The 517501-nt window shown below is 51.6% G+C and overlaps 23 protein-coding genes, 1 long non-coding RNA gene and 4 other non-coding genes across 55 annotated transcripts; 18 read left to right on the forward strand and 10 right to left on the reverse strand.

The window, feature by feature from the left end:
• Positions 1-10394: 10394 nt before the first annotated feature.
• TRNAE-CUC (transfer RNA glutamic acid (anticodon CUC)) lies at positions 10395-10467 on the reverse strand. Its single transcript has one exon. It is a non-coding gene; the product is annotated as a tRNA-Glu (tRNA).
• Positions 10468-11548: 1081 nt separating this feature from the next.
• RHBDF2 (rhomboid 5 homolog 2) lies at positions 11549-36287 on the forward strand. 3 transcript variants are annotated; one of them, XM_061144747.1, is made up of 20 exons: positions 11549-11656; positions 22293-22491; positions 23654-23726; positions 26542-26707; positions 27588-27730; positions 28176-28371; positions 28455-28658; positions 29523-29651; positions 30030-30142; positions 30298-30492; positions 31509-31620; positions 31840-31914; positions 32098-32259; positions 32816-32925; positions 33109-33172; positions 33267-33361; positions 33576-33651; positions 33783-33883; positions 34051-34204; positions 34940-36287. In XM_061144747.1, the coding sequence occupies exons 3-20, from the start codon at positions 23698-23700 to the stop codon at positions 35357-35359; spliced, it is 2544 nt and encodes an 847-aa protein (XP_061000730.1). In that variant the 5' UTR covers positions 11549-11656; positions 22293-22491; positions 23654-23697; the 3' UTR covers positions 35360-36287. The 3 variants fall into 3 exon arrangements, with proteins under 3 accessions (XP_061000730.1, XP_061000731.1, XP_061000732.1); XM_061144748.1 differs by lacking the exon at positions 11549-11656 and adding an exon at positions 14598-14666; XM_061144749.1 differs by lacking the exons at positions 11549-11656; positions 23654-23726 and adding an exon at positions 14645-14666.
• An 865-nt stretch (positions 36288-37152) lies between these two features.
• LOC133055655 (serotonin N-acetyltransferase) lies at positions 37153-38601 on the reverse strand. Its single transcript, XM_061140787.1, has 3 exons — positions 38247-38601; positions 37800-37954; positions 37153-37458 (listed from the first exon to the last, which is right to left on the reverse strand). The coding sequence occupies exons 1-3, from the start codon at positions 38407-38409 to the stop codon at positions 37153-37155; spliced, it is 624 nt and encodes a 207-aa protein (XP_060996770.1). The 5' UTR covers positions 38410-38601.
• Positions 38602-49362: 10761 nt separating this feature from the next.
• Positions 49363-61089, reverse strand: LOC133057788 (serotonin N-acetyltransferase-like). Its single transcript, XM_061144759.1, has 4 exons — positions 60962-61089; positions 50456-50692; positions 50009-50163; positions 49363-49668 (listed from the first exon to the last, which is right to left on the reverse strand). The coding sequence occupies exons 2-4, from the start codon at positions 50616-50618 to the stop codon at positions 49363-49365; spliced, it is 624 nt and encodes a 207-aa protein (XP_061000742.1). The 5' UTR covers positions 50619-50692; positions 60962-61089.
• Positions 60726-110088, forward strand: UBE2O (ubiquitin conjugating enzyme E2 O). Of its 4 annotated transcripts, none has more exons than XM_061144750.1 (18): positions 60726-61168; positions 97735-97794; positions 97898-98008; positions 100015-100112; positions 100614-100677; positions 101284-101427; positions 101645-101754; positions 101907-102057; positions 102261-102733; positions 103067-103221; positions 103449-103561; positions 103655-103783; positions 104281-104370; positions 105144-105840; positions 106036-106172; positions 107537-107740; positions 107847-107904; positions 108041-110088. In XM_061144750.1, the coding sequence occupies exons 1-18, from the start codon at positions 60758-60760 to the stop codon at positions 108697-108699; spliced, it is 3864 nt and encodes a 1287-aa protein (XP_061000733.1). In that variant the 5' UTR covers positions 60726-60757; the 3' UTR covers positions 108700-110088. The 4 variants fall into 4 exon arrangements, with proteins under 4 accessions (XP_061000733.1, XP_061000734.1, XP_061000735.1 ...); XM_061144751.1 differs by having other exon boundaries at positions 101907-101982; XM_061144752.1 differs by having other exon boundaries at positions 101907-101982; positions 102267-102733.
• A 988-nt stretch (positions 110089-111076) lies between these two features.
• SPHK1 (sphingosine kinase 1) lies at positions 111077-115285 on the reverse strand. Of its 3 annotated transcripts, none has more exons than XM_061144755.1 (6): positions 115110-115285; positions 113298-113501; positions 112812-112964; positions 112622-112716; positions 112408-112523; positions 111077-112121 (listed from the first exon to the last, which is right to left on the reverse strand). In XM_061144755.1, exons 1-6 carry the CDS (start codon positions 115150-115152, stop codon positions 111317-111319), a joined length of 1416 nt encoding a protein of 471 aa, XP_061000738.1. In that variant the 5' UTR covers positions 115153-115285; the 3' UTR covers positions 111077-111316. The 3 variants fall into 3 exon arrangements, with proteins under 3 accessions (XP_061000738.1, XP_061000739.1, XP_061000740.1); XM_061144756.1 differs by lacking the exon at positions 115110-115285 and adding an exon at positions 114170-114356; XM_061144757.1 differs by lacking the exon at positions 115110-115285 and adding an exon at positions 114170-114356 and having other exon boundaries at positions 113298-113544.
• Positions 115286-144907: 29622 nt separating this feature from the next.
• Positions 144908-170749, forward strand: PRPSAP1 (phosphoribosyl pyrophosphate synthetase associated protein 1). The gene is made up of 10 exons (XM_061144760.1): positions 144908-145274; positions 148224-148276; positions 151128-151194; positions 160676-160848; positions 162391-162506; positions 162983-163038; positions 163753-163898; positions 167577-167647; positions 168426-168572; positions 169464-170749. Exons 1-10 carry the CDS (start codon positions 145105-145107, stop codon positions 169620-169622), a joined length of 1158 nt encoding a protein of 385 aa, XP_061000743.1. The 5' UTR covers positions 144908-145104; the 3' UTR covers positions 169623-170749.
• A 2270-nt stretch (positions 170750-173019) lies between these two features.
• On the forward strand, positions 173020-198114 carry QRICH2 (glutamine rich 2). The gene is made up of 20 exons (XM_061140788.1): positions 173020-173595; positions 173696-173785; positions 175341-175400; positions 175821-175931; positions 178980-182688; positions 183978-184063; positions 185162-185259; positions 185765-185879; positions 190439-190699; positions 191403-191525; positions 191603-191677; positions 191867-192031; positions 192127-192248; positions 192894-192959; positions 193189-193290; positions 193918-194121; positions 194871-195018; positions 195331-195418; positions 196351-196476; positions 197910-198114. The coding sequence occupies exons 1-20, from the start codon at positions 173020-173022 to the stop codon at positions 198092-198094; spliced, it is 6510 nt and encodes a 2169-aa protein (XP_060996771.1). The 3' UTR covers positions 198095-198114.
• A 2434-nt stretch (positions 198115-200548) lies between these two features.
• Positions 200549-206355, reverse strand: UBALD2 (UBA like domain containing 2). 4 transcript variants are annotated; one of them, XM_061144762.1, is made up of 4 exons: positions 205966-206355; positions 205526-205588; positions 204730-204837; positions 200549-201552 (listed from the first exon to the last, which is right to left on the reverse strand). In XM_061144762.1, the coding sequence occupies exons 1-4, from the start codon at positions 206083-206085 to the stop codon at positions 201235-201237; spliced, it is 609 nt and encodes a 202-aa protein (XP_061000745.1). In that variant the 5' UTR covers positions 206086-206355; the 3' UTR covers positions 200549-201234. The 4 variants fall into 4 exon arrangements, with proteins under 4 accessions (XP_061000745.1, XP_061000744.1, XP_061000746.1 ...); XM_061144761.1 differs by having other exon boundaries at positions 200549-201555; XM_061144763.1 differs by lacking the exon at positions 204730-204837 and having other exon boundaries at positions 200549-201555; positions 205966-206352.
• Positions 206356-222566: 16211 nt separating this feature from the next.
• RNF157 (ring finger protein 157) lies at positions 222567-297973 on the forward strand. Of its 2 annotated transcripts, XM_061144770.1 has the most exons (20): positions 222596-222715; positions 224740-224899; positions 241764-241882; positions 269767-269855; positions 271794-271940; positions 273019-273136; positions 273715-273781; positions 274067-274110; positions 274536-274583; positions 277111-277182; positions 278185-278344; positions 278468-278580; positions 280671-280909; positions 281869-281977; positions 283348-283459; positions 284064-284251; positions 284534-284599; positions 285433-285481; positions 288470-288580; positions 294940-297973. In XM_061144770.1, the coding sequence occupies exons 3-20, from the start codon at positions 241790-241792 to the stop codon at positions 295059-295061; spliced, it is 1947 nt and encodes a 648-aa protein (XP_061000753.1). In that variant the 5' UTR covers positions 222596-222715; positions 224740-224899; positions 241764-241789; the 3' UTR covers positions 295062-297973. The 2 variants fall into 2 exon arrangements, with proteins under 2 accessions (XP_061000752.1, XP_061000753.1); XM_061144769.1 differs by lacking the exon at positions 224740-224899 and having other exon boundaries at positions 222567-222715.
• TRNAG-CCC (transfer RNA glycine (anticodon CCC)) lies at positions 263889-263962 on the reverse strand. The gene has a single exon. It is a non-coding gene; the product is annotated as a tRNA-Gly (tRNA).
• On the forward strand, positions 291563-291634 carry TRNAE-UUC (transfer RNA glutamic acid (anticodon UUC)). The gene has a single exon. It is a non-coding gene; the product is annotated as a tRNA-Glu (tRNA).
• A 1197-nt stretch (positions 297974-299170) lies between the features above and the next one.
• FOXJ1 (forkhead box J1) lies at positions 299171-303603 on the forward strand. The gene is made up of 3 exons (XM_061141270.1): positions 299171-299293; positions 299863-300529; positions 302196-303603. The coding sequence occupies exons 2-3, from the start codon at positions 300032-300034 to the stop codon at positions 302961-302963; spliced, it is 1266 nt and encodes a 421-aa protein (XP_060997253.1). The 5' UTR covers positions 299171-299293; positions 299863-300031; the 3' UTR covers positions 302964-303603.
• Positions 303604-317028: 13425 nt separating this feature from the next.
• On the forward strand, positions 317029-336950 carry EXOC7 (exocyst complex component 7). 4 transcript variants are annotated; one of them, XR_009693096.1, is made up of 21 exons: positions 317029-317155; positions 317347-317412; positions 318557-318741; positions 318932-319037; positions 321049-321271; positions 323484-323651; positions 326515-326607; positions 327523-327591; positions 328572-328717; positions 328967-329119; positions 329345-329443; positions 329800-329862; positions 330115-330181; positions 331685-331750; positions 332044-332164; positions 332364-332459; positions 333243-333306; positions 333526-333567; positions 333675-333808; positions 334056-334217; positions 334332-336950. XR_009693096.1 is itself a non-coding variant. In XM_061144765.1 (20 exons), the coding sequence occupies exons 1-20, from the start codon at positions 317096-317098 to the stop codon at positions 334156-334158; spliced, it is 2124 nt and encodes a 707-aa protein (XP_061000748.1). In that variant the 5' UTR covers positions 317029-317095; the 3' UTR covers positions 334159-334229. The 4 variants fall into 4 exon arrangements, 3 of the variants coding, with proteins under 3 accessions (XP_061000748.1, XP_061000749.1, XP_061000750.1); XM_061144765.1 differs by lacking the exon at positions 334332-336950 and having other exon boundaries at positions 334056-334229; XM_061144766.1 differs by lacking the exons at positions 326515-326607; positions 334332-336950 and having other exon boundaries at positions 334056-334229.
• ZACN (zinc activated ion channel) lies at positions 335161-338612 on the reverse strand. The gene is made up of 9 exons (XM_061144768.1): positions 338519-338612; positions 338316-338440; positions 338126-338170; positions 337879-337985; positions 337465-337634; positions 336558-336682; positions 336238-336445; positions 335972-336136; positions 335161-335351 (listed from the first exon to the last, which is right to left on the reverse strand). The coding sequence occupies exons 1-9, from the start codon at positions 338610-338612 to the stop codon at positions 335161-335163; spliced, it is 1230 nt and encodes a 409-aa protein (XP_061000751.1).
• A 1303-nt stretch (positions 338613-339915) lies between these two features.
• On the reverse strand, positions 339916-342397 carry GALR2 (galanin receptor 2). Its single transcript, XM_061140789.1, has 2 exons — positions 342015-342397; positions 339916-340711 (listed from the first exon to the last, which is right to left on the reverse strand). The coding sequence occupies exons 1-2, from the start codon at positions 342380-342382 to the stop codon at positions 339916-339918; spliced, it is 1164 nt and encodes a 387-aa protein (XP_060996772.1). The 5' UTR covers positions 342383-342397.
• A 6144-nt stretch (positions 342398-348541) lies between these two features.
• Positions 348542-372731, forward strand: SRP68 (signal recognition particle 68). Its single transcript, XM_061144771.1, has 16 exons — positions 348542-348753; positions 350675-350741; positions 352734-352847; positions 355790-355985; positions 356586-356668; positions 356914-357023; positions 357364-357446; positions 357751-357891; positions 364385-364483; positions 365391-365455; positions 367628-367784; positions 368661-368755; positions 369226-369355; positions 370948-371023; positions 371462-371514; positions 371933-372731. Exons 1-16 carry the CDS (start codon positions 348579-348581, stop codon positions 372158-372160), a joined length of 1872 nt encoding a protein of 623 aa, XP_061000754.1. The 5' UTR covers positions 348542-348578; the 3' UTR covers positions 372161-372731.
• LOC133057797 (ATP synthase membrane subunit K, mitochondrial-like) lies at positions 350119-350518 on the forward strand. The gene has a single exon (XM_061144773.1). It carries the CDS (start codon positions 350217-350219, stop codon positions 350391-350393), a length of 177 nt encoding a protein of 58 aa, XP_061000756.1. The 5' UTR covers positions 350119-350216; the 3' UTR covers positions 350394-350518.
• A 9324-nt stretch (positions 372732-382055) lies between the features above and the next one.
• On the forward strand, positions 382056-400257 carry EVPL (envoplakin). Its single transcript, XM_061141271.1, has 22 exons — positions 382056-382249; positions 384580-384679; positions 385267-385421; positions 385547-385673; positions 386624-386749; positions 386951-386989; positions 387090-387251; positions 387338-387445; positions 387623-387718; positions 389140-389265; positions 390153-390299; positions 390556-390710; positions 390876-390973; positions 391272-391444; positions 392821-392999; positions 393095-393233; positions 393362-393555; positions 393896-394046; positions 395166-395249; positions 395379-395489; positions 395589-395681; positions 396596-400257. Exons 1-22 carry the CDS (start codon positions 382152-382154, stop codon positions 400034-400036), a joined length of 6102 nt encoding a protein of 2033 aa, XP_060997254.1. The 5' UTR covers positions 382056-382151; the 3' UTR covers positions 400037-400257.
• Positions 400258-400813: 556 nt separating this feature from the next.
• Positions 400814-405203, reverse strand: CDK3 (cyclin dependent kinase 3). 3 transcript variants are annotated; one of them, XM_061144779.1, is made up of 8 exons: positions 405066-405203; positions 404306-404436; positions 403898-403975; positions 403697-403817; positions 403425-403595; positions 403240-403341; positions 402764-402967; positions 400814-401535 (listed from the first exon to the last, which is right to left on the reverse strand). In XM_061144779.1, exons 2-8 carry the CDS (start codon positions 404419-404421, stop codon positions 401410-401412), a joined length of 918 nt encoding a protein of 305 aa, XP_061000762.1. In that variant the 5' UTR covers positions 404422-404436; positions 405066-405203; the 3' UTR covers positions 400814-401409. The 3 variants fall into 3 exon arrangements, with proteins under 3 accessions (XP_061000762.1, XP_061000761.1, XP_061000760.1); XM_061144778.1 differs by lacking the exon at positions 405066-405203 and having other exon boundaries at positions 403425-403580; positions 404306-405016; XM_061144777.1 differs by lacking the exon at positions 405066-405203 and having other exon boundaries at positions 404306-405016.
• TEN1 (TEN1 subunit of CST complex) lies at positions 405167-431201 on the reverse strand. 4 transcript variants are annotated; one of them, XM_061144783.1, is made up of 5 exons: positions 431053-431185; positions 426268-426322; positions 422437-422533; positions 418587-418744; positions 405167-405512 (listed from the first exon to the last, which is right to left on the reverse strand). In XM_061144783.1, the coding sequence occupies exons 3-5, from the start codon at positions 422523-422525 to the stop codon at positions 405391-405393; spliced, it is 369 nt and encodes a 122-aa protein (XP_061000766.1). In that variant the 5' UTR covers positions 422526-422533; positions 426268-426322; positions 431053-431185; the 3' UTR covers positions 405167-405390. The 4 variants fall into 4 exon arrangements, with proteins under 4 accessions (XP_061000766.1, XP_061000767.1, XP_061000763.1 ...); XM_061144784.1 differs by lacking the exon at positions 426268-426322 and adding an exon at positions 430263-430377 and having other exon boundaries at positions 431036-431171; XM_061144780.1 differs by lacking the exon at positions 426268-426322 and having other exon boundaries at positions 431053-431201.
• Positions 410824-417461, forward strand: LOC133057801 (uncharacterized). The gene is made up of 4 exons (XR_009693098.1): positions 410824-411647; positions 412793-412891; positions 413460-413563; positions 416100-417461. It is a non-coding gene; the product is annotated as an uncharacterized LOC133057801 (long non-coding RNA).
• A 76-nt stretch (positions 431202-431277) lies between the features above and the next one.
• On the forward strand, positions 431278-454764 carry ACOX1 (acyl-CoA oxidase 1). 3 transcript variants are annotated; one of them, XM_061144775.1, is made up of 14 exons: positions 431278-431488; positions 431776-431935; positions 435705-435865; positions 444356-444463; positions 445771-445890; positions 446034-446149; positions 446555-446724; positions 447689-447851; positions 448415-448605; positions 448872-449051; positions 449185-449290; positions 449427-449570; positions 449745-449951; positions 450806-454764. In XM_061144775.1, exons 1-14 carry the CDS (start codon positions 431380-431382, stop codon positions 450851-450853), a joined length of 1983 nt encoding a protein of 660 aa, XP_061000758.1. In that variant the 5' UTR covers positions 431278-431379; the 3' UTR covers positions 450854-454764. The 3 variants fall into 3 exon arrangements, with proteins under 3 accessions (XP_061000758.1, XP_061000757.1, XP_061000759.1); XM_061144774.1 differs by lacking the exon at positions 435705-435865 and adding an exon at positions 441899-442059 and having other exon boundaries at positions 431279-431488; XM_061144776.1 differs by lacking the exon at positions 431278-431488 and adding an exon at positions 441899-442059 and having other exon boundaries at positions 431796-431935.
• A 1338-nt stretch (positions 454765-456102) lies between these two features.
• Positions 456103-478097, forward strand: FBF1 (Fas binding factor 1). 5 transcript variants are annotated; one of them, XM_061144788.1, is made up of 31 exons: positions 456103-456180; positions 456694-456776; positions 457823-457850; positions 458441-458482; positions 459667-459815; positions 460437-460530; positions 461163-461223; positions 461778-461828; positions 462434-462575; positions 463090-463167; positions 463735-463854; positions 464183-464321; positions 464439-464572; positions 465305-465404; positions 466573-467022; positions 467978-468076; positions 468420-468508; positions 468675-468733; positions 469507-469662; positions 469792-469892; positions 470018-470224; positions 470953-471060; positions 471158-471297; positions 471385-471503; positions 472466-472588; positions 472673-472858; positions 473281-473457; positions 473536-473673; positions 474049-474166; positions 475422-475531; positions 476081-478091. In XM_061144788.1, the coding sequence occupies exons 8-31, from the start codon at positions 461823-461825 to the stop codon at positions 476162-476164; spliced, it is 3183 nt and encodes a 1060-aa protein (XP_061000771.1). In that variant the 5' UTR covers positions 456103-456180; positions 456694-456776; positions 457823-457850; positions 458441-458482; positions 459667-459815; positions 460437-460530; positions 461163-461223; positions 461778-461822; the 3' UTR covers positions 476165-478091. The 5 variants fall into 5 exon arrangements, with proteins under 5 accessions (XP_061000771.1, XP_061000768.1, XP_061000769.1 ...); XM_061144785.1 differs by lacking the exon at positions 459667-459815; XM_061144786.1 differs by lacking the exon at positions 459667-459815 and having other exon boundaries at positions 466576-467022.
• Positions 471813-471915, forward strand: LOC133058120 (U6 spliceosomal RNA). Its single transcript, XR_009693237.1, has one exon. It is a non-coding gene; the product is annotated as a U6 spliceosomal RNA (small nuclear RNA).
• A 3769-nt stretch (positions 478098-481866) lies between the features above and the next one.
• Positions 481867-486379, forward strand: MRPL38 (mitochondrial ribosomal protein L38). The gene is made up of 9 exons (XM_061144793.1): positions 481867-482005; positions 482135-482314; positions 483202-483336; positions 483416-483624; positions 484114-484186; positions 484354-484399; positions 485288-485446; positions 485686-485822; positions 486033-486379. The coding sequence occupies exons 1-9, from the start codon at positions 481939-481941 to the stop codon at positions 486167-486169; spliced, it is 1143 nt and encodes a 380-aa protein (XP_061000776.1). The 5' UTR covers positions 481867-481938; the 3' UTR covers positions 486170-486379.
• Positions 486380-487770: 1391 nt separating this feature from the next.
• Positions 487771-491988, forward strand: TRIM65 (tripartite motif containing 65). 2 transcript variants are annotated; one of them, XM_061144791.1, is made up of 6 exons: positions 487771-488226; positions 489226-489321; positions 489570-489803; positions 489889-490063; positions 490201-490266; positions 490850-491988. In XM_061144791.1, the coding sequence occupies exons 1-6, from the start codon at positions 487831-487833 to the stop codon at positions 491422-491424; spliced, it is 1542 nt and encodes a 513-aa protein (XP_061000774.1). In that variant the 5' UTR covers positions 487771-487830; the 3' UTR covers positions 491425-491988. The 2 variants fall into 2 exon arrangements, with proteins under 2 accessions (XP_061000774.1, XP_061000775.1); XM_061144792.1 differs by lacking the exon at positions 490201-490266.
• Positions 491989-499619: 7631 nt separating this feature from the next.
• TRIM47 (tripartite motif containing 47) lies at positions 499620-504106 on the forward strand. 2 transcript variants are annotated; one of them, XM_061144794.1, is made up of 6 exons: positions 499620-500340; positions 501331-501426; positions 501712-501942; positions 502107-502305; positions 502777-502851; positions 503138-504106. In XM_061144794.1, exons 1-6 carry the CDS (start codon positions 499651-499653, stop codon positions 503776-503778), a joined length of 1932 nt encoding a protein of 643 aa, XP_061000777.1. In that variant the 5' UTR covers positions 499620-499650; the 3' UTR covers positions 503779-504106. The 2 variants fall into 2 exon arrangements, with proteins under 2 accessions (XP_061000777.1, XP_061000778.1); XM_061144795.1 differs by having other exon boundaries at positions 502780-502851.
• The last annotated feature ends 13395 nt before the right edge of the window (positions 504107-517501 follow it).

Genomic DNA, 517501 nt, shown 5'->3' on the forward strand with positions numbered 1-517501 from the left:
TTCCAAACTGAGATCTGGGCTGACAGGGGATCCAGGTGTTTACACACACACATCTTAGCTAAACAAAGTCATACTTGAGGCATTATTCTGCAACTTGCTTTTTCACTTTGAATATCTTAATATGTGTTGCAGATGGTCTTAATCCATTCAAGCTGTTATAACAAAATGCCATATAGACTGGTGGGCTTATAAACAGAAGAAATTTACTGCCTACCGTTCTGGAGGCTAGAGGTCTCAGATCAGGTGCCAGGTTCTGGAAAGAGCCCTCTTCTGGGTTGAGAAGTTGGCAAACTTCTCATCGTACCATCTTGTGGTAGAAGGGGCAAGGGAACTCGGGGGGTCTTTTTATATGTATTTACTTATTTGGTTGGGTCAGGTCTTAGTTCCAGCCCATAGGATCTTTCATTGCCGCCTGCAGGCTTCTTGCTAGTTGTGGCACATGGACTTAGTTGCCCCATGTCATATGGGATCCTAGCTCCCCAACCAGGGGCCGAACCCATATTCTCTGCATTGGAAGGCCAGTTCTTAATCACTGGACCACAAGGGAAGCCCTCTTAATACAAGGGCACTAACCCCATGCCTAGGGCTTCCCTGGTGGCTCAGTGGTAGAGAACTTGCCTGCCAGTGCAGGAGACATCGGTTTGATCCCTCGGTCAGGAAGATCCCCTGGAGAAGAAAATGGTTAGCCACCCCCGTATTCTTGCCTAGAGAATCCCATGGACAGAGAAGCCTGGCAGTTAACAGTCCCAGGGGTCACAAGAGTCAGACACGACTTAGCAACTAAACAAGAACAATCCCAAGCGTGAGGGCTCTGCTTTCATGACCTAATTATCTTTAAAAAGCCCCACCTCCAAAGCCTCACCTTAGGAGTTAGGTTTCAATATATGAATGGGGGGAGGTGCAGACAATTATCTGCAGCAGAGATCTTTCCATCTCAGGGGGTAGAGTCCTACCACATTCTTCAAGAGTGCTATTTGGTGCTTCCTTGTGTGGATGTGTTTTAGGGAAAATCACTCACTCACTGTTTCCTTCTGCTTACGCTTGCAACAGTTCTGACACCAAATGTGTGGGTTTTCACACCAGGCAATTAACCTAATGGCCTGGGTTAGCAGATACCCCATAGGTTCAAAGTCCCAGTCCCACAAGACTGCGAGCCGTGGGTCCTGAAGTTACCTACAGCTTGTGTCTGACTCAACTACCAATCAGAGGCTCCTAGGACCCCCTCTTTGGGTTTGAAAATTTGCTGGAGGCTCATAGAACCCAGGAAAAGAGTTTACAAACTGTTGCCGATTAATTACAAAGGATATATATTTTTCATTTTATTTTATTTTTCACTTTTTTTTTTAACATTGGAGTATAACTAGCCCTTGGGACACTGGACACCCCAATACTTCCCCTGGGGGACAGGTGATCAGGCCTTGATGGGGGCTCATGGTAGAAACGGCTCATGATGTTGACCTCGCAAACAAAGAATAAAATCACAATGACCCTTGAGACTGACCAAATTGCCCAAACGACATTTTGTTTTGCTGATGGTGCCTCCCTTCTCAAGGCTACAAGACCACTGGATTCCAGACCTCTGGCTATGTGACTGCAAGACTTGGCTACAGGCTAAAAATTAACCATCCCTTCAGAGCATTTTTCATTGGCGGGGTATAAGAAAGCCATCAGAAAGGGAGGACACTGGTTGTCTTTAAGGGTCAGTTGCCCTCTCGTTTTCCCTCTAACAAATTTCCTTTTCTTGCCTGACGGCCCAGTTTGCTCTCTTTTTCTCCGCACTCGCCTTCCATTCTGTGAGGGAAGACCCACTGCAGCAGGGTGGGCTGCTCTCACAAGCCCACCTCCGGTGCACCTGCCCACCCCCAGCCATGGACCTTGCCCAGAAACTGAGATGAGCTCCGGGATGGGACTCTCCACTTGCCTTGCCGGACTGACATCCACACACCCACATTTCATCCATCAGTTACAAGGGTGAGTGAAAGGGTGAGTGAAATCCCATTATCTCGGGATGCCCATTTCAAAGCAGACTATTATTACTCTCTAAGAAGGTCCTGAGAACGGGGATGCCTTTTCTCTGGGACCTTTCTCCTCACTTTCTCTCCCCCTTGTCTAACCTCCCTATTCGGCCACAAAACGGGAAATTCTCTAATCCCAGCCCTCAATGATTACTCCTCTAGGATGCCTTCTCTGAAACCTAAAAGCCTTGGGCTTCCAATGGGAGATAAGACCAAAAAGACTTATTTACAATTCTAACACTAGCCACAATACAGACTTGATAACAGGTCCCAAAGGCCAGAAAACAGAACTCCCGATTACAATACTTCTGCAAGTGGTCAGAGATCCCTTCTGTTCAGGCTTTCTTCGCTCTCTCTACTTTCGACCCTTCCTCCTGTTCTACTTCTCAAATACTCTTAGCCCACTCTGGGCCACATCCTCCGCATACAGTGTCTCCTGATCCCTGTTCAGACTTTTCTTCTTCTTCCTTCGACCCTTCCGACCACAGCTCACCCCTTGTCGCTCCCAATTCCCTTGTGCCCGCTCCAGATCCAGTTCCACAACCTCCACCTTACGCCCCCTTCTCCCTCCCTCCTTCTCTAGAGCAGGCCGCCGCTCCCAAACCCCTTCCCGTGCCTGTCCAAAGGCACGCTCTGAGACCCCAGCCCCACCCTCTACTCCGAGGGTCCCAAGGCTCTACCTCCTCCCTAGATGCCCTCCCCATACCGGGCCCGAACAACTTTAAAACAGGAAACTTCCCCGCAGGACCCCGCTCCTTCCCCTGCCCGACTCCTCTTTTCCAGGAAGCAGCTGGAGCAGAAGGCTTTGTTTGGGTTCCTGTCCCAGCCTCCCTCACCAATCTATCTCAAATCAAAAAGTGTCTTGGCTCCTCCTCAGACCCGGATAATTATCTAGAAGAATTCAAGTATCTTTTCCAGTCCTACGACTTAACCTGGCATGATGTTTCCATCATCCTTTCCTTCACTCTCCTCCCAGAAGAGAAGGAACGAGCATGGCAAACCTCTCAGGTGCAAGCTGATGAGATACACAGGAGTGATGACACGATGCCCGTAGGGGCCACGGCTGTCCCCCCAGAGGTGATCCCAACTGGGATCATCAGGCAGGGAGACCTGGGCCAGCAGCCTGTCATCACGTGGTTACTTGCCTCATTGTGGGCCTTCTAAAGGCAGGGCATAAAGCCGTCAACTTTGATAAGCTCCGGCTAATAACTCAAGGGCTAGACGAAAACCTGGCACAATTTCTAGAAAGGTTAACAGAAACCCTACAAAATTATACAAGATCTGACCCCACTTCAGCAGAGCACACCATTGTCCTTAACACCCATTTTATCTCCCAATCGTCCCCAGACATCCTAAAGAAACTAAAAAAGGCAGAAGAAGGCCCTCAAACCCCTCAAAGAGACCTTTTAAATTTAGCCTTTAAGATTTTCAATAATTGGGAAGAACAGGCAAAGCTAGAGAAGTCCCAACAAGATCAGGCCAAATACCACCTTTTAGCCACTGCCCTACATGGCTCCAAATTTCCATCAACCAACAAAGGCAGGAAGTGACCTGGGCCCTGTTTCAGATGGCCCTGCAAAGAAGGCCACCAGGCCCGCTCATGCCTAAAGCCGAGGTCCCCTCCAGGCGCGTGTCCCAGCTGTGGCATAAAGGAACATTGGAAGGTCGACTGCCCAAATCCCCCTCCTGGGATCCGGACATCCCCTCCTGGTCCAAGCAGGAGTCCTCCGACCCAGCTCTGCCCAGCCTTCTTGGACTCGCCGTTGATGACTGAAGGTGCCCAGGGCTCCAGGCCCCGACTCTCACCACCTCTAAGGAGCCCAGGGTAACTCTCAGAGTGGCAGGTAAGCCTATCTTTTCTCATCGACTCGGGGGCCACTTACTCTGCTCTGCCTGCCTACTGCGGAAAAACCAAGGTCTCCCAGGTCTCTGCTGTGGGGGCTGAGAGTTTAATATCTACACCACGAATAACTGAGCCTCTACCTTGCACACTTCAAGATACCCCATTTTCCCATTCTTTTCTCACACTCCCCAAATGCCCCACTCCTATTCTTGGAAGAGACCTTCTCTCAAAATTCAAAGCTTCTATTGTTACCCCAACCCACCTTCCAATCTAGCCTGCTCCTTAACACCCACCACCTCTGATGTTTGTCTGCAACAACAGGCTCCTTTCTGTTTTTCTAGACAAAACTCTGTAAACAATTCTCACCCCCAACTAGGAACTATACCACCACACCTCTGTAATTACACCTCACACCTCTCCTTCCCTCCAGGCTGATCGGTCTACCACGTCTCGGGAACTGCAGGACATTCTTTGGCTTTCTCAGGGAGACTCCCTTCTACTCTTGTAGGGGCTACGCTGGCGAGTTCACTGTCAGTTTCAGAGACTACTAACAAGTTCCCAGAAAGACTCCTATTTGCTATCGATTTCAGCTGTTGTCTTCTTACTGCTGGACTGTTTTTCTTATGTGGAGCCATCGCCTATTTATGTCTTCCCATTAACTGGACAGGAACAAGCACCCTGGTATATCTGACCCCAGATACTTCTATTGCCCCTAACAATCAGACCCTCCATATCCCACTAACGCATAACCAAGCCCAGACGGGCAATTCAATTCATTTCTCTGTTGATCAGTTTAGGAACAGCGGCCGGGATTGGGACAGAGACCGCAGGACTCACAACCTCTTTAAATTACTACCAAAGCCTTTCTAAAGACCTCACGGAGAGCCTAGAAGAAATAGCTACCAGCCTTATCACTGTCCAAAACCAGCCAGATTCCCCGGCAAAACAGAAGGGGGTTGGACCTTCTAACGTCAGTAAAAGGGGGCCTTTATCTATTTTTGGAGGAAACTTGCTGCTTCTACACCAACAGATCAGGCGTTGTAAAGGAAGCAGCAAGAAATCTGACAGACAGGGCCTCAAGCATACGTCAACACCTCAGTAATTCATGGGAAAACTGGCTGAACAATTGGAATTGGATGCCCTGGGTCCTACCTTTTGCAGGCTCTCTCCTTCTACTTACCCTTATTCTAACTTTCGGCCCATGTCTAATGCGTCTCTTTTCAAAATTTCTTCAGGACCATTTACAAGGCTTCACCAACCAAACTATCCACAGGCTACTTCTAACTCGCTCAAATTATCAAAAACTTCGCCCCCACACAGATCCCCTTGACCCACATTCCAGCCTTTTCTTATCTCACCCCCATGATGCCCCTGTCCCGAAGGAAGCAGTTACAGAAGATTGACCTTCGGCCCTTATCCTAAATCAAAAAAGCTGGAATGATAGGGTCTACATGGGGGCTCATTATTAAGATGGCTCACTCTGCTGACCTCGCAAACAAAATAAAATCACAGTGACCCTTGAGACTGACCAAATTGCCCAAACGACTTTCTGTTTTCTCACAGGCGTCTACCTTCTCAAAGCTACGAGACCACCAGATTCCAGACCTTTGGCTACGTGACCAGAGGACTCAGCTACAGGCTAAAAATTAGCCATCCCTTCAGAGAATTTTTCATTGGTGGGGTGTAAGAAAGACCCTGTCAGAAAGGGAGGACACTGGTTCTCCCCCAGGGCCAGTCACCCTCTCGTTTCCCTCTAATAAATTTCCTTTTCTTGCCTGACTGCCCACCTCACTCTCGTTTTCTCTGCACTCACCTTCCAGCAGGCAGTTCTCGGGGTGCCCTTGTAACCCTCAAGCACCCCTGTAGAGGGTCACAGGACAATCTGAAAGACAGTCAGGATGGCAGGAGAAATGTTACATAGACTTTAGCATCTTACTGACACTCACAAGCCCTCCTAAGAGCGAGCCCGAGGCCTTCTGCCGGTAACCTTTAACCGCGACTGCCAAGTGTATACAGACAAAAGGAAGTCCCCCTGCGGCCCTTTGACCACAGGTGGCATCCCTTAGTGCAGTACCCCTTAAGGCCACTAGATGGAGACTCTGCACCATCAATGCCAGCAGCCAGCAGAGGGAGATGCTGGTTCCCTTCCCTGGAAAACCCCTCAGTTTCACCCACCCAAGTCCATTCTTTCCTGACTTTGTCCTGTGGAGCCCGTGAACGAGGGGAGTTAAACCTGGAGCATAAATGGAAAGGAAATCTAGGGTCTTGTGTTGGCTAAATTCTGAACAGAGAGGATGACTTTCTCAACAGACCCCACCATTTGGGTCTCCAGGTCCCGCCCCCCTCGGGTCCCTGGACCCTTGGCAGCCTCTTCACTGGCCTCCCCATCTTCATCCAAACCAGTCTATTACTGTGTGGTCCATGGAAAGAGCTGGGAAGAGTGTAGGGCTTGGGTCCAGCACTCTCCTTTGGGCTCCACCAGCCGTGTGGCCTTAGGCACAGCCTTAAACCTCTCTGAACCTCAACAAGAAAGTGGACATATCCCTTCATTCAATAGAACTTCACTGTGTTCTAAAAAAAGAAAATTAGAGGGAGGGGATGTATGTATACATATAGCTGATTCACTTCCTTGTATAGCAGATTAACACAGCACCGTAAAGTAATTGTGTGTGTCAGTCATTCAGTCGTGTCTGACACTTTTTGCGACCCCATGGTCTGTAGCCCGGCCGGCTCTTCTGTCTGTGGAATTCTCCAGGCAAGAATACTGGAGTGGGTTGCCATTCCCTTCTCCAGGGGCTCTTCCTGACCCAGGGATTGAACTTGGGTCTCCGGCACTGCAGGCAGATTCTTTACTGCCTGAGTCACCAGGGAAGTAATTATACTCCAATAAAATAAAAATAAATGAGCCTGTAGGAAGAAAAAGAAATTTAGTTTAAATCCTAGCTATGACTAACAAAGAAACCGCTAATATTTTACTCCCCAGGAAAAGTATGTGAGTTTGTGAACTGATGACTTCAAGGTCCTTTGCCCTTCTCTCCCGAAGGTCACGATGTCTCATCTCCTTGACATGAATGTCACGAGGAAGCCTTGAGATTGCTCAAACGTGAAAGGAAGCCTGTCATTCTGCTGGGTTGGGGAACTGGCTGGTGGTTTCTCCTCTCTGCTGCCTTTCTGCAAAGCAGTGCATACAAAGGGCAAAGCGTCTCATTTTAAAACTGAGTGTGTGGTCTTTACTCATAAAGCCTGTTTCCTCATTGTAAAACTTGCCCTGACCTACCTTGCAGGATCGCTGTCAAGATTGAAAATGTAAACATATCTGACAAAGCCCCCTTTCACAGAGGGCTATGTGACTATAAAATACCAGAGTGCAATTTCTCAATTAAAAAAAAAAAAAAACCCTCCATTGGGACTTCCTTGAAAGTTCAGTGGTTAAGACTCCATGCTTCCAGTGCAGGGGGAGCGGGTTTGATCCCTGGTGAGGGAACTAAGATCCCACATGCTTCACAGCACAGCCAAAAAATAAAAAATAAACCAACCTCCATTACTTACAAGATAAAATAAAAACACTTTATCCTGATCCATCAGAGTCTCCAGCACATGCCCACCTGCCTGCCCAGTCTTGCTGCCATCCATCATCCTCCCAACAGATCCTGTGATGCAACTGACCCCAGAAACCCGAAATTTTCCCCCCAGAATCACTCCGGTGTCTTCCTGCTTGTTCTTTCCACCTGGAATGCCCTTTCCTCAGTCCTACCCATCAAGATCTTTCCTATACCTTTAGGCCTATTGAAAGAAAAGCTTAGACTCTGCTTTTCGGTTAGTTAGAAAAGTAATACGTGCATATGGTATGAAATGAAAAACAAGTCTCTGTCTTTCTCCTCTTAGTTCCCCTCCCTCAAATGCAAGGTCACTCCACAAACACACTTCCAGAAGTTTATGTGGATCTATCAGCATATATATGTACATTCTCTTTTAATGTAGGTAAATGGAATTACCGCTTCCCCGGTGGTTCAGTGGTAAAGAATCCACCTGCCAATGCAAGAGATGCAAGAGACTTGAGTTTGATTGATCCCTGGGTTGGGAAGATCTCCTGGAGAAGGAAATGGCAACCCACTCTCATATCTTACCTGGGAACCTGCCATGGACAGAGGAACCTAGTGGGCTACAGTCCATGGGATCGCAAAAGAGTTGGACATGACTTAGTGACTACACAACAACAAATGGATTTATACTTACATATTGAGTATGTAAGTATAATTATATATTAACATGTATCTTGGATTTATTCCAAATCAGCACAGAGAGAGGTGGGCTCCCTGCTTTTAACAGCTGGGTGAGGGACTTCCCTGGCAGTCCAGTGGTTGAGACACTGCTTGCAATGCAGGGGTCACTGGTTCCATCCCTGGTTGGGGAACTAACATCCCACATGTTATGTGATGTGACTGGGGTGGGGGGGAAGAGCAAACAATTGAAAAAGATCAGGAAAAAAAATAACTGGGTGACATTAGCACAAATTACCCCCCGTTCTATTTTAACACCCTTCCCTCAAACAGGTGCTTGCTGTTGCAGCCAAGGCTGCCATGAGTATCCCCGCCCTATGTGGCCGGGCAGTGTGCCGTGTTCCCATGGGACGCATCCATGACGTCAAACTCCACTGGAATCCCTCCCCTCCCCGGGGCTCCTGCAGAACTTTCCTTGGAGTTCCTGGGCTGAGCATTTGCCAGAGGCTACAGTCAGATGGTGATTAGGTTCAAATACTAGTTGCTCCATTAACATCCCTCCCTGCGTCAGTTTTCTCACCCCTACAAAGGAGGCGATAATTATGGTACCACTTCCGGAGTTGTCTTGAGTATTACATGCAATAACGTGTTATAGCCCCTGGATCAGGGGAAGGACTCAGGATGGCTAGCTGCCCTCTCCTTCCCCCTCTGATATCCCATCTACCCTATGGAATGCCAAGCTTTGCATGTGGGCCCTGGTCTAGCCTAGTCTGCACCCCACAGCTTCCCCGGATGTGGAGGTGCTGGGTGCACAATAAATAAATGGCCCCTGCATGTGCCGTGAGGAGAAATCCTCCAGCTTTGGCCCGACCCCCACTCCGCAAGGCCTGGGGGATGGGGAGGAGTAGAGGTGCCTTTCTCTGGATGATCCACAGCACCCCAGAGTCCCTCCCCCTCTTTCCTTACCATCCACCCCCATCTGGGTCAGTGATAAATAACAGGAAGGTGGGGGTCAGGAGCTTCATGAAAAGCCAAGGCCCCAGCCCACCCTGGGACCAACACCACTGCCTGATTCTGGTCCCCGCAGGGACCAGACACCGCCTGCCTCCCCAAGCCCTGGCCCGTGTTTCACTTCAAACTTGGCTCCTCTGGGCCAGCCATGTCTCTCCAAGGGGTGGGAGTGGGGGGAATAAGAGCCTGCTCAGGGCTGAGAAAGGGGCATTTGGACACTGGAGCTCACCCCAGATCTCACCACCGTCCCTGCGCCCCCCACCAATGATTTTGTTTGCCTAGTCCACCGCAGGAGGCTAGGCCAGAACATCAGCATCCGGAGGGGGGAACAGGGGCACCTGGGCAGCCAGACCCCAACCAAGGGGTGGGAAGGCCAGGACGGAGTCACGGGGCACCAGCAGGGTGTCAGTTGGGGCCACACACACCCGGGGGACCAGTTAGGTGGGTCCTGAGGATAGATACCTCTGGGAAGGGAAGGTGCAGGGGTTTGGGCCCGGGTACAGGGCACATGCTTGAGATGTCCTGCAGGAGTGGGCACCTGGGGCGGAGGGGACTCTGCCTGCTCCCACCCCAGGGGAGCTATAGGGCCAGGGGAGAGGCTGCAGCAAAGGAGGGAGGCTAGGAATCAAAGCTGAGATCCACTGGGCTGAGAGCAAGTAGAGAGACTGCCTCAAAGTTGAGGAGATATTGAGGTCCTCCTGTGATAACAGTAACAGCACTAGTAGTTAACAATAGCAGCTGCTCATAATTATGAGCACGTGCCTCCTGCCCTTCAAGGGGCTTCTTACAAGAGACAGAGCCTATTTTTCAGTTCAGTTCAGTCGCTCAATGGTGTTTGACTCTTTGAGACCCCATGGACTGCAGCACACCAGGGTTCTCTGTCCATCACCAGCTCCCTGCTTGCTCAAACTCATGTCCATTGAGTCGGTGATGCCATCCAACCATCTCATCCTCTGTCCTCCCCTTCTCCCACCTTCAATCTTTCCCAGCATCAGGGCCTTTTCCAATGAGTCAGTTCTTTGCATCAGGTGGCCAAAGTATTGGAGTTTCAGCTTCAGCATCAGTCCTATTTTTCATCAGGGCCCATTTTTACCTCCATTTTTATTTGTTTATTTATGCAGGATCTTAGTTCCCTGACCAGGGATCGAACTTAGGCTCCCAGCAGTGGAAGCACAGAGTCCTAACCACTGGACTGCTGCGAAATTCCTTTTACTTCCATTTTATTTATTTATTTTTAAAGTGAATTATTTATTTAATTCATTTATTTGGTTGTACCAGGTCTTAGCTGTGGTGTGTGGGATCTAGTTCCCTGACCAGGGATTGAACCTGGGCCCCCTGCGTTGAGAGCACAGAGTCTTAGCCACTGGACCACCAGGGAAGTCCCTTACCCCCATTGTAAACAGAAGGAAGCCACAGGCCCAGGGAGGTTGAAGGATTTGAGGTACAGTGGCACGCCCAGGATCCGAGGCTCCTTTGGCGGTAGAGATGCCACCACCAGTGGTTTCACAGGTAAGAAGGTGGGACCGGGGTGGCTACTATGTTGAGAACAGGCTCAGACAGGCTCCGCGGCCCGGAGGCTGACCCCGCAGTCCAATCTCCAGATCTTGAATGCTTTTCCTCAGATGCAGGCATCCGTGCCAACGAAGGTCCTGCCCCATTAGGAAGGTTCCGTGTCATTGGGCCAAAGGCCACACGGGTTTGTTTTTTTTTAACTGGGTCTCCCCTAAAGGAGATTCCTGGAATTTTCCAGAGACCCCGCCACCACACAGGCACTCAGCGAGGGCTTCTCCCAGAAGCAAACCCTAGGTCCCCTTCTTCCCTCGGCGCCAGGCCTGGACGCAGTGCCGGGGGCGGGTGGGCGGGGGAAGTTGAGTAATACCGGGTCTCGGCCCGGCCGGGAGCCTTCGCTGCGGCAGGATGCGGGGGAGGGCGCGTTCGCGGTGGACGAGAGTAGAGAGCAGCGATGGAAATCAGAGGAGGCGTCCCGGAGGCGGCAACCGCAGCAGGACTTGCAGGCGAGACTCTCCAAATGAGTCTGAAGGAACGCCTGAGGGCTAAAAGGCCCAAGGGAACAGGCTCTTTTGATTCAGGGATGAAGGCTCTCGGAGGGGGCTGTTATTGGAGAGGCTTTTCTTGGGAGTTCACGGGATGTTGGCACTTCAGACCTAGATTATACCTAAATTTTATCGGGCGAGGAGAGGACGGCGCCCGGAAGAGAGCAGCTCCGGCGGAAAATAGGGCTCTGCCCAGTACAGCACTGGAGCGACCGAGGAAGGGTAGCGCGACCCTGGAGCGGCTCTGCCTAGGGGACCGAGCGAGGCCCCGCCCCCCAGAGCTCGGCCCCGCCTCCAGGACCTGGGCCCGCCCCCAGAGCTCGGCCCCGCCCCACCCAGGGCTCGGCCCCGCCTCCAGGGCCCGGCCCCGCCCAGGCGTCCGGCCCCGCCCCCGCCGACCGCGCGCAGGTAGGGAAGAGGCGGAACGCTGGGGCCCCGCCCCCGGGAGCCACTACCCAGCGGCCGGCCGGCGCAGCTCGGAGCTGAGTCCCGGGGACTTGGGGCCGCAGGGAGGTGAGCGCGGGGCGCCGGGAGGGGCCGGTTCGCGGCAGCTGGGCGCCGGGTGCCAGAGGGGCCGCGGGGTCGCGCCCGGGGCGGCGGTGCGTGACCGGCGAAGGGGCCGGCGCTGGCCCCACGTGGGCCGATACCGGAGGCCGGGGCTGGACTGGGTCGGGGCCCCTGGATCGGGTCTGTCGGCCCCTAGGCTCAGCTCGGATAAGACACCTCCCGGGTCCCTGGGCCACGGGTCACCAGAGGCGGGGACAGGATAACTGGGCCGCAGTTTAAAGTCCCGGGAGGAAGAGCAGGGGGAAAGCCCCAGGGCAGGACCGCGCAGTCCCGCCTCGCCCCAGAAGCGCCCGGAATTCAGACCTTCCCCGCCCGGCCACTTTCTCCTGGGTGAGCTGCAGCGGCCGGGGCGGAGTTTGTTCGGCCTCGCCGGGGTGGAAACAGGTGCCGGTGCCGCAGCCAGGCCGGACCGGAGCTCAGAAGTTGGACCCAGGAGTCCTGACTTCTGGACAGAGGGGCTTGGGAAGGTGCCCCCCACCCCCCGCCAGCTTCTCCGTTCCTCCAGGGTACTGCATTGGGTTAGAGAGGAGTATGTCTCTAGAGTATAAGCCCCTAACTCCGGGGGCAGAGGGGAGCCCGGGGTGGAAGGCCAAGGGAGAAGGCCTGGAGTTGGAGCCGAGAGTTGGAGTGCCTGAGGAGGGGAGGGCTTGCGGACTGACCCCCACGTGGACCAGCTGCTCTTCCCCAGTGGCTAGCCTTCGGACCCTGTGTGGGTGGCTTTTGCTGAAATGGAATGGGCCCAGCATCTGTGTTATGTTACTGTCACTTGCTGTAGGTGAGGCAGAGCAGAGTGGAAAGCGAAGCTTCTTTCAGAGCAGTGATCCTCAAAGGGGCCTGGGGGAGTGATTTTGCCTGCCAGGGGACATTCAGCTGTGTCTGGAGACGTTTTGATTGTCACACCTGGGGGTGGGGTGGGGAGGGGGAGTGTTGTGGCTCCCAGCATCTAGTTGTAGAGATTGGGGACGATGCTAAACACCCTGAGGTGTGCACGACAGGACAGCCCCCTACCATGAAGAGTTACCCAGCTGGAAGCGTCAGGAGTGCTGCGCTGAGCTTGGCGTGGTACCCAGTCCATCAGGTTGCTTCTCAATTACTGCCCCTCTCTGCCTCAGTTTCCCCAGGGTTAGAGGAGGAATAAACCTGAATGAGATAAGCGGTAAGAAGGCATGAGGGCAGTCCTGTCATAACAGCAGGCCGCCCTTGGTGCCACCAGCCTCTTCCCTACTTAAACCCCGGGCCCTGCATTAAGCAGTTCTGGGTGCCATGGGGGAGGGGCTGGAAACAGGGGCTCTCTCACAGCTGGGCCCTGGAGTGCTTCACCCCCAGGGCACCTCCCACGCCGGGTGAGCCAGGGCAGCCCTGGGGGTCAGACATCCGCACAGGGTGGAGGGTGGGAAGGGGGCGAGCTCTGTTCTCAGAGACTGTCCCAACCCTTGATTGCTGGGCGGGCCTGGATGCCTGACACCATGTGACTGGCTGTCATTTTCCCTTCTGAACCTACTCCTAACTCCTCAGTTACTTTATACCAGGAAAATAACAACCGAGGAATACCAGGACACATTCCTTGCCACTTCACAGTCTGCTTCCCTCCGGCAGTAAAAAGTCCCCTGGTGGCTGTGGGAACTCTGGGTGAGATGAGAGACCCAGGGTGGGCCCTGATGCTAGTGCAGCGAGGCCCCCCCCTGCTCATGTTGTTAGCAGAGCCCCAGTGAGAGATGGGGGTCATTGGAGCCACAGGCCAGGGGGTTCCCCGGTAGGGACAACTCTGAATTAACTATTTGCGTTGGGCTCGCCGCTGTGCAGGGGGCTATCATAGAGAGGGCAGGGTGGGATGGAGCGGCCATCCACGCCCAGGAGCCCAGGCCCCCTCACTGCTCTCCCTGCCCACTTCTTGACAATCTCCATTCCCACGCCTACCCTCCATCCTGTTTACCTGTGATCCCTGGCCTCCTGACCTGGGAACCCTGGTGGGGTCAGAGGGCAAGTGGCAGTTTCTGGTTTGACTTTTGCTTTGGGGGGCTTCTTTTAATCTTTTAACTTTAAAAGGCTGGAGTGAGGCTTTCACCTTTTCAGCTAAAACGAAAACAAACAAATAAGAACAACCTGTAATAGCGACCTCCCGTCTTCTGTGTGCCTCTGAAGGCACAAAGCAGCAGTCAGACTTGCACAAAGCTGTCCAGGAAGTAATCAGCAGGGCCTCACGTTGAGCCTGGGCCGCCTCTTCCCAGGCCCAGCCCTCAAACCCTATGCCACCAGCTGGCAACAGAGTACCAGGTGACTTCTACCTCACTTACTCATTTCTGAGTTGCAGCAGTACCTGGTGTAACACACATGGACACACACACACACACAGGCACATGCTCACTGCCCAAGGTGGGGGCTCCTGGTCCTCTAAGAGGAGGAATGAATCACACCATAAAAGCACTGTGGGGGTCACTGGGGTCCAAGCCCAGCTCCGGGTCAGTGGTGGTGGCCAGACTTCTCTGCAGGGTGTATGACTTGCTGTGTAAACTCTTCCCCCAGGAGAGACCTCAGATGAGAACAGGAAGGCAAGGGATGGTATGTTTGTGCCTGTGACTTGAATGAGCCATCTGGCACTTCCCTGTGGGTTGGGATGAGGGGTGGCGGGATTAGGGTGGCCCCAGCCCCCTGCCTGCCCCCTTGTGGAACTTCGAAGGGGATGTACACTCTGGACTGCAGGTCCCCTTCGGGTCTCCGTGACACCCAGTTTGGAGCAGACCTTAGTGTTGCCCTGGCCACCCTTGGGGATTTCCAGAGTGAGCTCACGCCTCTGCTCCCGATTTCCCATCCAGCTGGGCCAGTCTGGGGGAGGAGTGGTGACCACGCCGGGGAGGCTGTGAAGCAAGGGCTGCTCTCAGGACCGGTGTAGAGAAAGCATTTTCTTCTTCGCATCAGAGCAGTACGGACAGGCGCTGTGTCCATGTTCCCTCATTCAGTAAGTTTATCTAAGGGACCCAGATGCAAGGCTTGCGGTTTCAGAGCCTTGGGAAGACACATTCTGAGCCTTCCAGGAAAGTTGTTCAATCGCTCAGTTGTGTTCGACTCTTTGCGACCCCATGGACTGCTGCGCGCCAGGCTTCCCTGTCCTTCGCCATCTCCTGGAGCTTGCTCAGACTCATGTCCATTGAGTTGGTGATGCCATCTGACCATCTGGGAAAGTGGCTGGCACTAAGTGGGCAGCGCAGACAAGGTGGGCCCATCAGGGATGCTGGCCGGGAGGGTAGGGGTGGCAGTGAGACGGGGTGATTCCCAGCTGGGGGAGTCAAAAAGCAAGGCCCGGATTCTGGCAGGTGCCTGGGCTATGAGAGTGTGGTCAGTAGGATGGGGGGAGGGTCACTTAAATAGTCTGTGCCTCAGTTTCCCCAGCGGGGTCACAGTGGTCTGCCTCAGAGGATTCCAGTGGTGGTTCATGTGAAGCTTGGGCAGGTGTCTGGCTGCATGAGGAGCGTGGTGAGGGAGTAACAGAAACATCACAGTAACAGGGACATGTCCATGTGTCCTTGGGATGACTCGCGATGAGGCCAGAGGTCTTACCTCATGGCCTGTTGAGGGGATGAGCTGAGAACAGGCTGTGAAATGGCACTGAGGCTGTGTCATCCTCTAGAAGTGGCTGGGTCCGGGGTGGGGGACCTCAGTGTCATGAAGGCCATGGGAATGGAGGGTGGTTTTGGAGGGAGGGAAGGGAGGACCAGGCTGTGAACTGCTGGCCCCCACCTTCTAGCATGTGCGTCATGTTGCTGGGGGGCCGGGGGGCGGTTGTGGAGGCCGTGACCCTCAGCCCTGCTCCCCGCTGGCCGGGCTGCCTGGAGCCGGGAGCCAGGCCAGCTTGGCTTTCTCTACCTCCCACGTATGGCCCCAGAGCTTGTGCCACGAGGATCCTCGGGTGGTCGTGCCCTCTCCTGGTGGCTCTCCCAAGGTCCTGCCCCCTGGTGCAGACCCCAGAAGGCCTGGAAGGAAAAGGGGACCTGCACGGGACTGGATAGAAGCCGGCCTTGGAGCTGCAGTCTGCCCCAAGTCCTGGCTCATTAGCTGATGGCTTTATCAGCCAATGACAATCGTAAGATAAGGACAAGGATGAGGGAATGTTTGTGAAAGCCCTAGATAAGCTGGGAAGTGCCACCAAGCGTTAGATGATGTCATTTCTACTTGGGGGGGCGGGGAGGGGCTCATGAGTCAAAGGCCTGTGCACCCCAAACTCGCCCCAGCTCCTGAGTCACCACCCCCTGCCCACTCTTCTGCCACTTTGCCTCACCAGTTCCCAGATGACAGGAAGCCACAGCCCCACGGCCTAACTGTGTAACCTCGCACAGGTGCCTTCACCTCTCCGAGCCTCAGTTTCCCCACCTGTCAGAGATCTGCTGCCTCTGGGGTGCTTGGCTCAGATGTAGAAACCAAGTCATCCATGGTGGCGGAGGCCAGCCGGGAATAAAAGAAGCTACACATTAACCCTCCACCAATTTTCCCAGGCGCTGGGCACTCACCATCTCATGTCATCTCTGCTGCATCACCCCATTTCACAGCAGAGAACACTGAGGCTCAGAAGTCATACCTTGCTCGGTCTCCCAGCGGGTAGGTGGCCAAGCTAGAGTGTGAGCCCCCTCAGCTCTCATTTCTCAATAAGAGGACCTCAGTGACTCCAAAGCAAGGTGGAGAGATGGAGCTGGTTATCCGTGCGGAGAGCCACTCTGGTCCAAAGGGCCTGGCTGGCCCATGTCCACGTGTCCCAGAGCCCTTGCAGCAGGCGTCGGGACTGGGGCCAGCTTCTTCCAGGGATGGAGCAAGCCCCAGGGCAGGATTCTGGGAAGTCTGGTTTATTAGCTCCTTAGTGACTGTTTACAAGCTGAAAAGTGTTTGCCTGGCATCTTCACTCGGTGCTGACGGCCGACCCCAGCCTCCAGGGGTAAGGGGCACCCAGCATCCCATCAGGAGCGTGTTGAGGTGAGCAAGCCCGGGCAGCCCAGGGCCTGACAGTGGGCGAAGTGCTTAACCTCTCTGTGGAATATCAAGCTTTGTCCCTTGGCTCCCCAGGCTCCCAGGGTGACCCCTAGGTGACAAAGCCTCAGATCTCGAGAGGCTCCTTAGCCTCTTATGCATAACACACCGAAGCTCAGAGACGCCAAGTGGCTTGCTCAGTATCCCACAGCTCTTAGGGCCGGGCCTCTGACCCCATCTCCCCAAGTGGGACAGCTTTCTCATTGTCTGGAGCCAGGCCGCAAGGCGTGGGTGGAAACTGGGTGTCCTCCACCCTCGCGAGCACAAGACAGAGGCCTGTTCTGTGTGCTGGGGTTGGTCGTGTCTGGAAACACCTCGGGGTCTGGGAGCCCCCGGCGGGAGGGACGTGGCCTCTCCTCCTCCCCCACCCTCGTTGCATCCATTCCCCCCCCACCACCACTGAGCATGTGCTAGGTCCTACCGGTTCCGAGGACCAGTGGAAACCCAGCTCCCAGTACCTGAAGATCCTGAGAGAGGCAAAATCCTCACGAGTGTTCGGAGCAAAGCCTGGTTCATGCCAGGCCTGGGTCAGCGTGGTGCCCAGTGGTGCATGTCCCCCCACCCCCCCAGGCTCCCTCCTGTGCCCTGGTATCCAGCCTGGATGGACCAGAGCCTTCTGGCTGTGCTCCGGGAACAACAGAACCAGGAGGGAATAGACCACCTTCCCAGAGGAGGCCAGGCTGCCAGGCAGAGCATCCCAGGACCAGCCACTCCATCCCTTCCCGCTGTTGTCCTTGAGCGGCCTTCAGCCCCCAGCCGCTGGAGGCTGCGACTTGTCTGAGGTCTGGAAGGTCTCTGCCCAGCTGCTGCCCCTGGTCTGCTTCCATCAGCACCTCCTGGAGGCCAGGGATTCCCAGTGGGGCCTCGGGGAGGACACCGTGGTGGACAGGGCCCAGCCTCGTGGTCGGTTGGGGCCATCTGGTGGCAATTCCCTCCCAATAATGCCTGTCCCCGCATGTTACCACACCTTAGAATGGGGGTCTGTGGGGCTTGGGCAGTTCCAGCTGGTTTCTGGAATTGGGGTCCCCACAGGGGATGGGGCATTCACATGTCTGCCAGCTAGCCCCCCACTGGTGTGTGGTCCTGAGCAAACCTCTGGGTGGTACAGGGTGGGGACTGGGAACACGGCAACCTGTCCTCCTCGCTCCTACACGCTCCTGGCAGCAGCCTGGAGCCCGGCGCCCGCTTCCTGTGTCTGTGGTCGGCTGTGACTCCCAAGCCTCTCCAACTGGGTCACGGGGAACCCGAGCCTGGTTTCGGATGGGGAAGGTCCCCAGGTCCTTGAACCTGCGCTCAAGTTCTTCATCTTCTCTAGTGTGAGCAAAAAGCAGGATAAATCCGGGCCTCCCTGGGCCAGGGCCCTCTGTGAGTGGGGCCTCTCCCTGTGGTTGGGGTGCCAACCCACAAGTGGTTTCATTTTTCCTGTCTGTTGGGGGGAGCTGGGCTGAAGGGCGTCCTGTGAAATAAGTCTGCCAGCTGGCTCCCCTGGGAAAGTGGGTGCTTGCCAGGAGGAAGGGGCTCCTGGGGAGGGCTCCCGCTGGCCTCTAGAGACAGATGGGCATCCCCTCCCCACTCCTCTAACTCCAATGGTGGGGTTTGCGGCCTCCACCTGGGACACTTGCCTCCCTCGCTTTTCATCTGGCCGTTTTTGGTCTTCCTGATCCTGTCCGACCCTCAGCTGGCCTTCTTGGCTCTTTCCTGCCAGGCCCTCCTATTCGCACTCACTCTTGCCGGGGCAGGGAGGCATTCAGGGTGAGTCACTGGCTGCTTGGGCCAGTGTGGGGCCGCCGGTAGGGAGCCCGGCCAGGTGGCACCTTTTACATAAGCTGCCCCTTGCCAGGCCTTGCGGCAGCCAGAGCAACCCCCCACTTCCCGCCGGCCCCCACCCCAGCTCAGCAGAACCAGGGCTTTCGCTGGGAAGTTGCACACTGCCTGAGGGCCTGCTTCCTCCTTGCCGCTTTCTAAAACTGACCCGGTTCCCAGAACGGCTGTGGGGAGGAAAAAAGCGGGTTTCGGTTTCTGTGACAGGGAAGCAAGGAGGGGGGAGAGGCCACTTCCTCGCCCCCGGCCCTCACCCCTACATCCTGTGATTCAGCGGGGGGGACAGGCAGGACCCAGCCGCCTGGCTGCCTCCCTTCCCTCCAGACTGCCCGCCCGCCACCAGCTGGGGGGAACCTCTGGGCCAGATGGTGGTTTCTTCTTCCTCTGTTTGGGGGGCCTGAGGCCCTCGCTTTGGGGGATCCCCTAACCTTCCTGACCTTATCTCATGGTTCAGAAAGCCTCTCTCAGGAGGGGCTGCTCACCCTTCCTCCCCTGTGTCCCCACGTCTGGCCACACGCAGTCTGAGTCGTGCGTCAAGTTGCCCTGCCTGCTTCTGGCTCGGGAGGTCCTCAGAGCCCCGGGGGGTGTGGAAAATCCATCCACCCTGAGCAAGACCCGGGGGTGGCTTCAGAAACCAGCTGGTGTGTTGGGGGGGTGGGCAGGTGGAGAGAGAAACAGGACACCAGAGTCAGACTCCCAGGGATGGAGCCACACCTGGGGGCAGGTGGGGAGGGGACGGTGGGCCCGTGCAGCCTGGGGAGGGGGCAGCTGCCCACTGTGGGGAGGCCTGGCTTGTCCTGGCTGTCGCTGCCAGGACGGGGCTCAGCTGGCGGTGCCCGGCCCCACCCTGTGGGGAAACCGGATTCCCTGGCGAAACCAGCGTGCAGTGTCTGAGTCTGCGTTTCTGCCATGGGTGTCTGATCCTAGGCTATGCCTCTGGGCGTGGAGGTGGTGGGGTTTCAGACCCTGGGTGTTCCTTGGGGTGACTTGAACTCTGTACTGAACTTGCTCTGGGGATGTACCCCCCTACTCCAGGCTGGACCCCCTTCCTCTCCCCAGGCCCCTTTGGTGTCTCCTGGGTACCCTGGGACTGAAGGCCTTTTTCTGGGACAGGCCCCCACCAAGGCCAGAATTTTTATAGTCAGGTGGCAGTGGTCCAGCCAGGTGGGTCAGGCCCTCAAACCTCTCCGCCCCTGATCCGTGGGCTGGATGCTGCAGCAGGCCTGGGGGGGGTCTCAGAGAGCAGCGGATGTGACTGGGTCAGGAGGAAGCCTGGTCCCAGGATGTCACAATTTCCTCTGCAATGAGCAAGCACTTTTGGGGCGCGGGAGATAAGCATTGGGCGGGGCAGGCGCTCCCAGCACTCCAGCACTTTTTCTGCCATCTGGGCTCCTCCACGCCCTAGACTTGGGTTATGACAGGCGCCCAGAGCTGTCCACGACCCCTGAATCTACCCCAGACACCTGCCATCCCCAGCTCCTCCCTCCCTAAGTCCGGAGGCAGGGGCTAGGCTTCTGGTACCCCCGCCCCCTGTGTCTGCATCAGCTGGGGCACACCCCCTCTACAGGGGGAGAGTGACCGAGGCAAAGTGGTGTTTTTATGCCCAATATGTGGGCTTGAGGATGTCATGGCAGGTCATCATTTTGTCCAACCACCTTGCTTAACGAGAAGGAAACTGAGGCTGTGGAGGTCACGCTGCTTACAGGCCAAGGCTCTGGGCACCACGCTACAAGGACAGTTAAATGGCTCCACGTGAAAATGCGCCCCCGCCCTGCCTCTGCTCTCTGGGACTGGCCACTTCTCTTCGGGACTGCTAGGATTTCCCCGGGGTGGGTCCAGTCCCCCCTCCTCCCCCAGCCTTGGACTGAGTCTGCCCTTCTTCTCATCAGGAGCTCCGAGTCACCCAGGGATCCTACCTATTTGGTGACCTTACTGAGCTCAGGCCGGGCAGCCCCAGACTCCCCCCAGCTTCCCCCACTGCCTCCCCTCATCCTTGGTGCCAGTTTCCCAAGGCAGTGCCCGCCTGATGCCCTCTCACCGCGCCCTGGTCCCGGGGCGGCCCAGCAGGAGAAGTTTCCGTGCTGGGGCCCCAGGTGAGGCTGTTGTCATGGAGCGGTCCCCTGAGTGGTGCCAAGTGGCGTCTGAGGTGCCTGCTGACAGCCCCTCTGCCCTGGGGTGTGGGTCAGAACTCCCCACACATGGGATAGAAGGAAGGACGCCCAAGTCTTGGTCAAGCCTTAAGCAGGAAGCGTCCTGGGCCCCCAGCTGGGCCTCAGATAGCTCTCTGGCACCCCTTCTATACCCAGAGCTCCTCTCATCTGCAGTTATAGGACTGGAGGTGAAAGGCCCTGCTCAAAGCCAGAGGACTGCTGCCCTGTGGAATCTAGGGGGTCCCAGGCCCTCCCCCAGCCTCCAGTTAACCCCAAGGCAGCCCCTTGGGCACCTCTGGTGACCCCAGGCCGCTGAGGAGCACAGTTTGCAAAGAGCTGAGATGTTCGACCAAGTTTCTCTCCAGGCTGGGCTCTGCTCTGTCTCCCTGATAGGAGGCTCTCTGGCCCCTCGCGTACTCCGGATTTAGGGAGAAGGGGCTCCTGTTTCCAAAGAGGCTTCAGGCCCTGTAGCCAGAGCATCCTGAGTCCCAGCTGCTCCCCATCCTGGCTGTGTGAGCTTGGGCAAGTTACTCAACCCCTCTGAGCCTCCATTCTTACCCACAAAATGATAGTTGATAACATCTACCTCGAAGCAAGTTTCGAGGACTGAGTGGGATAATGCACATAAAAGATCAGGCAAGGCCTGGCCCACCTGGGGCCCTGACCCGGTCCTGCCCCCAGCGGCCCTCAGGGGCTCCATCAAGGGGCCCCTACTCTGCTACACCAGCGTGTCCCCCATGCAGGGCTTCTCAGAAACAAAGGCATGCCCTCAAGTTGTTCACTTTTTTTTCTTTGCTTTTGGCCGCAGCACACAGCATGTGGGATCTTAGTTCCCCAACCAGGGGTCAAACTCACTCCCTGCAGCAGAAGCACAGAGTCTTAACCCCTGGACCACCAGGGAAGTCCCCACGAGTTGTTCACTTTTTAATCCTTTTATGGGGTGTGTGTGTGTGTGTGTGTGTGTGTGTGTTAGTTACTCAGTTGTATCTCTTTGCGACCCCACAGACTGTAGCCCGCCATGCTCCTCTGTCCATGGAATTCTCCAGACAAAAATACTGGAATGGGTAGCCATTCCCTTCTCCAGGAGATCTTCCCAGCCTAGGGACTGAACCTGGGTCTCCTGCATTGCAGACATAGATTTCACCTAAACTAATTGTTAAAGAGCCGAAATGACAGCAAAACATGTCTGAATCCTTTAAACACTGCCTTGAATATCTGGCTTTGTCTAATTGAAAAGAAATCTTGATCAGAAGATAGCCAATAATGCCTGCATTTTTAAAAGTTCAGTGTTTCTAGTAAAGTTCTCTAGAAACAAGAAAAGAAAGTAGGAAGTGTATTGATTATGGTTCCCAACCCAGAGCATGGGTCTTTATGTGGTTTTGTTAAGTACACGCCCAGAGGCCCCTGGCGTCCGGGCGCCCTGAAGAACCTAGCTCATCACCACAAGGGGTGAAGAAGAGGGGGTTATTTCTTAATCCCCCACCTTTGAAGCTGGTGGAATGATCCCCATTTTATAGATGAGAAGGCTGAAGTCAAGAAGATGGAAAGATGCATTGGTCCTGACATACCCCCTTGAGCCTGCCTTCCCTTCCTTATAGGCTGTGAGCACCAAGGAAGCGACCCTGCCTGACCTGGAGTCATCTGTCTTTCCATCTGTCTCTGCATCCAGCCACCTCTCCACAGAGCTGAGACTTGACCCCAGAGCATCTCTGCAGAGTGAGGAAAGGACTAAGAACATGCTCTAAAGTCCTCAGCAACAAGACCCAGGGAACTGCGAGCTCAGCCCACAGCCTGAAGGTAGGAAGCTGGGTAGCCGAGTGGCGCGGACCCCAGCTACCAGCTGCTCTCCTTGCTTGCTTATCTGACTTTCAGTCTGTACTGATGCTGCCCGTGGGCCAGCACTCCACTGACGGCAGAGATGCAGCTGTGAATGAGGCAGCAAGAGGGAGACAAGCAGGGTGAAGTGATGGAGAGACACATGGGGGGGGAGGGGTGCTGCCTCAGGCAGTCAGGGAGGGCTCTTTGGAGGAGGTGGTGCTCAAGCCGGGACCTGAATGACGAAAGGAGCCACCTCTGTGCACAATTGCTAATTGATCTGGGGAGAGCCAGCAGGGTCCCAACCAGAGGCCCAGCATTTATGGAGCACGCACCTGTAACTTTTTTTTTTAACCACCTTTATTGAGATATAGTTCACATTTGATTTATACAATTCACGTAAAATTCATCTACTTTAGGACATTTTCATCATCTCAGAAGGAAACCCCCATCCTTTAGCTGTCACCCCCAGCCCTAAGCCATGACTCATTCTTCTGTCTCTCTAGATTTGCCTCTTCTGGACTTGCATTTGGACCCCTGGAGTATGTGGTCTATTTGTGTCTGACTTCTTTCATTTAGCCTAACGTGCTCCAGGTTCATCTGTGTTTAGCCTGGCTCAGTGAGTCATTCCACTTCGTGGCTGAGTAATAGTCCCTTGTGTGGATTTAGTACATTTTGTTTACCCATTTGTATGTTTTTTTCCCCCAAAGATTATAGTACACTTTTTTAAAAACTTTTATTTTATATTGGGGTATAGTTGGTGTATCATGTTGTGTTAGTTTCAAGTGTACGGCAAAGTGATTCAGTTATACATGTACATATATCTATCCTTTTTCAGATTCTTTTCCCATATTGCAGAATTTTTTTTTTTTTAATTACACTGGGTCATCACTGCTGTTCACAGGCTTTCTCTAGTTGTGGAGAGAAGTGGCTACTCTCCGTTGTGGTGTGCGGGCTTCTCTTTGCGGTGGCTCCTCTCATGGTGGAGCACGGGCTTCAGTAGTTGCAGTGCGTAGGTGCGATAGTTGTTGCTCAGAGGCTCGAGAGTGCAAGCTCAGAAGTTAGGATGCACCGGCTTAGTTGCTCCGCCATATGTGGGATCTTCCAGGACCACGGTTCAAACCCGTGTCCCCTGCATTGGCAGGTGGATTCTTATCCACGGTGACACCAGAGAAGACCCACTGCAGAATGCTGAGCAGAGTTCCCTGTGCTATATGGTAGGTCCTTGTTGATTGTCTATTTTGTATATAGTAGTGAGGAAGGAAGGAAGGGGTGTGTGCTCAGTCATATCCGACCCTTTGCAGCCCCGTGGACTGTGTAACCCGCCAGGCTCCTCTGTCCATGGGATTTCTCAGGCAAGAATGCTGGAGTGGGTTACCATTCCCTTCTCCAGGGGATTGTCCCAACCCAGGGATCGAACCCTTGTCCCATGAGTCTCCTGTCAGGAGCATTCTTTACCTCTATGCCACAGGGAGCCCCAGGTAGAGTAGTGTGTGTATGTTAATCCCAAGCTCCTAATCTCTCTCTCCCCTTTTCCACTTGTATTTTGATGAACATTTGGGTTGTTTCCACCTTTTGAGTTCCAGTGAACGTGGCGCTGTGAACATTCCAGAACGACTGTCTATGGCCATGCTGCCTAAGTGCGTGTCATGCGTGCAATCATGTGACGCCCAGGATGTCTCTTTAGGGGAGGGGGTTATTCCCCCTTAAGGTGAGGACCTAGGTGACCAGTGATCAGATGCAAGTCAAGCCCCAGGCCACCCAGCTCCAGTCTGTGCTTTTGACCATGACGCCCCAGCACCTCCTAATAGAGCTTGGCAGGTGTGGGGCAGTGAGGGACCCCAGGTGGCCTGATTGGGGTGAGGGGGGGGACCAAGGAGGAGACGAAGGGCCGAGGGGCCCAGAGGCCCCAGTGAGAAGTTTGGACTTGGTTTTAAGTGAGAACTGGAGATCCTGGCCTAGTGTTGAGCATGGTATGATTTGTGCTTTTAAAAGGCAAACTCTGCCACTAGGGGGAAATGGTCCTGGGGTGAGGGCTCGAGGGGGCAGCAGGTCAGGAGGAGTCAGGAGGCTGCTGGGACCCTTCAGGTGAGAGGCGATGGTGCCTCACCTGGGGGCCGGGCAGGGTTGGGAAAGAAGGCAGACTCGAAACAAAGGTGTCCGCTGTGTTGCCCTGACATCCAGCACCTTGGCCACATGTGTCCCGACCCCGATCAGAAGATGGATGTGAGTGAAGGGAAATCAGACCTGCCCCAGCAGCCTTGGGATGCAAGGAGAGGAAACAGCAAAGGATTTTAGCAAGACAAAGGTCACAGGGCAGAGTGAGAGGTGAAATGGAGAGACTAGTCAAGTCAGAGGATGTTCGTTCTGTTGGGTCAAAGAGGGTGTGCGAGTCAGTGTCACCTGTGAGGATGGAAAAGCCCCAGATGGGGGTAAATTGCTACTTCCTCCTGGCTGGGCCATTTGGAAAGTTCCTCTGAAATTCAAGACACACTTTTCTTCAGTCCAGTAGTTCCCCTTCGAAGTTTGTCTTGTTATAAAACTCAGAGGTGGTGCTAGTGGGAAAAAACCTGCCAATGCAGTTTCATGAGACCTGGGTTCAATCCTTGAGTCAGGAAGATCCACTGGAGGTCATGGCAACCCAATAGTATTCTTGCCTGGAGAATCCCCATGGACAGAGGAGCCTGGTGGGCTACAGTCCGTGGGGTCACAAAGAGTCGGACAGGACTGAAGCAGTGTAGCATGGCATAACACACGTGATATAGGCAAGGGTGTTCCTTAACACTGGACACAAATCTAAGCTACCATCAGTCTAGAGTTAAGTAAATCTTGGTACATTCCATTCTTAGAAACCTTCCCAGTCTTCAAGACAGATCAGGTAGGCCTGTCTGTCTGCATTGACAGAGAAGGATGTCCATGCTGTAGAGAAATATGAGTGCATCTAAAGTGTTAAGTGGCCTTCCCTGGCGTCTCAGTGATAAAGAATCTGCCTGCCACTGCAGGAGATATAAGTTTGATCCCTGGGTCAGGAAGATCCCCTGGAGAAGGAAATGGCCCCCCACTCCGGTATTCTTGACTGGAAGAATTCCGTGGGCAGAGGCGCCTGGTGGGCTACAGTCCGTGGGGTCTCAGAGTCGGAACGACTTAGCAAGTCAACAACAACAATGAAATGTTAAGTACTGTGTCCTTTTCCAGATGCACAAAAGCACCTGGAGATGTGCACACCAAGCTCTTTCCTGGAACACGGGGTGACGGGCGGGCCAGCAGTTCACTTTCTTCTTTAGTCGTCTGAGTGTTTTTCTTTTGCAATCCTCATGTATCATTTTTATCATTAAGATGTAATATTCTTCCTTTGTGAAAAGAAAAGAGTAGCAGACAGATGGCAGTTTCACTTACTTTTGAAAGAGGAACTTGGCAGTCCAGGGGGACAGGGACTAGCCCGGTGGCTTTCTCATGTTCCCAGGAGTTAGGTTGGACCTTCTCTTCCTCGCTCGCAGCCCAGGGATTCCTTCTCTGAGAACCACCCGCTCCCTGCACAGCTGCGGGTCCCTTGTTTGTGGGTGGCCTGGAGCCTTCTCCCCGTCCTCCCCAAGCCCTGCCCCAGGGACCAAGGCAGGGCCCTTTGTCCAAGGAATCTGCCCTCTGGCCCCCTGGCCTGCTCTAGCCAGACTGATGGGCAGGCCAAGATCACAGCCGCTCTGCATCCCTGGTCCTCACATTCCTTTCTGGGCGTGGTCCTCGCCTGAAGCAGAGACTAGAAACGGAAGGAGGTGACAAGTTGGGGACCTCCCAGGCTCCTGCTGGCCAGAATGCAAATGAAGGATGAAAATAGGCCTTCTCAACCCACCCAGCCCTACTCTGTGCTGCTGCGTGGTTTAGTATCCGGAGTCGGGTTTGAACCAACTGTCCACAGGTTTTCAATCTGGGCTGCCCGCCGTGGCACGCCCTGACACCCTGCACTGTCCCCGTGTCCCCCCCCCCATCCTGCCGCCTCTCAACGATACACCTGTGCCCCCTCTGTTTCCCTTCCAGCTGCCCCGCCCCCTCACCCACCATGGCCTCCAATGACAAGAATGGCGAGAGGGTCTCCTCAGTGTCCAGCAGCCGCCTGCAGAGCCGCAAGCCGCCCAACCTGTCCATCACCATCCCTCCGCCCGAGACCCCGGCCCCCAGCGAGCAGGCCAGCATGCTGCCCCAGGTAAGAGGGGCCCCCGCTGTGCCCCCAGTACCCTTAGGGCAGTTTCACTTCCTGGAAGGGGGCCCTTCTGGAGCCTGCTGGAGCCCCTGCCGTAGGCCTCACCCCCTCCTTCCTGGCCCCCAATGTCACTGGGAGTGACTCCTGAACTCAGGAGCTCGGTCTCATGGCCAGCCAGGGAAAATAGGAAACTCTCGCCAGTCCCGCTTGGGAATCGGCTGTTTCCAGCCCCAGTCCCTTCTTTTATTTATTTATTTTTACTTGGCTGTGCCAGGTCTTAGTTGCAGCATGCAGGATCTAGTTTCCTGGCCAGGGATTGAACTTGGGTCCCCTCCGTTGGGTGCACGGAGTCTTAGCCACTGGACCACCAGGGAAGCCCGCCAGCCCCGGCCGTTCTGCGGGCAGTGTACTGTCTGTGACTCGGGAAGGGACACCCCGACTCGCAGCGCTCCGCTTGTGCAGGAAGACAGGGATGAATCACCGTTGCCAGCATCCCGACCAGCGCTCCATAAAGAGTCCATTGAGAACCCGCTGCTCACAGCATGGGCTCCCGCGCAGTCAGGGGCCCCGGGGAGGCCGTCTCGTGCCACCCACGCAGCCAAGGGCGCTTTCAAACACGCAAAGCTGGGCCAGCCTATGGCTTAGCCACGGCCAGGACCTAGAGACGGAGCTCTGGATGGGGAGCTGGGGAAGTGAGTGCTGGGCTCCCGAACACCCTAGAAGAGGGCCCACCTGACCCTCAGAATGAGAAAGCGGCTCTGGGTCAGCTGGGGTCAAGGTTTGTCCTGTCCGGGTTTTCACATTGGGAGCAAGAGCAGAGGCAGCTGGGGGTGGAGCTCGGGGCTCCGTGGAGTCACAGCCCGTCTCTCCCTCCCGCCTCCAGGAACCCGGAGGGCAGAGGCCCAAGAACCCGGCCCTCCTGAAGAGCGTCAGCCTCCAGGAGCCGCGAGGGCGATGGCAGGAGGGCAGCCCGGAGAAGCGCCCTGGCTTCCGCCGCCAGGCCTCCCTGTCCCAGAGCATCCGCAAGTGAGCATGCGTGCCCTGCCAACACGCCCCCCACCCAGCAGACACCCCCTCCATCACTCGATGGACTCCGACACTCTGGGGCCCCAAGCCCCTTTCCGGGGGACATGGACAGGCAGCCCATGTTCCAGGCCGGAGAAACTGAGGCCCAGGCGGCTTTGTGCCTGGCAAGAAGATCTGGCAAGGAGGCTGCAGAGGGTCAAGCAGCTGGGGGTGAGCCTGTGCCACACCGCAGCTCCCCGGGGCCTCCCCAGCTCAGCTCTCAGGCCCTGGCCTTTATTCCCCCCGCTCTGTCCATCCAGTCTCTGGACACTGAGTGGGTGTCAGTCTGCCTCCCCACCCCCCGCTGCATGCACACGTGTCCTGTCACCTCCACTGCACACACTCGCAGCCTGCCTTGCTTCCGCCGCTGTGCTGACGCGCGCCCTGTGCCCTGCCGCCCCCGCAGGGGCGCGGCGCAGTGGTTCGGGGTCAGCGGGGACTGGGAACTGAAGCGGCAGCACTGGCAGCGCCGGAGCCTTCACCACTGCAGCGTGCGCTACGGCCGGCTCAAGGCCTCGTGCCAGCGGGACCTGGAGCTCCCCAGCCAGGAGGTGCCCTCCTTCCAGGACACCGAGTCTCCAAAGCCCTGCAAGATGCCCAAGGTGGGCTCCAGCCGGGGGCAGGGGCACCAGGGAACTCGGCCCAGTGCCCGGCGGCCTCTGTTCACAGCCTCCCTCCCGCCCAGATCGTGGACCCCCTGGCCCGAGGACGGGCATTCCGCCACCCGGACGAGGTGGACCGGCCCCACGCCCCGCACCCACCGCTGACCCCCGGGGTCCTTTCCCTCACCTCCTTCACCAGCGTCCGCTCCGGCTATTCCCACCTGCCCCGCCGCAAGAGGATCTCTGTGGCCCACATGAGCTTTCAAGCTGCTGCAGCCTTGCTTAAGGTAAGGACACCACTGCTCGGCCTGCTCCCTCTCTCCCCCATCCCAGGCACTTCCGTCTGTGCCGGGGCAGTGGCTGCTCTGGGATCCCTGGGCGGAGAAGGGGGCTACAACCCAGTAGGCAGACTCACCCACATCCTTCTAGCCCCGCTTCTCCCTAGTGTGGGCAGCTGGTTTCTGTACCAACACATAGGCGGGAGAAGTAGGAAGTGAAATGTACAGTCACCGCTCCCTGACCCATGTTTGCAGAGCCCCCGTTTTGTGCTGGGCACAGGGGCATCACAGAGAGAATTGAGCCAGTGTCCCTGCCCTGGAGGAGCCCTCAGCTCGGGTGAGGGGTGATGTCACCATGCGGTGTGACAGGTGCTGGGGCCCACCCACAGGAGGGGCTGCCCCATCTTGGCCAGGAGAGGGGCTGATGTCAGAGAGGGCAGTTGAGAGGCATAAAGAAAGTTTCACCAGGAAGGGAACAGCATTCTCAGCAGAAGGAATGGCCTATGCAAAGGCCTGGGGGTAAGAGGCAGTAGCAGGTAGTTTTAGTGAAGGGTGGTCACAAAAGGAATGGTGGGATGTGGGATCAGAAAGGGGCCCCAGTGCTGTGCCAGGAAGCCCAAACCTTGGGAGTGAGGGTGCAGGGTGAGTGGTGGGATGCCAGGTACCCAAGCCCGAGGGCTGGAGGTCACCAGGAGAAGTTGGCAGCCAACCACGGAGAGAGTGTTGTGTGCAGGCCAGGGGAGGAGCTGAAGCCCAGATGCTCCTGCTCTGCGCAGGGTCCCACGTCCCCGGGCGGATGGCTTTGACACCCCTTTGGTGTCGGGGCAGGACCACCTCCCCTGGGCCTGACGCCCGTGCCTCTGCCCCACATAGGGGCGCTCGGTGCTGGAGGCCACGGGACAGCGGAGCCGGGTGGTCAAGTGCAGCTTTGCCTACCCCAGCTCTCTAGAGGAGGACGTGGTCGACGGGGCGGAGACATTCGACTCCTCATTTTTTAGTAAGGCAAGCACGGGGTGTGTGGGCCCTCGGGGTTGGGGGGCTGGGGTGGGCGGGAGCTGGGGGAAGAGACCCGGCATCCATCGCGCTCTGCCGGGAGCCCCTCAGATGTCCAGAGGCCCGTCTGTGGGATGGGGGTGCCACCTCTCGGAGCTCCCGGGCCCTCCCATCTTTTGTTGGCAGAGCGAGGGCCTGGGATGGGGCAGGTGCCAGCCAGGAGAGTCACCATCAGGGCCCACAGACATGTGCCTTCCCCTCCCTTTCTCCCTGGGAGCCTGTCCGACGTTGTCCTGCCCTTGAATTGAGCTGTTGGGGGGGCAGGGCGGGGGACAGTGACTCCTCACACTGTCTCTTTCTGTGTCCCCGACTCCACCCCTACCCCAGGAAGAAATGAGCTCCATGCCCGATGACGTGTTTGAGTCGCCCCCACTCTCCGCCAGCTACTTCCGGGGGATTCCGCACTCGGCCTCCCCTATCTCCCCCGAGCAGGTCCCCCTGTGAGTTCTGGACAGTCCTCCCGGTGGAGTGTGGTAGCGGCTCCCGGGTGTTGGGGGGCTGTGGAGGGCTTCCCCAGATCACAGGTCCCTCCTGGTCCCCCCCTCGTGGGAAGGAGGGGGTGAGGGTACCCGGCTGAGACTGCCGTCCTCACCAGGAAGGAGTCCAGCCGAGCCCCAGCGCCCCCCACCAAACGCGGCAAGCGCATCGCCTCCAAGGTGAAGCACTTTGCCTTCGACCGGAAGAAGCGGCACTACGGGCTGGGCGTGGTGGGCGCCTGGCTGAACCGCACCTACCGCCGCAGCATCAGCAGTACCGTGCAGCGGCAGCTGGAGAGCTTCGACAGCCACCGGTGAGCCGCCAGCCGCCCGCCGCTCCGAGATCTGGCGGTGCTCCCTGTCCCGGAGGGCTGCTCCCAGGAGTAGGCCCAGGGAGAGGGGCTGGGAGCCACCCAGGAGGGACCGGGGGGCCTCCAGATCCCCCCAGGGCCCTCTCCCGGAGCATCCCTTCTTGTTCAGCGAGCCTTTGATGAGCCACTCTCATGTGTCAGGGGAGCAGGGACAGTCCCCGGGGTCACCCTGCGAGCATGCACGTCACCTGAGAGGAGTCATCGGGTGTTGCTGCCTCTTCTTGTTTTCTGGGCCTGCTTTCTCCCTGGGTCCCAGACAACAAGCGTTCACTCAGCGCCACGCAGGCCCTGGGACAGCAGAGCAGGGCAGGTGTGGTGGATCAGAGGGATGGTTAGAAGCGGTGACCACGAGTGAGGGGCCTGTGGAGAGGGACTGTGCACAAGACCTTGGGGGAAGCCAGAGGATTGCAAACAGGCCATTTTCTGTGTACAGTTAGCAGCAACCTGATAGACACTGAACCCCAGATCACAAAAAATTAAGTGATAGCAGGTGTGGAGTGTGTCCCGGGGAAGGAGGACAGAGAGGGAGTGAACAGAGGGTGGGGAAGTGTGTGGTCAGGAGGAGCAGCGATTAGCTGGGTGAAGAGACGGGCAGAGCATCTCAGGCAAAGGACGCGTCATGTGCAAAGGCCCCGTGGCTGTAGGGCTTGCGTTGCATTCCCAGAACTGCAAGAGGAGAGGAAGGAGGCCAGGAAGATGGGCAAGCTCAGCAAGGCCTGGCAACCAGTGGGAGTGGGCAGCATTAGACTTGATTCTCAGAGCAGCGAGAAGCCACTGGGAGGGTTTCAACTGGGAGAGAAAGGCGTAGAGGTGCGTGTTAAGAATTGCAGTGGTAAAGGACGAGTCTAAGAAGATAGCGGAGGGTTGGGAGCAGGTAAGAGCTGTCAGCAGCTGGATCTTGCGGGCCTGAGGGTCAGGCTGTGAGTCCGGCTCTGCTGACCAAAGGCCCCTGCCCGCAGGCCCTACTTCACCTACTGGCTGACCTTCGTCCACGTCATCATCACGCTGCTGGTGATCGGCACGTACGGCATCGCGCCTGTGGGCTTTGCCCAGCATATCACCACCCAGCTGGTGAGTGGGGCTCGGGAAGGGGGTCTCCATCCTGGGAATCCTAGCCTCCCCTCCAAGAGGCTTCCTTGACTTGGGCCACCTGGTCCCTCCGAGGCACAAACCTGGCCCAGGCGGGAGGGGGCTCTGGGCTCTCCCCTGCTCTGCCTCTCAGCCCCTTGCTGGAAGCCCTTCCCTGGGACCGGGAAAGCCCTGACCCACCTCCTCCCACCCCTGCACCAGGTGCTCAGGAACAAAGGTGTGTATGAGAGCGTGAAGTACATCCAGCAGGAGAACTTCTGGATCGGCCCCAGCTCGGTGAGGGGCCCAGGCGCGGACGGCATCTCAGCCGGGAGCCCCCTGCCCGTCGCCCCCAGCTGGGCAGAGAGGGGGTTGTGTCTGACCTGGAAGCCCCCCTGAGCAGGAGGACCCTCGGGAGGAACGCTCCAGCCAGGTCTGGGCCTGAGTTCACAACCCCCTCCCCGGCTGCCCCCTCCCCAGATTGACTTGATCCACCTGGGAGCCAAGTTCTCACCTTGCATCCGGAAGGACCAACAGATCGAGCAGCTCGTGCTGCGGGAACGAGACCTGGAGCGGGACTCGGGCTGCTGTGTCCAAAACGACCGTTCGGGCTGCATCCAGACCCAGAGGAAGGACTGCTCGGTGGGAGCGTGGGCCCTGCAGTCCCGGCCAGCCCACCCTGGTCCCCCACACAGGCTCCATTTGCCCCAGCCTGGGGGAGGGGCCCTTCAAGGGTGGTGTCTACACATTGCATCCATCGTTCCTCTGCCCTCCCTGGCCTCACACCCGCCCCCTGGGCTCACACCCCCCTCCCTGGGCTCACACCCCCCTCCCTGGGCTCACACCCTTCTCCCTGGCCTCATACCCACTCCCTGGGCTCACACCCCCCTCCCTAGGCTTACACCCTCCGCCCTAGGCTCACACCCCCCACCCTGGCTTCACACCCACTCCCAGGGCTCACACCCCCCTCCCTGGGCTCACACCCAATGTCGGCAGCCTGGCACAAGGAGCGTACCAACCTCCCCAGCCCCAGAGAAGTGAAAGCTGAGTCCTGGGAGTCTCAGTGAGGGGTGGGGGTCTGGGAGGTGAGCCAGAGACCTGGAGAGCAGGGAATGAGCCCCTGCCCTGGAGGGGCCCCTGCCCACTCATGGGCATGACCTGTCCAGCCCGCCATGACCAGCCCCTCCCCATCCTCCAGGAGACTCTGGCCACTTTCGTCAAGTGGCAGGATGATACGGGGCCCCCCATGGACAAGTCTGATCTGGGCCAGAAGCGGACTTCCGGGGCTGTGTGCAACCAGGACCCCAGGTACCCACAGCTGAGCTCTCTGAGAAGACGGGGCTGAGTGTCATGTAGTTGGTGTCACCTGTGGGAGTGCTGGCCGGTGGGCGTGGCCGGTGGGTGTGGCCGGCTGGGGGTGCTGGCCAGGGGGCATGGCAGGCTAGGGATGCCGAGGCCCCACATTTTGCCCCCTCCAACCTCTGTTTCCAGAACCTGCGAGGAGCCAGCCTCCAGCGGTGCCCACATCTGGCCCGACGACATCACCAAGTGGCCGGTGAGTGTGCGGGGAGGGGAGTGGTCCGGGAAGGGCAGGGAGGCATGCTGGCCGCTGCATAGCCCCATTCCCCGCTCCGTGCCCCTCCCGGCAGATCTGCACAGAGCAGGCCAAGAGTAACCGCTCGGGCTTCCCGCACATGGACTGCCAGATCCGGGGCCGCCCCTGCTGCATCGGCACCAAGGGCAGGTGAGCCGGCCTGGGTCCCGGGCCCGAGCGCCTGTGCGCCTCTTGACACCCCCTCCCAGTCTTTGTCCTCCCTGCCCGCTCTGTCCATGCTGTGAGGGTCCCTGAAGGGGGGCACGCATCCTGCCAGCAATGCCTGCTGCGGCCAGGTGCCGGACACCGGGTGAGGGATCGGGACTCAGTCCCCTGACGTCCGCTCTTGCCTCCCCGTCCCCAGCTGTGAGATCACCACGCGGGAGTACTGTGAGTTCATGCACGGCTATTTCCACGAGAAGGCCACGCTCTGCTCCCAGGTGAGGCGGGGCCCTGGGCACGGTGAGCAGCCTTTGCGCCCTCCCGCAGCGGGTGTCTGGTGCCAACCCCCCCACATCAGGGCCTCCCCCAACGCCTGGTCCCCGGGACTGACCGCCGTGCGCGCCCCCAGGTGCACTGCTTGGACAAGGTGTGTGGACTGCTGCCCTTCCTCAACCCTGAGGTCCCCGATCAGTTCTACAGGCTCTGGCTGTCTCTGTTCCTCCACGCTGGGTAAGAGGCCCCTCGCTACCCATCCCCCAGGCCCGCATGGTGCCCGCCCACCTGGACCCCAGGAGGAAGGCCCCTGAGCCAAGGCACAACCTGCGAGGCCCCGGTGCCCCCCAAGTGCCTGGCTGGTGGCCACGGGTGGAAGCTGATGCCCGTGTGTTCCCACCCAGCGTGGTCCACTGCCTCGTGTCTGTGATTTTCCAAATGACCATCCTGCGTGACCTGGAGAAGCTGGCTGGCTGGCACCGCATCTCCATTATCTTCATCCTCAGCGGCATCACCGGCAACCTCGCCAGCGCCCTCTTCCTCCCATACCGGGCGGAGGTGGGGACTCGGGGCCCTCTGGGGACCAGGCGGGGGTGGGGACTTGGGGCCCTCTGGGGCCTGGGCGGGGTGGGGCTAGCCCTGCTACTTCCTTCCTCGTCCCCTCCACCGCCACCACCACCCAACCCGGGTCAGCCAGAGGGATACACAGCCCCTGCCATGTCAGGCTCAACAGTCGATGGACAGCTAAGCTGGGGGCTTCCTGGCCAGTTCCTTAGTCTGTTCTTGGGCACAAGGGAGCAGCGATGCCCCTGGGTCACGTATAGAGATCACCTCCAGAAAGACCTTCCTGGCCACCCCACCCCACCCCTGCTTCATTTCTCTCGGTGACCATGGCCACTTGCCAGCGCGCCCCTTAGCCACAGGCTGGGCCCTGTGAAGTCGCCCTCGTGTGGCCGTTCTTGCTAAGAAAGAAGGGTTTGTGGGTCAGTTCCCCCTCACGCTCCGGGCTGGTTCAGTGTCTGTCCCCGCCACGTGCGCTGCCCGGAGCAGGCTGTCTGTACTGCTCACTGTACCCGCTGCGCACGTAGTAGGTGCTCCGTGTCTGCAGAAAGAGTGGGCGGAACGAGTCCAGCTGGGTTCCGGCAGCTCTGGCTGCACCTCCCCCTGCCCCCTTGGCCCTCAGCTTTGGGGACCCCACCCTGGGAGGGGCTCACGGGGAGGATGACCCAGGTCCCAGGGCTCCCGCCTGGCGCCTGGAAGTGACGGTGTCCCCGCTCCACCCGCCCGCCCCAGGTGGGCCCTGCAGGGTCGCAGTTCGGCCTCCTGGCCTGCCTCTTTGTGGAGCTCTTCCAGAGCTGGCAGCTGCTGGAGCGGCCCTGGAAGGCCTTCCTGAACCTGTCCGCCATCGTGCTCTTCCTGTTCGTCTGCGGCCTCCTGCCCTGGATCGACAACATCGCGCACATCTTCGGCTTCCTCAGCGGCCTGCTGCTGGCCTTCGCCTTCCTGCCCTACATCACCTTCGGCACAAGTGACAAGTACCGCAAGCGCGCCCTCATCCTGGTGTCGCTGGTGGTCTTCGCCGGCCTCTTCGCCTCGCTGGTCATCTGGCTGTACGTCTACCCCATCCACTGGCCCTGGGTCGAGTACCTCACCTGCTTCCCTTTCACCAGCCGCTTCTGCGAGAAGTACGAGCTGGACCAGGTGCTACACTGACCGCCTGCCCGGCGGGGCCGGCGCAGCTGCTCCCACCCAGCGCGGAGGACGCGGGGCTGTGTCTGGACCGAGCTGTCCACCTGCACGGCGCCGCCCCACACACCCCAGAGACCCCATGGGGCCGGCCCTGCTCCCAGGAGAGACGGAGTCCGAGGGGAGACGCTCCTAAAGGCGGGCTTCTCGGGCGGCCAGGGCCCCCTTCCTCAGGCCCGGGCTGGGGGACACTCGGAGCCTGTGCGTCTCTGCAGCTCGGGGCCCAGGCCCTGACAGCCCCCCCGCTGCCCGGCCGTCGGGACCCCTCCTGGGGGGGCGCCCCTTTCTTCCAGGGTCCTGGGCTGCTGCTCAGCCCCTACCTCCGGCTCCGCTGGTACAGTCCCCGCCCCGCCCTGTCACTGTGAGTGAGCTCCTCCCGGGGATGAGGCCTGGGTTCCCGCCGGGTTCCCAGCCCTGCCTGGCCACGGCCCCTCCCCTCTCGGCCCTGTGAGTCCATGCCTGGCTTCCATCAGTGGCCCGCTGAGCCTCCCCATTACGCTCCTGAACCAGACCTCACGGGAGAGGCTTTGGCCGTGGTCTGGGGCAGAGAAGGAGCAAAGAGACACAGCTAGACTGGGAAGCTGAGAGCCTGGGCTGTTATCCAACAGAAGCTGAACCCACTAGCCCACCCCAGGGCCCCCAGTCCCTCCCAGCCAGCCCTTCCCCATGTTCAGCCTCCTGGGGCTGGACGGATGCCAACCAGCTCCCCACCCTCTGCCTCACTTCTGCCAAGAAAGGGGCAGGGCCACCCCGTGGACCTGCGCCCAGGGGTTGCCCAAGGTCAATCAGGACCTTTTTTTTTAACCAATTTATATCATGGTCCTAACTTTTTAAAGTAACGCTAACTTTGTATGGACAATGTCTGAAATGGATTAAACGATATTCTTTAAGAAAGGATTAGCTTTTGATCTGAGGCCTCAATAAAATAAAAGCTGGAACTTTACTTTGAGGGTTGGGTGGCAGGGGTCAGCCATGAGGAGGAGGGGACAGGCAAGGCCCAAAGGATTTGTGGAAGCTTGGGGGAATTAAGACGGATTTGTTAGGGGCAGAAACCAGGTTGGGGTCACCTGGAGGGTTTCAGGAGGTGTGCTGAGACGATGCTGGTAAATCCTTGGACTCCTGCGGTACCCCAGCCCCAGCTGCTTGTAGAGAGAGTCAGGGGTCCGGCTGGGCAGAGTGGAGGGCCTGGCAGAAGCCGTGCTGGGGGTGGGGGAGCAGCTCTTGGCCTTTCACTGCACCTCCCCCCAGCCCTTCACCCCACATGCGATGGGGCACAAGCACGGTTACTGTGGGCAGGGAACCTGGGGCGCTGGGGTGGTGGGACAGCTGGGAGGTGGCCCCTGCCCTTCCCTCCCCCCAGCTGCCCCCACTCCAGGGATGAGGACCAGAAGGGGTAGCCCTGGGTCTGGGGGGATAGGGGCTCCTTTGGTGAGGATGCAGAAGCAAGGCTGCAGGGTGCTTCCCACTGTCCCCAGTTCACGAACCCAGCACGTGTGGGTGCAGTTTGGATGCAGGGGGTCCGGAGGGCCTGGCGTGGACAGAGAAGATCCCACAAGTACTGTGCCCCAGGAGGGCACCCGGGCTGGGAGCAGCCACCCCGCCTTCTCTTTATTTCACCCATTCCCCCTGCTCCACCATCCCCTGGGAATCACCGTCTCCCTTCAGACCAAGCGGAGCAGGGGGACGGCAGGGCAGAGAAGGGGACCGACCGGGGATTGGGTAGGAGCCCCTGACCGTGGGCTCCCCAAGGGGGCAGCAGGTCAGGGGTCACTGTTCCGGCGCAGGGCAGCGTGGCCCTGCAGGGAGCAGTGCATCTCCGTGAAGGTCAGCGAGCCCACGACGATGGCACATAGGCCCACGGTATGGAAGCCGAACCTCTGGTAGAAGGGCACCAGCGCGTCCTCGCACATGAGCACGGCCCGGCGCACGGCCGGCTGGCCGCCCACGTGGTGCAGGTAGCGCCAGAGCAGGACGGAGCCCTTGCCCTGCCGCCGGAAGGTGCGGTGCACGGCCAGCACGTGCAGGTGGGCGGTGCGCCCCCCAGGCCTGTGCAGCGTCAGCGACTCCTGGGGCGAGAGATGGACACGAGTCAGGGTCGCCTCCGTGCACCCCAACACCGCCCGCGCTGGGCCAGGAGCAGCCGCCCCCGAGAGTCTCCAATCAGGCCCCCTTCTACCCAGATTAGGAGCTATGACCCCAGCCCCTTTGTGGTCCCCTTCATGAGGGTCTTGAGACCCCGAAGGACTGCGCTGTCTTGCCAGGAGAGGACCCACCGTGAGCTCCTGTGTTGGATCTGGAGGAAGACATCCCAGCCTCCTGTTCCTCCCCCACCTTCTGCCTCCGTGGGAAGTGGTGGCCTCTTTTCCTGAGGCCTTCCCGGGACAGGGCAGGTCACCCCCATCCTCACCTGAGTAAGTCTCTCCTCATCCCACAGGGAGCCGATGATGAAGGCCACGAGGCGGCCCTCCACGAACCAGCCCAGGGACAGCTCGGGACACAGGGTCAGGAAGTACCGGACCTCACCCAGATTCAGGGGGCAGTTGCCGGAGACAGAGACGAAGGCTGCGTCAGGAAGCACGAGTGGGTGACCCCCCCGTCCACTGAGCATCTTCTCAGATGCTGGGTGGGCTCCCCGGGTCCCCAAGCCTCCCCTGGGAAGCATAGGATTCAGGGCTGCTCTTCCTCCCACTCGCCTGAAACACACATGTGCTCCTGCACACGCACAGAAACACACCGTCAGATACTCTGGGGGCCCGACCGCCAAGGACAGGGGACTCCAGGGTCTTCTCCCCAAGGGCAATGGCGGCAGAGTCCAGCAGAGTCCCAGACCCTGGGGGCCGGGGGGTTTGCTCACCCTCTCGCTCAATCTCAAACACGCCGGCAGCGTCCTCTGGGGTGAGGCAGCGAAACTCGTTGGCGGGGAGCGTGTGGCGCCGCTGGAGGCCTGGGGACCCTGGGATGCCAGACGGCAGGTGCAGAGCCGAGGGCTTCAGGCAGTGGACACTCGGCGTGGACATCCTGGATGCGGCTGCCACCCAGGGGGTCCCCAGCTTCAGAATTGGCCCCTGTGACGAGGAGGGTCCCTCCGCACCTGTTGGAGAGGGGTGATGGTCAGGGGGCTGGTCCTCATCTCCCAGGGGGCTGTCCAGGGCGATGGTGCCTCTTGCCTCTTTTGCAGGAGACCTGGAGGGGGGAGTCTGGGCGCTAGGGTAGAGCGGGCATGTAGGGCATCAATTCCTCCCATCCTGTGCTTGCTCACTAGCTCCCTGGGTCCCTTTCTCTCTCTCTCCCTGACCCCTTGTCGATGTGTAGATCCTAGAGGCAGCCATGCCTCCCTTAAGAAGCCCATAATCTGCAAGTTGCCCTCCCCTCCCTCCTCCACCTTCTCTCCCCATGTCTCCAAGCCCCAAGCAGAGGACTCCTGTTCCTGGGAGCCTGTGAGAGGATCCCACTTACCAGGACCACAGGGCCAGTTACCCCAGAAGCCGTCCTTGGGCTCAGGAGCCAGGGAAACCCAGGACCTGCTTTTGTAGCAGGTGTGGCCGGGCAGCGCATGACAGTGTCCTCAGAGATTTCTAAGGCAATGCCCCACCTGCACGTCACCCCAGGCAGGATGAAGCCAGCAGGGCTGGGCCCTGTCCCCAGCCTCTGAGGGCAAAAACCTCAGGCTGGCATGCAGGACACAGAGAGGATTATAGCAGCTGATGAGGCCCCGGAGTTTGGGGAAAAGATCACTTGGGACCGCTCAAAAACAAAAGTCAACCAAGTCCATTCTAGAATCAAATTGGCTTTATTCAGGGATTCATGAGTCAAGCACCATCCCACCTGGCAAGTAGAAAGGAGGTCCAGGGCTTCCCTGGTGGCTCAGTGGTAAAGAGTCTGCCTGCCAAGGCAGGAGACCCGGGTTCGACCCCTGATCTGGGAAGATCCCACTTGCCGTGGAGCAGCTGCATCTCAACTGTTGAGCCTGTGCCCTACAGCCCGGGAACCGCAACCTCTGAGCCCAGGCAGCCTAGAGCCTGTGCTCTGCAACAAGAGAAGCCCCCACAATGAGAGGCTTGTGCACCACAACTAGAGAGAGCCTGTGTGCACCCACGAAGACCAAGCACGGTCCCAAAGAAATAAATATTTAGAAAGGAGTTCCAAAGAGTTGTACAAAATCGGAGACCTTCAAAGACTGAAGGGGCCAGGAACAAGGAGAGAGCTGATGAGGAATTCCTTGATGGTCCAGCGGTTGAGACTCGGCTCTTTCACTGCTGGGGCCTCTTCAATGAAAGAGCAGATGAGGTATCAGGAAGAGTATGTCACTAGTGCTGACCAGGAAATTCCAGACTGACTGGTTTAGCATTCCAGATCTGAGAGAGGCAGAAGCTGCCGAGAGGTTAGGTATTAAAACCTCAGTTTGGTGCGGCTTAGCACTAGAGACTCCATTTTGGGCCTGACATTGATTTCTAAACAGGGTTAAGCCTCAGGAGTCAGGCTCTAACCTCTGCTCTGGTGTTCACTGGTTGGCTGGGGCATCACCCTCTGTCCCCTGGGGACCTGGGCATGCCCTCCTCTGAGGTTCTTCCAGCCCTGGCAGCCCGAGATTGCTACATTTATGGCACTTGATACCTGCCGAACCCTGGATCAGAGTCTCCTTTAATCCACACGACAGCCCTGCCCAGTGAGTATGAACCCCATGTCAGAGAGAGGGAAACTGAAACTCAGAGAGGTGAGGTGACCTGTGTGTTGCCCCCAGGGCTGCTGGGCCCTGTCGATCTTCGAAATGATCAGTTCACAGCTTTGCATCTCTCTTCAGTCACCAGTGTCCTCCAGTCAGGGTCTACCAAGCAAAGGGAGCTAGTGAGCCACCTGTCAGCTCAAATCTGGTTCTCGGATGGGCAGGTGGGACCAGTGAGCCTGGAGACACACACGTGGCTGCTACTGCACTATTCAGACCTTGCTGTGTCCACAGGGACAAGCCTCTGAAAGGGTTCCATCACTGACAAACCCCAGAGGCCCTGTCTGCATACATCACCTCCTCCATGGTGTAGGCAACCAAAGTCTGGTTCTGCACGTATGCCTCTTTCTGAGCACTGGGGAAGATCTCCAAATGCAGTGTGTGCTAAGTCACTTCAGTTGTGTCCGACTCTGTGTGACCCTGTGGACTGTAGCCCACCAGGCTCCTCTGTCCATGGGGATTCTCCAGGCAAGAACACTAGAGTGGGTTGCCATGCCCTCCTCCAGGGGATCTTCCTAACCCAGGGATGGAACCCAGGTCTCTTGGGTCTCCTGCATGGGCAGCTGTGTTCTTTTACCACCTGGGAGGACCAGTGCCTGTCGGGGGTGGGGGGCAGGCTTTTTGTTAAATCCCAGCTGTACCCCAAGCGGCGTGTAGGATCTTAGCTCCATGACCAGGGATGGAACCTATGCCCCCTGCAGTGGAAGCTCAGAGTATTAACCACTGCACCACCAGGGAAGTCCCCTCAAACGGGGCTTTTGGGGAGGTGCTGGAAATGTAACGTTACATTCTTAAATTTAACTTGTGTGATTTTGTGCATATTTGTTCTACTTGAAGTTTACTTAAATATCCGGAAGACTGCTTCACCTAACAGGTGCACTCCAGAGTTCCTTGTCTACCAGTGGCTTCGCCCCATGCCCAGGGCTGCCCTCTGATCTTAGTACCTGACGTGAGCTTTCCCTCGGAATCTAGAGTCTCAGCAAACTGCCTCCTGCTCCCCTCTCCTTTGCCACTACCCCAGCCCCTCTTCAGGCCAGCAGATGGCCCCTGGCTTCCCTTTCCACCCCCAATTCACACCCCTCCTGCAGCTCTCGGCCCCTCCCTAGCGAGCACCCAGCCCTGTCCTTCATTGACACACACCGCCATCGGCCCTTAGCTTCTACACCCACACAGCAGAGCTGACCCCTGTCCACACACCACAGAAGGAGCCCCTGCTCCCGCCAGGATCCGGGAGGCGCTCCAGTGCTGGCCCGGCCAGGTGCTGCTGGGCCCACCTGCCTGATGCTGGAGTGACCTCAGACCAGCCCGGGTGCCCCCACGCCCTTTCACCCAGGGCCCCTTTGCTGTCTGTGGCCCAGCAGAACCCCCAGAGCTCACGTGCCCCCCTGCTCACCACATCTGCCACTGGGCAACTTCCTGTCTTTCCCCTTCTGGGGACCCACGACTGACTTTTCAGGACTGACCAGAAGACTTCCTCAGGTTTGGCCTTCACATCTGCTGGGGCAAACATGTCCAGGACCTGGACTGGGCACCCCCACCTCCAACCTGGGGTCCCAGAAAAGGCCTCCTCTGTTAGGGGCTTCCCAGGTGGCTCAGTGGGTAAAGAATCTGCCTGCCAAGCAGGAAGACGTGGGTTCCATCTCTGGGTTGGGAAGATCCCCTGGAGAAGGAAATGGCAACCCACTCCAGTATTCTTGTCTGGAGAATTCCAGGGACAGAGAAGCCTCACGGGATACAGTCTGTGGGGTTGCAAAGGGTCAGAAACCTCTTAGCCACTAAACAGCAAAGCTCTTCTTAGATCCTGTGGCTCCACCTCGCCCCCTGGTGGCTGATCACAACAGCCTGGAGCCGTGAAGAAATGCAGGCTGTTGAATGGACCTCTTTTGTTTGGACACCATGTGGCCTATGCTTTCTGGAAAACCCGGCTAGGCACATGGATCCTCAGAGAACAAGACCACTGGGATATAAAGCACAGCTAAACGGGGGCATGGCTCCCATGGTGGGCAGGGAGGGGTGATCAAGAGGCCTCTCTCCTGGTCAACAGAAAGAAAATGACAATACCCCATTACAGGGAGGGGGTGCCGGGAACAAAGATGAGGGTGCCCTCTGCAGTGAAATCAACATCAAGAGTGACAGCAATAGTGTCTGGTACCAGCCAGAGTAAAAATCTGCTGAGGTTTTTTTTTTTTTTTTTTTGGCCTAACCCCAAAGCATGCGGGTTCTTAATTCCCTGACCAGGTATTGAACCCAAGCCCCCTGAAGTGGAAACGCAGTCTTACCCACTGGGCTGCCAGGGAATTCCCCACTGAGGCATTTCAGGCGACTAGACTCGCTAGTTGGAGAAGGCAATGGCACCCCACTCCAGTACTCTTGCCTGGAATATCCCATGGACGGAGAAGCCTGGTAGGTTGCAGTCCATGGGGTCACTACGAGTCGGACACGATTGAGCGACTTCACCTTCACTTTTCACTTTCACACATTGGAGAAGGAAATGGCAACCCACTCCAGTGTTCTTGCCTTGAGAATCCAGGGACGGGGGAGCCTGGTGGGCTGCCGTCTATGAGGTCGCACAGAGTCGGACACGACTGAAGTGACCTAGCAGCAGCAGACTCGCTAGTGATATGTCCTCCCCCTCTCCTGGGCTGTAATTGAATTCATCAACCAAGGGAGTAGCCTCAGGTGATGTCCATTAAGTCTGTCCAATTTAGCAAATAAAAATGCAAGACACCTGGTGAAATTTGAACCAGGTATACAACAAATACTTTTTAAAGAATGAATGATTCCCAGGTGGCGCCTGGTGGCAAAGAACCCGCCTCCCAGTGCAAGTAGACTAAGAGACATGGGTTCGATCCCTGGATTGGGAAGATCCCCTGGAGGAGGGCATGGCAACCCACTCCAGTGTTCTTGCCTGGAGAATCCCCGTGGACAGAGGAGCCTGGCGGACTACAGTCCACAGGGTCACAAAAAGTTGGACACAACTGAAGTGAGTGAGCATGCACGCATACATGTGATGTGTAGAACATTCTTATACTAAAAAGGAGTTTATCTAAAATTTCAGTTTCACCAGAGGTCTTGAATTTTGTCTGGCAACCCCATTTGTGAGGTATGAGAAGGGATGTGGTCAGCCTGGGCCGGTAAAGGGCCGTGAGGGAGCCGGGGAGAATCACAGGTCTGCACCAGGCATAGGGCACAGGGAAGCAGCTATCTGAGCCTTGGGCTGGCTGGACCCTTTGGCTACCAAACCTCATACAGTTATCGCCTTCTTCTCAAAAGTACACGTTCTGCCATTTCGCTTTTATGAAAGGCTTACATCAGTACTTGTTTTCACTAACCAAAAGAAATCTGAAGATGATTTTCGCTGTTACTTGAAAAGAGGTGAAAATCTGGAGAAGGAAATGGCAACCCACTCCAGTATTCTTGCCTGGAAAAATCCATGGACAGAGGAGCCTGGCGGGCTGTGGTCCATGGGATTACATGACTGAGCATGTGTGCATGAGGGTGGAGGGAGATGGGTTGGTAGCAATAAAGTAGTAGAACTAAAAAAAAAAAGAAAAGAAGAGAGGTGAACATCGAAAACAGCATTGGGGAATTGTTTGGCAGCCAACAAACTGAACGCGGTTGTAAAAGGCCCAAGGGAAGACGTCAGGAACTGGAGAAGCCCTTGACTGAGGTTTTCACTGTGATTGCCAGGGCTGCAATGATTAACAGGAAAACAGGACTAATTTTGAAACAGCATGTAGGTTTAGGGCGGATTTGCACACTGACTGCCTACTGAGGGTTCTATGATAGGAAAACGCGTTAAGCTAAGCAGCCAAGCTTACTGTTCTATTCCCAGCCTTCCTCACCAGCCACACCAGCCATATCAGTGACATCAGGTACCGCAGACAGCGACCTTGACCTTTGACTTCAGGCAAGCAGACGTAGAAGACGCAGCTGTCAGAGACTTGCCTGCCCTGATGGATTCAGACGGTGGTGAGATGTCATTAGATGAACCTTTCCTCTCTGTCCTGCACCCCCGTCTCAGGTACCTTCCTCCCCTGCAACCACCAAGACTGACCCTAACCCACCGTCATCACCACCTCTTAGCCTCTTAGTCTAACTGTCGTACATTATTTCTGTTTGATAAACGCTGTGTGATTATCTTATGATTCCTGCCTTCCCTTTATGTTAGTGTCATTTTAGATTTCATGTGTTATTTGGTATGATTTGGAAGATTATTTTGGGGGTCTGGGAACACTCAAAAGTGTTTCCATATAACTTAGTGGTAATCGCTTCTTCGCTTTATGCCGTTTCAACTTACAAAACTTTTCATGAGAACTCCCTACTTTCCGACAGTGGGGGAAACCTGTAATGTACACCCTGGTTTGATGCCCCCGGCCATGACTGACACCTGTCCAGATTTCCCTGCTTCAGAACCGTGGTCCTCATGCCTGGCTGCCCATTGGCATCCCATGGGAGCTTTAAAAATGTTCCAATACCTGTCTCATCCTCCAAGATTCTGATATTAAAGTCCTGGGATGGGACTCCAGGCCTAGGTGCCTTCCCCAGGAGATTCTCCTGTGCAGTCTGGGCTCAGAACCACTACTCAAAGCGCATGTTCTCCCAACAACCTTTTAGTCATGACTTTGAAACCTGTTTGTCTTCCTGTGGGGAAAGAATGTGGGTCACCCCACACAGGTACCCAGCCCGCCGTGCGCACAGAGCAGGGGAGTTGCAAACCACTGTAGCCCCAGCCATTCTTTCCAGTGGAGTCTGTGGCAGAGGGCGAGAGTGGAGACGGACCAAGGGCTGCCTGGCTGGAACTTATGGCAGTCCGCACGTGGGTTGGAAGAGAATTTCCAGACACAGAGTATGCAGAAAGGAGTGAGTTTAGTAAGAACAAAGGGCAGAGATAACATGGGCACGAGAGCGCAGCAGGCCGACACCTTCTGACAGGTGAGAAGGGAGAACAGAGTTTATGACTGGGAGATGCTGTTAGAACAGTGGGCATGCTCGAGGGAGAGATGATGTTTTTCGTGGGTTGTTGTTGCTGTCCAGTCACTTAAGTCATGTCCAACTCTCTGGGACCCCCTGGACTGCAACACGCCAGGCTCCCCTGTCCTTCACTATCTCCAGGAGTTTGCTCACACTGATGTTCATTGAGTCGGTGATGCTATCTGACCATCTCCTCCTCTGTTGTCCCCTTCTCCTTTTGTCTTCAATCTTTCCCAGCATCAGGGTCTCTTGTGGGTTAGTAGACAATTTTTAAAGCCTCAAGACAAAGAAAATTCCTGCTGGAGAGCTGACATTAGGTGATTGGTTAGGGTGCTATAGGGTAAGCACTGGAGTGGACATTTTTGACTCATCTGGGGTCAGGAAGCTGGCTGGTGATGATCGGGGGGCTTTTGGCAATGGTTACAAAAGGGTTCAGTCCACTTTGGAGGTGACCGTGGTTCTGGACTCTGTTTCTGTGGCCTTGGGGCAGGACTCCACAGAACTGCTAGGAATATGTGAGGTTCCCCAGAGGACCCTGCTGGAATAATGGGGGGCATGAGGAGGGCCCCCACAGGGACCCTGGAGTGAAATGGAATTCCCGCAGAGGCCTAGACCCACAGTTCAGCCCCCTGGGCCCTTGGAAAGCCCACCCCACATGCCTTCCCTCCCTGGTCATGACACTCATCTCTTGTGCCCACTCCACTGCCCGTGGCTGTTCAGAGGCCTTCTGAGGAGGAGAAAAGGCCACCAACCTGTGAGGCAGTCACAGGTGACACCACTATCACGCCAGTGTAGAGATGAGAGGACAAGGCTGGGTACGGGATGCAAAGTCAACGCCATCAGATGTGTCCGATGGGGACTCTGGCTCAGGGGCTGCGTCCCAGGCCCCTAATGATGGGGTTCTACTCTCTATGGCACAGACTCCCTCCAGCACCAGCCCCCTTGAGAAGGTCCCAAGACCACGGCTCCCCCAGCTCTGACTCAGCTCACCTCTCGCTCCTTCTCCCCAGCTGCTCCCCTTTAGGGGTCCCATTGTCACCTATTCCACCAGATCTCCTCTGGGCCCCCCCCAGTCTACACAGCAGGGCTACACACATCTGGGTACCAGCTGTGGCTGCCCTTCAGGTCTCTCCCACAGGCTCTGTGGTCCCAGGCAGATCCTGGGCAGTGGTGGGCTCCTGCTCCAGAACATTCTATGACAGTGGAACCAGGTTGTCCAGGCCACACGGAGAACCCCAGAAGACCATGGGACCTGACTGCCCACCTGACCCAGCTGAGCCCCCACCGCGCTAACGCTCTGGAGCAGTGAGATGACCAGACAGACTTGGCTGTCCTCACAAAGGAGAGGACATTGGAGTGTCAGTATGGGAAGGGCGTTCTGAGGGGCTGCATGTCCCCACAGGGAAAGTGGGGGCTGAGCTGGGGGATGTTCTCTCGGGGCCAAGGGTGGGCAAGATGAGCCGATAACCAGAAGAAAGGTGAGGAGACGAGCAGATCCAGAATCGGGAGCATCACAGAACCCAAGGAGGAGTGGCCAGTCGCATCTCCTGCAGCCAAGAGTGCAGAGAAGAGCTCAGCTTTGCCCTGATGGCCGCTGGGAGTCCTTCCAGGACTGCTGGGGGCGGGTAGGGGCCAGAGGCCCCAGGGCTCCTCCGGGGGACAAAGCAGAGGTAGCAACAGGGCAGAGGACATCGGTGAAAGGTGTACTGACCCACCAGCGTGGCCGAGGCCTGGAGGAGTCTCCCCCACCCCACCCCCTGCACCCTGCCTCCAGCACAGAGCTGGCAGTAGCTCAGGGCGCCTAGAAGGCCTGGCACAGGGTGGCTGACCATTGATCTGGGCAAGGGCTGCGTTGGTGTCAGGGTCCCAGGGAGCTTCTCAAACGGGGCCCACCTGCTCCCTCTCCTCTTCCGTATGACAGCTGCAAGGTTCCCACTGCTGATTCCTTAATCCCCGGATGACAGGGAACAGCCGAACCCCTGATTCATGCTCCAAGGTCACCTCCATGCTGGGACCCCGCCCCTCACTCCACCTCTTCTCTGCTTTCTCTCCGTGACCTTGACCACCGCCTGCCGGCACATCCCACAGCTCTGAGTTAGGCCAAATGAAGTCACCCTTGTGTGACCCTTCTTGACCCTAAGAGTCAGCAGTCTGTTGATCAGTTCCTCCTCAGGCTGTGGGCTTGTTCAGTGTCTGTCCCTCCCAATGTGCACCACCCGGAGCAGGCTGCCTGTCCTGCTTACCGCCCTGGGCATGCACACAGTAGGTGCTCAATGTTTGCAGAAAGGGTGGGAGGGAGGAGTCCAGCTGTGTTCTGGCAGCTCCAGCGGCACCTCCCCCTGCCCCGAGGCTCTCAGCTCTAGGGTCCCCACCCTGGGAGGGGATGACACATAGGATGACTCGGGTCCCAGAGTTCAAGCCTGGATATGCCCAGTCCTCCCCGCAGGCTTCCAATTGGACCTGAAAGTGACCCTGTGTCCTCCCCACCCACCCTGCTCATCATCAGGCTACCCCAGGTCTACCCCGGGCCCTCACCTGCCTACCCTTCACCAGCTGCTTCTTCGAGAAGAGCTTCCCTGATGGCTTAGAGGGTAAAGCGTCCGCCTGCAATGTGGGAGACCTGGGTTCAATCCCTGAGTCAGGAAGATCCCCTGAAGAAGGAAATGGCAACCCACTCCAGTACTCTTGCCTGGAAAATCCTATGGACGGAGGAGCCTGGAAGGCTGCAGTCCATGGGGTCGCAAAGAGTCGGACATGACTAAACGACTTCACTTTCACTTTCTGCCCAGCGCGGAGGACACAGGGACTGTGTCTGGACGGGGTTGTCGACCTGCACAGCACCCCCACACACACCCCAGAGACCCCATGGGGCCGGCCCTGCTCCCAGTAGCTCCCTCCCCCAGGAGAGGCTGAGTCTGAGGGGAGACGCTCCTGAAGGGGTGGCTCCTTGGGAGACCGAGGCCCCCCTTCCTCAGCCGGGCTGGGGGACACTCGAAGCCTGTGCGTCTCTGCAGCTTGGGGCTCAGGCCCTGACAGCCCGGCCATCAAGACCACCTCCTGGGAGTGGGCTCCTTTCTTCCAGGGTCCTGGGCTGTTGCTCGGCCCCGACCTCTGGCTCTGCTGGTATGGTCCCCTCCCCACTACGGTGAGTGCGCCCCTCCTGGGGACGAGGCTGGGGTTCCCGCCGCGTTCTCAGCCCTGCCTGGCCATGGCCCCCTGCCTCTTGCCCCTCCCCATAGGAGAGTCAGGGTCGGCTGAGTGGAGGGGAGGGCTGGCCGGGCAGAAGCAGTGCTGGGGTGGGGGTGCAGCACTCGGTCATTCACTACGCCTCCCTGTTGCAGCCTGGGGGAGCAGAGACTAGAACCTGCCCTGGGACTCGAGGGTGCGGCACACTGCACCCCCATGATTGTCCCAGGAAGCATGCCCAGCGGACATTCTTGGGGCGGCACGTGCTCTCTGCCCCGCTTCACTGCCTACCCCAGCGTCCGTCCCCACGGAAACAAACAAGATATTCCTGATCAGCAGCAGAGCCTTAACTTTACTCCCTCTTTGCTAATCCAACTCCCCCGTATAGCTATTCCCTAATGATCTCATGTGACTTTTGCCAACAGAAGTACGGGCTGCAAGGAGGCGATTTGTCTTCCTGCTATGGAGAGCAGGAGGGCCCCCTGACTCCCCCCTGGCCAAACTATATGTGTCTGTCTTTTCAGTACGCGCTCACCCCCGTTTCAGGTCTGTCTCACCCACTGTGCTGGACGCGGCACCTTCCCTCAATCCTTCACCCCCCACCTGATGGGATGGAAGTTACTGTGGGCAGAGGACCCGGGGCACCTGGGGTGTGGGGGAGCTGAGAGGTGGCCCCTGCCCTTCCCTGCTCCTGGCTGCCCCCACTCCAGGGATGAGGACCAGAAGGGGCAGCCCTGGGTCTGGGGGGATAGGGGCTCCTTTGGTGAGGACGCAGAAGCAAGGCTGCAGGGTGCCTCCCACTGTCCCCAGTTCACGAACCCAGCACGTGTGGGCGCGGTTTGGATGCAGGGGGTCTGCAGGGCCTGGCATGGACAGAGAAGAACACAGAAGTACTGTGCCCCAGGAGGGCACCCGGGCTGGGAGCAGCCGCCCCGCCTTCTCTTTATTTCACCCATTCCCCCTGCTCCACCATCCGCTGGGAATCACCATCTCCCTTCAGACCAAGCGGAGCAGGGGGACGGCAGGGCAGAGAAGGGGACCGACCAGGGATTGGGTAGGAGCCCCTGACCATGGGCTCCCCGGGGGATCAGCGGTCACTGTTCCGGCGCAGGGCGGCGTGGCCCTGCAGGGAGCAGTGCATCTCCGTGAAGGTCAGCGAGCCCACGACGATGGCACATAGGCCCACGGTATGGAAGCCGAACCTCTGGTAGAAGGGCACCAGCGCGTCCTCGCACATGAGCATGGCCCGGCGCACGGCCGGCTGGCCGCCCACGTGGTGCAGGTAGCGCCAGAGCAGGACGGAGCCCTTGCCCTGCCGCCGGAAGGTGTGGTGCACGGCCAGCACGTGCAGGTGGGCGGTGCGCCCCCCGGGCCTGTGCAGCGTCAGCGACTCCTGGGGCGAGAGACGGACACGAGTCAGGGTCGCCTCCGTGCACCCCAACACCGCCCGCGCTGGGCCAGGAGCAGCCGCCCCCGAGAGTCTCCAATCAGGCCCCCTTCTACCCAGATTAGGAGCTATGACCCCAGCCCCTTTGTGGTCCCCTTCATGAGGGTCTTGAGACCCCGAAGGACTGCGCTGTCTTGCCAGGAGAGGACCTACCGTGAGCTCCTGTGTTGGATCTGGAGGAAGACATCCCAGCCTCCTGTTCCTCCCCCACCTTCTGCCTCCGTGGGAAGTGGTGGCCTCTTTTCCTGAGGCCTTCCCGGGACAGGGCAGGTCACCCCATCCTCACCTGAGTAAGTCTCTCCTCGTCCCACAGGGAGCCGATGATGAAGGCCACAAGGCGGCCCTCCACGAACCAGCCCAGGGACAGCTCGGGACACAGGGTCAGGAAGTACCGGACCTCACCCAGATTCAGGGGGCAGTTGCCGGAGACAGAGACGAAGGCTGCGTCAGGAAGCACGAGTGGGTGACCCCCCCGTCCACTGAGCATCTTCTCAGATGCTGGGTGGGCTCCCCGGGTCCCCAAGCCTCCCCTGGGAAGCATGGGATTCAGGGCTGCTCTTCCTCCCACTCGCCTGAAACACACATGTGCTCCTGCACACGCACAGAAACACACCGTCAGATACTCTGGGGGCCCGACCGCCAAGGACAGGGGACTCCAGGGTCTTCTCCCCAAGGGCAATGGCGGCAGAGTCCAGCAGAGTCCCAGACCCTGGGGGCCGGGGGGGTTGCTCACCCTCTCGCTCAATCTCAAACACGCCGGCAGCGTCCTCTGGGGTGAGGCAGCGAAACTCGTTGGCGGGGAGCGTGTGGCGCCGCTGGCGGCCTAGGAACCCTGGGATGCCAGACGGCAGGTGCAGAGCCGAGGGCTTCAGGCAGTGGACGCTCAGCATGGACATCCTGGATGCGGCTGCCACCCAGGGGGTCCCCAGCTTCAGAAGTGGCCCCTGTGACGAGGAGGGTCCCTCCGCACCTGTTGGAGAGGGGTGATGGTCAGGGGGCTGGTCCTCATCTCCCAGGGGGCCGTCCAGGGCGATGACACATCTTGCCTCTCTTGTAGGGGACCTGGAGGGGGAGTCTGGGCGCTAGGGCATCAATTCCTCCTGCCCTGTGCCTGCTCACAAGCTGCCTGGGTCCCTTTCTCACTCCCTGACCCCCTGTTGATACGCAGTTCTTAGGGGCCGCCGTCCCTCCCTTACAACGCCCATGAGCTGCATGTTGCCCTGCCTGCCCTCTGCCTCCTTCTCTGCCCCCGTCTCCAGGCCCCAGGCAGGGGACTCCTGCTCTCAAATTTTGGGAACCCAGGGTCCAGGGTTCCACTTACCAGGACTCCTGTGTTGCAGAAGCTGTAATGTTCCCCCCTCAGAGCCACCACTCCGGGGGCTGTCCACAGCCTCAGAACCAGAAAAATCCAGACACTTGGAATGTTGATCTCAGAGATTTCTAATCCCCTGCCTGCCCCACCCCCATGTTGCAGGCAGATGCAGCCAGCAGGGCTCTGCCCCCCCACCCCCCAAGCCGAGCCCTGTCCCTGCGGGCTGAGGCTGAAACCTCAGATGGCACGTGGATGTGGAGGATTACAGTGGCTGGCTGAGGCCCCAGGGTATGGGGGGATGAGCACGGGGCTAAGCCTCGTGGGTCCAGTCTAATCCGTGTCCTGGCGCCAGCTGACTGGCACAGGCATTCACGCTCTGTCCCCTGGGCAAGCCGGTTTCTGAGGGTCCTCGCAGCTCTCGCAGCCCGAGCGTGTCATCATTTAGAGGACTTGCTCAGTGGTTAATCAGAACTGCAGAACCAGAGGCAAGAGGACAAGGCTGGATATGGGATGCAAAGTCAACATCATCAGATGTCTCCATGTGGGGACACTGGCTCAGGGGCTGCATCCCAGACCCCTGATGATGGAGTTCTACTCTCTTTGGCACAGACTCCCTCCAGCACCAGCCCCCTTGAGAGGGTCCTGCAATCACGGCTCCCCCGTCTCTGACTCAGCTCACCTCTCGCTTCTTCTCCTTAATTGCTCCCCTTTAGGGGTCCCATTGTCACCTCTTTCACCAGGTCTCCTTTGGGGCCTCCCAGCCTACAAGACAGGGCTACACGCGTCTGGTACCAGCTGTGGCTGCCCTCCAGGTCTCTCCCACAGGCTCTGTGGTCCCAGGCAGATCCTTGGCAGTGGTGGGCTCCTGCTCCAGAACATTCTATGACAGTGGAACCAGGTTGTCGAGGGCACGTGGAGAACCCCAGAGGACCATGGGACCTGACTGCCCACCTGCCCAGCAGAGCCTCCCTCTGAGCCAGCTGAGCCCCCACCCCACTAATGCTCTGTAGCGGTGAGATGACCAGAATAGACAGTTGTCCACACGACAGAGTGGACATCAGGGTCTCAGTATAGGAAGGACATTCTGAGGGGCTGTGTGTCCCCAAAGGGATGCTGGGACTGAGCTGGGGGATGTTCTCTCTGGGTGGAGTTTGGGGGGGGGAGCGCAGGATGAGCCATTAACAGGAAGAAAGGTGAGGAGACAGCAGACCCCAGATCAGGACACATCCCAGAACCCAAGTACTGGACAATCAGCAGCATCTCCTGCAGCCAAGCATGAAGACAGGAGCTCAGATTCTGCTAACAAGGACACCCCCAATGACCTTGACGAGTCCTTCCAGGAGAGAGGGGTGGAGGAGGGTGGGGACACAGGCAGAGGCAGCCGCAGGGCAGAAGGCACTGGCGAAAGGTATAATGACCTGCCGGCGCGGCCAGGGCCTGAAGCCTCCCCTCACCCGGCCCCCCCACCCCCAACACAGAGCCTGCCGCAGCTCAGCTGCACCTGGAGGGCCTGGCTCAGGGTGGGCCGCACCTGCTCCCTGCCACCGTGTGACTGCTGCCCGGTTCCCACTGCAGGACCCCGGGGAATCCACCCGGGGGGCGACCGAAAGGTGGGACCCATGACAAACTCCAGTGATGCCTCTGAGACACCAGTGTTCCCACCAGAGCAACTGAAAGGCCCAGACAGGCAAGGAAGACAGCGCTCAGTTCAAGCACTCGTGAAACTTTAAGAGTTGCATTTCTTGGTGGTTTTGAGGGTGGCACCCTTCTCTCATTCTTCCCCTGCACTTAAGATCTGTCCTGCACGGCGGGCACAGAGCACATTTTGCCTAATCACATTTACCTTGCCAGCCTTCCCAGGTGGCGCCGTGGTAAAGAATCCGCCTGCCGATGTAGGAGAGGCGGGTTCGATCCCTGGGTCAGGAAGATCCCCTGGAAGAGGAAATGGCTACCCGCGGCAGTCTTCTTGCCTGGAGAATCCCATGAACAGAGAAGCCTGGCGGGCTACAGTCCATGGGGTTGTAAAGGGTCAGGCACGACTGAGTGACTAAGCAAAAATTGACGTTTCCCACCTTAATCTGTCACTAGCAGGTTCTCCAGGGGATGGAGACCGAGATGGAGAATTGCGTCCAGGAGGTTCACTGGGCAAGCTCCCAGCAGCTTATAAACCCCTGGAAAACAGAGACTGCCCTGAATGTGTGGCAGCGAGAGATACATAGACTAGGATTCTATCAGCTAGGTGTTGATTCTTCTGATGGTGAGGATGACACGTAGCTCGACTTCCTGTTCATTTCTTTTGAAGCCTCCTTTGGATAGATAGGCTGAATGTGGGCCTGTCCTTCTTTAGGGTTTTCAGTATCTGCCATGGTACACAGTTTCCTCAGGAACCTTCCAGACCTTTCTGGAATGGAGGTGTCAAAAGCAGAGAGAGAGCGCCACCTCCTGGAGAAAGAAGGGACCTACAGCTCCCCAAGGATCTGGAGCCCAGCTGGCCAACAGAAAGAGCCTGGGAGCCCGAGCCCCACAGGTGATTTTCAGTTTTCTAGTAAACACATGAGAAGACGCCAAAAGGAACAGGTTAACTCGATTTTAGTAAGATATTGTATTTAACCCAGTAGATAGAAAGTATGGTCGACAGTAACCAATATAAAATTATTACACATATTTCATATTCTGTTTTTTTCCTTTTTATACTGAGTTTGTATCTTGATGCAATAAAATATCCTGAATTATAAAAAAAAGAGTACAAAGTTGTGGTACGGTGTGGTACGGTGTGGTACGGTGGCAATTATATGTGAATCTATACTTGAGGACCCTTTTGTTTTAAAAAAAATTTATTGTTTCTATATTATATGATTATACATTATAGAATAAATACAAAATACAGATGAAGGATGACAAAAAGGTCGTGTGTATTTTACATTTACAGCACATGTCAGTTCAGACCAGCCAATTTTTAAATGATGCCTAAATAACTTTATTTATTTATAAAATATTTATTTATTTGGCTTCACCAAGTTTTAGCTGCAGCATGGGGACTCTTAGCTGTGGCATGTTGGATCTAGTTCCCTGACCAGGGATTAAGCCCGGGTCATCTGAATTGGGGGCACCAAGTCTTAGACGCTGGACCACCAGGGAAGCCCAAGATCAGCCCCATTTCAAGTGCTCAAGAGCCACATGTGCTTAGGGGCTACTGCAGAGGGCAGCCCAGATCTAGAGACTAAAGTTAATGAGACAGCAAAATCTTGGGGAAGGGGCAGCACATATGTATGTGTGTACATGTGGGTATACACGTGCATATGTATGTGTGTGTGTGTAGGGTGAGTGTGCCTGAGTGGGGTGTATGTCTAGGAAAAATGGAGAACTGGGGACTTGAGCAAAGACAGAGGTGTCCAGTGACCTGTTGGCATATTCGGGGCCTTTGAGAGAGGTTGGCTTGTTTTGCACAATCATTCAACATAGATAATTTTTTTTTAATTGAAGTACAGTTGATTTATAATGTTGTGCTCATTTCTGCTGCACAGCAAACTGATTCAGTTATACATAGATATACATTCTTTTTCATGTTCTTTTCCATTATGGTTTATTATAGGGTATTGAATATAGTTCCCTAGGCTATACAGTAGGACTCTGTTTTTTCATCCATTCTATATGTAGGGGTTTGCACCTGCTGACCCCAAACTCCCAATCTGTCCTCCTGCCCCTCAGCAACCACAAGCCTGTTCATTCTCTATGTCTGTGAGTTTGTTTCGTAACAAAACTCCTTTGAGCACCCACTACGAATCAGATCTGTGCTAGATGCTGGAATACAAAGGTACAAAGAAGACGCAGTCCCACAGGAGAGACAGGCATGCAAACAAATGGTCCTAATAGAGTGAAATAAATGCAATCAGGCAAGTATGACTAGGTAAGTGGAGGAATAAGTGGGCACAAGGGGGCTCTTGGAAGACGTCATAAGATGAAAAGGAGTTCTTTACGCAAAACCATGGGCTGAAGTAGAGGAATAAAAAATGACAAGCAAAAGCACAGAGGCACCAGAAAGTCAGGATAGTGCTGTGAGCAGCTGAGGCTGCAGCATAGAGGGTGTGTACTGGGTGCAGAGGTGGAAGTCATGATGGGAGGCAGCTGGGAGGAATTAATGAAGGAATTCATGAAGGGCCCCGAGTACCACGCCCTGATGGACCGTGGAAAGCCACGCAAAGACACTAAGCTGAGAAGTCAGATGGTGGGGTTTACATGTCAGTCTTCCGGGAACAAGGTGGTGAGGGGGGAGATGAACTAATAGCAGCAGCTAACATTGATCAGGCTCCTACAGAGTCCAGGCACGGGCAAAGCATCTCCAATTCTTCATGTCAGTTAAATTCTAACAGCCTTATCTAGTAGGTATCGCTATCATTCCCAAACGAAACCAAAGCTCAGAGAAGTAAAATGAGTTGTCCAAGGTCGCATAGTGAGTCAGCGGCAACACAAGCTTCAAACCCAAGTTCATTTAACTCCAGAACCTCAGCCTTAACCACTGCACCATCCCATCACCCCAGCCCCATCGGACCCATCCTGTGAAGCAGCCAGGGGCTATTTGCGTGTGAAAAGGGAGGGCAGAGGGACAGTGTTCTGGGCTTAGCTGACTTAAGGAGCTCCATATCAATGGTTGACCCTCAGGTGGCCAACTTGGTACCCAGGCAAGTGTCCCTGCCATTAACCTGGATGAAGACTCCGGGAGAAGGAAGGGGTTTTAGGGAGAAGATGCCACTTTGCACTCATGGCTGGTCATCCAGGAAGCGCCCATGCTTTGGTGGTGGGGCGTTGGTGGTGAAGAGCATGGCATGGGTAAGCCACAGCAGCCCTGTTCCTGTTCTGCAAGCTGGTCTGGCAGATCTTCTGTCCTCAGGCCCTGAATCCTCAGGAAGGAGGGACGCAATCCTGGGCTCTCACTCACAGCTCACCCTTTCCACTGTCGCCCCCAGCACAAAGGGTTTCACCCAGTGGACTGCAACCCATCCTCATGGTCAGGAGTGAGAATGACGAAAGACCAGCTGCTCCGGGTCTTCATTCTGATTGTACTGCAGGGTGACCTTGGGCATGTCCCGCAGTTAGTTCACCCAGGGTATCAAAGCAAGAAGGCTTGAGGCTCCAGGAACAAGAAGAGCCTTTAAAAATTTATTTTTGAGATGGTACTGATGAACCTCTGGAGGAGGAAATGGCAACCCGCTCCAGTATTCCTGCTGGGAGAATTTCATGGACAGAGGAGCCTGACGGGCTATAGTCCATAGGGTCACAGAATCGGACACGACTGAGTGACTAACACATACACACACCCCAATCTGCAGGGCAGCAATGGAGACACAGACATAGAGAACAGACTTGTGGATACAGCAGGGGAAGGAGAGGATGGGGATGAATGGAGAAAGTAACAGGAAACATAAACACTACCAAATGTAAAACAGACAGCCAGTGGGAATTTGCTGTGACACAGGGAACTCAAACCAGGGCTCTGTGACAACCTAGAGCGGTGGGATGGGGCGGGAGATGGGAAGGAGACCCAGGAGGGAAGGGACATATGAATACTTATGGCTGATGCATGTTGATGTATGGCAGAAACCAACACAATATTGCAAATCAATTATCCTTCAATTAAAAATAAATTAAAAAAAAAACTTTTTTGACTGCATGGGGTCTTTGTTGCAGCACAAAGACTTAGTTGCCCTGCAGGGTGTCGGATCTTACTTCCCAGAATAGGGATCAAACCCACATCCCTTGTACTGGAAGGCAAATACTTAACCACTGGGCCACCAGAGAAGTGTGAAGAGCCTAAGATTCTACAGCAAGCCACTGGTGGACCTCAAAGGCATTTCTCCAACCAGCCACTGAGGGTGTGGGAGGGGTCCCTAGGGCCACACCCTTCCTGCCCCACCTTTCCCAACCAAAGACCCCAGTGCTGCAGGCAGCCTAGAGCTCCCACACACTCACTGCAAGGTGGAAGGGCCCTCTCTGGGCCCATCTGGATTTCCTCCTAGGAGGAGGTTTGGAGAGGTCAGGCAGGGTAGGGCTCCGGCAGGGTGCAGCGTGGGGCTCACACTCACTTGAAGGTTTCTGGAGAGGCGGCCATGGCCGGTTAAGACAGGGAAAGACACAGCCTGCTTCACAGGGATCTGTTCACTTGGCTGCCAGGTCCACTGCCCCCTGCACCCAGCCAGCCCCTTAGCAAGGGGAGTGGCCAGGCTGGCTAAGTTTCCAGCAGCACATTTGTAAATTAGCAAAATTCTCCTGAGAATTATCTCTATTCTCCATGAAGGGCTAAGTATTGGGGTCACGAGAGAATGGGGATTCTCTGCTGGGGAATACAGGTCTGTTTTATTTTATGTTTTTCCCCATTCAATAATAATGAAAATAAAAATCAGGCAGTCACTTCCATCCAGGATCATCCCCACTGCTGCTGCTGCTAAGTCACTTCAGTCGTGTCCGACTCTGTGCAACCCCATAGACCGCAGCCCACCAGGCTCCCCCGTCCCTGGGATCCTCCAGGCAAGAACACTGGAGTAGGTTGCCATTTCCTTCTCCAATGCATGAAAGTGAAAACTGAAAGCAAAGTCGCTCAGTCGTGTCTGACTCTTAGCGACCCCATGGACTGCGGCCTACCAGACTCCTCCATCCATGGGATTTTCCAGGCAAGAGTACTAGAGTGGGGTGCCATTGCCTTCTCCCCCTACTAGCCAGCCTGGAAGTGCAAGAGACTATGGCTGGGGGCTTGGGGTTTGGGAAGGAGTCAAGTCTCACACCTTGTCCGGAGCATCTCAGGGCTGAGTGAGGTCACTGAAGGTCACTAGGAGGTGGGGAGGGACGTACTGAGCTTCTCTTTGGAAAAGGGCTCAGATGCAGCTCAAACTGCGGGCGATAGACAGGGCTTTGAGATAGCACAGGCAGGCGGGGGCCAGAGAGGGCTGCTCTCCCCACCCCAGCTTCAACTCCTCAGGCATATGGAGGAGAGGATGGGAAACTTGCCCGATGGAAGTTTGGAACCTCACACCTTTGATATACCCACCAAGATGGTACCATTACTGAGTGCCAGTGCTTACTAGGCACCAGGTTACACATATAAGTGCAAGGATCCACCAGCTTGAAACAGGTTGAGCAAGGGAGGGATCAGCATTTGAAATCAAGGGCTCTTGCCTACAACCTAGCATGTTCCTGGTAATGGTGGGGGAGAGGGGACAGCACAGTCTGGGGTGGTGCTTCACAAAGTGGGGCTGATACTTCCTCCCTCACAGGTTAAATCTATGTAAAGATGGGTAATCTATGTAAAACACTTATCATAGTACCTGGCATTAAGTTACAGCTCAATACATGGTATCTATTATTAGCCATTATTATAAGAAGCTGCAGAATAAACATGGCACGTCTTCCTGGAGTGCTAATTTTACTCAACGATTAGGGAGGAAAGGACATTCTTATTATATTAAAACAAACACTGGCATAAGCTGGAGTAGAATGCAAAACTCACTTAGATTTTTGACATCAAACAAAGATCTGCCCTGCCCCTTCTAAGGTCTTGCTCACCCCCCATCCCTTGATGGATACAGAGACCCTGAAGGAATTCCCTGGCAGTTAGGACTCTGAGCTTTCACTGCCGAGAGCCAATGTTCAATCCCTGGCTGAGGAACTAACATTCCACAAGCCTGGTGACCTGGCCAAAAAAAAGACAAGACCCTTAACTTGAATCAGGAAACCTGGGTTCCAACCTGACTCTACCAGTTACTACCTTATTATCTTAAGGCACTGAATTCCTTGGGCCCTGTTTCTCACTGGTAAAACAGAGTTAATTACACCTGTATCCAGAATTGTGATAACAAATAAGATCATATGAATGTGTCTGCCACAGTGCGGGTCAATAATAGGTTATCGACAAATGTTAGGTGATCAGGGGCCAAGGAGATAGAGCTAAAGGGACATGGTAGATGGAACAGAAGCTACTATGTCACTGCTACTAAGCCTCCCAAGTCTTTATGGGGAAAGGAATAGGGAACTGTGTCCTTAACAGCAATAATTCCAGATGGATATTCTGCACTGTGGTCTGGGATAGGAAGGCCATGATATGGGAATTAAGCTTTGTCTCTCCATCATATCCTCATTTCCCCTTAAGTCTTTTTTCCCTATACCTTAGTATGTGAGTTTTCCAAGATACACATCCAGAGACAGCCATCCCACGCCCAGTATTATATCAATACTCTGTAAGTACTTAACTCAGGGTATCTCAAGTACTCAGGTTGCCACTGCACTTCTTGTGTGCTCTTTTTTTTTTTTTTAATAAAAAAAAAATATTTTTCCTTTCATGAATGCTCATAACTTTCCCATGAGTGTAGTTCTATATCCTCGGTAGCCTATAAACTACCCAATGCCTTTTTTGGAGAACCTAATACTGAAATACTGACTCATCTTGCTAATTTACCACTGATGGTCTTGCAGAAAATTGTGAAAAAAAATGATTTTAACTGAGAAAGGTGAGGGCCACATCTTGAGTATTCCTAATTTCCTTTCAACAACCCAGTATGAATCTGTCTTCTGAGAATGTATCTAAATCTTTTGGAAGTTACTTAGGAGAGACACATCAGTATAATTACTTTTCTTATAATTACTTTTAATATTTTAAAATGGCAATCTGGAGCAGATTGTAAGTCTAAGAATTCTGCCAGACTAGAATGCTAGTCTAGGCAGGGGGTTTGAAATATTATAATAATGTAATACTTAATAAATTCCTTTATTGGGGAACTACACGCCAGGCACTGTTCTATTTCACTTAATCCTCTCAACTGCCAGATGACAGAGGTACTGCTATTACCTCCCCAATTTTACAGATGAGAAAATTAAGGTGAAAAGAAGTTTATCAGCTTGCCAACTTTATAAGGTTAGTAAGTGTCTATGCCCAAAATTGGAATCGATGGCTTACACTCTTAATTACCCCTCTCCTTCTTGCCACGCATAAGCCTCAAGGAGCTTTGAAGTCATCTAAATGAGTTTAAAGCCAAACCACAGGGGCCACTAACACTTGCTTTTGTTTCCGATCTTTCTCTGGGACTCCTTCACCAATTCTTTGACCAGTCCCTAAGGGGTCATGACCTTCCAGGCTTTGCAAGGAATTCCCTAATGCAGTACTCTCTAGACACACTCTATATTTACCCTTGATTACAAGCTGCCTTGGAGTTGCTTTTAAGCTATTTAATGTGTGTATGTTTCGTCTTCCCAACTAGATTGTAAACACCTAGAGGACAGAGGCTGTATCTTGTTCCTTCTGTATCCCTCCCAGTGCCTAGAACTAGACTGGAGACGTCCAGGGAGCTCGTTAAGTGTTGCGGACGGTCTCCGGACCATCCTCCGTCCCACCTCGAACCCTCCCCTCTTCCTCGATGAGCACTCCACTTCCCGCTCCTGGGTCCCCACCCCTGCCTCCTCTCTCCGTCCTTTCACTCCTTCGGGCCCCGCCCCGCCCTCGTGTAGGCCATCCTTTCTCACCCCGCCCCTCGCCTGCGGCAGAATCTCCAGCGTCCCCTAGCGACCAGGCAGCAGCCCCTAGCAACCGCATCACTGTTCCCTGACGACGGCGGCACGCAGGCCACGTCAGCGCGCCGTGGCCCCGCCCCCCGGCGCCGGCAGGCCCCGCCTCCCCGTGCCTTTTTCGCCGCCGCTGCCGCCGCCGCCGCTGCCGCCGCCCGAGACTCGAGCAGCGCAGTTATGGCGGATCCCGCAGCGTCCGCGCCCGCAGCCCCGGCTCCCGCCCAGGTCCCGGACGCGCCCCCGAGCCCGGACGCAACCCCCGCCCCGGCCCCGGCGCCGGCACCCGCCGCGGACTCGGGCTCCGGGCCATCCTCGGACTCCGGCCCCGAAGCCGGCTCGCAGCGGCTGCTCTTCTCCCACGACCTGGTGTCGGGCCGTTACCGCGGCTCGGTGCACTTCGGGCTGGTGCGCCTCATCCACGGCGAGGACTCGGACTCGGAGGGCGAGGAGGAGGGCCGTGGGAGCTCGGGCTGCTCGGAGGCGGGGGGCGCGGGCCACGAGGAGGGCCGGGCCAGCCCGCTGCGCCGCGGCTACGTGCGCGTCCAGTGGTACCCGGAGGGCGTCAAGCAGCACGTGAAGGAGACCAAGGTGCGGCGGGCCGGCGGGCGGGGGCCGGGCCGGGGGGCCGGCGGGGGACCGAGTCGGCCGCTCGAGCCCTGGGCCGGGAGGGGAGGCGTTCAGGGCGCTGCCGGGTAGTGGTGCCACACTGCAGTGGGGCCGAGGTGGGAGGACAAGCCTCCGCGGCGGGGACGCTCCGGTGCAAAGTCATTGCACCAGCCCTGGGCCACCGGGCCCCGGGCTTCCCCCACGCGAAAGACTGGCAAGCCCGTGCCAGGCTGCTGCGGTGTCGGCCTCAAGATCCTGTATGTGAACCCAGTCCGGTGGGGGAACTCTTGGGGCAGGCACGCTCTCGGCTTTACACCAGTGCGGCGTTCTGCTGACCCCCAGAGCAGCTACCTACTGCATTGTGCATCCAGAAAGGAAGGCCGTGCCGGTCCGTGCAGGGAGGGGTTGTGGGCATTCCAAAACAAAAGATATTGGTGAAAATCTCGGCCGACATGAAACCCCAGGAAGTTCACTGGATTGCAGAATGCGTTATTATGGGTGAAGAAGACCAGCCCCTTTGTGTTTTAGCTTGTTGCCTGGTTTTAACTGCTGCGGGGAACTTTGAGTAAAATCATTAACAATCGGAGTCCTGATATTAATAGCACTGGGGGTGCAGGGAGGGATGTGGCAGCTGCTGACTGGAATTGATGACTCTCTTAAGTACAGTTGGACTTCTTGGGAAAAAAAAAATACTATAGAACCCTGGATGGAGGGGAGCCACCCATTTGGGAACCTGAAAGATTTGTCTAACCTGAGGCCATTAAGCACATAGCAGACTCCCCCGTTCATCATCATAAAACTTAAACCCTGAACCAGGGTTGGTTTGGTGACTTTTCACGTCTTGTTTTCCCCGAGTGTGAACTCCTATCAGTAATTCACAGACATACACGCCTCTTGTATCTTTTACCCCTTTTTCATCTCCTCCTCCTTCTCTCCTGCAGGAAAACATTTCTTGGCAAGAATCAGGCCTGGACTGCCCGGGATGTTGAGTGGTCTGATTTCAGGGGAGGGCACTTTAGAAGTTAATCTGGGTTTCTGATCCAGTGGGAGACGAAGGCGACCTGCACAAGGGGTCTGTGATGACCCGTCTGGCTGGGAAGAAGTCCCCACTCTCCAGAAGAGCCTGTGATCCATTTCCTAGTGGTAGAAGTCACCTGCTGATACCAGCAGGGTCTTTTTCCCGGCCAGTACATGCGCATCCACGGGCACAGAAATCCGCCCGTGGATTTCTTCCCCTCAGAAAAATACAGATCAGGAGGTAGCTTCTCTGAGTCAGAGAGAAAATGATAAGTTCACGCAAAAGTATGTGGAATAGATGACCTTTTGCCTCAGGATGCTGCTTAAAAATTACTACCAGTATTGTTGGGAATTCAAGATTTTTTGCTCTATACGCTGTGTTTGTGTGTTATCACACTAGCGAAGGTTGTCACACTGGTGAGGGGTTGCCAGCATCTTTCCGTTGGTTCTTAATGTTTTCCCTGACCATCTCCTCTAGAGGTTTGTGACTTCTGGGATGGAGCTTATTGGACTCTGTCAGAGCCTCCTGCCCTGGGACTCAGGGAGGCAGGCCCGGCTCACTGCTGGGAGCTGCCATGTTTATCAGTTGTTGTTCCTGTTCATCTTGACTTCGGTGGTTAACTTTGTTTACAGTTAGGCTCAGTCTGTCTCCTCGCATGATGTGTAATTATATGAAGTTTGACTTAAAATAATCTATTTTGGAGTTAAATAGAAAATAAGTTTAAGGTCCCAGGTTGGATATATTTTGAAGCTGCCCTCTTGTGACTTGCTTTGAATTTGGTGAAGTCCATCGTGGCTCCAGTGGTGACGTTTTCTTTGCCATTGTAGTTTCTGCCGCTTCTGAGCTTGGCAAAAGCTCAGGGACATAGGAATTCTAGGATGGGGTGACACGTAGCCCTTTCATGGATGGCAGGACCTAGTGCTTCTATCAGGATTTGAGAATAGGTTTATTGGCGGGGAGGAGGGGAGTTTATACCTGGAAGGTAGCGCTCTATTCGGAGAAGGCAGTGGCACCCCACTCCAGTACTCTTGCCTGGAAAATCCCATGGACGGAGGAGCCTGGTGGGCTCCAGTCCACGGGGTCGCTAAGACTCAGACACGACTGAGCGACTTCACTTTCACTTTTCACTTTCATGCATTGGAGAAGAAAATGGCAGTCCACTCCAGTGTTCTTGCCTGGAGGATCCCAGGGACGGGGGAGCCTGGTGGGCTGCTGTCTCTGGGGTCGCACAGAGTCGGACACGACTGAAGCGACTTAGCAGCAGCAGCAGCTCTCTGTTACCGTGAAGCACAGGCACAGATGACCCTGGTCAGCGGAGTGTCTCACTCGTTCTGTTCCTGAGGTGTTGCTCCTGAGCACCCACTGGGGTGGTGGGGTGGGGCCTGGGACCGTGTGACATTATGCTTTAGGAAGAGTTTCCCTCTCACTTCCCACTCCTTATATACCCATCGAAGTGACTGTGCTGTAAAGACCATTAGACCGAGACTGAGCTTTTAGGTTCTGATTCCTACTCCATCACTAATCTGGTTATGAGACTTGAGAACCCAGTTATTGATCGGATAAAGCAGTGACCATCTTGGGAAGCTTTTCTTTTTAAAGCTGTCACCTATTGCCATTTTATAGTGTCCTTTTAATGTGAATTGTTTGGTAGGCTGTGGAGTGTTGTAGTTTTCATGTTAATATGGCAGACAATGAGTACTCTTAGTTTCTTAATTTAAGTTTTTAATGAGCAAATTGAGAAAGAGATGAAGAGGCTGGTCAACAAGTCCTATCCCCTCCTGGCCACTACCATGAAAGTTATCAACAGAAAAATAAGTCGTTCTTCCTGGAAACTGCAGGATTTATGGTCTGACTCCTGAGGCTTCAAGCAGCCAAAGTTAAAAGCTTCTTTAGGACTTAAAAGAGGCATGCAATCTGTGCTCCTTCCTTTCCTTGAGCTCCTGACCCCTTGAGTGTGATAGCTGATTTATCCACTTGAGACTCGTCCCATTTGGCCGTGGATCTCCTGTGTGGACACTTCGCCCTTCCCATCCGTGGTCATCCTTTGAGTAGATTTTTGGGATGAAGCCGAGTGCTGACAGCCTCTTGCCCTTCTTGAACATTGGCTGAACGTGGTGGGTCATTCTGGTCTCCACCTGTCATGGTTGGACAGAGCAGCCCCTGTGAGGAAGCGTGCCAGCTGCTGTTGTCTGAGCAGGTTTAGGGCCTTCCTATTTCCACTCCTTTGCTTTCCCGTCTCTTTTGCGTTGTCTGTGGCTCTTAGTTGCCACGGTTTTCACGGTCTGTCTGTCCATGATCACCCTCCTTTTGTGAGGTGGTGTGTGTTTGTGTGTGTGGCATTCCTGGTGACAGGTCCCTCTGGAATTGGCTTTTGGGTTTATTTTTGGCTCCTACTCAGGCCAGTATTTCCATGGGGAAAGCTATTTAGGTGTAGCATCATAGCGTGTGAGATTTGCTTGCCTCGCTGGTCCAGTGCTGGACCCATTAAAAGCAATTGTTCTTAGTGATGTAATAGGAAGAAGTTATGTAAGGTTAACCAAGGTGCAGGACTGAGTGCATCTAATTGCATTTTATTCAGGTAGGATCACAGCGCTGTGGCATCTCACCACTGTTCTGTGATTTTAATCTTTGTCCCTTGGCTTCTGGTTTCTTACTCCTAGGCCTCAGTGTCTTCCTGGTTTCTCTGTCTGGCCCACCGGCTAACTCAAGGGCACTTTCACCAGATGAGGGACATGTTTTTGCGTCCTGTGATTGGAAGTAAAAACTCTTGGGTGCTCTTGCTGGCTGTCACCTACTTTGAATGACCTTGGCCTCATCACTGCCTCCTTTTCTCTGTCTGCAATAAAATACGAGGTCTGTCTTTGTAGCCACTGAACTGAGCCTGCACAAGTGGAATAACCAGAAGCTTGGCTGGGTGGTGCCCGGAGCAGCCTCTTGGCTGTTGGCAGACACTGTCCTGATGTCCATCAGACAGGACCAGCCCCGCCCCTTCAGGAGATCACGTCCATGTGTCACAGGGCGATGCTTCTCCACAGAGAAGCCAGAGGTGCAGTTTTTTCCAGTGTTGTAGGAACTTCTGTTTGATGATGTTGCAGCTTATGACCTGATGGATTACACCTTTGACTTCTTCTTTAAGCCTCTTCTATAAATACTCATGGTCTTCACTCTTCTGTTACTTCATAAGAAAACAGTAATGGACATTGAAAGTAACACCTGGCAAAGTCTACCAGCCTCCAGCAGAGGGATGGAATGAATGTGTGTGTGTAGGTATATATATCTTCCAGAATCTAGGGGCAGATGTTGAAATACCCAAAAGACAGGAAATGAGATTATGAATTACAAGGATGGCAGAGTATTGCTTTTGTATGTAAAGATTACATAATGCCTGTTCTTACTGTGTTACTATGTGCTGGGCACGCAATAAGTGCTTTATGCGTATTGCTCACTTATGTGTACAACACCCCTGGGAATTAGGTACTATTATTATTGTTTTAGAGGAGGAAGCCGAGGAACAGAATAGTTGTGTAACTTATCCAGTCACACTGATAATAGCGGAGGAACCCAAATCCAAGTGGAGGTAAATATAGTTTGCCGTCACCTGAAGTTTCATAGGTCATTACTAGAATCGAGTACTCCCATCAAACATGATTCACTAGCCCTGTGGTTGGCATTAATCATCCAGTCTTTGCACACTTGGATGTCCTGGTGGAGTGGGAGGGAACCACAGGCGAGGAGAAAAGGCAGGGTGTTGGGATGGGGGGAAGGTGGGCCAGTGACCACAAGGGAGGCCATCTTGGCCAAGAGCAGAAGTGTGGGGGAAACACCCTGTTTGCGCTACAGGCTGCTTCCCGCCTACATCTGTCATTCATTCCCTAGCCCCTTGGTCGTTATCCGAACAACTGTCAGAAGACACTTTATTTCTAGAGAACCTTCGAATACCCCTAGATGTTGAGTGAAAGAAACCTATGCAAGTCTGATTCCCTGCCTGCAGGTAACTGGCCTTCCTGTGTTGTGTTAGACAAGGACGGTGTCAGGAAATCCAGCTTGACCTCCTGCCCCGACTTGCTGCCATCGTCACCTTCCCGCTGGGAGTGCTGCTGAGTCACCAGTCAGGTTCAGGTGGACTCCTTCAGTCTCTCCTCCTGGGTCCAGCCCCTTCCCCTGTCAGGCTGACTCTGCTCCCTACCTGTTTTTGCTTTAGGACACTAAAGGTCTTCTGGTGCTTTCCCCATCCCCGGAGTTGAATTTACGGGAGTTGAATTTACTGTGATTTCGGTGATGAGCGGGGTTCTCTTTTAAAGAGCCTTAACCTTTGGAAGACTTAATCTGTGCTCCTGTTCCGATTGAAAGAAGCTTTCGGAGTTTGCTGCCCAGATTGGAGTGGGAAGATGCTCAAGGGGCGGGGAATGGCCAGCAGGACCGTTTCTAGAGTGCTTTTCACTTTACACGATGCTGTCACTCACTGCTGTCACTCACGTCGACTAGCAGTTTGGTGTTTTTAACCGTAGCTCCTCCCTGAGGCTCCAGGGGCCCGGGGGCTGGATGCCAAGCCCTGAGAAGAACGAGGTTTTCATGCTCCTGAGCCCACAGTGGCAACTCTGACTGAGCTGGAACACACGTTCAGAACTGCTTCTCTCCCTGACATTTCTGCCAGCCTCAGGGGGCTCTATTAGGAGCCACCTGACACGTGTGGTTACCAACAGCGAAGAGCAAAACGCTTACTGGAATTTTTTGTAGTTCAGAATAGAACTGAATCATGTTAGTGGATGACCCTCTGAATGTATCTACTCCAAGGTTATTTGCCCGTGTTTTGCTCTTCAGCTACACCCTGCGGTTGAGAGTTTCATGTCCTTCGACCCAGGCTGACTGCATTGAATGGGTCTCTTGGTCCGTTGGGTCCGCAGGTCCACTGTGTTCTTCTGAAGCAGGATTGTGAAAAGGTTTTATGATTTAAACATTGAGGCAAATGATACGCTGTTCAGAGGGGTTCAGCTCAGCAGTAAGTCCTGGGATTCGTGTCCTTTGGGGGTTAAATCTAGTTGACTGGTTGAGGGGTTTTTGGTGTGTTTGCATATTTTGAAAGACTGAAACATCTTATTTTCTGCAGCAAGATGAAAGGAACTAGACACCAGATCACTTATGGTTTAAATTGATAGCATAGCTATATCTGGTAAAAATTCATTCTGACTGTGACAATCTGAGCAATTAAAAAAATTTAAGATACTGAGTAGTGCTTTAAAAGAAAAAACAAAAAAAACAAACCGCAGTCAATCCTATTCAACAATAAAATGAAAACCCCCAGCTCCTGAAGAGATTTCCTGCAGTCTGAAGAGCGTTCTTCATTTGCATCCTGCAAGTGAGAGCTGGTCCTTCACACTCAGCAGCTCTGATGAGGTTCTTCCTCCTAGCTTTAATTTTAATCCTTTTTTGTGGGAGATGCTGCTGTGATGAGGGCTGGCGGAGCTGCCTTGACAGGCATGTCCACGGGACTATACTTACTGGCCCCCTAAGTGCAGGTGGGAAGGAAGACAGACGCACACATCTATGTCTCTTGTGTGGCTTCCGGGAGCGTCAGGACCTGACATACTCCGGGCTGAAAGCAGCTCTGACTGTTTAATTACTTGAGGGAGTTTGAGGGCCCTGAAGGCTGATGATGTCATCTTCAGGACAAGGGAGAAAAAGCATCTCACCCTCCCCCAGCATGCTTTGGGGGCACCCAGCACCCCCGGGTGAGAAGGGGTGTCTGCCTCCATTTCCCCATGACCGGAGCACCCCAAAGCCTTTCTCCTTCTGGCCTCCCACTGAAGGGTGTGAACAGCTCTTCCAAAGGTCACAAAGGCCTAGGGAATCCCTGGTCACTGCACTTACAACTTTATCTCAGTGCCTGCCCTGCTGACCCGCCAGCCTTGTCAATATGGTCCATCAATCACCCTCTTAATGGAAACTCTGTTCCATTGAGTTCCACTCTCCTGGCTGTAGTGAATTTTTCTCTCTTTTACCTTCTTTCCTCTTAGGACATTTTGGAGAGTCCCCTCTCCTCCGGGCTTTTCTTCAGCGCTCACCGGCCTGCTGTGCTTAGTCCTCTGGGACACTGGGGCCTGTGGCCCGCCAGGCTCCTCTGTCCATGGGGGTTCTCCAGACAAGAATACTGGAGTGGGTTGCCATGCCCTCCTCTAGTGGATCTCCCCGAACCAGGGATCGAACCCAGGTCTCCCACACTGCAGGCGGATTCATCTTCACCGTCTGAGCCACCAGGGAAGGGCTGCTGGTACCTGCATGTTGGTCCTTACCCGCGCATTCCCAGCTGCTTCCTTGATGGCTCCATCCTGTCATCTAGAGCCTCCGACTTTGCAAGTGTTAACTGCCCTCTCCACCCGCAAGTCTGTGGAATTTTAAACATTTCTTTCCCCAACTTTTCATTATGAGACGGTTTTAAACACACAGAGGAGTTGAATGACTCGGCCAGTGATTACTAATTACCACCACCGTGAGTCAGCAGTTACCCTCATGCCAAGTTTGCTTTATCTGTGTCTGTAAGAGTATGTAAATACGATTCCTCCAGAGCCCCTGGTGAGTCAGGAGCAGACGCCACGACACTCACCTCCAGGTACTCAAGTGTACATCTTCTAAACATCAGAATATTTGGGATCATCTAAAATTCTCCTTTAGGGGGCTGCCATTCTGACCCTTTTCCCTGTTATAAATAATGCTGCTGGGAAAATGGATGTACTGATATCTCTTTGAGATCCCGTTTTTCAGTTCTTTTGGGTATATACCCAGAAGTGGGATTGCTGGATCATATGGTAATTCTATTTTTACTTTTTTGAGGAGCTGCCGAACTGTTTTTCCATTGCAGCAATACCATTTTACATTCCCACCAACAGGACACAAGGGTTCCAATTTCTCCACACCCTACACTTGTGATCTGTATTTTTTTTGATAGTAGCCATCGTGCTGAGTGTGAGGTGATACCTCATTGTAGTTATGATTTGCATTTCTCTAACGATAAGATTAGCGGTGTTGGGCATCTTTTCATGTGCTAATTGATCACTTGTGTGTCTTCTTTGAAGAAACATTTATTCAGGTCATCTGCCCATCTTCGACTTGAATTGTTTTCTGTTGTTGCTGAGTTTTAGGGGTTCCCTGGTAGCTCAGTCAGTGAAGAATCTGCCTGCAATTTCGGAGACCAGGGTTCAATTCCTGAGTCAGGAAGATCCCCTGGAGAGGGAAATGGCAACCCACTCCAGGATTCTTGCCTGGAGAATTCCATGGACAGAGGAGCCTGGCGGGCTACAGTCCACGGAGTCGCAAAGAGTCGGACATGACTTAGCGACTAAACCACCACTCTATATTCTGGATATTAATCCTTCATCAGATACTTGATTGCAGGTATTTTCTCTCTTCGTGGGCGTTGCATTTTACTCTCTCGGCAGTCTTTTGATGCATAAAACTTGTTTTACTTTCTCTGAAGTCCGAATTGCCTGTTCTGTTTGCTTTTGTTGCCGGTGCCTTTGGTGCCAGGCCCCCGTTCTCGTCTGCCGCCGGATCTTTGTTGGGAATGCCCCTTGCCTGCCCTGCATGTCCCCTGGCCTGCACTGGATCGTGCCCTGACTGCCCCAGCCCGGACGCGCCTCCTGGCCGCCGGACGACTTTTCAGCCCAGCATGTGGGCTGACCTCCCCACCCGCAGCCTCCAGCCCTGCCTTCGCTGTCTTCAGGCCTCCTCGCCTCCTCGCACACAGCCTTCTGCCCCCTCAGTTGGACCCCGGTCACCTGTGCTGCTGCCTGCGTCTCACACCCTGTGGCACTCAGACGACGCACTCAGTTTCTCTCCCCGGGTGGGGTGCTTCTTGAGAAACAGGGCTTTCTGTGAAAGCTTACATTCCGAATGACTCACACGTTGGAGTAACTCCTTCAATTAAAAATGGATCTAACCACCCTGTTTACCTGTGGGGCTGGGGGGAGCAGGGAGAGCATGGTAAATGATCCCCAGTCATACCTGCGAAAGCTGCCGGCGTGGAATCAGCTGGCTCCTGTTAACGCAGGTTCTTCTGACACAGTCAGACTGGGGTGGGCGGGCCCGAGGACCTGCAGGTGGAGTGTCCTCCCTGTGACGCAGAGTCTGCTGGTTGGAACTAACTACCCTTTGAGTTGGGCTGATGAGGCAACTTAGCAGCAGCAGGAGCATAGGTGCTTAAAAACCTGTTGTAGTAGATTCAGTTTTTTAATCTACCCCGCACCCCAAGTTTTAAGTGTATATATATCTGATTTAGGGTTCTTGTGTCCCCTCTGCTTGGTCTTCTAGTAACAGTGTTAATGCCAGAGATTGGCAGAAGATGGGCCACAGGACGGAAGGGACATTGAGTTGCCCTCAATAAGCAAGCAGTGCTTTCAGGTCCTAGTAGCAGAAAAACCTGTTTTCTTCCCCTCTACCCTTTTGCCTGGGCTTCCCTGGTAGCTCAGACAGTAAAGAATCCGCCAGCTACTACAGGAGACCTGGGTTTGATCCCTGCATTCGGGAAGATCCCCTGGAGAAGGGAATGGCAACCCACTGCAGTATTCTTGCCTGGAGAATCACATGGACAGAAGAGCCTGGCGGGCTGCAGTCCCTGGGTCTCAGAGAGTCGGATCTGACTGAGTGACTAAGCGCACACAACTCCCTCTTGCCTACTGACCAGTGTTAATACTCAGCTGTCGCTAAGACGTGTCATTGGATTTAATTTCTTTCAAGGGTGAAAGTATATGACAGTTGTTGTGAGTAGAATGCAACCAGTCTAAGAGGAAAAGGGCTGAAATTGCTGTCTTGTGTCCGGCCCGTATCCATGGATTGCCGGCTGTGTGCCAGGCAGTGTCATGATGTGAGCTTTGAATGTGTCATCTTTCTCTTTCCCTAAAGTGGCAGAGACCTGGGTTTCCCAAGGGCTCAAGCAGGTGATGGCTCTCCCGTAATAGCACCAGGGAGTGAGGGTGAGGACTTTCAGTCTTGGTTGTGCTGTGTCTTGGGTGCCTGGAAGTGTCCACATGCAGAGAGATACCTGCCGTGGAAATGCGTATTCAGTCTGTCCCCATCTTCTTTTATTCTTAGCATTGTCCTATTTCATGTCTGCATTTAAAAAATAAACTCTCTTGAGGTTTATAGGAAAGTTGCAAGGATCATGGTATATACCCTTCTAGCTTCCCCCAAGGTTGACATCTTATGTAATATGGTACATTTGTCAAAAGCAAGAAGTTAGTCTGGTTCCACACCATTAACTGAAGTGCACACTTCTGTTTGGATTAGTTTTCCACTCCTGTCCTCCTTTTGTTCTAGGATCCAAACCTACATCTCTACATTGCACTTAGCATAATTGCCTTTTGAATGTTGGAAAAACTGTTGTAATTGCTCTTGCTCTTTATCTAATCCACACTTCATCCTTTGCCCTAAGAGTCATTGTACTGAAGAATTTTGCTCAACAGCTTTTGATGCCAGAGAGAAGGGGTCAAGCTCTCTAGAAAGAGACAGTTGGAAGCCACACGTAACCGTGGAGGGCGCCAGAGGAGAGCAGAGGGCGGCGGCGGGTGGACAGGTGAAGGCGAGGGTGTAGGAGTGTGGCATCCAGGTCTGGTGTGCGGGGAAGGTGCAGGCTCAGAGGCCTCTGGTCAGTCTCTCTGATCATCACTGAAGAAAAATCGGTGGGGTTGTTCTCTTATTTGTCTTAGATGGATAGTTTTGTTTTGTTTTTTCCTGATTGCTCAAGTTATTTTGAGTTACTTATACATACTTAGTACACAGTTGCAAGAACATACAAAAAATTGGTTTAAAAATAATCACCTATAATTCCACCACTGAAGTATAACTGCTGCTTATCATTGCAGTGGATGGTTATTCTAGTCTTCTATGAGCGTATCAATATTTGTTTACAAAAGTACACACTATGTTAATCCCGGCCCCACACCATTTAGCAAACTTAAAATGGACCGTGTAAATGGACCGTTTGCACGTGTCCAGGGGAGTTCAAGTCTACAGTACTTGTGTATTTCCACAGAACAGTGGAAGCTTTAAACCCAGAGAATCGTCTTCTCTTTGCTGGTCAGTGTTCTGGAACACACCATTCCCACGACAGGCAGTGTCGTCTGCATGGAAACCCGGTCACATTTGTTGCTGGGCAGGCGACCCCACCTGCTTTGATGTACACTGATTCTCTTGGGCTCGAGCCTAAAGACTTACTCTCAGGTTGTATTTTATGAAGTGAATTTTTAAAATTTATTTATTTATTTAATTTTTCGCTGCCCCGGGTCTGTTGGCTTTTCTCCAGTTGCGGCGAGGGGCTCCTCTCGCGGCTGTGCGGGGCTTCTCGATGCAGAGCGCGGGGCTCTGGGTGCATGGACTCGGTACCTGGGGCGCACGGGCTTTGCTGCCTCACGGCACGTGGGATCTTCCTGCACCAGAGACCAAACCTGTGTCCCCAGCATTGGCAGGCGGATTCTGCTCCACTGAGCCACCAAGACAGTCCCTAGATTGTATTTTAGAAACACCGCCAGTGACAGAAACTTTTGCCACTTTTACCTTGCTTCAGCCTTGGGGTCCCAGTTCCGAACCTTCTGTGGAATCCACACTGGTGCGCTGTGGGCACCTCACAGGGGCTTGTTCAGCCCTTCAGGGTCCTCTCCACTGTTGATCAGCTCATCCCATAAACTACTCTTGAGATGCCATTCCCCATGCTTTTTCTGCATTCTCTTTATTAGAATTGTTGCCCATAGCTTCGGGCCTTCATATTCTCCCAAGTTGGGTGTTCAGAGGCAGATATGTTGCTTTTTGGTAACATTTTCATTTCACAAAAAGTTTTTGATAGCGTGATTCTTAGTGTCCATAATTCCATCCGATGGATGAGCCTGTTTCTCTGATCAGTCTCTTCAGCTAAATTGTTGCCATGTTTTCAGTTTTAAATGCTGGGACTAACATCTTGTACTTTTTCTCTATCTTTGTCTACCTCTATAAGTTTCTTAGGTTAAATTCCTAAACGAAATTACTGGTCAAGGGGTAGGAATACCTTTTTAAGACTTGATTCATTTTACTACACTGTCCTCCCCCCAAGTGGTCTCCACTTACACTTCCATCTTAGAATGCCTGTTTCCCAGCATGATGCTGAAGCCTTTTGTGACTTAGGCAGGAGTACCCAGCTAGTTGGCAGCATCTCGAGGACTAGAGCTCAAGTCAGCTGACTGTGCCCCAGTTGCCAAGAAATAAGCCCTTCTTGTGCCAGGAGTTGGCCCTGAGCTCTGCGGGCCAGGCAGGCCGGTCTGTCGTGCCTTCAGCTCACGGCAAGCATTTTCCCCAGGCTGAGGGCTGGACGAGGGGGCAGTGAGTAAGGCGGGGGTGCAGGAAGCGCTCCCTGGGTCTTGGAGTCGGCATGGAGACCTGTGATGGCTCCGTGTCCACAGCTCGCTCCGTAGACAGAATCTTGGACAGTTTCTGGGGCTGGACGAGATCACCCTGAGCACCACTCAGCATAGCACTGGCTAGCAGCTGCCGCTACCGGGGAGTCGTTTAGCTCCGCTTCAGTTTCCTGGTCATGTTTGGGAGCCCACACAGTAAATATGATTGCAGGTCCGAGGGGGGATGTTGCTAATTAGCTTGTTTGCCCTTTAAATTGAAATCTTAATGCTCTTGCGTGTGTGTTTAAATAGATAATATATGCAGATAGAACAACATTCAAAAGGCTTAAAGAGGATGTCGTGAAATGTTTGTTTCCTTCCTAACATTTCTTCTCCCCAGAGACCAACACTGTGACCAGATATAGTCTGTTCTAAGCATATATATATATTTACCAAGACTAGGCATATATTAACAACCCACTTAAAATTTCTCTGTGATGGTTCTGCAGCAAGACGGAATTAATTCATTTTTTTTTCTTTTTTCAATATTTATTTATTTGGCTACATGGGGTCTTAGTTGCGGCATGTGTGATCTAGTTCCCTGACCAGGGATTGAACCCAAGCCCCCTACATTGGGAGCTTGGAGTCTTAGCCACTGGACCACCAGGGAGGTCCCTAATTAAATTTTTAAAATTATTTGCTACTTCTTCCTCCCCGCCCCCATGTTTTATTGAGATCTAATTGACATACAACTTTGTATAAGTTGAAGGTATACAGCATAATGGTTTGACTTAAATATATCATGACATGATAATCAGAATAAGTTTAGTGAATATCCATAGTCTCATAGATACAAAATAAAACAAAAAAATTGTTTTCCTTGTGGTGAAAACCCTTAGGATTCACTCTCAACTCTCATATGTAACGTATAGCATGTTAGTCACATTTGTCATGGTGTACATTACGTCTGTAGTACTTATCTTACAACTGCAAGTTTGTACCTTTGACCACCTTCCTCCAGCTCCCCCTCCTGATTGCGCCTGGTAACCACAGATCTCATCTCTTTTTCTATGAGTTTGTTCTCCAAGTGTATTTGACCTCCAGTGCTGGTAGTTGCTGGTACACACATAGTGCTTCAGGATTTTTGTACATTTCAAAATGGTCTCCGCTGTTCTCTGCCTGTTCTGACATGCATGTATGTATATTTTCCTCCGCCCCGCCCTCTTTTTTTTTTTTAAACACGATGGCTTTCTGGACGGCTGTCCGCACTTGCCAGGTCGTGCTCCAGGCCAGCCTAGGTGGGCTTCGCCCTCTCTCTCTGTTAGCTTTGTGACATTGAGTAATGGACTTCGAGTGTCCTGTCCCTGGCCTGTCCTTCCCCACTTTCTCTCTGCACAGGCAGCGTGCCGTGTTGAGTTGGGTGCCACATAGGGAGAGACCACTGAGCTGTTGGGGGCAGCGGGACCAGTGTTTGTTTTCTCTTGGCACCTGCCCCCAAGCCCTCTGTCCAGGGTCTTCTCAGTAGCCAGAGGCGCCACTGATGTGGGTGGGGGCTATTGGCTGTACTTGAATGAAAAGACCTTTGGCAGAGCCTGGGATGGGCGGGGTGCGGAGCAGGGGAGGGGAATGACAGTTGTGGTTTGGTTTGGTTTTCTTTTCTTTTTCAAGTTTAAACGAAGAAGCATTCCCAGAAACTTCCTAGTGCCTTTTGTCTCCACTCTTGGCATTTTGCTCACAAGGCGTGAAGGTTCAGGCTGGGACCACCCCAGATGTCTTCCCGAAGCCGAGGCTAAATAAACTCTCGAGAGGACCCTCCACAGCCCCAGAGCAGACCGTGCCACGGGCGTGGGCTGCTTCCTGTCTCCAGGGCAGGCGTGATCCTGGCACTCAGACTCTTCCCCGTGGCTCCAGTGAGACATTTCCCAGGTGGCACAGCTCACAGAAGCACTGGGGCTGTGTCCTTGGCAATAGTTCCCAAGGTCAGCATGTGTTTCCTCCATAAAGGGGCTTCCAGTTTGCCTGCCTCCCATGGACACTCACACCTTAGGTTCCCCTCTTCTGTGCTGGTGACCCTGGGCCATGAGGGCGTGATCAGTGCAGGTGGGTCTTCGGCTGAGGCCTGGAGATTCCTGATATTGGCTGCATCCCAGGTTTTAGGGCATTGAGGTCCATGGCAGCAAGGAAGGGACTGGAAGGGGTGATTAGATTTGGCTTGACGCCTTTATTTTGTAATCGAGGAACTAAGACCCCGAGGGGCTAAGTGATGGAAGCTACAATGGACACCAACACTAAACCTTAGGAGACAGAGGTCCACAGGAAGGCGTCCATCTAATCTCTGAGTAGAAACCAAGGGGGTCAGCGGTGCTGATTTTAGTTTTCTGGTGATTTTAGTTGTAGTGGAGACAGTTTCTGGTTTTTGACTTGGAAAATAAAATCTATAATACAGAGGATTTAGGGGATTTACACCATGACTCAAGAGACATATTCCAAGAAAATTTTCTACTCAAGAACATACAACCAGAAAAAAAAAAAAAAAAACATACAACCAGGCAGCTTAACCTGGGCTTGCTTGGGGGAAAAAAAAAAAAAGCAGCCACCAGCTTTATTGAGATATAACTCATATGCCCAGGTGGCGCTAGTGGTAAAGAACCCGCCTGGCAATGCAGGAGACATGAGAGATGTGAGTTCGATCCCTAGGTTGGGAAGATCCCCTGGAGGAGGACATGGCAACCACCCCAGTATTCTTGCCTGGAGAATCCCATGGACAGAGGAGCCTGGCGGGCTACAGTCCATGGGGTCGCCAAGAGTTGGATATGATGAAGCAAGCCGCTTAGCTCGCATACCATAAAATTCACTCTTTTAAGGAAGACAATTCAAATGGTTTTTAGTATATTCAGAGGTTTGTACACCCACCATTACGGTCTAAATTTAGAACACTTTTATCACCCCCCAGAAAGAAACCCTATACCCATCAGCAGTTACACCACATTCCCCACTCCTCTCAACCCCTGGTAATAACCACTTTCTGTCATTGTGGGTTTGCTTGTTCTGGACGTTTCATATAGTTGGAAACATAAGGAGTTGGCCTTCTGTGTCTGACCTCTTTCCCTTAGCCTGTTTCCAAGTTTCTTCATGTTGTAGCACATAACTGCGTGCGTGCTCGGTCATGTCTGACTCTTTACAGCCCCATGGACTGCAGCCCGCCAGGCTTCTCCGTGGCACTCCCAAGGCAGGAACACTCAGAGTGGGTTGCCATTTCCTTCTCCAGGAGATCTTCCTGACGTAGGGATCAAACCCACGTCTCCTGCATTGGGAGGCAGATTCTTTACCAGGGGGCCACCTGGTGACAGCACAGAACAGGGCTTCATTCCTGTTTCTGGCCGGGTGGTCGTCCGCTGTGGGCTCCCCTGCTGGCTTGTTGGTACCAGTCTCTGGGTGGTGGCCATCCTAGCGGGTATGCAGTGGTGTCACATTATGATGCCATGTGCATTGTGACTCATGATGCTGAGTGTCTTTTCATCATGTATTTTCTTGGGAGACATGTCTATTGAGATACATCGTTTGCCCGGTTGTTAGCTCGGGCGATGTGCTGACTTGCCTCTGAGACCCTGCATTTGGGTCTGGTCTGTCCTTTAGACCCTGGCAGGCGGGCCCCCTCCTGTGGTAGGTGCCCTGTCTGTGTCCCTGGGGTCTGGGCCAGGTGTCTTGCTTTACTCTGGGATCTAGCTTCCTTTCCTGTTTAAATAGCTTTAGGGGATTTGAGACCCTTAGTAAACTGAAAGATCTTTAGGTTCTACATCTTTCTAAGAACAAAGTTCTGATTGTTGTACCTCTAGCGCTCCACAGTGACTCTAGAATGAGAATGAGGTTGTTGAATGGGGCTTCTTGGGCAGCAGGGCAGCCTTTCACATATGTTCCAGTCGCTTGAAATAGGCATAGTATGCCATTTACAATTGAAGGTTTTCAAAGGCATAAACTATACTGTCTTTTTTTTCCCCTTGACTCTCTCGTAGTACAGATTGTAATATTTCTTATGCGGTAGGTGATGAAACGGGGTTCTCCAGGTAAAGAATCCATCTGCCAATGCAGGAGACGCAGGTTTGATCGCTGCATCGGGAAGATCTCCTTCCTGGAAAAGGAAATGGCAGCCCACTCCGGTATTCTTGCCTGGAGAATTCCATGGACAGAGGAGCCTGGTGGGCTACAGTCCATGGGGTCGCAAAGAGTCGGACACAACTGAGCGAATAAACAATAGCGACAGTGGTGATGCAATGCTTGTTGCTTGGCATGAATGCACTTTGGTCTTCGTCGTTTCTGGAGCCATTTGGCAGGTGGCCATGCTGAGACGGTGCAAGGCTGCCTGTGTGTGACATGGGGCTTTGTCTGCAGGCCCTGGGCTTTCCGAGTGTGTCTTGGCTGCCGCCGCTTCACAGATCCTCCCTCCTCAAGGAGCATGGCTGGCTGCCGAGGGGCACATGTGCTGCTATTTATGCCCTGCGACTTTCTCAGTGGTTGTTTTGAGGTTAGCATGTAAGAGTCTGATTTCATTTTGTAAGTGTGTGAAGTGTTGATTGCCCGCGCCTGTTGCCTGACAATGACTGCAAGTCCCTCCCTCCCAGAGCCCAGCTTTGTCCTGGATCAGTTCTGATTGGAAATCACAGCCATCTGTGGAATTTAAAGTTTCTTTGACATTTGAAACAAATGCCGTTTGTAGGAGCGGACAGGTGGCCCTTTCAGAGCACTGAGGGAGTTTCAAGTGGAGTTGTACTTTCTCTTCCTGTCCCCCCATTCCGAATCTTGGAGTTGCCAGTACTGGAAGAGCCCATCAGAAATGCCCTGGTGTGTAGTAGGTAGTGTGCACATACTTGGAGATGAGTGTTGAAACTGAAGATTTCTAATTTGAGTTTGTGATTTCTTGTTTTTGTTGATACGTTACCATCTCTCCATCTTCACATACGTCCCATTGTTGTTGACGTTGTTCAGTCTCTAAGGCATGTCCGACTCTCTCTGACCCCACGAACTGCAGCAGGCCAGGTTTCCCTGTCCTTCACTCTCTCCCGGAGTTTTCTCAAGCTCGTGTCCGTTGAGTCAGTGATGCCATCTAACCATCTCATCCTCTGCCACCCTCTTCTCCTGCCTTCAGTCTTTTCTAGCATCAGGGTCTTTTCCAGTGAGTCAGTTCTTGGCATCAAGTGGCCAAAGTATTGGAGCTTCAACTTCAGCATCAGTCCTTCCAATGAATATTCAGGGTTGATTTCTTTAGAACTATAAAAGTAAAAGTGTTAGTCGCTCAGTTGTGTCCGACTTTTGAGACCCCATGGACTGTATGTAGCCTGCCAGGCTCCTCTGTCCATGAAATTCTCCTGGCAATAATACTGGAGTGAGTAGCCATTCCCTTTTCCAGGAGATCTTCTCAGCCCAGGGATCAACCCTGGCTCTCCCCCATCGCAGGCAGATTCTTTACCATCTGAGCCACCAAGGAAGCCCTTTAGGGCTGTGGTTGTGTGTAAATACTTTGCAGAATTCAGGTTAAGGAGCTCTGGTTGACATGGTATGCTTGGGTTAACACGGGTGATTGAACATATTAATTTATCTCCACTTCCTCCAGAAACCCTTCTAAAATGACAGTAAAAGAATTTTTAAAATGTCTAAACCCACGAGGACCAAGAATAGGAGAGAAGACATAAGACAGGAGGCTTCAAGCTGTGGAAGATGGACAGTGGAAGGCGGCAGAGCAGGAACGGAAATGTTGGTGCCGCAGAGACCTGCCCGGGGGGGCAGTATGGAAGCCTGGGGTCCTCAGTGCCGGGACTACGTCTGGGCCTGAAGACAGGGCAATTTGCTGAGAGTCTCCGTGGGAGGAAACGAAGCTCCCCGAGTTACCTGTCTGCTTGTACCAACCAGAGAATACTTACCTCCTCTGCCCACAAGAGCAGAGGCTGATGCTCTGGAGAAATCCTCAAACCAGGCACTCTGGACAAGGCACCTCAGGTGGAGCAAAGTGGGCAGCTAAACCCTGAAAGGGGGTTCAGGGAAGTCTGTCCAGTTGAGGGGAAATCCCAGAGCCCGAGTCCAGGCAGGGCCCGGGGTTGGAGGACTCCCCTCTGGAAGAAGAAACAGTGTCAGACCTGTGGTTGCTAGTGTTTGGCAGGCCCTCAAAGCAGAAGCTGGATGCTTAAGCTAATACCATCAGTACGAGTCCGGAGGCTTGCTTGTGTGCACAAAGCTTCCATCATCTTTTTATTGCCTCAGCTTTTAGATTTTTTTATTTTGAAATAAATGTAGATTCCTAAGAAGTTGCAAAAAATGGTACAGAGAGGTCCCCTGCACCGTCCATCCAGCTTGCCCCAGTGGTTACATCGTACGTAACCACGGCCAGCATCAAAACCAGGAAGTTGACATGCCCCAGATGCTTGTGTATGTAGCTTCACGTAACCACCATAGCGGTCAAGGTACAGGCCTGTTCCATCATCACAAAGAATTCCCTGATGACTCATTTAAAAATAGGAAGGGACAGCAAGGATCACTGCCTGTTTTCCTAAGGTTCCCTGCACGAAGGGTAGAGGCCACAACAAGCAAAGAGAAAGATATATCAGAGGAAACAGCTGATAACTGCAAACAGAAAAACCCTCAAAACATATAGCGAATAGCCTCAGAGAAATAAGAGTCAGTATTTTGTCAATGAAATAAAAGAGGATGCTATAAAAGTCAGAAGAGGAAATAATTCTTAGAAATTAAAAACACAACATTAGAAGGAAAAAAAGCGTTGACAGAGACTCCCAGGAAATAGAACATCTGACATCTAGGCAATCTGTAAAGAGAGGGAAAACAAAGGGCAGAAATGTATCAAAGAAACGAGAAATGTTTCCAGAATTGGTGATCACAAGGTTCCAGGGTGGTGAATGGGAAAGTCCTAACTGGCACATTCGTGTAATTCCAGAACCCTGGGGATAAAGCTTCCAAAGCGATCAAACAGTCACTGAGCAAGTTTGGAAATGAAGATGCATCGGATTCTCAACCTCATGGGAAGGCAGAAGGCAGTGGAGTGGGTTTCCAGTCTGACGTGGTAGATCAGGCTGAGGTATGATAGAGCCACTCCTACTGCAGTCACAGAGAAGTGCGGTGTAAAATATAACAAAGATTTTAAATATAACTGAACACATGAGAAAGAAATTAAATAACAAGACACTGAATCAAAGAGAGAGCCTCAAACCTGCAGATGTCCTGGCAGCTCTGGGGGTGGGTGTGTGTGTGTGTGTGTGTGAGTGAGTGAGTCCCTCAGCCGTATCTGGCTCTCTGAGTCCCCATGGACTATAACCTGCCAGGTTACTCTGTCCATGGAATTTTCCAGCCAGGAATACTGGAATTGGGCTGCCATTTCCTCAGTCAGTTCAGGTGCTCAGTAGTGTCTGACTCTTTGCGACCCCGTGGACTGCAGCACACCAGGCTTCCCCGTCCATCACCGACTCCCAACTTGCTCAAACTCATGTCCATCAAATCGGTGATGCCACCCGACCGTCTCATCCTCTGTTGTCCCCTTCTGCTTTCAGTCTTCCCAAGTGTCAGGGTCCTTTCCCGTGACTCAGTTCTTCGCATCAGGTGGCCAAAATACTGGAGCTTCAGCATCAATCCTTCCAATGAATATTCAGGGTTGATCTCCTTTAGGATGGACTGGTTGGATCTCCTTGCAGTCCAAGGGACTCTCAAGTCTTCTCCAACACCACAGTTCAAAAGCATCAATATCTTCGGTGCTCAGCTTTCTTTATCATCCAACTTTCCCATCTATACATGACTGCTGGAAAAGCCATAGCTTTGACTGTAGGGACCTTCATCGGCAATTCCTACTCCAGGGGACCTTCCTTACCCAGAGATTGAACCCACATCTCCTGTGTCTCCTGCATTGCAGGCAGATTCTTTACCCACTGAGCCATCAGGAAAGCCCCAGGGATGTTTACTGGGCCCTGAAACAGGCCCAACAATAATATAACTTTGGATTCTTTTAAAAATGTATAGAATTGAAATAGAAATCCCCATTAAAGGGCTATTAACTGGTAAAAGGGGAAAAAACAGACATGAGAAAATCTCCCCCATGGAGCCCGAGAAATCATGAGGAAGTTTATCATTGTCCTGCACTCAGATGCTGAGGGAAGTCTCCTGTGAGCAATCGAAACATCTGAGTTTGAGGTCTGTGTTTATAATCCCTACGTGTTTCAGGAATCCCCAAGCCAGCACCAGACTGGTGATACTCCTGGAGCTACTTGCAGAAAGAAAAGCAAAAAGTTTGTAGAATGACCCTTGCACAGCTCAGGCCACCTGGAATCCTATGATTTCCACAAATTACAAGCTCATGCCAATAAATTATTAAACATACAGAAATCATAAGCAAGAGTCAGGTGTCACAACAAACAGGAGGATTTCCAACATTTTACAACTTCAGTTGATAGAAGAGATCGTAATATAATGTTTAAGGTGATCAAAGGGCTTAAAGAAAGATTAGAAATCAAGAAAAGAATAGGATACAGTACATTTTAAAGAGGCTGGGTATTTTTTTGTTTTTTTATTTAAGGAACCACGTAAAATCTCTACGATAAAAACTCTAGCCGTTGCATATAAAACCCAACAGAGATGTTAAATGGCAAAATAGACGCGCCCCAGGAGAGAATTATGTATGAGCCAGAAAAGAGATCTGAAGAAGTTAAGTAGAGTTAGCACAGAGATCCAGGGAGTTGGTGCAGAGGGGAGGACGCGAGGAGGGCCCAGGCCAGCTCTGATGGAGTTCCCACGGGGCTCGGGCACATCTTAAAAACAGCTTGAGAGGAAAACAGAGATCGCTCCCAAGGCTCAACAGTGAAACTCAGCAAGTGTCTACATAGTAATAGGGAGGTCAGACCACGGTAGAAGATAATCTTCACGAGGACGATAAGACCAGCATACCATTCTATCGCGAGAACAGAATACAGGCATTGTGGTGGGAGGGGGAGGTTCAGGAGAGAGGGGACATGTGTATGCCTATGGCTGATGCATGTTGGTGTATGGCAGCAACCAACACAATATTGTAACGCAACCATCCTCCAGTTAAAAATATATAAGCATTTTCACAGAAATAGAAACCCAAGTTTATTCACTCACAGACTCTCACTGGACTTGAGGAAGAAGGAAACTAAACCCAGGACAGAGACACAGAGAATGGTATGCAGAGACAGCAGAAACTTGTGGTAGAGCTGGATCATGGTCAGGGAGTAAAACAGCAGTCATTACTGATTTGAGGAGAGTTGGAAACTAAAATCCTGACAAGCGGTCAGTGGAAATGGGGAGAGGGTCATGGGAGTGAACCTGAAGGTCTTTGAACTGTTAGGGAAGAGTGGGAGGGCGACTGGTTTCCTCTAGACTTTGCAAGTCAGTTGGACACGTTAAAACGTTCATGGTAGAAATAGGATCAATAGCCTTCAAACCAATAGAGGGAGAATGTTCGGAATTATAAAAACTAGGTCATTTCACTGGAAAAAAGAGAAAAGAAAAAGTGCAGTAGACAGAAAGCGCTACAGGTGATGGAAGGACATCCACACGGATCACAGAGAATATAATCAGAGCAACAGCGCCAGGTAACACGGAGTCCCTCAGTTTGGATGAGCAGAGCCCTCTACACTCTGTGGGAGCGTCTCAACCAGCCGGTCACCTGGCAAGTGCTTCTGCCCGGGCCTGCGAGGACTGGAGACACGTGCTCCCGCGGGCCTTCTCCAGAAGCTGGTGGGAGGTGTGCTGCACCTAGACCAGGGGGTGTCCTGGGATCCAGGCCACGAGATCCCACCCAGGCAGGCATTGGAGAGGCGGGCTGGAATCTGCAGGAGGGAGAGGGACAAGAGCCCTCTCCCAGAGCCGTCCTGTTAGACGGGGCCCCCCGGGGGTGGGGTAGAGGGCTGATCCCTGGGCCAGGCTGATGACCACAGTCCACTTGTGACGGGACCCTGCCCTTGAGCAGCGGCTGTTCTAGTTGGAGCAGAAACTCATGTTCAGAGGTGGCGGCCAGCAGAGGGTCTCTCGCTGGGCACGCACAACATTTATGAGGCTGAAGCCGAGCCCTGCAGCCTGCCCAAGCCGGCACAAGGCTCAGCTGGCAGACTCGGCTGGCCTGTGGGACGCCAGCCTCATGGAGGGGGCCAGATCGGAGGCGCCGCCCTGGTTACCTCGCAGGCCGCACTCTTGAGAGCCTCAGACCTGTCTTCGAAGTCTTAAAGAGAGGCCCTTCCCCAGCCCGCAGCCCCTCCTTCCAGCCTAGTTCCCGAAGGAGCTGCCACCCTCCACTGCCTGCTTCCTGGGGGGCCAGGGGCTGGGGGTGCAGCTGAACACTGCCTCTATGCCCGGCCCAGGTCCCGCGGGTTTCCCCACGGCCAAAGCTGTCTGCTTCCAGGGCAGGGCAGGTGCTGTGGGAGAAGGAAGCAGGGCGGTCAGAGAAGGTCTTCCTGATAGGGTGACGCCAGAGCAAAGACGAGTCAGCTGTCTGGGCACGTGTGAAAGCCGTGACTGTCACCGTGGCGGTGCCTCGTGTGTGACTGCTCGTTGCACTTCCGTGCCCCCGCCTCCTCTTGGCTCCTCCCGGCCTGATGTTTCGTTAGCACCAGGCACACACAGCGTCTGGCATCCTTGTAGGTGTGCAGATTGTTGCGGGAGTGTGTGGATAGATGGATGGATGGTCCACGGTCGCATGAGCAGCCTGTGATAGATGTCAAGGGAAGCCAACCCAGGCTTCTGCAAGGCGGGCTCTGTCCCTGCCGAGCCGCTGGGGGAGGAGGGGTGGGTCTGGAGCCCAGGCCCGAGGAAAGCGGGGTTCACGCTGGGTGCCCCGTCGCCTCCTCTCCCGGCACGGTTCACTGCACAGCTCTGCACTTCCCCTCCCGTTTCAGGGCAGCTCAGACTGACCAGTGAAATAAGCCCTGCAATTGCTGGCAAAGCATAAGCAGGGGTGGGCAAGAGAGCTGCCGTTTCCATTACTCGCCACATGCCACTCGTGTCCTGGGGCCTCCATCTCAGAACCGTCACAGGCCTGCCGCCTGCTGTCACCCTCGTGTGACTCAGTTGGACCTTGAAAGGATTGTGGCAGAGCGCTTATCCCCATCTTCCTCCACTCAGATTGATGAGGGGTCCTGGATGCAGCCTATGAGAGGTGGGAAGGATTCTTCAGATGCCAGCCTGGAGTCATCTTCTGGTTATTCACACTTCCGCTCCGCAGCCTGTTTGCCAGTGCTGAGGCCCCGGGGATTAAGAGAGAGAAGGACAGCCCCAGTCGGAGGGATGGGCTTCCCTGGTGGCACAGTGGTGAAGAATCCACCTGCCAATGCAGGAGATGCAGGTTTGATCCCTGGGTCAGCAGGATCCTCTGGAGATGGAAATGGCAACCCACTCTGGTATTCTTGCCTGGGAAATCCCATAGAATAGAGGAGCCTGGCAGGGTACAATCCATGGGAGGGCAAAGAGTTGGACACGCCTGAGCAGCTTAGCATGCATGCAGGTTGGAGAGAGAGCAAGGCTGAAATGTTTCTCGTAAAAGGTATATACCGTGTATCCCCGGCAGGTTCCAGCCCTTCTCAAGCAGGGGTGCTGACACCCCAGGGCATACACCAAAATGTGTTAATCGATGCTGATTGCTACTGTCCTTCAGAGAACAGAAAATAGTCACCATCTGTGCCCTGAGGGCTCAGATGACGATGACTCCGGCCTTTCTGTCTTTGGAGGAGTTGTGAGCTTGCAGGACCCAGCTGGGTCTCTGGTGCCTGCAGGTGTTTCCTCCTCACCTCGCTCCAGTGGGTGGCGAGTCCTTTCCTTGTTCGCGGCCACGCCAGTTACCACACGCTCAGCTCAAGCTGGCTGCTCATTAAGCATTTGTTCTGTTAGAAATCTTTGCTCAGAGGGCAGGCTACCCCATCCGCCCCTGGTCTAATTCTGGTGACATGGGGTGGCTGAGAAAGGACTGTCGAGGTGGGCGCGGGTGAGTGGTGAGGCCGATCAGCTGCTCCCTGGCGGGGCCAGCCTGTCTGTGGGGCTCCTGGTGGCTGTGCCATGGACCGAGGGCCTCAGGCCAGTTCAGAAGGCTGTCAGCACTTTGGGAGCAGCTGGCTGTGGGACCGTCGCTCAGTGATGTGAGGCCCTGGCTCGCTTTCCATCCCAGGGGGGGCCTCCTCGCTTCCTCCTTGCCTTTCTGTGCCTTGGCCAAAGCTCTTGCTTCCTGGGCAGGGGGTGGGGAGAGAACATGTTTGCAGCCCCTCACCCAGTTTGTGTTGGAAAGATGGAGTTTTGGAATTGAGGAAAGCAGAGGACCACAGTTATTCCAGGGAGAATCCTGGAAGCTCCTGCCCCCCTGATGTGGATCCCCCTTAACTGCCCGCGGGGTGGCTCAGGGCGTGAGTGGGATGGGGGCACAGAGCCCTCACGGATAGTGAAGACAGAACTGCCCAGGAGGTCAGCCACCCTGCAGCCCCCCAACCGCCCAGCCCAGCCCAGCCCACCTCAGTGAGAACCTGGCCCCGGAGGAAAGACTCGGCCTTGGACCAGGGCTCTGGTGTGTTATTTTTACTGCCTTTTCCTCCCATATTTGCATTTTTAAAAATAGCAATGCAGAGTGGATCCCTGTCAGTCTGAGTCTGCTGTGGAAGGTAGGATGCATTTCGCAGGGAGTGTGGCTGTTGATGAGCAACAATTCTCAGCGTTTGGGAGCATGGACCGCAGGAGCCGTGGCTCTCCTGGGGGGAGCGTCCCCAGCCTGCCACTGCGGGAACAGGCCCAGCGCTCTGCTGGCCAGCGATGACGTCATCTTGAAGGTGATGTCACTTTTCTGCGGGTTTGAAAGGGGGGAGGTGAAGAGGGAGCAGGAGCGTCTGGGAGGTGGGGTCCCGGTGGTCGTCCCTGAGGACTGGACCAGGCAGAGACTGGGCTTCCTGCCAGGGTGGTTCTTTCTCAGACTCGGGGTTCTTACCTGCAAGGAGAGCCGAATTCGATGGACCAGCTCCCGCCCATTCGGTCAGCTGGCTCTAAAATACCCGCGGTTCTTGTGGCCGCAGTGTGGGGCCCGGACCTGCCTGCCTGCCTGGAGGTCTCCACCGTGGGAAAACCGAGTGCCCCAGGTGTCCAGGGACACGTGCTAGCAGGTTCCGCCCTTTGCCATCTAGGCAGCAGCCAGCCTGGGTCAGGTCCCAGGGCTCTTGGCCCCCAGGGTCTGGGGCTTTGTTCTTGGCATCTCTCTGGAAGCTGATGAAGGCCAGGGTCTGGACCACCTGAACAGAGGTCAGAGTTGGGGCATCATCATTTAGAGAACCTGGTGCCTGTGTGTGCTCAAGGGCTGACCCGCTGGAGGGCGTCAGGGATACTTGGGGGACGGGTGTGAGCCCAGCCTCACTTTGCTTTGCTAGTTATTGTAATCCACCTCACTTTTGCATCTTGATCCCCCAGGTTTTTTATCTTGAAATTTTTAAAAAAATTAATAACGGGGACCTCCTGGATGGTCCAGTGGTTAACTACAGGGGACAAGGTTTCGATCTCTGGTCAGGGAACTAAGATCCTGCTCAGGCCATGGTGTGCAGCCAAAAAAAAAATAAATAAAAACAAATGTCCCTGGGTAGTCAGGGCCCTCTTTTGTTTTAGAAGAAAGAGAAACATACTGGTTGAAAGTAGAGCTATTTTAACCAGGCTGGTAATCGGACTCGCCCAGGGAACATTAAGAAATAGATTGCTGGTTTCACCTAGGGATTCATTCAGTGGGTTTGGGGTTTTATATATATATCAGGAATCAGTGTTTTTGAAAGAGCTCTGAGGATTCTGACAGTTGCTTTAAAACCTAGTCCTCCTCCCGAGGGACCTGCCGAGGTGGCGTCCGTTTTTCTTCATAATCTTTTGCTATTTCAACACTGCTGGGTTAAATATATCTAGACTTCTCCACTGTGTTTTTATGGGGCCATTGGTTCGTTTCCACCAGTTGCCCTTCAGAGATCAAACACGGTGGTGGGTGTTCAGCCAAAACACTGCCTTGCTGTTGCTGATTTTAGGGTTTGGCGTCTGGAGGTGGGTGTCCAGTAGTGGAGATACATTTTGAATCCCTCACTCTCAGAACCGTGTCCTCTTTCAGACCTGTGACAATATGAATTCCAGCTGAGACGTCCTTCTTCCCGTGTGAGACCTAGAGGAGCTCGGAGGAAGGAAGTTTCATGCTTAGTCAGAAAAGAAAATCAGGCCAGGGTCTCATGTGCTGGCGTCTGCTCACTGGTCACCCCTTCTCTTCCGACAGCACAGGGGCTCCGTGAGGCTCCAAGGCTGTCCTGGTCCTGGTGGGGGCCGGGGGCGAGGCTCACTCTATGAGTGCCAGCTCTGGGACCCCCTGCACGCCGTCTCCAGGCCCTTGCTCCTGATCGGGCCGTGAGCACTCCTTCCCCTGCCCCCACCACCCCCCGCTCCCTGGGGCCTGAGAGCGCCCGCGCTAACTCCTGGCCTGCACTGACCCCTGTCCCACACGGTGCTGTCTCCTCCGCACTGGGTCCCTGGATCACACCTCTCCCGGGGTAGGCACCTCAGCACCGCTGGGCCACCAGCTGAGCGCTCTATCTCCCACGCGCTCTGATTCACTCTTGGCCGCATCCCCTTGGTCTGCATCACTCTTGGTCCTGGAGGTGGGTGTGTCTGCTCTCATTAAAAGAGGAGGAGAATTGTGACCGTATAAACAAGAAGGTAGTGACTGGCAGACTCCAAGATTTCCTGGGATTTTCTTTGAAAGAGCTCCCTGATACTGAAATCCTTTCAGTTTATACAAGACCTTTTAGAAACGCCCTCTAAATCAAAATGCACGTGTATGTTAATTTTTGCGTCTCATTTCTGTCTTCATAGGTGTTAATTTCATCTGTTTGTTTCCTCCAGCTGAGGTCTGAGTTCCTGGGGAGAAACCCTCAGGGGCGCGGTCCAGGCTCTGCCCTGGTACTCCCTCCTATCACAGGGCCGTCTCAGGCCGGGGGTCTTTGAGGGTACACATTCCCGATGGACTCCCCACCTGGCCCCTCAGCAAGGGCAGGCGCTGGGCAGGTAGACCCCAAGGCTCCCGGAGGCGCTGAGGGGACGAGCTCTGGAGCCGGGAGGGGCTGCCTGTCCCGGGGGACGCCCGGGGAGGTGACGGGTCTTACTCAGCCCTGCAGCCGGGGCGTGGCCATGCCGTGGCCTCCGCGGCCCTGGCTCTCGGCGTGGGCAGCCACAACCTCGCCTCCCTATGCCGACGGGGCTGGAGGGACACGTCTCCCCGCCCCAGGAAGTCTGTTTTTTTGAGGTCAGTCAGGGTTTTAGGACTTAAAAATCAAACCAGGAGGTTGATAGCAGCTCCCAGGAGCCATTCAGTCTCTGCCAGGGTCATCAGGCCAGTTGGTGCCTGAGTGACATCCAGTGCCCCAGGGTGGGTATCCCTTCCACGCCTTGAAATAGTGACAGCAGGTGTCTGAGGCACACGCAGAGGTTGGTGTGCAGCCCGGGAGGCTGTGCTTCCTCCACGTGGGGTCCCTGACACTTGAGGGTGGGCTCGGCCTGCCCCGCTGGACTCAGACACAGGCCCTTTCAGCTGTTTCTCCTCCTCTCTTGCTGCCTTTAAAATGCCAGTCAGAAGAGCCAGGATTTGGGGCTATGTATCAAAATCGCTTTAGGAGCCTTTTCCGAATGCCTGCTTTCAGATTACCATGCGGGGGACCGACTGGACAGGGAGCCTGTGCTGGGCCCCTCCTTCCACCCCCAGGCCCCTCTGTTGAGCCGCTGTTACTTGAGGACAAGGTGATGTGCCCCTGGGTCACCCGGAGACCTTGTCAACCAGTGGACTCTGAGGTGGCCAGGCTGGCGGGGGCCTCCGAGCCTGCATTTCCAGTGAGATCCAGGAAGATGCCTCAGGGGCCACGAGGAGGGCCGCACCCGCCAAATGAGGAAGGAGATAGCAGATCCAGGGCCCTGGAGTCCTGGCGCCGGTGGTCTGGGCAGGCCCCTCACCTCTCCGAGCCGCCAGCCTGCTCTGCGGGGTGAGAGAGACCACAGCAGTACCTCTGACCTCTACACGCAGGGCTTGTCCCCACACAGTGTGAGCTCCGGGAAGGTCTGCCCACAGGGTTCCCAGCCTGGGTCATCGTTCTGCGACCTAAGCTGACATCAGACACGTGGGGGTGAGGGAGGGGTCTGGAGAGCAGCGCTGAGCCCTCTCTGGGCCTGCTCTCTGCCTCCTCAGGGATGCCCAGCAGCCCAGCCATGAGGACAGGCCTGAAACCATGCTGTTGACTTCTTTACCTCTTGAGGAGGGAGTTCTTTTCACTCTGAAGCTTCCCATCTCATACCCTCCTTCGGAATCCAGCAGTCCTGGGCTCTTTTGTCCTTTTCGGAGCCAGGCTGGTCAGGCTGGGGCCAAGACACTGGGTGCAGTGCTGAGTTCTTGAAGGCCGGCGCTGCCCTCCCCCCGAACGCTGCAGCATCTGCAGAGAAACAACTCTGCTGCCCAGGCTTCAGCCGGTCTGCTGCCAGGCCCAGCTCTCCGGTCCTTCCCCCTCACTTAGCAGGCAGTTGGACTCGGTCCCCTTTGTCTGTCCCCTTGGGCACGCTGAGCCTTGGGCCGTCTCCGCAAGCTGGCAGGCCTCAGCTGCAGTTTCCAGGCAGTGATGCAGTCATGCTGCATTGCCTGGCCCTGATTGCAGGCTTCTGGTCTGTGGTGTACATCAGAGCAAGGGGGACCCTGGGGACAGGGCCACCACCCCGGGGGGTGAGAGTGAGAGGCCTGGCCAGCACAGCTTTCATCTGGAAGGGTGTGAGTGTGGCGGGGGCGGTGTTAACCCTTGCCAACATCTCTGATGGACATTTCCTCTGCAGCCTGGCCCTTCCCACCTCCCCCACCTGCCCTTTGGCAACAGAAGTTTTAGTGTTTTCAGATATTTTCATTTGTCTCCCTCCAACTAAATGTAACTTCTATAAAGCTGGGACACATACCTTCGTATTTGTACTCTTGTCTCGTTCTGAAATCTGTAGAAAACACTAAAAAACTATTGAATTGATTGACCTCAGTATTTGGATTCAGCGGAGCTTCTGCTGAGTGGTTTCTGTAGCATGTGATTGACAGAATTTTCCAGCGAGGGGCAGCAGCGTTGGTCTGTTCTCCCACTGCCCAGCCGTTTCCAGCTCTTCTCCCGCAGGCATGTGAGGCCCTCTGGCCATTTGTGTTTGCCAGTGAGACCTTCGATCCTCAGGTGGGCAGCTTGCTGATGGCTGGATTTTTAGGGACTTTCAGTCACATGATGGTCAACTGCTGTGAGAACGTCATTACTCTGGCATTCACTAGGCTCACTGGCCAGTCAGGTCCCCAGATGCATTCAGAACTGAAAGCTGGCAGAGGAGCCCGGCTCCCGCCCATAGTTAGTACCGTTTCCTGCCACTCCCAGTGGGACTGTTCTGAAAGCCAGCATACTGACATTCTAAGTAAGGTCAGAAAGAGCTAAGAGTTTCCCCAGCCCCACAGTGTCTACATGTAAACATTTGGATCCTAGGATTTTTGATCGTTTGCTTGGTTCTGGCTCTGGACCAGCTTCTAACTAGAGATGTGTCCCTCCACTTGATAGAACTGGCTGAAACCCAAGCCAGAAAGGACCCAGCCAGAGAGGATCCGCAGGGCACTGGGTAGGGCGGGGACTCACAGACACCTTGAAAGTGACCCACCACTGACTACACCTTTTATGTTGTGACCCAGGACTCATGTATGTTGTTTATGCAACCGAAAAAGTTTCCTCAAGACAGTATTCACCCTTCCTGTACGTGATGAGCCCAGTGTTGGCCATGACCCACTAAATTGATTTCATAACCCACTAGCTGGCCCGAACCTTCAGTTGGAAACAGTGTTGCTCAGGAATTCCCTGGCGGTCCAGTGGTTAGGACTCCCCACTTTCACTGCCGAGGGCCTGGGTGGGGAATGGGGATCGCACAGGCGAAACTGCCTGGCAAAAAGAAAAAAAATCTCTGCTGTAGGGAGTATCCATTCTCAAGGCTTTTTCATAATTGTGCACCGAGGGGTAAACCTGCCAGTCTGCCAGCACAGCTTCTCTGGCCTCCAGATTGCATTCGTATTGGAAGGAGGGAGTCTGTATCCCTGGGCCTGCCCTTCTCCTTTCCCCACCCATCTCTGCACCAGATCTTTCTACATCCTTAAAAGAGTGTGTACATTCCTTGTTTCACATTTTGTAATCTTAGCAAGCCTTGGCTCCGTAGGAACACTAAGAAGAGTTTCACTTACCTCAGTCCTAGGTTTAGCGAAGTTCCTGTTGAGTAGTTTCCTCGAGTCTCACCCCCCAAACTGAGCTGGGCGTCTCAGCCGGTGGCCAGCGTGCCCCCGCCCCCGTCTCGCTGTGCAGCGCATGGGGCGGCCTCCGCAGTGAGCCCGGGTTCTCAGCCAAGTGGGCCCAAGGGCAGCAGGACTGGGACCCACTGCAGCCTCTGCGGCCTCGACTGAGAGAATGAGGGGGGCTGGTTAGGGGACCCGAAGTCCCCCCACCTCACCCCGCAGTGACCACTGTGCTGGCTCGAGGGGCAGGAGGGATTGTGTTTCTTGGATTGTTTTTACCCCTTGGGAATAGCAGACCTTTAGAAATTTCCAGCACTGGTCTGACCTCATCATATTTCTTTGAGGAATCGTTCTTTGAGTCCTGGCCTAGGTAAACAGCTTCATCGCCCGAGTGTGTCTGCTGGACCTGCCACTTCCCTGCACCCCCACCCCACCCCAGGAAGGGCCTGACCCAGTCCACCAACCACAACCTAAATCGGGGTCACAGTGGGCCCATCCCCCCCAACACACACGCCGTCTTCCACTCACTCGCCAGGGGCTCTGTGGGGGCTGACAGACAGCTGGTAGTTGAGCCCCGAGTTCTAAGCCACTCCCATGATCAGTTGAGGATCTGGTGCAGCCCACATCACTAACCCCTGGAGAAGCCCGCGTGGTTCTCTTGCTCTAGCTCTGAAGGACACACGCCTCTCCTCCCCCGTGTTTTGGCCTCCAGAGTTTGACAGGACAGTGGTGGGTGGGTGGCTTCCAGCCTCAACACAGATGTTCAAGCTCCTTTCAGGGCCCTTCTCTGCCTGTTGTCTGACTTCCTACTGCTTCCCCTCTCACGCTAGGGCCCCCGTTAGTGGGTGCTGGTCTCCGGGACCAGGCGCGAAGGCGCCTTTTATCCCTCAGGCACGTGCTTGGCCCCCACTGAGCATGCCCGCCCGTAGGGCCACCCAGTCCTACAGGATGTGATGTTCAGATCCACTGGAAAGTGGCATCTTGTTTCAGCTTCCTTGTGTTTTCAGCCAGTTGATCAGCCTTAGTTTGTCTTTCTCTCTCCTTAGAACATTTTTATTCTGTGATTTAGGTTCTTCCAGGTCAGCCGGGAGCAGTGTTGTGATTGAGGGTCTAGACCCTGAGCTGCAGCACCGTCAGTGCCCAGCACCAGAGCTGCAGCGCAGGGGAGCCGTGTGCGCCTTGGGCAGCCCCGGGGGCGAGGGGCAGAGCCCCTGGGAGCCCAGAAAGGGGCGGAACGGATGTGCGCAGCCTCCCTGCCAGGTCGTCCTCCCTCCAAGGGGTCCCCACTCTCTCCTGTGCCACCACATCGCTTTCCAACTTGAAGCACCCCATTAGTTCTGATCTCAGGAAGCGGGGAGGGGGATCCCTTAACCCACCCCCGGGGTCCACACCACCGGCCTCTCCTGGGAGCAGCCTGAGGGTGCCTCCACCTCCGCACAGATGATGCTTTGGGCTGATCCTTCTCTGTCATGGGCTGTCCTGTGGTTTGTTGGATGTTTAACGGGATCCCTGGCCTCCACCCACCAGGAGCCCCTTCCCCCAGCTGTGACAGCCAGATGTCTCCAGATATTACACATGTCCCCTGGGGGCGCAGCTGCGCAGCTGAGAACCTCTGGGCTGCCTGCTCTGCAGCATCTTCTCTGCCCAGTCGCCAGGTGATGCTCCCAGCGCGCCCCACCGCAGAGGCCTGCAGGAGCTTCCGCCTCGCTCAGGGTGGACGCTCGGGTCCTTCCCTGGTGCTCTCTCTGAGGCCCAAGACACCCGGCCTTGCCTCCTGCTCACTGTGGCTGTCACAGCCTCTGCTGGGCATTGAACACTCCAGGCACACGCCACTGGGTCTTGGGGACAGCTTTCTTGTCTGCTTGGCAAGGTCCCTCCCTTAATACACTCAGATCTCTGGTCACATGTCACCTTGGAATGGCCTTTCTTGATCACCCACTTAAAATAGCTCACTCGAGCTCACCTCCCACTTCCAGTCACTCCCGCATACATCGCCCGGTAGTGCCTTGATTTCCTGTGTGGCACATGGCACCGCCTGATCTGTGTGTGTGTGTGTGTGTGTGTGTGTGTGTGTGTGTGTGTGTGTGTGTGTGTGTGTGTGTGTGTACGCGCACATGCACACACGCGAGTAACTGTCTGTTCCTGTGCTTCACTGAACGGAAGCTGAGTCAGAGCAGGACCTGTCTCAGCAGTGCCTGTTCTCCCTGAAGCCTGGCTCCCCCACCCGCAAAGGTGCAGGAATTCCCCGCCCCCCGTGGGGAGCAGGTATGTTGTTTGCTACTCCTGTTTCCAGAGGAGGCAATGGAAGCAAAGGACGTGTGTTCTTGGATTCCACCAGGCACATCCCTCAGACACGTCCCAAAAGTGTCTAAGCACAGGGAATTAATTATTATACCCAGTATCTTATAATAACCTATAATAAATATAATGTACCAAGAAAAAAACTTACAAAAACAAATCTCTGTGCTATACACTTGAAACTAACACAGGATTGTAAACCAGCTGTTGTTGCCGTTGTTCACTTGGCAAGTTGTATCCGACCCTTTGCAACCCCATGGACTGCAGCACGCCAGGCTTCCCTGTCCCCCACCATCTCCTGGAGTTTGCCCAAGTTCATATTCATTGGATCGGTGGTGCCGTCCAACCATCTCATCCTGTGTCACCGTCTTCTCCTCCTGCCCCTCAGTCTTTCCAAAGTAATGCATGTGCATTTTACAAACCACCTGTAGCCCCTCTTCACTCAGACACTGGTCATTGTGGTGTGGTGTGTTGTCTTTTTTTTTTTTCTGTTAAGAAACCTCTGACAGCTACAACTCTCCTCCAGAAATGTTAAACCATAGTTGACCACCTCAGAGCTTGTTCACAATTCTAGAGCTGATGATGATAAAAAAGATCCACCCACCTTCCACCTCAGACCCCACCCTGGTGACTTTAAAAACTACATCAGAGTGCACCCAACAAAGAATGAGACTGTGTCTGCCTTAGTTTCCCTTTGAACCTGGCAGTTTCCTGGAGCGGGCGGAGCGCCCCCTGGTGTCAGCCCCGTGTCTGGCACCTGTGGTCTGGGTACTGGATCTCTGGAGGGCGGGAGGAGCAGAGGGCACTCTACTGAGAGAGACCTGGGGGGCTTCTCCCACCTAGCGGCCTTGGTGGATGCTCCGGGGCCCTCATGACATCCGCTATCTGAAACCACGACAGCTGCCTGCCATGTGCTCCAGAAATGAACAGAGCAGTTACTGCTTTTACAACAAGGACAAGGATTACTGTCTTGCAGAGTGCATGGAGCTACCAGAAATGCGTTCTGCTCCATTCTTGTCTCTACAGCTCTGGGAAGGGAGGAGCTTTTTATGTGGTTAAGAGAATGGAGTCGAGCTGGACTGCCCGAGTTCAAGTCCAGGCTGCACCACTTGGGAGCCGTGTGACCCTGCACGCATGCTTCATCAGCTCTTTGTCTCAGGCTCCTTCTCTGTACGGCCAGGATGGTGTACTGAGTCCGCGGAGTTGTGGAGGATTTCTCCGGTTAAAACACATGAACTGCTTGAAGACCAAGTGTGCATGGAGCGTGACACACACCAGGTGTGCTGTCGCTGTGAGGAGAGGCCTCCAGAGTAGGGGTTCCTTCCAGAGCCTGTGAGATGCTGGGCGCATGTGCCCGGGGCAGGGAGAGGCGAGGAGGACCAGGGGAAGGCCCGGTCCGTGCCTGGTGTGGGGGCAGGCGGGCGCCCAGGAGGCAACGCTGTGGAGCAGAGAGGAGAGTCTGGCGGGTCGTCCTGCCCTCCCAGGCGTCCTGTGTTCTGCTTCTGGGAGCCCCAGGGGAGGGCACACAGACAGAATCGTGGCCCCGGCGCCCCGCTCTCCTCCCTGCCATCCCTGCCACTCCCACTTGGCACGCACTGTGTCACTGTCATTGTCCTGCAGGATTAGAAGAGTCTGGAGACCCGGCTTCACAGTGTAAGGGAGTCAGGCTCTGGCAGGAGGCCGAGTGCAGGTCGGGGAGCCCCACCGGGGACGTGTTGGCTCCCCAGGCCCCCCCACCCCACCCCCCGGGAACTCTGTGAGACCCGCCTGCCCCACATCCTGTCAGCGCTTCCACAAGGGGAGGAAGGAGAAAGCCCGCCCCTGGCCTGACCGTGATGCCAGCTTTCACGAGCTGTGGCCTCAGCGTCCCCTCTGCCTGCGGGGGCAGCGGGGCTGGGCTGTGTCCCCGCCGGGACTGCACTGACTCGGGGTCTGCGCCGGGCCACTCCCATCCTTTCCCCAGGGTGCTCTCGGGGACCGACCCCGATGCGACGTGGGGCCGCTGTACCTCACGGCCAGACGCAGGGTCGCTTCCCGCCCCTCACTCACAGCCCCTCTCCCAGAAGGCTTACCCTTGCTGCAACTCCTGGTTTCCATGGCAACTTGGAAAGACCTGTAGTTGTGGCTTTTTGAAGTCTAAAATAGGAGCAGAGGTTTGAGATGGAGCGGGACAGCACTGAAAATACCATGTCCTACCAGGGGATTTGGACCCAGAGGGTTAGAGGACGGGATTGCTTGAATTAGAAAAACGGGCACCGTCATTCCAGTACCTCCTTGGCAGAGTTCCACGTGGCCCCTCGAAGCCCGCTGGGGTCTCGGATCCTGAACTTAGGGTCGTCAGCCTGCACCTGGGGGCAGCAGAGGCGGGTGGAGTGATCTTAGTGGGCCTCGGCTGCGTCCTTCCTATGAGCCAGGCGCCCGGTGGCCGTCTGCTTTCACCGCCTTGTGAATCCTCTGAGCCCCAGGGGCTGCAGTGCCGTCTCCTCTCGGGTGAAGGTCTGCCGTGCCTAACCCAGGGCTCCCTCCCTGTGGGAGCGTCTCGGTCACCTGTTGGTGGCGGGCCTGTTGCTGCCGCTTTCCTTGTTTCCTAAGTCACATCGCACGGATGCCAGGGTTTCGGTGACCTTCAACATGTCTCCCTTTTCAGTACCTCAGGCCGCCTCATGGAGGTCGCCTTTCCAGGCCCCCGGTTCTGCGGTGGCGAGAGTGACCCTGAGGGGGTCTTCAGCTGGGTGTCTGTGGGAACGGCTCCTCCCCACTCCTCGTTTGGGGTCTTGGAGGTTCTGAGCTAGGGGGGTGGTCAGTCCCAGAGGCCCCCCCCTTTCCCAGGACACAGTGAAGAACCCCAGAGGAGCCGCCCCAGGCTTGGCGGGCCAGTGCAGAAGGTGGGCTGGCTCAGAGGAGAAGCGTCAGGCTGTTGTGGGGATCCTGGGCGGGGGTGGGGGGGGTTGGGGCTGGGGGACAGTCATGCAGGGGAGGGGTCAGCACTTGCTGTGGAACCGGCCGGGCTCCAGAAGCCGGCATCCTGAGTTACTCAGCAGCCTGCAGTCCTCCGCGGGGCCGTCGATAAGGAGCAGGCTGCGGCTGGCGGATAGCCCAGATTAGAAGGTGGTGCGGCTGATAGCCACCTCAGGGTGCTCCCCGGCCTTGCAGCACACTCCTCCAGCCCACCCTCCCCAGCACCGAGCGGCAGGGGCGCGGGGCAGGCAGAGGCGGAGAGAGGACTCCACTCACAGCAGAATGTTTTGCTCTGGTTTAAGTGAGGCTTTCCATTGTCTATCGCTTAGCCACCCTTTCCAGTGTGATCAGTTCCCTCCGGTGAGCCTGACAGTCGCCTTGGACGAGGGAGGCCGCTCCTGGTCTGTCCCTGATCGGAGTGCGGCCCTGTCCCCTGACCCGGGTGCCGGGGAGGGGCGCGTGGGATCTGGGAAGGCCCGGGGGGACCCGGGGCTTTGCGCCTGGCCGCACGGAGTGAAGCGCCGCTGCACGACGGAACTGAGAGGAGACCGTGCCGCGTGTGCCCGGACGCAGAGCTCTCACTCTCTGCCCTCTGTTCCAGCTGAAGCTCGAGGACCGCTCCGTGGTGCCCCGCGATGTGGTCCGGCACATGCGCTCCACTGTGAGTCCCTACCCCGCCGGCGGGCGTGGCCTGGGGCAGCTCGGGGCGGGTCTGGGGGGCCCCCAGGGCGCCGGCGCGGGCCTGGATGCCTTCTCGCCCGCAGGACAGCCAGTGCGGCACCGTGATCGACGTGAACATCGACTGCGCCGTCAAGCTCATCGGCACCAACTGCATCGTCTACCCTGTCAACAGCAAGGACCTGCAGCACATCTGGGTGAGCCCCCCGCCGGCCTCCCGTCGCGGGGCTCTGCTTCCCTCCAGGCCGAGCGGCCAAGCCCGGGGCTCGGCCCCTCCTTGCGGCCTGATGGTGCTTCTCGCGAGTCAGCCATCCTGACTTGAGGTCTCCAGCAGACACGGCTGGTTTCCTTTCTCTTCTAAGACTTTTTGTCATTTTTGAAACAAATTTTTTTTCCGGTAGTTTATTTATGTTTTTAAGATTCCAAACTTACTGAAAGTTGTAGGTACCAGTGTCTCCTGCAGCGTCGGGATCCCTCAGCTGGTGACGTGTAGCCGCGTCAGCACCTGCGCCTGTCTGTTCTCCCTCTTGCCCACCCCTCTCTCCCTCCGTCTCTCTTTTCTCCTCTTCTCTGAAACTTTGTTTTTAACCTTTTTTTTTTTTTTTGGCCACACCATGCAGCATGTGGGATCTTAGTTCCCTGACCAGGGATTGATCCCTTGCCCGCTACATTGGCTGTGTGTTAACAACCGGATGGCCAGGGAAGTCCCCGCTTTTCTGAAACATCTGAAAGCAAGCTACAAATATGATGCTGTATGCCCCCTGAGTACTAAATGTGTATTTTCCCAAAACAGAAACGCTCTCCTATTTAACCACCATTCAAACCCCCAGATTAGGACCTTGACACGTTACTGTCCATCCACAGACCCCACTCAGTTGTCTCAACAATCTCCGTTTTCCCTTGCTGACCCGGACTCCATCAGGAGCACACACTCAGTTGTCAGCTCTTTGATCTCCCCCAGGCTGGAGCGGTTCCCAGTCCTGCTTTGTCTCCCTGTCCCGGGTGACCCTGAGTGTGGGGCCATCTACAGTGCCCATGACAGCCTCGGGCCCCGTGCTTTTGGCAGAACTGCCCCAGAAGTACTGCTCAGCTCTTCCCTGGCCCGGAGCATGCCTCGGCCGCAGCGTGGGGACGTTCTCTTTGCTCCCCAGTCGTGTTGAGCTCTGCTGAGCCGCCTCCCAACAAAGTCAGAATTCACCCCTTTGCCAGCGATCGTATTGGTTTTGTGGGGAGATATTCCGGGATTGTGTCAATAAACTGGTGCTTCTCAACCCCCATCCACCAGCCTTAGCCTCCATTAAGAATTCCCACCTGACCCAGCCAGCACTCTGATGGCTGCTAAATGCTGATTTCACGACACCATCACTGCCTGCTTTGTTATGAGTTTGGCATTCTACCATATGGAAGAGCTGTACTTTCTGTCCCATTTATTTCTTCATTTTTTACATCAGATGCAGAGACTCCTGTTTTATTCATTGGTTGTAATCCGTTACTTGTTTTGTTGCTTCAGTGATCCCACCCAGGTTTGGCCAGTAGGAACCCCTTCAAGCTGGCATCTGTGCTCTTTCGACATGTCTCCACCATTTTTTTTAAAACACTTCCTTACTTTCCATATTGTATTATTTCTGATCCAGCCTAGAATCAGCCGTTTGTTCCGAGAGCCCTAGTTTCTTTCAGAAGCCACGGTCTGGGTGCAAGCTAGGTGTGCTAATTGCTCCTGGGCCCCATTGAGGGCAGCACTAGGGAATCCACGTATGTGTGTGTAGGTGGGTACGCGCACACGTCTAAATATGCCTGTGCCCATCCTGTGTATGTATTGAGATGTGTGAGTTCATCTTAACCCCTCTGACCCCAGTCCAGCTCCTCTATCTTCCCCTGCCTGTGTTAGTGACTGCTGTCCCCAGCAGGGAGAGACTTGGCTCTTGGTATCCTCCGTATAGTTATCTGTTTATTTAAATCACTTTACTTGTGTAACCACCCACCCCAGCCCACTCCCACTCACGTGTCCTGTGTCCTCGGAAGGCCGTCCAGCCTCTGCCTCTGTGGGGGCGAGCTGCTGGGGACTCTTGGGGGAAGCTTGCTGCAAAGTTACTAGGTCCAACCCGCGCAGAGCCTCCCTGCCCTGTCTGTGGGGCCAAGAGGAACGGGGGTCCCGGACACCAGAGTCCTCCGTCGTCTCACCACCTGTCTCCCTGGTCTGCAGCCCTTCATGTACGGGGACTACATCGCCTACGACTGCTGGCTGGGCAAGGTCTACGACCTGAAGAACCAGATCATCCTGAAACTGTCCAACGGCGCCAGGTGCGGTCTCCCCACCACGCAGGAGCCCTCACGGGGCGGGGGCAGCCGGGCAAGGGGCCAGGGGTGTGTCCTAGGTCCCGAGAGGGCTGTGCCAGGGGCTGTGGGCCTCGCGTCTCAGGGCCCAACCCCGGGCTGGTCTCCTTGTCAGCCTGGCTGGATTCTCCGGCTCAGTTCCCAGTCTTCCCTCTACCCTGGCTTGAGGAGACCCTCATCGTCACGTAGGACCCCCAGGAGGGGCTGATGTTCTCCTTTAGGCACGTTAATGGGCTGAGATCTGCTGGCTGGGTCCTGTTTGTTTGAGAGAGTTCCTTGTTCCAATGCAGGGACTGAGGTGTGGGCGGAGGGTGAATTTCCCATTTTAAGGTCTGTGGAGGCACTGACGCCTTCGGACAAGTCCTGTAGACTAACTGACCAGCTCCTTACAGGGTCCTGGCTTCCTCGCCTCCCCTGAGACTCAGGCACTGGGTCCAGCGCCCACCAAGCCCCCTTCCCCTCTTATAGGTGCTCCATGAACACAGAGGATGGCGCCAAGCTCTACGACGTCTGCCCGCACGTCAGCGACTCTGTACGTTGGCTCCATCCTAGGAGCCTGGGGGTCGGTGGGGGCACATCTCCTATTCCTCAGCCCTGGGCTCTGCAGGAGGGGGGCTCAGGGGCTTCTCGGCAGAGGCCAGTGCTTTCCTGGAAGGAGCGGTTGTGTATCAGAAGGTGTAAAAGCTCGGATGTTTGCAGGAAGCCATAGAACTTCCTTTGCATTTTGTTAACTTTTTATTTCATCCTTTTAAAATCTCCCTTTTTCTTGGAGTGGACATTTTAGAGCAGTGGTACATGACAGTTTGTAAGTAATACTAGGAGAGTGCGTGTGATCAAGCAGGTTTGGGGACCCCCGCCCTTAGAGCTTTGTCCCCCCAGACCAGCAGCATTGTTGTGGCCCGAGAGCGTGTTAGAAGCAGAATGGGTCAGCCGTGCCTTTTAGTGAGTAAAACCCCCGGTGGTTTGTGTGCCTCTGAGGTCTGAGAGGTGCTGCTCTGCAGTCTTAGGACTGTGTGGAGCACAGAGGCCCGGGGTGGACGGCAGGCGCAGAGTAGGGGGTGCAGGTGTGGACAGTGCTCCCCCCACCCCCGAGGAGGCAGCACTCACAGGGACCCTCCTCTGGCCCCCAATCCTGCAGGGTCTCTTCTTCGATGATTCCTATGGCTTCTACCCAGGCCAGGTGCTCATTGGCCCTGCCAAGATCTTCTCCAGTGTCCAGTGGCTGTCAGGCGTCAAGCCTGTGCTCAGCGCCAAGAGCAAGTTCCGCGTGGTGGTCGAAGAGGTAGGGAGAAGGCAGGGCGGGGAGTGAGGACAGGGGGAGCCCGGGCTGAACGAAGTGGGGGGTGGCCAGTGGCAGGTCCGCTGGGCCCTTCTGGAAGGGAGGAGGCCTCCGTGACCTCAGAGGGTCTGAACTACAATGAACTGCTCTGGAGAACAGCTGCGGAAAGCAAGGGGCATTAGAGTCAGCTGACTGGGGCCCTGCCCGCCCCGCTTCCCAGGTGCAGGTTGTAGAGCTGAAGGTCACCTGGATTACCAAGAGCTTCTGTCCAGGGGGCACGGACAGCGTCAGCCCCCCGCCCTCTGTCATCACCCAGGAAAACCTAGGCAGGTAAGCGGCCCCAGCTCGCCCCCTGCTCCAGCACCCCCAGAGGTGGTCCCCAAGCAAGTCTCTGGGCCAGCGTCACAGATGCCAGGGGGAGGGGTTGCCGAGGACCCCCTCGCCCAGCACCCGCCTCTCCCGTCTCCCCTCTCCTCTCCCAGGGTGAAGCGTCTCGGATGCTTTGACCATGCTCAGCGGCAGCTTGGGGAGCGCTGTCTGTATGTCTTCCCAGCCAAGGTAGAGCCGGCCAAGATTGCCTGTGAATGTCCAGAAAAACACTGCGCCCAGGGGGAGGGCTCTATGGCCAAGAAGGTATGTCCTCGGGGTTGGGGCTTGGCGGGCGTTTGAGGAACTGGCCTTGAGCCATTTCCACAGCAGGAAGGTCTGTGCTTTAGGCCTTGGGGGGCAGCCCTGACGACCCTTGCAGGCCAGTTAGGTGTGAACAGCCGTCACCCCTCAACTGAGCTGTCCAGGGTCAGCTCTCCATGGCCCCTGCCCTCCCGCTCTGCCGGCAGGTGAAGCGCCTCCTGAAGAAGCAGCTTGTGAGGATCACGTCTTGCTCCCCGGACGTCCAATGCTCCAGGGACCATTCCGTGGAGGATGCAGGCAAGAAGGGGGCGGCCAAAGCCAAGAGTGAAACAGGCTCCGCCAGCCCCGAGGAGACGCCCGATGGGTCCTCCAGCCCGGTGGAGATGCAGGACGAGGGCCCAGAGGAGGCCCACGAGGCGGGTGAGCAGCTGCCCCCCTTCCTGCTGAAGGAGGGCGGGGACGACAGGCTGCATTCGGCCGAGCAGGACGCCGACGACGAGGCCGCAGACGACACGGACGACACCAGCTCGGTGACCTCCTCCGCCAGCTCCACCACCTCCTCCCAGAGCGGCAGCGGCACGAGTCGCAAGAAGAGCATCCCCTTGTCAATCAAGAACTTAAAGCGGAAACACAAGAGGAAGAAGAATAAAATCACGCGCGACTTCAAGCCAGGGGACAGGTAGACTCAGGGGCACCCTCTTTCCCGGCTGGGTGTCCATCCCACGACCATTCCCTGGCACCCGCACACACACGGGCTCACACGCGGTCTGCAAGCCCTGTGCAGGCTCAGGGGTGCCGGGGTCGGCCAGGTGGGATGGAAGGATCTGAGAATGGGAAAGGGCGAGACCAGGGTTGAGGGATTCTCTGGGAGGAGGCGCTGGGCATGGAGACTGCAGGGGAGCAACTCTGTCTCCTCCCTCCTGCCTGAGGCCAAGTTCCAAGTTACCAAGCCCACAGGGAGGGCGGGTGGGGAGGGAGCATCCCTGGCCTTTGCTCACGGGCCCGCCTGCAGGGTGGCCGTGGAGGTGGTGACCACGATGACCTCGGCGGATGTGATGTGGCAGGATGGCTCTGTGGAGTGCAACATCCGCTCCAATGACCTCTTCCCCGTGCACCACCTGGACAACAACGAGTTCTGCCCCGGAGACTTCGTGGTGGACAAGCGAGGTAGTGCCGGGCAGAGCTCGGGAGGAAGGGTCACAGGTCTGGCATCAGGCCTCCCCTGGGAGGTGGCTCCTGCTTTTGTAGTCCAGGGCAGCCTTTCTGGCCTCCTCTGACCAAGCCAGGGAAGCAGTGGGTCCTAGGCCCCTGTGCTTGACGTGCAGCCGGTGGGGGGGCGGTTGGTGGCCCACCGGGGTGCCTTAGCTCACCCCTCCCCTGCGCTGGGTCCACAGTCCAGAGCTGTCCGGACCCCGCTGTCTACGGCGTGGTACAGTCTGGGGACCACGTGGGCCGCACGTGCATGGTGAAGTGGTTCAAGCTGCGGCCTAGCGGGGATGATGTGGAGGTGAGCGGGGGCGCCCCCGTGTCTCCTTCAGGGTGGGCTCTGGTGAGCTGGACGTAGAGCCCCCCGGGCTCACGACCGCCCATCCCGCCCCAGCTGATCGGAGAGGAGGAAGATGTGAGCGTCTACGACATCGCCGATCACCCTGACTTCCGGTTCCGCACGACGGACATCGTCATCCGAATCGGGAACACTGAGGACGGAGCCCCGCACAAGGAGGACGAGGTAGGGCGTCCTGCGCTTCCGCTGCAGTACCTGTCGGTGCCGCCAGGAGGCCTGCGCGTGCGCCCCGCCCCGCCCCGCCCCCCGTAGGGTCCTCACAGCTGCTCCCCGGGCTTCACGGGTTGTTTCTTAGGGGCGCACAGCCCCGTGCTCAGTGCCGTGAGGGTGGTGACAGGTGCCGTAGGCGCATAGGAGAGGCCTGGGGAGGTGACTGAGCTGGGCCCCAGGGAACAGGTGGGGACATGGGAGTGAGGTCAGGCAGACTCTGGGCAGAGGAGGAAGGGGGACCAGAGTCCCAAGGCTGGAGCCTCATCCGGGGAGCGTCCAGAGAGACCAGGCTCAGTGGACAGCGAGTGCTGGGGGTGTTTCTGAGAGGGTCGTGCTCTCAGTACTCACGGTGGTCTCTGGCCGGCGCCCACATCGCTTCCATTCTCACCGCCGTGCCTCTGCCCTCACCCTTGGAGACCTGCCCCTCTGACCCCATCCTGTTTGCCCTGCAGCCATCTGTGGGCCAGGTAGCCCGCGTGGACGTCAGCAGCAAAGTGGAGGTGGTGTGGGCTGACAATTCGAAGACCATCATCCTGCCCCAGGTGAGACCCCCGGGAGCCCATGGTTCAGCTCCAGACTCTGGCAGCCAGGCCGAGGGTTCAGGTCTTCCTGGCGAAGGAATCTTCTTTTGGGAAGCAGGGTCTTGGGGAAAGGAAGGTCAGTGTTAGACCCAGAGCCCCAAGTGAGAGTCGTGAGAGCGGAGAGGCTGCCCACAGTGGGCCCGACCATCCCGCCCCACCCGGCGGGCTCCTGGTTGCCAGGCATGTCTAGGTTCTCACAGATCTAGCTGGATCCCTATCTCACTGCGCTGAGAATGCACAGGTTGCACCCTGTAAGAAACATCCTTCCCCCAACACTTCTAGGAAACTGTCACAGATCAGGAGGAGGGAATGGACAGGGCTTTCGCGGCTCCATTTCTGTGCCCCCTCATTTGATCTGATGCTCACACCCCAGCTTCCCTCTCCGGTGCCAGTACAGGATGGACAAGGGGGTGGCTCCCCCTTCGTCCAGGAGGCCATTCCAGGAACGGGAACAGAGTCTGCCACGGTCCAGCGGGCCAAGTGCATTCAGTGGAGAGGAAGCTGGAACTGGCATTTGCTGGGCCCTGGACCCATGGGCTGGGCTGGGTGGCAGGGGTGCCTCCCAGAGGCCTAGGGACCACCTAGCGCAGAGGCCCAACCACGAGGCCAGAGCAGGAAAGGGGGGAAGGGTGGCAGGCCCGCTGAGGCCTCAGGGCATCTAGTCACCATCAGCTCTGAGGCCCAGGATCCCCGGCAGGGGGCCTCTGACCAGCCCGCGTCCCGTTTCCCCTCAGCACCTGTACAACATCGAGTCTGAGATCGAGGAGTCGGACTACGACTCGGTGGAAGGCAGCACCAGCGGGGCGTCCTCGGACGAGTGGGAAGACGACAGTGACAGCTGGGAGACGGACAATGGGCTGGTGGAGGATGAGCACCCCAAGATAGAGGAGCCCCCCATCCCCGCCGCCGAGCAGCCGGCAGCCCCCGAGGAGGACAAGGGCGTGGTGATCAGCGAGGAGGCCGCCACGGCCGCCATCCAGGGGGCCGTGGCCATGGCTGCCCCCGTGGCCGGGCTGATGGAGAAGGCTGGCAAGGACGGGCCCCCGAAGAGCTTCCGGGAGCTGAAGGAGGCCATCAAGATCCTGGAGAGCCTCAAAAACATGACGGTGGAGCAGCTCCTGACGGGCTCACCCACCTCCCCCACGGCAGAGCCTGAGAAACCCACGCGGGAGAAGAAGTTCCTGGATGACATCAAGAAGCTGCAGGAGAACCTCAAGAAAACCCTGGACAATGTGGCCATCGCCGAGGAGGAGAAGATGGAGGCGGTGCCGGAGACGGAGCGCAAGGAGGAGAAGCCCGAGGGGCCGTCGCCGGTGAAGGCCGAGTGGCCCAGCGAGACCCCGGTGCTGTGCCAGCAGTGCGGCGGCAAGCCTGGCGTCACCTTCACCAGCGCCAAGGGCGAGGTCTTCTCGGTGCTGGAGTTCGCGCCCTGTGAGTTCGCCCGGCCTGTGCTCCAGGCCCAGGGCCATGGCACCGTGTCCCTGGAGTGGGCACCAGTCCCAGTGCCAGAAGAGGGCGGGTGGGGGAATGTGGCTTTGCCCACCCATCTGGGGATCACGTTCGGCCACCCCGGGTGGTGTTTCCAGGCCTCGCCAGAGGAACTGACCCTGCTCTTTCCCCCTCTAGCAAATCACTCTTTTAAGAAAATTGAGTTCCAGCCTCCAGAAGCCAAGAAGTTCTTCAGCACAGTGCGGAAGGAGATGGCGCTACTGGCCACCTCGCTGCCTGACGGCATCATGGTCAAGACATTTGAGGACAGAATGGCAAGTAGGCGGGTGTGGGCAGGCACGGGCATCCAGGTGGGCGCCCAGGAGGCTGCAGCCTTGGACCCTGGGCCTGCAGGCCTGGGGGGCACCCGTGAGGCCGCCTGCCTGCAGCCCCTCAGAGGGCAGGAGAGGCTCCAACAAGACTCCCACAGCTGTATCTAGACCAGACGGCCATCCTTTTAAAGCTTGGTTTAGAATTATATAATACTTGACTTTTCTTTTTTTTTTTTGAAAAACTAGAATGTTACAGGAAAGGGTGTATTCTCCTTTGACCGGTCCCTGCCCCGCCTGCGGGCAGTGACTTCAGGAGTCTCATGGGTCTCCTGCAGATGACCCTCCACGTTTACACGTTCGTGCATCGCCACAAACACAGGCTTTTTAGTAGGATTTGTTCCACAAGGCTAGCACGTCATCATCTATAACTTGCTCATCACTCAACAGGGTAAATTTTGAAACCTACCCATGTTGAGTGACAACCATGTAGTTCATTGCTTTTTAGCTCCAGGACAGTATCACCTCACCTGGCCACGTCCCACTCCGTTTGCTGGTCTTGTTTGTGACCTGGGCCCGTGTTTGAGTCACACTGGTGGAGGTGTGTGAGTGCTTCCTTGTTGGTCCCAGGAAGAGCGAGGCAGTCCGTCTGCCACCTTGTTTGTTCAGCTGGGCCGTGTCCTGTGCCAGGCACCGTGCAAGACCCTGAATTTGGGTCTGAAGCCTCACCTCCGAGGGCCCAGCCCTGGAGAAAGGGACCACAGAGAAGGATGCCGTGGGAACGGGCCTGCCAGCACTCGCGCTGGTCCGCTCGGCCCTGGCAGACTCTCAGCTGGCAGCTCACCCAGCAGTGGCGCCCCCACCCCAGCCCCAGCCCCAGCCCTCAGCCTGGGTCTCTGATGTGTGTGGAGAATCTCCTTAATGACTGACAGAGCATTTTCCCCGAGTTCAAATCCTCTCATCCCTCTACTTCCCTCGAAGCCAGTGCAGCCTTGCCATCCTGGAATGTTCTTTCCTCTTATTGGTTGTCACTGTTGCTGCTTTCACTGTGGGGAGGTGGAGGGCTAGGTCACAGTTTTGAGGAATGCAAGTTAAAAGTAGTAGTTTATTTAAAAAAAAAAAACCTGGTAAGATAAAAACCAGTTTGGAAAATTCCTTTCGTGCCAGGAGTTAAGAGGTGCCAAGTAGGTCTGCACGGAGATGTCTGCGTTCAGCCTCTCTGTCACTGTCCGAGGGTGTCCGGATCCTGGGGCCGCTCCCTCTCCCACTGCAGCCCCATGGCGCCCGGGAAGAGTCTGGAAGCAGGTGCCACATGCGGGTACCTGCTGCCCGCATCAGCCTCCCTGCTCTCTCCCCTTGCCCCCCTCTAGGACCTCTTCTCGGCCCTGATCAAGGGCCCCACTCGCACCCCCTACGAGGACGGCCTCTACCTGTTCGACATCCAGCTGCCCAACATCTACCCGGCCGTGCCCCCCCACTTCTGCTACCTCTCCCAGTGCAGTGGCCGCCTGAACCCCAACCTGTACGACAACGGGAAGGTGTGCGTCAGCCTCCTGGGCACCTGGATTGGAAAGGTGGGTCAGCGCTGGCACACAGCGAGGGTGGGTGCGGGCCGGGCCAGGGGCGTCTGGGACACCGCTGATCAACTGCACTGTGTGTGTGTGCGTGTGTGTGTTTCAGGGGACAGAGAGGTGGACGAGCAAATCCAGCCTTCTCCAGGTGCTCATCTCCATCCAAGGTACAGTGGGCAAGGCGGGGCTGGAGGGCACGGTCACTCTGGGCGTGGCCCCTTTTACCTCCTGTCTGTAGCTCTGGCCTCCTCTCGGGGGTGGAGGTCGGGCCGGCCCTGAGGGAATTCCCCTTCCCTCCTGCAGGTCTGATTCTGGTGAACGAGCCGTACTACAATGAGGCAGGCTTCGACAGCGACCGAGGCCTGCAGGAGGGCTACGAGAACAGCCGCTGCTACAACGAGATGGCCCTCATCCGCGTGGTGCAGTCCATGACCCAGCTGGTCCGGCGGCCACCCGAGGTCTTCGAGCAGGAGATCCGGCAGCACTTCAGCACCGGCGGCTGGCGGCTGGTGAACCGCATCGAGTCCTGGCTGGAAACCCACGCCCTGCTGGAGAGGGCCCAGGCACTGCCCAACGGGCTCCCCAAGGACAGCAGCTCGCCGGAGCTGCCGGCCATGGCCGAGCTCTCGGACTTTAGCCGAGAGGAACCTGAGGACGGGGGGCTGGCCCCCGGGGAGGCCTCCCAGGGCTCAGACTCGGAGGGCCCAGCCTCAGCCAGCAGGGACCACATGGAACAGGCCTCGGAGGCCCCGCCCGACACCTCGGTGCCGCCCAGCGTCAAGCCAAAGAAGAGGAGAAAGAGCTACCGGAGCTTCCTGCCCGAGAAGAGCGGCTACCCCGACCTCGGCTTCCCCCTCTTCCCGCTCTCCAAGGGCTTTGTCAAGAGCATCCGGGGAGTCCTGACGCAGTTCCGGGCCGCCCTAATGGAGGCGGGCATGCCCGAGAGTGCGGGGGACAAGTAGCCAGCAGCCCCAGAGGAAGGCACGTCGCCACGGGGAGAGGCCGCCCCCCTTCCCTCTCCTCCTCTGTCCCCAGTGCAGGTCCCCCCCCCCCCCCCCGCCCTTTGCCCCCTCCTTCCCAAGGTGAGTTTGCTGCTGACACGCAGGAAGTTTCTTGAGATGCTGCCATTTGTATTCCGAAGCAATCTTCCAACAGGCAGGTGCCCTGTGACAAAGGAAATCAGATCCACGCGGCTGATTTTCCCCTCGTACCAGGCAGCGTGCCCCCGCGCTTCCTCCCTTGCCATCTTGCCCTCAGGGCTGGGGTGGGCTCTCCCTGGGGGCTGACACAGGAGAATGCGGGCCGCGTGGACGTGCCTTGCATGAAGTGTGGGTTGCCGCGGCGGTCGCCCCCGTCCCCCTGCCCTCTCGAGTCCCGCTGATGCTTCCTGGTGTCCCGGGCCCTCCCGTCGCCACCACCCACCTGGTCTTCCCTTGCCCCCCAGCTCTGCCACCCTCCCCAGAGCGGTGCCGCCGCTGCTGACTCCCGGCTGGGCCCCAGCCTGTTGAACTTGCTCTCTGCGAGAGGTGGGCACCAGGCCGGGTGCAGGACAACGCCCGGAAGGTGGTGGCCCTCGCACACTGCCGCGGGGTGAGGACAGGGAGCTGCTGCTGGGAAGACACAGCTGTAGGTGCCTTGCCCTTCCTGCCCCTCTGGGCGGGGGGACCGCAGCTCTGGCTTTAAGGCCCCCCTCCCGGTTCCCTGGAGGTGGGAGCAGCAGCACAGACGAGGGCCTCTTCCTCCGGTGTCCAGTGCTCATGCTGGAGGGGGCAGCGTGCAGCTCACGGAACTCAGAGCAGGCCAGCCCTCTCCCCGCCCGGGCGGAGAGGACACAGCCTGCAGGCTCGATGCAGGAGAGCGGTGGCAGGCAGGGTTCTCCCTGCAGAGCCGGGCCCAGAGGTTTACAGGTTTTCTAATCGTTTGATAATGTGAAGCTCCAGGTGAACAGGATGCCGCTGAGCACATTGCAGCTATGTAATTTTTGGTGTATGTAATGTAATATTTAAGGTTGAAAGAAAATAAGTCAAAAAATATTAACTCTTACTAGGAAAAAAAAAAAAAAGAGACAAAATAAGAAGCCAAAGCATGACGTGTCTTGTCCGCCTTACGCTGGCTCCACACCTGGGCCGCCGCGAGCACGTGGCTGGCAGCAGCGCGGGGAAGGACGGGGGGCCGGACCGGGGCTGCGGCGACCGGAGCCCGGAGTCGGGGTCTTGTTTGAGGATCACCCGGAGTGACTGGCGGGGCTGTGCTTCCCGGTGCATTGTTCACGTGGAGATGTGAATGCCTACTGCTTAAGATATCTGTATAAAGTGCTGTGTGATTAAACTTTTTTTTTTTTTTTACTTGCATTTTTTTTGGTTTGGCTCATTACAATGTACAAAACAGATAAGGTGGTACCATTAAACCTGCCTCTGCCGTTCATCTGGGTTCTGTCGCCTTTCTTCCTCTCGGGGGCACCTCACACACCCTCCCCAGGGGAAGGAAAGATCCCTGTGGCTGAGGCCAGGGGAGGGGAGGCGTCTAAAGGCAGCCGCCCCTTCCCCACCCAGCCCGCTCCCAAGCCTCTTCATCTCCCATCAGGGACTCACAGGGGCCGGGAGGTGAGGGTCTAGAAGTTCAGTGGGTGGGTGCTCTTGCCTCTGAGCAGGGCCTGGGTCCTGGAGCCACCTTCCAGCAGGGCAGTAGCAGCAGCTCTGGACCCCAGGGGCCTCTGACCAGGTCCACCAGTTAAGCTCCTTCCAGATGCTGGCGGTGGGGTGGGGGTGGGGCGGCTGGCCTGGGCTCGAAGCCACTCTGGATGGCTGGAATCTGCCCCTTCTCACTGCTGCTTCCTTTCAAACCCCAGCCCACCGCTCCCCCACAAGGACAGACTGGAGGAGGGCAGGGGAGGCAGGGGGAGCCCCAGAGCCCTCCCTGGAGAGACAACAGACTCCTTGTAAAAACGGGACAGCTGTCTGCTATTTTAACCTCTGTTGCCCCTTGCCAATTTTCCCCAGTGCCCCTAACTCGGGGACATTCTCCCTTTTGGCTGAGATTCTCTGGCTGTATGGCCCTAGGTAAGACATACTTGCTCTAAACCTCAGTTTTCTACCTATGCAAAGAGGCAGTTGGCTCCAGGCCAGAAGGGGTATAATCATCACTGGGGCAGGGTCCCACCCCATGCAAAAGCAGCCTAGACCAGCTCTGGTCCTGTGCTCACTCCCAAAATGACTTCCCAGGGGCCGGTACCACACACTGCCCTATCCAGGAAGGACCTTGGTTGGGCATCACGTTAAATTCCAGAGCCCCGACAGAAGCAAGACCCCGCTCCCCTCACCCCCTAGGATAAGACCAGCAGGCTGGGAATGTCACTTTATTCGGATCTGATTCAAGGGTGGCTTCCCTGCTGCTAGTCCAACACTCCACCTGGCCTTTGGTGGGCAGAGCCTGTCCTTCCCACCCTTCTCCAGGCGTCTCCCTCCCCCTCCTCCTCCCAACTCACCACCTGCGCTGTGGATAGGCCCTCCAGTCCTGGCGGAGGGAGAAGGGGGTGGGGAGCCTGAGCAGAGGGTAAACCAAGTAGATAAAGGCACGGAGTCACCGGCGCTCTGCTGGGGGCGGCCTCTGCTGAGACCTCCTTCGGGGTGAGGGCTGCGGTTTCAGAGAGGGTGGGGACTCCCTGCAGCCACTGACCATCCAGAAGTAGTTGGGGAGAACCTGGCCTTGGACAGCCCCGCTGATCAGCAGTTCCCCATCCACAGCAAACACACCCTTCCCGTCCTTGGGCTCCAGGCGGAAGGCGACCACAGGCACGTACACCAGGTGGGGGCAGTGGTACTCCATGTGCCTGCCCTTCTCCATGGCCAGGAAGAGGCGCAGCAGCGTGGCCCGGGACACGCCGGCGCGCACGTAGAACAGGTGCATGGCGCCGGCCGAACAGCGGCCCATGGGGGCAGTGAAAAGCTCACTGGCCAGGTGGGAGTGCAGGAGCGCCAGCACCAGCACGAAGTCCTGCTCCGGCACCACCGTCCAGTGAGGGGGCACTGGCTGCTCCAGGGGAACCACGTGGGTGTCCGCGGGGCCCTGCGGGGCCCGAGCCGGGGCGGGTGCCCCCCTGGAGGCCGGCGTTTCTGCGGGCAGGTAGGCCAGGCTGCCCCGGTAGGTGCGCAGGGCCGCCAGGCGCAGGCAGGTGCCCAGAGCGAAGCGCATCTCACCCAGCCTCCGAAACTTCTCGCTCTCCAGATCCACGTCGGCGATGAAACCCCACGCCAGGCTGAGCACGGAGAAGAGGCGCTGCCCGCAGGCAGTCTGCAGGGACAGCAGGTCCATGGGCGCCAGCAGCCGGCGGCACAGCAGCTGGGTGCAGTTGGTCAGGAGGTCTTCGTTGGTCACCTGCTCGTACCTGCAGGGGAGAGAGTCGGATGAGGAGGGCAGGAGCCCTCACATGCCCTCCCCTTCCTCCTCCTGGGGAGCTGGGGCAGGCCAAAGTGACCCTGAGCCCCTGAGGGAGTTGGCAGGGGGTGACAGCCAACTGGAGTCACACACACAGAGAGAGGACCCTGGAACAGAGGCTCAGGGCTCCAGAGACGAGTGGTAGTCACTCCTGCTCGCGGACACTCATAAAAGAAAGCCTGGCAGTAGGCGTGGCCCTGAGGGAAAACAAGCCCACTCGGACCCTGGGCTCTCACCCGGCGTAATGATTCAAAGAAGCGGCCACCGCATTGCCAGAGCCGGCTGGAAGGCTACACAGGGGCTTCTGGATGGCGGTCTCCCAGTCAGGCCGCTCCATGAGCCCGTTCACCACCTGTTGGAGCACAGGCGGCCTCAGCCTGGGAACCTTCCCCCACCCCACCCCGGCCCGGCCCCGCGACCCAGGCCCAGCCTCCCCTGCGAAGGCCTCACCTCGTGGATCAGCCCGTCCCCGGACATGACCACCAGCGCGTCCCAGCGTCGCAGGTCCTCGGTGCGCACCAGCTCCCGGGCGTGGTTCCGCCGCTCTGTGCAGAGGGCGTGGCTATCAAGGTGGGAGGTTGGAGTCGCGGGTTCCCCAGCTGGGGATGCTCCCCGCGCCCGCTCCGGGGGAGACACTCACCAGTGAGCATCAGCGTGAAGGAGACGTCGGCCTGGACCAGCAGCGGCTGCACGTGGCTCCAGAAGAGCTGCAGGGCTTTGCCCTTGCCCCCGCGCGGATTTAACAGCACCAGCACGTGGCAGGGCCTTGGGAGCGGGTTCCGGGAGCCGCCCGCTGTAAACACAAACCGGAACCCGCCACTAGGGGCTGAGGATCACAATGCGGGCACCCGGGTGGAAACGCGGCGCCTGAAATCCACGGGTAATTGATCCAACTGAGCCTGGCCAGCGGCAGCGGCCTCCAGCGGGGTGCTCCAGCGGGAGCTTCACGCTCCACACCCAGCCAGCTTGACTGGGCTCAAACTCCCACCAGCTTCTGGTCTCGTGGGGAAAAGGGCTTCTCTCCAGGGTCCCAGACCCTCTTTTGTTCACTTGACTCCGGCCAACTTTCCTCACCAGGTAGAGAAGGGATCCCCCTACAGGCCTTCCCCGCCAGGCCCCCACAAACCTGCATCCATGACCTCGGCCCGCGGCCCCCGCTGCCGAGGGGTCCCCGACGCTGTCCAGACGCTGTCCGCGGCGGTGGCTCCTGACTTCAGCTCCTTATCGGTGCTGCCCAGGCGGGCGTCTTGGTGACGGCTGTGGGGCTCGCCCTCCCCGCCCGTTGCCGGGGCTCTGGGGGCACCCGCGTCATTCCCTGCGGTTGCCGGATCTGAGGGAGAGGAGACCGCACTGGTGGAGTCTGGAGCGGTACCCTGAGGTGGGGGGCGCCCCGTTAGGTCCTGGGACCACGCTCGGGGAGCCGCGCGCACTGGCATTGCCTAGTTTTCCGAGAGGGCCAGAAAGCCGAGGTCCAGTGCCACCAAGGGCGCTCGGGTCCTGGAACTGAGCCCCCACCGCCCCCCCCCCCCCAGGGGGAAAGGGTCTTTTCCTGACAGCCTGTCTTTTCTAGGACCTCGGGTTCCGGCCCGACGATGAGTCAGAGACCCGTGGCTCTCTCCGTGGGATCGAGTCCTCACGCCCCTCCCCGGGGGCCGCCAGGGGGAGGGGAGTCCAGTTGCGTTAAAAAATCCCAGGTGGTGAGTGGCCATCGCCGCGCGCGAAGTTCGGGGCGAGCGATCCTCGGCCCGAAACAGCCGGGTCGCCGGGTCCTCTACCCCGAGCTCTGGAGCGGCCCGGATCGCCGCGCGCGTTTCCAAGGGCCGGGCTCTGCGGCGCCGCGCGCAGCGCTCGTGGAAGCGGCGCCAGAGCCGGGCCGCCAGCCACCGCCTCCCTCAGCCAGAGCCGAGTGGGCACGGAGGCCATGTGCTGCACGGCAGCTCCCCTGGCCGCCCAGGAAGCCAAGAAGGGCGAGAGGGCAGGGCAGGCGGCCAGCCCTACCCAGTCGGTCCAGTTTCCTGGGGAAGCGCTATCTCCGTTCCCCACAGTGGCCTAGAGCTGAACACAGCCGGTCCCGGGCTCAGTCTCGCAACTGTGGAGCAACCGGAGCGCCGAGTAAACGCTGACTGCGCGGCCTCGCTGCCTCCAGCCTCAAACTTTTCGCTCAACTTCGGGGAGGGCGCCGAGCCTAGCGTCCCGGCCTGGCCACGCCCCGCGGCCCCGGCGTTCGCGGGGGTGGAACCCGCGCCCCGCACGGCGCAAGCCAGCGGGGCCCTGGCCTCGGTGCTCCGCCCCCGCCCGGTCAGCGCCCACGGCTCAGCCCAGCGCGCAGCCCTTTGGCTGGGTCCGGGGACTCTCGGACCCAGAAGGAAGGCGAGCGCAGCGGTCGGGCGGAGACGTGGAGGCCGCTGACGAGGCGCGGAGCCCCAGGCCCGGCACGAGCGGCGCGCCGCGAGCGCAGCGTCCCGGGCGCGCGAGGGTGAACGCGCATCACAGGCAGCGGCGCACAAAATCGGAGCGGCCCCCGGGTGGGGCTCCGGGCGCGCGTGGCTCAGGGCTGTCGTTAGACTCTCACCTGTCCCTGAATAGAGTCTCCTGGCGGAACCCGCCCCGCTGCCCGCGCCCCCCAATCCCACCCGGATTTCGAGGTCCAGGCCCCGCCAGGTACCCCTCACTCCGTGCTGGGGCGTCTCTGCAGCTGCTCCCATCCTCCCCGAGTTACTTTAGCCTCCTGGACCTCACGGCCATGGAGCCTGAGACAGAAGAGCCATGCTTGGAGAGAGGGCCAGCAGCGAGGCGCGGGGCGGTGGGGGCGGGGGGCGGACGCGGTCCGAGGAGGGGGCCTTGTTAAGAACCTCAAAAGTTGGGTGCTTTTCCCAGAGGACAACATCAAGGCTTGCCTGAACCAGCGGGAGCTCCAGGCCCCGCGCCCCTCACCCACCTGAAAGGAACTTGACGGTGTAAACAGGCCTAGGCGACCCCATCCGGACTGGGGAGCCAAGCACGGGGGCGTGTCCTCCGTCGCCCCCACTGGCTCAGCGGGGAGCTGCAAACTGGCCCGGGGCCACGTGTGTCAACGGGGTGTGATAAACATACATCACCGGCAAGTAAGTGTCCGACCACAAAGTGTCCACGACCCACTTGAGTAAGCTCCCTGTGGGGTAGTGTGTGGCGACGCAGAGGAGGAAGTTGCCAAGGTCAAGTCACCAAGTTTCTAAATCTAACCAAAGTTAGAAAAGATCAAACCGCTGTAGGAGGCTGGGCTGGTGCAGGCCCGGCTGCAGGGTGCTCACGCGCCCACACCTGCCCCCACCCGACACCCATTCACACGTCTCGTTTCCCGTCGCCCCTGAAAGTCGAGAAGAGGCAAGTCCCGGCACGGCTCCCAGGAACCCCTTTGCGAGAGGACCCAGGCGGCCCTGTTTCCCAACACCTGGCGGGGCGGGGCCCAGGTGTCCCTGGGTAGGGGAGAGGCTCGGGCTGGGACGCGTGGGTCCCGGGGCCGTTGGCCTGGCACGCGGCCGGCTGGTGGCCACCTCCGCCCTGCGCAGCTCTGGGGGCAGCCCTGGCTGGGTCGTGAGCGTCCCGAGCGCGTTCCGGGAAGGTGACTCAGCGATGCTTTCACGGGTCGAGAAACTCTGCGAAACTAGGAACCCGAGCGGGGAGCGGGAGCGGGGCGTCATCACCCTCTAGCAGCGCCGCGACCGGAGTCCACCGAGGTCTGATCTTGAACCTCCAGGCTCCCCACCCCCGCCCAGGAATCCCGCGCCAGGGGCCGAGCGCCGCGCTGCAGCCGCAGTGCCGCGGTCACGCGACGCGGGGACGCCAGCGCCGGCGGGAGGAGGGGGCTCCTTGCGGGAGCCCGGGCCCTCCTCTCCCCCTCCCCCCTCCCCCCTCGCCTGCCTGCTCCTCCAGCCAGGACTACGGTCAAAGTCAGGGCTTTGGGCGCCTGGAAGACGCGGGACGCGGCGTGAGCCTCCCAGGGATCTCGTATCTTAGAGGGAGGGCGGCCTCCCTCTTCTCCCCGCGAGCGCTTCCATCAGTCCTGAGAAGCCGCTGCTTAAACCTCGGAGTCTGGTGGGACTCAGGCCCGGGAAGCGAGGACGTGGCCGTGCACGAGCCTAGTGAGAAAGCCCACCTGCCGCAGGGTCCCTCCGCCTCCCTGGCTGGAGCCCCCCGGGTCGTGCGGCCGCGCGGGGGCGGGCTTGACTGGAAACTGAGCGGCGAGGGGGGCGGGGCGGCCTGCTGGGTTGTTATCCGGCCTCCGGGAGCCCAGTGGGAGGGAGGTGAAGGGCAGAGCCCTCTGGCCCCGGTTCCAGTCCGCACAAAGGCTCCTCTGTCCTCCCGGCCGCCTCTCCCCCAGCCCCCGTCCCCACCCCCAAGGTCCCTGCTCTGCCCGCTTCATTCTCATCCGTCACCTCCTCCCTCCAGGCTCCCTCCCTCTGGGCCCACCCCGCCCCGCCCCCAGCCCCTCTCTAAAGAGCTTAATTTCATCTCCGAGACCCTCATCAGTACCCATGGCCCAGGAGACCGGATTGGGCAAGAGGAAGATGCTTTTCCCCTTTTGATAACTGGGGGAAGTGAAACCCTGAGAGGTGAAGGGTCTTGCTTAACTGAGCCACTGAACCAGCTCCCTACAGAGCTGAGAAGCAAACCCAGATCCCAGCCCCCAGTCCGGGAGGCCCAGCTGACCCCAGGCTTTTAGCTGGCGTTTGAGTATCCATCTGCTTCATGTGTTGTTTGCCACAGAGCTGCCTCACCCACCCCGCTGCTCAATCGCTCTGAGAAAGAGGAAGCATCTGGAAGCTCTCTCCAGGCTTCATCCTCCAGGTTCTGATTAAGCAACTAGCTGCTGTGGCCACAGGCCTGGCATGAGGCTTGATCTGTCCCGGTCACCAACCATCAAGCAACACCTGTCTCACAGGTGAAGGAGACTGCTGTTCCAACTCCCCCAGTCACCGTCCCTCCTCCTTGTGGGCAGCCTCCCCAGGACGCATCTGAGAATCCCTCCTTTTTTGTTCTTTTTTTTTTAAAAAAAAAAAAGCAAGCAGACATGCACTGGGCCCGGCCCAGCTCTCTGGAAACTTGGAGCCAAGGCTGCCAGATGGCAAATGACTTGCTTTTATTAGAAGAGGTTTCCTGCCATCTCCTTGGCTACCCACTCCAGTATTTATTCTTGCCTAGTGAATTCCATGGGCAGAGGAGCCTGGCGGGCAACAGCCCATGGGGTCGCAGAAAGTTGGATACGACTCAGCGACTAACATTCATGTATTCATTCCTGCCATTTCACCTATTCCTGAGGTTCCAGCTCCCAGGCTGAACTGCAGGACCGGGAGGCCTGCCTTGACCTCAAGGGCTTTCTGCCTGGAAGGCTGCGAAAGGGAAAGGGAGGTGTCCGGCCTGGCAAACTGTTTTTAAGACTGGTCTCCTGGGATGGCCCCAGATGTGGTTTTCCATTCTGAAATCCCAGTGACCCTACCATGCATTGAGGGTGGCAGGCTGTGGGTGGAGGGATGTGCCCTGCATGGGCATGCAGGAGACCAGACTGGTCGCACGAGTTTCCTGACTTGCAGGCGGTGTTCCAAGTTTCTGTCTCTGCGTTGATTCAGCTGCTCCAGGTGTGGTGGGGTGAGCCTAGCTTTACCTCGGAGGTGGCCTCCTCCTCCACACGGGTGTCCTTGCTGAGGCTGCCAGCCAACGTCTCTTCTGGGCCTCTGAATTCTGCCTCCCACACACCCGGGACCTGCAGGCCTGCTCAGAGCGACACATCCTTCTCAGAGAAGTTCACTAGCACAGGCTCCCCGAAGAGGCCTCACCCCCGCCACTCATTTCAGCTGCCGGTCTGGTATCTGAACGCATCTGTGTTGGTTTCCTCAAGTTGTCATAACAAGGTACCCCAGATTGGGTGACTTAGAAATTTACTGTGTCACAGTTCTTAAGAAATCCAAGATTAAGATGTCAGCAGGGTCGGTTCCTTTCAAGGCCTGTGAGGGAGTGTCTTGTTCCAGGCTTCTCCCCTAGCTACTAGTGGTTGACTGACCAACTTTGGTGTTCCTTGACCTGTATGTGCAGGCTTCCTAGGTGGCTCATCAGTAAAGAATCCACCTGTCAATGCAGGAGATGTGGGTTCAATCCCTGGGTCTGGAAGATCGCCGGGAGGAGGGCATGGCAACCCACTCCAGTATTCTTGCCTGGGAAATCCCATGGACAGAGGAGGCCAGCGGGCTACAGACCATGGGGTCACAAATTGGACACAACTGAGTGTGCACGCATAACCTGTGCACGCATCACGCAAGCTCTGCCTTGGTCACCACATGGCCCTCTTCCCTGGTGAAGGATTTGGCTGAAATTTGTTGTTTCAGGGTCTGCATTATCTTCTGCGGGCCTGTTCTTTTTCGAATGCAAATTACTCTGGGAGGAAAACCCAGTTAGTTATGAGAACTCTAGTGTGAATGGATGTATCACTTTTTAAACTAAAAAAAAAAATTAAAAAAAAAAAATTTAACCGTACTAGGTGTCTCCAGAGAGGACAACAGTGCACGCTCCTGTGGGTATCAGAGGAAAGGGATCTGGGAACTGGACCTGCCTGCCTCCCACTGTTGGGGGAACTTGTTTACATCTGTGCTGCCAGCTGACCTTGCCCAGGCTTGGACACCTCCCCAGCTCCGCCGACTTTTAGATCTTACCCTGCACCTCGGCTTATGGCATCTCTGGTTTTCTGAGTAGACAGGTTTCTTCTGCAGTCCTTGGAAGAACAAAGCTGGTTTTTGTGTTAGTGTCCTGGGTTCTCATTGCTGTACCGATTTCTCATCTTGCAGTTCTGGAGGTCACAAGTTTAGAATGGATTGGCAGGGCTGAGCTGCCTTCCTGTTCTAGCTTCTAGAAGCACCTGCATTCCTTGGCTGTGGATCCCTTCTTTCACCTCCGTGCTGGCAGTCTAGCATCTCCAAGTCTCCATCTGACTTTTGCTTCTGTTGTCACATCTTCTCTGACTCTGACCTTCCTGTGCTGTGCTAACTCATTTCAATCATGTCTGACTCTTTGCGACCCTAAGGACTGTAGCCTTCCAGGCTCCTCTGTCCATGGGATTCTCCAGGCAAGAATACTGGAGTGGGTTGCCATTTCCTCCTCCAGGGGAATCTTCCCCACTCAGGGGATTGAGCCTGAGTCTCTTATATCTCCTGCATTGGTACAAGGGTTCTTTGGTACAAGTCCAAGAATACTGGAGTGGGTAGCCTATCCCTGCTCCAGGGGATCTTCTCCACCCAGGAATCGAACTGGAGTCTCCTACATGGCAGGCAGATTCTTTACCAGCTGAGCTACCAGGGAAACCCCCAGATCTTCCTACCTCCCTCTTGTAAGTTCTCCTGTCTGTGATGACATTGGCCCTACCTGGCTAACCAAGGTTGAGCTCCCCTTTCAAAAGCCTTAATTTAATTTAACTTAGCCACAACTGCAAAATCGCTTTTGCCATTTAAGGTAACATAGTCATGGGTCACATGGAACCATGACTCAGACATCTTTGGGGGCTGTTATTCTGCCAACCACAGTGGGGCAGGAAATGTCTGGGAATCATGTCCTTATTGGCGCCAGAACCTTCTTTCCAGCATTCCACATCTCCGCAGTGCTACCAGCGGAACACAAACCAGGAACTTGGTTTCCCCCAATTCGCATTCGTCATGGTGGGGCCAAAAACACTCCTGCTGAGGTCGTTGACACGTGATTCTGTAGACTTTGTGGTCTTTGACTCATCAGACAGAGGCCCCTGCAAAGAACACCAGTTTCCATTTTTAAAAACTGCACAGGAGGAAAAAACGAAATTGCCCAAGAAGGAGCAATTGGCATATTTACTAAACATAGGAATTATAGGCTTGCAAATGACTTTTCACCTGAGGAAAGGGTGGGGCGCAGACCTGCCCATCTATTTCCAGCTTGGCAGACTTCCCCACTCTGCCGGAAGGGCTTGCCACCAGCCCAGTCTACTGGGTACCACACAAAAGATGTGGTCCTCTCAGCTCCTGTCATGAAGCCCGACAGTCCAGCTACTTTTACACTCTGTGGTGAGGCTGGACCAGGCCAGCCATATGGAGAATGGTGGCTGGGAACATTCCATAGGTTCTTGCTGACATCAGCTCTGGTTTGGGCTCTATAGCGGGCTCTGGCCTGTCTCCAGCACCCAGTCCCACATCCTGGACACTGGTGAGGGGAGAGCAGGTCCCCGTCTGAGGCTGCAGCCAGCCCCCACCCTACCCAACTGTGTTTTTCTTTTTAAAGAAATAATTTTATTTATTTTTGAATGAGCTGGGTGTTTATCCCAGTGCATGGACTTCTTTTTCTAGTTGCCACTCCTAGTTGTGTGCAGGCTTCTCATTGCGGTGGCTTCTCTCGTTGTGGAGCACGGGCTCTAGGGCACACTGGCTTCAGTAATTTGGGTGAGTGGGTTCAGTCGCTGCAGCTCCCGGGCTCCAGAGCACAGGTGCCATAGATGTGGCGCGCATGCGCTTAGGGGCCCGGCGGCACCTGACGTCTTTCCAGATCAGGGATTGAACCCATGACTCCTGCACTGGCAGACGGACTCTTTACCACTGAGCCACCCGGGAATCCCTCAACTGTGCTTTGAAATCACTTACTCATTTATACTGGTTTATACTGGTTCGGCTTCCCTAGTGGCTCAGACAGTAAATCATCTACCTACATTGCAGGAGACCCAGGTTCAATCCCTGGGTCGGGAAGATCCCCTGGAGGAGGAAATGGCAACCCACTCCAGTACTCTTGCCTGGAAAATTCCATGGACTGAGGAGCCTGCTTGGCTACAGTCCATGAAGTTGCAAAGAGTCCGACACGACTGAGCGACTTCACTTCACATACTGGTTCGGAGAGATGCTGTGCGGACTGGTCGTCTCCTTCAAGGGAAGAGCAGCCAGCCACCGTGTCAAACTGCTTTGGGAGATTCCCAAAAGGAGAAGTTCTGGAAAGCAGGAAGAGAGCCCTGGCCATCTGCAGCCAGGCAGCAGGAACCCTGCGCTGCTTTTATTTGGTAGCAGCCCAGGTCCAGGCCAAGGGGATGGGTGTGGACACAGTTTTCCGGGCGTTTTTTGTTGTGCAGTGGTTTCCACTTTAACATCACTCCAAAGCTAAGCCGCGTCCTTGGGTTGTTCCCAAAGCAAACAGGCTGGATGCAGCGCTTTGGCACTAATGGTCTGGGGTGGTTTCCTCCCACCTGGGAATGGACCACTTACACAGGGCAGAGGTGACAGCCTCTCTCACCCCCTCTGGAAATGCGGGAACGCCCTTTCACAGCGCCCTGCTGGCCCCTGGTGGGCACCTGGAGTTGCATCCCTCTCGCCTCCCAGGCCTCCTTCACAGAGGCCAATTCACATAGGCCAAAGAGGGGCCAGCGCCCTACTTTGCCAAGCTGCACAAAAAGACGGGCGCCTGGAGTGGGGCTTGCCTACCCCTGATGCTCATTATCCACATCCCGAAAATAGAAATTCCCCTTCCCTGCAGGCTGGCCTCATGAAGGTCAAACCCTTCGATTCTTTCCAGACAGAACCATGGTCATTTAAGTAATGATTACACAGGATGGGCTGGACAGCTGGGGCTGAGGAGAGGGGCCCCGGGGCAAGGGACAAGGTAACCTCATTCCACACGTGTGCCCCCGAAGCTTTGTGCTGCCAAGGGAGTGATGCTGTGCCGATCCGACAGGAGAGCCACTTCCAAAAGCGGCTCGTTGTCCTTTTTGCTCCTTGCCCTAAAGTGCTGACCACGGCAACGTGACCGGCATCTTGAAAATGAGTTGAGATGTCATTTCTCCTTCAAGGCACCATCAGCAGCCTCCTCTGAAACTCCGTCTCAAAACAGAAGAGGGAGCCGAGTGAGTACCTGTCAAAGCTTACAGACTGAGTGAAGTTATTTTTAAAGAAAACAAAAGATGGAATGGACTTGGGAGGAGCATATAATGGGAAGCATATACGAATAAAGTATCCTTTTCTGTTTCCGTCTCCTTCCTAGAGCTGCCGTGAGCATGGTTCTATACACAGAAGTCCTCAAGAGAAATGCTTGTGGGCTGACCCCTCCCAACCGCAGCAGAGGATCCAGGGGAGGGAGCCCCATCTGGGCGCCAGGTGGCTGCTGCAGCGATGCAGAGAGCCCAGGAAGGGCACAGTCAAACACCCCACCTCCTCCTGGCTCCGTGCAGCAGGCTGATGGGTCCCAGGAGGGAGGGACAGACAGACAGCTCTGATGCAGAATTTAAAGGACATATCCATCTTCCAGACTCGGCATGACCTAGAAAAATCCACAGCATCCCCTTGACATTTGCCAACAAGCGCAAAGATCCTATCATTTTAGGCTGAATTCCAGTTGCCACGTGGCAAGTATCTGTGACCACTTGGTTCTCAAATTGAGGACCTGGAACACTTAAGGAGGGAAGACAATCTAACTGTAAAATAGGATTAGCATGGAATCAGACCTGCCACCTGAAATCTCTTGGCAGGAGTGTTATTCCTAAGGGGAGAGGCGTGTTGAGTCCTCCGGGGTGGATCTGTTACCCCGATTTGCAGCCATTAGCGGTGCAGGAGCCATACTTACTGGGGGAAGGCTGGCTGGCCGCCAGGAAACAGGCAAACCCTAGGACACTAAGGTCTCAGGCATTTCTGAAATGCTAAGGACCCTGAGTGGAAGAGCAGGCTTCAGACTTCATTGTGCTTAGTAGTGTCTGACTCTTTTTGACCCCATGGACAATAGCCTGCCAGGCTCCTCCGTCCATGGAATTTTCCAGGCAAGAAAACTGGAGTGGGTTGCCGTTTCCTCCTCTGGGGACCTTCCTGACCAAGGAATGGAGCCTGCGTCTCCTGTGTCTCCTGCATTGGCAGATGGATTCTCTACCATTGAGCCACCTGAAAGAACAACAGCATCATTTTAATTCTAAACTGAGACTCGGATGTTATATGTACTTAACAAAGACAGGCTGGTCACCCATGAAAAACTGGTCCTAATAGATGGGGAACAGGGGCTTCCCTGTAGCTCAGATGGTAAAGAATCTGCCTGCAATTCAGGAGACCTGAGTTCAATCCCTGGGTCGAGAAGGAACCCTGGGGAAGGGTTATTCTGGTCTGGAGAATTCCATGGACAGAGGAGCCTGGCAGGCTACAGTCCATGGGGTCACAAAGAGTCGGATACAACTGAGCAACTAAGGCTACTACTACTAATAGATGTGGAAAATGAATCTGGAGCACCCACCAGCCCTTGAGGAAAATATGTGTTAAAAATTTCTTTATTGAAGTAGAGTTGATTCACAATACTGTGTTAGTTTCAGGTGTATAACAGAGTGATTCAGTTACACATATACGTATTTTCTTTTTCAGATTCTTTTCCATTATAGGTTATTATAATACATTGATATAGTTCCCTGTGCTGCACAGTAGGTCCTTGTTATTCTTCTCTTTTATGTATATATAGTGGTAGTGGTGTGTATCTGTTAATCCCAAGCTCCTGATTTAACCTCCCACCCTTCCCCAGCCACCACTGGTGGCTCAGTGGTAAAGAACCCACCTGCCAATATAGGAGATGTGGGTTCAATCCCTGGGTTGGGAAGATCCCATGGAGAAGGAAACAGCAACCTACTCCAATATTCTTAGCCTGGGAAATCCCATGGACAGAGAAGCCTACAGTCCATGGGCTCCCAAGAGTCAGACATAACTTAGCGGCTGAACGACAACAACCCTGCCCCAAGAAAAATATCTTTTTCCCCTCCTTTGGCTATGCCAGGTGGGTTATGGGATCCCACACCCTCAGCAGTGAAAGCCTAGAGTCCTATTCACTGGACCACAAGGTAAGTCCCAAAAAATATCTTTTAAAAAGGAGAGACCTGGGACTTCCCTGGCAGTTCAGTGGTTAAGATTCTGAACTCCCAATGCAGGGGACAGGGTTTCAGGGAACTAAGATCCCACATGCCACATAGTGTGGCCAAAAAAAAAAAAAAAATAGAGAAACTCAAGGTTCCTCAAAAAATTAAACATAGAGTTACCATGTGACCCAATAATTTCACTCCTAGGCATTTACCCAAGAGAACTGAGAACGTGTGTCCACATAAAACCTTGTACACGAATGCTCATGGTCGCTCTATTCACAATAACCAAAAGGCAGAAACAACCCAAGCGTCCGTCAGCAGATGAACGGGTAAAAGAAATGTGGTTTATCCATATTAAGGAATAGTATTTGTCCATAAAAAGGGATGAAGTCCCGATCTGTGCTACTCTGTGAGTGAACTTCAAGAACATCATGTGAAAGAAGTGACAGAAGGCAGACAAAAAGGCCACATATTGTGTGATTCCATTTAAATGAAACCTCCAGAATAGATAAATTCACCAAGACACAAAGCAGGTTGGTGTTTGCCAGGAGCTTGAGGAGACAGTGCTTAATGGACATGGGTTTTATTTGGGATGATTTTATTTCAGGTGATAGTTTTATTGTGGGTTTTATTTTGAAACCAGATAGAGTTCATTGTTGCACAATGTGAATATGTTAATTGACTTGTTTATTTCCTGTTATGTGCATTTCTTCCCTTTTTTTTTTTTAAATGAGGGACTTGAACCAGAAATGTCCCTTTCAGCATCATTCTTTTGTGATGCACAAAAAGTCCATTTCTAATGATGCAGTTTAAATTCTGATTTGACTGCTGTTAAAGAAAACCATTTATTCCAGGCACTTGTTAAAGAAGGGTAAGGTGAGCTATATTCAGGACCTCTGTGATAGGGGCCGGGACCACTACCTTGGGGTCTTGCTGATAGGCGGGAGGGAGTAGAGATTGAGTTCAACTGTGAATACAAAGAGAAGTGGGAATATAAGCCAAGGAGTAGTGTAAGGGTCAGTGGGTGGAAGATTACTAAAAGGAAACATCAGGGATCAGGGGAGATTCTCACTAAACCGACCTCGCAGAACTTCCAGTGGCTAGGATGCCACACTCCTATTGCAGGGGGACCAGGTTCAATCCCCGTTTAAGGAACTGGATCCCACATACCACAACTGAGAGTTTGCATGCCCACAACTAAGACCCAGTGTAGCCAAATAAATAAATTAAAAAAAAAAAAAACTTGCTGAAGGCAGGCCAGAAGGCTTATACATCACCCAAGGATGCTGGACAATGGGGAACCCAAACATTTTGAAGATGACCAGACCTGGAGGATGGGGGTTCTGGCTAAACTGACTTAGGATTCTTGTTACAACTGGACTTTGCATGGAAAGACAAAAGGGCCCCAGGTTTGAGACCTGGTCAAAGAGAGGCATAAGATGAGCCTCAAAGAGGCTTAGATTAGATCAAAGAGAGAATCTTGCTCCTTGGCACTGAATTATTCGGAGTCTAGTATGTCAACCTCACGGAACCTCCCAGGGGCTCCTTCCCTCTCCTTACAGGGGTGAGAGGTGGCCACCAGCACTTTGGTGGCTTTATTTGGAGGAACTTACCTTGTCTCAAAAGTTGTGTCACCTTGTGGAGGCCCTAAGGGCCAATCCTTGGTTTTCACCGGTTCTTTTTTTTTTTTTTCCCATTTCTCTGTATTTCCCCACATAGTTATGCAGTATGTGTGGGGTTTTTATTTATTTTAGTTTTTAGGGTTTTTTGGACCCCTGCCATGCAGCATATGAAATTCTTAGTTCCCTGACTAGGGATCAAACTTGTGCCCCCTGCAGTGGAAGCACGGAGTCTTAACTACTGCACCAACAGGGAAACCCCTGGGTTTTTTTTCTAGAGAATGTACATATCTGTATAACTGAATCGCTTGGCTATGTGGGATTTTTATTGAGGTATAAATGTGTACAGAAAGCACATATTATAAACTATGAATTTATGAGCCAACACACCTGCATCACATCCTAGAACACATCCTAGAAAAAAGAACACATCCTAGAAACCCCTGGTGCTCCCTCCCAGCTCCTCCCCACCCCCCCCAACCACGATAACTACTCATGCTGTGTACTTTTATATTGGGGAAAAAATACTTAAAATTTAAACAAAGCACAAATACATTAGAGATGGAAAATTTTTAAAACCATCACTTTAAAAAAAAAAAACCCAGCACTTCTTATTTGTGAGTGAAGTCGCTCAGTGGTGTCTGACTCTTTGTGACCCCATTGACTGTAGCCTACCAGGCTCCTCTGTCCATGGGGCTTTCCAGGCAAGAATAGTGGAGTGGATTGCTATTTCCTTCTCCAGGAGATCTTCCCGACCCAGGGATGGAACCTGGGTCTCCTGGATTAGTAGGCAGATGCTTTACCGTCTGAGCCACCAGGGAAGTTTATTTGTGAAGGATCTTCCAAATGGCTTAGACATGGTAAAGACAGAGCTGTGAGTTTCAGGCTGCTCCCAAGGGAAAGCAGAAGGAGGCAGCTGGTAGCAGCCACAGGATCAACTGACGGCCCCATCGCCTTCCGGGGTCAACTGGGCAGCACTTTGGCACCCCCCACAGGGGGTCTTCAGCACTACAGATGCCTGGGCTCCATCCGCAGAGATGGTTTCACTGGTCTGGACTTCAGAATTTTTCAAAGCTATTTAGTGATTCTAATACGCAGACAAATTTGGGAACCACTGACTTAGCTTACAAGGAGGATCTGAAGCCTGCCTTCCAAGCAGGTGGGCAGACTCAAAAGCCTCCCAGAGATTCTGTAACTACCACAAAAAGCCATCTTCTTCAAGAGCATCATGAATTGTCACGGTCCCCGTGACTATTTCACTTCTGGAAATGAGTCAGCCGTAGTACACAAGTGACACATACTCTTACGGCCTCTCCCCACATCCTCCCCGACGCCGGCGTGGGAATGTGGGAACAGTGACAAAGCTGGCTGCCACCCAGCCTCCAGGAATGTGGGGCGTGGGGGCTGGGGGCGGGGCGGGGGGGGTGGGTCGGCGGTGGGGAAGGGAGGCTCTGCTGTTAATACAGTCACTTCCACTAGGTGGCGTCGGAGCAGATGCTCTTGTGAATATCTTAAAAAAAAAAACAACTCAATTAAACCTTATTTCCCTGTGCTCCTTCTTAGTATCATACTGGTACTTAATTACTGGTGGGTTTCTATTTTCCCTGAAAGGAAGATAAAGTTACCTTACTCTCCCCAACTCCTCCAACCCCCCACCCCCTGAGGACTCTCACTGTGGGGGTTAACCTCTGATGTTTCTGCTCCTCCCACCTAGACAGACTGTACCTTCATGATATGGGTGAGATTTCTAAGAATCTGACCGTGTTTCTATAGTGGTTGTTTGGAATAGTGGTTTAAAATTTATGGAAGAATGGGAAAGGCTTGACAGCAGGAAGAAGTGGGCAGGAGGGGGAGAACAAGGGGTGGGGGGCTGGAATGCTTTCATGTCACCCACCGTATGAGCTAATACAGTGCCTGAGCTAGAACTTGGGACTGGAAGAGTGTTTGGCGTGTATCTTTCCACCAGCCCGGATATGCCACTCATGCAAACCCTTCGTGGACAGTCACTAGAAAGACAATTAATTTTTCATCCAAGAAAGCACCATATGTTTCTGAGAGTACTTGACTCCCTAGGGAAGTGTTCTAATTACCTGTTTCCGAGTGATAAATCACCCTAAAATGTAGTGGCTTGAAGCAAAAATTTACCAGGCCCTGTGCGGGATGACTGGACTCAGCCGGGTTGTTCTCGCTTAGGGACTCATGTGGTTGCAATGTCAATGGTCTGAACATCTGAGATGGGTCCCACGGGAGGGACTGCCCCCCTGAGAGGGGCTGTCAGCTAGCTCAGCTGAGGCCGGCAGCCAGAGCTCTTGGGTGGCACCTCCAGGTGACATGGAGCCTGGGTTCCCAGAGCGACGGTTTCACAGGCATCATTCCAAGATGCCTAGCGGAAGCTGTGCGGTGTCTCATGCCCAGGCTTTGGAAGTCCCAGGCCGTCACTTGCGTCACATTCTGCAGCTCAAGCAAGTCACTAAGGCCAGGGCCGACTCCAGGGAAGGGAGCCAGGGCCCCTCCCCCTTGGTGGGGGAGGAGGGGGCTGTGGAGGCCATATTTAGGGACTCAGTTACTTATCTCAGGAAGTGGGAACTGGGACACATTTAGGGAACTGCTTCATCCTGAAGGAAACTGTTTTTCAGTTTAAGAACAGAGACCTTCAAATGTATTTTCAGGAAACCCCAGTGCCTGGTTGATCAAAGTCCCAGTTTCCTTGGGTGTCCGTGCTTTAACTGGAACCAGCTACCCAGCCAGACAGCATTCATCCTTAAGCCCTCTCTCTCCATTGGAAGCTGCTGATTTTCCACTTCCTTCTTAATACAAGTGCTAACATTCATCACGCTCTTACTTTGTGCCAGACACTGTGCTGAGCAATGCATGCACTTAACCTGTTGCGTTAAGAAGACTTTGTTAGGAAAAGGTTGCTTGCTTGTTTGTTTCCAATAACTACCACCAGCTGTGCTCTGTCCAAACCCCCTTGGTCACTTGAGTGTAAGGCTCCCCCATTAAGGCACCTCCATCTGATTCCACTTTTCCAGTCATTTTGTTTTTGTTGTTGTTATTAAGGCAGCCCCACTTGGGAGTTTAAGGCTTGTCCATTTAAAAAGTCAAACCTGGGACTCAGATGTAGAGAACAAACTTATGGATACCAAGAGGGGGGAGAGGGGTGGGATGAACTGGGAGCTTGGGATCGACATGTGTCTACACTAGCTATAAAACAGATAACTACGGAGAACCTACTGCATAGCACAGGGAACGCTACTTAATGCACGATGGTGACCTGAATTGGAAAGAAATCTAAAAAAAGAGGGAATATATGTGTATGTATGAGCTTCCCAGGGCTTCCCAGATGGTGCTAGTGGTAAAGAACCCACCTACCAATGCAGGAGACATAAGACACGCGGGCTCAATCCCTGGGTAGGGAAGATCCCCTGGAGGAGGGCATGGCAGTCCACTGCAATATTCTCGCCTGGAGAATCCCACGGACAGAGGAGCCTGGTGAGCTACAGTCCATATGGTCGCAAAGAGTCAGACGTGACCAAAGAAACTTAGCACACATGGGCTTCCCAGGTGGTTCATTGGTTAAGAATCCACCCGCCAATGCAGGAGACAAAGGAGATGTGGTTCGACCGCCGGGTCGGGAAGATCCCCTGACGTAGGAAATGGCAACTTACCCCAGTATTCTTGCCTAGAGAATCCCATGGACAGAGGAGCCCGGAAGGCTACGGTCCTTAGAGTTGCAAAGAGTGGGACACGACTAAATGAGCACACACATACATATACTTAGAGCTGATTCATTTTGCTCTACAGCAGAAGCTAACACAACATTGTAAAGCAACCATACTCCAATAAAAATTAACGAACAAAAATAAATAAGAGTCAAACTCGGGAATTCCCTGGTGGTCCAGTGGTTTGGACTCTTCACTTTCACTTCCAGGGCCACAGTTTCCATCCCTGGTCAGGGAACTAAGATCCCAAAAGCCATGTGGTACGGCCAAAAAAATAAAACAATAAAGTCAAACTTGTCTCAGATTACCTCTACCCTTGCCGAAGCACAGGCTGAGGTTCCAGCACTGAAGCAGGGGACCAAGCATACCTCTCCCACCACCCCTCCTCCCTGCTTATGAGGCCCTGGGGAGAGAAATGGAAAACAGAGGTGTTTCCTGGGGCCACTGGCTGGGGGCAATGACCTGGCTGTCCTGTGTCCTGGGTCTTTAATGCTGACCCAACTCATTCTCTGGAGCAGGGTTTCTCATCCTCAGCACTACTGATGTTTCGGGCTGGGTTATCCCTTGTTGTGGGGCCCTGGCCTATGCATTGTTTGGCAATATCCCTGGCCTCATCCTACTGGACACCAGTTGTTCGGTCCTGAGTCGTGTAGCACTCCCCAAGATATGCAACCAAAAATGTGTCAGCCAATACCAATATGCCCTGGTTGAGAACCAGTGCTTCTTAGACTTGGTGTGGACAAGGGGGTGCCCCATGGGCCTACTGACTCTCTCCCATGGGGCTCCCCTAGTTACATATTCTTGTGGACCCTTGATCTCATGCCATATTGCTCTGAGGTGTTCCCCTGCCCCCAAACCCCAGAATCCAATTCTAGCCTTCCCTGGTGGTCCAGGGGTAAGGAATCTGCCTGCCAATGCAGGGGACGTGGGTTCGATCCCTGGTTTGAGAAGATCCCATATGCCACAAAGCAACTAAGCCTGTGAACCGCAAGTACTGGGCACGTGCTCTGGAGCCCGAGTGCCACAACTACTGAGCCCGCATGCCTGGAGCCCAGGCTCTGCCACAAGAGAAGCCACCGCAAGCAGAAGGCCAAGCCTGAGCGCCAGAGTAAACCGTAGCCCCTGATGACTGCAGCCAGAGACAGCCTGCATGCAGCAATGAAGACCCAGTGCCACCAAAAGTAATTACTAAAAAAGCCTCAAAAAAACACAAAGACTCTGCAACTCCATCCGTACTCTGGATCCAGCTCTGGGGCTGTCGGGGAGGTGGCGGGGGGATGGCCCCAGTCCTTTGCCTCCTGGCTGACTGCCCACCACACCAGCTGCCCTGGACACTCTCCAAACTTCAGGAGTCCCAGGGCAGAGCCACCAGCCCACGGCCAAGTGGACAGCCAAGTGGGAGATGAGGTGTTCCTATCTGCTGTCCCACCCACTGCACAGTGACTCCACTGTGTCCCCAACCCCCGCCACTCCCACCTGTTTCCCAGAAAAGCCAGTCAAGTCTTCATGAAGAAGCAGCCTCTCACCCCTCCTCCCTCCCTTTTCCTTTGGAGGCACCAACTACCCAGGGTGGGCCAAACTTCCCAGGTTAAGGGCTCCATGCTCTGAAAGACTGTCTTCCCTCGGACACCAGCCGCCAAGTCTGGGGGGTGCCCAGGCCACACTCATGTTTTATCAGTTTGCTACAAACCTGGGGTTTCCCCTACTCCCTCAGGTCTAATAATTAGCTAGAGTGACTCACAGGAAAGTGCTGTACTTGCCATTACAGTTTAATGATAGCGAAAGGATACAAATCTGAACCAGTCTCGAGCCAGGTCTGGTGGGGGGGTGTGGTCCCAAACTTGAAGCTTCTGATATCCTCAGGGACATGTTACCCTCTTGGCACATCAGTATGTGACAATATGCCCAGCAATGCCAACCAAGGAAGCTCAGCGAGCTAAGTGTCTAGAGTTTCTATTGCTGCTGCTGTTACTGTCGTTCAGTCGCTGTCATGTATGACTCTGAAATGCCATGGACTGCAGCACGCCAGGCTCCCCTGTCCTTCACTATTTCCTGGAGTTGGCTCAAATTCATATCCATTGAGTTGGTGATGCTATCCAACCATCTCATCCTTTGCTGCTTCCTTCTCCTTTTGCCTTCAATCTTTCCCAGTGTTTTTACTGCGGTTTCATTATATGTGTACACCATTGACTGAATTCAATCTCCAGTTCCCCTCCCTTCCCCAAAGACTGAGCTAATAACACAAGGTTTATCCTAAACCAACAGGTCGAGTTGGAGGAGTCCAGTGTGAATAACTGACACTCCCATCACTTAGCAAATTCCAAGGATTTAGAGGTGGCCTCCCAGGAACCAGACAAAGACCATCCAAATGCCGGGTTACATACAGGATTCATAGAGTCAGTGCTATGTGGCGTCCCCCAACCAGCCCCTGGCTGCTAGTTCTCTGAACTTACAAAGTGGGGTGCATTTCATTCTTGGCAGTAGGCTCTGGCAATTCTTGGAGAGCAGGAAAGACCCTGCAGGGTGCCTGCCTCCACCTTGTCGCATATACGTCATCTCATTTGGTCGAACCGGTCTCCCACCCCCTGCCCCCAGGCAGGTGTTTTTGTGATCGCCCTTCCACAGATGAAGAAACGCGGCAGGTGTAGGCTGAGAGACTCCTCAGGTGAACCAGTAGAACAGGACCGAGTGCAGGTCTGCCTGACTCCAGAGCTGCCCACTCATGAGGAACGGAGCTCTGGTTCCCCCCAACCCCCCTATCCCCTGCCCCCACTAGTGTAGTCATGCCAGCTCCCCTCACGGCCTCCAACACACCTCCCTTCCTCCTGCAAAGCGGTGTCCTGACCCTCTGCTATGGGGCTCACCCTGCCCCTGTGGTCGCCCACTCCTCCTCTGGGACGTCTCTGGCCTCTGCTCTCGGTCTTCCTGGCTCCGAGTTCTGCGAACGTGTAGAACATTAGGTTCTGGGAGCTGGACGCCTGCCATAATCTCTCTCCGATCTAGAGTGTTTTCCATCCGCGTCCGACCTCAGCCTTGCCTCCCTCGCGGCCGCCCCCGACCACCAAGCCCCCCTCCAGGGCTGAAGTCCACATGCTAGGGCGTCCTGCTCTCTCCCTCCGGCGGCCGCGCTGTCACCCAGGCCTGCCTTTAACCCTTGAGCACCTCCTCTCACTCCTCCAGTCCGCCGTCCTGGGGCTGTGGGCAGGGAGAGGAGGGGCAGCGTTTAAAGCAGGGTCCACACGCGGCTCCCCGACGCTGCCGGGACTCTGCGAACCCCCGTTTCTCCTCCGCCACAGTCCCTTCCAGCCTCTGCCGCCAGGGGCGCTAGCGGGGCCCACACGCCGGCAGAGCCGGGAGGGCTGTGGCTTCCAGTCGGCTCCCTGGTCGGGCTCCCGAGCATCACCCAGATGTTTGGCTCCAGGCTCCAAGGTCCCTGTGCTCCCAGAACCAGCCTCTGTGCCTCACAGAGATACCGCACCAGTTGGGCAGTGGCCCCTCGCCAGAGATCCGAGCCCAAGCTCCCTGGGACCCCCTCTTCCCGGCTTCTAAGTATCCCATAACCCCGACCTGTCCTCTCGGTTCCCCAGCCAAGGGGGTGCGGTAGCTGCTTCCTGTGGTTCCCCCAGCGTCGGCTTTCTGCCACTTCTGTCCTGCAATACCCATTTAACCAATTCTCTGTTCTAAATTCTTTGTTAAAATAATGAATGTGCTTGTTTTCCTGGTTGCTCGTGACTAACAAATATGTATAAACATTTCCCCTCTCCCTTCCCTGGGGGCTCAGAATCCACCAGTGCAGGAGACCCGGGTTCGATCCCTGGGTTGGGACGATCCCCTGGAGGAGGGCATGGCAGCCCACTCCAGTATTCTTGCCTGGAGAATCCCATGGACAGAGGAGCCTGGTGGGCTGCAGTCCATGGGGTTGCAAAGAGTCAGACAGGACTGAGCCACTAACACTTTTCACCTAATTACCTCCAACATGCCAGACCCTGTTCTGCTTGACATGTATGGGCTCACTTAACTCTGACAAAACCCTTCTAAACAGCAATTACTATTATCCGCATTTCAACAGGGGAGAAAACTGAAGGGCAAAGGAAGACAGAATTATTTGCTCAGGGTCACGCGCTGGTGAGAGTTGGCCCCGAGACAGCACACATGTACGCACCCTCTCAGGGTGTCCCTGGGGCATTAAGTGAACACATAGTTTCCCAGTTGATGGATGGACTAGAGCTATTTTTGGATGTTTACATCATGTGGAGCTTTTAGCTATTAGAGATCCTGAATCACCTTGAACCTGACAAATTTAGTTTGCTTGAGCCAGGAATCTTGCAACTTTCTGAATTATTTGGTTCATGATTTGTTACAACCTGCCTCCTTAATGTTTGTTTGTTTTTAATAGGATTGTTTTTGTTTATTTATTTGGTTGTGCCAGGTCTTAGTCCTGGAACATGGGATCTTCAATCTTCATTGCGACATGGGGGATCTAGTTCCCTGACCAGGAGTTGAACCCAGGTCCCCTGCACTGGGAGCTCTGAGTCTTAGCCATTGACCACCAGGAGAGTCCCCTGTCTCCTTAATGTTTATCTTCTATCTTATCAGCCCCTACTGACCTTTTTCCTCCCTTCATGTCTTTACCTATGAGCTCCCCCACCCCCTTGCCAGGGCTGCTATCAATCTGGAGATATGGGCAAGGAAACGTCTCCTGTTTGGCAGAACTCTAGAAGGCACTATGGTCTCACCTTGAAGCAAAGTCTTCAGCAAGTATGGGTATTGGTGATACCCTGAAATGTCTCTGACTTCCCAGGTGGAGCTAGTGGTAAAGAACCCACCTACCAATGCAGGAGACATAAGAGACATTTATGTCTTCACAGGTTCGATCCCTGGGTGGGGAAGAGAGCTTGGAGGAGGAAATGGCAGCCCACTCCGGTATCCTTGCCTGGAAAATCCCATGGACAGAGGAGCCTGGTGGGCTACAGTCCACGCGGTCGCAGAGAGTCGGACATGACTGAAGCTACCCAGCACACAACACCTATCTCCAAAGGCCTTCACCAAGAGTTCCCGAAAACCTCACAACAGAGAGGTTCTGTCCTACTGAGACTCTACGCTGGATTCCATTTCAGACTTCCCCGTGGCCATCAGGGCAGCTGCTCTCTATCACTGCCCTTGCTCGAGTTGGGAAGGGTCACTCCCAGCGCGCTTGGCTCTGTCTACCCAGTATTTTGCCCTCGTCCCCAGCATGGTTTCTGGTGTCCTATGGTGAGAATCAGCTTAGAGATCCAAATCGGTATTATTTTTAGAACTAAAGATCATTTGGTCTCAGCTTGCTTAGTCCTGTTCAGGGAATGAAAACAGGGAAAAGTCTCATATTTTTTCAAAGTTCAAGTCGGAGTAGTGCGACTTGGAGGCAACACTTCTGAATCACCGCCTAAAACGTTTTCCTTTGTTGCAGAGACTGACCTTGTCTTCCAAAGGATTCATTCCCCCGGGACAAGGCTGCGTCTTTTGAAACACACCCCTCTTTGTCTTTGACTGCTTTCTCTTGGACAATTCTTCGTGTCAAATCTGAACCTGTGCTTTCTCTTCCAGTTTTTAGAACAGCTGAGATTATGTTTCCATAATTTATGCTGAACCTGCAGCCCAGTTAACAACAGGTTTTTTTTTTTTTAACTTGAAAACTGAAATTGAGTTGAATGTGGAAAATGTCATCTTGCACCAAGCAGAGAGAGCTGTTTTTGTTTTTGTTTTTGTTTTTTGCAGGAAATGTCCTGCAGATCTGGAAGATCAGCCTGTTCTTATAGAGAAACCTTAAAAAAAAAAAAAAAAAAAAAGAACTGGGCAAGAAAAGTCTCATTTCAAACTGAAAAAAAAAAAATTCTTTACAAAATGAGCACAGGTATTTTTTCCCTCGGTTCAGACCCTGTATTGGTCAGGGTTCTCCAGAGAAGAAACAGAATTGATATGATTATCTATCTATCTAGAAAGCAAAAAATTTTTTAATATTTACTTGGCTACGCCGAGTCTTAGTTTCGGCATATGGGCTCTACCATAGTTCCCTGATCAGGGATCAAACCCGGGCCCCCTGCATTGGAAGAGCAGAGTCCTAGCCTCTAGACCACCAGGGAAGTCCCTAGAAAGCAAATATTAAAGAACTAAAAGGAAATATAAAAAACTCCACAATCAGAAAACAAGCAGATGAAAAATAATTAAGGTAATAAAGAATTTGAATACAACTAACAAACTTGATCTAACCAACAGATATAGGACATGCACCTCCAAACGGCCGAACACATATTCTTTTCAGGTGTAGGCAGGACATTTACCCACATAGATCATGTGCCGGGCCACCAAGAGTGTCTCAACACATAGCAGAGGACTGAGTTCCTTAGAGTGTGTTTTCTTACCAAGTGGAATTAAATTAGAAATCACGTCATAAGTCTCTATAAATTTCTCAGTTTAAAAATCAAGCAACACACTGCTAACAATTCACAGGACAAAGACGAAATCATAGTGAACATTCCAAAGATTCTCAGACATAAAAAGCCACGTCATTTTCAGCAAATGGCAAAGAGTTGAGAAAGCCACAGGCCCAGGGCATGGCCTATGGGGTGGGGGGGAGGGGAAAGCAGGAGACGGGGAGGGAGGCTCAGACCATGTCAGGCTAGGGAGTTTGGCCTTGTAGGCAGTGGACAGCCCTGAAGGATTTTTACCAGGAAATCTGCTCTGTGTGTGGAGGGTGGGCTAGAGCCATTGGAGGGAAGGAAGGACAGAATGTGAAAGAATGAGGCCAGCTGCGAGACCTCTGCCCAACATCAGAGATCAACAGCTATTTGCTGTTTCACATGTCGGGTCCACAAATACAGGCAGAGCCCTTACTATGTGCCAGGGACCCGAAAGGCACTACTAATACCTTCTCCCAAGTACAGCGTGTGAACCACCTTGGCGCCACGTAGATTATTATACACAGATCACTAACTGGGAACACTTCCAACAGTGTAACCGAAATGTTCATTTTTTATGAAGCGTCACATTAAAACAGAGCATGTAGTTCTTGATGCCAGGCTAAGATTAAATGCCTAGCTTGAAGGCACTTCCAAAGACATTCTGTACATAAAGCCCAGCCTCCTCCCTCCACGCCTGAGGCAGTCTGGGAGGGCAGCTGCTTCTCATCAGTATCCCCCCACATAGTTATTACAAATTTATCTCTCTTTTTGAAGGCTGTTTTTGGTGTGGACCATTTTTAAAGTCTTTACTGAATTTGTCACAACATTGCTTCTGCTCCATGTCTTGGTTTTTCGGCCATGAGGCATGTAGGACCCCAGCTCCCCGACTAGGGATCAAACCCCAACCCCCTGCACTAGAAGATGAAGTCTTAACTGCTGGACCACCAGGTAAGCCTCCCTAATTCATTTTTTATGGCCCTTCCTCCCTATCACTGGAGAAATAAGAGAAGTTTGTAGGAATTTAGACATTGAGGCTTTGTGAAGGTGAGGACTTCCGATCTCAAATTTTGTACATTTTTTCATCAGAGACTTCTGAACGTGAGATGGGCTGTGATCTGTCTGGTCCAGAGACACAAGGATGAAAGAACACAGACTCATCCATGCCTTTCGGAGCTAACAGTCTGGTGCGGAGATAAATAATCACCCGAAAATGGGGACCAGTTGGGGACAGGCTAAAAGGCTCTAAGAGAAAGCTCCCAGCATACCATGCTTTAAATCAGATAGACACTGATCTCCTGTCCTCTGTGACCAAGCCGAGGTGGGTGGTCCAGGACTGGCGGGGCAGGTCTGCTTCCTGAGGTCAGCCAGCAACTCAGGTGATAAGCTGACTCTGCTGTCCTCAACACATGGCCTCCAGCTCCAGGTCCACAGGGGTTGCTCCAGTGGTTGTCATTTCCCAGCAGTGAAGTGACAGACTGGGGGCACCAGATGCCTGCACATTGCACACACCGCTTCCTTTCTCATTCTCTTGGCCAAATGTGTCCATGTGGCCACCCTAGCTGCAAGGGAGGCTGGGACCTGACACTAGCTGGGCGGGTTCTAATACTGAAAGGAAGAAGGGAGATTGGGTACAGTCTCATGATTGGTGGTCCTCACAATATACACATTTGCAAGTGTGAGTTCAGTTCAGTTCAGTTCAGTCATTCAGTTGTGTCTGACTCTTTGCGACCCCGTGAACCGCAGCACGCCAGGCCTCCCTGTCCATCAACTCCCAGAGTCTACCCAAACTCATGTCCATCGAGTCAGTGATGCCATCCAACCATCTCATCCTCTGTCGTCCCCTTCTCCTCCTGCCCTCAATCTTTCCCAGCATCAGGGTCTTTTCAAATGAGTCAGCTCTTCACATCAGGTGGCCAAAGTATTGTAGTTTCAGCTTCAACATCAGTCCTTCCAATGAACACCCAGGACTGATCTCCTTTAGGATGGACTGGTTGGATCTCCTTGCAGTCCAAGGGACTCTCAAGAGTCTTCTCCAACACCACAGTTCAAAAGCTTCAGTTCCTCGGCACTCAGCTTTCTTTATAGTCCAACTCTCACATCCATACATGACTACAGGAAAAACCATAGCTTTGACTAGATAGACCTTTGTTGACAAAGTAATGTCTCTGCTTTTTAATATGCTATCTAGTTTGATCATAACTTTCCTTCCAAGGAGTAAGCGTCTTTTAATTTCATGGCTGCAATCACCATCTGCAGTGATTTTGGAGCCCCCCAAAATAAAGTCAACCACTGTTTCCACTGTTCCCCATCTGTTTGCCATGAAGTGATGGGACTGGATGTCATGATCTTAGTTTTCTGCATGTTGAGCTTTTAAGCCAACTTTTTCACTCTCCTCTTTTACTTTCATCAAGAGGCTCTTTAGTTCTTCTTCACGTTCTGCCATAAGTGTGGTGTTATCTGCATATCTGAGGTTATTGATATTTCTCCCAACAATCTTGATTCCAGCTTGTGCTTCCTCCAGCCCAGCATTTCTCATGATGTGCTCTGCATATAAGTTAAATACACATGGTGACAATATACAGCCTTGACATACTCCTTTTCCTATTTGGAACCAGTCTGTTGTTCCATGCCCAGTTCTAACTGTTGCTTCCTTACCTGCATACAGATTTCTCAAGAGGCAGGTCAGGTGGTCTGGTATTCCTATCTCTTTCAGAATTTTCCACAGTTTATTGTGATCCACACAGTCAAAGACTTTGACATAGTCAATAAAGCAGAAAGAATGAAGAGACAGAACCAAAGCAAAAACAACACCCAGTTGTGGATGTGACTGGTGATAGAAGCAAGGTCCCATGCTGTAAAGAGCAATATTGCATAGGAACCTGGAATGTTAGGTCCACGAATCAAGGCAAATTGGAAGTGGTCAAACAGTGAACGTTGACATGCTAGGAATCAGCGAATAAGATGGACTGGAATGGGTGAATTTAACTCAGATGACTATTATATCTACTACTGTGGGCAGGAATCCCTTAGAAGAAATGGAGTAGCCAACAAAAGAGTCCAAAATGCAGTACTTGGTTGCAATCTCAAAAACGACAGAATGATTGCTGTTCGTTTCCAAGGCAAACCATTCAATATCACGGTAATTCAAGTCTATGTCCCAATCAGTAATGCTGAAGAAGCTGAAGTTGAACGGTTCTATGAAGACCTACAAGACCTTTTAGAACTAACACCCAAAAAAGATGTCCTTTTCATTATAGGGGACTGGAATGCAAAAGTAGGAAGTCAAGAAACACCTGGAGTAACAGGCAAATTTGGCCTTGGAGTATGGCATGAAGCAGGGCAAAGGTTAACAGAGTTTTGCCAAGAGAACGCACTGGTCATAGCAAACACCCTCTTCCAACAACACAAGAGAAGACTCTACACATGGACAACACCAAAATCAGATTGATTATATTTTTTGCAGCCAAAGGTGGAGAAGCTCTATACAGTCAGCAAAAACAAGACCAGGAGCTGACTGTGGCTCAGATCATGAACTCCTTATTGCCAAATTCAGACTTAAATTGAAGAAAGTGGGGAAAACCACTAGACCATTCAAATATGACCAAAATCAAATCCCTTATGATTATATAGTGGAAGTGAGAAATAGATTTAAGGGACTAGATCCAATAGACAGAGTGCCTGATGAACTATGGATGGAGGTTCATGACACTATACAAGAGACAGGGATCAAGACCATCCCCAAGAAAAAGAAATGCAAAAAAGCAAAATGGCTGTCTGAGGAGGCCTTACAAATAGCTGTGAAAAGAAGAGAAGTGAAAAGCAAAGGAGAAAAGGAAAGATATACCCATCTGAATGCAGAGTTCCAAAGAACAGAAAGGAGAGATAAGAATGCCTTCCTCAGTGATCAATGCAAAGAAACAGAGTAACACAATAGAATGGGAAAAACTAGAGATCTCTTCAAGAAAATTAGAGATACCACGGGAACAATTCTTGCAAAGGACAGAATTGGTATGGACTTAACAGAAACAGAAGATATTAAGAAGAGGTGGCAAGAATACACAGAAGAACTGTACAAAAATGATCTTCATGATCCAGATAATCACGATGGTGCTTTCACTCACACTCACCTAGAGCCAGACACCCTGGAATGTGAAGTCAAGTGGGCCTTAGGAAGCATCACTATGAACAAAGCTAGTGGAGGTGATGGAATTCCAGTTGAACTATTTCAAATCCTAAAAGACAATCCTAAGCAAGTGCTGCACTCAATAGGCCAGCAAATTTGGAAAACTCAGCAGTGGCCACAGGACTGGAAAAGGTCAGTTTTCATTCCAATCCCAAAGAAAGGCAATGCCAAAGAATGCTCAAACTACCACGCAATTGCACTCATCTCACATGCTAGTAAATCAGTGCTCAAAATTCTCCAAGCCAGGATTCAGCAATATGTGAACCGTGAACTTCCAGATGTTCAAGCTGGTTTTAGAAAAATCAGAGGAACCAGATATCAAATTGCCAACATTCGCTGGATCATTGAAAAAGCAAGAGAGTTCCAGAGAAACATCTATTTCTGCTTTATTGACTATGCCAAAGCCTTTGACTGTGTGGACCACAATAAACTGTGAGTGTGAAGGGAAGTGTTAGTTGCTCAGTCATGTCTGACTCTTTGTGACCCCAGGAACTGTAACCCGCCAGACTTCTCTGTCCATGGGATTCTCCTGGCAAGAATACTGGAATGGATCGCCATTCCTTTCTCCAGAAGATCTTCCCGACCCAGGGATTGAACCCAGGTCTCCTGCATTGCAAGCAGATTCTTTACTGTTTGAGCTATGAGACTGTGACCAAGGTATATTGCTGGTAGAGCCAATGGGAGGAGACTTTGACCTTCTCAGAGAGGTCAGAGAAGACTCTCCAGGGCTGAAAAGGAATGAGAGCTGACTGGGTGATGAGAAGGGGGCAGAGCTTCCCAGTAGAAGGAACAGCACATATAAAAATCCTGTGGCAGCAGGCTACAGGGCCAGAGCAGGGCTGGAAGGAAGCCAATCAGGTTGATGCCAAGGGAAGAATATAAGGCATGAAACTGAAGACACAGGCAGGGATCAGACCTTAAGCTTTGGCTTTATTCTAAAAGTGACAGGGAACCTCTGATACCTTTTGGGAGGAGTCACTATCAGATCTGTATATGTAAATCCCAGGCTGGCTTATGTGGAGAACAGGTGAACATAAAGAAGAGGTCATAATGAATGGAATCCAGTAGGGAGGAGCTGGTTACCCTAGTGAGACACCTATCGACAGGGCTAAGAAGGTGGGAGGGCTTCCAGAAGTTTTGGTAAGTAGAAAACACAAAAAACTTGGTTGGTACCCCACCCCAGAACCCTCTTCTGCGCTTTTTCCTATTTTTTTCTTCTGTGATAGCAAGGATAACAGTCCTCCAAAGATGATGACATCCGGATCCCCTTGTCAATGAAAATAATCATTAAATAATCTAAGGGACTTCCCTAGTGGTCCAGTGTTTAAGACCCTGCACTTCCACAGCGGGGGGCAATGGTTTGATCCCTGGTCAGGGAAGTTCCATATGCCTCGGAACAAAGCAAAATGGAAGACAACAACCAAAAAACTATAATAGGAAAAGAAAATAGTATTATTTGAGCCAAACTATAGGCTGGAAGACAGCCTCCCAGATAACTCTGAGGAACTGCTCCAGAGAAGCATGATTTTCAGCAGTTTTATGTCTTATTAGGACAAAGAACATCAAACAAGTCAGCAAGACACTCTTTCAACATTAAAAAAAAAAAAAAAAACAGATCAGCAGGAACACAGTGACTCATGGCCTTGTGCCTGGGAAGGGAGTCTTATCATTCAAAGAGTAACCAACAGTGGCACCCCAGAGGGGAGGCATTCAGTCTTTATTTTATTTTATTTTCAACCTTTATTTAAAAATTTTTTTTTTTTTTTTTTTTTTTTTTTTAGTTCTACCACTTTATTGCTACCAACCCATCTCCCTCCACCCTCGTGCACACATGCTCAGTCATGTAACCCCATGGACTGCAGCCCGCCAGGCTCCTCTGTCCATGGACTTTTCCAGGCAAGAATACTGGAGTGGGTTGCCATTTCCTTCTCCACAATCTTTATTTTTAACATGTACATTCTTTACAGTGCCCCAATAAAGAATCTGCCTGCAGAGTTGTAGTCTGACCCATCTGGGAAGAAGGGCTCTGGGGACAGGGGGTGGCACTCACCTCAGTCACATACTGTAGCATAGCCATCCAGGCCAGCTTCTCCTGGATCAGCCCAAAGTTGTGAATTTTCTCCCCAAACTGGGTATGATTAGCAGCATGATCCACCTGGAAGAGGGCACATGTGTCCCAAAAAAAAAAAAAAAAGAATCTGCCTGCAATGTGGGAGACCTGGGTTCAATCCCTGGTTTAGGAAGATCCCCTGGAGAAGGAAATGGCAACCCACTCCAGTATTCTTGCCTGGAGAACCCTATGGACAGAGGAGCCTGGCGGGCTACAGTCTATGGGGTCGAAAAAAGTTGGACATGACTGAGCGACTAACACTTTTACTTTCATTCTTTACTTCTGGTCAGTGTGCCCTTTTCCTTAATAATTAAAACAGATGTACACTGTAATTTTCATAGGCCACTAACAGACTGTTATAGTTAGTATAAAATTCAAGTTAACTCGTGTATAAGCCAGAATGACTTCCCATACCTCAATATGTGAAAATTTCTTTTATAGTACCGAACCAGCGAGTCGATTACTTTACACGGTAAAAGTGACTTCACAGATAAGGTTAGGACCTTGAGATGGGGAGATTTTACTGGGTTCTCCAGTTGGATGCCATGTCGTCACAAAAGTCCACAAGGGGGAAGGGATGTCAGAGTGGGTAAATATATATGAATGGGCAAAGATGAGAGAGAGAGATTTGAAGATGCTAGGTGTTTTTTTTTTTTTTTTTTTTTTTAGGTTGTTGGTTTTGAAGATGGAGGATGGGGACCACTAGCCAAGGAGAGAAGTGGTCTCTAGAGAGTGGAAAAGGCAAGGAAATGCATTCTCTTCCAGAACCTTCAGAAGGAAATCAGCCTGCCAACACCTCCATTGTAGGACCTTTGACCTCCAGAGCTGTAAGATGGTATAAGTTTGTGTCATTTTAAGCCACTTCGTGGCTCAGATGGTAAAGAATCCACCAGCAATTCAGGAGACCAGGGTTTGATCCCTGGGTTGAGAAGATCCCCTGGAGAAGGGAATGGCAACCCACTCCAGTATTCTTGCCTGGCAAATCCCATGAACAGAGGAGCCTGGCGGGCTAGAGTCCATGGGATAGCAGAGTCGAACACAACTGAGTGACTGACACTTTACTTTTTACTTTTAAGCCCCTTTGTGGTAATTTGTTACTGCTGCAATAGGAAATAAATACAACTTCTAACATACTATATAATTTACACAATTATTATGTTTATTTTTCAATCTCTGTCCCCCTAATAGATGTTCCTCTCCAGGGTAGGAATTTTTGTCTTTTTTTTTTTTCTCTAAAGGATCCCAAATTACTTAAAATGGCTCTGGCAAACAGCAGATGCTCAGTCAATGTTAATATATGGATAAATGGATAGATATAGAAAGTGAAGAAAAGGAAAGTGCCAAGGCTTCTCTTGCGCTTTATTGACTGGGAACCTCATGTTATGTTTACTCACAGAAGGAACAGAGGAGCCGGACAGTTTGGAGAGAATCAAGAAAATAAAGATGGGTTCAGTTTGAGGTTTGAGAGGTTCTGTGGGAGATATAAATAGATAGACATAACGTGAGGGACTTCCCTGCTGGTCCAGTGGCTAAGACTCCACACTCCCAATACAGGGGGCCTGGGGGTTCACTCCCTAGGCCGAGAACTAGATCCCACATGCCTCAACTAAGAGTTGGCATGCCGCAACTAAAGATCCCAAGTTCCACAACTGAGACTCAGCGCAGCCAAAGTAAATAAATATTTACAAATATATATTGCTTTAAAAAAAAGAAGAGAGAAATGTGTCAGTAATTCTGCAGAGGCACTTGGAATATGGGTCAGGCTGCTAACAGGCCCTGGGGCAGTTCAGTTTCCAAATCCTGAAGCTTGAGGCTTGGGAGGCTTCACAACACAAGAGTCACAATCAAGTGCTCCCTCTGGCTTAATGTCACAACAGGCAGGGTCCTCAGAATAAGAAACAGATCAGCCTCCCTCCCCAATCCTGGGGCAACTGATAAACTCACAAGTTTCCTCGTCCTTTAACTTTCTTCTCGGATCTTAATTGACGGGAATTGATTGTGTGCCTCCGGAACTCTTAACACCGCCCCAGACACCGGGAAAGACAAAAGCACTAAGTGTTACACGATCTTGCCCTAAGAGGACTTACATTCTAGTTGGAAAGTCAGACGTTCACAAAACTAAATTAAAATAGAAGCAACCATACACGGTGCCGCGCATGGTACTGTCCAGCGGGCGAGGGTGGCTTACTGTGGCTGAAGCATCTAGAAAGACCCAGTGGAGCAGATGTCACATGAATGGGTCTTCGAGGGGCAGGGGCACAGAAAAAGGCTTTCCTGACCTACAGCAAAGACTGCCAAGAATGCTTTGACTCGTTCAGAGAGCCTTGCCTAACGTGCAGATTCCAGATTGGAGTCTGTTTGGGGAATAAACACTTGGTTTAGGAATACACCACCTTTTGGGCATTTTAGTATCCCAGGCAACCTCCCAGCCCAGCGCATGCGCCTCGCAGGGCTCTCGCGCAGTGTTACCATAGAGGCTCAAGGCTAGATCGTCAACCAGCGCAGACATTTTGGATCCTGGCAGGAAAAAGTTGGACAGGCTGACACCACTAAAAAGTTAGGCTGAACCGCCAAAGAACGTGAGAGCAAAAGAACCCCCGTGGGGGCGACAAGATCAAAGTGGCGAAACGAGTCTTTAATGCCTTCCTAGAAAAAAATAAGCTTGAGGAAAGTTGCCCAGCGCCCTGCCCTCATCTAAGATGGCGACCGTGCGGGCGCTCTAGCTGCGCCTTTCGGATTCCCAGAGGGGGCGGTGCCCTCGTCGCTATCTTTGAGGTGATCGACGGCGCAGGTTGCTTTGCTCTGTCGTCGCGCCTGATTCCTCAGCGAGTGGCCTTTGGTACAAAGGAGGTTGGGGGTCTCGAGACTCTCCCCCGCCGCCCCCCGCCTCCCCCGCCTCCCGTGTCGGTTTTCTCGGCGCCTTCGCTGCGCTGGCCTCGCGGCCGCCTCCGTCAGAACCGCTCCCGGGTGCAGCCCCTCGCGGGCCGGCTGTAACCGCGCCCCCGGGCCGGACGATGCCCAGGAAGCTGCTGCTGCTGCCCCCGCTCTCCGTGTCCTCCGCTTTCCGCGCCCCGCGAGCCTGCCCCGCCGCCCGCCCGGCCATGAACGCCGCCCGCACCGGCTACCGAGTCTTCTCTGCCAACTCCACGGCCGCCTGCACCGAGCTGGCCAAGCGCATCACCGAGTAAGGGGCGGGGGACGGGGATGTCCTAGGGGGCCCTTCCTTTCAGGGAGACCGGCCTTGCTCCTCTTCGCCTCCACATCCCCCGACCGGGGCGAGGGGTGATTTGGCCCCTTCATCCTGCCGCCCCCACCCCACCTTTGCAGCTGAAAACGCGTTGGGCTGGCCGACTTAACTGGCTTTTTCCCCAGCCCACCCTTCGGGTCCTTGGAGCGCCCGCCCTGCTTTCGGCTCCCCACCCCCACCCCCAGGTTAGAGCTTTGTGGGAGCAGGGGCGGCTCTGGGTTTGGCTCCTTTTCCCACGGTTGGAGTTGACCTCTGGATCTGATCGCCGCGGTTCCCAAGTCTCCCCACCCTGGGAGACGGAGGCCGGCACGTAGTTACAATATCTGGTGCAGTAGATGGGGGCGGCAGGGGGCGGCCTTGCAAGTGAAAGACCCCCGAGGCCCAAGATGCACGGACTGAAGCAGACGTGTAGGGGAGGGCTGTGAGAACAAGGCAACCCCAGGGGAGCAGATTTATCGCAGCTAATGATTGAAACGACAGGTCTAACCGTAGTCTGTAAGTCAGTTAGGTTCGATCAGTCTTAAGTCTGCTATTTTCACCTAAGGAAGCCTCCAGCCTCGAGTGGCCTTTGGGGTCTTAGGACCTTGCCCGTCTTGCCCCTGGGCAAGAGACTTGTTTTTCCTGAACTTCATTGGTAAAATAGAGACAGTTCTTCTACTGGACCCAGAACATTGTGAACATGAACCAAATAATGGTTCATGCGTTCAAGCGTCTAGCAGAGCAGAGGTTCATAGTGGCCCTCTGAATAATACATGCTTACTAAATGGCCTCTTTTCTAGTTGGCTCTTGTAGAGAGTTCCAGAGTCCTATTGTAGAGAAAGAACCTTCTGAGCCCTTTGCAAATAAAGTTGTTAAAAAAATAAATAAGCTTGTTTTTTAACTTTTAAATTCATTCTCACGTTTTAAACAACTTATTAGAGTACTGTGGGGGTTTCAGAGTTTATAAGTAATGGCATGAATATATTTTAAAATTCTAGATGAAAAATGTAGAAGAAAGGGGAAACTTTAGTGATATTATCTCAGTATTGGCTGTGTTCTTTTCAGTTAGTTTTAAATGAGATTAGAAGAGTGTAAAAAAACACACAGTCCTTTTGCAATCTACTACCTAGTTTCCATTTCTGACCACTGATTATTTGTCTTTCTTTTTGAGGCCAACTAAAACACTTAATTTTAAATATAAAGCTTGTGTTTGTTTATTTTGGGTCAGATTTGCCACAGTGACCTTGCTGAGAGAAACCAGAGAGGGGAGGGCAGAATTAAATAGTCAATGGTTTTGCCTTGGTCTTGTATTTGGTTCTTGAAAAAATTGTTCCAGAAAAGTTTTCAGTTTTAACCATTTTTAAGTGTGCAATTCACTGGCATTAAGTACATTCACAGTGTTGTGTGATTGTCAGCACTGTTCGTTTCTAGATCTTTTCCATCATTTCAAACAGGAACTCTGTACACTTTTAAGTACTAACTCCCCTTTATCCACCCCTCCCAGTCCCTGGTAACCTCTGTTCTATTTTCTGTGACTGTGAATGTTCCCATTCTAAGGTCCTCCTAGACATGGACTCATACAATATTTGTATTTCTGTGTCTGACTTTTTTACTTCGAATCTTTTTTTTTTCAATCAAGGTTTATCAATAATGTGGGCTTCCCTGGTGGCTCAGATGGTAAAGAATCTGCCCACATCCCTGGGTGGGGAGGATCCCCTGGAGGAGGGCATGGCAACCTACTCCAGTATTCTTGCCTGGAGAATCCCTGCGGACAGAGGAGCCTGGCCGGGCTACCGTCCGTGGGGTCGCAGAGTCAGACACAGCTCAGCCTCCGTGCTGTAGCGTGGACCAGAATCTCACCTCTTGTTAAGACTGAGTAAGACTGTTCTGTTGTGTACTTGGCTGGAGTGTTTTTAAACAGATTGCAGAACGTAAACAACAACCATTATCAACAGCCCTTATTTCACTCATAAAAATGGTAATACTGACCAATAAGAACTGAAAACAAACAAAACCCCCCCACCATTAATTCCTTTATGTCTACTCTCTTGTCTAGTCCTAATGTCTAGTTCTTGTGCATATTTCACTGTGTGTGTTAGTCACTCAGTCATGTCTTTGCGACCCCACAGACAGTAGCCCACCAGGCTCCTCTGTCCATGGAGGCAAGAATACTGGAGTGGGCTGCCATTTCCTTTTCCAGGGGATCTTCCTGACCCAGGGCCTGAACCTGGGTCTGCCTGCATTATAGGCAGGTTCTTTACCATCTGAGCCACGAGGGAAGCATGTTTCCTAGATTGTCTCAAAAATGAGTTTTCCACTTGGTTTGTTCTAATCGGGATCCAAACAAGATGCATACTGCGTTTGGTTAATGACACGGAAGTCTGATGCTTTTGACAGTTGAGGCATTTGCCTTTGGCTTGTGTTTTTTGAACTATTGCTGCTAACCACATGTTTATTTGGCATCAATTTTGCAAGACAATTATTATTCGAGAAATGATGGGAGTAGATGTTAAACTTTGGTTGTGGGCTCTTCCCAGTAAAGCAGTGTGTTACAGAATGGTGAGCGCTGGAAGCTGCTCATGGAATGACAGGATTTTTAGCTCTTAATGAGTTAAATTTTCTAAATTTTTTTTTTTTTTGTAAGAGAGTGCTGGTGTAGTTATTGTAGTCTTTTTGTTAAACACATGCCTGTGAACTGGAGTTTTTCTAAAAAGAGCCTTCATTCTTCTTTTTCAATTAATTTGTTTATTTTTTGGCTGAGTTATGCAGCATGTGGGATCTTAGTTCCCTGACCAGGAAGTGAACTCCAGTCCCCTTCATTGGAAGCATGACTTCTCTGATGGTCCAGTGGTTAAGAGTGGTTAAATGCTCCTAAAAGAGCTTTAATTGCTTTTTTTCTCCCTTTAGGCGTCTTGGTGCTGAATTGGGGAAGTCTGTGGTTTATCAAGAGACCAATGGAGGTAAGTTAAACTTCTTAAATGTTCTTTGTCCTTCAAGCTCCGTTTAATTGGCTGGCATGTTTTTAAAAGGCGAGTGTTACTCATATTTAACACAAAAAATCCGTTGCTCTTTAACAGTAGGGGTGGAAAGCTTTCATTACTTCTAAACCTTGACTTCTTATTTTCTCCTTAAGTCTTCTTTCCTGTTGTTCCAAGGTAATGCAAATATCTTGTCATTTTAGAATGAAAAAAGTGATGGAGGAGATTTTTCTTCCTTATTTTGTTGTATTTGATATATACTTTCTACGTTTATCTGTCTTACTAAGTCATGAAATGGTGTTAGGAGCCATCTGTACTAGATAGGTAATGACTTACTTTAAAAACCTCTTTGAATTAGTTTTATCTCTCATTTTTTCTCTCAAGTCTTGTCAAAGCTTACCCTGAGTTAGTCACCACTTTTTGTTGCCACCTGAGTTTTTTGTTCCGAACCAGGTGGAGGATGTGGGACTCTTCATTCCCAGCCCAGGGGTGGAACCCGCACCTCCTGCGGTGGAAGCCTGGAGGGCCATTGGACCGCCAGGGAAATCCCCTGCTGGGTTTCCAGGGAGAGCTGGAACATGAAATAATACTGCTTGAAGGCACTTTGTTGATAGCCGTGTTCCAGGAATAAACCCCCAGCTGGGAATTATTTTTGCAAAGTTGAAAGCCTTGGATTCATGTTTCTGTGTTTGCCCAGGAGATAATTAAGATGGAACTTATGTTTGGGGATCTAAAAAAGCAAAGTATCGGACAGTAATGTAAAGCGTACGTTCTGGAGTGTGTGCAAGTTACATCTGTGTTATAATTAACCCCCAGAAACCCTTAATCCAGTTTCCACACTCAACAGCTGTTAACTTGGTGACTTCAGAAGCTTTCCTGCCAGGGCAAGTCAGGAGATGCTTATTTTTGTTGTTGTTGTTAAACACATGCCTATGAACTGGAGTTTTTCTAAAAAGAGCCTTCATTCTTCTTTTTCAATTAATTTGTTTATTTTTTGGCTGAGTTGCGCAGCATGTGGGAATCTTAGTTCCCCAACCGGGAATTGAACTCCAGTCCCCTTCATTGGAAGTGTGACTTCCAATGAAGGTGAGTGCATGTAGGTGAGATAGCCTATTTAACAGTAACAGATTTGGTTCATTGTGATGGCATTTGGGGATCTCATTAATGAAGCATTCGAGGAAAGGAGGGAGGTTTAAGGAGGACCTTTTTCTCCATCTTCCCATCACTGTTCTAGGCCTCCTCTCTCTCTCTTGCTGTCAAAGTAGCTTCTTAACAGGTCTTCTTACTTACATTTTTAGCCTTTAGTTTGTTCTGCTCCCCTCCAACGGGTTATTTCCACAATGCAAACATTTTTTACTTATCTCTGCTTCACATTTTATAGGCCAGAGTTCAGTCTCCTTAGCAATCATGTTGGGGCCCTTTGGGACCTAGGTTCTGCCCATCTCAGCTGCTTCATCTTTCATCATGTGCATCAGCATGTCTTGTGTGCTCCGATTCAGGAATCCATTTGAAATCTACCTGCTTCTCTCTCTGCCTCCACTGCTGCTGCTCTGGTCCAGCGCACTGTCTGTCACTTGCCTGGACTCCTTAAAAAACAACCTAGATGGGGAACACATGTTAATCCATGGCTGATTCATGTCAATGTATGGCAAAAACCACTACAATACCGTAAAGTAATTAGCCTCCAACTAATAAAAATAACTGGGGAAAAAAAACAAAACCAACCTGGAGTGGCCTTCCCCAAGTAGCCTCTCCTGCTTTGCCACCATTCTCTTTACACTGTAGCCAGTGATCACACGGATCCCCCAGTGGTTCTCCTGTCTACTTTGGAATAAAATCCAGACTCTTGGGACGTCTGGTCTCAGTTGGCTCCCTGCCCTCCTCTCTTATCTCCTTCTCCTCTTTCAGTCTGTTTCCAGATGCACAGTGACACCCCCTCTGCTTGGTACCCCCTGCCCCCGCTGTCCCACACTTTCGTTCCCACTACATGGTCCAGCCTGCGGTGAGGCCATCGTTCCCAGGCCTGTTTCTCCTTTCTCGTGGCTGGGCTTTGTCCTATACATTGTCCTGGAGTGTTTGCCAGTCTCTGGCATTGCATTGTCTCTCCTAGGTCAGTCTTCCCCTTGGTCCATGTCCTCCTCTTTGGGACCCCAGCTCAGGGCCTGACACAGAGGAGACCACGGCTTTGTTAAAAAGAATAATAAGGATATTAACCTTTGGCCTCTTTAATTGCTGAATACTTTTCCCTGAGCATCTTGTGTTTATTTAGTGATGGATTGTCTTTTCTGGACCCTGAGATTTTACATAGACCTGATTATTGCTTTTGCCTTCTAGTCTATTTTTGGCTTATTTTCCCCTGAGCTTGACTTTTTTTTTTAACATCAGTACATGTCATTCCCAGATCTACTAAGAATTTATTTTGGTGCACTAAGTGAAGTGTCGATTTCCGTTCAGTTCAGTCGCTCAGTCGTGCCTGACTCTTTGCGATCCCATGGGCTGCAGCACACCAGGCTTCCCTGTCCATCACTAACTCCCAGAGCTTGCTCAGTCTCATGTCCACCCAGTTGGTGATGCCATCCAACCATCTCATCCTCTGTCGTCCCCTTCTCCCGCCTTCAGTCTTGCCCAGCATCAGGGTCTTTTCCAATGAGTTGTTGTTTAAATTCCCCTTTACTCCCTCCAAGTGTTGGTTTAGATTCCCCTTTACTCCCTCCGATTGCTGCCCAATTCTTACAGCATTCTTTTTTTTTTGTTTCTTCTTACAGCATTCTTACACCATTCTTACAGCATGAAGTACTTTTCCTTAAAACTATAGAACATTTTTATTTTTCAGAAACAAGAGTTGAAATAAAAGAATCTGTTCGTGGCCAAGATATTTTCATTATACAGACAATACCCAGGTAAGAGCACGACTTTATCCCTTTTCCTCTAAAAATCTTAGTGATGTAACTTGCTGTCTCTTCGTGTGAACTTCAGTATTTTCTAAATTGTAAATGTGTTTGCATGTTGACTGCTTTCTAAACATGATGTATATGTATGCATTCGCGTGTATACAGACACACACGTTCGGTCTTTTGGAATTCTTCCCATGATTGTCACACTGTACTTAACTGCTGTGTGTTTACTTGATCATCTTTTCCAAGCTTGAAAATCCTCAAGGACAAAATATCCTCCCTCCGTTTGCCAGGGTCTGTCTGTTCAGCTCTACTGAAAGCCTTTGTTGTTGTTAAATGCAGTGCATAGCCTCTCTGGTTCGTGTCCACTGAGGCCGGTTTTTGCACTGCGTTTAATTTTGCACGGTGGACGGTTCCCCCCACATCGTCTCTATCGCAGATACCATCTACTCCTTCTCTCCAGGCAGGACAGGCCCTGGGAGAATCCTGGCATACCTGAGCGTGAACTTCCCTGTGGGGTCATCTCCTCTCAGCCCCTCACTGGGAATGGGGTTGGTGTCTTTGAAAAATCCAGACCTTCACGTCTCGATCAGATTAGTTCCTGAGACTGTGTGAGTAATAAGCAGGGCGCTGGGTGCCAGCAGCGTGCGGGCGCTTTACATGTGTCACTTTTAATCCTTGGGTGTCAGTTCCACGTGGCGACTCTTGTTTGGCCTCTGTGATTCTGAGATTTATAATAAGAAATATGGATTTGGTCTTCCTGTCCTGGCGCAGAGCTCCTAAAACTATTGGAACTTCCTCCTTGAGAAATAGCAATCAAAGTATCTCCATAATTCAGAACAAGCCCCTTTCAGTTACCCCTGAGTTATGTTAACGCAGGGAGTTTTGGAAATCCCCTGGATAAACCCAGGGTGGGGGCTGGTTCCTAGGGGTACCAACCTTGTGATGAGAGGGTGGGTGCCTTCAACCTGGCCCCCGTGACCTCTGGGGAGGAGTTGAATGCATCTCCAGTGGCCAGTGATTTGATAACTTGTGCTGGTATCATGAAGCCTCCATAAAACCCCCAGAAGGCCTGGGTGTGGAGAGCCTCTGGGTTGGTAAAGATGGGGGTGCTTGGAGGTGGGTGCACTCAGCAAGGGTGGGGACGCTCTGCACCCTTCTCCCATACATCATGCAGGATCTTCGATCCTCGACCAGGGATCAAACTCGTGCCCCCCTGCAGTGGAAGCACCAAGGCCTAACCATTGGGCCTCCAGGGAATTCCCTGAGTTCTTTTATTATTATTATTAATTTGCTCTAGCAAACTAATCGGAGCTGAGGAGTGGATCCTAGGAACCTCTCAATTTATAGCACGTTGGTTAGACAGGTGACAGTCTGGACTTGCCCGTATCTGAAGTGAGGAAGGGCGGTCTCATGGGACTGGGCCCTTAAGCTGTGGAATCTGTTGCTATGTCTAGAGAGAGACAGTCAGAATTGAACTGAATTGTAGGACACCCAGGTGGTATCCCCAAGATTCTGAGGATTGCGTATGTATGGGAAAACCCCTACACATTTGGTGACCAGCAGTATTCAGTGTTGTGAATGTACAGAGAAGGAAAAAGCCTTTTCCTTACAGTCCCCTCTGAAGGGATTGAGAAAGCTGGGCCTGAAGGAAGCTGAGGACCACAGGGTCATGGAGAGAGTGATCTGAACTCTAGTAGAAAGAGTTTCCTTGTATAGTGATAACTGGTAGCTACTAAGTATTTTAATATTTTTTCTGAATATAGGAGTAATAATCATCTCTAAAAACACAGGCTTTATAGAAACGTGTATCAGAAAATAAAAATTCCCCAGCCCTCATCCACCCGCCTAGTCTTCTGAGATAACTAGTTTAAGTAGGTATTCATTCCTCTCTGTTGGATATGTACAAACAAATTTAGGCTCCATAATTCAGGTGATCCTCAAAACCAAAATAAAAGCCATTTTAATTTGTCTGAGTGGTTCAGATTTCAAAAGGGTGTGTAACGAGGCCCGCCTCTGCCCTCAGCCACTCCACTTCCCTCCCTGAATGTGGCAAGTGTCATCAGGTTCCTAGGCATCCTTTCAGAGACTCTGCATGTTCAAGCAGTTGCGTATATGTTTTTCTTAATTTTTTACATAGAAGGAGCCTGATAGGGAGTTCCCTGGCAGTCTGGTGGTGAGGACTGTACCCTTCTACTGCAGGGGGTACGGGTTTGATCCCTGGTTGGGGAACTAAGATCCACGTATCATATCAACATAGAACGAGCCACCTCATCTTTTAAAGATTCAGATTTTGAAACAGCCACAGACTTACAGAGGACTTGCCTGTGCAGTGCAGCCACTGAGACAAACTTGCCAGTCTGACATCTCCCCACCCCCAAACACTGCTCAGTGTGTGGTTCCTGCAAAGGAGAGCTTCCTCTCTCTCTCTCTCTCTCTTTTTTGTTTCCTGCACCACATGGCCTGTGGGATCTCAGTTCCCCAACCAGGAATCAAACCCGGGTCCGTGGCAGTAAAAGCTCGAGTCTTAACCACCGGACCACAAGTTAGTTCCCAACGAGGGCATTCTGTACCACCACAGTCAGGATACTGAGACCTCTGTGTCGTTACCGCCTAAACCTCAGACCCCATCCCCAGTTGTCCGCTGTCCCCCAGGGCTCTTCCTGGCTCAGGTGGTGCTCACTTGTCGTGTATCTTACCTTCTAGACAGTCTGGAACTGTCCCTTAGTCTTTCCTTGACTTTGGAAACTTTTGACGCTTTTGGAAGATGTTGACACTTTGGCCAGTTGATTTTGTTGCGTGCCCCTCAGGATAGGCAGTTTATTTCTTGGTGGCAGGAAGTTGTGCTTTATCTAATTATTGGTTTCCATATCATGGTAACCAAGAATGCAGTAGAAATATTAATACATGCAATCCAGGGTGAAGTTGGGACAGTACTATAGACTGAACTTTATAATGTGCACGTGTTTTCCAGGGGGAGAATAAAATAAACATGGAAAAACATGTTGGTTAATAGCTTACTGGGAAATATTTTTTGTTTGTTTGTTTTTTCTACTCATGCTTAGGATATTTGAAATTTAACCAAAGGAAGAGGTAGGGAGCAGTCCTCGGAGTTACAATGGAGAGAGTGAATCTTATAGAATAACATGACAGTAATTTTACATACTCACCATGTGGAAAGGCTTCTCTTTGAAGAAGCAGCACAGATACACGTGATGCTTTTAGAAACCAGAACCCTGTCCTGAAGATGGTGCGGTTCCCTGTGTGTACTTGTTTTGAGATTATTTTAGAAGCCACCGTTGTCTTCCCTGTGGTTCAGTTTGGTGGTATCAAAGCAAAAACACCTTCCCTGGACAGTTCCTGTATCTTTCAGGATGATGGGGATGGGAGAGGAAATTTGGAGAAAAGACAAAGAGAATGTGTGTGGGTGTGGATCCCATGTAGAGTTATTGGGTTTGTCCCAATAAACAGTATAAAACAACATTCTATTGCCTGACTTCGGAATATTTGAATGACAACTAAATTTAGTTAATTTAGTGGGGAATTTAGTTTTTTAGTCCTATCTGCCATACATGGTTATATAGATTGCCGATTGGTGCAAAATGTACAGCCTAAAAGTTGCAAGTTAGGTTTTATTTGAGGACCTTACTGAGGACTATAGCCTTGGAGCCTGTCTAACAGATGGAGCTAAGGAACCACTCTGATGAGGTAAGAGAGGAACCCCGCAGGATATGTGTGAGGTATTTTCCAGGTGGGGGCGGAGTGGGGGAAGTGAAGCATCAGAAGATTATTGCTGATCACAAAGCAGAGACATCACAATGATTTTAGTGCTTTTCTGTACTTGGGAAGACAAGGATTTTTGGTCATTGAAATTAGCCCTTAGGTATGCATCTGTTTATCTAGGGCCTGTTACCCAAAGCCTAGAGAGCTGCTTGTTTTTCTCCATCCTGAATTCCCCTCAGGGATTGACTCTGGTGGAAGTCAAGAGGTGTCCTGGGCAAGGGATGCAGGGAGGGGTCCAGAGCTTTCAGCCGCTCTCCCCCCAGCTCTCCAACACCTGGAAGTTCTCTGAACCCCCTCCTTTTGGGTTTTTACAGAGGCTTCATTACAAAGGTATGACCTATTAAATCATTAGCCTTTGGTGATTGATTGAATCCACAGGGTAGGGTTCAGTCACGGGGTAGGACTGAAAGTTCAACTTCTCTAACAGTCGTGTGTCTCCCAGGCAACCAGTCTCCTCCTTCAGGTGCAGTCCGAAAGTCACCTCATTAACATAACGAAGGACACCTTTACTGTCTCAAAGCTTAGGAAATTCCAAGGGTTTCCAGAAAGCCTGAAATGGCAGCCAAATAGGCGTTCCTTACAGTCAGTCACACTGTCACAGGGGGTCCTCGGGAGCTCCCAGGTGCCCTGAACACCGGAGCCAGTGAGCTAGGTGGGGAGCTTTACCAGCTGTTGTTTGGAGGACAGTGTTTTATGTCACACCTTCTAGTTTGCTGATGTAACTGTTGGTGTTTAGTCGCTGAGTCATCTTAAGTGATCTCTTAAGTCCATCTCTCTGCGGCCCCATGGACTGTAGCCCGCCAGGCTCCTCTGTCCGTGGAGTTTCCCAGGCAAGAATATTGGAATGGGTTGCCATCTCCTTCTCCAGGGGATCTTCCCCACTCAGGGATTGAACCCACGTCTCCTGCATTGGCAGGCAGATCCTTTACCACTGAGCTGCATGAGATGACTCATTAAAAGAACATGACAGCTTACTCGCTGCAAATGATGAATTGTTGGAGGTGGAGGTGGCGCACGTCCTGCTCCCTGACCCTGTTCTCAGTACTTCCATCTGTGGTGCTGGTCTGTCTTTGCAGTTTTAACTGATATGTATAGACTATGTCCTTACCTCGCACTCATTTTTTGCCCATTGAAAATGAGAGAGCAATAAAAGCCAAGGTTAATGTAAGATGTGATAGTCTTAGGGAAGAGAAAAAGAGTTGGTAAACAGTTAAGATTGTTCTACTTAGAGATTACGGGCACTAGCCAGAATGTCGGAGAAGGCAATGGCACCCCACTCCAGTGTTCTTGCCTGGAAAATCCCATGGATGGAGGAGCCTGGTGGGCTGCAGTTCATGGGGTCGCTAAGAGTCAGACACGACTGAGTGACTTCCCTTTCACTTTTTGCCTTCATGCATTGGAGAAGGAAATGGCAACCTGTTCTAGTATTCTTGCCTGGAGAATCCCAGGGACGGGGGAGCCTGGTGGGCTGCCGTCTGTGGGGTTGCACAGAGTCAGACACGACTGAAGTGACTTAGCAGCAGCAGCCAGAATGTGCTGGGAACAGATAAAGCAGAAGCTGCCAGCCAGTTTCTCTTGGCCCTGCTAGCCCACACAGTAACTGCCTGGTATCCAGTTTGTCCGGCGTCCCTCAGAGAATGGGTAAAGCCGCTGTGACAAAGGCCCTTTTGTTCCCTTCCTGACCAAAAGGGGGTGGGGCATGGGAGGCTTTCCTTAGCCTTGATCTAAAGAATGTTGAATCCCCTGGTGCATAGGTCATTAGAAAACAGAAAAAGTAAAAAAAAATAAAAACGGAAAAAGAAAAAAAATAAAAACCTCATGGGAGAGATTAGTAATTAGTGGAAAGAAAATTACTCTGAAATCAAGGCTTCTCCAAAACTTTTGTTCCTCTTGTTACACTCAATGTCTTACCATCTGGCCCTCCTTTGTGTGGTGTCTAAACCTTGTGGCCTATGGTTATGTATTGTAAATGCTGTCACAAAGACAGCTGAAAACCCATGACCCAGACAGATATCCTTCTGTTTAATTAACTTCAACTCTCAACATCTTGTTGGCATTGGGATCTGGTGTAAGAAACCACCACGTCCAGTGAAGCTTTTTCAATGCCACACACTGCACCACACCAGTGGAAGATTAAGAAAGCTTATCTAACGTCAACAAGCAGTCTGTATGTGGAAGAGGCTTTTGATAGAGGGTATATGATGCCTGATGTTTAGAGACGGACTCCTGAGTTACCTACATTCTATACTGAGTGCCGAGCCGGCTTCATCTCAATCCCCAGAGCCCACAGGCATCCCTTGAGGTGATCTGTTGTGGGCGGGGAGCTCTCCTCTGGGCTGAAGGATCAGAAGGGGAAGGGGACATTCTTAGCTGAGTTAACGTGCTCCTCCTAGGGACAAATGATTCCAAGGGTGATGGTGGGGGAGAGCCAAAGGATCCCCCCCCGCAACAAGATGAGGTCAGCCTCATTTACCAAGTTATCTCCCCACCGACACAGTACGTGATGCAAGGTGCTCAGTAAGTATTTGGTAAATGGATGATGCAGGATGAAAATTGTTGAAGAGTGTGGAAAACTGACCAAGTATTATGGATTCCTAAGTGTTAGGTTGATACAAATGTAATTGCGATTTCAGACCATGAATTTTAAATCATTATAACTGGGCTCAAACACATTTTTATTATAAAATAGGAACCATTAAAATCAACACATTTTTGCCAGAGGAATAAGTTGCCGGGAATAAGTTGGTATATTCCAGTAGTGTAAAAATCTGTACTTCGGGATTCTACAAACTCTTGGAAAGCATTTTCTTCTGCCTTCTGCTGGTTGTGGAAACATTTTCCCTGCAAAAAGTTGTCAAGATGATTGAAGAAGTGGTAGTCGGTTGGCGAGAGGTCAGGTGAATGTGGCGGATGAAGCAAAACTTTGTAGCCCAATTCATTCAACTTCTGAAGCCTTGGTTGTACAACCTATGGTTAGGTGTTGTCATAGAGAAGAATTGGGTCCTTTCTGCAGCCCTAGCTGCAGGCGTTGCAGTTTTTGATGCATCTCATCGATCTGCTGAGCATACTTCTCACATGTAATGTTTTGCCAGGATTCAGAAAGCTATAGTGGATCAGACTGGCAGCAGACCACCAAACAGTGACCTTGACATTTTTTTGGTGCAAGTTTGGCTTTGGGAAGTGCTTTGGAGCTTCTTCTCGGTCCAGGCACTGAGCTGGTTGTCGCCGGTTGCCGTATAAAACATACTTCTCATTGCATGTCACAGTCAGTCCAGTCGAGACATGGTTCATTGTTGCTGCAGGGAGAAGACAGCATCTCACAATGACGGCGTTCTGATTTTTCGGTCGCCTCATGAGGCCTGTGCTCAGAGCGCTCTCACCGCTTCAGTTTGCCTCGAAGGCTGTGTGGTCGCAGCCGTTGTGGAGTTCTTTGGCGACTTCTTGTGTAGTTGTGAGGATCAGCTTCGGTGATGCTCTCGGTGGTTTGTTGTCAGCTTCCGATGGCCAGCCACTGCGCTCCTCGTCCTCGAGGCTCTCGTCTCCTTTGCAAGACTCTTGAACCACCGCCGCCCTGTGGTTAGCCAGTTCCTGGGGCCAGTGCATTGTTGATGTTGCTAGTTGCCCCGCTGCTTTATAATGCATTTTGAACTTGAATAAGAAAATCACAGGAACTTGCTTTTTGTCTAACGTCATTTCCCTAGTTTAAAATAAGTATAAAATACACAGTAATAAGTTACTAGCAAAAAAACACAAAGTGAGAAACGTGCATTAAAATGATGTATAATATAACCACATTTATTTAAGGAAGTATTCCAAAACAGCGAAGTTAACAATGCAAAACCGAAATTACTTTTGCACGAACCTAATAACCTTGAAAGTGGTTGATAAATGTCTTGTTATGATTATACCAAAAGGTTGTGTGTTTTCTGACCTTTTGATGCCAGACATGGGATGTTGGAAATATGAGGGAGAAGAAGATTCCAGTTCATTTCAGAGGAAGGAAATGATAATTGGAAAATATGCAACCTGTTAGCAGTCCAAAAGGAATCTCTTAGTTGACAGTTGCATCTTGAAGTTGAGCCCAGAATCAACTCTGCCTACCCTGTGGGAGGAGTAAACATAGAAGCTTATGACTGAACCTTGAAATAGTCATGAAGAGTCCAGACTGCAGAGGGGAGGTAGGGAGTCCCCCCAGTGAACATGGGTGCGGAAACGGTGTCAGAGGGAAAGGGCGTCTTTGCATCCGTCCCTCCCAGGTGCATAGGTGTGAATATAAACTGGAAGAGACGAGGGGAAGCAGCCTGACAGTCCTTCAAGCTAAAAAGCATTTCATGATGAGTATTTCATTCGACCACTTATTCAACAGTCATTTGTTAAGTTTCTGCTGTGTTGATGGCAGGCCTCTCCATTTTGATCAGGTGATTCAAGAACTGAAGAAATAATCCAGGGATTTCCCTGGTGGTCCAGTGGTTAAGACTCTGCCTTCCAAATCAGGGGTGCAGGTTCAGTCCCTGGTCAGGTAACTGAGATCCTACATACCACAGGGTATGGCCAAAAATTAACATAAATAAGTAAAACTTTTCCTTTTTTTTTTTTTTGTAAAGTATAATCTGAAGAGCCTGTTCCTCACTTGGGTGGGAACTCGGACATGGGAAATGATCTTCTTTATCTTGGGAAGGCAAGGGAAATACACTCCTAATGCCAAAGAAAGGGTGTTTGAGGACACTTGGACAATCCCAAGAAGAGTTGGGAGGAGGCTAGAGAGGATTGAACTTTGGAAGGTCATCCTGAAGGATTTCAAGGCCCTTTAAGAGCAGAGCCCTACCTGCTACTTGATCAGTCTTGGCAAAGGGTGGCACTCAGCATTCATTAAAATTTGGAAATAGCCTTTCCTTTGAATACCTTTCAGATTCACATTTCCTTCTTTGTCTGTCTGGGTTATCTTTGTATCCCAGGTGGCTCAGTGGTAAAGAATCCGCAGCCAATGCAGGATCCACAGGAGGTAATTCCTGGGTCAGGAAGATTCCTGTGGAGAAGGAAATGGCAGCTCACTCCAGGATTCTTGCCTGGGGAATCCCATGGACAGAGTAGCCTGGTAGGCTATGTCCATACCCTTTTGCCTGGTAGGCAAAGGGTCTGATACAACTGAGCGACTAAGCACGCACATGAATCTATGTATCTCAGGGAAAGAAGGGATGGGGGAGATTTTTGGAAATTAACTTCCAAGACCTTCCTGCCCTGCTTACCCTTCTCTCCACCTGAAAAAAAAAAAAAAGACCAAATTCTTTCAGCTAAGTGGAAGGGCTTGTGGATTTCCCATGGTGTTCCCAGGAAAAGGAGGTGCCAGCACCCTGGCCTGAGTTCAGATCCTGGGGATGGTACCAGCAGGTGTGGGCTAACTGGTCATCCGCAGTCAACATCTGCTTCACCTGCCACTCCCATGACCGTGTCATTGACAAGATCCAGGCAGAGATGAGTGTGGATGATGGTGCTGTGAATGTCAGTAACCTCAGAACTAGAATTCACTCAGCTCAACAGAAAATCGAACCAGCTTCCTCCTCTATTCAGGAGGTGCCATCCTAAGCTACTGAGACGATTCACATTAACACCCATCTTGGCAACCCAGGTCAGGTTGCTGGGATTGAGATCCTTGCCAGGGGTTAATAAATGACATTAATCCCAAAGGACAAACCATCTGTTTCAGAGACGTGAACACGGCTGTGATGGAGTTGCTGATCATGGCGTATGCGCTGAAGACCGCCTGTGCCAGGAACATCATTGGCGTCATCCCCTACTTCCCCTACAGCAAGCAGAGCAAGATGCGGAAGAGGGGCTCCATTGTGTGCAAGCTCCTGGCATCCATGCTGGCAAAAGCAGGTGAGTGCGGCCCGCGCCTGGGGCCCCACACCGGCAGTTAGGACCCTCCCCCGGCCAGGGTAGTCCATACCCCACCAGCCATAGGTGGTTGGTGGTTACCTGTTTCTCTGAGCATTGTTGGGTAGTTTCTTTGTCTTGCTTGTTTTTGCATAATTCTGGTTAGGGATCCGTGAGTTTAGGTGTACATTTTTTTTCCTCTTTGTCCCACTTCAGAGTGACCTTGTCTGCTTCAGGATTCTTTTCTCTTAACTTGGACTTTTTCCACATTCTATGTCCTAGTCATCATCACTGAAATTTTAGCTGACCATCTTGGCATTCGGCTGTGATCTTTTGAGCTTCGGTCTAGATTTGTTTAAACCTTAGCTACCAAGGGGCTCAGTGATAAAGAATTCCCCCCTGCCAGTGCAGGAGCCACAGGAGACGTGGGTTTGATCTGATCCCTGGGTTGGGAAAGTCCGTTAGAGGAGGAAATGGCAACCCACTCCAGTATTCTTGCTGGAATAATCCTGTGGACAGAGGAGCCTAGCGGGCTACAGTCCATGGGGTCACAAAGAGTCAAACGCAACTGAGCACAAAATTGAGTGTATGTACATAGTAGTAAAACTGGGTTTTTCTTTTACCATTTCTTCAGCTTACATACTCTCTTCTCCCTCCCTGGTTGTCCTTCTGTATAGCAGATCATTTCATCATATGTTTTTATAGTGACATACTTTCTGTTCAATGTAATAACCTTTCAGTTGTTGGGATTTTATTTGCTTCATGTTTATTTAAAAACTCAAATATAGGTCTGAGTCCTCAGAAACATATTTGAATTCCATTCTTTAAAAATGTGTAATGTTTTTGGAAAGAACAAGTAATTCTGGTTCTTTCCAAAGAACCAGAAATTTTGCTCTGGAAATTTTTCAGTGAGCTTGGCCACTTGCCATGAATGTACATTTTCTTTTGTTTAGCACTGTTGATTATAAAAGTATGTTTTCACTGTTTTTCTATAAGCGTACTTCCTAACCCGTTCTCTTAGGATATAACACAGATTTTTCCAGACTCTTCAGTGTCTTATCCTTGTGTTTTGTGGTTTCTTTCTTTCTAGTATATATATATTACTTTGCTTTTGCTTTCTTGTTCCTTCTTCATTTATCTACAACCCTTCAACATTTCTTCCTAGATTCTTTAATCAAGGCCTTACTTGTTTTTTACATCTATTTTTGCTCCAGTATTTAATGCCCTATTCATATTTTTGCTTCTGCCTGATTTTTCTTTCTCTAGTTTTCAGGCCCAGGCTAATGGTTAGAGTAGAAGAAAGCACTGTTTTTTCTAGGTTTAGTTTTCTAATCCGTGTGGAAGTTTATAGGCTTCTTTACATCAGGCTTAGCATTGTCTTTACTAAGTTTTGTTAAGATTGCAAATAAGGTATAGAACCAGCGCACTTGTTCACAGTACCCCCTGCCTTCTATTAGGAAGCAGGCATTGGGCGCCTAGTTTGTGTCCACTGTAGCCGTCAATTTGTAGGGGTGAACTTTGTAATTTTGTGTTTTAAAATTTCAGGTTTAACTCACATTATCACTATGGATCTTCATCAAAAGGAAATACAAGGCTTTTTCAGCTTTCCCGTGGACAACCTTAGAGCCTCACCTTTCCTGCTTCAGTATATCCAGGAAGAAGTGAGGAGCACCAGCATATACCCCCTTGTCCTCAAAACAGACCCCATGTAGTTCTTCTCTGGTACCAGGTTTCCATATTGAAAGGCACAAAGGGTGATCACATGATCTCTTGCTGAAGTCTTAATGCCTGAGGCAGCCAGCCAGGGTCAGCGTTGAGGCACAGAGGATCTTTTATTTTTTAAAGACATTAAAGACAGAGTTCCTTCTAAGTATCTTTAGCCATTTGCTTACATTTTTTAAAATGAAGGTTTTAAGAATTGTTTTTTATCTTCTTGATGTAGCCTACTTTGGCCATGATGCTAATTGATAGGGATTAAAAAATGGTCACTGTGTGAATTGAGATTCTAGCATACTTATTTGCTAATATGGATCATTTTTATAAGAGGAAAAAAGATGTAATGCCAGCACCCAAGTATTTTTGTTTATTTATTTTTTGATATCTTTTCAGTATTTTCTTATTTTTCCTCCAAATCTAGATTCCAAATTACAGAAATGCAGTCATTGTAGCTAAATCGCCTGATGCTGCAAAAAGGTAAATAAGCTAGACACACTCATCGCTTTCGGGTGCTTCTGAAGTCAAAATGGGCTGTGTTAGGATCCGGGGTCTGTCTGTATACAGCCTGTGAAAGCTCACGAGTCCAGCTTTCCCCCAAGTCACTGTCATACTCCAAACCACAGCTTTACTTCTGGTCTCCAAATAACATGCGTGGTTCTTGGAATTACTCAGTTTTCCCTTGGGAGAAAACGAAGTCCTTCGAGTTCTCAGCAAAAGGAAAACAGGAATGCCACAAGCACCTTTCAGGCAGTGGTTTTTGAGATCTTTTTGAACAGAATTCTGAAGATGAGTGACTTCCCTGGCAGTCCAGTGGTTGAGACACTGAGTTTCTACTGCGGGGGTCTCAGCTTCCCTCCCTGGCTAGAGAACTAATATCCTGGTGTGACAGGCAGCCAAAAAGTAGAGAAAAAAACAACCAAAAAGCAGCTAAAGATGAATGTGAGGCTGTTGGGCAAAGAGTAGAACCAAAATGACCAGAGTCAGATGCCAGCCCACTTCCCACCTTGGGGTCCTCTTGAGACGTTTGCATTCTGGCCCAAGCCTCATATTGTGACTTGCAGAAACAGTTACTTTGCGTGTCCCTAAGAGGTGGACTGGTATTTTCATTCTGTGATTAATGAAGTGATGAAAAAGCCACGCTTGGGTCTTCCTTCCCATGCATCTCACCCTCTCCCGTTGGCTTCCTCTCAGGGCCCAGTCGTATGCAGAGAGGCTGCGTCTGGGCCTGGCTGTCATCCATGGGGAGGCCCAGTGTGCGGAGATGGACATGGACGATGGCCGCCATTCCCCGCCGATGGTCAAGAACGCGACTGTCCACCCAGGGCTGGAATTGCCGTGTAAGATCAGCTGTGTCTTTATTCTGTTTGTAAATCGAAGACAGTTTTGAATAGTATGAATTGCTAGGAGTTCATTCCTACATGGATGTATTCTGGTATTTTTTTTTTTACAAGTTTGAAATTTTATTTCTTTTTTTAGTATTATTACAGGTTTTAGATTTTCTTTCTTTTTTTAATATTAATATGATTTAAAAATTACTTTATATTGGAGTATAGTTGATTTACAGTACCGTGTTAATTTTGAGTGTGTAGCAAAGTGGTTTAGTTATTTGTGGTTGTTGCTGTTTAGTTGCTAAGTTGTGTGTCTGACTCTTTTGTGACCCCGTGGACTGTAGCCCACCAGACTCCTCTGTCCATGGGATTTCCCAGGCAAGAATACTGGAGTGGGTTGCCATTTCCTTCTCCAGGGGATCTTCCTGATCCAGGGATTGAACCTGCATCTCCTGAATTGGCAGGTGGATTCTTAACCACTGAGCTACCAGGGAAGCCTAGTTTAGTTATTATATCTATTACACATATTACACACATATCTATTCTTTTTCAGATTCTTTTCCCTTATCCGTTATTACAGAGTATTGAGTAGAGTCCCCTGTGGTATACAGTAGGTCCTTGCTGACTGTTTACATACAGTAGTGTATATATTAACATATCTGTTAATCCCCAACTCCTAACTAATTTATCTCCCTTCACACCTCTCCCCTTTGGTAACCAAAAATCTGTTTCCTAAGTCTGTGAGTTTGTTTTGTAAATAAGTTCATCTGTGTGCTTTTTTAGATTCCGTTTATAAGTGACATGCTATCTTGGTATTTTAAAATAATTGAATGGTATTACAGTGGTTTCGCCTTTCGTGAAATATTTTGTTACACACATTTGTAGGCATCGAGGACAGTAGAGCTAATATGGGTAGCACTTGGTTTTCCAAGAGTGTGAAATAATTTTGCCTTTAGTAAAAAGTTGTATGTATAGTGGCATGAAATCTTAAGCATTTGTATTTTGGTAAGATGGGTGATGGCGCTTTCCAGGTGGTGCTAGTGGTATAGAACCTGCCTGCCGATGCAGGAGACTTAAGAGAAACGGGTTGGATCCCTGGGTCAGCAAGATTGCCTGGAGGAGGGCATGGCAACCCACTCCAGTATTCTTGCCTGGAGAATCCCGTGGACAGAAGAGCCTTGTGGGCTACAGTCTATAGGGTCACAGAGCGTCAGACATGACTGAAGCGACTTAGTACACTTGCACACAAGATGGATGTTGGCAAGCATTGGTCAAATATCAGGCTTTGGTGATCAGGTAACTAGCATTTATTTTAGTGATGTAGCTCGTTTGACCTGATACCTAACTTTTTTGTTTTTAGTAATTTATTTGTTGATTTATTTTTGGCTGTGCTGGGCCTTTGTTGCTGCATGGGCTTTTCTCTACTTGTGACCAGCAGGGGCTACTCTCTAGTTTGGGTGCTAGAACTTCTCCTTGCGGTGGCTTCTCATGTTGCAGAGCACGGGCTTAGCTGCTCTGCAGCATGTGGAATCTTCCCAGATCAGGAATCAAACCCATGTCCCCGGCATTGGCAGGCGGATTCTTAACCCACTGCACCACCAGGGAGGTCCTGTGGGGGCCTATTCTCTGGATGCTGTAATGAAGTCTGTCTCTTTTAATCGCCACCAAATTACGTTTTGAGTTTGTGCTGCTCCCAAAGCCACTTATGAGCAGGGACTGAGCGTACCAGGAGTGAAGCTTTTGTTGTCTTAGTCTTTTTTTTTTTAGGCCTCAACCCTAGCCATGCCTATTTTTCATTTCAAACTGATAGAATTTTGGGAGGGAAAGGGAAGCTTACCAAAGAGTCAACAGGAGCATCAAACTAGAGCTGAGTTTCTGTTGTGGTCTGACAGGAGAGACTAGCTTGCAGTCTTTTTCTTTTTTTACAGAGAATGGTCACGAAAGGGACCACATCTCTTTAAGAATTGGGGAGGCCAGCATAACCACCTACCCACATGGTTTAATTTACAGACAGGATTTTTTTTTTTTTTTTTTTTTTGAAATTTACAGACAGGATTTGAGGAAGGTTTTTCTGATGTTGGTGGTTTACTTCCTCCTCTTTTAGGTGATGCTTATATGCAGAGCCTTTGTGACTGCCCAAATTCAGGAAATTGCTCTTGTTTCCGGGATGGGAAATCAGGAAATGTCTGTTGAAGTTTGCCAGTAATGTAGTGTTGGATTTCAGCCTGGCTGGTTTGCTGGTACACGCGGAGGGACACCTCTTCTTTCAGGTTTATAGCACCTGTCGAGAGGAGTCAGCTCTGGTGGAAGGCCTGCCGATAATCACTAAACTGTAGAATGACCCTGAGTTTAGCCTCTTCCCCTTCCCTCACTACTCCTACAGTAGATATTTCAGATTTAAAAGAAGCTTTCCAAGACTTCTCCTGTGGTCTAGTGGTTAAAGTCTCCACACTTCCAGTGCAGGGGGGCACAGATTGGGGAAGTGAGATCTTGCATGCCATGCAGAGTGGCTGAAAAAAATTAAAAAGCTTTCCCCCAAAAGTAGGATGTCTGTTCTGAAATACTTCTGCCCCCTCAGTTTACTGGGGCCTCCCTGGTGGCTGAGCAGTGAAGAATCTGCCTGCAGGGCAGGAGCCTCAGGAGACGCGGGTTCATCTCTGGGTTAGGAGAGTCCCCGGGAGCAGGCCACGGCGACCCCTCCGGTATTCTTGCCGGGAGAATGTCCCCATGAATAGAGGAGCCTGGCGGGCTGTAGTCCATGGGGTCGCGGAGTCGGTCAGGCCGCAGGCCCAGTTTACTAACCCCCTTTTCAAAGTGAATTCCTCTGTCCCTTCTGCATCCTGTAGTTTGCTTTGTATTCGGGGTGGGCCTTTTTCACATGTAAATTTTGTAGTAGATAAGAAGCCTCAACTTTAAGGACCAGTTAAATCAGGAAAAGATGATGGACTTGTGATTATTGTCTTCAGCTTCCTAATTTTCAGGAAACTGATTATGTCAGTGGTGTAGCTATTTGATAGTGAGGTTACATTCTTTGTCCCAGGAAGGTCACCGTGGAAGAAAATGAAGTCAAGCCAGCTCTTTGACAGCATTTCCCTGTTTACTTTCTAAGCGGCATTTATTTACATACATACAGAGTGTGTCTGTTCTGAGTGGCATTGTGGTAGGGCTGCTTCTCTGTACCAGTGAGCTCTTTCTCGCTCTGCTCCTCCACCCTCCATCTGGAGGCCCCCGTGCACCCAGCGTGGTCTGGGTCTTGGGCACACAGGGCCACTGAGCCCTTGAAACGAGGTTGGTCCCAACTGAGAATCACCACATGTGGAGAAGGCACACCAAATAAGAAGACAGTGATGAGAAAAAAAAGTCTCTAATAAAGGTGCATATCAATTATGTGTCAAAATGATAATATGTTAGGTATACTGAGTACAGGAAAAACCTGTGAATTTCATCTGTTTCTTTTTGCTTTGTGATGTGGGTATGGAAAGTTTAAACTCAGCTTCCTTGCTGGTGGACGGTGCTCCTCTAGATAACCCATCTCTGAGAGGCCTCAGGTTGACTAAGGGGAATCCATACATTTTTAAATTGTCTGTCCAGGCTCTGCCACCCATTCCAGGGAATGTGATGTGATGACTTCATTCACCTAGTGACCCTTGGCTGACTGGGATCTTGTGATTTGTTTTGCTTTCCTAGTGATGATGGCCAAGGAGAAGCCGCCCATAACGGTAGTTGGAGATGTGGGAGGACGCATCGCGATCATAGTGGTAGGTCACCGTCTCCCGTCCTGGGCAGACCTTGTAGCAGGTGTCCATCTTGGGATGGGTGTCCGGTGATGATCGTACATTTAAATGGATCCGTCTGGCCTTGAACCCCCTAGAGCAAGTAGCAGAAACTTTTAAACCAGATGAACAGGTATCGTTATTACAACTTACACACGTAAAATGAGCACAGTAGTAGCACCTGTAAGTAAATTCAGTTCCACAAATAACCTTGTCTTCAGGGCCCTGGGTTCTATCAAACCAGCTGACCCCGCTCCCCTCACCCTTAAGTCTGTGGGCCGTGAAGTGAGCTAGACGGCCCTTCCACTTTCACCAATGAGAACATGTGTCTCCTTTGTTGCTTTAACACAGTACCTGTGCTCCCAGCTCTAAACTGCCTCTGCTGGGCCACAGGATGAGACCTTTACTATGGCTTGCTTCATTGCTCTGTTCCCATCAATTAGCTTTCTCTTGGGCAAACAGTAAATGAGACACTGGCTATGTGGTTTTCATCAGAAGTTTGAAATAGATAGGGAAAGGAATCTTGGGAGATCTCCTGAGCTGAAGCAGAATGTCACGCTGTAAGGCTTTGCCGCGCTCTGCTCTGAAGTTCAGTCCGCGCGGCTCTGTTGCCGCTGCCGAGGGCTGTTCAGTCCTGTCTTTGACCCGGGCGGATGGCTCCGTTCTTCCATTGGACACCCTCGGAAGCAAAGTGCAGAGAGGCACACGTTTACAGATGGGGGTGGAGGGACCTCCTTGAGCCCGAGCGTGGGTCTGTCCGCAGGATGACATCATCGACGACGTGGAGAGCTTCGTGGCCGCTGCGGAGATTCTGAAGGAGAGAGGCGCTTACAGGATCTACGTCATGGCCACACACGGCATCCTGTCCGCAGAGGCCCCCCGTCTGATCGAGGAGTCCTCCATCGACGAGGTCTGTCTGCTCTTTTTGAGGTTTTAAATCTTTATTTTATACGGAAAGAGCTAACATTATTTCCATGTAAGGTAGACGTCCTGGGTGAGCCATTCAGGGAAGTGCACTTAGCCTAACTTAGAGGTCTGTCTGCTCCTGAGTCTTGATTTGCTGCTCTGTCTTCTGTGGATAGTTCAGTGGCTCAGTATCACTTCCTCCCTCTCCAAAGGACTGAAATCATGCTTTGGGTGGCTAGCCATCTGGGTAGATGTCAGATTTACAGTTAGAAATATGGGCTTCCCTGGTAGCTCGGCGGTAAAGAATACACCTGTGGTGCAGGAGCTGCAGGAGACACAGGTTCGATCCCTGGGTCAGGAAGATCCCCTGGAGCGGGGCATGGCAACCACTCCAGTATTCTTGCCTGGAGAATCTCATGGACAGAGGAGCCTGGTGGGCTGCAGTCTATAGGGTTGCAAAGAGTCGAACATGATTAAAGTGACTTAGCACACATGCGTGCGCAGTTAGGAATATGTCTATTTTCATAAAGACTTGCTCTCTGTACTTTAGTATAATTTGTATTTCAGTATAATTTCATTCTAAAGTAGCATTTCTCTCAAGACCTAAATTCTTCCCTAATAGGAAGGTTTCTTGCAGAGCTAGGTCTCACCCTATCATTTCTGCATACATAGACCAAGACCTCCATAAGCTTCTCTTTTGAATCCCTTCCCTTGAATGTAAACCTTCCCTTGTGTAGTGTTGGTTTAGTTTGTAAAAACATACCCTGTGAAGTAAGGTTTTGTAGTTTGAAACTTGGTCTGTGGGTACCAAATGTTAGATACACGTTTCCAAGTGACCACCTCAGGCCACACAACATCAGTGACAGTGTTTATTTTCCATTACTGCGTCAACCAGGTGGTGGTGACGAATACTGTCCCTCACGAGGTGCAGAAGCTGCAGTGTCCCAAGATAAAGACTGTGGACATCAGTCTGATTCTTTCTGAAGCAATCCGGAGAATCCACAACGGGGAGTCCATGGCGTACCTCTTCCGGAACATCACAGTGGACGACTAGCTCTCGCGGTTGCCTGGGCCCTAGAACTCCTAAGGAAAACATGTGAAGAGCAGTGCCATCAATTATGTACACGGTGTTTCCTTTCAAGGGAGGCAGATGGTTTCTCTTGCCACGTTTGGTGGGTAGGAGGCATTAAGATAGTCCAGGGGACAACAGGGATCGTGGGGGAGTGGCCTCAGCTGTCTGCTGTCACCATCCTGTCTCTTAAAAAAAGTTAGATGCCTTCCTGAATAGAATCTGAAAATCTTGCTGGTGTTGAAAGGGAGTGAAAGGCAGATGAAACCCTGACCCTCTTAACGTTCATTCAGTTGTTTCCACCGCAGGACACATCCGTGTTAATGTTGAACTCGGTTAGGGAAGCTGAGGACCGTTCCTGTTCCATTTGTCGTCTCGCCGGTCAGCTTTCTCCAAGTCTTTTCTAGAGAATCCTATTTTTCTTTAAGAACCCGCTTGCCAACAGCCAGTGAACAACGTTGCATTGGTGGTGGTGCTCCTAGCGAGGACTTCACATTAGCAAGTCACGCTTATCTCTGGGTCCCTGCGTTGCTCTTAAATTGCAAATAAAAGAATTTGCTGTGTTGTTAGTGTCTTCACTGCAGAGCTGCCCACTCCTGCCCTCTGTCCAGACGCTGCAGAAGCCAGTGCCTTGAATGCAGGACGGCCCAGGTCCATGGCTGTCCCCAGCCCTGGACAGACGTGCCCCTCTGCACATTCCATCCCCTTCCCCTCATGTTCCCTGAAGTTAAATTCTTGTTGAATAAGTGAATGTTTGAATATTGATATCTGAATATTTGAATGTTCAATATTTGAAACCTAGGTGGTAGTTATTTTAATAGACCTAAACTGTACTTTTCCCCTGTGTGCTAGGTGACATTTAGGTTGGTTGCGTTACTTAGGACTGCACTTCATTTTTCTGCCAACATTTAAAATGACACAATCCTGATTCTGTTATAGTTGACATCTTATTTGTCAGGCAGGCCTTGCTGCAAGTGCCACGTAGACTTTTTCTAGTCTGATCCAAGTCAGAGCTGAATGAAACGGGAGGAAACAGTGTCCGCCTGGAAATGAACTGCAGTTGCTCATTTGTTCTGTTGGTTCCTGAGATTAAATAAACACCGATTCACTTACTTGTACCATTGCATTTCTCTGCGGGGAAGTTTCCTGGACATTCTTCTCCCTTTCCTAACAGCTAGGAAAGTTCCCCAGCCCACCGTGGAGACTTGAGCACATTCCCTTTCTCAAGCACACAAAAAAGTTGCCTTCTGTTAAGAGTCCAAGTAGGAGGATCTTGAGAAAAGAACTTAATTGTGAAATGATCCCCGTGGTTGTAGAGGAAGTGTCGTGGACTGCCGTTACTCAGCAGACTGGTTTTGTCCTGGAGGTTGGGCCAATGACCCTTCCCGGGTCTCTCTCATCAGCTGTCAAAGGGGAGGTTTGGACTCGAAAGCCAAGGTCCTTTTCAACCCAAATTCCATTTATACTTCCAGTGAGTGTTTTCTGTGTCTCCAGGAGATTTTAAAGGTACTTATTCAACAGAAGCATTTAGGTGTACATTTCCTGGGGTTAGAATTGGAGTATGTTAGAATAAGCCCTTTGCATTGGCATTTAGTGAGTCCTAGTGTGTGCCCAGGGGCGGGGGAGCCTGGTGGGCTTCCATCTATGGGGTCGCACGGAGTCAGACACAACTGCAGCGACTTAGCAGCAGCAGCAGCAGTGTGTGTGCCTAGCATGATAGCAAGTCTCGGGGACGTGAAAATGGAAACATGAGGGCCCAGAGAGTTGATGTTCTGGCCTTAGCTAGTGTAGTAGCAGTCATATTCTTCTGGAAGGTCCCTGAACTTAGAATCGATTAAGCCCACACATTTCACCCTCCAATACAGCTGACGCTGAATCCAAAAGCTTCAGCTATGACTCTGTGACCTGCCTTTATGTTTTCTAATGTAGGAGTGTATGTGCACGAAAGACTGCAAAGAATTTTTTTCTCCCTATTTTTTGGCCACTCCTTGCGGCATGTGAGATCTTAGTTCCCCAACCAGGGATGGAACCCCTACCCTCGGCAGTGGACACGCAGAGTCCTAACCACTAGACCACCAGGGAGGTCTGAATAATTTCTTCTGATCTCAACAACCCCTCTGAAGGCCTGCTGTGTGTCAGGCTCTGGGAATATCATAGTGAACAAAAATCCTTGGGTTGTTAACCCTCATGGAGGTTACAGACTCGTTAACTCCATTTCCAAAAAACACTGCTTTTATTTTGGAGGGGTGTAGGGAGTGAACATGGAGGCTTTCAATTTTACCGGTTCAAACTAAAAATTTTACTTTGAAAAGTAGTGAAAATAATATTTAGTATAAGTGCTGGTGCAGGTTTTCTTCATCTGGAAGGTAAACACTGAAAGCAGTACCCATTTCCTGGGAGAATCTGGCATGGGAGAACAAGCCTCAGTTGCTGAGAGCATCACTTTCCCCCTGGTCCTATCTCATCAGCCCTGCCTTGTAACCAGGGGAGATGCTGGCACATGACCACGTGAATCTGTTCTGAGATAAGCGAGGCCAGGGCAGCACAGAAAGTCCTGTCAGCTTGTGGCTAACTGGAACCACCTGGGTAGTGTGACTGGTATTTAAGTTACCTTCCCTCTGATTGAGCAAAGATATGGGAACTGTGCCCAAGGGGCCAAGGTCTCACAACTGTGTCTCTTACATTGCCATTGCCCTGTGAAGGGAACACAAAAAACCCAGTGGCCATGAGGCCTCTTTAATCTTTGCATTATTGTGACCCGCCCCCCACTCCCCCAGTGAACCAGCTGGAATCTAGGTGAGCCTTAGGGGGCCTCCACCCTTCTACCCGCAAATTGATGTGTTCCCTGGGTGGGGGTGGGGGTGGGGGGAGTTTACTGAGAACCAAAATTGGTGGCGCTTTGGGGTGTGCCCAGGGCTTCCCAACCCACTAGAACAGGCTCTCCTTGCGTCTGGGGTGGCTTCAAGGACCAGCAGGTCTCCCCTCCGAGGCTAACTCTGCTGGGCGCGTTCTTCCGTGGAATCCTCCGAATGCGCGTGGGGCCCCCCACAACCGGGCAGCGAACGGGGCCACGAACTTCGTTCCAAACGTCCGCCGGCCGCTTGGACACTGCACTCCCGAGTTCGAGCTCAGTGATCGGATGGCGACGGGCTGACGGCAGAGGCTCTGCGGTCCCGGGACCCGGATTTCCCGTGAGCGGAGAGTGGGAAGCCCGGTGGCCGGGCGCTTCCTCTCCGTCCTCCAGACAGGCTCCAGACCGAGACTGGTGCCCAGCGCGGCTGAACCCAGGGGCAGGGGCGCCCCGGGGCCTCTCAGGGGCCCGGAAAGGCCCCGGAGGCAGGGCAAGCAGTAAGGCAGGCAGGGCCGCCCGAGAAGGCGCACGATGCCGCCCGCGACGGCGACCCCCTCGGTCTCCCTCCGGGAGCTGGCCGACCTCGCCATCGGCACCCCGGAGGTGGGCGCCGTCAACTTCACGGCCCTGCACACGCTCCTTGTGGCCATGCTCAAGAGCCTCAACCTGCAGGATACGCGGATCGACTTCCAGTCTCCGATGCTCGACCCGAGTCGCTCCTTTGAGTCCGCGCGGGTGTCGACCAGCACCCCGCAGCTGCCGGGGCCCAAAGAGAGGCGAAGGAGCAGCGTGGCCAGGGCGCAGACGCTGGAGACCCAGGTGAAGGACCTGGGTGGCCAGGTCCAGGACCTCGGCCGGCAGCTCAAGACCATGGGGAGCCAGGTGCAGGCCATCGTGGCGCACGTGCAGCACTTCCCCACCCAGACTGGCGGGCTGGAAGACCGCGACTGGCTGGAAACGAAGGATTTGGCCTTGCTGACGCAGGAGAAGGGGCAGACAGGGCCAACGAAAGGCAGGAGGGACAGCAAGCCGGTCTTCCAGGTGGGTGTGCGGGCGGTCCGCCCCCTCCAGGCCGCTCTCCAGCGCCCCGCCCCCAGGGAGCTGAGCTTCTGAGACGCCCTCCTGGGCGGAGTCCCGGAGGCCAGAGGGAGGCGTGGGAAGGCCGGGTCCAGGCCGGGAGCCCCGCGGCTCGTTTTCTACCTCTTAGGGCCCCGAGCTGCTCCAGGACCTCATGGAAGACATGAAGATTTTGAAGGAAGCCCATCAAAAGAAGGAGCAGCCTGAGTTGCAGCCCGAGGTGAGGGCGGCTGAGGACCCCACCTTGGGGAGCTGAGTGACCCCCTTCCTGGGCAGCCTCCTTCCTCCCCTCTGCTTACCCGGGGCTCACCCACCACTTGTCAGACACCCATGCGTCCTGAACAGACCCAGAGAGGGTCCAAGAACTTCTCAGAATGATCTTTAAGTGACTTTCCTTTAGAATAAAGGAGCAAGGTGGTGGATGTTGAGGGATAAAGTTTGGTCCAAGAGAAGGGAGCTAGAACGAGAGGGTCATGGGTCACCACCCGCAGCCCCCCAGGCAACACCTCTCTCGTTAGGATCTTTGTTTCCTTGGAGGGAGAAGCCGGAAGCCCTGAGTGTAAGCATTTCCCAATGAACAGCAGAGCCCTGGTGCGGGTCAGTTCCAGGAGATACCAGGCCCGGCTCCTGTTTCAGGCCTGTATGAGGCTGAGTCTGGGATTACAGCTGGAATAAGGAGGAGCAATTAGGAGGAAGCCCAGGGAGAGAAGAGAGACTTGAGGGAGAAAAAAAGCTCAAAGGGGGAGGCCACCGAGACCCTAGAGGAGACTCGCCACCAGGCCCACGTGCCCATTTCATCTCAGACCTCCAGCCAGACTCATTTTTGCTCTGGGAAGCTTTTCCTTTTAAAGTTGTGGTGGTTTTAGGTTTGTGGCTTCCCCAGTGGCTCAGCAGTAAAGGTTTGATCCCTGGGTCAGGAAGATCCCCTGGAGGAGGGCATGACAGCCCACTCTAGTATTCTTGCCAGGAAAACCCCAAGGACACAGGAGCCTGGCAGGCTACGGTCCATGGGGTCGCAAAGAGTCAGACACAAGCGACCAAGCACATTTTTAGGTTTGGGGTTTGTCTTTGGTCGTTAGACTAAAGGTTGTTTTACCTTTAGATTCGTAGATTCTGAAGTTTTGCCGAAGTTCTAAGGAACCACATGTTGTTGTTGTTTTCTAAGTTGTGTCCAACATTTTACAATGCCATGGACTGTAGTCCACCAGGCTCCTCTGTCCAAGGAATTTCCCAGCCGAGAATACTGGAGTGGGTTGCCATTTACTCTTTCAGGGAATCTTCCTGACCCTGGGATTGAACCCGCATCTCCTGCATTGGCAGGCGGATTCTTCACCACTGAGCCACCTGGGAAGCCCCAAGGAGCCACTTAAGTGGTAGTGATTTGCTTTGATCCTTCAGAGGCACTTTTCTCTTTAAACAGTGCAGACTTTCAGACACCCAATCATCTTTGTTCTTGAGAGGCGAGGTCAGTCTGATTCCAAAGTCCCACTAGTGGGTTGTATGAAATGCATCCTGGGACCAAAGAAAGGGTCCCATCCCCGCACCATTTTTGTCCGAGGCACGAAGCCCCCAGGTACCACCCACCATGCCTCGTGTCCCTTCCTCTTGTTGCCTGGGAAGAGAATGGGGAGCCTGGCTTGGCAAGCTTCTCTGTACCTTGGGCTCCTCTAAGACCCAGGGACCTCCTTTCCTCTTCTGCCTTGTGTGTGTGAGTGTATGTATAGGGGCCACTGGAGGGGCTGTTTTGATCCTCAATCTCTGAACTCTTCTTCCAGAAACTCCTTCAACGAATTGAAGAACTGGAGAGGATAATTAGAGAAAAGGGCGAATTCCTGGTAATATCAGCCAGTTCTGCGGGAAAGGGTGGTGAGAGAGGAGGGTTAGGGGTAGGATGGTTGCCCAGAGCCTGGCCCCTCTCCCGGGGCTCACCCAGATTCCCACCCCAGGGGTCTGCATGCCTCCATTCTAGGGTGATATATGTCCCCTGCCTCTTGGGGTGCCGTCCCTGGCATGTGGGAACATTCTTTCCCTGCTCATTGGTCCATCTGGGGCCCACACGGGACACAAAACCAGCCGCCCAAGATGCACTGGTTTCTTGAAGGACAGTACTTCTCCTTGGGGCTTTGGAAAGACCCACCCCATCCTGTGCTGTTCTCTTCTGTTCCTAAAGCTTCCTGGGATTAAACTAGGGGTGTGTGTGTTGTGTGTGTTCGGTGTGTCTGTGCTTGTCTGTGTGTGTGGTCTTTCACTGTCAGGAATTATTAAACCGGAAGCTGAGTGGGATGCCGTCTGCAGAAGAGGCCACCATGGTCACCTGGGAAGAGCTGGAGCAGGCGATTACTGATGGCTGGAAGGGCTCACAAACGGTAAATAAGGGTGGGGGGTCCTGGGGGTGGGCAGTGGTCTTGGAAGCGGCCCCTGAACCCCACAGTGTTCTGTTATGTAGATGTTTATAATTTCCTTCATGAGTTTTCTATTAATATTATGGATAGTTTTAATGTTTTTCCCCAAGCTTATAAGGAACCCTGCTCTAATGTGACATTCACACAAGTGAAGGTATTCATAGGGTAAATTCCTAGAAACAGAATACATGTTTATAGTTTGGCTAGCTTTGGCCAAACTTGCCTTTTGTTGTTGTGGTTCCGGTTTGGAATTCCACAAACAACGGAGGAGAGGACTTGTTTCTCAATACTGGATTTTGTTTGTTTTGTTTTTTTGTTTTATTTTTTAAAAATATTTATTTGCTGCATCGGATCCTGGTTGCAGCATGTGAGATATTTTTAGTTGCAGCACGTGGGATCTAGTTCCCCGACCAAGGATCAAATCCAGGCCCCCTGCATTGGGAGCATGAGTTTCAGCCACTGAACCAGCAGGGAAGTCCCCGGAGCATAGTTTTGATTTGCTTTCCTAGCTTTTCAAAGTTCCTTTAGAGTCCGTCCTAAAACGCATGAATCCCTTCACTATTAGTGCGCAAAGGTGACCAACCAAGGAAATAAAACCCATTCAGAGAGGCTTTTGCTGATGGGGACTTTTGGCATCTGCCTCGAGGCAGTGCATAGGATAACCAAACCAAGCTTTCTTCGTCTGAACAAAGTGGGTATTTTCAAATGACCCTCAAGGACAAAGATCAGGTGCCCTTTTGGTCTTGACATTCCTCTTCCCCTGACTTTGTATATCTGGATTCCTCAGAAAGGGTCACACGGATGGACAGACAAGCAGGGGAAAGAGAGTGAGCCCTTTGGCGCCACCCAGTGGCCATCTGGGGTGCGCCAAATACCATCTGGGTACAAAAACACCCTTCTAGTCTCCTTGTTTTCTGAGCTCAGGGCCCTCTTCGAGGAAAGCAGCATCAAGAGCCTGCAAACCAAGTGACCAGCCTATAAAAAGGTGGCCTCTGCTTTCACTGTCTTTTTTTTTTTTTAAGCCAAAGCTTTTTTGCATTTACCCACATATCACTATTCTGTATTTCAAGTGAGCAGCACATTTTTCAGGGTACCAGCAGAAGACACCTGCAAGACCTAAAAATAAGCCTCGACAGAAGTGCCTCTAGACTTTTTACTTTTCCAGAAGTAAGAAAGTGTCAGGGTTCTGACAGTTGCTCAGAATCACGAACAGCCCCAGAAGCGGAGGAGAATAAATATAAATATTAATTTTTGAGAAGCAAGAGTCAGTAATGACCGTTATGAAAGCAGTGGAGAGTTTCACTCTCTCAAGCTGAGGAAATACAACATGCTTGAGCCTAATGTTTTGGCTAATGTTTTTTTCTTTTGCCTTGTTGGCAATAACTCTAAGGTGATTGTGAGGTACACTGTCCGCCTGCATCATGAGTAGATAGGCAGGACTGAAGCTTGGATGTGAGTACAGAGGGTGGGGGTGTGTGATGAGTACAGAGGAGTAGATCCCAGGCTTGGAGACACAGACATGAGGAAGGACACTGTCCATGAAGCAACTACAGTTCAAGGAGCTCAGAATTCACATGGAAGATGCTCATCCCAGGACTTGAGTATGAAAGGACACTGACCGCTTATTCCCAAGGGTGTGTTCTGCTGGCTGACAGGGCACATCTTTGCAGCTTTGTTCACATACCCAGCGGTGCTGGTGGGGCTTCTCTCCCACCTTCTTTTTCTCTCCTTCCTCCTCCTCCTCATGATACCTCTTCAAGCAATCCTTGTATCAGTTACATCCCTAGAGGAGAAGTCTTGAAGAATCTTCTGTAAAACAGAGTTGACTACCTTCCGCGGTTCATCTTTTTAGAATTTTGTTTATCCTTGACTGCACTGGGTCTCTTGCTGTGTGCAGACTTCCTTTTGTTTCGATGAGTGAGGGCTGTTTTCTAGTTGCACGGGCTTCTCACTGTGGTGGCTTCTCACGTGGCAGAGCCAGGCTCTAGACTGCGGGCCCAGTAGCTATGGCACATGAGCGTAGTTGTTCCACGGCATGTGGAATCTTGCTGGACCAGGGATCAAACCAGTGTTCCCTGCATTGGCAGGCAGATGCTTTAGCACTGGACTACCAAGGAGTCCAGAAGCATGGAGTCTTAACCACAAGGCCACCAGAGAGGCCTCTTGGTCCCCTATGGATAACCTGTTTCATAAACAATGCCTCAGACTCTGTCTTTGTACATGTATCTTGGCCTGTTCTTTTGTGAGAGTCAATACAGACAATTCCTATCTATGGAGTTTCTGAGTTTGTGCTTTACGTTTTAAATACATGGTTTACTTTCCCTACTGTGTACGCTTCTACTGCCAGCAATGGGTCAATGGTGGAGTAGACTTTATATTGTAAACTCAATAAATTACTCATGTCCTTTATTTGTAGACTCAATAAAAGCTGGAGTTGATCACGTGATTTAGCAGGTTTCCCCCCCCCCCTTTGTTTTTAATTTATTTTTTGGCTGTGCTGAATCTTCATCGCTACGTGTGGCCTTTCTCTAGTTGCGGCGAGCAGGGAAGATTCTCTGGCTGCAGTGCCTGGATTTCTCATTGTGGTGCCTTCTCTTGTCGTGGTGCAGGAGCTATCTATGCCCACAGGCTTCAGTAGTAGTGGTGTGCAGGTTTAGCTGCGTCACGACATGTGAATCTTTCCCAGACCAGGGATCAAACCCGTGTCCCCTGCACAGGCATATGGATTCTTAACCACTGGACCACCAGGGAGCTCCCCCCCTGTCTTTTATGAGGAAAATTACATATAAGGATACCATTTACAAATGTACAGACTCAAAAATCTGGAGAACTGTCTTTCAAGGATGTCAAAGTCAGTCTTTGCGTCCAGTTTAGTTTTATAAGGGTGCTTGTTTTTTCCCCCAAGTGCTCTAAATCATCTTCATCGGATACCCCAGACTTCCTACCCTCTGACTCTTTATCATGAGTACTTTTTCCTTAGAGTCACTGATTTCTTTCTTCCTCTTTCACCAGATCTCAGAGTCATCAACAGGACTTCTGCGGCGCAAAAGACAGGGTTCCATAACATCAAATGACCTCACTGCAAGTGGAGTCTCCACCGCGCATCCAAGTGTTGACCAGGCTATAGACTCTGCTGGTTTTATCACAGACAAGACCTTTTCAGGAACCAGCGGCATAGGATACCCCTTTGATGGGCCTCCTGGCAGGGAACGAAGCAGAGTTTCCTCTGCTACTGGGTTTCCGGGTAGAGAACAGCACTCAAGAGCCCGTGATGAAGCTGGCCTGGCCAGACCCCATCCGCCATCTATGTCCCAGTTGAGGGCAGAGTCAGACCGCCGCCGGTCTAGAGAGCAGCACAGCTTAGGTCATCTACGCAGAGATGAACGGGATGCACACCTTGGCCCAGTGTTTCAGGATGTGTCCTTGCCCAGAGATCGACACCCTCAGGTGTCCCCAGATCAGCACAGGGGAGTGTTCACTAGCCCAGGCCACCTCTATGCAAGGCCCGATCAATATGGACTTGGATCATTTGACTCGGATCAGCTTGAATTGCTGTATCCCAGCACTTCTGGGCCTGGCATGGTACCCTTCAGTGTGGACCAGGTTGGAGTGATGCTGCCTGGGATGGATGAGCAGGAACTGGTACTTGCTGGCCTGGCTCAGGGTGCTGCGGTGCCACCATTGGCAGCTGGCAGAGATCAGCAAGGGTCCGAACAGCCTAGTACAGATCAGCCTGGTATGGTTCCACTTAGCACATATCAGCTTCCTGGAATGGATGAGAGTGGTATGGGACCACTTGGCACATATCAGTCTGGACTGGTACCTCTTGGTGTAGATCAGCATGGATTTGTAATATATCCCATGGATCAGCAACTTTTTGTACAGCCCAGTTTGGGAACATCTGGCTTCATACAACCTGGCACAGAGCATCATGAGATGATCCAGCCCAGCGCGGGTCAGCCTGGTGTGGTGCAGCCCGGCGCGGGTCAGCCTGGTGTGGTGCAGCCCGGCGCGGGTCAGCCTGGTGTGGTGCAGCCCGGCGCGGGTCAGCCTGGTGTGGTGCAGCCCGGCGCGGGTCAGGCTGGTGTGGTGCAGCCCGGCGCGGGTCAGCCTGGTGTGGTGCAGCCCGGCGCGGGTCAGCCTGGTGTGGTGCAGCCCGGCGCGGGTCAGGCTGGTGTGGTGCAGCCCGGCGCGGGTCAGCCTGGTGTGGTGCAGCCCGGCGCGGGTCAGCCTGGTGTGGTCCAGCCCGGCGCGGGTCAGGCTGGTGTGGTGCAGCCCGGCGCGGGTCAGGCTGGTGTGGTGCAGCCCGGCGCGGGTCAGCCTGGTGTGGTGCAGCCCGGCGCGGGTCAGCCTGGTGTGGTCCAGCCCGGCGCGGGTCAGGCTGGTGTGGTGCAGCCCGGCGCGGGTCAGCCTGGTGTGGTCCAGCCCGGCGCGGGTCAGGCTGGTGTGGTGCAGCCCGGCGCGGGTCAGCCTGGTGTGGTGCAGCCCGGCGCGGGTCAGCCTGGTGTGGTCCAGCCCGGCGCGGGTCAGCCTGGTGTGGTCCAGCCCGGCGCGGGTCAGGCTGGTGTGGTGCAGCCCGGCGCGGGTCAGCCTGGTGTGGTCCAGCCCGGCGCGGGTCAGGCTGGTGTGGTGCAGCCCGGCGCGGGTCAGCCTGGTGTGGTGCAGCCCGGCGCGGGTCAGCCTGGTGTGGTGCAGCCCGGCGCGGGTCAGCCTGGTGTGGTCCAGCCCGGCGCGGGTCAGCCTGGTGTGGTGCAGCCCGGCGCGGGTCAGCCTGGTGTGGTCCAGCCCGGCGCGGGTCAGCCTGGTGTGGTCCAGCCCGGCGCGGGTCAGCCTGGTGTGGTCCAGCCCGGCGCGGGTCAGCCTGGTGTAATGCAGCCTAGAATGTATCCACGAGGTTTGGTGCAACCTGGAATGTATCCACGAGGTTTGGTGCAACCTGGAATGTATCCACGAGGTTTGGTGCAACCTGAAATGTATCCACGAGGTTTGGTCCAACCTGGTATAGGTCACCCTGGTTTCATGCAGCCTAGAATGTATCAGCGAGGTTTGGTGCAACCTGGAATGTATCAGCGAGGTTTAGTGCCACCTAGAATGTATCAGCGAGGTTTGGTGCAGCCTGGTGTGGGTCAGCCTGGTATGGTGCAACCTGATATAGGTCAGCCTGATTTGGTGCAGCCTGGTGCAGGCCAAGCTGGTGTGATCCAAGCCGGTGCAGGCCAGGCTGGTGTGATCGAACCTGGTGCAGGTCAGGTTGGTGTGATCCAGCCTGGTGCAGGCCAGGTTGGTGTGATCCAGCCTGATGCAGGCCAGGTTGGTGTGATCCAGCCTGGTGCAGGTCAGCCTGGTGTGGTGCAGCCTGGTGCAGGCCAAGCTGGTGTGATCCAAGCCGGTGCAGGCCAGGCTGGTGTGATCGAACCTGGTGCAGGTCAGGTTGGTGTGATCCAGCCTGGTGCAGGCCAGGTTGGTGTGATCCAGCCTGGTGCAGGCCAGGTTGGTGTGATCCAGCCTGATGCAGGTCAGCCTGGTGTGGTGCAGCCTGGTGCAGGTCAAGCTGGTGTGATCCAAGCTGGTGTAGGCCAAGCTGGTGTGATCGAACCCGGTGCAGGCCAGGCTGGTATGATCCAGCCCGGTGCAGGTCAGGTTGGTGTGATCCAGCCTGGTGCAGGTCAGGTTGGTGTGATCCAGCCCGGTGCAGGTCAGGTTGGTGTGATCCAACCTGGTGCAGGCCAGGCTGGTGTGGTGCAGCCTGGTGCAGGCCAGCCTGGGTTGGTGCAACCTCAAGTGGATCAGTATGGTTTAGTACAGCCTGATAGAGGTCGACATGGCTTTTTCCAACCTAACATATCTATGCCTGGCTTGGTCCCACCTGGGGCATATCCTCCTGGTCTGGTCCAGACTGGTTCCTATCCACGTGGCTTCGTGCAGCCTGGTGCCGATCAGCAGGGTTTGGTTCAGCCTGTAATAGATCCGCGTTGGGGGAGGCAGCCTGGCACAGGTCGAAGCATAATACCGCCAGGCACAGAGCTTCTCGGGTTTCCAACACACCGTGCCGATTCTCGAAGTTTGACATCACCACGCCCATACCAGCAAGGTGTGGCACCTCCTGGCAGGGATCAGTATGGTCGGATGTCATCACTCCTAGCCAGTCAAGGTCTGACACCATCAGGTATAGACCGAGAAGTTTTGTTACGAGAAATGTATCGACAAGGTTTGCTGCAGCGTGGCCCAGCACCATTAAGCACAGCTGTAGGATCTGCACCCCAGGATCAACAGCATTTGGGAACACCTGAACCAGAGCAGCGTGACCAGGCTGTTCCCGACTCTATCGCAGACTCCCAGGGCCTAATGTATGGTGGCCCAGGGTATCAAGGTGTAGATCAGCAAGTCCAGGTAGGTGTGGGTCCAAAAGAACTATATAACTTACGCCAACCTGGAGTTTCTGTTCAGACTTCCCCAAGCCAAGAGGCCCTCTTTCCCAGGAGCACACACTCCCTTGACTATCTGAACCGAGGCTCATCCGAAAGGAGTGATACTCAGAGTGAGAGACATGAATCACTGGATAAATTGACCCCTAGCTTCCCCATAGCAGTGGAAACATTTCGTATGATGGGAGAGATTATCGCCCTCTACACGGAGCTTAAGGAGAACATAAAGGACCTGGATGAGGAACAGGCTGGCCAAACGGACTTGGAGAAGATCCAGTATCTGCTGGCACTGATGGGTGGGTGCTGCATGCACAGAGGAGAGGCCACTGTCCTCCTCCTCAGCTGATTTCATCCTTTTCTCCTCCTGCACCTCTGCCTGAGACCCCAAAAAGGGCATTTCCATTCTCAGCTATTCTGGGTTCTCCCATAGCCTTCAAGGGTCCAAGTTGTTGGTGTTTAGTTGCTAACTTATGTCTGACTCTTTGCAGTCCCACAGACCGTAGCCCACCAGGTTCCTCTGTCCATGGGGTTTCCCAGGCAAGAATACTGGAGTGGGGACTTCCCTGGTGGTCCAGTGGTTAAGAATCCACCTTCCAGTGCAGGGGCACACGGGTTTGATCCCTGGTCAGGGAACTAGATCCCACATGCTGCAGGGCAACTAAGCCCGCACACCAAAACTAGAGAGAAGCCCTTGAGTCACACGACAAAGACCCTGAGTGCTACAACTAAGACCTGATGCAGCCAAATAAATAAATATTGAAGGAAAGAAAGAAAAAGAATACTGGAGTGGGTTGCCATTCCAGGGGCTTTTCCAGGGATCAAACACACATCTCCTGCTTAGCAGGTGGATTCTTTACCATTGAGCCACCTGGGAAGCCCTCAGGGTCCAAGGGATGAGATTAAACCAGTAGGAGTGAAGGGGCCTCAAGAGAGGAGGGAGGCAGTTTCCTGTGCCTCCGCTGGACTCTCTGGAAAGCAATCAGGAAGATGCTGAGCAAGAGGAAAACGACTGTGTTGGGTTGGACGGGGAGAGAGAATGTTGAAAATTTAAACTTAACCTTTGCACATTCACAGCTCTAGCCCCAGAGAATTAAGATTTGAGTGGCAATTGTGAGTTAAGCGGGTAATATCCTTTAGGAAATTAAGCATCAGGTAGACTTTTAAGGCTAAGGATTTTGTTGTCCTTGTTTAGTTGCTAAGTTGTGTCCGACTCCTTTGTAATTGTTGTTTAGTTGCTAAGTGATGTCCAATTCTTATGTAATCCCATGGACTGTAGCCCACCAGGCTCCTCTGTCCATGGAATTCTCCAGACAAGAATACTAGAGTGAGTTGCCATTTCCTCCTCCAGGGGATCTTCCTGACCCAGGGATCGAACCCATGTCTCCTGGATTGTAGGTGGATTCTTTACCACTGAGCCACCAGAGGAGCCCTAAAAAGACACTCCTTTCTTCCCATCCCCTCTCCCACCCCCCAGCCCCCAGGAAAAGCCAGATAAATGATCCATGTTGTTCTTCATTGTGAGGCTGGGATTGGGAGCCCCTTAGAAATCTCATTTTTCTGACTCTAAGATCTCTGTTCTCCATAGTCAAGAAGTCCATACCCCCTGACCTGCAGGAACAGCTGAAGACCTTAAAGGCCTTGACCAAAGAAATTCGACAAGAAAAAGCAAAAGTAAGTAAGGGAGGGTCCACCTGCGTTGCCTTCCAGTGCCGCCAATCCCACTTTCCATTTGCATTTTCATGGACTACACAGTCTTTTCACCTCCGTTACTGTCACATGATCTTTACAGTCCCCTCCGGTGGGAAATACACCCCAGGTTTCAGCGTGTTTCTTTCCTAGATCTAAAACCTGTCATTCAAAGCTATTAGGATTCCACTGAGCCAGCAAGGTGGCCTGGGCTCCTTTCATTACATGTGATTGTTTCCAGGATACCGACTGTCCCTGGAGCAGCCTTGGAGTTTGTGGGACTGTCCGGGACCAGCAGTCATGGCGAGGGGCTGTTAGGTCTTCATTCCTTCTCTCTGTCTCTTTTTAAAGTTTTTATTTTGATGGGGACGATATTTAAAGTCATTATTGAATTTGTTACAATATTGCTTCTGTTTTTTTATGTTTTGGTTTTCTGGCCCTGAGGCATGTGGGAATCTTAGCTCCCCTGCCAGGGACTGAACCCACTTGCATCGGAAGGTGAAGTCTGAATCACTGGACCACCAGGGAAGTCCCCAGTCATTCTCTTAATGCCAGCTCTCTACATCCATGGGCTTCTCTGGTAGCTCAGGTGGTGAAGAATCCAGCTGTGATGCAGGAGACCCTGGTTCAATTTCTGGGTTGGGAAGATCCCCTGGGAGGGCATGGCAACTTACTCCAGTATTCTTGCTTCCATAGACAGAGGAGCCTGGCAGGCTACAGTCCATGGGGTCGCAAAGAGTCGAACACAACTGAGCGACTAAGCAACAGCACCTTCATCCACGGGATAGATGGACTGAATGTCAGGAAGGGACCTCAGACTTTGCTAGAGGATTGGATTAGGATTAGGGGGTGGGGTGACTTGCCTGGAGGTCCAGTGATTAGGACTCTGTGCTTTCCCTGCCGGCATCCTAGATTTGATCCCTGGTTGGGAAACTAAGATCCCGCAAGCCTCATGGTATGGAAAAAAAAAAAAAAAAAGAATGGATTAGGGAGTGGGGGAGGAGCTTACTGAGCCTGCAGAGGTACATTCAGAAAGCAGAGATCTCAAGCCTGCCTGACACTCCTCTTCCATTGGATTTGTAGATGGAGAAGATGAGCAAGATCCTGGAGGGTCATGGGGAGAAAGAAATAGGAAAGGAGGAGAAAGGTAGCCCGCTGAACCTGCAGCTGGGTATCCTCAGGTAAAATCCCCCAGCCGAGTGCAGCTTGTGTCCTGGCATCACGTGTTCTCAGCCAGGGAGGCGGTAGCAGCCTCTGGTCCCCTCATTCCTGAACTGACTGCTCTCTTTGACCCAGATCATGTCTGCTCCTCAGGTTCAGGTTGCCTGTGGGGGTTTCCCAGGTTCTTAAAACAGTTCAGCACCAGGGCTTGGAAGAGCACTCCTCTCCCTGGACCAAAAGCTCCCAAGATTCTGTCCACAGTTGGAGACTTCAAAGCATCTGCTGGAGCCCCTCAGAGCAGCCTCTGTGCAGGGCCAGACCTCACCCCCTTGAAGCATCTCAGCCGGGCACACTGGGCACCCACCTCCATGGCAGGCAGGGCCTTGGACGCTTTAGCCAGAGCCCGGAGAGGGGATATGAAAGAGGGCCGGTCTGCCTCCTCCATCCCTGACGGCTGGGGCTCGGCCATGGCGGGCCCAGGCCCCTGGGCGGGTAGTGGGGCTGGACCATCTCTTGCGCACACAGAGTCACCGTTGCCGACATCGAGAAGGAGCTGGGCGAGCTGAGGGAGAGGCAGGAGAAGGGCAAGGTCAGCATGGAACAGTCAGTCTCCGAAGCCTCCATTTACCTGCAGGATCAGGTGAGGACCTTCAGCCACAGTGATGAGCTGGCTCATTCTCAGAGCTGGCTGAGCGTGGTGGGATCTTAAACACTCATCCGATATACATTTTGCAAGTATTTTCTCCCATTCTGGGGATTGTCTTTTCTTTTTTATTTTATTTTATTTTTTTTGGGGGGGTGGATTGTCTTTTCACTCTCCTGGGAGTGTCTGCCTTTACATCGTGAGTGTTGGTCACCCCAGAATGTTCCCAGTGAGGACTGTCTGGACTCAGACCAGCTCTCTGAGTGCCCACAGAAGGATCAAATGGGCAAAGTCACGGGCCCAGGGGGTTCACGACAGGAACCCCTTTATGCTAGAGGCCCCATTTGGGACCCACTCCAAGTTTGCCAGGATGGTGGTGTGCACCATTTCACAACCCGGGACTGACTGTCTTGGATAGGATGGCAGTAGATGGTGTGTTTGAGAGTCACATGTTATCCCAAGGCTCAGGCCTAAGCTTAGTTAGCCACCTCTGGGGCTCCCTGGGGCCACACCTGGAGGGCACCCACCCGCCGCTGGGCAGGCCCAGCTCCCGGTATTTCTGGTGGCAAGAATCATGCTGAGCTCAGGCCAGCAGGAGCCTGGTTGAAAATACATATGTGTCGAGGAAATTGGGAAGGGCAAACTTCCAGGCCAAGGGGCCAGTCTGGCCCAGGCCACTCCCTGTCTGTCCTTGTGTGTCTTTTTTGAAACAGATTGATTTATTTCTTTTTTGGCATGGCTGGGTCTTCTTGGCTGTGTGCGAGGGCTTTCTCTAGTTGCGTCGAGCAGGGGCTACTCTTGAATGCAGTGAGGGCTTCTCCCTATGGTGCCTTCTCTTGTCACAGAGCATGGGCTCAAGGTGCACGGGCTTCGGTAGTCAGCTCTAGAACACCAGCTCAGTCCCGTGGAGCACCAGGTTAGCTGCTCCTCGGCATGTGCGCTCTTGCCGGACCAGGGATCGAACCAGTGTCCCTTGCTTTGCAAGGCAGACTCTCAACCACTGGACCGCCAGGGAGGCCCTCTGAGTCTTTTGTATCTGTCTTTGCCTCCGCGTCCCTTTCTTTATCCGTCTTTCTCAAACACCGCCGTATCTCTCTTCCCTTCTCTATTCCGTCGGCTTTCTTTTTTTTTTTTTTTTTCTAATTTTTTTCATTTATTTTATAATTGGAGGATAATTGCTTTACAATGTGGTGTTGACTTCTGCTGTGCAACAACACAAATCAGTCATAATTATATATATATATCCCCTCCCTCTTGAGCCTTGCTCCCCGCTCCCATTCCACACCTCTGGGTCATCCCGGAACGCTAGGCTGGGTTCCCTGTGTCAGTCAGCTTTCTCATCTCTCACACATGGTCCAAAAGGGCTGCCCCAGGCCTTGCAATGTCACCTGCTTCCAAGAAGGGGGGCCCTAGGTTGGCTCAGCCCCTCCCCCCGAGGCAGGCAACATGTCACAGATCTTTGGCCCGTCTGGTGTCTACCCAGGACCAGTCCTTTATGGGGACAAACTGGGACCCTGAGATCCAGAAGAGAGCAGGAAGGCCAGTGGAAGGAGTCTGTTCTCACCCAGGCCGTGAGAGACACCTGTAGTGGTGGCACTGGTCACCTTCTCTCTCTCTTTTTTAATTGAAGTATAGTTGATCTACAATATTACATCAGTTTCAAATGCACAGCATAGTGATTCAGTATTTTTACAAATTATACTCCACTGAGGGCTTCCCAGGTGGCTCAGTGGTAAAGAATCTGCCTGCCAAGCTGGAGACACGGGTTTGATCCCTGGGACAGGAAGACCTCCTGGATAAGGAAATGGCAATCCTAAATGACTAAACAGCAACATACTCCATTGAAAGTTATTATAAAAGAATGGCTCTCTTTCCCTGTGCTATACAATATAGCTTTGCTGCTTATTTATACATAGTAGTCTGTACCTTTTAATTCCCTCCCCCTATCTTGTCCCTCCCTGGGCTCTCCCCCAGCTGTAACCACTATTTTCTTCTCTAGATCGGTGAGTCTGCTTCTGTTTCATTACATTCACTAGTTTGTTTTATTTTTTAGATTCTACATATAAGTGACAACATACAGCATTTGTCTTTCTGACTAATTTCACTGAGGATAATACTCTAGGTCCATCCATGAAAGTGAAGTGAAAGTGTTAGTTGCTCTCTGCAACCCCATGGACTCTAGGCCTGCAGGCTCCTCTGTCCATGGAATTCTCCAAACAAGAATACTGGAGTGGTTAGCCATTCTTTTCTCTAGAGGTCCATCCATGTTGTTTGGCAAATGGCAAAATTTCAGTTTTTGTGACTGAGTAGTATTCCACTTTAATATATAAAGCACATCTTCTTAATCTATTGATAGAAACTTAGGTTGCTCCCATATCTTGGCTATTGTAACTAGTGCTGCTCTGGACATTGTGGTGCATGTATCTTTTTGAATTCGTGTTTTCATTTTCTTCAGATACATAACCAGGAGTGGAATTGCTGGATTATATGCTAATTCTATTTTTAGTGTCTTTAGAAATCTCTGTATTGTTTTCCATGGTGACTGCACCAATTGACGTTCCCAGTAGACTTTTTGATGCTAGCCATCCTGAGAGGTGTGCAGTGATATCTTGTTGTGGTTTTGACTTGCATTTCTCAAATAAGTAGCAATGTTGAGCATCTTTTCATGTCCCTGCTGGCCATCTGTATATCTTCTTTGGAAAAAATGTCTATTTAGGTCTTCTCAGTTCAGTCACTCAGTCATGTCCAACTCTTTGCAACCCCATGGACTGCAGCACACCAGGCTTCCCTGTCCATCACCAACTCCTGGAGCTTGCTCAAACTCATGTCCATTGATGCCACCCAACCATCTCATCCTCTGTCATCCCCTTCTCCTCCTGCCTTCAATCTTTCCCAGCATCAGGGTCTTTTCCAATGAGTCAGCTCTTCACATCAAGTGGCCAAAGTATTGGAGTTTCAGCTTCAACATCAGTCCTTCCAATGAACACCCAGGACCGATCTCCTTGAGGATGGACTGGTTGGATCTCCTTGCAGTCCAAGTGACTCTCAAGAGTCTTCTCCAACACCACAGTTCAAAAGCATCAATTCTTCAGTGCTCAGCTTTCTTTATAGTCCAACTCTCACATCCATACATGACTACTGGAAAAACCATAGCTTTGACTAGATGGACCTTTGTTGGCAAAGTAATGTCTCTCCTTTTTAATGTGCTGTCTAGGTTGGTCATAGCTTTTCTTCCAAGGAGCAAGTGTCTTTTCATTTCATGGTTGCAGTCATCACTTTTGATGATTTTGGAGCCCAAGAAAATAAAGTCTGTCACTGTTCCCATTGTTTCCCCATCTATTTGCCATGAAGTGATGGGACCAGATGCCATGATCTTAGTTTTTTGAGTGTTGAGCTTTAAGCCAGCTTTTTCACTCTCCTCTTTCAATTTCATCAAGAGGTTCTTTAGTTCTTCACTTTCTGTCATAAGGGTAGGAGCCGTCCGTTTTAAAATCGGGTTGTTTTTGAATGTTGAGTTGTATGAGCTGTTTATATATTTTGGATATTAACCCCTTATCAGTCAGATCATTTGGAAATATTTTCTTCCATTCCATAGGTTATCTTTTTGTTGGTGATTTCCTTTGCCGTGCAAAAGCTTTTCAGTTTAATTAGGCCTCATTGGTTTATTTTTGCTTTTATTTCCTTTGACTTAGGGGGCAGATAGAAAAATATTGCTACAATTTCTTTTAGTTTTTATAATTTATTTATTTATTTTTGGTTGCACTGGGTCTTCGTTGCTGCTCACGGGCTTTCTCTAATTGCGGTGAGCAGAGGCTATGCTTCGTTGCAGGGCACAGGCTCTAGGCACATGGGCTTCAGAGTTGCCGCCCATGGGCTCAGAAGTTGTGGCAGGCGGGGTAGTTGCTCTACGGCATCTGGGATCTTCCTGGACCAGGGATCGAACCTATGTCCCTTGCACTGGCAGGCAGATTCTTCCAACAGACCACCAGGGAAGTCCTTTGCTACAATTTATGTCAAAAAGTGTCCTGCCTGTTTTCTTCTAGGAGTTTTACAGTCTTGGTTTTACATGTAGGTCTTTAATCCATTTTGAGTTGACTTTTTTTGTAGGTGGCATTAGAAAATCACGTTCTCGTATTGTTATTTACATACTAAATGGGGAGAGAGCATGTGTGAGTCCACCGCTCCTCTGCCCAGGGCCCGAAGCGGGGCCTGTGTGTCGCCAGGGTCCTCAGAGTGTTTGTGGACTGACTGACGGACATCAGCACTCTGGGATTAGCTAGGGGAGATACGTTCTCACATTGCAGCAATGGGCTGGCTGGAGAAAGGTCCAGAAGCCTCCTTCCTGCAAGGGCTTAATCAGCACCTGCCCTCCCCTCCCTGGGATCACGGTTCAGTTTAATGGACAGACATTGAGCACTTCCCATGAGCTGCATACCCTGCAAGGCACCGAGGCTCCAGCAACTGCCTGGATCACAGCAGGTCAGGGCAGAAAGGCTGGTGGTGACCGTGTGGTGACTCGCTCACTGCCCTGCACCCGCCCTCTCTCCCACACCCAGTTAGACAAGCTCAGGACGATCATTGAGAACATGCTGGCCTCGTCCTCCACGCTGCTGTCCATGAGCTTGAACATGACCCCGCACAAGACCCTGGCCACCCTGGCCCCCAGCCAGATCGACCCCGCGGCCACCTGCCCGGCCTGCAGCCTGGACCTGAGCCACCAGGTCAGCATGCTGGTGCAGCGCTACGAGCAGCTCCAGAACATGGTCAACAACCTGGCTGCCTCCCGGCCCTCCAGGAAGGCCAAACTGCAGAGCCAGGTGACGGGCCTGCCTCCCTCCTGTGCGGCTGCGAACAACCCGCCCGCCAGAAGCCGCCTGCGGAGTCCCCCGGGGAGGGATGTTGGGTCACTTTTGCATGATGGAGCCCTTTAGCAACTGCCCGAAAGTGCCTGATCTTTCTGTAGGGTCAGAGCAAGGGCAGCCATCAAGCTGGCCCTGGGCACAGGGGACTGAGGGGCAGAGCTGGGTCCGCAGGTGGGGATGGGGACGGCATAGCTGGTGGACGGGTGGAGCAGAGCCATTCTCGTGCCTCGGGGACGCTGCCGCAGCTTTAGGGTTTGTTGCCCCCCCACCCCCGCTCCTTCACACTGGTCTTCTGGTCCGTTTGTCTCTTCCCCTGTAAAGGACAGGCCTGCCGGGGGTGGGGAGGGCAGGGAGGACAAGTCCCTGAGGCCTGTCTCTTGGACTCCAGAATTCACACTTAGCTCAGGGCAGGAGGGGAGACTGTAGACCACACCCCAACTCTCAGGGGCCCCAGGGCAGCTCACCACCTCTACCGATCACCTGCGCCAGTGGACCGGGTCCCTGGAGGCTAGTCCATGGGGAGGTGGTGGGTTATGATGGCAACCCAGGAGACCTAGAGTGGGGTCTGATACCAGCCTGTCTGCTGGGTGATGTTCTAAGGGCTCCTGTTTGGGGGTGGGGGAGGCCGCCCCAGGGAGCCTGCCTTTGTCTTGCGCAGGATGAAGAGCTGCTGGGCCACGTCCAGAGCGCCATCCTGCAGGTGCAGGGTGACTGCGAGAAACTCAACATCACTACCAGCAACCTCATCGAAGACCACCGGCAGAAGCAGAAGGACATTGACGTGAGGGCCGGCGGGGGGCGTGGCTGGGGCGCGACCTGGTTCCCTGCTCCTTATTCTCTGCTCCCTCGGCCTCCCAGGTGTTGTACCAGGGTCTGGAGAAGCTGGAGAGGGAGAAGGCCAACAGGGAACACCTGGAGATGGAAATTGACGTGGTAAGGCCAGGCCTAAAGAAAAGCCACCCAGACAGGTCCCACTGCTCCCACTCTTGAAAAGGCAGAGAGAGGACAGGAGCCCAAGGTGGGATGTGGGCTCAGCATCAGAGTTGAGCTAGTGGAGTGGGGCCCCGCCGTGACTCTCTCCCATCTTGGTGGGGGCGCATCTTGTCCCCCGTCTCTGGGCAGAAAGCCGACAAGAGTGCCCTGGCAGCCAAAGTGAGCCGCGTCCAGTTTGACGCCACCACGGAGCAGCTGAACCACATGATGCAGGAGCTGGTGGCCAAGATGACGGGGCACGAGCAGGACTGGCAGAAGATGCTGGACAAGCTCCTGGTGGAGATGGACAACAAGGTGACCGGGGCAGCGCCACCTCCGCCGGGCACTGCAGACCCCCACCTGCTTTCTCAGAGCTCACCTGGTGCCCACCCCCCGCTTCCTCCCCCAAGCTGGACCGCCTGGAGCTGGACCCGGTGAAGCAGTCGCTGGAGGATCGGTGGAAATCCTTGCGACAGCAGCTCAAAGAGCGCTCTCCACTCTACCAGGCGGACGAGGCAGCTGCCATGCGGAGGTGAGGCCCAGCAGGGGCGAGGGTGGGCCGGCTGGAGGGTCCCCACATGTGTTTGGAGGGACTGGCGGATCCTGTCTGGGACTGTCCAGCAGTAGGAAGGGACAGAACTTGAAAAGCTTTTGTAGCTCAGGCTGATTCATATTATAGCAGAGAGAGGGAGGGGAGGGAGGCGTAAGGCTCTCTGGGCACATGTGGGAGGGGGTCCACAGCCCCCACAGCTCAGCACCCAGGGTGACAGGCCCCAGGCCACCAGAGGCAGAGCCTGGGGGTATGGGGGGTGAGTCCTCCTGGCCCGGGGTGGGACCGGGGGCGCCTGGCTCATGGCAGCTTGAGTCCCAGCATTCCCATTCCTGGCCACCAGAGGGCCCCCAAAGCTTACGCAGGGCACCCACCCCTGGGGGCCCTCGAGAGCCCTGCCGGCTTTGGGTTAGGGGATGTGCTAGATGTGTGTTCAGAAGTGGGCATCTCTAGTAGCTGATGTGTGCAGGGAGCGGGGCCCAGACCTGCCTCCGGTGGCCTGAGGCCCCGTCCCCCTGGGCACTGAGCATCCAGCCTAACAGCCAAACCCTCTTGAGTTCTCCGTCCCTCCCGTTGGGATCCTCTGGGCAGGGTCCTCACCCTCTACATGTATCCCATCCCTCACAGGCAGCTCTTGGCACACTTCCACTGCCTCTCATGTGACCGTCCCCTGGAGACACCTGTGACTGGACAGTGAGTGCCCCCAGTGGGTGGCCGTGACGGGGGGGGTATCGTCTGTACTCCCTGCCTGCCTCCAGCTCTCCTCTCTCGGGTCCGCTCTATGCCCTGGGCTGCTCTTACCCCACGGCCTTCAATCCCCGGGGTGGGAAGGCTCCTCGGGCAGGTGGAGTGTGAGGAGTGGGTGATGGGTTTGGATGCTGGGGTTTCTTACTCCGACCCTCCCTTCCCTGCCCCTGCCCAGAGTCATCCCCGTGACTCCCGTGGGCCCCTGCCTGCCCGGGCACCGCTCCGTCCGCCCCTACACGGTCTTTGAACTGGAGCAGGTTCGGCAGCAGAGCCGCAAGTACGGGCAGTGCCGCGGGGTCCTGTGAGGGCTTTGCAGGGGGTCTTGAGGGCGAGAGTAGGGGCTGGGGTGGGGTGATGCTAGGGCGCTTTTTGAAGCAGCTCCCAGCTCTTCCTGGAGCAGAAGCATCGGCTCCGAGGTGCAGACCTAGTAACCACCTGCCTTTGCGCCCCTGCTGGGCGTCCTGGTGGGACGTTGCCTCTGAGACTCTCCCCCATCCCCCGCCTTTTCCCTGCTCACACTGGGCCTGGGGGGAAGGCAGGGGGCAGCTCCATGAGTGTGAGATGAGTGGTGGGGGGTGTGTTTCATGCCTTCCGGGGCTCCTGCCCTCCTCCCCACAGCCTTGCCACCTCCTGAGGCCGGGTGTTCAGTGGAACGGCTGGTTTTCAAAGCTGCCCTTGGAGCCCACGGGGGCCAGGGGTGCGGGGCCAGGGCGAGGGGGCTCGATGGATTGGGCTGCTCTCCCCTCTGGCTCTCCTGCACGGTCTCGGCTCAGGAAACCCTCCCCGGCAAGCCCGGCCCTGGTCCCTGGGGTTTGGTGGAGGGGGCTCGCACCCCACAGGGCCCTGCTTCCTGGGGATGGTGCCGGCGCACGGCTCACCCCTCCGCGGGGCCCGCACCCCACAGCCTGAAGCTGGGCAGCAGCGGCTTCCCACGGGGGGACCTGGGGCCGGTGGAGCGGAGCGTGGGGCGCCTGCGTACCATGCACTCCAAGATGCTCCTGGACATCGAGAAGGTGCAGATCCACTTCGGGGGCTCCGTCAAGGCCAGCAGCCAGATGATCCACGAGCTGCTGCAGGCCCAGTGCCTCAGCTCCCCCTGCTACAGACGGTGGGTGGCCCGGCCGGGCCTGAGAGCCTGGCAGAGTGTGTGTGTGTGTGTGTGTGTGTGTGTGTGTGTGTGTGTGTGTGTGTGTGTGTGTGTGTGTGTGTGTGTGTGTGTGTGTGTGTGTGTGTGTGTGTGTGTGTGTGTGTGTGTGTGTGTGTGTAGTGCGGCCTCCATGCTGTGATTGTGTATGTCTGTGAGAATGTAAACATGCATATAAGTGTGTATGAAAATGTGGGCGTGATTATATTGTGTGAACGTTTATGTGTGTGTTTTTGAAAGAATGCAAGAGAATGTGTATGTGTGAATGTGTGTGAACATATGTACGAATGTGTTTGAGAATCTATGTGAACACATGTATGTGAACGTGTATGTGTGTGTGAATGCGTGTGAACAAGTGTGAGAGAGCATTGTTAAATGTATACTATATGAGCAGATGAATGCGTGTGTATGTGTGACTGTGCGTATGAATGTGGGAACGCGTCTGTGTGCGTTCCGAGGGTCTGAGAGTGCGTATGTCTGCGAACGTATGTGTGAACGTGTGTGAGGATCTGTGAATACACGTGTGTGAATGTGTGTCTGTGAGAGAGGGAGTGCGTGTGTGTGTCCCTCAGGAGGCCACCCTGCTTGCTGACCCCCCGCCCTGGCCCAGCTCAAGCTGTGGCCCCGGGAGCCCCCTGTCGGCACCACCCCACCTGCAGCCCCCCACCCCCACCCCCACCGAGGCGTCCCGTGACTCGCCGTCCCCACCGCAGGCCGCCAGACGTGGCTGACTGCAGCTGCTCCTCCGCGCCCCGGCCCTGCGGGGGCAGCCACACCCTCACCTACCCCTACCGGCGCGTCCGCCTGCAGCACCTTTCCCAGGGCCCGTACCCCACCGAGGAGATCCAGATCGCCATGAAGGTGGGGACATTCCTGGGAGCCTCCAGGGAGGGCCCCCCAGGGGCCCCCAGACTCCCAGGTCCCTCCGGTAAAGCCGCCAGCAGTCCCCTGCCCGGCCCTCGGCCTCGGGGGCAGTTTCTTAATCAGACCCAGTCAAAGCCTCAGGTTCTTTTCCTTTCCTGGGAAGAAGACAGCCATCCCGGCCACCTGGCCCTGTCCCCTTCACCCTGTCCCTCGGCCCCTTTGAGGGCTCTGAGCACCGTGTGGCTCAGAGAGAGGACAGGAAGGAAGCTCAGGCAGCAGGTGGCCATGGGTACCCACCCGTCTCCACAGCACGACGAAGTGGACATCTTGGGCCTGGACGGACATATTTACAAGGGCCGGATGGAAACACGGCTGCCGGACCTCCTGAACAAAGACAGTGAGTGTCCAGGTGACCCAGACGCCCTTAGGCTCCTTGCTTGGGTCCCGCAGGGCCTGTCCAGCTCCTGGAGGCCCCAGCACTTCTTGGGGCCACCAAACCCCGACTGCCTTCCTCCTCCACCTCCCTGACTCCAAACGCCCCCAGGTCAGTGTTTGCAGAAGGGGGACAGCTATCTAGTCTTAGCCAATTAGCAGGAATGTCGTAGCCGTATCTTTTCTGGCCAGCCTTCATCCGCAGGCTGTCACCCCAGTTTTCCCACCTAAGCCTCTGTTAGCATCACCAATTCTTCAAAACTCTTTCTGAGCCCCCTACCCCTTTGTGAATCTCTCGTGTTCTGGAATGTCCCCTTCCAGTTGGCCATCCTGGATGTGCTTTATCACTCCTCTCTGGGTCTGACAGGCGTGTATGCATCTTTCGAGTCACTTCCCCTCCCTAACTGTAGACCCAGGGTCAGAACTCACCCAACACCTGGCATGGGGCTGCTGTCTGTGGGTAGATATCAGAGTGAGTGGATAGACAGATGGCCAGACAGACGTACAGGGGGATGAAGTGCTTGCTGTTGCTCAGTCGCTAAGTTATGTCTGACTCTTTGCGACCCCAGGGACTGCAGCATGCCAGGCTCCCCTGTCCTCCACTATCTCATGGAGCTGGCTCAGATTCATGTCCACTGAATTGGTGATGCTATCCAACCATCTCATCCTCTGACACCCTCTTCTCCTTTTGCCTTCAATCCTTCCCAGCATCAGGGTCTTTTCCAGTGAACGAAGAGCTTGCTTATAAAGGGTATTTCCACGAATTCAGACTGAGAAGGGCGCCCGCTGAGGCAGGCAGAGACCAGCAGCCCGCCGCCCTCTCCCCATCCCCACGGCCCCCTCAGAGCTCCCAGCCGGTGTCTCAGAGCTGACCCTCCCCACTCCGTCTCCCATCAGATGCGGGGATGAAGAACAAGACCAAGCAGCCCCGGCCCCACGGGCATCGGCAGCAGTCCCTCAGCGACGGCGGCCAGCTGCCCTCACGACCTCAGAGTGCCCAGACGCTAGCTGCCAACGACTCAGGTAGCTCCTCCCTGGACGGAGGGTCCTTCTGGGTGGCACTGCCCGCCGACCCTCCTCCTTGCCCCGCCAGGCCCCTCTGCTGTCCGTGGCTGGTATATACCCTTATTCCCCTGGAGAGAAGAGGGGCCCAGGAGCCAAGGGATAGGATGCGAGGGAGGAGAGAGAAAACCCTTCCCTCCCAGGCGCCTACTTTGTGCCAGGTCTGTGGGCAGACACTGTCACTGCCCCCATCTCACAGAAGAGGAAACAGGTGCGGGCTTGCGGCCCGAGCTCTGCCTCCAGGCCCACGTCCTTCCCCGCTGCTCACATGTACCAACTCTCCTGGGCCTGGGAGGTCCCCAGAGGGGCCAAATCTGGCCTGAAAGCCAGAGGGCTAAGCCTTCCCCCGGGGTTTGGCTATCCATGGAGGCCAGAGAGGGACGCTGGCCTGGAGCCGGGGGGCTAGACCACTTCCAGGTGACTCTGAGCACGTCTCCCCCTCCTCCTGGCCAGTTTCCTCATCTGTCAATAAAAGGGTGCTGGATTCTGGCTGCTAAGTTAGGAGCCGTCCCCCCCCACCCCAGCAGAGTCTAAGAAAGCTGCTGAGTTTCTTCTCATGAAACCTTATGTACCCACAATGCTTTGCAGCTACTTGCTGGAGGCCCAGGGAGCCCCACCGCACCCCCGCCCAGGTCTAGAGCCCCAGCCCAAGGTCCTCTGCACCAAGCCTTCCAGTTCCAGCCCCCAGTGCCTGCAGGAGGCAGAAACCAGTGCAGTGGTGGGATGTGCAGCCTCGCCTCTGCCAAGGGTTCCTCACTGCTAAAGAGCTTTACATGTGTGAATCAATAATTTTAATCCTCACGTGTTAAAAGATAGGGACCACTGCTGGTCCCACCTACAGCTGACAAAGCCAAGGCACAGAGACGTTAAAGTACATGCCCAAGGTCACACAGCTAGAAAGCCGCAGAGCCGGAGCTCAAAGCCAAGCCGTCTGGCCCTGGAGCCAGCACTGGTGACAAAGGCAAATAGCCTGGGGTGGAGGATTCAGCAGGGGACAGACAGCTTCGGCCTGTGGCTCTGGCTCCCAGGACTGTTCTTGGGGGAACTTAGCTCCCTTCTCCCTGACACACCAGTGTCCACTCCAAAGGCACGTTACAGAAGCTGGGGCGGGGGGATGTATTAAAGAGAAATTCCTGCCCTGATTTAAGTCAGTGTGGCCCTAACAGTCCCTGTATTAATAGAGGGAATGTTAACAAAGAGGCAGGCTCTTGGCCCCTGACTTACTTTTAACTCAGAGCATAAAGGAGTGTGGCTTAGGGGCTCGTAGGAGAGCGTGACCCTCCAGCATGATGTCCTGGCTCAGGCTGGTTAGTGGGGCTTTGGGCAAGCCAGGGTGGGCCGCCGGTGGGCGTGGGAGTCAGCCTGAGCCATCTGGGGCCCCTCCTGTCCCGCAGCTCCTTCCCGTCATCGCAAAGACAGACCTGTCTCCACCGAGGGCCGCCTCTCCCAGCCGAACCCAGCCCACCTGCCCGGCGAGACGGTGAACCTGCCAGGGGGGCTGGACGTGCACAGGGATATGCCCCCTGGGGAGGGGCTCGAGGAGCCCACCCGGGGGCCGCGGTCCACCTCCGCTCACTGAGCAGGGCTATAAATAAACACTCAGGAGAAAGCTCTCGGCCATGAGGCTCCTCGGTCCCGGTTCAGGTGGGACAGCAGACTTCTTGCAGCCTGACAGACGCAGCTCCCCCAAACAGGGCCAGCTGTTCTCTCTGAGGGCACCAGGGCTTCAGGAGGGCTGAGTATGGCGCCCAGGGCGAGGAGGCGGCAGCACAGGCCCGACGCCAGGCCCTGGGGACTCGCAGGCCTCAGGGGGCCCCTCTCCTGACCGTGGCTGGACCCGGTGCTAAGGCCTTCTCTGGCACAGGCACCGCCTTCCCTCTGGGTAAGTGCCCAGGGCACTCTGGAGGGTTTAGATGCTTCGTGTCCATGCTCAGGCTGTACCCTGGGGCGAAGGTTTAAGGGCGGCAGGCTCCTGGCAAGGTTCCTGGTTGCCATCCCCTCCGGCTTGCAAAACGAGGGGCTTACCCAGGGGGTGCTAGTGGTAAAGAATCTGCCTGCCAATGCAGGCGATGCGAGAGATGCGGGTTTGATCCCCGAGTCTGGAAGGTCCCCTGGAGAAGGAAATGGCACCCCACTCCAGTATTCTTGCCTGGAGAATCCCATGGATCGAGGAGCCTGGCGGCTACGGTCCGTGGGGTCACCCTTAAATGGCTGCCACAGACACAAGAGGGGCTGCTGGGGCCAGGCCGTGTCCCTGCTCCCCTCCCTCCCCAGGGAGATAGAGAACCGTGTCTGACGGCCCTCGTCCTGCTCCAGGTCACCCTGAACAGAGGAGGGGGCTCACTGCTGTCCACCCAAGTCAACTGTAAGGGACAAGCCCTTGTCCCCAGAGCCCCAGGACAAGGTAATAATAGTTGCCTCCCACCCAGATAGTCATGGAAGCAGTTCTCTGCCTTCAGATCTACTCTGATCAGCCCCCTCCTCAAAGGTGGGTTTCCCTCCCCCACCCCAGGCCTCTGTCAGTGAGAGGCCTGCTTTAGGGGTGTGAGGGGAGGGGTGACATAGAGAAAGGGCGTGGCAGGAAATAGCCCAGAAAAGGGTTTCTCCCTTGTCCCCCTGTGGGCACCAGAGGGTGGGGCTCGCTGGGGGTGTCATGGGTGGAGCAGGCACTCCCTATGGGAAGGGGCACCCCCCCCCCATCTGCTGAGATCTGATTCATCATAGAAGCCCGGAGCCCCAGCAGGCACCCGGCACCCTTTGCTCTGCAAGCGGGAGGCAGGCCTGGCCCAGGCCCTCCTCTGCTGTGTTCTGGCCTGGAATCCAAACTCACCAGCTTGGCGGGGAGGAGGGAGGAGCAGCCAGCTCCCCCCCACCCCCGACGCCCCTGAAAAGACAAGGAGGCCCCCCACTCCACCTCCTGGCACCTGGGCCGCCTGCCCGCCCTCAGCCAGCACTGGCCGCCCACGTGCCCGCAAGGGGCTTCCCCTTCCAGCCTGGGAAAGCACAGGTGGGCAGAGTGAAGGGTGCAGGTGGGAGGAGTCCCACAGATCCCCGACCAGGAAACAAAACTGAAAGGACAGACCCAGCCCCGAGCACACGGTCACGTGCAGGGCGGGCGGCCGAGGGCAGCTGTGTCCCCGGTCCCGCTCCACACCCATGGGGGGCTGCCCCGCAGCAACCCCATGAAGACACGAGGGCCCAGGAGTAGGGTGGGCCAGCCAGCCCGGCGGGGCCCTTCCCAGGTGTCCCTGCACTTTGGGTCTGAACGTCCAGACCTGCAGGCCTGATTGACAGCAGGCTGCCGAGAGGAAGGGAACGCGCCCGCTCATATGTGCTGGAGGGGTCTGGAGGTTGGGGGGGAGGGGAGGGGCTCGAGCAGGAACCCCAAGCCTGGGGCCTGCCTCCCAACTCCTGCATTCAGGCAGACGGGCTCCGCACCCACCTGGCCACCTGCGTGGGAGAGCCTGAGGAAGGGCCCCACCAGGCCAGCAACTGCCATCACCACTTATCCTAGCGCCGGGAGGCCAATAGGAAGGCGGGAAGGGAAAGCAGCCAGTCCCCTTGGGGGCCCACTCAGGCCTCTGGCTCCGAGAGCTGCGACTGACCTCTGGGACAGGGCCACACGACATGCACGTGGGGACAGGATGCCCCAAAGGAGCTTGGGGGCAGGAAGAGCAGAGACGGCGGAAAGATGCCTTGGGGGGGGGGGCCCAGGTTGAATCATGGGGCCACCATCAGGCCCCCCGAGGCAGGCAGGCAGCTCCCCCTGACCCTACCAACTGCAAAGACAGGGGCTCCAGGGCTAAGGCTCAGCCTCTGGTGGCCAAGGGCCAGGAAAGGGTCACCGTGACCCAGCCAGGACCTGTTCTCCTCCCACCCGATCCGACCTATCAGCCCCCTTGTCAGAACACCCGACCCCGCCGCATGGCCATGGGGCTGGTCCCTCGATTGCAGCACAGCCAAGGGCCCGCCACCCCTCTGCTCAAAGAGCGCGCTCTCCGTACCAAGGCAAATAAAGGCACCGCAAACCAGGGAAGTTAGAAAAGTCTCTTTTACGTTTTAAATTAAAATTTCACCCTGGTGAGATGATTTGATTTGGGAACTCCATCCAAAGGCCAGCCCTCCGCTCTGCTGTCTGCGGCCGGGCACACAGTGGGAGAGGCAGGGCGGCCCTGGGGCTGGGGGCCAGCTCGCAAGTCCTACACGAGCCCTGCACAGCTGGCCAGGGGTGGGGAGTGGCCCCCACACCTTCAGCCACCCAGCACCACCGGGAGTCCCTCCCACAGGGTGGGAAGGCAGAGGTCCAGGAGGCAGGGAGCAGACACCACGTGACTGCAGAGTCACGCCACCTGGCTCCCAAGCACCTGCCCTGGGACAGGGGTGGAGGAAGGGGTGCTGGCCCCCTGGGTGGCTTCTCTGGCCCTTCCCCACTGACCTAACACCCCGTCGGCCAGCCCCGTTCTCACATAGTTATTTTTATATATTCGTACATATATTATAGTTATATATTAAAAAGAGGAAAACCAAAAAACAAAAAAACTTGCCTGAAGAGAAACTCCTGAAGGACCCCGTGGTTCAGGAAGTTTACTGTCCCCCCACCCACAAAAACTCTCATATAAAATCTTCCAGTGCGATCTTCAGGAGACCCCCGCACGCCCAGCTTCCCCCCGCCCCTGGACCGCCCCCCAGCTCCAGCCCAGCGCCCGGCGGCATCCAGTCTCATCTCTGGCCGTCCATCGCCGCCATGGCTTTCTGCTGCGTGCTCCCCTGCTGTGCTCCGGGGGGCCACGTGGGCTGTGGGTGGTGGAGGTGGTGGAAGCTGTGGGCCGTGGGGGAGGAGGGTGGGATCCAGGCGGCCTGGTGGCTGGGCGGGGACGAGGCCCAGAAGGGGCTGAAGTTTGCAGGGGGTGAGCAGGCCACGGCGGTCATGGGGCTATTGCTGCTCTGCAGGCCCTCGGAGGCACGAAGCTTTGAGAACATGGCCAGCGCGTCGGGGAAGTTGGGCGGTGTGGCAGGTGTGTTGCTGGGGGTACACATCTGCTGGGAGAGAACACAGGGGTCTCAAGGGCTGCCCACATGGGCCCCCCTCCCTGATCCCCAAGCCACAGTCCGAGGTCCTACAGAGCCTGCCTTCCCGTGGGGCTCAACCAGGCCTGACTCTCTTTTATTTTCCATTGTTCAGTCCAAAAGAGGTTTCAACAGCACAAAAGCATCCCTTGTACCGAACCGATAAAAACCAAAAACATAGGGATGGGCTCCTGCAATTTTTGTCAAAACCAGAGTGTTTCTTTTTATTTGGCTGTGCTGGGTCTTAGTTGCAGCAGGTGGGATCTAGTTCCTTGACCAGGGATCGAACCTAAGCCCCCTGCATTGGGAACACAGAGTCTTAGCTACTGGACCACCCAGGGAAGTCCCCAGAGAGTGTTTCTTGATGCTTGGGAATGACATCCCAGTGTCAGAAGCAAATGGTTAATTCCAGCCAGGAGCTAGGGTGTCAGATTAAAGCCGGGACAAGGGAGGAAACCCAGGACACCACTGCTGAGTGCCTCAGCCTGGGTAAAAACCAGGCTGGCTCCTCAATAACCTGCCCACAGCTGTCCCGGGGTCGTCAAGTCAAGGGAAGACAGCCAGATCCGGGGTCTCCCTCCAAGGCCAGCCCAGGAGAAGCTGCGCCTGCTCGGCGCTCCAGTCCGTTCCCCGGCAGCAGCGCTGGTCGGCGGGCCTCAGGGCCTCTGCCTCATCACCTCACTTCTCATGGGGGTGACAGGTCTTTCTGATTATTCTCTCTCTGTTAGAGGTGAGGAAACCGAGCCCCAAAGCTCAAATCACTTCACCAAAAACACAGCACTGCAGGGACTTCCCTGGTGGGCCAGTGGTTAAGAATCTGCCTTCCAATACGGGGGACACGGGTTCAATCCCTGGTCGGGGAACTAAGATTGCACAAGCCACAGGGCAACTAAACCCGCCTGCCTCAACTAAGACGCGATGCAGCCAAATACTTAAAGCACACCACTGCAGGGCGCAAGCTGAGAAGCCGGAACCTGGGGGACTCCCAGGTCTGCAGACCCAAGCTCTTAACCTCTACCCAGGCCCTACTCATCTGCAATCAGTGAATCTAGGGCGACTTCATGCCCGGGCTCCCAGAAGACAAAAACCAGGGATGTCGGTTTCCGGCGTCCCCGTGACTTGCTGCCAGCATCTCGGCGAGTCCACTCAGCCCCTCTCAGCCCTCTTCTCGGGGGTAGCTGCAAACATGCCAACCTCTGCTGTCTTCTGCCACAACCCTGAGCAGGGACTCCAGCCAGGAAGGGCAGGGGCCGGGCTGGTGTGCCGTAACTGCCAGCCTCCTTGCAAACATCAGGGAAGGCAGCCCCCACACCCCGCCCCTGCCATGCGGGGAGCACAAAGGTGCCATCCAGGAGCACCTCGCGGGGGCCCAGGGAGGAGGCAGCAGAGAACACGGCCCGCACAGAGCCTGTTGTGACCCCATGGCCGCTTCTCCCTTTCCCAGGAAGCCATCGGAGCCCTTCTTTGAATTTCTCCTAATTTTAGCAACACCAGCCCCTCCCCCAGGCACAGGGAGCAAGATTTGCGGACTCTTCACCTTGCAGACGGAGCTTACACAGCTCTGCAGTTAAAAACTCCAGTCCCCAAATGGGGACAGGCCCACGGCGGGGTGGGCAACCCTCTCTGATTAACTGGGCTGAGTCCCCCCATCAGCAGCTGGGGCTCCAACCCGTGTCCTCTCCAGGGAGGCCACAGGACCCAGGGCAGCAGGCCTGGCCCCACCCAGACCACTTCCCTCCTCCCTTCACTATTCCTCCACCACCACCCCCCTCTTCCAGGGCTGACTTCTCGGCAGCAGGAAACAATGAATGGGGGGTGGGGGCAGAAGCCAATTGCATCACAACATCGTGACCGACTTCCCCAGTTCACCAAGCCAGCGATCTGGAGCAGGCCTGTGCCCGTCTGCCTGTGTGAGCTCAGGCAGATTTCCTTAACCTCTCTGGAGTTGCTCTCTGCTTCTATAAAACCAGGGGTTTGGACCAAGTCCTGTGAAAGTCCAGCTCTGCTTCTAATAGCTACCGAGAGCGCTTCCCAGCTCCCAAGCACACCCGGCATCCACTGCATCCTCTGAATGTCCCACTGTTTCCTATCCAGTGTTTTTCTCCTCTTCCTGGCCCTTCCCAATCTAACCCGGGAGCCCATCCCCCTCTTATCTGGGAAGATGCCTCCAACTGTTTATGTCCAGTAATCTACAGGACAACTATTTATCAGTTACTCATGGCCTGGGGCACTTCTGGTATTTTTATGTAACATTTTCCTTTGATTTATTATCTCTTAAAAAAATGACCAGCTCCAAGAGGGCAGGGATGGTGTTCTCTCAGGTGCTGGTTAGGTATTCAATACACGGTACACTCGTGGGGGACAACAATCCTACTATCTGTTACAAAACCGCAACAGCCCTCAAGGGAAGCTTCAAAAGGATTACAAACCCTGGGGATTTGCAGGGAAAGAGCAACAGAACCTAAAAGGATCACCAGTCCCGGCTCTCGCAGGCGAGCCTCTCTGTTGAAGGCAGCACAGAGCCGCTGAGCCGGAAGCCTGGGCCTTTTGAAACGACCAGTTGATGGAACAAACCTCGAGGGCCCCATTGAGAGGACACGGAGGCAGGACATCCCCAGGCTCACATGGCAGCTTCCCCTCAGTCAGTTGCGGGTGGAGGCCCCCCTGGAGATGAACCCCTCTTGGTTTTACCAAAAGCCTGGCCTCAACTGCCACAGTCCTGCAGCCAGCATAATTCTCCTCATATTCCAATGAGGTTTTGTTTTTTGATTTATACACAACACGGGCCATTCCAAGAGAAAAGCTGGTTAAAGGGGTCAAAACAGACCCCCCGCCACCACTGGTCCTTTTTAACTAGATGAAATACACGGCATCAACAAGACAGCAGAGAAACCCACGGCAGCTTCTCCAGGCAAAGCGGAGAACTCTCCCACTCTGAGAAGGGAGCCAGGGGCCAGGACACTGAGGGTGAGAAATGGCAAAAAATACACTTCAGAAGCCGCAACAGATCTGAAGGAGTGTGTTTTACGATCCCTATCGCGGGGGCCCCCCTCCCCCAGCAGGGCAAACCGGTAACTAGAGGGGGACAAGGAGGCATTCAAACCTCTAAAGCGAAGGGATGTCCTGTGCCCAGTGGAGAGAGGATACCTTATGGCCAGGAGGGCAAAGGCCCAGGCCTGGGGCCAGCTTGGACAAGAGAAGAAAGCAAATCCAGGCCTGAACCACTTCTGTTTCCTGCGCTTTATATGTCTTCACCTACAGAGATTAAACGCATTCTTGGCTTATCTAGTCAAAAACCTGTAAGTCTTCCAGGCGGCTCAGGGTTATGTCTTTTTCCATTAACAGGAAAGAGTGGACATAACTACCTGGGAAGAGCCCAGCTCTCAGGCCGGGGTGGATTTATCCCTTTCCTGTTCCCCGTAGAGCTGGGCTGTTTGGATGGGGCTGGGGGGCGGGGGCGGCTGCCACTGAACAGCAAGAAGTAGCGCTCCATAAACTGACACCCTCAGGTCCCAGTCCTCTGGGGGGGGGCCTTCACTCCCGCCCTCCGTTTCCCCCTCTCCCGATGTCTAGTTATCCTCCGAGCCCCCTCCCCATAACCTGCCTCCTGGCTACTCCTCCGGCCGCCCTCCTAGCACCTGGCCTAGGAAGATCGCCGGGGCACAAGGCCTCAGGTCGAGCCACAGTGGCCCCGGAGGCCTGACCGCAAAGTTGGGCGAGCCGGCCGGCCCCGGGAGCCGCTCTTTCCTGGAAGACATTTTGGCTCTTTGTTTACAACGCGGCGCGGCGCTCCCCGGCAACATGGCTGTCACCGCCGGCGCCTGACAGCGGCCCCCGGCCCGCGCGCTCTGCCGCCCCGGTGCGCTGCATCCCCGGCCGCCCCGGCTGCGCCGCGGCCGCGGCGAGGCCGGCCCTCCTGCCCGCCGCGCCCGGCCACACTTACCATCTGGTGGTGGTGGTGGCCGTTGGGAATGTTGGTTTCTTGGAAAAACGTGCTCAGGGCGGTCTGCGGACAAACACAGCGACAGGGTGGCGGTTAACGGGGGCCGAAGGCAGGAAGCCCACCGGCCGGCCCGGCCCCACCGGCTGGGACCCTCCGCGGTGTCCGTGGCGCTGCGCTCCCGGGCCTCCGGGTCCGACCCTTCGGCCCGCCAGCACGCGTCGCTAGGAGGGGGCGTCCCCCAGGCCACACGAGGGTCCCAGGCGGTGGGGCCCCGCGTCCCACGGGGCGCGGATCGCCGGACCGGGCGATATAAATAGAGCTTCCCTGCCCCCTCCCCCTTCGCGGCGCGAGGCTGGGAGCTCCGGCCTGCACCCCGACCCCAGGGCCGGCGGCCAGCGAGCGGGGCCGCCCGGGAGCGCTGGCCCTCGGCCCGCACGCACCTCAAACTGCCAGTGGGCCGCCTGCAGCAGCTGCTTCGCCTGGTCGGCCGCGCAGCCCGCTGCCAGCACGAACTGGTTGATCATGACCTGGTGCCGCAGCTCATCCATGTTCACCGACATGGCTCCGGCCGGCGCGCACTCCCGGGCTCGGCGGCCGCGGGAGGCCGGCTGCCCTCCGCTCGCGCTCGCCGCCGCCGCCCGCGGCCTCCGGACCCTCGGCCGCCGCGCCGCCCGCCTGGCGAGTGTTGTTGTCCGGCTCGCGCTGCCGGCCGACACCACAAACAACAGCGCGGGGCGGGGCCGCGTGTCCCAACGTTCGGGGGCCGAGAGCCGCCGCCGCTGATTGGCCCGCTCCGCTCGGCCGGCGCCCGGTTCCCGTGCGGACGTTCGATTCGAATCCTGCGGCCTGCGGGCCCGCACTGTTTCTCTTTTTGCCTGGCCGCGCCCATTGGCGGACGTCGGCGCCGTGGGGCTCCCGGGCATTGGCCAGACGCTGTGTTTTGGCTCGTCCGGGCTCCTGATTGGCCCCGACCCGGCGTTTGGGGCGGAGCCGCGCCATCTGATTGGTCTCCCGTGAGTCTGTTTGAACTCAACTTGAAAACCTTGAGTGCCAGCTGATTGGCTGAGGCTCCTCTATTTGCTGTTGTAGTTTGGGGGGGTGGTGCGGCCAAGTTCATTCATTACTTCATTGAAACTGAACATGCTCAGCTGGAAAAGCAAGACAGAGTGGCTTTGACTCACTTCCTCTGAAAGATGTGGTCATCTCGAGAAACACAGTGATCAAAATAGGAAACAGAGTCTTTGCAGCTACTCAAGTCTCAAAATTGTTTATTTTTTTTAAACTTTCAAGCCGCTCTGCTTTTTTTTTTTTTTTGGCTTTTTATTGAAGTGTAATGTAATCTCTTCACGCCTCCTTCCAGTCCAACCCACCCCAAAAGCCCAACAGCCTTTCCCTACGTTTTTAGGCCAAAAAAATTGGCTTTCTGAAGATGTAAAATAATGTTCAGTTCAGTTCAGTTGCTCAGTCGTGTCCGACTCTTTACCACCCCATAAATCACATCACGCCAGGCCTCCCTGTCCATCACCAACTCCTGGAGTTTACTCAAACTCATGTCCATCGAGTCGGTGATGCCATCCAGCCATCTCATCCTCTGTCGTCCCCTTCTCCTCCTGCCCCCAATCCCTCCCAGCATCAGGGTCTTTTCCAATGAGTCAACTCTTGGCATGAGGTGGCCAAAGTATTGGAGTTTCAGCTTCAGCATCAGTCCTTCCAATGTTAATGTACATTAGATATAATCTCAAGGAGAAAATGAGACTTTCTCAGACACTAATATGAAAACTAAAAACAGAAAAAAAAATGTTCTTCCATAAATTGATTGACCTAACTGAAACTTAAATTTGTTTCTATTACAGGTACTGGCTCTCCACTCTGGACATTTATAAACAAAGTTTATTTATATACACTGAGCTTCCATCTTCTGAATTGGATTTAACCTTCAAGTTTTGTGCTTGGGAATCATCAGGATGGGAAAAGAACTAGGAGTTTAAGCAGACTGAAGACGGGCTAGAGAGTTTAGAAAGGTAAACATTGCTAGGAATTCACTGTGAGAATTTCTGTTTCTGAAAAACTTTGTAAGTTCTGGATCTAAAATACCAATCAAAGAGTACATTATAATTAATGAAGAGTCTTCAGAACAGGAGGCTAAAAGAAAGGAAGCCATGATTCTATTTTTACTTTGCCTGAAGTGGATTTAACTCTCCATCTAAGAAAACCTAACCATATATTTTTTTTAAAAAGAATATAAATAAGGAAAAAGTTACACCCAGTGTTTATGTACTGATCAAAAACAGCTTCAGGCACTATAATGAGTTTGTCCCATTTAGTTAGTCCCTTTGTTTGTTTGTTTTGAAGGAGTAGGAGTCAGCTTTTTGCCTGCCCAGACCCATTTCTGTTGCCGTAATTGTACTTCGCTACCTCCAGGTTTGCATGGGCTGAAACCTGGAGTGTGGCTGAAGAGTCAAGTACAGCTTGCAGCCCTTCCCTTCCAGTAATTGCAAGGTGAAAACAAAAGTGAGCAGCCAGAAGTTGCCATTTGCCAAGGAGCCTGGGCCACAAGCAGCCTCAGAACAAGGAAGTACTGTCATTGCGGGGCTCCAGTTTTCACAAGTACATACAGGTGTCCAGCATGCCAGGGCCATGAGTAGTAGGATCGAACTGGGCAGAGGCATTTCAGACTGCAGGAACCCTTACGTCTGTTTGTTTGTTTTGACTACGCCTTGCAGCATGTGGGACCTTAGTTCCCCAACCAGGGATCAAACCTGGGCCCCTTGTAGCGGAAACACGGAGTCTTACCCACTGAACCACCAGGGAAGTTCCAGGAGCCCTTTTGTTTTGTTTTGTTTAGTAGCTAAGTTGTGTCTGACTCTTTGTGACCCCATGGACTGGAGCCCTGTAGGTTCTTCTGTCCATGGGATTTTCCAGGCTAGAATACTGGAGTGGGTTGCCATTTCCAGGAAGACAGAGGTCCTGAAAACACCAAAATTGCCAAAGCAATTTTTTTTGGATATCAATGCGGTCTGTTCTGAAGCTTTCTTTAATGTTTACCATTTGCAGGGCACAGCTATAGACACCCAGCAGAGGCATGGAAGACCGGGCCCCCGAGCCATTCTGGTTATCTGCTGTGGGCATAAAGTCAACTTGGGCAGAGAAAGCAACAGAATTCTGCCTCGGATTTGTAGCTGTGAGTAGTGGAAATGCTTAATCAATACTTTGACTTCTGAGAATCTGTTTGGCAATGAATAGGAGTAAGGCTTCCCCTTCTCAGGCTGGGAAACAGGAGTGCCCCCCTCCTGGGAGCACAGGGAAAATGAATGAGGTCATATTTGTAGAGGGCTTTGAGCTGTTGGGATGAAAGCAGCTCCCCAAGTGCAAGGTGTTATTAAGTGAAGGTATTATTTTCATCTGAGAGGACAATGTGCAGCAGGCAAAACAGAGCAATAAAAGCATGCCCATTAATAACGAATAAAGCACAGTAGTAGTCTTGGAAGGAACAAAATCCTTGTTACATCAATGATCTAGGCTACAGAAAGAGCCATGCTACAATAACTGAGAGAAACAGTCTTAGCCAGTATTTCCTCGGGGGCTGTGGAGGTGGGGCAGGGGGTCCGGATAACAAGGATGTTGGGAATGCAAGTCATTGAGTTGGTGGAGAGACAGGCAACAATAAATATCTGGATCATCACAACAGCTGCAATTAACCAAGCATTTCTGGTGAGCCAGGCATCTTTTGAAGAGTTTATTGTTGTTTAAGTCGCTCAGTGGTGTCCGACTCTTTGTGACCCAGTGGACTAGCCCACCATATTCCTCGATCCATGGGATTTCCTAGACAAGAATAGTGGGGTAAGTTGCCATTTCCTTCTCCAGGAGATCTTCCTGACCCAGGGTTCAAACCCAAGTTTCCTGAGTTGGCAGGCAGATTCTTTACCGCTGAGCCACCAAGGAAGTCTTTCGAAGAGTTTACTGTCTGTTAACTCATTTCAATCCACGACAATCCAGAATTCCATTTCACAAGCAAGGCAATTAAGGCACAGAAGAGGGGAGGAGCTTACCCAAGGTCACAGTAGTAAGTACTGGAGTGAAGCGTTGGCCTGTGTAGTTCCAGAACCTGTGGTTAACCATTACACCACACTGCCTTCCTTAATGCTATAGTGTCACCTCAGTGGGGCTCACCAAGAGCCATCAAGGGCACTGGGACTGGCACAGGGGTTGCTTGGAAAGGAATGAGCCCCAGATGAAGAAAAGGAGACATCTGCTCTCTTGGGCAGTCATGGGGGAGGGGTGGAGAACTGACATTCCCAGTCCATCTCTGATGTACATTCCATTCCTGTTTCTTTCTTCTTCCTTTCTACTTCTTGTTCTCTGACCCAAACAGATCCTACAAAACTGAGAGAAGGACTTCCTTGGTGGTCCAATGGTTAAAACTCTACACTTCCAATGCAGTGGGGTGCGGGTTTGACCCCTGGTCAGAGAACTGAGATCCCACATGCTGTGTGGAACAGCCAAAAAATTAAAACACAAAACAACTGAGAGGGGGAACTTGAGGACTCTTGGTATGCAAGACCCACCATATGCAGTCTCCTTGCTGAAATTTTGTACAATTCTGAACATCTTCTCTGGTTTGAAACTTCCAATAGGCTTTGAGGCTCAAAGAGGGTGAGGAACTTATTCAAAATCACTGCTTGATTTATGGCAGCACTAGGATTAGATCTCTCCTTTTCTTCCATTCCCTCCATCTTTCCTTCCTTCTCTCCCTCCTCAAATTCTTATTTCTTGTTTCCCTACTGTTGCTTCCAGATACCAAGACAAGAGGAAGAGGTGGCTGGGAGAAGCAGAAAGATGTTGAGAGAAGAATCATGGGAGAGGACGTAGTGTCAGGTAAGGAGGTTGAATGCAGATAAAGTTCAAGGGGCAGCTGGGTTAGGCTGGAGGTTAGGCATGCCTCTCCTTTTATGGATTTCTAATGCAATTGCCAACTCTTGCTTGTTTAATACAACCTTTTTTTTTTTTTTTTTTCCTGTTGTGGTGGGTTTCAGTTGCAGTGTTCGGGCTTCTCTCTAGCTGCAGCCCGTGGGCTCTGGAGCACTCAGTAGTTGCAACACAGGGGCTCAGTAGCCCTGTGGCATGTGGGGTCTTATTTCTCTGACCAGGGATCGAACCTGAGTCCCCTGCATTGCAAGGCTATTTCTACTATATGATGGTTAAGGTAAACTTGGCCACTTTTTTTCCTAGTCTTTAGGGCTTCCCTAATGGCTCAGACAGCAAAGAATCTGCCTGCAATGCAGGAGACCCAGGTTTGATCCCTGGGTCAGGAAGAGCTCCTGGAGAAGGAAATGGCAACCCACTCCAGTATTGTTGCCTGGAGAATTCCATGGACAGAGGAGTCCATGGAGTCGAAAAGAGTTGGACACAACTGAGCAACTGACTTTCCTTAATGGAGATGCGGGCTTGGTGCAGTAGCACGTCTACTCCAGGCAAATCCCAGTCCTCCTCTGTGATCATTGAGATTTATGTCTGTTGAGAATGTTCTCTGAAACCAGCTCTGTGCTATTCTTTATTTGGATTACCTTTTTTAATACAACAACCTGGTGAGGTGGGGACTGTGCTTATCCCCAATTAACAAAGAAGAAAAGCGGGGTCAGAGAGGTAATAAGTGACCAAGTCACCAGTTAGCTCAGGGTGGAGCTGAGGTCTGAACCCAGGTCCACGTGTTTGCTCCCAGAGCTCATGCTCTTCAATATCACAGGCTCCTTTCTAGCTCTGTCCACCCGCTGGAATCCACCTTCAGTGACACAAAAACTGGTCTGTATTGTTGGAAGCAGTGGGAAGGTCAAAGCCAGACCTCAGGGATGAGTTCATACTGGTTTATACCAGATTACGTTTTCACTAGATGTCACCTGTCCACAAGGGACAAAGGTCGTACCACTCCCAGCAGAGTTAATGGCATTTCCCAAAAGCAGCCCTGGTGGCCTGTAATCTGTGTCCTGTATCTGCCAGCCCCGTGATAAGCTGGCCCCACCTCTCATTGCCGGGTGTGTCTTATGGTAGGTAGGTCTCTGGCAACCCTTTCGAAGGGACAACAACAGAGGTGGGCCTTGGCCAGAGGGCAAGAGACAGCCTTCTTAGGAAGGTCTTCCTTCTCTAGGGTCCTCAACTGTCCTCTTGGATTCAGGTGCCAGCCTCTTTCTATGGGACAGAAATTGATGAGCCTGGCACTGGGCCTCTCTAGCCCCACCCATGCTTCCAAAACACAGGAGGAGGCTGGTTGTTATGACCGACACTGACCTTAAGATTTGAGACAGCCTTCCAACCTGGCACACCTTTTTTTTTTTTTTTTTTGAGAACTATATATCATGCACTAAGTTTGTGTATAACCTATGCACAGTTTGAAGCATAATGATCAATAACCCACGTATCCAGCGCAGAACTCAAGACTACTACCTCTGAAAGCCATGACTCTCCTCAAATGCATATTCCTTTCCTCCCCAGACACATAATCCTCAAATTTGCATTAAGCATTCCCTTGTTTGCTTATTTTTTGTCATTTAATCCTATGTGTATGTATTTCCAGATAAAGGTGATTATGAGTCTAAGAGATTGATTCCAGTGCACCGATGACTCACCTTTCCCCAGGCCCAGTCCCTCTCTCCCCTAACCCTGTTGGGTGAGCTCAGCGGAGCCCCCGAGCAATATGAATCCCTGGCTGATCCAAACTAGCAATCATAGGAAACAGTCCAAGAAAGTTCCTTGGAGGAGGGAAATCTAAGATGGGAAGGATTTGGGTAGATGGAAAGGAGAATGAAGGGAATTTTTTTTTTTTGGCTGCACCGGGTCTTGGTTGCTGTGCGAGGGCTTTCTCTAGTTGCGGTGAATAGCGGGGCTACTCCCCAGTTGCAGAGCTGTAGGCATGAGGGTTTCAGCAGTTGTAGCCCACAGGCCCAGTTGCCCCTTGGCATGTGAAATCTTCCCAGACCAGGGATCGAACCCCATGTCCACCACACCAGCAGTGGATTCTTAACCACTGGACCACCAGGGAAGTCCAGAAAGGGACTTGAAGAGTTACCCTGAAAGCAAGTTCATAGCAAGACCCATTGGAGCTTCTGTTGGGAAGCCCCAGCTTCTGCTGGGAAGTGGAGGGGGGAATGTTAAGCTTGGAGAGGCAAGGGTTGGAGTGGACCTGTGCTGGGCAGCGGGGGAGAAGGGCGCTAAAGTATCACTTCCTTTATTCATGAAAAATGGTACATCCTTCCTCAAGTTGCTGCCAAGACTCTTCAAATTAGGTTAGGCTAAGCTATGCTGGGGTAACTACAATCTTTACTTGTTACCCATGTGAAGTTCGCTGTGGTTTGGTGACTTTCAAGAAAAACTGACCTCTGGGCAGTGATGTAATGATCCAGCCTATGGGAGCTTCCACTGTCTTATAAACTGCAGCCCTCAGGCTGCCTCCTGTTTTTGTAAATAAAGTTTTATTGGGACACAGCTACACTTATTTGCTTGTGATTCATCTATGAGTACTTTTGAACTATAGCAGTTGCCGTATGAACAACAAAGCCTACAACATTTCCTGTCTGACCCTGTGCGCCAGCCAGAACTTGGCAATGAGAGCGCTGGAGGGTTGAGCACTGGCAAGTAAGCACTTTAGCGCAGAAGCAATACACCTCTGCTCATGGTTCATTATCTGGAAAAATCACATGGCTACTCCTAACTTCCAGGGAGCAGCAAAGTCGACCCACCACACACCCAGAAGTAGAGAAGGAGGGACTGGTGAACATCAACAGTATCTAAATGACCTCTGTGAGGCCCTTCCACAGGTCAGGCAGTGAGGATGGACTTATTCTCCCTTGCTTATCTGTAAATCTCAGAGTCATAGAGGGAATATAAATGGACCAGGGCTCAGCAAAATGGAGAGAAATATTGGAGAGATCTGGAGTTTCCAGTGAGATGCTACTTGAGGTTGCAGAAATTTTCAGAAACACAGGAAGCCAGGGTACATTGAGGGAGGAGAAAAAAAAGGGAAAGCAAGTCCTGGAGGGGAAGTGTTTGTTTAAAATAAAGCCCTTGGTTGGTTTTGTTTTGTTTTTTCTCAAGTTTGGTGGTAACAGGTACCTTCCTCCTTTGGGAACACAGGGCACCTTGGGCAGATGATGGACATTCACTATTTCTTGACCCCAAGAGCCCACGCAACATAGATCACTCTCTGGACCAAGCAGGGTGCTGTTAATGAACACAGGGCAGCTTTCCACATAAAGAGGAAGGAAGTTTCTACTGAGAATGAGAACTCTGGGTTGTACACAACAGAGTTGGGAAACTACCAGAACTCGCCTTTGTCACCAGCAATACCCATGTCCATCAAGCCCTGGACCTTGAGAGCAGCCAGAGGAAATCCTATGATCTGTCCTTGGGGAGCTGCCAGACCAGAGCCGTCCTACTGACCAGGCTGTGCTCAGAGCCCAGTCATCAAACAGGGTTGTGCAAGGAGTCAGGATTTCTGTCCAGACCCGAAGGCCCTTAAAGAGCACAGGCTTCACCAAAGTGTCTATAGGAGAGAAGTTTAGGCCAAGAAAGACCTTCCATAGGAGGGGTATCAAAGGGCTTGCTGAAAATGGTCCTAATTCAGATAAGGAGAAGAGGTAGAAGGAAGTGGGATGAGGAAGTCAGGTTAAACTTAGAGGGACTTCCCTGGTGGTCCAGTGGCTAAGCCTCTGTGCTCCCAATGCAGGCGGAACCGGTTCAGTCCCTGGTCAGGGAACTAGATCCGACATGCTGTGACTAAAGATCCCACATGCCGCACCTATGACCCGGCACAGCCAAATCAATCAATAAATCTTAAAAAAAAACCTTGGAGAGGCAAAGTGAAGGTGAGGTGGAGAGCAGTCCCCATGTGTTGCCCCTTTTCACTGGTGGCCCTACAGAGAGAACGACTCTGCTGGCTCAGGGACCAGCAGGCCTGGCAAAGGGACAGGTTTGCCTCGTGGAGGCTGGCAGGACCGGTAATCTGCGGGGAAGACCTGGGGCTTTAGGCTCAGGTGAACCTCAGACAGGTTCCTGCTCCCTACACCTGGTTGAGTGAGTTTCAGGTTCCTCATCTGGGAAATGGGAACAATAACCATACTTACCGCTTCAGGGTTGTTTTGAAGATTAAATGAGATAATGCACTCAAAAGTGCTCAGATGGAGTCATTGTGCAAAATCGATTATTCTTGGTAAGTATTTAGCAAGTCATTTATTGAATGATTCACATACAGGAAACGGGCTTCCCAGGTGGCTCAGTAGTATAAAATCTGCCTGCCAATGTAGGAGAAGCAAGAGATTCAGGTTCAATCCTTGAGTCTGGAAGATACCTTTGAGTAGGAAATGGCAACCCACTCCAGTATTCTTGCCTAGAAAATTCCACGGATAGAGGAGGCTGGCGGGCTACAGTTCATGGGGTCGCAGAGTCAGACACAGCTGAGCGTGGATGCACATATGGGAAACAATGCGCCCGGTCCTTCTGAGGGAGTCAAAGAAATCTAAGACTGGGGGTATGCTGGCAAACTGGCCCTGGGGTGTGGGGGAAGCCCTGGTTTGCAGTTTTTGGTGGTTTCTGTGGTTTAAATAGTTCCATCATGGCCAATTCCAAGCTACTGACAGTTTAGCAACTGGCTGGCAAAATTCCAAATAATCCGCTCTAGAGAGCAGGCCCCCAACCCAATGGGCTTTCTCTGTAGTTAGCAGATGACACACCAGTGAAAAGTTAACAGTAGTGGCTGACAGATACACAGCCCAGTCCATAGATGGCCGATCTAGAAGGCCTTTGAGGGCCCTGTTTTCAGGGTACAAGCAGGGTTTACTGAGATGCAGAGGGAGAAAAGGGCTCAGGGGTAAAATATACATCTTGTGTAAGGTAATAGGGAGCCACTGAAGGTACACGGGCAAGAGTATATGCTGATGATGGCTGCATATCAGTAAAGTTAAGCTGGGAGTGATTTTTCAAATGGATGAGAAGAGAGAGGATTGAGAGGCAAGAAAACCAGAGGGGAAGCTAATGAAATCGCTAGATCTCTTTTCATGCACAGATTGCATCTTGGACTAGGAAAGATAACAGTACACAACGAAGCAATATAATAAACATACACTTCGTGGAGCATAATAGCGATCTGAGGCTTCCAGCAGTTTACCCTGAGAACCACAGTGGTGAGTAGCATCTCTGTTTATTGCTCTGTCAGGCTCAACACACAATCTTTGAAGAACCCCTGATGAAATAGTAGGTGTCACTTAAATGAATAAGCTATTAGCTCAGGAGTAAATGTGTCTTGTAAATGAAGTCATGCTTCCCAGGTGGCTCGGTGGTAAAGAAGCCACCTGCCAATGAAGGAGATGTGAGTTCAATCCTAAGTTGAGAAGATCCCCTGGAGAAGGAAATGGCAACCCACTCCAGTATTCTTACCTGGGAAACTCCATGGACAGAAGAGCCTGGTGGGCTACAATTCAGGGCGCTGCAAAGAGTCAGACACGACTGAGCATACACACACACACAAAGTCACGGAACTGGTTGGTGATCAAACTTTAGCGAAGAGCTGACTCATTGGAAAAGACCCTGATGCTGGGAAAGATTGAGGGCCCAAGGAGAAGGGGGTGACAGAGGATGAGATGGTTGGATGGTATCACCGATTCAATGGACATGAGTTTGAGCAAACTCCAGGAGATAGTGAAGAACAGGGAAGCCTGGTGTGCTGCAGTTCATGAGGTCGCAAGGAGTCAGACATGACTTAGCAACTGAATAGGAGCAACAGATTTTAGCAGGGAAGCACCTTGAATGTGTAAGTGACACTTTTAACCTATTTGCTTAGAATGTGATCTAGCCCTCAGGGGTGATCCTCAACCCTCTTTTCTCATCTGCCCTTTGGTTTCCATGCCTGGGAGGAGATGAATGACCCATCTGACCTCAGCTCCAATTTCAGGAGGATAGAGGCAGGGTGTAGGACGACTATAGCTCCCTGCTTGAGCTTGAGCTCAGTACTGGGTAACTTCTGTGGGAGGGTGGTATACCGTGTGTTGGGACTGGCATCCCAACAGGTGAACATGTATTCACACTGATTTGTCCTTTTCTACTGGCACTAGAAGTCAACCTACCCTGTAAATAAAGACACCAAACCAGCAATTCGGGTTTTCCACAGTGAGGCCCGGAGCACAGAGCCTGGGATCCCTGGGTTCTGAGCCAGGCAGCCACTGGTCTGACCTTGGGCAAGTCCCTCAGCTTCCCCAGGCTAGAGCTACGTCCAACCTGTCAGGTGAGGGGCCCTGGATTACATATTCTTCCGGCTTCTTCTAGACCTGACGCTCCAGCCAGCACTCGGTATTGTCAAGAAACCCCAGGAGAAGGAAGAGAATTTGTTCTCAGTTTCTCCCTTTGATTTTTTAAGTAACCACAGTTGAGCATAGAGGTGTGGAGGCTGTCAGCACGCTGCCTCTTCCACATTCTGGTTTCTCTGGCTAGCAGGAGACAGATGCTGGGCTTTTTGCCTGCCTGGAGTGTTTCCCCCGGAGAAGGCAGAGCGGGCAGAGGATCCAAAGTGGGCTGAAACATTAGTGGCACCTCCTTTAGCACAGATTTCATCACGTAGCATGTGCAGCCCCAGATGGGGCTGAGCTCAAAACCAAAAGAAGGACAGGGAAGTGAAGGCAGAAGTGAATATACCGAAACGAGCTTAAGGGCTCTGGTGTTTGACAGAAACAATCTGGGACTAAACTAAAGCAAAATAGAAGGAACTCTCCTGATTTCTTTAACTGAGTGCTTGAATGGGATTAATGTCCCAGGTCTCTCCTTTTTCCAAATGCCAGAGGCCCCGGGGAAGCAGGGCTGGAGGCAGGGTGAGGCGCCTTGCAGGACACTGAGTGCCAACTTCAAGGTCACACCCCAGGCACCTCCCTCTCCCCACCCAAGCCACACCGGGCAAGTGTAAACATTGTCTTTCATTTCAATCTTAACTTGAAAAGTAGATTAAGAAGCTACAAACCCAACTGGAGTCTAAACAGTTGCCCTTTGTTAGAGGCACGCAGCTGAGCAGGAAATTAACAATGAGGAATTCACACTTGGCAAGACGCAAAAATATGAAAGGCCGATGGCTGATTTCCTAGTGGGAAAGGTTATTTTCCTCAACAGAGAGCTTTCGGTTGTCGGAGGAACAGTTTGCTGGGTCCCAAAACATTTAGGATCAGGCCCCTGTGTCCGCATCAGCCTGCCGTGCCCACCTGGAGCAGGATGTGAAATTCTCTGCTTGTGGTTTTAGCTTGAATTCACTGAAGCCAAGGGCCAAGGACTGAGAGAGAGAGATGAGGGGTTATGCGTTGTGATTGGGCCCCTTGTTTGTTGGTTTGGTTTTGAATCTGGCTGCTCTAGAACTTCATTTCAGCACGCAGGATCTTCAATCTTCACTGTGGCATAGGCTGGGAGGGGTGGTCTTTGCTCTAGTTGTTGCATGAGAACTCTTTAGTTGTGGCATGTGAAATCTTAGCTCCCTGACCATGGAACCCGAGCCCCCTGCATTGGGATCATGGACTCTTAGCCACTGGACCACCAGGGAAGTCCCTGGGGCCCATGTTTTGGATACTCAGGATAGCCAGAGTTCTAACTTTGCTGTCGCGCAGCCCAGGCAGAAGGGTAAGGCAAACAGGCAAGAAGGAGCCTGTCGTATCTCCTTCAGGTCCCTGAGGCATGCCCCCCAACACCCCAGCTCTGTTGCCTTGGGAACTCTGTGCTACCATTAGGATAGCATCTATCAGCTCTTCACCTGCAAGTTCTCTCTCTCTCCCTCCTGATACGGGCATCTGTGTGAATCTTTGAAATGAGTAGATGTGTCACGAAAGGTGGAAAATGCACCACGGAGCTGAAACCAGGACAGCCAAAATGAACAAAATCAAAGGCTCAAGGGGACTAGCTGACCTAGAAATTACTCATCCCTCTGTTCCCCTCCCCGCAGGCTTCTCCTTTGTCCCTTAGACCCAAGGTGGAGAAGGGCTAGGACCTGATAAAAATACATGGGCTTGTTACCTCCCTGCCTTCCTTGGATGATTAGAGGAAACCCCTGAGACCCTTAAGCGCTGGCTTCTCTCCTAGGGTTCTCCCAAGGGCGGCATCCACCTTGGCTTGGAAATGGTTAGAATGCCTTGAGGCTATTTACACAAAGGATGTGTGGTATTTGCATGTAATTTCCCTATGCGATCTGAACCATCTCTCCCCAGACCATTTGTTCAAGTTAAAAGTATTTTTATGACTCTCTTGATGGCTCTCACTTCTGGATTTTGCCTCTTGTCTGTGCCATCTTTTCCCTCAGGGCCTCTCCTTGGCCCACATCTCTGGCAAGGGGAGTCTGGAGGCACCAAGGAAGGACCTGGGAGGAATGCGGTGACGGCTCTTTCAAGGGTTTTCTTATCTCATCTGCACCCCGAGCACCGGGGGGAGGTTCTTTTTTCCAAAATGGTAACACTGTGTGATGGCATTGTAGACCGTGGGACTCTAACCCAATTCACAGAAAATCTCTTTGATTTGGAATTTTTTCCGAACTACCTGCATCCCTTTCTCTTCTGCCTCCTGACCCTAGTTAGCATGTTACCATTATCACTTCTTCTTCTTCTTTTTTTTTTAAGTCTTAACTCTTTTTTTTTTTTTTTTCGGTTCTGTTGGGTCTTGGTTGCTTCAAGCACGCTTTCTCTGATTGCAGTGAGCAGGGGCTACTCTCTAGTTGAGATGCTTGGGTTTCTCATTGCAGTGGCTTCTCTTATTGTGGAACACAGGTTCTAGGTGTACAGGTTTCAGTAGCTGTGGCATATAGGCTCAGTAGTTGTGGCATGGGGGTGGACTTAGTTGCTCTGGGATCTGCCCAGACTAGGGATCAAACCCACGTCCCCTGCATTGGCAGGTGGATTCTTATTCACTGTACCACCAGGGAAGTCCCGATCACTTCTTTTTTTAAATTGAGTCTTGATTCACTAATGGCTTCTTTGTAATAGCCAGTAAGGATTGGAGGAAGAACAAAGTTATAGGCTTGGGGAGTGTTATCCAAGATAGGGAACAGGGCTTTCCTGGTGACTCAGTGGTTAAAAAAAAAAAAAAAATCTGCCTGCCAATGCAGGAGACACGGTTTCCATCCCTGATCCAGGAAGATCCCACATGCCTCAGCACCTAAGCCCATGTACCAATTATTCAGCCTGTGCTCTAGAGCAGGGGATCTGTAACTCCTGAGCCCACGTGCTCTAATGAAGTCCACGTGCCCTAAAGCCTGTGCTCCACCGCAAGAAAAGCCTCTGCACCCTGAGAGCCCGTGCACTGCAATGAGAGAGTAGCCCCTGCTTGCCGCAACTGGAAAAAAGCCCTATGCAGCAACGAAGACCCAGCACAGCCAAAAATAAATATATTAAATAAAATTATATTTATATATAAAAAGATAGGGAACAAACCCACTTCCCAAGATCAGAGGTTGAGATGGGAGAAGAACAGATCGTTGCAAAGAACAGGAACAGAGCTGCCTGATTAAGCTACATCCTGCCTGATTCTGGTCGCAGATGAGGGTAAATCCGCTCAGGGATGGTGCCCCCTTTACCAATGGCCAAGGGCAGGAAGGACAAAGGTTTCTTTGATAATAAGATTATAAAGCATTTTACTCTGTGATGTGCTAAAGGCCTTCTGCTTTGAGGTCATTCTGATTCTTCGTGACTTGTATTTTATCTTCACCCAGTAATTACAAGGTAGGCCCTGTATGTGAAAAGGGTAGCTGGTAGTCATTGGTTCCCTTCCAAAGATATGTCTAAAAGCCTTCTAGTGGTGAGGGTCAAGGGCTGGAGGGAGGGCTCTGAACTCTGCCACGGAGCCCTGGTGCTTGGGAGAAGCTTCCATCTGCTGGCCTGGGCCAGGGGCTTGCCTGCTCCTCAGCATCAGTAAAAAAAAAAAAAAAAAAAAAAGACAAGTATGTGTTCCTGTCATCCTAGGGACCTTGAAGACAACCAAGGCAACCGGGTGACGGTATCTTTGTCACCAGGTCTGCAGCTGAGAAGAGGACAATTAAAAGTACAAAAGAGGAAACTTCCTGGCAGTTCAGTGGTTGGGAATCCGCCTTCCAGTGTTGGGGGACGCCGGGTTCGATCCCTCATCAGAGAACTAGGATCCCACGTGCCCACCAGTCAGTTAAGCCCCCTCTAGGCAACTGCTGAGCTCATGCAGAGCACAGACTCCAGGCAGCCAAGTAAATAAATAAGTGAGTAAAAAACTAGTACAAAAGGTAATCAGGAAAGAGACTTTATGAAATGGCTTTTACAGATCTAAACAAGGGAACCCAAGGGCCCAAACAGTATACTGAACGTTGTTGAAACATTGCTGACATCATGTTCTAGCTGTTGAAGTTTTTGCTAATCAGTCTACCCTCTCACCAAAACCACACGAAAAAGAAAAGGTCTAAAACACACATGTCTGTAATTAAGCTCTGGAGTGGCATCTTCTGTCTGTCCCAGTGACCCACTGTAGGTGTGTGTTCTCATTCAGAGAAGCCCTTCTCCACCTGTCATCCCGCTTTGACGCTCCTTGCTCGCAGGTCTCTCCAAAGTTTCCAAAAGGCATGATCCGAGCTCGACTGTCTCGACCTACTCTGAGTTGAGGGTCTCCTAACTTCAGGGCTACATGAGCTGCAGAAGGGACTGATAAACAGAGAATGTGTACAGAATCCTGCTCTTTGAAAGGAACTAAATGAGAGGGTTAGAAGTAGAAGTGGAAGCGGTGTCAGATTTTGTTTTCTTGGGCTCCAAAATCACTGCAGATGGTGACTGCAGCCATGAAATTAAAAGATGCTTGCTCCTTGGAAGGAAAGCTATGACTAACCCAGACAGTGTCTTAAAAAGCAGAGACATCACTTGGCTGTCTAGACAAAGCTATGGTTTTTCCAGTAGTCAGGTATGGATGTGATAGTTGGGCCATAAAGAAGGCTGAGTGCAGAAGAACTGATACTTTTGCACTGTGATGTTGGAGAAGACATTTGAGAGTCCCTTGGACCGCCAGGAGATCAAACCAGTCAATCCCAAAGGAAATCAACCCTGAATATTCATCGGAAGGACTGTTGCTAAAGCTGAAGCTCCAATACTTTGGCCATCTGATGCAAAGAGCCTATTCATCAGAAAAGATCCTGGTCCTGAGAAAGACTGAAGGCAAAAGGAAGTGAGGGCGATAGAGAATGGGATGGTTGGATGGCATCACCAACTCAAGGGACATGAGTCTGAGCAAACTCTAGGAGATAGTGGAGCTGGGAGATAGAGGAGCCGGACGTGCTGCAGTCCATGAGGTCGGACACGACTTAGAGTGAGACAGATGTCGGTGGCGACGTCTTCCGAGCGGGTCACCAGCACTGATCAATCACCCTGACCCCGGGGAGTCCCTTTGAGGCTAAGGCGCTGGGGGTGGGGGAACCCACCCGAAGTTCCTCGGCTGGGGGGGCGGGGGCTAGGGGCGCCCCTCTGCAGGGTTTCTGACCATTGGCTTTGGGATGTTGAGGGGTGGGTCTGGAGAAGGCATCCTCCCGGCCGGGAAGCCGCGTCCGCTCTTCGGATGCTGGGGACAATGGTGAGAGAACTCTTGGGCCTCGACCAGGCGCGCGGCGAGAAGGCGGCTCCCGCGCGGTCACCTGAGCGGGGTCAGCTGGCTCCGCTGGAGCGACGGGTCCCCGGCCCCTCCAGCCCGCGCTGGGCCGCGAGCGCCGGGCCGCGAGCCCCGAGCCCCGAGCCAGCCGGGCGCGCCGGGCCGCGGCTCCGCCGAGTGCCGCCGCCCATTGGCTGGCACGGCGCGGCCCGCTCCCGCCCCGCCCCGCCATTGGCCGCGGCCGCCGCGGGCCCCGCGCGCTAGCCGCCGCTGACATCACGAGGCCTGAGGCGGCGGCGGCGCCCCCGGCCCAGCCCGCAGCCCCCCTCGGCACAGGCGCCGCCGCGGGGCCCGGCGGAGGATGGTGCGCGGCGCGCCCGGGGCTCCCCGCCGCCGAAGCCGCAGCGCCAAGGCAGGAGCGGGCCGCGGCGCGCGGCCGACCCCCGCACCGGACGCGGGGCGAGCGGCCGCCGCGGTGAGGCGCCCAGGGCGGCGCGGGCGCAGCGGCCATGGGGGCCCTGACCAGCCGGCAGCACGCGGGCGTGGAGGAGGTGGACATCCCGTCCAATTCCGTGTACCGCTACCCGCCCAAGTCCGGTGAGCGCGACCCGGGGCTGCGAGGAGGTCGCGATGCCCCCGCGCGGGGGTCCCCCGGGGGTCCGAGGGACCCAGAGGCCGAGGGCGCTGCAGAGCCATCTCGGAGGGTGGGAGGTGTTGGATCAGGTCTGGAGGGGCTGCTTTAGGGCCCTTGGCGGGGGTCGCCGGCGTGGGCAGCCCCTCCGCCGGGGGCTGGGAGCGGCCTGCGCGCCATCGGGTCCAGTGACAGAGACGTGCGCTCGGGGGACTGCGGCTCGGAGGGGCGGGGTGGCCACGGCGCAGGCCGGGTCCCTTCCTTCCCGCCGGGTGCCCGGGCCCCCTCGGAGCTGAGGGTGAGGTGAAACGGGCTGGCATCGGAAGCAGGCACCTGTGCTAGGTGCTGGCCCTGGTGGCCTCCGGAGAGGGAGGCACAGGTTTGAATTAGGTTCTCCGGGTGGGGCGGGGGGGCTGCTCGAGGATGGCGGCCGAAAATGCGTTCGCTGTTGCGGGTGCTTTTTCAAGACGCTGTCAGAAGAAGGAGTTTAACAGAAATGTATCAGAGTCATTCGGGTTGTCGCTTTGCCAGAGTAGTGGCAAGCCTGGCATTTGGAATGAGAATAGCCCTGGGATAGGGCACAGGTATTGACAATGCCTGGAAGTATTATGTTTGTTTTCAGAATCATTAAAACGATAAATGTCTCCAGCCTCTGGCATGTAGCATAAATATTGGAAGTGGAGGAGAATTTTGACAGCACAGGGAGGCTTACAAGTGGATTGAGCACCAGCCAATTCGAAACTGCTGGCCCGGGACCTAACTCCTGGCTCTTTGTTTTTCAATACTTTGCTCAAGACTTCTGGGGACCCATGGCTACCATCTTCCCTTCGGCTTTGGACCTGAAGAGGATTTTCATGATCTTGGAGAGATGTCAGAATTACAGCAGTAGAATAAAGCCATGCTAATGAGATGAGCTGGTTTCTCAGCAGTCGGTCCAGTTTGTGCCAGGTGAAAGCTGGGACCAGACAATGAACCTGCACCCTGCAGTGTGTCTGCCAGGGCCATGTTGCACACTGCTTTTGTGCCAAAGAATGAATCGTTGCAGACATGAATATGCTTTTGAGCTGCTTTAGTACAGTCTGAGATCAAGGGAGGCATCATCAGTGTTTTAATAAGGCTCTGACTAATTACGACTGTATGAACCCAGTGCTAAAGGAGGCATGCATTTTGCTTTTTAGTCGACAAAAATATACACAATTATTTGTGGACTTTTCTGAAATCACTTAACTTTTATTGAGGAGCATATGGAGCGTGTTTTGCTGAACTTGGAGTTTGCAGTGGCGTTCACTGCCTCAGAAGAGTATTCATCCATCCTTCACTTATGGGAATAAGCATAGGTCGATCAGAGTCCCCAAAGGATATTGATGTGGATCTTGGATGATGATAATAAAAGGGTAATGGACCAAACTGAAACTTTCCCTAACCATCACCCTCCATACTTATAGTCTTAAATCATCATCTCTGCTCTACCAATCTTTTTTTAAAAGTTTCACCTAATGGTAACTCATTTTTTAATCAGAGCTTTTGAACAAGAGAAATCTTTGTAGCAAGTGGACCAAATTTTGTATGTTGAAGGTAAAACACAGAAAATAGGAATCAGAACGTTCATGTCCCAGTCGGCAGACCTCTGTGTTCTTGAAAATTTGTGTACTTGGCGTACACGTGCTAGTCTAGAGGCATCTGCTATCTTTCACGTGATCTTTATCATTATTATTGTTTTATTTATTTGACTGTGTTGTCTGTTTTTGGCACATGGGGATCTTTCTCTGCAGAGAACGGACTCTCTAGGACTCTTGTCTAGTTGTGGCTCAAGGGTTCAGTAGTTACAGCATAGAGGCTTAGTTATTCCATGGTATGTGGGATCTTGGTTCCCTGACCAGGGATCGAATCTGCGTCTCCTGCACTGCAAGGCAAATGCAAGTTCCTCGTGTGATCTTTAAATTTACCTGACTATTGGATTATAATATTTTTTGTTTTTTTGGCTGGGCAGTGCAGCATACAGAATCCCTACCAGAAATCGGACTGATGCCCCCTGCATTGGAAGCTTGGCGTCTTAACTGCTGGATCATCAGGGCAGTCCCTGGATTATAGTATTTGAGCCCCAAAGGAACCTTGCAGAGAATCTGGCCCCTGATCCTTTCATTTGGCGGGTAAGAAAATGGAGACTCAGAGAAGTGAGTTGGTAAAGGCCAAGGTTACCCAGCAAGCTAGTGCTCTTCTTACTAAACCATCAGCCTCTGCTTTTCTTAAGGAATTGGGTTTTGAACTCATCCTTGATGATTTGTGGAATGGAGGCTATTCTGCATCAGTATTGGTACCAAACTCAGAGGCCCGTCTCCCTGTTGAAGGATCAGACTGGGTTGATCTTGAGGTCTCCCTGTCTTTGGTACTGAACAAAGCAGACAGCAGAATTAGCTTTCTCCAGGTGACCGACCTGGCTGAGCTGGGACCACCCTCTGGCTCCCTAGGAGGTCTCCAAACTCCACAGCAAGCACAAGGTCATCTGTCCCTGTAATGATGGTCACAGTGCCCAGCAGAAATTGGTTTTTTCTGCTTTTCGTATTTTTAAAGGAACCCCTTAATTTTGTACACACGTTGACCTGGAAACATTTAAAAGATATTGAGAACAGCTGATTTCATGTTGGAACTTGGGTTTATAGCTTTTTTTTTTTTTCTTTACTAGAGATAGGGGAAAAGAAAATAGCCTAAAATTGTTTAGAAATATTTTTTTTTAATTAGTCACATAGTCACATAGTTCTAAGTTGAAAAGAATGAAAAGGCATACAGTGAGAGTCATTCTCACGGTGCCTGTTCATCCACCCGGTTACTCCCTGTATGCCGCCCATACCTACGGAACCAGTTTCTGGAATTCTTCCAGAGTTTCTTGTGTAAATACAAGTGTAACATGCTACTTGGACTGCTCTGCACCGTGTTTTGTTTTGTTTTGTTTACTTTCAAAGATATTGGAGATCTTTTTCTGTTACCTCCATATTAGGGTTTTTTGTTGTTGCTGTTATTGTTGTTCTTTTAAAAAATAAAACAACTATATCCCATTCCTTGGTGTGTACATGCTATCCGTTTTTCACACAGTCTCCTACTGGTGAACATGTGGAAGTGTCTTTCCCCCAACCTTTTACTATTGCAAACAATGCAGCAATGATTAATGTTATACATATGTTCTCCGGCAATTTTTAGCTTTGTTAATAAATACACAAATATAAATCATTTAAATAACAGAAGGTATGATGGAGTTTGTTGCTGTAGAGTATTTCTACATTAGCATAGAAAGCTGTTTTTAGCACTCTTCTGCACAGGGTTGTGCCTTTGTAATTTTTGAGTTAGAAGCCATTCTGTGCTTTTAAATCCTCCTCTGAGATCTTTGTTTCTTTCAAAGCCCACGATCATTTGTTCAGCAAAGGTATGGTTTTGCTGAGGTGTTGTTTTTACACATGCAGGCCCAACTTTTGAAAGGTGTCCCCATGCTGATAAGAGTCATTGGTTCTGTTTTTCTCTGTCCAGGAAGAAGTAGCATACCATAAACACATTCATTTTAATTCAGTACCTGATAAATCTAGTTCATTTCCCTCTTACATATTTGAGCAAATTGGAAAATAGGAGTAATTCGTTTTGCTCAGGTGTTAAGAGGGAAACCTATCATAAAAGTTTAGAATGGGGAAGGGATAGTTGGGGATTGGGATGGACATGTATACACGGCTGTATTTAAAATGGATAACCAACAGGGACCTACTCTATAGCACATGGAATTCTGCTCGATGTTACTTGGCAGAGTGAATGGAAGGGGAGTTTGGGGGAGAATGGTTACATGTATATGTATGGCTGAGTCCCTTCATTGTTCACCTGAGACTATTCACAACATTGCTAATTGGCTATACTTCAATACAAAATAAAAAGTTAAAAACATAAAAGAAAAAAATTTCAAAATGGTGAGACTTCCCTAGTGGTCTAGTGGTTCAGAATATGCCTTGCAATGCAGGGGATTAGATCCCTGGTCGGGAAACTAAGATCCCACTTGCCCCAGGGCAACTAAGCCCGCACCCTCACACCCCAACTACTGAGCGCCACAGCTAGAGATCCCACATGAGGGGACAAAGATCCCATGTGCTGCATCTAAGGCTTGATGCAGCCAAATAAATAATTTTTTAAAAAGCAAAGAAAATTCAGAATGGTAATCAGAGTCCTGGACAGCTAACATCATCATTCTTCAAATTTTTTGTTGTATTGGAGTACATATATGCTTGTCAAGTGGGTCTGTCCTAGGGCAAGAGCAGTTTCTAAAGCATGGGTACTAAGTCTTTGCTGGTTGTACAGTTGTAAAAGTTTCTCTCAGCTTTGTTGTTGTTTAGTTGAGAAGTCATGTCTGACTCTTGCAACTCCGTGGACTACAGCTGGCCAGACTCCTCTGTCCATGGGATCTCCAAGGCAAGAATACTGGAGTGGGTTGCCATTTCCTTCCCCAGGGGTCTTCCCAACCCAGGGATCGAACCCTCGTCTCCTGCATTGGCAGGTGAATTCTTTACCACTGAGCCACCAGGGAAACTTACTGCAGAATAAAGAATTATTTGGTTTTGGCAAATTTTGATTGATGCATTAACTAAAATTAAGTAGGTCTCTTGGGACTTCCCTGATAGTCCAAAGTTTAAGACTTAGCCTTCTAATGCAGGGGGTGCAGGTTCAATCCATGGTCAGGGAGCTGGGATCCCACGTGCCTTGAGGTCAAAATAACCAAAACATAAAACAGAAACAATGTTGTAACAAATTCAATAAATACTTTAAAAATAGTCCACACATAAAAAAATATTTAAAAAAAATAAAAATAAATGAAGTAGGTTTCTAAAATTTTTGTTAATTGCATTTAATACCATAATAAGGCTAATGATTGTTCTATTTAATGACAGAGTCATAAAGATCGAGAGTTCAAATGCTGGTATTATTTTTGAACACTTAAAAGGTGGTAATTCTACTTTCGAAACCTCCAGTATTTTTGCTTTATTTGTACCTTACTTCATTGAGAGCAGACTGATTTCTTTCACTTCTCGATTTTGTCTTATGATTGAGGGCCTTTGATTTCCTTATATGATAGTGGTTGTGTTCTTTTGTTCCTTGGCAACTCTTTTCTCATTCTTTTATTACTGTCGGTGCACGTTATCAGGCACTGAGGTATTGTGCTGTGTGCTAGTGTATAGATTCTGATCCTGGGATTTTGATGCCTATGGCAAGCATCCGGATTGAAGCCCTCAAATCAACTTTGTAGTTCATGATGTGGGTCACAGAAGGGAGGATTGACAATACAGGCTCTATGGTGGCTGTATCACCAGGGTTCTCCAGAGAAAGAGAACCAATAGGAGATGTCCACATATAATTGGCCTCTGTTATTGTGAGGCTGGCAAGTCTGAAAGTTGTAGGGCTGGCCAGCAAGCTGGATTCTCAGGAACTGATGTTGTATTCGTCAGTCTGAAATCTGTAGGACAGGCTGCCAGATGAGAAACTCAGGCAGGATTTCTTTGTTAGTTTTTTTTTTTCCCGAAACTTTGAACTTTTTATCTTGCATTGGGGTATAACCAGTTAACAATGTTGTGGTAGTTTCAGGTGAACGGCAAAGGGTCTCAGCCATACATGTGTATGTAAGTCTTACAGCAGAATTCCTTTTCCTCTGGGAAACCTCAGTTTTGGCTTTTAAAGCCTTCAACTGATTGGATTAAGCCCACCCACATTATCCAGGTTAATCTCTTTTACTTAAAGTCAACTAGTTATAAAGGTTAATTACACCTACAAAATACCTTCACAGCAACATCTAGATTAGTGTTTAGACGAAAACTGACCACCATAGCCCTAGCCAAGTTGATATAAAAATTAACAATCAAAAAAAAAATTAACAATCATAGTGATTCTTTTTTTTTGGCTGTGCTGCAGGACTTTTGAGGATCTTAATTCCCCAACCATGGATCAAACCTGTGGTAGTGAAAGTACGGCATCCCAACCACTGGATCACCAGGAAATTCCCAGTAGCTTCTTACTTTATCAAATTATTTGTGCTAGATAGGCACAAAACTTTGGCTCACGTTTTTAGTTTCTGAAAGAGTACCTGTGCTGGGAAATCATATTTTTAAATGTCTAAAAATTACAGTCTTTAAAAATCATTATTTAAGAATTACACTTCTTCCAAAATTCCAGTGCTTATCATCTAGTATCAAATGTAGAATGCAGTCATAAAGAGATAAATAAGAATATAAAATATACCATGATCAGGTGGAATTTATGCCAGGAATGCAAAGTTGCTTTGATATCTGAAAAATCAATTGATGTTAATATACCATATTGGTAGAATAAAGAATAAAAACTACATGATCATTTCAATAGATGATCCAGTACCTTAGACCAATACTGCTTAACATATCCAATACCTTTTCAAGATAAAAAACATTCAACAAACTTGGAACAGAAAGGTGCTTCTTCAATCTGAGGGACTTCCCTGGTGGCTCAGAGGGTAAAGCGTCTGCCTTCAATGCAGGAGACCTGGGTTCGATCCCTGGGTCGGGAAGATCCCCTGGAGAAGGAAATGGCAACCTACTCCAGTATTCTTGCCTGGGAAACCCCATGGACTGAGGAGCCTGGTGGGCTACAGTCCATGGAGTCACAAAGAGTCGGACAAAACTGAGTGACTTCATTTCACTTTCTTCAATCTGATGCAGGGTATCTATGAGATATTCATAGCTACCAGTATAATTAATGGTGAGATACAGATTTCTTTCTTGCTAAGATCAGGATCAAGACAAGAATGTCTGTTTTTGCCATTCAGTATTGACTGAAGATTCTAACTGGAGATTCTCACCGGATTGGAGATTCTAACAATAAGGTCAAACAAAGAAACACATTAAAAAGAAATTTTAAGGCAGCCAGATTGTAAAGAAAAAAGTGAAACTGTATTCACAGACGACATGATCCTATGTATAGAAAATACCCAGGATTCCACAAAAAAAGTCTACTAGAAGTAATAAATGAGTCAGGTTGTAGATAAAAGATCATATAAACACGAAAAAAATCAATTGTGCTTCTATATACAAGCAATTATCTGAAGGGCTTCCCAGGTGGCTCAGTGGTAAAGAGTCCGCCTGCAGTGCAGAGGATTTAGAGACATGGGTTCAATCCCTGGGTCAGGAAGATCCCTTGGAGGAGGGAGTGGCAACCCATTCCAATAATCTTGCCTGGAAAATCCCATGGACAGAGGAGCCTGGTGGGCTACAGTCCATAGGGTCGCAAAAGAATTGGACACTACTGAGTGACTAAACAACAGCAAGTAATCTGAAAATGAAATTAAGAAAACAGTCCGATTCCCAATAGCATCAAAAAGAATATAGTGATTCTCAGGGATAAATTTAACATAAGTGTGTGATTTGTACACTGAAAATTCTAAAATGTTATCAAGATTAATGCTCTAACTAAAGATTAGTTTAAAGAGGTCTATATAAATAGACATTTCATGTATATGAATTGGAAAACTCAATATTGTTGAGAAGCCAGTGATCTCCCCATTGATCTGAAAATTGACTACATTCTCTGTCACAATCCCAACAGACTTTTTTTGAAGAAACTGGCCAGCCAGTTCTAAAATACATGCGGACATGCAAAAGATCTAGAATATTCTTAACAATTTTGAGAAGGAAGAACAAACTTGGAAGGTTTTCATTACCCAATTTCAAAAATTACATCAAGACACGGTGTGGTGTTGGTACAACTAGAAGGATATAGATCAGTAGAATTGCAAGACAGAAATAAATCCTTATATTTATGGTCGGTTGTTTTTGACAGAAGTGCCAAGACAATTAATTCAACAGGGAGAGGATATGCTTTTCAACAGAAGGTGCTAGGACAACTGGATATTAACAAGCAGAAAAATGAGCTTAGACTGTTTATTCACATCACCAAAAATTAACTCACAGTGGAGCATAGAATGAAAATATTGACCATGGAATGGAAGAAAATGTTGGCAAATCTTCTATATGGTAAGGGATTTGTACCTAGATTATATAAAGAATGTGTGCAATTCAAAAACAAAAGGACAACCTGAAAAGGAGCAAAGTTCTTCAGTAGACATTTCTCCAACAAAGATAAACAAGTGAACAATAAGCATGTCAGTAATGAAAAGATGCTTAATATTGTTGGCCTTTAGGGGAATGCAGATCAAAACTACAGTTAGATTACCACTTCACAGCCACTAGGATGGCAATAATTTTTAAAAACAAATAGTAAGTGTTGGTGAGAATGTGGAGAAACTGAAATCCTGGTCCACCACTGATGGGAATGTAAAAAGGTACAACTGCTATGGAAAACAGTTTGACAGCTCCTCAAATGCTTTGTTACTTTATAACTCAGCAATTACAGTCCTGGGGTGTGTGTGTGTGTGTGTGTGTCCAAGAAAAATGAAAAAAAAAAATATTCAACACCAAAACATGTACATGAACGTTCATAGCAGCATTAGTCATAGTAGCTAAGATGTGGGAATAACCCAAATGTTCAACAACTGGTGACTGGAACAACTGATAAAATGTGGTAAATCTGAGCAGTGGAGTGTTATTCATCAATAAAGAGGAATGATGTATTGATATGTGCTACAGCTTAGCTGAAACCTGAAAGACACTAACATGAAGTGAAAGAAGCCAGAGGCAAAAGGCCATATATTGTATAATCCCGTTTATATGACATGTCCAGAAGAGGCAAATCCATAGAGACAGAAAGGAGATTAGTGACTGCCAGTGGCTGGGGGAGGGGGGAGATGAGAAGTGATTGCTAACAGGGTTTCTTTCTGGGATTATGAAAATGTTCTAAAATTAGATAATGATGAATAGTTGCATAACTCGGTGAATATACTAAAAAACCATTGAATTGTATGTTTTAAATAGATGAATTGTATGGTATGTGAATTATCTCTCAATAAAGCTGTTTTTAAAAGGGACCTAGGGCTTCCCCAGGGCTTCCTTGGTGGCTCAGATGTAAAGAATCTGCCTGCCAGTGCAGGAGACTCAGGTTCTATCCTTGGGTCAGGAAGATCCCCTGGAGAAGGAAACGGCAACCCTTTCCTGTGTTCTCATCTGGGAAATTCTATGGACAGAGAAGCCTGGTGAGCTACAGTCCATGGGGTCACAAAAAAAGTCGGACACATCTCAGTGACTAAAATGACAACAAAGAGGACTTCTCTGGTGGTCCAATGGTTAAGACTCTACCTTCCAATGCAGGGGGCAAGAGTTCAAACCCTGGTTGGTTCAAACCCAACGCTCCGCGATGGGGCCAAAAATTAAAAAAAAAGGACTTAGATTCAAGAGTTAGAACTGTAAAACCCCTATAAGAAGATATAGGAGAAGCTATGTATTTGTTTCAGATTGGGCAGAATTCTTTGATACAATGCCAAAAGCAAAATCCATAAGGGAAAAAAACTGATAAATTGGATTTCTTCCAAATTAAAAATGTTTCTACTTCAAACAACATTAAGGAGATGAAAAGACAAGCCACCTTCTGAATGAAAATATTTGCAAAACATATAGAGGATTTACATCCAGAATATTTTGACAACTCTTACAACTCAATATTAAGATGACAACTCAATTTAAAAATGGACAAAAGAGTTGAATAGACATTTCACCGAAGAAGATACAGGAGTAGCCAATAAACACATTGAAAGATGCTCAGCATCAGTAGTTATTAGGGAAATACAATTAAAACCACAATGAGATAGCATTTCAAAACTGCTAGGAAAGCAACAGTAAAAGAGACAACATCAGGTGTTGGTGAGAATGCAGAGAAATTGGGATCCTCGTATGTTATGGATGGGAATGCAAAATGGTAATGGCCAATTTGGAAAAGAGTTTGAGAGTGTCTTAAAAAGTTAAATTTACCTTATGATGTAGCAGTTGCACTCCTATTGTTCAGTCGCTCAGTCGTGTCCAACCCCATGAACTGCACACACCAGGGCTTCCCTGTCCTTCACCATCTCTTGGAGCTTGCTCAAACTCATGTCCATTGAGATGATAATGGCGTCGAACCATCTCGTCCTCTGTCATCCCCTTCTCCTCCTGCCTTCATTCTTTCCCAGCATCAAGGTCTTTTCCAACAAGTAAATCTATTCAAAAGAAATGAAGACATAGATACACACAAAGACATGTGTTCGATTGTTCATAACAGCATTGCTCATAATGATAAAAAACTGAAAGTAATCCAAATGTCCATCAACTGGTGAATGGATTAACAAAATAAGATATATTCGTACATTATAATACTATTCAGCAAATTTAAAGAAAACAGCTATTGGTATATGCTACACAATGCAGATTAACCCCAAAAACATTGTGGTAAGTGAAAGTAGCCAGATACAAGATGATGTATTATTGTATGTGTCCATTTGTATGGACTAGAAACAGCAAATACAAAGAAATAGAAAGCAGAGCAGGGTTTGCTTAAGGCTGGGGATGGGAGTGGGAATTAGTTGTAAATGGACATGAGTGAGCATTTGCGATGGTGATATTTTCAACTGGATTGTGGTGATAGTTGCCAAAATCATTGAATTGTAGCGTGGATGAATTTTATGCTGTGTATATTATACCTCAATAAAAACAGTTTTTAAAAATAACAGTAAAGAGACTTCCCTGGTGGTCCAGTGGTTAAGACTCTGAGCTCTCAATGCAGGGGGCTCGGGTTCAATCCCTGGTCAGGGAACTAGATCCCACACGCAGCAAAGATGGAAGATCCTGAATGCTGCATCTAATTCCCGGCACAGCCAAATACATAAATAAATATTAAAGGCAATACCCAGTATTTTATGCCAGTTGAATAAAATAAAGAGGAGAGCTTGAGGACTTCCCTAGTGGTTGAGTGATTAAGAATCCATTGGCCAGTGTGGGGGACACGAGTTTGATCCCTGGTCGGGGAAGATTCCACATGCCTCAGGGCAACTAAGCCCACACGCCACAACTACTGAGCTCGTGCTTTAGAACCAGCAGGCTGCAACCACTGAGCCCAAGCGCTGAGGCGTCTGAAGCCCTCAAGCTCTAGAGCCCGTGCTCCACAGATAGGGAGTCCAGCATGGGGAAAAGCCCATTCACCACGAGACGGTAGCTCCTGCTCACCACAACTAAGGCCCAGAGCAGTCAAATAAAGAAAGAAATACTAAAAAAGAAAGAAGTTAGCGTTGAAGCATTCATAAGGTGAATGAAGTGTGAGAAAAGACAGTTGGCCTGGTTGGTGTTCCGGAGAAGAGTTTCAGTGCAGTGGTAGAAACTGCTGTAAAGATTTGGAGGAGTTGTGGCATGTGGGGGTGGGAGCGGACAGAGGATGGAGGAATGGATGGATGGATGGATGGGTTGGTGAGTGGATGAGTGGGTGGGTAGATGGGCTGGTGGGTGGATGAGTGGGTGGATGGATGGATGGGTAAGTGGTTGGGTCTTAAGGAATTTGTTTTTGTATTTGTTTTTTAAGTCAGGGAGAGAATATGTTTGTAGAGGCCAACAAAAAGCCAGTGGAGAACGAGGAATAGAAATCTTGAGTAAGAAAGATGGTTGCTGATGAGGTCTGGAGGAGGTAGAGTTAGTTGGGAATGAGAACCTAAGTGAAAAAATTAAGCTTGCGATGGGGAAAATAGGAGTATCTTCTTGAGACGGGAAGAAAGTATGAATAAAATATAGGGAGGTTGAAGGTACTGAAACTTTGGTAACTGAAAAGGGTTTTTAAGGAGCGCCACAAAGTAGAAGGAAAACAGGTAGAGGGATCAGGTTGGGGACTTGAGAACGTGGGAAAGGTTTGGGTCCGTTGACGTGTGCCTTGCTGTAATACTCTGAAGCTACAGTTGTTAAAACCTGTTGTGGGACTTCCCTGGTGGTCTAGTGGCTAAGACAACCACACTTCCAATGCAGGGGCTCCGGGTTTGATCCCAGGTCAGGGAACTAGCTCCCACATGCTGCAACTAAGGGTTCGTACGGCACAACTAAAAGATCCTGCACCCCACAGCTGAGACCCCGGGGCATGCCCCCGCCCCCCAAAAAACCCCACTATGTTGTACTTGTTCAGAATAGAATAGGATCCAGATCTAGATATATATAGCATGATAAAAATCAAATTTTAGTTAGTGCAGGAGGCCATGGGCTGCAACGTTTGAGCCTGTGCTCCAGAACTCAGGATCCACAGTTACTGAAGCCCAGACATCCTGGAGCCAAACTGAGCAGCAAGAGAAGCCACTGCAATGAGAGGCCCAGGCACCACAAGTAGAGAGGAAGCCCCACTTGCCGCAACTGGAGAAAGCCCAGCAGCAATGAAGACCCAGCACAACCATAAATAAATAAATAAGAAAGTAAAATAATTAGTGGGGGAAATGGAATAGTCAAGAAATTATGTTAGCGATGTTTCCTATTTGGAAAAAAAAAAAATTAAACCCTTATCTCACACAGTTCACAAGGACGATTCCAGATATAAAAACAATAAAATTAAAAAAAAAAAACAGACAAGCAACATAAACTAGAAAGAGTAGGGAGTGTTTATCAGGAGGGAAACAGTTAATTCAATCTGGACACTCAATGGGATTACAGTATAATGGTTAAGAGCACACACAGGCTTTGGAATAAAAATAGCTGGATTTGGGGCATGGCACTGCCTCTTCTTAACTGTGTGACCTTGGACAAAGTCCTTAACCTCTCTGGGCATTCAATTCCTCTTTGGTAAAATAATAATAAAAAAAAGTTAACACCCACCTTACAGGGTCGTAAGGAATAACCTATGTAATATTTGTTAGTATAACACTGGTATATAGAGTAAGCCTTCAAAAAGAGGTTGTTATTATATAGTCATTAAGAACAATGAGGTTGGGAATTCCCTGGTGGTTCAGTGGTTAGGACCTGGCCAGGTCTGGGTTCAATCCCCTGGTCAAGGAACTAAGATTTTGTAAGCCAATTGAAGTGGGGGCCAGAAAAAAAAAAAAACAATGAAATCAATCCATAAGTCCATAAGTACAGACATGGAAAGTTGCCAATATTACATTAGAGAAAAAAAAAGCTACATGCAGATCAATATGAGTAATATTTTAATTAGGTTAAAAAACAAAGCAAAACCGAAAACTTGAATGTGCTTATACATGTATAGGAAAACCTAGAAGGCTGCAAACTGTTTTTTGTTGTTTGTTTGGGGGGAGAATCATTATCTTTTTTAAGTTAATTAATTTTGTTTTTGGCTGCGCTGGGTCTTCACTGCCGTGCACTAGCTTCCTCTAGTTGCCGCCAGCAGGGGCTACTCTTGGTGAGGGGGCACAGGCTTCTCACTGCAGTGACTTGTTACAGAGCTCCGGTTCTAGGCACGTGGACTCAGTAGTTGCCACGAGGTGTGTGGAGTCTTCCCAGACCAGGGATTGAACCTGTGTCCCCTGCACGGGCAGGCAGATCTTAACCACTGGACCGCCAGGGAAGTCCCCCCAAATTAAGAGTTTTTGTTTGTTAACATTTGGGGTATCCATTAAATACAGAGTTGAAGAAAAGTGAGAAGTGTCAACTGCCCTTTATTGTGTGATGTAATAGTTCATAGTGGTTTGGTGGCAAATGTCAGAATATCTCATTGGGGCAGACATAAATTCTAGAATCCACTGAGCAACATTTACTTTCATTATGATGTTAGGAATATACCCCAGTAGTGTAGTTCACTGGGTAAACTATTTAAGATGGTTAATTCCAAGATATTTCTTTTTCACCTGCTGAGTAACAAATAGCTGTATTCTTCTTAGCAGATAGTTGAAAAAAGAATGTGACTAGCACCTTAAAATAATTTTTATATTAACTACATGTTGAAGTAGTATTTTAGATATATTGGGTTATTAGATTATCCAATGTTGGGTTAAATAAAATATATTCAAATTAACTTTGATTGTTTTTACTTCAAAAATATGGCTCTTAGGTAATTTTAAATTACATATGTGGCTTGCTTTTCCTTTTTTTTGGTCATGCCTCAAGACGTGTGAGATCTTAGTTCCCTGACCAGGGATCAAACTCTTGACTCTACACTGGAAAACAAGAGTCAACCACTGCACCTCCAGGGAAGTCCTGTCCTGGTATATTATTACTGAACAGTGCTAATCTGGAAGAACAGTACTAGTGTAATTTTCTTCCCTTGTAAGTAATTTTCTTTAATCTGGATGCCTTTTTTTCTCTAATACTTAAAAAAAATACTGAATTGTACTAGTACTGATCATTCTGGGCCATACCTTATGGGGTTTTCCCCCTTGATATTTTATTTTTATTGTGGTTAAAAATGCATAACATTAAACTTACCACCTTAACCATTTTCAGGTGTTAACAGTTCATTAGTGTGAAGATCTCTAGAGCCTCTTCTTGCAAAGCTGAAACTATACCCATTAATCACGAATTCCCCCTTTTCCCTCCCACACACATCTTGTTTTAAATACAATTTAGGGGGTGAGTGATAAATTAGGAGTTTAGGATTAAAACGTCTATACTGCTATATGTGAAATAGATACCAACAAGGACCTACTATATAACACAAGCAGCTATACTCTATATATTCAGTATTTTGTAATAACTTGTAATGGAAAAGTATTTCTATAACTGAATCACTTTGCTATACTCCTGAAACTAACACACCATTGTAAATCAACTACATTTCAATAAAAATTTTTCTTAAAAGTATATAATTTTTGAGTATGATGTGGCTTCTTTTTTCCAGTTCTATTGAGATATAATTGACAAATAACATTCTGTAAGTTTAAGGGGGTACAACATGATAATTTGATCTATGTGTATCTTGCAAAATGATTACAAGATATGTCTGTTTTAAAATAAGGTTTAGATTTTTTTTTTTTTTTTGGTTTAGATTTTTTTAATTGAATTTATTTTTGGCTGCACTGGGTCTTCATTGCCTTGCGAGGGCTGTTCTCTAGTTGTGTGGTACACTGATTTCTCTTGTTGCGAAACACGGGCTCTGGGCACTTGAGCTCAGTAGTTGTGGCTCTTGGGCTTAGTTGTTCCTTGGCTTGTGGAATCTTCCCGGACCAGCAATCAAACCAACATCCTCTACATTGGCAGGTGGATTCTTAACCCTTGAACCAGGGATGTCCCAAGATGTATTTTCTTAAGGCCTGCAAAGAATTCCAATTATGATTTGGTTAATAAATTATAGCCAACTATGGGACTTCCCTGGAGGTCCAGTGATTAGGATTCCATACTTTCTATGTGAGGACTGCAGGTTTGATCCCTGGTCGGGGAACTAAGATCCCACATGCTACATAGGGGGCCTACAAAGTAAAATAAAAACCATAGCTAATTAATAATGAAAAGCTTGCAGGCAATCTACTAGTCATGTATGTTGTTTCCTATCCACAAATAGGCAAAGAAATGTTTTAGTGTAGTTCTTTTTTCCATACCATGTCTGATCTTAGTGCACAGTTCTCATGAAGAAGCAACAGTGTGCACAAAGTGTCCACAGGGCACTTTTTTTCAGAGCCTGTTGGTGCGTTTGGTGTTCCCATCTGGTGATGTGGCCGCACCGTTCAGGTCACTGCTCCCTGATCCCCACCTCTGGGCAGCCTGGGCAAACAACGCCTTACCCAGGCTACAGATGGCAAGTTCACTCTCTCCGCAGTCTAGTTTCAAAGAAAGGAAAAAAGCAAAATGTGGGTTGTCTTAAGTTTAGTTTTTCTTTTATCTCATGAGGCGTTCATATTTTAAGTGTGCCAAGGGAGATCAGTGTGGCCTTGGCACTTCTCTTGAAATGAAAAAAATCTCCTTTTCAAGGTGGATTATTGACCTTACTTTTAGGTCTTTGTATATGTGTGCTCTTGATTTTTAATGCCAAGCAAGGCTGGATTTCCCTGGGCCTCCAGTGGTTATGACTCTGAGTTTCCAATGCAGAGGATGTGGGTTCAATCCCTGGTTGGGGAACTGAGATCCCACATGCTGTGCAGTGCAGCCAAAAATATTTTTTTTTTCTTTTAAATAGTCATAAAAGAAAATAGAGACTTCCCTGGTGGTCCAGTGGCCTAGACAGCAAGCTTCTATTCCAGGGGGCCCAAGTATGATCCCTGACCAGGAAACTAGATCCCATATTCGACAACTAAGAGTTCACCTGCCTCAACCAAGACCCTGTGCAGCCGAATAGATTTATTTAAAAATAAAAAAATTAAGTTAAAAGTTAAAAAATAAAATAAAATGTGAGACAAGGTTAAAGTTAGCTCTACACACTGCTTTCTGGGTAATTTCGTTTATCATCGTGGCTGTCCCCAAAAGGGCGTTTCCAGTAGAACCCTGCCATCTTTAATGCTTTAACCCCGAAGCCTTTAACCCTGAAGCCATTAGTGCTCTTCTCTTGCTAGGATCAATCTCTACCATGTGTAAGCTGATTATCCGTTGATTTCATTGTCCCCACATCCCTCACCTGATGGCTCCCAGGTCCTGGAAACTCAGCGTGTCCCAGATTGAACTCAGCCTGTACCACTCCAGACACTGAACCTGCTTCTCCCCATTCTTTATTCATGATCTGGGCAAGCCACCCATTAATGTAAACATCTTTCCTAATTTCACCTAATGTATAGTAAATGTATATTGTCTAATGTGTAGAAAATATATTTTCCTAATGTCTGACAGTAAATGACAAATTCTTTGAGATGGCTGCTTCTGTTTGTGACAGCTAGGCACCTCCTTCTGTATAAATTATGCACGTGGAAAATAGGGCTAGCAAGTGCTAGACATAAATAATTTATAACTAAGCTCCTAAATGATGAATTGCGCTGTGTATCTCTGCGGATGGCTGCCCCTGTGTGTTTTCATGTTGATGGGTAACTTTCAAGGGTTGCTCCTCGATTGCTTTGGTTTCGGCTACTTTTACCCTCAAGGGGCTTTCCAGGTGGCTCAGTGGTAAAAGAATCCACCTGCTAATGCAGAAGACACGGGTTCAATCCCTAGGTCAGGAAGATTCCCGGAGAAGGAAATAGCAACCCACACCAGTATTCTTGCCTGAAAAATCCAATGGACAGAGAAGCCTGGCAGGCTACGGTCCCCGGGGTCCCAAAGAGTCAGACACGACTTAGGAATTAAAATAACAACAACGACTCTCAAATAATGTTTTCCTGCTTGCTGGCTAATTAAAGAATTGCCTCACTTTGTGGCAAGGGATTTTATCCATGTTGTTTTGTTTAATGTGTTTCTAGACCAAAGCAACTCCATGTGTAGAAAATCCAAAAAAATGAATGTTTGATTCCATTTTCCTGTTAGAACTTTCTGCCTTTGTTGCTGTGGCTTCTTCACAGGCTAAAAGTGCTGAATCTCATTTTTTTTAAAGTTTTCTGTAAACCTAAAAAATTGAAACATTTATACTAGCCATGTTAACACATAAAGAAGACTTTTGCTGATTCGTAAGTTCTTTGTATTAATCCAAGAACTGGGGTATATGAGAGCATTGATAGAATATGTTATGGCTGAGTCACTCACTTTTGAACAGTTTATCTTTATGAGAGAATTAGGTTATAGAAATATGGGCTAAGAAGCATTTGGGGTTTGTTGTTGTTACCGTTTTGTTTTTATTGACATATAGTTGATTTACACTGTGTTAATTTCTGCTGTCCAGCTAAATGATTCTGTTTGTATATGTACATTCTTTTCTGTACTCATTTCCATTGTGGTTTATCACTGAATATTGAGCACAGTTCCCTGTGCTATGCAGTAGGACCTGTTGTTGATCAGTCTGTGAGAAGCATGCGTTTAATCAGATCTGGAAAGTGTTCCCAGATGGAATGGGCCGTGTTACCTAAGCCTCGGTTACTTATTGCCATCGTGTCCTGGCTTGGTTCCTCCAGCTGTCTGGATAAGGCAGTTGGAGATCCTGACCCTGGCTGCAGATTGCCTCTGGTTAGTGTAGAGGTGAAAATATTCCTGCCTCCTGGCTGGTCAAGGTGGGCCCTGACTGATGTCCCTGTAATCTTGGCCATGAAGACTGCTAATGAATTTGGGACTAGGGTGTATATGCGTGTCTGTGTCTTTCAAAATCACTAAACTTGTCCAGTTAAGCAATATAATCTGTGTGGTATGTGAGTGCCCAGTTGCTTAGTTGTGTCTGACTCTTTGAGACCCAGTGGACTGCAGCCCGCCGGGCTCCTCTGTCCATGGAATTTTCCAGGCAAGAATCTGTGTAGTAGTTGATTGGTAAAGCCTGGGGCAGTATTACTTAATTTGTATTTTCCTATTAAACCATCATTTTAAAGCAAATATGGAACATAAGGAGCCTTCCTTGTGGAGGGTGTTGGAGGTATACATGGAATTGGCAGGGAAATGCTGAGACTACTGTGTTTGGGTATGAGCCTGGTGTATGAAAAATCTAGGCAAAGGAACATATGTGTGTGTGTGCATGCTGATACCTGCAGTTAAGATTCATGAGTACATGCAGAGTAAGGAATAACCACTTCAAGTTTGAGGGAAGAAATTCAGGAACAAGATACATATATATATATATATTCATTAATGTGCATTGTGGGGCCTTCTGATCTTTTGCTTTTTGGTATGATAGGCAGATCATGGTAAAGATTCAATTAAGAATGTCAAAAGGGACTTCCCCGGTGATTAAGAATCTGACTGCCAATGCGGGGGACGGGGGGATTTGATCCCTGGTCTGGGCAGATCCCACATGCCACAGGGCAACTAAGCCCGTGTGCTGCGACCCCTGAGCCAGCACGCCACCACAAGAGAAGTCCTCAGTCGCTGCAACTAGAGAAACCCCACGTGAAGTATAGCCAAAAAAAAAAGAATGTCAAAAGGAACACAGTGATCTATTTTATATTTGATATCTTGGGTTCTCACTGCTAGGATTTTGCATATTTTGTGCCTTTATCCCCAATCAAAAGAAGAAAATTTTCCTAGGGTTAGAAACGGCTCTAATTGTTTGTTAAAGGGTTAACATTTTTTTTTTCCCCTGAATCGGCTTGTTCACTTGGCTTAGTTTGACTGGTTTCTGTCTCTCGCCCTCTAGGAAGCTATTTTGCCAGCCACTTCATTATGGGAGGAGAGAAGTTTGATTCAACTCACCCCGAAGGCTACTTGTTCGGAGAAAACAGTGATCTGAACTTTCTGGGGAACAGACCAGTGGCGGTATGGTTATTATCTGTTTACTTTCACTCGGGGCTAAGTGGCCGAGTCAAATGGTCTTGTCAAAATAAGTCTGTAATTGCTGGTTCAGCAGTGTCTGCGGCTTGGTCTGAGTTGAGAGGAGCCAGACTGCAGCCTCTTTGGTGGAGCAGGGTCTCCTGGCACCAGAGGCTGCCCCGTGGAAAAGTACTCAGTCTGCCTGAGGGTGAGGACAGCTCACAAAACCCAGCTCTCCTTGGATCTGCCCCTCTGAAGCTCTGCCTAAACGCCACCTCTGCAGACTTCCCTTGCCCAGTCCCTAGCTTGTCCGCACCTTGCTTTTCATTCCTCTTCATAGCAACTAATACCACGTTGTTGTTTTTCAGTCGATAAATCATGTCTAACTCTTTGCAACCCCATGGACTGCAGCATGCCAGGCTTCCCTGTCCTTCACTATCTTCTAGAGTTTGCTCAGATTTCATGTTTATTGAGTCAGTGATGCTATCTAACCATCTCATCCTCTGCTACCCCCTTCTCCTCCTGCCTTCTTTCTTTCCCAGCATCAGGGGTCTTTTTCAATGTGTCAGCTCTTCGCATCAGGTGGCCAAAATATTGGAGCTTCAGCATCAGTCCTTCCAATGAATATTTAGGGTTGATTTCCTTTAGGATTGACTGGTTTGATCTCCTTACAGTCCAAGGGACTCTCAAGAGTCTTCTCTAGCACCACAATTCGAAAGCACCAATTCTCCCTAATACCACATAAGCTTCTGTTGCCTTGTCACCTCTATTATCTGCCTTTTGCATCAGAATGTACATTTCCCAGGGCAAGGGGGCTGTGCCACTGTCGAAACCCAGCACCCAGAACAAAGCCTGGGACATTGTGATAAGCCTTTCATAAAGATCTGTTGAATGAATGACTGACAAATTTCCCCTCGATATCTGAGTTGATATCAGACTGTCTCTCTCTCCATTCATTCAACTCATTCCATAAACGTTTATGGGGCATTTTCTCTGCACCCAGCATGAAGCTTTGCAAAAATAGCTGCCATGTGGCTACTGAGTGGCCATTTTGTGCTAAGGAAGGCCCTAGAGACTTTTCAGACATTATTTCTTATCTTCATAAAGACCCACTTTAGGACTTCCCTGGTGATCCAGTGGTTAAGATTCCACACTTCCAATGCAGGGGCCAGGGTTCGATCCCTAATCCGGGTACTAAGATCCCACGTGACGTAGCAAGGCCAAAAAATAACTAAATAAAAAATAAAAACAAAACTATATTAAAAAAGAAAACCCTACCTGTCAGAGAATTTATTATCAATATTATTTTGTAAGCTAGAGAACTTGAGGTTCCAAGAGCTGAACAGTGGTAATAGCCTTTGTTGTTGTTTAGTCGCTAAGTCGTGTCCAACTCTTTTGTGACCCCATGGACTGTTGCCCGCCAGGTTCCTCTGTCCATGGGATTTTCCAGGCCAGAATACGGGAGTGGGTTTCCATTTCCTTGTCCAGAGGATCTTCCTAACCCAGGGATTGAACCCATATCTCCTGCAGTGCAGGCGAATTCTTTACTGCTGAACCACCAGGGAAGCCCAGTAGCCTTTGTGAAGTGCGCACTGCGTTCCAGGCCCTGTTCAAAATGCTTTCGGAAAATTTTTCCCAAAGCCACATAACTAGATCTGCCTAGCCACCGATCAAGAACCTTTCCACTGCTTCTCTTTGCTCCAAAATATCCTGCCGTTCTCTAGAAACTCCTATTTTAGTGGGGCAGGCCAAACACAGGAACAAGAGATATTTCAATAGCAATCAAGGTCTGAAAGGGCTGGGATTCTGTAGGTATAGAGAGTGGGGGAGGGGACTCACAAGGGCCGATGCTTTGGTGCCGGTTTTGAGAAGGAGGCCTTGGAGGATGGCTGGGTTTTCATGAGGTGGGTGGGCGTGGGGCTTCCCGAGGGGGAGGCACAGAGCCCAGGCGTGAAAGCATTCACGTTTCTGTCGAATCAGCAACCATTTACTGAGAAACTACTGTGTGCCAAGTACTGTGGTCGGCGCTGGGGATACAAAGCTGAAATGAGCATGGTTTGTTCCTCCCCTGGAACAAATAAGGAAGCCAGTCTGGCAGGAGTGGACCTTTCCTGGTGGAGAAGCAAGATTGGAAAAGTAGGTGGGGGCTCCGTTCCCTCAAGACATGTTCCACTCTCTCCCATAGGCTCTGGGGAAATACGTTTTTTAGGCAGATGAGCACCCCAGAGAAATCATTAATTTTTTGGTCTTTAGGAAGGTTAATCTGATGACGATTTTCCATCTGGAGCTTTAATTAAAAAGCATTTTGGTTGTTGTTGATGGTTTTTATTGTTTTCTTCCTTTCTATCTGGGCTTTGCTGATGGCTCAGAAGATAAAGAATCTGTCTGCGATTCAGGAGACCCAAGTTCGATCTCCTGGAGACAGGAATGGCAACCCAGTCCAGTATTCTTGCCTGGAGAATTCCATGGACGGAAAAGCCTGGGGGGGTCTATAGTACATGGAGTCACAAAGAATCAGAAACAACTGAGCGACTAACAACACCTTTCTTTCTGGAGTGACAATACCCCCACCACACCCCGGTGCTGTGTACTCAGTCGTGTCCAACTCTGAGATTCCATGAACTGTAGCCACCCCTCACCCCCCCAGGAATTTTCCAGGCAAGAATGCTGGGAGTGGGAAGCCATTTCCTTCTCCAGGGGATCTTCCCCACTCAGGGATCAAACCTGCATCTCCTGCATTAGTAGATGGATTCTTCACTGTGCCACCTGGGAAACCAATTCTTAGTTGAACAGTACTTTCAAAATACCAAGTACTTTCTGCTTCACAGTCAATTATGACAACTCATACTTATCAAATGTCTACTGTCTGATTTTTCTACTGTTACCTTAGCCTTTAGAGTGGAATGATCTTTCTTTCTGCTTGAGTCAGATAAGAACTCCCTTACTTCCTGGGAGTGGGCTCATGCTTGAAAAATACCCTTTCTTCTCACAGGGACTTGCCCATTTGCATCCACTTCTTCCTCCCTTTTTTCTTTCCTCTGGTGTCAGAATAGTTTATATACTTTTTTTTTTAAATATACTTTTTTAAAGTGTAGGTTTAAAAAAAAAAACTTTTTCAGGCCATAAAGGTGAGTTTAAAACAAGGGAACACTTCTTTAGGCTCATTTTGAGGTTGATGCTGGCCAACAAACCTCCCCAAAGTATAACCGTCTTGTTTACACTTCTGTGAGCCCGTGAATGACCGAGCTCTTCCAGGAGCCCCGGAGAGCAGCGTTGACCTTCACTTGCACGCTTTCTCCCAAGGAAGCATCAACATTGGCCTTTTTGTTGTTGTTTTTGTGGACCAATCATTAAACATGCTTCATGTTGCACAGAGCAAATGTTTTCAAAGGACATCATCGTTTCACATTAAGAAAGCAAATCGGAGTAACTCCAAAGAGGAAGTAGAGTAACTCCAAAGTGGAAGTAGAGAATGCAACACATTTCCCTTTGCTTTTTCCCTTTCTTGGTTAATAATAGCTAACATTTAGTGAACACTTACCATTTGCCAGGCCCGGTTGTTCCAAGTTCTCTGTATGTGTTAACTCTTTGTGTCCTTGTTAATGCAAGTTCAAGGGCGATGCACAGTGGGGCCAAACTGAAACGTCAGAGTTTGGAGCAGAGAAAGGTTTATAACAGGACCGTGCAAGGAGATGGGTGGCTCATGCTGTTAAAAAGCTTCAACTCTCCAAAGAGTTTCCGCCCAGCGCTTTGGAATGGCAGGGGAGGCAGGGGTGGGCGGTGTTGCGAGGTATGTGATCACCTTGTGCATTTCTCTAACTGGCTGATAAGGAGGGAGCAGGGGGTGTCACAGGGGTTCACTTTAACAGTCCTCAGGCTCCAGGAGGCCTGGGGCTGTGTGCTCCTGGTCATCAAGTAGTTCTTCCATTTGGTGGGAGTTTTTTCAGATCTGCAAAACAACTCAGGAAATTTGCATCAAATACTATTATCTAGGTGCTTCAGAGAGGAGCTGAAGCAGAGGATATGGGGGAAGGCCTGTCCAGGGAAGGCCCCATAGGGTTCTGCTCGGTTACAGCCTCACACCCTAACGAGGAAGGTCCTGATTGGAAAGCCTGGAAGTGACTGACTCAGGATTTGAACCCAGCAGTCCAGCTCCAGAGCCTGGGGTCCCCTGCCCTTTGCTGCTGGTCAGGCTGGGAGTACTCAGCACCCCTGCCCACATCCTGTCTGTGAGTCTGAGTAGATCCTTGAGGGCAGTTTGTGAAATGTGGGGAGAGTAGCCAGCGTGGCCGTGACACGTTTTCACAAGTATCTCTTGAGAGAGTCTGTATTTGGTGTGTAATTCCACCGGCTGGCCTGACCTTGGCCGCCTGCTGTTACCGCACGTCAGCTTGTTTAGGGGAAGGCCCAGCGAATGAAGGCTGACTGGTCACTTGAGTTCTCCAGAGCTGACCTCTACTCTCTACTAACATATCCCAGTGTCGGTAGATGGGCGTCGGGTTGCAGAGGAAAGAGAACAGCCTTATAAAGCCATCCAGGAGCCCCGGGCAGGAACGGCTCCTCTTTCCAAAGAGATGGGGACATAATATGTTGAAATACATGGTTAGATTAGATTATAAAGGCCATAGACTTCCTGGCTTCTGGAACTTGTTGTATTTCCTGTCATATTCTGAATGATCAGACGTAGATGAGTACCATTCAGCAATGGTTCGGCCTGTAGTTTTTACTGAAGCTCATCTCCCGCTTAGGATAATCCATTCGTCAAAGTCAGATGTATTATCAAGTCTTCAGGTCAGATTTAAAGAACCAGAGTGTGTGTGTATATGGAAGGACAGTTGGAGAGAGGTCAGACTCAAGATTGCAAATTTTACATACATCTTACTGTTGCAACCCTGGCAATGAAGATTGCAACCCAGACTCTGCATCCCTGGCAAGGGTCCATCACTCAGGCTCTCAAATTACCCACTTGTAATGGGGAGGCTGTTCTGACTTTGTAGGAATGTCATGCTTGAAAAATGCATTGGAATTGCTGGAGGAAGAGATGTATGCAACAATGTTAGCTATACTCGCTAGCCTTTCAGGTTGGTTATTTCTGCACTTACAGTTCTGGGTGGAGCACATACTCACTTTTTTTTTTTAATTAATTTTGAGTTAATTTTTCTTATTTTATTTCATTTTTTTATTTTCTTGGCCAAGCCACGTGGCAGGTGGGATCTTAGTTCCCAAAGTAGGGATCGAACTCATGCCCCTTCCAGAGTCTTAACCACTGGACCACCAGATAAATCCCCTCACCGGTTGTTAAATAACTATCTCAAGTAGTGAACAGGGCTTCTACAGGTCCTCTGCTCTGGTCTCTGTATAGAGGATGTGAGATGGTGGTGTTTGTACATCACAGCTGAGGCCACCCTCCCCTTCCCTAGGTGGCAGAAGAGCTGATGCTGGTTTTTCGGTCCTTTATTGCATTAGATCTTTTTTTTCTTTAAGAGTTTTTTCCTTTTCTTTTTTTATGGCTGCACTGGATCCTGATTTGCTTTGCTCGGGCTTTCTCTAATTTCGACGAGCAGGGGGCTGCTCTTCCTTGTGGTGCATGGGTTTCTCATCGTGGAGGCTTCTCTTAGGGTGGAGATCTAGGCACACAAGCTCTGTAATTATGGCTCCCAGGCTCTAGAGCTCGGGCTTTGATAGTTGTGGCACACAGGCTTAGTATTCTCCATGGCATGTGGAATCCTTCTTGACTAGGGATTGAACCCATGTCCCCTGCATTGGCAGGCGGATTCCTATCCACTGCAGCACCAGGGAAGTCCTAGACCTTATTTTATTGAGGTAACTTACTGCTAAAACTCTAAATCATTGGGAGGTTTAGTGACCTTAGGATTGTCAGTTTTCGAGAGATATCTTGACTCCAGAGGCATTTAAAAAAATATCCATGTTGCTGGAATATTTTAAGAATTCGAACAGTGACAACTATAGTGCTTTGATTTCCATTTTAGAAAGTTAATTCTTTAAATCAGCTCAGAGTATAGAGTGAATCAGAAAGAGGGGAAGAGACCAGTTAGGAAGTCGTAGTTTATCTTACTTTTTAGGTAAAAAGTGCATTTATCTAGAGAGAAACACACTCCATAGACAAAGTATGGGCCATCTCAGAAGGCGAAAATGGCCCAGAAGTCATAGTTTATGTTAGTTAAGAATGAAAAGTGCCTGAGCTAGGATATTGGCATTAAAAAAAAAAAAGGATCCAAGAGTTCTGGGCAGTTGGAGTTGAGGAAAGGGGAGAAGTCAAGGCAGAGGACATGGAGGAGCAGAGCCCCTGGGGGCAGCTGCCACGTAAGCAGGGCGCTTTGCAGGTGTTTTGTCTGAAGGTTGGTTTGTGCCCAGGCCCAGCGTAACCAGGCAGGTTGGTCACACGTGCAGTGATATCTACGGCCTTAGAGCCCCTATTCGTCTGCACAGGCTGCTGTAACAAAATACCATAGGCTGGGTGGCTTAAACAACAGATACTCATTTTTCATGGTTCTGGAGGCTGCGAAGTCCAGGATCAAGGTGCCAGTTGGAAGTGAAGGCCCTCTTCCTTACTTGCGATGACTGCCTTCTACTGTGTCTACACAGGGCAGAAAGAGCCTGGGAGTTCCCTAGCGGTTAGGATTCTGAGCTTTCACTGCCAAGGGTCGGGTTTCCGTCCCCGGTTGGGGAATTGAGATTCTGCAAGCCTGTCTCAGTGCAGCCACAAAGGAAAAAGAGAGAATGTTCGCTCGCTTTCTGTTCCCATCTTGAGGGGCCCACCCTTGTGACTTTATCTAACTGTATGTTGTTGTTTAGTCACTAAGTTGTGTCCAACTTTTTGCAACCCCATGGACTGTAGCCCGCCAGGCTCCTCTGTCCATGGGATTTCCCAGGCAAGAATACTGGAGTGGGTTGCCATTTCCTCCTCCAGGGAATCTTCCCAATCCAGGGATCGAACCCGAGTCTCCCGCATTGGCAGGCGGATTCTTTACTGCTGAGCCACCAAGGAAGCCCTGCTGCTGCTGCTAAGTCACTTCAGTCGTGTCCGACTCTGTGCGACCCCATAGACGGCAGCCCACCAGGCTCCCCCATCCCTGGGATCCTCTAGGCATGAACACTGGAGTGGGTTGCCATTTCCTTCTCCAATGCATGAAAGTGAAAAGTGAAAGTGAAGTCGCTCAGTTGTGTCCGACTCTTAGCCACCCCATGGACTGCAGCCCACCAGGCTCCTCCGCCCATGGGATTTTCCAGGCAAGAGTACTGGAGTGGGTTGCCATTGCCTTCTCCAAAGTACCTAATCTAATTACCTTTCAAAAGCCCCATCTCCAAATATAGTCACTTTGGAAGTTGGGCTTCAATGTATGAATGGAGGAGGGGGCATAATTGAGTCCATTATTGTTGTTCAGTCGCTAAGTCCTGTCTGACTCTTTGTGACCCCATGAATTGAGCATGTCAAGCCTCCCTGTTCTTCACTGTCTCCTGGAGTTTGCTCAAACTCATGTCCACTGAGTCAGTGATGCCATGAATTCATGGCACAATGTAAAGTCAATGGAGGGAGTGTGTGGGTGTGTTTGTGTGAAATTGGATTTTTTGCCTTTTGTCTATCTTCTTTCCCTCTTCCTTCCTTTATAATGGTACTACAGCTGTTTTTTATTTTTTTGGATGTTCAGTTTGCAATACGTATTTAATTTTCATCTATGGCCCAGCTATTTCTCGTCTCCAAATGTCCATGGAGAGGACGAACATGCTTCTGTGTGTCTCCTCTGCTCTCAGTATTCTCCTGCAGCGCTGATTCACTTTGACACCAGATACGTGTGGGTTTTCCACACATTAGGCAGGAATCATCAGATAAATTATAGCGTGTCTATACTATGAACTAGTACTCAGCCAAAAATAAGGTGGCGCTGTATTTACTGAGATGAAAATATCCATGACCACGTCATTTACCAAGAAAAGCAAGTTGCTATCCATAATGTAGAGTCTGGTTTCACTTCTGATAAAAGTATTAGTAACAGTGTATAAAATATTTGTGCATATGTCTATGTTGATATTTACAGGTGCATAAAAATACATGAGCACATAGCATTTGAACCTGTGACGGGGTAGCTCTTGGGGCTCCATCAGTGACGGGAGGTCCCTCCTTCGTATCCTTCTGTGCTGTTTGAATTTTCCCCAGTGGACATGTTTTTATTTTTTGATTGAAAGCATTTACATTTCCTTTAAAAATAGAAAAAGGATTACCGCTGTGCACAGGAAGGAAATAGGCCTAGGAGAATATATAAAAGTAGGAAAATGAAGGAAGTTCATAGAATAAAAGTTTTTTTTTAGTGAACTGCAGGAAGGGTGTGGTCTGCTGAGTGGGGTTGCATGCTGAATCAATCAGTCGTGTCTGACTTTTTGTGACCCCGTGGACTGTAGTCCACCAGGCTCCGCTGTCTATGGGATTTCCCCGGCAAGAATACTGGAGTGGGTTGCCATATTCTCCTCCAGGGGATCTTCCCGACCCAGGGCTCAAACCTGCATCTCCCAGGTCTCCTGCTCGAACCACCAGGTCGGGATGTACTAATAAGTGGTTGTGGGCTTGCGGAGAAAGACACAGACATCAGAATCAGCATGGGGAGGAGAGGAGCTGGGAGCTTCAGCCTCTGGGTGTCAAGGTGCAATGATTCACCTTTAAAATGTCAGATTCAGTGTGACTGGGTCCTGTTTTTAACAACCTGAGAATCCAAGAAAATCCAGACCATAAAAAAGCTAAACTATGAATATTTATACTTTTAGAATGCGAATAGGGCTTTACAGACCTTTATGTAAGGGTTTTTTAAAAACAGCACTTTTATAATACCTGTCTCCCTACTCCTGGACTCTCCCCAGAGGTGACTACCATACTCAGTTCAATATGTTATCTTCTCAATCTTACTTTCATTTTTTAAAACTGTGACAAAATATGCATAACATAAAAGGTATCATCTTAGCAATTTTAAGTATACCAATGTCAGTACATTCACATTGTTTTATACCCAAGCTCCAGAACTCTTTTCATCTTGCAGAACTGAAACTCTGTCCCCATTAAATACTAACTCACCCTTATCCTCTCCTTTCAGCCCCTGGCAACCATTCTAAGAATTTGACTTCTCAGGATCTGTATCATGGAGTCTTACAGTATTTGTCTTTTTGTGATTTGTTTCTTTCATTGAGCATAATGTTTTCAAGGTTCATCCATGTTGTAGCCTATATCAGAATTTCCTTCTTTTTTTTTTAAAAAAAAAAAGTGTTCAATGGCTGTATCAGGTATTAGTTGTGGCATTAAGGAGATTTTAGTTGAGGCATATGGGAGTCTTGTCTTGCAAACTCTTAGTTGCAGCATGTGAGATCTAGTTCCCTGACTAGGGATCGAACCCAGGCCCCATTCTTTGGGAGCTTGGAGTCTTAGCCACCGGGCTTTCAGAACTCTGGCAGTCCCAGAATCTCCTTCCTTTTTAAGGCTGAGCAATATTCCAGTATATAGATAGACCATGTTCTGTTTATCCTTTCATCTGTCAATGGACACTTGGGTTGCTTCCTTCTCTTGGCTGTTGTGAATAATACTGCTAAGAACATGAGTGTTACATTCCATTTTTAAGGCACACAAGCCAGTATTGGCCTAGGGAAGAAGTGACCATTTACTTTTAGAAATTATGTAAATAAAATTATTGTACATCTTCAGTTTTGAAATATAACTTGTTTTTCGTCATTACCCCTTGGCTTTGGGTTAAGATGTGTGTTAGTTGCTCAGTCGTGGACTCTTTGCGATGCCATGGACGCCAGTCTCTGTCCACGGGATTTCCCAGGCCAGAATACTGGAGTGGGTAGCCATTCCTTTCTCCAGGGGATTTTCCCAACCTAAGGATTGAACCCAGGTCTCCTGCATTGCAGGCAGATTCTTTACCATCTGAGCGACCTATTCTATTTATGTTATATTGTAATTCTTAATAAAGATGAAGAAATCATTTCAAATGCATTCTTCTAGGGAAAGTTGCTTCCTGACACTTAGTGAATAAATATTGAATATGTAAACATATCTCCAGTGTGCAGATACTATCCTATCATATTTCCAAATACTGAGTGAGGGACTATAACCGAATTGTAGATTTTATTCAAGCATTAGCTTCAACTGTCTCTTGATTCCAGAGATAACATTAAAAACTGGTTACTTTTATTTAAAATTTTTTAAAATCTGTATTTATTTATTTGATGGTGTTGGGTACTAGTTGGGACACGCAGGATCTTCATTATGTCCTTCGGGATCTTTCATCTAGTCTGTGCATAGACTCTAGTTGTGACACTCAGGCTCAGTAGCTGTGGCCTGTGGGCTTAGTTGCTCCACTGCATGTGGGGTCTTAGTTCCCCACTCAGTGATCAAACCTGTGCCCCCTGCTTTGGAAGGTGAATTCTTAACCCCTGGACCCCCAGGGAAGTCCCAAGCTGGTTACTTTTACATGCAGTGTAGGTTAGATTATGTTTTAGGTAAATAAAAGCCTAAAATAAAGAGACTTAACAGTACGTGTAATGTTAGCTCCACCTTTGGAAAATAAATTATAACATAAAAAAGACAGCTTTGAAAGCTAGTTGGTTGAGTCCAAGCATTTGATACAGTACTTGGCACTAAGAAGGGATTTTTAATGTGACTTCTGTCCTGGTTTTCCACCCTGAGACCTCTGTTTTATGGAGATGAGTTTCTGTAGGTGATGGATCATGGGATGGAAAAGGGTTCCACCGGTGTGACGGGGCAGGAGAGTGACGGAGGACCCTGAGCCACACCGTCAGGTTCACTCTGAGGTCCCAGCGATGAGCAGGGGTGTCCCAAAGATGTCAGGTCAGCTGATAATGACTTTTCCTGCCACCTGCTCCTTTTTTTTTTTAAGCTTTCATTTCTGGAAACAACCATCTGCTTTTAATTTACTTTCTATCTTTTTTTCTTTTAACTTTTGTATTGGGAGTTGTGAAATATTTGTATGGAAGTATATAAACCACATATCTACAGTTAAAGAAGCTACTAACAAACACCCCTGGACTCGCCACCCAGATCAAGAAATGAAGCATTGCCAGCACCTTAGCAGTCTGCCCTGTGCCGGAGCCTGGTCACAGCTTTATCGAGATATAACTTGCCATGGATTTCTCCACAGGAGCGTTACTGTCTTTCCCATGGTAGTTAATAAGTATCTCGGGGAAGCTAGTTGGAAACTGCTGCCTAGATGTCTTCTTTTTTTAATGCAAAAACCATTCACTAAGTTTACTCCTTTCTTCACAAAAAAGTGCTGCCCCGGCCGAGGTTAGTGAAATAGGACATTGCATATATTAGATCTACCGCATTGCTGAGAGATTCAAGACAGAGACCATGATTCTATCTGTCTGGTGTGTCTGGTTCAAGGTATAGTCTTATGGAATTAAAGCTGTAGAAAGGAGTGGCAAGGTAACCTGAAATTATGAAAGAAAGGGAAAAAAAAATTCCCTAGAGAAGAAACTTTGCTGGAGATGAACAAGGAATAGGAACAGTGTTTAGGGACTTCCCTGATGGGCCAGTGGCTAAGACTCCGCACTCCCAGTGCAGAGGGCCTGAGTTGGATCCCTGATCAGGGAACTAGATCCCACATGCCACAACTAAGAGTTCGCACACTGCAACTAAGACCTGGTGCAGCCAAATAAATAAGTAAATATTTTTAAAAAAGAAGAAGAAGAAGGGACTTTCCTGGTGGCTTAGTGTAAGGAATCTGCCTGCCAATGCAGGAGACACAGGTTTGACCCCTGATCCGGGAAGATCCCACATGCCGTGAAGCAACTCAGCCCCTGCACCGCAACTATTGAGCTTGTGGTCTGGAGCCCGAGAGCCGCAACTACTGAGCCCTCGTGTGGCAGTTACTAAAGCCCTTGCACCCTAGAGCCCGCGCTCCACTACAAGAGAAGCTACCGCAATGAGAGGTCCATGCACCACAACTAGAGAGTGGCCCCCTCGCCGCAACTAGAGAAAAAGCCCAAGCTGCAGTGAAGACCCAGCACGGCCAAAACTAAAATAAATCTTTAAAAAAAAAAAAAGAAGAAGAGGGCCTGATCTGTGAGGCAGAATCAGTGTAGTGTCTAGGCTTTGGTACTCAGACTGTGTGTCCCCGGCCCTCCCAAAGGACACAGCCAGCTCATGGCTTTCCCTGCTGTATGTGACAGACCCTTTCTAGTATGCCAGCTCCTCTGAGTCCCATGCTGGTTACTTTTACATGCAGTATAGGTTAGATTATGTTTTAGGTAAATAAAAGCCTAAAATAAAGAGACTTAACAGTATGTGTAATGTTAGCTCCACCTTTGGAAAATAAATTATAACATAAAAAAGACAGCTTTGAAAGCTAGTTGGTTGAGTCCAAGCATTTGATACAGTACTTGGCACTAAGAAGGGATTTTTAATGTGACTCCTGTCCTGGTTTTCCACCCTGAGACCTCTGTTTTATGGAGATGAGTTTCTGTAGGTGACGGATCATGGGATGGAAAAGGGTTCCACTGGTGTGACGGGGCAGGAGAGTGACGGAGGACCTTGAGCCACACCGTCAGGTTCACTCTGAGGTCCCAGTGACCTCAGGGACTTTTTTCCCAAAGACTGCTGTGCCAGTTCTGGAATCATTTAGTGTGGTCCATTGTTCTTCCGGGCTTCCCTAGTCACTCAGAGGGTGAAGAACCTGCCTGCAATGCAGGAGACCTGGGTTCGATTCCCGGGCTGGGAAGATCCCCTGGAGAAGGGAAAGACTACCCACTTCAGTATCTTGGCCTGGAGAATTCCATGGACAGGGGAGCCTGGCGGGCTACAGTCCATGGGGTTGCAAAGAGTCGGCCACGACTGAGTGACCGAGCACACACATCCCCGTCTCAAGCCTTAGAGTTCGTGCCTTTCCATCAGGGCCTTGACTTTGACGTGATAGACTTGCCTGGACTGAGTTCACCCTCCTTCTTAGTTTTTTTTTTTTTTGGCTGTGCTGGGTCTACGTTGCTGTGCAGGCTTTCTCTGGTTGCAGGGAGCGGGGGCTACTCTCTAGTTGCGGTACTTGGCCTTCTCCCTGCAGCAGCTTCTCTTGTGGAGCTTAGGCTCAGTAGTTGTGGAGCACTGGCTAATGCTCCAGGGCAACTTCCTGGACCAGGGATTGAACCCGTGTCCCCTGCATTGGCAGGCAGACTCTTACTCACTGGACCACCAGGGAAGTCCTTCTTCTTAGTTCTGCCACTCCTTAATTTCAGGTTCTGTGCCTGCGGGGGTGAGTGCTTTTAGGCCGACTGTCATACTTGGCTTCACATCATCATAGCTGAGATTGTCTTTTTCCATTTTCATTGGACGGACAATTTTTAATAACAGCCACCCAGTCCCACGGTCCTTCTTGTGGCCGTTTCTTCTGCACTTCCTGTACCAGAGACGTGAAACTGGTCAGTGTGCCCCCCCCGCCCCCACCACAGGGCATAACATCCCAGGGACCTTCACCCCACTGATGGGTCCACGTTGCCAAATGGCTGGTGAACGACCCACCACCCCCAGAATTCCACCTGCCGAGTCCACTTCCGTAGGCAACTTCTGCTGCCACCTGTTCTAAGGCAGACTCTCTGGAAGCAAACCTGCATTGGAGATCTTTATGAAAACTGTTTATTGAAGGAATGCTCTTTGGAGAAGAGGTAAAACGGAAGCCAGATGGTGCAGGGGAGCAAAATTAGCAACAGTGTGGTCTTGGCAGAGACTTGCTCCAGCCTGGTCCCTCGGAAAAGCTCTGGAGTGCAGCTTGCACCATAGAAGCCCCCCATCTTGAGGACAGGGAGCTGGCCTTTTGTAACCCCTGCCCTGCTGCTGTGAACCTTCTATTGTATGAATTTGGTTCAGCGTGAAAGTGAAACTGTTAGTTGCTCAGTCGTGTCAACTCTTTGCTACCCCATGAACTGTAGCCCACCAGGCTCCTCTGTCCCTGGGATTCTCCAGGCAAGAATACTAGAGTAGGTGGCCATTCCCTTCTCCAGGTGATCTTCCCAACCTAGGGATTGAACTCAGGTCTCCTGCACTGCAGGCAGATTCTTTACTATCTGAGTCCCCAGGGAAGCCTTTGTTCAGCATATGTATGCATATTTGTTAGATGTATGCTCATGGTTGGCATTGCTGGGGCACCCAGCATGCTGTAGAAGATTCTGCCGGACAGTTTTCCAAAGCAATTCTGCCAGTTTTACTCCTCCCAGGAGTGTTTGGGGTCCCTAGCACCTAGTTATTTTCCATCTTTTTCATCTTAGCTATTCTGGTGGGAATGCACAATTAATTTCCATTTTCTGGATGACACAAGAGGTTGAGTACCTTTTTTTTTCCTTAGATTTTTTTTTTGAAGTGGACCATTTTTAAAGTCATTTCTTGAAATTTTTACAATATTGCTTTATGTTTATTTTTTTTGGCCATGAAGCATGTGGGACCTTAGACGCCCAACCAGGGAACCAGCCCATAGCCCCAGCATTGGGAGGCGAAGTCTTAACCGCTGAACGGCCAGTGAAGTCCCAGTGAAGCTGAGCACCTTTACATATGTTTAGTGGCCATTTGGGTCCATCCTTGGAAAAGTGTCAGTTCGAATCTTTTCTCTTAGCTCAACTGCTTTTTCTTTCTTAGTAAGGAGATAGTAGGGTGGCATGAGTCTTTGCTCAGACAAATACATTGCAAATGTCTTTTCCTAGTCTCTGCTTGCTTTTCACTCTCTCTTTTAAAAATTATTTATGAGAATTTCCTGGTAGCCCAGTGGTTAGGATTCGGTGCTTTCACTGCTGTGGCCCAGATTCAATCTCAGGGAACCGAGATCCCACAAGCCATGCTGCCAAAAATAAAATAAACAAATATACTTTATTGAGACATAATTGACAGGTAACTATTGTGTTAGTGTGAGGTGTACAACCTGTTGACTTGACACATTTATATATTGCAATATGATTACCACCAAACGTAGTTGCTAATATCTACCTCAGGGCATGCCGTTATTATTTCTTTTTTGTGGTGAGAAAACGTTTAAGACTTAGTCTCTTAGCAGCTTTGAAGTTCAGTGCCTTTTTCATTCTTTTCATGGTATCTTTAGTTGAACAGAAGTTCTAAATGTTAATATAGTCCAGTTTATCTATTTTTTTTTTTCTTATATGGTGGCACTTTTTTTTGTATCCTATTTAAGAAATGTTTCAAATACCAAAATCATGAAGATATTTCGGTTTTCTTCTAACAACTTTGTTTTACCTTTCACATTTAGGCTTGTCATCCACCTGGAATTGACCTGGGGGTGTGCTGTGAAGTAGGGGCCAGGGTTCTTTTTTTGTTTTTTTCATACTTATTTATTTGGCTACTCTGGTCTTAGTTGTGGCAAGCGGGATCTTAGTTGCAGCATAGTTACCTGACCGGGGATCAAACCTGGGCCCCCTGCACTGGGAGCTTGGGAGCTCAGCGTCAGCCACTGGACCACCAGGGAAGTCCCAGGGCCAAGCTTCTTTTCCTTTTCTTTTTGTTTTTTTGTTTAAATTGACCCAACACCGACTGTGGAAAAGGCTATCCATCCCTGTCTCATGGCACTGCAAATCAGGTGACCGTATCCAGTTTCTGCAATAAAGAATCCACTCACGTCCAGCCTGAGGGCGGCAGCGGTGGAGAGGGGAGCAAGCCTGGTGGCCGGTTTCTGGGGAAGGGGCTGAATGGTCTCAGCAAGCTTCCTTTCGGAGACTTTTGATTTAGCTGTCAGTTTTCAAAGAGCTCCCTCGCTTCAGTCACACCCCATGTCCCTGGGTCCCTGGGACTGTCAGATTCTCTGATGTATTCTCTGAGAAATCTGACTTTAAGAAAAAACAGGAATGTCTTAAAAAGGAGGAGTTCACAGACGTACCAGTGCTGTCTGCAGCCTGGCCTCCACGTGGCCCGGGGAGCCCGTGTTTGTGGACATGTAACAAGGAGAGGTGGTCAGCGTGTCCCCCAGACACGTGCTGTTTGGGAGCGGGGACAGGTCAGCTCTGCTGCTCCATCAGTAGCCCTCAGCCAGGGGGTCGGTCCCAGCTCCCCGCCAGCGGGTGCCCGGGTATCCCTGCAGAACAGAAGCGGGTCGTCTCAAACCTGAGCGTTGGTTCTTCACTGGTTCGTGGTTGCTTTGAATCTAGTGCAGAGGTCACGCTTGTGCGTTGGACCACCAGGGTCTCAGCAGACAGGAGGCAAGCTTGCTCAGCTCTCGCTTTACCTTAGACGGCGCCTCCCATGTCCTTCTAATCACAAACTGAGGATCTCAGAGAGCCTTCCAGTCACTGTGGTAAGAATTTTTAAGCCTCCGCAGGGAGGGTGGGTGCTATTCCCAGGAGGTTCAATTCCAATAGAATATGTGGCAGATTTGCAGTCATTTTCCTAGGTAAAAGTGAGATGTGTCCTAAATTGTATTTACTCCAAGTGTTTTGGGATTCATGGATAAGAGATACTTATCTAACTGCTGATAATTTGTGCATTCTTTTTCCCAAGAATTCAAAATGGCATTACAGATAGAATTTTTTTTTAAAAGAAAATAATATTGTCACAAATAATCATCACTAATGATCACTGTTGATAACCTATATTTTCATAGCATGGTGTGATTTTTAGAACATTTTCTATTTGGTCTACACGGGCTCCCCAGACCATGTGGAGGCCAGTATTCTGGCCTGGAGAATTCCACGGACTGTATAGTCCATGGGGTCGCAAATAGTCGGGCACCACTGATTGACTTTCATTATCCTCTTACTACTCACCCTACCTGACAGACAAAGGCTGTAAATCCCATTTTACAGATCAGGAAACTGATGCCACAGATGTGAAATTACTCACCCGAGAAGAGAAGCAAGAACTTGGATGTTCCCTCCTGGTGTCTTATCAAATCGTTTCACTTGTATTCTTTCATTTCATGCTTGCACACAGCTCACTGGCAGGACCAGAGGATCCTAGCTCCTAGTTGAACTTAAAAAATATTGTTCCATAAAGCCTATATTAAAAAGCACACAGCAGGAACTTCCCTGGCAATCTAATGGTTAAGATTCTGTACTTTCCATGCAGGGGACCTGGGTTTGATCCTTGGTTGGGAAACTAAGATTCCACATGCCACGTGGTGCAGGCAAAACAAAAAAGCAGAAAACACATGGCAAGGAGTTCCCTCATTGCCTGGTGGTTAGGACTGGGTGCTTTTATTGCTCTGCCCTGGGTTCAGTCCCTGCTTCAGGAACGGAGATCCTTCAAGCCAAGCAGTGCTGCCAGAAAGAAAAAAAGAAAAGAAAAGAGTAATGAAAAAAAAAAAAAAAAGAATGTGGTGGGAGGGGGGTTCAGGATGGGGAACACATGTACACCCATGGCTGATTCATGTGAATGTATGGCAAAAACCACCACAATATTGTAAAGTAATTAGTTTCCAATTAAAAAAAAAAAAGAATGTGTATATGGGTAAAACTGAATCACTTTGCTATACATCAGAGACTGGCTTAACATTGTAAATCAACTATACTTCAATTAAGAGTCAATAAAATAAAAAACACATGGCAGTCTGTTTTTTTTTTTTTTTTTTGGCAGTCTGTTTTTTAGGTATTCTGTGAGTATTAATTGTGCCAACCTGCTTTTAGGGCAAATGTTCAAAATCCAGGTGGTCACCATGGCCACTCACTGTGCTTCTCTGAAGAATTTATTCATATCTTCATTCTACAGATTCCCATTTTAGTCAGTTCTGTGTGCTGGTCTAGTCACTCTGGGTGATACAAAAATGTCTCTAGCATAGACTTTGCCCTCAAGTGTGTCATCTCGCAGGAAGCTCAGACACATACACACAAAAGGGGAAGTAGCGCTAAGTGTAGGCTGAGCTTCCAGAAGCTCTGAGAAACTTTACTTTGTGACATAAGTTTTGCTGACTTGGAAAGTGCTGCTAAATGCGTGAACTTTTGGTTTGTTGTTGAAGGCTGTGTCTCTTAACAAACCAGGGCACAGAGAACTGCTGCGGTTTTCAACAGTGAAACTAAAGCATCTGTGTTGTAGGAATTTCCTCGAAATTTCTTTGAAACATACTGAAACTAAGTGCACACTCTCACCTCTTGTTTCCTGTTGTCAGGGTCCACCCCAGCTTACGGGAAACTATACATATCTGTGCTGCATTTCAAAGAAAAATTTGGTTAATTTTTTTAAGCTTTTAAAGAGATGCAGAATGACCTTACATTGTAAGAAAAGTGGTTTTTTTTTTTTTTTTTTTTTAACAAAAGTCTATAAAAGTCAAAGACTTCTGGGTCAAATAATGTGGTTATATGTAGATAGCATCCCTGAATGGCACACGTATTTCACTCAACTAAAATAGTAGCTCTGATTATTACAGAAATGAATCAGACGTGTGCTTTATCTTTAGAAGACAGCTCTGACAAAGCGGGCTTTGTGGTAAAGGTTGCTATAATTATAGAACAGAATGTAGTCCCATAGTTTCCATTTATTAAAAATGTAAATGCTTTTAATACCAAAGGTGCATGTCCTCTGTTAACCCAGACTGTTAGATGATTTCTTAAAGAACGAGAGGGAGATGACTTCCCTGTCGGTCCAGTGGTTAAGACTCTGAGCTTCTACCGCAGGGAGCAGGGGGTTCCTCCCCTGATCAGGAACTGAGATCCCACAGGCCACGTGATACAGCCAAAAAAAAAGAGTTAGCCCAGGCACTTAACAGAAGTGATGATAATAGTAAGTACCAGTGGGTGCCATTTACAGTCTACGCAGTTGTTTCATAGTTAACAGCTCAGCTGTTTTCTCCCTGCCCCAAACCACCCTCCACGGTGGGCAGGGGTAATATTGGGGCACTCTTCTGCCAGGTTTCTCCACCTGCAGGCTCTGCCAAGAGAGGATGCTAGAGTCTGCAGGCCTGGAGGAGGAGGAAGGGTGGTACCCAGAGGTGCCATCTTCTGGGAGCCTCTAAGATCCGATAGCCCCCACCTCTCCCCCTGGTCCCCTCTGCACTGGGGATGGTGGCAGCTTCCCCAAGGTGACTGCGTCAGCTCAGTGTCCCTTTTTTGTATTTGGGTTCTCCAGTGCCTGTTTAACCAGTTCCTTCTATTAAATTCTCTGTTAAAATACCTGGTGTGGTTTGTTTTCCTAACTGGACTTTGATTAATATAACCTTTACTCTCTCAAATTATAAGGCAAATATCATCAGGCATATTTTACTGGTGAGGAAGTGGAGACTTAGGGTACAGCGGTTTGTGTAAAATTGCGCAGCTGCTAGTACAAGAGCCAAGACAGGTCCATCTTCCATTTTGAGATCCTCTGTTTTCCATTCCTTCTTGTCCTTTCTCTTGCTTAACTTCCTCCCTTCCTTTTTTTTTTTTTTTTAATAATTTTATGCCAAAAGAAAAAGGACTTTTCTGGCAGTCCAGTGGTTAAGACTTTGCACTTCCACTGTAGACGATACAGGTTCAATCCCTGGTCGGGGAACTAAGATCCCCCGTGCCCCTTGGCACAGCCCAAATAATAATAATAATAATTTTATTCTTAACAGAAGAACTGCAAAGGTAGTAGGAAATTCCAGTATACCCTTCACCCAGCTTTCTCTAATGTTTTCTTTCTCTAATCTAATACAACCATGAAGCATTTATCCAAACTAAAAATTAGCATAGGAACATTACTATTTTTCAAAGCTACAGATTTTATTAGGACTACACTAGTGTTTCCATTAATGTCTTTTCTTTAGTCCCAGATCACCTTTGGTTGTTATGTCTTCTTTATCTCGTCCAATCTTTTAACAGTTTCTGTTTTTCCTTGTTTTTCATGACCGTGACAATTTTGAGATGTACTAGTTAGACATTTTGTAGATCTCCCATCAGTTTAGGTTTTCTGATGTTTTCTTGTGATTAGATTAGAATTATGGTTTTGGAGGAAGAACACCACAGAGGTAAGTGCCCTTCTTATTGCATCAGATCAGAGGCACGTAATAGTTCATGCTACTCCCAGTGATGGCAACCTTGATCACTTAGTCAGGGTGATTGTCTGTCAGGTTTACCCACTGTAAATCTTTCCTTTTCCATAATTTATTTGTTTAGAAGCTAGTTACTAAATTCTCTTGCTGAACTTTTGACTTCCCACTTAATCCTTGGCTTCTGCTTTCTTGGCAGATTATTAACTAGTGCTTAAAGAATCTTTGTATTAATTGACTAGGCTGAGAATTATAAACCTAGGAGCCAGACTAACCATGCTGAGATTTATGGCTCTGTATTGCTTCTTGGAAAATTATTAGCTGTTGCACCATTTTTGCCTTGCACTATGTTTAAACATGGAACTTGGCTATTTTTAGTCTCAGAAAGCTTATGGTTAATGCTAGGACACCTTCTTTTACTTGATGAACTGGAATCACCTCTGACAAGCCCAGAAAGATGATCAGAAGCCCAGGGTCTTAATAGCATGCAGGAAATCAGTAAAAAGCGTAAGAGACAGAGAGAAGTGGTTGCTGAGAAAATTGGAAGGAAAATTGGAATGGCTGAAGGATGCGGCTGAAGGAGTGGAAATTTACAAGGATGAATGAGAGGTGACAGGTAACAGATGGAGGGACACAGAGATCTCAGGTAGGAGGTCAAAGAAAGGTTAAGGATGGAACACAGGATGAGAGAGAAGCCTGTGACAACCTTGGGGCTGGACTCTGGACTTGATGTATTATAAATATTTGTAGTTTGTCCTGAGATTCACCATCTAGGATATAAGATTTATACTTCTAGCTCTAGATTTCATTATGGACAGACTTTAAGTGACCTTAGGCCTCAATATAATATATTTAATACATAAACCAGAGAAAGTAGTTCAGTTGGTTTATATAGCCTTGGCTAATCACTATTATTAAGGAGTGACTGAAGAATGATCAGAGCTCTCAAACTTTTGGAGGCTTAGCAAGACAAAATGAAGCAGATGGTGCCTTGTTAAATTAGCTACAAATTACAGATCTTAATATTAACAATTTAGAAATGAAAACTGTCAGACATGAGCTATAGGCTTTTATTTTATGCTATTTTGTTCTAATTATATGGGATTTCCATATCTCATGATTGACTAAACAAAATAAAATCTCATTAGAGTTTTGGAGTCACTAATGGCCTTCTTCTTAAGCCTGAGGCTGTATCTGCAAATATGTAGCTTAGCCAAGATAACAGACCTCACCTGGGCTTAGAATTCTGTATTTGATTGGCTTGGTGGTGATTTAGTCACTAAGTCGTGTCTGCCTCTTGAGACCTCATGGACTGCCAGGCTCCTCTCTCCATGGGATTCTCCAGGCAAGAATACTGGAATGGGTTGCCATTTCCTTCTCCAGAGGATCTTCCTGACCCAGGGATCAAACCCAGACTCCTGCATTGCAGGCAGAATCTTTACTGACTGAGCTACCAGGGCTTAGAAATCTGTATAAACGTAACTGTTTCTATATTTCATACTATTATTCTTTTTCTGAAGCCAAGATTCTTTTTTTTTTTTTTTCTCAAGATTTTTTAAAATGTGGACCATTCTTTTTAAAGTCTTTTGAATTGATTGCAATATTGCTTCTGTTTCATGTTTTAGTTTTTTGGTCACGGCATGTGGGATCTTAGCTTCCTGACCAGGGATCAAACCCCCACCTCCTGCATTGGAAGGCCAAGTCTTAACCGCTGGACCACCAGGGAAGTCCCTGAAAAGCTGAGATTTCTAACACGGCAGACTTCAGATGTGATCAGGCGCATTCAGGGTGGTATGGCCGTACACAATAGCAGACCTCAGAGCATATTTCCCTTCTAGCAGTTTGAGAGATGGAGACTTGAAATTCTTGTAATTGATCTTGAATCTTACATAGGTAGCTTACAGTCAGTATACTTCAGGAGGGCCACAGGTAGGCAGCTTGGAGTTTTTCAACTTGAAAATCAACTTAGTTTTTAGTTTAGCTCTTTTAATATTTATTTGTTTGTCTGCACCAGGTCTTAGTTGCAGCACACGGGATCTTCTATCTTCATTGCAGCGTGTGGGATGTAGTTCCCTGACCAGGGATTGAACCCAGGCCCCCCTGCATTGGGAGTGCAGAGTCTTAGCCACTGGACCACCAGGGAAGTCCCAGTTTTTAGTTTTTGAAATAAGACTGGGGAAGACTTTAGTCCACTTGGCCTTCTTAATAGTTGGCCTGTTGAAAATGCCGCTGTGTTTAAAAAAAAAAAAGACTGGAAAACTAACACTCGGTGGCATTAGAACATTCATATGCTTCTTTGGGAAAAAAATATGTTGTGTATTTTTAAATGCCTATTTTGGCTGATGCGGCTGCTTAGCCTTCTGGGCACATTCTTTACATACAGGACTAGGCATCTCGAAATCTCTTACTTAAAAGTGAATTCTTATTTGTGGGTTAGGTTACCAGTCTCCTGACCAGATGAAATCTGGAAGTCAGACATCTAGAATAGAGTGCTTGTCTGAAGCGAGTCATTTCTCTGACGATTAGTCATTATTTACCAACTTAACTGGAGGGAAAAGATGACGGTGTCTGCTTTCCTAAAAGCCCCTTTTTTCCCTTTTAATGCTCCTTAAAATTAGCTGGTGTTAGGCAGAACCCTCTGTATCTAAAAGCAGCTCATGTGCAGGAAGGAACTTTTATTGTAGAAGCACAGGATAAATTGGGTAGTGTTTTATCCCTGTGGGAGGGGCTTTCAGTCAGGAACCGGAAGTCAAGTAGGTTTCACTTGTGATCAAAGCCACACATTTGATGCATTTGATGTCAGAGTGTATGGAACCCATTGCCTGGTCTGAGTACTCATGAGCAATGTGAGTCAAGACCCACATCATAATAGAGGGAGAAAATGGGTCCCTGATGGTTGTTAATGGAGACCCGGGCGATTTTGTGATGGGTGTTTTTCTCCGCAGTGGATCCCTCATGCTCTGTCATCACCTGTTAAGAGAGAACTGGGTTATTGGGCATACCCATAGTAGGGCTTAAGTATTTTGGAAAGGTCAACCTTAGAGGCAATATCAGGTAGCCAGGACATTGGTCCTGTGTGCCCCTTGCCAGGGGGCCTGGCGGAGGAGTTAACAGATTATAAATAGACTGCCATCTTGGATGGATTCCTTTGGTAACCAGACCTGAACACAGAGCATCTTTGAGTAAAGGTCATCGTGTGACCCCCTCTTGGTGTCTCCCTCACATCTTCAATTTGAGTGGAAAGGATGTCTTTTCACATCTTGTCAGCTTTGTGGTTACCAGTCTTTCTACACAAGTGATTGATTCCCCACGAGGATTGGATGGAAAATTAATGTAAAGGGGTTTTACTGCTATAAATATAGCTCATTGACGTTTTGGTGGACAGCAGGCACAATACAGCCTGTCCCAGGGCTACAGCTGGTTAAATAGGGAAATTTGTATTCATTTCACAGCTTTCAACCAGAGTAAACTGTTCTCCCCAACACGGATCTTAAGAAAATGTTCTGAAGTATCACTCGTCTAAAAATATCCACTGGTAAAGTTTTGGATACACTGTGTAACTGAGAAGAGGGGAAGTAGAGAAGGCTGAGAAAATAACCAAGCATCAAATAAAAAGGAACTGAAATTTAAATAGAAAAGCCCTAAAATCTATAAAAGCAAGCGCTTATGTAAAAGAGTGCTGTAAATGAGCTATTCATATGACCCCAGATGTTGATTTCCATATTAACTATTATTTGTTTCTCTGACACAAGTGTTACTATCTGCTATGTATTAAATCAGTACTTTTCTATTTTCATCATAGTTTGTCTAAAAATAATTTCCTTTCTCTTCAGAAGCAGATTTTTGGCATTCGGGGCTTTTTGCTTTGTAAATAAAAAAACTGCGTTAGGTTGTAGCCATTTGTTTTTCTTTTATGTCCCTCTCCCTTTTTTCCTATTAAGTTTCCTTTCAGGGAATGTGTATTGTATGAGTGTGTGTAAGAGTGAAAACTGGAGATAGAGCAGGTGTTCCATCAATAAAAGATTAGTGAATACATGATGGTCTGAGATAGACTTCTCTAGAAAGGAACCATGGCTCCTTGGAGACATGATGGGTTCGAGGAAGGGGACAGAAAAACAGAAGGTGAACCTGGAGTATCTTTCTGTGCCAGAAAGTAAGCAAGTGCTTCAACAAGTGATTGGGATGGGGGCGTACCCCGCCTGGTGGTCCTGTGGTTAAGAATCCGCTTGCCAATGGAGGGGATTCAGGTTCGATCCCTGGTCTGGGAACTAAGATCCCACATGCCACAGGGTAACTAAGCCCATGCACCAAAACTCCTAGGGGCTGCAACAAAGACCCAGTGCAGCCAAAAATAAATTAATAGGCAGTTTTTAAAAAGTGATGGGGGCAAGTCTAAAGGACCCAGGAGCCATTGAGTGAGCTCTGACAGGCCATATCCAGGCTGCTCTGTGGGTATGTGGTCAGGCCCGAATTTAATAGCAAATGTTAGCAAATTATGTACCTTTAAAAAACCTTTTTATTGAAATTAATTATTCATTTTTATGACTGGATTATAGTCCCTTTTACAGACTACTGGGAGTCGCCCAATAATTTACAACTGAAGTAAGATGTTCTGTAATCTCGTATGCACTGGGACCATATTTTTTACAACAAAAATGTGCAAAAGTAGGGGGTAGTTTAACAAGATATTTGAAATTAGGATGGCTAGAAAATCTAGGATACATGGTTGATATACACATACACATGTGTGTATAAATATATACATATGTGTTGTTGTTGTGCAGTTGCTTAGTCATGTCTGAGTCTCTGTGACCCCATGAACTGCAGCACACCAGGCTTCCGTGTCCTTCGCTATCTCCCCGAGGTTGTCAAACTCATGTCCATTGAGTCAGTGATGCCATCCAACCATCTCATCCCCTGTCACCCCCTTCTCCTCCTGCCCTGTCTTTCCCAGCATCAGGATCTTTTCCAAAGAGTCAGCTCTTCGCATCAGGTGGCCACAGTATTGGAGTCTCAGCTTCAGCATCCGTCCTTCCAATGAATATCCAGGTGTACACATGTTCATATCCACATCAGGTCTCTGTAAACTGGCAATTCCACATTCGGTCACCAGGTGGCGCCTGGCTGGTGTAAGAAAAATGTACAAGGAAACTGATGAACACCAGTATAAGAGGCCAATGAGGAACTTGCTTTGTATTCACACAAAGCCTTGATCAGCAGCCCCTGGGAACACATTGAAAGAGTTCCTCTGGCTGAGTGCTATACCAGCTCCTCCATGAGGCCTTCCAGATTACCTCAGCCAGAAACAATCACTTCTTATAGTTGCCCTTTTGTTTGGCTTTTCTCTGCTTAATAGTACGGTTATTTGTGTAGCAATATCATCTTCCTTATAATGCTGCTTCCTGAAAGAGCAGGACGTCGTCTTTTCCACTTGAAGTCTCTTTACACGCAGCACTGAGGGTTGTGGATAAGACTCTGGGTTAATGAAAGGCTGCTAAGGCAGAAGCTTTGGTAGGTAGGAGCCTGCAAACTGGGTTAGTTTCTCTTAAAGAGATTTTCAATGGTTTTCTTTTGTGGTGGGGGAGAGAGGCAAAGAGCTAAAATGTAAGCATGGATATATTATACTATAAAGGCTGTATGCGTGTGCGCTTAGTCACTCAGTCATGTCCAACTCCTTGCGACCCCATGGACTGTAGCCTGCCAGGCTCCTCTGTCCATGGGATTCTTCAGGCAAGAATGTTGGAGTGGATAGCCATTCCCTTCTCTAGGGAATCTTCCCAACTCAGGGATTGAACCTGAGTCTCCTGCCTCGGCAAGCAGGTTCTTTACCACTGAGCTACCAGCGAAGCCCACTACAAAGGATAGTTTGTATATATAAACAATTGATCCCAGGGATGTCTTTCCTTGAGCGCTGAATAATTTGTGTTCCATTGCCAGTTATCATCAGATGTAATATTCTAAGTGGGAGGTGAGGAACACTAGCTTTCCCCCCACCCTTTTCTTTTGTTTTTCTTCTTTGGGGGGAGGATGTGGAGAAGGGGCAAAGGGTGAAGGGAGAACCTCTAATTTTTTGTTTTTTGTTTTTTTTGAACTCAGGTAGGAGTTATGGATAACTCTCAAGTACCCGTGCAAATAAATATGATTAACTTCGCTACTCCAGAAAAAAATTTTAATCCCAAAGTCATTTATTTTGGCTTTAGAATAGACAAGCATTTGTGTCGGGATTTCCTGCCTAATTACTTTTTGCTTAAGCTTATTTAAAAATTGTTTTAAATTCCTTTAGTGTGACAGCCCAGCAGAATGGTCGGGGGTGGGGTGGAGAAACAGGCCACAGATGGGGTCTGAACCAGGATTTCAGCTTTCCTGTATAAAAGCCTCCTGATACGCTGCATGCAGGAGAGCAAGGTTGAAATTAGCTTTCTGGAGAACAATTTGGCAACATAGTTTTAAGAGTCTTAAAAATATGCTTACTCTTTGATCCAGTAATTCCACTTCTAGGAATTTGTCCTAAGGAAATAATCAAGCAGGCACGCAGAAATGTAGGGACAAGGCATTCACCGTGACATTTATATCAGGAAAAAAAAAAAAAAAGTAAAACCCCAACTGAAAACACTGAATAACATGGAATTGATTAAAGTTGGCCCCGTCTTCATTGTGGCGTGCTAGATCTTTAGTTGCGGCTTGTGGAATCTAGTTCCCTGATCAGGGATCGAACCCGGAACCCCTGCATTGGGAGCATGGAGTCTTAGCCACTAGACCACCAGAAAGCGTTAGTCGCTCAGTCATGTCCAGCTCTTTGCAACCCCATGGACTGGGGCCCGCCAGGCTCCTCTGTCCATGGGATTCTTCAGGCAAGAATACTGGAGTGGGTAGCAATTCTCTTCTCCAGGAGATCTTCCTGACCCAGGGATCGAACCAGGGTCTCCTGGATTGTAGGCAGAGTCTTTCCGTCTGAGCCACCAGGGAAGTCCCTCAATGTATTCTCTTAAGGGTCACATTCATACACGTGAAGTATCAACGATCACACTGAATACACAGAATCAGATGTATAATACCATAGGTTCAATTACATTTCCCAAGTAAAACAGTTATGGTCAGCAAAAGTCCATGAAAGCACAGAGTTTCGTGTGGATGTTCTGTTTTCTAAAAGCAGCACAAGGGAGCAGACTCTTCAGAGCTAGGAGGACCACGCTTTTACAAAGCTTCAAACACTAGTAGGTTTTCGGGGAACCGTATGTAAAAAATGTTTACTGCCCAAGTGACATTATAAGAATACCGGGAGCATTGTAGATCACCCTGATTAATCTTCTCCAAGCAATTCCCAATTAAATATTTTACTGTGTCCCCCTTTCTTTATGTCCTCATTGTCATCACCTCACAACCCAAACCCAGATGTCTAAACGGGGAGAGAGAGTGAGAGTGTAAGGTAAACGATGGACAATCGAAAACCTTTGATGACCCTAGAAGAGCTCTTGGCTCATGGTTTTTTTTGTTTGTTTGTTTTCTAAAAACCCTCTGCTTTATATGATCAGCTGCAGAGGAAATTTGTTTTTTACTGTTTGCGGGCCTTCACTGTACACACGTTGGGGTTCTCTTGTGTTCGCAGTTCCTAAATTCTTCAGACACCATGCAGCTTCGCCGAAGGAAAATCCTTGCAGGTCCGGCTCCCCGTGGTGTAAGGTCAGGCGGAAAAGCCTTTTGTGATTAACTCGGCCACCGTGTGTCGCATGGTATTTGGAACTGCAGTGGGAGCTTTTATTAGTTGTCCACATTTTGAATGCTGACTCACATAAGCTTCATCTAATGGGAAGGGCAGATAACTGTAGCATTTTGGATGCTGAGCGCTCCCACCCTGCCCTCCCAGCAGCTGTGACCTTGAGCAGGTTCACTTACTATGGTGATGGGTCTTTCTAAACACACTGTCTTCTCCCACTTTGTTTCTGACAGTTTCCTTATGCAGCACCCCCTCCCCAAGAACCAGTGAAGACTCTGAGAAGCCTGATCAACATCCGAAAGGACACCCTGAGACTCGTCAAGTAAGTTCAGGTTCCCAGCTGGGGGGCAGCCGACTCCCCAGGGGACCCACAGAACTGTTTCTGCCAGACCCAGAGCCTGGCCTCCAGGCCTCCCCAGGCCGTGGGCTGCTTGCATGAGATGTCTCCTCACCTGGATTGTTCAGAACTTTCTGAGACAGTCAGTGTTGGTGAGGAACCTTCTCTTTTCTGAAAGCCATCATGGTTATCCCAACCTGATGAACTGTCCAAAACAAAGAATTGTTGAGGGAGAAAGTGAATTTTGCAGATACCTGGACAAACCTATGTGAAAATGGGATATTTGAACTTGGCACAGGAAGTGCTTACTTTCCTGCTTATATTTACTTTTTAGTTTATTCTTAATCTCATGTGCCTTTCCTCTGGTACCCTGAGTTTGCTATTTAATCACCATCATCAGTATTCGTTATCATCAGCATCTGACTTCTTTGTGCTATCTCTGAGATAGTGTGTGTGTATGTGTGTGTGTGTGTGTGTGTGTGTGTGTGTGTGTGGCTGCACTGTGTGGCTTGTGGGATCTTAGTTCCCCAACCAGGGATTGAACTTACACCCCCTTCAGTGGAAGCTCAGAGTCTTAACTGCTGTACCACCAGGGGAGTCCTGGAGATAGGATGATTTTTAAACCGATGCTGCCCTCCAGACCAGAGAGGTCACCACACCTGGAAAAACCTGCACACAGCACCGACATAAATAAATAATAATTTTTTAAAAAACTTTAAAAAAGAAAGCCTTGTTCCCATAGTAGAAAGTCAACAAGTGAAAGTGAAGTCGCTCAGTCTTATCCAACTCTTTGGGACCCCATGGACTGTAGCCTGCCAGGCTCCTCAGTCCATGGGATTTTCCAGGCAAGGATACTAGAGTGGGTTGCCGTTTCCTTCTCCAGGGGATCTTCCCGACCCAGGGATCGAACCCGGGTCTCCCGCATTATAGGCAGACGCTTTACCGTCTGAGCCACCAGGGCATCCCAGAATACTGGTGAGTGAGTGAATGAGTGAAAGTCAGTCAGTCGTGTCTGACTCTTTGCGACCCCGTGGGCTACACAGTCCATGGAATTCTCCAGACCAGAATACTGGAGTGGGTAGCCTTTCCCTTTTCCAGGGGATCTTCCCGACCCAGGGACTGAACCCAGGTCTCCCACATTGCAGGTGCATTCTTTACTAGCTGAGCCACAAGAGAGGCCAAGTCAATAGACAACGCCTAAAGCTGAAAAAGTAACCTGAACCTGTTATTTCAAAGCATGCAGGTAAATGCCAGAAACAGTCAGCTGCAGAGGGAAAGTCGGTTTTCTCTGAAGAAGTGGAAAGCAGGCAGAAAGTGACCCGCTGCGTTTTTGTCACAAGCCTTGTGGAAACTATTTAAATGATGGCATGAGTAACTTTGATTAAAGTAAAAGCTATTTTTAAAAAAAAGCCTGGCAAACGCACAAGGATGTGAACTGCGGCACCATGAAGTATCAGAAATTGCCTAAATTCCCCCCATAGTAGTAACAGGGTGCTCTGCCATCATTCAGAATGAGGGTGGAGGCCTAAGTGTGTGATCACTGAGGGAAGCCCACATTCTGTTCAGTTAAAAAAGAAGAGAAGTGACTTCCCTGGTGTTCCCGTGCGTAAGACTCAGGCATCCAACGCAGGGGGCCGGAGTTCGATCCCCAGTCAGGGAACTAGATCCCACATGCCAGTCTGCATGCTGCAACTAAGATCCAACACAGCCATTAAATAATTAATTAATTTTTATAAAATAGAAAAAGAAGGGAATTCCCTGGCGGTTCAGTGGTTAGAACTCCTTGCTTCCACTGCAGGGGCCGTGGATTCAATCTCTGATCAGGAAGCCAGGATCCCACCAAAAGAAAAAGAGAAGAAAAAAGATCACTTTAAACATGTTAATTGGCTACCCCGCGAATGCCGGGTCTTTGTGGTTTTCTAGATGTGCCGAAGAAGTGAAGACCCCTGGGGAAGAGGCGGGCAGAGCAAAGGTCCACTACAACGTGGAGTTCACCTTTGACACGGATGCTCGGGTGGCCATCACCATCTATTACCAGGCCACCGAAGAGTTCCAGAATGGCATCGCCAGGTAAGAACAAGCGGCCAAGGGAGCCGCGTCCTTCCCACACAGGCCAGGGTCCATGCCTGACGTGCTCCCCTGCGGAGGAAAACATTCTTTTTCTACACTCAAGTTGAGAACTGTTCCAGAATTTGGATTTTCTTACTTACACAGTCTTTTTCACTTTTTCCCTTCAAACTATGCCATCTTGATACCGTGACAGGTAGCAGCATATAGTCCTTCAGGTCATCACAATGCTGTTAGGAATCAATTAAGCTGGGACGACTTCCTGGTCCAGTGGCTAAGACTCCACGTTCCCAATGCAGGGGGTCCGGGGTTCAATCCTTGGGCAGGGAACCTAGATTTTGCATGCCCCAACTAAGACTTAGCACAGCCAAATAAATAAATATTTTTAAAATGTTTCAAACTACATTTCTGTGGATATGTAGGTTGAATAGATACCTTTTTAAAAATACATATTTACTTATTTATTTTTGGCTGTGTTAGGTCTTAGCTGTAGCAGGATCTTCAACGCAGCATACGGGATCTTTTCATTGCAGCAGGAGACTTAGTTGTCCGAAAGCAGGTGGGATCTTCATTCCCTGACCAGGGATCAAACCTTCGTCCCCTGCATTGGAAGGTGGATTCTTAATCACTGAACCACCAATGCTCACTCAGTCGTGTCCGACTCTTTGTGGCCCCATGGACTGTAGCCCGCCAGGCTCCTCTGTCCACGGGATTCTCCAAGCAAGAATGCTGGAGTGGGTTGCCATTTCCTCCTCCAGGGGATCTTCCCAACCTGGAGATCAAACCCTGGGATCAAACCCAAGTCTCTTGCGTCTCCTGCATTGTCAGGCAGATTCTTTACCACTAGTGCCACCTTGGAAGCCCTCATAGGAAAGTCCCTAAATAGATAACTTCAATAGCATCACCAAGCAAGGGCAAAGAAAAGAGATTATAAGGAGGTCTTGTTTCTTTTTTTTTTTTTTCTGTTCCACTCTATACTGAGAGCCTGTTGATAACTGACAACAGACATGGAACAGAGGAAACCATCAGATCCTCTGGGCGAGACAGTAACTTGTGCTTTGCTTCCCACTTTGACCAACAGCTACATCCCCAAAGACAACAGCCTGCAGTCGGAGACAGTGCACTACAAGCGCGGGGTCTGCCAGCAGTTCTGCCTGCCCTCACACACCGTGGACCCCTCTGAGTGGGCGGAAGAGGAGGTGAGCAGCCGGCCGGCGGAGCGGACCAGCCGCCGGGAGAAAGCGCAGGGCAGGTTCCAGCACAGACCTGCAGGGTGTGGGAGCTCCTCAGGACCCTGGCCGGCAGCACAGAACCAGCCCAGGTGCTCAAAGGCGTGCTCCCCTTCAGCCTTCTAGTGCCTTCAAGCCCTGGGAAGGACACATCTAATTTTCTATCCCAGAGCAGCCCCTTAATTAACCTAGGATATTGTAAGAAAGCCGTGCCCGAAAGAAAGACCTACAGATTAGAAGCCTTTACATCTGTGAGGTTCCTTACAGAGAGACTGGTGGCCTTCAACTCAATGGATGTAGGTAGTTGGAAACGGCAACCCACTCCAGGATGCTTGCCTGGAAAATCCCAGGGACAGAGGAGCCTGGTGGGCTAAAGTCCGTGCTGTTGCAAGAGTCAGACACGACTTAGAGACCAAACCACTGGGTAGTTACCAGGTTGATGGGTGAGGAGCTGAGATGAAGTTAAGGCCTCCCTTTCTGATGGATAACTGTGTCCTCTGAATGTAAATCCCCCTCCTCCCTCCCTTTTTTCTTTTCTTTCCCTTCAGCTTGGCTTCGACCTAGACAGGGAGGTTTACCCGTTGGTGGTCCACGCCGTGGTGGATGAAGGCGATGGTACGGGTGCTTCCTGTCTTCTGGGCTGCACGCAGGCCCGTTTGTGGCAGGCAGGCTGGCAGCGACTGCGGCCTCAGATCCACAAGGCTCCTCCGTGGGCATCAGTTTCCACATCCCAGCGCCCTCCTGCTCCCAGGCTTCTCGGGCAACGACAGTCCTACTGGGTGACTTAACCTCCCCCTCCCTGTGAAGCCAGAGGGTCGCAGGCGCTCGGGGAAGGTGGGTGGGGTCAAGCTGTTTCATTAGCTTTCTTCTTCCCCATCCATGTGCCTTTCTTTCTTTCAGAGTATTTTGGCCACTGCCACGTCCTGCTGGGCACTTTTGAAAAGGTCAGTGGCTGACGTTATGGGCCTTTGCTTTGGTACGCACTGCTCTGTCTCTCCTCCGAGGACGCGTGGAGGCCCCTTCTCTGGCTGCCTGGGCTCGGCAGAGCGGGTCTGGCTGGGAGGCTGCGGGAAGCCTGGGAGGGGAGCACCCCCTGCACACCCAGGGCCACACAGGGCCGAGTTCCAGCTCGGCCAGAAGCTTGCTAATGCCCTGAGACTCCTTAGGCCTCGTTTGTCTTCTTAAATCAGAAGGGCTGGGCTACGTGCTTGAGGACCCTTCCCGAATGAGGAGTCTGTCATTCCACTCTCTGGGGCGGGGGTGGGGGATCCAAGAACGTGCCTAACTGAGGGAAGTAACGGGAGAACAGCTGGTCCTCATCTCCCTTCTTCCTCGTCGTAACTGTCGTCTTTTCATGTTTTCACTCCAGCACTCAGATGGCACTTTCTGTGTCAAGCCCCTCAAACAGAAACAAGTGGTAAGTATTCAAGGGCCAGGGACTGTTGGTGTTTCCCCCTTCACTCTCTCTCTCCCCACTGTTTAGCTAAGCACTCTTCTTACCCCCTCCCTGCCCTTTTTTTTTTTTTTTTTAATCAAAGAAGAAAAGCAAAAAGGGATGCTTTTCTGTGTTAGAAACGACTTGGGTGGCCTGAAAGAAATACCGATTTGGGGTATCTGTTGTTCCAGAATTGTTGGTGGTGAGGCGGCCAGTAGCTGAGCAAAGGACTTCAGAAAATGAAAGGACTGAGATTTGTCTCCTGACATTAGGTTTAGGGAGAACTCTTTTTATTGAAAATGCCAGGCTGAGAAACTAACATTTCCAGCTACAAGAATAAACTATCAGAGTCTGATTCAGGGCCAATTAGAGCTCTTGGCTTAACGTATCCCAACATTGCTTTTCTCAAATTCAAAATCTGCTGGCCCTCTGCCCCCTTCCAGGATGGTGGGCAAGTTAGGCAAGTATCTGCTGGAAGTCCTGACCCCTGAGGCCGGGGCAGAGCCGTGGAGGACGGGAGGGGAGAGTGGAGTCGGTGGCATTGCCCAGCGAGGGTTGCTCATCACATGGAGGGTGAGGGGTGGTCAAGTGTGGGGCACGGTAGGCCTTGGTTGAGATGTGAAGAAAGCCTCGCTCTGCCACGATGGCCGGCAAATATCTGAAATTCTTTTTTTTTTTTAATTTCATTTTTTAAAAAATGTTTTTAACTGGAGGAAAACCGCTTTACAATATTGTGTTGGTTTTTGCCATACAACAACGCAGATCAGCAATAATTATACATGTATCCCCTCCCTCTAGAGCCTCCCTCCCCTGCCCCCATCCCACCCTTCTTGATCATCACAGATCACCAGACTGGGCTCCCTGTGTTAGACAGCAGCTTGTCACCAGCTCTCTGTTTGGCACATGATAGTGTGTATATGTTGATGTTACTTTCTCCATTAATTCACTCTTCCCTTCCCCTCCTGGGTCCACAGGTCCATTCTCTCTATCTGCGTTTCCATTCCTTTCCTACAAATAGGTTCATCAGTGTCATTTTTCTAGATTCCATATATATGAGTTAATATATTTGTTTTCTCTTTCTGCCTTACTTCACTGTGTAAACAGGCTGTAGGTTCATGAAATTCTAATTCTTCATTCTTTCAGGTACTAAGCGCTCTCCACCCTTAATGAGGTCAATAGTAGTCAGTCATACCTTAGTATGAATTTGTTGATAATGTCCTTTCCAGTATCATCACTACATTAAAGCAAGTTTTAACAGAGGCAGAGGGGATGACAGGGCCTGAGCCCGGGGCCTGCTGCCTGGAAAGACTGGGCCTCAGTGAGTTGCCTCATGGGGAGGCCTTTCTCCAGGATGCCTGCATGGGGTGGGAAGGCTCGGGTACTGCAAGGGAGTTGGTTTATCTCTTCTTCTGTTGCTAGATTGGCATCAGCAACAGGCCTTGTCTAACTGGAGACCAGAATGTGCAATCGATAATGGACTGGGCCTCTGGGGAGGGGATCTCTGGGGGTAGGGGGAGTGAGGAATGAGCTGGCATGAGGAAACAGGGAGCGGCCGGCTTTGGCAGACATGGCTCAGGCTGTGGGAGTTGAACTGGGCCTTGAAGTTGGGGTTTTAATTTTTGGCCACACAGCATTCAAGGTCTTAGTTCCCTGACCAGGGATTGAACCTGGGCCCCAGAAGTGAGAGCGCTGAGTCCTAACTACTGGACTACCAGGAAAGCCCTGAAGTTGGGGTTTTTTAAGAGGCAGGACTTGTTCAGTTGCTAAGTTCGTGTCCGACTCCTTGCGACCCCATGGACTGCAGCACACCCGGCTTCCCTATCTTTCACCGCCTCCCGGAGTTTGCTCAAACTCATGTCCATTGAGTCAGTGATGCCATTCAACCATCTCATCCTCTGTCATGCCCTTTTCCTCCTACCCTCAATCTTTCCCAGCATCAGGGTCTTTTCCAATGAGTCAGCTCTTCAAAGGACTAACGGGTAATTTTGCCCACCTGTCGGCGCTGTGGGTGGCTCAGTAGTGGGGGAGGGGTGCAATCGGCCCCTCCTTCCAGAGCCTGCTCTCTCTCAGCTTCTGCATTTTCCCTTCCCCCCTTTCCCTTGTCCATTTCTTCTCTTTCTTTCTTATTTCCATTCCTTCATTTGTGTAAGGTTTCATTCCATAGCTAGCTAATGCGTCTATTTTGACCTGTGGTCTTCCACCCTTTTCCTAGTCTCTAGGCTCTGTCATAGTGACCTACAGTACAAGGATTACTGTTGTATTTATGAATGTTCATGTTCCCTGTTGGACAAAAGAGTGGGTGAATTAAGCATCAGATTTTCTTTTCCCTCCCAGAGAGAACGTGTAAGTAAATAAGGGCACCCTGTACTTGTCTAGGCCTTCGATTGTTTCCATTGTGAATCTGTAGTCCTTGGTTACCAAAGGAGGTTCATGGTGGAGATGTGTAAGTTCCCACTTTTATCTTTCATTAGAACCAGCCTGCCCTTGCACTTTTCCATTTGTTCTTCAGGTGGATGGGGTCAGCTACCTCCTTCAGGAGATCTATGGGATTGAAAACAAGTACAACACGCAAGAATCTAAGGCAAGTTCCATCCATGGTTCTTTTTTTTTTTTGGCCTTTCCCTGCAGGATATGGGCTCTTAGTTCCCCTACCAGGGATCAAACCCTGACCTGCTGCAATGGAAGCACAGGCTTGACTCCTGGACCACCAGGGAAGTCCCCCATCCACAGTTCTGAATGTCCTCTTCCCAGAAGGCAGGGTGAGACCGTCTCTGATCCAGCCAGGATCTAGGAATTTAGCACAGCAAACTCTGAAATTTGTCTGGTCCTAGAAGGGTATTTCTTCTTCCTCATTTCAGATGATTATAATTATATTTGAATTTGGAAATGAAACAATGGGCTGATTTAGATGGGTTCTTCTACGGGGCTCTGCTTACCCAGTTCCTTGGTCCCTCAGTTCATCTCTCCCCTCCTTCCCTGCGTGGCCTCCTGGGCTCCTTCAGCTCTGACTGAAGGCCAGGACGGGATCTCAGCCCCAGAGGAGGAGCTTGGCATGAACAGTTGCCAGAGGTGAAACTGGGTGTGCACATGCACTTGGTAAACTATCAAGTTCAATGTAGGTGCAAGATTCTGTTCATCAATGTATGACAAAACCCACTGGGAAAAAAAAAAAAATAATAATAAAAATAAATAAATAAAGAAAGAAAGAAAAAAAAAAGAATTAATTAGAAGGATCCTAAAAAAAAAAAAAAGATTCTGTTCATATTGTCTCCTCTCTGCAGGCAAGCTGCCTTCTAAAGAAAGTATGGGGGATTTCCCTGGTGGGGGGGTCCAGCGGTTGAGACTTCGCCTTCCAACACAGGGGTTGCAGGTTCAATCCCTGGTCAGGGGGCTGAGATCCCACATGCCTTGCAGTGAAAAAACCAAAACATAAAAAAAGAATAAATAAATAAAACAGGCACTATTGTAACAAGTTCAATGAAGACTTTAAAACTGACCCACATAAAATGAACGGATGAATGCTAAAATAAAGCATGGGTCATGAGGGTCTCTGTGACACTGGCTAACTCTCCCCCCCGGCCAGGTGGCTGAGGACGAGGTGAGCGACAACAGCGCTGAGTGCGTGGTGTGCCTCTCCGACGTGCGGGACACCCTGATCCTGCCCTGTCGCCACCTCTGCTTGTGTAACAGCTGTGCCGACACCCTGCGCTACCAGGCCAACAACTGCCCCATCTGCCGACTGCGTAAGCCCCCCGAGGCCCCGCCGGGTCCCCCGGGTCACCCCACCCCGCCAGGGCGGCTTCCGTGGAGGCTCTCGTCCCTCCTGACCCCCCCCAAGTCCTGATGACCTGTTTCCTTCTTCGCAGCCTTCCGGGCACTGCTCCAAATCCGAGCCATGAGGAAAAAACTGGGCCCCCTGTCCCCAACCAGCTTCAACCCTATCCTCTCATCCCAGACCTCCGACTCAGAAGAGCATTCCGTAAGTTGGGCTTTTCTTTTTTTTTTCACCTTCTGTCCTTCTTTATGTGGCTTGGCAGCAAGTAATTGAATCTTGGCACTCTGAAGTATTGAGTAAGCTGGCCGAGATTGCATTGTGTTAGAACCCCCCCCCCCCCATAGGACAGTGGGAAATGAGGTTCTGATCGTTAAAACCTCCCCTTTCCGCCTGGGGAACTCAGTATCTAGTTAATATTTACATCTCTAGAGCCAGCAGCTTGCTGTTTCACTGCAGAGGTGGGGTCAGTTCTGGAACGCCCCCAGGCAGAAACAAGAGGATGATTGTTTGAGGTTTAGATTCAACTTACTGTTTTTATCTGAATCCTCAGAGAAGGTGACTATTTTTCTTTATCCGGTTTCATGGCTTCAGATACTAGGAGCCAAGTAGATGAAATAATTCACCTTGGTCTCATAGTGTGAGTGATGGTGCAAAGCTTCCGAGCTTTGTAGTTACAGACTAGAAGGTCTTGTCTTTAGGTTAACATGTGAGTGGAAGAGATTAATTATTAATTATTCAGTAAGTGGTACTGGAATGATTAGGTAGCTATTTAGGGAAGAAAAATCAGTTAGTTTAGCACTTCACTCCTTATCAGATAATGAATTCCAGGTGGAGTAACTAGTTAACTACCCTAAAGACAAAGCAAACCAAACCTTAAAAACGTAGAATACTTTACAGATGATTCTTCAGTTGACTATGGATGGGGGTTCTCTAAGCTTGAAAACAACCCAAAACAAGAACATGTAGATTTTATCACATAAAAAACTTTAAACTTTAGATATGTAAAAGATGGCCCAAGTTAAAAGGCAATCAATAAATCCTATAAAGAAAAAAATGTAGGCACAACAAAATGTAGTCAGAGGAAAGGCTAGGATCTCTAGAATAACTCACCTGAATGAAGTAATAGATAAATGGGCAAAGATATATATAAAAAATTTCTCAAAACAGGAAACATAGCTGGTTAATGATCAAACACATTAAAATTTTAAAAGTCAACCACATTAAAAATCAACAACATGCAAGTTAAAATGAGAGATCATTTTTCACCTTTCAAATTTAGAAACTTCCTTTTCTAAAGATAACCCATGCTGTCCAGAAAGCAATTAAAATAGGTGTTCTGTTCTGCTTATAGGAGTATACCTAGAAAGTTCACTGTAAAAAACAAACAGCTGTATATATCAAGAGCCTTAAAAAACATTTGTACTTGGGGATTTCCCTGGTGGTGCAGTTGTTAGGACTCCGTACTTCCAACGCAGGGGCCACTGGTTTGATCCCTGGTTGTGGAACTAAGACCTGCATGCTACACAACAAGTCAAAAAATAATAATAATAATAATAATAAAATGAAACTTTAAAATGCCTTTATAAAAAGAAAAAAAAGAGGCGTATGATAGGGTGAAGATTTAATAAAATTAATAATTGAAAAAAAAAAGAACCTTTGGACTTGGTAATCTAAGGTCTTAGAATTTAATACCCAGAAAATGATCTGAAAAAAAGAGATGTGTGCATAATAAATGAACAGATGTTCCTCAAAGTGCTGCTTACAGCAGGAACTGGATGCAATTAACTAGCCAGCACTAGTGGAAGAATTAGGAAAGGTATGGTATCTATGAAAAGGGACACATGTGAAGGAAAATATTATGTTCTGTGAAATAAGCTTGGTATAAAATTATTATTTACAGATTGATCACAACTGTGTAAATAATAGAGAGGAAAAAAATTGGAAGAAAATACACTAGAATGCTAGCGAAAGTTATCAATTTTGGTGACTCAGTTGATTTTTTTTCTTTCTTTCCATTTTTAGGTGTTTTCCAAATTTCCTGTAAAGAACACATATTTCTATTATAATCAAAAAATAAACATTATTAAGAAGCTCATGTATAAGTAGAATCTCAGCACATGTGGTTCTCTGATATTTTCTCTTTCTTCTGCCTCTAATGCAGAAGCTTTTCTTGGCAGAACCCCCAGACTAGATATAAAAGGATGCATTTTTCCACCACAGAGGAAGAAACACACTCATACCATAAAATGAAAAGTTATCTAATTAGTTTTTCAACCTGTCTCTGATCCCCCCAGTCCTCAGAGAACATCCCGCCAGGTTATGAGGTGGTGTCTCTCCTGGAGGCCCTCAACGGGCCCCTCACCCCGTCCCCAGCGGTCCCCCCGCTCCACGTGCTTGGAGACCGACACCTCTCAGGAATGCTGCCTTCCTACGGCAGTGACGGCCACCTGCCTCCCGTCCGCACCTTCTCCCCCCTCGACCGCCTCTCCGACTGCGGCAGCCAAGGACTCAAGCTCAAAAAGAGTCTCTCCAAGTGAGTAGGCGGCGAGTGACAGCGTTGGCCCTGGGGTCCCTGACGCGATGCTTTCGGTCCATCCTTCCACTCCTCCGTGCTCACTCCAGACCTGGGTCCCGGGGGCCGCATAGACCCTCTGGGCTGTTGCCAGAGCTGCTCATTTCACTGGAGACCTGGGCTAACGATGCCTGAGGGGGAGTTATCCCATCCCTTAGGAGAGGAAAATAAGATGGTACATGGGTCCTTAGGAGGATCCAGACGGATAAAACTTAACATGTTCTGTTTTGGGAGGAGGGTATAAGGGACAGGGAAGATGACATCATTACGGTCATCTAGGGGAGCATCCCTGGGGAGCGTCCCTTAGTTTGAGGACTGAAGGAAGCTTGTGATCTGTATTTCTTAAGTATTTACATCCACCTTGGCACAAGTCATGGAGCTTCCCGGGTGGCATGGTGGTAAAGAATAGGCCTGCAATGCAGGAGACGTGGGTTCAATCCCTGAGTGGAGAAGATCGCCTGGAGGAGGAAATGGCAACCCACTCCAATATTCCTGCCTGGAAAATTCCAGGGACAGAGGAGCCCGGCGGGCTACAGCCCACGGGGTGGCAAAGAGTCAGGCACAACGGAGCATGCATGCACAGGCACAAGTCATCATATCAGTTTCCCTGGCAGAAGAAAGGAGGGTATTTTACAGATGAAAATACTGAAAGCCTAAAAATGTCAGTGGTCTTCCCGAAGTTCAGACACAACTATTTGAAGGAGCAAAAGGGAAAACTCAGATTTTTCTGACACCCAGAAGAGGTCTCAGACCCCTTGGTACCCTTTCCCATGTCTCTACTCCTTCCTAAGAGGTGAGTTCCCTGTAGTTCCCCCCACGGTTCTCTGCTCCCTCTGACATCTAGTTGAAGGGAGTGCGGGCGAGTTCCAGTCTTTAAATGGGCATTGGCTGCAACTGTTTCTCCCTATGGCCTCATGCAGGTCCATCTCTCAGAATTCTTCTGTGCTGCCCGAAGAGGACGATGAGCGTTCCTGCAGTGAATCTGAGACACAGCTGTCTCAGAGACCGTCAGGCCAGCGTCTCGGAGAGGTAATATACGCTCCATCCTTGCTGGGTTTTGGACTCTGGGTCCTTTCCTTCCTGCCTGCCGGCCTCTTCCGGTCCATCTGCTCCCATTCACTCATCACACCTTCTGAACACTCTCTGAGTCACAGCAAAGGTGTCACTAGACTCATTCTTTCAACAAAGAATGGAGCCTGTGTATCTGACCAGGCGTGATCCTCTGTGCTAAGAATAGCAACAATGGGGAGACACTAAAGTCCTGCCCTCGTGGTGCTTATTATAGGCTTGGCAGTTGGGGTGGGGTGGACACGCAGGACAGTCAAAGACAGTCAAAGTGTATGTGGCAGGTGGTGCCGTGGATCAGTGTATCAGGTAAGGGAGGGTCGAGGCTAGGAGTGGGGATGCTCACTTTAAAAAGTGGTCCATGGTGGGACCTCCCTGGCGGTCCAGTGGTTACAACTTCGCCTTCCAATGCAGGGCGCAGGTTCGATCCCTGGTCAGGGAGCTAAACATAACATAAAACAGAAACAATATTGTAACAAATTCAATAAAGACTTTTAAAATGGGTCACACAAAAAAAGTGATCCACGGAGAATTCCCGGGCTGTCAAGTGGTTAGGACCCTGTGCCTCTACTGCAGGGGGCAAAACTTCTCAGACATTGAAGAGGAAGGCGAGAGAAACATTCCTGGTCGTAGGGACAGTACATGTGAAGCACAGAGCAGAAGTGGGGGCCCTGAGCAGGCCAGTGGTACAGCGGGAACTTGGCTTGACCAGGGACCCCCTGGCAGAGGTGTGCAGACAGGATCAGGCAGGAGACAGACAGAGCTAGGCAGGGGGGAACGCCTGAACTACAGTTTTAAGAAAAGAACGCCTGGAGGAGAGAGAATGGGGTATGGAGAGAGAACCAGCAGACCTTTGCAATTGTCCGGGGTGGACTGAGGTTTCGAGCCCAGGTGACGGATGGCGGGGTGGGGGTGGGGGACTGGTGCAGGCTGGGGAGGGAGATGGTGTTTATGTTAGATCCATTGAGCTGGAACCAACCCCCCCATCCCAGAGGAGAAGCCCAGGGGGGCTCAGGGGCCTTGACTGGTTTTGTGTTCTTCCTCTTCAGAAGGAGAGCTGTTTGTAATCCTGGGGAAGCCTGGGATGCCCCGTGTCACAGCTGCTAGCTGACCTGGGTCATCTGAGCTGCCGCCTTTGTGTGGCTCCAGCAGATGTTGGGCCTCGGGCAGGAGGCGCTCGCACCTCCCCGGGGAGACAGCCAGCCACCCCGGGTCAGGGCTGCAGAGAAGTGATGACAGAGGAGAAGCCAGCCCTGCCTTTCACGTCAGCCCCCACCATCCCTGGCCCGGGCCCCCTTCCCTGACCCCTTCCCTCCGACTCTGCCTCTCCCCAGGAATGCGGTGTCACCCCAGAAAGTGAGAACCTGACCCTGTCATCGTCAGGAGCTATTGACCAGTCGTCCTGCACGGGAACCCCACTCTCCTCCACGATTTCCTCCCCAGAAGGTACCTGAGGAGGGCGGGAGTCTGTGACCCTTCTAGTATTTCCTCCGGGATGGACTGGGGAAGCAGCCAAGTGATACCTCAGCGGCCGCGCCAAGTAGGACCCGACTTGAGAGGGAAGTGGGACTCGGTGTCTTGCAACGAGAGGGTGGTCTTGCCACCCAGCTAGGGGGAAGGCAGGTATCTTGCTCCCAGTCCTACTGTTGTAAGATTTCTTTTAACATCGTAACAGGCAAAAGCAAATCCCTTACCCCTGAGGTTGAGTTCAGAGCTCTAAAACATAAAGGAGAGGGATTTCCCTGGGGTCCAGTGATTCAGACTCCGAGCTTCCAATGCCAGGGGCTCAGGTTTGATCCCTAGTCGGGGACCCAGGATCCTGCATGGCCCACAGCATGGCCAAAAAGAAAAAAATTTAAACTTTAATAAAATAAAGCGTAAAAGAGCCAAACCTTGGCAAACCTTAAATCTAAACCCTGTTTGGTGAGGGCAAGGCCAGGCTGCCATGGTCCTCACAGCCCCCGGGTGCGGGCAGAGAACCCTGCTCCCAGGGAACTCACAGCAGCCGTGCCTGATCTCCATCTCCTTCCCCCAACTCCTGTCTCCAAAGACCCTGCCAGCAGCAGCCTGGCCCAGTCGGTCATGTCCATGGTGTCGTCCCAGAGCCAGCACTCCCAGATCAGCACCGACACCGTCTCCTCCATGTCCGGCTCCTACATCGCCCCTGGCACGGAAGAGGAGGGGGAGGCCCTCCCCTCCCCCCGGGCTGCCAGCAGGACCCCCTCAGATGAAGAAGAGGTAAGTAGGGGGTAAGGGATGGCTCTCGCCTCTCTGGTTCTGCAGGCTCATCCTAAGCAGCTCAATCCAGGGTCTGCCAGGGAGATCACAAAGTCCCCCCGGTGCTCGGAAAGGGAGCCTCAGAAAACAGGGTACCGCGTCCTTAAGTCAAAGATGCCCTCGTATCTGATCTTTGGTTTGGCACCACTTCTGTCCTGAGGACTTGGTTTGGGTTTGCTGCCAGGCAAGCTGGGGAGGTGAGCTGGTGGTGTCTACACCTTAATTTTTGCTACTCTTCTGCAGGTGACGCCCGCGGCATCTCCAGACTGCAACTTCATGGGCCTCGCCGCCGAGGAGCAGGACGCAGAGGTAACAGCCAGGCGGAGGACGGTGGTGCCCCCTCCCCAGTCTAGGGGCCTTCAGTGCTGGCAGAGGGTGTGAATGGGATGGGAGCTGTTCTGGAAGAAGCCTGTTAAGAGGCGGGTGCAGAGCCGAAGGACTGCCCCGATTAGCGAGAGCGCTGGTCTCAGTGTAATAGGCGTGGAGAAAGTTCTAGAGAGAAGTCTTCTAGGCCAGACCCTCGAGAGGGTGTTTGTCCTCCGTTCGCTTAGTATTCACCCGGGACAGCCGGCTCACGAGTGCTTCCTGGCAGTGGGGGGACACTGACCAAGTGACATGGCTTTAGCCTGCCCCCCACCCACTCCACCCATCCAGGAGCTCATCCGGTGGAGGAGTCAGGATTGTAATTCAGTATGAGAAGTGCTCAGACCCAGCTGTGGGGCTGTAGAGGAGCACTCGGCTCACAGTGGGGACGACAGAACTCTTTTTTGAGCCACAAGTTCTCAAAGGCATATCTGGACAGGGTTTGGGATCCTAAGGAATTTCTGAAAGTGTTTTGATCTCACAGTTTGCTTTTTCAATTCACAACTTTGACATCCACCTTAGAGAGACTAAGTGTGAGCTAAACCATTACCAAGAAAGACTATTCTTGAGAGTCCTAGGATCCGTCTGTAATGTGCCTCAGACCTGGTCCCTGCCGGCCGATCCTGCCTCGCCAAGCAAAATCTGCCTCTGCTCAGTCTCTGAGCCGTCTTATGTGGATGGGAAACGCATAGAGACGAGGAGGCTGGTTAGCGCTGTTTTCGGCCACTCAGTACACTCATGTCACTGCTTGGACTCATAGCTCCTTCCTTCTGTCCTAGGGGAACGATGTTCTAGAGGAAGAGGACGCATCGCCCACACAAGAAGATGGTAAAAGACCTGGTCTTTGGCTCCCTGTTATCATATTTCTTTCCTGGGTATTCGCTAAACGGTACAGAAAGGGGCACCGGTGTGACTGGGTGGCACTGCTCAAGGGTGCGGCTTTGGAGAAATGTTGTCTTCTTGATGAAATATCAAAAAGCCAGCAGGGTATCCGAGGACCTCAGTGGCCTTCCCAGCTTTTTCTGGGCCCTCAAGCCAAGGTTGCAGAAGATATCATTCAGGTGGTTCTCCATCTACGTGGAGTAGATTCTAAAGCTCCTTGGGCAACTCCCATCACCTTCCTTCCTGCTTCAGCTTCTCAACAGAGTCCCCTGGAGCTGAGCTGCAGCAGGAGCAGAGGGCAGTTTCCATCGCTGGGTGGGAAGGACTGCAGGCAGTAGGTCTGGTTTTGCTTTAGTGAAGAAAAGGGCTGTTGTTACAGCAGCAGAGGGGCCTGAGCAGCAGGGGGCACGGTGAAGGCCGGGGGAGACTTCGGCAGCTCAGGGCAGGCCAGCGTTCTCTAAGCTATTGGGGCGATTCTCTTTACTGTCATTTAGGCCTCAGTTATATCTGGGTTTTTCTCCTAAGTTGGAGTAGTTGGTTTACAATGTTGTGTTAGTTTCTGCTATATGGCAAAATGAATCCATTATATATATATAATATATATATACAATATATAATATATGTACAAGATATATATATATACACAACATATATGTACAATATATTATATATACAATATATAATGTATGTACAAGATATAATAAGTATCATGTATAATATTTTATTATATACATACATACATATAGGTACACAATATATATGTACAATATATTATATATATACAATATATAATATATGTACAAGATATAATAAGTATCATGTATAATATTTTAATATATACACACATACATATAGGTACACAACATATGTACAATATATTATATATATACAATATATAATATATGTACAAGGTAAAATAAGTATGTATAATATTTTATTGTATACATACAAACATATAGGTACACAATATATATGTACAATATATTATATATATACAATATATAATATATGTACAAGATATAATAAGTATCATGTATAATATTTTAATATATACACACATACATATAGGTACACAACATATGTACAATATATTATATATATACAATATATAATATATGTACAAGGTAAAATAAGTATGTATAATATTGTATACATACAAACATATAGGTACACAATATATATGTACAATATATTATATATATACAATATATAATATATGTACAAGATATAATAAGTATCATGTATAATATTTTGTTATATACACACATACATATAGGTACACAATATATATGTACAATATATTATATATATACAATATATAATATATGTACAAGGTATAATAAGTATCATGTATAACATTTTATTACATACATACATATAGGTACAACCACTCTTATTTAGAGTCTTTCCCACACAGATCATTACCCAGTACTGAGTGGAGTGCCCTGTCCTATGCAGTAGGCCCTTACTAGTTAGCTATTTTACACATAGCAGTGCCTATATGTCAATCCCAGTCTCGCAGTTTAGCCCTCCTCCTCTTCCCCCTCCCAACCATAAGTTTGCTTTCTACATCTGCGACTCCTTCTGTTTGGTAAATAAGGTTAATCACATCTTCAGGGGGAAGATTTTGTTTCTAGTAAGCCTAGAGGGGGCCTCCAGGCAGAGCAGGGAGCAGGATCGGGCGGGGGTGGGACTCCCACCTGGGAGGCGAGGACCCGGCGGCCCAGGAACCGGTGTCTCTTCCCTCCGCTGCTGCGAGGCGCCTCCGCGGAAGGGCGACCTCCAAAGCAGACCCGGATCCCAGCCTGGACGCAGGTGTCATGCCCGCCGCTTCTGCTTTGGCGCTGGCCGTTGCGGGGGGCGGGGGGCGGGGGGCGCACGCACACGGGACGGGAGCCGGGGAGGAGGGGCGTGGCGGCCCAGACTGCGCCTCCGCCCCAGCCCAGCGGGGTTTGGGCGCTGCAGTTGATGTCTTGAGGACTGGAGTTCCCCATTGTGATTGTCGCCCCCGCAGAATATTAGCCTCTGGAAAGTGCAGGGCGGCAAGTGGTTTCCGCCTGACATTCCAGAGCCCAGCACGGTAGCTGTATGTTTCTTCCTCTCCCTTCCACCAAGAAAAAAAAAAAGGGGGAGAGTCTTGAAAAAAATAACGTCTAAAACTGTCCCCATCTTACATGACTCTAGGTTTCCGGTCAGTCCCTTAGAACAGGGGTCCCCAACTTCCAGCATCTAACGCCTGATGATCTGAGGTGCAGCTGATGTAATAATAATAGAAATAAAGTACACGATAAATGTAATGAGCTTGAATCATCCTGAAACCATCCCCCACCACCCTCTGATATGTGGAAAAACTGTCTTCCAGGAAACCAGTCCCTTAAAAGGTTGGGGACTGCTACCTTAAAACGTACTCAGAATAACAAATTAAGCCTCATCAGAAAATAAATTGTAATTTTGTGAACTAAGCGATTCTTTGATTTGATGGGCAACATTATGGAACCGAAGAGCTTTAATTGCTGTTTTATGTATTAGTCATTTTGCAGAGCCTTGTGGTCATAAACATACCCCATACAAACCCACAGTCACGGGCCAGAGGCGGAGTTGCTTCCCTGGTCGCTCCCCCAGCTCTTCCCAGCCTGACTTAGTCCTGCTCTGGGCCTGGGCCCACATCCTGCAGCCCTCCCCAGGGTCTGACTTCCCAGGAACAAGGGCTGGAAAGGGGCCTGTTAAAGAAACAGCAGGACAGCAGGAGAACACAAACAGTTTGATTCCTTTTTTGTCCACTCTTTACCCACTTAATTACTGTCTTTTTTTTTTTTAAACATATGATATGATTTTTTTTTTTTTGTCTCCATCCTTAAGATTTTTATTTTGAGGACAGCAAAGCAGAGAAAAAACACAGCCAGCCCCTCTCTAACTGCCTTAACTCCGTTACAGGCCAGAGGACATGCGCATTTCTAGGTATGGAGTGTGACAATAACAATGACTTTGACATCGCCAGCGAGAAAGCACTGGACAATAAGCTGTGCTCTGAGGTCTGCTTACCTGGTGAGTGGCAGTCTGCTGAACATGAACTTGGTGGGAGACGCTCCCTCCCCTGCTCGCATCCCTGCTCTCACCCTGGGACACCCACCTCCCACCTCGGAGTTCCTGCAAGAAGGCATGGGCTTTGTTAAGATGCTGGAAGCCTGTTGCTGAAAGGAGAGTCCTTGAGCAAAGAGAGACCCCTGCTCTGACCGAGACTGTTAGGGCAGGAAGAAAAGGGGCAAACATCCCTCCCAGTCCTTGCGATTTGGCCTGACGGGGCGCCTCCATCACAGTCTTACAGATCCCATGGCAGGGGGCCACGTTTTGCTTCCATCAGCAGCACTGGAGGCAGACACCACCTCTTCGAGAAAGTCTTAGAGAGCCCTGAGTCCTTGAAAAGGAAACTTGCAACTCCCCAGAGGAGCGTGGATCATTAGGATCAGAGAGGAATTCGAGAGTCAGCGTTTTATAGATGAGCGAGTGGCTCTGTGACCCAGGGAGGCCTGGGTGACCACCAGTTGCCTTGTGCTCACTGGATGTGGATCCCAGAGGAGAGATCAGGGGTCAAGGGTGCCTCCTCTCCCTGGAGCCTTAACTCTAAATTCGATCAGGGCCATCAGGGTGCCCCTGACGTGTTCCCACGATGCTTAACTGAATCCGGGATACGTTCTCCCGGAGAAGCTCACCTGTCAGTCACACTCCAGGCACTGAGGTCCCTCTGCTCCTTGCTCACTAAGGGCTCCACCAACAGGCCTCTTAAGCCACATCTTGCCCAGTGATCTAGGTCGACGTTGCCTCTCCTGGGTTCACAGCAGAGATTGCCTTCACGTGGCGTGGTTCTGTAATCTTTTAAAGTGCCCTGAAATGAAGACTTCCTTCGCTTCAGGACACCCACGTCTTTGTCATGGGTCCAGTGCTTTAATTGCTTGGTGACGTGCCTATGGGGCTGGAGGGACAGCCTCCTGTGGTTGCCACTCTCCATCAGCCTGCGAAAGACCCAGGTCCTCACCCCTCTGGCCCCGTGCAGGCTTGCAGCAGGGGAAGCTGTAATTCCCAGAGACGCCTCCCCAAGGGCCCTCCGGTCCCTCCCCACTTAGCACTGACCCTGCCAAGTCTGTGCCGGGAGCGGCTGGGGCCCAGGGTCCACTTCATTCCTGCCTTCCCGCTCCTTACCTGGCTTCTGTCTGTCCATGTGTTTCTCATGTCTTTTTGCCAAATGTGTAAATCTGTCTGTCCGGTTTGTTTATTTTGAAACTCATTTATGTTATCCAGACTCTGTGAAAGTTCATGTTCACTTGTGCCTGACCCCGAGCTTGCTGGGCATGCGCACACCCAAGGGGCTCTTGCCGAGGCTTCTGTTCCTAACTGGCAAGGGCCTGTATTCCACATGCTGGGATTTTTTCAAGAAAAAAATAAAAAAATTTTGTGAGAATAGATGAATCCCTGTTCCTCAAAAATGGATGCATCCGGGGCAAAGGTTACAGGAAGAATTTGTTTTGGTCAGTAGTTGGGGAAGATGACCAGGGATTCCCTGGTGGCTCAGATGGTAAAGAATCTGCCCGCAATGCAGGAGACCCAGCTTCGATCCCTGGGTGGGGAAGATCCCCCGGAGAAGGGCATGGCTTACCCACTCCAGTATTGTTGCCTGGAGAATCCCATGGATGGAGGAACCTGGCAAGTCCATGGCGTCACAAACAGTCAGACACAACTGAGTGATTTAACGCTTTCACTTTGGGGAAGATGACATCTCTGCCCTCACTCTGCCCTGTGTCTGTAGCAGCTGTGCCCACTGGGCTTTAAGAGAGAAGTCTAGGTTCCTGCCTCCCCCCGGGGACCCCCCCCTTTCCACCCTTGTTTTTTGGCAGAGGGAGCTGCTGGGAATTGTTTCAGCCAGCTGTGCCAGTGGAAACTGATCCCATTCTGTCAGCTTCTTCCTCTCTCTAACTCCCTCTGGCCAACCTGCTGGTGGATCTTTATTCCACTCTGGGCTTGCAGGAGGGGAGTGAGACCTGGGATTCCTTGGTGATCTCGGGAGCCAGCCATTCTCAGATTAAACTGAGCACACCGTCCGGGCCGTGTGAAAGCACATGGCTGGGGTGGCTGCTCTGGGCCCAGCCCTAAGTGCTCGAGGGGGTCCCTACGTAGCCTCACGCAGAGGTCTCAAAGGCTCTTATGGGAGAGGGCAAGTGCATCTGCTCCCTCGGTACATGTTTCTCCAGTTCCACTGTTAGCATCACACTGGTAGCAAAGTGCTGGGGAACTCTCTGGAAGGATCTGTCGGGTTAATGACAGAAGTACCCACTTTGGCAGGTCCCATGGAATAGACAGACTTCGTCACACTCAGCTAGAAGTTCTGAGTTCCACCCCATGACTGAGGTACTGCAGGCTGGCTTGGCCGCCAGGACAGCTTCTCGGACCCTTCGAGGGTCTCCCTCTCTACAAGGATGTCAGTCCCCTCACGGAGGGCCCATGAGGAGCAGAGCCTGGGGAATATCCCATGGTCCACCGCCCCCAGCCACACACATGCTCTGCCTGGATCCCCAGCTGGTGGTGAGGACTGCTCGCGTCCCCATCCTCCCCACTCTCATCACCCATGTGGGAGTGACACTGAGAGAGCACCTGTGTCAATCCAGCCCCCTTTTCTCTAAGAAGCTTCTGGATCTTCTTGGACCCGAAAACTAAGGGTGGGAGTGAGAATATGGTATATTCTGAGGTTGTTCTGAAAGATTCTCAAACGGAGGAAATCTGAGTTGAGAGGGGTAGGTGGCGAGCAGATTAGAATTGCATGCTAGGTAGATGTGGTTGCAAGGAATATGATGGAGTATCACACAAGTGGCAGGATAGTAGTCAGGGGACCAGTGACAGTTCTGTGAAAAGGCTCTGGGGAGTGATGGGGAAAAGCAAAGATAATATGGTTTAGTGGAAATACAAATGTTTTTAAATGACTGCATTGTACAAGAGTGGGCATCACCAAGGAAATGTAAAATACTTAATGGAGGGAATTCCCTGGTGGTCCAGTAGTTAGGACTTGGCGCTTTCACTGCCATGGCCCAGGTTCGATCCCTGGTTAGGGAACTAAGATCCCCCAAACCGTGCATCATGGCCAGAAAAGAAGAAAACAAAAAAGTACTTATGAAGACCTGAAATAACCCAAGACTAAGACACTACTAGGAAGGGTTGCACTTCCCAAATACTAAGGAAAAATTGAAATGAACATCCTCTTTTCCTGGAGAGACCCTACAGGATGGTCGGAACTGTTACAGCCCTTATATTTAATTAGTGGCTGGGCAGAGACAGGAAGATGGCTCAGACAGTAGGGAATCTGCCTACAATGCAGGAGACTGGAGCTGGATCCCTGGGTTGGGAAGATCCCCTGGAGAAGGGAATGGCTACCCACTTCAGTATCCTTGCCCGGAGAATTCCATGGACAGAGGAGCCTGGTGGGCTACAGTCCATGGGATAGAAAAGAGTCGGACGTGACTGAGTGACTAACACTTTCAGAGACCGGAAGGGGTGTGCAGAAGCACCCTGGATGTGCTTCCCAAATCTGCCTCTAGAGGTCTCTCCACTCTCCCATTTCTGAGTCCCCAGGATGGAATTGAGCGAGAAGCACCTTTCTCTATCCTTGCTGAAAGATCCTGAATCTCCAGGCTCCCTTTTCTGGCTGAGGGCTGGACAGAATGGCTTACCTGCTGCACCCAGGCTCGCCCTCTGAGCAGGAGGAGCCGAGCAGCAGCAAGGTTTGGCCAAGGGTCCAGCAGGCCTAGAAGAAAGGGTACTGTCACGAAGCCCACAAGAACAGAGGCTTCAGGTCTGAGTCTTGAGGTGGTTTCAGAAGGAGCCGTATGTGCGCCCTGGCTCAGGAACTGGACCGGTGGCGTTGGTAGCAAGGACTCAGGCATTCAGACCTGGCGGCCGGTGGTGGTAGCCGTGTAGCGACGGCGTTTTGACTTTGTACGTGCGTGTGTGTCTGTGTGTCTTCTCTCTCGTTTACCATTTGCTTTTGGTCTTTCCCACCGAACAGCCGCCATTCCGGAGTCCTGCCCCCTAAACATTGAGGAATAGGTATGAGTTCTACCAAATTATATACTTGAACGAACAACTCACTCTCTCTGGGGGTTCTTAACTTACAAGGGAGATCTGGCCTACTCGTCATGCCATCGTCACACTTAGAGGGCCATCCTTAGAGGGCACCAGACTACGGTGCCCCCAGGGAATATGGACCCCCACATTCTGTCTGGCTGTGAGAGATACCCGACAGTTTCCTGTCCCACGGACTCCTCTGGCCGGGGGTCCACCTCTGCAGGCCAGTATCAGAGGTTTAGGATGGATGATCGCACCAGGACTTTATGGGAAATACTCAGTTTCTACCCACTTAATCCTAGTGTTTTTGCCATTAAAGGGTATTGTGTCTTGGGCTGGCCTAACCGAAGGCAGACCCCAGACCCTCATGAGTGGCCTCTGTCACAGAATATACTGAGCCTCAGGCCCCCAGTCCAGGGTCACGGGCTCCGTGCTCGGAATGAGCCCCCTGCTGGGCCAGGTGTGGCTCTTGGCTCCGCCCAGGAGAAGGTCACAGTGCAATGGAGGAATTCAGGGATTCAGCAATTTTCACGGCATGAGGAGGGGGGCAGTGGTGCAGGCCGTGGGGGAGCAAGTCGGCACACGCTGGACCCTCTTTGGCCAGGGGGCCGTGTGGGACAGGCTGGGAGACACAGCTCAGAGGTTCTCAGGCCAGAGGTTGGATGGCTTTCCCTAACCCCAGGGGGTTAGGGCTTCCTCCTGTCCACTGGAAGGAGTTTCTCGCTGCACTGGAGGGAATGAATGGATGGAGCCAGTCTGTGGGCTGGGGGACTGCTGGGAGGAGATGAACCTGAACAAGGCTGGGGGCGGGCCTGGTTGCCGAGCCAAGCACATTCTAAGAGTCAGGCACCCTGCTCAGCACTCTGCCGTGTCGCCTCTCCCAGCAACTCTGGGGGCTAAGTACTCATTTCCATCTGATGGACGGGAAAACCGGGACTCCCAAGTACAATGACCTGTCCCAGGGTCACACAGTCAGTATGTTACAAGTTGGGGGTGTACCTGGTTTTCTGACTTACAGATTTAGACATGACTAGAGGGTGAACCGGAGAAGGCAATGGCAACCCACTCCAGTACTCTTGCCTGGAAAATCCCATGGGCAAGAGGAGCCTGGTGGGCGGCAGTCCATGGGGTCACGAAGAGTCGCACATGACTGAGAAACTTCACTTTCACTTTTCACTTTCATGCATTGGAGAAGGAAATGGTAGCCCACTCCAGTGTTCTTGCCTGGAGAATCCCAGGAACCGGGAGACTGGTGGGCTGCCGTCTATGGGGTCGCACAGAGTCAGACACAACTGAAGCAACTTAGCAGCAGCAGCAGCAGAGAGTGAACAGCACTTGCTTGGTGGCTCAGCGGTAAAGAATCCTTCCTGCCAAGCAGGAGACCTGGGTTCGATGATCCCTGGGTCAGAGAGATCCCCTGGAGAAAGAAATGGCAACCCACCCCAGTATTCTTGTCTGAGAATTCCATGGACAGAGGAGCCTGGAGGGCTACAGTCCATGGGGTTGCAACGACTCGGACATGATATAGCAACTACACAGCAGCAGAGGGTGAACAAGCCAGAGGTCATGATTGGATACACAGCACAAAGGAGAGAAAAGCCCGAATCCAGGGCTGTGGGCGTTTCCAGCGTGGGCAGCCGGTGCTTCCGGTGCAGGAGCCGCAGCCTGGGGACAGGATGATAAGTTTAGGGGATGGTGCCCGTGGGACCCCATGGCTCTGGGGCTAACATCTCCTGGGGTTGATGGCACCAGCTGATAGCAAACCTCAGCGGGCTGTTTGGGTGCAGAAAGAGAAGAATGGCCATTGCACTGTCCTCCCCCATGCCATTCGGCCCCTGGCACCCTCTGGACAGCCAAGCACTTCCTGCTCCACCCTGGCCCCCACAGCAAACACTCACTCTGGGCCCAAATTAACCTATTGTTCTCCCTCCCATCCACTTCCTCCTGTCTCACGAAAATCTCAGCTAGACCCAGTTTCTTTTCCTTGTCTGCGGTAACACTGAAGCAAACTTTAAGACCAAATAAAGACACAAATGTGGGTCCTAGGGCAAGGTCCCAGAAAGCAGGGACCATCCCGTGTGTCCCGCCATTGTGGGCCCCAGTGTCCGCGACTGTCCCTGGCCCAGTGGGCACCACTGCTCCTGATTCCTCACGTGCTGTGGTTGGCACACCGTGGGAGCTCCAAGTAAAGGGCAGCCTGCCAGCTTTCATGCCGAACTCCCAGGCTGCCCTGCTGGGGACACCATCTGGACCGATCCGGAGGTCCAGCTCGAGTAACCTTGCTTTTCCCTTCTCAGGTGCCTGGCAGGCCGATGACAACGTGGTGAGTCGTCGGAACACGCAGCGCCGGCGCTTGTCCTCCGGAAGCCTGGAGGACCCCGAGGACAGGCCCTGTGTGTGGGGGCCTCTGGCCGTCTGAGAACCCCCGCCTGTGTACCAGGGCCCTCCTCCTGTCCTCGCATCCCTTCCTGGCCTCACTGTACCGCTGACCTGCTGGGCATCCTCAGCAAGATACGTGGAGACTCTTTAGACCCACGTGCAAGCTGGATGCTTGAGGGCACCTGCTCCTTCTCCCAGCCTTCTTCCGCAGTCGTGATCCTTCCCCTCTCAGTAGGGACCAGAAGCCTCCTTGCTCCTTGAGGGCTAAAGCCACGGGATGAACTGCAGCTCCTGAGACCCTCTGCAGAGACTTTTTGAAAATGTTTCCACCGAATCTTGGCCTTCAGGTGGAGCTGAGGCCCATAGACTGGCTGTTTCTTGTGCATCTTTTTTCTCCTTAGGCGGGTAGACCAAGAGGACTCGGCGTTTGCGTGACTTCATTACAAACACCTAGCATTTTCTGGTCTCTGGGACATCATGAACCAATCTGAAACCTCCAGTTCGGGGTCGGGGTTTGGGGGATGACTCCTGTGAAAAGGGAAAGCCATATTGCACTATAAGTGGAGTTCCCCCTCAAAAAGTGTTAGGAGCTCCTTTCTCAAGGACAGGAAACAGTGGCAACCACTGGAAGGTTGGTTGGGAGAACAGTTCTTGCTTCTTTCTGGTGGCAGAGGCAGTGCCTCATGTGTCTGTCTGCTTAGGAAGGAGGCTAAATCTTGCTTGAATCTGAGAATCCCTTAGTTACATGGCTCCCTTCCGGAGGGTTATTTATGATCAGGTGCACTCAAGAAGGCCTGGGACTCCATCCTATGGTGACACTGCAAAAACCATTTGACCCCTTCTATGTGCCAGGCCCATGTTAGGGGCACATGTTAGGGCACATGTTAGGAGTGGTATCATGTTTCATCACTACCGCCCTGTCAAGTGGCCTTCTTATCCCCACTGTAGCCATCTCCACCCCCTTTTCTTAAATAGTTGAAGAAACAGGTTGAGAGAGGGGGTGGACTGGTGATTCTCAATTGGTGCCCAGGAGCCCCAAAGGAAGTTGGGGAAAGGGCTGAGCTGGGGCCAGGGGTTGTCCAGGGGGCTCCCCTCCCCACCTGTTGTCCTCCCCTGCCTCCGCCCCCAGATCTGCTGAGCCTGATGGGGGAGGGGGAGGTACTACCTTCCATAGGCTCATTAGAGATGTAGAGGTATTGTTCAAATCATGTGTCCACCCCACCCCACCCCAGTCCTGTGTAGGACATATAACTGACACCCAGAAACAGCAAGGCCAGACCGTAAGCTGTTGACCGTTCGTGTCTCAACACTGGTGTTATCACTGGATTCCTCCCGGCTCCCAGATAGGTGTATTGTCTGCCGGCTTTTGGAAGAGGTCGTTGTTTAGTGGAGCCTGAGGCTGGGAAGCAAAGCTGGTTCCAACAGTTTGCAAGGCAGATACGTGATTGACAGAGCCCTAGGATACGTCCACCACAATGACCTGAATTAATAGTTGGTATTGTGACCCTCGAAGAGCTTTTCAGGTCCTTCCCAAGGCCTCGAAGCGAGCCCAGTGCCCAGGGGACCTTTCGAACCTTCCGTGTAGTTTCTTTGCACTGCCAGGCAGGTGGTGACCCGCACACTGCTTGGTGGCTGTGGTTTACATCTTGCTCTGGGGGTGGGGAGGCCTGTAGTCCCAACAGACACTACACAAGCCAAGCCTGAATCTCTGCCTCTGTCTTGAGTTCCTGCATCCACCTTCTCTGAAATCCTGCAGCGGACTCTGCCGTTTCAGGCCCCACTTCATGTCTTTTCTCTCCCCGAAACATTCGTATGGCCCCTATCATATTTAAGATTTGAGCAATAACCCCATTTCCTGATTTCCCTGAGGTTTGAGCCCCAGAAACGTTAGGGAATGGGGACCTCCCTGAGCCTGGGGTGGCGGCATTCAGACCCACCTGCTCTCCCGGCAGGTAGTATTCACAGTGTGCTGTTACTTGAGATGAAGGCGCGGCAAGTAAACAGGAGCCACAGCGGCCAGGAACCCTAAGAGGAAGCCATTGTCTTCACCCCTTCTGGAGGGCCTGCCTTCTCTTGGAAGAGGCTCAGAGAGATTCCTCAAGGCCTTGGCTCCATAACCAAGACTGACCTGGGTGAGAAATGGCTCTTCATGCCTGTTTCTCAAGACAGTTCCTGCTCTCTCCCCAAGCCCCTCACCTCTCTGCTCTCATTTAGCTCTTTGGCAAGTAGAACTTTCACTGGTGGCCCAGTGGTTAAGACTCTGCACTTCCACTGCAGGGGGTGCAGGTTCAATCCTTGGTCTGGGAACTAAGACCCTGCATGTCACATGGTCTGACCAAAGAGGGGGGCAAAAAAAATTTCCTAGAAATAGCCCATCCAGAGAGGCTAGTCTTCAGCCTGGTCAGCGAACAGGGCAGATGCCCCAGCCATCATCTGGAGACCATCATGTTGTAAGCAGGTGACCCAGAGAACCTGTGACAGGGCCTGGCTTCTCCCGCAAAGGCACAGACTCCCGAGTTTGGGGTTCCTTCCTGCCATGCTCAGGTCTGAACTCACCTGTGAGCTCACTTCTGAGTGGTGCCATGACCCTGGCCTCCTCGAGCCCTTTTTCCTTCTCCTACCCAGGCCCACCCCCCCCCTCCACCCAGAGGTCATGCCCACGCTGGGGCATCGCCTGGGCACAGATCCACACACCGTAAGCCATCTCACCTGGGAAGAGTTCGTGTCCTGTCCACCTGATCTCGGCATGCTGGTTGCTCACTTTGCTTTAGGGTCTGCACACCTAGTACTCGGGAGTCTGTGTGTCCTGTCCTGCCATCCGTGTACCCCTCACTCCCCGGAGTACACTTGTGGGCACACTACAGTGGGGACGTCAAGGATGCAACATTTATGGATTGCTGCATGATTCTTAAAAATGAATAAAACTGTTGACAAGGGAAGGAGAGCTGTTCACTGCGCAGCTGGCTTATTTGTGAAAGTTTCTGCCTCACTTTCTCCAACACTTTATTATTTTTCCTCAAGACAAGCTGGATATGAAGGAGTGAACTAGGACAAGGGATCGGGAAAGACATGTTTCTGGACGGGAGTTGACTGTCGGCTGGCCTGGGCACAGCTCCTGTGCAAAGGCGTGATAACGAGCCCTCCCCCCAACCCCCACCCCCCCGCCCTTAAACCGGAGAACTTCCAACTGCAGCTGCTCAATAATTGAAGAGCAGGAAAGCTGGTGACTGGAGGGAGGCTGGGAGAAGGGAGGAGGACGGACTATAGTCCGCTGTTGGTCCTCATCACTTAAAGGTTGGTGAAATTAACGGAGCAAATGATCCTGGTAGGGGAATTTGGCAAGGGCATGGCTTTTCTGGGTACCACCCACTGGCTCAGCTTCTTCGGCTATCTGGAAGGGAGGGAGAGGCACTTCCGAAGTAGCTTCCGGGATGTCCACTTCTGGGAACCTTGCTGAGGATGGGGCTGTGAGGGAGCGCTTACCAGGAAGCATGGATTACCCTTCCCGCCATGGGGGTGTCTGCGGACCTAAGCGGCAGGTGGCATCGGAGAGTTAGACCTGCCTGCGGGCACCACTCGACAATCAGGGTCGGGAGACCGGGATAGGCCGCAGAAACGTGCGGAAGTGCCACTCACAACCCAGAGAGGAAAGGAAAACCCCAAGCACGCGGTCCCCGAGTCTAAGCCGCTCGCAGCCTTGGCCTCCCCAGGCTGCGTCCCAGGAGCCGTCTACAACTCGGAGCAGCCCAGACGGGAAGGTGTGGCGGTGGAGGGGGTAGGGCGGGAGTGAGGTTCCCGCGGGGGACGGCTCACCCGGCGCCCCCGGGGCCTCTGCTGGAGCGCCGAGCCGCGCGCCTCTCCGAACCCTGCGCGGGGCCCTTGCGCGGGAATGTTTGGAGCCGGGACTCGGTGGCGGGTAGGGGGCTGCGTGGCGCGGGAGAAGGCGGCAGGAGGAGGGAGTTCGAAGAGAGTTACCGCCAGAGTGAGTGTTAAGAACCCGCGGTCCCCTTGGAGACACACTGACCAATGGCAGGAGCGGAAGCTGTTTATAGGGGCGGAGCGTCGCCATGGCAGCAGGAGAAGCCTTCGGAGCTGCTACTTAATGCCGGTCCCCCGGCCTCTGGCGTTCAGAGAGGCGCCGTCGGGCGTGGGGGCGACAAGGACTGCTGGCTGGGCCCTCGAGCTGGGGGTGGGGGGCGGTCAGAGAGCCGCAGGGGGTGGGAGGAACTTCTTCCAGAACATTCCTTTGGCCCGTGCTGCGCTCTGAGCCAGGTAAGGGACGGGGTGGTCTGCCAGCCGCGGAAAGGGAGGCCGTCGGTAGCAGCCTGCTCTCCCATCCTTCCCCGACGGAAGTGGCGGGCCCGGGAGACTGACATCAGAGAAGTTTGGGGGACACTCACTTCCCGCGCCCCTATAACTCTCTATCCTGTTTACTTCCTTCCTTCCCCTTGCTCCCTCATCCTAATAGCCCTTTTAAAAGATACTGCCCTCCTGGGCTCCTCGCCCCGTTTCTATTTGTTATGGAGGGAAGGGAGAGCGGTTGATTTCCCACTCTAGGGGAGAAGAGAATGTCCTCGGATGTCCCTTACACTCTTCCCTAGTTTGGCTAATTAAGTCTCCTCTAAAACATCAAAGAGGAAAAGAGCCAGGCGGACCCTGCGGAGGTTGGACCCCCCCCCCCCCCCCCCCCCCGGGCACAGCTTCTGTTTCCCAGACCAAGGCAGTAAAAGATCCTCCCCAGCTGCGGGGACGATTTTAGAGGAGCCCCTCCCCACTCCTTGCGCACACTCTCTCGTCGGGGGTGGGGGAAGAGGGCTCAGTTCCCCCTGTGGTCCCCGCAGGCACCTCATTCAATTCGGAGGAAGCGACCCCCCGGGTCGCGGGATGGAAGCGCTCTTCCGGGAGGCTGTGTAACTCGAGCCGCGGGCGTCAGCGGGCCAGAGAGCTCGGTCGGCCACCCTCGGCTCGGCTCGTGGATGTTGACCGCCCCCTCGGAGAGTCCCCGCAGATATGGCGGAGAGCTGGCTACGCCTCTCGGGGGCAGGGGCGGCGGAGGAGCCCGGGCCGGAGGGCGGCCTGGAGGAGCCCGACGCTCTGGATGACAGCCTGACCAGCCTGCAGTGGCTGCAGGAATTCTCTATTCTCAACGCCAAGGCTCCCGCCCTGCCCTCGGGGGGCACCGACCCCCACGGCTACCACCAGGTGCCAGGCTCGGCCGCGCCGGGGTCTCCCCTGGCGGCTGACCCCGCCTGCCTGGGTCAGCCGCACACGCCGGGCAAGCCCACATCGTCGTGCACGTCGCGGAGCGCGCCCCCGGGGCTGCAGGCCCCGCCTCCCGACGATGTGGACTACGCCACCAATCCGCACGTGAAGCCGCCCTACTCGTACGCCACGCTCATCTGCATGGCCATGCAGGCCAGCAAGGCCACCAAGATTACCCTGTCGGCCATCTACAAGTGGATCACGGACAACTTCTGCTACTTCCGCCACGCTGATCCCACCTGGCAGGTAGGGGAGGCCCTCCAGCCCGGCCCACGCTCTCGCGTGCTGGATCCGCAGGCGCCGTCAAGCCAGGGCCTGAGGGAGGAAGGCCGTCGAGGAAGGACCTCTAGGGAGCCCAGTGCTTGGAACTGCCCCCACTCTGACTTCAGAGAGGAAGGAGGGCTGATGTTTAGAGGGCTTTAGGGGTGTTGAATTTGAGGTTCAAGTGGAAAGAACTTGTCCCTCATCCAGCAGGCCCAGTCCAAAGACCAGGGCTGAACTATGCGTGGACGCTGGCCCCCTAGAGGGAGGTTGATGGACTGAGGGACACATTTTTGTCTCAAGTCCTAGAATTCCTAGACACGACTCTGCTCCAGGCCAGTTTGTCAGGGCCGGACTGGAATCGGAAACAGGCTCTACATCCTGCCTGGTTTCAGTTGGCTGGAGGAGGACGGGGAGGGGAGAGGGGCTGTGCTCTGGGGTTTGAAAGACAGCTGTGTCCCTGTGGAAGGGCTGTGGGGCCTTCCTAAAGCCATTGTCCCTGCCCCCACCCCAAACCCTCCCCAGTTTCCTGCCACCACTCCTCACCCCCACCCTTCTCATCAGCCTCCCTGGGGGGACAATTACCTGAGCCAGGTGCTTTCCACAGGGGCTGTGCCTCCCACACTGGCTTCATGTTCCAAGTCTCCAGAACCTGGCGCAGAGCAGCCAAGGGGCCCAGGCCGCCGTGTAAACACCCCAGTCTTGCCAGGGGACACTACCCACCTGCCGGCCCCACTGTCCAAGCCCCAGACCCTTGTTCCCCAGCGTGGTTGGGACTGTGCGCCCAGGCATGAACAAAGCAGGGTAGTGATTGGAGGCTGGGCACACCTTGCCCTGAGCATCTTTGACCATCAGCATCTTCGATCATCTGCCTCGTGGAGACAGAGACCCAGGATGCGCGGATCACTCCCTGTGGCACAGGCCACAGGATCGCAGTTCCAAGCTGTTCCACATTTGCTTAGGCTCTGACCCGGGGGGGGCAGTACCATTTGTAACCTTGGTGAGAAAGCAGAGACCCCCTGCCACCCTACCCCAAGCCTGAGAGGCCCCAGGAATGAGCACTATGCTCTTGGCCCTCTTGGCCGGGTAATAATCAACCGAGGCCTCAGAGCCTGGAGTGGGAGGAGGGGGGTGTTGGGGGTGGGGGGGTGAGGGCCCAGGCCAGCGGCCGGCTCTGCAAACAAGGAAAATCATCAGATTCCACCCCCCCACACACACACACACATACACACACTCACACCCACTCACTCACTTCACAAACAGAGAAGGCCAGCCAGGCCCAGGCAGAGAGAGATGGCCGTCCAGGCCCTGGGGGAGCCGAGGCCTTTGGCCAGAGGCCGCAAGCGGCAGGGGTGGGGAGGGAGGGCAGGACAGGGTGGCACTGAGAGCCATCCTGCGGCTCAGGGCTCGGATGACTGAGCAGGCAGATATCCTGGCAACAGGGAACAAAAGCCCCCGACAGCACTCCCGGCTCCCCGTGCCCCGTGGCTGGTGTCCCAGAGCCTCCCGGTCGGAACAGCGCCTCTGCTGCCCTCCATCGCTCCCAGCGGCCCCCATCGGAGAGAAACTGGTGGGGGGACTGGCACTGGATGCCCCCCTTCCACGACCCTGCCCACTCACCCGCCCTCCTCTCCTCTCTCCCTGTGTCCAGAATTCCATCCGCCACAACTTGTCCCTGAACAAGTGCTTCATCAAGGTGCCTCGGGAGAAGGACGAGCCCGGCAAGGGGGGCTTCTGGCGCATCGACCCCCAGTACGCGGAGCGGCTGCTGAGCGGGGCCTTCAAGAAGCGGCGGCTGCCCCCGGTCCACATCCACCCAGCCTTCGCCCGCCAGGCCGCGCAGGAGCCCAGCGCCGCCCCGTGGGCCGGGCCGCTGACCGTGAACACCGAGGCCCAACAGCTGCTTCGGGAGTTCGAGGAGGCCACCGGGGAGGCGGGCTGGGGCGCGGGCGAGGGCAGGCTCGGGCATAAGCGCAAACAGCCGCTGCCCAAGCGGGTGGCCAAGGTCCCTCGGCCCCCCAGCACCCTGCTGCTCACCCAGGAGGAGCAGGGCGAGCTGGAACCCCTCAAGGGCAACTTTGACTGGGAGGCCATCTTCGACACCGGCACTCTGGGCGGGGAGCTGGGTTCGCTGGAGGCCCTGGAGCTGAGCCCGCCGCTGAGCCCCGCCTCACACGGGGACGTGGACCTCACCGTCCACGGCCGCCACATCGACTGCCCGGTCACCTGGGGGGCTTCAGTGGAGCAGGCTGCCGACAGCCTGGACTTCGACGAGACCTTCCTGGCCACGTCCTTCCTGCAACACCCTTGGGACGAGAGCGGCAGTAGCTGCCTCCCCCCGGAGCCCCTCTTTGAGGCCGGAGATGCCACCCTGGCCGCCGACCTGCACGACTGGGCCAGCATGGGTGCCTTCTTGTAAGAAACCAGGCCCTGCCCTGCCCCCTCCGGACTGCGCCCACGTCTGGGCCCAGACTGCCCCCCAGTGCAGGCCTATGGACACCCTACTGCCCAGGCAGGGGCTGGGCCAGGTCTCCCAAGGCTGACCCCACGAGGACACAGGGCCCCCAGCCTGGGCCATCCTCAGATTCCAGCCCAGGAGGCTGAGAACTGGGACCTAGGACTAGAATTGCTGCCTCCCCTCCCCAGCCCCCCATACACACAGTGTTTCATTGATCCACTTCTTCCCGGCCCCAGGGACACACTCGGGCCCCTGCACTTTGAGAGCTGCAGCTTGGAGGGTCCCTGTCCAAGCTGGAAACCACAGTACAGGGTCCGTCCCAGAGCATCTTAGCTTCAAGACTTCTCCCTCTCTGGCTCTCCTCCCCAGGTCTCTATCCAGAGAAAGTTCCCAGGTACAACAAATGCTAATTAGATGACTGCAAATTAACCCCCTAGAGGCCTCTCCCGGCAGAGCTTCCCTGGGGCCGGGGCCGGCAGTACGTGGGGTGGAGCTGGGGAAGGGGGGCAGAGAGAGGAGACAGAACCGAGGTCGGGGTGCCAGGTGGAGCCAGGAGATTTTCTAAGGCCTCTGGGGCCTTCTGGCCCCATCTCTAGAGGTATAAATCCCTAATCTTTGAGCCCAACTTGAGGCTGCGAGCAGCGGGGAGTTGGGTTTCTGCGGGGTTGGGGACAGGAGCAGCCAAGCTGCAGAGGGAAGGGGGACAGAAAGACTAATGTAGTGAGTGTAGCTATAGCTGAGGCTTAACCGGGAGGGACGCGGTGCTTGCTAGAACCACTGGGACCAGGAAGCGGGGGGATCGCCCCGCGCCCCCTGCCTGTGCGTGTGCAGGGGAGTGCCTTGCTCCACCCGAGCCCCTTGGGCTGTGTCCCACACCCACCCCCCTGCCCCGAGGGGCAACTTAACTTTTTCATGAAAAGTTATTTACAGTAAAACATTTTTAAAAATAAAGCTTTTAAAAATTTTATAATGGACCTGCTTGCAAATTTGTTTGGGGGAGAATGGAGGCCAGTTTTTAGGGGGGGCTTCACTGCCAAAGGGGAATGGCTGGGAGGAAGACGGTGCGGGGTGGGGGGCACCAAAGGCCTGCAGAGTACCAGCTGATGCCCTCCCCATGACCTCTGTGTCCCCAGAGACAAGGACTGAGAGGCAGCCCTGGGTGGGTGGGGGGGGTCCCCTGCAGCCAGCCGTAGCACCTCTATCTGTGCAGTGGGGAGACAGCACCTATAGTCCCCAGGGGGCAGTCAGCAAAGGAGGCGCAGCCCCCTCCCTGGCCCTGGGGACTCACAAAGGCCCAGCTTGCCCAGGGCTCGGTTCACGTCCCCCAACTCCCCCACTACGAGGGCCTGCCCGGGCTCGCCTGCGGTCTTCGCCTGGGCCTGTCTCCAGCTCCTCCCTTCCTCGGTCCCTTTCTGGAGGGACAGGGTGTGAGGTCAGAGGGCCCAAGCCCCAGGGCCCCTACTTCCCACCCTGGGGTGCAATCACCCCACCCGGCACCTTCCCTCCAACGCAGACGGAGGGTGAGGAAGGCCACCAGGGAAGAGGAAGGACAGGGTGCCTAGACCCGACTCTCCCACCGCCAGGTTCCAGCCCGTGGGGAACCAACCTACCAGAGCTCTGATGGGGAAACTGAGGCACAGGAAAGTGGGTGACACTCAGGCACCTTTCAACCCCCTCGCCCCAGCTTTGTCTGGAACCCATCACTCCCCATCCCCGACCCCCACCTAGCCCTGCCAGCACTCCCCCACGGTGCACGGCCCCTTCCCCCAGCACGCGTGAGCGCGCGCACACACACACACACACACAGGCGCAAACAGAGGCGCTGTCCCGCACAATCCTGCCCAGCCTCCACGGACCCCTTTCTCCCGAAGCCCCTTTCTTTCCCTGCACTCGAGGCTGGCTCCTGGCCAACCTGGCATTCCCCGGTTAACTTGCTGCTTTCACTTGCTAATTATTCCAAATATTTCAGAAGGGCGCGCACACTACAAGGCCAGCGGGCTGGGGCCTTACTGAGCTCAGAAACCAGCCTACTCTCTTCCCACAGCTCGCTGAGGAGGCTGCCCCAGCCTGAGACAACCCGCCCCCCGCCCCCAGCAGTGGCTCCCTCCCTCTCCCCACCACCCACCAGCCTTCCTCCCTGTGTTCCCCAGCACTGGGGGAACGCAGGGGGCTCCAGGCTCTCCACTGGTTCCCAGGATCAGCCTCCAGCCCCCGCCAAAGGGATACACCCTGGATTGACAGAGGGGGCCTGTCACTGTCCCCCCTCCTCACCCTCTGCCTGGGCCCATCCTGGGGGAAGTGGGGCAAGGTCAGGGTGCACGTGAGAAAAGGCTGAAGGAGCCTCTGGTTGCCAGGAAGAACCACCAGGAAGAACCACCAGGAGTTGAAAATCCCCGTGCCTGGGACTTGTGTCTCTGGCGGGGGTGGGGGCAGGGTGCAGGGTGGGGCGCCAGGCATCAGTACTTCTAAGGGTCCAAAGACACTTTCTAGGAGCAGCCAAAGCTGAGAGGGGGGCTGTGAAGTCGGGCAAACACTTCCTTGCAGTGATGAGGGGAGGAGGGAGTGAAGGGTGGGAAGCGTGAGTATCAGATCCTGTCCCTCCTTTTCATTCCTGCTCTGACCCTGGGCTGGGTGGCTTTGTAAAAAAGATGTTCAGAGACTTCCCTGGTGGTCCAGTGGTTATGACTCCGTGCTCCCAAAGCAGGGAGCCTAGGTTAGATCCCTGGTCAGGGAAGTAGATCCCACATGTCACAGATAGACCAGGTGCAGTCAAATAAATAAAAAATATTTTTTAAATTAAAAACATAAAAATGACGTTCATTTACTTTGGATTTATTTGTAGGTTCAATGTAATCCCAATCAAAATATATTTTGCACCATTGACTAAGTTGCAGACAGGATGCTCCATTAGTACTAAATACTTTAATGTGTATTTCCTTAGAACAAACACATGCTTTCATGATAACCCTAGTACCATCGTCACAATCAGGAAATTGACACTGACTTAGTAATCACATCTTGCTGGCCCGGTAATGCTCCTCTCCATTCCAGCATCTAAATCCAGGACCACACGTCGCACTGAGTTGTCCTTTCTCTTCTGAGCTGTGTGGCTTTGAGCCCATGACCCATGTCTCTGAGCAGATTTCTCATTTCCTTTGATGTCTACTTCTTTTTTGACTGTGCTGGGTCTTTCTCCGGTTGTGGCAAGCAGGGGCTACTCTCTAGCTGTGGTGCACGGGCTTCTCCTTACAGTGGCTTCTCTTGTTGTGGACCACGGGCTCTAGGCACACGGGCTTCAGTGGTTGCAGCTCCCGGGCTCTAGAGCACAGGCTCGGTTGTCGTGGCACACGGCTTTAACTGCTCTTTGGCAGGTGGATTCCTCCTGAATCAGGCGTCGAACCCATGTCTCCTGCCTTGGCAGGCAGATTCTATACCACTGAGCCACCAGAGAAGCCCTGATCCCCACTTTTGAGGTAAGAAGGCCCCAGGTCATTCATTCTCAGGTGTTAGGAACAGTCCCTTCTCAAAGCAAGAGGCCACCCTTCTGTCTCCCAACTTGCCACCTTTTCCCTATCCTCTCTTCCCCATGGATCCCCGAGCCAGGAAAGTGATGAAGGGGGAAAGGGCAGGAGCTCAGGCTTTGGGGGTCATCCCCCATCTGTCCAGAGCACATCCCATTCCACAGGACCGGCCACTCCTGGCTCCCGTGACTCTCAGGATGTCTGGAGGGGTCCCCCAGGGATGGGGTCCCATGCTGTCCTGGAGCAAATGGGTCAGGCCTCCTGCAGAGCTGGGCCCAGCTCCTGCCCATCACGCCCCACCCACCCAGGTGCTCTGGGCACCCAGACCTGCAGAAGGAAGAGTGAGAGGAGGGTGGGAAGGGAGGCCTGGGAGGACCGGTGGGGGCCGGTGGGGGCCGGTGGTCAAGAGTCAGGCGAGCTTCCGTCCCCATCCCTGGCTGAGGCCCAAAGGTAAACAGGTGTATTTGGACTCCCGGCAGGGGACAGGGGGCTGGCCCCGCGGGGCAGGCCTGGGCCTGCCAGAGGTGGGGATGTGGAGAGAAGCCTGCTTTAACAATGGGTGGCAGAGTGGCCCCGGGTCCTGCTGACACATTCTTGTGTGCTGAAGAGGAAAACACAGGTCACAGGGAGGGAAGGCATTGGCACCGGGGAGGGGGCTTTGGGAGGCCACCCAGGCGGGGCCTGCATAGGCCAGTGTCAGCCAAGGAGGTGCCTGGAAGCCCCGGGGGGTCACCTTCCTCCTCGGGCCCCAGTGTCCAGCCCACTCCGAGGCTCCCAGGTGGGGACAGGTCGGAGGCATTGTGACTGGCCTGCTGGGGCCTGAACTTTCCCTGTGTCACAGGCGGGCAGGGACCAGCTGGAGGGTACTGTCCCCCAGAAGCCAACTGGATGGTACAGCAGGGCAGGGAGCGGCAGAGTACACGTTCACCAAGCCAGGAGGCTGGGCTGCAGGTCTGGCTGCCCCCCACTCCGGCCCCCAGATGCCACTCTGAGGGCAGGACGGCGGGGTCTGAGACCCAGACCCTCTTTTCCCTGGAAGGAAGCAGCTCGCTGAGCTCCCAGGAATGCAAGCGCTCCAGGAAGTGGGGAAGCCTGGAGCCTTGCCCGAGGCCCACACCACCCACGGCCCCTGAGGCCCTTTGAAGCCGTAGTGGATTGCCGGCAGTGCTCCCAGTGCTGCTGTTTGCCCAGGGAATTAAGTTGAGGCTGAGAGGATGCCAATCTTTCTCCACCCCTCACCCAGCCGCCCACCAGCTCTGTCAGTGGCTCGTCCCTGCCCCCACGCTGCGCACCAAGCCCTGTCCCCAACCCTAGGGGCACCCAATTCCCTCCAACTTGCCTAAAGTGAACCATGGACAGGGGGTCGAGGGCTGCGGCAGGGTGGCATACAGACCCCACCTCTGAGAGTTTTCATTCTCAGGAGCTCATGGGCCTGTAGACCCCTGCGGGCTGATAACCTGAAGCATTCCTATATCTGCAGCATCAAGGACAGGCCCCAGTTTCTGAAGCACTGGAGGAATGAATGCACAAATGAATGAACGAACGAAGGAGCCAGCTGAGCAGATAGACAAAAGGTAGAAAAACAGCCAAGTCGCTTCGACAAAATGTGACCGAAGACAGTAAACACTAGCGGGGTCATGGTCACTGGGCCCAGGGTGCTTCCTGATGCCCTCAGGGGTGCAGAGCATTCTGTCCTGGGGGGGCCTTTGAGGAAAGCCCCATGCTGCCCTTTGCTGATCCTGTGGGTCTGGGTGGGGTAATAAAAGAGGGAGGGGGGCCCTGATGCCCACTGAAGCTGAGTGGGATGTGTGGCAGGTGTGAGCCAGGTGAGGGGGGAGGGGGAGGGGATACCAGATGAGCGACTGGAGGGAAGGGATGGAGAGAGGTGGGAGAGGACTGGCCTTTCTCATTCTTATCTGCTCCTCCAGTCCAGCTCCCCTGGGGCTGAGACCCTGGGAATAAGGACCACAGAGGCCCAAGAGGCAGGGCTGGTACAGTGGAACGGGCATTCAAGCCCCCTCTCTCCCATCTTTTCTTACCCCACCCAAATCCACAGGGTCAGCAAATGGCCTTTGACCTGTCTGCACCTGGCTACAAGGTCACCAGGTCAGAGGGGTGCCCAGCTCATCTGTCCCTGCGGCCCCCACCCCGAGGGGCACCAGAACGGGCCACTGAGCTTGACGGCCTTGGAGCCCAGTTACCCAGAGTCTAAGCTCAGGCTGGGAGCTCAGTGAGGGGCCTGAGAGTCCCCCGTGCCTGCTGTGTGGCTAAAGATTAAGCCTGGCCTGGCAGAGACTGCCCGGGAGGCTGGGCCTGCGCTGAAACTGTGCCACAGGGCCGGGCGCGCTTGGGCCCGCCAGTTCAAGGCCAGTTTTGGAGAGAGGCGTGGGGCGGGAGGACCTCACAGAGGGCCAGGACTCAACCCCCAGCCACATTCCCCCGGCCTCCCTAGGCTCCCTACTCCACCTGTGGGTTCTGTTGGGAGGGGGACACTGAAGGTCTCCCAAGCAAAGAGGAGGAAAATCACCAACTAGGCCCACAGGAGGTGGCGACCCCCACCCTGGCCCCCCACCTGAATGGTCAGCTCATAAGCCCTGCTGTCCTGGGGCTCAGAAAGCTCTTCTCTGAAGGACAAGTCACCTCCCAGACTCCTCCATGTAGATGGCCCACGGTGACCTCCAAAGGGACTCAGGAAGAGACAGGTATGAGTGACAATCAAAGATGTGGCTACACAATGAAAATGACCCCCCACCCCGGGGAAAATGGAGGGTGGTTTGAAGGAGTGGAGAGTGACAGACACCTGTGGAATTCCCAGGGCGTGGGTAACCATGTGAATTAGGAAATGAAGGAGAGCCGCTTGGGAGAGGGGAGAGGTGACCCTGGCATTAGCCCTCTCCTGGGGAGGTCACCCCAAGTCCTTCAGTGGAGAGAGCGGAGTCTGTCGGTTAACCAGTATGGTGCTCCAAACCGGAAGGAGACAGAGCCAAGACTAAGACGCAGTCCCCTGGGACCTCACGAAGGTAAAAGCTGTCGCCCAGGTACATGGACTCTTCCAGAAGTAGGATCAAAGAGGAGAGCAGAGGGTGAGGACAGAGCCTGGAGAAGGGCCACCCTTGGGGCAGGAGGGAGCCTCTTACCTCACCCCCGCACTCCCGGCCCCCTAGACACACCCACACAGACACTCCTGTTCCTGGAGGCGGGCCGCCCCACCGAGCCCGCAGTGAGAGTCAACAGGTCAGGGTGGGCTCGGAAGGAAGCCAGCGTTTGCCCAGGAGGGCTCCTGGCCTCCCACGGGGCATCTCATTAGCACCATGGGGGTAGAGCCCAGAGTCTAAGAGCAGGTGGCAAACTCCAGAGCTCAGAACAGGGCGGAAGGGAGGAGAGGGTCAGCTGTGGTGAACACAGGCCCAAGGGAAGCTGTTTTAAGATGAGGTGACTTGCGTGTGCCTGCAAGAGAGACAGGGCTAGCCCGGGGAGAGGGTGGATCGCAGATGCTGGGCAGCCAGGATGCTGGGAGAGCAAAGGAAGGGCCCCTCTGGTGGAAACAGGAGGAGGTAGGAAGGGTGAGCCCTGCCCCAGCCCAGCGGAGCAGTCACTCTGCAGTGCCTCTTGCTTCGAGAGGGAAGATGGTAATGGTGGAGAGTGGGGTGGGGATTCAGGGGCGGGGGAAGGGGGCTATGCTGGGGTGCGTGAGAGTACTGTGGGGACCTCTGATTCCAGCTCCAGCTAGTGCACAGTGCAATGGGTGTAAGGAGGAAGGAGCAATCTGGAGTGACGTGGTAGGGCACTCAGGAACCTGGAGACAGCAAAAAAAGGAAACAGGAGGGACTTCCCTGGTGGTCCAGAGGGTAAGACTCCAGGCTCCCAATGCAGGGGTCCGGGTTCTATCCCTGGTCAGGGAACTAGATCCCACATCCATCCCGGCGACTAAGAGTTCACATGCCACACGCAACAAAGATCCCGGCAACTAAGACCCAGTGCCGCCAAAATAACTAAGTAAATAAACAGAAAGGAGCAAGTACACGGGGTAGCCAGCCATGGCCTCCTTGAGACTCTGCAACCAACGTATCAGGTCCACAAGATCTCCTGCCTCCAGCTGGCAGGACTCCAGGGGATTTCCCACCTGCAAGGAGGACGCCCCGGTCCCAGGTGCTAGAAACCCCGGTCAGACATCACCTGGTTGCCTGGTCAACGTTTCCTTACACCTGTGGACCAGAGTCTGCATGGACACAAATATGGGCAAGACCTGGTCTTAGAGAGATTTCCTGACCCCCGGAGTTGGGCAGCAAGGTGGTCTTGCCAGGATAACTCTCCAGTTTCACTCCCAGGATCGGGCAGAGTGGTCTTCTCAGGCTTGGGAGGCCACAGGGAGAGGCCACTCACTGTCCTCTGAGACCGGTGGATGGTGGTGTCACTGTTGGCTGAGTGGGGAATGCAGCATGAAAGGGAAGGGAAGGGGGAGTCAGGCTGGGGGTACAGAGAGTTTGAGGCACACAGTTGAGGGATAGCTGGGAGGCTTCTGGGTATCGACGGATGATTCTAGGAGACTCAGCTTTGAAAAGGCACCCCAGTGTGTGAGCAGACCCCAGGCAACCCCTCCTGCCCCTGCCCCCACTTCCCAAGCAACAACCACTCGTCTGACTTCTACCACCACAAGTCAGTTTTTCCTGTTCTAGAATTTCGTATTAATGGCATCAAACACTTTGTACTCTGTGTTTGGCTTCCTTCACTCAACATATCAATTTTGAAATTGAACTACCTTGTCACATGCAGCGGCAGTTTGTTCCTTTTCACGGCTGAGTAGTATTCTACCAGTCAACTACAGCAGTTTGTTTATCCATTCTCTACTTGATAGATATTTGGGCTGCTTCCAGTTTGGGGCTATTGTGGCTAAAGCTTCTGTGAACATTCTTGTACAAAGCATTTTGGGTTGGTTTTTGTTTTTTTTTTTTTTTGGTCTGAACCATGCCGCATGAGGGATCTTAGTTCCCCAACCAAGGCTCGACCCCAAGCTCCCTGCAGTGGAAGCCTAGAGTCTTAACCACTGGACCACTAGGTGAGTCCTAGGGTGTTTTTTGTTTTTTTAAAACCTTTTCAGGACTTCCCTGTTGTTCTGAAATTAAGAAGCCAGTCTGCCAATGCAGGGGACATGGGTTCTGTCCTCTTCCCACCTGATGCTCATGCCCTTCCCCTGCTGCCAGCACAGACTGCCCACCTCGGGGCTCCTGACTGCTGCCTGGAGTTCACGTTAGTTGGGGGAGGTCATGAGCTGAGACCTGAGCTCCAGGAACCGTGGTGGGTTGGCTGGGCCCCTGGCAGATCCCAGGATCTGCAAGCCTAGGCTCTGGGGCAATGCTGGTCTGTTTGCCCCCTTTGCAGGAGGCAGGGGGCACCTGGAATGGTTCTCAGTCATAGAGGCATAGATGTTTAGTCTGCAGGAAATGTTGAGAACCTTCCGGTGTCACCTGCAGAAGAGGAAACTGAGGCACAGAGAGAGGACAGGGCTCTGAGGGTGTCAGCACAGATGGGTTGGCTTCTCCTCGGCACTACTGCCTGGGGGACCCACCTGGACCTCTGCCACCTCTCCACTCACTGCCATCCTCCAGTGCCCTTGATTTCACCATGTTGGCATTGCGGGCCTCACCTGCCGGATGGGGAGCTCCAGGAAGGCAGAGGCAGTGCCTGGTTCTCCATGGCACCTGCCAGGAGCTGGGAGTGGCACATGGTGTGAGCTCAACAGAGCATTGCGGAACGGATGGAGGGGGTGGGAGCGCAAGCCCCATTTCTCAGTGACTTAGAGCCAGAAGCCAGCGCTCAGAGCTGGGCAGACTGTGGAGAGCCAGGGGAAAGACTGCTCGGTCTGCCCTCCCTGCCCTCAGGGACCCCAGGCCTTGCCTCCCAGCTCACCCCTCCTCCTTGGCCTTATTAAAAAAGCCCCTGTTGAAGATGTGATTGTGTGTGTTGCCCCGCAGGTGGTATACATAGAGAACTGCATATGCTGATCACTGGTCTCTCTGCTCATTCATTCATTCAATGAATACCTGAGGGATGGGAGGACCTTTCCATGGGAGTGGTGGGCACACACACAACAGAAGACCAAAATCACAGAGCAAGTGGGTCCCAAGAGTGCACTTGGGGAATTTCCTGGTGGACCAGTGGTTAGGACTCCACACTGCAGGGGTGGGGCACAGGTTTGATCCCTTGAGCAGTGTGTTCAAAATAAGAAAAGAGAAAAAAAAGACACTTGAATGAGCTCACTTACATTTGGCATTCAGAAAAACCACCAAACTCATAGAAAAAGAGATCATATTTGTAATTACCAGAAGCAGGGGTGGGCCAAGGGGGAATTGGAGAAAGGTGGTTAAAATGGTACAAACTTCCAGTTATCAGATGAACAAGAAAGAGAGATGTAATTTACAACACAACGACTCCAGTTAACACTGCTTTGTGATAGAAAAGTTGTTAACCCAGTAGGTCCTGAGTTCTCCTCACAAGGAGAACTATTTTTTTCTTTACTTTGGATTCTATCTGAGATGACGGATGACAACTAAACCTATTGTGGTAATCATTTCACAATACAGTTGACCTTTGAACAGCAGGGGTTAGAGGCACTGATCCTAGGGCAGTGGAAAATTCCCATATAACTTTACAGTTGGCCCTTTCAATCCACTGTTCTATTGCGTACTATCCTAGTGTATATTCACTGGAAAAAGTCCAGGTGGACTCCCATAGTTCAAACACATGCTTGCTGTTCAAGGATTAGCTGTATATATAATTCAGCCACCATGCTGTACACCTTATGCACTGATGTATGTCAATTACTTTTCAGTAAAACTGGAGACAATAAATTAATTTTAAAAAGCCAGCAGAAGGGGTCCAGGGCACCCTGCTCAGGCTGTGAGCCCCTTAAAGAAGGCTCCCCTCCCTTTCTCTCTCCTTGCCTACAGGAACCCTGAGGCTAATGAACAAACGATTTAACCTGCCCCCGTCCCACAAAGATCCACCTGCCTCGCAGGAGGGCCTGTGTGGGGGTGCTTCCAGGCCCCTGCCCAAAGGCAGAGGAAGGCCGTGGGTCTATCCATCCGGCTGGGGTCTCCACTCCCCCAAGTCCAAGGCCGGCCGGGCTGGGGGCGCTCGGAGGCTCAGAGAAAGCGCTGAGTCACGTTCAGGGCACACGGCCCCCAGAGAGCCGCGCCTTTGGGGCGCGGGGCTGCGGGAGCGCGCGGGCGCGCCCGAGGCTGCAGAGCGCGGGGGCGCGGAGGCGGGGCTGCGGGGGCGCGCGGGCATCCCCCTTTGCCAACCGCCCGGCCGCTGGCGTCCTCGGTTGCTAGGAGTTTCGGGCCGAAGTGCAGTGGGTGCCAGCGCCTGACGTCACCGCTGCCCGCCGGTTCGGGGGATAGGGGGAGGGGGCACCCGCAGAAAGGCTCGGAACGCCCCCCAGCCCCCGGTTTGTGCCCGTCTTCCTGCACGTTCTCTCCTCCGTGCCCTCTCGAGTTTTCCTCATTTGCTGCCCGCGTTCCTCTCCTTTTCAGGGCCCCATTTGCCGCCCCCCCCCTCCTCCTCCTTTTCTGTTTCTACCCATCCATCCACCTGTCTTCGGCCTTTCTCCTCTTTTTCTTGCACCCGCTGGACATTCTCGGAGGTTCCAGGGGGCGCGGTGGAAAGGTACCGATGGGCATCGGGCGCCCCCTCGTGTCCCACTTGGCCCAGCCTGGCCTCGGGCCTGGGAGAGGGCGGACATTCGCCGCACCACCTTGATTCAAACCAGTTTACTCAGAGGACATTCAGCTTACAGTGTGAAAATAATGTTAAAGCTCACCTGAAAAAAATAAACAACGCATCTTTTCATTCTTTTCCTATCTACTCTTTACTAGATATGGCTGCTATAAATTAATAATGGATTCACATTTCACAATGGATTTTCTTGAAAGTCAGACTGACAGCTTTGCATAACAGCATGCAGAACTCCCAAGCTACCCAGCCTGGGGAGGCAGAACGCAGCAGTCTCCTGGCCGGCTGTGTTGACTCAGCGCAGCTGTGACCTCTCTGGGCCCGACATTCCTCCTCTGCAGAAGGGAGATGAACAGCTGTGTCTGACTTGTAAGTTTATTGTGAAGATCAGACAAGCTAATGCAAGGTGGTGCCTGTAACAGAGCCGGGCAAACAGAAGGCTCTCAAATCATGGGAGTTGGCTACCAAACTGCACTTTGTTGTTCAGTCGCTAAGTCGTGTCCGACTCCTTCTGACCCCGTGGACTGCATCACACCAGGCTGCCCCGACTTTCACTATCACCCAGAGTTTGCTCAGATTCATGTCCATTCAGTCAGTGATGCCATCTAACTGTCTCATCCTCCGCTGTCCCCTTCTTATTTCGCCTTCAGTCCTTCCCAGTGTCAGATCTTTTCCAATGAGTCAGCTCTTCGCATCAGGTAGCCAAAGTATTGGAGCTTCAGCATCAGTTCTGCCAATGAATAATCAAGACTGATTTCCTTTGGGATTGACTGGTTTGATCTTGCTGTCCGAGGGACTCTCAAGAATCTTCTCCAGTAACACAGTTTGGAAGCATCAATTCTTCCATGCTCCGCCTCCTTTATGGTCCAAATCTCTTATCTTTACATGACCACTGGAAAAATCACATGTCTGACTATACGGACCTTTGTCTACAAAGTGATATGTCTGCTTTTTAATAGATTGTCTAGGTTTGTCATAGCTTTCCTCACAAGGAGCAAGCAAATTGCCCTTAGAGAAGGATATTTGAGAAAATACAAAACACACATGTATATAGTTTACAAAATTGCAATGAGAAATAAAAAGCTCAAAGTATTTGTTCACAGCCATAAAGGATTTCTTCTTGAGATGAAGTTATTCATATTTTCTGGAGCTTCTACTGTGGGCTGGGTGCTGTTCAGAGGGGTTAAGTGTTGAATGAAGCTGTCAGGCCTGGTCCACCTGAGCCCAAAGTCCTTTCCACCAAAGCTGTCTAGTCCACTTTTTCTTTTCTCTGGCTGCTAACAATTTAAATATTTCCTTTCACTTAGTTCTCAGGACTTCACAAGGACCACCTCAATGGAGTCATCCTAGGTGTCCTTACACAAGGATTCTGTGTTTTTATCTCCCTCATCTGCAACAGGGGTGCGCCTCCCAGATATTTCCTTCATCCGTACTTTCACGGCCATCAACCAGATCTGAAACTGTCCTCCCCCCCCAACAGAAAGCTGCCCAATCCCCCTCCAGGTGCTCAATCCCACCTCCTTTTTGTGGAACTGGGCCCTGGGAGAGCCTTGGGAACCCTGTAACTTGGCGCCCCCCAAGCCTTCTCACCCACAAGCATATGCTTCATTGTCTGTCTTCCTGTACCTGGATGCCTCAACAAAGCTGCGAGCCACTCACCACCCCAGGGTGGGACCAGAGGCAGGGTGAGCCTCTGCAATGGGGGAGGGAGTAACACTAGGTTTTGCAGCAGCTGTGTCTGTGGTGAATCCAGAACATTCATCCCCGCAGGAACCCTGATCCAGCGTCACCTCCCTACCCCTGGCTGGCCCGGAACTAATTACAGGAGACTCTGGGCAAAGGAGCTGAGACATTCTGGCACCTTGCAGGAGGGTCCCTACCAGCCCTCCAAGCCTTTCTGATTTCCCCGGAGGCCCTGTGAGAAACGCTCCTCTGTGTCTGAGTACCCGCAGACAGGCCTCAACGTCTCCATCACCGAGACCACCACCTGGGTCCCAACCCCTCGGACAGGTCTGGGCTTTTTCAGCCTTCCCCTTGCACTGTTTCCAGACCTGGGAAAACACACCGCTGAAGCCACTCTCTACCCCCAGCCCGGTCCTTGCCCCCAGCAAATAAAACCATGTATCTCTCTCCAAAACAGACACCTTAGTGTGGAGCTTGGAGCTTCTCTGTGGCCCCATCCCAGTGCCCGGGAAGAGTGCTCCTAGAACCCCTCCTACCCCAGGAATCTGGCCGAGCCCCTCACAAGTCGGGATTGTAGTTGTGGATGCCGCTAGGGCCATGGGCGACCATTCCTTGCCCGGGCCAGGACTTGCACACAGGGCCCATTCCATGAGAGCATTTAGGGCCGAAGAGGGACAGGCCCCTTGGTCATTAAATGAACACACATTAGGCGCCTGCTGTGTGACAAGTTCTGTGCTGTGCTTTGCGGGGGGACGCGACATCTGTGCCTGCATCCGGACTTCGATCTAGAGAAACGAATTCGTTATTGATCTTTGTGAAAAGAGTCGGCCTTCCCACGAAGACGGCAAGTGAGCTGTAACTGTTGTGCCAGCTGCGGGACAAAACACCGCTAGAGAACCTTCTCTGATGAGGGTGGCAACACGCATCAAGATGAAACCCAGCCGCAAATCCCCGACACACCCAAGATGGCCACCCGTCGGGTCCCCAGTCCCTGAGTTCCACGCGGGCGCACTTCCGCCTGCCACTCCCAACATGGCGGCAAGCGCGACCCGGGGAGGGGCCACGGGCGGAAGTGGGTGTGACAGGGACGGGAGCCGAGAGGGCCATCTGAAGGGAGACGCTGGGCTGTGGGAGCCACACGCAGGGAGGGTCGAAGTCATGATCCCCCCGCAGGAGGCGTCCGCTCGGCGGCGGGAGATCGAGGACAAGCTGAAACAGGTCGGGCTGGGGAGGTGGGGGAGGAGGTGAGGGAAGGGGCCGAGATCCGGGCCGGGCGTCTACTCAGGGAGGTAGCAGGAGTGGAAGGGGGCCGGGTACCAGGAAATCGGGTCGGGGCGAGGCTGTGGAGCCGGGATGCGGTGGTCTCTAGCTTCTGGTGATGTCCTCCCCCCACCCCCACCCCCCCGCAGGAGGAGGAGACGCTGTCCTTCATCCGAGACAGCCTGGAGAAGAGCGACCAGCTCACCAAGAACATGGTGAGTAGCCCCTCAGCTGGGAGGGCCTCCAGACGCTGGAGCGAGAACCCTGCGACTCAGTGGTTTTGGTACCTAAAGCCTGAGGGTTCTAGTCTGGGTGGTGATGGGTGGTAACGTGTGGGTTTCTCTAGCAACAGTGTTACACTTCTCTTACACTCTTCCCCTCGCCCGCCCCTTCTCTGAGGATGCTGCAGCCCTCCACTGGCCTGGACTTTCTGCTTTCTGCCTAAGTTCTCCATTCTAATCTCTCTCCTTCCGCAAACATTTAGTGAGACTTACTTAAGTGGGCTGGGTACTGTCCATGCGTCACCCTCAATTCAAGTGTGGGTATCACCGGTGGGGTTACCACTTCTGAGATTACTGAGGGCAGGAGACTCAGCTGTCACTCTGGGGAGCTGGAGGGGTAAAATGAGCCGGAAATCAAACAGATGTGGAATCTAGTCCTTGCCCCTCCACTTATTTGTGTGTGGCTCCTGACAGGTAACTCTGAGCCTCAGTTAACCTCCTCTGCTAAAATAGACGATGCCAATCTCCATTGTAGCTGTGAAGGTCATGGAAGCTAATGCATGGAAATGCCTCTTGCACAGTATCTGGTATACAATAGGTACTCAATAAATATGAACTTCCTTTCTTATTCCTAAAAGAGACTGGAAAACCCAAACTGAGTAGTAGATAGAAATGTGGGTATGTATTCAGTAACACAGTCCTCAAGTGCTAGTCCTTACTTAATGAGATTTAGCCTTAGAGAGAGGGGGTTTGAAGGTACCAGGAATGCATTTGAGGCTACTTTGTATGAAACTAGTTCCTGTGTAGTCTAGGAAAGCATCAGAGAGAACAGAAATTGAAATCTGGCTTTAAGGGGTGGAAGGGAAGCTATCCTGAGGTGATTTTCTAAGTAGTTAATGTAATGCTTGCCTTACCTTCAAATCAAACTCCAGCCAATTTATTTGGGCCACCTCTGATCTATCAAGATGTGGTAGATCCTGGGGATACAGTGGGGAATAGGTATACCTTGTCCCTCTCCTCTTGGAGCCTACTGTCTAGAAAACCAGAGAAAAGGTAGCAAATGCTGAAGACCTGGCAGGTGGCAGAAGCAGTGCTGGGACAACCCTGAGGCCTGAGAGCACTGGGCTTCCCCCCGCAGGTGTCTATCCTGTCATCCTTTGAGAGTCGCCTTATGAAGCTGGAGAACTCCATCATCCCTGTGCACAAGCAGACGGAGAACCTGCAGCGGCTGCAGGAGAACGTCGAGAAGACCCTGTCCTGTCTGGACCACGTCATCAGCTACTATCACGTGGCCAGTGACACTGAGAAGATCATCAGGGAGGGGTGAGCTTGGGCCAGAAGGTCACATTCCTGACACCTCTTGGACCAGTGGGCTTTGGAAGAGGGGGTAGAATATATATGAGTCTAGAGTCCCCTGTGTTAATTCTGTTCTCCCATTTTCAAATACCATTCCGTTAGTCCTTCCTCTTCATCTTCCATCTGCCCAGGCTAATATGGCTCTTCTCCTTTCCAGGCCCACAGGTAGGCTAGAGGAGTACCTGGGAAGCATGGCCAAGATTCAGAAGGCTGTGGAGTATTTCCAGGACAATAGCCCAGACAGCCCAGAGCTCAACAAAGTGGTAAGGGGCCAGCAGAGTGATGTGTGAGGTTGGGAGACACCAATCCCTGCCTGGGTCTCATGAGTGACACCTGAAGCAGCTGAAAGATAATATAGTAGAATAAACAGAAGTAGATAGTACTGTGCACATACTATACAGACATTAAAATCTCTGTTTCAGGAATTACAGGTATACATTTTGATTGCATTTTAATAATTTAACTAAATTATAAGTTGTTGTTTAGTTGCTGAGTTGTGTCTGACTCTCTTGCAACCCCATGGACTGTAGCCTGCCAGGCTCCTCTGTCCATGGGATTTCCCACGCAAGAATACTGGAGTGGGTTGCCATTTCCTTCTCCAGAGGATCTTCTCAAACCCAGAGATCTCCTGCATAGGCAGGCAGGTTCTTTAATACTGAGCCACCAGAGAACACACATTACAAGTTACCTATGAAATATAAATTTAACATTTGATTTTTTATAAATGCATGGGTTTTTTTAATTGTAGTGAAAAATACATAATATAAAACTTACCATTTTTAACCACCTTTAAGGGAACAGTTCAGTGACATTCATGTTGTTGTATAACCATTGCCACCTGGCTACACAGAAGACTGACAGGATCAGTACATTGTCATACCAGTAACCCAGAGGGGACACACCAGTATAACCAGTATACTGCAGCCCATCAGTAGGCAGCCTGGACTCAGAGATTGGAATGTCAGGGGTTGGAGAACTTTGTTCTTGAGGGTCTCTACCAAGTTCAGATCACAGAGTGATGAGCTCTGTGCTAGAATTTGGGCATGGGAGTGGGCTAGAGAAGGAGAAGACAAAAAATCTATAACTCTGGGTTTACCCTAGAGGACTTACTTTTCAAGTAAGCAGAAACACTCCAACTCCTCTATTTTTAAAGCATCTTTATTGAGATATAGTTCACATACCAACAAAATTTTACCCATTTAAAGTATAAAACTTAGTAGTTTTAGTAATCAGTAATTTAGTAATTTTAATAATCACCGAGTCATGCAACATCCCTGGAATAAATTTCATAACATATTCATCCCCTGTAAAAAGAAACATATTGGCAGTCACTCTTCTTCCCTCACCTCCGCCATTCACCCTGCCACTAGTACTCACTCTTCTGTTTTCTTTGTACATTTGTGTATTCTGGACTTCTGTAAATGGAATCACACAGTATGTGACCTTTTGAATCTAGCTTCTCTCAAATAGCCTGTTTACAAGGTTCATCTGTGTGGTAACATGTGTCAGCACTTCATTCCACTGTAGGGCAGAATAGTTTTGCAGTCTATGGATCTACCACAGTTTGTCCATCCATCACTTGATGATCACTCCACTTTTTGGTGGTTATGAACAGAGTTGCTATGAACGCTTGTGTACATACTTTTGTGTGGGCATGTTTTTGATTCTCTTATCTGCTCTGAATACCTGTCACTTATCAGATACATGATTTGCAAATATTTCCTCTCATTCTGTGGATTGTCTTTTCACTTTTTTGGGGGTGGGGGCAGTGCTCACAGCATGGCATGAGGGATCTCAATTCCCTGGCCAGGGACTGAACCCTCGCCTCCCTCAGTGGAAGTATGGAGTCTTAAGCCTTGGACAGTCTGGGAAGACCCCTCTTTTTGTTTTTTTGATGGCATCATTTTCAGCACAAAAGACACAAAAAGACATCCAATTTAACTATGTCTTTTTTCTTTTGCAAATGCTTTTCTAACAAGAACACAAATTAATGGTGGAATGAGAAAATAATCAGCTGAGGCCTGTAAGCACCTACTTCTTGTAAAACTCTGGGTTTCACCTGCAAGCGTACATTTTAAGAGAACACAAGGGAAAGAAATAATCAGGGAAGGCTCCTGAGCGTTTCTTCTCTGGGAAAAAGGAAGTGAAGGCGGAGGAGGCGCGAGCCCCAGAAGCAGGAAGGGAAAGGAAGGGTATGGGGAGGCGAGGGCAGGCTGAGTGCTGGAGCGGCTGAGGACCCTCATCTTTCCCTCCTTGCCTCCCTTCGCCCCACAGAAGCTGCTATTTGAGCGGGGGAAGGAGTCGCTGGAGTCCGAGTTCCGCAGCCTGATGACCCGGCACAGCAAGGTGGTGTCCCCAGTGCTCATCCTGGATCTGATCGGTGGTGAGGAGGACCTGGAGCTCCAGGAGGAGGTGCCCCTGGAGCACCTGCCCGAGAGCGTGCTGCACGACGTGGTCCGCATCTCCCGCTGGCTGGTGGAGTACGGCCGCAACCAAGGTGAGGCGGTCCGGGCGCTGGCGGCAGGCCAGAGGGAGTGGGCCTCCCCTTGGTTTAACCCACTTGCATGTCTTTGATAAGGAGTTTAGTAGGAAGCAATGTGAGCCGTAAATCCCTAGCGTATGTGTCAAATTGTGAATCTAGCAAATCCAAGCATTTCTTTATATACCTTCCTTTCCTGTTTCTTTCCTTTTTTTTTTTTTTCGATTAATTATACAAATTTCAAATGGCACAGAAAGGTTTAGGTGAAAAACAGAACTTCACCTGCCTACTTCCCTGATGCCTACAGCCTAACCCAAAGATGAGTACTGTTAAGGTTATTTACACCCTTCCAAAAAAAACCTTTGTTTGTATGTGAGAGAGAGAGTAAATATGTGGCTGTCTCCCCCTCATTCCCAGGCGGAAGGAGGCATGCTAAACACTCTCCAAAAATTGTTTTCTGGTTTTTGTTTTTAACTTAGTGACATGCCTTGAGAGCATTCCATATCAGTACATGTATATCTGCTTCATTCTTTTTGACAGTTGCGTAATATTCTGTGGTGCGTTGGTCCCATCATTTCTTTGACCTGTCCCAGGATTTTTTTTAAAAACTCCTGAGTTAAGCAAAAATTTAGAAAAACTGATTAATATTCAGTTTTAAGCTAGTTAGTCCTCCACATTCTTCTTCCCTTTGGTAATGCATACACGTACCAAGCTGTCAGTGTGCCTTATCACTGTCCCCCTCCTTCTCGAGGACTGGGTCTCAGGGCTGCCTGTACCAACCACACAGGCTTGTCTGTGGCTCACGAACTGCACTCTGGGAGCCGAGGGGTTGGCAGGAGCGATCCAGGGGCTCCCTTGGGATAAGGGAGGCCAGTGGATGCCTCCAGACCCCTCTGCCTCCTTCAGCCAGAGCCTCTGTGCTTTGGTCCATTTTTCATGCTGGTGACACATTGGTTCGGAGCTGCTGAAATGTACCATGGCATCTGTATCTTTTTCCTCACTCATTTGAACTTTTTTTATTTTCTAATTTTCCAGTGTTGATAAAGTGCCAGAGTGAACATGCTTGTACTGCTTGCTCTTCTTATTTAGGAAGTTCTTTGGGTTATTTTCTCAAAGGTGCAGTTATCAGGTAGAGCTGTCTGAACAGATCTGTAACCTTGCCATCTTACGTTCCTCTCCAGGCAGATGGGGCCAGTGGACTGACCGGTGGACAATCCTCCAGCTTTTTGTTCTTCCTTAACTTCATTTATCTTAGCTATTTGACTGGGCTATCATGATCCTCTAGTTTTTTAAAATTTTCACTTCATTCACAGCTAAAGAATGATCTGTTTTTTTAATTTACTGACATTTATTGTCTCTTTACTGCCTGTACATTGCTCACATCCTTTACATGCTCAGTTGCTGAAGTCATGTACAACTCTTTGCAACCCCATGGACTTTACCTCACCAGGCCCCTCTGTCCATGGGATAATCTAGGCAGGAATACTGGAGTAGGCTGCCATTTCCATCTCCAGGGAGGACTTCCTGATTCAGGGATCAAACCCCGGTCTCCCACACTACAGGAAGATCCTTTACTGACTGAGCCACCAGGGAAGCCCAAGAATACTGGAGTAGCCTATCCCTTCTCCAGGGGATCTTCCCTACCCAGAAATCACATCCTTTGACCTCTTACGAAGTTGAAGCTGGGTGTTAAGTTTGTATTTTTTTAATCTAAAAAAAATTTAACCAGGAATTCCCTAGCAGTCCGGTGTGTTAGGACTCCGCTTTCACTTCTAGGGGCCTGGGTTCAATCCCTGGTCTGGGAACTAAGATCCCGCAAGCCTCAAGGTGTCACCAAAAATGAACAAATAAAATAAAAAATAAAAAAAACTTACTTTCAAAGGGAGCTCTCTGGCGGTCCAGTCGTTAGGACCCTGCTTACACTGTAGGGAGCACGAATTCCATCCTTGGTCAGGGAACCAAGAACCACATGCTGGGTGGCACAGCAGAAAAAAAAAAAAACAACAACAGAAAACAAAACTCACAGCTAACTGTTGGTTCTGTTGGGGGATAGTTTCCCTCATAAGACTTTGCCTGATTTGGGACGAGGACGCATTGGGGGCTGCTAGGAAGAGGTTCACAGGTAGCAATAGCAGGTACCCACTGCTGCCCTGAGGAGCTGTGTCTGGAGGGGAGAGGGAGGCTCCTGGGCCAGGGTCAGGGACCTCATCTGTCGCCCGTCTCCCCTCAGATTTCATGAACGTCTACTACCAGATCCGCTCCAGCCAGCTGGACCGCTCCATCAAAGGCCTGAAGGAGCATTTCCGGAAGAGCAGTTCTTCCTCCGGGGTCCCCTACTCCCCCGCCATCCCCAACAAGAGGAAAGACACACCCACCAAGAAGCCAGTCAAGCGGCCAGGTGAGCCCCCACCCGGCCCACCTCAGAACCATCCAGAGGGCCACGTGGGACCTGGGTTGCCCAGGCCCCCCCTGGGGTGAGCAGCGTCGGCCCCTCTAGAGCTTGTCCTCACAGTACCCCTGACTGTAGGTACACGGGACAAAAGCAGGTGTCTGCCCACCCAGCAAGGCCTGGTCCAGGGAGCTCCTTTCTCTCGAGTCTGGGGGCTGCCTAAGTCCTTGGAGCAGAGGGTCACAGGCCTGGAGAGGTGGGCTGATGGGCGTGCGGGGGCAGCCACTCGCTGGCCGCCCTGGGCCTCCCTCCATCATCTTGTGGAAAGGCCAGGCCTGCCGCCACCACCAAAACCGTGGAATGGGCCAGGGGCAGGCACAACAGCCTTCACCTTCCAGGAAGCCCAGACCGCTTAAGGTAGTTAAGCGTAGTTAAGCCCAGACACGTAGTTAAAAAGTGGAGAGGGGAGAGTGTACTCTTTCACAGTCCATCCATCCAGAAAAAAAAAAAATCCCAGGCCATCCTCGCCGAAGGACATAATCGGGCTTTTGGGTTCCGCTCGAAGCTCATGTCCAGCCGTGGGGAGTCGGGGGAGGGTCACTGAGGTGCGAGAGGCCTGGGCTGCGGGTGTCCTGGGCGAACAGCTCACTGTCTGGCCTTCTTCCCGGCACCGTGTGCCCCGTAGTCTGTGCTCTAGGTAAACAGTGTCCCCGTGTGTCATCTTCCACCTGGCAAGCCTGGCTGTGTCTAGCTGCTGAGAGGTGTTGCCCTTGAGAGCCTGGGGTCTTCCGGGGTGAGGGACCACTGCAGACCCCAGGGAGAGAGAGAGCACCAGTGAGGCCGGAGTCTGCTCCCGCCTCAGCCCACCCAGTCCAGCTGCTGTTGCCGGCACATGCCCCGAGGCACCGGTGGGACCGTCCTTCATGACAGCGCTTTCCTTCCCTGCCCCTCAGAGAGCAGGGTTGCCTGTTCACAGTTGCCCTGAAAACCCACTCCTCCTCAGGCCTTTGTTCAGGGTTTGGAGATGCGGCAGAGAAGAGGCTGCCCGCAGGCAGGGTACCAGTGGGCAGGGCATGAGGGAAGCCGGGGGCCCTTCCTCTCCAGCGTGGATGTCCTGACTGCCCCCCGGGAGAACCGACTGCAAACTCTGCTAAGGCTGCCTGCGTGGCCACAGCTGCCTGCCACACGGGCCTGTCTGTCTCTCTGCCTCAGCTTAGTGAGGCTGTGGGGCTCCCCGGGCCTCGGCAGGCCTGCGCTCTCCTCCCCTCTCTTTCTTCTCCGACGGGCACCCCAGGACCCGGACTGCATCCAGGAGCACTGCTGGCCCTGTAGGGGAACTCCCGCTGGACCTAAAGCAGCCTTGGCTTCGAGCCTCCCGAGAGGACGACCGTAGCTGTGAGGGTCCCTCTGGTTTCCGTGGGGTTTCAGGAGTTGTCAGGAGCTGGGGGTGGGGGGTGCTCAGAACTGATGTCGGAAACTAGGGAGGCAGCCCCCTGGGACGTGATTCCCAGCTCTTGAGGAGCGAAGCTGGGAGGCGCAGTGGGTAATGAGACACCGACCTCGGCACTGTCCGAGGTTACTTGGGCACCTGATGGGCTTGGCGGCTGCCAGATCAATGTCCCCAGCCCGCATCCACACAGACATGCTGGTGAGGCTCCTGAAGGCCGCGCAGGCCCATCTGCTCCCGCTCGGCTGTGGGGCAGGAAACCGATTGGTTCATTAGTGGGGCCGCTCACTGCAGACGGAGAACACGGCGAGACAGATGCTGAACCGGAGCCTCAGACTCGTGTGTTAGTAGCTAATTGTGGTTGGTGCGCATAGAGAGAAATGTCCCACCTCCCCCAGCCTTTTGGGGAGCTGCCAGGACCCAAGCAGCCTCACTGTGTTCAGAGATGCCGGGGTGGGGGAGCATCCAGGAGTCCCCAGGGGAGAGGGACCCGAGTTACCCTCACGGGTGCCTCCCCTGCCCCCAGCTTTGTTAACGAGGCAGTTGCACACATCTGTTTTGAATGCTGTTTTATTTCCCCCGACGTGTTCTGCCCTGAGCTGTCTCGCTCCCGTAGAGGTAGCTGACCCGAGAGGCTGTGGGCACCGCAGCGTTGTTTTCATTGTTCTCACGTGTGATACTAACTGTTGGTTTTTTCCCCCCATGCCAAGAGCATGCCCCCTTTCCTGCGGCCCTCCCCCTCCAGCTCTCTGTGTGGTGGCTTCTGTTAACTTCTCCTTGGCTTTTGAGTCAATCCCAAGAGCTCTGATGGTTCGGGTCCCTCCCCTGGTGTATGGGCCACTCTGCCTCTGGATCTCCAAGCCTCCCACTGCTGTCCCTGGAAGCCCAGTCCCATTTCACCACCTCCTGGGCTTCCTGCTTCCGGTGGGCTACTGTTTGGCCGCTTCTGGCACTGAGCATGCCCGGAGAACTCGGCCTGCCCTTTGGAGAGGAACCGAGGGCCTCGAGGTGCCCCAGGATCTCCCTTTCTGGGTTCGAGAGCTCCATGACTTGCTCCTCTGTCCCAGGGCCTATAATCTAAGTGCCACTCAGTACTGTTGTTTTTTTTTTAAATTTTTGGCTTCTCCTGGTGGATCTTTGCCCATCTCATCTCCTTCACCCGCTGCACTTCCTCAAATGAATGCAGACCCAGAACCATGAGGGTCACTGGCAGAACCAGGAGCTCCCCTGGGGGAACAAAACGTCTCCTCCGGCAGGGCCTCTGGCGGTCCCGGGAGGGGCCCACTGGAGCGATGGCCACCGGGTGTACTCACTGCTGGGGGTGGGCGCGGGCCTGGGGGAAGGGGCCGGTGGAGGGCTGCTGCTGTTTTCTCTTGCTCATTTCCTAGGTCTTCTTGTCTCCTCTCTGTGTGGCTCTGGTGACAGGGACGATCCGTAAGGCTCAGAACCTTCTGAAACAATATTCCCAGCATGGTCTAGATGGGAAAAAGGGGGGCTCTAACCTCATTCCTCTGGAAGGTAATCACCCCGTGTTCCTCTCTAGTTCCCTCCTCCTTACCGTGTGTCCACTCCCGTGGCAGGGCAGAGCCTCCACCCGCCCCCCGAGGGCCTCTGGCGCAAGCCTGAGAGGGGCGGGGGGCAGGGGGGTAACTGAGGTCCCTAGGGCCGCCGACCCCCGCTGGCTGGCTCGGGGGCTGCCTTTGTGGTCTCGGCCCAGTCCTGTCTGGCTGACAAGGCTCTGCCCCACCCCCGGAGGCTTCCCGCCCCCTCCCCATCCTGTCTCTGTCTTTCTTGTCTCCTGTATGAACTCTGAGACAGAAAGTTCTCTGTCACGGGCAGCCCTTTCACGCTCAGACCAGCAGTGGCAAGACCAAGCCGGCTGCCCTCCGCACCCGCCTTCAGAAAGGGGACCATGTGCTGTGGGAGATGGGCAGCCTGTGTCCCCCCTGTCTCCCATCAGAGGGGGACAGCCCTGCCCGGGTGGACCAGGTCCGCCTTCAAAAGAATGACCCTGGGGGACAAAAGGAGCCTGTCCCCATTCATTGGGCAGTGACATTTCTCTAACTGGACCTCTCCTCGAATATGGTGAGACACAGCTCCTGGGGCTGAGCATCAGACTTTCTGCGGCTGCCGGAAACTCTTCAGAAACCCTCTGTGGTCCTCACAGCTTTCTCAGCCTCCGGGTTTGGGGAAACCGGCTCCCAAGGGTGGTCCAGGCACTGCAAGTCAGGCTTGAAACGGCTGTTCCCGAGGTGGTCTGAGGCAGAGGAGGAGCTCATAGCCCTCTCCAGTACCCCCCACTACACCCCATCTCATATCCCCCCCATGGAGATTGAGGGCTTCTTCTCAGCAACCCCCCCACCCCCAACCCGAGAGGCAGCCGCCCCGCCCCTGGATAAACGCTGCTTGTGTTTGCGGCCGACGTCTTGCTAGGTCACGAGCATGATTTCCGAGTTAAGCACCTGTCCGAGGCCCTGAACGACAAGGCCGGGCCGTTGGCCGGTGAGTACCGCAGCCCAGCCCGCGGGCCGCCGCCGCCGCACTCCCGGCCACCCCCTGGAGGGCCCGCTCCCGCTGCCCAGCCGGCCTCCGCTCCGAGGACGAGCCAGGCCTACTCGCCTCTCTCTGTCTCCCCGGTCTCTCCCTTTCTTGGGCACTAAATCTCCCTGCCTCTCTCCAGACGGGAGTGCAGGCTGGGCTCTCGGGTCCTGGGCCGAGGGCAGAAGCAGCAGGCGGCCCCCTTGGAGGGTAGCGAGCACCCGCACCTGACTCCAGCAGCAGCTCCAAGGCTCTGACCCCCTCAGAGCCCGTCCCTTGGCACGTAGCATCCGGTCGCCTGCAGACACCACTGCCCCAGCCTCCAGTACTGTGGAGAGTCCCCCCGCTCCTCCGGGGGCAGCTGACGACCAAGCAACCCTCCCTCTGGGGCTCACGTGGCCTGCTCTCCAACTTTGATTCCATGTCAGCTAGCCTCAGAGACCAGGGCCCACTGCCTTTTCATACATTCCAGAAGGCCTGGCCAGGCCGGTGTCTGCCTTCAGAGGCCCAGCATCTTCTGAGATGGCACCCGCCTCCTTGGGGTGGACATTGCCACTTGCCCATCCCTGGGTATCATCTCCCCAGTACAGTTCAGAATCCCCCGTTCTGGGGTCAGACGTGTCTTCTCATAGGAAGTCGACTGAAGGGTCTTCTTGTCCTTGAATCCATCTCCCCAACACCTCCTGTACATGACACTCTGGGACGGTAATACTGCCCACAGCAGAGCAGAAAATGAAGCTCAGACAAAGGCTGGACTCAGCCCCTGTTTTTCCCCCTCCAACCCTGGCGGCTCTGCTGGAGTCCTCTCAGCTTTCTGCCAGCAGTCTCCCCATCTGCTGCCAGTCTGGCTGCAGCCAAGGAGCTGGAGAGATTCGCGGCCCGCATCCCAGCAGGGAGAGGGGCTACCCCAAACCAGTAGCTCAGGGGCCCTACTGTCCCCCCAGGGAGAGACGACATGCTGGACGTGGAAACCGATGCCTACATTCACTGCGTCAGTGCCTTTGTCAAGCTGGCCCAGAGCGAGTACCAGCTGCTGACAGACGTCATCCCTGAGCACCATCAGAAAAAGACCTTCGACTCTTTGATACAGGTCTGGCCCCGCCCCGCCCCGACCAGACGCCCCGAGTGAGAGCTATCCCTGCAGAAGCTTGAGTCTGGGCCAGGTTCATAGCCCTTAACTCAAACCACTGCCTCCATCCCGATCCTGGGGCCTCTGAACTGGGTGGTGTGTCCTGATTGGAGGGACACTCCCCCCACCAGCCTTCCAGGTGCCCTCACCGGCCGTGGGAGCCGGCTGGTTGCCCCTCCCCTGAGCCCTGCCCCTGCCCCCCTCTCTCAGGACGCTCTGGACGGGCTCATGCTCGAAGGCGAGAACATTGTGGTGGCTGCCCGCAAGGCCATCATCCGACACGACTTCTCGGCTGTGCTCACCGTCTTCCCCATCCTGCGGCACCTCAAGCAGACCAAGCCTGAGTTTGACCAGGTGCTCCAGGTACGTGGGGGCAGGGGAGCCCTTGGGGACGCCGCCTAGCAGGGCCTCCCGGAAGAACCGCATTCTTGGCCTCAGCCTTTGCTCAGAGGGGGAGCAGCGGCAGCTTCCCCGGAGCCCTGGGTGGGTGGAGGTGCTCTCGGGGGAGTGAGAAGAGAGTCCCCAGGGCGGGGGCTGGGAAGGCGCAGGGCTCTGGAGCCCTGTGCAGCCACGTGGCTACATCCGCAGGGCACGGCCGCCAGCACCAAGAACAAGCTGCCCAGCCTCATCACCTCCATGGAGACCGTGGGAGCCAAAGCGCTGGAGGACTTCGCCGACAACATCAAGGTGCCCCTCCTCTGTCCACGCCACCCAGGCCGGCTGGCAGGGCTGTGGGCAGGGCCACTGGGGACCGGGCTCAGGAACTGCTTCTGAGAGCAGGCCTCCAAGCAGGGCGGGCCTGCCCTGCAGGGAAGCCGGCCGGCCGTGCTGCCAGTCGCCTGTCAGTACCCACGGGCCTCCCTTTCTTTCCCAGGGGCTCCAGAGGCCCCACCAGAGGCATCAAGCTCCTGTAGGTCCGTCTTGTTCGCTTTTGTGCCCGTTGGGGTGTCCTGACACCTGTCTGCCAGGAGGTGGCGCTGTGGGCCCACAGGCTGGGGCCTGCTTAGGAGCTGTTTCAGGGACTTAGGCTGTCTCTCCCACAGAACGACCCAGACAAGGAATACAACATGCCCAAGGATGGCACCGTGCACGAGCTCACGAGCAACGTAGGTGCTGCCGGGGGCTCCTGGGGTTCGGATGGCAGGTGAGCTGGGAGGTGCTGCGTGCCCCTGCAGACAGGGCGTTTCCCCAGAGGCCAGACCCACAGGGTGAAGCAGGAAGCTTGCTGACACCCGTTTCACCAGGCAGACGCCTGCCCTCACCTGTCCTGGAACGGTCAGAGGGGATGCACCGTGGGGGCTGATCCAGCCTTTGGGTCCTGCCCTTGACTTACTTGGCCCCACTTTCTCCCCACGCAGGCCATCCTCTTCCTGCAGCAGCTCCTGGACTTCCAGGAGACAGCGGGTGCCATGCTGGCCTCCCAAGGTACTTGACACCTCCCAGCAGGGGCCCCCCCACCCCATTCCTCCCTCCGGGCTGGAGACTTGGGGTTAGCCCCCCAGGGGGCAGTGGCCCTCTCTGGAAGAGGAGATTCCCCTCGCCCTGGGGGGTGGAAAGGAGATGTGACCTGCGGTGGGACCCCCCCCCCCCCAAGCCTCTTGGGCCATCAGACCCAGCATCAGGAGAGCGGGGGTCTGACCACCTGCCCTGGCCTCCGTCCCCTCCCGGCTCCCTCTGCTGTCCTCGCCCTGAGCGCAGAGCCCACTTGTCTGAAAGTGTCTTTCCTGCCCTGCTGCCCCCTCCTTCTGCATTTCCCCACCTCCTCTTGTGTTGCCTGTCCTCCTACCTGGTCTCACATGGCTGAGCCTTTGAGCGGGCTTGGCTGGCATCTCAGGGCCAGCCTGGTATCTTCCGTGATGGGGTTGGGAAGTCAGCACGTGGGGAGGCGCACGCTGAGACCAGCCCTGGGCCTTCCCGTACCCCGCATCTGGGGGGCAGCCTCTGGCCTGTCGTTCTCCCGATGTCCACTTTCCAGTGTGTCCCTGGCCCGCAGGGGTCCAGCCTGGGCTGTCCTGCTGTCTCTGTCCCGGCGTTGAGGGGCGTGGGCTGCTTGGCTCGGGTGTGGTGGCCGTCTCTAACCTGTTTTGCACTTTGCATCTTTCTCCCTCCTTTGTCTCCCCCCTTCCCCTCTGTGCGCACTGCCTCTCACTGCGTAGTTCTTGGGGACACATACAATATTCCTTTAGACCCCCGAGGTAAGCAGCAGGGCTCGGCAGCCCCATCCTCCCCCTCTGAAGCCCCGTGGGTGAGGTTCCCTGGGGACAGAGGCCCCTGGACAGGCTCAGGGCCCCAGTCGGAGCGGGGTCAGAGGGGCATGGGTTCCTTCAGGGTGCTCCTGACCCTCTCAGCTCCCTGACCACCAGTTTCTGTCTCTGGGCTTCTGCAGACAGCATCCTGCTGTGCCCAGCACCCTGACTACACCCTTTGGGCTGGTCCAGCACCTCCCTGTCCCCTTCTTCCACTCCCCACCTCCTTGGCTGCCTGCTGTCTGTGGGCAGGACACCTCTGGTCTAGTAGAGGAGGTTATGGGCAGTAGGGGAGAAGGTGGAGAGGCAATCAGGAGCCTATTCTAAAACTCTGCTGCTAACAAATTGGATACGTGGGCCTTGTAGGTACCATCCAGCATGGGTCGGGGACAGGGGCTGTCCCACGCCCATCCTGCCCGTCTTTCTGCTGGTCCTTGGGGGTCAGCTCATTAACCCCACCACCCAAGACCATGGAGGGGCCTTCCTGGATTCCAGGAAGAGTCCTGGGAAGCTCTCCCCTCGGTTGGAAGGGAGCCCCGTAGCTCAGGATATACATAGCTCTGTCCGAGGAAGCCTCGGGCCCCTCCCAGGGTTTCCCCAGCCGCTCCCCGGGGCCGAAGGGAGGCCAGAGAGGGTCTTGGCCGCTGCCAGCACTGCGGTAACAGGACTTCTCCTCTCTCAGAGACCAGTTCCTCCGCCACCAGCTACAGCTCCGAGTTCAGCAAGCGTCTGCTGAGCACCTACATCTGTGAGTGTTCCCCACCGGCCAGTAGCCCCGGCGCCCGGCCTCCCTGCCTTTTCCCTCCCTTCTCCTCTGTGTGTGCTCCTGCTAGTCCTGGTCCTGCTCCTGAGGGCCCCCCACCCCACCCCGACCTTTAGAATTGCAACCTAGCCTCTGGTTGGGGGGCTGTGGGTGCTGGGCCAAGGGCTCCCAAGTCTGGCAGAGTCTTGGGTCTGGGAGGGACAAGTCTCGACGAGTGGGAGTTGGTTTGTGGATCAGACTGCCATGGTTGGTAGGTGACCACATCCTTCCCTGTGCAGGTAAAGTCCTGGGCAACCTGCAGTTGAACCTGCTGAGCAAGTCCAAGGTGTATGAGGACCCGGCTCTGAGCGCCATCTTCCTGCACAACAACTACAACTACATCCTCAAGGCCCTGGAGAAGTAAGTGGCCGCGGGGCTGCTCTGCGGCTCTCACCTGCCTCTGCCCGGCCTCCTGGGGATGGCCGTGCCCCCTGGTGTCCCGGTGGGGAGGGCACCCCTTTACTCTTGGTGGGCCCAAGACCCAGGGAGGTGGGAGGCAGGCCCCGCCGGCAGTCTGTTGGACCTCCTCTCTCTCCTCTCCCTGCTGCTCCCACCCCAGGTCTGAGCTGATCCAGCTGGTGGCTGTGACCCAGAAGACTGCTGAGCGCTCCTACCGGGAGCACATAGAGCAACAGATCCAGACCTACCAGCGCAGGTGGGGAACCCCCCCCGACCCCGACCCCTGACCTGTGTACCCACCACTCACGTTCCTTCCCAGAGCCTGGGGACGCTGGGCCCGGTCAGAGTGGCATCAATGATAGGGAACTGCTGCCCCATGGACCCCAATCCTCTGCTTTTTAATCACATTTGTAGGGGGGTGGGAAGCCCACTCCCACTCCCTACTCCTTGGTGGGGAGGGGCGCTTTGCCAGCCTGTTGAAGGGTCGTCTGCCAAGGGTGATGGCTCAGAATGGTTGACTGTCAGAGATGTGGGTAACATCTTGGCCAAGCAAAGAGCAAGGTCGCAAGGGCCCCTGGACTTGGCTGAGCCTCGCTCTCCGGGGCTGTCTCTGGTCCTCTCCTCCTGTTTCCTAGTTTGTGTGTCTCTCTCCCTTTGGGTGTTTCTTCCCTGTGACTGTATCTCCTTCTTCCTTCCTGTTTATCTGTTCTCTGCGCCTCCTTTGTCGTCTGCTTCTCCATCTTAATTGGCCGTGATACCGACGTGAAGTGCAGTTGGTAGCGCTTGATCAATTTATTGAGTGCTCTGTTTCCTGTCCTTAATTTTAAAAGCGAGCAGCTTGAACATTTTTATTCCCAAGGTGGGAAAAAAAATCTCAGCTGTGTTCTGCTTAGTTTTGACCCGGACTGATCTTTGCCCTCACCACCTACCCCAGTAGATCAAGAGATTTTTTAAAAACAAAACCATCCAGCCCCAGGAAAGGGAGCAGGCGCCTGAGGCTGTCCATTTTCTTCCCTGTGCTTCCCTCCCTGCCTGGCAGTTGGTTAAAGGTGACTGACTACATTGCCGAGAAGAATCTACCTGTGGTCCAACCTGGAGTCAAGGTGGGCTGAAGGCCTGGGCTGGGATGGGGAGGGATGGTTGGTGCTTTGTGTTGTCTCTCTGGGAAAAAAAATAAACAGCCAGGATGAGAAAGCAAGGATGCCTGTGGCCCCGAGGGCAGAAGGGAAGGAGGCTGGGTGTGGGTGTCGGGGGAAAGAGCCAGGGGCAGGGCGCCTCTGCTCTGAGCTCCGCTTTGTCTGCCATCTCCCCTGGCCCCCCAGCTTCGGGACAAGGAGCGGCAGATGATCAAGGAGCGTTTTAAGGTAAGTCAGGATCTTCTCCCCTTCGTCAATTGATGCCGCTCCCATAGCAACACAGACCCAAACATTTGTCTCTGGGTCACTGCTATTTCCCCCTGTTTGGTGGCCAGGGTTTCAACGATGGCCTTGAGGAGTTGTGCAAGATCCAGAAGGCCTGGGCAATTCCCGACACGGAGCAGAGGGACAAGATCCGCCAAGCCCAGAAGAGCATCGTTAAGGAGACCTACGGGGCCTTTCTAAGCAGGTGAGCTCTCCATCTCTGCCTTCCCAGCCCCACGCGCCCCCTCTGCCCCAACTGGACCTCTGGGCTCTTTTCCTTGAAAAAACATGGAGAGAGGGTGGTGGGTTCGGGTGGCAGACCCAGCGCCCATGGCTTTGGTGTGGGGCCAGACCAAAACATGACTGAGGGGCACCCCGTTAGGAGGGCCTTAGGCTGAGGCAGAGCTGGGGAGGGGCTTGGCCTGCCCCCGCTGACCTCAGCGCCTGGGCAGGTATGGCAGCGTGCCCTTCACCAAGAACCCGGAGAAGTACATCAAGTACCGCGTGGAGCAGGTGGGGGACATGATCGATCGCCTCTTTGACACCTCGGCCTGAGCTGCCGCTGCCCCTGCCTGGCTCTGCCAGAGCAGCTGTGTCACTGGACAGATAAACAGGTGTGGACTTGCCTCTGGGCCGGGTGAGTGTGGCGTCCTTTGCGACAGGGGCCTTTCTCTGCCACACGGCCAGGGGCCCCGCCCCCAAGTCCTGGTCTGCCCTTCCTCTCGCAGCCCCCATTCCCTACCCAGGCAGCGCTTTCCCAGAACTTTGGGGTTCCTCCACACCTTGAGGTTCATGACCCTGACCACAGCCTGCAGTAGCCATGGGATGGCTTCAAGACGAGAAGGACTGAGAAGGGAGACGGAGGTCTGTGCCCACAGCTGCTTCGCGGGACGGGAGGAGGAGGGCTGCTGAGTAGCCCTGCCTCGGGCCAGCTCGGGACTGGGGTGGAGAATGCCCTTCAGCCCAGGCCTGAGGGTCGGGCTCAGAGGAGCAGGCCACACCACAGCCCCAGGCCCTGCAGAAAAGCAGGGCAGAAAATGCCTGCCCCATCCCCACAGTCCTGCCGCCTGGGGGGTTCTGCCCCTGAGGTGAGTCCGGGTGTCTGGAGTAGAAGTGCTCTCCCTGCCCTCTGAGCACTTGGCCGGAATTCACAGAAGGGGTCCTGACCATCCCGGGCCTGTCTCTGGGGCTCCAGTGCTCCTGGCCCGGGGCCAAGCAGCAGCGGTTGCAGGAGCAGTTAGGTGGTGTGTGGGGACGGGGTGACCAGCAGACAGTGGTGAGACGGTCTGGAGCAGAGCAGGGCTCGGGGACATGAGATGGGGCCCCACCTACTCCAACAAGAGTGAACAGCTGAGTGCAATGAAGCCAGACTCCAGAGGCGCCCTTGCCCTGGGGTGATGTGTTTATTCCACACTCCTTGCTTATGTGCTAACAGGAAGGAGAGGTCGGGGTGGCCTGGGGTCCTCCAGGCTGAGGGGAGAGAGTCCACTTCCCTCCCCCTCCAGAGGCCCCGTCACAGCCCTCGCCCCCCACGTCTGCAGCCCCGGGCCCTGCCCGTTACAGCCTGGGCTGCCCGCCGTGGGGTGCAGCCGCTCCAGGGGCTGGGTCCGACTTGCACGTCGCCCACATCCAGAGCATAATGAAGATGAACTGGCTACACGCCACCCCCACCACATACACCTGGAAGAAGATGTGGTCAGCAGCCTCAGCCCAGCTCCTCCCGGACCCCTTCCCTGCTCCGGGGGCTTCTGTGTGGACAGGAAGAGTAAAAGAAGACATACTGCATGCTCTGCATGTGCACAAGGGTGAACCCCAGAGAGTGCTAGTCTGTGTCCCCCTTCATCAGAGTCACAGCTAATGAACATTCGGGTCTGGCCCCTTCTAGATCATCGTGAGTTGAAGAAATGCCCCCTGAGACAGGCTGTGCAAGGCACAGGGTTATCCTGTGCTAAGTCACTTCAGTCGTGTCTTGACTCTTTGTGACCCCACGGACTGTAGCCCACCAGGCTCCTCTGTCCATGGGATTCTCCAGGCAGGAATACTGGAGTGGGTTGCCATGCCCTCCTTCCCGACCCAGGGATGGAACTCACGTCTCATGTCTCCTGCATTGGCAGGCGGGCTCTATACCCCTAGTGCCACCTGGGAAGCCCAGGGAGTCTGAAGTCACTGGGCCTTAGGGAGGCTGATTCTGCTCCCTGGTCCACACCTGCTGCTTCCAAGCGCAGCCACGGTGGAGTCCGGTCAGCGGAGCCGGCAGAGATGGGTGCAGGAACCTCTAAAGAGCCCGGTGACCTGCAGCCCCAGTCTGCCAGCTCTGCCCCTAGGCCTGCTCCTCCACCCACCAGGAAGGGGCCCCAGCCCTGCCCACCTTCAGGGTTAGGCCCTGGCTTCCCATGGTCTTGCTGCTCCCCATTCAGCACTGGATTGCAGCTGTCCTCTGCCCTGAGGTTGCCCCGGGCCAGGAGCCCGGCCAATAGCACCGTCTCGGTGGTGCTGACAAAGAGCAGCAGCAGCAGGACGGTGAAGTAGTAAACTGGAGAGGGGGTGGAGAAGAGAGGTCAGGAGCCAGGCCTGGCCTCGCGGGCCCCGGGACCTGAGCAGAGGCCCCGGGCTGAGCGAGGGCAGGGGCCTTACCTAGCAGCGGGTTGCAGGAGGAGGAGCTGGGCAGGGCCTGCATCATGGAGGAGTGGAAGACAAGGTAGCTCAGAAGCAGGGTCACCTTGTAGGCGATGCGCTCAGTCTGGAGGGGCAGCAGCCCCCCACACAGGTCAGCCAACAGCAGCGCCTCCCCGGGGACTAGGAGTGTTAGGATGGCCTTTAGCGCTGTGTTCTGCAGGCGCAACTGGAAGGAAGACAGGGCGTTCCCGGGGTGGGCATAGAAGAGTGAGGTAATGGCCTCTGGCTGTGCATCCCCAACACCCCCCTCGGCCCTCGGTAGCCACCTCCCAACTCACCGTCACCTGGAAGCAGGGTACCAGCTGCTGGGATGGGATTTGGATTTTCAGATCCTGAACCATGAACTCCCTCTTGACACTCACAATCTCATTCACCGCGTGGACTTGGAACTCCAGCTCCGTCACTGAAGCGGGAGGGGTGAGAATGGTGAACTTAGAAAGAAATACCCTGTGCCTCCATGTCTCTTGGGAGTAGGGGCAGGGATGGACTGGAGCCCGGGGATGATGGAGCCCTCTGATGGTTGCTGGGGGCAGACTTGGAAGCTAGTCTGTCCAAGGGCTTTCCAAACTGATTTTGCAATACCCCAAGTTTTCTCCACTTAGAGGAAGGGCCATCTCAGATTCCTAAAATGAATTTTCATTGTAAAAATAAACGCACTTTGCACCACTTCACAGAGGGGCAGGGGACATGGGCACATACTCACTCACCGGTATATCATCTCACACCTGAAATACTCGGATTCATGGGGTGGCAGCTGTGGTATTTCCCAGAGGGGAGGGATGGAAGGGAAGGTGGGACTACGCTGCCGAGATGAACATCACCTGCTGGGTTTGTGGGATATTCAGTGGGTGGCTCCACCTTCAGGATGTTTCCAGGAGCGAGGCTGCAGCAGCCTGCGGCTCTGGGCTGGACATAAGTGTGCAGTTTGGCCCTGGCTGCTGGGAGCTGTTGCTTTGGGGGTGAGGGAAGAAGATGAGGGGCCCACAACCTACAGCAGGGGAGGACCGGGAGATGCGGCCACTATTCCAGTGGGAAGTACGGAGTGAAAGAAGCGTACCCAGGCCCCCTAAGCCAGGGGGTGGATGGGTGTGAACACAGGCCCGGTCCCCCAGGTCAGGAGTTAGCTGGGGGCCAGAGGCTTCCCCTCCCCTCTCCCCTCATCCCCCAGCTCCGTCCTGTCAGCACCGGTGCTGCTGAAAGCGAAGAAGCTGAGGTGGCAGTCGCTCTGGTCCCTGGGGAAGTGGAAGAGCTCAAAGTCGCAGTTGGTCTCCGTGGTGAGGGCCAGGTGGAACTCGATGCGGCCGTCCCTGTCTACTCGGGCCTGCGGGTTCTTGTCCTGCCAGTTCACCCAGAGGCTGCAGAGGGACGAGCACCCCCTCAGAAGGGGGAGGAGGGGGGACCCCAGCATGTTCCCAGCTGCCATCCACTGCCCTTGGGGTTCTAGAAGGTAGGGCCCCACAGGGCCCGGGAGTCGTGCCAGTGGTCCGGCGGGGCCACCAGGAGGGGGCTGTTCAGTAAGAGGACCTCCCAGCTCCAGAGGAGTAATAGCGAAGACTGCGCCTGGCCCGTGCCGGGGAAAACAACCCCCGCCTCACTTACGCCTCCCGAACAGTGAGTCTCGGCATCCAGAGCACGTCCCAGGGCAGCGTGACTGTGTTCTGCTGGTGCCCAGTTGAGTTCAAGGCCAGGCGTGTGTCCAGCCAGGACTGGGGACACAAGGATGCTACTAAGGCTCCCTCTCCGTGTATATGTGCCCCTGGGCTTAGTAGGTTGACAAAGGCCAGTACTTCCGTGCTGGACGCACAGGGGTCTCTCCCTTCCTCAGCCCCCCACCATGGATGCTCACCAGCCGAAGCAGCAACGTGGAGGACACTGTGTACCGGAGGATGTCCTGGTGGGGGAGGGGGGAGCAGTGTGTCACCTCGGGGGTGGGCGCCATGTGGCAAGAAGGCAGGAGACCCGGGCGTTCACTAGGCTGAGTCCTGTTCCATCTCCAGCTCAGTAATTGAGGGCCCCTGGGTCCTCAGGACACTCACCACGTTAAACACGTTGGACACGAACACATGCACATCCACCACCAGGGGCTTGCTTCCGTTGCTCGGAATCTGGATGGGATCCGGAAACTCCTGGGGCGAGTTGAGGTTGGAGAAGGATGGCCAGTCTGAAGGATGGAGGTCGAGGTCACCCTGTGCCTTGGGACCCAAATCCCAAAGCTCAAGGCCTTATGCTATCTACCTACCAAACGCTGGTGCGCTAAAGCCCTGCTGATGAGCCAAAGGCTGAGTGGTTCCCAGCCCGAGGAAGGCGAGATGGAGCAGGAGCCGCAGAGCCATCATGAGAGGCTACGCGGAGGGGCTGGATGGAGCAGCAGCGCCTAGGCTACAAGCTCTATTTCAGTCACTTCTCTGGGGGACTGGGCAGTCGGTTGGAGGCAGTTGTTCTGTGCAACGACCCTGGAGCCTCGGACTTGGCACACCTGCACCCCAGGTTCCGCAAACACCCAAAGACAAAGCTCAGGATCCAGCCCCGCCCAGCTTGCATCTGCCCAGGCTTCCAGGTCCCCGCTCCATTTCCACCACCTGGAACCAGGGTTCACATTCAAGACGCCAAGCAGATGAGGCAAGCATGGGGCCCCTGCCTAAACACACACACACCTTTCCCTGACAAGGTCCTGTCAATCTGGGCAGGTGCAGCCTGGGTTTCCACAGCAGGCATCTGCCTGGCTAAGTACCCAAACCCTTACCACAGTGCTCTGTGCCCAACCATGTGAAGGTGGCACACCCTTGAGGGTTTCCCTGCCTCTCCTCAAACAACTAATTTCATGTAAAAGGCCTTGGCTCAAGGACTCCAGAAGTGGGGCAAACCTGGGGACAGGTAGAGGCTAGCTTCTGACCAAAGCCCCTGGGGTATTTCTGTTTCCCACGGGATTCTCAGGCTGCCCCAGGCCAGCAGTGCCTTAGAAACACCACTGTGCACCCTGGAGCAGGACCAGTCTCTGTGGGGGTGACTTTCCTAACCTAAGGATAAACCTGCCTTGGAGACCAGGTCCCAGACAGCTGCAGGGGGGGAAGGAAACTCAAGGGCTGAAGGTGGTTAGGTTGGCTGATCTGGTTGGTGTGACTCCATAGGGCCTCAGAGAGCTGGCAACAGGCGAGGACCCGCCACACGCCTGTATACAAACGCTAATGAGAACACGCAGTGTCCAAGTCTGCCAAGTCTGTCATCAGCTGACTTGTCCAGCGCGCTCTAACAGTCAGCTTGCTTTTGTGCTGCTCGCTGGCAGCTGGTGTTTCCTCGATCTATATACACCTGGCGCGTCCAGATGACCACGTGCAAAGAGCCTCAGGTCATCTTAGGTCGTCCCACGCTCCCCAGCATCCATTAGGGATTTCTACGCGGATTTTAACTGTGCTGCCTTAGGTGCAGGCCCCTCTCTTGTACTCATCCATCCAGAGCTCCCCTGGGAAGTCCCAGAGGCTTCTCACCAGGGAGCCTGGGGCCCCTGAGACAGGCAGAGACAGCGTGCCGCAGCATGTGGAATGGTTCACGCGTTTTATTAACAAATGAAATTCCCTCCACAATCCCCCAACCTCTGACTCCAATCTTTCAACACCCAAGCGTACCCCCTAAGTGCCCTCAGGTCAAATTAACTGTCAAGATGCCTTTGGGGGCCTTTGGGTCCCTCCAGGACAGGTCGGGGACGGGGCTGGATGACTGGCCGCGGGGAGGCGCCGGCACAGGGGCAGAGGGCCCAGCGGCCTCGCTCACGTGCGTCAGGTCAGTGGACTCGCGCTCCAGCACGCTGCCGCCGTGGGGGCCCCGGGGCGCGACGCACACGCGGCCCGAGGCTCTGCGCGGGGCGCGGCGCAGCAGGCCCGCGCAGATCTCTCGGAAACCCTTGCGGAAGTGCTTGGAGACGAGAGCATAGACGATGGGGTTGACGCAGGAGTTGGCGTAGGAGACCAGGTGCGAGAGGATACGCAGCGCGTAAGTGGCGCGCGTAAGAGGGAAGCGGCCGAACCACACGCAGAGGATCAGCGCGTGGTGAGGCATCCAGCAGAGGCAGAAGAGTGCGGCCACGATGATGATCATACGTGTCACTTTACGCTTGGCGCGCCGGGCCCCCGAGCCGGCGGCCACCGGGTCGACCGCGCGCCAGAGGTAGCGCAGGGTGCGCGCGTAGGTCAGGCCGAGAACCAGGACCGGCAGCAGATAGCTGAAAACAAAGGTGCAGAGGTCCATGGCGCGGCGGCGTGGCGCGCTCCACGCCGGGTGGCACACGGTCAGGTTGGCTAACCGGGACTGGCGGTAGTAACTCAGGTACGGCCCGGAGAAGAGCAGTGAGAGCCCCCAGATGAGACCGATGGCCGCCATCGCGTTGCGAGGCGTGCGCAGCTCGCGGGAGTGCAGTGGATAGCGGATGGCCAGATACCTGCGGGTCAGGCCAGAAAGCGAGACGTCGGGTGATCCGGCGGGATTCGTTGGAGCAGGGCCGGACGCCTCCACCTCGAGTCCCACACTCACCGTCCGGGAAGTTCTCTAGCGCAGCGTAAGGCCACACAGGCCCAGAGAGCGCCACAGCATCCCATCCCGGACACCCTCAGCCGCGCCCAAACGTGGGGCCGGACTCGGCAGCAGGAAAGGCTACTCATTTGTTCTTTCTGAGACTACATCACTGTCAGACTCCACCCGGGCGGGGACCCCCAAGATTAGACCTGCTTCGGGGCTCTGGCAGGTTGTGATGACTCACCAGTGATGTTGCCCCCAGAGGTAGGACCCAGGCGCACTGACGCTCTAAGAGACAGCCTGGAGACGCCTCAGGCAAGGTACAGAGGGGATTTCTTGGAGAACCCGATGCTCTGTGGATCCCACTAGCGCTGTGGGATCTGACACACTTGGAACTGTGGGGGCGGGGGGGGGGGGTCGGTGCATGGGAAATGTGGCTTCACTTCGCTGCCTGTCCAGGGAAGGAACGTGAGGACGGAGGGGGTCAGGGAGATAGCAGAGTCAGACCAGGATTCATCCCGGTGTCCTTCCAAGCTTCAGCATTCAGGGGGGCCCTTGGGCCCACTCCTCTCCTGCGTTTGACTCCTGTTGGTAGGGCGCAGAGGTGGGGTGGGGTAGGGTGGAACCAACCTAGGGCCCCTCGGGTGGGCTTGCTTGGAGTTTGGCGTGGGCCCTCACCAAGGACCCAGATTCTGCAGTCGGGGCCAGAGTAGTCTGTGCCGAGCAAACTGTGGTTTGGAGGCCAGAGAGTTGAGGTGCCTGAGCTTGACGAGAGGAGTCAGACTGCTGGCTTCAGGCACGGGGTTACAGGACAGGCCACTCTGAGCAAATCACTTCTAAGCCCAGTTTGGTCTCTGAACTGGGTACAGCAATCCCTCCTGTCCCAGCCTCCCAGGGGCCTTGACCCTCAAAAGAAACTCAGCATGGGAAAACGCTTCGTACCTGGAAACGCTATGCTTTTTCAGACAATGATGGGCTGAAAAGCTGAGGTGCTGAGTTCCTGAGGAGCCTGGAGTCCCCGAGGAGGCACCTAACAGAGAGACCCCAAGGTCCCGCATTCTCCTTCCTCATTTTCCTCCGACACACCTGCTTGTCTTTCACTCGCTCCTGGTGCCCCTCCCTTCCTAGCCTTCTTTCTCTCCTCTCTGCACATCTCTCCTCGACCCTCAAGTCCAGCCCCCTTCCTCAGCTCCAGCCTGCGTGCCCGACCCCCTGGGATGCCAGCTCACCGGTCCAGGGAGACGGCGGCCAGCGTGAAGCTGCTGGCGTGCATGGTGAGGAAGATGAGGAAGTGCACCGCCTTGCAAAGCAGCGACCCAAACACCCAGTCGTCCAGGGTGTAGATGGTGGCCTGGAAGGGCACGCAGCACAGGATGAAACAGAGGTCGGCCACGCCCAGATTGAGGATGAACAGGTTGGTCGTGCTGACCGCCTGGCCACCGCGAAGCAGCACGGCCAGGACCAGTGCGTTGCCTACGGTGCCCACGAGGAAGATGAGCGCAAAGAGCGTGGGCACGATGACCGCCTCAGGCTGCCCGCTGCCCCCGCCTCCCGCCTCGCTCGTGTCCTCGGTGTCCAGGCCACCCGAGCCATTCATGGTGCCGCCGGCCCCGGGGCTGCCTGGGCTCCGGCAGCCGTCTGGGTCCTGGAGAGCGCGCCGCTCCGGGGGCTCCAGCCGCCGCAGCGCCCGGCGCGACTCGGCGGAGCTGCGGGCCGAGTGAGCCTCGCAGCGGCTGGGGCAGGAGAAGGGGGTGCGCTGGGATCAAGGGGAGGAGCGAGCCGCCGAAGTGCGGGATGATCCCGCTGGCGGCCTACCGCGCCGGGGGAAGGGCTGCCCAGGGGCCCCGGTGCGCCCTGGCCAAGGCACAGGCAGCCCACCCCGGGGTCGAGGGCCGAGCGCGTTCCTGCTCCACGGCCCTCCGCTGTCGTCGGCGCCCTCCAGCCTCCGGCTGCGGGCTGTGCCGAGCTGAGCAGCGAAACGACCTCCCGGGCAGACGCCGGAGGGACCGACCGCCGGGACCTGCGGGTGCGCCTGCCCTCTACACGGCGCGCTTCTGTGCTTCCCTGCAGCCTGGCGGGCGCGCCGGACCTCCCGGGGCAGGCTGGGGGGCGTCCTCCAGAGAGTTCCAGGTGCTCCCTAAAGTGTGGAGGTGGGGGTGACGAAGAGTGGGGGCGGATTGGGCGGGGCGGGGGGGCTGCAGTTTTCCGGACCTGGCGAGTGGGATGCCATTGGCGCGTGCTCCACGCCTCTTCCCGCTTTTAATTCCCAGGAGCATCGGGCCTCACAGGAACCCCAGGGAACAGACGAGGGAAAGGTGGAAGGATTTCGTTCCCTTCTCTCCGCCCCCTGAGCGTTTCCCACTTAAGGTCAGTCCAGTAAAAGTTTACTGAGCATCTTCTGTCTGTCAGACTCGGTTCCTGGCGCCCTGCCTCCGTTTCCTCAATATTACAATGTGGGCTAATAACACCTTCTAGAGGGCTCTGATGAGAATGGGAGAAGATGTGTGTGTGAAACCTGAGGCCAGTTGGTAGAATCTGAATGAATCAAACTCTTCTCTTTCTCCTTACTCTGTTCAGATATCCAACAAGGTGAAATAAAAAGGAAACACAAACCAGCAGAACTGAGACTTCCCCAGTGGTCCAATAGTTAAGACTCCACACTGCCAGTGCAGGCGGCCAGGGTCACAGAACTCAGATCCCGCAGGCCACGTCTAAGACAGGCACAGCCACGTTAAACAAACAAACTGTAGCAGAGCTATTGATATGCATCAGCAGCATTTTCTAAGATAGCCAGGAGGGTGTTTAGGTTGCAAAAACACTTAAATATTTATTTATGATGTTGACATGTTGGTGGTTTAGTCGTTCAGTCGTGTCCAACTCTTTGTGACCCTGTGGACTGTAGCCTGGCCAGGCTCCTCTGTCCATGGGATTCTCCAGGCAAGAATACTGGAGTGGGTTGCCATTTCCTTCTCCAGTCCTGTTCCTGGGGTCCTAGTCAAAAACTTCCTTTTTCCACTCCCCCTAACCCAGAACCTCAGCCTCAGGAGCCCAGCTGCTTGCTCCTCTCAGTAAGGAAAGCTTATTCACACCTCTACCCTGCCTGCTTATTCCTGGATTAGGAAGATAATAACCATTCATTTTTCTGAGATGCTTGCCATTCATTTATTCAATACACATTTATAGAGCACCTACTCATTTCCAGGCACTGTTCTGGGTCCTTGGGACTTACCAGTGAGCTCTACAAAGATCAAGGCCCTTTGTGAGCTTCCTTTCTAGCAGGGGAGAGAGACAATAAATGTAACTCAAGTTACTAATCAGTTGATAAGTACTTGCAGGAAAAGTAAATTATAGAGTGAGGGAACTAGGAGTACTGGAGTGGTGGTGATGGTGCAATTGAAAATGGGGTGGTCAAGCAGACCTCATTAAGAAGGTAACATTTGAGCAAAGACTTGAATGAGGAGAGGGAGCTAGCCTAGCTGATATCTAAGGGACTTGAATTCCAGATAGAACAGCCAGTGCACATCTGCCCTAAAGCAGGAGTGTGTTTGTGTCCCTAAGCAAGGAGGAGGTATGGCTTAACAAGGAGATTGGTAGGAGAGAACTTGAGAGGCACAGCATGCAGGATTTTTTCCATTGTGAGGAAGGCTTCTAGTCGGAGTAAAAAGAGAAGCCATGGCAGAGTTTTGACTAGAGGACTAAACATGATCTTACTTAAAAAAAAAAAAAAAAAGGCTTTATTGCAATATAATTCACACACCATGCAGTTTACTCATATACAGTGTTCATTTGCATTTTAGTATAGTCACTAAGTTGTGCAAACATCACCACAATCAATCTTAAGACATTTTTGTTCCTGCCAAAAGAAATCACCTTTTAACCAGAGTCCACCACTCTTTCTGTCTCTATGTATACAATCTCTTTTCCAGCCACCCACAGGATTTTCCAGGCCATTTTCTCTTCCAGGGGCTCTTGCCTACCCAGGGATCGAACCCAAGTCTCTTGGGTCTCCAGCTTTGCAGGCAGAGTCTTTACCACTTGAGCCTTTAGGGAAGCTCTAAAAGGTTCTTGCTGTCAGTTAATTACAGGTTGGAGTTTCCAGAAGGGCATTTTCTTTTCTTGATAAGCACTCCTACACTAGCCCCGAATTTTCCCCGGGCTCCTCTTCCCCACTTGAATCTATAGCTTTGCCTGCTCCAGACATTTTATATGAATGGAATCACACAAGTGACCTTTTGTGTATAACTTCTTTCACTTAGCCTATAGTTTTCAAGATTCATCTGCAATGTTATCAGTAAGTACTTCATTCCTTTTTATGGCCAAATAATGTTCCATTGTGTAATAATTACATTTTGTTTATCCAATTCATTTGTTGATAGACATTTAGGAGACTTTTTTTTCCCCCCTTCTCCCCACCCCCCCCCCCCCTTGCCATCACCCCCCGGCCATGTAGGATCTCAGTTCCCTAACCAGACGTGATTGAACCAGTGCCCCCTGCTGGTTCAGAGCAGGAAGTTTGGAGTCTTAATCACAACTACCAGGGAAGTCCCATACTTACTTTTTTAAAAAAACTATTATTTTTTTTACTTTGCCAACAAAGGTCAGTCTAGTCAAAGCTATGGTTTTTTCAGTAGTCATGTATGGATGTGAAAGTTGGACTATAAAGAAAGCTGAGTGCCGAAGAATTGATGCTTTTGAACTGTGGTGTTGGAGAAGACTCGTGAAGAGTCCCTTGGACTGCAAGGAGATCAAACCAGTCCATCCTAAAGGAAATCAATCCTGAATACTCATTGGAAGGACTGATGCTGAAGCTGAAACTCCAATACTTTGGCCACTTGATGCGAAGAACTGACTCACTGGAAAAGACCCTGATGCTGGGAAAGACTGAAGGCAGGAGAAGGGAACAACAGAGGATGAGATAGATGTATGGCATCACCAACTCGATGGACATGAATTTGAGCAAGCTCCGGGAGTTGGTGATGGACAGGGAAACCTGGCGTGCTTCAGTCCATGGGGTCGCAGAGTCGGACATGACTGAGCAACTGAACTGATAATTTTTTAATTTTTTTAAAAAAACTTTGGCCATATTGTATGGCTTGTGGGATCTTTAGTTCTCCAACCAAGGACTGAACCCGCGCTCTTGGCAGTGAAAGTGTAGAGTCCTAACCACTGGACTACTAGGGAATTCCCTAGAAATTATTTTTAGTCATGGTAAAATATAAAAACAGTTTGCCACCTTAAACATTTTGTGTGCAGTTCAATAGTGTTAAGAATATTCACATTGGTGTGCAACCAATCTCCAGAACTTTTTGATCTTGTAAAACTGAGACTCTATACACATTAAACACTATCTCGCCATTTCCCCTTCCTCCAGCCCCTGGCAACCACCATTCTACTGTCTATGAATTTCACTATACTACATACCTCATATAAGTGGAATCCTACCATGTCTGTCTTTGGATGACTGGCTTACTTAGCACAATATTTTCAAACTTCAATCATGTTGTAGCAGTGTCAGAATTTCCTTCCTTTTTAAGGCTGAATAATATTCCATTGTAGGGATCAGACCATATTTTGCTTATTCCTTGAGGGCCACTGAGTTGCTTCCATCTGCTGGCTATTGTTAATGCTGGTATAAACGCTGGTGTACAAATATCTCAAGACCCTGCCTTTAGTTCTTTTGCACATACACCCAGAAGTGGAATGGCTGGAGCATATCGTAATTCTTTTAATTTCCTGAAGAGCTGCCACACTGTCTTCCACTGTGGATGTACCACTTTATATTTCCACCAAAAGTGCTGCAGTTACAATTTCTCCATATCCTCACCAATACATGTTATTTTCTAGTACTGTTATTTTAACAATAGTAGCCCTTCTAATGGATGTGAAGTGATGGCTCATGGTGGTTTTGATTTGCATTTCCCTAATGATTCATTCAGAAAACTAAGATCATGGCATCTGGTCCCATCACTTCATGTCAAATAGGTGGGGAAACAGTGGAAACAGTGTCAGACTTTATTTTTTTGGGCTCCAAAATCACTGCAGATGGTGATTGCAGCCATGAAATTAAAAGACACTTACTCCTTGGAAGGAAAGTTATGACCAACCTAGATAGCATCTTAAAAAGCAGAGACATTACTTTGCCAACAAAAGTCCGTCTAGTCAAGGCTATGGTTTTTCCAGTAGTCATGTATGGATGTGAGAGTTGGACTGTGAAGAAAGCTGAGCACCGAAGGATTGATGCTTTTGAACTGTGGTGTTGGAGAAGACTCTTGAGAGTCCCTTGGACTGCAAGGATATCCAACCAGTCCATCCTAAGGCACATCAGTCCTGGGTGTTCATTGGTAGGACTGATGTTGAAGCTGAAACTCCAATACTTTGGCCACCTCATGCGAAGAGTTGACTCATTGGAAAAGACCCTGATGCTGGGGGGGACTGGGGGCAGGAGGAGAAGGGGACGACAGAGGATGAGACAGCTGGATGGCATCACTGACTCGATGGGCATGTGTTTGAGTAAACTCTGGGAGTTTGTGATGGACAGGGAGGCCTGGCGTGCCGTGATTCATGGGGTCGCAAAGAGTCGGACACGACTGAGCCACTGAACTGAACTGAATGATTAGTGCCTGTCACCTGGTGGCTCAGATGGTAAAGAATCTGGCTGCAGTGCAGGAGACCCAGGTTCGATCCCTGGGTCGGGAACATCCCCTGGAGAAAGGAATGGCAACCCACTCCAGTATTCTTGCCTGGGAAACCCCATGGGCAGAGAAACCTGGCGGGCTACAGTCCATGGGGTCACAAAGAGTTGGACATGACTGACTGACTAACACTCTCCTTTCTAATGATTACTGCAGACTTACTTCAAAAATGCACCATTTCATTTAGTCTTCATAACAGTCCTAATTGGAGCTTCTCTGGTGGCTCAGTCGGTAAAGAATCTGATGGCAATGCGGGATCTGTGTTCCATCCCCGGGTCAGGCAGATGCCCTGGAGAAGGGAACAGCTACCCACTCCACTCCCATATTCTGGCCTGGAGAATTCTATGGACAGAGGAGCTTGGCGGGCTACAGTCCATAGGGTCACCAAGAGTCAGACACGACTGTGCCACTTTCACACATTCACAGATGAGGGAAGAAAGGTTTAGAGAGAGATTCGGCTATTTGCCCAACATCTCCCAGTCGTGACGACAGAGCCAGAATTAGAGCTCGCAGTGCCATATTGCAGAGCAAAAAAGGTTCATAGTCTTCCAGACTTCAACACTTTTTGCTCGGACTGCTCAAGCGCGCCCCAAAGTCCAAAGAAGGGCACAGATCCCCATGCAGCTGAGAGTCCCTGCATTACGGCCGGCTCCAGAGGACGGCGCAGACAGAGGCTGTCCCCTCCCAGGCGGGGTGTTTCCTTCCTTAGGGTGGGAATCCCATCTCCCAGGTTCCCAGGGAGGAAGACACTCCGGGAAGCAAAGGTCTTATCCAACGGGGTCTCCCGTGCAGGGATGCAGGAAGTGGGGGCGGGGGGAGCATCTCAGGGCCCTCCATCCAAGGAAGGCTGCCTCCAGGAGACCTTAACAGCTACAGCGTTCTCGCGCCTAGAAGGCCCCCAGCCCTAATCCCGCCACCGCTGCTGACCCAGAATCGGCGTCCACGCGCAGGCGCGCTACCGCAAGTGGCCGTTGCCTGCGGGCAGGGCCGTGGGCGGGCGGAGTCCGCCGCTATCCCGTCAGCCAGTCCGAGCCGGCCGGGCTCTCCACCCGCGTCGTCTCGCCTCCTCTATCCCGTCCTGCTCTGCGGCGCAGGGGCAAGATGGCTGCTGAGAAGCAGGTTCCCGGAGGCGGCGGCGGAGGCGGCAGCAGCGGCGGGGGCAGCGGCGGTAGTGGTGGTGGACGCAGCGCCGGAGGAGAGGAAAATAAGGAAAACGAGCGGCCTTCGGCGGGCTCGAAGGCACACAGAGAATTCGGGGATAGCCTGAGTTTGGAGAGTATCCTACAGCAGTCGGGCCTAACTCGGCAATGACTACGTGTCGATCCGGCGGGCGGGAGAGGCGGCGGGTCCGGCGCGTCCTGGGCAGGAGAGGCCGAGGACGGCACTTAACAGTTCCAGGGTCTGCTCTTCGACTGGCTTTTCTTCGCATCTCCTCTGCCCTCCGCGCTGGGGAACGTTCTCTTTCAGGCGGCACCAGAAAATGGGGCAGTTTTCGGCAGTCTCCCCGCAGCTGCCCAGTTTGGGGGGTCTGGTGGTGGGGCTGACACTGACCACTCTGATGAACTTGGCACCTGGGGCCGCTGAAGTGGGGAGAAGGAAACTGCAGTGCCGACGTTTTGGCTTGATAGTTCTGTCTGGCAGCCGTCGGAGAGTGCATAGTAAAAAGTACAGTTTGATGCTCTGCAAGTGGAGGCGAAGGTTGACTGTTCCAAGGAAAAAGCTTATTGCCCATTTTGAATATAAATCATAGAAGATTGTTAAGGTTACTTGTGTAGTTCTCTTAATATATCTCGTAGGCATTTTGTCTTGTCGAGAGTCATTCAGATGAGCTGTTGAGGAATCGGTTTCTAGTTTGCATCAGAGTGTATCACAGTTGAATGTTTATGATATTAGTTTGTGGCTTTTTGAAATGAAAACGTAGGCAAATTTCTGAAATAGTACGTTTAGCTTGACTTTTTAACATACTAAAGTTTTTCAGCAGATTGAAGTTTTACTTTTTGAACTGGTGATATCCTTCCAAATGGATGTTAGAATGCTCTGATTTTACTATAGATCTTGTACATGCTGGTCTCTTTTTAGTTGTTGAAATAGCCCTTTCATTGTTCAGTGTTTTAAAATATACCTATAAAGAAGCATTGAGGAAACTTTAAAAGAAAACTAAAATGGTAGGCAAAGGTCATTGGACTTCCCAAAGTTTGGGACAGAATCTTAAAATATTTTGAAATTCTTAGGAGAATTTGGTCAATGCTTTTTCTTTGAAGAGAAAAACTGGTATTTTAATACCAGCTGTGGCCTGCTGTGGTTGGCATGTGCTCACCTTAGGCGCAGACAGCATCACAGCTGTTAAGCAAAGTCAGGTTGGGCAGGTGTAGAAGGTTACGCAAATAGAGGAGTAGTACACGTCATTTATAACCTGAATCTGCTTAAATGAGTAAAAACACTAGGCCCAGGGGTAAATCACTGGGAACCACCCCAAATGTAGTCAGCATTTATCAGTAGAATCCAGCAGCTTTATATTTAAACTGTTGGGTCTCATTAATCCTCAATGACTAAGGATGCCCTCCTTTTTTAGTTTGAAGTAGTAAATGAAAGTTCAGGCTATCAGGTTTTTTACATGCTTAGCCCTGTCCTCTGACAAGGCAGCTATTGAAAATGGTCACTAGCGGTGGGGTCGAGGGGCAGCAGCGTACGGTGAAGGACATAGGCTGTGGAGTTTGAACCCCTTGAAAGATTGAAATCATGGCAGGTCCAGAAGCTGATGCCCAGTTCCATTTCACTGGTATCAAAAAATATTTCAACTCTTACACTCTCACAGGGAGAATGAATTGTGTGCTGGCCACATATGGAAGTATTGCTTTGATAGTCTTATACTTCAAGTTAAGGTCTAAAAAAACTCAAGCTGTGAAAGCAACATAAACAGATTCTGAACTGTACATTATCTGTTAAGTTCCCATGCCTGAAGAAGCTAATGTCAACTCATCATGTGATACTCAATTTGTACAATAAATTATGAACCTGGAAAAAAAAAAAATGAAAATGGTCACTAGAGATTTCCCCAGTTAATGTACTAAGCATTTTAGAAATGTTTAATGAGCTGTGATTTTATACAAATATAGATTACTGGTACTAATACAGATGAATGTTTTGGATTATTTGGATTCTTGGCACTGTAAGCTTTTCCTTAATCTGGACTCTAGTTCTTCAGATTATAAAGGAATCTCAGCAGCAGCACGGTTTACGGCATGGAGACTTTCAGAGGTACAGGTTAGTATGACTTGCAAGGTGTATAGACATCTCTGGCTTTTTCAAATTTGGTTTGCCTTTGTTACTACCCTCCCTACTGTGCCTTACCAGAAAGTATACCTGGAAAGTCTAATTCTTAACTTATATCACATCCTCAAAAAGATACTTGATTTTCAAATTTAAAAAGAGCTAATCTTTTTATCCATTTTGCCTTAAGATGTTGCGGATACATGGAAGCTTCGGGCAAAAATAAGGAATTATGGTGATTTTTTTTTTTTTTTTTAAATATAACCATGTTACAGAATCTGGGTTATATCCCAGCTCTTGGCATTTGCTGTTTTGATTCCTGTCCTTGTAGTTTTGCTTTTTCCGGAACATGATCTTTCATGTCCAGATTCTCTCACCTAACATATTACTCAGTGGTATTCCATTGCAGGGATGAACCATAGTCTGCTTTTATCCCTCAGTTGAATGGCTGTTGGGACTCCAATTTTGGATTTTCTTTTTTCCTAGTTATTATTAATCTTTTTAATGTTGGGTTTTCAATTAGATTTTTTGGTAGTAAAATATAACATAAAAATGACTTTGTGTACATTTTAGTCTATATTTCTTTCAGTACATAAATATATTTGTGTATGTGTGCCTACCAAATAGTATTTTTGTTCTTCTAGTCTCTTCCTACACGTTTTTCCATAAGCTTGCTCACATTGTGTACATATCTTTGTATCCTACTCTTTTGCCGAACATCGTGTATTAAGTATTTCTCCATGCTTGTAAAAATGTTCTGTACATGTGATTCTTATTAGTTGTGTTATAACCTGATATATATCTATATCAACTATATAGACATACCATAATTTATTTACCTGTTCCCCTGAGTTGGTTATTTATATGGTAGCCAGTTTTGTAGGCTTAAAAATTCTGTTCCCTTGAATCTCTGATCATTCCTCTTTGTATTTCTGATTATTTCTTTAGTGTAAAAGTAGACTGTCAGTTCAGGAAGAATGAATATTTTTAAGGATCTTGATAAATGGATTGCCAGAAAATTTTTACCAATTTACATTTCTAGCCATAACGTATGTGTTCCATTTGATTTTTATGTAAAAGGGTAAGTGATAATTAAAGCATGATTATGAATTGAAGAAAAAGACCTATAGTTCATAGGTTCAGTCATACTTTTTTTTTTTCAGTAACCTGTTCCTTGGTAGCTTTAAGACTGAGATGTTGAAGTTACCGTTTAAATATCATTTTATATTGTAAATTTTATGCTGTTTTGAGTAAGAGTGGTAAAATTTTGCATGTATTTTTACACTAGCTTAGTCAAGATACTTTTATTGCGCATATATATGTTAGACACTGTGCCAAGACACTGGGAGAGATTTGAAAATAGAATCATCTTTGTACTCAAGGAGTTTATATTAGTGAGAGATGTAAAAACATGATTATAATATTCTTAGACTATAGTAGAAGTAAGAATTAAAAACTGCATGAGTACAGAGAGAGAGGCTTGGCATAAGAGGTGATGTTTATCGTATTTCTTGGTGATATCCTCGTTCACCTCATTTTTCTTCAGATACTCTTGTAGTTCCTTTCTCCATGTCTTCCTTGTCATCACAGTCTCCGTCAGGATGCCGCTTCTTCCCTTTCACATCCATCAGAATCCTACTCATTCTTTCAAAGCCCACCATAAGTCCACACCAGGGAAGGGGGTTAACAAGAAGAGAAAGGTTACTCGGGTCACTTTCAGTTTGCCGTTTTCTCTTCATGATTCTCTCCAACTTGAGTGTGGTTCTTTGAGAATGGGTGCCATGTCCTCTGTCTCTTCATGTTTTCTGTAACACCAGTCATACTGCCTTGCATGTTTCCATTCAGTAAACATTTGCAAGAGGGTGGTGGTATCTATAGCAACCATAAATAGAATATCCCAAACTTTTGACCTTGCCTTATTATAGAACTTACTGTTGAAAGTACTGTCAGCTTAGCTGAATGGTTTTTGGTTGTGGTTTTTTACAGGGGCTACTGTTCACGTAGACAAAGACGTCTTCGGAAAACACTCAACTTTAAGATGGGGAACAGACACAAATTCACAGGGAAAAAAGTAACTGAAGATCTTCTGACTGATAACAGGTATTGACTGCTCAGTGCTGAGTACATCTTGTTAATGCATTTATTGAACAATTACAGTGTGACAGATGTCGTGCCACACACTTGAGTTATTTCATGTGGTTTTTGTACCAGCTCTGTGGAATAGGCATCTTTACTACTCCTCCATTATGAGGAAACTGGGACTTCCCTGGCAATCCAGTGGTTAAGACCCTGCACTCCCAATGCAGGGGATACAGGTTCAATCCCTGGTCAGGAAATTGGGATCCCACATGCTGCACAGCGTGGCCCAAAAAACAAACAGAAAGCAGGCTCAGAGAGACTCTGCAGCTTGTTCAGAAATACCTGTGGTGGAATGGTAAATGTGGAAGTCAGTGATTAGACTAATAACCTAATTGGTTATTAGGTAAGTTTTCCAGAATGCAAATTTCAGTGTCTGTTCAGTTCAGTTCAGTCGCTCAGTCGTGTCCGACTCTCTGCAACTCCTTGGAGTGCAGCACGCCAGGCCTCCCTGTTCATCACAAACTCCCGGAGTTTACTCGAACACATGTCCATCAAGTCGGCGATGCCATCCAGCCATCTCATCCTCTGTGGTCCCCTTCTCCTCCTGCCCCCAATCCCTCCCAGCATCAGGGTCTTTTCCACTGAGTCAACTCTTCGCATGAGGTGGCCAAAGTATTGGAGTTTCAGCTTCAGCATCAGTCTTTTCAATGAACACTCAGGACTGATCTGCCTTAGGATGGACTGGTTGGATCTCCTTGCAGTGCAAGGGGCCCTCAAGAGTCTTCTCTAACACCACAGTTCAAAAGCATCAATCCTTCGGTGCTCAGCTTTCTTCACAGTCCAACTCTCACATCCGTACATGACCACTGGAAAAACCATAGCCTTGACTAGACGGACTTTTGTTGGCAAAGTAATGTCTCTGCTTTTTAAGATGCTATCTAGGTTGGTCATAACTTTCCTTCCAAGGAGTAAGCGTCTTTTAATTTCATGGCTGCAATCACCATCTGCAGTGATTTTGGAGCCCAAAAAAATAAAGTCTGACACTTTCCATGTTTCCCCATCTATTTGACATGAAGTGATGGGACTGGATGCCATGATCTTAGTTTTCTGAGTGTTGAGCTTTAAGCCAGCTTTTTCACTCTCCTTTTTCACTCTCATCAAGAGGCTCTTTAGTTTTTCTTCACTTTTCTACCATAAGGGTGGTGTCGTCTGCATATCTGAGGTTATTGATATTTCTCCCGGCAATCTTGATTCCAACTTGTGCTTCCTCCAGCCCAGCGTTTCTCATGATGTACTCTGCATATAAGTTAAATAAGCAGGGTAACAATGTACAACCTTGATGTACTCCTTTCCCGATTTGGAACCAGTCTGTTGTTCCATGTCCAGCTCTAACTGTTGCTTCCTGACCTGCATACAGATTTCTCAAGAGGCAGGTCAGGTGGTCTGGTATTCCCATCTCTTTCAGAATTTTCCACAGTTTATTGTGATCCACTCAGTCAAAGGCTTTGGCAAAGTCAGTAAAGCAGAAATAGATGTTTTTCTGGAACTCTCTTGCTTTTTCGATGATCCAGCGGATGTTGGCAATTTGATCTCTGGTCCTCTGCCTTTTCTAAAACCAGCTTGAACATCTGGAAGTTCACGGTTCACATACTGTTGAAGCCTGGCTTGGAGAATTTTGAGCACTACTTTACTAGCGTGTGAGATGATGAGTGCAATTGTGCAGTAGTTTGAGCATTCTTTGGCATTGCCTTTGGGATTGGAATGAAAACTGACCTTTTCCAGTCCTGTGGCCTTAAATCTGTATATCTCAAGTGAAATCTGGCCATGTGTAAATTACTGCATAAGAGTTTTGTGTTTCACTGCTGAATGTATACATGGTTGTTAGCATGACAGGATTACCCTATCAAGCAATATGTATGAGTAGTCTGTGGGTCAGTTTCTCAGACTTACTTATTTGGCTGCACCAGGTATTAGTTGTGGCATGATCTGTTTCCCTGATAAGGGGTGGAACCTGGGCCCCCTGCATTGGGAGCGTGAAGTCTTAACCATTGTACCACCAGGGACGTCCCTCTATATCTGTATTTAAACCAAGAGCTCAAAAACAAGAGATGCCAACTTCACCTTTTAAAAGCAAGATCATTTACATATGTGTAACTCAGCCATAAAGAGGAGTGAAATCTTGCCATTTGCCACAACATGGATGAACTTGGAGAGTATCATGTTAAGTGAAGTTAGAATACCGTGCATTCTCAAGTCTATGTGGAATCTAAAAAACAACTGAACAAATAAAACAGACTCATAGAGAACAAGTTGGTGGTTGCCAGAGGCAAGGGAAGTAGGAAGGAGTCGGTAAAATAGGGGAAGGGGATTAAGAGGTAAAAACTTCCAGTCATGAAATAAATGATTCATCGGGATGTAATGCACAACATAGGGAATATAGTCAGTAATACCTCATACCCTGCACCTGAAACTAATGCAGAATTTTAAGTCAGTTATACTTCAGTAAGGGCTTTCCAGGTGGCGCAGTGGTAAAGAATCTGCCTGCAATGCAGGAGATGTAGGTTCGATCCTTATGTCAGGAAGATCCCCTGGGGAAGGGAACGGCTACCCACTCCAGTATTCTCATGGAAAATCTCATGGACAGAGGAACCTGGTGGGCTACAGTCGATGGGGTCACAAAGAGTCAAACACAACTGAGCAACTAACAACAGCAAGTCTGGGTTTGCCAAGTTTGAGGTGGTAGCAGATTTTTCCATGAGATGTGTCTGGTAGGTGGTTAGAGACCTCCTGGAGATGCTGATTTGGGAACCACGGTTGATACTGTGAGAAGAGCAGCTCCGAGGAGGAAAGCAAAGGAGGGCCTAGGGAAAAGTTGAGAGACCGAAGATTGTTCCTCAGACGATATCTGAGTCTGGTGCTCCTGGCCTTTGCTGTTCAGTCGGCCTGTTCTGTCTCTGATTTAGATACTTGCTTCTGGTTCTGATGGATGCTGAGAGAGCCTGGAGCTATGCTATGCAGCTCAAGCAGGAAGCCAACACCGAGCCCCGAAAACGGTTCCACTTGTTGTCTCGCCTACGCAAAGCTGTGAAGCATGCCGAGGAGTTGGAACGCCTGTGTGAGAGCAATCGTGTGGATGCCAAGACCAAGCTGGAGGCTCAGGTTAGTGTCATAACATCAGCTTTGCTTTATTGTGGAGATTAGAGATGTGACTTTAAAAATAATACAGTTAAACAGAACAGAGTCTCTTCCGTTGTATGTTGGTAATCAGGGGAGGAAAAAACCTAATCTTGCTTTTAAACGGTGAAGTTGGCTCTTGTTTTTGTTTTTGAGCTCCTGGATTTTAAGAATTGGCTCTAACTTTTCTTAAAAGAAAGCCCTTGCTTCTTTTGACCTGTGTGTGAAAGACTTGTATCTAGGAAGTTCACAAAGTAAGAATTTTGTTCTTAATGAGTATTTGAAAAGGAATGGAAGAGATTTCAAGTTTACATTCAATTTATGATGCTAATGGTATAGCCCAGAAGTGGGTTGTTAAGTAAAATAAAGAGAGCAAATTTTCTTTATTTTGAAGTTCTCTCCTGGGAAGTAAATGAATCATAAATTACCCATGGGTCACATTTTATTAGTGAGACACATTTTTTTATTTTTTTAGAATCAACCTGAATATCTATTCTTGATATCAGAGTTTGAAGCGAGTGGAGGTTGGGCTGTACCCTGGTTCCTGGGCATTGAAGCAGTGTCTCTCTTTCTGTCACCTCACAGGCTTACACGGCTTACCTCTCAGGAATGCTGCGGTTCGAACATCAAGAGTGGAAAGCCGCCATTGAGGCTTTTAATAAATGCAAGTAAGTTCTGGCCCAAAGGCTGTGGCCAGTTTTGATAATAGTCACATACAAGCTGCAAATCAGCCAACGATTGCTTCTGTGAAAGTAATTGCAGTTTCTTTCTTTTTGCCTTCTCTTGAGAAATGTGGATTGTTCTCTTTCAGCCTCAGAATTTGCCAGTAGTTCTGGTAGTTGATCTGTGTTCCTTGTGAGTTCATTTTCTTAAAGCGAGGCTGCTGTGACCCGTGATGTTCCTTGCCTGGCAGGACTATCTACGAGAAGCTGGCCAGCGCCTTCACAGAAGAGCAGGCTGTGCTGTACAACCAGCGGGTGGAGGAGATCTCGCCCAACATCCGCTACTGCGCCTACAACATCGGTGAGCGGGGCTGTGCGGGGCGGCGACAGGCGGCCTGCGGAACCTGGAGGACGGTTTTAACTGTCCTCCCTTTCCCCCGCGTCCATCTTTGGTGTGGGTTTGTGTTGATGAAAAGAGCACAGTTATTGGAGTCAGCTCTGCTCGACATCCAGAAGGCAGTTCCCTAGGTTCAGTTTTGGTCCCGCCGTATCTGTGCTTACCCAGAGCCTTGTGAAAGGACTTAGGATTCATTGAAACGTGCTGGTGATGGGGAGGAGCTTGGAGTTGAATCTGAGAGTTCTTGAGGAAACAACCAAGACCCTTGAGGATTTTCCACTCAGTCTCTCTCTCTTTTTCTCAGGGGACCAGTCAGCTATCAATGAACTCATGCAGATGAGATTGAGGTCTGGGGGCACTGAGGGTCTCCTGGCTGAAAAATTGGAGGTAATCTAGTGTGCACATTCTGTGAAAGGTCTTCAATTTGAAAAAAGTCCAGTAAAAGAAGTAACACACAATCCCCTCATCCGGGGATAATTGCTATTAATATATGCATATTTATATCTGTATTTTTAATGAAAACTTTTTGTCACTTTTTTTTTTTGCCGTGTCTTGTGGGATCTTAGTTCCCCCGCCCAGGGATATGTAATATGTTAGTTACAGGGAGAGACAAACAATAGTTCCCAGTGAACTTCACCTTGATCACTCACATCCACAGTTGAAGCTTTAACATTTTATAACTGCTTTCTAGGCATTGATCACTCAGACTCGAGCCAAGCAGGCAGCCACCATGAGTGAAGTGGAATGGAGGGGCAGGACGGTTCCAGTGAAGATCGACAAAGTGAGGATCTTTTTACTGGGTTTGGCCGACAACGAGGCCGCCATCGTCCAGGTACGGAGCCGGGCCCTGTTCTGTTCTCTCCGTGTGTCTCCAGGTTGTCCTTGTGTGTTAAGATGTGATACTTTGTTGCTGCTTAGGATTTGGGTGACTATCTCAAGATGCATGCTCTTGAATAGAATTCTTTTGAAAGCTGAGTTTATCGAGGAGTTTTTCTGTGTAGAGGCCAAAGAAATTGACAGTGACACTCCTCAGTGAAAATGGGAGCAGCGAAGGGCTGCTTCAAGTCAGGGGTGGCATTTGGCCCAGCAGGCGGCGCAGCAGCATGGTATTATGTCTTGTGTCTCTGACCTCTCATCCTCTCCTTCCAGCCCTGAAAGGGTCACCGCTTGTCCCTGGGTCCTTTAAAGACTGCCTAGCTAAACCCGATCAGCTTGTTTTACATGTGGTGTTAATGCAGTATTCATGCCGAGCCGTACTGCCCGATGCTCCTGCTGACATAATTATTACCTGATTGTGGGTGTGAACAACCAAATGAGTTCCAGAAGAGAAGAGGTTTTGGTGATCTTGGCTTGTATGGAGTAGACAGTGATGGAGGCGTTTTTAGAGCTCCTCCTCTGTATCAGGCGAAGAGCATCTGAAAGAGAGACCACACTACTCCCCGTGTCTCCAGCCTCAACAGGGGCCAGTGGCATTTCATCGGACTTCACAGCAGGCTGCTGTCCCCAGACGGATATGTGTGTGAGGCGCTTTGCTAGTTGTGCTGGTTGGTTGTGTTGAGTATCCAGGCCTTTCAGTGACTTGTTCCAAAGTGGCTCGTTTGGTTGGGGGCAGCTTTCAACAACTGAAGGATTTCTTTGTGCCTTTTGTCTGTATTGCATATGGCCCCTCACCTCCCCCTTTATTTGCTTACAGGACAGAAGATTAGAACAGTACCGGAAAGTTGAGTTTTCTTTCATCTAAAAGACTAAACTTTTTCTGAGAGCATTTCATTGGCACTTAACAGTAGAGGTCTCTCTTCTTGACTAGGGCTGATAACAACCATTTAGATTATGCAACTGGGTGCTCTCTTTAAAGTGATACATACTGGAAGGAGAAAACTGCCACAGTTCTGTGCCGGGCATTAGTGACAATGGGGTAGGAATTCTGGATAGAATGGGGTGGGGGGTCAGTGGGGGCAAATAAAATAGAGACACCTTAGGAACGGGGCCACAGACATAGATTAGGTAAAGGACAGGACAAGTTAACATTTACTAAGTAACTTTAAAAGTTATTCATGTTTACCATTTATACAATATAAGTGTTTATAAGAGATCAACGTACAGTCTGACTTCACATATTACCTGGTAGTCACTTGGACAGAGACACCACAGAGAAAAGCAAGGAGTGTAATGATCCTCCTCTGTGTCCTGGATACACTACTTAATGGTCTCATGTATTTCTCTCTTCCACCCTGTAAGGTGGGTGATACTCATTTTACAAATGGGAAAACTGTCACCTGTCCATAACCATATGTCTGATAGAACGGAGTGCCTGCATTTAAAACCGTGCCCTTTTGATTCCAAAGCTCATGTTCCTTGAAGTTTTCCACATAGTCTTAGATTCATCAGGAAGGCTAGTAACAGGATCGTTTTACTTGGCTTTGGTGAAGAGCTAAATTTAATTTCACTTAATAGAAAAGCAGAGTCCTGGGCCCCTGACTGCAAAAGTTGAATCTTAATAGAAGAAAGTAGCCCTTCACAGGAGAATCCTCTTTAGAAGGTTACTGGGGGGAGGGGTTTCCCACGTGGGAGGAGAAGATACAGTCATGTTTTATCTGAATTTATCTTTCCTTTGCTTTTTTTTACAAATAGAGAATAATAATCTAAATGGGGGAGGTATTTTTGCTTTATTCATAAAGTAATTCAGTTTGGGATAAATTAGACCAGGTGAAAAACATTTCACAATTGCACATGAAGCTGTTGCCTTTAAAATTGAAGATCACCTCAATCGCATGGTGACTAGTTGAGCTTTGTGCACATACTAAAACGATTACTCTCAAACTCGGGTTTTAGTGTAGGTGAAGGGCTGACTTTTGGACCTCCAGGTCATAGTCCCCCTTACAAAGCAGTTCAAAGAAATCCCCTAGTGGTACAGTGCTCGAGAGTCTGCCTTGCAATGCAGGGGATACCAGTTCAGTCTTTGGTCGGGGAACTGGGATCCCACACACCGCAGAGCAACTGAGCTCGCACACCTACAGACTGGTGTGCCAAAATGAGAGATCCTGCATGCCCCAACTAAAACCTGATGCAGCCAAATAAATAAATAAATACTAAAAAAAAGTTCAAGATTGGCTAACATTTTGATAATATTGGCAAGAAAAAGCAGTGACATCATTCCAGCCTTGAATAGATGAAGATACTCATGGTCAGTTATCTCATTGCAACTGCTGTTAGTTCTGTGTTCCCACCTCTCCTTCAGTGTGCGTGTTTATGTTGTTAAATATATTCTTTTTAAGTCCTTCTTTATACAGATAATGGCAGATGTCTTTTTTTTTTAGATGTCTTTTTTAGGGTGGGTGTCAGAGTTATACATACCTTGTAAAACAAGTTTGGAGATGTTCCCTCCTGTTTTCTGAAAGAGTATGTAACTTTTTGTTTTCTCCTTAAATGTTTGTTATAATTCACTAGTGATACTATTGGGCCTGGAGTTTTCTTTGTGGGAAGATTTTTATAATTTGTTTTCGCTTGTTTTAAAAAAAATATAATTCCTTTACTAGTTGGAGGGCTATTCAGATTTTCTGTTTCATCTTGTGTCAGTTTGGATTTTATTTTTTAAAGTAATATATTGATTTCATGTAAATTGTTGGTTTTATTGACAGTTTATAATATTCTTTTATCATTTTAGTGTTCGTAGAATCTGTAGTGTTATCTTCTATTCAGTGCCTGGTTAATGTGCTGGTTGAGGTGAATACAATTAATTGTGGTCTTTAAGGATCTTACGGTGAATTAGGATCGCTTGAATATGCGAGACCTGTAAATAATTTGGTTGAGCAAAAAAAAAAAATAATAATTTGGTTGAGCAAACAAAATGTGTATTAATCCCAGGAATCCCATTAAGGTTTTAACCTTAAAAACAGTTACATGCCTAATATGCTGTATCACACATATACCAGGTCAAGCCAGTAAGAAAATTAAGTGCGGTGTCAAATGAAGTTTGGTTAAACCCTTAGGTTTCAGGTGTAGCTCTGTGGCTGATTATCTGTGAATTGAATTGAATGAACGCTGGGTTATTACGCATGGGAAAAGCCCTTTGGCTATTTGGGGCTAATCTCCAGAAGAACTGCTTGCTCATTGGTGCACTTGGGAGGTGATTTGCCAGTTCTCCATATTGTATCGAGTTTTTTGCCCAGGAGACGGGGCTTTTCATTGCAGTGTTTCCCACCCTCTAGGAACTCTTTTGGAGGAATCTGGTAGACCTCCACTTCTTGGTTGCTTGTAGAGGTTTTTGTGACCTTTAAATACTAAAACAACAGTTTACTGAAAAGCAAGAAGAAAGAAAGAATTCAAGGAGATAATACTAAACTGCAAAGACTGGAGCTGAGGCTTAATCAGCTGCCAAAATCCAGCTGCCACAGCCGCCTTTTCTTTAGCCAAGCTTTAGGTCTGCATGTCTCTAACGTTGTCTTTTTCATTTATTTTTATTTTGCTTTGTTAATACTTGATCACACCTGAACTGTCTTGGTGGTGATTTGAGGATATCAGGTGGCTGGGGGGGGTGGGGGCAGGTTAAAAATGTCTATAGGTTTGATGATTCTTATCCTCAGGTTATGACTAACACTTTAATATTTGACTGGAAGGAGATCATATCTGTTTTTTTGTTTTTTGTTTTTTTTTTTAACAAAAAGAAATCTATTTTTACCTGAGGTTTGTGTCCTTCTTTACTCAATTTCTATTTTTTCCTAGACCTCACTGCCGAGTGAGGCTGGGCTGCCATCGCCTTGGTTCTCCTACGGGTGTGGTGGAGAATGTGTTGGACTCGTCTCTCAGTCACACCAAGTAGAGAAGTGAAAACAGCCTGGGAGCTCTGTCTTTAAGAGCCGGGGGTCTCACCTCAGGACACGTACAGCTGGTTTTTCTCAGCCTTGAGATGTGCCTTGGGGCTGTGGAAAAGCACTTCTGAGAGTGTTTGAAGTTTTATAAAAATTGATCTCAAGCTTGTTTATTAGGACTGAGTAACACGTTACTTGGGGGCTACGGGTTTCTCCCTGTCACGGGTACACCCGGGAAGGTCCAGGCCGCCCACAAATTCTGCAGGGAGTTTGCCCGTGTGTGCAGGAGCAGGTTCTCGTTGGTTCGCTGGCAGACCTGAGCCGTTTGCACGTGGGTTCTGAGGGAGCCCCCCTCTGCATAGACGTGGAGAGGTGTTTCTTGTTCCACTGTCCCTTCAGAATTATCTTTGCCTCCGAGACAGGTTTACAGAGTAAGAGTGTAAGTAGCAAAATGTGTTTCAGGCTTCCTGTGTGGACGTTTTGCCCAGCCCAGGGAGAACCGTGAGAGCTTCTGCTCCAGAGATGAGTGGTCTCTGTCCCTGTGCAGTGTGGCTGCGTACGAACAACACGGCCGACTGACAGCCCCTGATCCGGGTCGGCCTCTCCCTTCATCGTGGTTTAAGACCTTTGTAAGATTCCCAGGGGAAGCGGAGGGGAGACTTGCTGCTCTTCAGTACCTTGATGCAGAGGTTTCCTTGTTCAGAGGGAGCAAAGGCAAAGGCAGTAAAGACGTACAGCGTTTCTGCATCGTATTAATTTTTTTTACTTGAGCCACTCCTTCCCTAGGAAAGGAGGCAGGTCCCATGTAGCTGGTAAAACCAGTTGGCTCTTTTCTTGTCCTTAAACACTCACTGCCCCAACTGCTGAACCCCTCCAGTGTTCAAAGGGTGTTGGTGGCATGTTTGCTGGATCGCACCGTACCAGGCTGGTGCTGGAGTTCATCTTGCCTGCTCACGGCGCGGCTCTGGTTTGTGTGTGGCTGGTCCTGGTCTGTTTTCATGTCTTATTGCAGTTGTTAACTCTGCAGCTGCCCCGTTCCACAGGATTTGTACTTTGAAAAATTTGGCTAGTTTGATTAAATGAGTACGAAGAGTCTTACTGACCTGAGATCCTTAACGGTGTTTCATGTGAAGTGTGTGTCTCCAGATCCAGGCTTTCTGGTACGGTAGCCACCTGAACACATACGGCTGTTTAAATTGATTAAACTTCCAGGTGCTCAGCAGCCACCTGTATCTAATGACGCTACACTGGACCGTGCAGGGACACCACCATCACAGAAAGTTCTAGTGGACAGCCCCGCTGTAGCCTGCAGTGTGTTAATGGTGTCTGGGTTTGCCTTTATAAATTTATAGAATAGCCATGCCCCTGATTTGTTCCTAAGTTACTGAACAACAAGAAAGTCAAGTAACTGATAAAAGTGTGTTTGATTTATGTTGGGTAATTTACAAGGAAGTTTTGTGTTTTTTTTTTTCTTCCCCACACTGGAAACTAGGAAAAACATGAGAGTTCTTAAGAGAAGAAAAGGTTTTTCTGAAGGCCCCTCCCAACCATATCTTAAAGGAGTGGGCAGTACTGGGTTTTCTTTTGAGCTTTTCTGGAGGTCAGTTGAATGTCAAGAGATCAGATTGGATGTTAGTTTCTGTGGAAAGTCAAACATAATCATGGGAATATTGATGTTCTAATGTCAGAGTGGGTCTGCCAGTAACACAAGTTCATCTCCTTTCTGCTTTTTGTCCATTCCCATCTGCTTAGTCAGATTCTTTAGAATGATAATGTGTTTTGGCAGGTATTCAGTTAGTGAATCACTTTTTGCCTTATCCCGGTTGGCTAGCAGAGGGGCAACGCCCTGTGCTTTGCAGAGACTGTTATTAAATGCTTGTCAACTTCATCTGCCCTGAGATGTTCTCAGCATAGCCGTATGGAATACCTCCTATATGCAGGAAAACCTCATATGGCATTTAGGAGAGAGATATATCTTTGGTTGGTTGTTGACTAGTAATGTCACTCATCTAGTTGGGACTTAGAAGGATTCCGGTATCTACAACCCTGTTGGGTTACATTTGCAAGGGAAGGGAACTTGTGCTGTGCCTCAGTGTGAGGGGGCAGTGCCCCAAATCTAGTCCATAAGGCTCCCCTGAGATGCCAGGTGCTGGTCCTGAGCACAGGTGGAGCATCGAAGAAAAACAGTGGGAGGTTCTATGGTAGGGGAAAGATGAAAGCCTCTGTTGGTTGACAGTTTAGATCAGTTGTATCAATGCTTTTTCAGTATGTTCACTTTACATCTATATATACTCGCCTCTCATTTCTGTACAAATTAATGAATAAAACCATAAGAGAAATTGTATATGATGAAGAATATTAACAGTTGAAATGATCTCTGATCCAGGCTGTTTTTTGGTTGGATGTGTGTATTCGTGTCTAATGGGAGGAATCAAAGCGCTATCATGCCCTCCTCCCATCAGAATACCATGACTTACTCAAAAAGAAACTCTTTCACCACCTTCTGCCTTTGTTTAGGCTGAGAGTGAAGAAACCAAGGAGCGTCTGTTTGAATCCATGCTCAGTGAGTGTCGGGACGCCATCCAGGCCGTGCGGGAAGAGCTCAAGTCAGATCAGGTAGGACTCTGAGCTGAGGTCCTCTTTGGTCTGTGTGTCGTATTCCCAGAGCAGGGACTCTCAGCCGCCGTTGTATTTAGATGTGACGATTGGCTGACCAACAACAGAAGCTCTGGGCTCCACCAGGTTGAGAAACTCTTTTTCCTCTGTCCTGCTTCTGATGGCTTCATATTTTACCTGTTGAGCCTTTGGTCTCAAATCCATATCTCCAGGTGGATTTCTCCAGTGCTCCCTTTTTCTAATAATATCACTGTGATTCATTCAGGCATCTAGGCTGAAAACTTCAGAACCATTTTTGTCTTTCTTCCCTGTTGCCAAAAACTTTGTTTATTCTCCCTTTGTAATTTCCCTCTCCCTTTGTCCATTCCACCTGTCTCTAATGAGCTTTCTTCTATTATGTCTGGACTCTTAGAGAAGTCTCCTGATTTTTCTATCCAGGCTAATCAAGAGATCCTTAACTTCACCACATCTGTAAGGTCTCCTACTGTGTAAGGTCACATTTTCACAGGTTCCTCCCTTTAGGGGCCATTATTCAGTCAACCACAAAGGCAAGAGCTGACAGCACAAGGCATAGACCTTGGGTCTAAGACACGGGTCCTAAAATGGAGCCACGGACTGTGGACTGTCTGCTTTAATGCTTTGAGTCTAAACACTGGACACAGTGGACTAGAGGCCTTCCTGGCCATTACTCTGAATTCTCGTTCAAGTCTGGTTTTTCTTTGTCAGTGGAAACTGCGTGACCTTGTCGTTGTAGAAAAGCCCAGGAGTTCTCTGATATTTGAGGACCTCAACTTACTAGAGTCTGTGCCTGTGTCCCAGCGCACTTTGAGGTCCACACCATTGAATGAGGTGGTCAGAGCCAAGGACGTAATCAGCCATTTTATCTCTACCTTTTCACTTTCTGCAGAAACAGAGAGATTATACCCTAGATGTGGAGTCGGGGAAGGTATCTAATCTTCAGTACCTGCACAGGTAAGAGATGTGACATTTTTACTTTTTAACCTTACATGATATATCACTGGAACAAAAGAGTATGCATAGTGTTTATGTACATTGTAATTTATTGATACATATTAAAATGTGAATGTATCTGCACATTTTTGCATATGTGATTTGCACATGTATATTATTCTAATATCCATATAATTTCCCGTTTTTGTACAACAGAAGAACTAGAATGTAACCAATAACCTTGAAGCTCCCTGTGCCCCCCTTGTTGAGTCCTCCCCCTCTTCTAGAGCTCACTGCCCTCCTTCTAGGAGCTCCAGGCTCCTAGAGTGACTCTCCTCTGTGTTCTGAATGTTTTACGTTATCCACATTTAAGTTCAAGTTCAACTGAACTTTAATTCCATCTAGAGATTATTTTTGAGTGCGGTAAGGATCCGTGTCACCTTTTTCCACGAGGGTGACGGATTGTTCCAGTGTGTGATTTATGACCAGTCTGTCCTTCCCCGCTGGTGTGTGGGCGGACATTCCACCCTCCTTGCATGCTCGCTTTCTGGACTCTCTTCTGCTCTGCTGATTTATTTGTCTGTACTGACACCAGCGTAGTGATTTGCTGTAACTTATCATGGGTCTTGGTGTCTGGTCCACCCCCACCAGGTTTCTCAGGCACATCTTGACTGTGTTTCTCCCTTTGCTCTTTCATATGCATTTTCAAATCGCCTTGTCAAGTTTAAGTTTTTTAAGATAGGTCATTTTGTTTCACAGAAGAAAGGAGGAAGGAAGAGTGACATTTTTGAAACTTACTGGGAGAAATAAAATTCCACTTCTCCTCAGGTGCTCTTTCCATGTGACCTTGAAATTCTTAATGTCTTAGTCACTGCTTACAACTTTTTAGTGAACCTGGCAATATTTTCAGTCATTCCCAACTGCCCCCCCCCCCCCCGCCCATTTTAATAAAAACAAAACCAAAAAAAAAAAACTCCTCTCCCTGCCTTAATTTCCGTTCTTAGAGAATTTGGTATTATGTCACATTGACTGCCTTATGGTTCAGACGCACAGAGTATTAGCAGGAACAGCCCTTATCTCCCTTCTGTTTCAACAAGCCCATGAGAAAAACAAGGCTTTAGGAGGTTAGGGGACGTATTGGTAGTTAACAGCCACAAAGAGGCAAAGGCAGTTGTCAGCCTCCAGCCTTGAAAAACCGAGAGAGCTTCAGCAGGGCTCAGGACACTTAAAAATTGTGAAGCCCATTGCCCTGGGATCTATCTTCCCGCCTCCACATGTAGCTGGTATAGGGACGGTGATCAATTAGGACCAGAGGCCAGCTTTGGGGTAGATTAAAGTCAGGAATCCAGTAGCTCTTGTATTTTAATAAAGCCCTGGTATCTTAATAAAGATGTATCTAGATTCCTGTTCCACTCAGTGAATAACAGTTATGTGTTTTGAGAGTCTGATTTTTCTGCAGAGCTCTAGGAAAGCCCATCTCATGACTTTCCCTCGTGCTTCTCAGATGCAGCCACTTTTGGGGATTCCCTGGTTGCCCAGTGGTTAGGACTCTGCACTTTCAACGAAGGGGGCACAGGTTCAGTCCATGGTCAGGAACTAAGTTCCCACAAGCCTCTCGATGCAGCAGGAAGAAGAAGGGGCCAGTTTTAATTCTTTAACAAACTCTTTGGTATTTACCTCCATGTCTCTAAATGGCATGTGTATGCTGCTACTTCTTGATTTTTGGCTTTTAGCATTTATTACTGCTTTCTTCTACAGCCCTCTCACCAATTCTACTTCCGCTCTTCACCCTGACCCCTCTGGCCTTCCACCTGACTCCTACACAAGTGCTCTCATTTCCAATGCTATTTTATTTATTTAGTCCTTATTTCAGTAACTAGCTTGCTATCCATCTCTCGTCTTAAGGACCAGCAGTGTCCTCTGAAATTAGTAACTCTCGAAAGATACAGAAGATATAATTCAAGTTAAAATCAGATTTTGTCATAAGGTCTCATACGGGTCCCCTACAAGTTTGCCACGGAACAGCAGCCAGAGTCGAAGGCCCTTGGAGGTTGAGGCCCAGGCCTTGCAGCCCTGCCGTGGTCACCCCTCACCCCCGCAGCTCCCCAGGGCAGCCCAGCTTGTGGTCCAGTGCTCTTCCCAGCACATCCGCTTCCCTGAGCATCACCTGAGCTGACATGTGGTCCATTCCAGCTACCTGACTTACATCAAGCTATCAACAGCGATCAAGCGGAACGAGAACATGGCTAAAGGGCTGCAGAAGGCCCTGCTGCAGCAGCAGCCGGACGATGACAGCAAGCGCGCCCCTCGGCCCCAGGACCTGATCCGGCTCTATGACATCATTCTGCAGGTGACCCCGGAGGACTGGGAAAGCCTGTCCTGTGCGTGGGTTGGATACAAAATGACATGGCAAAAGGGTTGTGAGAGCCAGGAGCTGTTGGTGACTCAGTGAAAGACAGAAGTTCTTGTTTTCATACCAGTTCAGCTGTCCATGAGCCTGATATCCAGACATATTGATGTGTTTTGTTGTTGTTTAGACTCTTAGTCATGTCCGACTCTTTTGTGACCCCGTGGATTATAGCTCACCAGGCTCCTCTGTCCATGGGATTTCCCATGGACAGAATACTGGAGTGGGTTGCCATTCCCTTCTCCAGGGGATCTTCCCAGCCCAAGGATCGAACCCATGTCCCCTGCATTGGCAGTTGGGCTCTTTACCACTGAGCCACCAGGGAAGCCCGTGTGGATGTGTAGACATTCGTAAACCCCTGGTGTTCCCTCACGGAGCACTTCCCTCTGCAGGCTGGTCGCCCACATGCCTTGAGTGTCCTGGGACCTGAGGCCATGCTGCCTCGGCTCCCTGGGAGCTCGTCGGTGAGGGAGTTTGAGACCCCTGCCCATAGTCAAGGTGTCTGTGTAGGTGCCACACAAGTGGGCTATCCGACATGAGAGTTCAGAACCAGAGGGATGCCCTCCACCCAAGAGAGTCCAGGGAGTCTCTGAAGAAGGTGAATCGTGACAGAGAGAAGGAGGCCACGTGGGCTTTCAGGGTCAGGAGGGCGGAGGTGACGCCAGATGTGTCTGCAGCCGAGTCACTCGTCACAGACGTCCCCGTTATCCGAAGCCCAGGCTCGCTCTGTCTGCCCACGTCTGTTCTTCCAAACCTTCTGTCAAACACTCAGTGTGGGTCCCCCTCTTCATGAGTTTTCCTGTTACATCTGTTGTGCAGAATCTGGTGGAATTGCTCCAGCTTCCTGGCTTAGAGGAGGACAGAGCCTTCCAGAAAGAAATAGGCCTCAAAACTCTGGTCTTCAAGGCTTACAGGTAACTTTCCCTGGGGTGGGCAGGGCTCCCCTCAACCATTGGAAGGTTCTAGAAGCCTTGGGAGCATGTCCCTGGAAGGTTGGGTTTTGGTTTTTGAAAGACATGAGCAGAGATAAATGGTTATGACCTAGATGTGTGGGCAGTGTAGGTAGCATTTGCAACGTCCCTCCTTCCTACCTGTCTTCAGCTTCTTCCCTGTGCCTTTTGGGAATCGCAGCTTTTTTGCAGAGTTAGCAGTAAGTAAAAGACAGTGGGTCAGCTTTGGACCTACACTGTCAGCTCCAATTTCAGGGAGGAGTCTGTGGGTTAGCCCGGCAAACTGGAACAGTGAGAATGGTGAAATCTCCCACCCCAGGGAGTGAGCCTGATGTTAAGAGACTTGACAGTTTATTTAGCCTAAACAGCAAGGAAAGCCTTGATCTTGGGTGATTGTTGCTTAAGAATACTGTGGCTCTTTCCTTCCCCATCAGGTGTTTCTTCATTGCTCAGTCCTACGTGCTGGTGAAGAAGTGGAGTGAAGCCCTTGTCCTATATGACAGGGTCCTGAAATACGCAGACGAGGTGAATTCCGATGCCGGAGCCTTCAAGAACAGCCTCAAGGTAAGCCAGTGGCCTCTCCTGTTTCTAAGCCCTGAGCAGTTGGCCGTGAGGCCGTGGTGCCTTCTCAGGCGGGTCCTGCTTGGTCAGCCATGGGGTGTGGTGAGCCCGAGTGCCCGGGAGCTGTGGGTGTAGCTCATGGCAGCGTTCCAGGCCTGAAGAGGACCCGGGTACCAAAACAGCCTCCGCCCGGTGCACTGCCCCAAAGCACTGTTCTCAGGCTCGGCTCCCTGTTGGAACTGCTTCCAAGGTGGATGTCTGGCTCTACTTGGTGTGGGATGAGAATTGGGGTTTTTGTTATATTTATTTACTTTTTTGCACTGGGGCTTTTTTAAGCCCATCAATGATTCTACTCTGCAGCCAAGTGGAGAACCACTTGGCTCTCCACACGAGTGCGTGGGGACCGCCAGCAGCAGCATTTGGGAGTTTGCTAGAAATGCAGATTCTCGGGCCAGGGCCCAGGTCTACCAAGTCTAAAAGTGTATTTTACTTTAGCAAGACTGCCAGGTGATGGAGTATATGTCAAAGCTTACGTGCCGATCTGGTTTATTTTACTGACTTTTGAATGACAACTAGAGTTTTAAGCTTATGGACTGCTGTGAGGTCACAAGAGATTCTTAAAGCACTGGCCCAGGGGACCCATGTGTATTTTACAAGTAGAAACTATTCAGAAAAGTGGGGCTAAGGTTACTGTTACCAACGTTACAGCCAGTGTGGGAGTGTCTGCCTGGAGCGGCCATGGGCTCAGCAGTAGAGAAAACTCTGGTTTCTGCCTTCAGAGAGCTTGTGGTTTTGCTGCAGCCACAAGACTTGCCTAGGGCCCACCTCCGAATAGAAGAGAAGGCAGCGAAATAGGAGTAGGTGGGAGGCGGGCGTGGGCAGTGGGAGGGGTGACCAGTGTGGCGGTAGCATCGGGCGGGCTGTTGTTGGAATGTGACGACAAACCAGTGTGGACGGCCTGTCTCCAGAGAGAAGTAAGAGGTGTTTCACAAAAGCCCATCTGCCCTAACATGCCGGGGTTTAGGTTAGGGGGGAACTAACAGGAAACAGGCGTGAGGGGTGCGGCAGTATCCAGACCTGACCGATCATTCCAGATTCTGCCAAGTGAGAGGCTGAGGCAAGAGAAGGGCCGTGGTTAGGGGCTGAGGTCCTCGAGCTGGGCGGCCGAGCTCTGGGTCCTGCCCCACGGCCACTGGGGATGTGACTGGACGCGTTCTTTGGCTTCTCTGTGCTTTGTCTTCTCACCTGTAAAATGCAGGTACAGACTGTCTCGGGATTATCATGGAGATGAAATTGACAGTTGTGTGGACTGCTTAGGGCAGTGCCTGGCACATAATGCATTTACTGTATGATAAATGTGTTAATGTTATCTTTGTCATTGTTATTATTTCCAGGCAGTATTACTTAAGACATGGCATAGATTTCTCTCCTTGAAACAGGCTAGTTTCTATGTATTGTTTTTTTTTAATAGGGAAAATGTTCAAATTACCTGAATTCCCTGAAAACACCAGTGGGGTTACTTAGCTCAGGTTAGTTTGGTGCACCTCTCTGGCCCGGCCTCGGCTCACGGGTCCACGTTTTCCTTGTTGTTACAGGACCTGCCGGACGTGCAGGAGCTCATCACACAAGTGAGGTCGGAGAAGTGCTCCCTGCAGGCAGCTGCGATCCTGGGTGAGCCACGTGCCTCTTCCCCGCGGCCTGTGTCCCCAGACTCCCCTTCTCTGCTGCTCCTCTTCTCTCCCACCCCCTCCGCCACTGGCGTAAGACTGAAAGAGGTTGTTTTGGTTCATCTGTGAGATTTTAGTTTTTTCCTGCCATTTCCTCTGCCCCAGTGAGGCATCGGGTTATGTGGAAGAATCTAGAGGAGCCCTGGCGTGTGGTCCCCCTGCCTGTCCCAGGGAGCCGTGCTGGCTGCGCTGGGCTGAGCACGTTGGTTCTGGGTGTGTGGTCTGTTATCGGCACAACTTGTCTGCTTCGGGTTGCAGAGGGCTGACTCCCCGCAGACCGGCTGCCTTTACCCCCAGGGTTTAGAATCCAGGTGGGTGACAGGTATCATTCCGGCCTGTTGCATTAAGCCCATGTTCTCACTGAATCCTGTGAAACTTTCAGATGCAAATGATGCCCACCAAACAGAAACCTCTTCCCAAGTCAAGGACAATAAGGTAAGTCTGGGCTGTGGGTTTTGAAGAATAAAGAGGATTTCGTGACTCCCTAGGATTGTGTGCTCATCTATAGAGCAGAGGACCCTTCATTTCTCAGGGAACACCCTCCCTTCCCCACTTCTTTTACTAAGGACCTGAAAGCTGCCTGTGTGAGGTGTGTTAGGTGTCATGTAAATGGTCCCAAATTAAGTTAGGAGCCTGCTCTGCCCTCTGGCTAGGCGCTCTGGCTCTGACTCAGACATTGGACAGGCTTGTAACCCACTCCAGCCCACCACTCTCAGCCTCTCTAGATTTCAGTGGCTCTCAGCTGTAAAGAAAGTGAGGACATAACCGCCCCTCACAGGAGGTTTGTGGGGATTGAATGTTCCGCCGATGGGCTGCGACTCACTCTGGGTTCCTGCTTTGGTTTGACTTCCAGCCCCTGGTTGAACGGTTTGAGACCTTCTGCCTGGACCCTTCCCTCGTCACCAAGCAAGCCAGCCTGGTGCACTTCCCGCCGGGATTCCAGCCCATCCCTTGCAAACCTTTATTCTTTGACCTGGCTCTCAACCACGTGGCTTTCCCACCCCTTGAGGACAAGTTGGAGCAGAAGACCAAGAGTGGCCTCACCGGATACATCAAGGGCATCTTTGGATTCAGGAGCTAACCAGGCTCTTCCCTGGGGCAGGGGGCGAGTCTGGCTCTCAGTCTGTGTTGTGAGAAACCCCAGCAGGTCCAGGCCCGCGTTGGCCCAGGGCAGGAGTACACCATCCTCACCTGCCTTCCCGTGTCTCGTGTGTTTGTACACTTCGCTCCCACCCCGTGTGCTAGGAGGACGCCCTGCTGTCCTCTGGTGGACGTGTGCAGGGTCCTGTGTCCTCCTCCCCGGGGGAGGGGCCCCTGCCTCCTGGTCTCGTCTGAGCCACGGTCAGGAGTGGTCTCGTGGGGTCCACAGCCGGCACGGATGGGGGCTCGCATGCTTTGTCGTGTTTCTTCACTACCATGGATTTGAATGAACTCACCCTTGCTGTGAGCACCCAGGAGCCCTTCAAGAGTTGGTCTGAGACGAGGAGACATTGGCAGCGTCACCCCAGGGTTACAGTCAGCCTTATTCCCCTCCACCTCCGAGCGAAAGTTAAGAAGTTTCAGAACAAGCAAAGAGCTCTATTTTTAGAAGAAATATGTTATCCTCAGAAATGATGAAAACAAATCTTCTATTAAAAGGCAAAGATGCTGGCTGCTCTGCCCGTTCTTTACACTCCCTCTTTCCCGTCTGGCCCTGGCTCTCTCTTTGGGAGCCTTGTTGCAAAATCCTGTCCTGTCATGTGCTTCCTGACTTCCTGGCAGCATGGGTCTGTCTGATGCCTGATAAGAGTGTAGAGGCCCTACAGGATTTTCCCACCTGTAATTTTTATATGCCATCATATTTTAGTCAGTTTCCTTCCTTACTCTTGTTTTTTCTTAGTCACTTTTTTATCTCTATTATAGCATCAATAATAGAATTCCCAAAAGCAAGGTCAGACAGCAAGGAATAAAAGTGACTTAAACATGAGATGCATGAAGCTCTGTGGGCTCAGTGGTGCTGCTGCCTTCCCCGTGGACTGCAGAGGGGCTTGCCGGAAGTGGTGGGAGGGGGAGCAGCTGTGTCTGTTAGACCTGAGCTTTGGCTTTGCAGGTGCTTGGGGAGACACGCTCCTCCCTCTGGGGTTTGCTTTGGGTCAGTCAGCCTGAAGAAGCAGATTTTGTAATTGGAAGTTTCATCGTCTGTGCTGTACACGTTAGGGATATCCTTTCCTCTGTCTCTGCCTCCTGAAGGTACAGCGCAGATGATCTTAGGTCAAGGTCCTGGATCTGGGTCCCGAAGACCCAGCCAGTGTTCCTGACGGGCAGTGGGCAGAGCGCCGGGGACCGTCCTCTCTCAGCCCCATCCCGCTCCCCGGCGCCTTTGGCAGTCCCAGGCCTGGGGTCTAAGGTTCTGCACCTCCCTCGCCTCTTCTCAGCGCTGACCTGGGCCGCAGCCACAGCTGGGGTGTCCTGCAGCCTTGGGAACGCAGTTCGGGGCCCACTGTGAGGGCAGCCCTCCAGCCAACTTGGGCCAGTGTCTGTGGCGCTGTTTGTGTGGGGGGTATCCTATGATAAGGATAGAAAATCTTGTTCTCATCTGGGAAGGTGTCCGTTTGTCTTGCTCAGAGTGGGTCCTTCCAGGTTTCCTACTCTTTAGAGTGCTGGCAGTGAGGGGGAGCCAGAACCCTGGGTTTGTCATTTAGACTGAGCCTTTTCTAAGCTTTCTCATGAAAAAGAAACACACCGTGAACTCCTCTCCACATAGTGTCCCTGCTGGCTGCTCTTCAGCTTCTGAGGCCGTGACCAGACGTGTTTAGTATTAAAAGCACATATTTACCTGAGAAGACAGACCTGGCAGGGCCGAGGTCACGCTTAGCTCTCACGTCCCTTCACCTGGAATAGCCGGACATTGAACAGGCTGTGTCACCGGGGGGCAGAATCCCATCCTGTCTCACGGGAACAGGTTCAGAGTCGGGAACGGGTTCAGAATCAGGCCCGGAGAGTAGCCGTCTTCGCTGGGTGGGTTCACAGGATGAATCCGCAGAGGCCACCCGCTCCTGCCTTCCCGGGGAGTGGAGGTGGGAGGTTGCAGGTGTGAGGGAGGGAAGTGGACACACTGCCTTGGGCGGGTCTGTCCTGCTGCTTCGGCTCCTGTCCCTCCCGCAGGATGGGCAGCGGTCCGGTCAGCAGGATGTGGTTATGGAAGAGTTGTCTGTCTCCCCAGATCCGAGAGGGCGAGGGGAGGCTCAGCTGAGCCTACACTTTGAGAATGTGCCTGAGGGCCGCTGTGTTCCTGCTTTTTATTTTCTTACATGTGAGGTGGTGACGGTCTCAATCTGCAGAAACGTTAGAGGTCAAAGCTCACATGCAACCAAGAGGAATAAATGCTGAACCTTGGATAGGAAAGACATGATTTGGCCAAGTTTGTCATCCTTAACTGTGTTGGCTTTGTTGGGGTAAAAAGGTAGTTGGGGATGGACAGGCCCTCCGCTGCTCAGTCTCCTGGCTCTTTCCGTTTCGCATGCACTGTTTTGCTGTACTGTCCAGTTTTCCATTAAACTAGGTGAGAATTCTTGGAGTCCCTGTTTGAAATGAAACACTGACAGACTTGGTTCCACCTCTTTCCTCCGGTTGCAGCCTGAGCCTTTCATCATGGCCAAGAAGTGACGGCCTGCGGGGCAGTGCACCCGTCCACCCTCAGTGGCCCGGACCCTCACTGGTCTTTCTTCCCGCAGCTGAGGCAATGGCTCCCCCGAGCCCCCCGGAGCGGATGCCGGCTCCAGGGCAGGACCTGTTCACTGTCGTCGCTGTGGTGATGCTGGTCTTTCCCACACTCGGCATCAATTATACACAAAAGCTAGTTGATCACATGATTCTAAACAGCACGCGGCTGTCTACAGCTTTGAGAAACTTGGAACCTTCAGAGGTCTTAGGAAAATGTCCAAAAATGGCAAAAATATGTGTGAGTTCTAATTTTTTTTTTTCTTTAATGTTTTGGAAGACACTTGTTGCTACAGAGGAGATGGAAACCAGATTTAGCTATAAAATTTATTGATGTTCCAAAGCAAAGAGATAAATTGGAAACTGTCTCCATCCTGACGACACCAAGTGGAAGAGTTCCGGCCTGTGGTTCTGTGAGATGCTGGGGACCCTCTGCGCGGGCGCGAGATCACAAATGACCGGCATGACCTCTTGCTGCCCAGGGGGCTCCCCTCCCCGTAAGCACCGTAAAGGCTCTGCGAACATTCTCCAGCAGTACTGTTAGCTGGTACAAGTTAAAATATAACCTCAGCTGATGAATACTGATGGAGCGCTGTGGGAAACGTTTATCTGACCTTTTGAAGCCGCTAAGGGACTGTGATCAGAGTTACGGTTTGGTTTTGTTCTTTTTGTTTTCAGGGCAGGATCCTGGCGACTGTTCGGAGGCCCTGTGGCCCTGGGTCCGAGCCCTGCAGAGCTTCAAGGCAGTGGCTCTGCTTTCCCCCCTCTGCCATGGCCACTGTCGTCATCTTCATTGTGTTGGAAAGGGGAGCCTTGCTTCTCTGTGGTCCCCATTTTCAGCAGATGGTTTTGTTCACCTCCATTAGCTGTATCCTTCAACCATGTATCCTCATGCTCAGTCTGCAGTTAATCGACCCCTTTTGAAAAGAACCATGTCCTTTCTGTTAGGCTGGGCTTTTCCCAGGGACCTTCTGGCAGGAGGAAGTGCAGTTACAACGGGCAGGTAACTGTTCCCTGAAAGCTAGTGATGTTTGGAAGCTCTCACCTTGGAATGGAAGAGGGGTGGGGGTCGTCCCCTGGAAGCCGGGGGCATCTGATTCTCTGACATGCAGAGGCCTTAGTACCTAGTAGGCAGGCCTTGACAAATAAAGTTCCTTGCCTTTGCTCCCCCATGGATGGACCTGGCATTAGAACACCATGCGTGGGGACTTCCCTGGTGGTCCAGTGGCTAAGACTCCTTTCTCCCAGTGTAGGGGGCCCAGGTTCAATCCCTGGTTAGGGAACTAGGTCCCACATGCCACAACTAAAGACCCCGCGTGCTGCAGCAAAGATCGAAGATCTCTCATCCCGCAACTAAGACCCGGCACAGCCAAGTCAGTATTTATATATTAAAAACCAACACCATGCTTCTCCCTCCACTGCTGTCCATAGGCGCCCTTCACACCTGAGCCCTGTCCTGGCCCTGACCTGGGCCTCGCGGGAGGAGCCCCTGCCTAGCTGGGACTCAATCTAGAACAGTCTTTTCTCACTGTAGCCATACCGTCTAAGCCCAGGGTCCAGGCTCCTGTGCACAGAGTTGGTGGCGCCCGCACAGGTGAGAGGTGAGGGACACTCGTGTTCACAGCCGCCTTCTCTGCTCTCGGCAGGCCCCACCACCTTCCTCTTCCCTCTCCAGGGCTGAGTCTTGCAAGGTCTCAGCAACATCATTAGGACAACAGATGAGTCTAATGAGCCGCCCTGTGTGCTTTTCCATTTCCTGACAATAAGGACTGATTAGGAAGGCTTACCCCTCAGCTCTGAAGACTTAATAGTTCTTCCATTTTTTGTTTGTTTGTTTTATAAATCTTTCTTCCTGAGACCACTGAGATGGGGCTTGGTGCATCTGAACCCATGCTGCTTTAGTTCAGACAGTATAACTATTCCCCAGCTGCTGGGCTGGACTATTGACCTTTCTAGAGAGAGAGAGAGTGTGTGTGTGCGTGCCCATGTGTGCACACTGTTGACCTTGCAAGTGTGTGTGTGTTTGCCACCCAGTCGTGTCCGACTCTGACCTCATGGACTCTAGCCCACCAGGCTCCTCTGTCCATGGAATAATTCTCCATTCCAGAAAATACTGGAGTGGGTTGCTATTCCCTTCTCCAGGGGATCTTCCTGACCTGGGGATCAAACCCGGGTCTCCCGCACCGCAGGCAGATTCTGAGCCATCAAAGAACTTGTGAGGGACATGGCTAAGCCGCCTCCATTAAACCTGAACTTCACGATAGGGCTGCATATCCCCACACCAGGCTGTTAAGGCTCCTCACTGTCTTCAGGGTGACGGGCCCAGAGCCCCTCGGCAGCTTGGGGAGACCTAGAGGCCCCGCAGTGAGACTTCCAGAAGGCGGGCACGGCATGTGCAGCAGGCTGCTGTGTGGCCGGGAAGTGTGGGCTCTACCAGCACGGGTCCCACGGGGGAACTGGGGCCACTGTGACCCGAGGCTGGGGAAAGGGAACCGTTCCCAGGGAGGGGCAGACAGCCAAGGCCTCCTTGGCCTTGCCCTCCCAGCCAACTCGGGACCTGAGGACTCCCGAAGTCCTTTCTGTGTTCTCTGTCTTGCCACCTAGTATGGGGAACCTTGTTCTCTTGACATGGGCAGGACTGGGTTTGTTGGAGTTGCTTCCTCTAGACTCTCCCTATGAGAGGCCCAGAAGGAATAGCCAGCTCCTTTTTCTGCCCTCCCTGTTCTAGTTGGGCAAGCCATGGTCACCTGCTTCTCTCTAGGCCAATCTTCGGCATTTCTTTTTATCAGACTTGCTGGGCAGACTTGCAGCCAAGAGAGCCTCCTCCAAATGGCCTGGTGGATTCCTGGGGCCGCAGCCTCTACCTCCCCCGGCTCCTGCGGACAGAAGGAGGCCCAGGACTGCGCCCCACCCCCCAGCCCTCGTCCCCTCCGCCCAGTCGGTGAAGGCGCCTCGGCTCCTCAGCTGGCCAAGGAAGTGTTACCAGCCAGCTCGGCTCCAAGGGTCTGCTAGCAGAGCTTTGTACAAACACAGAGGGCCATTTCCTGAGATGGCCAAGCTTGTCCTGATCCGGGAGATATGGGAGCCTGACAGGTTATGGCTCCCAGGGCAAAGTCGGCAAGTTGCTTCCGCAAGGAGCAGAAGAGAGCAGACTGCCCCTCCCTGCAGGACCCCTGGAGCGGGAGGAGAGAGTGGGCAGCCTAAGCCAGCCACCCTGGCACAGTATCCAGGCTGCCACCCTGTTGCCTAGCTGCGTGCACACGTGGCAGATTCCCAGCTGGGAGCCGCAGCGCTTTCAGCTCTGATCACCCTGCGGCTTCGGCCTTGGGCCCCACGAGCTGTGAGTGGCCCACATGGCTTACCCAGAAGCTCCAGGCTGGGGCGTATGAGTAAGCTGCCCCTCAGAGTCACAGCGCTGAAGGGCCTTCCCTGGTGGTCCGCTGGCTGAGACTCCGCACTCCCAATGCTGACTTTGATCCCTGGTTGGGGAACTAGATCCCACACTGTGCAACTAAAGATCCCCCCATGCCCCAATGGAGACCAAAGATCCTGCTTGCCTCAACTAAGACCTGCCTAACCAAATAAATCAATAAACTTCAGGGGGGAAGAAAAAGTCACAGGGCTGGAGGGAGGTTGGGGACCCTCAAACACCTGAGGGTGTTTGGGGATCTTAAACATCTCAGTCCGCAGAGGGAGAAGATCGTGCCAGGTGAGGGGAAGGGCCTCCGGCGGGACAGGAAGCCAGGTCCTGGGTCTCCTGCTTGGTTCCAAAGAAGATGCGGTAGAAGTGAGGCCCAGGAAGGCTGAAACAGGGCACCAGTAAGGCTTCTGGGTCAGAGCTGTCTGATACAATTATAATGTCAGCCACATATGCAAGTCTTATCTGTAATTTTACATTTTCTAGTAGCCATGTTAAATAAAAATAGCAACACCCCTTCCCCCATGTGAGGAAAGCATGAGAATCCGTGACCCTGAAGAGCGCCCTCAGTGACCGCACCGGCGCTCCAGACCTCAGACGTCCCACCTGCAGAGCTGGAAGCAGTAAACTTCAGCTGTTTGTAAACCAAGAAATAAAAACAATAGGTAAAATCAGTTTTTTAAAATAATGTTTCATTTAACACAATATATCCAAAAGATCACTTTGGCATGTAATCAATATGAAACTCTGCTTTCCTGGGGGCTCAGGCAGTAAAGAATCTGCCTGCAATGCAGGAGATGCAGGTTCGATCCCTGGGTCGGGAAGATCCTCTGGAGGAGGGCATGGCAACTCACTCCAATACTCTTGCCTGGAGAATTCCACGGACAGAGGAGCCTGGTGGGCTACAGTCCATGGGGTCACAAAGAGTCGGACACTAACACTTTCACAACCTAAAACAGTATTGAGATATTTTACATCCTCTTTTCATACTAAGTCTTTGAAGTCTGGGGTGAATTTTGCACTTACAGCATCTCTCAGTTCACACTGGGCACATTTCAAGGGCTGAAGAGTGACAAGGGCTGGGACGGTGCAGATGGCCACCGAGGCTGTCAGTCCCCTCCCAGCCTTCTAAATTTTTTTTCTCAGATATTGAAGAGCTTACATCTTTCTTCGCCCCCATCCTTTCTCCTATGCCCTAGTCTTGGGGGCCAGGGCTCCTCTGAAGAGGAGCATCCCGCAGTGATAGCCTCCTCGGAAACCTGTCTATTTCTGCCTCCTGCACGCCAGCCGCATCTGGGAGCTATGGTCTGATTTGATCTGATGTTAGACGGTCACGCCGGGAATTCAGCTCTTAGTTTTCTTGCAGTGAATCAGTTCGTCTTAATCTCGGGCGTGTGAGGGCCCTCTGGGATACTTATTTATTTCTGGGGCTGGGGGTGGGGGGTGCTTCTGCAGAGAGGAGGCAAAACTCTAAGGTTCCAGAACTCAGCCTCCCTCCTGTCTTCCACCTGGGGCGGGGTAGGGGGAGGGAAGCACAACTCAGCCGGGCCTCCCCTGGATGCTTCCATTCCTGGAACTGGAGTCTAGACATTCTCCCCCGGGGAATCCAATGACCACCTGCTCCCAAGAAGGGGCCTAGAGTTCTCGGGGAAACAGGCAAGTGGGCTGAGGGCTGCTGTCTTCTGTCTTGGCTCTCCTGGGACATTGCTGTCACTTGCCTGACCTCAGAGATAAGGACGTGAGCCGACTCTCGGGTTTGCTATGAGAAGCCAGTCATTGGACAGGCTCCTGAGCCAGGAAGTCATTTCAATAAATGGGCCCCTTTCTGAGAACAGAAAATGACAGGTAAGCCACGAATGATTAGAAGACAATTGTCACCTGGGACTAACATGGAGAGAGGGGCTAGGGCAGAGGGTGAGTGGCCTCTGGGCCCTGCCTGCCTCCTCTGGCTCCATCTGACCATCACACTCAGCTGGGAGAAGAACCCTGGAAACCACTCTGCTTCCCCGTTGCTATGTCCCTGTTCTGTTAGGTTGGCCAAAAATTCATTCAGATTTTTCCATAAGATAGTATGGAAAAACCCAAATGAATGTTTTGGCCAGCCCAATACTTCCCTCTTGGGTCAAGGCCTCCTGCTCCCCTCCCCACCCCCACCACCACTGTCAGCAGCACCCCCCCCACCCCACCCCCAGGATGGGTGACTCCTGTGTCCCTTCTCCAGGGCCAAATTCAAAGGCTTGTTCACAAGATGCAGCCAAGAGACTCAGGCCTTTTCTGCCCCCGGGGGGCATGTGGCCAGTCTCGGGCCTCTGTCCCTGGTCTCCCCAGTCTGCTGGGGCCCTTATCTGTTCTCCAGATGTCTTCTGCCCTCAGCTGGGCCTGCTAGGACGTCCCAGTGCTCCTAACCCATCCAGATGTCTTCTGCCCTCAGCTGGGCCTGCTAGGACGTCCCAGTGCTCCTAACCCAGCCTGACTGCATCCTTCCCCTCCCCTTGCTCCCCCTCAAACTTCCACCAGAACTGCAATGGTTCCAAGGAATGTCTCCAGATCTATTAGGAGGGACTTGAGCTGGGCCAGTGAAATGAGCTCCTGGAGACGAGGAACCCACACCTTTCTTGAAGATCCTGGGGGCCACTGCGGGAGAAGGCAGCTACCAAGATGACCTCCCTGGCTGGCCCTCAGTGTGAGGAAAAGAGCAGTAAACGGGTACTGCTGTTCGACACTCCATCGGACTCCAGAAAAGCCACCAGGGGCCACTTTGGGGAGGGAGGAGAGGCAGGTCGGAAACCCAAGTAACAGTGGGTTCCCAGGGCTTCCCTGGTGGCTCAGTGGTGCAGAGTCCGCTGGCAGGAGACACACACCCCACCCCTAGTCCAGGAAGATCCACATGCCTCAGAGCAACGAGCACGCCATTACAGAGGAGCCCCCGCTCGCTGCAACTAGAGAAAAGTCCGGGTGGCAACGAAGACCAGCACAGTCAAAAATAAACAAAATAATTTTTTTAATGAAACAAAAAACAGTGGGCTCCCAGGAGGCTCCACCAGACCCTGGACTCAGCAGCACCCGAAGGCTAGTGCTTGGGACCCCTGGGGGAGTCCCGGCCCCTCTAGAGCTGGTCTGCAGCTCTCTGAGGATCCCAGCAACACATGTGTGACTACATCTAGCCCCGGAGCCACAGACAGATGGGAGAGCCAGCCGGCCAGGAAAAGCATTCTGCGGCACTGTAGGGTGGGGCTCCAGGGAGCGGGCTGGGTGGTGTCCACTGTTAAAAGGTACCTTGTGCCAGTTGTCCGGGGAGAATGCCCCCTGGCAGCCCCACCCTGTCGGTGGAGGACATGGAGCAGAGACCCGGACGCCCCGGGGGTGAGCAGAGAGCCCGGGGTCCCTCCGCCCACCCTGAACTGGTAGGGAGCAGCCCCTGGCGGAGAGTCCTGGGTGAAGAGGTGTGCCTGATAGCAGGGTGTTGGCTGGAGGTGTTTATTAACCCCGAGTTCTACGGCCGGGCCTCGATCTCTGAGCCTGCGTGTGCACACGCGCGTCCGTCTGTCTGGAGCCCTGTCTCCCCTGGGCTGAGCTATTTCCCCGTCTGGGCGTGATCATGTTGGCTCCCTCTGGCTCTGGGCATTGGGTGTAACAAGTCCAAACCTTCTCTGAGACTCAGGCAGGGGCGGGCGCCCCGCCCTTTGGGCTGTTCCCTTTCCTCCCAAACTGGTTGTACAGGAGCAGGACGAGTGTGGTGCGGGGAGTGGGGGTGCATGCGCGCAGCCCTGGCCCCCTCACCACCTCACCTGCAGGGAGGACCCGCCCAGAAACTGCCCGCCTGGTGCCTGGCTGCCCCACCTCGCCAGAGCCCAGCTGAGCAGCCAGCGAGGACACACGCCCGCTGCCCGCTGCCCGCTGCCTGCCCACCCTCGCCGGCCGAGCCCAGCCTGAGCCCACACCTGCCTTCAGGACCATGTTCAAGGGGCTGAGCAAAAGCTCCCAGGGGAAGGGGTCCCCCAAGGGCTCCCCAGCCAAAGGCTCCCCCAAGGGGTCCCCCAACAAGCACAGCAGGTGAGCGTGGCCGGGGGTGGGGGCCGGGGCCAGGATGGCTCCAGACCCAGGGGCTCCAGCCACCTGGAGGCAGCAGGCCAGAGCCAGGGACCAGCCCAGCGTTGGCATTTGGTGTCCTGAGGCTAAAGACCCTTGGGGTGGACTCTCTTCCCAGCCCAGGCCCAGCTCCAGCCCTGGCAGGGGCCCAGGCATGGCCTGGAGCTCCCCCCATTCTGGGGGGTGCGGCCTGAGGGCTCTGCAGACAGGCTGGACAGGGGCCTGAGCTTTGCTCCTCTGCTGGGAGGTGAGGAGGCTGGAGAGCACGGCCCTCCATCCACGGCTCTGCCCTCTAGGCTCCACTTGCCCCGGGATGACCCGTGGGACCTGGGCACAGGGTGGGCAGAAGGACTGGGGCCAGAGAAGCCGAGGGGTGGGCAGCAGAGTGCCCAGAGGCAGGGAGGCGGGGCTGTGCTGCTCCAGGTCCAGGCTGCCGCTTTCCCCACCGGCTGGCACCTTGGGCCTCAAGAGCTTTGTCATGGAGTTGAGATGATTCTTTCACCGGGTGGGTGTGCGGACGGGTGCTGCGGGGAAGCGGGAGGGGCCCATGGACCTGGGACGTCTCAGAGCCTTCCTCAGTTCACCCAGCTCTCTGCAGGGGCCCCAACCCGGCTCCCCCAGAGCCCCGCACTCTGCAGACAGACTCGGGCAGCCTTCTTCCGCTCACTGGCCGTCAGCCCCCTCTGCTGGGTGGAGGCGGCAGCTCGCCTGGGGTCCCGGGTGTGGAGGTGGGGGCCGAGATGAAGGGCCCAGCGCCCGATAGGGATCAGGGCGAGGACACTGAGGCTGGGCTTCTGGGTGGACAGGAAAGACGGTGGTTAAGACTCTCACTGGCGCGCCCTGTCCCCCCTGGGGCTCTGGGCCCTGCCCGGGGCAGAATGGGCTCCTCCCGACGGGAGCAGCCCTCCCAGGATTCCGGACCTGGAGCTCCTGTCCCCAGGGCGGCTCCCAGTCATCTCCTTCCCCTCGGCCCTGTCCTCCTGCGGCAGCCGCTCCAGGAGGGCACATCAGTCCCCTTCCCTGCAGTCCATTTGTTCAGCACATATTTATGGAGCACCTACTGTGTGCCTATTTATGGAGCACCTGCTGTGTGCTGGGACTGCTCTAGGCCCTGGGGATGCCATCGTAAGCAGAATTGACAGGTCCCTGCTTTCAAATCCCTTTAGAGGAGTAAAAACTAACACCGGTGCTGACTCTGCACAGGACCCACACAGTTACATGGGGAGGAGGTGGATATTAGTAGAGCCTTGAGGTATAGGTGAGGAGCCTCAGGCCCAGAGAGGTTAAGTAACTTGCCCGAGACCACACAGCTGCAGTGACAGAGGAAGATAAAAACCAGGCTGTTGGTCAGAGATCTTTCAGACTGTCTCTTTGTGGCACGGCCCTTCTGCTTGGAGGGGGCTTCTCCTTGGACCCCTGGGTCAAGGCCCAGCCCGTGTTGCCATCCCTCCCCGGGGACGGTGATCCCACAAGGTGCTGTGCTCCTGAGGCTTAGACCACGCTCTTATTAGGTCTGCTTGACCCTCTAGGTCCCAGAGAGTGAGCTGGAGCCCACCGCTGGCGCCCTGTAGAGGCTGGGAGAGGGCCCTGGGAAAGGACCCCGGTCTAGGCTCATCCTCTGCTCCTCCTGGCTGTGCTACCTGGAGCCAGTCAGGTCCCAGCTTGGGCTCTGAACCCCCGAATCTGGAAAGTGTTGGGGTTCCCTGGCAATCTCGTGGCCCACCTCCCCCACCGGGTGCTGTGTGTCTCCTCTGGAAGCTTGCTAACCCCGGGCTCGGCAGAGCCTGGGGCAGCGGTGGGGAGACAGGGCTGGCGTGGGAGGGAGCTGAGCTGGGGGACTTGCTACTGCTCCCCTGCCCCCAGCCAGCTCACCCTCCCCGGGATCCAGCTGTCACGTCTCAGGTATGAGGGGCTGAGCCAGTGATTCATTTGCTCCTCTGCGGGCTGCCTGCCCTCCTGCCCGAAGAAGCAGCAGAGAGCAGGGTGGGGTCGGGAGGCACTTCTTTGACGGGGAGATGACAGCTCCACAGTGCCACCCACACCCAGGACCCTCATTTTCTGAACCCTCACTGAAGGCAGCACTCGCCTGCCCAGGACTGTATCTCACAGAGATTCCTACCGAGAGGCCAGGGCTCCCCAGGTCTTGACTCCACACCTGCAGGGCAGTGAGCTCGGCTGTAGGGCAGAACGGGGTGGGTGCAGGCAGGGGACCCCACCCGGGTGGGCAGACCACTGCCCAAGGGAAACAGGGAACTTTGCCAACCACCCTGCCCTCTGTCTCCACCCCTCATCAGAGCTGCCACTCAGGAGCTGGCCCTGCTGATCTCCCGCATGCAGGCCAATGCCGACCAGGTGGAGAGGGACATTCTAGAGACCCAGAAGAAGCTGCAGCAGGTGAAGCTGGGGGCAGATGGCAGGGTGCGGGGGCATGGGGGACTCATTGCCATGCCTGGTGGTCCCAGAGGTGCCCACTCGCCTTGGTAAAGATGCACAGACGGTCCTGTCCTTCCCTGGTCACTCCCCAAACACAGCGGGAGCCAGGGCTTGGCACACCTTCTCTGCGGGGCTCCCAACGCCATGCCCTCCCCTGTCCCTTCATTGTCATCACGGCACCCCTTCTATAGTGACATCAAAGCACAGCTCTTCACCTGATGTTCGGGGGCCCTTGACCTGGTTCTGCACTACCTGCTCAGAAAAACCCCATTTTCCATTGCACCCAAGGCTTCCTCTAGGCAGGAGCGTCTGTTCCTTTTTTCTGAAATGTGCTCTCCTCACCACTTCACCCTATCCCCCAAAGCCCTCCACCTGCAGGAAGCCCTCCCTGATTGCTTCCTACACGGGAGTCAAAGGGCCTCCCCTGTGTCCCTGAGTCCGCCTCACTGGTGCTCGCACCTCTCCCTCTCCCGGTGTGGGCCAGGGTTGGCCAAGGTCCCTGGGATAGCAGGGGGCCTCAGGCAGCAAGGATGCTTTCCCTGCCTCAGGACCGGCAGCACAGTGAGCAGCGCCAGGCCCTGCAGCACCGGCAGGAGGTGGGCCGCAGCCTGAAGGAGGCCGAGGTGCTGCTGAAGGACCTCTTCCTGGATGTGGACAAGGCCCAGCGGCTCAAGCACCCGCAGGCCGAGGAGATCGAGAAGGAGTGAGTGTGGGGCAGGGGGGTGGCAGCAGCAGGAGCTGGGGGCCCAGGATGGGGGCCAGCAGGACCCTGGGGGTCCCGGGGGAGCCTCAGACCCGGCTCCGACCTGCTGACCACTCCCTTGGCAGCATCAAGCAGCTGCACGAGCGGGTGACCCAGGAGTGCGCCGAGTACCGTGCCCTGTACGAGAAGATGGTGCTGCCGCCCGACGTGGGGCCCAGGGTCGACTGGGCGAGGGTGCTGGAGCAAAAACAGGTCAGGGGTCACCCAGCAGCCATCAGAGGGCGACACAGGGCTGCGTTTCGTCAGGGGCTGATGCATGCTTGGACCTGGGTGGGGGCTGGGTCTCTGGAAAGGGAGGGGGCAGAAGAGACCGTGCAATCTTGGAGGGCTTCCTGTAGGTGGGAGAGCTCGATTGGGATGGGGTGAAGTGGTGAGGAAAGGATATTTCAGAAAAAAGGAACACAGGCTCCTGCCTGGAGGAAGCCTGGGGCACGATGGTAAAAGGGCTTTTCTGGGCAAGGAGGGAGAACCAGGTCAAGGGCCCCGGGAGCATCAGGTGAGGAATTGTGCTTTGCTCTCATGACAGAAGGGGTGCTGTGATGACAATGAAGGGGCAGGGGAGGGCGTGGACAGGGCAGGGTGTGTGCAGGCTCAGGAGCCAGGCTGGAGGCGTCCAGGCAGGAGGCAGGGCGGAGCAGGGAGATTTTCAGAGCTAAGCCTCGAGACCTGGGGACCAGTGGGATTCAGGATCCACAATTACGTGACCCGGAGGCCTCAGCCAGAGCCACTGGAGACTAGCATTTCCCCCAGGGTGTCCCATGTGGCGCTAGTGGTAAAGAACCCGCCTGTCAATGCAGGAGACATAAGAGATGCAGGTTCAATCCCTGGGTCGGGAAGATCCCCTGGAGAAGGAAATGGTGACCCACTCCAGTATTCTTGCCTGGAGAATTCCATGGACAGAGGAGCCTGGCAGGTTACAGTCCCTGGGGTCGCACAGAGTCGGACACGACTGAAGCGACATAGCTCGTGCCCCAGGGTGAGCTGCAGCCATTCACCCAGGCAGCGTCTGGCCTGTCCACCCTCTGCCCGAATGACCAGCTCCATCCCCTGCTGATGAGGATGCTGGGTGGAGGGGGAGGGTGGGTGTGGGGAATCCCCATCCCAGGCCCCGTGGCAGAGCTGAGCTGCCAGCTCTTCTGCAGAAGCAGGTCTGCGAGGGCCAGTACGGACCGGGCATGGCGGAATTGGAACAGCAGGTTGCTGAGCACAACATCCTGCAGAAGGAGATCGAGGCCTACGGGCAGCAGCTGCGGACCCTCGTGGGGCCGGTGGGTGAGCCGTCGGACACATGCCCCTGTTTGGCCCCAGCCCTGGTTCCCTTTCTCCCATCAGAGCTTGAGCGAGGTCTGGCTGGTCCTCGGGGACTGGGGATGGAGGAGGGGCAGGGGCAGCCCAGGGATGTGGGGTGTGTTCTCCCCTGCACCGCATCTCTCACTGGGCCCGCGTTCTCTCCCCCTCGGTCGAGACAGGACGCGGCCACCATCCGGAGCCAGTACCGGGACCTCCTGGTGAGCCCCAGGGCAGGGCCGGGCAGGCGGGCTGGGTGGGCTGCCTGCACCCTTCCTGGGCGCAGCCTGACGGTGCCTCTCTCCCCGCATCCGAGAGCAGAAGGCGGCCTCGTGGCGAGGGCAGAGCCTGGGCAGCCTGTACACGCACCTGCAGGGCTGCACACGCCAGCTGAACGCCCTGGCCCAGCAGCAGCAGCGCATCCTCCAGCAAGACTGGAGTGACCACCTGGCCGACCCTGCGGGCGTGCGGAGGGAGTACGAGGTCAGCGGGCGCGGGTAGGGGCGGGGTGGGGGGGCGAGGCCGGCCTGGTCCTCACCGCCAGCGCCCCCGCCTCCGTCCTCTCCCAGCACTTCAAGCAGCATGAGCTGCTGAGCCAGGAGCAGTGCGTGAACCAGCTGGAGGACGATGGGGAGCGCATGGTGGAGCTCGGGCACCCGGCCGTGGGGCCCATCCAGGTGCGAGGCCGGACACTCCCTGCTGCCTCGGGGACCCTCGGTCAGGGAGCTTCCCGGGGAGGCTGGGGAGACTGGGCCCAGGCCAGCGGGAGCAGTGGGCAGGGCCGGCCGAGTGGGCGGGCGGGTGGACGGACCGGGTCGGGGCGCGGTCCGAGGGCTCTGCACTGCTGCCCCCAGGCCCACCAGGAGGCCCTGAAGTTGGAGTGGCAGAATTTCCTGAACCTTTGCATCTGCCAGGAGAGCCAGCTGCAGCACGTGGAGGACTACCGCCGGGTGAGCCGGGGCGGGGCCGGGCGGGGGGCACGACATGCACCTCGGGGGCCGAGGCACCTCATAAAAATGGCAGAGCTAAAAAAAACACGAAAACAAAACAAACAAACAAAAATGACAGAGCTCTGTCGTTGTGACTGGGTCCCAGGGGAAAACAACGTCACCCGTGAATTCTCGACAGGGTGATGTCACTCCTTGGGGGGGTTGAAGGTTGTTTCTTGAAAGTGAAAAAAAAAAGAACTCTTTTTTTTTCATAAAAAAATAAATCACAGATATGCATACCTAAATGATATACAACATATCTGATAGTAAAGTTTCACGGCAATGATGGGGAAAGTAAAAGACAAAAATGTCTAAAAAAACTACTTAGAGGTACGTCTCTGGTGACCCAGCAGTTAAGACTCTGCACTCCCAATGCAGGGGGCCCGGGGTTCGCTTCCTGATCAGGGAACTAGGTCTCAAGCAACTAAGAGTTCTGCCGCCACAACTAAAGATCCCACACGGACAGCCAAGACCCGGTGCAGCCAAATAAGTAAATTAATTAAAAAAATTTTTTTTAAAAAAAAAGCTCCTTAGAAAGTACAATAATGAAGCAAGAGTTAAGAAACATTGATATAATAGACTACAATAGACAACAGTCCTGTCTATAAAAATAACAATTTTTGTTTTCTGAAAACCAAAAAATAAAAAATATACATCCACAATGGGGACTTGTTTTTCTTTTTTTTGGCTGTACCACACAGCTTGTGAGATCTTAGTTCCCCCAACAGGGATTGAATCCAGGTCCAGGGCAGTGAAAGGGACCTAAGCTGAGACCTAAGCACTAGACGACCAGGGAATGCCCAATAGGGACTTTTTTTTTTTTGGTAGTTTCCAATTAAAACGGTTTATATATTTGAGAGAAAAAAGAAAGCAAAAGTTTTCCCTTTTTCTTTTTTTTTAAAAGGCATTTTGCACTTGGATAATATTATTATATATATATGTATAATATGCATAGTGGAGATATATATATATATCTCCACTATGCATTAGCACATCCACTGACGAGAATTCCGTAGTATCACCCAACTGTGGGCTGTCCCTTTAAAGCACACGCCTGGCTTCTGCTCAGAGGTGCCCTGGGCACCCACCCCTGGATCCCAGCCAGGACTCCAGGTGTTGGAGTGAGTCCTCCAGGACGGGCACCACCCTTCATCCGAGCAGGAAGGACGAAAAACAACGTGTTTTATGACACTAAAAGAAATTAAGTTCAGTGACCCCAAAATGCCTGATTTGCCGAGCATTTCAGTTAGAAGGTCCCCTCGCCTGGGTAGAAAGGCCGACGGCAAGTGGCACTCTGGGTTCAGCCGGTTTGGGTTTAGCTGGTTTGCAGGGTGGCAGGCGGTAGGTGCCCCAGCTCTGCTCCTGACCACCACCGACCTCAGTTCCAGGAAGAGGCCGACTCTGTCAGCCAGACCCTGGCAAAGCTCAACTCCATCCTGGACAGCTGGTACAGCCCTGCCCCAGGGGGCCCGCCTGGCGCCCTAACAGAGATGCTGCGGCAGCTGGAGGTGAGATGGCCCCCCTGCCCCTCCCCATACCCACTCCTGGGCACCGGGCCTGCATGGGTGTCTGGGTTTCACGCCTTCAGGGTGCTTAGTCCTGCCTGGATCCCCTGCCCTGAGGGCGGAAGGAGGGGGTTCACTCCAGCCAGAGGAGCCTCGTCTGTCAGCTGCAAGCCCTTCCCACCTCTGGACCTCACTTTCCTCACCTGTAACGTGACAGGGCTTCCCAGGTGGTGCTCGTGGTAAAGAAAGTGAAAGTCGCTCAGTCCTGTCTGACTCTTCGTGACCCCATGGACTCTACAGTCCATGGAATTCTCCAGGCCAGAATAGTGGAGTGGGTAGACTTTCCCTTCTCCAGGGGATCTTCCCAATCCAGGGATGGAACCCAGGTCTCCCGTATTGCAGGCAGATCCTTTACCAGCTGAGCCACCAGGGAAGCCCTCCTGCTTGCCAATGCAGGAGACATGAGAGACATGTGTTCGATCCCTGGGTGGGGATGATCCCTTGGAGGAGGGCATGGCAACCCACTCCAGTATTCTTGCCTGGAGAATCCCATGGACAGAGGAGCCTGGCAGGCTACAGTCCATGGGGTCGCAGAGTCGGACACAATTTGAAGTGACTTAGCACACACGCACGCACAATGTAACAGGGACTGCCCTGAAAAGCTCCGAGACCCCTCCAGCTCCCACTCTGGAGGCCTGGGGCTTGGTTGCTGGGCAACCCCCTACCCCACCCCAACCAGCAGACTCTAGGATCATGGGTGCCCAGGGAGGGGCTCGTTTTACATTGCTGACTAAGAGACCCTGTCTTCATGATGTCCAGGACCCCTTCCTGGCCCTCCTGGGGGGCACGGGTGGGGTTGGCCTGAGCCCCCATTGCCTGGGTCACTGCAGGCAGAGGAGAAGCAGCTGACCATGGCCGAGAAGACTGTCAAGGACCTGCAGCTGCAGAGCCAGGGGGTGGCCCCTCTGCCCCAGCGAAGGAACCTGCCCCCACGGCCCCTGCTCGTGGACAGCATCTGTGACTGGGACTCAGGAGAAGTACAGTCTCCACCCGCCCGGCTCCTCCGGGGCCCTACCCACCCCCACCCCACCCCTGCCCCAGCACCACCCACTCCAAGCCCTGTCCAGCCCCTGGCCGGTTGCTGTCCTGACCCCGGCACTTCCTGCTCCTCCCTGGCCCCATCCCTAACCTCTACTCTACTGGCCTCTACTGGGCCTCGATCCCTTCTCCAGCCTGGCCCCTAAGCCTGCATGGGCCCCTCCCCACCTCCCCACCCCCTCCGCGCCCCAACAGGTGCAGCTGCTTCGGGGTGAGCAGTATACACTGGTGGACAACACCGACCCGCACACCTGGGTGGTCCAGGGCCAGGCAGGCGAGACCAAGCGGGCCCCAGCCGCCTGCCTCTGCATCCCAGCTCCGGACCCTGAAGCCGTGGCCAGGGCCTCCGGGTGGGTCCGCCTGGGGACCCAGAGGGGCAGGAGGCAGGCTGTGGACCCACCCACACCAGGCCCTGTAGTTTGAGGCCGTCGCCTGCCCTTTGCCTAAATGTGTGACCGCGGGGGCTGGGGGAGAGCATGGAGGAAGGTCCTTCTCTCACCGCCCCCCTTTTGCAGGCTCGCCTCGGAGCTGCAGGCCCTGAAGCAGAAACTGACCACAGTCCAGAGCCGCCTGAAGGCCAGCGCCAAGGAGCCCTTACAGCCCAGCCAGCAGGGTACCGAGGGCTGGCCGGGGAAAGAGGGAGGCGTTGTTGAAATAGGAGTAGATGCCTACTCTGGGTTTAGTAGGGGGCTTAGTCTAGCCGGGGGCTGCCACGGGCAGGGGTTGACCCTGAATTAAAGGCTCTGCTCTGGGGGTTCCATTCCCTGGGTTGGCAAGCCTGATGTCCCTCCCTCAGGCCCACCACCCTCCCCAACATGGGACCCTCTGCGGGCACTCACGGAGGGGCCCAGCAGGCAGGCAGGCAGACACGAGGCAGGCTTTGGACCCTCAGAGGCACTCTCCACCCCCAGCTCCAACCAGCTCGGGCCCAGCCGACCCGCAGGCCCAGAAGCTCCTGACACAGATGACCCGGCTGGAGGAGGACCTGGGGCAGATAGAGAAGCAGGTGCTGGCCTGGGCCCGGGCCCCGCTGAGCCGCACCTCACCACTCGAGGACCTCGAGGGCCGCATCCAGAACCACCAGGTGGGTGAACCAGGGCAGCTGGGATAAAAAACGGTCCAGCCCTGGGGAGGCGGGCGAGGGGGCAGCTGCAGGCCCCCGAGGTGGAAGAAGCAAGCAGGCAGTCCAGGGCTCCCTCAGGCTCCTTCCCATCCTGGCTCTTCCCCTGGCCTGCTCTGTGACTTTGGGCAATTCACTTAACCTCTCTGGGCCTTGGTTTCCTCATCCCTGAAAATGGGCTTGCGGCATCTTAGGGGTGGTTTCTCTGGAGCAGCTGGTGGGGAGCCTCCCTGGAGAGTGTGCAAGGGTGTAAACATAGTCACAGAGGACTCAGAAGTGCTAATGGTGAAAGTCACCCCTTCCCCACACCCAGGGGTGGGGGGGTGCTGGAGGGAGAAGTTTGGGTTGTATCCTTCCAAACCGGTTTTTACTCAAATATATTGTTTGGATTTAGTTTTTTAAAAATGTGAAGCATGTTGTTCACATGATTGTGCAACTCGGGTTTTTTTTCACTGCGCCACATTCTGCAGCGTTTCAGCTCGGTCAGAGGGCCGACTAGGGGAGGCAGGGCTCCAGAGGTGGGAGAGGTGTTTCAGATAGGGTCCTGGGGGGCCAGGCGAGGAAGGAGAAGTGGCAGAAGCAGGTACTGTGGGGCGACAGCCTGGACAATACCTCTGCCCATGCCGGGCCTGGTTACCACTGCCCTGGCAGGGAACCTGGCAGATCTCTATCTCCAAATAGGTACTTAGTTTGGGGGTTTTTGGGGGGGCGGTGTTTTTTCTATTTATCGGCCGAGTGCAGCATGTGGGATCTTAGTTCCCTGACCAGGGATCAAACCTATGCCTCCTGCAGTGGAAGGGCAGGGTCTTAACCACTGGTCTGCCAGGGAAGTCCCCGGTCCTTGGGTTTGGAAGGTCCTCTTCCGCATCAGGGGTGTTGGGGGTCCAGTTAGCCTGGAAGGTGGGCAATATGTGGTGTGGAGCCAGCACTAACGGATTACGGAATCGATGAGTGAATAACTGATAAAAGAATCAACAAAATCATAATCCCAAGTGGATGGAGCTAGGGCTTTGCTGCTTGACTGGGGGGAAGGGGCAGGGAACTGAAGGTTTCATGAACAGGGACAGTGATGTGAAGACCAAGGTGGGTGAGAGCTCCTGACTCACAGGGTCTCATTTCATCCTCCCATCAAGCATTTTGTAGATGAGGAGGCCGAGGGTCAGAGAGGTTGACCTGCCTACGGTCATCTACCTGCAAGCTGAGCCTGAGCATGTCCACCCCACATTCTGGTGGCCTCCCAAGCAGAGTTGGGTTGGCAGAGTTAGGTTGACATAGCAGGAGAGCTGGGTGGAAGCCACCTGCCCAGAACCAGAGATCCTGAGATCCCCGCTGCCCCCCAGGGCACGGCCCAGCGGCTGCAGAACCTGGGAGCAGAGAAGGAGGCGGCCCAGCAGAAGTGTGAGGCGTTTCTGTCGGGGCAGCCCTCGGGGCCTGCTGCCCTGCACCTGCCCGTGGTCCTCAACAATGTCAAGAACAAGTACAGGGACGTGAAGGTTCTCTGCGGCCTCTACGGGGAGAAGTGAGTGCCCGGGGGGTGGGGGCCGCTGGGCGAGGCCTCGGGGGTGCGGCCAAGGCCAAGGCCTGCGTCTCACCCTGGGCCTCCTCTTGGGACAGAGCCAAGGCCGCCCTAGGTCTGGAGCGGCAGATCCGGGATGCGGACACGGTCATCCGAGGCTTCGAGTCCGCCCTGGCACAGGAGGCCCCCATCCCCGCGGGCCCGGGCGCACTGCAGGAGAGGGTCAGCGAGCTGAAGGTGAGGGGCCGGGCGGCCTCCTGGCAGGAGGTGGGGGGTGCGTGCTGACCCAGGAACGGGGGGGCAAGTGGAGGGTGGGCCTGGCATCCACTGAACCGCAGGGTACGTTATGTCCCCTTCTGCCCCAGCGCCGGCGGAGGGAGCTGCTGGAGCAGCAGGCCTCTGTGCTCGGGCTGCACCGCCAGCTGAAGGCCGTCGAGCACTCGTGCGGCGCGCTACAGAACAATTTCCACGAGTTCTGCAAAGACCTGCCGCATCAGCAGCGCCAGGTGCGGGCCCTCACCGACCGCTACCACGCCGTGGGGGACCAGTTGGACCTGCGGTGAGTGGCCGGGCCGCTGGGGCTCACGAGTGCGTGGTGGCCACGGCTGACGAGCTGTGGGGCCTTGGACAGGTGAGCACACCTCTCTGAGGCTCAGGTTCCTCTCCTCTAAAATGGGATGATAACAGCATCAGCCTCCCAGGTGGTGCCTGGCAGAAAGTGTCCGGTCCCTCTCTGAATGCCCAGCTCCAGCCACTGGGCCAGAGTTAGAGAGGATCAGCATGGCGAGTCAGTCAGGCCTCCTGACCTGTCCCGGGGACGGAGGAACCCACCAGCCTCCTCCGCGCACCCCTCGCCTGCCCCCCGAGGGCTGCTGTCACCTGCGCTCCTCCTCCTGCAGGGAGAAGATGGTGCAGGATGCCGGCCTCACTTACCAGCAGTTCAAGAACTGCACAGACAACCTGAACGCCTGGCTGGAGCGCCTGCCCCACAATCAGGTGCGGCCCAGCGACGGGCCCAGCCAGATCGCCTACAAGCTGCAGGCACAGAAGGTGAGGAGCTGGGGCTGCAGGTGGTGTGGGCCGCCCGCCTCTCTTACCCAGAGCTGAATCCTCAAGGTAGGCCCAGTTCCCTGGCCGCCTTCCTAACAGGGAAAGCAGCCTGTGCGTGTGTGATCCGCCCTCTAGTGGCCGGTGTTTTAATGACCTCAAACCTCAGACCCCAGAGGCCAAAATGCTACACTCTGTCCAGGCTGGCTCAGCCGGGAAAGGGTATGCCTACAATGTGGGAGACCCGGGTTCAATCCCTGGGTTGGGAAGATCTCCTGGAAAAGGAAATGGCAACCCAGTCCAGTATTCTTGCCTGGAAAATCCCATGGACGGAGGAGCCTGGTAGGCTACAGTCCATGGGGTCGCAAAGAGGCAGACACGACTTCACTTTCACTTTGTCCATGGAAACAGCCAGCCCTTCTCTGTCTGGCCCGAGGTGGGCAGTGGGCTTTGTGTTCCTGGAGGTACAAACTCCTACTTCATCCTCTTCCTCGTACCTCCTACTAATGTTACTATTGTTCAGTCGCTCAGTCGTGTCCGACTCTTTGTGAACTCGTGGACTGCAGCACGCCAGGCTTCCCTGTCCTTCTCTATCACCTGGAGTTTGCTCAAACTCATGTCCATTGAGTCGGTGATGCCATCCAACCATCTTGTCCTCTGTCGTCCCCTTCTCCTCCTGACTTCAGTCTTTCCCAGCCTCATACATGCTACTAATGAAAAGGGGCTGGGTACAGCCTGGCCCTCAGGCAGCCTGCAGTTTTGGGGGGAGGCCAGTGCATCTCAGGCCATGATGCTGATAAGTGCTTCAGTGGAGAAGCCAGAGTGCTGTGTGGGAGCCCTTTGTAAGGACACCCATGGGGTCAGGGCAAGTGGTCTGGAAGGAACTGACACCCAGCCTAAAGCCTGAGGAATAAGCAGTATGACCAGTATGTGTGTGTTGAGGGGTGAGATGTTTTGAGCAGAGGCCCTGGTGGGTCATGGCCGCGGGTGGGGTGGGGTGGAGTGGTGGAAGGTAGCTTCCTTCAGAGCGCTTGCTGCCCCTGGGTGTTGCTGGCTGCCCGTGGGCCTGGAGGCGAGTCCAGGTGCGCGGGGGTCCCCTGACCCTCCCTCCTGCCCTGGCAGAGATTGCTGCAGGAGATCCAGGGCCGCGAGCAGGACAGGGCCACGGCATCCCGCCTCTCCCAGCACCTGCAGGCGGCGCTCCAGGTAAGCAGTCCATTCAGCTCCTCCCTCTTTATCTCCCCCTCCCCCTCCCTCCTTCCACCAGTCCCCTACTCCCCTTCCCCCAGGTCTCCCCACTGACAGCCAGTCTGTGTCCTTCCCCCCCATGCTCAGGACTACGAGCTGCAGGCAGACACCTACCGCGGTTCCCTGGAGCCCACCCAGGGAGGGTCGGCCCCCAAGAGACCCCGAGTGGCTCCCCTGCAGGACAGCATCCAGGCCCAGGTGAGCCGGGCTCTGTGTTCCTCATTCCCGGGATGCCAGCTCTGCAGCCTCTGAGGGAGGAGCTGACGCTGGCCCACCCCCTCCCTTTGGCCTCTCCAGGAGAAGAACCTGACGAAGGCCTACACTGAGGTGGCAGCTGCCCACCAGCAGCAACTGCACCAGCTGGAATTTGCCAAAAAGATTCTGGAGAAGGTATGGGGGTGATGTCCACCCTAGGCAGCCTGGGTGGGTGGTCGACCGGGCAGACTTCCCTACCCTCATGCTGCAGCCCTGGGACAGGCTCAGCGGCCTGAAGGAGGGCTGGCTCTCTGCCTCCCCCAGCAGCCCCTCCAGGCTGGTTTCCTTCTCAGAATGTAGTACCAGGAGATGTCACTCGGTACAGTCATGGCTTGGTCACTGGGTAGCACCCCGGTGGGGACAGGAGAAAATCCCGCAGTCTTCAGCCTCAGGACCCAGCCCCAGTGGGCAAGAGGCCACCCAGGTCTCCATCCCTGGGAGACCAGGAGCCGGGAGCTCTCCATGACTCTCGGTGACTGGCCAAGGAACTGGCCAGCCTCCTCCCACCCAGAGGTATATCCCAGGATCCCCCAGAGGAGCACAGGCCCATTTCTGGGAGCCTGGGTGGAAGGGGAGCAGGGAAAGGTTGGGAAGGGAAGACCTTCTTGCTTTCACATTCTAGTGCAAATGCAGCCTGACCACTGCCTTACATCCTAGCACACTGGGCTTTGATGAAACCTCTTAAAATCCTACCTTCGAACACCTCAGATCTTCAGTTCCACCTCCCAGGACCTCCTGGGAAGTCTCAGAAAGCAGGGAAGGGTCCTGATCTCAGGAGGGTGGGGTGTTATTGTTCAGTTGTTCAGCCGCTTATTTATATCGGACTCTTGGTGACCCTACGGACTGCAGCACGCCAGATTTCTCTGTCCTTCACCATCTCCTGGAGTTGGCTCAAACTCAAGTCCATTGAATAAATGATGCCATCCAGCCATCTCATCTTTTGTCGCCCCTTCCCCTCGTGCCCTCAACCTTTCCCAGCATCAGGGTCTTTGGCCAGGGGCTTATCCCTTTCCTCCCCTTACCCAGGATTCTCCCCTCTTCCTCTGCAGAAAGAGCTCAATGAGGACATCCAGGTGATCCCTAATGCCCAGCAGGGGTCCGAGAGCCCAGCCCGAGCGGGCAGGGAGTCAGAGGCCCTGAGGTCCCAGCTGGAGGAGGAGAGGAAGCGGGTGGCCCAAGTGCAGCGTGAGCTGGAGGAGCAGAGGAGCCAGCTGCTGCAGCTGAAGACCCAGCGGCCTGTGGAGAAACTGGAGGAGAAGGAAGTGGTGGAGTTCTACCGGGATCCCCAGCTGGAGAGCAACCTGTCCAGGGTGAAGTCCCAGGTGGAGGATGAGGGCAAGAAGCAGGCTGGCCTGCAGGCAGACCTGGAGGCAGCGGCCCAGAAGATCGTGCAGCTGGAGAGCCAGAGGAAGGCCACGGAGCCTCACCTGCTGACCAAGGAGGTCACCCAGATCGAGAGGGACCCCGGCCTGGACAGCCAGGCGGCCCAGCTCCGCGGCGAACTCCAGCTCCTGCAAGAGGAGAACACGGCCGTCTCGGCCCGGCTGGAGGCGCTGAAGGCGGAACTGCTGGCCCTTGAGCAGAAGGAGGTGAACGTGAAGGAGACAGTTGTAGTAAAAGAAGTGGTCAAGGTGGAGAAAGACCTGGAGATGCTCCAGGCAGCCCAGGCCCTGAGGCTGCAGATTCAGGAGGATGCGGCCCAGCGGAAGGGGGCAGAGGATGCCGTGGCCAAGCTGCAGGCTCGAGTTGTGGAGCTGGAGGCGGCAATCCGCGCCGTGGAGCCCAAGGTGATTGTGAAGGAGGTGAAGAAGGTGGAACAGGACCCCGGCCTCCTTCAGGAGGCATCCAGGCTGAGGAGCCTCCTGGAGGCACAGAGGAATGAGAACGAGGTGCTGGCCAGGGAGCTGAAGGAGCTGTATAGCAAGCACAGCGCGGTGGAGAAGCAGAAGCCCCGGGTGGACCTGCAGGAGCGCGTGCAGGAGACCTTCCAGGTGGACCCGGAGACGGAGCGGGAGATTGCGCGGCTCCGGGCGGAGCTGCAGGAGACCGCCGGCAAGAGGAGCGGGGTGGAGCAGGAGGTAGAGCGGCTGCTGCCCGAGCTGGCGGCGCTGCGGGCGCAGAAGCCCACCGTGGAGTACAAGCAGGTGACGCGGGAGCTGGTGCGGCACGAGAGGAGCCCCGAGGTGCTGCGGGAGATCGACCGCCTGAAGGCCCAGCTCAACGAGCTGGTCAACGGCGGCGGGCGGGCCCAGGAGCAGCTCATCCGGCTGCAGGGGGAGCGCGATGAGTGGAGGCGAGAGCGCTCCAAGGTGGAGACCAAGACTGTAAGCAAGGAAGTGGTGCGCCGAGAGAAGGACCCCGTCCTGGAGCAGGAAGCCCAGCGGCTGCGCCAGGAGGCGCGGGAGGCCGCCCAGAAGCGGCGGGCGGCCGAGGACGCGGTCCACGAGCTGCAGAACAAGTACCTGCTGCTAGAGAGGCGGCGGCCCGAGGAGAGGGTGGTACTGCAGGAGGTGGTGGTCACCCAGAAGGACCCGAAGCTCCGCGAGGAGCACAGCCGGCTGAGCCGGAGCCTGGATGAGGAGGCTGGCCGCCGGCGGCAGCTGGAGCGGGAGGTGCAGCAGTTGCGGGCCATCGTGCAGGAGGACGAGGGCCGGCTCAGCTTCCAGGAGGACCGCAGCAAGAAGCTGGCCGTGGAGAGGGAGCTGCGGCAGCTGACCCTGAGGCTCCAGGAGCTGGAGAAGCGGCCTCCGGCGGTGCAGGAGAAAATCATCATGGAGGAGGTAGTCCAGCTGGAGAAGGACCCGGACCTGGAGAAGTCCACGGCAGCCCTCCGGCAAGACCTGGCCCAGGAGAAGACCCAGGCGACCGAGGTGCATCGGGAGTGCAAGAACCTGCAGGTGCAGATCGACGTGCTCCAGAAGACCAAGGCGCAGGAGAAGACCATCTACAAGGAAGTGATCAGGGTGGAGAAGGACCCGGTGCTGGAGGGAGAGCGTGCCCGGGTATGGGAGGCGCTCAACCGGGAGCGCGCGGCCCGGGAGAGCCGGGAGGAGGAGGTGAGGCGCCTGCGGGAGCGGGTGGAGCGGGCCGAGGCGCTGGGGAGGACCTGGGCGCGGGAGGAGGCCGAGCTCCAGAAGACCCGGGACCGGGCGAGCCAGGAGTGCAGGCGGCTGCAGCAGGAGCTGCGGGAACTGGAGAGGCAGAAGCAGCAGAGGGTGCTGCGCCTGCAGGAGGAGTCCAAGCTGCTCAGCCAGAAGACGGAGAGCGAGCGGCAGAGGGCAGCCCAGAGGGGCCAGGAGCTCTCGCAGCTCGAGTCGGCCATCCTCCGTGAGAAGGACCAGATCTACGAGAAGGAGCGGACCCTCCGGGAACTCCACACCCAAGTGAGCCGGGAGGAGCTCAACCAGGAGACCCAGACTCGGGAGACCAACCTCTCCACCAAGATCTCCATCCTGGAGCCCGAGACGGGGAAGGACATGTCCCCGTACGAGGCCTACAAGAGGGGCGTCATCGACCGAAGCCAGTACCTCCAGCTGCAGGATCTCGAGTGTGACTGGGAGGAGGTCACCACCTCGGGCCCCCATGGGGAGGAGTCTGTGCTCCTGGACCGCAAGAGCGGGAAGCAGTACTCCATTGAGGCCGCCCTGCGCAGCCGGCGCATCTCCAAGGAGGAGTACCATCTCTACAAGGACGGCCAGCTCCCCATCAGCGAATTCGCCCTGCTCGTGGCCGGGGAGACCAAGCCCTGCCCCTCCCTCTCCATTGGCGCCATCATCTCCAAGTCCCCGCTTGCATCTCCGGCCCCCCAGAGCACCAATCTCTTCTCTCCTGGCTTCTCTCTCGGGCTCGGCGAGGACAGCTTCCCCATTGCCGGCGTCTATGACACGACCACGGACAACAAGTGCACCATCAAGACCGCCGTGGCCAAGAACATGCTGGACCCCATCACCGGGCAGAAGCTGCTGGAGGCGCAGGCGGCCACGGGAGGCATCGTGGACCTCCTGAGCCGGGAGCGCTACTCCGTGCACAAGGCGATGGAGCGGGGGCTGATCGAGAGCGGCTCAACCCAGAGGCTGCTCAACGCCCAGAAGGCCTTCACCGGCATTGAGGACCCCGTGACCAAGAAGAGGCTGTCGGTGGGTGAGGCTGTCCAGAAGGGCTGGATGCCCCAGGAAAGCGTGCTCCCGCACCTGCGGGTGCAACACCTGACCGGGGGGCTCATCGACCCCAAGAGGACCGGCCGCATCCCCGTGGCGCAGGCTGTGCTCTCCGGCATGATCAGCGAGGAGCTGGCCCAGCTCCTGCAGGACGAGGCCAGTTACGAGAAGGACTTGACAGATCCCATCTCCAAGGAGCGACTGAGCTACAAGGAGGCCATGGGGCGCTGCCGGAAGGACCCCCTGAGCGGCCTGTTGCTCCTCCCAGCCTCACTAGAGGGGTACCGGTGCTACCGCTCAGGCTCCCCCACTGTCCCGCGCTCCCTGCGTTGACGGGGCCCGAGCAGTCACAGGGAGTGATTGGGGATGGGGAGGGGAGGATGCATGCACCCCGGGCCCCTGGAGCAGCTTAACCCAGGGGAGTGGGTCTTCCCTCTGACTCGTCGATGTTCTGTTTCTCACGCGTTTTCGGTGTTGGACTCCCTCCCATGACTTTGGTAGCCCCCGACCCATCCCCTGCGCCAGCAGCTCTGCTTCCCCGGCTCCTCCCTCACCCTGTGCTTCCAATAAACGAATTCTCCTGGTGTCTTTTTTTTTTTTTCTTTTACAATAGTAAAAGATGTTTATCAGTTTTCACGATCAATAGCCAGATCAAAAAAAGATAATTCCAACCGCAAGCCATCATGGAAATATGATTAACCTAACAGTATAAAATAATTACATACAGTTTGAGGGGGTTGAGTGAGGTGGTAAGTGGAAGTACACATTTTCATCTGCCCGGCCAGTCTACATCTTTTTGCTGGTTTCTCCTGGTGTCTTGTTCACGTTTGAGAACAGAGTCGATATTTATGGAGCGTGGGCAGGAGGGACGGCACTCCTACGTGAGGAGAGGACACACCCAACTGGCACTGCTGGGAACGGGGACTTTTAGAGGACAGCGGCTCCTTTCACTCTGGGAAGGACCTGACAGGAGCAGGTCGTGGAGGATCAGGCCTTCCCCACAGCCAGGTCAGGGCCACGCAGTTCAGGGCAGAAGCTGTCTCCAGCCCTCTGTCACGTTGTTGGCACGTCCCTGGCGTCCCCCAAGAACAGACAGAAACACTAGAAAACTCAGGAACACATCACTTTTACTTTCTGTTCTTAAAGCCAGAGGCATACAAACGTAAGCATATCCGCAGTGATGAGACAGCTACTTAGAACATCCGACCGCCTCCTGGGATCAGGAAAATGGCCTCTCCCCCTTGCTCTGCCTCCTGTTTTAACGTGGAACTCTTAACTGGAACTCAACTCTTCCCTCAAAACATTTTAAATCCAAAAAGACCAGCTGGAGGGGGCGACCCCTTCCTTGGGGGTCTTGCTCTGCAGCTGAGGGCGGGGCAGCTGAGGGGTGCTAGGAGAGCCTTCCTGGCGGCCCAGGCAGGCTTTCTGCTCTCCTTGGCACCTGCTCTCCTTGGCACCAGGGACCGCGCCTCTAACCGACCTCCTCGGGCAGGGGGCTTCTGTGCCCCCATCTTAAAAAAGCAAACCCAGCAAACAACACAGGAACTTGCTAGCCTGTTGGCAGGACTAACCCAAACTCAGTCCTCGGACAGCTAATGCCAAATTGCTCTCTCCTCAAGTGTGTCCCCTTTCTTGGGGAGTGAGTGGGGAGGCGGCGCAGGACAGCAGCTGCAGAGGGGCTTTGAGGCAGTAGGCCTCGCACGTTCTCAGCGGCAGAAACGCTCCAGCACACACTGGTGGGGCGCCGAGGCGGTCTCGGTGGACGAGAAGTATGGGTGGGCCAGGGCGGCCTTGGCTGAGATCCTCCGGCTGGGGTCGTACTGCAGGAGTTGCTGCGGAGAGAGGAGAGACCGATTGGGCCCCGGGTGTGGCCAGGGCCCCATAGCCCCAAAGCAGCTCCCTTCAAACCCAGAACCGCCCAAAGCCACTATCTCCCAGCTGGAAAACCAGTTCCAGACACTCCTGAAATCTGGGGACAAAGACTTTGTTCTAGTCCAGCCCTGTTGAGTCACCCCCTGTCTCCTTCATGCTACTGAGGCTGAGTCAGTCTCTCCTCTTCCTTAGAGAGCTTTCCAGGCTCCAGCCCACTTCTAGTCGAGACAGATCTAAGTATCAGGAAGAGGGGCCAAGCATGTCCAGGGAGCATGCTTGAGAGTGGGGCAGAAACAAAAATCCCTAAACCCAGCTGGAGGGCAGAAGGACCTCCCCACCTTAAAGCAACCAGGATGCACGGTGAGGAGGCTTGGTAGGAAGTCCACGCCGCCCCCCAGCACTGGGTTGGGAGACGCACACAGCCCTTGGGAAAGCGGGGCACACAGCATGAAGATGAACTTGCTACCCTGCCTTCCTGTGACCCAACATCAGACTCAAGAGAAAAACATGCTCCCAGTCTTTGGGGCCAAGAATGGATGCCTGGACCCCTCTGGGCATCCAGGCGTGGGCCAGCCCAAGCGGTCAAGAGGATATACCTGGAGTGGTGACTTAAGACTGGCGGGGGCTGAGGAAGTGGGGGAGGGGCAGCCTGCTCTGAATAATAACCACAAGAAAAAATTACCGAAACACAGGACAACCAAGAGAAAGGGCACGTATCACAGCATAGGGCTTCAATCTGCCTGCCAGTGCAGGAAATGCAAGAGACCTGGGTTCAATCTCTGCATTGGGAAGATCCCCTGGAGTAGGAAATGGCCACCCACTCCAACATTCCTGCCTGAAAAATCCCATGGACACAGAAGCCTGGTGGCTACAATCCATAGGGTCACAGAGAGTTGGACACGACTGAGTGAGCACACACATACATCACAGCGTAAAAACAAAGGTAACTAGAAGAGAGAAGTTTTAAAAAGGGTGACAAACATTGGACTTATTGTGGGAGAGGCCTCCAGGTGCAACTGATACATGCAGGGACAAGCCAACTGTGTACAGAGGTCAGAAAAGAGACCGGTTTTGCCCCAGAAGGAGCCAGGCTTACATAAGAGGCTGGATGACAAAGCAGACACTCCTAGCGAGAGCAGCAGGTGGCATGAGGAGGCCTTGGCCTCCCTGCCGCCTACCTGTACCTACCAAGAGCAGGTCCTGGCCCTCTGGCTCCAGGTTTGGCACAATCTCCTCCAGCCCCTTACTGGTCCACTTGGGGAAACTGCCCTTATAGTCAGGCAGCTGGGTGACTCCTGGCCACATGGCCTCACTGGGTGTCCCCAGGGTCCGAAAGATACGGAAGAGTTGGTCAATCTCAGAGTCGCCCGGAAACAGGGCTCTGCGGGTCACCTGGAATGGGGAAGGGAAGAAAGCGTGGGGTCTATTCCCTTGTCACACAGAACCCAGTACCAGACGAGAAGCCAGACCAGGGAGACACCTTCCAGACATCTTTCCCAGGACTGTGCTAAAAATCCTGACCTTTTCTGGAAAAAGACCTTTAGCCCAATCCCAAACATCCCTTAATCTACTTTTAACAGGAGAATCAGAGCCCCCACGTCCCCCCTACCCCAGGAGGACCCTGCCTGTAGCCTCCCTATGGCCATGTTTATCCCTCTGTCTACCATCTCTGCAAAAATGCAACCGATGCTCCAGATATCCACAGCTGTGGAGTAGAACTTGCAGCCCAAGAGGATCTCGGGGGCACGATACCAGAGTGTCACCACCTGGGGGAGCAAGAAAACAGCATCATTCAGGGCGGCTGGGTGCACAGGTGACGTCCCTTCTCTCCCCCTCTGTCCCCTGGTACCTCATGGGTGTAGGTGCGCAGGGGCACCCCAAAGGCTCGAGCCAGTCCAAAATCAGCCAGCTTGATGGCCCCCAACTCATTGATGAGCAGATTCTGGGGCTTCAAGTCTCGATGGATGACCCGATGCGAGTGGCAGAAGTTCACCCCCTGCAGCAGCTGGAAGAGGTAACTCTGGAACGGTGGGCAAGAGAAAGAAGGAGCTGGCAGAGCGGAGGTGGGGTGGAGGCTGACTGAGGGGGCCCTTGCTGGTCAGCCCGTCCTTCTCCCCGTACCTTGACTAGGTGCAGGGGGAGCTCAGAGGCCGGGGTGGAGTCCATGTACTTCTTCAGGTCTTGGCTGAGGAACTCAAACACCAGGTAAAGCTTCTTCTCGCTGTGAACCACGTCCAGCAGCCTGGCCGGGTGGCACCAGTCAACACGCGGCTCCCAGTCGTGCTGGGACAGGTGAACCGCCCCATCCCCTGCCCGCCTTACCTGACGATGTTGGGGTGCTTAAGCTCTTTGAGCAGGGAGATCTCCCTGATGGCAGTGCTTGGGACCCCCTCGGTCTCCCTGGAAAGGAGAATGCAGCAGTGCAGTGAGAAGCTGGGCAGGGTGCTTCTGCCAGGGGGTGGGGAGGGTTGGGGGGGTGTTTCATATATAACATTACATAAGGATGGCCACCTCCTAGCAATGGGACCCTCCTGGGCACATAATTATCACCCCCAAAGGCCCAGGGCGAAGACTGGTCAGGATGAGGATGAGGGCTGCATCTGTGTGGCCCCCCTACATGAATGAGCAGCAGTCAGAAAAGGAGTCGAATACAAAACTCTGAGATGAGGGTCAGGCGGATAGCTGGGTCACTCCAAACCAGGGGGTCTCAGAGGCTACCCTGGCACTCACAAATCCAGCCTGATCTTCTTGAGGGCCACGAGCTGCCCAGTCTCCTTGTTCTTGGCCTTGTACACCACCCCATAGGTGCCCTCTCCAATCTTCTCCACCTTCTGGAACACGTCCATGTCCGCAGAGCTGCCCTGGAAACAGACGGCGCCTGGGGTGTTCCCCCCAATGCCCAGAACCCCTGCTGCCCCTTCAGCCTCCAGGGCACACCCTGCCGGGCCCCCACCCAGGCCCCCGGGGCTCCTGAAGACTGTGGCTCCCAGGGAGCCACCCTGCTCTGCCGGCCAGGTGGACCAGGCCCAGGCCCAGCTCCCACCCTCCACCCCAGCCCCAGCCCATCCCCAAGAACCTATCATGGAGGGAGGCTGCAGCCCAGGCCGGGCAGGGACCCCCAGGCCTCAGGAAGCAGCTGCCCCAGAGCCGGGCTACGGAGCGCAGGAGGGTCCAAACTTCCCCAGCCCAGCACCCGCCCCTGCCCAGGTCCCGGCCCCAGGGCGGGAGGCTGCCCAGAGGGGCTGCCCTGGGGGGCCCAGGGTCAACTCGGGATGGAGGTCAGGGGTCAGGAAGGGCTTCAGAAGTCACAAAGCCGCACTAGGCCGTGTGGCCAGGGAGAGGGGCTGGGCCCGGCCTGTTTGGAGATGCTCGGCCTCCTGAGGGCAGAACCTTGGCAGGAGCGGCCCCCGCTGCGTCCTGAGCCCCTCCACCCGGTCCTGGGCCACCCACCGCCAGCAGCCTCCCCTCAGGCCCTCAGCCCAGAATTCACCAGAAACCCTGTGATCCTGCGGCCTCTCTGCCAGGCAGGCTGCCTGCTCTGAGGCTCCCCCTCCTGGCCCCGGCCGGCACTGCACCACGTGCACGCGCTGCTCAGTCACACCACCAGGCTTTATTCACGGGGACGTTCTGGAACTCTCCAGGACCCACACGAGGCCCAGCGCCCCAGCGCCCGGCCTCGGAGCGCTAAGCTGCCCTCCCCTCGTCTCTCCAGACAAAGGCTGTCAGTCGGGGGACGCTCCTGCATCTTCTCTGCAGCAGCTCCAGCGTCTGGCCGGGCGGGAAGGCAGCATTGCCAGGAGCTCCTGGCTTGCTCCCTACTGGCCGCTGTCCCTCTCTTGCTGGTACAGCCTCTGCTCCCGGATGGCTTGTTCTAACAAGGGGAGGTTCATTCCTTCCACACACGTCAGCACCCGGGCCTTCACCACGCAGCTTCCGTCTGAAACACACAGACACCAAGGCCCCGACAGGGTCAGCAACGCACCCTTCAGAGGTGTTCTAACTGTTTCTCCTCAATTTATCCTCAGTCCTGAGTTTGGACAGAGAGTCTGACAGGGCAGAGGTGAGAAGGATGGTTTACGGATGCTGGCAATTTGTATACTTGGGCCTCAGAACTGTTGGGCCCGCCACACACTACAGACATGGAACTTAGGGGCGTAGCCTGAAAAGTCCACTTCTCCTGGGAGAAGGCCCAGAAAGATGTGGCCTCTGCTCCCCTCTTTCGTCATCCTAACTCCCGCCAGCTTCTCTGTAGGGCTCAAAGGCCCAGAGTTGAGGAACGGTCTCTATCACATCCTAGTTCTCCATTTGTACCAGAGGGCCCCTTGGCATCATGGGAATTGAGGCAAAGAGAACCCCACATTGAAAAACAAATTTATTTATTTATTCGGCTGTGCCAGGTCTTAGTTTCAGCACATGGGATCTTCTATCTTCTTTGCGGCATGTAAACTCTTAGCTGCAGCATGTGGGATCTAGTTCCCTGACCAGAGATCGAACCCAGGCTCCCTGCATGGGGAGCATGAAGTCTTAGCCACTGGACCACCAAAGAAGTAACCCCCTATTTTTTTTTTTAATGAATACAGTTCCCAACGAACACAGAAGACTTTTAATGATATTAATAAAGCTCCTTAATTGTTTCCCCCCGACCCCTGGCCATGTTGCACAGCATGTGGGACCTCAGTTCCCTGATCAGGGATCAAACCTGTGCCTCCTGCACGGGGAGCATGGAGTCTTAACCACCGGACTTGCAGGGAAGTCCTGAGAACCCCATATTTAATCAATCAATCCAAGGGGAGAGTCTAGCCTAATAGGCGCAGATTATCCCACCCTGGACAAGCGGCTGCGGGTGCTTCTAGCAGATGCTGTGGTTTCCCAATGGAAAGGTTTGTTAATGTCCAGGTGACACCAAACAGGAAGGACATCTGGAGTTTGTCCTCCTAAGAGTTTGTTTTTGTTTCCACTACGTTCTCTCTGCTCTCTGAGCACGTCAATGAATACAATAAATGTTCTAGAACATTATCCTGTCCTCTTTGATGCCGTTTTGAGATAGAGGCATCCTGTGGTTAGAGTCTATGCCTAACCTTCCTTCTAGTCTAGGCCACTTTTATTGATTTAACACAGCCCGACGGCAGAATTCAGAGGCTTGGACTGTCTAAATTTCAAACTTTAATATAGGAAGACGAACTCATTTGAAACAAGAGGTTGTCTGTGTGTCGTCAGCTTCTGTTGCCCCAGCACTTGGACTGCAAAGGCTGCTATGCCTAGATCAGGGGGGCATGGGGCTGTCCATCTTTGAAAGGTCTACATAAATGGAATAAAAGAAGAACATCTGAAGAGCAGGGGCGAGAGAAAGGAGTTGATGAGGTCATTTAGGGTAATCTCTTCTTGCAAAGATAAAAAGAACCTGCAGCAAAGGAAAAGGGGCTGATAAAAGAGCAAACAGAAGCCAGTGGGTTGAGGTGTGAGTCTGAGATAAGGAAGGGATGATATGGAAAAAACAGACCTTCTTTTAGGAAGTTTGACTGTGGAGGCAGGAGGGTCATAGCCAGGTAGATATAAGGCCGAACTTGACAGCTTATTGTTGCTATTATTTTAATACAGAAGAGACTTGAGTGCTTTATATTCTGGGAGGGAAGAACCACTGGTAATAGGTTAAGGGTTCAGCTGAAAAAGCAAAGCCCCGGCAGGAGGGCAGGCGTTCATAACAGCACCGGCGCTGCGCCCCAGGCAGGAGGGAGCCTCCTCTCTCCCAGACTGGAGGGAAGGAGCTACTGATGGGCGTGGTTGTTGTCCTTCAGTCACTAAGGCTCCTGGCGACCCCATGGCCTGCAGCACACCAGGCTCCTCTGTCCTCCACTGTCTTCCAAAGTTTGCTCATGTCGGTGATGCCATCTAACCATCTCAACCTCATGGACGCTGATGCACATAATTATAGGGAAGACTGCTGCTGTGGCCTCAGTTTAACGTGGGATGTAGGAGGTGAAGGAGATGTACTGGAAAGGACAGGGGAGGTGACGATGTAGGGGTTCCTGCATGATAGGTGAATGCCTAAAGTAGCTGTGGCAGCTTGGGGGTTGGGTTGGGGGGCGGGAAGAGGACTGATGAGGACACGTAGAAGGAACTCTAGGCAGGTCTCTGGAAAGATAAGGGCCCACAGGAGATAACAGACCTTGAAACCAGGGGAATCCCTGGAGCTTTGTGAACTTTCTACATCAACAGTTAGGTGGGACCTGGGACCTGGCAATCAAATTGCCAACATCCGTTGGATCATCAAAAAAGCAAGAGAGCTCCAGAAAAACATCTACTTCTGCTTTATTAACTATGCTAAAGCCTCTGACTGTGTGGATCACAATAAACTGTGGAAAATTCTTAAAGAGATGGGAATACCAGACCACCTGACCTGCCTCCTGAGAAATCTGTATGCAGGTCAGGAAGCAACAGTTAGAGCTGGACATGGAACAACAGACTGGTTCCAAATCGGGAAAGCAGTACATCAAGGCTGTATATTGTCACCCTGCTTATTTAACTCATATGCAGAGTACATCATGAGAAACGCTGGGCTGGAGGAAGCACAAGTTGGAATCAAGATTGCCGGGATATCAATATCAATAATCTCAGATATGCAGATGACACCACCCTTATGGCAGAAAGCAAACAATAACTAAAGAGCCTCTTGATGAAAGTGAAAAAGGAGAGTGAAAAAGCTGGCTTAAAACTCAACATTCAGAAAACTAAGATCATGGCATCCGGTCCCATCACTTCATGGCAAATAGATGGGGAAACAGTGGAAAAACAGTGTCAGACTTTATTTTTTGGGGCTCCAAAATCACTGCGGATGGTGATTGCAGCCGTGAAATTAAAAGACGCTTACTCCTTGGAAGGAAAGTTATGACCAACCTAGATAGCATCTTAAAAAGCAGAGACATTACTTTGCCAACAAAGGTCCATCTAGTCAAGGCTATAGTTTTTCCAGTGGTCACGTACGGATGTGAGAGTTGGACTGTGAAGAAAGCTGAGCACCGAAAAATTGATGCTTTTGAACTGTGGTGTTGGAGAAGACTCTTGAGAGTCCCTTGGACTGCAAGGAGATCCAACCAGTCCAGGTGACTCACTGGAAAAGACACTGATGCTGGGAGGGATTGGGGGCAGGAGGAGAAGGGGATGACAGAGGATGAGATGGCTGGATGGCATCACCGACTCGATGGACATGAGTTTGAGTAAACTTCGGGAGTTGGTGATGGCCAGGGAGGCCTGGCGTGCTGTGATTCATGAGTCGGACACGGCTGAGCTGAACTGAACTGTTGAGAGAAGTCTCTTGAGAGTCCCTTGGGCTGCAAGGAGATCCAACCAGTCCATCCTAAAGGAGATTAGTCCCGGGTGTTCATTGGAAGGACTGATGCTGAAGCTGAAACTCCAAAACTTTGGCCACCTGATGCAAAGAACTCATTTGAAAAGACCCTGATGCTGGGAAAGATTGAAGGTGGGAGGAGAAGGGGACAACAGAGGATGAGATGGTTGGATGGCATCACAGACTTAATGGACATGAGTTTGAGTAAACTTCGGGCATTGGTGATGGACAAGGCCTGGCATGCTGTGGTTCATGGAGTCGCAAAGAGTCAGACACGACTGAGCAACTGAACTGAACCAAATTGAGAGGGCGGAGACTGGGGCTTAATCAGGAATGAGCAATGGAAGGTGGGGTTGGAACTTCTGCTAGGAAAGCGATTGAAATGATAGCAAGATCCAGCTGGAAGGGAGAGGAGGTGGGAGAAAATGGAGTCCAAAGTCTTCAAGTCCCCAGTGGTGACGAGGCAGAGGGCAGAAAGATACTGAGGGTGGAACCCAGTTTTGGATGGCAGAGGCAGGTGGTTTTGGGTGTGGAGGAAGCATGGGGTAGAGGTGCTTGGAGGCAGAACTGGTTACTGCAGAGGTGGAGGGGGAAGGTGAGGGGGACATACTTGAAGAGCCGGCTAGATTTCCAGCCCCGCCTCTGGGTTCTGGGACTTGCGTGACCTGAGAGGCTCCATGTGGGAGGGCAGGGGGGGAAGTGCTGTCCTGGACAAAAGCTACGTTTCAGGCAAGTCCCAGAGAAGGCTAGAGCATAGGAAAGGGGCTTGAAATAAAATAGTGACAAAAAGTAGCAAAATATAAAAACAAAACAAAAATAGTGAACTATAAAAACAAACAAATGCTTTACAGACTGGGAAAAAGAATTTTCAGCAAAGTACAAACCTTGAAAGCATTCCTCTCTTTAATTTGGTAATTCTTTACTGTGGAAGAGCTCAGAATGTCACTTCTGTTTTAAATAACAGAACTGGGGAACTGTGCAAGGAAATGTCATTTGGATTATAACATTAGGAAGGTTTGAGAGGACACACGGAAGGCCTCCAAGGGGCAGGAAGCAGCAGTCAGGTGAGTGGAAACCAGAAGAGGTGGGACTTCTGATGAGAGCCCCAGGGCAGCCTGCTGCTGTCGCCGAGCAACGGAGCAGATGGGAGGCCGTGTCCCTCACCCCGTAATCACTGGATCAGAAGCCCTGAGCCCTGCAGGGTGTCCTGGCCTGCTGGAAGGGACATGGCACTGGCATTTTCTCTGTTTTGCCTACAAACATTTCAGAAAGATGACCAGGCAGCTTCTTATCTCTGCTCAGAACTGCAGACCTTGCCATGGGGCAGGGCCTGTGTCTGGTTGACCTTTGTGTCCCCAGAGGACTTTGGACCCGGCTGGGGGCCAGACATGCCACCCCAGGCTGGAGGTCAGCAGCCACTGCAAAGCTCAGCTCACACTCTGCCCTCCCTCCTCACGGTTGTCTTTCTTTCCTGCGTCAGTCTCGAATGATGAGTATGTATGCCTCAGAAATTAGAAATTGAGGGAAAATTTTTTTTAGGAAAGAAAAAAAAAAAACACAGATGGCAATGAAAAATAATGAGAAATGGGAAACTATTTGGGGCCTAGGAAAAATGCTGCTGGGTTATTGATTATGATAATAATATTGATTATTAGTCAAGCTGCTGGCTTGACTATTAAGCTTCCTGGGTTGGTTGGTTTGTTTTTTTGTCAAGCATACCTCCTAGCAGGGGACTTCCCTGGCAGTCCAGCAGTTAAGATTCCTCACTTTCAGTGCAGCGGGCGGGGGTTTAATCCCTGGCTGGGGAACTAAGGTCTCACATGCCACATGGCATGGACAAAAAAAATTTTTAGAAAGTTAAAAAAGAAAAAAAAAAAGAATACATCAGAGGAGTACTGTCTGTGTTCTCCTGGTGCGTTACACCAGAGGCCCACAGTTGATGGGTCAGCTATTTGTAATGTTTGATCAACAGGGCAGGCCTGACTCCAGTGCTACAGTTCCCACAAACTTCCACTGAAATATTTGAGCAGCCAGTGATTCCGATCTTCACCTGGGTTTATTCTTGCCTCTGGGCTAGAATTTAATCGTTTCTCCTATGCTTATTCACCATGATTCTTCTCTAAAGAACTTTCCCTGAAATAAAATCCATTCAGAAAAAGGCAGGATAAAATCAAAGGGAGGAGAGGCAGGTTTAATGCAAGGAGGAGGAAGCCAACAACTAATTCCAGACCCATGGTCTCCAATAAATGGCATTTAAAAAAAAAAGAAAGGAAGACAGAACTGACTTGGGATATGTAACCCAAAGGCAAGGCGTGGATTTTGTTCACCTCCTACTTTTCAACTTAACTTTTTCTAAAAAGCCATTTTGGGGCCGAGGAAGGGAATGAACAGGGACAAGCTATGTCCTAGAGTATATCAAGGACTAGCTATTGATTTTGTTGGGTGCTTTCGTGATTTTGTTAAGAGATACACACTGAAGTATTTATGGATAAATGAAACAATGTCAGATTTGCTCTAAAATACACCAGCAACATAAGTAGGTAAGGGACTTCCCTGGTGGTCCAGTGGTCACGCTCCCAATGCAGGGGGCGAGGGCTCAATCTCTGGTTGGGGAGCTAAGATCCTACATGCATCACAAAGCAGAAAAAAGAAAAATTAAGTAAGTGCATGTGGGCGATGAAGACACAGATCAGTGGAATACAGATCTCTGCTGAATCTGGGTGACAGGTATGTGGAGGGTCATTCTACTTTTGTGTGTATGTTTGATTTGAAAATGTTAAATTTTAAAAAGTTATTTGGATTGAACTTTATTCAATAACTTTATTCAAAAGTTATTGGACTACAGTTTTTTCCATTTTTCTTTCCACAAATAATTCTACATGTCCACTCTAGGCCCTGGTCCCACCTTTGTTTCAACCTCTATCTCTGTATCTGCGATCAGACCTTTGAGTTCCAGATACTCAGCACTCAACTCCTAAGAGCTCCCAGGACTTCCTGCCAGAGCCAGGAGTACAGGAGGGAGCCTCGGGTGATGTGGGCTGAGGTCAAAGTGGAAATCATTTATTCCAGGTCCTTTGTCCTCAATTCCACCCCTTCTCCTGATACTTCTTTCAAATCAATTAACAGGGAAAGGACTCTGAGCTCAAAGGCTTAAGCCTGAATAAAGATTAACTTTTATTAAACCAAACATAATTAAAGTAAGCTCCATTTAATTGCTTTCTTCTAGTGCATTTCATCCAGAGTTAAAAACTACTGAAACTTCTAGAAAGTAAGTTGGTACTGTAAATCAAGAGATATATCCTTTAATGGAGCAATTCCACTTTTAGGAAACTACCCTGAAGAAATAATCAGAAAATAAAGATTAGAACACAAGGCTATTAACTGTAGTGTTTTTAATATATATCGAGATAGATTTTTTAAAATTGGGTTCTGCTCCCTGCCCCGGGCTATAAAGCAATATATTTTCATTGTAAAATGCTAATAAAAGTACAGGGAATCCTATAGTTCTACCACCCAGACATAATTACTCTTAACATTTTGGTAAATAATATTTCAAACTTTTGTATGTATAAAAATGTCCATCTAACAAAAGTGAGATCAAATGATACACATTGTTCTATAAACTGCTTTTTCTTTAGTGAAATACTATGAACATCTTTTCATGTCAATAGATATAGATTTATAACACCATTTTTGATGGTTGTATAATATTCTCCAACTGAATATCACATAGTTTTTTAATGAACTAATGTACAGTGAACTTAAAAGAGCAAGAAATGGAAACAACACAAATGTCTAATGCTTGTGTGAATTAGTGCGTGTCAGGAAGCATTTAACAAAAGGTTTCCTGTGTGCTGTTTTGGATCTGTCAGGAACCCTCTGGCCCTTATTGATTCCTGAATATTCAGGAATTAAGAGGAGAGACACGCCTTTCCCGGGGCTGAGGAATCCAGGCATTTCTCATTACGGTGGTAAGTACCTTCTTCCTTTTTTTTTTTTTTTTCCTTCTTCCTTTTTATGAACCATACGGTGAAAGGTGATTGTTTGCAACTCTCTCTCTTTGATAGGGATCGTCTTACGTTTCGTAAATCTGGAATTTTAATCTTTGTCTTTGCTGAGAAGAACCATCTTGTAAGACAGTATATGCCCACGCCATGTTGATTAAAACACCTTTGCTCCATCAGAGCTTTGGTCCCCGTGTCTTTCTTTCTTTCTATTCCTTCTTTTTGTCTTTCTCTCTCTCTATTTCTGGCTAATTCCTTGGAGCGCGGAGGCCCGCTGACCTCCCTTTCTTGCCCGGGCTTCTAAGACCCTCTCGAGAAAGCGCACTGTGCCTTCACCCACTCGAGAGGGCGCCTTGTGCCTACGTGCAGCAGCGCGAGCCCCAAGAACAGGGCTCTATTGGCTTTCCGCGTAAACCAGGGGATATCAGCCTCTTTCTCTCTCTTACTCTCGGAACCACCAGGTTCCAGCCCATTAAAGGACCAACAAGCGCTGTCAGCCTCTTCCTCTCTCTTACTTTCTTATCTTTGACTCCAGACCACCAGGTTCCTGTCCATTAAAGGACCAACAAGTGGCACCCGAACAGGGACTCTGGTACACGTGGCTTCGGACGGAGTGACCCCCAAGACCTATTGAGGCCGGTAAGTACTAAGACACGGGGCAATCGGCTGGAAAGCCCCCTCACTTTTCTACTTTACTTTATCACTTATTTAAAGTCCAGGGATTTTCGGTTTCACACCAGAGAACAGAGGCTTGCCTTCAGACAGCGGTTGAATGTAACCCTTGGTTCCCTAATGAAGGTAGTTCCGATAGATTTCTGGCCCCTATGGGCTCTCATCGAAACTGTGATTCTGCCATCTCAAGGTAATTCTAGCCCTCCAGATATTCCGCAACGGGCAGAACACTTATTACATGAATATAAATTAGACGATGATACCTTACAAAAGGCCCAATTAGAACAACAAAAGATACTTCAAGATTTTCCTACTAACCCTGCCCTGGTTGCTCCAAGGGCTCCTCCCCTGCCAGAGGGCACATATCCCAATGTCCCTCCCTCTATAAAACCTAATGATTTTGACACTCCCCTAAGACACCTTTTAACATTAAAACTGACAACACCTTTCTGAATAACAATAATCTACCCGCTTCCCGACAGAGGCTCTCAGAGTTGCTGGCTTTGCAGTTGCAAGTCTCTGAAGCTGAAGGTTTCTCTGCCTTTCCAGTTTTAAGAAATGTTGATGCTCAGGGGCAAATAACACCTCAATATGAAGGTATTAACTTTTTTCACATGCAACAAATGAAAAAGGCTGTAACTATGTATGGCCCATAGTCACCTTTTACTAGAGAGATTCTAAATGCTCTGGCGTCTAATATTGGAAACTTTATTCCCCATGATTGACGAATTTTAATAAAAGCTCTCCTTAAACCAGGAGAGTATCTTCAATGGACAAAGTGGTTTCAAGACATAGCCAGAGATCATGCTAACAGAAATGCTCGAGCCTGTGCTCCCCAAAACCAAATTACTTTTGAAATGCTAACTGGCACCGGACAATTTGACACTATAGAAGCTCAAATACGATGCCCTCCTTTGTTGCATGACCAATTAAAAACAGCGGCCCTTGAAGCTTGGGATCGAATTACTCCTCAAGGGGAGCCTACAGGTAGCTACACTAAAATATTGCAGGAACCTAATGAAAAGTATGCTGATTTCTTAGCTAGATTAGAAACTGCTATTTCCCATACAATAATTAGAGAAAAAGCTAAAAAGCAGCTAGATAAATTACTTGCTTATGATAATGCAAATCAGGAATGTCAAAGGGCTATAGCCCCAATTTGTGATACAGGGACTATTTTTTATTATTTGAAGGCTTGTTACAATATAAGATCAGAAACTCAAAAGATGCAAATGCTAACTAAAACAAAAAAGAAAAATACCTTAAGAAAGGGAAATGAAGGATGCTTTACATGTAGAGATAAGAACCATTTAAAAAAAGACTGCCCTAAAAAAGTAAAACAAACAAACAAACAAACAAAAACCTCCAAAAATCTGCCCTCGCTGCTGTAGAGGAATGCATTGGGCCAAAGAGTATAAATATAAATTTGATATTAAAGAAAAACCTATTCCGGGAAACTCCAAGCAAGAGACCTCCCAGGTCCCCTTCAACAAAAATCAGGGGCAAATTCCATCTTTTCCTTCAAACCCTCAACATCCGGCAGCATTGCCCTCGATATACCAGCCTAAACTCCTTTACCCTCAAGCAGTCCTCTCTAAAATACCTACTGGACTTTTTGGGCCCCTGCCCCCACAAACCTTCAGTCTTTTATTGGCCAATCTAGTTTGACTTAACAGGCAAAAAGGACAGGGGTCTCCAAAAAAAAAAAAAAAAAAAGGCTGCAAGTGTCAGACATTTTTCTCTCTCTTAAGCAGCAGGAAAAAACAAACTAGCGATATATATATATATATTTTTTTTCTTCTCTATACAAATTTAAAAAGAGATTTCTCTTAAAATACTGTGTTGCCATAATGACACCTGGTTTCACTTAAAGTTAACTATTCTCAAACCCTGAGTTAACCAATGCATTTTTCTTATGGGAATGTTTGTCTTAAGCTATGTTAATGTGCTATACATTTACCCCAGACTCTGTCTTCAAGTTGGTTCTGCCCAAGACTCAGAACAGACTTGACAAGCTGGTATGTTTTACTCATGCAAATGTTCCCTTAAGCTATGTTAATAAAAGTATATTTGCTTGAAAACCTGCCTTTCTTCAAGATTCATGTCAATCATTTTGTGGCCTGAGACAACTCACCTGGTGCTAAGGTTATGTCAAAGTGCATGTTGTGGGTGAGGGGCCTGGTGCTATTCTCTTCAGTTTTGAGACATTTCCTTTCTCTAATTAACAGACTGCTGGTAGTTATATAACACCTGGCTAAAGACGAACAGGGGGGCACTCTTTCCGCCCCCTTCTGATGCCTATGTCAGAGGCTTTCTCTATCTCCTTTATACTTTAATAAAACTTTATTACAAATAAGTCTCAATTTGAGAACACATTACAAACATATACTGAATTCCAAATAGCTTTTCTAGAATGTTTTGGAAAAATTTCATTTCATTATCCTTCTGGTAAGCTGTGGAATTTCTTCAAAAATACTGAATTTATTATTTCTCGCATTATCAGCTCACAGCCTATACCACAAGCTGAGGTTTTTTATATAGATGAGACTAAAATCACTCCAAATTTTTGTTGTGAAGAGACAAAGAACCGAGGAGCATACCCTCGCGTGACAAAGTCCTTTCATTGCCTGGGCCCAGGAAAATTATACATAAACGTCGGCCAACAAACTTGGGCTTTCGTCCTGCCTCCAAAAGAAGACTTTCGGACACTGCTGCCCTTTTTCTGTCGGTGAACCATGTTTACTACTGAAACTTTAGGGAAAGAGTTAGGGAAAGAACAAAAAACATTATGTAAAAGGTTACTAACACAAGATTGGAACATTACCATGACAAAGAACTTCTTGGCTGACACCCTCCTCCTCCTCCTCAAATCATCCTCGACAAACAAATTGGGCCTGAACTAGAGACATATAAAACATATGGAAACTTGCTGCCAGCACCAAAGAACTTGGGACTTGGACCGGACATTTCACAGAGACCAGTCGTGGTCATAGTAACTATTTCTTTCTCTATAATCAGTCATATTTTATACAGGCCTGTGTCCCACTTCCTTTTGTTATAGCCATAAGAAATTTACAACTTGATCTGTAACTTGTATTAATTACCAATTTTGTGTTACTCCTGTTCATTTCAATCATAGTACCTACAGCTGGGAACAAATCAAATTTCATTTACTTGATAATGCCTCTCTGAATGTACAATTACTGCAGAAAGGAAATCTTTAAAACTTTTTCTAAACATCTGCCCTCTTCCACTAATTTGGAAACTTTAGCTGAACAAATTATTCGGGCTAGACCCACAAAGATGGTTTCAAAGTATTACCCACAACATCGGGTCTAAAACTGTAACTTTGGTAATTGTCTTGATAATTGTATTTGTTGTTTATCGTCTCCTTTCTATATGGTTGGTTAATACTAACCAAACTCATTTGGTCAAGACCTCTTTTTTTTTTACAAATATAATAAAATAGGGGGAATTGTCAGGAAGCATTTAACAAAAGGTTTCCTGTGTGCTGTTTTGGATCTGTCAGGAACCCTCTGGCCCTTACTGATTCCTGAATATTCAGGAATTAAGAGGAGAGACACGCCTTTCCCGGGGCTGAGGAATCCAGGCATTTCTCATTACGGTGATAAGTACCCTCTTCCTTTTTATGAGCCATACGGTGAAAGGTGATTGTTTGCAACTCTCTCTCTTTGATAGGGATCGTCTTACTTTTCGTAAATCTGGAATTTTAATCTTTGTCTTTGCTGAGAAGAACCACCTTGTAAGACAGTATATGCCCACGCCATGTTGATTAAAACACCTTTGCTCCATCAGAGCTTTGGTCCCCGTGTCTGTCTTTCTTTCTTTCTATTCCTTCTTTTTGTCTTTCTCTCTATTTCTGGCTAATTCCTTGGAGCGCGGAGGCCCGCTGACCTCCCTTTCTTGCCTGGGCTTCTAAGACCCTCTCGAGAAGGCGCACTGTGCCTTCACCCACTCGAGAGGGCGCCTTGTGTCTACGTGCAGCAGCGCGAGCCCCAAGAACAGGGCTCTATTGGCTTTCCACGTAAACCAGGGGATATCAGCCTCTTTCTCTCTCTTACTCTCGGAACCACCAGGTTCCAGCCCATTAAAGGACCAACAAGTGCATGTGTGTGTGTGCGCATGCTCAGTTGTGTCCGACTCTTTGCAACCCCATGGACTATGGCCCACCAGGCTCCTCTGTCCATGGGATTTCCCTGGCAAGAGTACGGGAACGGGTTGCCCTTTCCTCCTCCGGGGGATCTTCCTGATCCAGGGGTCGAACCCAAGTCTCCTGTGTCTCCTGCATTAGCTGGCAGATTCGTTACCACTGAGCCACCTGGGAAGCCCTGTGTGAATTAGTATATACATCTAATCTATAAAATATTATATAGCCATTAAATACTTAAGAAAAAATTTCAAAACACAGAGGAATCCTTATGAAATAATGTTAAACTAGAATAACCAGATACAAGATGTTCTACTTATATAAACCATAGGACAAAAATGGTGCAGGGATGGCCAGAGAGGGAGGCAAAGAATCCAAGTGTCCAGGTTTTAAAGTTTTGCAACCTTCTATTCCCGATGCCACAGAGATTCTCCCAGGTTGCTTCTTTTTTATTTCTCTCACCCTGACTTCCTGGCCTCTGACTCTAGCCCCTCTTACTTCTTGGCCTCTTACTCCAACCTCTCTGGGTCTTGGTTTTCTCATCTATGAAATAGCCATAAGATAACTAAGATTAAGGGCTGGTGAGTAGATTCAAAAACTTTTAAGCAAACCACAAGCCTGGCACATTCTAGACCTTCAGAAATGAAGGATTTCTCTCCCCGCTTTCTCGCTCCCCTATGGCAGGTCCATTGGGAAGGTGGTCACATCTCTTTCCCTTGAGTCCCTACTGATCTGGAAGGAATGTTAACCCCAATGAGGGACCCATGCTGGGTTAGAAGCCAGGCCCAAGCACCCAAAAGACTATGTGAGGGCAAGGCTTACCCTTCTGGTGCTCCAGTTCCCCAAGGACAGTGTAGAGGGAGCCCAGCTGGGCTTGGAACGGTTCCACCAACTTGGTACAGACGAGGATCGGGTACTGGTCAGATCTGAGTTGAGCCGTCAGGGTTACTTGGGACTGGGTCATGTCGTAGCTGCACAACCTGGAAGTCAGGGTACATGGGATCATTCCCATCCACTGACAGAATCACCCCAAGGTTCAAAAGGTTCTGAGAGACCAGGATGTCCATGGGAAAATGTTCAGCCCCACTCAGATCAGAAAAATTAAAGTGGTAGCAACAGAAAACATTGTTTTGGTCTATATAATTGAAGTATAAATTACATGCATTAAAAGACATCTGTTTGAGACTTTCCTGGTGGTCTGGTGGGTAAGACTCAGTTCCCAATGCAGGGGCCCAGGTTCGATCCCTGGTCAGGGAACTAGATCCTACATGCTTCGACCAAGAGTTTGCATGCCATGACTAAAGATCCTGAGAGCCGCAACTAAGACTCAGTGCAGCCAAATACGTAAAAATTATTTAAAAAAAATTTTTAATGGACTTGTTCATTGACTTGACAAAAGTATCCACTGTGCAAGCGAGAATCCCAATCAAGCTTTGGCACATTTCCATCACCCCCCAAAACCCCCTTGTGCCCCTTTGAACTCAGTCTTCCCATCTCCCACCTCAGGCAATCACTGATCTGCTCTTGGTCTCCATAGGTGAGTTTTCCTGCTTAAACATCTCATGTGAATGGAACCTTATAAGCATGTATCCTTCTGTGTCTAGCTTCTTTGCTTCAGCATAATGGTTCTGAGACCCATTTATGTGTTTCATGAATCAGTAGCTTGCTCCTTTTTGTATTGTTAGCACTCTGTTGAATGGACTAATACATTATTATTATCCATTTACCAGTTGATTTAGTTTGCTTCTGAACTTGTGCTGAACACGTTTTCGTTTCTCGTGGGGAAATATCCAAGTGGGATTTTTGGGTCGCATGGTCAATCTGTCTGTTTAAAGGAAACTGCCAAATTATTTTTCAAAGTGGTGGAGTCACTTTGAAAGTCACTTACTTACTTTCCCCCCAGCAATGTATTAGGGCTCTAGTTACTCCAAATCCTTGTCGGCACTTGATATGGTCAGTCTTTCAGCCACTTTAGTGGGCATGAGATACCATATCATTGTGGTTTTAATTTGCATTTCCTTAATGACGCATGACGTTGAACAAATTTTCATGTGTTTATCTGCTATCTGGATAGCTTCTCTGACAGTGTTTGTTGAAATCTTTTACCTATTTAAAAATTAAGTTCTTTATTAGGAATTCCTTGGTGGTCCAACTGTTAGGACTCCGCACTTCCACTGCTGAGGGACTGGGTTCAATCCCTTGTCAGGGAAGAAAGACCCCATAAGCCATATGGTGTGGCCAACAAAATAAAATACATAAATAAAAATTAAGTTCTTTATGTTCTTATTATTGGATTGTATGAGTTCTTCATATATTCTAAATACAAATCATCTGTTGAATATATACAATATACATACACACATCACTCCCAAACATCTCCCAGTTTGTGGTTTGCCTTTTAATCTTCTTGATGGTATCTTTTGATGAGAAGCTTTTAATTTTGTTGAAGTCCAAATTTATTCATTATTTCTCTTTTATGGCTTTTGTTTTCTGAGTCCAAGAAATCTCTGCCTATCTCAAGGTGTATGTGAAGATCTTCTATTTTCTTCTAAACAATTTTATGGTTTTAGCTCGTACACTGATGATCCAGTTAGAATAATTCATGTGTGTGTGTGTGTGTGTGCTGTGGGGTAGGGATCAAGGTGTTTTTTAACCTCCATAAGAATAACCACTGGACCCGCCAGAGAATTCCCATTAATAAGTTTTATATCCATGCTCCTAAATGTCACTCTTCTTTGGGGCCACCCAGCCCCCAAAGTACTTCATGCAGTCAAGCTCTTGGAGGTGGAGGCAGGGGGGAGGGTAGACTCCCATTTCCACACACCTGCTCTGATTCCGTGCTGTTAGAGAAGGCTCTTGAGAGTCCCTTGACTGCAAAGAGATCCAAACAGTCCATCCTAAAGGAAATCAGTCCTGAATATTCATTGGAAGGACTGATGCTGAAGCTGAAACTCCAATACTTTGGCCACCTGATGGGAAGAACTGACTCACTGGAATAGACCCTGATGCTGGGAAAGATTGAAGGTGGGAGAAGGGGAAGACAGAGAATGAGATGGTTGGATGGCATCACCAACTCAATGGACATAAGCTTGGGTAAACTCCGGGAGTTGGTAATGGACAGGGAGGCCTGGCGTGCAGCAGTCCATGGGGTTGCAAAGAGTCGGACACGACTAAGCGACTGAACTGAACTGAATTGATATGTCTCCAAGACAGGCCCCAATGATTCTATTTTTTTGTTTGTTTGTTTGTTTGCACTGGGTCTTTGTTTTGGCACGTGGGCTCTTCCTTGTGGTTCTCAGACTTAGTTGCCCTGTAACATGTGAGATCTTAGTTCCCCGACCAGGGGTCAAACCTGGGTCCCTGCACTGAAAAGTGGATTCTTAGCCACTGTACCACCAGGGAAATACCTCCAGTAATTCTTATATCCTGGCATGCACATCCCTGTGTAATCTCCTATCACCCAAACTAGTGCTGACTTATTTTTTCTTTTTTGGCTGCTCTGTGTCTTAGTTGCTGCATATGGGATCTAGTTCCCTGACCAGGGATCAAACCTGGGCCCCCTGCATCAGGAGCTCAGAGTCTTAACCACCGGACCACCAAGGAAATCCCTAGTGCTGACTTATGTAACCAACAAAACATTGCAGAGATGATCTAGAGTGATTTCTGAGATGAGGTCATTGACACTGTGGCTTTATCTTTGCTGGCTCTGTTGAGTCACTCCTTCTGGAGAAAGTCAGCTGCCAGATTATGAAGACCTTCAAGCAGCCATATACTGAAATCCATATTTTGAGAAAGTGAGCCTGTGTGACGAGAGGCAGCATAAAACTGCCCAACATGTGAGTAAGTCCCTGTAGAATCAGATCCTCAAGCTGCACACCAGCCTTCAGATGCTGGCAGCCCTGGCCAACATCTCAATTACAATCTTCAAAGCCAATCTGAACCAGAAGCACCCAGCAAAGCCATTTCCTAATTCCTGACCCATGGTACATATGAAAAAAATAAACTTTTGTGGTCATTTGAAGCCACTAAATTTGGGGGCAATTTGTTACCCAGCAATATGTGACTAGGGGCTTCCCTGGTGGCTCAGAAGGTAAAGAATCCGCCTGCAATGCAGGAGACCGGGGTTCGATCCCTGGGTTGGGAAGATGCCTTGGAGAAGGGAATAGCTAACCAGACTAGTATTCTTGCCTGGAGAATTCCATGGACATAGGAGCCTGGCGGGCTACAGTCCATTGGGTCACAAAGAGTCGGACATGAGTGAGTCACTAACACTGCACTGGAATATGTATACTAACACATTATATATGTTTATACACATATTGTGTGTATACACACCCATGTATACATATAAACACACATGAAAAAGCATGTATTCAAGAAAAGGTTAATGGTCGGTGATTTTTGCTGGCTTTCTTTACACATTTACAGATTATCAACATTTTTTACAATGAATATACATTGATTTTTTTAAATATTCTTTAAATAATTAGATAAAATTGTAAGACTTTTGTTTTTTAAAACAATTTTGAAAATATAGTAAGTTTAAAATAAAAATAAATCATTTAAAATAATTAAAAACATACAATTTAAAAATAATTTTTAAAATATATTAAAAGACTCAATTTTGTTTCAAACACTCCCCCCCGCACCACGTGAAGAAAAACATTCTCACCTGCCAAATGTCCTCAGTGTGTTCCCATCAGGAACTTGGCCAGCACTGACCTCCCAGGGGAAGAAATAGATCCCAGGTTTGGGCAGCATTATTGCTCCTGTAACCAAATAGTTGACATGGATTTTTGAAGATAATGACAAACCAAGCCAACCACAAGATGGAGATTAACAGATGTGAGACCAGCAACATCTGAAAAGCTAGTTCCAGGGGGAGGTGTTTTAAAATTTAAAAATATTTTTTGATAGATCTATGTGGAAAGTGTTATTTGTTGTTGTTTAGCCGCTAAGTTGAGTATGATTCTTTTGTCACCCCACCGACTATAGCCAATCAGGCTCCTCTGTCCATGAGATTTCCCTGGTAAGCATACTGGAACGAGTTGCCACTTCCTTCTCCAAGGGATCTTCCCGACCCAGGGATAGACAGAACCTGTCTCCTGCATTGGCAGGAAGATTCTTTACCACTGAGCCACATGGGAATCCAGAAAGTGTATTATTCCCACTCTAATTCCTATGCAAACATTTCCCTCCTCAAGCCCCTAAAAGGGTCCATAAAAGGCAGATAGTAATATGACTTCTGTCACCCTAGTATGAAAACTCTCATAGCCAATACATAACGAATGAGTATACTTTATTTCCTTTCAACTTTATTTACAAAAACATGCATGCAATGAGTTGGCTTGGCCCATGCTGATGTTTGCCAATCCCTGCCAAGGTGAACCTGTTTTCATAAAATATTTATCTTTTTATTATGCAAATAAAGACAAAGATGAGTATATCTTTATTTTCCATCTATACTATAGTATACAAGCTGTTCTTGATTTTTTTTCACTTAATATATTTTGACACTTTCATAGTTGTACATAAAAGGTGTCTTCACATTTTTAAAATAAACTTTATGGAGAAGGAAATGGCAACCCACTCCAGTACTATTGCCTGGAAAATCCATGGATGGCAGAGCCTGGTAGGCTACAGTCCATGGGGTCGCAAAGAGTCAGACACCCCACAGACTATACCAGAAGGCTCTGGCGTCCTGCTGTTTATCTTCCATGCAAACTTTCTGGGTAAAGAGGTCATTGCTCGCCTCTGTGGACCATGTAGTGTACAAGCTGTTGTTTTATTTATTTTTTTTTTTTCAAGCTGTTGTTTTAAATGACAAATTTCAACTTCCTGTTTTTCTGGGCAGTTACTTTGTTTACTGGTTCAGCCCTATGGCAGGCCTCAATAAAATGTTCATAAGGCTGACGGAAGCACCTTCTACTGAGGTTAAGTTGCTAATAGGTGCGTACAGAGTACAGCTACAGTGACCAGAAAGAATTGGAAGAGTTACTCTTAAAACCTATTTCTAAATACTCTGTGAAGCAGTTTGGATTTCTGGCACAGCTAACATTTCCAAATTTAAAGTTTCTTCTGTAAGCCTCTTGCATTGAAGGCCAGTCATCTGTTACAGTCCGTTAAGATGGGACACAGTGGGTCTAACATAAAACGCAGATGTAAGTACTTGTGCGAGTAAAATAAACTTTTTATTTTTGAATGATTTTCATTTTTTTCAAAATGTTAGATAAATGCGGATTTAGGACTAACTAAAGTCATCCTGAAAATGTTGGCCTTCAACTGTTTCTGGATTGGACAAGCAAGTGGAGATCTGAACCAAGAAAATGGTAATTAAATAATTTCAAGATCCTTCTGAAAATCAGATGATACCGCTCTACTCCCAAAGTTTAAGGTAACCTGGAATCTTGCACAAGTGTTTGCAATATCCTCTGGCAAGGAGGTCATGCGGGATGGTTGCTGACCCATGTTCCACGGTCACGTCAGTGTCGTGTGCCAAGAATGAGTTTGGCCAACGTAGTGGAGAAGCAACTTACTCAGGGATTCCTTCAAACACAGACATCCTTCATAGCTGCGACCTTTGAGAGAGCTATCTAGTTACCAGAGACAGCTCCCTAATCGTCTCTGGCCTGAGAGAGAAGCAAAAAACAGAACCAAACCCCCAAAACAGTCAAGAGAAGGAAAAAAATATAGTGGTTGTGCTTGTTGATAATGAGGACAATCCCATCCAACCCATGCAACTTGAGAATCTTTTTTAAAGTAATTCTTCCACTCTCAAGTACCATGTATAAGTTAAACTATAAGTAACTAGGTCATTAATTTTTATTTTTAAAATTACCATGCAGAAGCACTGACTCTTTGAGGGTGGGGAGGAAAATCCTTTGTAAATTTTTTTAAAGTTATAATTTTATTTATTTATTTATTTTGGTTGCATTGGGTCTTTGTTGCTGTCCCTAGCTGTAGCCCGTGGGAGTTACTCTTCGTTGCGGTGCATGGGCATCTCATTGCAGTGACTTCTCTTGTTTCGGAGCATAGACTCCAGGCATGCGGGCTTCAGTAGTTGCAGCACACAGACTCAGTACTTGTGGCTCCTGGGCCTAGCTGCTCCTCCTTAGGCAGAATCTTCCCAGACAAGGGGTCAAACCTGTGTCCCCTGCATTGGCAGGCAGATTCTTATCCACTGTACCATCAGGGAAGCCCTCTTTTGTAAATTTTAACCTCAATTTTTTTTTTCAAACAAAAGTTGCTATGTGTTTATTTAGATATTTCTGTTGACTTAATAAGCACAGCTGGCTCCATAAATCATTATCCATATATTATCGCACACTCAAGAACGTTTCTGTGAAGATATATCAGAACAGGCTTCTCCTGTGGCTCAACTAGATTTCAAATAATCTCTCTAGAAATCTGAATAATGGTACAACCTGTACTTCAAGCCTTTTTATTTCTCAAGGTAAAATATCCACTTCTAGGAGAAAAATCCATGGTATGAAAAATATTCCTTTTAACGACTGGGAAGTTTGAAAATACTGTACAGGAAGGGTGGTGACTCAATCTAACTGCTTCTTTCATCTTTTCTGAAGGAACTGCCCAGGTTTCTGCGGTGGGATTGAAGACTGAGAAGTAACACTTAAAACTAAGTTCATCATAGCTTTTGTCGGCTTAGGACTTGTTTCTTGTGGACAAGAAACTTTATTATACATGTTTACCGGTCCACAATTAGAACAGGTTACTGGTTTACCACAAAAGGGTAAGGATATAACTCAGGAACAACCAAAAAGAAGAGATGCATGGAACAGAGGAGGTGGGGTGGGGTGTGGCGCTTCTATGCCCTTTCCTGTCACTTGCCCAGCCCATCCCTGTGTTCACCAACCCAGAAGACATTCATTCGTGTGTTTAAAGTTACAATTCTTTGTTAGTCTTATATCACACAATGAATCGTCAATGTTAAAACTCAAGTTATGTCACATGATTTGACCTATGGCCTCAAAAGATTCTATCACATGGGGATTATTTCCAATTTAAGTGTGATCTCAACTAAATTAATTTTACAGTGACCAAATAAAATGACTATTTATGCCTTTAAAAGTTTTGCAATCACCAGAGTAAAAGTAAATTCAGGGAAGAATCATCAATGGATGTGAAAAGTTATTGGGTAAAAGTCTGAAGAACGGGTTATTTAGGGACTTCCCTGGTGGTCCAGTGGCTAGGACTCCATGCTCCCAATGCTGGGGGCGCCAGTTCAATTCCTGGTCAGGGAACTAGGTGCCACATGCTGCAACTAAGAGTTTGCATGCCTTAACTAAACAGCCTGCAAACCGCAACAAAGGTTGAAGATCCCGCACAATGCAACTATGATCTGGTGCGGCCAAATAAAATTTTTTTAAAAGAAAAAGAACAAGATATTTATATGGTCTCAACAAGTATCTCCCCCACAGACTACTTAATAATTACAAAGGGGAAAACAGTCTAGTTTATAATGAAGAAAATGAACAAATACAACCTTCATGTGCCTCCTGGATGTGACGCTCAGAGGACACATTGCTTCTGTGATACTCCTGTAGAAAATGCATAATCTGAATCTAATCATGAAGAAATATCAGACAAATCTGAATTGAGAGACATTCCGCAAAGAAAGTGTCAAAATCATGGAAGACAAAGAAATCGCTCTAGTTAAAAGAGACTCAAGTGATGTTAGATCGCATCACCAACCCGGTGGACGTGAATCTGAGCAAACTCCAGGAGACAGTGAAGGACAGGGGAGTTTGGCATGCTGCAGTCCACGGGGTCACAAAGAGTCGGACACAACTTCAACAACAACAACAACAGAAGTGACAGGACAACTGTTACGGGTGGCATTCCTGCACCCCCCCCCCCCAAAAAGTAAAGTTGAAGTCATAACCCCCAGGACCTCAGAATGAGACCTTCTATAGAGAATCTTCAGAGGTAACCATGTTAAAGTGAGGTCATTCCTGAGGGCCTCATCCAGTATGACAAGTATCTTTCTAAAACAGGAAAAGTCTGGACAGGGACAGACATGCACAAAGGGAGGAAGCCAGGTGAAGATGAAGGCAGAGATATTACACAAGCCAAGGAACACCAACGATTGCCAGCAAGCTATCAGAAGCTGAGAGGCATGAAGCAGGTTCTCATTCACAGCCTCAGAAGGAACCACCCTGCTGACACCCTGACTGTACACGTCTGGCTTCCAGAATTCTGAAACAACAAATCCCTGTTGCTTAAGCCACTTGGTCTGTGGCGCTTTGTTATGGTAGTTCTAGGAAACTAATACAGCTAAATATTAACTCATGATCCATGGACCTTGCCTGGGAGGAAAAAACTGTGATAAAGGACTTCACTGGACAATCCTAAGTCCACAGAAAGGTTTGGAATAGTATTGTATCGACATTGTGTCCTTAATTTGATAACTGCCATTCTCCTGTTCACTTCTTCCATTTACGTGGGTCCTTGACAGGGAGAGGAAATAGACAAAAGAGGATGATGTTTCAACCAGAACCAAGTCCTGTGGCTTTAATACCACCTACCAGCCACCTTCTCTATCTCTTAGAGCCCCATTGTCTTCTGTTTGCTCAAGCCCAGGAGTCATTCTTTTTTTTTTTTTTTTTTAAGTATCTATTTATGTATTTCTTTCTTTTTTTGGCTGCTCTGGGTCTTAGTTGGCACACAGGATCTTTGCCGATGCCTGGGGATCTAGTTCTCTGACCAGTGACCCAACACAGCCTCCCTGCATGTGGAACTTGGACTCAGTCACTGGACCATCTGGGAAGTCCCTTGTTGTTCAGTGGCTAAGCTGTGTCCAAATCTTTGCGATCTCATGGACTGTAGCACACCAGGCGCCTCTGTCTTCCATGATCTCCTGGAGTTTGCTCAAATTCAAGTCCATTGAGTTGGTGATGCTATCTAACCATCTCATCCTCTGCCACCTCCTTCTCCTTTGCCTTCAATCTTTTCCAGCATAGGGGCTTTCCCAGTAAGTTGGCTCTTTGCATCAGGTGGCCAAAGTATTAGAGCTTCAGCTTCAGCAAAAGTCCTTCCAATGAATATTCAGGGTTGATTTCGTTTAGGACTGACTGATTTGATCTCCTTGCTGTCCAAGGGACTCTCAAGAGTCTTTGCCAGCACAGTTTGAAAGCATCAGATCTTCGGTGCTCATCCTTCTTCACGGTCCAACTCTCACATCTGTACATGACTGGAAAAACCACAGCTTTAACTATATGGACCTTTGTCGGCAAAGTGAAGTCTTCGCTTTTTATTATGCTGTCTAGGTTTGTCATAGCATTCCTTCCAAGGAGCAAGCATCTTTTAATTTCATGGCTGCAGTCACCGCCCTCAGGGATTTTGGAAGTCCCTTAACCACTTCTTATTATAACTGTTAAAATTACAAGTCTCCATTGGCCCATAGTGCCACTTGGAGTCTGTGCCTGTTTTGCCATCACCCCTCCTCCAGCTCACCTTCACCTCAGAACTACACATTTGCTTTGTCGCAGACTTGAACAGGCTTCCCCAGACTTTCACGTGGCTGGGTCTCTCTCCTCAGCTCTCAGGCTGTCTATCTCCTTGGTAAGACCGGCCCTGTCCACCTCATCTAAAATGGCATTCTCTCCACCCCTAGTCACTCCATCCTCAGTGCAGTCCACTAAATAATAGAATTTCAAATAACAAGATCTGTTTTCTTGATTAATGTTGATGTCTCCCACTAGCTTATCAGTTCCATGAGGGCCATGACTTGGCATACTCCCCAGTATAGCCCCTGTGCCTGACAGTGTCTGGAAAATTATTAAATATTTATCAGATGTATGGATATATTCATGAAGAAGAGAGTGAAAACCAAGACCATTTACCCCCCCTACAATCAGGCCATTCACAGAGAACCCAGACTACATCTTACTGCCCACATTAACTTAACTTCGTGGTGTTGAGTCTTTGTTAGCATCTTTTACTATTCCCGACTGTCCAGTCCAGAAAGAAAGTTTGAATACCAACACCTAGCTTGTTCACTGAGATTTTTTGAGTTGCCCTTTCCGCTAATTTTGACTGTTGTGCAGTGGTTTGTACCAAGTCTTAATCAAAACCCTGAACTAAGAGACTCATCTTAAAGAATTGATGCTTTTGAACTGTGGTGTTGGAGAAGACTCTTGAGAGTCCCTTGGACTGCAAGGAGATCCAACCAGTCCATCCTAAAGGAGATCAGTCCTGGGTGTTCATTGGAAGGACTGACGTTGAAGCTGAAACTCCAATACTTTGGCCACCTGATGCAAAGAGCTGACTCATTTGAAAAGATCCTGATGCTGGGAAAGTTTGAGGGCAGGAGGAGAAGGGGACGACAGAGGACAAAATGGTTGGATGGCCTCACCGACTCAATGGACATGGGTTTGGGCGGACTCCAGGCGTTGGTGATGGACAGGGAGGCCTGGCGTGCTGCGGTTCCTGGGGTCGCAAAGAGTTGGATACAACTGAGTGACTGAACTGAACTGACTATGGAGTAGGAAATGGCAACCCACTCCAGTACTCTTGCCTGGAGAATCCCATGGACAGAGGAGCCTGGCGGGCTACATACAGTCCATAGGGTCACAAGGAGTGGGACATGACTTGAGTGACTTAGCACAGCACAGCAACTTGGATTAGTTTTTTGGTGCTCCCCTTTACTGTGTCTGAAGTGAACGCCTCACTCACTTTACCTTATTCTCAGCACTGTTATTAAAAACTGATGCAATAAGAAACAGATTATTAACTAGATAGCTTTAAAAACACGATTAGGAAAAAAAGGGGGGGGGGGCGGAATTAGCATGTTGTTTAAAGTTACAAAGGTAAGTGAGAGATAAAGGAGCTGGGTAGTGTGCCGTATCTTCATTACCATGGCATAAGGTCAAAAGATAACTAAAGTGAGCAAATCAAGAAATACTAAGTATTTTACTTCAATATTTAGGAATCAAAACTAAAAACACGATTTATTATGATTAAAAGTGGCTGCCTCTGAGGATGAGGAAGTTCTGCTTCTCATTAAAAATCCTCCTATTCTAACATTTTTTAATGTGTGCTTTTTACTACTTTGATGAGGAGGATTGTGAAAATGAAAGTGGATTCCAAGACCTCTAAGCACACCTCGTGCTTCCCAGGTGACTCAGTGGTTAAAGACTCCAACTGCCAAGGTAGGCTCGGCAGGAGATGGGGGATTGGATCCCTGGGTGGGGAAGATCCCCTGGAGGAGGAAATGGCAACCCGCTCCAGTATTCTTGCCTGAAAAATCCCTCGGACAGAGGAACCTGGAGGGCTGCAGTCCGTGGTGTTGCTGAGTCAGACCCAACTGAGCACACACAAGCACACTGGCAATTTGTCTAAGTCCACACTCAGTAGTCGTGTACGGATGTGAGAGCTGGACCATAAAGAAGGCTGAGCACCCAAGAATTGATGCTTTTGAACTGTGGTGTTGGAGAAGACTCTTGACAACCCCTTGAACTGCAAGGAGATCAAACCAACCTGAATATCAATAAAGGAAATCAATCCTGAATATTCATTGGAAGGACTGATGCTGAGGCTTCAATACTTTGGCCACCTGATGCGAAGAGGCAACTCATTGGAAAGGACCCTGATGCTGGGAAAGATTGAAGGCGGGAGAAGGGGAGAGCAGAGAATGAGATGGTTGGATGGAATCACCGACTCAAAGGACATAAGTCCGAGCAAGCTCTGGGAGTCGGTGATGGACAGGGAATGCTGGAGTGCTGCAGTCCATGGGGGTCGGAAGGAGTCGGACAGGACTGAGCGACTGAACTGAAGCCCCCACCCAGGCCCATAAAAAACGCGGGGTCGGGGGAGCGCTAGCTATCTCACGGCTCCCCCGCAGCCTTCGCCTCTGGCAGCAGAGATGCTATTCTCTTAACAAGAGAGGGTTGGAGCCTCTCATCAGTGAGACCTTTTGCCTCCACTCTTCGAGGGTTTTGGGAAAACCCTACGACCTCCCCGAGCCAACTCAAGGAGCCGCGGCTCACCCGCTGCAGCCTTGGAACCCCCCTCCCCCTCTCACGTCCCCGGGAGGACTTGGCGCACGGACCCGGAAGCGGCGGCTCGGGCGAGTCTGGGGCGCAGGCGCGGTCCTCCTCAGCCGCGTGGTCCCGCCCCTTCCCAACCCCAAGGCGAAGCTGTGTAGGCGCGCGGGCGGCCAATGGCCGCCTGTTTCCGCCCTGTGGGACCGCCTGACGAGTGACGGGTGGGTTGCTGAGTGTCTCGGTTCCCCCCACGCCCACCACCACCACCTGGGCAATTCCTTGACCTTCTTCCGGGGTCCGCTTGTCAGAGGGCTGCTCTGAGGCGCCACTGGCCGAGAACAGGGGACTCGCCCGCCCCGGCGGCGCCTACAGCGGCACAGCCACCGCCTGACGCCCCGTCCGTTATCGGTCACGCGCCTTGGGGCCACGGTGAAGGAGAAGGGGCGGGCCGGGGCGGGCCGAGGCGGCCGGGGGGCGGGGACTCGCCTGGTACTGGGGCGGCTTTTAGTGCCGGCCCCGGCGCCGGAGCCACGGACTCCCGCTGTCGCCACTGCCACGGACGCCGGCTCAGCCGCCGCCTCGGCCCCCCGCTGCCTCAGCCGGCCGTCACCATGAATCAAGACCTGCAGAAAGAGCGGGCCGGCGCCAGCTTCAACCCGGAGCTGCTCACGAATGTCCTGGACGGCAGCCCCGAGAACACTCGGCGTCGCCGAGAGATCGGTGAGGGCAGCTGGCCAGGCCTCCTCCCCTCCTTTCCCGAGCAGAGTTGGCGGTTCCCTTCGGGAGGAGTCGGGGGTGTAGGGCCCTGTAGGGCCTAGGCCACAGCCTCTGGCCTAGCTTTAGGGGAGCCACGGGACCCCCGCACTTCCAGGGGAGGCTGTGGCGGGGGGAATCGCCCATCCTGAGAGAGGACCTCTGCCCGTGAGTCTGAAACCTGTTATCCAGAGAGCTTTAACGGAGCCCTGAATTACTTGCCTTCCTCTTGGTACCCTTTAATTCCCTTTCAGAGAACCTCATTCTGAAAGACCCAGATTTCCAGCATGAGAACTTGAATTTCCTCAGCCGTAGCCAGCGTTACGAGGTGGCTGTAAAGAAGAGTGCCACCATGGTGGAGAAGATGAGGAAGTTTGGCATCGCAGATCCTGATGAAATTTTGTGGTTTAAAAAGTAGGTATGCTTTAGCTTAAGAGCGAGGGCCTAAGCCTGAACCTTGAATTCGCCATCTGTGGTATCCTTTTTCATAGTGTTTGGCGTTTGAAGACTCAAATTCACATCTTTTCATGCCATTTTAAAGTTCTATGTGTGGGCAATAATGTTTACTTTGATTTTTAAGCCTTTTAAAGGGCTGACGTTTGTGGAAAGCTTGTCATAGAGGTGCTGTAATTTTCTTTCTCAAGAATCATACACATACGGTCCAGACCTCTCAATTTTGAGCGATTTAAATGTAGAATGACTTTGCTTCTTCTAAGAAGGAGGCCTGCTAAATTTAGAAGCTGAATTTAGAAGGATGTTTTCCGTTGCAAAGACCGAACATTAAATATTTTGGAGCAGTAACAGATTGTATTTTCATATAATAATGTAGCTCTTGAGTTTAAAATAATGGAAAATATGGATGGATGAGGAAGAACTTTAGTCAAACCTCAGAATGGATATGAAGTATTCTGAGAACCCCCAGCTTTGTTGAATCTGGTGAGGGTATTTAAATGAGACCTCATAAAAGTGGTCCTACTGCTGAAAAGAGTATGTTCTTTTTTCAGACCATCTTTTTGTTGTGTTTTTAGTTTTTAGACACACTTTTTTTTTTTTTGCCTTTGTGTAAATATACACTATAATTGCATAATGTTAGTATGATTTTTTGACTTGCAGCATCTCATTTATTATTGGGCATTTCCTGTTTTAGGTCTCTACATTTTTGCAGAACTCCAATATTGTCATCAATAGAGAGTAAATGATTTGGATGGTACATATTTAAGAGCCAAGAACAATGAAACAATGAAACATGTACAGGCTCTTGTCTTTATGTTGCAATAGGCATTCCTCCCTTACACAACTGCCAACTGATACTACATGGTATCTGTTTTTGAGTTTTACCTGGTTATTATTGTCAAGAGGAAATTTACTCCAGACCACACTCAGAACTTCTTTCCATTTTAGTTATAAAAACAGAGTTAATTTGGTAGTCCAGTCAGAGTACTTACTAACGTCCAAGTGCTCTTTTTTTTAAAGTTTGTAACTTGTGGCTGTGAGGATATTGAGGTGGAGTAACTCCTAGAAAATTACGTTTTCTGATTTACCTGAATTGAGTTTGTGAACTTATAAAATTAGTAAAATTTGATTTTTCCTTAAAACAAGAGGTTTGTTTTGTTTTACTTTTAAATGGCTGCTGCCGTGTGTTTCAGAGTTAGTTAGATTTCATAATCTGTGGTGATGTGTAATGTGTAACTAGGCTCCAGTGAAGTCACAGTGACATAGAACACAGTCCTTTGTGTGAGTTAAAGATCAGGGGACACCAGCCAGGTTTTTTTTGCTTTTTTTTTTTTTTTTCTGTATTATATTTTATGACTCAGGCCTCACTATTTGGGAAAAAGACAAAATACAACCTTTGGCAGGCCCCTTTGACGTCCTTTCAGTATTTCTGGGATATGACAGGAAGATCAATGTTTGTTAGAGAATGTTTCATTAGTCTTGGCAATTACTGAACACCATCGATTGTTACTCACACTTGTGTTTTATGTATCACTGACAAACTTAACTGTGATGTACCAGTAATTGTCAGATACATTGGATGTCTTAAACGCTAAAATTGGCTTTGGGGAGAGGGATGCTATAATTAATGAAATATAGTAATATTTCTCTTTCTAGGCTTTTGGGGCATTTACTGGTCTCTTTTATATCCAGTTTCCCTATCACAAAATGAAACATGAGAATATTTTGAAACTGACTAAAATATTAGTAAAGTACTTTGAGTTTTCTCAACTTAAGCAGTAGAAGAATTCTTCTCTCCATTCCTTGAGAAAGTAAGACTTTGCTGTTTGGGGTATATACAAATTCCTTTCCTGATCACCTTTTCTGTAATTTTGTCTTTTAACTATACTGTTGGCTATGTAAAAACTAAAGTATTTTTAAAGTAGCAAAATTCTAATGCGAACCAGTCATGATTTTTTTTTTTTAATCCTTCTTAGGTTTTTTAAAGCTAGTTCCTTGAAAAGCCTCTTCAGGGAGGATTAAACATAACTTAAAACAAGTGCTCAGATGTTGTTCTTTAGTTAACTTCAAGAGGCCTCAAAAAAAAATCTCAGTATGTCAAAGACATAACTATTTGACAGTCTTTATTTTGTGTCACATATTTTTTCCCTCTCAGTTTTCTAGAATTAATTATTTTGTGTCAACATCAGCACTTTACCAACCCAGAGCCTCCTCATTTCCAATAAGGGAATGGCCGTGTCTATATTGCTACTGTTTTTAGCAACTAAATTACTGCTTTTATTTCTCAGAAATTCTTGCAGGTTCATTTCCTCCTTCAATAAAGCATGGCTATTAGGGAGTGCTATGGTGCCCTTGCCTTTGAAAGGCCAGTTTTTACATTTACCTCCACATTATCCCACCTTAGTGAGATGGGTATGTTTTTTGCAAAGCATCTTACTTCTCTCTCTAGAACAGCTGCTGTGAGAGTTACCTAGAAACTCACTTGCCTCTTCTGTTCCTCCGCCTCCTTTGCCCTCTTTCTCTCCTTGCAGTTTAAATTAACATTTAGTATTTGCGTGAAAATCAGAGACCTCAGGGATAAAAAGCATTTTTGATGTTGGCTAGTCCAGGCACTCCTTGAATGTTTGAATCTGTCCTCAGCACCCCTTTTTTTTTTTTTTTTTCTTTTTTTTCTGACTCTTTGTGACCCCATGGACTGTAGCCCACCAGGCTCTGTCCATGGGATTTTCCAGGCAAGAATACTGGAGTGAGTTGCCATTTCCTTCTCCAATGTCCTCAGCACCCTTAAAAGGTGGTGGTATGATTTTAGGGCCTCCCCAAAAGTGAGTTGTCAGCCTACCCCCTCATTCTCTTGAATTTATGCTCTGCTTGCTCTACAGGCCAGGACAGGGTGGTGGTGACACTGCTTTCTGTCCATCCCTTGAAACCAGCATGAGGGTCAGTTAGATGATGCTTACTTTGTGCCTTAAGCTGTTTATATAGATAGAGCTGACAGAATAGACCCCTATAAAATCTCTAACCTGGCATGGCCGAGGCTGACTAGTGTATATGACTTGTATTGGCTACTTCACAGATTCTTTTAGGGGAAAATCATTAAAGACTGAATTTCATTAAAATTCGAATTCCCTTAATCTGGACTAATTTTCAGAGACCCTTTGTGATTTTTAACATATTCACATTACCTGCTTTACCCGTCTGTAAGCTCTGAAGACCTTTATAGATTTGTGCTTTGGCCCCAGAATGTATACATACTATCCTGGACATTTGCTTTGGTTACTATGGAAAAATAGTTTAAATTATTCTTCTTTAGGACATTTTGTTAACAGCTCAGCAAATGTAAGTGTTCTGTGGAGTTTCTTTTGATTTTCAAGACAAGTAAAGCCTAAAAATAAAGCAAAAACGCACACTTATGTTCCAAGAAATCAAACCAACAAATAACACCAATAAAATAATAAAAGAGGTCTGAGGCTAAAACATGGGTAAAATTTGCTTCCTGGATTAAGTGTGAAACTCAGAATCCTGGCCCTGAAATGACTAGGGAGAAGAGATACCACTAGATTCTGCTGTTGGCTTTTTAGGTAGCATATGATAAATATGAGTCTTAATTTCATAAGAAAGGGGTTTAAGTTTGTCTAACCATCATCCTCCGGGCCATACGTGTCTGGCAAGAATGGTGGTAGAATGCAGTTTCTAGAATAAGGCTGAGAACCTTTTCTTTTCTCTCCTGTAGACTACATTTGGTCAATTTTGTGGAACCTGTGGGCCTCAATTACTCCATGTTTATTCCTACCTTGCTGAATCAGGGCACCACTGCTCAGCAAGAGAAATGGCTGCATTCATCCAAAGGACTCGAGATAATTGGCACCTACGCCCAGACGGAAATGGGTCACGGTTAGTCCACATTTGAGGGTCAGTGGGTAGCCCAGTCAGGTCTTCAGTTAACAAATGACTCTGGGCATTTGACTTTTTTTTTCCCTGTTGGAATTTTATTATTAAATTGATAAATCTTAAAGTTCAACCTATTTCCTCATAGTTTATTTCCCCATAGACTGGTCCAAGATGCTGGCCTGAAAGACCTATCATTGTTATTTTTTACCGTTGATGTGTACACCCAGTTAAAATGGGTGTTGAGCAGTTTGGAAAGGTGGGGTTGAAAATATGGCCAAGTGCTCCATTGTGTGGGTGTCTTATTTAAAGACTTAGTTGGAAGTTCTTAAGAGGCTTCATGCCTCAGCAACGTGTGGAAGATGCTTTGCTTTAATGAAGTTAAAAATGTGGATTTTAATGAGGCAGAGGGTTAAAGTGGTGAAGGCTGCTAGGGGGGTTGGAAAAAAGTCTATGATGCTCTTCATTTCATTTCTTTTTATTCATTTTTCTGTACCTGCCCGTGGACTTTGAATTACCAGGAATTCTTGGTTAAATTGTTGTGAAAACTTTTAAAAAGTTTTTGTGTTTGGTCTTGTGAAACAAGTTTGTTTTCATAGACAAGGCCACTGATGGGCTTAAGAGTCTTGAATTTGAGCTGCCCAATGTCATTCCTAATTATCAAAATGTTTCCCTCATGTAAATAAAGGAAAGCAAAGAAAAGGAAGGAGGAAAGGATGCAGATATCAGGGACATTCCTCTTTTGTGTTTGATTTGGTGCTTTTTGGCTTGTGAATTGGTTTAAGTAAATGTCCTTTCTTATAATGCCTATGGGCACTGCAGATCCTGGTCATGGGACAGTATTATGAACACCCTGCCAGGCACTCCAGGATGGTCAGCACTGAGATGACAGACCTGAGGGAAGATGTCCTCAGGGTTTAGAAAGATCACATTCCTAAAGTGTTCCTTTCTTGGAGTGTGTGTGGGTGTTTCGTAATCTTGAAATAGCTTTGTGGTACAGAATCCTTTTTTGTTTGTTTGTTTTCAAATTCATCATTGAATTTATTTGACTTTAAGAGGCATACTGTTTGCCAGAGACATTAGATGTAAACTCCTGTGAAACTAAATGAGTCTGATCTGTGTATCTCTTGTTGGTCTGTCTTATTCTTCTGCCTCTATTTATGAGGTATATTTCCCATGTATATTTGAAGGAAGAGAAGAAGAATTGAAGACTTAAACTTCATTGGTTTGAGGAGCCCCGAGGGTTCGATTAAGGTCCTGTGCTGCTCTGGGCAAGATTGTATTTGTTAGTTTTCTTTCCTTTCTTCCTTCTAGTTTCTGAATGCTTTCTTGTGTTTGAAACCAACTTTGTCTTAATCTCTATGGTTTATTAGAGAACAGAGTTTTAAAATTAGGTCTTGTTTCTTGCTGGAACTTTGCCAGTTCATATTAGTTGTGCTTCTCTGAGTGCTGTTCTTTTCCTAAAAAGCCAGTCTGTTGGCTAATTAACATCCCATGAGAGTATAATCTTATCGAGAATATATAAAAAGTACTTCAGCATCAGCGGGATTGGAAATAGAGCAACTTGTACAGGATGATGATTTGACTACTTAAATTCTGAGACTTTGAAACATTGGTCAACAGTGATTATCTCACGTTCTTACTGTAGCTGTAACATTCCAGTTTGGGATTCTTTGCCTCTAGGAAGCCTCTGAGAAGTGAAGAAACTTAGTACTCAATCATATTCCAGGATCCTCAAGAATCTTAAAATTCAACCACCTGCAGAAAATCTAGCTCACCAGTGTTCTCTCTTCCTTCCTTTAAACACACTCCTGTCTGTACAGGCACACAAGCCCAACACATACTGCGTCTGTGGATCTGGCCTGGACCGAGGAGGGTCCAGGAGCCCCCCTCTCCCTGGGGCTCCATTGTTAAAGAGACTGTCTGGGACATGGTCTAGGGTTAATTATCTCCTGACCATATGTCTCTCCAGGTCACAAAGCAGATAGTGTCTTGGTCGTCATGGTTAGTTGATCATATCAAATTCTGGCCACTTCATAGGGATTCTTCTTGCCTTTTCTGTTATTGTTATAATTATTAAGGGAAATAGAGCTTCTGTAGTACATACTTATCATCCTTGAGGATGCTGCAGTATCTTTGCAGATTCCCATCTCTAATACTAAAATGTGAAAATACTCTACCTTTGAAGCTTGAAAAATAGGTCATGCACTTGATCTTGTAAGTCCCTAATCTTCCTCTTCCTGGATCTCACTGCTCTGTCTCTCCAATAGCCTCCCATCCTCTTTTTTCCCAGAGTGATTCCCTTCCCTGTTGGCCTTCCCATGAGACTCGCTCTCTGGATATTCTAATTTCCCCACTGTTAGTAATAACAATATAAACATATTTACAAAAGCTGTATTCTTTGGGTTATGCCTTTGGAATATCTTTCTCAGAGATGAATGACTACATTTGAAGAGAATGAGCACTTTATAGATTTTGTTGCACAAGACATGGAATAGGTTTTGATATATTTAGTGTACTCGTGTCTCCTTTGTCCCATCAACATGGTGACTTTGGTTTTTTGCTACTTTATATCTATCTAAGAATTAAAGTTTTCATTTACCAATGCTAATGAGCTTGGATATTACTCTCTGCATTTCATATGTATGAACTGGCATTTTCTGAACCGGCATGTTGATCTTAGAAAATGATATTGTTTCTGTAGGTTCTGTTTTATTAAATATTTTGGCCTCAGTGCATCCGTCTCTGACTAGGTGTAAGTTTTCTTCTCATATCTTGGGTAATTAGCTTCCATTTTATTCCCTTTTTTGTTTGTTGAATTTGTGTTTAGTGTTTTTACTTGTGTGTGATACAGTGATCAGTCTCACAAACAGTATTCATGTTTATTAACTAATAGCTCTTTCACTTTATTACGTTCTTTCTAGTTTATCTTAGAGTTTTGTAATAGTTTCAATTTATTTATGGAACCTTAAATATATTACATTAATTTTTTTCTTTCTGTTTTCTCTAACATAAGCTTTGGCTCATTGTTGTTTTAAAGATATTTAAAAATCTGATAGAAAAAAAAAATCTGATAAGCTATAACAATAGTAGGCTTAGCCTATGTTTCAAGATATATGTATTTAGTGTTCTTGCACACTTATCTTTTTGATGAATTCTGATCTCAATTTATCAAGTTATAGAATATTCTATAGGAATTTAAAACCTGTGTTACATTAAATCCCAGTATTTCCTTGGGAAGTATTAATTTTCCTTCGTACTGTGAACTAAGAATTAGTGATTTCTGTTACTCGGATCTTTCATTCATTCTACTAGGTATTTATGTGTTTTCATAATTAAATCTTTAATATTCTAAGCTAACTTCTTTAAAATTTAAAAATATTTTATTGCTGTTATAAATCACCTTTCTCTTTAATAGGATTTCTATTTGAATGGTTCTAATGGATAAAAATGAATGATTTTTTTTTTAGCCTATACCTTTTCTAAATTAATTTATGATTGATGGTATTGGTGTTTTGTTGATTTCCTAGGATTATAATCATGCTGTGCATTGAGTTGCTATTTTGATTTCTTCCTTTCTCATATGTTATTAATCTAATCGTTTGTCCTCACTACTGGCCAGCCTTCCCAGCCCTGTGTCATGTAGGAGATATGGGGAAAGCCTTTTGGTGTTAATCCTTTTGAAAGAATTGACTGCAGCTCCTTACCAAGTAAAATGTTGGTGCTTTGCAATTATAAAGTAAATTAATTTAAAATAATTTATGATCTTTATCATGCATAAAGGTTACAGCAAATATCAATACTTGATTTAAATCAAAAACTACCCAGGTAACTTTGTCCTTGTAGCGTTTCTACATTTCCTCCACTTCTGAATAATCCTTACCCTAATTACAAGAGACGTTTTACTCCTGGAAACAACTTTAGCTTCAGAGCAGTTGGTGATGATAGTAGTTTTCCCCCGCCCTTCTCAGTGTGCTCTGTGGTAACCCTTGGTGTTGGTCATTATTCCCTGATATACACCTGCCCATGATGAGTCTGAAGGGTGCCTCAGAGCGACCTCTCCTTCACCAGGAATTGCTCTGGTTTCTAGCCATGGAAAAGTAGGCTGTCAGCACTGAGAGTGGTTAGGCTCAGGCCACAACTTTTGGCCGTCGTTCAGAGTTCTCTTCTTATAGCTCCTAGGCACATGTTTAATTTTTCTTCCTGCACACCATTCCTTTAAAAACAGGACAGTTGACATTTCTGTTTGTGAGTGAAAGGTACTCTGTCATCCCAGGAATGTTGTTTTTCCAAGGATTTTCCACAATTTAAAAAAAAAACAAAAAACTTTTTATTTTGAAATGACTATAGATTCATGCTGCTGCTGCTGCTGCTACTAAGTCGCTTCAGTCGTGCCCGACCCCATAGATGGCAGCCCACCAGGCTCTGCCGTTCCTGGGATTCTCCAGGCAAGAACACTGGAGTGGGTTGCCATTTCCTTCTCCAATGCATGAAAGTGAAATAGATTCATAGGAAGTTGCAAAAATAGCCCAGAGACATCCCATGGACCTTTCACTCAGTTGCCACCAGTGGTAGTATCTTACAGGATTTCCAGTTTGATGCTTCCAAATCTTAACTGGTTTTTCAGGTCTTTCTAATGTCCCCACCATCATCCTCAGCCCGGATTACACTAGAAGACATGATTAGACTATGAGATTCTTGTCCTTATTTTGCCATGATCTTTTTTTTTTTTTTGGCTGTGCTTTGAGGCCTGTGGAATTTTTAGTTTCCCAACTTGGAATGAACCTGTCCCCTTACTCTCATTGGAAGCATGGAGTCCTAACCACTGAACCACCAGGGAAGTCCTGCCATTATCTTTCTGACCTGAAAACACTTAATTCATCTCAGCTTTAATTTCTTTGTAAAATGAGGAAGTTATTCATGCATTTTTTGATTTTCATGTGATTGGTTAGCTGAAAGCTCAGCTCACCCCAGCCCTTGTGAGAAGACATCACAGATCAGCCCTCACCTAGAGCACCCTCCCCCTGATTATTTTCCTCCTCAAGTGGAACAGAGAAGTTTTGAAACTGAAATGTTTAGGCTCATTTCTAAGATAAAGAACATAGTAAGAGCAACATAGAATTGATTAGTTTAGAGCTGGAATTTAGATAAAATGCCAGTAGCATGCAAAATTACAAAGCTGTATAGTATTATTTCCTATTAGAAATAAATTCACATAAAAGTCTAGGGCACTTGCAAATTTTAAATGGAAAATAATGACTTTAGAAATTGGATTTTAGATGACAGTTAACATGTTTATTGTAATTTTGATAATTCCCATATGACTGTAATGGAGCACTTGTTATGCATGAATCTGTTATTTGTGACTATCATGATCTTCACTAAAAATTGCATGTCTTTTTATTTCTGAAATTAATTATTGGGGTGAAGAGCACCGTCAGTTTTTGTATTAAATTGTTTAAATAGCATGTGGCTGGTATTTTAATGAATCCGAATGAAATGACCAAAATTATGTGAGGAATGTGGATTAATGCTGGATGTTTTATAGACAGAAAAGATTTCCAACCCAGAAACATTATTATTAGATCCTGGAAAAATTTTTTCCAAGAGAACTTCTGTGTTCTCCCGTCTCAACTTTTCATTAGAATATATGTCATTGTACAACTTCAATTCTCCATTCCATCAAGCCTCTTCAGAATTTTTATTTACCTTAATTGCAAGGCTGTAATCCTTTGCCTTGGTCACATGGTCTTGGCTGCACAGGCTTTGGAATCAGTTTCCAATCTCTGCCAAGATTAGTTATTTTAGAAATGCGTCGCATTAGAAAATACTTCTCACCAATTTAAGAAAAATGGAAGTAACCAAGAGTTATAATGTAATACAGAAAGGGGCAGTGCTCCCATCCATGATGAAGTCTACTCAACTAATTCATACTTAACAGAAGGTATTTTTTTTCTCCTTCCCTTGCTGTTTGTTCAAACTGCTGATTCTCTCACACCTGATGACTCTCAAATACCCATCCTTGGTATTTCTTTGAAGCTTTGTGCATCGAGGGCAGCCTGGGCCTCTGGATCTTCACTTGGGCATGTTCCTGCCCACCTTGCTGCACCAGGCAACCGAGGAACAGCAGGAGCGCTTCTTCATGCCTGCCTGGAACTTGGAGATCGTTGGCACTTATGCCCAAACAGAGATGGGTCATGGTATGGTGCATTCAGTCTACCTTCTGGGTTGGGTGGGGCTCTGCAAGCCTAGCGCACATGGAGCGTCCATCAGGTGCCAGCGGTGGTGTCTCCACAAGCTTTGTGAGATCTGTTTAAATGCAGTCTTTCTGCAGCGCTCCAGGTTTTCACATGTGTAAGTCTTGGCATAGACAATGCCTTGGTCAGCAGAAATTAAAGCTTATGTTATCACAGATATACTGATTATTTATTCATGGTTCCCCTTCAGCAGATCAAGAATTAAGAGTTAGGTCTTACTTACTAAGTGGTTTTTCAGGTTCACTGCATTTGTACAGAATTTGTATAGAGTCTGAACCCATCTCTTTTTCTTCATTACTATGATTCCCTTTGGTACTGATAGCTTAATGAACTTACACATATTCCAGAAGAAATACATGTTAATAGCATGTGTGCTAAAGGGAAGTGAGTGGCTTATATAACCAAAACATGCAGCATTTTTTACCTTGACATTATTTGTGTTGATTCACTACATTCAGTAAACTTCTAAAAGTGGCTTTGGCCAAAGTTTAGTAAAAATAAGATAAGTTGTACTTCCAGGTAATTGATTTCACATTCTGTATGTATCACCTTACTTTTTTTCTTTCCATCCCCGACCTACCTTTCTCTGTGAACTGGATGGGGCTCAAGCTGGTGGCTATTCCTGGTAGCACTCATTCTGTATTGCTATTTGTGTTTGAATGGTATCCATTCATCTACTTGTGGCTTCTGTTTGCCTACTCAGAGGTTTCAGAACAGCTGGTCTAGTGTATATTTGCTCTTTGTTCCTTATTCCTGTAACAGCTTCATCTTAATTTGATTGTTCATTTGACTTTCAGCTTCGATGCTAAAGAGTATTTTACAGGATTTTCCTAAGACACAAAGTGAAATACTATTTGGTTCAGTTGTGCATTTGAAAACACGCTTCTGTCATTACCTGTTGTATAAAAATTTCTTCTTTGGTGAGAGGAGTCTCATTGTCTGATTCCTTGATTCTCACCCAGGGGAAAGTTGTTGATCACCCATAAAATGGCCATTTCTGTTATTCAACATGGAAGTTTCTGAATGTTTTACAATTAATTTTAAGTGGTGAATGAAATCTGGCATTATCAAAGCAATCGGGTAAGAAGTTCTCATCATTGACTTCAGGATAGGGAGAGGGTCACTTAGAACATTTTTCTGTAACTTTTTTCAAAGAATTTTGGCACATTTGTATTAGGATTTAAGGGCTTGCCTGATAGCTCAGTTGGTAAAGAATCTGCCTACAATACAGGAGACCCCAGTTTGATTCCTGGGTCAGGAAGGTCCACTGGAGAAGGGATTGGCTACCCACTCCAGTATTCTTGGGCTTCCGTTGTCGCTCAGCTGGTAAATAATTTGCCTGCAATGCGGGAGACCTGGGTTTGATCCCTCCTAGAGAAGGGAAAGGCTACTCACTCCAGTATTCTGGCCTGGAGAATTCCATGGACTGTATAGTCCATGGGGTCGCAGAGTCGGACCTGACTGAGCGACTTTCACTTTTTCATTAGGATTTAAAACACAAATCCCATCCATCTCCAATAAACATGAAAGTGGTGAACCAGTCAGAAATAAATGAAAGCCTAGTGTTGGAAGCCTGCAGGGTGAACTTGGACCTTATTGTTGGACTTTTAGAAATTTAAAAAAAATCACCATTTCAGGTCTTCTTTTTCCCATAATGGTTATAACTTTTAAAGTTTTAAAACTTGTTTTCCTTTCTAGCATTCACTCTGAAATAAATTTTCAGTTTACGAGAACTTTAGCTGCAGTCTCTTCGTGTCATGTGTTATCTCATTCTTTGTTATAATACCGAATTCCAGAATGTTGAATTGGTGTGGTAGACACAATACAAATGAGTCGAAATTGGCACACCGACAACTTAAGAGATGCCTTTAAAAAGGCAGTTAGCTTCCCTATTAAAGTCATAGCCTGTGATCTCAGGAAACTATGATTCTTATGTCTTTACATTTTCTTTTGGTTGAGGTAAATAAATGTTCCCTATCCACTGCTGTGCAGTAAATCAAATATAGAAATGGAACATGCTTGACATTTTTATTTTCAGCTTAATACGAACTACCTGATTTAAGCATCGGAAATTCAGGATCTTGGTTATCAACCATTTGTAGCTCATCTACAGATGTTTTATTTTTAGAGTTGTTAGTCTCTGAGATGCTAGCACTTTAAAGGAACTGGGCAGGAGATTTTACCCTGTAACTGTTTTTTCCCATATTCTATCTGAAGTAGGTATAATTCATTTCCTTAGGAACCCATCTTCGAGGCTTGGAAACCACAGCCACTTACGACCCTGAAACCCAGGAGTTCATTCTCAACAGTCCTACTGTAACCTCGATCAAGTGGTGGCCTGGTGGACGTAAGTGAATTTTTTTTAACAGTAACTGGTTGTTTTGAAGGCTTATTATAACATTGTGTTTAGAATGTAGAGCTTCTATGAGAATATAATTTTGAAATATAGAAAAAACTCTTATGGCTTAAACTATGCTGAGCTTTTCACATTCTCTTGTGTTACCTGTTACAGATATTTATACACTTGTAAAGTGCAGAGGACAGCTGTCAATTTTGCTGCTTTTCATACATTTTTATCTAAGCATTCCCTTGTGTTAGCGTAACTTCCATAATCATCATTTAAAGTAATTTAGTATTCCCAGTTTGGTTAGTCATTTATGTATTGAAAAGTATTTGAGGGACTTCCATGGTGGTTCAATGGCTAAGACTATACCCTCCCAATGCAGGGGGCCTGGATTCAATCCCTGGTCAGGGAAATAGATCCCACATGCTTCAACTAAAGATCCCATGTGCCGCAACTAAGACTTGGCACAGCCAAATAAATAATCAAACAGAAATAGAAATGAGTATTTTTAAAAAAGAAAAGTGTTTTAGTTTTTAAATTTTTGTTACAAATAGCTTTGATATGAAATTTATTTAATATTGTCTTCTATTCTGAGTTATTATTTTAGGATACATATATTTCAAATGAAGGATTTTGTTATCCACATTATATATTTTAATATGTGGTATTACATTTTGATAAGGAAAAAAACTAGCATGCAATAAAAGGGAAGTATTTCTGGATGCACTAACCAAAAATCTCTTAAAGCAGCTGTATCCTATAGTACAATGGGGTGTTCTGCATTGGTGGAATATTCTCTGTCTTTGCTGTTCAGCGGGGTAGCCACTGGCCACCTGAGCACTGGAAATGTAACTAGCTGACTGAGGGACTGAATCTTCTGTTTTATTTAATAATAATTAATTTAAATGTAAATAGCCACATGTGGCTAGTAGCTACTATTTTGGAAAGCCCTGCCTTAAGGGAGAAAAAGGAAGTAATTTAATATTCTATGATTATCCTAAAAATGTCTTTATGTAAATGAATGAAAAATAAGTAGAACAAGTAAAATATCTTCTTTAAAATGCTATCAAATTAACATGTTGTCTACTTTAAACTTAGATGATGTTATATGTCAATTATATTCCAGTAAAAATACACACACACACACACATTTTTAAAATGAAGGCTTACTTTGCCAAAATGTAATGAATTTTGCTATTGATGGAATCTTTGTCTTACAATTAACATATGTTTTTCTCTCTTTTGTTTTTGTCTTTTGGAAATGTAAAACGTTTGCTCACTTTCCTCTCTTGTTCTCTTTTATGTTGTAGTTGGAAAAACTTCGAATCATGCTATTGTACTTGCCCAGCTCATCACTCAGGGGAAATGTTATGGACTACATGCCTTCATTGTACCTATTCGTGAACTTGGGACCCATAAGCCTTTGCCAGGTTAGGATTATCTCATGTTGAGATGGAAAATTAAACCAGTCACTATCTTCTACAAAAAGTATAATATATTACTAAAGAAGAGGAGGGGAGCCAGGAATTCCAGAACATAAAACACCGTGTGACTTTCCTTTCATCTGCGGTAGGTATTACCGTAGGAGACATTGGCCCCAAATTTGGCTATGATGAGATGGATAATGGCTACTTGAAGATGGACAGCTATCGTATTCCCAGAGAAAACATGCTGATGAAACATGCCCAGGTACAGTGAGATGGAAAATAGGAGCAGACGTGTCAGACAGGGGTTTCAGTGGCCGTTGATAATCACAGGGTTGGAATGGTCTGTCGTTTGGAAGGTAATAGCAGATTTTTTTTACTTCTGATGATGCTTTTATTGTGACCATGAACTCAGATCAGTTGACAAGTGTGAAGAGCATGTCTTGGTTTGCTAAACCAGTGGGGCTCACACTTTAGCATACATTAGAGTCGCCTGGAAGGCTGGCTAAAACCTAGGTTACTTAGCCCCCAGAGTTTCTGATTTAGGCGGTCAGGGTAAGGACTGAGCATCAGGTGGTGCTGATGCTGCCTTTCTGGGGACCACATTTTGAGAATAAACTGCCACTTGGGTTTAACAGAAGGAAGCATCTGTCTCATGTTCTTTTTCCAGGTGAAGCCTGATGGCACGTACGTAAAACCCCTGAGTAACAAGCTGACCTACGGGACCATGGTGTTCATCAGGGCCGTCCTCGTGGGAGAATCCGCTCGGTGTCTGTCTAAGGCATGCACCATTGCCATCCGATACAGTGCCGTGAGGCATCAGTCTGAAATCAAGCCAGGGTAAGGGTAAAGTCTGAGATGAGCTCAGTACTAAAGGTCTGGCATGAACCCCATCCAGATATCAAAATTCCCAAATGTGATGTGGAGAAAGTGCATTTGTTATAAAATTAGCTAGGATGGCAGTGTACTGGGTCTGCTACTTAGAACTTAAACTTCCTTAAGTGGAAAGATGAGAATAAGCACCTAATTATTACTTTTAACCTTCTAAGAAAAACGATAATATTACTAGAGCTTTATAAGTGAAGTGTTCAAAACACTGAAGGTGTGGTGTGAAGGTTCTAATTGCTGCTAACAATCACAAATTGGATGTGGTGAAAGTGACATTAAACTTGATTCCCTGTTGTGTTCCTGGGCATAGTTTGTTCTTATTACTGCCTACTAATTGGGCATGACTCTTTGATAAACGTTTTACTCTTAAGGAATAAAGAAATTGGTAAGAGCAGACTTTTTTTTGCATGCTCAGTGGACCTTCTTAGACTTTAAATATTAAACTTAGTGCGCTGGGTCTTCTCATATTAGTGGTCAGAATATAGTTTATTCTACCAGCTACGTCCTTCAACATTGCCTTCCTCCTGTGAAGTTAACAAAGTTTGGTTCTGTATGTTGCCATGAGAATACTGTTTTCATAGTCAAACTGGAAAGACTGGAAAGATTAAGAAAAATACGAATGTCAACTAGAAAATCCTGTTCATGTGTTCAACAAGGTGGTTCAGAGTGTGGTCTTCTGTAGCCACAAATAGCCTAGATTTAAATCAAGAATCTGTGACCCCAGGTAGGTTCTTAACCTCATTTTCCCCATCTGTAAAATAGAGCTAATAAAAATCACCTCACAGGATCTTTGTGAGGATTAGATAAAGTAACCTATCAAAGTGCTTAGTCCAGAATCTGGCATGTAGTGAGCTCTGTATAGGCATTTATTTATTTATTTTTGTTTGTTTGTTTTTCCTTTTTTCATATACTTTAGTGAAGCAGAACCACAGATTTTGGATTATCAAACCCAGCAATATAAACTTTTTCCCCTCCTGGCCACTGCCTATGCCTTCCAGTTTGTAGGCGCATACATGAAAGAGACCTATCATCGGATTAATGAAGACATCGGCCACGGGGACCTGAGTGAGCTGCCTGAGGTCTGTGTCTGGTCTCTGTCCCTTGTGGGAACCCTTCTTGTTCATACTTCCTGTGGGATCGTGTGCAGAGAAAATTAAACATTGGGATACCTTGAAAAGAATCCATATTTTTATGGATTTATCCATGTTTTTAAGTTTCAGAATTACTGTACTATGTTGGTCCTTTATTGAGCAAAAAAAGTGGTGCCTTTTTTTGCCACGTAGAACAGTTCAGAAGGGAATGTGGTAATGTTACTAGTTTAGACTAAATATTAGTTTAGTTATTAGTTTAGACTAATCAGATGAGGATATTTTTCAGTTTACTTACATGGCAAGTGATTTTGTTTGGTTTTTGTTTACTGAGTTTTTTTGGCCACACCGGGCATCTTGCAGGATCTTAATTTCCTAATCAGGGATCAAACCAGGCCCCTGGCAATGACAGCACAGAGCCCTGGATGCCAGGCAATTCCCTGGCAAGTGATTCTGCAAGTGACAGTTTCTATTAAGTGAGGTTCAGTGTGTCTATTTGGAACGCAGGCTGTTAGCACCACAGACATCCTGATGGCCTGTGCTTCCCCCTTCAGCTTCACGCGCTCACCGCTGGGCTGAAGGCTTTCACATCCTGGACAACAAACACTGCTATTGAAGCCTGTCGGATGGCCTGTGGCGGGCATGGCTATTCTCACTGCAGTGGACTTCCAAATATTTACGTCAATTTTACCCCAACCTGCACCTTCGAGGGGGAAAACACTGTCATGATGCTGCAGACGGCCAGGTGAGAATCTAAGTCATGATTTCTATCCTGTGTTCTCAGGAATGTCCGAGTCCTTTCCACTGATACCTGTTCCCATGTTTTTTCTTTGCGTTATGTTTGTTCCTGAAAGACGTCATTTTGCCTTCCATCCTGACCCAGGATGTTTATCTTGTGCTCAGACTAGTACGAAACCCTGTCACATAGTTTGAAGTCATTACAGGAGTTCATCTTATTTCTGTTTCATGAGAAGCACAGTTACTGAGAGCATGTTTCCTGGTGACTTCTAGGTTCCTGATGAAAAGTTACGACCAGGTGCACTCAGGCAAGTTGGTATGTGGCATGGTGTCCTACTTGAATGACCTGCCCAGCCAGCGCATCCAGCCACAGCAGGTGGCCGTCTGGCCAACCGTGGTGGATATCAACAGCCCCGACAGCCTGACAGAGGCGTACAAGCTTCGAGCAGCCAGGTGAGTGCACCCACAAGAGCTGGGACCTGCGCTGCAGGGGCCTCAGGCCCGGGGCCTAGGTGGGAGGCACGAGTATTCACCGTCACCTTCTTGGGCTCCAGTTTTCCAGGTTGTTTTTTTTTTTTTTAAATAGATTAGTAGAGATTGCTGCTAAAAACCTTCAGACTGAAGTGATTCACAGAAAAAGCAAGGAGGTAGCGTGGAACCTAACGTCCATTGACCTTGTTCGGGCAAGTGAGGTCAGTGATGGTTCTCCTCTCCGCCCCCCTCCCCTCCATCCTTCACCAACCTGCCTCATTTTCTTGGTACAGAAACCTTATCACTGTTGAATCTTTTTCAGAGATTCTTACATTCTGGTGTTTTCTTTATATCTAGGCACATTGCCACTATGTGGCAGTTAAGCTCTTTACGGAAAAAGTCCTCCAGATTCAAGAGAAGTCCATCCAAGCTGTCCTAAGGCGTTTGTGTCTCTTGTATTCTTTGTATGGAATCAGTCAGAATGCAGGGGATTTTCTTCAGGTCAGGATTTTCTAAGTTTAAGTCCCTTTATTTATTTACTTCTTAATTTTTTATAGAAAATAATTTTGGTTTACTTTGTAGTTGTGCATATGTGTGTGTCTGTATATTCATAAACATCCATCTGTATACGTACCTTATAACGTCTGTGCTTGCTTGCTTGTTTCTTCCGTTTAGGGGAGCATCATGACAGAGTCTCAGATCACCCAGGTGAACGAGCGCATAAAGGAGCTGCTGACTGCGATTCGCCCTGACGCGGTCGCTCTGGTGGATGCATTTGATTTTCAGGATGTGACACTGGGCTCTGTGCTTGGCCGCTATGATGGGAATGTGTATGAAAACTTGTTTGAATGGGCCAAGAAATCCCCACTCAACAAAACAGAGGTAAAAAAAAAGTGTCTTTCACCTTTTGAAGTTATTCATTTAAATATTAAGGCAGGAAAGCCCTCGGAGAATGACCACCTGTGGAAGCTTTGCGAGCTCTCATGACCACTTCAGACAGTCCCTTTATTTGAGAGAAAGGTTCTCAAGGGAACAAGATCTTTCCTATAGTATGTGGGTTTTTAGTTTCCTTAACTAACAACAATTGAAAAATTTCAAACATATACACAAATAGAACATTGCAGTGCATCTCCCTGTACCCTTCCTTGATCGTGTTTCAACAACTGTCTGCTCATGACCAGTTGCATTTCATCTGAACCTCCCAACTGAGAATTATTTTGAATCAAATCCAAGGTATCAGGTAATTTTATTCATAAATATTTCAGTATATCTCTGAAAGATAAGGATTCTTTTTTTAAAAAAGCATAACCACAGTACCATTCTCACACCTAAACAAATTAACAATAATTCTTTAATATCATGAACTAGCCAGTCAGTGTCCAGATTTTTCCCAGTTAGCTCAATTCTCCCCCCACCCCCCTTTGATTTTTTTGAATCAGGATCCAGATAAGGTTCAGATAATTTTTCGATTAAAAATACCTTATTTTGGGACTTCCCTGGTGGGCCAATGGTTAAGAATCCACCTTCCAATGCAGGAAACGTGTGTTTGATCCACGGCTGGGATCCCACATGCCGTGGGGTGACTAGAGAGCCCTCGTGCCACAACTCAAGAAGCCCCTGCACCACAACAAAGGGCCTCTGAGTCACAGGAGTCAGTGCAGCAAAAAAAAAAAAAAAAATGCTATTTAAATTGCAAGCTCCTTCTCAGTAATATTTTCTCTCTCCCTTCCCTGCAGGTCCATGAATCTTACAAGCACCTAAAGTCACTGCAGTCCAAGCTCTGACATGGCTTGATGATAAGTGCAGTCTGCCCCTGAAAGTAGCTGTTCTCCTTACACCTGTCACACAGATCTGCATGGAATCTTGATCAAATTCAGAAAAGCTGTAGAGCAAGTGATAAATTGACCCTTTTCCTCTTTTTATAAATGAAAAAAGAAAATGAGCAGATTTTGCAAATTAAAGGAAAAAACCAGATGTGTTTTACAAGTGCAATTAACACTGAAAGAGACTATTAAGCATTCAGAAAAAGCTTTAAGAAATGCAGTGCAACTTCCATCTGTATTGCTGCTGATCCCAGGAGGCCAGGACTTTTGATAATTAGTAAAATTTAACTACTAAGTAGTTAATTATTTTCACATCTTAATTGCTAATCATTGGATATACAAGTGTTTTTAAACAAAGGTGTTTTTTTAAGCAGGTAGAACCCTTCCAAGCTTTCTTGCTCATGTCCTAACACAGCTGCCAGGGGCCCCGGCTAGAAAGCATGAGTGAAGAAGAGAGACTGGGGAAAAGAAACTAATCAGGAAATCTGTGAGTTCGTGCCTGACGCACTGACACCTTTCCTGCCTGCTTGCCCTCCTTTATTGATGTATTGCTCCTATCTTAAGTGTTCACAGTAGCATCTTTCCAACCTGAAGATATCTTGAGCACATGCTCCTGCAGGGTCCCTGCCCTGTGTAATTCAGAACTAAGCTTCCGTTGGAGGGTTCCCTAAATGGTCCTCTAGTAGAACTATAGCTCCCTTTGCCTCAACTTCTCAGGAAGAGGGAGGCAGTCAAGTCATCTCTACATATAACTTTTGGCAACTGATGAGATCTCCAGATCAGTCGTTTTGATCTCCCTCTCCTGCGAAAGATGCTAAAGAAAGGAGAAAAATAGTCACAGTTCCTTCTTAGAAGAATAAGGGCGTGGAGAGCTATCAGTTACGGTTACTGTAACTTTGGTGACCATGGTAACTATGTTTTCTAGAACAATCCAGATTTCCTATATTCTGGCACTCTGGCAGAAGCCATTAAAATGCTTGGAGGTTACTGTGTCTGGCCTTAGAAAAATAAAAGCATCACTCATTGCCTCTTATACCCAGGAAAGTCCTTTGACAAACCATGTGTTCTAATTTTTTAATCAGAAAATATAATCATTGAAACAGTGGCTAAAGGATGGAAGCTCCATAGAATGTTTCTTAGGGTGTATCTGGTTTTATTTTCAGTATGTTTCTAGGAGCTTTATCTGACTTGCTAAATTGTCCTTTCAGCTGAGTCTAATTTATACAATCATTCTATATTTAAAAGCTAAACATGTATCTCATGATGAATTTTTTCTTCAAATCAATGTAAAACAAATCACTTAATTTTTTTGTTGTTGTTAACTATATTTGTAACCTCTGTCTCATGAAGCCAGTTGTTCTAGAGTCAGTCTTGAGAATGTAGTATGTAATTCCCTTCTTGGGACCTTACATAAAATCTATCCCAGTGAAACTAGTAATAGGAGACTTTAAGGTCCAGCAGAAGAAATACTGCCTTTTGACACAAGCCTTAATCTTTCCAACAGGAGAACTAATTGATAATTGTGTTAACATTGAAGTAAAAAAGCACTCTGTAAATCTCGTATGGGTATCTCTTGGGACTAGATCAGATTCTGGGAAATAACAGTAAATTCAGATTGCTTAATATTAATCTGTTAAATATAGAATTGTTTCCAGTTAGTGGTTAAAAATCTTATTCACAGAGGGCTAACCCATGGCCAGGACATGAGGGTTTTTGAAATGACACCCACACAATCCAGCTGCATAGGTCTGGGATCTAAGCATTTTGAAACATGGTGGTGGACTCTGCCAGAGCCACCTTCAGCCCAGCACCGTGAGTTTTATTTAAAAGCTAGATCTGATATTTACAGTATTTTTATTAACATTGGAATACTTTGAACTTTAGTCACTGTAATTAAAGAATAAAGGTACCATAAGACCTCAAGAATTTGTCACTATCAAGATGGAAAGAATGTGCCACATAAAATTAGACATAAGTTTAAATTATGAAGAATTTTAAGATGTAGATTTAGGTAACACTAAACAATAGAAGGAAGGAAGGAGTGAGACCTGCCTGAGCAGATAGCCCTAAACCTGCCATGATGCTGTCTTCGTAGAGTATCTGGGTGCTCTGTCCATGCAGGAATATGGGTTTGTTGGTTTCTCATAAAGCAGCAGCAGACCCAACTTGCTGTCCCTTAGAAGCCAGACTTTGCCACAGATAAGGTTGGTTCTGTTGGGTTCTTTTGTGAGCCATTTTCATAAAGAGACAAATTTCAACCTAATCTCCAAAATGATGATAAATCTGAGCAGAATTAATGTTTCTATTTGGAGAAGGAAGTGGCAATCCACTCCAGTATTCTTGCCTGGAGAATCCCATGGTTGGAGGAGCCTGGTAGGCTACAGTCCACAGGGTCGCAAAGAGTCGGACATGACTGAGCGACTTCACTTTCACTTTAATGTTTCTATTAGATGATACTGACATAACCCTTTGAAGATTCCTGAGGTTTTTGCTGTTTGTAATGGATGAAGTTTGCTACATCCTGAAGTATTTGGATTTCTACTTCATATCTACTCAATAGACACTGAGGTATACTTCAGTGTTTGGACATAAGTGACCTCAAAGCACAGTTGGTCCCAAAGCCTTTGTGGGCCTTCCTGTTCTTGTCTTCAGAACATCATACCACTAAGTAGCAGTTTATCTTCAAGAACATTCACTTAATTGCAACATTAACCATGTTCACATACTTTCTGAGAACTTACTGGTTGTAATTTCAGATAATATACACTTGGAGGCATTTAACCATTTGTAACATCTAACGTGTTATTAGAACTCAATTCTTGGATTTTCTACAGTGCAAGGCTTTGGTTGGGGAAATATTGATTCATAATCCTTGAGTTCTCTAGGGAACAAAAATTCCTCTAATGACTGCTGCTCAGAGTCCTACCCCTTTCTGAGTTCTTTCTATCCATCTCAGTAAAAAAAAGACTAGATGCAGATGGTATTGTGCAAGGTATGCCTGGGGTTATAGATTGTCCTCAAGGAGTAGCTCCTGCACCAACTGGAGAGGAGCCTTGCCAGGAAACTGATGAATCTACTTGAGGCCAAGAGTCGAGTCTTCTGACTGAAAGGTTTTCATGGAAAAATGCAGAGATCAACTAATTGAATATTTATTATTCCATTCCTAGAGGATTAGACCAAGTCACCGTAAATTAATAAAATGTCTTTTCATTTTAAAATACTGGTAGAGTTTTTGCTTATAGCTCTCCAAACTCAAATTTTCCTTATTATTCCTGTGGTCCATGATAGTAAATATAGAAACATATAAGGAAATTTTAGGGTTATCAGATGTTAGCCATTGCAGATTGCAAATTCCTAGGTTTCAGGGAATTTTTTATTTTTATTTTGTCTTACATGTAAGTGGATTATCTTGAGGAAAATCATGGAACATTGGGAGGGATACTAAGAATTCTGAAGCAAAACAGTTTAACCACATTACTATCAACTTGCACAGATTAGGTAACAACGTGATTGTCCATCCTCTGCATGATATTCCAACTGGTGACTGACTGATTGCTTGTAAACATTTCCAATTGCTATGAATTCAAGGAAATTACTTTGGTGCATATAATTTGCTACCTTCTTACCCCTTTAACTGTCACGGTTTGAGTTTGGTTCCTACCTGATGAAGTGTATTTAGTATGTATTGTTCCACATGCCTGGCAGGACATGTCAGTGACGGTGGGAGTACTGGAGGAGGTGCACAGGTTGAAAGACTTGAGTCATGGTTGGACAGTGGTGACCCACCAACCTTCGAATAAGCCAAACCACTAACCCCATCTTCCTTTGTAAAATTGAAAAATCCTTAATAAACTCTGTAATCAACACAAAAAGTGTTACTGTTTTTATTAGGTGGTGGTGTTGGGTTTCATCCTGGCTTCACAGCTTTGGTTTTCATAACTGAAGGTCACAGCCACTTTCCTAGTCTTTATGGTTTCACTGCCCATCAGTTTTCCACTCTTGACACATTTCTCACGCCCTCCACCTTTCCACCAGTCAGCCCTCAAAAAGATGCTGAAAGAATTTTTTTTTTTTTTTTGGCTGCACCGTGAAGCATGTTGGATCTTACTTCCTAGACCGGGGATCGAACCCGTGCTCCCTGCAGTGGAAGTGCAGAGTTTTAATACTGGGCTACCAGGGAAGTTCCTGGAAGAAGTTTAAATGTTTGGTTTGGGACCTACATGGGCTTTCCTTGTGGCTCAGCTGGTAAAGAATCCGCCCGCAATGCGGCGAGACCGAGGTTCGATCCCTGGTTTGCGAAGATTCCCCGAAGAAGGGAAAGGCTACCCACTCCAGTATTCCGGCCTGGAGAATTCCATGGACTGTATAGTCCATGGGGTCGCAAAGAGTCGGACACAACTGAGCGACTTTCACTTTGGAGCCCCGTAGCGGTAGTTATGCAGAAAACCGGGAGGAAGAAGCTCACCGGCCTCGGAACCCAGGTACCGTCCGCTTAGCAAAGGGGCGTTCAGGCAGCTCCTAGCAACACGCCCAACGGCTAAGTGGCCGCGGTGCGCCGACTAACGGCGGCGGAGGGGCACCCTGGGAAGTGTGGTTCATTCCAGCTCCCCATACTCCCTTGGCTCTAGCAGGTGAGCAGGTTTAGGACTACAACCCCCAGGATGCTTCGCGCCTCGCTTTTCTTCCGGAGGCCGGGCGACTGAGAGATTGGCGTCCGTAGCGCTCCGAAGCTGGAGGCCTGACTGAACCCGGCTGGAGTGAATCCTGGACCAGCAGCTATGTCTGGGACACGTCCCAGGGGCTGCGCCTCCGAGGGGAATGGCACGTAACCGGGGGGCGGGGAGCGTGGGGAGGATTTCAGGGGCTGGAAATCGTAGGCTGCGCTCGGGATCGAGATGGGCTGGGCGCGTGGACAGAGGAGGTGACACCGGGAGGGCCCTAGCTAAAGGATTTTAAAACGCCTGGCCCGGAGTTGGCCGTGCACAACGATGCGATGGTCCTTGTGGTCCTGAGGCCTTTGCAGCCTCCCTTAGAAATTCCCACGGTCTGCGAGGCTGGGACAGGATCACTGGGAAGTGGGAGACGCCCCTAGATGTGATAGGAGACGAAACACGTTGGGACTTGTAGGTCATGAACACTGCTATTACAGAGAAGGAGAAACTCAGGCATTCAGAGTGGCCCCTGGGCAGTAACCCCACATTAACTTTGCATTCTAGTAACAGGACAGGCCGGCACCAGACAACTAGAGCTGCCCACCTCCTATTACTTTCTTCCAAGCTGTGCCAAAGGTCAGTTTGTGTAACTGTTTGAGGAGCGGGCGGGAAAGAATGATAATTCTGGGGAAAACAGTTCACCACTAATGGAGCGAGTTGGATTTACAGTTAAAGGGGGAAATTTTCTACCGATTGTGAAAATACTCTCAAGGAGTAACCGGCTTTCACATCTGTTCTGTGTGCTGATTGCTGCTGCCAATGTAGTCCTGAGTGTTGCCTGGAAAGGTGTATTGACCACAGTGCCAGACCCCCACCTCTTTTCTAAGATGGGGACTTGCCATTTTCTGTATCCTCTTTCAGAATAAGGAATGAGGACCACTTCACTTTTTTCAAATCTCCAAGCCTTGAAAAGTTACCCAGAACACTTTGCCTCTCATATGAATCACCCACCATAAGGAATGTTTAACTGATGAAAATAGGTTTTGACCTCTTGAATGGGTAAAGTGAGAGAAGGCTTTATCAATCTCTGACTCAAGCACTGTTAAAGCCAAATCGTTTGTGAGCAGACACTTTAATTTTCTTCATTAGGGAGGATGAGCCTGACAGGCAGAATTCCAGTGAGCTGGACAGCACTGTGAAGGAGCTAGAAGCAGCCCCAGAGCCTTGAGATGGTAAGCAGAATGCAGAGCAGTTCAGTTCAGTAGCTCAGTAGTGTCCGACTCTGCGACCCCATGGACTGCAGCACGCCAGGCTTCCCTGACCATCACCAACTCCTGGAGCTTATTCAAACTCAATGTCCACTGAGTCGGTGATGCCATCCAACCATCTCATCCTCTGTCATCCCCTTCTCCTCCTGCCTTCAGTCTTTCCCAGCATCAGGGCCTTTTCTAATGAGTCAGTTCTTCACATCAGGTGGCCAAAGTATTGGAATTTCAGCTTCAGCATCAGTCCTTCCAATGAATATTCAGGACTGATTTCCTTTAGGATGGACTGGTTGGATCTCCTTGCAGTCCAAGGGACTCTCAAGAGTCTTCTCCAACAGCACAGAATCAGAGTACGTGTGTGGAAATGGGAGTCTACCCTCCCCCCTGCCTCCACCTCCAAGAGCTTGACTGCATGAAGTACTTTGGGGACTGGGTGGCCCCAAAGAAGAATGATGATTAGGAGCATGGATATCAAACTTATTAATTGGACTTCTCTGGCGGGTCCAGTGGTTAAGATTCTGCTTTCCAATGCAGGGGGCATAGATTCTATCCCTGGTCCAGCAAGCTGTGTAGCATGCATAAAAGAAAAAAAGCAACTTCTTATTAAACAGTAAGCAAGCATCTCTTTTGAGCCTCTGAATATCCATTTGGAAAGCATTTTTATGTGTCTGTCACTGATACTGAACAGTCAGAGACATGGATTAGAGGAAAACGTTACATCCTGGGAGGGGTTGTATGTGGCGTCTGGAAATCTGGGGGAAAGAAGAGACTTCCACCCTCCAGATGGCACCCACTGTGGCATCCACTGCTGGTTTGGGGTGGCCCTTTTCATGCTCTGAATGAGTCTATTCTGAGAAACTCTAAGAAAACCATAAAGGGCATCTGTCCCCAAATGCCACTGGCGCTCCTTGTCCCCATCTTTGCAAAAGGCAAGACAATTCATTTGGCATTCTGGGTTTTAGTACACATTCACTGTCTGATTTTGTTCATGGAATTTGTTTTTCCCTTTTTAGGCACCAAAAACCAAGAAAAGATTGAAAGGTGAGTGGGGATGAAAAATCACCCATAAGCCAAAAATAATTCCCCCACCTTGGGTCCATGTAACTTAGAAGTGTCTGCCTGAATGTTCTCAGTGAACATCTCTTTTTTTGTGTGTGCCAAGTCTTAGTTTCAGTACTTGGGATTTTTAGTTGTAGGATCTATTACCGTGGAAAATTCTATGGACAGAGGAGGCTGGCGGGCAACAAAGTCCATGGGGTCGCCAAAAATCAGTTGCGACTGAGTATGCAGTCACTAGTTCCCTGACCAGGGACTGAATCCAGGCCCCCTCCCTTGGGAGCATGGAGTCTTAGCCACTGGGCCCCTAGGGAAGTGCCTTGGTGTGAGTCTTGCTGTTTTCCCTGTAATCCCAGAGGCAGCTTGTGCTTTCCAACGGAACTCCCTATGCTGCCTCACTGGCCCTAGGAGTAATTCAGAAATAAACAACAGATGGGACTCAGGGAAAAATCCTTTTTATTGGGCTCTGTATCCAGAAGTATCCAGGTGGGGTATCCTGGATGAGGTCTCAAGCTATGAGGCCCTAAAGGACCCTTCTTTCCTCCTGAAGTCACAGTGGCCCTTTTCTGTTCTAGACTCCATCGATGATGTCCTTGGTGACCTCCTGGGAGATGAGAGTAAGTGCCCTTTCCCCAGAACCCCCTGATTCAGGCTTGCTCTCTCTCTCTTTTATTAGCTGAGATATAATTCACATAAAGTTCAGTCTTTTATAAGTGTACGATTCAGTGACATATAGTATATTGACAGAATTGTGCAGTCACCACCACAGCCGAATTTAGAACCTTCTCATCACCCCATAAAGAAACTCCACACCATCAGCAGTCACTCCTCACTCTCCTCTCCTCCACCCCAGGCAGCCACTTACTTAACTTTCTTTCTCTATGAATTTGCCTTATTTTACATTAAACGGAATCATACAATACGAGGCTTTTGCATCCAGCTTCTTTTCCCCTTCCACGTTTTCGAGGTTCATCTGCACTGTAACATTCCTCTCTTCATTCCTTTCCATGGCTGGACAATATTCCATTGTTCTATACGCCCCATTTTCTTTGGCCATTCGTCAGTTGATGGAGGTTTGGGTGGTTTCCACATTTCAGCTAGGCTATTATGAATAATGCTGTTATGAGCAACCATGTACAAGTTTTTGTGTGGGCTTATGTGTTCAGTTCTTTCTGGTGTAAATTTAGGAGTTGAATTATGGGATTATGTGATAACTCTATGTTTAACTTTTTGAAGACCCGCCAAGCTATTTCCCACAGGAACTGTACCTGTCAGGGAATGTTTGACGGGAGGATTCCTACGTGCTGTCTCTCATGAGTCCTTTGTCCCTCTTCAAGCAGAACAGCACGCTGCTCCCAGGGACTGAGGTCATTGTGTGAGGCAGGCTTGGGTCTCCTTTAGGACAAAACTGCTTAGTCTCGTTCCCCTTTCTTGAGATATGGATTGTGTCCTGACCTTGTGACTAACATTACCCCTTGTTCTCTTGGTAACGGTTGCTGTACGTTTGGTTTTCTGATCTCTATCATTCCCGAAAGAAGTTTTTTGTACCAAAGCCTATATATACTCATAGGAAAATCATTAAAGCACCTTTGCTCCACCAGAGCTTAGGTCCCCGGGTCTTTTTTGTCTCTCTCTCTCTCTCTTTCTCTCTTTCACTTTCTTATCGTCGACTCCTTAACACAAGGTTCCAGTCCATTAAAGGACCCCAACATGTACCATTGTACATTCCCATCAGCAGTGTAAGAGAGTACCAATTTCTCCATATTCTTGCCAGTAATTGTTATTTTCTTTTTCATTGTAGCAATCTTGGAGAAGGAAATGGCAACCCACTCCAGTATTCTTGCTGGGAAATCCCATGGACAGAGGAGCCTGGCAGGCTACAGTCCATGAGGCCACAGAAGAGTCGGACACAACTTAGTGACTAAACAACGACAACAAATAGCAATCTTAGTGGGTGTAAAGTTAAATCTCATTGTGATTTCGATGGGCATTTTCCTAATGACTAATGATGACTAATGAACTTGAACATCTTTTCATGTGTTTCCTGGCCATTTATATCTTTGAAGAAAGGTCTATTCAGATCTTTACCCAGTTTTCAAACTGAGTGATTTGTCTTTTGATTGCTGGGTTTGTAAGAGTTCTTTCTGTATTCTGGACACAAGTCCCTTACCCTGTGTGTCCCTGTCTGCTGCACTGAGAAACAGGGCTTTGGGGTCAGCAAAGCTCACCAGCCACAATGTGGCCGAGATTCCCCCACCTTGGCCCAGAAGCATGCACAGAGCACAAGCCCGTGGACGATGGAAGTGCGTTGTTTCTGCATTCCTGTTCGGGGGCAGGAATAGCCTGTTGATTTGGCACCAGTTGGATTGACTTCCCGCTTGGAAATATATGATGCCCTCCTCCATGCAGGTTTTTAAGAGACCTGCCTCGAGGGTCAGTTTCCTTCCTCCAAAAAGGCCCCTCTCTCAGTAGGAAAATGTGGGAGACAGCTTGGTGGGCAACTTGCAATCCTTTCCATCTCGACTCCAGTTCTCTGTGGCCGAATCACATCTTTTCTTTTCTTTTTTTCAGCAACACCACCTGAGAAGCCTGTTAAACTAACGTCACGTGCCAGAGACCCCCCAGATGTAGCCCAGGCACCCCCTCCCTCCGGGCTTCCACCAAAGTGAGCACGTGGGACCGCCCGGGCATCCAAGCCCCATTTCAGGCCGAATGCTCCTGCCCTGCCCCCCCTTTCCACTCACGGTGGGTCCTGCTTGTAGGGCCACGACCTTCTGTCCTCCCTTCAGCTGCGGGGCAGTGGAGGATCCTAGAGGAGTGGGAGTGGAGCTGAACTGGAGGTCAGAGGTTCCGGCTTCTAGTCCTGCTTACTGTGTGACCTTGGGCAGTTCCTGAAGCTCTCTGAGCCTCCGTTTTCTTACCCTCGGAATAAGAGGACTGACCTAGATGCTTGACTCTCAAATTGGTGGCTCTCAGATTGTTCTTCTGAACTTTCTCCACAGTTGTGAGACAGGGAGGCTCTTTGTGAGTGCTCCACTCTCCACCTTCATTTTAGCTCAAGCAGTTCTGTTTTTCTCTCTTACTTGTTGTCTTTAAAGGGATTCTACGTTTTTAAAAAAACTTAAAAATCATCACTTTCGGTGACTTGTGAGATTCCATTCTGCAATTCTGTCCTTCTGGAGAAGAGTCTGTCTAGGTTCACTTAGCCCCTCTAAACTCCTTCTCCTTCCTTGAATCATCTTGTGCCCTGGGGACCGTGGGGGTGGGGGTGTGGGTATAGACTCTGCTCCTTTGCAGGTCCCTCCTGGAAGACGATGCCTTCATCACCCGAGCAGGCCTGGCAGGAGCTGATGCCGAGGTGAGCCTGGCCCATTCCCTCGTCATCACCGGCTCTGCTTACCCCCAGAGGCAGTAAGACGGCTGTTGTGTCCTAGGGGCTGCCCACAGAAGGTTTAGAAGTCCCCACAAAGCCAGTTTGTTCTCAAAACAGTACCCAAGGGCTGCCAGGTGGACTCAAAGCAAGTCCTTTTCATTCCTCCCGGTGAGATGAGCTAGAAAGGAGAGCTCCGAGCAGCTGCTGGAGGCTCGGCAGTTGCCCTTATAATGGCACTTCCCTTAGTAAACTCCACGCTATCCGATCACGTGGAGGGAAAGTAGCCTAATTTGTTTTGTGATGGCCGTGGACTTCCTTTTGGGAGGACCCGAAAGCAGCAGCGCTTTCCACAGCGTGTCCACAGCTGGCCAGGTTTGACTTCATATAACGCCTGAGCACCAAGTGAGGACAGAACCCTCCAAATGATGCTCCTCCCCTCATGCTGCTCTGCTCCTCCCCTGACAGAAGCCAGGCGATAAGGGTCCTGAGGTTTGTGGGGCCTTGACCAGCATGTCTCTCCTGACCCTCCTGTCATGTAGGTTTCAGACATCTCTGATGCAGACCCGCAGGCTCTGCTGCAGGCCATGAAGGTAAGGAAACAGCTTTGGGGAGATGGGCTGGGTTGCTATTTTACACCACGCCTTCGTTCTCCCTCTTGTTCTTTCATTTATTTATTTATTTATTCATTGGCTGCACTTCACGGTATGTGGAATCTTAGCTCCCTGACCAGGGATCAAATCCACACCCTTCCCTGCAGTGGAAGGCAGATTCTCAACTGCTGGACCACCAGGAAATTCTCAACCTTGGGGAACCTTAAACGCCAGGACCCTGCTGTTTCGTTTCTACTGCAAACAGCTTCGGCATTTGTTAAGCTTTTGTGAGAAGCTGCTGAAAGCAGGTTTGAAGCTCCCTGCCATTTTCACCTCAAGGCGGCAGCTGCTCATGAGGGCTCGTGGAAGCTACCAACCAGAGACCTTTCAGCTTATCTGAGACCGACTGTGTGGAGCCTTTGGGTCCCGGCCCTGCCTCTGTCCTTGTCCTGTGACCTTGTTGGGGTCGGTCCCCCACCCAAGTCCCCATCTGTTCCATGTGGAAGTTGGGGGCAGCATCCTTATCAGGCTGCTCAGAGCCGGGGGGTGTTTAGCACCCGCCAGCTGAGCACGTAGGGCTTCCTCCCTCCTTCCTTCTTTTCCAGGACCTGGATGAAATGGATGCTGACCTCTTAGGTCTGAAGAAGTCAAATCTAGCCTCTAACAAAAGGCCTGCAAAGGGCTCTGGGAAAGAAGAGCCGCCTAGTCCTCTTAAAACCGTCGGTGTGTTAACCGCCAATGAGAAAGGCGAGTAGGACATAGCTCCTCGAATGAGGAGGCACTCTGGGGGTGTGGGAGATGCTTAGACAGAAGGCCTCGTGCCCTGTGGGTTTTCTCTGCCTGGAAGCGGGGAGACCAGGAGCTCACTGTGTACCTGTGTGTTGGAGTGTTTATGGTTGAGGAGGGAGATAGGTTGAGCTTCCCACCCCTCCTGCCCCAACTTCCTCAGACTGCTGGAGAATCCATTTGAGTTAAATTGGAGAATTTTATGGTAACTTTTGCATCGCCCCAACCCCTGTACCTGTTTGGAGCAACTTGTGAATAGAGGGCCGAAGGTCACTTCCAGACCTCATTTCCAGGCCAAAAGCCTGATTGAGAACCAGGGCGGTAGAGACCTCTCCCACGGCTGTGTCCGTGGCCACAAGCCCTCAGCTGCCAGATGGAAGTACACAGCAGCCCAGGGGTCCCTGTCACGGTGTGGCGACATGTAGGCCAGAAGTGACCCGGTCCTGTGACCTTGGCTCCTGTTTGCTCCCTGTAGGAGATGCGGTTCCCACCAAGGACCTACCTCCATCCCCCTCCAGCTATGGGCGTCAGTGCAGGAAGTTTTCCTTGGAAGGTACTGCAGGCCTGCAGTCACGCCCCTAGGACACTTCACTTTGATCGCTGGCGGTACTCGTTTGCCCCAGGGCTAGTCACTCTGTTTGTCAGCTGTCTGCTCAGACAGCTGGTGCTGTTGGTCTTGTTCCTCACGAATTGAGGGAGGGACTAATTGTGCCCCACTGGCTGGGATATCTGGGCACTTATTTGCATGGACTTGGAAGCCGGGGATCAAACTGAAGATTATAAAGCGTGGGGGAAAGACCCTTGCCCTTCATGCACTCCCGGAAGTTTTACTTCCCTTCTGCAGCCTCAGGAATGTTCCTAGAAGGCTGGTGCAGACAGCAGAGCCTGGGGCAGTCACGCTGGAATGCGGGCCCCGGGGCGCTCTCCCTGCTCCCTCTCCCGCGGCCCACTCTGCCCTGTATCCGAGCCCCGCCACCCCAGGCCCTCAGACGCCGAGCGCCTCGCACAGGTGTCAGAGCAGCTACAGCGCTCCGGTCAATAACTCCCCCAGTGCAGTACAGCGCCGGTTTTCCTGAACTCCACATACAGTCTTCCCTTTGCTTCCCCTTCTGCCTGTGAGGTTCGGAAGACCCCCTGGCAGGACTTCTCTCTGATGATGAGGAAAGAATCCCCAAGAAGCTGCCCTCCACGGAGACGAAAACCTCTTCCAAAAAGAACCCAGCCCCGGTCAGAGATCACGGTAGAGTGGGCTTGTTACGTTCCCAGGGCTACTGCAGTTGACTCACTGAACTTTCCAACACAGATCCAGAGACCCCACCAGGCAGGGAGCAGAGGTCTCAGATCCTGGACCAAGAGGTCATCGGTCTCTGGGAAGAGGGAGGGGAGAGGGGATGGGAGCACCTGGGAGTGGGGCTGGGGGAGTCAGGTCCCACCCCGGTGCCGGGTGGGACCAGACGCTGCTGCTGCTGTCCCACTCAGAGGTAGAGAGACGCCCCCTCGGCCCCTTCAAACCGCACAGTGGAGGGCCGGAAGGCTGAGGGCCCTGTGCCCTGTGTTCTGTTTCTTAGGGCCCTCTGTCCCTCTAACTCCTGGGGACACTCCGGTCCGAAAGAAAGAAGAGTTGCTCTTTGACGATGGGGACGACATCATGGCCACCCTGGGGTTTGGAGACAGCCCCAAGGCAGAGGGGAGGCAGGCGAGCGACCAGTAAGGGTTCCTGGGCGTGGAGAGTGCCACCAGGGAAAAGTGAGAGGGAAGGTACAGTGTGGCCCCCCCAGGAGCCCCTCGTGGTCACAGGTACCTGCCCTGTGTTCCGTCCTGTAGGGAAGGGCCCCTCCCTGCCCGCTCCAAGCTGGATGAGCTGCTGGGTCGGGGCCCTGCCTCCAAGCTCCTGGCCCGGCCAGGCACCGGCGAGCACAGGGAATTCAAGCTGGACAAGAAGTACCAGCGGCCACAGGGTGAGGAGGCTTGTGGGGTGGGGGCAGAGGGACCCCAGAACTGGTGTTTACCAGGAGCCATAATAAGAAATAAGCTTTACATCATGACACACACACACATATTATTCATGTTTATGAACTGGGTCAAAAGTGTCAGGAAATAATCATCACCATGTTCAATTCTCTGTTGTTTTTTTTTATTTATATGCTCTTTGATTAATAAATTGAAGTAGGAAATGGCATCCCACTCCAGTATTCTTGCCTGGAAAATCCCACGGGCAGAAGAGCCTGGCAGGCTACAATCCATGGGGTCTCAAAGAGTTGGACACTACTGAGCAACTAAGCCCTTTGACTACTAAATATATTGGTTGTAACTTACTAGTTTCTCAACCTGCTGATAGGCAGCAGCTCACAGTTTGAAGGATGCTGCCCTGGCCAGCGTTGCTCTGTTCAGAGCATCGGCCCGCGGCCCATCGGCTTGGAGTCCTTGTTGGGACATGCGCACTCACCCGCGGGGGTCGGGGCCGGGTTCCTCAGGTGCACTTTTCACAGCTCCCGGTGACGTTCCGTGTGCTGGGACTAGAGGTGTAGACAGACGCCCAGCCCCTCACCTGGCTGCCTCTGCCTCTGCATCCCCATTACTCGTCTTAGCCATCAAGCTGCTAGCTCAGCCCTTTTCAAACCCAGCATTCTGCAGCATTCACAGAAGAGGTTGACTCCCCTGCTCTAGATCACAGGTTTCTTCATTCACAGACAAAGAAGACACCTGGGGTGACGAGGACTTCACCTTTGGGGCCTACCAGCCCACCGTGGGCTCCTCCGAGGGCCGGCAGTCCCGCCGGCAGTCTGTCAGGTAAGCGCAGAGGCAGGCTGCCCGCTGAGAATGCCCATCCCACCACCAGGCTTGTTTGGGAGGCACTAGACTCTGTGGGCACCAAAGGAGGGGAGTGGCCAGTGCCCACCAGTCCAGGCCATGGTCAGGATGGCCCCCAAGCAGGAGCGGACCCTGGATTCTGCTCCCAGCCTCCTTGGAAGAGTAAGGAAGAGGTGGACTTGACTCAGCTGGAAGCCCCAGGAAACCGGAAACTGCTGTGACGTCAGCTGACCTCCTTCTCTGTGAGGAACACCCAGACCCACGGGGAGCAAGAGTGAAATTTGAGCAGCAGCTTCTCAGACTCAGCTCCCCGGAACCCCGGCCCTGGGCTCTGCCTTGACCATTCTAACGGTGGTCTCGTCCCAGCTGGCGACAAAATGTTAAGCTAGTGGATGGACTTTTCTGAATTTGGAGATTTTTTTTTTTCTCCCAGCATATATTTTAAATTTTATATTTTGAAATAATTTCAAACTGATGGAAGAGTTGTGAGAACTGCCTCCTACCCTTTCTCCAGATTCCATGGTGTTAACGTTATGTCACGTCGGCTTTCTCAGCTTCTTTCCATCTCAGTAACCTTGCACACACGTGTATCAACTGTTCCCTTAAACCTGAGAACCTGCTGCCACCTGCCATAACTCATAGAGTGAAGCGAAAGTCGCTCAGTTGTATCCGACTCTTTATGACCCCATTGACTATACAGTCCACAGAATTCTCCAGGCCAGAATACTGGAGTGGGTAGCCTTTTCCTTCTCCGGGGGATCTTCCCAACCCAGGGATCGAACCCAGGTCTCCTGCATTGCAGGTGGATTCTTTACCAGCTGAGCCATAAGAGACAATGGCCAAATGAATGAATGAGTGATGGAAAGGCTGGAAGTGCTTGACCAGGCTGATTTTTCTCTGGGTGTGTGTGCCCGTGGCTGGTGCTGTTCGCTGCAGATGGATTTGTCCCTGGTTTTTGTGACTGAATCAAGGCGTTCTACAGACCTCGCTTAGCTTGCTGTGACTCTGGCCACACAGGGCCCCAGGCATCCTGACCCCTTATTGTGGGCCCCCTAGTCCCCCCGAGCAGTGGAGGGAAAGGCCCACCAGGGGCTCTTGGGACAGGCTGCTTGCCCTGCCTTAGACTCCCCTCTTCTCTGTCTTGAAGTAGGTTCTTAGATGGTGGCACAGACCCCAAGGGAGAAGCGGGCTCCAGGCAGAGCACCCCCACAGCCTCCAGCCCCACCCAGCCCAGGAGGGGAGGCGCTGACTGGCTGGGCCTCAAGGACGACGGCTCGGACCTGCTCCCCCCATCCCCAGGCAGGGAGGCTCAGAGGCGCCCCCCTCCTGCGAGCCAGCATTCCGCCCCTGTCCGCCACTCTGCCCCGGCCGGGCCACCCTCCTCCTTGGGGACAAAAACACCCACCGAGGGTACTGGCCCTCCTGCCAGAGGCAGCCAGCCTGCGGAGCCAGGAGCATCCGAGAAGGAGGCAGGCCAGGACTGGCTGAGCCACGTGCTGTCCCGGAAAAAGGCCCAAGGCCTGGCCAGAGAGGAGCGCGCCGCGGGCTCTGAGGGCCGGCATTCGGCGGGGGCAGCCGGCCGGCCGCCTTGCCACAGGTAGGGCTTAGGCTGCTGTCTCTCCAGAGGGAGGGCTTGCCGCCTCGGCGCCTCTGTCAGCAGCGCCCCGTGTGCTGACTGCGGGCAGAGTGCAGTCTCAGCTGTGCTTCTCCCCCACTTCAGGAGCTGGGGGGCTGCTGCCACTCACGCCCTGCTGCCGCGGGGCCAGGCACTGGCCTGCTTGGGCAGGAGACCCCGGGTGCCCTCGTGGGGCTCCCACAGCCTTCCTGGTGCCTCCCAGCAGGACTCTGTCCACAGCGCCCTCGGGCTGGCAGGACACCCGGCGTCCAGTGGCTCTGCTGACCAAGCTAAAGCAGGCGACACGTGTGGGGGATCACTCGTGCTCTTGGGGAGTGTTCGAGAAGACAGTGGCTGCCAGGGGGCTCCTGGGGGAGGCTGTGGAATGTGGGGGGAGGACAGGGAGCGCCCCAGAGGGGGCTGGCAGGGCCAGGACCATCGAGAGGAAGCTCTGCGTCCAGAGCAGAGGGGAGGCGAGGTGGGCAGCTGTGTGACAGGCTGGGGATGTCACCCCGCCCTGGGGTTGAGTAAGCGGGGAGGGCGGTTTGGACCCAGACCTGAAACTGAAGGGAAGGGAAAGCTTCCTCACTGGCCCCGAGAGCGGAGAACGACAGGGAAGAGCAGACGGAGACGAGAGGAACCACGGGGCGCTGGAGCCGGTGGGCGAGTGAGCAGGGCCTCAGTGGACACTGCAGGCGTGGCATGGTCCGCAGCTTCCTTAGATGTTACCAGGTGGTTGCCCCCAGGAGGGCAGCAGAAGGCCAGGGGCTCAGACTGGGAGAAGAACTCCCAAGATGGGATGGTGGGAACAGGAGGAAGGTGGAGGGGGCTGGGAAGAGGGGCAGCCATGCAGCTTCCCTTCTGGGCTTTGTCCCAGCCCGCCCTCGTCCAGCCTAACCCGGACCTTCTGCCTTCATATTAACAATTGCTTTCTCAGTCAGCCTGCTGCCAGCACCCAAGAGCTCGAGCCAGCAGCCGCCGGGGAGATCCCAGGAACAGCAACACAGGGGCCATGGTCCCCGCCTGCCACCTCTGGGTACGTCCAGTCCGAGGCTGGGCTGCAGGCGGATGCGGCGCAGGGGGGCCACCCCGAGCCCCGGTCCCTAGAACAGCAGGCGGCTCTGCTGGGCTCCACGTGGTCAGTGTGGTGTATGGGATCCGAGACCACACACGAGACCCACTAAGTCAGGGGACCTGAAGCCAGATCCCCGTCCCCTTTTCCAGCTGGAAACCCCTCTTAGTAAACTACCAGCCTTCAGACCTTTCCAGTCTATGACTTGACCCTGGCCTTTGCCTTTCCTGCCAGACCAGCCCTCCCCTTCTCCCTGCATCCTTCACAGCAGGCTGCTCACCTTGCCACCCCCGCCCCATGTCCACAGGTCCCCTGTGACTTGGAACAAGGCCACCTTGGCCCTCCATGCAGGTGACCCTAAGAGGGGAAGAGCCCCTGGAGACCACTCTGGCACCGGTGTGTGTTCTGCTTCGTTCGGGAGGTTAACTCTGGGTGGAGGAGAGGCACTGAGAGCTTCCTTCGGGGGTCCCTGCAGACAGATGTGAAGCCAGGCTCTCCTGAGCACACACCTAGACTGCGGATCTCCCTGCGCCTCCTCATTTCTGTGCTGTTGATTTTTCAGAGCCTACAGTTGTTTTCCCGAATTCCCAGGAACCCTCAGGGCCTTCTGTGCCTGTTCAGGTAGGGAGGGGGAACAAACAGGCAGGCCCGTGGGGCAGTTCTCCTGTGCTCAGAGGCAGCACCTGCCAAACCGCCAGGAGGAACGTGTTGTCCTCTCAGCCGGCTCCCCCGTCTCCCCACCAGCACTCACCTGCCTCTCCCGGGTAGGGCTGGGTGTTCACTTGCCGGCACCAGCGGAGAACTGAGGTGACCCCCAGGCGGAGGCAGCTGAGAGTGCTTCTCGCAGCGCGCCGGACCCAGCTAGCCTCTGCTCTGTCTAGAACACCTCCTCCCTTGCTCCTCCCACCGCCCACGTTGCCCAGGTGCAATAGCACTTGGGACCCCCAGGCCCGAGGAGGCCTGGCCCCACAGGAGCACCTGTGGAGCACTTCCCCGGGAACCCGGAAGCGCCTCTGAGATGGTGGGTGGGTGGTGGGCAGCATGCAGGACCCAGAGCATCGCTCTGCATTGGGACTTCAGGCCTGACAGCAGGGCCGGGGTCACCACCTTCTGTTGTAGCTGGGACTCTGCAGGGACCCGCTGTTTATCTGGAAGCCCTGCTGGGAGGATGTTGTTCTGAGGGCGTGGGGGAGACTCATTTTCCCCAACCTGACCTGAGAGGGGAAGGACAGGGACCACATGACCCTCCAGGCCTCATCCTTGGCCTCTGGGTGTCATGACCCTGTCCCCGTCTCCAGCCACAGGCCAGGAATGGAGCCTGGCAGGTCAGAGGTGAGCTCAGCTGGGCTCCTGTCCTCTACCTGACGGGGCATGTCCCTCCGCCTCTCCTCCAGTCCAAGCTCCCGGAGTCCCTGGCCCGGAGCCTGCTGCCCGGCCCCGAGTACCAGCACCAGCTCCTGGTGGCACAGGCTCAGCTTCAGAGCGGCACTGCCGAGCTCCAGGCCACCCTCCTGCAGAGTCAGGCCCGGCTGGCGGAGCTCGAGGCCCAGGTGAGGGGCAGAGGGGCAGCGGCTTCCAGGCAGGGCTGGTGGGAGGGTGTGCCGTGAGGGCTGGCCGGCCTCCCCAGGCAGCCTGAGAGACTCTCCACACCATCCCCTTCCCTCCACGCCACGGCCCAGGTGCGGAAGCTGGAGTTGGAGCGGACCCAGCACAAGCTGCTGCTGGAGAGCTTACAGCAGCGGCACCAGGCTGACCTGGAGCTCATCGAGCATGCTCACAGGTACCCTGCTCCCCCAACCCGGGCTGCCCGTGGCTCAGGGCCAGCCCCAGATCGGGTGCCCTGAGGGGCCCTCCGGGTGGCCGCCCTCCCCTTCTGAGCCGCATGGTTGGGTGTGCTGTTGGCAGGAGTCGAGTCAAGGTGCTAGAAACATCATACCAGCAACGGGAAGAGCGGCTTCGGAGAGAGAACGAGGAGCTGTCTGCCCAATATCTGTCTCGCTGCCAGGAGGCCGAGCAGGCCCGCGCTGAACTCACGGCCCAGCACCAGCGGCGCTTGGCAGCCGCCGTGCAGGAGAAAGACCAGGAGATGGAGCGGCTCCGGGAGCTGCAGCGGTGAGAGGGGGGCCGGGGGCCGGCTTTGGGGGTGGCCAGAGGAAGCCAATTGCCCTGAGACCCCAAGCTGTGGGCTCAGCAGCCTCTGTACAAAGGCTTGACCCCTTCCCTTCCAGATGAAGACTGAGAACTGAAGCCAACCTCACTGACCCATCTCATGAACCCCTCCACCCCTAGTGGGGATCCCCCCACTCCTTCAGAGTAGTCAGGGCATCCTGGCAGGGCCTGAGGTCACTGGTTATTCAGGCAGGGCCCGGCAGCAGCAAGCAACCCAAGCGCTAATTAAGCACAGGTTAACCAACCCGTCAGCCAGACCACTTGAGGCTAGTGACTGCATCAGCCCTGGAGAAGGTTGTGCCTGGCATGTGGATCTGATTGCCTTTCCAGAGGAGAGTGAAACTAAAGAAAAGGCACATGAAGGGGGCAACCAAGGTGGGCTGAGTCGGCCTTTCCCCATGGCTCAGATTGGCCAGACATGAAAGGGTTGTCGGGCCCCCTGTCAGGTGTCCTTGGCTGAATAACAAGGAATCTGCCCCCAGAGAGAGGATGTGGCATTGAGGCACCAAGACAGATAAAGAGGCAGAGGGGCCAGGGAAACGGAGGCAGTGCCTGGGGCGGGGGAGGAGAGGCCACGGACCACGGACTGCCCAGAGCAGCCGTCTCCCAGACGGAGCTGCCCAGGATATTCACTGCGCCGCCCTCTCGCCGCCCCCACCCCCGCCCCCCAGGGCCTCCATCCTGGAGATGCGCAAGGACCACGAGGAGCACCTGCAGCGGCTGAAGCAGCTGAAGGACCGGGAGATCGACGCCGTGACCAGCGCCACCTCCCACACGAGGTAGGCTCGCCATCAGGCTCTGCTCCCCCAGTGGGGCAGGGTGGGGGGCCCCAGACTTCATGACCTGAGCCCTGCCCCCCGCACGCTGCACCCCCAGGTCCCTGAACAGCATCATCGAGCAGATGGAGAAGTTCTCCAGCAGCCTACACGAGCTGTCCTCCCGTGTGGAGGCCTCACACCTCAGCACCTCCCAGGAGCGGGAGCTGGGGATCCGGCAGCAGGACAAGCTGCTCCAAGGTACTGGGACCCCTGGCTCCTCCGTCCTGTCCCCACCGACAGGAAGGCAGGCGGGTGGGCAGTGAGCACCCTGTGGGCCGCCCCCAGCGCTGCAGGAGAGGCTGAGCCGCCAGCAGCGGGACATGGAGGAAGAGCGGAGCCGGCTCCAGGAGGTCATGGGGAAGATGGAGGCACGCCTGGGCGAGCAGAGCCGGCTGCTGGAGCAGGTGGGGCCCGTCCTCCTGCCCCTGCTGCGGGGCCTGTCTCCCCAGCACTGGGCAGCTGTACTCTGCCCTGGCCTCCTCGGCGCTTTTCCTGTCTCTCCTGCCCCTTCCTGCCTCTGCAGGGGCTCCCGCTTCCCCAGCCTCCAGAAGCGCCCCCAGCCCACCCCGTCCAGCACCTACCCACTCATTACTGATGCCATCGCCAATGTGACTTTGGGAGAAATGCTTTTGTCTCCTGAGCTGTCTTTAAACTCTCTTCGTCTCTTCCATCTATAAGAGCAGGCTTTGTGCTTTAAAAAATCATGCCCTTTCGTGCTTGTTTCAGCAGCACATGTGCTAAAATTGGAACGACATAGACAAGATTAGCATGGCCCAGTGCAAGGACAGGCAAATTGGTGAAGGGTTTCTTTCATAATCTAATAAATGGTGAAAACAATTGGCTGCACTTGTGGGGAAAAGAAAAACAACTCACATTGACCCCTACCAAACAAAAAAGCAATTCCTAAGAGAATTGATACAGTAAATATTTGATGAATTCAGAAATAGTAATAACCTCTTCTTTTTTTGTACAAAGTTCTAAGATGATTCGTTTCATTGAAAAAATTAAAATAACTGGCAACAATAAAGAAAAATTAGCCAGTAGCCCAAGCTAGCCACTGATGTGACATCACAGATGCCTACAGACCTGTCAGTGTATGGACACAGATGTTTTTATATCCTGAACCATGCCCTTTATATTCCTGAACCAAGCCCTTTGAGCACTTTCCTCAGTGCCTGCCTCAAACCAGTCCCCAGGCTCCTTCCCATTTTTACTGCTCAGGAAAGGAGGTGTTTGTGGCATAGCGTGGGAAAAGCCAGATGAGGGTGGTTTGCCCAGCTCCCCGGGGAGCATTCAGGCCTGTCTGAGGTGCAGGTGGAGCCTCCAGGGGCCAGCCTGCTCAGCCCTGACCCTGCCGGGCCCACAGGAGCGCTGGCGGGTGCACGCCGAGCAGTCCAAGGCCGAGTCGGCACAGCGCGCTCTGGAGGAGCAGAGAAAGGTCATGGTCCAGCAGACAGCCATGGAGCGGGAGGAGCTGGAGAGAGCCAAGGTGAGTCCAGAGGCACCTCGCTGGGCTCCGTCCCTGCCGTCAGGCCCAGGGGCGCTCACCGGGGCCCTCGCACCCTCGCCGCAGAGCGCCTTGCTGGAGGAGCAGAAGTCCGTCATGCACAAGTGCGGGGAGGAGCGGCGGCGCCTGGCGGCCGAGTGGGCCGAGTTCTTCGCGCAGCAGAAGCTGAGTAAGGAGCGGGCCGAGCGCGAGGCGGAGCGGGCGCTGCAGGTGGACGCCCAGCGGGAGGGCACCCTCGTCAGCCTGGCCAAGGTAGGACCCAGAGCCTCCCGGACGGTGGGAACCCCCCACAGCCCTGCCCCTCTCCCCACCCTGGCCGTCACGGTCTGCACCTCCACAGGATGGTCAGCTTAGGAAAGCAGGCAGTGGTAACAAGAGTATAGGAATTGAAACAACCACAAACATATCATAGTTACAACTTGCTTTTAGCATCCTGGTGCTTTATACTCATTTGCTCTTTTAATCCTCATCATGTTCCCATGACTTAGATATTCTAGAAATGAAGAAATAGATTCAGAGAAATTGAACCCAGGGCTTGGCCCCAGGTCTCCCACCACCTCCTCCCAGAGTCAGGGTGGAGTTCAGCCCCAGCAATGAGGCAGGGCGACCTGCGGGTCCCCAGAGCCCAGTTCAACTTCAGGAAGGAGAGTGCAGCTAGGCTTTGCCATCTCCAGGAGCAGGCAGAGCTGAAGGTGAGGGCCAGCGAGCTCCGGGCCAAAGAGGACCAGCTGGCGGCCGAGAGGGAGGCTCTGGAGCGGGAGAGGCAGGAGCTGCGTCTGGAGAAGGAGCGGGTCAGCGCCGCTGCCCAGCGCATGAGGCTGCGCGCCGAGGAGGTGGAGAGCATGAGCCAGGTGCCAAGGCGCAGCTGGGGATGGGGGGGGCGGGGCGCTGACCTCCGCCAGCCTGGCTGACCCAGTAGCCTCCCCCAGGTGGCCTCGAAGAAGTACCAGGAGGGGGAGCGGGCCCTGCGCGCGGCCCAGCAGGTGCAATCAGAGCATCAGGCCCGGCTGCAGCTGGTGCAGGAGCAGCAGGAGCGGCTGCGGCAGCAGGAGCGCCACGTGCACCAGGCAAGGCGCCTCCCGGAGGCTCTGCCCCCGGCACCCCTCCCCAGCACTCCTCCCCCGGCACCCCTCCCAGAGGCTCTGCCCCCGGCACCCCTCCCCAGCACTCCTCCCCCGGCACCCCTCCCCGGCACCCCTCCCCTGGCACCCCTCCCGGAGGCTCTGCTCCCGGCACTCCTCCCCCGGCACCCCTCCCCGGCACCCCTCCCCTGGCACCCCTCCCCAGCACTCCTCCCCCGGCACCCCTCCCCGGCACTCCTCCCCCGGCACCCCTCCCCTGGCACCCCTCCCAGAGGTTCTGCCGCCGGCACCCCTCCCCCGGCGCCCCTCCCCGGCCTTCTGCCCTCACTGCCGTGTCCTCCTCTCTGGGGGCCGAGACAGGAGCATCTGAGTCTAGCCCAGCAGCGGCTGCAGCTGGATCGTGCCCGACAGGACCTGCCCGCCAGCCCAATGGGGCTGCTCTCCAGGGCCCAGGACCCCGCAGCCTCTGGCCTGAGTGGTAAGTAACTCCGGGAGGAAGGGACATCGGCTCAGCTCGCCCACTGGGCAGAGCATGCCAGCAACATCCTGCCCAGCCTCCTGTGTGCTCAACATAGGAGGCAGCTGAGTTTGTTTTTTTAAAACCTAAGTTAGTTATTTTTATTTCATTATTATTTTTTTTTTGGCTCTGCTGGGTCTTTGTGATGGCACACAGGCTTAGTTGTCTCGTGGCATGTGGGATCTTCCCAGACCAGGGATGGAACCCAGGTCCCCTGAATTGGAAGGCAGCTTCTTGACCACTGGGCTATCAGGGAAGTCCGTAGCTTAGTTTTAAAGTCATCTTATTATTTCTTTTTTTTATGCTAGTAATGCATGTTATAGAAAAATAGGTCAAAAATAGAAGAAGGGAAACTAGTTTTTAAAATACTTCCCTCAGGACTTCCCTGGCAGCCCAGTGTCCAAGACTCCAACCTCCCAATGCAGGAGGCCCAGGTTGAAACCCTGGTCAGGGAGCTAGATCCCGTGTTCTGCAAATAAGTTTCAGCACAGCCAAATAAGTTTTAAAACGGACTATGCTTATATTAAAAAAAAAAAAAAACTACCTTCAACCCACTCTCTAGAACCACTTTATAAACATTTTGGTGCATAATATTCTAGACTGTCGTGTGTATGTTTTTATTTATTTTCTTTTTTATTTTTTATCTTATTTTTTTTGTGTGTATGTTTTTAAAAACAAAATTGAGTTCTTGAGGTGCTAGCCCACACCCCCTTTGCCTGGCAAAGAAATAAAGTCAGTCTTTCTCCTCCATTAAAAAAATAAATAAATAAATAAAAACATGAGATTGCATCATACATTATTTTGTACCTTTATTGTTTTCAATTCAGAAATATTCATGGAACATATTTTCATGTTGGTAATTAAACATTTAACTCTTAATCCACATAATTTGCCATTATGAGTTGTCCTATATTTTTTACTAATTTCCTACTGAGTTTTTTTTTTTTGTCGATAAGGTAACTAGTAGCACTTCAGTGGAAATCTTTGTATAATACATACATCTCTCCCCGGTTATTTCCCTCAAATAAATTTTCAGAATTGAACTTAGCAGCTGAAATCCTACGAGCATTTTCCAAGGCGCTTGAAAGCTGGATGTGCCCGGAAGGTCGGTCGGGTCGCACCCACCCGCAACAGTGAGAAGGCCCCAGGATCCAGCTGTGGCTGTCCTGGTCTCCTGTCACACTGCCCCCTGATCCCGTCCTCCTCTGCCTTTCAGCCACGGTGGCACCTGCCCCCGCCATTCCGCAGTGCAGCCAACCGCTGGTCGGCCTGGGCCCCTCACACCTCTACGCCAAGCTGGTGCTGCTGAAACACACAGCTGAGCAGGTAAGCGTCCCGGAGCAGAGGCCACCCAGGCCCACCCACTGCCCCTGGACTCAGGGCTCCTCGTGTTCACAGTGGGGACCAGAAGCTCAGGCAGAGGCAGGAGAGAGCACAGCCTGGCCCCGGGGAGGGCCGAGCCCACGCCCCTCCCGGCGGAGAGCAGCACGGGGCAGGTAAAGGACAGGCCTCGCAGACGCTCCCGGTGTCACTGAGGGAGCATTTCCTGCCCGCCGGGCTCTGCGCTGTGCCTTGTAAGCCATCCCCCTCCCGCAGCCCTCCCTGCAGGCACTGTCGTCTTCTCCAGTTTGCAGACAGGCCGAGAGAGGGACCGTGTCATGTGCTGACACGTGGCCTCCCCTGGAGGGAGAGCTGGTGCGTTCCCTGCCCCACCCCCGCCGATTCCACAGCCAGGCAGAGCCAGGACAGGACTGATCGATCCACTGACCCCCAGGGTTGCCTCATGCCCGGTCCAGCGATCCGCATCCCTGTCCACAGAAGTGGGTGCAGGAGAGAGAGCCAGAGGGCGACTGCTCACCCAGCTCTGCCTTTCAGGACCGTGACTTTCTGGAAAACGAACAGTTCTTCCTGGAGACCCTGAAGAAAGCCTCCTACAACATGGCATCCCACTCGTCCTGAAGGCCCAGCTGCCTCCTCAGACCCTGCCACTGACCCTCTGGCCGCCAGCTGGAAGCAGGGGCGCCCGGGAGAGCCCCTCGATGCCCAGGGCCTAATTACAGCTCTTCCTATGAACAGGGTGCCAGAGGGTTCCTTGCAAGCCCTCCAGCCCATAGCTGGTGGGTTAGGTGGGTGCACCCAGGCCTCTCAGACACCCCGGGAGGCAGCGGCCTCTGGGGAGATGCCATGCTGAGGGCACGCAGCCCCATGACACGGTCAGCGGCAGCTGTGGGTCTGCTCCGCACAGACTTCCAGCCCAGGACCCAGGGTCTGGCTGGGCTCTGTGGGCCCCTCGGCTGTGGATGGTTTTAGAATCTTTTCACCTGGGTCTCTCCTGAGGCAGTGGGCTTCTCTGCTCCCTTGCCACAAGGAATGGCTGACAGAGAGCATGGGGTCTCCCTGCTGGTAGGGATGTAGAGTCGGGCCACACGTTACAGGGCTGCAGGGGCAAGGAGGGCGCCATGCCCGGCGCTTTTATGTCGAGCTCTGACATGCTCTTGGGGCTCAGCCAGCCCATCCTGCCCTCAGGCTGGCACACAAAACCTGTGCCTCGTTCCCAGCTGCCAGGGCAATTGACTCACTGGCACAGACCCTGGGCTCATCGGCTTCTTCTAATACACTCCCCTGAGGGTGACAGGATGTGGGGAAGGATGGCAGGCTTTCCTCCGTGCTGTTCCCTGGCCACAGAAGCCCAGTGGGTGGGAACAAAGATGACAGAGCAAGCCCCTGCCTAGGAGGGTACAGAGTGCCTGGCTGCTGCCCGAGGTTGGGGGCTTTGCCCTTCTTCATGTACGGGCAGAGGGCCAGGGCCCTCCAGAGCGGCACCAGGAGAGGGGTGAGGGGGTTGGTAATTGTCTGCTGCCCAAGGACTCAACTAATAAAATCACAGTTACCAGAACTTCCCTGACAGTCCAGTGGTTAAGACTCCACACTTCCACTGCAAGATGCGCAGGTTTGATCCCTGTTGGGGGAAAAAGAAAAATCAGCAGTTAGCTTGAGAGAGGCTTCTCTCACCTCCCATCAGAGAGGACCGTCCAAGGAGCAGGAAGGTGGAGGAGGGCAGTGCCCGAGGGGGGCGTGAGTGGGCCCAGGGGTGTCTCTGCTCTTTGAGAACAGCCTCCAGCAGGATCTCATGTGTTTACAACCTTCTTCCTGGACCCACTGAACTGCTATATCCTTCATGACTGGGTTCGCAGAATTTGCCACGGCTCATCAGAGTTGGAACTTATTTATCAGAAATGTTTGTTCTATAGGGCTGTTATTTGCTCTAAAACTGACCGTGGCTGGGACCCTCCAGCCGCCCCCCACTCTCCTGGCTGGACCACAGGCTGGAGGAGGTGTGATTATCACCCCTACTTCACAGATGAAGGGACTGAGACTGGGAGGTTAAATAACCTGCCCGAGGCAGCAGCAAACAGCCAGACCTGGGTCTGACCTGTGCTTGGGCAGGTTCCAAAACCCAGAGTGCTCAGCCACATCACAGCTGCCTCCTAGAAAAGTGTGCTGCACCCAGAGCTTCTGTGAAGTAGAAGATCCCCAGGCTGCTGCTGGGGGTAGTGCCCACACTGAGAAGGGAAGCATCCATGTGCCATTAAAAGCCTTGTTGAAGCTTGGAATTCAGTCCTCTTAACACTTTTAATGAGTTCCCACCTGTGTGATGGGCTGGGGGCGTGGCCTAGGAGAAGCTGGCATTTAAGCAAGCACTTGACAGATACATGGGTGATCACCGGAGGCGATCACAGGTGATGACACGCTGGAGGCTGTGCAGAAGCCCACAGCGAATGAGCTTAGAATTAGGGGGCAGGTCGATGAGGCTCTGAATACCTTGTTAAAGTTTGAGCTTTTACATCCAGGGCAATGGTTATTCATAGAAGGATTTAAAACAGGGTGGAACCATATTTGTGGGTTTTTTAAATTAATTTTTGGACTGTGCCACTGGGTCTTCATTGCTGCGTGCAGGTTTTTCTCTAGTTGTGGTTCGTGGGCTTCTCACTGCAGTGACTTCTCTTGTTGCTGAGCTGGGGCTCTAGGGCGAAGGCTTAGTGGATGTGGTACATAGGCTTAGTTGCCCCATGGCATGTGGCATCCTCCCAGATCAGAGATCAAACCCGTGTCCCCTGCACTGGCAGGCGGATTCCCATCCACTGGACCACCAGGGAAATCCGACCATATTCGCGTTTTAGAAAACCTACTGTGGCTGTGGGTGGAGCCCAGACTGACCAGAGCGGGCAAGAGTGGGGACAGGGAAGCACTGCAGCGGACATGGCGCTGGGGGACCTGGTGTCTGACACAGAGGGTCAGGAAGGAGAATATGTCAAGGAAGACCCCCAGGTTCCTGGCCTGGGCAACTGGGTGCCCATGAAACAGCCACATGGAGACGCTCCACGGGCACTGAGTCATGGCAACTCTTTACCCAGCGCCTGGGACTGCTCTGAATCACCGTCCCCGGCGTTAAGGTGTGGCAGGTGGCTCACTCATCCCCTTTCCATTAACGTTCTCCTAGGCCACAGGCGGCAGAAGGCTGCTCACAGGAGGGTTATGTATGTATCTGCTGATCTTTTTTTTTGCCTTCAAAATGATAAACAACTCCACAAGGGCATAACCTAGATGTTCCCTGTAGAGAGAGAAATATTGGTAGAAAGTAACAATGATAAAAGACACCAGTGGGGCTAATACTTTCAGTTTCAAGAGTTATTCATGTTTATTATTTGCTTCAAGTTGACACAATTGGGAATCCATGCTTGGGCTTTTGAATTAAATCCCAGTGAGCCCCCCTCTTAGAAGGTTCTAGGACAGTGAGAGAACGGAATGTTTTTCAAAAGTAAGGAATAACTAGAACTACCCTGTTGGTCCAGTGGTTAAGACTCCCAGCTTCCACTGCAGGGGACATGAGTTTGACCCCTGGTTGGGGAACTATGATCCCTCATGCTATGAGGTGTGACCAAAAAAAAAAAAAAAAATGCAGAAATAAATCATCTTTTAAAAGAAAGTAAGGCATAATGGAGAAACAGGAGCCACCGGATCGACCAGCAAGCTCTGTGCCTCTGCCCCTGGAGATCCCGTGAGTCTTCAATTCTAGAGGGGCAGGCTGGGGGTGGGGTTGGGGTGGGGGTTGGAGGCCAGTAGAAGAGGATTCAGAGTAAAGGTAAAAGATAAAATAGCAAAGGAGCCAGGTGTAAACACGCAGGACCTTAGGAAGGTAGGAACCCCTGTGCTCCTGGCCTGAGGCCGGGTCCTGCTGTGTTTACGGAGCCTGTGGCTCTGCTGTTGATGAGCAGGATTTCGCAAATTAATAAGCAGTGGCTCCTTCAGGGCAGAACTGGGTCTTTCTGGCCTTAACGTCCAGCAGCTGTGCGCTGACGGGCGCACTGGCATTGACGGTGAGTTCAGCTCTTCGGCTGCTGTGGATGAAAACCAAATTCAAGGCGTGGCCACTTCCTGCTGGATGAAGAGACCGCTCACACTATCTCTGTGTGAATGTGAGGGTCAAGCTTCTGCTAGTACCAGAGCAACTGAACAGGTCACCACCCCTGGTTGGGACATCAGGGAAGCCTTCCTGGAGGGACCACTTGACCCGGTCTAGGAGGTAACTTAGCAACAGGGGGAAAGGTAAGGAGAGCAAGGCAGAAGAATCAGCATGTGCAAAGGTCCTGTGCAGGGGGACAAAAGCACTGAGTAACTGAAAAATGTGAAACCAAGTCCCGGTAAAAACGTGTTCCCTTACCAAGTTTATAATTAATCTCTCAGTCCAAAACTTTATTCCCTTTCCTTTACCTTCTAACCTCAATCCTGTGCTAACTGGACACTAATCAAACAGAGTCAGATGACTAAAACTGCTACTGTTGATAACATCGTTAATATACTAAAATTGCTACTATAGATATCACTGTTAATGTGCAAACTTTGACTGTTTCTCCAGGACAAGATGAGGTAACAGACCCCCTCAAGCCATGGACCACCTGGCTAGAGAGTGATAAACCAGAAACATTCAGATACCCAAAACTTCAATTAAGAAATGTCATGGGAAACAAAGAAAAAAAAAAAAAGAAATGTTATGGGGGGTGGGATGGGGGAAAAGTCACAAAATGATAATTAACCCTAGCTTCTTTGTTCTAGCCTTAAAAAAAAAAAAAAAAAAAAAAAACCTCCGAACTCAAAGACCAAGTTGGGGTAGATCTGAGGCTTGTCTCCCACTCCCCTCCTTGGTGTCCGGCAATAAGTCTTTACTTTGCCACAAACCAAACCCACTGTCAGAGTCTGGGTCTGCATCATGTGCACATGAGCCCTTTGCTGGGTTACCAAAGGGCTGGTGTCATGGAAGCCTGAATTCCAGGACAGAGGAGCCAGAGCAGAAACCACTCCAGGTCACTGGGGTGCCAAGTTTTATCTTGTTAGAACCTGATCCCAAGAACAACACAACCCTGAAAAGGTTTCAGTTCAGTTGCTCAGTCGTGTCTGACTCTGCAACCCATGGCCTGCAGCATGCCAGGCTTCCCATTCCATTACCAACTCTCAGAGCTTGCTCAAACTCATGTCCACCGAGTCGGTGATGCCATCCAACCATCTCATCAGGCAGAGGCAAAAAAAACTGGAAGTAATCAAAAGCTAACACATATACCACAGTTTTGGAGGAGGAAATGACAACCTATTCCATTATTCTTGCCTGGAAAATCACATGGAGCCTGTTGGGCTACAGTCTACGAGGTCGGAAAGAGTCAGACACGACCAACCAGCTTGAGCACACATACCACAGTTTAGTCTTCCCTAGGGGCTCAGACAGTAAAGAATTCACCTGAAACGCAGGAGACCCAGTTTCCACCCCTGGGTGGGCAAGATCCCCTGAAGGAGGAAATGGCAACCCACTCTTTCCTGGTATTCTTTCCTGGTAAAGCACATGAACAGAGGACCCTGGTGGGCTACAGTCCTGTAGGATCACAAAGTGTAGGGCAGGACTGAGCGACTAACACTTTCATACCACAGCAAATGCTTTATATATGTTAATTCATTTAATACTTAACACCCTTTATGAGATAAAGCACTATTACTACCTACTTTCTTTCCAAGTGAGGTAAACTGCAAAGGCGAAGGGAAAGTCACATCCTAGAATATGAACGCAAGCAGGGGGACTCGAGGCCCTGTTCATAACCCCTACCGCTGCCCGTGCTGCTACACCACTGCAGGGGCCGAGCACGCCGCATTCAGGGGTTGGGAGACCCTTGAGAACAACACGTGTCCGATCCTTTGCGACCCCATGGACTATACAGTCCATGGAATTCTCCAGGCCAGAATACTGGAGTGGGTGGCCTTTCCCTTCTCCAGGGGATCTTCCCAACCCAGGGACTGAACCCAGGTCTCCCACACTGCAGGAGGATTCTTTACCAGCTGAGCCACCAGGGAAGCCCAAGAAAACCCAGATCCCCTCAACGGGCGTACCTTCTCCAGTGGAGGCGGCTACAAGCCCGGCCGACCGCCCCCAGTCTGTGTCGCCCCCTGGTGGCCGGCGGCAGGCATGGGGCGGGACAGCTCGCAGCTCCGCCCCGCCGCCCACTGGGTACTTCCGAATCAGGGGAGCCGGGTACCTGCAGCCACCTTCAGCCCGGAAGAGGACGACTACGGGCCCAGGACGGGGGCGGGGCTCCTAGGACGCGGGGGCGGGGCCTGCGCCAGGCGCTCAGGCGCCGCTCCGGCCACCTCTGCGGGGTCCTCGGAGAGGCGGCGCGCCGGCCTGAGGGAAGATGGCGGCCCCCTGGTGGCGGGCCGTGCTGAACGGCAGTCGGAGTTGGCGGGGCTTCAGCACCTCAGGTGAGGGCTGTTGGGGGTCAGGGGCTCTTGGAGGTCCCCGTCCAGCCGAACCCTGGGGCTCGAGCCGGCTCCCGCTCCGGGCCTCAGCGGGGGCCGGGGCCAGCCTGATGTCCTGCTCTCCTCCCGCAGCCGCCCTGGGCCGCCGGGCCGCTCCTCTGGGGCCGATGCCCAACGAGGACATCGACGTGAGCAACCTGGAGCGGCTGAAGAAATACCGCAGCTTCGACCGCTACCGGCGCCGGGCGGAGCGGGAGGCGCGGGACGCGCACTGGTGGCGGACGTACCGGGAGCATTTCGGGGAGGAGTCAGGTGGGGGTGTCCGGAGCTGGGCTGTGACCCCACCGCCTTGGGACTCGGAGGCTAAGGGGGGTGGATTCCGCCGGCGTGCTCCCGGCCAGCATTTTTTCATACCTTTTAGCCCCCCCTTCTTGGAAAATTCTCTTCTTTCATTATTAGATTTCCACCTTTGATCATTCTACACCGAAAGTCCTTTCCTGACCAACCGCCCCCGTCCCAATTCTGAGTTGGAACTCCCCTCTGTGCTCCTATGACAGTGTTGATGTCACCTTGGGCACAGTGCATCCTGACTCTTCGCTGCTTCCCTCCCAGACTATGAGCTCTCTAAGGACCGGGATCCTGTCTGCCTTGACCACCACTAGATCTCTACACCTGCCACAGATGACCAATACTTTGCTGAGTTAAATTGAAAGCCCCCGGGATGGTGACTCGGGGACCCTGCACGGACAGCTGTTAACAGGCTTGAAGGTGATCCCAGCTATAATTAGGTCACCATCCGCCTGGGTTTCCCATGACCTAGACAAATAATGCTCTGAAGGAGGACATGGCAACCCACTCCAGTATTCTTGCCTGGAGAATCCCACGGACAGAGGAGCCTGCCAGGCCACAGTCCATGGGGTCGCACAGTCAGACACTACGAAGCGACCTAGCACACATGCATGCAGACAGATGTAACCTTGTTTAGGGATCAGAAAATAGAATCTCACGGTGTATCCAGTTTAGTTAGTTAGTGACTGGAACGAGTCCAGATCTGTGAAGCTGACAACACGGTATGTTTTAGTTTTGTGAATTAAAGGCCAAGCTTTAGTAGCAGAGTTTGCCTAGTGAAAGGAAAAATATGGACAGGGAGCTTAGCTAAGCCCTGATTCCACTTTGTCCAACACGTCTTCCCTCCGCAGATCCCAAAGACAAGGTTGACATTGGGTTGCCTCCACCTAAGGTCTGCCGGACCAAACAGTTGCTGGAACGGAAACAGGTCCTGCGGGAGCTGCGGGCCAGTGTGGAGGAGGAACGGGCTGCTCGCCTCCGCACAGGTAAGCCTTCCCGAGGGAGGGGGTCCTGGGTGTGTCCCTGCCCCCACCCTGCATCCCAACCAGCATCATTCCTTTCCAGCAAGCATTCCCGTGGAGGCCGTGCGGGCCGAGTGGGAGAGAACCTGTGGCCCCTACCACAAGCAGCGTCTGGCCGAATACTATGGCCTCTATCGGGACCTCTTCCACGGGGCCACCTTCGTGCCCCGAGTCCCCCTGCATGTGGCCTATGCCATAGGCAAGGACGACTTGGTACCTGTTTACTATGGCAATGAAGTCACTCCAGCTGAGGTAACTGCTGGCCTGTGCCCCTGCCTGCCCTGTGTGCGCAGACACATCCCACCATGAGGCCAGAGACAGCTCCTTTTTGAAAGCGCTTACAGAGGCGGTTTTCATGGTGGTCAAGGGCACAGGCACAGCGTCTGTGTGAGCTCGCCTGGGGTTTTCTTGTTCTCTGTCTCTTTTTGATTTCCCAATAAACAACACCATGATAAAGTAATCACAAAGAAAGAAATGTAAAATAAAAGAAGCTCCGTCAGAGTGCCCTCCCGGCCGTTGGCCTTCTTGTGGTTCAGATCTCTGGATAGGCAGCTCTGGAGGTCTCTTTGGATAAGTCTTTGCTCACTTGTCTCTCAAGGGACTGTCCAGGGCACTTGGTCCAGAATGAGCTTTTCTTTCTCCAAGGCTCCCTCAGGCTCCTGCCCTCCAGAGTAAAGGTCTGTTTAGAACGGCTTGTCCGTCCCTCATGGGGTGACAGCGCCCTCGTTCTTGCCCCACCAGGCTGCCCAGCCCCCGGAGGTGACCTATGAGGCAGATGAGGGCTCCATGTGGACACTGTTTCTCACCAACTTGGGTAAGGGTCTGGGAGTTCCCAGGGACGCCTGCCTCCCTCACCTCCCTGGGGAGGCCCTGAGGAGCCAGGGAAGGGGCCGGGTGGAAAGCTCCAGCCCCAGCTCCTTCCAAGGGAGGAGGAGGGAGGGGGCAGCAGTGCCCGCAGTCAGTGGGTGTGTTTGTGTGTAGATGGACACCTGCTGGAACCAGACGCCGAGTACGTGCACTGGCTGGTGTAAGTACCTGGGATAGGGGTGTGGCTCAGTGTTCGAGGAGGTTCTGGCATCCTCGAAAGAGCTGCAGTTGAACTTGAGTCTTGGCTCCACCATGGATCAACCACCACCTCCCAGCCCTGGAGGTGGTCCCTCACCTCTGCTTCCTGAGGGTGTCAGGGGCCCTGAAGGGTGATCCGGGGGCTGATCCAGGGTACAGAAGAAAAGCAGGCAGTGGGTTTCAGCCCCTCCCACAGGCCTCTCTGTCTCTCTGAACTCATTTCCTCCCCTGTGAAGCTAGGGTCGTGTCACCACGTGCCTTAGCCACTCTGAGGGGCTCAGGGACATGGGAAAGGAGACCCTGAGAGGCCTCTGGCACCTGTGGGCTGCCTTTTGTTTGCTCAGTGGCCTTTGGTTCCGAGCACCAGGCCTAGAGGCAGAGGTCAGGCAATTTTATCCAACTGCAGTTACCACCCTGTGCAGCAGGCCCTCTGGCGAGTTGTACCTGGGGCAGGTACAGCGGCCATCCCAGTGCCAGGCTGGGCAGACATTCCCTGGCAAACCCAGAGCCTTCGGGACATCAGGAGCGAAGCGGTGGCATGGCTCTCCCACCTGAGCGGCCGTGCCACCCCACAGCCCCCCGGCGCCAGGAAACCAGCTGCTCGAGCTTGCTCTCATCCTGACGGTTCCTGGGGCTCTTGTTGGCCTCTGAGCCCCTACTTTTCCCCCCACACGACTGCTCTCCATCTGAGGGTGTACAAACGCTTTTCTTCCTATCTGATTGTGTAGTGGAGATAATCTTAGGGTCCTCCTGGGGGGAGTTGTAGCAATCTGTAGGGAGCACTGGGTGGGGATGTTCCTGCTGCTGCCTGCGGCGAGTGGCAATTAACAGAGGCTTTTTCTCCCACCAGTACCAACATTCCAGGCAGCAGGGTAGCTGAAGGACAGGAGACGTGTCCCTACCTCCCCCCCTTCCCCGCCCGAGGCTCCGGCTTCCACCGCTTTGCCTTCCTTCTCTTCAAGCAGGACAAGCCAATTGACTTCTCCGGGGACACCCGGCCCTCACCCTGGTAATTGGTGCCTCCCCACCCCAGCTCCGCCCAGGCTCAGGCCAGCTTCCCAGTAACGGTCAGTCTCCCTCAGGTCTCCTCTCTCATCACTTGGGCCTTGAGGCGAACAGAAGGGTAGTTGTGCTGTGCTAGGCAGACCCTAAAGGGCTTCTCAGCATTGCCTATGGGACCAGAGGTGGGGTGTGGGGCTCTGGTCCCCCCACCCCCCGCAACTCTCAAATGCTCCCCTCCTCCTACAGCTACCAGCTTGCCCAGCGGACCTTCCACACTTTTGATTTCTACAAGAAACACCAAGACGCCATGACCCCAGCTGGCCTGGCCTTCTTCCAGTGCCGCTGGGATGACTCAGTCACCCACATCTTCCACCAGCTGCTGGGTAAGGGCAGAGTGGGCAAGGGGGAGGGGGCGGCTGGTCTGAGCGCACAGACCTCCCCTGACATGCCAGGAGTGCCTGTCAGGGGAGGGCCACCAGCAGGCGTGCCATTCCCAGTGGGCTGGCTAGGCAGTCCCCCAGAGCAGGCAGACAGACAGACGGGCTCAGGCCAGCAGCAGTCCACACTCGGGCCTCTCCTTCACTCTCCTACAGACATGCGCGAGCCTGTGTTTGAGTTTGTGCGGCCCCCCCCTTATCACCCTAAGCAGAAGAGCTTCCCCCACCGGCAGCCCCTGCGCTACCTGGACCGCTACAGGGTTGGTCAGGAACCCACCTACGGCATCTACTAACTGAACGGAGTGCCCCACCTCAGGGCGCACTGGGTTCCTCAGGCCACCCTGCTGGGCTCTGCAGGCGGGGGCAATAGAGACCCAGCGCCAAGGGGCCAAGCACCGGGCTTCTCCTGCCTGAGGCCACCTGCTGCCACCCTCCCAGCAGGCTCAGGGCGTGGTGGGGGGAGAAGGCTGGGGGTAGGGTTTCCAATAAAGATTTTTGCTGTAGCTGGTCTGGGTTTATGTTCTGGCAATGGCCAGAGCGCCCCCTGCTGGAACCCTGTTGCTTTATTGGCGGGCAGAGGGCTGCCTCCCGCCCCTGGAGGTGCCCCCTCACCTGTGCTTGCTGAGGCTGTCAGAGGCCCTGTGATCCAGTGGCTGAAGAGGTGTATAGAAGAAATGCAGGTGGTGGGCCCTGGCTGCTCCCACAGGCCTCTTGAAAGAAATTTGCCAGCTCTGGGCATTGACCCCTCGCCAGCTTTTCTCAGGCTCCCAGCCTCCAGATGCTTTGAAACAGGTTTGTCAGGTGGGGCACAGGCAGGTCTCAGAGGTCTCTGGACACACCGCCCTGTTCAGGGCCCTGGAAGCTCCTGCATGCTTGCTGGCTGGTTAGGGTATTTCTCTTCTCTAAAGGAGAAGACTGCTGAGGAGCCAGTTAAGAGATCAGAAAGAGAAACTATAAACATATTACAAAACAAGACAATATGAGGTTTCCTGCATTGAAGTGAGAGGATGTCCTGCCTCTCGCACTGGCCCAGCACACTGCCAGGGATGGTGGGTTAGTGGTCAAGACCCCCTCTGCTCAGCTGCAGGGGAACCAACTCTCTTAAGAAGTGGGGTTCCAGAACAGTTTGGACCTGCAAACAAGGAACTCTCCCCGCACAGTATTCCAATTGCAGTTGAAGACCTTTGAGTTTCCATTAAAGGGGGTAGGGAGGAACCGCTATTTTCTGGTCTCTGTCTCTTGGTAACCAGACATTCCCACCTCACTGTTTATTTTTTTATTTTTTTCTTTCTACCTCACTGTTTACTTTAAAAGAACCAAAATTAGGCACAGCTTAGAGAAGGGAGACATCCTAGTCTGGCAAGTGCCTGACACTCAGCTCAAGGAAAAAAGTGCAGCAGAACCCCATGGGTCTGGAGGGCATTTAATGAGCACCAGCTGTGTGCCCAGTGCTCTGCCAGGCAGTCCCACGTCCTGTCCTGATTGATTTAATGGCCAAAGCCCCTGGGAGGTAGATAACTGTTGTCAGTGTTACTTGTGTTAGATTTTCAGAAGAGGTTCTAGTGGTGGCCCTTAGCCAGGAGGAGGCTTGAAAGCCCAACAAGTCTCCCAAGGCTCTAGTCTCCAGAACCTGGGGCCAGATCCCCTGCACGGGTGCTGTTGGAGTGAGGATCTCCGGAAGCGGAATGAGGTCCCAAGGTGGGACCAGAGAGAGCTGGACCCCGTCTCCCAGCCTGGGCGGTAGAAGGCAGGCAGGGGCGCCTCGGAGCCGGAGCCGTAGGCGCTAGGCGGAACGGGCGTGCTGCGGCGGGCAGACGCTGGGAGTGGCGGCTGGTCTGGTCGGACGGGAAAAAAGGTGGTCACCCGGCGGGTCCTCGCTCCGCCCGCCGCACCCACACCCCAGCGCCCGCGGTCCCTTTAAGAGGCCCCGGCCTTCCTTCCGCGCGCCGCCGCCATGGCCGCGCAGCAGCTGGAGGAGAAGCTGACCTGCTCCATCTGCCTGGAGCTCTACAAGGAGCCGGTGACGCTGCTCTGCGGCCACAACTTCTGCGGGGCCTGCATCCGGGACTGGGGGGGCCGCTGCGAGAAGGTGTGCCCCGAGTGCCGGGAGCCCTTCCCGGACGGCGCCGAGCTGCGCCGCAACGTGGCTCTGAGCGGCGTGGTGGAGGAGCTGCGCGGCACGCCCGGCCCCTGCCCCGATCCCGGCCCCGGCGCGCGCTGCCCCCGGCACGGCCGGCCGCTCGAGCTCTTCTGCCGCACCGAAGGCCTCTGCGTGTGCTGCGTGTGCACCGTGCGTGAGTGTCGCCTCCACGAGAGGGTGCTGCTGGACGCCGAGCGCCGGGCGCGCGAGGTGACTCGCTGGGGATCCGCACAGCTCTCTGCGCCCGGGCGGGGACGGGCAGCTTCAGCCGCGGGCTTAGCCCTGTTTTGATTCCGGGTTGAGAGGAGGTGGCGGTCAGGACACGGATGCTTGGAATAGAGATGTCAGGGCCGGTGCCAGGTCCAGGGTAAGGATACGGGAGTGAGTAGCTGGGATGGAGTGAGGAGGTCAAGGAGCCCAGAGCCGAGTGCTGGAGGACAGACAATCCCCGCGGCTGCTGAGGACGCAGTCAGGACAAGAGGTTACTGCCTTGGGGGCTGAATACAGTGCACGGAGTGCGGAAGTTTGCAGGGAGGAATAGGTGGTACAGCTGGACGGCAGAAGCTCTGAAGGAGCTAGAACTTGGCTAGCGGAGGGGCAGTGATGCTGGGGTGTGAGGGCAGGGCTGCGCCCTTGGGGGAGAGTCAGAGTGAACCAGGAAACACTGCCCTGCCCTTTCCTACCTCCTGCATGTTGTCCTGTGCTGGAGGCTCTGCGGCTCGGACCGAGGCATGAGCCTTACACTTGGGAAGATCCAGTCATCTGGCCAAGTTATGAACTTCCCTGACCTGCTTCCTCATCTGTGAAGCGGGGATAACATGGGTCTCTCACTTCAGGGTGTCGCCGCGACAAGCAGAAGCAAGACAGGCTCTTGACCGGGTGCAGGGCCCCAGATCCTAGCGGGGGTGCTGTCCTGCAGTCCTGAGAGTATAACCATGTTGCTTGTGTTCAGCCCAAGGTTTCTGTACCACCCGGGCACCACTCTGCTCCTGGTGGGGCAGGGGCTTTGTCTAGGCCTCCCTGGGACCCTGACCCAGTCAGTTCCCCCAGGGCTCAGAACCAAGGCTGATGCCGTGTGTGTGGGCCTCACCCGGGTGGCACAGAAGGGGAGTCTGAGCATCTGCAGGTGCTTGCTGATTGACTGAGGGGGGACGTAACAGCCAGTCCTGGCCCCTTCTTGTCACTCTTGTCACCCCGGGGGGCCCACAGGCCCAGCTGAGAGCCACGCTGGAGGTCACCCAGCAGCAGGCCGCCCAGGCCAAGAGGCAGCTACAGGAGCTGCAGCAGCGAAGCAGCCAGATCCAGGTACCAGGCCTGTCCCCCAGCCACCCCCCCCCCCCATGTCCTCGTGCGTGTCCTTCAGGCGGCCACCAGCCGGCCCCTGGGACACTGGGCAGTAGGCATGAGCCACCTTGAAAATGCCTCCCAGCAGCAGGAAATGAAGAGCCAGGGGGCAGGGGGCAGAGAGACCTTGGCTCCCCAACTCCCCACCCTTCAGCCCAGTGGGCAGCCCAGGGCCCTGGCTGTCCTCAGCTCCTCCTGTGCCCACCCAGAACTCAGCCTGCACCCTGAGCTCCGTGGTCTCTGGCAAGATCAGCCGCCTGCTGCAGGCCCTGGAGTTGCGGCGGGCCAGGGCTCTGAGGGACATCAGTGTGGCCAAGACCCAGGCCCTGGAGCAGGCTGAGGGGGAGAAACAGCGCCTGCAGGGCCACCTGGAGGCCGTGTCTCTCTGTGGTCACAGGACTCGCCACCTCCTGGAGCATCTGGATGACCAGACCTTCTTCCAGGTACCAGGCCTCTGGGAGGCAGGCAGGGGGGCCGCTGCGCCTACCACTTGTGCCCGGGCTTACTGCAGCTGTCCCCTGCGCTCAGGAATCACAGCAACTGGTGCCCCCAGGCCCTCTCGGGCCACTGACTCTCCCACAGTGGGACGAAGATCAGCAGCTGGGCAGTCTGAAGGAGACACTGAGCCAGCTGTGTGCCCTCCTCCTGGAAGAGGGGGCTCACCCCGGAGGACCAGCTGAGGCTGCTGACTTGGGCTCCGTGGGTAAGGCTGATCCCAGACCTCTGCCTGCCCCTCTGGGCCCAGCAACCCTCCCACTGGGGGTGGGAATGGAGTCAATGGCCTGGCCCCCATGAGCGCTCCTCCTGATGACTCCCCTAAAACCCTGCTTTGCCCCATAGAGGCCCCAGGTCCCCTGGCACCAGTCCTGAGCCCCGTGTGTCCACTGAGGAGGAGACTCTGGCAGAGTAAGGAGACCTAGAGCACACGTGTGTCTGCACCTGTGTGAGCATGTGTGTGTGAGTGCATTGTACGTACATGAGGGTACGTGTGTGTTCATGTGTGCACTGTGAGCACATGTGTGTGTCCCTATGCCTGTGTCGGGGGGCACCAACTGTTTCCTAACTATTCCGTCCAGGAAACCTGTTTCACGCCCCTCCCTAGGGCTGGCCTTGCCCCCACTTCCCCGCATACCTGTTGCAGGGTGCACACCTCTTACACATGCAGCCTGTGTAGCGTTTAAGGAGATTCTGGGTGCACGAACCTGGGATCGATCACGATTCTTCCACTTACTATGAAGTTAGGTTAGCTTTCTGAACCTCAGTTTTCTCATCTGTGAAATGAGCCTGATGGAAAGTTCCACCTCAGGGGTCACACAGAGGATCAGATGCTGAGATGATGCCCACGTTCGCTCAGCTTCCAGTGGCCCCCGCAGATGTCTGGGGGTCCGTCGATGGAAATTCAGCTGCTGCCCGTCCCCTCTGAGAACAGAGTGATGGCCAGGCACAGGCGCCCTCACTCGCTCACCTTCCATCCGCCTCTGCCCAACAGATTATCGCAACCTGACCTTCGACCCTGTCAGCGCCAACCGCCACCTCTGCCTGTCTCAGCAGGACCAGCGGGTAAAGCACCTTCTAAAGCCCCGGGGCCCAGACAGGCCAGGCAGCTTCGAGCTCTGGCAGGTGCAGTGTGTCCAGAGCTTCCAGGCCGGGCAGCACTACTGGGAGGTGCGTGCGTCCAGCCACTCGGTGACGCTGGGTGTCGCCTACTCGGAACTGACGAGGCGCAGGCAGGGGCCCCACACGGACAACATCGGCCGCGGGCCCAGCTCCTGGGGCCTCTGCGTTCAGGAGGACTGCACCCAGGCCTGGCACGACGGGAAGGCCCGGCGCCTCCCGGCCGTGTCAGGGCGGCTCCTGGGCGTGGATTTGGACATGGCCTCTGGCTGCCTCACCTTCTACAGCCTGGAACCCAAGACCCAACCCCTGCACACCTTCCATGCCATCTTCACCCGGCCCCTCTACCCCATTTTCTGGCTCCTCGAGGGTCGGACCCTGACCTTGTGCCATCAGCCCGAGGCCACCCTCCCTCCGGGGCTCCGGGAAGCGGCCTCGGGACTCAGCTGAGGAAAGCAAGGGATGAGTGCCACCCACCCTGGTGACCCGGTGCCTCCATTCCCGTGGGCCCCAGAACTGCCCCAGCTGCTCCCCTGGGGACCTGAGGCCACAGCTCTGATGGGACCAGTTGTTGGCTGGAAGACCGACTCAGGAGCCGGCTGGGCCACGTGGAGAGAGAGGCGGGAGGAAGCCTCCAAGCTGGAGTTCCCCTTCCCCTCCTCTCTGAAGGGGGCGGGGCTCAAGGGAGGAAGATGGGAGCCCAGTTCTAGGGCTGCCTGGATCTCAGAGGACCGCGCGGTGCCCAGGTCCCGCGGGGGCGCGCACGCAGCGCAGGACGCACCACAGCGGGACGGAGTCACTCGCCGGACGACACCAGCTTACCTCCTGCCGAGACAGTGTAGGCCTCGGAGCAGAGGGTTCCTGGAGGCAATCTTGAGAAGGTTGATTTTTACCTTCTCCCTCCTCATCTCTTTTCTATTTTCCTTCACATTTTGGTGAAGGAGATAGTTTCGTCTTCTCTTTTACTTTGTACATTCTGTGCTCATATTCTATAAACAATTGTGTTTTTCTGCATCTTTTATTTAGCATAAGCATTTTCCACATTGTTCAAATTTTCTCCCTGAATGACCACAACATAAATGGTCATTCTAATGACAAAGACAAATCTTATTTATTTTTTGACAAATTTTAATCAGAATTTGTTTACCCATTATTGGACTTCAAAATGTTTTTATTTGGGGGCTCTAAAAATATGGCCATGATGACTTTTTTGGGGGAGGGCACACCCTGCAGCTTGTGGGATCTTAGTCCCCGAACCAGGGATCACACCGGTGCCCCTTGCAGCGGAAAGTCAGAGTCTCAACCACTGGGCTGGGGAGGTCTTGAGATGACGACTTTTGAGCCGGAAGTTTTGGCCATATTTATTGCCCTGTACGTGGGCTACATTCCCTAAAGAGGAATCGCTCAACAGAGACACAGTGGAGACTTGAAGATTTTATTTTTATACGAGGGACTGAAATGAAGAAACCTTGAGTCGGGCCAGCTGGTGCTTCTGCCCCACCCCCAGGCCACCAGCCAATCATCAGGGCAGAGCCTCAGCCGCCATCATCCTCATCTCATCCCTGCCTGGGGCGTGGGCATCAAGTGTAGGTGCCAACACAGCTCCCGCTCCTTTTATTTTGGATTTTGCCGTTCAGAACATGTTTCCCTGCAGGTCCTTGTACACGTTTTATCTTGTGTTTCTGGAGGTGAGGGTGCTGGGTCATTGGGGAGCAGTAATTTTGTACAAGAAAGTACTTCTTGATCAGGGTAATAGTGCCAAGGATGTCTGCTTTCTAATTTTTTACACTGTATATGCATGTTTTATATACTCGTGTATAAGTATTTGACAATAAAAGCTTTTTTAGAAAAGGATAACATGCAAAAACACACACTCCAAAAATTACAAAATATTTTTATATTTCTATAAGATAGATTTCCCTCCCTACATTGTCACTGGTTCCTGATGCTGCCACATTGCAGACTCCACCTCGTGGCCTCACTTATCAGTTCTCGGGTTTAAGGGCGGGGCCAGGCCTCTGATTGGTGCAACCTGGGCAAGGAGCTTCCAGAAAGATTCCTAAGGTTGGGAGGTCTGCAAACAGGGTAAGATGTTCTAACCCTGGACCGACAGTGTGACAGCTGGGTTAACAGCAGGAGCTGAAAGCCCCGGCAGGGTAGATACAGGATTGGGCTGGCCAGGTAGCCATTATCACTGGCTACCCCAGTGGACAGATTCTAACCATCCCTCCTGATCCCAGAGTTCCTACACAGATGTCCAGCTAGCCAAGCCCACAGAAAGAGGGACAGAGAGAGGAAGAACAGCCCCCTCTCTGCTTCCATAGTGAAAGTGTCTTGGGTCACTTAATCTATGGATTTACTCTTTTATTGAGTTGTTGGTCCTTTCCACGTTGTCCTGTGGGAATGTTCTATACTGTGACCATTGACTTTTGTTTACATGACACTACTGCCTTTTGGCGGGGGAGGGGTGCCATTCCATGTGGCATGAGGGACCTTCGTTCCCTGACCAGGAGTTGAACCCACTTCCCTGCACTGTGAGCTCAGAGTCTTAACCACTGGCCCACCAGGGAAGTTCATATTTTTATGAACTCCATAGAGTGCTATGGAGCAGTGTTCCCCATGTCAGTGTGAGGGCGAGAATTAACTCTCCTGGACAGTTACTTCAGATTAAGATCTCTCAGCCCTGCTGATTCTACAACTCTCCACCTCCTCACCAGGAAAAATGCCTTGGTGCAGAGGGAGAAACATGGGCTCTGGGGCATAACATTTGTAAAGGGGACACATCTGATGAGCCTAGGAGTGTTTCCAGCATCTCTGCTCCACTCCTCACAGTTTCTGGGCATCTGTGAGGCAGAATCAGGGGGGTGGGCATAGGAACAGAACAAGAGAAGGGAAGGGCAGGAGAGATTTTAAAAGACAGGGGCCTCTGGGGCTGGTGGATTGGAGGCCAGAGAGGGGAGGGGTAAAGAGAATCAGAGGCTATCCTGCCTGTGGAGGGAGGAACGGAAAGGAGCAGCATGGTGACCAGGAAATGTGGCTTCAAGTAACGCAGGACTGGAAACTAGAATACAATGGAGCCAGGTCTTTGAGACTCTGAGGGAGGAAAGGATTTCTATTCAGAATTCCATACCCAGCCAAACTGTCAATCATGGGTAAAGCCTGAACATAGACATTTGCAGACACTTCCGCATCCATTACCAGGAAATTCCCAGAGGATGAAATTTTCAAAAATAAAGAAATAAATCAATGAAGGGAAGGGGAGCCCCGGGATCCAAGCAATGGGGAATTCAACATAAAGGAGAAATGATAAGGAATCAAAATCTTGCTTCCCGACGGTGATGAACTTGCCATGAGAACGTGCCTCTCGCAAAGGATCTCCTTCATCCCTCTCAAGAAGAGGAGAAGAAACACCAGAAGAAGTGCCTCGTGCAGAGCCCCAATTCCTATTTCATGGATGTGAGATGCTCAGGATGCTATAAAGTCACCAACGACTTTAGCCACACACAAACAGTAGTTTTGTGTGCTGGTTGCTCTACTGTCCTCTGACAGCCTACAGGAGGAAAAGCAAGGCTTCCAGAAGGATGCTCCTTCAGACAGAAGCAACACTGAAAGTACCCTGTATCAGAACGAATGGGAAACCATCCCAATAAACACATTTTGGAGATATATATATATATAGAGAGAGAGAATCAATATATATATATAGAATCAAAATCTCCAGAAATACGAGCACAAACATCCAGATGTTCAAGCTCACACCCGTGTGCTTTAGGGATATGGAAGTAAGTGCTAGAAGAGACAGAAGGGTTGAACCTAGTTGTCCATGGGAGCAAGAATCTGAAAAAGGTGGGATACAGGACTGCAGCTTTTATTATATGCCTCACTAAATTGTTTTATTTTTCAGATACTCTAACTATATTATTTTGAAATAAATACATATGTTTTAAAGTACATCAGTAGCATAAAGAAGAAGCGCTGTTGTGGGATATGGCTTGGTTCCCATTTCCTTTTTCCAGAGATTCAAGCAAAGCGAAGCTTGGCTTGCTAAGTACTATTGTTTGTTCAACTTCTTTTGCAATTCATTTTTGTTTCTGCTTGACTTCTTTTTTAAGCAATACTGCAGCCAGACAGGGTCATTTATGAAGTTTAGGATCATTTTCAGGGTGCACGTTCTGGGTTTAAGTTCTGCCTCCTCTGCAAGACTAGGTGTGTGACCTCTGGCAAGATATGTAACCTGTTGGAATTCCATCTCCCCTCCTTCATGAGAGTCCTGGGGAGGACAGAGTGAGATGCAGCCGTGAGCAGAGTGTCAGTTACTTAAGAGCCAATTCATTTCAAGAATAATGAATATAGGGTTTCCTTGGTGGCTCAGTTGTAAAGAATCCAGCTGTCAATGCAGAGAGTTTGATCCCTGATCCGGGAAGATCCCACATACCGCAGGGCAATTAAGCCCGCAACTAGTGCCGCAACTACTGAAGCCCAGGAGCTCTAGAGCCTGTGCTCCACAGCGAGAGAGTAGCCCCTGCTTGCCGCAACTAGAGAAAAGCCTGCATAGCAGCCAGCACAGCCAAAAAAAGAATAATGAATATATTGGGCAACTTTAAAAGCTTCCATAATGGAAATGAGATATCAAAATGCCACCACCCTGACAAATCACATCTCCAGGCATTCCTGAACAGGCTGTGAGGTGGGGAGCGGAGGGAGGAACTTGTCCCCTGTATGTACCCCCAAACCCGAGTGGCACCTCCTTACCCTTCCAGAGCCAAGCAGGTCTGTGGTCTCAGCAAGCCCAGGCAGCCTGGCTGCCAAGCCTCTGATGTCTGAGCCTCTGAACCATCCCTCATCTTGGCAGACAAGGGACAATCAAGATCAAGTGCTCCTTGTGGAAACTACTTATGGAACTCATTACACGCCTCTCTGCCAAACCAGGCACACCCAGGCTGGTTCACCCTGCTGCTCTGCCCAGAAGGTCTTTTCCCACCCTAGTTTCTGCACGCCTCTGAGCCGTAGCTGTCTGGGAAAGCCCAACTCAAATGACACTTCCTCCACGAAGCCCTCCATGACTTCACCCCTACCCACTTCCCACAAATTCCTCGGGAGTGGAACCCACCCCTCTTTTAATATTTAATAGACCTTAGTTTTCTTCTCTCCTTCCAGGAGGCTCTGCACAGCATATTTTTAAAGCAGATTTTATATTTTTATTGGAGGGTAGCTGTTTTCCAATGTTGTGTTAAGTTTCTGCTGTGTAGCAAAATGAATCAGTTATACGTATACACAGATCCCCTCTTTTGTGGATTTCCTTCCCATTTAGGTCACCGCAGGGCACTGAGTAGGGTTCCCTGTGCTGCACAGTAGGTTCTCATTTTAGGCATAGTAGTGTATACGCTTTACATTGTACACAGTGAATCCCAGTCTCCCAACTTGTCCCACCTCCTTCCCCCGGGTAAGTGTGTTCTCTATATCTGTGACTCTTTTTCTGCTCTGGATTTTTTGTTTTTTGACTGAGCCTCATGGCTTGCAGCGGAGAAGGCAATGGCACCCCACTCCAGTACTCTTGCCTGGAAAATCCCATGGACGGAGGAGCCTGGTAGGCTGCAGTCCATGAGGTCGCTAAGAGTCGGACACGACCGAGCGACTTCACTTTCACTTTTCACTTTCATGCGCTGGAGAAGGAAATGGCACCCCACTCCAGTGTCCTTGCCTGGAGAGTCCCAGGGACGGGGGAACCTGGCGGGCTGCCGTCTACGGGGTCGCACAGAGTCGGACACGACTGAAGCGACTTAGCAGCGGCAGCAGCAGGGCTTGCGGGGTCTTAGTTTGCCAATCAGGGGTGAATCGGAACTACAGCAGGGAAAGCACCAAGTCAGCGCCTGGACCACCAGGGAATTCCCCCTAAATTAGACATGTTTAACCCAGGGTTTTGAGGAGGTGGGAATCCTCTTTATTTTCAATGTCCTCTAATGGTAATCTAGCATTTCTTTCTATTACGAATAGAAAACACACCACAGTGATATTAGCCATAGCTATGACTTGTCACCAATAAAAATGACAGATTTTTCATAGCATATTACAGAAGTGACAGAGAACTTGAAATGTGCTTACATCGTCACTGTCTCAAAAACGTAGTAATTCTTAGGCTTTCATCAAATCTTGTTTTTTTTTCTTGTGTTAAAGAAACACAGATATAACTTTATCACAAATTTGTTTTCTTTATATTTTGTACCTGTATTTCAATGTCATTGATTGCCATGGAACCCTGCATATTTTATTTTGTGCATTTAAAAGCATTACTCTGGGGACTTCCCTAGTGGTCCAGTGGTTAAGACTCCACACTTTCCCTGCAGGGGGCATGGGTTCAATCCCTGGTCAGGAACCACGATCCCACAGGCAGCACAGTGCGGCCAAAACATAGAAAAATAAATGTGTAAAAATAAAAACATTACTCTGGAAAGACGTCTGAGACTACACTAGGCTTTGAGAAGGGCCCTGGAGGAATCAAAAAGGCTAATCCCACCTCTATGTGGATCAGCCCTCTCCATCTGTGTATTCCTTCCTCTTTGGCCTCTCATCGCAGGAGGTCTGCAGGCCTGGGTATAGGAAGCATTGCCTCAGCTATTTTATTAGTTTTTAAGGAATTTTTTAAACATAATTTAGGTATTTTTGGCTGTGCTGTGTCTTCGTTGCCGCTCGGGCTTCTCTCTAGTTGCGGCGAGCAGGGGCTACTCTAGCGGCCGTGCACAGGCTTCTCTCGTTGCAGAGCACAGGCTCCAGGGCGCTCGGGCTTCAGTAGTTGTGGGCTCAGTCATCGCGGCTCCTGAGATCTGGAGCGCAGGCTCAATGGCTGTGGTGCGGGAGCTTAGTTGCTCTGTGGTATGTGGGATCTTCCTGGATCAGGGATCGAACCCGTGTCTCCTATACTGGCAGCAGATTCTTTACCACTGAGGCACAAGGGGAACCTGTTTTATGAACTTTTAAAATAGTTACAAGTTTACAGAAAAGTTGCAAAGATCACTCAGAATTCCCCTATACCTCCCTGCCAATTTGTCCTTTTGCTCATATCATGACTATGGTACATTTGTCACATTGAAAGAGTCAATATTGATACATTCTTATTAACTATATTCCATCACTTATTTGAATTTCCTGTTTCCCCCTAACACCCTTTTTCTCTCTCAGGAACACGTCCAGAATACACAGGACATTTAGTTATCATGTCTCCATGGACTTCTCTTGGCTGTGATGATTTTTCAGACTTTCCCTGCTTCTGTTTGATGACCTTGAGAGTTTCAAGGGGTTCTGGTCAGGCGCTGTGTAGACTGTGTCTCCATTGGGATTTGTCTAAAGTTTTAATCATAATTAGAGTGGGGCTATGGGTAGGAAGACCACATCATATCAACGGTACTTACTGCCCGACATGACTTATCACTGTTGGTGCTGACCTTGATCACCTGGCTGGGCTCGTTTTCATCACTATACAATGTCAAGTTACTCTTCTATTCCCTTTGGAAGAAAGTCACTCTGCACCCTCCACACGTACAGAGTGGGAAGCCATTCTCCATCTTGGAGAATGTGCCACAACTGTTTAGAATTCCTCTGAGTGGGAAATTTGTCTATTCTCCCTCATTTATTTATTTATCCAGAGATTTATTTATAACAGCATGAACTCATGGAAGTTTATTTTATACTTAGGGTTACAACCCAGTGCCCCTTTAGTTATTTTGTTGCCATTCTATTTTTTTTTTTTTAATTTAACATTACGGAGGTATAGTTTACATATACTAAAATGCACCATTTTAAGTGCGTAGTTAGACTAGTCTCACCAAACGCCTCCACTTGGGGAACCCACAGCCCGAGCCCCTGGCACATCATATGAGTGTCCATGGGCTGGATCTGAATTCCTAGGACAGTGGACTTGGAGGACGACATCAACTTCCCATTTTAAGTTTAGAGAAGCCCAAGTTCCCCACCCAAGGTAAACAGAGTCACTAAGAGGCAAAAACATATGCCCATCAGCAGTTATTTTTCCCTGCAGCTCAGCAACTTTGTCTTTTTTCTTTTTACATTGATTTGGCTGAGCCAGGTCTTGGTTGTGGCACGCAGGATCTTTGATCTTCCTTGTGGGCATGTGGAATATTTAGTTGCTTAGTTGCAGCATGTGGGATCTAATTCCCTGACCAGGGATGGAACCCGGTTCCCCAGCATTGAGAGCACCCGTGAGTCTTAGCTACTGGACCACCAGGAAGTCTCAGCACTCAGCAACTTGGCTAAAGGTGCTGCGGAGGGGTCTGAAGCGCAAAGGTGCCTGCCTGACACCGTGCGGTCGCCCAGCCCCTCTGGAGGCCTTGGCTGGCCATGGGGTGGACCCCCATCGAGGGTCATGGAGGGGTGAATTCCTCCCCTGCTTTCAGTGCGGCCCCTCCAGTCGCCTTCTCTGCGCCCCCTCTCACTGCTCTTTCCTCCAGGAGCCCCTAGGGGTCAGACTGGGGCCCAGAGGCCACCCCACGCTGTCCGGGCCGGGGCCGGGTACAGACCGGCCTTCTGCGCAGGGGGGCGGTCCGAGCCGCGGGCGGGGGCCGGACCCTTGGCCTCTGTCCCAGGGGGCGGCGCCGCGTCGCGAACGGTCCGGGTCCCTCCCAGGCGCGAGCGGCCCAGGCGGTGCGCCGCGGCCGCGGAGCCATGGACGGGAGTGGGCCCTTCAGCTGCCCCATCTGCCTGGAGCCGCTCCGGGAGCCGGTGACACTGCCCTGCGGCCACAACTTCTGCCTCGCCTGCCTGGGCGCGCTCTGGCCGCACCGCGGAGCGGGTGGCGCCGGCGGCCCCGGAGGCACGGCCCGCTGCCCTCTGTGCCAGGAACCCTTCCCCGACGGCCTCCAGCTCCGCAAGAACCACACGCTGTCCGAGCTGCTGCAGCTCCGCCAGGGCTCGGGCCCGGGGCCCGGCCCCGGCCCGGCCCCGACCCCGCCGGCCCCGGCCCCGGCCCCCGAGCCGGCAACACCCAGCGCGCCGCCCAGCGCCCCGGCGCCGTCGGCTCCCTGCGCGCCCGAGTCGTGGCCGCCCGGCGAGGAGCCGGTGCGCTGTGATGCGTGCCCCGAAGGCGCCGCCCTGCCCGCCGCGCTGTCCTGCCTCTCCTGCCTCGCGTCCTTCTGCCCAGCGCACCTGGGACCTCACGAGCGCAGCCCCGCGCTGCGCGGACACCGCCTGGTGCCGCCGCTGCGCCGGCTGGAGGAGAGCCTGTGCCCGCGCCACCTGCGGCCGCTCGAGCGCTACTGCCGCGCCGAGCGCGTGTGCCTGTGCGAGGCCTGCGCCGCCCAGGAGCACCGGGGCCACGAGCTCGTGCCGCTGGAGCAGGAGCGCGCGCTCCAGGAGGTAAGGCGCGGGCGCGGCGGGCGGGCTGGGGCGGGGGATGGGCCTCGCGTGCCGGCCGAGGACCCCTCATTGCTTTGCCATCCTTAATTCCCCTCTCTAACCTGAGGATCTCTGCGGTGCTTTCCAGCCCTGACCGTCATCCGCTCGCTGTGGGACATTCCTCTCGGGATGAGAATGGGGGTTGGAGGGACCCAGTGAGAACTCGAAACGGATGCAAAAATCGGGCTGGAAGACTGAGGCTGGGGTGGAGCCCATGGTGGGGGGAGGGGCCAGGTGGGGTCCGCAGAGTCCCCGGCGGCCGCCGGTGCCGCGGCCGGGCTCCCGCCGGTCCCGCTCAGATCTGCCTGGGCTGAGGGTCTGGATGGGTGTGGCAGACGACAGGCGTGCGGCAGAGGCTGGACCGAGCATACAGACCGCGCTGTCCGGCTCTTCCGGGGGCTGGTGGTGGGCGCATGTGCTGGCTGTCCGGCCCCCAGTTACCTCCGCCCCCAGTTTCCTTTGGCCCCCGGCCTGGTCTTGGCGCTTCTGGCCTTGGGATTTTCCGTCTCTCCTGCCTGAAGTGGTGACTCATAAGGCCCAGGGGATTTGCCCGGAATCCCCATTTTTCAGGCTTGGATTGGGGACACAGACTCTTGGGGGACAGTGATTCCCAGACAGTTTGAATGGCGGCTTGCACAGGGCCCCTCCTCACTTTGTTTCTTTCCCGGAGGGAAGTTCTCAAATCACAGTGAGCAACATGGAGGACCCGGAGGGCCCTGGACTTGCTCACCAGTTAAAGAGGGGAGGCAGGCAGCCCACAGCCCACCAGCCTGCCCTCTCCCAGGCATTCAGAAAGGGCACCAGGCTGGGCTTGAGAACCCTTTGGTATATCATCACCATTCCCAGTCCACCTGGACCCAGATACCACTCCTGGTCACCCCCACCCTCCCCCTTGGTGAGGCCCGGGACCCTACTTCCAGACCCCTTTCTCCTCGAGGGTGTCGTCCACAGGCCGAGCAGCCCAAAGTCCTGAGCGCCGTGGAGGACCGCATGGACGAGCTGGGCGCGGGCATCGCTCAGTCCCGGCGCACGGTGGCCCTCATCAAGGTCAGATCCCGTCCGCCCCCGCCCCCGTCCACCCCTGCCGCAGGCTGCCAGTGCTGTGAGCTTTCAGCATGGCACCGTCCACCCCAGAGAAGCCCGTGCCCAGGGCATGGCCCGGCTCCCCCCTGACCTGGCGCAGACCCAGGGCAGGTCAGGCTGGTGCCTCTGTACACCCCCGCCCTCAACAAGACACGGTGGGAAGGGGGGGGGGTCTGAGAAGGTGGCCAAAACGTCGTCGGGGTGTTCTCTGTCCTCACTCCCCACCCCCCACCCCACCGTCCTGTGCAGAGCGCAGCCGTGGCAGAGCGGGAGAGGGTGAGCCGGCTGTTTGCCGAGGCTGCGGCCGTCCTGCAGGAGTTTCAGTCGGAGGTGCTGGGCTTCATCGACGAGGGGGAGGCGGCCCTGCTGGGCCGCTCCCAGGGCGACCTGCGGCGGCAGGAGGAGCAGCGGAGCCGACTCAGCAGGGCCCGCCACAACCTCAGTCAGGTCCCCGAAGCCGACTCGGTCAGCTTCCTGCAGGTGAGGGCAGCTCTGCGGGCGCGGCGGGCACCGAAGCTGGGAGGCGGCGAGTAGGGGGGGTGCTGCCTTCGGGGCTGTGCGGGCCTCCGGGCGGAGCTGTCTGTCTCCTGCCCGGAGGAGCTGCTGCGGCCCGGCTCGACCTTAAGGGCGTCTGTCTGGCACAGGAGCTCCTGGCACTCAGGCTGGCCCTGGAGGAGGGGTGCGGCCCTGGGCCCGGACCCCCGAGGGAGCTCAGCTTCACCAAGTCCTCCCAGGCTGTGCGCGCCGTGCGGGCCGTCCTGGCTGCGGCCTGTTCCAGCCAGTGGGAGCAGCTGCGGGGGCTGGGCGGTGATGAAGACGGGCTGCAGAAGCCGGGCACGGAAGGTGGGCGCCCCCCCGCAAGTGACTCACCCTTCCCCAGGCTCCCCGCACAGGGCCCCAGGCCCAGTGCCCGCTCAGGAGTAGAGGATGGAAACTGTGCCTAGCGCAGGGTGGGACCCCAAATCCTGCCAGGGACTTGAGCCACCACCCTGTAATCACGAGTCAGCTCCTTTGGCCACAGCCCAGGGGGCAGAGAGGGCCTGGCCTGGCACACCCTCTGGCTTCAGAGGGGCTAAAGCCCAGGGAGGATGTGGAGCGGGGCGGGGGTGGGGAGGGGGCATAGAACAAGGACCAGGCACTTGTGTGAACACAGGGTGCTGTATTTGGGCATGTGCCTGTCCCCAGGTGGCCTGGGGTGCTGGGAGGATGGAGGAGGAGGAGGATTTCAATCACAGGTTCAGAGGGGGGTCGCCTTGCACAGCCCAGCCTCAGGCAGCTAGGCAGACCCCCCTCCCAATGTCTCCTTTTCGGTAGCAGACGCTGAGTCCCAGGACCCCGACAGCACCAACAACCTAGAGAGTGAGGCTCCTAGGGATTACTTCCTCAAGTGTAAGTTGACACCTGGGCTCGCCAGGATGCTCACCTGGGTTCTCCCAAGGCTGCTGGGCTGGGCCCTAGGTGCCCAAGGGCCGGGATTCCTGTCCCCGGTTCAGGGGGTGAACTAGGTCAGCTCATGGGGGGCTCCCCGCAGAGGCTGAATCGTGCCGGTTGCAAATGACGGGAGAGGTGTTTGGGGGAGGTGGGCCCCTCGGGGAAAGGCGGGCCCCTCGGGGAAAGGCTGCCCCATCTGACCCTGGACCTGAGCCCCGCGTTTCTCTCTGGTCCGGGGGGACAGTTGCCTACATCGTGGACTTGGACAGTGACACAGCCGACAAGTTCCTGCAGCTGTTTGGAACCAAGGGCGTGAAGAGGGTGCTGTGTCCTATTAACTACCCCGAGTCGCCCACCCGCTTCACCCACTGTGAGCAGGTGCTGGGTGAAGGCGCCCTGGACCGGGGCACCTACTACTGGGAGGTGGAGATCATCGAGGGCTGGGTCAGTGTGGGGGTCATGGCCGAAGACTTCTCCCCCCAAGAGCCCTACGACCGGGGCCGGCTGGGCCGCAATGCCTACTCCTGCTGCCTGCAGTGGAACGGTCGCAGCTTCTCCGTCTGGTTCCACGGGCAGGAGGCACCCCTGCCGCACCCCTTCTCACCCACCGTGGGGGTCTGCCTGGAATACGCCGACCGAGCCCTGGCCTTCTACGCCGTACGGGATGGCAAGATGAGCCTCCTACGGAGGCTGAGGGCCTCCCGGGCACGCCGGAGTGGCACGCCGGCCTCCCCCGTCGACCCCTTCCAGAGCCGCCTGGACAGCCACTTTGCAGGGCTCTTCACGCGCAGGCTCAAGCCCGCCTTCTTCCTGGAGAGTGTAGACGCCCATCTGCAGATCGGGCCCCTCAAGAAGTCCTGCATATCCGTGCTGAAGAGGAGGTGATGTGGGGGCCCGGGGCCTTCTCCCACCACTGACCCAGCTCCCAGGAAGCTTGCTTCTCTGCACCCCTGGTTTGAACCAGAGAAGGCACCAGCCTCGGACCCCCACACATTCCCCAGCCTTCTCATTCCTAGAGGCCTCCACCTTCTGTACCCAAGGCCTTCCACCACTCAGGGAGGAGGCCCCCCAGACCCTGTCCCCCTGCAGGCCTTGTTTCTGGGAGAAGGCAGCTTGGACATTTCCAGGCTACCCTGATCCCCCCTCTCCCAGGTTCCTAGGACAGTGCCTGACACATAGTAGGTGAGCAATAAACGTTTGGTGTATGAACGACTCCCTTTTCTACCCTTCTCTCATGCGTGCTCAGTTGTGTCCCACCCTTTGTGACCTCATGGAATGTAGCCCTCCAGGCTCCTCTGTCCATGAGATTTTCCAGGCAAGAATACTGGAGTTACCATTTTCTCCTCCAGGGGATCTTCCCAACCCAGGGATCGAACTTGCGTCTCCTGTATTGGCAGGCGGATTCTTTACCACTGAGCCACCTGGGAAGCACCCTTCTCAGCATCCACCAAGAATTCCCAGTACTTCTCATCTTTCCTGATCTGGTCTTGAAAGGCAGGAGAAGGGAGCAAGGCCCTGGTCCCAGGATTCCTACTGGGCGGGAGAGCCCTAGCCCAGGAAAAGGGGGCTGAAATGGGGTGCCTACCCTTTGCACACCCCCTACTCCCAGGTTCTGAACAAGGAGAGCCAGAGGTGGCTTCCCGGAGGGGTCCAGCCCCACAGTCATTCTGGGCTGCCCGCGTGTTTGCTTTGGATGGTCTGGTGCCCACCAGCTATTTTCATCCTTGTTGCTATAGCCTAGTTCTGGAACCTGCCGAAGGGTGTCTGCCCAAGATTCAATGCAGACCTCACACCCAGCAAAAGCAGGGCAGGACTCCTGGGTGTGGGCAACAAAGTCGGAGACCTAGAGCTGTTTTCATATGCACACCTTCTCAGCTCCTGAGGGCTGCGGCTGAACCAACCCCAGGGTGTGGCTGGAGCTGGGAACGTCTTCCCTAAAAGGACCTGTCTCTTCCTTCGAAGGCTGCCTCACATCTCTGCACCAGCTTCAGCCTGCGTGCTGATTTCAAGGCAGAGAACTTGCTCCCTGAGGCTACAAGCTGCGTTCCCAGGCCAACCTCCGCCTCCCGGGGGCTTCTCGGTGACTCAGGTGCACCCCAGGGAGGGCCAAGCCTGGAGAGCAGGGGCAGACAGAGGCCTCTGAGCCCCGGGCCTAAGGTCACGCGGGACAATGGCTGAGTTATACAGCCAGACAGCAAGGCCATACAAGTCCTGCCCCGGCTGCCTCACCAGCTAAAAATAGCCCCTCCCACAGAGCCTGCTGGTGCCCCACAGCCAGGATGTTGTTTTTCCGGGCGGGGCCTGCTGGCTCCTGGGGCTCTGTGTTCTCGGCACGGTTTCCTTGACAGCCAAGGGCCCCAGCTCACCGGGGCCAGGGGGGCGGATGGGGGAGGCTGCGCCTCCACGTTGCTGTGGCAACGTGGACCAATGGGGAGTTCCCTCACCTCCGGAACCCTCCCACCTTTCATAGAGCCCCGCCCACCCCTGCCCTGGCACGCCCCATCCCACTCCTCTTACGAGACCTCTCAGGCCCCTGATTCTGCAGGGTCCCGGCATGCCACGGAAAGTGAGTTAGATGGACGAGGCCCCTGCACAGGACTGGTGCTTCCTTCCTGCAATTCAGGCCTGACTAGTCAAGTCTGCAGACACAGTGTCCCTGCCACTTGCAGAGCGACTTTGTTGTTGTTCAGTCTTTAAGTAGTGTCCGAGTCTTTGCGACCACATGGACTGTAGCCCACCAGGCTCCTCTGTCCCTAGGATTTCCCAGGCAAGGATACTGGAGTGGGTTACCATTTCCTCCTCCAGGGGACCTTCCCGACCTAGGGATTGAACCCGCGTCTCCTGCACCGACAGGCAGATTCTTTACCACTGAGCCACCTGGAAAGTCACCAGAGTGGCTGCCAGCTTCCAGAGACTCACAGAACCTTGTACACCTTAATCTCAGATCCCAGTGTTAACATTTACAGCTCAGACCAGGGGACCAGCTCACCCAGGGCTGCACAGTTCACAAGAAGTTAGCTGAGGCTGACCCCAAGTTTCATTGTCATCCCCAGAGTATTAGCTGCAACCCTGCACTTCCTCTCTGATTGTAGGATCATACTAGAGCTGGAGAGATGGGGTGTCTGTGAGTGTCTGCGTGTTTCTGGGTGTATCTCTTTGCCTATGTGTGTGTTTAGGTGTCTGTGTGTGCCTGTGTGTGTGTCTGTGGTTGTGCTTGTGCATTAGTGTATAGGTCTGCATGTCTGCCTGGGTGTAGCTGTGTGTGTGGATCCAGCCCACTGACTTTTCCAACATGCTCTGAGGACATCTGGAGTTCTGAGGGGGGACACTGAGGCACGGCAGGCTGGCGGGGTGGGAAGAGATACCAGGGGGCCAGTCCCTCACTGCCCCTGCCAACGCTTTATAATCAGAACAGATTTTATGCAAGATGACTGGCAAAAAAGAGAAGCTGTTAAAAAGACAAAGGTTAGAAAACCATCGATCTAGTCCAAACCTTTGTTTACCACCACCAGTTGCAGATGAAAAAACTGAGGGATGTGCTTAGAAATGTCTACACACACACACACACACACACACAGGCTGCTTCCCAGTGCTGTCGCCTGTGGAAGAGCTGCTCCCGGCCCAGACCCCAGTTTCCACGGCCACCAGAGTCCTTTCTTCCAGAGTGGCCTGAGGCTCTATAGTTTCCAAAGCTCCCGTGGGAGCCGGGCCAGTAACAGACATTGGCAGTGTGTGAAGAGTGTGAAGGGTCGTTGGAGGCTGCGTTGCTATTAGCCGAGTCTGGCTCCTTTGGGCCAGGCAGGGAGCCAACTGCCACTTGAGCTTTGTTTCTGTGGGAAAATGAGCCCTGAAATTCCAAACAACAGGCTGATCAATGGACTCAAGCATCTCTCCCCTCTTGGCAGCTGTAGACGGCTAGGTCCTGCACCCCTCCCTGCTCCCACCATACTCCCAGCCCTGATTCCAGGAGGAAAGGGGTAGACACATCCTCCTCCCTCCGTCTCCTCCCCTCTCCTCCCGCTCTTCCTCCTCCAGCCCACTCAAGAAACTCACAGAAGTGCCTTTCTTCACTTCCCAGGCACATGGTGAGGCTGGACTGAGTCTGTGGCTAAAAATGAGGGCCTGGCCAGGAAGATGGGGCTGAACTGGGAGGGGTGGAGGTTTGCAGTTGTCTCTGCTGTTGCTGGGTTTTCTCCCCTGGGAAGAAGACAGCATTTAGCTGCAGGGTCTGTGTCCCACTCAGCCCCATACCTGTCCCCCAAATCTGGGCTCCCTTTCCACCGATGCCAAATAGGAACACGGAGACAGAATTTGGAGGAAATAGAAAGATGGCTTAGAGGCTTCCCTGGTGGCTCAGTGGTAAAGAAGCCGCCTGCAAGGCAGGAGAAGTAGGCTTGATCCCTGACCCAGGAATATCCCACATGCTGTGGAGCAACTAAGCCCAAGCACCGCAACTATTGAGACTGTGCTCTAGACCCCAGGGCCTGCAACTACTGAGCCGTGTGCAGCTTCTGAAGCCTGCATGCCCTAGAGCTCTTGCTGCTCAACAAGACAAGCCATGGCAATGAGAAGCCCGCGCACGGCAACTAGAGAGGAGCCCCTGCTGTCTGCAACTCGAGAAAAGTCCACACAGCAACAGCCAATAAATAAATTAATTAATAATAACAATAATAAAAGGAAGATGGCTTAATTCCTCTGCCATGCATGGGGGAAAGATACAGCAGGCTAGCACCTCAAGGACTGTACCCCCCTCCTAGGGGAACTGAGAGACATTATATAGCCTGGGTTTCCTGGTTTTAGGGTAAAATCAAAGTAACGAAGGTCTTGTGTTTTTCTTCTTCTTGCGTTATTTCAAAACAGTCTGGTAACTGGGTTTATTTGTCTCTGGGTTATCTGCCTTTGACCTTCTTTCTGAAATGCAAATAGCGATAAGGGGTGATTTGCTTCCACAGAGTGAGGAGAGAGGAAGCACCAGGTGCAGGATGTAATAAACATAGTATCGGGGGCGATAGGTTAGCTTTGTGAAGGACAAATCTAACAGATACTACAGATTAGTGACAGGAAAATAAGACTAGGAGTGATTAAGTCTTGCAGGCCCATTTAAGTTTCTTCTCTAGGCTGTTCAACGTTCTCTTTACTTTCCTTGTTCTCAGGAGAGGAAATAATTCATTTCCATTTTTGCTGCAACACACTCAACATTTGATGCCAATGTTCAAAATCTAGAATACGAGGTCACTCCTTTTCTGTACCATCATGTCTTCCGGGAGATGCCTAAGAACTGCAGGAGGTCCTGAGTGGTCCTCACGGGCCCCACCTGGGTGCAAGCCTCAATCTGCTTCCTGAAAGGTCGGGGCATGCCCCCGGGAAAGTGCTGCAAGGCAAATTCCGGAGGCTGGCTAAACTTCCAGGGGCTGGCCCCCTGCAGGCTGGTCCAATCAGGTACCAACATAAAGCCCTCGGACACTGACCACCGCTGTAGCCCGCGCTTTCTTCCTTATATGAAAAGACCTGGCCTGGATGCCTGCCCGGACTATAAAACCCCTCCCCACCCCTCATACTTTGCAGACTCCCTTTGTCTCCTCACTCACCAGCCCCCGGGAGTTCTGCCCGAGAGCGACGCTTAATAAAAGGCCTTTACCACCGGTCCTTAGAGGCGGCTTTTTTCCTCCCGCGGCGTTTTTCCTAACACTTCCCAGCATCCTCAGTGAATTGGCCGGGGAGGCACTCACAGCCTGAGCACGGAGACCGGTAAATGACACTCAGTTTTTAATTTACTCTGTAATATCTCTAATCTGGCTATAAAGTAAAGAGTAGCACTTCTCTGCTCCAGCAGTGGAGAAGAATGGTTTTGTGTGTGAGTTCTGGAATCACAAAGTCTGAGCTAAGAATTCCACTTTGGCCATTTCCTAGCCATATGTCTTTGGGCAGGGTACTTAGCCCCCTCTGTGCCTCGATTTCCTCACTAGTAAAATCGGGATAATAATAGAAGCGCAAGGACTTTCCTGTCGGTCCAGTGATTAAGACTCCTCACTTTCAGTGGAGGGGGCACGGGTTTGATCCCTGGTCAGGGAATTAGGATCCCACATGCTGCTCAGGGAAGCTGAAAGAATAACAAATAAGTGAAATAAAAATCTGTGAGTCTAGGCTGCTAATGATTGGTACTGGTGTTTAAAAATAATAGTAGTAGAATTCAAACACAGATACAGAGAACAAACAGGTAGTTGCCAGAGGGGGGTGGGTTGGAGGAGGCAAAGAAACAGGTGGGAGAAATTCAGAGAAAAGCACATAGTGGTTTTTTGAGGATGAAATGAGCTATTTAGGCAGAGTGCTTGGCACAAGTCCGGCACAGAGTGAACCTTCAATACGTGTTACTGGTATTATTCTCTTGAATGCAGTATTCGGGAGTTGTTCCTGCTGTTATGTCCACAATGAGGCTCCCTCTTTCCCTACCCCATTGATGACTATGATGCTCCCCCAAGCACTGTTATTTATTCTCTGTCTTTCTTCACCAGTATCACTGGCAGCAGAGTAAATGGTTCTTGGAAGCTTACTGGTGCTTACTGGATGTCATCTGTGTCAACCATGCTGCTTAGTCATACGTGTACATGTCCTGATTCTAAAATATTCTTAAAAATAAATTAAAACGTGGAAACTTATATTTCAAAAATAAATAAAGCTGATACTCTTGGAAATGTTGTCAGTCCTTGGGGAACTCCATGAGTTTGTTCTTTGGGAGCTAAGATTAGCCCAGACTACACGTGTCAGGATGCTCCATGTGGCTCCACCCACTAAGACGGGACACTTTCCCTCACTCACTCAACAATATGTATTCAGCGAGGAGTGCTGTATTCAGCGCTGGGGATACCGTGGTGAGTAATCCCAACAGAGATGCCGGAGCCACACACCCGGCCCCATGATAGTAGTAGCTGTAATAAGCACTGCACAAGAAACGGGCAGGGACTCCACCCCTGGGATACACCCAAAAGAACTAAAAGCAGGGACTCAGATGCTTGTAAACCCATGTTCATAGCAACATAATTCACAGCAGCCTAAGGGTGGAAACAACCCAAGTGTTCATCAATGGACGAATGGGTAAACACAGCGTGGTCTGAATACACAACAGCCTTAAAAAAGACTGAGATTCTGACACATGCTATCACATGAATAAACTTTGAAGACATTATGCTAAGTGAAATAAGCCAAATGTGAAAGGACAAATCTTGTGTGTTTCCACTTGTACAAGGCACTGAGAATAGGCAAATTGATAGAGACAGAAAGTAGGAGGGGGGTTCCCGAGGGCTGGGGGCGGGGGGATTGAGGAGCTAGTGTTTACTGGGGTCAGAATTCCCATCTGAGGTGTTGCATAAGTTCTGGAGAAGGATCGTGAGGATGGTCTCACAATAATGGGATTGTGCTTAATGCCACCGAACTGCACACCTAATGGTGGTAAGTTTTATGTGACGTAGCCAGTATATTTTTACACTGAAGAAAAGTTTAAAAAAAAAAAGAAAAGTTTTGCCTCTGCTATATTACAAAACGAAATGAAACACAAATTTTCCAGGGACAGAAATTTTTTTAAAAAAGGAAATTAGACAGTGATCATGAGAAGGGGTCCTATCAGGGCTGGCAGACAGGCATTTTCAGGAAAGACCTCCCTGAAGGGACAGCTGACGCCTGGAGGGCAAGGAGTGAGCAAGACAGAGAGGATGGGTGTAGGCTCGGGACTGGGCCAAGCACCCAGGGACCAAAGTGTTTTAAGGAAGGCAAGTGGTGTGAAGCGGCAGCCAGGCCTGGTGGGGCAGAACCTGGTAAGGATTCTGGACTTTAATTAGGAGGAATGGGCAGCCCATGGCAGGGTTTCACATGGGTAAACAATACAATCGGATTTGAAAGTTTAAAATCACTCTATAGGGAATTCCCTGGTGATCCAGTAGTTAGAGCTCCATGCTTCCACTACAGGAGGCTTGGGTTAGAACCCTGGTTGGGGAGCTAAGATGGCCCATGCCTTGCGGGATGGCCAAAAAAAAAAAAAAAAAAACCCAACCCACTCTATTATTCACGTGAAAAATGGTTTTTAAAGAAGGAAAAAACAAAGGGATGAGAGAGATCATGCATCTTTCCAGGGAGATGGAGAGGAGCCTCCCTGCCCCCCACCCTCTTGGATGGAGGACCCAGAAATAGCAGGAAGGGCCCCAGACCCACAGAAGCCCCTCCGGATGCCTCCCTGAGCTTCCTCCTGTAGAAGGGTCCCTCGAGACACGACTCCTCAGTGCTGGGGTGGAGACAAGGTCAGAGGTGATGCCTGGGTCTTTCTGGCTTTCTGGGATGTGGGAGGCACAGAGGGGAACTTGAGAGCAGGGGCGTTGTGTAAACACTCCCACAGCAGGAATCACTCAGAACCGGCCTTGCAGCTGTGCCTGGGGATACTGAACTCCGCAGAGCAGGGAGGTCTGGATGGGGAACCGCCGGGTGGAGCTCATCTCCATAGCAACCAGAAACAGCCGCAGACAGGCCCTGGCTGGGCTTCCTGATGGAGAAGCAAGGAACCTGTGTTACCGAAATACCCGCGGCCAAAATGACACGCCCTGAAACAGCTCACTTCCCATCACTGGCGCCCCACGTGGCGTCTACTGCTCCAGCTTCGAAGCAAAGCCAACCAACAGCAGATGGCGGAAAGTTGAGGCTTACCAAGAGTTTTCTTTCTCGATGATGACTGGCTGAGTGAAGGAAAAAAATGCACTGTATCGAGTATGAAAAGGCTCCATAATGCTCAGGTATAAGAAATGTCAATTTTGGTAATTTTCCTAAATCATACAAATTGATTATGAGCTGCCCTTCACTGAGAGGGTGAGAAATTCAATCTCAGGAATTTTTTTTTTTTTTTTCGGGTTTCAGGGTCTTCCCCTCAGTAGAATGATAGTCTGAGTTTATACAGTGCCATTGGAGAAGGAAATGGCAACCCACTCCAGAATCCTTGCCTGGAAAATCTTAAGGACAGAGGAACCTGGTGGGCTGCAGTCCATGGGGTCACAAAGAGTCGGGCACGACTGAGCGACTAACACTTACTTACACTCTACGGTGCCATGTGATGGAAGGGGGCTTCCTGGATGGTTCAGAGAGTAAAGAATCTGTCTGCAATGCAGGAGATGCAGGTTCGGTCCCTCAACCCCTGGAGGAGGAAATGGCAAGCCACTCCAGTATTCTTGCCTGGGAAATCTCATGGACAGAGGAGCCTGATGGGCTACAGTCCAAAGGGTTGCAGAGTCGGACACGACTCAGCCACTAAGAAAAGAGCACACACATGGGATAGGAAAGCATCTCCACTGGGGCAGCAGCTGAGATGCCCGTGGTCTGAGCCCCAGTGGTCCTTATATGGTGAGCCTCCTCTCCCCCCGGCCAAGCAAGCGTTTGGAGATTGTGACCAATTGTTGTCTTTCTCCTCCAGCTCCACTGTGTGAGTCTGCTCGGGTTGAGCAGACTAACGAAGTAACACAAACTAGGTGGCCCAAACAACAGAAAAGCATTGCCCCCCAGCTCTGGGGAGGCCGGAGTCTGAGATCAAGGTGTTGGCAGGGTCGGTCCCTTCTCAGGCAGAATGTGTTCCAGGCCTCTCCCATAGCTTCTGGGGGTTTACTGACAATGTTTGGCAGTCCTTGTAGCACTCTGCCTTTGTCTTCACATGACATTCGCCCTGTGTGCATAACTGTGCCCAAATTTCCCCTTTTTATAAGGACACTAGTCATGTTGGACTAGGGCCCACTCTAATGACCTCATCTGAACTAATTATATCTACCACAGCCCTCCTTCCAAATAAGGTCACGATTTGAGGCACGAGGGGTTAGGATTTTGACATATGCATTTGAGGGGGGACACAGTTCAACTCACAACATCCACCCTGTAAACGGGGCTCTGGGGGACAGGGGCCTGCTGTTGTTATTCAGTAACTCAGTTGTGTCTGACTCTTTGCGACCCCATGGACTGCAGCACGCCAGGCTTCCCTGTCCTTGACCATCTCCCGGAGTTTACTCAAACTCATGTGCATCGAGTCGGTGATGCCATCCCACCATCTCGTCCTCTGTTGTCCCCTTCTCCTCCTGCCTTCAGTCTTTCCCAGCATCAGCGTCTTTTCTAATGAGTTGGCTCCTCAAATCAGGTGGCCAAAGTATTGGAGCTTCAGCTTCAGCATCAGTCCTTCCAATGAATATTCAGGATTGATTTCCTTTAAGATTGACTGGTTTGATCTCCTTGCAGTCCAAGGGACTCTTCAAGAGTCTTCTCCAACACCACAGTTCAAAAGCATCAATTCTTCTTTATGGCCCAATTCTCACATCCATACATGACTACTGGAAAAACCAAAGCTTTGACTAGATGAACCTTTGTTGGCATAGTTATGTCTCTGCTTTTTAATACGCTGTGTAGGTTGGTCATAGGTTTTCTTCCAAGGAGCAAGCATCTTTTAATTTCATGGCAGCAGTCGCCATCTGCAGTGATTTTGGAGCCCAAGAAAATAAAGTCTGTCACTGTTTCCATTGTTTCCCCATCTATTTGCCATGAAGTGATGGGACTGGATGCCATGATCTTTGTTTTTTTTTTTTTTTCTTTTTTTTTTTTTTTGATCTTTGTTTTTTGAATGTTGATACAGGAGCTTTGGACGCTGCCTTTCTCCAGTACCTGCTGCTCCCTGCCGGGTTCTGCCAACAGGGGGCGATAGAGGGCCTGCAGGGCGGAGAAGGAAGGGGCCGACTGCCTCCCAGCTGCTGGCTGTTTCATCATCACTGGAAGGCTTCCTCACCCCGGAAGGGGCAGTTCCTTTGTTGCTGTTTGGTCGTTTAGTCGTGTCAGACTCTTTCGCCACCCCATGGATTGCAGCCCACCAGGCTCCTCTGTCCATGGTATTTCCTAGGCAAGAATACTGGAGTGGGTTGCCCTTCCCTTCTCCAGGGGATCTTCCGGACCCAGGGATGGAACCTGTCTCCTGCATTGGCAGGCAGATTTTTACCACTGAGCCACCAGGGAAGCCCAGCTGCAGTTCCTTACCAGCAGCTAAATGCAGTTTGCCATTTTCCCACCCCTTGCAGAACTAACTACCCTGAGCCCCATTTAGAGACACCGGCGGCAGCAGCGTGTGCCGGACTCAGAGCATTAGGTTTTAGTCCCCAGCGGCGTTTCCTTCAAGCTCCTATGTTTTATTGTAATTATTCCGACTTGCCCTTTGGTTCCTCCAGTCCTAGGTTCAGGTACCTCTGGGACACCTTAGAATTATTTTTTTTCACCTTTTCTGTTACATAGCGACCTACTTTTAAAGCAACACGGCTACTTCATACCTATGTTAATTCTTTATACTGAATTCTCTGTTCAGATAGCTGGACCCTTTCACACAACCCCCCCAAAGCACACTTCAGGACCTCCATTGACCACAACCCACCTCTTGGGATTGCTATGCGGGAGCAGGACAGATAAGGGGTGGGGGGGGGTTGGAGGGGTACCACTGGAGAATTCCCCAAACTCTGCTCCAGTTCAGGGATCTGGAAAGCACCCCTTCCCTCTCTAGGTCCAGTCATTCTGTCATCTCCAATCTCCAGCCTCTACAGCCCCAGTCACAGTAAGCTCCAGGCAAGAGCCTGGGGCTTTGAACCTTCAGGGTGTGTGATAACTTCTGTGTTCAGCCAGAGCTGGGAACTACCGTCAAGGAACAGGAAGGCTTGCCTGCCCTCCTGGTTGAGAAATGGAAAAAAGGCCCTCAGTCTTTTGAGTCTCCTAGCCCTTGAAGAGTGAAACAAAGATGTGACACCTAAAGACAAACTCTCAGCCGTGCCTGGGGGAGCAGGGAATAAGGATCCACCTGCCGATGCAGGGGACACAGGCTCAATCCCTGGTCCAGGAAGAGTCCACACTGAAGCCTGTGTGCCACAGCTACTGAGTCTACGCTCTAGAGTCCGAGAGCCACGACTAATGGGCCCGTGTGGCACAGCTGGCCCGTGCGCCCAGCACCTGTGCTCCGAAACAAGAGAAGCCCACCATGAGCCTGCGCGCCGCAACAGAGTAGCCCCCCACTCACGGCAACTAGAGAAAACCCGAGTGCAGAAACGAAGACCCAGTGCAACCATTCATAAATAAATAATTAAACAAATACTAAGAGAAACAAAACTCTCCTCCTACCAAGAGCATGAGAATGACCTAAATCTCACCGACACACCCTTTAGTAAACTGACTGGGGACCCGTCAGTATGGGACAGTTTCTGCTCCAGGAGTTGGGTGGATGCAGGTCCCATCTCTGGCGGGCTAGGGTGGGGAACCTGGTGGGGTATTACTCACATCAACTCCAGCACTCTCCTCCTGTCCTCTCCTCCTCGTCCCCCACCCACACTACCCTCATCCTTCCTTTTGGAATCGGAGTTTTCAAAGTGAGGATTATGAAATCAATTTAGGGCACAAGGATTAGCAGATTTTAAAAGACAATGTATTACAGAAAACCTCAGAGGACATCACAATATAACATTAAAATTGTCTCAATCCTGATCTGTGACTCTTTTTTTTTTTCCTTTTTAGGTGATACACTTCACAGTCTCCTTCTGGGGAAAAATAGCATTCATGACAAAATGCTTAAGCAATTTTTAGTTTATTTACTTTATTCTTGAGGTATAATTTATAATGTGTTAGTTTCAAGTGCACAGCAAAATGATTCAGTTATACACACACACCCATGTGTTCTTTTTCAGATTCCTTTCCATTATAGGTTACTACAATACATTGAGTATAGTTCCCTGTGCTATACAGTAGGTCCTTTCTGTTTGCTGCTGTTTGCTGTTTAGTCGCTAAGTGGTGTCTGACTCTTTGCAACCCCATGAACTGTAGCCCTCGAGGCTACTCTGTTCATCAGATTTTCCAGGCAAGAATACTAGAGTGTGCTGCCATTTCCTACTCCAGGGGATATTCCTGACCCAGGGATCAAACTTGTGTCTCCTGCTTGGCAGGCGGATTCTTTACCACTGAGCCATCTGGGAAGCCATACAGTGGTATATGTAGTATATGTTAATCCCAAACTTCTAATTTATCTCCACCTCCACCCCCGACATGGTTCAACAAGGAACTGCCCTTGAGTCCCTTAGTGTGGTCCTGGAAAGGATCTGTCCTGTCCACCGCCTGGGAGCAGCCCTAACAATGCGTTCACATGGTCACATGTGTTTTATGAAACTTGCAAAAGTTGGACACTTAAGCCAGAATGGGTTAAGCCTGCTATCTTGCTCCACTCAGACTTCCTCTTCATCCCATTTCCCCTCCTGTCATGAGGCCTCAGTGTGGCCACAGCATGATGTGTTTATAATCCTGTGTTTTAGTTCTTACACAGGGCCTCCAACACAAGCCTTCAGGCTCCACAAAACCAGCCTCTGTCTCCGCCACCCATCGGGGTCGTGCACTGTTGTCCCACCTTCCCTCTTATGGTACTGACAGCAACTGTTCTTGCACACCCATTATTGTGTGAGTTTTCTCTTTTTTTTCCTCTCTTTTTGAAATGTATTATCAACATTTAAAATGCATACAGTAGGGACCTCCCTTGTGGTTCAGTGGTTAAGACACCGTGCTTCTGCTGCAGGGGACACGGGTTAGATCCCTGGTGGGGGACCTGAGATCCCACATGCCACATAGCCAAAAAATAAATAAAATGTGCACAGTAAACAAACAGTATAAAAGAGCATGAAACTGAAGTCGCTCAGTCATGTCTTTTCGACCTCATGGACTGTAGCCTACCACACTCCTCCGTCCGTGGGATTTTCCAGGCAAAAGTAATGGAGTGGACTGCCATTTCCTTCTCCAGAGGATCTTCCTGACCCAGGTCTCCTGCATTGTAGGCAGACGCTTTACCATCTGAGCCACTAGGGAAGTCCTATAAAAGAGCATACAATGCACAAAAAGTAATCTGCCAACCCTAATTCCCAGAACTGAGCTTCAAAGGAGTAATGCCAAAAAGGATGCCTGGTGGATCTTTCAAGAGACTTAATACCTAGATCTTATTTTTTAGACAAATGTAAGTTTATTTACACACCATTTGTTCAGATGAACCTTAGCATTCTTTTCATTTCAGCACACAGAATTTGACTTCAACAACTGCATAGATTGCATGTGTGGATTTTTTTTTTTTTTTTTTGGCTGTGTCAAGGACATAGGGTGTGCCCTGCCTTTACCACCTGGTGGCTCAAACGGTAAAGAACCTGCCTGCAATGCAGGAGGACCCGGGTTTGATCCCTAGGTCTAGAAGATCCCAGTATTCTTGCCTGGAAAATTCCACGGACAGAGGAGCCTGGCAGGTTATACAGTCCATGGAGTTGCAGAGTCAGAGACGACTAGGAGACTTTCACTAACTCCCTGACCAGGGATGGAAACCCTGACCCCTGCAGTGGAAGCACGGAGTCTTAACCACTGGACCTCCAGGAAAGTCCCATATGTATGGAATTTAACCTCACCTTCAAGGGCAGATTTCATCATGTCCCCTGATGTACTACTTCATCGCACTTGTCCTGCAACGTCCAACCCGGTTTTGCACTAGATCTTATAGAAAACTGTTACCTGCTACATAATATTTTCTAGTTTTGACCCTTAATCTAGAAAA

The sequence above is a fragment of the Dama dama genome, chromosome 5 (genome assembly GCF_033118175.1).
Source record: "Dama dama isolate Ldn47 chromosome 5, ASM3311817v1, whole genome shotgun sequence".
Lineage (NCBI taxonomy): Eukaryota > Metazoa > Chordata > Mammalia > Artiodactyla > Cervidae > Dama > Dama dama.

What these genes read in the sequence shown, in the direction of transcription:
- RHBDF2 (XM_061144747.1), top strand. Translation starts at nt 23,698, where the DNA reads ATGCTGAGCAGAGTTCCCTGTGCTATATG. An exon ending in ACTCCTCATTTTTTAGTAAG is followed by an intron (nt 29,652 to 30,029) that starts GCAAGCACGGGG and finishes CCCCTACCCCAG; the next exon opens with GAAGAAATGAGCTCCATGCC. An exon ending in GTGTGCAACCAGGACCCCAG is followed by an intron (nt 32,926 to 33,108) that starts GTACCCACAGCT and finishes CTCTGTTTCCAG; the next exon opens with AACCTGCGAGGAGCCAGCCT.
- LOC133055655 (XM_061140787.1), bottom strand. Translation starts at nt 38,409, where the DNA reads ATGTCCACGCCGAGTGTCCACTGCCTGAAGCCCTCGGCTCTGCACCTG. An exon ending in GTTTGAGATTGAGCGAGAGG is followed by an intron (nt 37,955 to 38,246) that starts GTGAGCAAACCC and finishes TTCCTGACGCAG; the next exon opens with CCTTCGTCTCTGTCTCCGGC. An exon ending in ATGAGGAGAGACTTACTCAG is followed by an intron (nt 37,459 to 37,799) that starts GTGAGGATGGGG and finishes CTCTCGCCCCAG; the next exon opens with GAGTCGCTGACGCTGCACAG.
- LOC133057788 (XM_061144759.1), bottom strand. Translation starts at nt 50,618, where the DNA reads ATGTCCATGCTGAGCGTCCACTGCCTGAAGCCCTCGGCTCTGCACCTG. An exon ending in GTTTGAGATTGAGCGAGAGG is followed by an intron (nt 50,164 to 50,455) that starts GTGAGCAACCCC and finishes TTCCTGACGCAG; the next exon opens with CCTTCGTCTCTGTCTCCGGC. An exon ending in ACGAGGAGAGACTTACTCAG is followed by an intron (nt 49,669 to 50,008) that starts GTGAGGATGGGG and finishes CTCTCGCCCCAG; the next exon opens with GAGTCGCTGACGCTGCACAG.
- UBE2O (XM_061144750.1), top strand. Translation starts at nt 60,758, where the DNA reads ATGGCGGATCCCGCAGCGTCCGCGCCCGCAGCCCCGGCTCCCGCCCAG. An exon ending in CCCCGCACAAGGAGGACGAG is followed by an intron (nt 103,784 to 104,280) that starts GTAGGGCGTCCT and finishes TTTGCCCTGCAG; the next exon opens with CCATCTGTGGGCCAGGTAGC. An exon ending in GGTGCTGGAGTTCGCGCCCT is followed by an intron (nt 105,841 to 106,035) that starts GTGAGTTCGCCC and finishes TTCCCCCTCTAG; the next exon opens with CAAATCACTCTTTTAAGAAA.
- SPHK1 (XM_061144755.1), bottom strand. Translation starts at nt 115,152, where the DNA reads ATGGGGTCGCCTAGGCCTGTTTACACCGTCAAGTTCCTTTCAG. An exon ending in GGCCGAGGTCATGGATGCAG is followed by an intron (nt 112,965 to 113,297) that starts GTTTGTGGGGGC and finishes TTGTGTTTACAG; the next exon opens with CGGGCGGCTCCCGGAACCCG. An exon ending in TCTTTGAATCATTACGCCGG is followed by an intron (nt 112,122 to 112,407) that starts GTGAGAGCCCAG and finishes TCTCCCCTGCAG; the next exon opens with GTACGAGCAGGTGACCAACG.
- PRPSAP1 (XM_061144760.1), top strand. Translation starts at nt 145,105, where the DNA reads ATGCCCAGGAAGCTGCTGCTGCTGCCCCCGCTCTCCGTGTCCTCCGCT. An exon ending in ATCCATGCTGGCAAAAGCAG is followed by an intron (nt 160,849 to 162,390) that starts GTGAGTGCGGCC and finishes TTAAAATTTCAG; the next exon opens with GTTTAACTCACATTATCACT. An exon ending in TCGCCTGATGCTGCAAAAAG is followed by an intron (nt 163,039 to 163,752) that starts GTAAATAAGCTA and finishes GCTTCCTCTCAG; the next exon opens with GGCCCAGTCGTATGCAGAGA.
- QRICH2 (XM_061140788.1), top strand. Translation starts at nt 173,020, where the DNA reads ATGCCGCCCGCGACGGCGACCCCCTCGGTCTCCCTCCGGGAGCTGGCC. An exon ending in GTATCTGCTGGCACTGATGG is followed by an intron (nt 182,689 to 183,977) that starts GTGGGTGCTGCA and finishes TGTTCTCCATAG; the next exon opens with TCAAGAAGTCCATACCCCCT. An exon ending in GAGGCAGCTGCCATGCGGAG is followed by an intron (nt 192,249 to 192,893) that starts GTGAGGCCCAGC and finishes CATCCCTCACAG; the next exon opens with GCAGCTCTTGGCACACTTCC.
- UBALD2 (XM_061144761.1), bottom strand. Translation starts at nt 206,085, where the DNA reads ATGTCGGTGAACATGGATGAGCTGCGGCACCAGGTCATGATCAACCAG. An exon ending in CGGCCCACTGGCAGTTTGAG is followed by an intron (nt 205,589 to 205,965) that starts GTGCGTGCGGGC and finishes GTTTGTCCGCAG; the next exon opens with ACCGCCCTGAGCACGTTTTT. An exon ending in GCCACCACCACCACCAGATG is followed by an intron (nt 204,838 to 205,525) that starts GTAAGTGTGGCC and finishes TAATCTCTGTAG; the next exon opens with GTGAAGACATATAAAGCGCA.
- RNF157 (XM_061144769.1), top strand. Translation starts at nt 222,628, where the DNA reads ATGGGGGCCCTGACCAGCCGGCAGCACGCGGGCGTGGAGGAGGTGGAC. An exon ending in GACACCCTGAGACTCGTCAA is followed by an intron (nt 269,856 to 271,793) that starts GTAAGTTCAGGT and finishes GTGGTTTTCTAG; the next exon opens with ATGTGCCGAAGAAGTGAAGA. An exon ending in CTGCCCCATCTGCCGACTGC is followed by an intron (nt 278,345 to 278,467) that starts GTAAGCCCCCCG and finishes CCTTCTTCGCAG; the next exon opens with CCTTCCGGGCACTGCTCCAA.
- FOXJ1 (XM_061141270.1), top strand. Translation starts at nt 300,032, where the DNA reads ATGGCGGAGAGCTGGCTACGCCTCTCGGGGGCAGGGGCGGCGGAGGAG. An exon ending in ACGCTGATCCCACCTGGCAG is followed by an intron (nt 300,530 to 302,195) that starts GTAGGGGAGGCC and finishes CCCTGTGTCCAG; the next exon opens with AATTCCATCCGCCACAACTT.
- EXOC7 (XM_061144765.1), top strand. Translation starts at nt 317,096, where the DNA reads ATGATCCCCCCGCAGGAGGCGTCCGCTCGGCGGCGGGAGATCGAGGAC. An exon ending in GAGAAGATCATCAGGGAGGG is followed by an intron (nt 318,742 to 318,931) that starts GTGAGCTTGGGC and finishes TCTCCTTTCCAG; the next exon opens with GCCCACAGGTAGGCTAGAGG. An exon ending in TAACCTCATTCCTCTGGAAG is followed by an intron (nt 326,608 to 327,522) that starts GTAATCACCCCG and finishes ACGTCTTGCTAG; the next exon opens with GTCACGAGCATGATTTCCGA.
- ZACN (XM_061144768.1), bottom strand. Translation starts at nt 338,612, where the DNA reads ATGGCTCTGCGGCTCCTGCTCCATCTCGCCTTCCTCGGGCTGGGAACC. An exon ending in CTTTAGCGCACCAGCGTTTG is followed by an intron (nt 338,441 to 338,518) that starts GTAGGTAGATAG and finishes TCCATCCTTCAG; the next exon opens with ACTGGCCATCCTTCTCCAAC. An exon ending in GCCAGGGCCTAACCCTGAAG is followed by an intron (nt 335,352 to 335,971) that starts GTGGGCAGGGCT and finishes CTGTCCACACAG; the next exon opens with AAGCCCCCGGAGCAGGGAAG.
- GALR2 (XM_061140789.1), bottom strand. Translation starts at nt 342,382, where the DNA reads ATGAATGGCTCGGGTGGCCTGGACACCGAGGACACGAGCGAGGCGGGA. An exon ending in GCCGCCGTCTCCCTGGACCG is followed by an intron (nt 340,712 to 342,014) that starts GTGAGCTGGCAT and finishes CCTGACCCGCAG; the next exon opens with GTATCTGGCCATCCGCTATC.
- SRP68 (XM_061144771.1), top strand. Translation starts at nt 348,579, where the DNA reads ATGGCTGCTGAGAAGCAGGTTCCCGGAGGCGGCGGCGGAGGCGGCAGC. An exon ending in TCCTGGCTGAAAAATTGGAG is followed by an intron (nt 357,447 to 357,750) that starts GTAATCTAGTGT and finishes ACTGCTTTCTAG; the next exon opens with GCATTGATCACTCAGACTCG. An exon ending in AAGAGCTCAAGTCAGATCAG is followed by an intron (nt 364,484 to 365,390) that starts GTAGGACTCTGA and finishes CACTTTCTGCAG; the next exon opens with AAACAGAGAGATTATACCCT.
- LOC133057797 (XM_061144773.1), top strand. Translation starts at nt 350,217, where the DNA reads ATGGCAGGTCCAGAAGCTGATGCCCAGTTCCATTTCACTGGTATCAAA.
- EVPL (XM_061141271.1), top strand. Translation starts at nt 382,152, where the DNA reads ATGTTCAAGGGGCTGAGCAAAAGCTCCCAGGGGAAGGGGTCCCCCAAG. An exon ending in CGGCCGTGGGGCCCATCCAG is followed by an intron (nt 387,446 to 387,622) that starts GTGCGAGGCCGG and finishes TGCTGCCCCCAG; the next exon opens with GCCCACCAGGAGGCCCTGAA. An exon ending in ACCTGCAGGCGGCGCTCCAG is followed by an intron (nt 395,250 to 395,378) that starts GTAAGCAGTCCA and finishes CCCCATGCTCAG; the next exon opens with GACTACGAGCTGCAGGCAGA.
- CDK3 (XM_061144777.1), bottom strand. Translation starts at nt 404,658, where the DNA reads ATGATAGGTTCTTGGGGATGGGCTGGGGCTGGGGTGGAGGGTGGGAGC. An exon ending in AAGAAGATCAGGCTGGATTT is followed by an intron (nt 403,976 to 404,305) that starts GTGAGTGCCAGG and finishes TCTCCTTTCCAG; the next exon opens with GGAGACCGAGGGGGTCCCAA. An exon ending in TGCGCACCTACACCCATGAG is followed by an intron (nt 403,342 to 403,424) that starts GTACCAGGGGAC and finishes TTGCTCCCCCAG; the next exon opens with GTGGTGACACTCTGGTATCG.
- TEN1 (XM_061144780.1), bottom strand. Translation starts at nt 422,525, where the DNA reads ATGCTGCCCAAACCTGGGATCTATTTCTTCCCCTGGGAGGTCAGTGCT. An exon ending in ACACTGAGGACATTTGGCAG is followed by an intron (nt 418,745 to 422,436) that starts GTGAGAATGTTT and finishes CCTGACTTCCAG; the next exon opens with GTTGTGCAGCTACGACATGA. An exon ending in GGAACTGGAGCACCAGAAGG is followed by an intron (nt 405,513 to 418,586) that starts GTAAGCCTTGCC and finishes TGTGTGTTTCAG; the next exon opens with ACGGAAGCTGCGTGGTGAAG.
- ACOX1 (XM_061144775.1), top strand. Translation starts at nt 431,380, where the DNA reads ATGAATCAAGACCTGCAGAAAGAGCGGGCCGGCGCCAGCTTCAACCCG. An exon ending in TCGGCGTCGCCGAGAGATCG is followed by an intron (nt 431,489 to 431,775) that starts GTGAGGGCAGCT and finishes ATTCCCTTTCAG; the next exon opens with AGAACCTCATTCTGAAAGAC. An exon ending in ACCTTGTTCGGGCAAGTGAG is followed by an intron (nt 449,291 to 449,426) that starts GTCAGTGATGGT and finishes CTTTATATCTAG; the next exon opens with GCACATTGCCACTATGTGGC.
- FBF1 (XM_061144785.1), top strand. An exon ending in AACCAAGAAAAGATTGAAAG is followed by an intron (nt 457,851 to 458,440) that starts GTGAGTGGGGAT and finishes TTTCTGTTCTAG; the next exon opens with ACTCCATCGATGATGTCCTT. An exon ending in GGCCGGCCGCCTTGCCACAG is followed by an intron (nt 467,023 to 467,977) that starts GTAGGGCTTAGG and finishes TTGCTTTCTCAG; the next exon opens with TCAGCCTGCTGCCAGCACCC.
- MRPL38 (XM_061144793.1), top strand. Translation starts at nt 481,939, where the DNA reads ATGGCGGCCCCCTGGTGGCGGGCCGTGCTGAACGGCAGTCGGAGTTGG. An exon ending in ATGAAGTCACTCCAGCTGAG is followed by an intron (nt 483,625 to 484,113) that starts GTAACTGCTGGC and finishes TTGCCCCACCAG; the next exon opens with GCTGCCCAGCCCCCGGAGGT. An exon ending in GAGTACGTGCACTGGCTGGT is followed by an intron (nt 484,400 to 485,287) that starts GTAAGTACCTGG and finishes TTCTCCCACCAG; the next exon opens with TACCAACATTCCAGGCAGCA.
- TRIM65 (XM_061144791.1), top strand. Translation starts at nt 487,831, where the DNA reads ATGGCCGCGCAGCAGCTGGAGGAGAAGCTGACCTGCTCCATCTGCCTG. An exon ending in AGCGAAGCAGCCAGATCCAG is followed by an intron (nt 489,322 to 489,569) that starts GTACCAGGCCTG and finishes GTGCCCACCCAG; the next exon opens with AACTCAGCCTGCACCCTGAG. An exon ending in TGCTGACTTGGGCTCCGTGG is followed by an intron (nt 490,064 to 490,200) that starts GTAAGGCTGATC and finishes TTTGCCCCATAG; the next exon opens with AGGCCCCAGGTCCCCTGGCA.
- TRIM47 (XM_061144794.1), top strand. Translation starts at nt 499,651, where the DNA reads ATGGACGGGAGTGGGCCCTTCAGCTGCCCCATCTGCCTGGAGCCGCTC. An exon ending in AGGAGCGCGCGCTCCAGGAG is followed by an intron (nt 500,341 to 501,330) that starts GTAAGGCGCGGG and finishes TGTCGTCCACAG; the next exon opens with GCCGAGCAGCCCAAAGTCCT. An exon ending in GCACGGTGGCCCTCATCAAG is followed by an intron (nt 501,427 to 501,711) that starts GTCAGATCCCGT and finishes CGTCCTGTGCAG; the next exon opens with AGCGCAGCCGTGGCAGAGCG.